The sequence below is a fragment of the Zophobas morio genome, unplaced genomic scaffold (assembly GCF_036711695.1).
Source record: "Zophobas morio isolate AGI-343-1 ecotype UQ-CSIRO unplaced genomic scaffold, CSIRO_AGI_Zmor_V1 ptg000033l, whole genome shotgun sequence".
Lineage (NCBI taxonomy): Eukaryota > Metazoa > Arthropoda > Insecta > Coleoptera > Tenebrionidae > Zophobas > Zophobas morio.
The window spans coordinates 1,562,786-2,139,501 of NW_026972138.1; the positions used below are offsets into that span (position 1 = coordinate 1,562,786).

Consider the following 576,716-nt stretch of genomic DNA (forward strand, 5'->3'; position numbering starts at 1 on the left):
AAAACTAAAAACTGAAATATCCAAAAGCTGAGAATCGAAAAAATTGAAAAATCGAACGTGAAGAAATGGGAAAATCAAAACATGGATTAATTGAAAAATGGAAAAATTGAGAATTTACAAAAGTGTAAAATTAAAAAACCGAAAAATCGAAATATTTAAAAATCGTAAAATTGAAGAGAAAAATTGAAAAAACATGAAACGAAACATTGGAAAATTGAAAATGGAGAAATTGAAACGTTGAGAAATTGCAAAATCGAAAAATTGAATAATAAATAATCTGAAAAATCCCAAAATTGAAATTTCGAAAAATTGAAAAAAGAAAGAAAAACAGAAGAATGAAAAAATTTAAATATCCAAAAACCGAGGAATTAAAAAATCGAAATATTGAGAAATCAAAAAGTCAAAAAAGTGAAGTCGAAAAATCAAAACCTTAAAAAAATGTAAAATCAAAAACCTAAAAAATTGAAAAATTGAAAAATTGAAAAATTGAAGAAATGAAAAATCGAAGAACTGAGAGTTTATAAAGTAAAATTTGAAAAATTGAAAAATCGAAATATTCCAAATATTTAAAAATTGAAGAAACAAAAAATTGAAGAAACGAAAAATGGAAACTCGGAAAATTGTAACTTGAAAAATTGTAATGTCGAAAAATTGAAGAAACAAAATTGAAGAAAAAATAAGTTGAAGAAACGAAAAATCAAAAGGAAAAATTGAAACCATGAACAATTGAAGAAATGAAAAGTGGTAACTCCAAAAATTGCAAATAGAAAAATTGAAGGAACGAAAAATAGAAAAATCAAAAATGTAAAGAGAAAAATTCAAAACTCGAAAAAATGCAACCGTGAAATTGCAGAAACTCAAAATATTTCAAATCGAAAAATTATAAAATTGAAGAACCGAAAAATAAGTTGGAGGAACGAAAAAACAATTTAAAAGTCAAACATTGATGAAACGAAGAACTGAAAAGTCAAAAAATTTGAATTAAATTCAATCAAAAGAAAAAATTGAAGACACGGAAAATTGAAGTCACGAATGATTGAAAAATCATAAAATTTAAAGACAAAAACTGAAAACTCGAAAAATTAAAACATAAAAATTTAGAACCCGAAAAATTGTAAAATCGAAAAATTGTTTGTGTTGAATTGAGTTGAAGAAATGATAAATTGAAGAACCGGAAAATTGAAGAAATTAAAAACTGAAGAAACGATAAGTTGAAGAAATACAAAGTTGAAAGGAAAAATTGAAGAAACGAAAAATGAAAACTCCAAAAATTGCAGTTTGAAAAATTGAAAAAACGGAAAATTAAAAAATTGAAAAAATGCAAATAGACAAATTGAAAACTTGAAAAATTGAAAAAACAAAATATTTAAAAATCCTAAAATTGAGGAGAAAAATTATGTAAACATAAAATTGAAAACTCGGAAAATTGAGAAATTGAAAAATTGAATAATAAATAAACTGAAAAATCCCAAAACTGAAATTTTGGAAAATTGAAGAAACGAACGATTGAAAAATCATAAAATCCAAACACAAAAATTGAAAACTCGAAAAATTAAAATATTAACAAATCGCAAAATCGAAAAATTATAAATAGATAAATTGAAGAAATGAAAATCCGAAAAATCGAAAAATTGTAATTGGAAAAGTTGAAGAAATGAAAAATTGAAAAATTTTTATTAATCGAAAAACTGAAAAATCCAAAAATTGCAAACAGAAAAATTTAAAACCCGAAAAATTGTAAAATCGAAAAATTGTAAAACAAAATATTGAAGAAACGAAGAGTTGAAGAAAGGAAAAATTGAAGAAACGGAAAATGAAAACTCCAAAAATTGCAGGTTGAAAAATTGAAAAAACGGAAAAATAAAACATTTAAAAAAATGCAAATAGAAAAATTGAAAACTTGAAAAATTGAAAAATCAAAATATTTAAAAATCGTAAAATTGAAGAGGAGAAAAATTACGAAAACAAAATTCAAAGCTCGGAAAATTGAGAAATCGAAAAATTGAATAATAAATAAACTGAAAAATCTCAAAACTGAAATTTTGAAAAACGAAGGAAAAACTGAAAAATTCTAAAACTGAAATATCCAAAAACTGAAAAATTGAAAAACTGAGAAATCCAAAAATCAAGAAAAGTGAAGTCGAAAATTGAAAAATCAAAAATCTGAAATATCGAAAAATTGAGAAATCGAAAGATTGGAAATAGAAATGTTTCCATGGTAGTTTCTTGTAAAGAATTAAGCATTATGCATTTCGATTCACAACGAATAAAAACGTTATCACAACTGGGACGAGGGCGGGTGGGCGGGGTTTGTATTTGGCCTTTTTTTTTAACGTACGTATTTTTTTTCCACGACAAAAAACTGAAAACATGTTTAAAAGGGTAAATTTGTGGAGAAGTGTGGGGGATAAAATTTATCATTTTAAACATGTTTTTAGTTTCTTGTTGTGAAGTAAAGACTATGTATGTTAAGAAGAAAAAAAAAAGGAAATATAAGCCCCGCCCACCCACCCTATTTCAATTGTGACGATTTTTCTTTGTTCGACGTTAGTTATTGGGGGCGGAACTTCACTGCAAAATCGGTATTTCCTGTTTTAAACATTTTTTTAATTTTTGGTTGCGAAAAAAAGACCGCGAATATAAAAAAAAAAGGGAAAATATAAAGGGATAAATAAAAACCAAGCGTGTAATAAAAATAAATCATTCTCGTGTATTAATACTACATTAGGCTACAACTAAAGGAATTCTGCTTCATAGTCACTTAACATTGAACAGTCTTCTGGCGAGACTTGATATAGTTGCATTGTCGAACACACTGTTTACATACTACAAAAAAAGCTATTTCAAACAGTCAATTCAATTTCGTCCTACTCACATTCTTGACTTGTTCCTCGATCGGTTTCTTAATATCGGGCCACAACAGATCGATAGCTTCCGGTGCCATTTTCGAAATTGCCTTATTAAATAGCTCCCCGATTTCCTCGTCGTGCATAAAATTGTCAAAGTGATTCTACAAAATCGATTTATAAACTAGCAACCCTCAATCCAGAATCCATTACCTCCAGCTTCCTCAACTTAATATTAATAAACAAAGACGTTAACTTCAACTTGAGGTGGTCGAACTGGATCACCGTCGAAATGGCCAGTTTAAAATCGATCAGATTCAACCTTCGAAAACTCGCTAAGCAATCTACTTAAGTACTTAGTTTAGTGTGGTTTACCACAACTCGCCCTCGCCGAAAATGGGAATGGAATCCCCGACGAGTCCGTTGAGCTTGTAGAAGCCGTCGATGGTTAAACGCGGGAAGAGGAGAAAAATTGAAAAAACGCAAAACGAAACATTGGAAAATTGAAAATGGAGAAATTGAAACATTGAGAAATTGCAAAATCGAAAAATTGAATGATAAATAATCTGAAAAATTCCAAAATTGAAATATCCAAAAACTGAAAAATTGAAAAACTAAGAAATCTAAAAATCAAAAAAGTGAAGTCGAAAATCGAAAAATCAAAAATCTCGAAAAGTAAAAAATCGAAAACCGAGAAATGGAGAAGTCGACAAATCGAAAAATTGAGACACCGAAATTGGCCAAAATCGAAAGATTGAAAAGTTAAACAAATAAACAAACATCCAAATCTCGATAAATCGAGAAATCAAAATATTTAAAAATTCGAAAAATTGAAAAAGTGAAATATTGAAAAATCGAAAGATCAAAAAATCGAAAAATTGAGAAACCGAAATAGGCTAAAATCGAAAAACCGAAAAGTTGAAAGTTAAATAACTTGAAAATCGAAAAATCTAAAATCGGGTAAATAAAAAAACGAAAAACTTTCTGATCGAAAAATTTACAATTTAAAAATCGAAAAGTAAAAAAATCGACACATCGAAAAATCCAGAAGTCAAAAATCGAAAGTCGAAGAATCGAAATATTGAAAAATCCCAAAACTGAAAAAGGAAAGATAAACTGAAGAATGGATAAACTGAGAAAACTAAAAACTGAAATATCCAAAAGCTGAGAATCTAAAATATTGAAAAATCGAACGTGAAGAAATGGGAAAATCAAAACATGGATTAATTGAAAAATGGAAAAATTGAGAATTTACAAAAGTGTAAAATTAAAAAACCGAAAAATCGAAATATTTAAAAATCGTAAAATTGAAGAGGAGAAAAATTGAAAAAACGTGAAACGAAACATTGGAAAATTGAAAATGGAGAAATTGAAACATTGAGAAATTGTAAAATCAAAAAATTGAATAATAAATAATCTGAAAAATGCCAAAACTGAAATTTCGAAAAATTGAAAAATGAAAGAAAAACAGAAGCATGGAAAAACTGAAGAATCTCAAAACTGAAAGATCCAAAAACCGAGGAATTAAAAAGTTGAAATATTGAGAAATCAATAAGTCAAAAAAGTGAAGTCGAAAAATCAAAACCTTAAAAAATTGTAAAATCAAAAACCTAAAAATTTGAAAAATTGAATAATTCAAGAAATAAAAAATCGAAAAACTGAGTTTATGAAAGTAAGATTCGAAAAATTGAAAAATCAAAATATTTAAAAATCGTAAAATTGAACAGGAGAAAAATTGGGAAAACATAAAATTGAAGGCTCGGAAAATTGAGAAACGACGACAAAACTAGAAAAATTCCAAAACTGAAGTATCCAAAAACTGAAAAATTGAAAAACTGAGAAATCTAAAAATCAAAAAAGTGAAGTCGAAAATTGAAAAATCGAAAAATCGCGAAATGGAGAAGTCAACAAATCGAAAAATTGAGACACCGAAATTGGCCAAAATCGAAAAATTGAAAAGTTAAACAAAAAACAAACATCCAAATCCCTATAAATCGTGAAATCAAGATATTTAAAAATTCGAAAAATTGAAAAATTGAAATATTGAGAAATCGAAAGATCAAAAGATCGAAAAATTGAGAAACCGAAATAGGTTAAAATCGAAAAACCGAAAAGTTGAAAGTTAAATAATTTGAAAATCGAAAAATCTAAAATCGGAAAAATAAAAAATCGAAACATTTTCCGTTTTTTCGCTTTTTTATATTTAAAAGACGAAAAATTGAAAAAATGAAAATCTAAAACCAGGAAGCCGAAAAATGCAAAGATTAAAAAATCAAAACCTTTGAGAAATCGAAAAATCTACAATTTAAAAGAAGAAAAAGTAAAAAAATCGACACATCGAAAAATCCAGAAGTCAAAAATCGAAGAGTCGATCAATCGAAATACTGAAAGATGAAAGAAAAACTGAAGAATTGAAAAACTGAAAAATCCAAAAAGCGAGGAAATAAAAAATTCAAATATTGAGAAATCAAAAAGTAAAAAAAGTGAAGTCGAAAAATCAAAACCTTAAAAATTGTAAAATCGAAAACCTAAAAAATTGAAAAATTGAAAAATTGAAGAAATGAGAAATCGAAAAACTGGGAGGTTGTGAAAGTAGAATTTGAAAAATTGAAAAATCAAAATATTTAAAAATTTAAAAACAAAAAAATTGAAGAAACGAAAAATTGAAGAAACGAAAAATGGAAACTCGGAAAATTGTAACTTGAAAAATTGTAATGTGGAAAAATTGTAATGTCGAAAAATTGAAGAAACGAAGAATTGAAGAACCTAAAAATCGAAGAAACCAAACACTGTAGAAACGATAAGTTGAAGAAATAAAAAGCGGAACGTTGAAAAACATCAAAATGTTGCAAACTGAGAAATTGAAGAAAAAATAAGTTGAAGAAACGAAAAATTAAAAGGAAAAATTGAAGCCACGAAAAATTGAAGAAGTGAAAAGTGGTAACTCCAAAAATTGCAAATAGAAAAATTGAAGAAACGAAAAATTGTAAAATCAAACACCTAAAAAATTGAAAAATTGAATAAATGAGAAATCGAAAGACTGGGAGTTTGTGAAAATAGAATTTGAAAAATTGAAAAATCAAAATATTCAAAAATTTAAAAACAAAAAAATTGAAGAAACGAAAAATTGAAAAAACAAAAAATTGAAGAAACGAAAAATGGTAACTCGGAAAATTGTAACTTGAAAAATTGTAATGTCGAAAAATTGAAGAAATGAAAAATTGAAGAACCTAAAAATCAAAGAAACCAAAAACTCCAGAAACGATAAGTTGCAGAAATGAAAAGTGGTAACTCCAAATATTGCAAATAGAAGAATTGAAGGAACGAAAAATTGAAAGATCAAAAATGTAAAGAGAAAAATTGAAAACTCGAAAAATGCAACCGTGAAACTGCAGAAACTGAAAATATTTCAAATCGAAAAATTATAAAATTGAAGAACCGAAAAATCAAAGAAACCAAAAATTGTAGAAACGATAACTTGAAGGAACGAAAACACAATTTAAAAGTTCAAAAATTGTAGAAATGAAACTGAAAAGTCAAATAAATTGAATTTAATTCAATCAAAAGGAAAAATAGAAGACACGGAAAATTGGAGAAACGATTGAAAAATCATAAAATCTCGAAAAATTAAAATATTAAAATTGTAATTGGAAAAGTTGAAGAAATGAAAAATTGAAAAATTTTTATTAATCGAAAAACTGAAAAATCCAAAAATTTAAAACCCGAAAAATTGTAAAATCGAAAAATTGTAAAACAAAATATTGAAAATCGATAAGTTGAAGAAACGCAAAGTTGAAAGGAAAAATTGAAGAAACGAAAAATGAAAACTCAAAAAATTGCAGTTTGAAAAATTGGAAAAACGGAAAAATAACAAATTAAAAAAAAATGCAAATCGAAGAATTGAAAACTTGAAAAATTGAAAAATCAAAATATTTAAAAATCGTAAAGTTGAAGAGGAGAAAAATTGGGAAAACATAAAATTCAAAACTCGGAAAATTGAGAAATCGAAAAATTGAGAAACTGAAAAATCCCAAAACTGAAATTTCGAAAAATTGAAAAACGACGGAAAAACTGAAAAATTGAAAAACTGAGAAATCTAAAAATCAAAAAAGTGAAGTCAAAAATTGAAAAATCAAAAATCTGAAATATCGAAAAATTGAGAAATCGAAAAATTGAAAATAGAAGTGTTTCCATGGTAGTTTCTTGTAGAGAATTAAGCATTTTGCAAAAACTCCGCCCTTCGATTCACAACGAATAAAAACATTAGCACAACTGGAATGAGGGCGGGTGGGCGGGGTTTGAATTTGGCCTTTTTTTTCTTAACGTACGTATTTTTTTTTTCCACGACAAAAAATTGAAAACAAGTTTAAAAGGGTAAATTTGTATAGAAGTGTTAAGAAGAAAAAAAGGAAATATAAGCCCCGCCCACCCACCCTATCTCAATTGTGACGATTTTTCTTTGTTTGACGTTAGTTATTGGGGGCGGAACTTAACTGCAAAATCGGTATTTCCTGTTTTAAACATTTTAAGTTTGTTGTTGCGAAAAAAAGATTACGAATATTAAGAAAAAAAAAAATTAAAGGGATAAATAAAAACCAAGCGTGTAATAAAAATAAATCATTCTCGTGTATTAATACTACATTAGGCTACAACTAAAGGAATTCTGCTTCATATTCACTTAACATTGAACAGTCTTCTGGCGAGACTTGATATAGTTGCATTGTCGAACACACTGTTTACATACTAGAAAAAAAGCTGTTTCAAACAGTCAATTCAATTTCCTCCTACTCACATTCTTGACTTGTTCCTCGATCGGTTTCTTAATATCGGGCCACAACAGATCGATAGCTTCCGGTGCCATTTTCGAAATTGCCTTATTAAATAGCTCCCCGATTTCCTCGTCGTGCATAAAATTGTCAAAGTGATTCTACAAAATCGATTTATAAACTAGCAACCCTCAATCCAGAATCCATTACCTCCAGCTTCCTCAACTTAATATTAATAAACAAAGACGTTAGCTTCAACTTGAGGTGGTCGAACTGGATCACCGTCGAAATGGCCAGTTTAAAATCGATCAGATTCAACCTTCGAAAACTCGCTAAGCAATCTACTTAAGTACTTAGTTTAGTGTGGTTTACCAGAACTCGCCCTCGCCGAAAATGGGAATGGAATCCCCGACGAGTCCGTTGAGCTTGTAGAAGCCGTCGATGGTTAAACGTGGGAAGGTCAGGTTCAAGTCCAGCTTGTACCTCAGCCCGCCCAAATCCTTGAACTTTTCGTCGTCGATGACGAACTTGGAGATGTGCCGGACTGTTACGTCTTGGACGTTACCTTTAAGGCTGCGGAAAGTGAGAAAATCGGTTTAAGGGGAGGCTTTACCCTGCCGCGTCGTGGACGACGTCGAATTCGATTTTTTCGATGTGGAGCGGGTCGAGGATGGGGATGCTGAGTTCCGGGATTCCCCGGAGGGTTAGTTTGCGGAACTCCTTCGAAGCTTCGAAAAACTGGAAAATCGAAAAACCGAAAATCCGAAAAGTAAAAAATGGAAAAACCGAGAAATCGAGAAGTCGACAAATCGAAAAATTGAGACACCGAAATCGTCCAAAATCGAAAAATTGAAAAGTTAAACAAAAAAAAACAAACATCCAAATCTCGATAAATCGAGAAATCAAAATATTTAAAAATTCGAAAAAATTGTAATATTGAGAAATCGAAAGATCAAAAGATCGAAAAATCGAAAAATAGGCCAAAATCGAAAAACCGAAAAGTTGAAAGTTAAATAATTTGAAAATCGAAAAATCTAAAATCGGAAAAATAAAAAAACGAAAAAATGGAAAACTGAGAAACCGAAATAGGCCAAAATAAAAAATTGAAAAGTTGTAAGTTGAAGAACTGATAAATCGGGAAACTGAACAATCAATTTTGAAAAATCGGGAAATCACAAAATTGAAAAATCGAAAAATTTAAAAAATGAAAAATTTAAAAAACGAAAAATTGAAAAACAGAAAATCTAAAACCGGGAAGCCGAAAAATCGAAAGATTAAAAAATTAAAACATTTGGGAAATCGAAAAATCTACAATTTAAAAATCGGAAAAGTAAAAAAATCGAAAAATCCAAAAGTCAAAAATCGAAATATCGAAAGTCCCAAAACTGAAATATCGAAAAACTGAAAAATTAAAGAAAAACTGAAGAATGGATAAACTAAAAAATTTCAAAACTGAAATATCCAAAAGCTGAGAATTTAAAAAACCGAAAAATTGAAGAATTGAAGAACTGGAAAATCGTGAAGAAATGGGAAAATCAAAACATCGATTAATTAAAAAATCGAAAAATTGATAATTCAGAAAAGTATAAAATTAAAAATTGAAGAGGAGAAAAATTGAAAAAACGTAAAACGAAACATTGGAAAATTGAAAATGGAGAAATTGAAACATTGAGAAATTGCAAAATCGAAAAATTGAATGATAAATAATCTGAAAAATTCCAAAACTGAAATATCCAAAAACTGAAAAATTGAAAAACTAAGAAATCTAAAAATCAAAAAAGTGAAGTCTAAAATCGAAAAATCAAAAATCTGAAAAGTAAAAAATTGAAAAACTGAGAAATGGAGAAGTCGACAAATCGAAAAATTGAGACACTGAAATAGGCCAAAATCAAAAAATTTAAAAGTTAAACAAATAAACAAACATCCAAATCTCGATAAATCGAGAAATCAAAATATTTAAAAATTCGAAAAATTGAAAAAGTGAAATATTGAAAAATCGAAAGATCAAAAAATCGAAAAATTGAGAAACCGAAATAGGCTAAAATCGAAAAACCGAAAATTTGAAAGTTAAATAACTTGAAAATCGAAAAATCTAAAATCGGAAAAATAAAAAAACTAAAAACTTTCTGATCGAAAAATTTATAATTTAAAAATCGAAAAGTAAAAAAATCGACACATCGAAAAATCCAGAAGTCAAAAATCGAAAGTCGAAGAATCGAAATATTGAAAAATCCCAAAACTGAAAAAGGAAAGATAAACTGAAGAATGGATAAATTGAAAAAACTCAAAACTGAAATATTCAAAAGATCGAAAAATTGAGAATTTAGAAAAGTCTAGAATTAAAAAATCGAAAAATCTGAATATTTAAAAATCGTAAAATTGAAGAGGAGAAAAATTTGAAAAAACGTGAAACGAAACATTGGAAAATTGAAAATGGAGAAATTGAAACATTGAGAAATTGTAAAATCGAAAAATTGAATAATAAATAATTTGAAAAATCCCAAAACTGAAATTTCGAAAAATTGAAATATGAAATAAAAACAGAAGAACGGAAAAACTGAAGAATCTCAAAACTGAAATATCCAAAAACCGAGGAATTAAAAATTGAAATATTGAGAAATCAAAAAGTCAAAAAAGTGAAGTCGAAAAATCAAAACCTTAAAAAATTGTAAAATCAAAAACCTAAAAAATTGAAAAATTGAAAAATTGAAGAAATGAAAAATCAAAAAATTGGGGAAATATAAAATTGAAAACTGAAATATCCAAAAACTGAAAAATTAAAAAACTGAGAAATCTAAAATCAAAAAAGTGAAGTCGAAAATTGAAAAATCAAAAATCTGAAAAGTAAAAAATCGAAAAACGGAGAAATCGAGAAGTCGACAAATCGAAAAATTGAGACACCGAAATAGGCCAAAATCGAAAAATTGAAAAGCTAAACAAAAAACAAACATCCAAATCCCTATAAATCGCGAGATCAAAATATTTAAAAATTTGAAAAATTGAAAAATTGAAATATTGAGAAATCGAAAGATCAAAAGATCGAAAAATTGAGAAACCGAAATAAGCTAAAATCTAAAAACCGAAAACTTGAAAGTTAAAAAATTTGAAAATCGAAAAAAAAAATCGGAAAAATAGAAAAACGAAAAACTTTCCGTTTTCCGTTTTTTCGTTTTTTTATATTTAAAAGACGAAAAATTGAAAAACAGAAAATCTAAAACCAAGAAGCCGAAAAATCGAAAGACTAAAAAATCAAAACATTTGAGAAATCGAAAAATCTACAATTTAAAAATCGACACATCGAAAAATCCAGAAGTCAAAAATCGAAAAGTCGAAGAATCGAAATATTGAAAAATCCCAGAACTGAAAATGAAAGAAAAACTGAAGAAACTGAGAAAACTAAAAACTGGAATATCCAAAAGCTGGGAATCTAAAAAATTGAAAAATCGAACGTGAAGAAATGGGAAAATCAAAACATGGATTAATTGAAAAATGGAAAAATTGAGAATTTACAAAAGTGTAAAATTAAAAAACCGAAAAATCGAAATATTTAAAAATCGTAAAATTGAAGAGAAAAATTGAAAAAACATGAAACGAAACATTGGAAAATTGAAAATGGAGAAATTGAAACATTGAGAAATTGCAAAATCGAAAAACTGAATAATAAATAATCTGAAAAATCCCAAAATTGAAATTTCGAAAAATTGAAAAAAGAAAGAAAAACAGAAGAATGAAAAAATTGAAATATCCAAAAACCGAGGAATAAAAAAATTGAAATATTGAGAAATCAAAAAGTCAAAAAAGTGAAGTCGAAAAATCAAAGCCTTAAAAAAATGTAAAATCAAAAACCTAAAAAATTGAAAAATTGAAAAATTGAAAAATTGAAGAAATGAAAAATCGAAAAACTGAGAGTTTATAAAGTAAAATTTGAAAAATTGAAAAATCGAAATATTCCAAATATTTAAAAATTGAAGAAACAAAAAATTGAAGAAACGAAAAATGGAAACTCGGAAAATTGTAACTTGAAAAATTGTAATGTCGAAAAATTGAAGAAAAAATAAGTTGAAGAAACGAAAAATCAAAAGGAAAAATTGAAACCATGAACAATTGAAGAAATGAAAAGTGGTAACTCCAAAAATTGCAAATTGAAAAATTGAAGGAACGAAAAATAGAAAAATCAAAAATGTAAAGAGAAAAATTCAAAACTCGAAAAAATGCAACCGTGAAATTGCAGAAACTCAAAATATTTCAAATCGAAAAATTATAAAATTGAAGAACCGAAAAATCAAAGAAACCAAAAATTGTAGAAACGATAAGTTGGAGGAACGAAAAAACAATTTAAAAGTCAAAAATTGATGAAACGAAGAACTGAAAAGTCAAAAAATTTTAATTAAATTCAATCAAAAGAAAAAATTGAAGACACGGAAAATTGAAGACAGAATGATTGAAAAATCATAAAATTTAAAGACAAAAACTGAAAACTCAAAAAATTAAAATAGAAAAATTTAGAACCCGAAAAATTGTAAAATCGAAAAATTGTTTGAGTTGAGTTGAGTTGAAGAAACAAAAATTGAAGAAATGATAAATTGAAGAACCGGAAAATTGAAGAAATTAAAAACTGAAGAAACGATAAGTTGAAGAAATGCAAAGTTGAAAGGAAAAATTGAAGAAACGAAAAATGAAAACTCCAAAAATTGCAGTTTGAAAAATTGAAAAAACGGAAAAATAAAAAATTAAAAAAATGCAAATAGACAAATTGAAAACTTGAAAAATTGAAAAAACAAAATATTTAAAAATCGTAAAATTGAGGAGAAAAATTGGGTAAACATAAACTTGAAAACTCGGAAAATTGAGAAATTGAAAAATTGAATAATAAATAAACTGAAAAATCCCAAACCTGAAATTTCGGAAAATTGAAGAAACGAACGATTGAAAAATCATAAAATCCAAACACAAAAATTGAAAACTCGAAAAATTAAAATATTAACAAATCGCAAAATCGAAAAATTATAAATAGATAAATTGAAGAAATGAAAATCCGAAAAATCGAAAAATTGTAATTGGAAAAGTTGAACAAATGAAAAATTGAAAAATTTTTATTAATCGAAAAACTGAAAAATCCAAAAATTGCAAATAGAAAAATTTAAAACCCGAAAAATTGTAAAATCGAAAAATTGTAAAACAAAATATTGAAGAAACGAAGAGTTGAAGAAATGAAAAATTGAAGAAATCAAAAACTCAAGAAACGATAAGTTAAAGAAACGCAAATTTGAAAGGAAAAATTGAAGAAACGGAAAATGAAAACTCCAAAAATTGCAGTTTGAAAAATTGAAAAAACGGAAAAATAAAACATTTAAAAAAATGCAAATAGAAAAATTGAAAACTTGAAAAATTGAAAAATCAAAATATTTAAAAATCGTAAAATTGAAGAGGAGAAAAATTACGAAAACAAAATTCAAAGCTCGGAAAATTGAGAAATCGAAAAATTGAATAATAAATAAACTGAAAAATCTCAAAACTGAAATTTTGAAAAACGAAGGAAAAACTGAAAAATTCTAAAACTGAAATATCCAAAAACTGAAAAATTGAAAAACTGAGAAATCCAAAAATCAAAAAAGTGAAGTCGAAAATTGAAAAATCAAAAATCTGAAATATCGAAAAATTGAGAAATCGAAAGATTGAAAATAGAAATGTTTCCATGGTAGTTTCTTGTAGAGAATTAAGCATTTTGCATTTCGATTCACGACGAATAAAAACGTTATCACAACTGGGACGAGGGCGGGTGGCCGGGTTTTGTATTTGGCCTTTTTTTTCTTAACGTACGTATTTTTTTTCCACGACAAAAAACTGAAAACATGTTTAAAAGGGTAAATTTGTGGAGAAGTGTGGGGGATAAAATTTATCATTTTAAACATGTTTTTAGTTTCTTGTTGTGAAGTAAAGACTATGTATGTTAAGAAGAAAAAAAAGGAAATATAAGCCCCGCCCACCCACCCTATCTCAATTGTGACGCTTTTTCTTTGTTCGACGTTAGTTATTGAGGGCGGAACTTAACTGCAAAATCCGTATTTCCTGTTTTAAACATTTTTTAATTTCTTGTTGCGAAAAAAAGACCGCGAATATTAAGGGAAAAAAAAAGGAAAAATATAAAGGGATAAATAAAAACCAAGCATGTAATAAAAATAAATCATTCTCGTGTATTAATACTACATTAGGCTACAACTAAAGGAATTCTGCTTCATATTCACTTAACATTGAACAGTCTTCTGGCGAGACTTGATATAGTTGCATTGTCGAACACACTGTTTACATACTAGAAAAAAAGCTGTTTCAAACAGTCAATTCAATTTCCTCCTACTCACATTCTTGACTTGTTCCTCGATCGGTTTCTTAATATCGGGCCACAACAGATCGATAGCTTCCGGTGCCATTTTCGAAATTGCCTTATTAAATAGCTCCCCGATTTCCTCGTCGTGCATAAAATTGTCAAAGTGATTCTACAAAATCGATTTATAAACTAGCAACCCTCAATCCAGAATCCATTACCTCCAGCTTCCTCAACTTAATATTAATAAACAAAGACGTTAACTTCAACTTGAGGTGGTCGAACTGGATCACCGTCGAAATGGCCAGTTTAAAATCGATCAGATTCAACCTTCGAAAACTCGCTAAGCAATCTACTTAAGTACTTAGTTTAGTGTGGTTTACCAGAACTCGCCCTCGCCGAAAATGGGAATGGAATCCCCGACGAGTCCGTTGAGCTTGTAGAAGCCGTCGATGGTTAAACGCGGGAAGGTCAGGTTTAGGTCCAGCTTATACCTCAGCCCGCCCAAATCCTTGAACTTTTCGTCGTCGATGACGAACTTGGAGATGTGCCGGACTGTTACGTCTTGGACGTTACCTTTAAGGCTGCGGAAAGTGAGAAAGTCGGTTTAAGGGGAGGCTTTACCCTGCCGCGTCGTGGACGACGTCGAATTCGATTTTTTCGATGTGGAGCGGGTCGAGGATGGGGATGCTGAGTTCCGGGATTCCCCGGAGGATTAGTTTGCGGAACTCCTTCGAAGCTTCGAAAAACTGGAAAATCGAAAAACCGAAAATCCGAAAAGTAAAAAATCGAAAAACCGAGAAATCGAGAAGTCGACAAATCGAAAAATTGAGACACTGAAATCGTCCAAAATCGAAAAATTGAAAAGTTAAACAAAAAAAAAACAAACATCCAAATCTCGATAAATCGAGAAATCAAAATATTTAAAAATTCGAAAAATTGTAATATTGAGAAATCGAAAGATCAAAAGATCGAAAAATCGAAAAATAGGCCAAAATCGAAAAACCGAAAAGTTGAAAGTTAAATAATTTGAAAATCGAAAAATCTAAAATCGGAAAAATAAAAAAACGAAAAAATGGAAAACTGAGAAACCGAAATAGGCCAAAATAAAAAATTGAAAAGTTGTAAGTTGAAGAACTGATAAATCGAGAAACTGAACAATCAATTTTGAAAAATCGGGAAATCACAAAATTGAAAAATCGAAAAATTTAAAAAATGAAAAATTTAAAAAACGAAAAATTGAAAAACAGAAAATCTAAAACCGGGAAGCCGAAAAATCGAAAATTAAAAAATTAAAACATTTGGGAAATCGAAAAATCTACAATTTAAAAATCGGAAAAGTAAAAAAATCGAAAAATCCAAAAGTCAAAAATCGAAATATCGAAAGTCCCAAAACTGAAATATCGAAAAACTGAAAAATGAAAGAAAAAACTGAAGAATGGATAAACTAAAAAATCTCAAAACTTAAATATCCAAAAGCTGAGAATTTAAAAAATCGAAAAATTGAAGAATTGAAGAACTGGAAAATCGTGAAGAAATGGGAAAATCAAAAATCGATTAATTGAAAAATCGAAAAATTGAGAATTCAGAAAAGTATAAAATTAAAAATTGAAGAGGAGAAAAATTGAAAAAACGTAAAACGAAACATTGGAAAATTGAAAATGGAGAAATTGAAACATTGAGAAATTGCAAAATCGAAAAATTGAATGATAAATAATCTGAAAAATTCCAAAATTGAAATATCCAAAAACTGAAAAATTGAAAAACTAAGAAATCTAAAAATCAAAAAAGTGAAGTCGAAAATCGAAAAATCAAAAATCTCGAAAAGTAAAAAATCGAAAACCGAGAAATGGAGAAGTCGACAAATCGAAAAATTGAGACACCGAAATTGGCCAAAATCGAAAGATTGAAAAGTTAAACAAATAAACAAACATCCAAATCTCGATAAATGGAGAAATCAAAATATTTAAAAATTCGAAAAATTGAAAAAGTGAAATATTGAAAAATCGAAAGATCAAAAAATCGAAAAATTGAGAAACCGAAATAGGCTAAAATCGAAAAACTGAAAAGTTGAAAGTTAAATAACTTGAAAATCGAAAAATCCAAAATCGGAAAAATAAAAAAACTAAAAACATTCTGATCGAAAAATTTATAATTTAAAAATCGAAAAGTAAAAAAATCGACACTTCGAAAAATCCAGAAGTCAAAAATCGAAAGTCGAAGAATCGAAATATTGAAAAATCCCAAAACTGAAAAAGGAAAGATAAACTGAAGAATGGATAAATTGAAAAAACTCAAAACTGAAATATCCAAAAGATCGAAAAATTGAGAATTTAGAAAAGTCTAAAATTAAAAAATCGAAAGATCTGAATATTTAAAAATCGTAAAATTGAAGAGGAGAAAAATTTGAAAAAACGTGAAACGAAACATTGGAAAATTGAAAATGGAGAAATTGAAACATTGAGAAATTGTAAAATCGAAAAATTGAAAATAAATAATTTGAAAAATCCCAAAACTGAAATTTCGAAAAATTGAAAAATGAAATAAAAACAGAAGAACGGAAAAACTGAAGAATCTCAAAACTGAAATATCCAAAAACCGAGGAATTAAAAATTGAAATATTGAGAAATCAAAAAGTCAAAAAAGTGAAGTCGAAAAATCAAAACCTTAAAAAATTGTAAAATCAGAAACCTAAAAATTTGAAAAATTGAAGAAATGAAAAATCAAAAAATTGAAGAGGAGAAAAATTGGGGAAACATAAAATTGAAAACTGAAATATCCAAAAACTGAAAAATTAAAAAAACTGAGAAATCTAAAATCAAAAAAGTGAAGTCGAAAATTGAAAAATCAAAAATCAGAAAAGTAAAAAATCGAAAAACGGAGAAATCGAGAAGTCGCCAAATCGAAAAATTGAGACACCGAAATAGGCCAAAATCGAAAAATTGAAAAGCTAAACAAAAAACAAATATCCAAATCCCTATAAATCGCGAAATCAAAATATTTAAAAATTTGAAAAATTGAAAAATTGAAATATTGAGAAATCGAAAGATCAAAAGATCAAAAAATTGAGAAACCGAAATAAGCTAAAATCTAAAAACCAAAATCTTGAAAGTTAAAAAATTTGAAAATCGAAAAAAAAAAATCGGAAAAATAGAAAAACGAAAAACTTTCCGTTTTCCGTTTTTTCGTTTTTTTACATTTAAAAGACGAAAAATTGAAAAACAGAAAATCTAAAACCAGGAAGCCGAAAAATCGAAAGACTAAAAAATCAAAACATTTGAGAAATCGAGAAATCTACAATTTAAAAATCGACACATCGAAAAATCCAAAAGTCAAAAATCGAAAAGTCGAAGAATCGAAATATTGAAAAATCCCAGAACTGAAAATGAAAGAAAAACTGAAGAAACTGAGAAAACTAAAAACTGAAATATCCAAAAGCTGAGAATCTAAAAAATTGAAAAATCGAACGTGAAGAAATGGGAAAATCAAAACATGGATTAATTGAAAAATGGAGAAATTGAGAATTTACAAAAGTGTAAAATTAAAAAACCGAAAAATCGAAATATTTAAAAATCGTAAAATTGAAGAGAAAAATTGAAAAAACATGAAACGAAACATTGGAAAATTGAAAATGGAGAAATTGAAACATTGAGAAATTGCAAAATCGAAAAATTGAATAATAAATAATCTGAAAAATCCCAAAATTGAAATTTCGAAAAATTGAAAAAAGAAAGAAAAACAGAAGAATGAAAAAATTGAAATATCCAAAAACCGAGGAATAAAAAAATTGAAATATTGAGAAATCAAAAAGTCAAAAAAGTGAAGTCGAGAAATCAAAACCTTAAAAAATGTAAAATCAAAAACCTAAAAAATTGAAAAATTGAAAAATTGAAGAAATGAAAAATCGAAAAACTGAGAGTTTATGAAGTAAAATTTGAAAAATTGAAAAATCGAAATATTCCAAATATTTAAAAATTGAAGAAACAAAAAATTGAAGAAACGAAAAATGGAAACTCGGAAAATTGTAACTTGAAAAATTGTAATGTCGAAAAATTGAAGAAACAAAATTGAAGAAAAAATAAGTTGAAGAAACGAAAAATCAAAAGGAAAAATTGAAACCATGAACAATTGAAGAAATGAAAAGTGGTAACTCCAAACATTGCAAATAGAAAAATTGAAGGAACGAAAAATAGAAAAATCAAAAATGTAAAGAGAAAAATTCAAAACTCGAAAAAATGCAACCGTGAAATTGCAGAAACTCAAAATATTTCAAATCGAAAAATTATAAAATTGAAGAACCGAAAAATCAAAGAAACCAAAAATTGTAGAAACGATAAGTTGGAGGAACGAAAAAACAATTTAAAAGTCAAAAATTGATGAAACGAAGAATTGAAAAGTCAAAAAATTTGAATTAAATTCAATCAAAAGAAAAAATTGAAGACACGGAAAATTGAAGACACGAATGATTGAAAAATCATAAAATTTAAAGACAAAAACTGAAAACTCGAAAAATTAAAATAGAAAAATTTAGAACCCGAAAAATTGTAAAATCGAAAAATTGTTTGAGTTGAATTGAGTTGAAGAAATGATAAATTGAAGAACCGGAAAATTGAAGAAATTAAAAACTGAAGAAACGATAAGTTGAAGAAATACAAAGTTGAAAGGAAAAATTGAAGAAACGAAAAATGAAAACTCCAAAAATTGCAGTTTGAAAAATTGAAAAAACGGAAAATTAAAAAATTAAAAAAATGCAAATAGACAAATTGAAAACTTGAAAAATTGAAAAAACAAAATATTTCAAAATCGTAAAATTGAGGAGAAAAATTGGGTAAACATCAAATTGAAAACTCGGAAAATTGAGAAATTGAAAAATTGAATAATAAATAAACTGAAAAATCCCAAAACTGAAATTTTGGAAAATTGAAGAAACGAACGATTGAAAAATCATAAAATCCAAACACAAAAATTGAAAACTCGAAAAATTAAAATATTAACAAATCGCAAAATCGAAAAATTATAAATAGATAAATTGAAGAAATGAAAATCCGAAAAATCGAAAAATTGTAATTGGAAAAGTTGAAGAAATGAAAAATAAAAAAATTTTTATTAATCGAAAAACTGAAAAATCCAAAAATTGCAAATAGAAAAATTTAAAACCCGAAAAATTGTAAAATCGAAACATTGTAAAACAAAATATTGAAGAAACGAAGAGTTGAAGAAATGAAAAATTGAAGAAATCAAAAACTCAAGAAACGATAAGTTAAAGAAACGCAAATTTGAAAGGAAAAATTGAAGAAACGGAAAATGAAAACTCCAAAAATTGCAGTTTGAAAAATTGAAAAAACGGAAAAATAAAACATTTAAAAAAATGCAAATAGAAAAATTGAAAACTTGAAAAATTGAAAAATCAAAATATTTAAAAATCGTAAAATTGAAGAGGAGAAAAATTACGAAAACAAAATTCAAAGCTCGGAAAATTGAGAAATCGAAAAATTGAATAATAAATAAACTGAAAAATCTCAAAACTGAAATTTTGAAAAACGAAGGAAAAACTGAAAAATTCTAAAACTGAAATATCCAAAAACTGAAAAATTGAAAAACTGAGAAATCCAAAAATCAAAAAAGTGAAGTCGAAAATTGAAAAATCAAAAATCTGAAATATCGAAAAATTGAGAAATCGAAAGATTGAAAATAGAAATGTTTCCATGGTAGTTTCTTGTAGAGAATTAAGCATTATGCATTTCGATTCACAACGAATAAAAACGTTATCACAACTGGGACGAGGGCGGGTGGGCGGGGTTTGTATTTGGCCTTTTTTTTCTTAACGTACGTATTTTTTTTCCACGACAAAAAACTGAAAACATGTTTAAAAGGATAAATTTGTGGAGAAGTGTGGGGGATAAAATTTATCATTTTAAACATGTTTTTAGTTTCTTGTTGTGAAGTAATGACTATGTATGTTAAGAAGAAAAAAAAGGAAATATAAGCCCCGCCCACCCACCCTATCTTAATTGTGACGATTTTTCTTTGTTCGACGTTAGTTATTGGGGGCGGAACTTAACTGCAAAATCGATATTTTCTGTTTTAAACATTTTTTAATTTCTTGTTGCGAAAAAAAGACCGCGAATATTAAGGGAAAAAAAAATGGAAAAATATAAAGGGATAAATAAAAACCAAGCATGTAATAAAAATAAATCATTCTCGTGTATTAATACTACATTAGGCTACAACTAAAGGAATTCTGCTTCATATTCACTTAACATTGAACAGTCTTCTGGCGAGACTTGATATAGTTGCATTGTCGAACACACTGTTTACATACTAGAAAAAAAGCTGTTTCAAACAGTCAATTCAATTTCCTCCTACTCACATTCTTGACTTGTTCCTCGATCGGTTTCTTAATATCGGGCCACAACAGATCGATAGCTTCCGGTGCCATTTTCGAAATTGCCTTATTAAATAGCTCCCCGATTTCCTCGTCGTGCATAAAATTGTCAAAGTGATTCTACAAAATCGATTTATAAACTAGCAACCCTCAATCCAGAACCCATTACCTCCAGCTTCCTCAACTTAATATTAATAAACAAAGACGTTAGCTTCAACTTGAGGTGGTCGAACTGGATCACCGTCGAAATGGCCAGTTTAAAATCGATCAGATTCAACCTTCGAAAACTCGCTAAGCAATCTACTTAAGTACTTAGTTTAGTGTGGTTTACCAGAACTCGCCCTCGCCGAAAATGGGAATGGAATCCCCGACGAGTCCGTTGAGCTTGTAGAAGCCGTCTATGGTTAAACGCGGGAAGGTCAGGTTCAGGTCCAGCTTATACCTCAGCCCGCCCAAATCCTTGAACTTTTCGTCGTCGATGACGAACTTGGAGATGTGCCGGACTGTTACGTCTTGGACGTTACCTTTAAGGCTGCGGAAAGTGAGAAAGTCGGTTTAAGGGGAGGCTTTACCCTGCCGCGTCGTGGACGACGTCGAATTCGATTTTTTCGATGTGGAGCGGGTCGAGGATGGGGATGCTGAGTTCCGGGATTCCCCGGAGGATTAGTTTGCGGAACTCCTCGAGGAGGTGGCGCAGGCGGTCTTCGACTCGGCCGAAGGTGTCTATTATTCGGTCTACGGTCCGCGAAACGGCGTTTATTCCGCCGCGGACTATACCTGGAATTTATTTTAATGTTGATTTTAATTAAATTATATTTGTTTGGAAAATAATGTCGCGTTTTACGAAATTAATTATTCGAAATGTAAGCATAAAATTCTCGTTTATTTCTGGTTTAAAAATTCATTGCGATTTTTTGCGTTGCAGGCCTAAAAACTAGCTAAGCTTGCACCATCGGACTTGACATTTTGTGTTTTAGAGATTACATAACGAAGGTTTAGAAATTCTGGTAAGGCACGACTATTGAATTAATTAATTTAATTATCTACTTCAAAAAATTGGTGACGTTATCTGTTACATAAATTTCGTGAAGACAGCGTGACGGTTCTTCCGTTCCTCGTTTAATTAATTGCCTGTTTTTAAATTTAAGCTAATAAATTTCTACCGTCAAATTTTGTAATTTATCAGCGAGATTGTTATTAAAATTGACTGATTTAATTTATAAGTTTCAGAATGAGTAAAAATATATCCCGTCTAAGATGTGTTGTGCCTTCTTAGCAAGGGAAGTTCTTTTTTATCATTGTTTGCAATTTTTTCTTAAGCTATGTAAAGACGGAAATACCTTGAAAATTTTATTTTTTCGTTTCTTTGATATACCTATGGAAATTGCAAATAAAAAAATTGAAAAACCGGAAAATTCTAAATAGAAAAATTCAAGAATAACGAAAAACTGAAAAACTGCAAATAGAAAAGTTCTAGAAATGAAAAGTTGAAAGTTTATTATTAAAAACAAAAAATTTAAAGAACCAAAAAGTTTAAGAACCCAAAAATTGTGGAAACAATAAGTTGAAATAACGAAAAATTTAAGAAACGAAAAACTGAAGAAACAAAAATTTGAAAAAACGAAAAATTGTAGAAACGAAAACTGACGAAACGACAAATGGAAACTCGAAAAATTATAATGTCGAAAAATTGAAGAAACGAAAAACCGAAGAAACGAAAAGTTGAAGAAACGAAAAAAGAAAACTTCGAAAAATTGCAAACTGAACAATTCTAAAATCGAACAATTGACGAAACGAAAAGTAGAAGAAACAAAAAGTGGAAGAAACAAAAAAATGAAGAAAGGAATGGAAACTCAAAAATTGCTAATTGAAAAACTGTTTGTCGAAAAACCGAAGAAACGAAATATTGCAAACCGAGAAATTGAAGAAATAAAAAAATTGAAAACCGAAAAACTGAAAAATCAAAAAAAATGCTAATAAATAGATCGAGAGCTCGAAAAATTGCAAAATCGAAAATGTCCAGAAGAGAATTTGAAGAAACGAAAAATTGAAGAAATAAGAAGTGGGAAATTCAAAAATTGCAAATAGAAAAATTGAAGAAACGAAAAATTGAAAAATCAAAAATTAAAGTGAAAAATTTAAAACTCGAAAAAATACAACCGTGAAATTGCAGAAACTCAAAATATTTCAAATCAAAAAATTATAAAATTGGAGAATCGAAAAATCAAAGAAACCAAAAATTGTAGAAACGAAAGTTGAAGAAATGAAACATTGAAGAAACGAAAAATGGATAAAAATTGAACAATAAAAAAAATGACAAAACGAAACACTGAAAAGTCAAAAAATGTAAGTAGAAAAAGATCGAGAACTCGAAAAAGTTCAAAATCGAAAACTTGCAAACCGAGAAATTGAAGATATGTACGAAAAATCGAGGAGACGAAAAAAAGAAGAAAAGAATTGAAAAATCATTAAATATGAAGAGAAAAATTAAAAACTCGAAAAGTGCAAACAAAGAATATGAAGAAACACGAAAAATTGCAAATCACAAAATAAAAAAAAATTGAAAAAGTAAATATAAATTCAAAAATTGAAAATCGAAAAATTAGTAATGGACAAATTGAAGAAACGAAAATCTGAAAAATCGAAAAACTGTAAAATTGAAAAACGAAAAGTTAAAGAAATGGAAAATTGAAGAAAGGAAAAGTTGAAAAAATGTAAATCGAAGAAACGAAAAATTGAAGAAACGAAAAGTTGGAGAACACAAAATTGAAAGAAAAAACTGAAGAAACCAAAAATAGAAACTCCAAAAATTTGCATTTTCAAAAATTGAAGAAACGGAAAATTTAAAAAAGCAAATAGAAAAATTGTAAAACCGCAAAATTGAAGAAACGAAAACGAATAGATGAAGAAACGCAAAGTTGAAAGGAACAATTGAAGAAACGAAATATGGAAATTCCAAAAATTGCAGCTTGAAAAATAAAAAATTAAAAAAATGCAAATAGAATAATTGAAAACCCGAAAAATTGTAAAATCGAAAAATTTGAAACCAAAAAATTGATGTAACAAAAAATTGAAGAAACGCAAAGTTCAAGAAATGAAAAATTGAAGAAACGAAAAATTGAAAAACCGAAAAGTTGAAGAAACCAAAAACTGAAGGAACAATAAGTCGAGGAAACGCAAAATTGAAAGGAAAAATTGAAGAAACGGAAAATGCAAATAGAAAAATTGGAAACTCGAAAAATTGTAAAAACGAAAATTGTGAACCAAAACACTGAAGCAACAAAAAGTGAAGAAACGAAAAGTTGAATAAATGAAAAATTGAAGAAACAAAAAGTTGAAAGGAAAAATTGAAGAAACGAAAAATGGAAACTCCAAAAATTGCAGTTTGAAAAATTGCAGAAACGGATAGTTAAGAAATAAAAAAAAATAAAAAAATGCAAATAGGTAAATTGAGAACTCAAAAAATTTTTAACCAAAATATTGAAGTACCAAAAAATTGAAGAAATGAAAAATTGAAAAAACGGAAAGTTGAAGAAATTAAAAATCAAAGAAACGAAAAGTTGAAATAAAAAATCAAAGAAACAAGAAATTGAAGAAACCAAAAACTGAGGAACGATAAGTTGAAAAAATGCAAAATTGAAAGGAAAAATTGAAGAAACGGAAAATGAAAAAAATTGAAGAAACGGAAAAAAATTGAAAAATTGAAAAAATGCAAATAGAAAAATAGAAAACTCGAAAAATTGTAAAATCGCAAAATTGTAAAACAAAAAATTGAAGAAACATCAAATTGAGGAGAAACTGAAGAAACGAAAAATGGAAACTCGAAAAATTGCAGTTTGAAAAGTTGAAGAAACGGAAAATTAAAAAACTAAAAATATGCAAATAGTAAAATTGAAAACTCGAAAAACTGTAAAATTGCTAAATTGTAAATCATAAAATTGAAGTAACAAAAAATTGAAGAAGCGAAAAGTTGATGAAATGAAAAATTGTAACGAAAATTTGAAGAAACTGAAAATTTAAGAACCGAAAAGTTGAAGAAACCAAAAACTGAAGAAATGACAAGTTGAAGAAACGCAAAGTTGAAAGGAAAAATTGAACAACCGAAAAACGGTAACCCCAAAAATTACAGTTTGAAAAATTGAAGAAAAGGAAAATAAAAAATTAAAAAAATGCAAATAGGAAAATTTAAAACCCGAATAATTGTAAAATCGAAAAAATTGGAAACCAAAAATTTGAAGTAACAAAAAATTGAAGAACGAAAAGTTGAAGAAATGAAAAGTTGAAGAAATGAAAAATTGAAGAAATGAAAAACTGAAGAACCGGAAAGTTGGAGAAACAAAAAAATGAAGAAACAATAAGTTGAAGAAACAAAATTGGAACGAAAAATTGAAGTAACGGAAAATTAAAAAATTTAAAAATGCAAATAGAAAAGTTGAAAACTCCAAAAATTGTAGAAACGAAAAGTTGGAATAAATGAAAAAATGAAGAAACAAAAAATGGAAAATTGAAAAATTGCAAATAGAAAACTTGAAAATTCGAAAAACCGTAAAATTGAAGAAACAGAAAATTTACAAAACGAAAAATGCCAATAGAAAAACTGAAACTCAAAAAATTGGAAAACGAAAAATTGAAAAAACGAGAAATTAAAAATCAAAAAATGGAAACTCCAAAAACTGCAAATCAAAAAACCAAGAATCGTAGAAATGATAAGTTGAAGAAATGAAACATTGCAGAATCGAAAAATGGATAAAAATTGTTAATTGAGCAATAAAAAAATAAAAAAATTGACAAAACGAAACACTGAAGATCGAAAACTTGAAACAGTTCAAAGACGAAAACTTGCAAACCGAAAAATTGAAGAAACGAAAAATTGAAGAGACAATTTGAATTAAATTCAATTAAAAGGAAAAATTGAAGATACAAAAAATCGAGGAGACGAACAATTGAGAAAACATCAAAAAAGAGAAAAATTAAAAACTCGAAAAAGTGCAAAGAAAGAGTATGAAAAAAAAAGAAAAATTGCAAATCACAAAATAAAAAAAAATTAAAAAGTAAATATAAATCCAAAAATTCAAAAAACACGAAAAATTAAAACATTAACAAATCTGAAAATCGAAAAATTTGTAATAGACAAATTGAAAAAACGAAAATCTGAAAAATCGAAAAATTGTAAAATTGAAAAACGAAAAGTTGAAGAAATAATTTGAATTAATTTCAATTAAAACGAAAAATTGAAGATACGAAAAATCGAGGAAATGAACAATTGACAAATCATAAAAAAAAGAGAGAAAATTTAAAAACTCGAAAAAGTACAAAGAAAGAGTATGAAAAAACAAATAAAATAAATTGAAAAAGTAAATATAAATCCAAAAATTCAAAAAACACGAAAAATGAAAAAATTAACAAATCGGAAAATCGAAAAATTTATAATAGACAAATTGAAGAAACGAAAATCTGAAAAATCGAAAAATTGTAAAATTGAAAAACGAAAAGTTGAAGAAATGAAAAATTGAAGAAAGGAAAAGTTGAAAAAATAAAAAATCGTAGAAACGCAAAATTGAAAGGAAAAACTAAAGAAACCAAAAATGGAAACTCCAAAAATTTGCAGTTTCAAAAATTGAAGAAAGAGAAAATTAAAAAAATTCAAATAGAAAAATTGTAAAATCGCAAAATTGTAAACGAAAAAATTGTAAAACCGCTAAATTGAAGAAACGAAAACGAAAAGGAAACGATGAAGAAATGAAAAATTGAGAGGAAAAGTTGAAGAAATAAAAAATCGAAGAAACGAAAAATTGAAGAACCGAAATTTGAAGAAACCAAAAACTGAAGAAACGATAAGTTGAATGAACGCAAAGTTGAAACGAAAAAGTGAAGAAACGAAAAATGGAAACTCCAAAATTGCAGTTTGAAAAATTGAAGAAACGGAAAATAAAAAATTAAAAAAATGCAAATAGAATAACTGAAAACCCGAAAAATTGTAAAATCGAAAATTTTGAAAGCAAAAAATTGAAGTAACAAAAAATTGAAGAAACGCAAAGTTGAAGAAATGAAAAATTGAAGAAAGGAAAAATTGAAGAAATGAAAAATTGAAGAAACGAAAAGTTGAACAAACTAAAAACTGAAGGAACAATAAGTTGAAGAAACGCAAAATTGAAAGGAAAAATTGAAGAAACGAAAAATGGAAACTCCAAAAATTGCAGTTTGAAAAATCGAAGAAATGGAAAATAAAAAATTAAAAACATTCAAATAGAAAAATTGAAGACTCGAATAATTGTAAAATGGAATAAATTGGAAATCACAAAATTGAAGTAACAAAAAATTGAAAAAACGAAAAGTTGAAGAATTGAAAAATTGAATCGAAAAGTTGAAGAAATGAAAAATTCAAGAAACGAAAAATTGAAGAACCGAAAAGTTGAAGTAACAAAAAATTGAAGAAACGAAAAGTTGATGAAACCAAAAACTGAAGAAACGACAAGTTGAAGAAACGCAAAGTTGAAAGGAAAAATTGAACAACCGAAAAATGGAAACCCCAAAAATTACAGTTTGAAAAATTGAAGAAACGAAAAAAAAATGGAAATAGGAAAATTGAAAACCCGAATAATTGTAAAATCAAAAAAATTGGAAACCAAAAATTTGAGGTAATAAAAAATTGAAGAAACGAAAAGTTGAAGAAATGAAAAACTGATGAACTGAAAAGTTGAAGAACCCAAAAACTAAAGAAAAAATAAGTTGAAGAAACGCAAAATTCAAAGAAAAATTGAAGAAACGGAAAATTAAAAAAATTAAAAAATGCAAATAGAAAAATTGAAAACTCGAAAAATTGTTGAAACGAAAATTGTGAACCAAAAACTTGAAGCAACAAAAAAGTGAAGAAACGAAAAGTTGACTAAATGAAAATTTGCAAATCGAGAAATTGAAGAAACGAAAATTTGAAGAACGAAAAGTTGAAGAAATCAAAAATTGAAGAAACGATAAGTTGAGGGGGCGCAAAATTGAAAGAAAAAATTGAAGAAATGAAAATTAAAAACACGAAAAATTGAAATGTTAAAAAATTGAAAAATCGAAAAATTGCAAATAGAAAAATTGAAAACTCGAAAGAAAATTTAGAAATTAAAAAAACGATAAATTAAAATACCGAAACATTTTAAATTCCAAAATGGAATAATTAGAACACATTAAAAGTCGAAAGCTCAAAAATTGTGAATCGAAAATTGTAGAATTGAAAAACGACAAGATAAGAATCGAAAATGCTATTCATCCGAAAGTGGAAAATTGAAAAATCAGAAAAATCTAAAAACTGAGAAATCGAAAACCGGAAATTTTAAAAATTCAAAAGTCAGTGCCAACAACAAAAATGTCCACAATGAAAGCAACAGTATTTGAATTTGTGCCAATTTGAATTCGAAAGGCGGAAAACTAAAACGTCAAAAACTTTAGTCATTCATAACACGTTTTAAAAACCCAATGCCAACAAAACAGACATTATCAAAAAAACAAATTTTCCGCTAAGGAACACGACAGCAATACTAAGATAAGATTTTTATCGCGGATTATTTTAATCTGTTAAGGTCAAAGTGCGTTCCGCCTGAAAATAGCAAAATTATCCAAATATGTCTATTCTCATTCTCATATCGTGGCTGTAATCTCGTTTAATTTATTTTTTTTTTTATTCATTTTAAACATAATTAATACTCTGTGTAACTTCCCCAAAAATATTTAAAACTTATAAGTCGCTCCTTTATTTAGATGTTTGTCGAATTATAATTCCGTAAACGAAGCAACCGGTTGTAAATATTTGACGAAATAATGAGCTTGTTAACATAGATACCGTCCAGATGCTAACTATCCCAGCGAATTTCAATAAAGCGATACCGATAAACGTTTGCCGTGTTTCGAAATCTAGAATTATTGTTCGCGATTCACTCCAGCTGTTTTATAAAAGTTTCACGTAAAACCTACTGTTTACAAATAATCCAAAAAGCGGCCGAAAAAGTTCAAAACAACAACATCAAACACGTAATGACGTGACGTAACAAAACACGACATACACAATCATTGATGCCAACTGCAAGATCTATGTCACGGTTTGCTACAAACCAAAAAACAAACGACCGCAAGGTGCTAACTAAATAAACTAATTAAGTAGGTGTAACTTTAAAATAAACAAACAAACAAAAACTAAACGAACTCACCAAACGTGGTGTTGGTGATCCTGTTAACGATCGTGCTGATGGACGGCACCTGAGGAATTTTAATCTCCAGAGCGGTCACTTCGGCACAGCACAGTCCCACGAACACCATCACCAAAAGCGGTCTTTCCATCGTGGAAGAAGTGGCAGTTCGTTATGTTCACCAGTCGAATAGCATTTTCGCCGGTCGGCTATGACTAACACAATGCAAACATAAAAGGGAATTCTTGTAATCAATTAAAGGAATTATCTGTTTTCTCGCAAGTTTATCGGCGTGGAGTGAACTGCGGTCATGTCGATCGGTTTTAGCTAAACGCGAATTGTGGTCGATTTGCACGCTTTGCGACACAAGGTTAGAGTGTGCGAAAAATAAAAAAAATGTGACGTCAGTAATGGATTATTTAACACCGGTGCGGCCGGTACTGTTTTCAATCGAACTTGCTCGATTTGCTGGTCTAGATGAAGTACGAAAGTGAAAGGACTCTTTCGTTTGCAAGGATGTTTTACATGCGTTCTAAGTGGCGCAATGCGGTTATGTACGCATTGTACTGGTGCACTTAGGGTTGAGTAATCGAACTTTGAGTTGATAAAGTTGTAGTTAGGAAAAAGGAGAGTTGGGTTGTGTTCGGGTCTGTTTGGCCACTCCTCGTTCGAGTCGTAGGAATATTTGAAATAAGTGTGCTTGCGATTCCAATTAGGTTGGACAGCAAGACCGTCCGTGACCGGAAAATTAATCGTAACTTTCCACATTCCGTATGCACTTTCTCAATCATCCAGTCGTCGGGTGGTGTTTTGTAAAAATTAGATGAAACTAAGTGAAACTAAGTTGTCGATTTTGGTTAGAAATGATAATTAAATGCTTGCCGTTTTTGCGGAAATAATTAAATTTAATAGAGGTCAGTAATCAGTAATTACTTGCTGCAAATGTCTGCGTTAAATATGTGGTTTGCCAATTTATTTAGCTAATTGTACACAACAAGCAATCAGGGATTTTTGAAGCATGAAAGGCAGTTGAAGGAACGGGGGGTATGCGTCTAGAGTGGAAATGCTGTGAGAAGAACATAAGGAATTCTAAAAAAGTGCAGACAAGTTTCCAGGTTTTTTTTCACAATTTTGATAGTACAAGAATAGAAGCATTATTTTACGATATCGATACTTTATTTACTAAGCAAAATTTTCAGATGACGTCATCAGTCATGATTAAACAAATTAGCAAATAAACCTAACACGCTATGTTATTAAATTGAGTTCATCGATAAGATATTCTCGAATTTTTGTGGATTTTTAGGCAATTTTCTCAAAAGTTCAAATTATGCATTTGAAAATTTTGTCATTTTTTGAACATCTTCGGACGTTTTCCAAAGACTTATTTTCGTTGACTTCAATCTCTGGAAGTGGTTTTCGGCTTCTTTTCTTCGAAATTTTCACCAACATTTCCAGAATTGTCAAAATGAAATCTGACAATTTTTGAGTTGTCTTAAAAATTCAATTTTGATACTGAATATTTAGAAATCTTGGCCGGGAAGCATCAACACGGTATGTTTTTCGATTGAGCTCATCGAGATCTGTATTTTAGAATTTTTTGTGGATTTTTAAGCAAGTTTCCCAAAAATTTAATTTTTCAATATCTTCCCCTATGAAAATTTTGACTTTTTCTCAGGCATTGAAGGAAATTACTCAGAGTTCTTTTTGTTGATTTCGTTCTTTGTAAGTGTTTTTCGGCTCCATTTTCAGAGAATTTCAACCATTTTCTAGAATCGTCAAAATTAAATAAGACATTTTTTAGATATTTTGAAAATTTCACTTTGGAACCGATTATTTCGAAATCTTGTCCCGTAACCATCAAGAACTTATGTTTTTCTATTGAGCTTATCGATATCTGTATCTCAGAATTTTTGGGTGAATTTTTAGTTAATTTTTCCATTAGTACAATTTTTCATTACTTTATCATATGAAAATTTTGACGTTTTTCCCGAGCATTTTCGGAAATTACTCAAATACTTCCTTTTATTGATTTGAATCTCTGGAAGTGTTTTTCGGGTTTATTTCTTTGAAAATTCCTTAAAATATTCCAGAATCGTCAAAATGAAATCTGACAATTTTTGAGTTGTCTTAAAAATTCAATTTTGATACTGAATATTTCGAAATCTTGGCCGGGAAGCGTCAACACGGTATGTTTTTGGATTGAGCTCATCGAGATCTGTATTTTAGAATTTTTTGTGAATTTTTGGACAAGTTTCCCAAAAATTTAATTTTTCAGTATCTCCCCTTATCAAAATTTTGACTTTTTCTCGGGCATTGAAGGAAATTACTCAGAGTTCTTTTTGTTGATTTCGTCTCTGTAAGTGTTTTTCGGCCCCATTTTTAAAGAATTTCAACGATTTTCTAGAATCGTCAAAATTAATAATGTGACAATTTTTTAGACATTTTGAAAATTTGACTTTGGAACCGATTATTTCGAAATCTTGGCCCGTAACCATCAAGAACTTATGTTTTTCTATTGAGCTTATCGATATCTGTATTTCAGAATTTTTCAGTGAATTTTTAGTCAATTTTTCCATTAGTTCAAGTTTTCATTACCGTGTCATATGGAAATTTTGACGTTTTTTCCGAGTATTTTCGGAAATTACTCAAAGACTTCCTTTTATTGATTTCAACCTCTGGAAATGTTTTTCGGGTTTATTTCTTTGAAAATTCTTCTAAATTTTCCAAAATCGTCAAAATAAAATCTGACAATTTTTGAGTTATTTTAAAAATTCAATTTTGATACTGAATATTTCGAAATTTGGCCGGGAAGCATCAACACGCTATGTTTGTCGATTGAGCTCATCGAGATCTTTATTTTAGAATTTTTTGTGGATTTTTGGGCAAGTTTTCCAAAAATTTAATTTTTCAATATCTTCCCCTATGAAAATTTTGACTTTTTCTCAGGCATTGAAGGAAATTACTCAGAGTTCTTTTTGTTAATTTCGTCCTCTGTAAATGTTTTTCGGCTTTCAATTTTTCATTACTTTATCATATGAAAATTTTGACGTTTTTCCCGAGCATTTTTGGAAATTACCTAAAGAATTCCTATTTTTGATTTAGGCCTCTGGAAGTGATTTTCAACTTCATTTTTTCAAAAATTGCAGCAATGTTTCCAGAATTGAGAAATTAAAATACATATGTTAATTTTTGAGATATTTTCAAAATTTCAGTTTGAAATCGAATTAATCGAAAATAATGACCCGGGACTATCAACAGGCAATGTTTTTCGATTGAGTTCATCCATGTCTATAATCCAGAATTTTTCGTGGATTTTTAGTTAATTTTCCCAAAAGTTCAATTCTTCTTATGTAAATTTTGACTTTTTCGCGAGCATTTTCGAAAATTACTTCAAAAGTTCCTTGTGTTAACTTCGACCTCTGGAAGTGTTTTTGGCTTCATTTTTTATAAAATTTCTAAAGTTTTTCCAAATTTATCAAAATAAAATAAGTATGATAATTTTTGAGACACATACCATAACAATTTGAATTCGAAACGGAAAATTTCGAAAATCTTGTCCGGCCAATCAATATGTTGTGTTTTTCTACTGAACTCGTTGAAATCTACATCTTGGATTTTTATGTGGATTTTTGGGCCATTTTCCCAAAAGTTCAATTTTTCAACATCTTCCCGGATAGAATGTTTGACGTTTTCCTGAACATTTTCGGAAATTACTCAAAGAGTTCCTATTGCTCCTTTCGACCTTTGGAAGTGATTTTAAGTTTCATTTTTTCAAAAATTTCTACCATTTTTCTAGAATTTTCAAAATGAAATTTAACAATTTTTGATATTTTTTTTAAATTTCAGTTTGAAATCGAATTATTCGAAAATGATGGGCTGGGACTATCAACAAGCAATGTTTTTCGATTGAGTTCATCGAGATCTTTAGTCCAGAATTTTTTGTGGATTTTTAGTCAATTTCTCCAAAAAGTTCAATTTTTCAGTACCTTCCCTTATGAAAGTTTTGACATATTCCCGAGCATCTTCGGAAAATACCCAAAGACTTCCTTTTGTTGAGTTCGTCTTCAGGAAGTGTTTTTCCACCAACTTTTTAAGAATTGTCGAGATGAAATCTTATAATTTTTGAGATATTCTGAAAATCTTACTTTGAACTGGAATATTTCAAAAATCTTGGTCCGAGACCATGAACACATTCGGTTTTTCGATTAAGCTCATCAGCATCTATATTTCAAAATTTTTTGTGGATTTTTAGTTTTAAAGGAACAATTTTTCAAAATCTTCCCGTATGAAACTTTCGAAAATTATTTAAAGAATTTTTTTGTTGATTTCGGCCCCTGGAAGTGTTTTTCGGTTTAATTTCGTCATAAATTCCAACAATAGTCTTTCTAGAATAGTCAAAATGAAATATGGACATTTTTGAGTTATTTTAAACATTGGAATTTGAGGATTTTTACGTAATTTTTCCAAAAGTTCAATTTTTCAAAACCGTTTCGAATGAGGATTTTGACCTTCTTCCGAGTTTTTTCGAAAATTGCTACATTAAAAATTTGACTTTGAAGTGGAATATTTCGAAAATCTTAGTCCGAGGCCATCAATACCTAATTACAGTTTTTTTTTGTGGATTTTTAGTTTTAAAAGTTGATTTCTCCATATGAAAATTCCTTTTGTAGATTGTAGATTTCGTCGAAAATTCAACCAATTTTTCCAGAATCGTCAAAATGAAACCAAACAATTTTTAAGATGTTTTAAAAATTTGTTTTGAAACCGAATACTTCGAAATCTTGACCCTGAACTATTAAGTCTTTATGCTTTTTGATTGAGCTCATCCATTCCTGTACCTATCCCAGAATTTTTTGTAAATTTTAAGACCATTTTTCTAGAAGTTCAATTTTTCATTATCTTCTCATATGAAAATTTTGACTTATTTCCCGAATATTTTCGGAAATTACTCAGAGTTTCTTTTGTTAACTTCAATCTCTGGAAGTGTTTTTGGCTTAATTTTTTCGAAAAGATTTACACTTTTTCAGATTTATCAAAATAAAATATAATCATTTTTGGTTTACATAATTTAAAAATTTGAATTTGAAATATTTAAAAAAATTTGGTCCAGGACAATCAACATGCCATGTTTTTATTTATCCCAGAATTTTTTGTGGATTTTTGGGCAATTTTCCCAAAGGTCAGTTTTTCATAAACCTCCCCTATGTCCATTTTCCGAACAATTTTGGAAATTACCCAAAGAGTTCCTATTGTTGATTTCGACCTCTGGAAGTGATTTTCTGTTTATTTTTTTTTTAAATGTAACCATTTTTCCAGAATTCTCATTGAAATATGGCAATTTTTGAGACATTTTCAAAATTTGTTGACCCGGGACACGCAATGTTTTTGATTGAGTTCATCGATATCTATATTCGAGATTTTTTTGTGGATTTTTAATCAATTTTCTCAAAAATTCAATTTTTCAATATTTGCCCGTATGAAAATTTTGACCTTTTTCCGAGCATCTTCAGAAATTATCCAAAGACTTCCTTTTGTTGATTTCTACCCTTGGAAGTGTTTTTCGGTTTAATTTCTTCGAAAATTGAAACCATTTTTCTAGAATAGTCAAAATGAAATATGGAAATTTTTGAGTTATTTTAAAAATTTGACTTTGGAACCGAATTATTCGAAACCGAAACTATCAACACGCAATGTTTTTAGATTAAGTTCAACACCTACCGATTTTCCCAAAAGTTCAATTTTTTAAAACCTTTTCCTAAGAAGATTTTGACTTTTGCCCGAGCTTTTTCGAAAATCATTCATTTTTTTTTTTATTTTGACCTCTGGAAGTGTTTCAACCGTTTTTCTGGAGACCATCAACACATGTTTTTCGATTAAGCTCATATACATATTAAATTTTTTTTTTGGATTTTTAGTTTTAGAAGTTCAATTCTTCATATGAAAATGTTGTCCTTTTCCCCAGTGTTTTCTAAAATTACTCAAAAAATTCCTTTTATTGATTTAGTTAGACCTTTGGAGGTGTGTTCGTCTTCATTTCTTTAAAAATTCTCATTTTCCCAAAATTGTCAAAATTGTAAAATGACAATTTTTGAGAAATTTTAAAAATTGAGCTCATAGATTTTTTAGTCAATTTTTTTGTGAATTTTTAGTTTATATGTTCAATTTTTCAATACCTTCCCGTATGAAAATTTTGATCTTTTCCTGAGCATTTTCCAAAAATTAATAAAAAAATTCAGTTTCCCAAAAATGTAATTTTTCAATATCTTCCCCTATGAAAATTTTTGCCTGTTTACCGAGCATTTTTGGAAATTACCTAAAGAATTCCTATTTTTGATTTAGACCTCTGGAATTTTTAGTTTATAAGTTCAATTTTTCAATACCTTCCCGTATGAAAATTTTGATCTTTTCCTGAGCATTTTCCAAAAATTAATAAAAAAATTCAGTTTCCCAAAAATGTAATTTTTCAATATCTTCCCCTATGAAAATTTTTGCGTGTTTACCGAGCATTTTTGGAAATTACCTAAAGAATTCCTATTTTTGATTTAGACCTCTGGAAGCGATTTTCAACTTCATTTTTTCAAAATTGTCAAAATGGTAAAATGACAATTTTTGAGAGATTTTAAAAATTGGGCTCATAGATTTTTATAGTCAATTTTTGTGAATTTTTAGTTTATAAGTTCAATACCTTCCGTATGAAAATTTTGATCTTTTCCTGAGCATTTTCCAAAAATTAACCAAACAATTCTTTTTGTTGATTTCGACCTCCTGAAGTGTTTTTTGTCTTCATTTCTTCAAAAATTCCAACCATTTTTTCCGAATCGAACGAATTGAAAAATCAAAAAATTGAAAAATCGAAAAATGTAAGGTTTAAAAAATTGCAAAATTTTGAAAAAGAGAATAAAAAATATAAAAATTTAAAAATTGAAATACATAGTGAAAAATCCCAATACTTACACATTGAAAATTTGAAAATCGAAAAATTGAGAAATCGTGAAATCGGAAAGTCGAAAAGTCGAAAAATTAAAAAATGCATTAATCGACAAATTGAGAAATCGAAAATCCAAAAATTTAGAAACGCCAAAAATTGAAAAATCGAAAAATAAATACATAATTCCTAAAACTGAAACGTTGAAAAATTGAAAAACCGAAAAATCGAAAAGATGAACTATCGAAAAACTGAGAAATCGGGAAATCGAAATCGAAAAATTGAAAAATCGTAAAATCGAAACATGAAAAGATCGAGAAGTCGAAAAATCGAAAAATTGAGAAATGGAAGTGGCTAAAAGTCGAAAAATAGGAAAATTCAAAATTGAAAAATTTTAACTTAAAAAATCCGATAAACCAAATCGAAATATCGAAAAACCAAAAAATTGAAAACCGGAAAATCTAAAAACGAGAAGGCGAAAAATCGAAAGAAAACGTTAAATCGAAAATTGAAAAATCGAAATATCGAAAAACTGAAAAATTAATTCCGAAAAATTGAAAACTTTAAAAATAAAAGAAATGAGAAGGCAAAAAATCGAAAGACTGAGATATCAAAATAACAAAAAAGTGATTAATCTAACATTTATAAAGTTCGAAAAATTCGAAATTTACAAAATGAAAAAATCAAAACATCAACGAATCGAAAAATCAAAAAATTGAAAAATCGAAAAATGTAAGATAAAAAATCCCAAAATTTTGAAAAATCGAATAAGTAAAAAATCGAATAAGTAAAAAATCAAAACAACAGAAAGTCGAAATTCTAAAAATTTAACAATCGAAATACATATTGCAAAAACCCAAAAATTAAAAAGTCCATTAATCCCGAAAATTGAGAAATCGAAAAATCCAAAAATTTAGACACGCCAAAAATTGAAAAATCTAAAAATTCAAATACATAAATCCGAAAACTGAAACCTTGAAAAATTGGAAAATCTGAAAACAATTTTTCCATACCTCCTCATATGAAAATTTTGATCTATTCCCGAGCAATTTCGAAAAATATTCAAAAAAGTCTTTTGTCGATTTCGACCTCCTGAAGTGTTTTCTGTCGTAACTTCTTCAAAAATTCCAACCATTTTGTCCAAATCATCAAAAAGATACATACTAAATTTTGACGGATTTTAAAAATTTGACTTTGAAACGGAATATTTTGAAAATCTTGGCCAGACTTATCAACACATTGTTATGGATATCTATATTCCAGGATTTTTTGTGGATTTGTAATTTTAAAAATTGTTGATTTAGACCTCTTGAGGTATTTTTCGGCTTTATTTCTTCAAAAATTGCTAGGATTGTCAAAATTACACAGGACAATGTTTGAAATATTTTAAAAATTTGACTTTGAAATGGAATATATAATATATATAAAATGTAGCCTATTAAACAAGATTTTCAAAATATGTGGTTTTAAAGTCGATTTTTTTAAATATCTCTTCATTTTGACAATTCTGGAAAAATGGTTGAAGTTTTCGAAGAAATAAAGCCAAAAAACACTCGAGGAGGTCGAAATTAGCAAAAGGAACCTTGAGGTGATTTTCGAAAATGCTTAGAAACAGTCCAAAATTTCGTAGAGGAATGAAAACATTGAAGCTTTAGGAAATTTGACTAAAAACCCACGTTTTCGGAAAATAGATTTAAACCTCTTGAAATGTTTTTCGTCTTAATTTCTTCAAAAAGTCCATGCGTAACAATTTTTGAGATATTTTAAAAATTTGACTTTGAAACGGAATATTTTAAAAATCTTGGCCCGAACCATCAACACACTATGTTTTTCGATTAGGCTAATTTTTCTGTATGAAAATTTTGACCTTTTCCAGAGCATTTTCGAAATTTACTCAAAATTTGACTTCAAAACGGAATATTTCGAAAACGTTGGCATGGGACCATCAGGACGCTATATTTTTCCATTGATATCAAGGATAATTCTATATCCCAGGATTTTTTATGAATAGTTTGTCCATCGTTTCATTTTTTAACATAATGTCGAACTTATTTACTGTAAAGTTAGCAATATATCAGTGTTGATATCTTTTCCAACATATAATCAACGACATATTTTTTACTTTAGTCACCCATTTGTCACGTTTTTATCTGTGGACACCAGTTTTCCTTTTTTATATTGTTTTACTGATGGCCATGAAATGAATCATCAAAGCACATCCTGACGCACATTGCTTTTCCATACCTATGACAATGAATAAACACATACAATTAACGAAAACTGGCTGTTTATTATGTCGCCACTATAGATTATTAAACTGGTAATTATTTCTATTTTTATCGATTAACAATTGGCTTCAGACCGTACGTCTTATCGTTAAGTACGTACTAGACTTCAACTTCAGATAGCTGATTTGTTTTTATTTGAAAATGTCGTGCATCAACGTACTGATAAACGCGAAATATGATAAGAGATAAGCCATCTCTCACGACTTGTTGTTTTTGTTTTCGAAAATATAACCAACACGTCAACTTTAGCTGTTTTTCTATTATTATTATTTTTAATTTAATTTTTTTTTATTTATTAAACAAATATCTCGCCTGCATTTTCCAGCAGTGCTCGAGAAAACCGCGGAAGAATGCAGCTGTTAAAAAAACTGAGAAATGTTAAGCATTTAAGTAAATTATGCATCGCCGAGAAATTTTATTAAACCTCCCATTAATCACGGCAGATATGAATTAAAAAGCTTTGGGAAGATTGTATTTGCTTAATAAAATGAACAGAAATATTTTTTAATGAATGAAAAATATTTGGAATTTGGTGGCAAAGTAATTTCAATATTCCTCCATAGTAACCTCAACCCCGCCCAACTTTAAAATTTTAATTAATATTTGTCTTCGAGCGAAAATTAATTTTTATTTCTTGTTAAGGAGTTTTTTGTCGACGAGAAGCAACAGAAATTGATTATAATGCTTAACTCCGTTCGCGGTTGAATGCAATTACGGTTGCGTGTGTCAGTTGTTAATAATTTCTTTCGGGGCGGACATTATTTTCGGGTTCTTTGAACCTGATCGATGGAGTCGCGAATTCTTAAGGAAGTTGTTTTATTGAAAAAATTAGCGAAGTTTAGTAATTACTTTTCGCGTCGATTTACTCAGCGCAATGGGGCGCAACGATTACTCTCCTTCCGATCTTTGACTTTCGATGGAACGGGATGGAAATGCTCTTTTTAAGTTTATTTTTAAAGTCGGGCTTAAATTTACAAGCCGAGTCGTAGGTATATGAGGGAAAGACATTTGGTTAATGCGATTTTTGGGAGCCTTAACCTCTCGGTGCTCTCCGGTACCAGCTGCCACTAGTCAGGAGCCAATATAGTTTTGTAATTTGTCTGTCTGGCGGCTTCCATTATTACAGTTTTTCGAGCGAAATGTAAAGTAGTATCCAAAGACAATTTTCTCCAGAACGATCATACGTTAAGAACTATCAAAGTGTCTGCTGTTGTAGTGGAGGGAATTGTGGCGACGACGTCGTTTTTTCGTAGGAACGTGATGTCGTTGGGTATATAGGCGTGTTTACTACTACATGGAACTTATTTCATAGTTTTTTTATCCTGTTTTTAGAGGTATTTTTTAAAAGGAATTACCTTCGACCAATTTTTTAATGTCACCAATTTAAAAAAACATTAATTTTTCGACTTCAATTTCCCAGATTTAATTTTTGGATTTCTTAATTTTTCGTTTCCTCAGTTTTTCTATTCTTTTTTTTATTTTTCACTTTCCTGTTTTTTTAATTTTCACATTCCCGATTTCGCATCACAATTTTTTCGTTTTTTCATTTTCTTTATTTTTTCAATATTTCTTCCGGTTTTATAAGTTTTCGTTTATTCAGTTCTCCAAATTTTCAATCTTCGATTTTTCAATTTTGCAATTTTTGAGTTTCTCAATTTCCGATTTTCCGATTTCCTTAATTTTCAAGATTTGCGAAATATTCGGTTTCAGAATCATCACATTTCAGAACCTTGGCAAATTTTTTGAAACTAGAATTTTTCCTTTTTCCTTTTTCTTCGATTTTAAATTTTCCATATCACAATTTTTCGTTTTTTTATTTTCTTTCACTTTCAGTTTTTCAATTTTTCGATTTTACAATTTTTCAATAATAAGAGGAGTATTATTATTCAATCTTATCTTGGCAAGTACTAGCTCCGCCCACCCACCCTTTATTTTCTTAGACGGTATGTGAATTGCCAAAATTAGTTTTATCTTAACATATACTAGGCCCGCCCACCCACCCTCCCTTCTCTTAGAGGGTATGTGATTTGCCAAAATTAGTTTTATCTTAACATGTACTAGGCCCGCCCACCCACCCTCTCTTTTCTTGGAAAGTATGTGATTTGCCAAAATCAGTCTTATCTTAGCAAGTACTAACAGAAAAATTAAAAATTGAAAAATTGGAAATCGAAAGATTTAAGAAACCAAAAATTGAAAAATTGAAAAAGTGAGAAATTAAAAATTGGAAAATCGAAAAACAGGAAACTTTAAAAATGAAGACTTGAAGAGTCTTATAATTTTTTGAAAAATCTGGATTTATTTACCTGTGATCGAATTTTTGATATTAAAATTTTTCGTTTTTCCTTTTTCTTCGATTTTAAAGTTTTCATACCACAATTTTTTGTTTTTTCAATGTATTTCATTTTCAGTGTTTCAATTTTTCCATTTTATAAATTTTCATTTTTCGATTTTTCAGTTTCTCGTTTTTAATTTTTCGATTTTTTTACTTTTCGTTTCCTCAATTTTTCAAGTTCCTGATTTAAGTTTTTCATATTCTGGAATTTTTGGTTCTCGTTTTCTCGATTTCATATCACAATTTTTCCGTTCTACAATTCCTTTATTTTTTCAACATTTCTTTCGATTTTATAATTTTAAGATTGAAAAATCTAAACATTGAATAATTAAAAATTGAAAACTCGTGAAATTCTTTCAGATCTAATAAAAATAAATGATGAAAATGGAATAAGGGTGGGTGGGAGGGGCACCTTTTTATTTTGTCCACTCTTATTATTATTCAATCTTATCTTGGCAAGTACTAGCTCCGCCCACCCACCCTTTATTTTCTTAGAGGGTATGTGAATTGCCAAAATTAGTTTTATCTTAACATATACTAGGCCCGCCCACCCACCCTTTCTTTTCTTAGAAAGTATGTGATTTGCCAAAATCAGTCTTATCTTAGCAAGTACTAACAGAAAAAATTAAAAATTGAAAAATTGGAAATCGAAAGATTTAAGAAACGAAAAATTGAAAAATCGAAAAAGTGAGAAATTAAAAATTGGAAAATCGAAAAACAGGAAAATTTAAAAATGAAGACTTGAAGAGTCTTATAATTTTTTGAAAAATCTGGATTTATTTACCTGTGATCGAATTTTTGATATTAAAATTTTTCGTTTTTCCGTTTTCTTCGATTTTAAATTTTTCATACCACAATTTTTCGTTTTTTCAATGTATTTCATTTTCAGTGTTTCAATTTTTCCGTTTTATAAATTTTCATTTTTCGATTTTTCAGTTTCTCGTTTTTAATTTTTCGATTTTTTTACTTTTCGTTTCCTCAATTTTTCAAGTCCCTATTTAAGTTTTTCATATTCTGGATTTTTTGGTTTTCGTTTTCTGGATTTCATATCACAATTTTTCCTTTCTACAATTCCTTTATTTTTTCAACATTTCTTTCGATTTTATAAGGATTTTTTGGTTTTCGTTTTCTGGATTTCATATCACAATTTTTCCTTTCTACAATTCCTTTATTTTTTCAACATTTCTTTCGATTTTATAATTTTAAAATTGAAAAATCTAAACATTGAATAATTAAAAATTGAGAACTCGTGAAATTCTTTCAGAGCTAATAAAAATGAATGATGAAAACGGAATAAGGGGGGGTGGGAGGGGCACCTTCTTACTTTGTCTACTCTTATTATTATTCAATCTTATCTTGGCAAGTACTAGCCCCGCCCACCCACCCTCTGTTTTCTTAGAAAGTATGTGATTTGCCAAAATCAGTCTTATCTTAGCATGTACTAACAGAAAAAATTAAAAAATGAGAAATTAAAAATTCAAAACTCGAGAGATTTCAAATAGAAAAATTACAACATCTGAAAACTGAAACATCCAAAAATTGGAAAATCGAAAAACAGGAAAATTGAAAAATTGAAGAAATGAGAAACTGAAAAAAATTAAAATTGAAGAAATAAAAAACTAAAATCGAAACACTGAAAAATCGAATAAGTGAAAAGGTAGCCAAAATAAAAAAAAAACAAAAATCGCAAGATATAAAAAAAATCAAAAGTTGGAAAATTGAAAATTTTAAACGGAAAACTGGAAAAATTGCAAATCAAAAAACTAAAGAAAAAAAAAAGAAAAAATTGAAGAATCCAAAAAGTGAGAAATTAAAAATAGAAACCTCGAGAAATTGCAAATAGAAAAATTACAACATCTGAAAACTGAAACATCCAAAAATTGGAAAATGGAAAAACAGAAAAATTTAAAAATGAAAACTTAAAGAGTCGCATATCTTAAAAATGAAAAAACGAAAAAAATGGAAATTTGAAAAATTGAAGAAACGAGAAACTGAAAAAAATTAAAATTGAAAAAATAAAAAAATAAAATCGAAACACTGAAAAATCGAATAAGTGAAAAGGTAACCAAAAAAAAAAACAAAGTCATAGATCTTGACGTGCTGATTCCAAAAATATACCGTGTTTAGGTCCACGTGGCAATATTTTCGAAATATTCAGAATCAAATCCGAATTTTTTGAATTTTTTTCAATTGGCGTTTCTGGAAAACCGGTTGGAGTTAAAAATAAAATTCGCAAAATCCAATCTTATAATTTTTTGAAAAATCTGGATTTATTTGCCTTTGATCGAATTTTTGATATTAGAATTTTTCGTTTTTCCTTTTTCTTCGATTTTAAATTTTTCATATCTTATTTTTTTGTTTTTTCAATTTCTTTCATTTTCAGTTTTTCAATTCTTAGATTTTAGAATTTTTCATTTTTCGATTTTTCAGTTTCTCCTTTTTAGTTTTATCTTAGCATGTACTAGGAAAATATTAAAAATTTCATATGGGAGAGTATTGAAAAATTGAACTTTTATAAAAATTGCTTAAAAATCCTTAAAAAATCTGAGATGTAGAGCTTGACAAGTTCAATCGAAAAGTATGACGTTTTTACAGTCCCCTTTTCGAAATATTCGGTTTCAGAATAAAGAAGTTAAAATAACTCAAAAATCGTAATATTTCATGTTGACAATTTTGGAAAAATAGTTGAAATTTAGAAGAAATAAAGCTGAAAAATACAAAAGAAGATGCTCGGAAAAATTTCAAAAATTTTATACTGAAGAGTATTGAAAAAATTGAACTTTTAGGAAAACTGACAAAAAATCCACGAAAAATCTGGAATATAGATTTCTACATGTTGATGGTCCCGGAGCAAGTTTTTAAAAACAAACGGTTTCAAAGCCAAATTTTTAAAATATCTCAAAATTTGACGTTTTATTATTTTTACTATTCTGAAAAATTAGTTCAAATTTTCGAAGAAATAAGGCCCAAAAATAATAATTGAAGAGGTCGAAGTTAGTTTAAATTTGCGAAGAAATGAAATCTAAAAAGACTTGAAGATGTCGAAATCAGAAAAAGGAACTGTTGAGCTAATTTTCGAAAATGCACAAAAAAATGTCAAAATTTCATACGGGATGATACTGAAAAATTGAAGCTTTGGGAAAAGGAATGTAGAACTCGACATGTTGAATTGAAAACTTATTAACGGTCCCTAACCAAGATTTTCAAAATATGCGATTTCAAAGTCGATTTTTCAAAATATTTCAAAAATTCCCATTTTCCATTTTGATAATTCTGGAAAAATAGCTGAAATTTAGAAGAAATAAAGTCGAAAGACACTTCAGTTTTTGTTGATTTCGACCTCCTGAAGTGATTTTCGTCTTAATTTCTTTAAAAATTGCTAGAATTGTCAAAATGACACATGACAAATTTTGAAATATTTTAAAAATTTGACTTTGAAATGGAATATATGATGTATTAAACATGATTTTCAAAATATGTGGTTTCAAGGTCGATTTTTAAAAATATTTCAAAAATTGCCTTTTTTCATTTTGATAGTTTTGGAAAAATGGTAGAAATTTTCGAGGAAATGAAGACGAAACACACGTCATAATCAGTAAACGCAAATGTTTAGGTAATTTTTGAAAATGTTTCATTTCTTCAAAAATTCTAGTCATTTTTCCAGAATTGTCAAAAGTACATGACAATTTTTAAAATATTTAAAAAATTTTATTTTGAAATGATATATATAATATATATAAAATATATCCTATTAAGTAGGATTTTCAAAATATGTAATTTCTAAGTCGATTTTTTTTAAATATCTCAAAAATTGTAATTTTTCATTTTGACGATTCTGGAAAAATAGTTGAAATTTTTGATGAAGTGAAGACGAAACACACACTTCGAAATCAGCAAAAGCAAATATTTAGGTAATTTTTGAAAATGTTTCATTTCTTCAAAATGAAATGACAATTTTTGAGAGATTTGAACAATTTGGTTTTGATATGGAATATTTCGAAATTCCTGGCTCGGAACCATCAACAAAATATTTTTCAACTGAGCTCATCTATTTCTATTGTCAAAATTTTTTGTGAATTTTTAGTTTTATAAGTTCAATTTTTCAATACCTTCCCGTATGAAAATTTTGACTTTTTTCCCAGCCTTTTCGAAAATTAATAAAAAAATTCCTTTTGTAGAGTTCGATCGCTTGAACTGCTTTTAATCTTCATTTCTTCCAACATTGTAGCCATTTTTCCAGAATTGTCAAAGTGACGTGGAATTTTTTGAGATTTTAAAAATTTGATTTTTACACGGAATATTTTGAAAAGCGTTCCCCGAGCATTTTCGAAAATTACCCAAAAAATTCCTTTTATTAATTTCGACGTCTTGAAGTGTTTTTTGGCTTTATTTTTTCAAAAATTGCTAGAATTGTCAAAATGATAATTTTTGAAATATTTTAAAAATTTATGCTTGAAATAGAATATGTGATATATATATATAAAATATAGCCTATTAAAGGTCCTTAACCAAGATTTTCAAAATATGTGGTTTTAAAGTCGATTTTTTAAAATATCTCAAAAATTAACATTTTTCATTTGACAATTCTGGAAAAATGGTTGAAATTTTCAAAAAAATTACTTTGGACGAAGTCGTCTCTGGGGTGTATAATATGTTGCCTATGCAAAAATTGTCAGGCGTGAACACAAAAAATGAACACCTGTATATCAATTTTATCAGTCAATGTATCAAAATTATCTAATCATCTCCACCAACAATCAAATGACATAAACTCTTTTGTTTTCGTAGTGACTCTATTTAGACTTTATAACATAACACACTCCTACATTTGTGGTTTATGAGTCCGCCTCAAAATTGTTACTTTTAAGGAACTACCGTAAAAAAACATGAAATGAGTTGTGTGCTGAGCAGATCCATACGAGTAGTGGCGTGTTTACTCCAGAGATTTTAAATTACCGCGACGTTATTGTCTGTTGTCTTGTGGGAAAGAAGTTTAATACAGTTGCGCTGGTGAGCCTGAAGCAATGGCAGTGTTTGCTCTTGCATTTTTTAGGGGATCCGAGCCAATCTCTAAGAGTAAACCGTTATGTAAACATAAGATATTACACAGATCGATACCCATGCAACTCCAGTCCACTTTCATCGGGTTTTGTTTTCTGCTTTATTTTTATTGAACTATCTGAAGAGGGTTTACACTTTTACGGGTCATCGAGTAAAAATAAAATGGGAGAATAAAGCGCACTGATTCGATGCTGCCGCTAGTGCGAACTTTTCAACATTTTAAAGCCAAACGTACTCTTGTACAGAAATCCAATTATTATAGGTAAAAAGCACTAAAAAGCGTTAGTTCGACAATTCGTCACTTAAAACTCGCCTCGGTTTTTAAAGTCCCTTCGAACCTGGTCGTTTAAAGTCTGTTTTCGGGTAGTTCAGGAGCTCGGATTTTTCGGGGAGTTGCTAAAGTAGTTTTAATAGGGAAAGTTGAAGTTTCTTCGGCAGCTAGCTGGTGTTGGGGATGAATGCTCGCAGTGGGTTAGAAAATTCCGGTAAATTTGCTACTTTGTTTGATGGTTTTACGTATAGCTTGTGTCTTTGTCCTAATTAAATATTCTGAAGTAGTTATAGAAGTGTGTTTCTGTATACAGGATGAATGCCTTTGGGACGAACGTGCGGTGTAATAATGAAATAACAGACGATGTTGGAGTTTCCCGTTTTGTAGCGTACTTTCAGATTTATGTTGTACGGTTATTTGGCAGTGACTCGCTCGAATCGTGTACTAATTTAATTCAGAGATTTACACCCTCTTCGGTAGGTGGTTGAATAGCGCTGAAAGGTGGAGGAATGTTTGAACATTTATTTCATAGTATGAACGTTGTTCGATTTTGAAGTTGGAGAAAAGTGCCGAAAAAACTGTAAGAATGTCGTGTAAATCATAAAAGATGTGTATTCCAGAATTTTCGGTGGAAATTTTTTCAACGGATGAAATTTTTGACAGGTCAGGTTAGTTCAAGTTAGGTCGAAAATTACCTAGAGTTACTTTTGCTGATTTTAATCTCCTCAGGTGCTTTTCTTCTTCATTTATTCGAAAATTTTAACAATTTTTCCACAATCATCAATTTTTCAATGTGAAATTTTTGACATTTTCTTGAACATTTTTAAAAATGACCTACACTTGCTTTGCTGATTTCGACGACCTCCTCAAGTGTTTTTCGGCTTCATTTCCTCTAAAATTTCAACCCTTTTTCCAGAATGCCAATTTATAAAATTTAAAAAAAAATCTGATTCTGAAAACAAATATTTTGAAAATCTTGATCCAACACTATCGAAACTTAATACTTGATCGAACTTGTTGAGAGCTATTTCTGAGATATTTTAAGTATTTTTATATAATTTTTCCAAAGACTGAATTTTTTAATACCCTCCCGTATGAAATTTTTGACTTCTTCCTGAGCATTTCGAAAATTCTCGAGAGATTCTTTTGTTGATTTCGAACTCTTTAAGTGTTTTTCGGCTTTATTTCCTCTAAATTTGAAACGAAATATTTCGAAATTCCTGGCCCGGAACCACGAACAAAATATGTTTTTCAATTGGGCTCATCGATATTTATATGCCAGAATTTTTTGTGGATTTTTAGTTTTAAAAGTTCAATTTTTCAATACCTTCCCGCATGAAAATTTTGACTTTTTCCCGAGCATTTTAAAAATTAATAAAAACATTCCTTTTGTTGATTTCGACCTCCTGAAGTGTTTTTCGACTTAATTTCTTCAAAAATTTCAACCAATTTTCCAAAATTGTAAAAAAACCGAATATTTCGAAAATCTACTATCAAAACGCTATACTTTTCGACTGAACTTGTCGAAAAGTATAGATCTCAGATTTTTTTATGGATTTTTAGGCAATTTTTCCAAAAGTTCAATTTTTTAGTACCTTCCCATATGAAATTTTTGACATTTTCACGAGCATTGAAAATCGGCTTTTGCTGATTGCGATCTCATTAACTGTTTTTCGGCAATCTTTTCTCTAAAATTTCAATTATTTTTCCAGAATCGTCAAAATGAAAAAAGACAATTTTTGGAATATTTTGAAAACTCGAATTTGGAACTACATATTTTGACAAATTTGGTCTGGGACCACCAAAATCTTATATTTTTCGATTCAACTTGTCGAGATCTACACCCCAGATTTTTTGCGGATTTTTAGTCAATTTTTCGAAAAGTTCAATTTTTGAGCATTCTCTGCTATGAAATTTTTGACGTTTCTCCGAGCATTATGTCAAACTAAAATAATCAAAAACAATTGTTTAAAACAAAAACCATAATAATAATAATTTTTTTCACAGCACATCTTGGCACCAAAGATCTTTCTAGACAATGTTGTCGGTTTTCGTACTATGTTGCCGGTTGAGTGGATTTTTAATTTGAAATATATATTACGTTTTTATAATCTCAAAACATTTTTACTAATGGGTTTATTAGTTACTGATTTTTTTTAACAAAATCCGCTTTTTGTAAGCATATGCTATTCAGAATTGGTTTCATTAACAAAAAAAAACAAGGTAAATTTTATATATGGGTACTGCAATTAAGCTCCGCCCCCCGGCTCACGACGAATAAAAAAAATCATCACAACTGAGATCGGGCGGGTGGGCGGGGCTTATATTTACTCTTGTTTTTTTTTTGAAATTCGAATTTGAAACCATATATTTTGAAAATTTTGGTCCGGGACCGCCAAAATCTTATATTTTTCGATTCAACTTGCCGAGATCTACATCCCAGAAGTGTTACGTGGGACACCCGTTATAAGATTTTTGATGAATTTTTAGGCAATTTTTCCAAAAGTTCAATTTTTTAGTACCTTCCCATATGAAAATTTTGACATTTTTGCGAGCATCGAAAATTGCCTAAAAAATTCCTTTTGCTGATTTCGATCTCATTAACTGTTTTTCGGCTTTATTTCGTCTAAAATTTCAATTATTTTTCCAAAAGCCTCAAAATGAAAAAGTACAATTTTTGAGATATTTTAAAAATCCGAATTTGAAACCACATAATTTAAAAATCAGGACCGTCAAAATCTTATATTTTTCGAATCAATTTGTCGAGATTTTTTGTGAATTTTTAGTCAATTTTTCCAAAAGTTCAATTTTTGAAAATTCTCGAGTATGAGATTTTTGACGTTTCTCCGAGCATCTTCGAAAATTACTGAAAGAGTTCTCTTTGCTGATTTCAACTTGATTAGGTGTTTTTCGAGTTCATATTTGAAATATTTTAAAAATCTGACTCTGAAACCGAATACAGAGTCATCAAAATTGATTGAGAGAGTTGGTAAACCTGAACTTGAATAATTTGGTTTATTAAGTTGTATAAAAATATTAGCTGCTAGATTTGAAGGTTGAAGTTTCAAATTTCAAAACTCAGTGGCGTCTTTTTTCGATTTTTTTTGGTAAAAAATATTAGTTGTTAGATTTGGAGTTTAGAATTTTGGATTTGTTCGATTGCGTTTCCTAATATGCCTCTGTCTGTTGACAGAAAACACTTTTCTAGTGATGGCATTGGTACTCAAGACGAATTTGGGGCGTGGAATTGATTCGATAATCAACCCCCAGTTCTCTTGTCACGCCACTGAATTCATTGTCACATAACCTTAAACAAATCTGTCATAAGGTTGACAAACTTCACGGCAAAAACAGGGAGTACCAACTCTCTCAATCAATTTTGATGAATCTGTACTTCGAAAATTTTGATCCAAGAGTATCAAAACGCTATACTTTTCGATTGAACTTGTTGAGATCGATATCTAAGATTTTTTTAATGGATTTTCAGTAAATTTTTCCAAAAATTTAATTTTTCAGTATTTTCAAGTATGAGATTTTTGACGTTTCTCCGAGCATTTTCGACAAATGTCAAAATAAAATAATCAGAAACAAGTGTTTTGAATAAAAACCATAATCATCCAAACCTATATTTTTTTGATAGTACATCTTGGCACCTGTCCCCTATTTTCTCAGAGGATATGTCATTTGTCAAAATAAGTTTTACTTTAGCAAGTACTAGCAAGTACTACACCCTGAGAAAATAACGGGCGGGTGGGCGGGGCTTGTACTTGCTAACATAAGTCTTATTTTGGCAAATGACATATCCTCTGAGAAAACAGGGGGTGGGTGGGCGGGGCTAGTATTTGGTAAGGTAAGACTGATTTTGGCAAACGACGTATCCCCTAAGAAAAGAGAGGGTGGGTGGGTGGGGCTAGTACTTGGTAAGATAAGGCTGATTTTGGCAAATGACATACACTCTAAGAGAGTAAAGGGTGGGTGGGCGGGGTTAGTACTTGCTAAGATAAGACTTATTTCGGCAAATGTGGATATGTTTCACTGTCCTTTAAGTGCAAGGGAAGTTCTGTCGAAACAGCTTTCGACCAATTTTTTTTTATTTTGAATTTAATTTGAAACCTTCTCAGGGGTCCCAACTGTCTTTTTTAAAAACGTAAAACCTTCTCGGGGATCCCAACTGTCGTTTTTTTTAATGTAAAACCTTCTCGGGGCTCTAAATGTGTTTTTTTTTAATGTGGAACCTTCTCGGGGTTTCCAACTGTCTTTTTTAAAAATGTAAAACCTTCTCGGGGGCCCCAATTGTCATTTTTAAAAATGTAAAACCTTCTCGGTGGCCCCAAATGGCTTTTTTTCTTAATGTAAAACCTTCTCGGGGATCCCAACTGTCTTTTTTAAAAATGTAAAACCTTCTCGGGGGCCCCTAGTGACTTTTTTTCTTAATGTAAAACCTTCTCGGGCATCCCAACTGTCTTTTTTGAAAATGTAAAACCTTCTCGGGGGCCCAAAATGTCTTTTTCTCTTAATGCAAAACCGTCTCGGGGGCCCCAATTGTCTTTTAAAAATGTAAAACCTTCTCGGGGGCCCCAAATGGCTTTTTTTCTTAATGTAAAACCTTCTCGCGGATCCTAACTGTCTTTTTTGAAAATGTAAAACCTTCTCGGGGGCCCCAAATGGTTTTTTTTCTTAATGTAAAACCTTCTCGGGGATCCCAACTGTCTTTTTTAAAAATGTAAAACCTTAAAACCTTCTCGGGGGTTCCAATTGTGTCTTTTAAAAGTGTAAAATCTTCTCGGGGGCCCTAAATGCCTTTTTTTAATGTAAAACCTTCTCGGTGATTCCAACTGTCGTTTTTAAAATTGTAAAACTTTCTCCGGGGCCCTAAATGGCTTTTTATTTTAATGTGAAACTTTCTCGGGATTCTCAACTGTCTCTTTTAAAAAGGTAAAACCTTCTCGGGGGTCCAACTGTCGTTTTTAAGTATGTGAAACCTTCTCGGGGGCCTAATTGCCTTTTTTTAATGTAAAACTTTCTCGGGGATCCCAACTGTCGTTTTTAAAAATGTAAAACCTTCTCGAGGGCCCTAAATGTTTATTTTTTAATGTGAAACCTTCTCAGGTTCTCAACTGTCGTTTTTAAAAATGTAAAACCTTCTCGGGGGCCCCAAATGGATTTTTTTTTAATGTGAGACCTTCTCGGGACTCCCAACTTTTCTTTTCTTACATTGTGACCAGTATTTTCTAAATTGTGTTTACTCCATAGAGATTATCACTAAAAAGTAAAATTCCGCAAAATCAAATTTTGTAATTTTTCAGAGAAGCTGTATTTGTTAGACTGTACTTGAGAAGCCAGGGAAGTTCTGTGGAAATATCTTTCGACCAATTTTTTTTATTTCAACTTCATCAATTGTTTTTTGTTTTCACTTCTTCGAAAGTTACCATATTTCCAGAAACGTCAAAATAAAAAGTGACAAATTTTGAAGTGGTTGCACCCAAATATTTCGGATTATTTTCTCAGACACAAGGATCTTACCAGCGCAAACACAATTTCTTTCCCAATTTTTCAAATTAAGTAAAATCAAAATCTGCATACGTAATACATTCCCAAGAAAGAAAAGCAAATGAAAAACTCGAAATCGAATCTTAAACCAAACAACCGAAAAATTATGTAATTAAAAAGTAAAAAATATGTGTCGTCAAAAATCACCTAAAACCCGTTACCTTAATCCCCCTGCAGTGAAACTAATCAAAACTTTTGAACAACTTTATTGCCAACATCTCTAAAAGGAATACCAAAAAGGAAGTCCCAAGTCCGAAAACCAGTATTTGAACTCCAGTCGCGACGTCATCCAGCGACACCGCCACCTCGTTCCCGTACGAATTCTTGTTGAACCGAAACTCATTACCAACCCCCAGCCTCTGCCACGTCTTCATCTTCCAGTAATCGTAAATCCCCGCTTCCATGATTCTCCTAACCAACTCGTCCACCCTCTTCAAAAAGGGCGAGCCATAACTCACAATATAGCAACTCAGAGCCGGTAAAATCCTCTCCCTCATAACCCGATAAAACTGGACTCCATTCGGATAATTCTCCTTCTGAATCTGCGCGTAATTAGCGAGATGATCCTTCAGGATAAAAACCACATTCCTGCACTTCCTAATCCGTTCCAAGTACTCGGGCTCCTTTATCAGATTCAACCTGGGGAGGATTTTGTCTCGCAAGTTCGGACCTAGCGATGCGTTCAGCAGGTCCTCGAACCGGTCAATCGTCAGAATTTCGTAGTCGGTTTCAGCGAGTTCGGTCACCGTTTCGATCCCTTGGAAGTGAGCGGGCGCTGTGAAGATGCTCGTTAGTCTGCAGACTATGAGGGTGTTGAGAAAGACGCAGAAGGTCAAGTAGAAGATTAGGGCCGCTCTGAAGTTCAAGTAGCGGGTTTCTGTCACGGGTTTGTTCACCAGGAGTAGGAGGATTGTTAAGGCGACGTTGACGACGTCGAGTTTGCGCCCGTTGAGGAGTAGCTCGGCTAGAACGTACAAGAAGAAGAGGAGGGAGGTCGCGAGGGATAAAAACCAGACGGAGTCGGGTAGGAGGGAGTGCATTCCGGTGAACTTCTTCACGTGGATTTTGGGGATGAGGCAGGTGAGGTCGTCTCTATCGTGGGGGTAGGTTTTTTCGATGAGGTTCTCGAAGTTGAGTTTAACGTAGCGCGTGGTTAACCCCACGTCGGCGATTCTCTCGGCGACGTCGTCGTACTGGGTGAGTACTGGAGCGCGGTCACTAGGTCGAGTCGGGATATAAGTATAGGTGGCGTTGAGTTGACTGGCGATGATTCGAGCCATGTGGCCGTCGGCTCCATGGAACTCGTTCTCCTCCAGGTGGTTAATCACGCTCGGGAACATCGACACGCGTAGTCGATAACCGTACAAATTCTGGAATTTATCCGGGAATAAATTCCGGGGATTCTCCATCCGGAGGGAGTAATCCTTGCTGAAGGGATTATAAGAGAAAGCCTCGATTTTATCACCGACGAAGGCGAATACGATATTAACTACATAAAACTGATAACAAAAAAGGAAGCTTGCTTTGAGGGCGGGAAGGCTGTAATTGCCGTTAACGAATACGACCACCCGGTCCCGGTCCCTCCAGAAATAGATTTTTCTCATTAGGCTTAATTCCGCGTAGATGTCGCCTAAATTCTTCATGAACACAAAGAACAGCTTGCTCTCTTCGTACGTCATTTTTATGTCGTAGCCGTCGTTGTATTTGCCGTTAAACTTCTTCAGGTCGCGGAGATAAATGTTGAATGAGGGGAGGTGGAGGCCGTAGAGGATCGTGGAGAAATCTTCGAATGCACTTGGCTCGTTGTACACCAATATGATCGACTTTTGCTGATTTGTCGCCGTGATTTCTTTAATATATTCGATGATGGTTTCTTGGTGGATTCTTCCTTCGGAGACGCCGATGGCGGAAATAACGAGCCGGAAAATTAGGAGTATTTTGTTTCGTGTCATCTTGCGATCTGGAATCAAAGAGCGTCGTGAAATGTGGGGCAGTGTTTGTCGGGTACATTTTGCCGGTAATGACTCCATTATGGACACATTTGGCTGTGTTTAGTCAACAGAAATGACTAAGAGTAAACAAAATATAACCGGCAATTTTTCTGTGAAAAATTGGAGTTTATCACAACAAAAAGCCATTTTTCACATTGCTTGAAACAAAATAGTTAGAATAAGGTGATTTCTTGAAATGACGTCATAACCTCAAAAAAGTGTTGGATAACTAGCGCCATCTCTCATTTTGAATAATTATGACTTTGGTACTGTTTATTCAAAAGTCAAAATACCGCTACAAAAAAGTTTGAAATTTTATGACAAATGTGAAAATAAAACAAACTAAAATAACGCGTTTTGAATAAAAACCATAACCACAACTGAGATCGGGTGGGTGGGCGGGGCTTATATTTACCTTTGTATTTTTTATATATGTTATTTTCTTTTCATAACAAGAAACATAAAATGCGTCCAAAATGGTAAATTTTTGTAGACAAATATAGATTTTGCAATTAAGTTCCGCCTCCCAGCTCACAACGAATGAAAAATTCACCACAACTGAGGTTGCCTTTTTTTGTTCTTAATACAGTTTTCTTTCAATAATAGAATACACTTTGTTTTTTTACAAAATGTTGGACTTAATTCTAACCTCAGATTCATCATTTGATATTTCAAATATTCTGTTGTTGAGGGAAAACCGTATATAAATTTTAAGACCCACCCACCCACCCTGTCTGAATGGTGATGATTTTTTTTATGCGTCGTGAGCCGGGAGGAGGAGCTTGATTGGAAAATCCATTGAAGATTATATATGTTAAAAAAAACAAAGCTAAATATAAGCCCTACCCACCCAGCCAATCTCGGTTGTGATCATTTTTTTTATTCTTCTTGGGTCGGGGGACGGAGCTTAATTTCTAAATCCATATTTCTCTAGAAAATTTTCCCATTTTGAACATGTTTTAAGTTTCCTGGTATGAAAAAAAAAAACATATATTAAAAAAAATCAAGGCTTAATATAAGCCCCGCCCACCCACCCTATCGCAGTTGTGATGATTTTTTTTTATTCGTCGTGAGCCGGGGGGTGGAGTTTAATTGCAAAATCCATATTTGCCTACAAAAATTAACCATTTTGAACATGTTTCATGTATCTCCTTATGAAAAGATTACATATATTTAAAAAAAAACGTGTTCAAAATGGTAATTTTTTGTAGAGAAATATGGATTTTGCATTTAAGCTCCACCCCTCGGCTCAAGATAAATAAAAAAAATCATCACAAAGGAGATAGGGTGGGTGGGCAGGGGTTATATTTATCCTTGTTTTTTTTAATATTTGTAATTTTTTTTTCATAACAAGAAACTTAAAACATGTTCAAAATAGTACATTTTTGCTCACGACGAATGAAAAATTTATTACAATTGAGGTTTTCTTTCAATAATAGAATACTTAAAATATCAAATAGTGAATTTGAGGTTAGAATTATCTCCGACACTTTGTTTTTTACAAAATGTTGGACTTAATTTCTACGCTCAGATTCATCATTTGATATTTCAAATATTCTGTTGTGAGAGAAATATAAACATCCCCACCCCCCGACAATCCAAAACAAGGGGGTAAAACGGGGTAATAAAAAACGACAACAAATATTGCAAACAAAGGTCACAAAAATTCTAACAAAAAAAAAAACGATAACAAATTCCAAAAAAATCTACTACAAACGACAAAAAAAAATTGTAGAAAAAGAAAAAAAACGATGTAAACGAGAAAAAAGACGACAAAACGGGCACAAAAAAGATAAAAAAGAAGGAAAAACAAGAAGAAGGAGCGCCAAAATTAAAAAAAAAAAGACAACAAAAAATGCAAAAAAGACTTCAAAAAATAACAAAAAGCTGTCAAAAACGGAAACAAGCATTAAAAAAGCGACTAATGAAAGCCATAAAAATTAAAAAAAAAGAATGGGACAAAAAAGATAAAATAAAACAGAAAAAAAGTAAGAAGGAAAGGCGATAAAGGCCACAAAAATGCAACAAAAGCAACAAAAAAAAATATTAAAAACGAACAAGAGGAGGCAACAATAGGAACAAAAAATGCAACAAAGAAGACGACAAACAATGCGACAAAAAAACACGCAAATACGAAAGAAAGCATAAAAATGCGACTACAAAAGGACTACAAAACACACAAAGAGGTCTATAAAAGAGGGGACAAAAAATATTTTAAAGAGTCGAAAAAATCTACAAGAAAAGTAAAAAACCATAAAGAACGCGAAAAAAGACAACAAAAAATAGTCGTGAGAAAATACAACAACAAAAAAAAGAGATCGAAACAAAATCTACGATAAAATATGACAAAACAAGCAACAAAAAAACCGCCACAAAATGATGAAAGAAAAAGCGAACAAAAAGCGAAAAAAAGCTACAAAAAAGACAAAAAATGACAAAAATTTGTGATTATAAGGTTACAAAAAAGCGAGAAAATAGGGAATACAAAAAAAAACCTCCAAAAGAGTCAAAAATGGAACAAATAAAGACTACAAAAATTTAAAAATCAAAAATAGAAAAGTTGAAAACTGAAATATCGGAAAATTGAGAAGTCAAAAAATTGAAAAATCCCCACAATGAAATATGGAAGAACTGATTAATTGAAGAATGGAAGTTTGAAAAATGCAAAAATCTAAAATTTAAAATCGAAAAATTGAAAAACCAGAGTCGAAAAACCGAGAAATAGAGAAATCGAGAATCCAAAATTTAAAAAATTAAAAAATTGGAAAATTGAATCGGAAAACTGAAAAATTGAGAAATTGAAAAACTCCTAGACTGAAACGACGAAAAATTACGAAATCGAAAATCAAAAAATTGGAAAATCGAAAAATCGAGAAATCGAAACATCAAAAGATCGAGAAATCGCGAAGCCAAAACTGAAAAATTTGGTAATCGAAATAGGCCAAAATCGAAAAATAGAAAAATTTAAATTAACAAAAAATTACAATTAAACAATCAAATTTAACAAGTTTTTACAGAATTGCCCCTATAATTTTTTTTTTATAAAAAGAAACTTAAAACAAGTTCAAAATGGTAAATTTTTGTAGAGAAATATGGGCTTACAATTAAGCTCCGCCCCTCCCTCTGACAATGAATGAAAACTTCATCACAATTTAGAACGGGCCGGGTAGGTGGGGCTTAATCTTTCGCTTTTTTGAATGGTCTTTGAATTTTGAACAGATAATACGTTTTTATAATCTAAAAACCTTTCTACTAATAAACCCATTTGTTACTAATTTTTTACAGGCATGTTATTCAGAACTGGTTTCATTAAAAAAATTGAAATGGTAAATTTTTGTAGAGAAATATGGATTTCGCAATTAAGCTCCTCCTCCCGGCTCACGACGAATGAGAAAAAATCATCACAATTGCTATAGGGCGGGTGAGCGGGGTTTATATTTAGCCGATTTTTTTTACATATCTAATCTTCTTTTCATAAGAAGAAACTTACAACATGTCCAAAATGGTAAATTTTTGTAGAGAAGTATGGATTTGGCAATTAAGTTGCTTTCCCCGGTTCACGATGAATAAAAAAAGTCATCACAACTGAGATAGGGTGGGTGGGCGGGGCTAATATTGTGCTTTGTTTTTTTTTAAATATGTATATGCAATTGTGATGAATTTTTCATTCGTTGTCAGACGGAGAGGCGGAGCTTAATTACAAAACTCCTATTTCTGTTCAAAAATTTACCAGTGTGAAGATGTTTTAAGTTTCCTGTTATGAGAAGAAGATTACATGTATTTAAAAATAAGGCAAAATATAAGCCCCACCCACCCAGTCTCAGTTGTGATGATTTCTTTTTCTTCGTGTGCCGGGGGACGGAGCTTAATTTTAAAATTCATATTTCTTCAGAAAAATTTTCAATTTTGAACATGTTTTAAGTTTTCTGTTATGAAAAAAAATACATATATTTGAAAAAAATAAGGCTAAATATAAGCACCGCCCACCCGCCCTATCGCAGTTGTGATGATTTTTCTTATACGTCCTGAGCCGGAGGGCGGAGCTTAATGGCAAAATCCATATTTGCCTACAAAAATTGGCCAAACATGTTTCAAGTATCTTGTTATGACAAGATTACATATATTTAAAAAAACGGGAAGCTTAAAGCATGTTAAAAATGGTCAATTTTTGTAGAGAAATATGGTTTTCGCAAATAAGTTCCGCCTCCCAGTTCACAACGAATAAAAAATTCACCACAACTGAGGTTGCCTTTTTTTGTTCTTAATACAGTTTTCTTTCAATAATAGAATACACTTTGTTTTTTTACAAAATGTTGGACTTAATTCTAACCTCAGATTCATCATTTGATATTTCAAATATTCTGTTGTTGAGAGAAAACCGTATATAAATTTTAAGCCCCACCCACCCACCCTGTCTGAATGGTGATGATTTTTTTATGCGTCGTGAGCCGGGAGGAGGAGCTCGATTGGAAAATCCATTGAAGATTATGTATGTTAAAAAAAGAAAGCTAAATATAAGCCCTACCAACCCAGCCAATCTCGGTTGTGATCATTTTTATTATTCTTCTTGGGTCGGGGGACGGAGCTTAATTTCTAAATCCATATTTCTCTAGAAAATTTTCCCATTTTGAACATGTTTTAAGTTTCCTGGTATGAAAAAAAAACATATATTAAAAAAAATCAAGGCTTAATATAAGCCCCGCCCACCCACCCTATCGCAGTTGTGATGATTTTTTTTTATTCGTCGTGAGCCGGGGGGTGGAGCTTAATTCCAAAATCCATATTTGCCTACAAAAAATTACCATTTTGAACATGTTTCATGTATCTCCTTATGAAAAGATTACATATATTAAAAAAAAACATGTTCAAAATGGTAATTTTTGTAGAGAAATATGAATTTTGCAATTAAGTTCCACCCCCCGGCTCAAGATGAATAAAAAAAATCACCACAAAGGAGATAGGGTGGGTGGGCGGGGGTTATATTTATCCTTGTTTTCTCAATATTTGTAATTTTTTTTTATAACAAGAAACTTAAAACATGTTCAAAATAGTACATTTTTGCTCACGACGAATGAAAAATTCATTACAATTGAGGTTTTTTTTCAATAATAAAATACTTAAAATATCAATAAATGAATTTGAGGTTAGAATTATGTCCGACAATTTTTTTTTACTAAATGTTGGACTTAATTCTACCCTTAGATTCATCATTTGATATTTCAAATATTCTGTTGTTGAGAGAAAACCGTATATAAGGGGGTAAAACGGGGTGATAAAAAACGACAACAAACATTGCAAACAAAGGTCACAAAAAATGTGACAAAAAAAACGATAGCAAATTCCAAAAAAATTGGAGAAAAAGAAAAAAAAACGATGCAAATAAGTGAAAAAAAGACGACAAAACGGTCACAAAAAAAAGAAGGAAAGACGAAGAATTAAAAAAAAAATACAAAAAAAAGACAACAAAAAATGCAAAAAAGACAATTCAAAAATAACAAAAACCTGTCAAAAACGGAAAAAAAGCATAAAAAGCGACTTAAGAAAGCTATAAAAATTAAAATTAAAGACAAAAAAAAAGATAAAAATGGGACAAGAAAGATAAAATAAAATAGAAAAAAAGTAAGAAGAAAAGGCGATAAAAGTGACACAAAAATGCAACAAAAGCAACAAAAAAAAATCAAAAAGAAACAAGAGGCAACAATAGGAACAAAAAATGCAACAAAGAAGACGACAAAAAATGCAACAAAAAAAAAACGCAAACACGAAAGAAAGCATAAAAATGCGACCACAAAAGGGCTACAAAACACATAAAGAGGTCTGTGAAAGAGGGGACAAAAAATGTTTTAAAAAGAGTCGAAAAAATCTATAAGAAAAGTAAAAAAACTATAAAGAAACGCGAAAAAAGACAACAAAAAATAGTCGTGAGAAAATACAACAAAAAAAAAATGAGATCGAAACAAAATCTACAATAAAATATGACAAAACAAGCAACAAAAAAACCGCCACAAAATGATAAAAGAAGAAGCGAAAAAAAAAATCGAAAAAGAGCTACAAAAAAGACAAAAAATGACAAAAATTTGTGATTATAAGATTACAAAAAAGCGAGAAAAATGGGAATACAAAAAAAGACTCCAAAAGAGTCAAAAATGGAACAAATAAAGACTACAAAAATTTAAAAATAAAAAATATAAATGTCGAAAACTGAAATATCGGAAAATTGAGAAGTCAAAAAATTGAAAAATCCCCACAATGAAATATGGAAAAATTGATTAATTGGAAAATGGAAGTTTGAAAAATGCAAAAATCTAAAATTTAAAATCGAAAAATTGAAAAACCAGAGTCAATAAACCGAGAAATAGACAACTCGAGAATCCAAAATTCAAAAAATTAAAAAATTGGAAAATTGAATCGGAAAACTGAAGCATTGAGAAACTGAAAAATTCTAAACTAAACGACGAAAAATTACGAAATCGAAACATCAAAAGATCGAGGAATCGAGAAGTCAAAATTGAAATATTAGGTAATCGAAAAATGGAAAAATTTAAATTAACAAAAAATTACAATTAAACACTAAAATTTAACAAGTTTTTACAGAATTGCCCCTATAATTTTTTTTTATAACAAGAAACTTAAAACATATTCAAAATGGTAAATTTTTCCAGATAAATATGGACTTGCAATTAAGCTCCGCCCCTCTGTGTGACAATGAATAAGAATTTCAACACAATTTAGATCGGGGCGGGTAGGTGGGGCTTAATCTTTCACTTTTTTGAATGGTCTTTGAATTTTGAACAGATAATACGTTTTTATAATCTAAAAACCTTTCTACTTTGTTTATTTGTTACTAATTTTTTACAGGAGTGTTATTCAGAACTGGTGTTAATAAAAAAAAATGGGAATGGTAAATTTTTGTAGAGAAATATGGATTTCGTAGTTAAGCTCCTCCTCCCGACTCACGACGAATGAGAAAAAATCATCGCAGCTGCGATCGGGCGGGTGGGCGTGGCTTATATTTAGCCTTGTTTTTTTAACATATCTAATCTTTTTTTCATAAGAAGAAACTTAAAACATGGCCAAAATGGTAAATTTTTGTAGAGAAATATGGATTTGGCAATTAAGCTGCTTTTCCCGGTTCACGATGAATAAAAAAATCATCAGACTGAGATAGGGTGGGTGGGCGGGGCTAATATTGTGCTTTGTTTTTTTTTTAATATGTATATGCAATTGTGATGAATTTTTCATTCGTTGTCAGACGGAGAGGCGAAGCTTAATTACAAAACTCCTATTTCTGTTCAAAAATGTACCAGTGTGAAGATGTTTTAAGTTTCCTGTTATGAGAAGAAGATTACATGTATTTAAAAATAAGGCAAAATATAAGCCCCACCCACCCACCCAGTCTCAGTTGTGATGATTTTTTTTTCTTCGTGTGCCGGGGGACGGAGCTTAATTTTAAAATTCATATTTCTTCAGAAAAATTTTCAATTTTGAACATGTTTTAAGTTTTCTGTTATGAAAAAAAATACATATATTTGAAAAAAATAAGGCTAAATATAAACCCCGCCCACCCACCCTATCGCAGTTGTGATGATTTTTCTTATACGTCCTGAGCCGGAGGGCGGAGCTTAATGGCAAAATCCATATTTGCCTACAAAAATTGGCCAAATATGTTTCAAGTATCTTGTTATGACAAGATTACATATATTTAAAAAAACGGGAAGCTTAAAGCATGTTAAAAATGGTCAATTTTTGTAGAGAAATATGGTTTTCGCAATTAAGTTCCGCCTCCCAGTTCACAACGAATAAAAAATTCACCACAACTGAGGTTGCCTTTTTTTGTTCTCAATACAGTTTTCTTTCAATAATAGAATACACTTTGTTTTTTTACAAAATGTTGGACTTAATTCTAACCTCAGATTCATCATTTGATGTTTCAAATATTCTGTTGTTGAGGGAAAACCGTATATAAATTTTAAGCCCCACCCACCCACCCTGTCTGAATGGTGATGATTTTTTTTATGCGTCGTGAGCCGGGAGGAGGAGCTTGGTTGGAAAATCCATTGAAGATTATATATGTTAAAAAAAAACAAAACTAAATATAAGCCCCACCCACCCACCCAATCTCAGTTGTGATGATTTTTTTTATTCGTCTTGGGTCGGAGGACGGAGCTTAATTTCTAAATCCACATTTCTCTAGAAAATTTTCCCATTTTGAACATGTTTTAAGTTTCCTGTTATGAAAAAAAATAGATATATTAAAAAAACAAGGCTTCACATAAGTCCCACCCACCCACCCTATCCCAGTTGTGATGATTTTTTTTATTCGTCGTGAGCCGGGGGGTGGAGCTTATTGCAGAATCCATATTTGCCTACAAAAATTGACCATTTTGAATATGCTTGATGTATTTTCTTATGAAAAGATTACGTATATTAAAAAAAAAACAAGAAACTTAAAGCATGTTCAAAATGGTAAATTTTTGTAGAGAAATATGGATTTTCCAATTAAGCCCCACCCCCCGGCTCACGATGAATAAAAAAATCACCACAAAAGAGATAGGGTGGGTGGGCGGGGCTTATATTTATCCTTGTTTTTTAATATTTGTAATTTTCTTTTCATAACAAGAAACTTAAAACATGGTCAAAATAATAAATTTTTGCTCACGACGAATGTAATAGTGAATTTGAGGTTAGAATTATGTCCGACACTTTGTTTTTTACAAAATGGTGGACTTCATTCTACCCTCAGATTCATCATTTGATATTTCAAATATTCTGTTGTTGAGAGAAAATCGTATACAAATATTAAGCCCCACCCCCCGACAATCCAAAACAAGGGGGTAAAACGGGGTAATAAAAAACGACAACAAACATTGCAGACAAAGGTCAAAAAAAAAGTGACAAAAACGATAACAAATTCCAAAAAAATCTACTACAAACGACAAAAAAAATTGGAGAAAAAGAAAAAAAACGATGCAAACGAGAGAAAAAAAGACGACAAAATGGGCACAAAAAAGATAAAAAAGAAGGAAAAACAAGTAGAAGGAGCAACAAAGATTAAAAAAAAAATCCAAAAAAAATGACAACAAAAAATGCAAAAAAAACTATTGAAAAATAACAAAAACCTATCAAAAACGGAAAAAAGCATAAGAAAGCGAATAAGAAAGCCATAACAATTAAAATTAAAGACAAAAAAAGACAAAAATGGGACAAAAAAGATAAAATAAAACAGAAAAAAAAGTAAGAAGGAAAGGCGATAAAAGTCACAAAAATGCAACAAAAGCAACAAAAATATATATTAAAAAGGAACAAGAGGAGGCAAAAATAGGAACAAAAAATGCAACAAAGAAGACGATAAAAAATGCGACACAAAACACGAAAGAAAGCATAAAAATGCGATTACAAAAGGGCTACAAAACACACAAAGAGGTCTATAAAAGAGGGGACAAAAATGTTTTAAAAAGAGTCGAAAAAATCTACAAGAAAAGTAAAAAAACCATAAAGAAACGCGAAAAAAGACAACAAAAAATAGTCGTGAGAAAATAGAACAAAAAAATGAGATCTAAACAAAATCTACAGTAAAATATGACAAAACAAGCAACAAAAATGCGCCAGAAAGTGATAAAAGAAAATGCGAAAAAAAATCGAAAAAAGTTACAAAAAAAAACAAAAAATGACAAAAAAATGGTGTTATAAGGTTACAAAAGAAGCGAGAAAAAAGAGAATACAAAAAAAGACTCCAAAAGAGTCAAAAATGGAACAATAAAGACTACAATCAAAAATAGAAAAGTCGAAGACTTGGAAAACTGTAAAACTGAAACATCGGAAAATTGAGAAGTCAAAAAATTGAAAAATCCCCACAATGAAATATGGAAAAATTGATTAATTGAAAAATGGAAGTTTGAAAATTGCAAAAATCTAAAATTTAAAATTGAAAAATTGAAAAACCAGAGTCGAAAAACCGAGAAATAGAGAAATCGAGAATCCAAAATTTAAAAAATTAAAAAATTGGAAAATTGAATCGGAAAACTGAAAAATTGAGAAACTGAAAAATTCCTAGACTGAAACGACGAAAAATTATGAAATCGAAAATCAAAAAATTGGAAAATCGAAAAATTCAAAAATTCTAACATCGAGAAATCGAGAAGTCAAAATTGAAAAATTAGGTAATCGAAATAGACCAAAATCGAAAAATGTAAAAATTTAAATTAACAAAAAATTACAATTAAACAATTAAATTTAACAAGTTTTTACAGAATTGCCGCTATAATTGTTTTTTATATAACAAGAAACGTAAAACATGTTCAAAATGGTAAATTTTTGTAGAGAAATATGGACTTGCAATTAAGCTCCGCCCCTCCATGTGACAATGAATGAAAATTTCAACACAATTTAGATCGGGGCGGGTGGGTGGGGTTTAATCTTTCGCTTTTTTGAATGGTCTTTGAATTTTGAACAGATAATACGTTTTTATAATCTAAAAACCTTTCTACTAATAAACCCATTTGTTACTAATTTTTTACAGGCATGTTATTCGAAACTGGTTTCATTAAAAAAATTGAAATGGTAAATTTTTGTAGAGAAATATGGATTTCGCAATTAAGCTCCTTCTCCCGGCTCACGACGAATGAGAAAAAATCATCACAACTGCGATCGGGTGGGTGGGCGAGTCCTATATTTAGCCTTTTTTTTTACATATCTAATCTTCTTTTCATAAGAAGAAACTTACAACATGTCCAAAATGGTAAATTTTTGTAGAGAAGTATGGATTTGGCAATTAGGCTGCTTTCCCCGGTTCACGATGAATAAAAAAAATCATCACGGGTGGGTGGGCGGGGCTAATATTGTGCTTTGTTTTTTTTTTTAAATATGTATATGGAATATTGTGATGAATTTTTCATTCGTTGTCAGACGGAGAGGCGGAGCTTAATTACAAAACTCATATTTCTGTTCAAAAATGTACCAGTGTGAAGATGTTTTAAGTTTCCCGTTATGAGAAGAAGATTGCATGTATTTAAAAATAAGGCAAAATATAAGCCCCACCCACCCACCCAGTCTCAGTTGTGATGATTTTTTTTTCTTCGTGTGCCGGGGGACGGAGCTTAATTTTAAAATTCATATTTCTTCAGAAAAATTTTCAATTTTGAACATGTTTTAAGTTTTCTGTTATGAAAAAAATACATATATTTGAAAAAAAAATAAGGCTAAATATAAGCCCCCCCCACCCGCCCTATCGCAGTTGTGATGATTTTTCTTATACGTCGTGAGCGGGGGGGCGGAGCTTAATGGCAAAATCCATATTTGTCTACAAAAATTGACCAAACATGTTTCAAGTATCTTGTTATGACAAGATTACATATATTAAAAAAAAAAAACGTGTTCAAAATGGTAATTTTTTGTAGAGAAATATGGATTTTGCAATTAAGCTCCCCCCTCCGGCTCACGACGAATAAAAAAAATCATCACAAAGGAGATAGGGTGGGTGGGCGGGGGTTATATTTATCCTTGTTTTCTCAATATTTGTAATTTTTTTTTATAACAAGAAACTTAAAACATGTTCAAAATAGTACATTTTTGCTCACGACGAATGAAAAATTCATTACAATTGAGGTTTTCTTTCAATAATAAAATACTTAAAATATCAATAAATGAATTTGAGGTTAGAATTATGTCCGACAATTTTTTTTTACTAAATGTTGGACTTAATTCTACCCTTAGATTCATCATTTGATATTTCAAATATTCTGTTGTTGAGAGAAAACCGTATATAAGGGGGTAAAACGGGGTGATAAAAAACGACAACAAACATTGCAAACAAAAGTCACAAAAAATGTGACAAAAAAAACGATAACAAATTCCAAAAAAATTGGAGAAAAGAAAAAAAAAACGATGCAAACAAGAGAAAAAAGACGACAAAACGGCCACAAAAAAAAAGAAGGAAAAACAAGAAGAAGGAGCGACGAAGAATGAAAAAAAATACAAAAAAAAGACAACAAAAAGTGCAGAAAAGACAATTCAAAAATAACAAAAACCTGTCAAAAACGGAAAAAAGCATAAACAAGCGACTAAAGAAAGCCATACAAATTAAAATTAAAGACAAAAAAAAGATAAAAATTGGGCAAAAAAGATAAAATAAAACAGAAAAAAAAGTAAGAAGGAAAGGTGATAAAAATCACAAAAATGCAACAAAAGCAACAAAAAAAAATTATTAAAAAGGAACAAGAGGAGGCAACAATAGAAACAAAAAATGCAACAAAGAAGACGACAAAAAATGCAACAAAAAACACGCAAACACGAAAGAAAGCATAAAAATGTTAGTACAAAAGGGCTACAAAACACACAAAAAGGTTTATAAAAGAGGAGACAAAGATGTTTTAAAAAGAGTCGAAAAAATCTACAAGCAAAGTAAAGAAACCATAAAGAAACACGAAAAAAGACAACAAAAAATAGTCGTGAGAAAATACAACAAAAAAATGAGATCGAAACAAAATCTACAATAAAATATGACAAAACAAGCAACAAAAAACCGCCAGAAAATGATAAAAGAAAAAGCGAAAAAAAATCGAAAAAAAGCTACAAAGAAGAAAAAAAATTGTGGTTATAAGGTTACAAAAGAAGCGAGAAAAAAGGGTATACAATAAAAGACTTCAAAAGAGTCAAAAATGGAACAAATAAAGACTACAAAAATTTAAAAATCAAAAATTGAAAAGTCGAAAACTGAAACATCGGAAAATGTAGAAGTCAAAAAATTGAAAAATCCCCACAATGAAATATGGAAAAGTTGATTAATCGAAAAATGGAAGTTTGAAAAATGCAAAAGTCTAAAATTTAAAATCGAAAAATTGAAAAACCGGAGTCGAAAAACCGAGAAATAAAGAAATCGAGAATCCAAAATTTAAAAAATTAAAAAAAGAGAAACATAGATTTTGCAATTAAGCTTCTCCTCTTGGCTCACGACGAATGAGAAAAAGTCATCTCCCCCCTTGGGTGGGGCTTATATTTAGGGTTGTTTTTTAAAGGATTTGTAGGCAATGTTTCCAAAAGTTCAATTTTTCAGTACTCTCCCATATGAAATTTTCGACATTTTTCTGAGCATCTCGATAGTTCTCTAAAGAGTTTCTGTTGCTGACTTCGCCCTCTTCAAGTGTTTTTTTCGGCGTTATTTCTTGTAAAATTATTTTTCCCGAATCGCCAAAATGAAATATTACGATTTTTGACATATTTTAAAAATCTGATTATGAAACCCAATACATATTTAGAAATCTTGGTCTAGAACCAAAAATGCTATACTTTTCGATCGAACTTGTCAAGATCTATTTACTAGGATTTTTAAGCAATTTTTGCAAAGTTCAGTTTTCTCTTATGAACTTTTTGATATGTTCCTGACAATTTTATTTCTTCTAAAATTACAAGTATTTTTCTAAAATCGTCAAAATGAAACCAAATATTTTGAAAACCTTGATACAAGATTAACAGAACTTTATACTTTTCGATTGAATTTGTAGAGAGCTATTTCTGTAATATTTTGAAGTATTTTTAAGTAATTTTTCCAAAGATTGAATTTTTTAATACCTTCCCATATGAAATTTTTGAGATATTCTTGAGCATTTCGAAATTTCTTAAGAGATCCTCTTTCTGATTTCGCCCTTTTCAAGTGTTTTTCGGTTTTATTTCCTCTAAAATTTCAACAATTTTTTAATTTCGCAAAATGAAATATTACGATTTTTGAGATATTTTAAAAAAATGGACTCTGAAACCGTTATATTTTTCGATTGAACTTGTCGAGATCTATATCTCAGGTTTTTTTTTTATAGATTTTTAGTCAATTTTTGCAAAAGTTCAATTTTCCATAACCTTGTCCTATGAAGATTTTGACCTTTTCCTGGGTTTTTTCAAAAATTACTCACCGTTTTTTATTGATTGGGGTGGGTGGGGCTTAATCTTTGGCTTTTTTGAGTGGTCTTTGAATTTTGAACAGATAATACGTTTTTATTATCTAAAAACCTTTCTACTAATGGGTTTATTTGTTATTTATTTTATTACAGGCATGTTAATCAGAACAGGTTTCATTAAAAAAATTGAAATTTTTGTAGAGGAATATGGATTTCGCCATTAAGCTCCTCCTCCCGGCTCACGAGGAATGAGAAAAAATCATCACAACTGCGATAGGGGCGGGTGGTTGGGATTTATATTTAGCCTTGTTTTTTTAATATATCTAATCTTGTTTTCGTATCAAGAAACTTAAAACATTTTCAAAATAGTAAATTTTTGACCATGAATGAAAATTTCACGACAATTGATATCGGGGCTTAATCTTTGCTTTTTTTTCTTAATATAGTTTTTTTTTCAATAGTAGAATATATAAAATAACAAATGGTGAATTTTGGGTTAGAATTATGTCCAACATTTTGTATTTTTACAATTTTATTTCATTCGTAGCATTTGGCAACACTGCGCTCCAAATATAATCTTACTTTCTGATTGGTTCCTGGCTTTGGTCTACTAAGATCCGGCGAATTTCAGTGTTGAAATTAATTTCTTGTTAACAAGATCTGTTTGAGCTGTTTTTGCAGGCATATGTTATTCAGAACTGGTTTTAATAAATTTGGTGCGTGTGGTTACTACAGATAAAAATTTGATTTTGCATTAAATGTGGATCTAAAATTGATATCAAATGTTTTCGTGACCTAAATATTGTACAACAAAACAACAAAAAGAAACTTAAAACGGTACATTTTTGTACAGAATTATGGATCTTGTAATTAAGCTCCGCCCCCCGACTCACGACCAATAAAAAAAATTGTAACAAATGAGATAGGGTGGGTGGGCGGGGCTTATATTTAGCCTTGCTTTTTTTTTATTAAGGTCAGTTTTTGTAAGGAAATGCGGATTTTGCAATTAAGCTCCGCCCCTCGGTTCACGATGAATAAAAAAAATCACCACAACTGAGATAGGGCGGGTGGGCGGGGCTTATATTAATATTTGTCTTTTTCTTCTTAATACAGTTTTCTTTCTACAATAGAATACTTAAAATATCAAATGGTGAATTTGAGGTGATGGATTTTTCATTCGTTGTGAGACGGAGGGGAGGAACTTAATAGCAAAATTTATAGTTGTCTACAAAAATACCATTTTGAACATGTTTTAAGTCTATTGTTATGAAAAGAAGATTACATTATATTAAAAAAAAAACACGACAAAATATAAGCCCCACCCACCCACCCTGTCTCAGTTGTGATGATTTTTTTTATTCCTCGTGAGCCGTGGGGTGGAGTTTAATTATAAAATCCATATTTCCCTACAAAATTTACCAGTTTGAACATGTTTTAAATTTCGTGTAATAAAAAGATTACATATATTTAAAAAAAAAACAGGGCTGAATATTAGACTCACCCACCCACCCAATCTCAATTATGATGTTTTTTTATTCGTAGTGAGTCGGGGGCGGAGCTTAATTGCAAAATCTATATTTCTCTAGAAAATTTTACCATTTTGAATATGTTTTAAGTTTCCTGTTGTAAAAAGAAGATTACATATATTTAAAAAAAACAAGGCTAAATATATGCCCCACCCACCCACCCTATCTCAGTTGTGATGATTTTTTTATTCGTGGTGAGCCGGGGGGCGGAGTTTTATTGCCACATCCATATTTTCCTACAAAAATTTACCAGTTTGAACATGTTTTAAGTTTCCTCTTTTATGAAAAGAAGATTAAAAAAAACAAGGCTAAATACATATAAAGTTAAAATTGAAATTGAGTCGGATAAAAATTCTACATATAGAAGATAAAAGTTTTTCGGAAAAATTCGGCATTTTCACAATGTCTAAATGTTTTCAAAAATAAAGGTATTTTTTTCCTTAAGACTCGATGTATCTAAAAATTTAGCTTAAAATTACCCATTTGAATAAATTCCTGTAACGTGACTTGATACAAAAACTTATTAAGTATTAAGTAGTGAGCTATTTATTATACACATATTTTTTACAGAAGGCTTTTCTCAATTACTTGAGCTTAGCAGAATCAAACACCCTGGTTGTTAAATATGATGAATTTAAAAAAAATCTGTTTGGTACTTAATTCGTGACAAATATTTTGTGGTGCTTTGAATGAACAAATTGGCTTGAATTTATCACAAACAGGTGGCAGCTTTCGATGATATGTGGAGCAAAAGAAGTCAAGAACGTGGACAAGACAAAACACTAATTAATTGTTGTGAATAAAAATAAAATCAAAGCAAATAAGCCAATCACATTTAAAGAAACCCACCTGACTACATCCTTTTTTCACTGCCATCATTGTTGCAAAGTAAAAACATGTTGTTTTACGATTGCGCTACCTATTAGTGTTTTTTTCGAACTGTTCCTTTCAACGATAATATCCATTAGAAACCCCCTAATTACCATATTTATGCTCGACTAGCAACAGTTACAGTTCGGTTCAGTAACAGACAACCTGTAGTTTTTTCGAGTTACAGTATTTTTTCAGGGATAATAAACTTATTCATTGCTCGAAGATACTTTATTGCACTTTCTTTGACCAGGACATTCAAAAGGACAAACTCAGTTCAAATGTTAACGACATCACAACCAAACAAACAAACAAAACCAATCGAAGGCCAGAACAGAAAATTAATTCAGCTTCGGAATACTAAAACTTCGAGCACACAAAAACTCAGATTTTGCATCTAAATGAAGTCTATCAAACATGTTTACTAGATTCCAGGAAATGGCTAATTTTACGCCCTCTGTGTCGGCCCGAATTAGGATTAATTAATATTAATCCGTGGCGCGTTTCCGCGCGTTCCAGCAGATCCGATTTTTGTTTGTGGATCCAGAAACTTGTTGTTAATTAGATGCAAACTGAATCGCAACTCGACACTTGTGAATAACCTCAGAACAAATCGATTACGATTTAAATTCAGACATTGTGTTGGAGGTTGTATAAACAAATAGCGAGTCGTGACTGCTTATAGGGTGGATAAGATTATCTGGGGGTTCGGGGACGAACTTAGCAATATCTGCGTAGCAGTACGGGGGCGGATTTGTGTTAGTTGCTGACTGCTAAATCGGATTTGTGTATGTTTTTGGTGAAGGATAGAGTTGTTAATAAATCCGTGATGGTTATCGTTCTTAGTCGGAATCTGATTGTGATAAAGAGTTTCCTGGAAGTGTGTGTGTACAAACATTGATTTTATTATATTAAGTATTTATTACACAACTGTTAGTTCTGTAGCCTATTATTATCCTGATTTATTTATGACTATGTCGAATCATAAAATTATCAGTTGATGTAAATTAAATAGTATATAATTTGATTTTAAGTACAAAAAAAAAATTATTTTTTACTCCTAGAGTCAAAGAGTTTTTTACATGATTCCTAGAGGTCTCTGTTATATGAATCCGTTTTCTCATGCTAGACATCTAGAATTTTGGGAAAAAAAAATCAAAATTGTTGTATTTTGAAACTGCAAAACCCAGTGTTTTAAGGTTATCGTAGTCATGGTAAATCCTTTATCAAAAGTTATTCGTTTATCCCTTTCCAAAAAATTGATGACGTCATTTCAAAATTTTGCTGAACAAATTCTGTTTGAAAAATGAAAATTATGATTTTATAATTGTGGTTTATCAATGCACTCATAAGATTTAGAATTACTTATGACGGGTGACTCAAAAAAAATTAATGAATGAGGCAATTTATTGTACTGATTAAAATCAAGAATGACTCGTTCCATTTTTTAGAAAATTTGGGAATATGGTATTGTTTTTTTTTGGTATTGCACTGTATCTATCCAAATTTATATAACTTTTAGAAAAATCTTGATTTATTTACCTTAGATCAATTTTTTGATATCACAATTTTTCATATTTCGATTTTTCAGTTTCACAATTTTTAATTTTTGGATTTTGCGATTTTTCCTTTCCTTAATTTTCGAGTTCTTATTTTTGGTTTTTCCTTTTTCCAAGTTTTTAATTTTATTTTATCTAATTTAAATTACGAATTTTTGTTGTTTCGTTTTCATCATTTTTCAATTTTGTTTTTCTATTTTCTAACTTTTCCTTCTAATTCTTCAAATTTTCACTCTTTAATTTTTCAATTTCCCGGTTTTTCAATTTTAAAATTTTTCAATTTTGCAGTTTTTCCTTGCCTAAATTGTCCGATTTCTTTTTTCCAATATTTCGATTCTACAATATTTCGTTTTTTCAATTTTCAAGTTTTTGATTTTTGCTTTTAATTTTCCCGATTTTTTAATTTTCATTTTCCCGATTTTGTATCACATTTTTTCGTTTTTTCATTTCCTTTATTTTTTCAATGTTTCGATTCTGTAACTTTTCGTTTACTTAACTTTTAAAATTTGCATTTTTTTGATTTTTCAATTCCTTTGTTTTCCAAGTTTTTTAATTTTACAAGTTTGCATTTTTTAGAGTTCTCAAATATCCGATTTTTCAATTTTTTTAATTTTCAATATTTCTTTTTCAGTTCGATTCTTGAATTTTTTGTTTCTTCAATTTTTCAATCCTTGATTTCCAATTTTTAGAGTTTTCAAAGTTTTCATTTTATACCTTTTCGTTTCTTCATTTTTGATTTTTTAATTGTATAATTTTTGATGTTTTTTGGCCCGAAAAGTTGAAAAATCGAAAAACTGAAAGCGAAAAATTGAAAATCCAAAAACTTAAAAAAACTAAAAAATTGAAAAACAAAAAATTGCAAAAATGTAAAATTAACAAAAAATTGGAAATCAAAGATTGCAAATTTGAAGATGAATAAACGAAAAATTATAAAACTGCAACAAACAGAAGACATGAAGAAAATGAAATTACGGAAAATTGTGTTATAAAATCGCGAAAATGGAATTAAAAAATCGGAAAAACAAAAAATAAAATTCAAAATTTTGAAAAAATGAAAAAATTAAAGTTGAAAAAACGAAGTTATGAAAACCAAACATCGAAAAATTGTAAAATAGAAAAATTATAGAATCGTCAAAATTGTAAAATCGAAAAACTGTAATATTGAAAGAACGAAAATTGAAAAATTAAAATTCGAAAAATCAAAAAATCTTATAAATGAAAAAAAAAAATTCCAAAACCGTAAACTTGAAAAAGTGAAAAATTGTAATAATAATAAGAATTTAGAATGAATTGGAGGAACGAAGTCAAAAATCGAGAAACTTAAAAATCTAACAGTTTAAAAAACGAAAAATTGAAAACCGAAAAATTTCAATTCGAAAAATTAAAATATTCAAAAATTTCACTCTGAGAAAAGTAAAATTATAAAATCAGAACATCGAAGGAACAAAAAATTGAAAAAATAGGAAAAAAAAAAACGGAACGAGAAATCGCAATATCGAAAAATGAAAGAAATGAAAAACTGAAAAATCGAAAAATCGTAAAATTTAAAAATTGAATCATCCGAAAGTTGGAAAATCGCAAAAATAGTATGAAGAAATGTAAAATTCAAAAAAATGAAATTGAAAAATCGAACGATTCTAAAAATAAAGAAGATAAAAAATCTAAACGAAAAATTTCAAATCGAAAATTTGAAGGAAGAAAAAATTAAAAATCGAAAAACTGAAAAATTAAAAATTGAAAGTTCGCTAAATTTTAAACCAAAAAACTGAAAAATCGCAAATAGAAAAATTGAAGTAGAACAAACAAAAAATTATAAAGTCGAATCATTTAGAAATCGAAAAATTGCAAAAATAAAAAAAAGAAACAAAAAATTGTAAATGGAAAAATTGAAAAATTAAAAAATTGAAAACTCGAGAAACTCAAATCGAAAAATTGAAAAATTAAAAATGGAAAGTTCGCGAAATCGCAAAATCTAAAAATTGAAGAAACAAAAAAGGTGAAAAATCGAAAAATTGAAAACCTGAAGAAACTAATAATTGAAAAAATTAAAGTAGAAAAAACGAGAAAGTATGAAATCAAATAAGTTAAAAATAGAATAATTGAAGAAAAATATAAAAAAAAGGAAAGTAAAAACTGCAAATTAAAGAATTAAAGAAATGAAAAACTAAAAAATTGAAACATCCGAAAGTTGGAAAATCGAAAAAAATAAAAAATTGAAAACACGAGAGACAGATCGAAAAATTGAAACACTAAAAATTGAAAGTTCGCGAAATCGCAAAATCTAAAAATGGAAGAAACAAAAAATGTGGAAAATCGAAAAATCGGAAATCGAAAAACTGAAGAAACGAATAATTGAAAAAATTAGAGTAGAAAAAGCGAAAAAGTATAAAATCAAATAATTCAAAAATCGAATAATTGAACAAATAAAAAAAAAACGAAAGGAAAAATTCAAAATAAAAAAATTAAAGAAATGAAAAACTGAAAAATTGACACATACGAAAGTTGGAAAATCGAAAATCTAAAAAACTAAAAATGAAAACTATCGTAAAATTGAAAAAATCAAAAATTCAAAAAAGTGAAATTGAAAAAACAAATTATAAATCGGAACACTGAAAAATCAAAAAATTCTAAAAAAAAGACCTTAAGGAACCTAAACGAAAAATTTCAAAACGAGAATTTAAAGAAAATTGAAGAAACGAATAACTGAAAAAATTAAAGTAGAAAACACAACACAATATAAAATTGAAGAATTTAAAAATCGAATAATTGAAGAAATAAAAAAAAATAAAAAACAACGAAAAATTTCAAATTTGAAAAACTGAAAAATTAGAAATTGAAATCTCGAGTAACTCCAATTGAAAAATTGCAAAATCTAAAAGTTGAAAAATACAAATTTGGAAATCTGAAAAACTGAAAAATTTAAACTCGAAAGACTCGAAAAATTGTAAATCGTAAAATTGAAATATTAAAAAATTGAAAAAGAGTGGAAAAAGAAAAAAATTGTATAATCAAAACATCGAAGAAACAAAAAATTAAAAAAGTAAAGAAAATAATAAACCGAAACGAAAAATTGCAAATCGAAAAATTAGAGAAATGAAAAACTGAAAAATCGAAAAATCGGAAAATTTAAAAATTAAAACATTCGAAAGTTAGAAAATCGAAAAACTAAAAAATTAAAAATGGAAACTCGAAAAGCTATCATAAAATTGAAGAAAGGAGAAAAAAGTGGAATTGAAGGAACAAAAAATTATAAAATCGAAACACTGAAAAATCGAATAATTGTAAAAGTAAAGAAAATAAAGAACCTGAACGAAAAATTACAAATTGAAAACTTGAAGAAATGAAAAATTAAATACTGAAAGTTCGTGAAATTTTAAATCGAAAAATTGCAAATCTAAAAATTGAAGAAACAAAAAAAGAGTGGAAAATTGAAAATTCACAAATCGGTAAATTGAAGAAAACAATAATTGTAAAAATTAAGGTAGAAAAAAGAACAAATTATAAAATCGAATTATTTAAAAATCGAATAATTGAAGGAATAAAAAAAATAAAAAACGAAACGAAAAACTGTAAATTAAAAAAATGAAAATTCGAGAAACTCAAATCTAAATATTGCAAAATCTAAAAACTGAAAAACAAAAAAAAGTGGAAAATTGAAAAATCGCAAATCGAAAAATTAAAGAAACGAATAATTGAAACATTTAAAGTAGAAAAAACAAAAAATTATAAAATCGAATCATGTAAACATCGAATAATGGAAGTAATAAAAAAATAAAATAAAAAAACGAAACGAAAAATTGCAAACTGAAAAAATGAAAAATTAAAGAACTAAAAACTCGAGAAACTCAAATCGAAAAATTGCAAAATCTAAAAATTCAAGAAACAAAAAAAGTGAAAAATTGAAAAATCGAAAATCGAAAAATTGAAGAAACGAATCATTGAAAAAATAAAAAAAAAATAATAAAAAAACCAAACGAAAAAATGCCAATTGAGAAATTAAAAAATTGAAAACTAGAGAACGTCAAATCGAAAAATTGAAAGATTAAAAATTGAAGAAACAAAAAAGTGGCCAATTGAAAAATCTCAAATCGAAAAACTGAGGAAATGAATAATTGAAAAAATTAAAGTAGAAAAAACAAAAAAATTAAAATCATTTAAAAATCTAAAAATTGAAAAATTAGTAAAAAAGAAACAAAAAATTGTAAACTGAAAAATTAAACAAATAAAAAACTGAAAAATTGAAACATCCGAAAGTTGGAAAATCGGAAAACTAAGAAACTAAATGTGAAAACTTCGAAAAGCAATCGTAAACTTGAGGAAACGAAAAATTCCAAAAAGTGAAATTGAAAAAAAAAACTATAAAATCGGAACACTGAAAAATCGAAAGATTCTAAAAAAGAACTTAAAAAACCGAAACGAAAAATTGCAAATCGGAATTTGAAGAAATGAAAAACTAAGGAATCGAAAAATTGAAAAAATTAAAGAAGGATAAATGACGAATTATAAAATTGAATAATGTAAAAATGGAATAATCGAAGAAATAAAAAATAAAAAACGAAAAAAAATTGCAAATTGAAAAATTGAAAAATTAAAAATGGAAAACTCGACAAATTCAAATCGTAAAATTTTAAATCGAAAAATTGCAAAATCTAAAAATTGAAGAAACAAGAAAAGTGAAAAACTGAAACATCGATAATCGAAAGATTAAAGACAAAAAATTATAAAATCGTTTACTCATCTAAAAATCGATAATTATTGAAAAAAAAATAAATGAAAAACCAAACGAAAAATTGCAAATTGAAAAATTGAAAATTTGAAAAACTCAAATCTAAAAACTAAAAAATTAAAAACTGAATGTTAAATCCAAAAACTGCAATTTTTAAAAATTGAAATGAAAAATGAAAAATTGTAAAATTGAAAATCGAAAAATTGAAAAAATTAAACTAGAAAAAACAAAAAATTATAAAATCGAATCATTTAAACATTGAATAATTGAAAAAAATTCTAAAAAATAAAAACAAAACGAAAAATTGCAAATTGGAAAATTGAAAAATTAAAAAATTGAAAATTCTAGAAACTTAAATCGAAAAATTGAAAGTTCGCAAAATTGAAGAAATAAAAAAAGGTAGAAAATCGAAAAATCGAAGAAACGAATAATTGAAAAAGTAAAAGCAGAAAAAACAAAACATTAAGTTTCGAATTATTAAAAAGTCGAAAAATTTAAGAAATAAAAAAAATAAGAAAACGGAACTAAAAATTGCAAATTGATAAACTGAAAAATAAAAAATTGAAAACTCGAGAAATTCAAATTGAAAGTTCTTGAAATTTTAAATTGAAAATTTGCTCGAGTAACTCAAATCGAAAAATTGAAAAAACGAATAATTGGAAAAATTAAAATAGAAAAAACAAAAAATTTTAAATTCGAATTATTTAAAAATCGAATAATAAAATAAAATAAAAAACCGAAAGGAAAAATTGCAAATTGAAAAATTAAAAATTCAGAAACTCAAATCGAAAAATTGCAAAATCTGAAAGTTGAAAAATTCAAATTTGGAAAATTGAGAAACTGAATTTTCATAATTTTTCAGAGAAGCGGGATTTGTTCGGATGCACTTCAGGGCCGAGGGAAGTTCTGAAGAAATAACCTTTGACCAATGCTTTCAAGGTCTTAAAAAAATTAATAAATCAGTTAACTTGATTAATTAATTTCTGGTAAAAAATCTGTGCCGACCGAACCTGACCTGATCTGACACCACTCTAAGTGTGACGGAAGCACCGAATTATTAATTTTTTAGACTGATTTTGTAAAATACAGGTGAATTAATTTTTTTGTTAAAATGGAGGATGCGCCGGGATATTCTATAAAATTTTTTTGGTCAATTTTCCAGTCGCATGCTTTATTTTTTCCACCTATTTTTGAAAATTAAAACCATTAATTTTACATATACTATGTACTCACTCTTTGTTGTATTTTACGGTCATCGATGTGGCCCTGGTCTATAATTTTCATCTGATCCCAGCTCAAAGCTTTTGTTTCGTGGAACAGTGATTTAGTTATAACAGAACTACGCAAATATTGTCAGTTAAAACAAAGCAAACAAACTCGCATAATACTCATAAAATGCCCCTCGTGTTTATTCAGTGAGTTTTAAATGCCACCGGTGGTAAAATGGGACGTAATAAACAATCAGAAGTCACTAATAACAAGAATCAATAAAGCGGCCTGTCACGAATTGAACAGTAATTATGAGCACAATCAAACCATCCAATAATGTTGTGGCGGAAACAATGTAATAACTAATAACTTTTGTTTTAAAATTGTTAAAAAATTTACTTTACTTACTTTGTGGAACGAGGTAGGTTTGCAAAAAATTGACACCGACATGAGAAATACGGTGAAATTATTCCACTCGAACGTAATGTATTATACACTTAAGGGAATTACACAGTTTTGGAAAGGCTTGTCCGTTATACCGTTGACAAAGCATTATAGAAATATAAGATTATCGTCCATTTTATTATTTATTTGTGTAATGTGTGTTTATGACAGATAAGGGGTGGGAAATGTTCACGCTAATGGAGTTTTTTCATTTAAACCCTATTATCATTGTGTAAATACAAAGCTTTGCTATATATCTGACACGAATTTTTTATAAATCGTTATCGATTATCGCGTTAATCCGACTGAATTAATTCGCCATTTAACAAATCGCGTGTTTCGCAATAAACCGGTGTCATAATTTTCCTTCTTTCGTTGTTTTAGATTCACTTAATAACATTTAAAAAGTCGTAAAATTTAATTTCGGGGTGGACAATTTCATCCATCCGCGAATTAATCGAAGTCTGGGTCGCTGTTAATTTTTGCAACGAACTATGTTTGCTTTTAATTTCGCTTTTTACAATAGCGCTTTTAAAATTCGATTATCTTAATTATCTCTCGGCGATTCCGGCAGTCGCCAATATCGGCTTCCAGGCGTCGAAAGCGAAGTGAAAGCTTAGTCCACACAAAGCTCTCCGATATCGTAAAAGTTGAGATAACAAAACGAACTCCAAACAATGCGCGTTCATAAAAATAAATCGCTTTTTTAGATGTCCGGCTGGAGAACGGAGCAATGAATAATTGATCGGCACAAAGCAGGATGTAAAATTGCTCGTTAAAGTTTTATGGGCGAGTGTGGGTTCTTTGTGGTGGCTTTTTTGAATATGTTGGGAGCAACAGTCGGTCGGAGTGAGAGCATTAATTAATCCGGTGAAATTCAGGTTAAGCGAATCGTGATTGTTGTTAGTTGGCAGTGAGATTGAAGTTTGGCTGATTAGATTATGTTGTGGAGTTACCGGTGCTGTGAATTGTGTTATCACATTCGTAAAATTGTTTTAAACCGGACTAAAAATAGCTGATTCGGTGGAGCTGATTTATGTAATTTGAAAAAAAAAAAAAAATGGGTGTTAACGTTCAAGTTGTGCGGGTATTTGGGAGCGGATGAGCTTTCCTGCAACAAGTGGATGTCGTTAGGGGTTAGGAGGAGAGTTGGGGAACAGAACTTAGGTCTTTAAACTTTTAGTAGTCAAAGTTATGTGTTTTTGTTCAGCGTGTTTCGAAGGGTTTGCGTAAGCAAGATATCTCTTATTGAATAGAGTAGTTGTTTTTAAATGCAACTCTGCCTTTTTTTTCTTACAGGCTAAAAGTACGACAGTCGAGGGTAAATTATTTTATTGAGATGAAGGATTTTGTCAATTACTATTAAGTCAAATCAGGTCAGATCAGAACAGATCAAGTTTTAGACTTTAATTTTTTTCAAATTTTCCATTTTGCAATTTTTCAATATTACAATTTTTAATGTTCCGATTTTTTCGCACTTAATTTTCGGTTTTTACAATTTTTTATTTCCTTAATTTTTCAAGTTCTTGATTTTTATTTCTCATTTTTCCGATCTTTTAATTTTATTTTCTCGATTTTATATCACGCTCTTTCGTTGTTTCATTTCCTTCATGTTTTCAATGTTTTATTCGATTTTTTAATTTTTCCTGTATTTAATTCTTCAAATTTTCACTTTTTAACTTTTCAATTCTTCGATTTAGAAATTTTTAAATTTTTCCATTTTTAAGTCTCCCAATTTTTAATTTTTCGATTGTTTGTTTCCTCAATTTTTCAAGTTCTTTATTTACTTTTCAATTCCTTGGTACTCCAATTTTAAAATTTTTCAATTTTGCATTTTTACAGTTCTCAGTTATCCGATTTTTCGTTTTTTTTTTATTCTCAGTATTTCGTTTTTTCGATTTTGCACTTTTTAGATTTTTAACTTTCTCAGTTTTTAATCTTTCGATTTTTGAATTTTTTGTTTCTTCAATTTTTCAAATTCTTGATTTCCAATTTCTAGAGTTTTCAAAGTTTTCATTTTATATCTTTTCGTTTCTTCATTACTGAATTTTTATTTCTACAATTTTTAAATTTTTTTGACCCGAAAATTTGAAAATTCTAAAAACTGAAAGCGAAAAATTTAAAATCGAATAACTAAGAAATCGTAAAAATATGAAAAATAGAAGAATTGAAATAACGAAAAATTGGGATATAAAATCGGGAAAAACGCATTAAAAAAACGAAAAATGAAAATCAAAAACTTGAAGAATTTGGAAGTCGAGAAATTGAAAAATTGAAAAAAAATTAAAGTTGAAAAACGAAAAGTTATGAAACCCAAACATCGGAAAATTGTAAAATAAAAAAATTATAGAATCGTCAAAATTGTAAAGTCGAAAAACTGTAATACTGGAAGTTCGAAAATTGAAAAATTAAAATTCGAAAAATGAAAAAAATCTTACAAATGAAAAAAAATTCTAAAACCGTAAACTGGAAAAGTCAAAATTGTGGTAAGTTCGCTAAATTGTAAATCGAAAAATTGTAAAATCTAAAAATTGAAGAAATAAAAAAAAGTGAAAAATAAAAAAATCACAAACAGAAAAACTAAAGAAAGGAATACTTACTCAATTAAAAATTAAAGTAGAAATGACCAAAAATTATAAAATCGAATCACTTAAAAAATCGAAAAATTGAAAAAAACGAAACGAAAAATTGTAACTTCGCGAAATCGCAAAATCTAAAAATTGAAGAAACAAAAAAAGGTGGAAAATCGAAAATTCGAAAATCGAAAAACTAAAAAACAAAAGGAAAAATTGCAAATAGAAAAATTGAAGAAATGAAAAACCGAAAAATTGAAACATCCGAAAGTTGGAAAATCGAAAAACTAAAAAAGTAAAAATGAAAACACGAAGAGCTATAGTAAAATTATCCGATTTTCTGATTTCTTTGAATTTACAATATTCCGTTTTTTCAATCTTGCACTTTTTCCATTTTTAAGTCTCACAATTTTTAATTTTTCGATTGTTCGCCTCCTCAATTTTTCAAGTTCTTGATTTTTATTTGTCATTTTCCTGATTTTTTTTAATTTTCATTTTCTCGATTTTATGTCACAATTTTTCGTAATTTCATTTCCTTTTTTTTCGATTCTATAATTTTTCGTTTAAACAATTTTTCAATTTTTTATTTACTTGATTATTCAATTCCTTGGTTTTCCAATTTTAAAATTTTTCAATTTTGCATTTTTAGAGTTCTCAATTATCCGATTTTTCGTTTTTTTTTATTCTCAATATTTCGTTTTCTCGATTTTGCACTTTTTAGATTATTAACTTTCGATTTTTTAATTGTTTGTTTATGCAATTTTTCAAATTTTTGACTTCCAATTTTTAAAGTTTTCAAAGTTTTCATTTTATATCTTTTCGTTTCATCATTATTAAATTTTTAATTCTACAATTTTTCAATTTTTTTGACCCGGAAAGTTGAAAAATCTAAACACTGAAAGCGAAAAATTAAAAATCGAAAAACTAAGAAATAGTAAAAAAATGAAAAATAGAAGAATTGAAAAAACGAAAAATTGCAAAATTGAAAAGGAACATTCAAGACATAAAAAAATGAAATAACGAAAAATTTGGATGTAAAATCGGGAAAAAGGGGCATTAAAAATTCGGAAAAACGAAAAATGAAAATCAAAAACTTAAAGACTTGAAGAATTTGGGAGTCGAGAAACGAAAAAAATTAAAGTTGAAAAACGAAAAGTTATGAAATCCAAACATCGGAAAATTGGAAAATAAAAAAATTATAGAATCGTCAAAATTGTAAAGTCGAAAAACTGTAATATTTAAAGATCAAAAATTGAAAAATTAAAATTTGAAAAATCAAAAAACTTATAAACGAAAAAAAATCTAAAACAGTAAATTTGAAAAAGTGAAAAATTGTAATAATAATAATAGTCATCGCATATTTAAAATGAAAACTAAAAAAATTGCAAATCGAAAATTTCAAGAAATGAAAAACGAAAGAATCGAAAAATTCCAAAATCTAAGAATTGAAGAAATAAAAAAAAGTGAAAAATTAAAAAATCACAAATAGAAAACTAAAGAAATGAATAGTTGAAACAATAAAAGTAGAAATGTACAAAAATTATAAAGTCGAATCATTTAAAATATCGAAAAATTGAAAAAAAAAGAAACGAAAAATTGTAAATTGAAAAATTGAAAAATTAAAAAATATAAGAATTAAAGAAACAAAAATAGGTGGAAAATCGAAAAATCTAAAATCGAAAAACTGAAGAAACGAATAATTGAAGAAATTAAAAAACTAAAAAAACCAAAGGAAAAATTGAAGAAATGAAAAACTCAAAAATTGAAACATCCGAAAGTTGGAAAATCGAAAAACTAAAAAAGTAAAAATGAAAACACGAAGAGCTTTCGTAAAATTGAGCAAACGAAAAATTAAAATAAGTGAAATTGAAAAAACAAATTATAAAATCGGAACACTGAAAAATCGAAAAATTGTAAAAATAGGAACTTAAGAAACCTAAAGGAAAAATTGAAAATCGAAAATTTGAAGAAATAAACCAATAAAGAATCGACAATTTCAATTAAATTTTTCAATTTTGCAATTTTTCCCGTTCTAAATTATCCGATTTTCTGATTTCTTTGATTTTCAATATTTTGTTTTTTCAATCTTGTACTTTTTCCATTTTTAAGTTTCCCAATTTTTAATTTTTCGATTGTTCGTTTCCTCAATTTTTCAAGTTTTTGATTTTTACTTTTTATTTTGCTGATTTTTTAATTTTTATTCTCTCGATTTTAAATCACAATTTTTTGTTTTTTCATTTTCGTTATTTTTTCAATATTTCCATTCTACAATTTTTCGTTTTAAGCTTATTCTTATTTTCATTTGTATGAAAACTGTCGTAAAATTTTTTCGAAAATTTTTGGAAATTTCGCAAAAATTTTGTCAACAGTAAGTTTATTTTTCTCGGTTATCCAAAGAAATAGAGCAAAGTTGACATCAGATCCCTAATTATGATAGTAATTTATGCTCTTTTTCATTAAAACAGAGTCTGATTTTAATATTTATTTTTTGGAAAATTTGTGCAATATATTTTCAGATTTTCTTTTCGGTTATTTGAAAAAAAAAATGTAGCGAGGATGACATGACATTTTTAATTCGCGAGGAATTCTTAATTATCCAGAATATGTTTAAATTCCAGTAGAACCGTTTGTATATTTTTGTTTTTAGAACTTTTTTGGAAATTTTGTGGAATTTTTTTGGAATTTTTTGGAAATTAATCATTAATCATTTATCGATTATTTACAGCGATATTATAAAAGTGACTTCACTGTCTAAATCTAGGAAAAATTGTCTGTTTGAATAAAATAAATTTTGTTTTAAGTTTTTTTTTAATTCATTGGAAGGTTTTTGGATTTTTTTTGAAAATTTTTTGAATTTTTTAAAAAATTTTGTGATAAATTGGTTCCCTTTTTTCGGTTATCTGAAAAAGTATAGCAAAGAAGCATCTGATAATTTATATTCTTTTGCATTAAAATAATAAAACTGAGGAAAATATTTTCAGCTTTTATTTTCAGTTATTTGAACAAATACGACGTAAATGGTATCAGATTTGTAATTCGTGAAGTATTTTTAATAATCCAGAACATGTTTTTCATTAAAGTGGAGTCTGATTTTGGTTATTTAAAAAAAATGTAGCCAAAATGATATCAGATTTGTAATTAGTGAGGAATTCTTTCAACTTTTCAAATTTTCATTTATTTGATTTTTCAACTAGTTTGTTTTCCAATTTTTTATTTATCAATTTTGCATTTTTTAGAGTCCTCAATAACGCGATTTTCCGATTTTTTTAAATTTTTAATAACAATATTTCGTTTTTTCGATTTTTAATTTTCTCATTTTTTAATCTTTGGATTTTTTAATTTTTTGTTTCTTCAATTTTTCAAATTCTTGATTTCCAATTTTTAGAATTTTCAAAGTTTTAATTTTATATCTTTTCGTTTCTTCATTACTGAATTTTAATTATACAATTTTCCAATTTTCTCCACCCGAAAAGTTGAAAAATATAAAAACTGAAAGCGAAAAATTAAAAATCGAAAAACTAAGAAATCGTAAAAAAATGAAAAATAGAAGAATTGAAAAAACGAAAAATTGCAAAATTGAAAAGGAACATTGAAAACTTAAAAAAAATGAGATAACGAAAAATTGGGATATAAATTCGAAAATTTCAACAAATGAAAAATTAAAGAAGCGAAAAATTGCAAAATCTAAAAATTGAAGAAATAAAAAAAAGTGGAAAATTAAAAAATCACAAATAGAAAAATTGAAGAAACGAATAATTGAAAAAATTAAAGTAGAAATGACCAAAAATTATAAAGTCGAATCATTTAAAAATCGAAAAATTGAAAAAAAAGAAACGAAAAATTGTAAATTGAAAAATTAAAAAATTCGCGAAATCGCAAAATCTAAAAATTGAAGAAACAAAAAAAGATGGAAAATCGAAAATCGAAAAACTGAAGAAACGAATGATGGAAAAAATTAAAAAACTAAAAAACAAAAGGAAAAATTGCAAATAGCAAAATTGAAGAAATGAAAAACCGAAAAATTGAAACATCCGAAAGTTGGAAAATCGAAAAACTAAAAAAGTAAAAATGAAAACACGAAGAGCTATCGTAAAATTATCCGATTTTCTGATTTCTTTGATTTTACAATATTCCGTTTTGTCAATCTTGCACTTTTTCCATTTTTAAGTCTCACAATTTTTAATTTTTCGATTGTTCGTCTCCTCAATTTTTCAAGTTCTTGATTTTTATTTGTCATTTTCCTGATTTTTTTAATTTTCATTTTCTCGATTTTATATCACAATTTTTCGTAATTTCATTTCCTTTTTTTTCGATTCTATAATTTTTCGTTTAAACAATTTTTCAATTTTTTATTTATTTGATTATTCAATTCCTTGGTTTTCCAATTTTTAAATTTTTTAATTTTGCATTTTTAGAGTTCTCAATTATCCGATTTTTCGTTTTTTTTTATTCTCAATATTTCATTTTCTCGATTTTGCACTTTTTAGATTTTTAACTTTCGATTTTTTAATTATTTGTTTCTGCAATTTTTCAAATTTGAAGAAATAAAGCATTAAAGAATCGACAATTTCAATAAAATTTTTCAATTTTGCAATTTTTCTCGTTCTAAATTATCCGATTTTCTGATTTCTTTGATTTTCAAAATTTCGTTTTTTCAATCTTGCACTTTTTCCTTTTTTATGTCTCCCAATTTTTAATTTTTGGATTCTTCAATTTTCCAAGTTCTTGATTTTTACTTTTTATTTTCCTTTTTTTTTTAATTGTCATTTTCTCGATTTTATATCGCAATTTTTGGTTTTTACATTTTCTTTATTTTTTCAATGCTTTGTTTCTACAGTTTTTCGTTGTAAGCTAATTCTTATTTTCATTTGTATGAAAACCGTCGTAAAATTTTTTCGAAAATTTTTGGAAATTTTGCGAGAATTTTGTGGAAAATATGTTTATTTTTCTTGGTTATCCAAAGAAGTTTAGCAAAGATGACATCAGATCCCTAGTTGTGATAGTAATTTATGCTTTTTTTCATTAAAACAGATTTTAATATCTTTTTGGAAAATTTGTGGAAAATATTTTCAGATTTTCGTTTCGATTGTTTGAAAAAAAATGTAGCCAAAATGACATCAGATTTGTAATTTGCGAGGAATTCTTAATTATCCAGAATATTTTTAAATTTCAGTAAAACCGTTTTTGTAGTTTTGTTTTGGAAATTTATCCATTATTATTACATATTTATAGAGTACTATAAAACTGACTTTAGTGTCTAAATCTAGAAAAAATTCTGTTTGATTAAAATAAAGTCTGTTCCAGCTTTTTTTTTTTAATTTCTTGGAAAATTTTTAGATTTTTTTTTTAATTTTTTAGAAATTTTTGGAAATTTTGTAGAAATGTTGTTGACATTTTTCGGAAATTAATCATCAACCATTTATCTATAATTGATGGCGATATTATAAAAGTGACTCCAGTGTGTAAATCTAGGAAAAATTGTCTGTTTGAATAAAATAAATTCTGTTTCAGGTTTTTTTTTTAATTTATTCGAGATTTTTTAGAAATTTTTTGTAAATATTTGGAAAATTTTTGTGGAAAATATTTTCAGTTATTTGAATTGAATTGAATTGAATTAACTTTATTTTAGTCCATTTAAGTCATATTTCTTCAGGTATCAGATATGTAAGTCGCGAAGTATTCTTAATAATCCAGAACATTTTTAAATTCAAAAGAAACTTTTTTTTAGTTTTGGAAATTTTTTGAAATTTTTAATTTTATAAATTTAATTAATTCCCATTTATCCATTATTATTTAAGAGATATTACGACTGTGATTTCAGAGCATAAGTCTACGAAAAATTTTCTTCATTTACGTTTTAATGGTCTACTAAATGAAATTTGATCCCCTTTAAGTGCAAAAAGAAACAAAAAAAAACATTTAAAAGTCGTTTTGTTTATTCATGCTTCATATTACAGACAATGTTGGCGAAATGCGATGTTATTACAGGTCGTAACAGGATTGTAGTTTTAAAGTAATAAAACTTCGAAGACATAAACGTGCTGCGTTCCTGAATAAGGAAGCTTCGGTGTTATGATTATTTGCAGTTTCGTCGACGAGTAACTGCGAAACATGTTGCTTGTTTAATTTTTCAACAAAATGAAAACTGGCAATGCGGAGAAATAAAGTTTTAGAGGTACGATCGTCAAAAATAGGAATTCGTAGCTCGTAAAATAATGCAGAATAAAACCAGAAACGTATATATTCATATTTTATTTATAATTTGAACAAGTAATTTACAAATATCTTACAGTAACTGTTAAATATCTTACGGTGAAAATGAATCACAGATAATATTATTAACACGAATATGTACAACACCCTCGCAAAAGAACTAACCTCTACCCCGAATCTTGAGTTAATCGATGTCACAGAATCAGCAGCCTGAGTTAAGTCAAATAATGATAAGCACCAGCCTGAAGAAGAAAATGCAAATAGGCACGCCCTCCTTTCGAAAATTCCTACACGCTACCAACACCCAGTACAAAAATAAAAAAGATCTATGTACATTCGCTACACCCTGTATAAAAGCCGCTCCGTCGCACTCAACACATGTACTCCCTGGTCCACCTCTGAGTCCCCAACGCGTCCTCCAAACACTAAATATTCCTCGATCTCGCCGGCTCGAAGTTATAGAAAGCGACAGCTCCGTTGATGCCCATCTTGATGTCACACTTGGGTGACATCTCCTGCCCCTATAAAACTGCAGAGCCGTAATAGTCGGCGCTGTGGCAGGACGTGTCCAGGCAGAGCTCGTCGGGGCACATCCTGGGCCGGGTGCAGGGCTCGCTGTGGAAGCTCGAGCGGTAGTTGCGGCCGTTGCGGGGCTCGCTGAGGAACGAAATATGGCCCACGCTGGGGGGCTTATTGGGGAGCCGGCCCTGCAAACAACACAATTATTATTGTAGAGAGCGGATTTATAAGCACAAAAAAATTTAGAATAAGCGCTTAAATAAGCACAACATTTTCAATAAAAAAGTTTTATTTTAAGCAAAAAAGCATTAAAAACATAATCATATTACAAATCAAAGAACACTTCTTAGAACTTTGGATAAAATATTGTTACAATAATTCTAGACTTTATATTTTACACACGTATTTCAGTTTTCTTTAAAACAATTTATGATTGTAATATGTTCCAAGTTGTCCACTGTAAAATTTTTTCGCCGATCATTTAAAATGTGTTTAAAATTGGAGAATGTACGTTCAACACCACACTCGTTGTTGGCGCAAATTTGAATTTTGCAACTAATGTTGAATCTAACTCCACATTTTCCACCTTCTGGCCTTGTAAAACACGAGCAACGTCGGAAAGAACACCGAAACCTGCATTTTTATATCACCCCTTACTGCGTTTGCTTGTTGTTTTAATTCTTTCACTAAGTTTATGGCATCTACCAACAACATGTTGGGTTTTTCTAACTTTTCTATTACCTCACATACGAATTGATAATTGCTTCTTAGAAAAGCTAGATCTTGTAGCAAATGTTTGTTTTCCAAAATATTTATGCAATCTTTAATCGATTGAGAAGAATCTTCGCTAAACTCCGTAACTACTTCCTCAAATTCTTTGATATATTTGTCATAATTAGAGAGCGGATTTCTAGGTTTAATGCTTTTTGTGAAAAATGTAAGCACTTCAAAACTTTTTTATATCTGTAACTATGATACAATTTGGAGTCATTTGACACATTTTTTTTATGCTTATTTGCTTTTTTTCAATTTTATGCATATTAAAACTTATATGCTTATTTAATGCTTTTTTCGACGAATATGAGTTTTAATGCATATTTTGTTCAAATGCCGGCCTTGTCGGGATGACAAATACATGTTAGTTAGGCGTATCGTACCGTATGCATTTTACCTGGACTTGACCATTGAAGTACACTTACTCAAGACCCTTTCTGTGAATAGGTTCCGGTCGTTTGGGTAATCAAATTTTATTATAGGATTGGAAAAATACTCCATAGATTTAATGACTTTAAATCCTTACTACGACGACTACGTATATTAAGAAAAAGGCAAAATATAAGTCCCGCCCACCCGCTCTTTCTCAAATGTGATGATTTTTTTTTAATCGTCGTAAGCCGAGGGGTCGAGCTTATTTGTAAAATCGTTATTTTTCTACGAGACATTATCATGTGAAATATGTTCTTAAATAATCTTGCTATACAAAAAATACTACATACGTATATTAAGAAAAAATTAAAACCAAATATTAAGCCCCACCTATACCTGCCCTGATCTAAATAGTAATGAAGTTTTCATTCGTTGGCAGACCGAGGGGTGGAGCTTATTTGCAAAATCCATATTTCCTTACAAACATTTACCATTTTAAACTGGTTTTAAGTTTCTAAGAATAAAAAAATCGTCACAATTAACATATGGAGTGGGTGGGCGGGGTTAATATTTTGTCTATTTTTCTTAATATGCATAGTATTCTTTGAATAACACGATACTCAAAAACGTTTTTTTAATTTCTTGTCAAGAAATAAGTATTCTGCACTTAAGCTCCGCCCTCTTGGTCCACGGCGAATAAAAGAAATCATCACAATTGAAATAGGGCGGGTGGGCGGGCTGACATTTTGCCTTTTTGTTTTAATATGTGTAGACTTCTTTTCACAACATGAACTTAAAACATGTTTAGAATGGAAAATTTGTATAAGGAAATATTCATTTTGCAATTAGGCTCCGCCCCATAATTGCAAAATCCATATTTCCTTGCAAAAATGTACCATTTAACCGTGTTCTAAGTTTCTTGTTGTGCTATGTATATTAAGAAAAAAAAAGGCAAAATATAAGCCCCACCCACCCACCCTGTCTCAATTGTGATGATTTTTTTTATTCGTCGAGAGCTGAATGAGCAGGATTTAACTGCAAAGTCCTTATTATTTCTCTACAAGAAATTAACATGTAAGACACGTTTTTGAGTATTGTGTTATTTAAAGAATACTGCATACGTATATTAAGAAAAAATTAAAGCCAAATATTAAGCCCCACCCATACCTGGCCTGATCCAAATAGTAATGAAGTTTTCATTCCTTAGTAGACCGAGGGGAAGAGCCTAATTGCAAAATCCATATTTTCTTACAAAAATTAACCATTTTAAACTGATTTTAGGTTTCTAAGAATTAAAAAAATCATCACAATTGAGATGGGGTGGGTGGGCGGGGTTAATATTTTATCTTTTTTTTCTTAACATGCATAGTATTCTTTCAAACTAATAATCGTAAATTTTTTGTTACACTATTTGCTACTGGAAGGCGAAAAACGGTAGAAATTTTCGAAGAATCGAAGATGAAAATGACTCCTGGATGTCGAAATCTACAAGAAAATGTGCAGCATATTTTCAAAAATGGTTGAAAATAGTCGAATATGTCTAAAGTGCCAAAATCAGTTTTGTCTTATCAAATACTAGGCCCGCCCACCCACCCTCTAGTTTCTTACAGGATATGTCATTTGCCAAAATCAGTTTTATTGCAACAAGTGCTCGCCCCACCCACCCGCCCTGTGTTTTTTTGGAATATATGTTATTTGCCAAAAAGAGTCTAATCTTATCAAGTCATCCCCGCCCACCCACCTTCTAGTGTCTTATAGGATATGTCATTTGTGAAAATCAGCCTTATTTTAACAAGTCTTAGCCTCGACCACTCCCTCTCGTTCCATTTTAACGACGAATTTTATTCCTGTCCAATATAAGAACATTGACTTTATTCAGATCGGATAAAATTAATCACTGAAAAGAAGACCAGGTGGGTGGGCGGGGCTAATTATGTTCTACTGTCGAATGGGAGTGGAAACTAATCATGTAATCTAGGATGTGAAAAAAATAAAAAAGAGCACTAATTGTAACTTTTTTTGTTATACTTGAAAATAGTTGAAAAAATGGTCGAAAATGTCAAAAGTGCCAAATTCGGTCTTACCTTATCAAATACTAGCCCCGCCCACCCGCCCTCTATTTTCTTGGAAGGCATGTCACTGACCAAAATTAGTCTCATCCTAGTACTACTTTAAAAATTTGACGAAAATATAGTCTGAAATGAAAAATTGAAAAAAAAGAATTTTAAAAGTCTAAAAAATCCAAAAGCTAAAATTTAAAACATCGAATACATGAAAATGTTGAAAAATGTAAGATTTAAAACTCCAAATTTTTTTTAAAATATCCCCCCTCCCCCCCGCCCTGTCTCAATTGTGATGATTTTTTTTTGTTCGCCGTGAACCAAGAGGGCGGAATTTATTTGAAAAGCCCTTATTATTTCTCTGCAAGAAACTACCACGTAATAAAGTTTTCATTCGTTGGCAGACCGAGGGGCGGAGCCTAATTGCAAAATCCATATTCCCTTACAAAAATGTACCATTTTAAACTGGATTTAAGTTTCTAAGAATAAAAAAGATCATCACAATTGAGATAGGGTGGGTGGGTGGGGTTAATATTTTGCCTTTTTTTCTTAATATGTATAGTATTCTTTGAACAACACGATACTCAAGGACATGTTTTCTTGTAAAGAAATAAGTATTTTGCAGTTAAGCTCCGCCCTCTTGGTTCACGGCGAATAAAAAAAATCATCACAATTTGTCTTTTTGTTTTAATATGTGTAGACCTCTTTTCACAACATGTAACTTAAAACATGTGTAAAATTGGTCCTAAGATATTTAACCATTCCCATGCATTCTGGTGACCCTGTATATTTTGAACATACGTTAGCATTAGTTTTTAATTTTTTAGTTACATTTTTTTATGTTTTCAATTAAGCTGAGTTTGTTGGACTGTACTTCAAGAGCGAGGGAAGTTCTGTCGAAGTAACCTTGGACCAATTTTTTGTTTTAGCTTTATTTGGTTTTAAGGTACTGGTACAAATGGTAAAAAGATTTTTGATAAAGTACCACTAAGAGTGCAATATTTTAAGGAAAAATTTCCAAACATACCATTGCCCCCAGAGCCGATTATAATGAGGTGGAGAACATGGTTATAGGCCGGCATTTGAACAAAATATGCATTAAATCTCATATTCGTCGAAAAAAGCATTAAATAAGCATATAAGTTTTAATATGCATAAAATTGAAAAAAAAGCAAATAAGCATAAAAAAAATGTGTCAAATGACTCCAAATTGTATCATAGTTACAGATATAAAAAAGTTTTGAAGTGCTTACATTTTTCACAAAAAGCATTAAACCTAGAAATCCGCTCTCGTGTAATTATTAGGAAACATAGATTAAGTGCGTGTTCGGCGGTAGTCTGCGCGACTGCGCCAGCGATGACGTAGCCATGACGAAGACGAACGTCACACTAATGGCTGGTCGGTTGTCCGCGCGCGCGTGTCTAAGTTCACCCTAGTGTTTATTTACTTGTGTTTGTATAATAAATGTGTTAACTGTTGTTCGTGTTTTCGTTCCACGTGCCTCATATAACTAACAATTATTACTCTCTTTTGTCTTTCAGACAAAACTGTAATGCCTCGGCCTCGATTTTAAATTGGAAATTTAATTATAGATGCGGATTTGGACACGGGAGGGCACTATCTCTTCATAAATATGATAGAGGATGTTGTTCGCAAAAACGCACGCCCGGATTTTACATAAATAAGTACGGGTTATCTTGGGAAAACAGGGCGCGTTTTTATCAAATAGGGACTCAAAATTTCATAAGCCGGCAAGATTTGAAGCCTATTATATGATGCATGTGAAATATGGTTTGGTTAATTCATGGAGAGAGGTCGACGGGTGTGCGTAGGGAATGTACTCGTTTATTTTCGATGGAGCAAGATTAAGGCGAAGTGGATATAAATGCATTTAGTCGAGTCGGTGGGTGTATGCTCATAATGAAATAGGGCCGGGGGCGCTTAAAGGGCTCAAATTAGCCGAAATCCGTGAACAGAAATCCCTGTGGTTGTATAATTAAATACAGTTAATATTAGCAAATTTCATGTTCTTTGACGTTTCGTAGCTACTAGAATATGAAACAAAAGTCCGTCTGTCTGTCTGTTGGATAATCTGACAGTAAATTATTACAAAATTCTCAAATTTCGTGACAATTGAGTAATATTAAGTACTATTGTAAAAATGGTGGAGGCGCCAGAATAAAAATCCGCTCCTTCCTTACTTGACTACTTATAGGAAAAATTGGTCGAAAGTTATTTTGACGGAACTTCCCCCATCCCTGATGTGCATTTGAACAAATCCTGCTTCTTTGAAAAATTATTAAAAAATTTTGCGATTTCGAAGTCGAAATATCGAGAAATCGAACAATTGAAAAACCGAAACTTGATTAAAAAATCGAGCAACTAAAAAACTCAAATATTAAAAATAAACCAGAAAATTAGAAAGTCTAAAAACTGAAAAATTCTGAAATTGGAAAGTTGATAAACCGAAAGATTAGAAAAAGAACTGAAAAATTGAAAAATCGGGAAAAACATAGAAATCGGAAAATCCAAACATTGGAAAATTGAAACACGTAAAGATCCAGAAATCGAAATTAAAATATCATAAAATAGAAAAATCCAAAATAGTTAAAAAAAAATTGAAAAATTGAACAATCGAAAAATAAAATATCGAATTTTCGATAAATCCAGAAATCGCAATATTGGAAAACTGGAAAAATCGAAAATTTGAAACAGTTGAAAACCTAAAAATTGAAAAATCAAAAATCAAAAAGTTTAACAATTGAAAAACTGAAAAATCTAAAGCCGAGAAGTCGAAGAATCAGAAGAAAGAGAAATCGAAAAATCTAGACTATAAAACATCGAAAATTTAAAATGAAAAAGTTAACCGAAAAATTGAAAAAAGGAGAAATAGAAACACAAAAAATTCAATAATTGAAAAATCTACAAATTACAAAATCTCAAAATTTAAATCTCAAAAATTGGAAATTCGTTTCTTTGATAACTGCAACCGTTTTTCCAGACTCGACCGTTGAAATATCGAAATTTCTAGAAATTCCAAAAAATTCGCATTTCGTACTGATTCTAGCGAGAATTTTGCTCGGTGACCCCAAACATTCTATATTTTTGGAATCAGCAAGTCGAGATCTACATCCCTGAATTTTTTCAGAATTTTCAGACGACTTTTTTAAAATTGAAATTTTTCCAATGGTCCCCTCTTCTTCAAATTTCGGCTAAATTTTGACATTTTCGAAACTTAACTAAATACATTTTCTTGTGGATTTCGAGCCCTAGAACCCACTTCCGGTCTCGTTTCTTTGATAATTGTAACCGTTTTTCCAGAATCGACCGTTGAAGTATCGAAATTTTTACAAATTTCCAAAAATTCGCATTTCGTACCGATTCCAGCAAAAATTTTGCTCCGTGACCCCAAACATTCTATATTTTTGGAATCAGCAAGTGGAGATCTACATCCCTGAATTTTTTCAGAATTTTCAGACGACTTTTTTAAAATTGAAATTTTTCCAATGGCCCCCCCTTCTTCAAAATACGGCCAAATTTTGACATTTTCGAAACTTAACTAAATACATTTTCTTGTAGATTTCGAGCCTTAGAACACACTTCTGGTCTCGTTTCTTTGATAACTGCAACTGTTTTTCCAGAATCGACCACTGAAATATCGAAATTTTTAGAAATTTCCAAAAATTCGCATTTCTTAAAGAAATTGTAGAATCTAAATTTGAAATATCGAACAATCAAAACAAAATGTTAAAAAATTTACGTAAGTAAAAATCCCAATACTGATATATCGAAAAATTGATAAATCGAGTAATACAAAATTTTAATAATCGAATAATTGAAAAATAAAAAAACGAGAAATCCAAAATTTAAAAAAATCGCGAAAGTGTAGAATGGAAAAATTAAAAAATCGAAAAACCAAAAAAAATTAAAATTTACAAATTATAAATTGAAAACTTGAGAAACTCTAATTGAAGTCGAAGTTGAAGTCTACAAATTGAAAAATTGAGACTTGAAAACTGGAAAAATTGCAAATCGAAAACTGAAGAAAGAACAAAAATTATTGATTGAAACATTACAAATCGAAAAATAAAATCTTTTATTGCGATTTCGAAATCGAAATAAAAGATTTTATAATTAAAAACTGAAAAACTGGAAAATTTAAAAGAAAAAAATTGATAAATCAGAAAATCAGAAAGTCGAGAAATTGAAAAGCCGAAAGGTCGAAAAACCGAAAAACATAGAAATCGGAAAATCCAAACATCGAAATTAAAATAGCACAAAATAGAAAAATCGAAAAAATATATAAAAAAATTGAAAAATTGAACCATCGAAAAAAAAACATCGAAATTTCGATAAATCCAGAAATCGCAATATTGAAAAACTGGAAAATCGAAAATTTTAAACATTTAAAAACCTAAAAATCGAAAATTAAAAATTTTAACAATTGTAAACTGAAAAATGTAAAGCCGAGAAGTCGAAGAATCAGAAGACAAAGAAATCGAAAAATTAAAATGTTGAAAAAAATTGAAAGATTGAGGAATTAAAACATAAAAAAATCGCAGCATTCAAGTATCGAAAAATTGAAAAATTCCCAAAATTGAAATGTTGAAAAATCGAACAATTGAAAAAATAGAGAATAAAAATTGAAAAATTGAAAAATCTAAAGCCGAGAAGTCGAAAAATGGGAAGATTGTGAAATCGAAACATCAAAAATTGAAGAATCTGAAATTTAAAAATTCATAAGTTGAAAAATCGAGACACAGAAACGTCAAAAAATTCAATAATTGAAAAATTGGGAAATCGAAAAACTAAAAAATCGAGAAATCGAAAAATCGAACTTTTTTAAAAAACAATAAACCGAAAAATTGAAAATAGTTAAATCGGAACTTCAAAAAATCGAAAAATTGATAAATCAACAAACTGGAATATTGAAAAATTGCAGAATTGAAAAACTGAAAAATCTGGACATTTAAAAGCCCCAAGAACGAAAAATCGAAAAACCTAGAAATCGGAAAATCGAAACATCGGAAAATATAGAACCATGAAAAGATCGATAAATTGAAAAATCAAAAAGTTGAAAAATCGTGAAATTGACCAATCGAAACATCGAAATTTCGATAAATTCAGAAATTAGTAAATTTAAAAGTTAAAATATCGAAAAAACAATCGAAAAACCAAAAGTTTCAAAAATCAAAAACAATTGAAAAATTTAAAAACTAAAAAATCTAAAGCCGACAAGTTGAAAAATCGAAACATCAAAAATTGAAGAATCTAAGCTTAAAAATTCAAAAATTGAAAAACTGAAAAATCGAAAAATTAAAATGTTTGAAAAAAAATTGAAGAATCGAAAAATTGAAAGATTTAATAAATAAAACATCGAAAAACCGCAGAATTAAAACATTGAATCGGCAAAATTCTCAAAATTGAAATGTTGAAATCGAAAAATGAAAATTTGAAAAATTGAATAAAATGCAAAAATTTAAATAATCGAAAAATGTAAAAGTTTTAAAAATCGAAAAATTGAAGAATCGAGCAAATGAGACAATCGAGAAAATTACAAAATTCCAAAACAGGATCTCGAAACATCGAAAAACCTAGAAATCACAAAATCGAAAAGTCAAGAAGTTGAAAAACAGAAAAATAGAGAAATTGAAATCGAAAAGTCGAAAAACTATCAAAAAATTGAAGAATTGGTAAATTGAACCATCAAAAAGTTAAACATCGAAACCTCGATAAATTCAGAAATCGCAATATTGAAAAAATCGAAAGATTTAATAATCTAAAAATCGAAAAATAAAAAATTTTTATAATTGAAAAATTGAAAAACTGAAAAATCTAAAGCCGAAAAATAGGAAGATCGTGAAATCGAAACATCAAAAATTGAAGAATCTGAAATTCACAAATTCAGAAAATCGAAAAATAAAAAAACAGAAGAACTGAAAACTTTAAAAATCGAGTAATCGAAAAATCAAACTATAAAACATCGAAAGTTTAAAATGAAAAAGTTAACCGAAAAATTGAAAAAAAGGAGAAATAGAAACACAAAAAATTTAATAATTGAAAAATCTACAAATTGAAAACATTCTCACAATTGAAATGTTGAAAAATTGGGAAATCGAAAACTTTAAAAATCGAGAAATCGAAAAATCGAATAATTTAAAAAAACGATAAACCGAAGTATTAAAAATTGAAACTAGCTAAATCGAAACATGAAAAAATCGAAAAATTGTAAAATCAACAAACTGGAATATTGAAAAATTGAAGAATTGAAAAACTAAAAAATCGGAAAATTACATAATTCCAAAACTGAAATCTCGAAAAGTTGGAAAATCGAGAAATTAAAACATCGGAAAATTGAACAATCGAAACATCGAAACGCCGAAATCTCGGTAAATCCAAAAGTTAGTAAATTTAAAAGTTAAAAAATCGAAAAAAAAAAGTGGAATTTTAAAAATCAAAAAATTTAAAAACCCATAAGTATAAGAAATGATAAGTTGATACATCGAAAGATCGAGAAATCGAAATATCAAAAATTAAAAAATCTAAAATTTAAAAATTCGAAGAATTGAAAATAGAAAAATATGTATGTAGAAAAACTCAAAGATTGACAAATCGAGAAATCGAAAAATCGAAAATTTAAAACATCGAAAAAATGAACCGAAAAATTGAAAAATCGAGAAATCGAAACATCAAAATATCGAATAATTGAAAAATCTATGAATTGAAAAATTTCCAAAATCGAAATCTCGAAAAATTGGGAAATCGAAAACTTGAAAAATTTTAGAAAAACCCAAAATCGAATTGTTAAAAATTGAAAATAGCTAAATTGAAGAATTGAAAAATTGCAAAATCTAGAAATTACAAAATCTCAAAATTTAAATCTCAAAAATTGGAAAATCGTTTCTTTGATAACTGCAATCGTTTTTCCAGAATCGGTCGTTGAAATATCGAAATTTTTAGAAATCTTAAAAACATTCGCATTTCGTACCTATGCTAGCGAGAATTTTGCTTCGTGACCCCAAACATTACATATTTTTGGAATTAGCAAGTCGAGATCTACATCCCTGAATTTTTTCAGAATTTTTAGACGATTTTTTTAAAATTGAAATTTTTCCAATGGTCCCCTCTTCTTCAAATTTCGGCCAAATTTTGACATTTTCGAAACTTAACTAAATATATTTTCTTGTAGATTTCGAGTTCTAGAACACATTTCCGGTCTCGCTTCTTTGATAACTGCAACCGTTTTTTCAGAATCAACCGTTGAAATATGGAAATTTTTAGAAATTCCCAAAAATTCGTATTTCGTACCGATTACAGCAAAAATTTTGCTCCGTGACCCAAACATTCTATATTTTTGTAATCAGCAAGTCGAGATCTACATCCCCGAATTTTTTCAGAATTTTTAGACGACTTTTTTAAAATTGAAATTTTTCCAATTGTCCCCCCTTCTTCAAATTTCGGCCAAATTTTCTCTCGATAAATTTAGAAATCACAGTATTGAAAAATTGAAAAATTGAAAAAATTTTACAATTGAAAAATTAAAAAACTGACAAATCTAAAGGCGAGGAGTCGGAACATCAATTTGTTTGTTTGTTTTTCTTTATAAGTAATTTTACGTATATAAATAAATCTATGTAAATTATTGAAGAATAAAAAATTAAAAACTCGTGAAAATGTAAATCAAAAAGTTGCTAAACCTAAAAATTGAAAGATCAAAAAATTGAAGAATTGAAAAATTATAAAATCTAAATTTGAAATATCGAAAAATCTAAACAAAATATTAAAAAATTTATGTAAGTAAAAATCCCAATACTGATATATCGAAAAGTGGAAAAATCGATTAATACAAAATTTTAATTATCGAATAATTGAAAAGCTCCGAAACTAGAATATCCGAAAATTGAAAAATAAAAAAACGAGAAATCCAAAATTTAAAAAAATCGCGAAATTGTAGAATCGAAAAATAAAAAAATCGAAAAACCAAAAAAAGTTAGAATTTAAAAATTATAAATTTAAAACTTGAGAAACTCTAATCGAAGAGTTGCAAAGTCTGCAAATTGAAAAATTTCAAAATCTAGAAATTGAAAACTCCAAAAATTGGAATTTTTTTACTTTAGAGGGGTTATCAGAAAACAAAAATTGCAAAAATAATAATCATTTATTTTCTAAGAAGCAAGATTTGTTTAACTATAATTCAAAACCGTGGGACGGTCTGTCGAAACAACCTTCCACCAATTTTTCTTCACTATAATTCCACTTTATCCCGCTAGTTATTTTCCAAGAAAATATTTTCTGATAGTTTCGTAATGAATTCCCGTCTAGCCCGTTTCATACACACCACAAAAACCCACACTTCTCTGTGAAAAACGCCCCGCAATCTTCACCTTTCACCTTAAACTCAAATTAGAATTATTACCTCCTCCATCTACATCTCCTTCTCTGATGTCCCCATTTATTCTGCTTTCGTCGCGAACAATATACCACAACCCGAATCCAGAACGTAATCGGTAATCTCGAGGAGAAAAAAGAAATACGCACCGAGATATCGTATATTAAATAACGCCAGATGAAAAATACCAGTTCATCTCGTGTTCGTTTCGTGTTGACTCTTCCACCTCACATTTGTGATTTATTTCGAAATAATAGAAAATGGAGGAGAACAAAGCGCAGACAACGAAATTCCCTTCGATTCGCGTAAACTTGCATCAGTCTGCATTTGCGAAAGCTGTCGCCGCAAAATAAGCTCCACTTGTTAAGTGTTCTGACGGAGTAATTTTCTGCACGTTTTTCTTTATTAGAGTCAGCGTCACACAAGGACTAAAAATAAAACGACTTTAAAACGTAATTTTAACAACGCTCGAGGATCATTAAAGTCGCGTATTTTTCCAACGAAATTACTTTTTTGACTATGCAAGATTTTTTGAAGCTGTTGACTATATTTTCATAAATTCGATGTATAATCCCGCTAACTTACATTGTTCCTTCACTTTTCAGTCAAATTTCTGCACAGCGTAGGTGTACCCAACATCAACAGAATATTTACCTTACTTTGTTTAAATTTATAATTTAAATTATCTCCGAATATGTAACCTTTGACCTCTTCGGGGTCGCAAATTTTCTACTTAATTTAACGAATAAATATACAGCCGACACAAATTTCGCTCAAGCTATTAATACACTCCAAAAAAAAACAACGATTAATTTTGGTGAGTTCGATTTCACGTATTTCTTTTTCGGGGTTGCCATCTGGTAACTGTTCATTTTCATTATAATCTCCTTTGATGTTAGAAAAGTAATCTCAAGAAGGATTATGCTCCAAAAAATCGGAAACATAAGTTCGGAGTTCAAAATAAAAGACGCAGTACTTTTGGATTTCGTTTGAGCAAACAAAACTTTGGCAATGTTAATTAACGGGATACAGAGGAGGATTTGGAGCACATCTTGTACTTCGTGGAGGAAGTTGAGTCGACACAATAGTTACACGAGCGCGATTACGTGTTTAGATTACAGTTTTTAGTTAAAACCAGTAGGAACTTGTCGGTTTTAAGAACACAATATTGTGTCGCCGACATAATGTTTGAACATGTTTGCACTCCGGGGAGGTGATTAATCAATCAATTGCAGACGAGCAAATGACAGTTCCAAACATGTGCTTTCCGGGGTATTGGAATTATTAGACAAATCGTTTAGCTAATGCGGAGAATGGCGCAAAAAGTTAATTGCCATTGATCGTTCATTTTACTTATTTTGTGTTGAATTCTGCGACATGTATTGAACTTTGACCTTTGCTTGAGTAGACGACTGTAATAAAATTACTTAAAAAATTTACAAGTGGAACTGAATAACTAGTCTGATGAAAAGAAAAGTAAACGATGAAAAAATTGCTGCTAATGCGCAACCGAATTTAATTTATCGTTCTCATAGGTGTTTTTTGTTTTTGAAGTAAAAAATTTAATGGATTGTTGAAAGTGAAATATTGGAAGTTATAAAAACGTTTATCTTTCAAACGTCATTGAATTAATCGTCAATCAAATAAGAGATAAAATACACTTTTATTCTGGCCATTTTTGTGATCGACTCCAATTTTTCAATCTTTCGATTACTTCATTTTTTCGAGTTTTTTAAATTTTGGAATTCTCTTTTTTCTATTTTTCGATCTCAGTTTGCCCATATTTTTTTACGTTCTTTCAATTTTGCCATTTTTGACATTTCTAAATTTTTGATTTCTCGAATACTCGATTTTTGACTTTCGATTTCTGCATTTTTTCATTTTCCGTTTTTTAGATTTTTTGATAATCCAATTTGTCGATTTTCCAGTTTTCCAATTCTTCAACTTTTCTATCTTTCGATTTTCCAGGTTTTTGACTTTTTAATTCTTCGATTTTTCAATTTTTCGATTTTTCTTCTATTTTTCAGTTTTTCGATTTTTTGCTGTTTCGATTTCTCGAGTTTTATATTTTCGATTCTTCAATTTTTCCATATTTTAATTTTTCGAATTTTTAAATTTTAGATTTTCGATTTTTTAAATTTTAGATTTTTCGACTTCTCGGTTTTGAATTTTTCGGGTTTTTAATTTAAAATTTTTGATTCTCTGAGTTTTCAGTTTTTTAATTTTTCTATTTCTGGAGTTATCGAGATTTGGATGTTTTCATTGTTCAATTTCTCGACTTGCGATTTTTCAATTTTTTGAATTTTGAATTTTTCAATTTTTCACTTTTATATTATCTCGATGTTTCGACATTTCAACTTTTCGATTTTCTAATCTTTCGAGATTTCAGTTTTGGGGTTTTTAATTTCTCGATTTTTCAGTTTTTCGACTTTTAAAATTTTTACATTTTATTCGATTTGTCAACATTTTATTTATCGATTTCTCGACATCCCGGTTTTTTGATTTGTAAAATTGTTCGATTTTTCGAGTTCTTGATTTTTCAACATTTTAATTTTGGGGCTTTTCTGGGTTTTTTATTTATTTTATTCTTCAATTTTTCAGATTTTCAGATTTTTTAATTTTTCGATGCTTCAGTGTTTTCCATTCTTAAAATTTTCAACTTTTCGTTTCGATTTTTCATTTTCGATATTTTGATATTTCGATTTCTCAGATTTTTTAGTTTTTAGATTCTCCAATTTTTGAATTTTTCGGTTTTTCAGTTTTTCAGTTCTTCAGTTCTTCAGCTGTTCCGTTCTTCAGTTTCCCACTTTCTCACTTTCCAAGTTTTCCAGTTTTCCAGTTTCCCAGTTCCTCAGTTTATCTGGTTCTCAGTTTCTCGACTTCTCAATTTCTCCATTTTACAATTCTTCAATTTCTCGATCTTAACTTTTCCATTACTTCAATTTTAGGATTTTTCAATTCTTGGATTCTTCTTCAATTTCGCGATTTTTTTAAATTATCGATTTTTCGATTTCTCAGTTTTCCGTTAGTTTTTCGATGCGTTAGCTTTTTTCGATTTCACAGATTTTTCGATTCTTAAAATTCTTAAAATTCTCGACTTTTCGTTTCGATTTTTCATTTTCGATATTTTGATATTTTGGTTTTTCCAATTTGTTAGTTATTTGATTCTTCAATTTTTGAATTTTTCAGTTTTTCAGCTTCTCAATTTTTCAGTTCTTCAGTTCTTCAGTCCTTCAGTCCTTTAGCTCTTTCGTTCTTCAGTTTCCCAGTTTTCCAGTTTCCCAATTACTCAGTTTGTCAATTACTCAGTTTATCTGTTTCTCAGTTTCTTGATTTCTCAATTTCTCAATTTCTCAATTGCTCAACTTTTCAATTCTTCAATTTCTCGATCTTCAATTTTTCCATTACATCAATTGGATGTGGATTTTTCAATTTTTGGATTCTTACATTTTGCGATTTTTCTCTGATTTCTTAGTTATTGGATTTTTCAGTTTTTCAGGTTTTCACTTTTTCAGTCCTTCAGTCCTTCAGTTCTTCATTTCTTCAGTTCTTCAATTTTTCAGGTTTTCACTTTTCAGTTTTTCACTTTTTCAGTTCTTCAGTCCTTCAGTTCTTCAGTTTGTCAGTTTTTCTGTTCTTTAGTCCTTCACTCCTTCAGTTCTTCATTTTTTCACTTTTTCAGTTTTTCAGATCTTCAGGCCCTCAGTTTCTTAGTTCCGCAGTTTCTCAGTTCCTCAGGTTCAATTACTTTATCTTCAATTTTTCGAGTACATCATTTTTCAATGTTTCAATTTTTCAGATTTTCAGGTCTTCAGTTATTCAGTTTTTCAGTTCTTTAGTCCTTCAGTTCCTCAGTTTTTCATTTTTTCAGTTTTTCAGTTCCTTACTTCTTCAGTTTCTCAGTTCTTTAGTTTCTTAGTTCCTCAGTTTCTCAGTTCTTCAGGTTCTCAGTTTTTTAGTTTTTCAATTTCTCAGTTTCTCAATTTCTCAATTTTTCAATTTTTCAAATTCTCGATTTTTATTTTTCGATAACTTCATTTTTCAATGTTTCAATTTTTCAGTTTTTCAGTTATTCAGTTATTTAATTTTTTGCAGTTCTTTAGTTTTTCAGTTTTTCATTTTTTCAGTTTTTCAGTTTTTAGTTCTTTAGTTCTTCAGTTCCTTAGTTTCTTAGTTCCTCAGTTTCTCAGTTTTTCAGTTTCTCAATTTCTCAATTTTTTATTCTTCAAATTCTTGGTTTTTCTTTTTCGTTTACTTCATTTTTCAATGTTTCAATTTTTCAGTTTTTCAGTTTCTCAGTTCCTCAGGTTATTAGTTTTTCAGTTTCTCAATTTTTCAGTTTCTCAATTTCTTAATTTCTCAATTTTTCAATTCTTCAATTACTTGATCTTCAATTTTTCGATGTTCCAATTTTTCAGTTTTTCAGGTCTTTAGTTATTCAGTTCTTTAGTCCTTCAGTTCCTCAGTTTTTCATTTTTTCAATTTATCAGCTTTTTAAGTTTTTCAGTTCTTTAGTTCTTCAGTTCCTCAGTTCTTTAGTTTCTTAGTTCCTCAGTTTCTCAGTTCCTCAGGTTCTCAGTTTTTTAGTGTTTCAATTTCTCAGTTTCTCAAATTCTCGATTTTTATTTTTCGATTACTTCATTTTTCAATGTTTCAATTTTTCAGTTTATCGGTTTTTTCATTTTTTCAGTTTTTTAGTTTTTAGTTTTTCAGTTTTTATTTTTTTAGTTCTTCAGTTCTTCAGTTCCTTAGTTTCTTAGTTCCTCAGGTTCACAGTTTTTCAGTTTCTCAATTTCTCAGTTTCTCAATTTCTCAATTTTCAATTCTTCAAATTCTCGATTTTTATTTTTCGATTACTTCATTTTTCAATGTTTCAATTTTTCAGTTTTTCAGTTTCTCAATTTCATAGCTTCTCAATTTCTTAATTTCTCAATTTTTCAATTCTTCAGTTACTTGATCTTCAATTTTTCGAGTACTTCATTTTTCAATGTTTCAATTTTTCAGTTTTTCAGGTCTTCAGTTATTCAGTTTTTCAGTTCTTTAGTCCTTCATTTTCTCAGTTTTTCATTTTTTCAGTTTTTCAGCATTTCAGTTTATCAGCTTTTTAAGTTTCTCAGTTCTTTAGTTCTTCAGTTTCTCAATTCTTTAGTTTCTTAGTTCCTCAGTTTCTCGGTTCCTGAGGTTCTCAGTTTTTTAGTTTTTCAATTTCTCAGTTTCTCAATTTCTCAATTTTTCAATTTTTCAGTTTTTCAGTTTCTCAGTTCCTCAGGTTATCAGTTTTTTCATTTTCTCAATTTCTCAGAGTCTTAATTTCTCAATTTTTCAATTCTTCAATTACTTGATCTTCAATTTTTTGAGTATTTCATTTTTCAATGTTTCAATTTTTCAGTTTTTCAGGTCTTCAGTTAGTCAGTTTTTCAGTTCTTCAGTCCTTCAGTTCCTCAGTTTTTCAGTGTTTCAGTTTATCAACTTTTTAAAGTTTTTTAGTTCTTTAGTTCCTCAGTTCTTTAGTTTCTTAGTTCCCCAGTTTCTCAGATCCTCAGGTTCTCAGTTTTTTAGTTTTTCAATTTCTCAGTTCCTCAATTTCTCAATTTTTCAATTCTTCAAATTCTCGATTTTTATTTTTCGATTACTTTATTTTTCAATGTTTCAATTTTTCAGTTTTTCAGTTTTTCAGTTTTTCAGTTGTTCAGTTATTTAATTTTTTGCAGTTTTTTAGTTCTTCAGTTTTTCATTTTTTCAGTTTTTCAGTTTTTAGTTCTTTAGTTCTACAGTTCTTCACTTCTTCTGTTCTTCAGTTCCTCAGTTCCTTAGTTTCTTAGTTCCTCAGTTTCTCAGTTCCTCCGGTTCTCAGTTTTTCAGTTTCTCAATTTCTCAGTTTTTCAATTCCTCAACTTCTCAATTTTTCAATTCTTCAATTTCTCGATCTTCAATTTTTCGATTACTTCATTTTTCAATGTTTAAATTTTTCAGTTTTTCAGGTCTTCAGTTATTCAGTTTTTCAGTTTCTCAGTTACTCAGTTCCTAAGTTTTTCAGTTTCTCTGTTCCTCAGGTTCTCAGTTTCTCAATTTCTCAATTTCTCAATTTCTCAATTCTTCAATATTTCAATTCTTCAATGTCTGGATCTTCAATTTTTCGATTATTTCATTTTTCGATGTTTCAATTATAGGATTTTGAATTTTTGGATTCTTCAATTTCGCGATTTTTTTAAATTATCGATTTCTCAGTTTTCCGTACCCTGTTCCAGTTTTGGAAGTTTTCAATTTTTCGATTTTTAAAATCTTTGATTGCTCGATTTTTCAGTTTTTCGATTTATCAATTTTTCGATATTTTAGTTTTGGGAATTTTCAATCTTTCAATTTTTCAAGTTTTCAATTTTTCATTTTTTTCAATATTTTAATTTTTCGATTTTTCAGTTTTTCAATATTTCAATTTTTAAATTTTAGCTTTTTCAGTTTTCCGTTTCTTCAATTTTTTGATTTGCAATTTTTCAGTTTTACGACATACAACTCTTTGAGTTTTCTTTTTTGAAAGTTTCGATTTTCAAACTTACAAATTTTTCAATTTTTAGACTTTGCAATTTTTCGATTGAGTTTTTCAATTCAATTTTCATTTCGTTGTTTTTTATCATTTGTGTTTATTTTTCTTTTTGCGATTTTTTTCTTTAGTTTTTCTATTTGCGATTTTTCGATTTTTCAATTTTCTTGTTTCTTCAATTTTTAGATTGTAAAGTAAATTAAAAAACTTGAAAAATTATAAAATCGAAAGAAACATTGAAAAAAGAAGGAAATGAAACGAAAATTGGTGATATAAAATCGAGAAAATGAAAATTAAAAAATCGGAAAAATGAAAGGTAAAAATCATGGACTTGAAAAATGGAGCAAACGAAAAATTGGAAAATTGAAAAATTGCAAATCGAAAAATTGAAACGGAAAATTAAAAAATCGAAAGATTCAAAATAGAGAAACTTAAAAATACAAAAAGCGAAATATGTATTGTAAAATCGAAATATTGGAAATTAAAGAAATCGGAAAATCGAAAAATCAGATAATTGGAAATACAAAAATTGCAAAATTGAAAAATTAAAAGTTGGAAAAAGAATTTGACAAATTTAGGGAACGAAAAATTGAAAAAAAAAATAGGAAACTGACAAATTGAAGAAACGAATAACTAAAAAATTTGGAAATCTAGAAATTGATAAATTGATAAAAAAAATTTGTAAAAACGAAAAATTATGAAACCGAAATGTTGAAAAATGGAAAAATTGAAAAATTAAGGAAAATCGAAGAAAAAGGAAATACGAACGAATTGTTCGAAGGTAAAAAATAAATAAATCCAGATTTTTAAATTGTAAAATATTCTCCAAAAATTTTGATGTCTAGTGCGAAAACTCATTGCGTATTCATACATCACAAGTGGAGGAAAAACGCCACTGGAAAAATTGGTCGTTGAATAGAAATGAACAATTCATTGTCATAATTTTATTTATAGCGCAATTTTTAAATGGAAATAACTAATTTAATGCTTCTGTTTCAATAATTAATGTGTATACGTGACGAAATTGATTTTCCGAGGCTTATTTTAATCGCAAATTGAACTACCTCATGGAAAATTCCGCTTATATTAAAACGAAAACTTAAATTATGCAGATAAAATCAAGTAATTATCTCCGTTTAATCGAAGCCACTTTTTGCTCCATCTAATTAAAATAGGTGGAGAAAATCAATTTTCTTTTTTCCACTACTAAATTAAATAAATGCAATCATTTTCTCGATTGTGCGAAAATTTGAGGTCTCTGAAACACAACAAGAACGAAAGAAATTGCTAAATAGCTGAAACGAGACACCCGTTTACCCGATCTATTTCACGGTCAACGCGACACCAATTTCTTCGTACGGTATTTAGCCGCGAGCGGAACGCGATCCTCCTGGATGTTATGTTTACACTCGAAACAATTATCTACCTTGACAAGCAATCCTGTCAGGTTTGAATTACCCTTGGGAGCTTGGGAACGAGCGCTGCCGTTGACGCCCACGCCGTGGACCATTCCTGTGCTTCTGGTGGCTCCGGACCCCACTGGAACACGAAAACTTTATTAGGTCTCTGAAAACCGAAACACTTTTTTAACACGAGGATTTATTTTGTAAATTAAGAGCTGCGGTGTGAAAGAGGGCTCATTAATCACCTCTTAGATTCCTTCCGTATAATATTGCCATTAATCTTGTGCCAGGAACTAAATTCGGGCTACATTTGTCATACGTGCGGGGGCTTTTTCGGTAATTAAATACTACAGTTTTATCTGTTGGGACGTGTTTGAATAGTATGCACCGTTTTGACAGGGTAAATTGCAAAAACTGCAGATGATTCAATAATTCAATTGAGCTGAATGTGTCTCTGGCGTTTATTTGGACGAATTTAGCGAAAACAGAAACCGGGGGAAGTTTTTTGTCGGAGTCGGAGAAAGCTTCCATGGAGAAAAAGTGCGAGGCACGAGGGATAATTGCGTCGCAATACGAAGCTATAATATACAGACGATGTTATTTTTGTGTTTTTCAGGGTTGTTGTTACCCTTAGAATGTTTTACGGTTCATTTGGTGAATTACAGGTGAGTGAGGAAGTTAAAGTTTCGATCCCAAATGGAATTGTTATTTTGTGTGGAAAAACAAGCTTGGTAAATGTATTGTGTCGTAGAGAGTGAAAAACAAGATACGTTTGTTTTGTAAAAATTCTTAGACATGAATAATATAATAACGTATGTTAACATTTGAAATCTGTATTTTCGCATCTGTATCAATTACAAAAGTACCAATGTAATAAGCCAAATAAAATGTCAGGGCCCCCGCGATTTTTATAAATTCAAAAATAAATCACACGGGGATCCTCAGATTTTTTCACACTAAAAAAATCACACTAGGGACCCCTAAAAGTCTTTCAGACTTTGTGAAAAATAAAAATAAGGAGATTTCAAGATCTTTTCAAATTGTTAAAAAAAAAACAACAAAATAGAGTCCTTCCCCCTCAAGAATTTATACAATTTTGTCGAATAAATTTTATTTAAATGTCAGGAAGTAACAGTCCTAAACGATTGTAGTTATAACAATTTTCGAATTTGCGATTTCTCGATTTTTCAATTTCAAATTTCTCATTTTTTCGGTGTTTCAGTATTTTGAGATTTTTCAATTATCCGGTATTTCAGTTTTTTCAATTTTTAAAATCTTTGATTATTATTCGATTTTTCAATTTTGGGAATATTTCAATATTTTGATGCTTAAGATTTTTGATTTTTTGTTTAGATTTTTTGACATTTTCGGTTTTCCAGTTTTCCAGTGTCTCAGTTTCTCCGTTTCTCCGTTTTTCGGTTTCACTGTTTCTCCTTTCCTCGGTTTCTCAATTTTTTAATTTTTCTGTCTTCGATTTATCGATTACTTCATTTTCCGATACTTCAATTTTAGGTTTTTTTAATTTTTGGATTCTTCAGTCTCAGTTTTGGAAATTTTCAATTTTTCGATATTTCAGATTTGGGATTTTTCAGTTCTTCGATTTTTAAACTTTTCGATTTTTTATTTTATTTTTTCGATTTTTCGATATTTAAATTTTTAGATTTTTTGGTTTTCAATTTTTGGCGTTTCTAAATTTACGATTTCTCGAATTGAGATTTTTCTATTTTTCGATTTCTCAATTTGACTTTTCGAAGTTTCGATTGCTCGACTTCTCGATTTCTCGACTTTTCAGTTTCAATTTTTCGGTTATTAAAATTTTTGATTTTTTGATTTTTCGATTTTTCGATCTTTTAATTTTTCGATGTTCCAGTTTTTTTTGATTCTATAGATTTTTCGATTCTTAGAATGTTCAATTTTTCGTTTCGATATTTTGATATTCCGATTTCTCCAATTTTTTACTTATTTGAATCTTCAATTTTTTAATTTTTCAATTTTTCAGGTTTTGAGTTTTTCAGTTTTTCAGTTGTTTAGTTTTTCAGTTTTTTAGTCCTTCAGTCCTTCAGATCTTCCGTTATTCAGTTCTTTAGTTTTTAAGTTTTTGAGTTCTATAGTTCTTCAGTACTTCAGTTTCTCACTTTCTCAATTTCTCGATTTCTCAATTTTTTGATTACTTAATTTTTTTCGATTTGTGGATTCTTCAATTTCGCGATTTTTTTAAATGATCGATTTCTCAGTTTTCCGTTAATTTTTCGATGCTTCAGTTTTTTCAGTTTTATAGATTTTTCGATTCTTATAATTCTTGATTTTTCGTTTCAATTTTTCGATGTTTCATTTTCGGTGTTTTAATATTCTTGTTTCTCGGATTTCTTAGTTATTTGATTCTTCAATTTTCGAATTTTATCCAATTTTTCAGGTTTTCAGTTTTCAAGTTTTTCAGTTGTTTATTTCTTCAGTCTTTCGATCCTTCAGTCCTTTAGTCCTTCAGCTCTTCCGTTCTTCAGTTTTTCAGTTCTTCAGTTCTTCAGTTCTTCAGTTTTTCAGTTCTTCAGTTCTTCAGTTCTTCCGTTTCTCACTTTCTCATTTTCTCACTTTACCGGTTTCTTGGTTCCTCGGTTTCTCGGTTGTTCGGTTTCTCGGTTTCTCAGTTTCTCAGTTCTTCAGTTTTTCAGTTTTAGTTTTTTGTTCTTCAGTTTATCAGTTCTTGAGTTTTTGTTCTTCAGTTCTTCAGATTTTAAGCTTTTCAGCTTTCCAGTTCTTCAGTTCATCAGTTCTTCAGTTCTTCAGTTCTTCAGTTCTTCAGTTCTTCAGTTCTTCAGTTCCTCACTTTCTGACTTTTTCAGTTCCTCAGTTCCTCAATTTCTTAGATTCTCAGTTTCTCAATTTCTCAGTTACTCAGTTTCTCAGTGTTCCAGTTTCTCAGTTACTTAGTTTCTCGGTTTCTCGATTTCTCAATTTCTTAATTTTTCAATTTTTCAATTCTTCAATTTTTTGATCTTCAATTTTACGATTTCTTTAATTTTAGGATTTTTTAATTTTTGGATTTCTCAGATTTCCGTTACCTTTTTTAGTTGCGGAAATTTTAAATTTTTCGAGTTTTTAAATCTTTGATTATTCGATTTTTCAATTTCTAAGTTTCTCAGTTTCCCAGTTTCTCATTTACTCAGTTTTTGTTTCTCAGTTTCTTGATTTCTCAATCTCTCAATTTCTCAATTTTTCAATTCCTCATTTTCTCGATCTTCATTTTTTCATTACTTCTTTTTTCGGTATTTCAATGTTAGGAATTTCCAATTTGTTAGGAATTTACAATTTCGCAATTTTTTTAAATTATCGATTTCTCGATTTCTTAATTTTCCATTAATTTTTCAATGCTTCAGTTTTTTTCAGTTTTATAGATTTTTCGAATCTTAAAATTCACGATTTTTCCTTGTAATTTCTCGATTTTTCATTTTCGATATTTTAATATTCTGATTTCTCGGATTTCTTAGTTACTTGATTCTTCAATTTTCGAATTTTTCAGTTTATCAGTTATTCAGTTTTTCAGTTGTTCAATTGTTCAATTTTTCAGTTTTTCAGTTAGTCAGTTCTTCAGTTCATCAGTTTCTCACTTCCTCACTTCTCATTTTCTCAGTTCCTCGGTTTCTCAGTTTCTCAGTTACTCAGTTTCTCTGTTTCTCAGTTTCTCCATTTCTCGATTTCTCAATTTTTCAATTGTTCAATTTCTTGATCCTCAATTTTTCGAATTCTTTAATTTTAGGATTTTATAATTTTTGTTGTACATTTTTCTCGTTTTCAATTTTTCTCGTTTTCAATTTTTCGACTTTTTCATTTTAGATTTTTCAATTTTTTGATTCTTGAATTTTTCGATTTTTTAAATTTTAGATTTTTCGATTTCCCGATATTTTAGTTATACGGGAAAATTTTAATTGACTTCTAAAATTTCATAATAAGATGAAAATCGGAAAATTTTAGTGCTTTTTTTGAAATTCTGAGGGAAATTATTCTCAAGGTTGTTCAATACGATATCTTGAAGTTAAAATTTTATTGACAAAACGAAACCTGAATTTTTGAAAAGCTCTAAAATTAAAAAAAAATCAAATTATTATTTTCCGTTTTGGTCGCTTCTCTTAAACTGTCGCACAGTTTGATTCTTTAATTTTTCGATTTTCAAATTTTTGATTTTTTTATGTTTCGTTTTATGACTTTTCCAATATTTCACTTTTACGATTTTTACAATTTTTCGTTTTTTTCAAATTTTCAATTTTTAGCGTTTCTACATTTTTTCATTTGTTCGCTGTTTTTGATTTTCCCCTTTTCCCGCGTTTTCGATTTTTCACATTTTCAAATCTTGAATTTTTCGATTTTTGAAGTTTTTGATTTTGATTTTGTAAATTTTTGTTTTCTTAACTTTTCGATTCTCGAGTTATCAATTTTTGGGTTTTTCAATTTTCTGATGTTCCAGTTTTGGGATTTCCCAATTTTTGGATTCTTCGATTTTTCAATTTTTTTGATTTCCCCATTTCTCAAATTCTCGACTTTTCGATTTTTGAAGTTTTTGATTTTTCAATTTTTTGATTTTTTAAATTTTCGTTCTCTCAACTCTTCGATTTTTCGATTTACCGATTTTTCTCTTTTTTCAAATTTTCAATTTTTAGCGTTTCTAAATTTTTGATTTTATCGTTTTATCGATTTTTTTGAATTTCCCATTTCTCAAATTCTCGACTTTTCGATGTTTCGATTTCCGGAAATTTCGAACTTTCGATTGATTTTTTGATGCTTAAAATTTACGATTTTTCGTTTCAATTTTTTGGATTTTTCATTTTCGATATTTTAATATTCTGATTTCTCGGATTTCTTAGTTACTTGATTCTTCAATTTTCGAATTTTTCAGTTTATCAGTTATTCAGTTTTTCAGTTTTTCAGTTGTTCAATTGTTCAGTTTTTCAGTTATTCAGTTCTTCAGTTTCTCACTTTCTCACTTCCTCACTTCTCATTTTCTCAGTTCCTCAGTTTCTCAGTTTCTCAGTTCCTCAGTTTCTCAATTTTCCAGTTTCTCAGTTACTCAGTTTCTCTGTTTTCCGTTACCTTTTTCAGTTTCGGAAATTTTAAATTCTTCAATTTTTTAAATCTTTGATTATTCGACTTTTCAATTTTCGATTTTTCGATTTTTTGTTTCGTTTTTTCGATTTTTCGATTTTTCAGTTTTTCAATTTTTGGGGTTTCTAAATTTTCGAGATCTCTAATCGCGTTGATTTTTCGACTTTTCGATTTCTCGATTTTTCAGTTTCAGTTTTCGGTTATTAAAATTTTCGGATTTTTGATTTTTCGATTTCTCAATCTTTCAGTTTTTCGATGTCTCAGTTTTTCAATTTTATAGATTTTTCGATTCTTAAAGTTTACGTTTTTCGATTTTTCATTTTCGATATTTTGATACTTCTCGTTTCTCGTTTTTTTGGTTTTGCGATTTCCCGATTTTTAAATTTTTTGATTCTTCAATTTTTCGACATTTTAATTTATTTCGATGTTTCGATTTTTCGATTTTAGAATAATAATAATTTCCTAATTTTTCGATTTTTTAGTTTTGCGATTTTATGTTAATTTGATTTCTTGATTTTTTGGTTTCTGTACTTTTTAACGTTTTGATTTGTGGATTTCTCGATTTTTCAATTTTTCGACTTTTCCGATTTTTCCATTCAATTTTTCGATTTTTATTTGAATTTTCAGTTTTTCGACATTCTTTTGTTGTTTCGATTACTCGATCTTTTCGACATTTCAGTTTTTCAATTTTTCGATTTTTAAGTTTTTCCGCAAGAGTCTTCCAAATTCCTAAAAAAGTCACTAGAAGCTCCTAGGACTCCAAAAATTGGTCAAAAAATTTTTTTACACGGAATTTCTCTCGTCCCTGAAGCACAGTCAACTAAGTATTTATTCTTCATAATTTCAAAAATATGAGACACGTCGTTTTTATTTAATTAATAAAACATAATGCTTTAAATATACTTTTTGAGACACCCTGTATAAGCAATTCAAAAAATAAAATATATAGAGAAACACTACAGACACAAACATGTTATGTTCCTCATTCGAAATGAAATTTCCTTCGCAAAATTTGGCAGTGACGTCATCAAGTTTCTGGAAGGGAATGAGCTGAGTTTGGACAGAAAAAATTTTAAAATGCAGGTCAGCATTCGTCACGTGATTCCACAAGTCCCCCAGAAATGAAACGACGCTTTAAAACTCCCATTGCAGGGATGTACTGCAATAAAATTTCAATTCTAGCCGTCTACAAGTTTCACAATAACTGTGGTAAGTGACGTGAGCGGAGCATGCAAGTCATATATACAGCTAAACTACATCTAGCGCGATTCCGTCAAGAATTTCAAGTTTATATTAAAAACTCAACCAACTTCAAAGTTTGCTTTAGATGTTGTATTTATGTTAGTGTTCGTTAAAAGAAGTTTGATTTTTCACGGTTGAACTTCTCCGTTACCAAGTTCCATATAAATAAATTCAGAGACTTTTTATTAATAGACGCGACACTTCCTTGTTAAATTTCTTGTTAAAGAAGGCTCGAAATAGCTCCGTAATTCAGCTTTCAATTTGTCTGAGTAGCACCCCTTAAGCCGTTCCGACATCCACGTGCGTTTCTTCGCCTTGTCACGTCCGGTCAAAAATATTTCCGAAACTGTGCGTTCCCCGAGCGAGCTCCGAATACCATTAGCATAAATTATTTCAGATCTGGTCGCTCGAATGCCTCAACCACATTTCATTCTTTCGAAATTATTGGCAAAACTCGCACCCTAAATTTCGCCATTTTTCCCCGCCATTAAATTACGCTCGAACCCCTTCAAATTTACATCGAACTACACCCCCGTTTGTTGTTTTTCTACCCCGAAAAATACAACCACCTGTGCGACCCGGACGCAACAAATTCGCTTATAAAATTTCCTAACTCATTAAGCTCACTTATTTACTGCTTACCCACCCTATTTAACTTCTCATTATTGCCTCGAGCCGCTCCCAAATTTCCACGTTTTATCCCGTTGTGTTTCGAAGGATCTTATCCTTTAATCCTCCCATATTGGGAACTGCTGGATTCTAGCTAAAAATACGGCAGCGTGCAGTCTGACAAACAAAAGTTTAAATACACCGCTTTCCCACGCACAAACATTAATCTTTCTTTCCGTGTTGTTCTTAGTTAGGCGAATTAAGGCGGACTTGATGGCGGGAAATTGGTTACCAGGGGATAAGGCATCGACGTCAGAAATTTGGAGTATCGAAACCGTATAGACAATTATGGGATATGGGTCATAAAAACAAATTGGTAACACGCTGCCGACAATGGAGGACAATCATTTTCCGTACTAATTTTGAAATATTACAATTAAACTTGGGTTAATATAAATCTGTTAATTTATTTTGCAGGCGTAGCTCAATTTATGAATTTGTGGAATTTAACATTTTTCTTTTATGTATGATTATCATTGGTTAATATTGATAATTAATTTATCCTGTAAATGGAATTATTCTGTTGGCCAAATAAATCTTTATTTAGTCATATTTATTTAATATTTAAGTAAATTATGCAAAATGCAAATAAAAAAGCTAGATTTTTCGATTTTATGCCAATTCGATTTCTTGATTTTTTGGTTTTTCCCTTCTCGACTTTTCGATTTCTCAATTTTTCAATTATTTGTCGATGTTTAGGTTTTTTAAACTTTTCATTTTTCGATTTTTTCGATATTTTTCTGTTATTCTACTTTTTATGATGATTCGATAAATCGATTTTTCAATTTTTTGATTCTTAAATCTTTTGGTATTTTAATTTTTCGACTTTTTAAATTTTAGATTTTTCGATTTCTCGATTTTTCAGTCTTACGGGAAAATTTTAACCGATTTCTAAAATTTCAAAATAAGATGAAAATCGGAAAATCTTAGTATATTTCTAAAATTCTGAAGGAAATTATTGTCAAGGTTGTTCAATACGATATCTTGACGTTAAGAATGATTAACAAAACGAAATTTGAAATTTTCGGTCTGTGGATCTTTCTAATTCTCGATCGATTTTTTTACGTTTCGTTTTTTCGAATTTTTTGAGTGTCCCATTTCTCAATTTCTCGAATTTTCGATGTTTCGATTTCCCAATTTTTCAGTTTTTCACATCTTCAATTTTTCGATTTTTCAGGTTTCTGACTTTAATTTTTCAATTGTTTGATTTTTTTGGATTGTTCGACTTTCCGATTTCTCGGGTTTTCAATTTTGCGGTTTTTCAATTTTTTTGATATCTTAATTTTTTGATACTATAGGGTATAGATTTTTCGATTTTTCGATTTGTCCATAATTCGAATTCTCGATTAATTTTTTCACGTTTTGTTTTTTCAAATTTTTTGATTTCCCATTTCTCAAATTCCCGACTTTTCGATTTCTCGAGTTTTCAATTTTTCGGTTTTTCAATTTTTTCATGTTCCAGTTTTGGATTTTACAATTTTTTTTATTATTTTTTCGATATCTCAATCTTTAGACTTTTGAATATTTTTAGATACTTTACAGTTTAGATTTGTCGATTTTTCTGGTTTTCGAATTTCGGATCTTTCGATTTTTCGACTTCTCGGTTTTACATTTTTCGATATTTCAGTTTTGGAATTTTGAATATTGTGATTATTCAATGTTTCTATTATTATTCCTCGATTTTTAAATTTTTTGATTCTTAAAATATACGATTTTTTAAATTTTAGATTTTTCGATTTCTCGATATTTTAGTCATAGTTATAGTTCAATGCGATATTTTGATGTTAAAAATGATTAAAAATCTGAAATCTGAAATTTTGAAAAGCTCTAAAACCAAAAAAATCAAATTATCCTTTTCCGTTTTGGCCGTTTCTCTTAAACTGCCGAAGAGTTTGACTCTTTAATTTTTCGATTTTTCAATTCATCCACTTCTCGATTTTTTCAAATTATCGATTTCTCAATTTTTTTATATTTCGATTTATCACTTTTTCAATATTTCAGTTTTACGATTTTTGCAATTTTTCGTTCTTCACATTTTTCAAATTTTTAATTTTTGGCGTTTCTAAATTTTCGATTTTTTCGTTTTTTCGATTTTTTTTATTTTTCCATTTCTCAAATACTCGATTTTTCGATGTTTCGATTTCCCGAGTTTTCGATTTTTCAGTTTGCAAATCTTCGATTTTTCGATTTTTGAAGTTTTTGATTTTTATTTTTCAATTTTTTGATTTTGTAAATTTTCTGATGTTCAGTTCTGGGATTTCTCAATTTTTTTATTCTACAATTTTTTAATTTAGCCATTTTTCGATATCTCAGTGTTGGGACTTATCAATATTTCGATTCTTCAATTTTTTCGCTATTTTAAAGTTTCGATTTTTTGATTTTCAAATTTTTCTGCTATTCGATATTCTATTTTTGGTTTCGATTAATTTTTTGACGTTTCGTTTTTTCGAATTTTGTTATTTCTCATTTCTCAAATTCTCGACTTTTCTGTTTTTGATTTTGATTTTTCAATTTTTTGATTTTTTTATTTTCGTTTCTTCAATTTTTGGATTGTTCGATTTTTTGATGTTCCAGACTTTTCAATTTTTCCCATTTCTCAAATTCTCGACTTTTCCATGTTTTGATTTTCCGAAATTTCGAATTTTCAATTGATTTTTTGACGTTTCGTTTTTCGATTATTTTAATTTTCCCATTTCCCATATTCGATGTTTCGACATTCCGGGTTTTTGATTTTGATTTTTCAATTTTTTAAATTTTTTTAATTCTCGTTTTATCAACTCTTCGATTGTTTGACTTTTCAATTTTACGAGTTTTCATTTTTTCGGTTTTTCAATTTTTTTAATTTTCAGTTTTGGGATTTCCCAATTTTTGGTTTCTTCGATTTTTCAATTTAGCTATTTTTCGATATCTTAGTCTTGGGACTTCAATAATAATTCCATAATTTTGTCGTTATTTTAAAGTTTCGATTTTTCAATTTTTCTGTTATACGAGTTTTCTATTTTTCAAATTGTCAGTTTTTGATTTCCCGATTTCCCAAATTCTTGACTTTTCCATATTTCGATTTCCCGAAATTTTGATTTTTCAGTTTACCAAATCTTCAATTTTCCAATTTTTGAAGTTTTTGATTTTGATTTTTCGGTTTTTAATTTTTTAAATTTTCGTTTTTTCAACTTTTCGATTTTTCTATTATTCGATTTTCCATTTTTAAAAATATACAATTTTTCGCGTTTCTAAATTTTCGATTTTTTCGTTTTTTCGATTTCCCAAAATTTCGAATTTTCGATTGTTTTTTTGACGTTTCGTTTTTTCGATGATTTTGATTTTCCCATTTCTCAAATTCTTGACTATTCGATGTTTCGATTTTCTAGGTTTTCGATTTTGATTCTTAAATAATTTCTTTAATTTTTTTAATTTTCGTTTTTTCAAGTCTTCGATTGTTTGACTTTTCGATTTCTAGCGTTTTCAATTTTTCAGTTTTTCAACTTTTCGATGTTTCAGTTTTGGGATTTGCCAATTTTTCGGTTCTTCGATTTTTTAATTTAGCTATTTTTCGATGGGACTTTTCAGTATTTTCATAATTTTTTAGTTCTACGATTTTTGTATTTTTCAAATTTTCAATTTTTGGCGGTTCTAAATTTTCGATTTTTTTGATTTTCCCATTTTCCGACTTTTCGATGTTTCGATTTCAAATTCTCGACTTTTCGATTTTTCAGTTTTTCAAATTTTCAGTTTTACGATTTTTCAATTTTTTTATGTTTTTTCGATATCTCAGTCTTGGGACTTTTCAATATCTTTCGTTTTTCGATACTTCACAGTTTAGATTTGTCCATTTTTCTTGTTTTCAATTGTTCGACTTTTTAATTTTAGATTTTTCAATTTTTTGCTGTTTCGAATTTTGGATCTTTCGATTTTTCGACTTCTCGGTTATAGATTTTTCGATATTTCAGTTTTGGAATTTTGAATATTCTGATTCTTCTTTTAAATTTTTCGATTTCTCGCGTTCTCAATGTTTGGAGTTTTTGATATTTTCTAAATTTTAGATTTTTCGATTTCTCGATATTTTAGTTATACGGGAAAATTTTAATTGATTTCTAAAATTTCATAATAAGATGAAAATAGGAAAATTCTAGTGCATTTCTGAAATTCTGGGGGAAATTATCCTCAAGGTTGCTCAATACGATATCTTGAAGTTAAAAATGATTAACGAAACGAAATCTGAATTTTTGAAAAACTCTAAAATTAAAAAAAATCAAATTATTGTTTTCCGTTTTGGTCGCTTCTCTGTCGAAGAGTTTGATTCTTTAATTTTTCGATTTTCAAATTTTCGATTTTTTATGTTTCGGTTTATCACTTTTCCAATATTTCACTTTTACGTTTTTTACAACTTTTCGATTCTCCAATTTTTGGTTTTTTTCAAATTTTCATTTTTTGCGTTTCTACATTTTCGATTTTTTCATTTGTTCGCTTTTTTTGATTTTCCCATTTCCCGCGTTTTCGATTTTTCAGTTTTTCAAATCTTCAATTTTTCGATTTTTGAAGTTTTTTATTTTGATTTTGTAAATTTTCGTTTTCTTAACTTTTCGATTTGTCAAATTTTCAATTTTTTGGTTTTTCAATTTTCTGATGTTCAGTTTTGGGATTTCTCACTTTTTTAATTCTTCGATTTTCCTGTTTAGCCATTTTTCGATATCTCAGTGTTGGGACTTATCAGTATTCAATTTTTTTGTTATTTTAGGGTTTCGATTTTTCGAATTTTCCATTTTTCGATTTTTCGATTTTCTATTTTTCAAATTTTCAATTTTTGGCGTTTCTAAATTTCCGGTTTGTCGATCTTTCGAATTTTCGATTAATTTTTTGACGTTACGTTTTTTCGAGTTTTTTGATTTCTCATTTCTCAAATTCTCGACTTTTCCATGTTTTTGATTTTGATTTTTCAACTTTTTGATTTTGTAAATTTCCGTCTCCTCAACTTTTCGATTCTCTAGTTTTCAATTTTTTGGTTTTTGAATTTAACTATTTTTCGATGTCTCAGTCTTGGGATTCAATATTTCCCATAATTTTTTCGTTATTTTAAAGTTTCGATTTTTCGATTTTTCTGTCATACGATTTTTCTATTTTTCAAATTTTCAATTTTTGCCGTTTCTAAATTTTCTTTTTTTCAATTTTTTTTGATTTCCCCATTTCCGAAATTCTCGACTTTTCATTGTTTTGATTTGTCGATTTTTCTAATTCTCGATTGATTTTTTTACGTTTCGTTTTTTTGAATTTTTTGAGTGTCCTATTTCTCAATTTCTCGACTTTTCGATGTTTCGGTTTCCCGATTTTTCAGTTTTTCAAATCTACAATTTTTCGATTTTTCAGGTTTCTGATTTTTCGGTTTTTAAATTTTTTTGATATTTTAATTTTTCGATTTGTCGATATTTCGAATTCCGATTAATTTTTTGACGTTTTGTTTTTTCGAATTTTTTAATTTCCCATTTCTCAAATTCTCGACTTTTCGATTTTTCAGTTTGGCAAATTTTCAATTTTTCGATTTTTCAGGTTTGATTTTGATTTTTCAGTTTTTTGATTTTTTAAATTTTCGATTTTTCAACTCCTCGATTGTTCGATTTTTCGATTTCTCGAGTTTTCAGTTTTTTGGTTTTTCAAATTTTTGACGTTCCAGTTTTGGATTTTCCAAATTTTTTATTTTTTTTTCGATATTTCATTCTTGGGACTTTCGGATATTTTTAGTTTTTCGATACTTCGCAGTTTAGATTTGTCGATTTTTCTGGTTTTCAATTTTTCGATTTTTTAAATTTCAGATTTTTCAATTTCTCGATATTTTAGTTATACGGAAAAATTTTAATTGATTTCTAAAATTTCAAAATAAGATGGAAATCGAAAAATTCGAGTGCATTTCTGAAATTCTGAGGGAAATTATTCTCAAGGTTGTTGAATACGATATCTTGAAGTTAAAAATGATTAACAAAACGAAATCTGAAATCTCTTTAATTTCTCGATTTTCCAATATTTCAGTTTTATGATTTGTACAATTTCTCGATTCTCTAATTTTTCGTTTTTTTTTAATTTTCAATTTTTAGCGTTTCTACATTTTCGATTTTTTCGTTTGTTCGATTTTTTTGATTTTCCCATTTCTCAAATTTTCGACTTTTCGATTTTTGAAGTTACTGATTTTGATTTTTCAATTTTTTAGTTTTTCAATTTTCTGACGTTTAGGAGGTTTTTGGGATTTCTCAATTTCTTAATTCTTTGATTTTTCAATTCAACCATTTTTCCATATCTCAATTTTTTCGTTATTTTAAAGTTTAGATTTTTCGATTTTTCTGTTATCCGATTTTCTATTTTTCAAATTTTCAGTTTTTGGCGTTTCTAAATTTTCGAATTTTTTGATGTTCTATTTCTCAAATTTTCGACTTTTCCCTGGTTTTGATTTTAGAATTTCAATTTATGATTTGTTTTATTTTCGTTTTTTCAATTCTTCGATTGTTCGACTTTCCATTTCTCGAGTTTTCAATTTTTCGGTTTTTCAATTTTCGAAATCTTCAATTTTTCAATTTATCTATTTTTCGATATCTCAGTCTTGGGAATTTTCAAAATTTACACAATTTTTTCGTTATTCTAGAGTTTCGATTTTTCGGTTATTCTGTTATCCGATTTTCTATTTTTCAAAATATTCATTTATCGCGTTTCTATTTTTCTAATTTTCAATTTTTGGCGTTTCTAAGTTTTCGATTTTTCCGTTTTTTTGATTTTTTTGATTTTCCCATTTCTCAAATTCTCGACTTTTTGTTGTTTCGATTTCCCGAGTTTTCGATTTTTCAGTTTTTCAAATCCTCAATTTTTCGAGTATTGAAGTTTTTGATTTTGATTTTCAATTGTTTGATTTTTTAAATTTTCGTTTTCTCGAGTTTTCTGTTATCCGATTTTTCCATTTTTCAAATTTTTAATTTTTGGCATTTCAAATTTTATTGATTTTCCCCTTTCTCAAATTCTCGTCTTTTCGATGTTTCGATTTCCCGAAATTTCGAATTTTCGATTGATTTTTGACGTTTCGCTTTCTCGATTTTCCAGGTTTTTAATTTTCGTTTTTTCAACTCTTCGATTGTTTGAGTTTGCGATATTTCAGTCTTTTCAATATTTCCATAATTTTTCGTTATTTTAAAGTTACGATTTTTCGATTTTTCGGTTATAGGATTGTTCTATTTTTTAAATTTTCAATTTTTTCGTTTTTTCGATTTTTGTGATTTTCCCATTTCTCAAATTCTTGGCTTTTCGATGTTTCGATTTCCCGAATTTTCAATTTTTGAGTTTACCAAATCTTCAATTTTTCGATTTTTGAAGTTTTTGACTTTGATTTTTCAATTTTTTGATTTTTTAAATTACCATTTTTTTCAACCTTTCGATTTTTCGATTATTCTGTTTTCCGATTTTCTATTTTTTAAAATATTCATTTATCGCGTTTCTAAATTTTCGATTTTTCTTTGATCCGATTTTTACATTTTTCAAATTTTCAATTTTTCGCATTTCTAATTTTTCGATTTTATTGTTTTTTCGATTTTTTTGATTTTCCTATTTTTCAGACTCTCGACTTTTCGATGTTTCGATTTCCCGAAATTTCGAATTTTGGACTGATTTTTTGAGGATTCGTTTTTATTAATTTTCGTTTTTTCAAGTCTTCGATAGTTTGACTTTTCAATTTCTCGAGTTTTCAATTTTTCGGTTTTTCGATATCTCAGTCGTGGGACTTTTCAATATTTCCATAATTTTTTCGTTATTTTAAAGTTTCGATTTTTCTGTTAAACGATTTTTCTATTTTTCAAATTTTCAATTTTTGACGTTTCTAAATTTTCAATTTTTTGTTTTTTAGATTTTTGTGATTTTCCGATTTCTCAAATTCTTGACTTTTCGATGTTTCGATTTCCCGAATTTTCCATTTTTCAGTTTACCAAATCTTCAATTTTTCAAATTTTGAAGTTTTTTTCAACCTTCCGATTTTTCGATTATTCGATTATACGATTTTCTATTTTTCAAAATATTCAATTAATCGCGTTTCTAAATTTTCGATTTTTCAGGTTTTCTCTTATTCAATTTTTCCATTTTTCAAATTTTCAATTTTTGGCGTTTCTATGGTTTTGATTTTTTCGTTTTTTCGATTTTTTTTATTCTCCCATTTCTCAAGTTCTCGACTTTTCGATTTCTCGAAATTTCGAATTTTCAATTGATTTTTTGACGTTTCGTTATTTCGATTATTTTGATTTTTCCATTTCTTTTAATCTCGACTATTCGATGTTTCGATTTTTCAGATTTTTGATTTTGATTTTTCAATATACATTTTTTTTTAATTTTCGTTTTTCAACTGTTCGATTTCTCGAGTTTTCATTTTTTGAGTTTTTCCGTTTTTTGATGTTCCAGTTTTGGGATTTCCAATTTTTGGATTCTTCGATTTTTCAATTTAGCTATTTTTCGATAATTTTTTCGTTCTTTTAAAATTTCGATTTTTCTGTTATACGATCTTTCCATTTTTCCATTTGTCAATTTTTAGGGTTTTTAAATTTTCGATTTTTTCGTTTTTCCGATTTTCTTGATTTTCCAATTTCTCGAATTTTGACTTTTCGATATTTCGATTTCCCAAATTATCAATTTTGACTTTTCAATTTTTTGATTTTTTAAATTTTCGTTTTCCCAACTTTTCCATTTTTCGATTTTTCTGTTATCCGATTTTCTATTTTTCAAAATATTCAGTTTTTCACGTTCCAAATCTTCGATTTTTTCGTTTCTTCGATTTTTCGAAATTTCGAATTTTCAATTGATTTTTTGACGTTTCGTTTTTTGGATGATTTTGATTTTCCAACTTCTCAAATTCTTGAGTATTCGATGTTTGGATTTTCCAGGTTTTTGATTTTGATTCTTAAATTTTTTTAATTTTCGTTTTTTCAAGTCTTCGATTGTTTAACTTTTCGAGATCTCGAGTTTTCAATTTTTCGGTTTTTTAATTTTTTGATGTTCCAGTTTTGGGATTTTCAATTTTTGGATTCTTCGATTTTTCAATTTAGCTATTTTTCGATAATTTTTTCGTTATTTTAAAATTTCGATTTTTCTGTTATACGATCTTTCCATTTTTCCATTTGTCAATTTTTAGGGTTTTTAAATTTTCGATTTTTTCGTTTTTCCGATTTTCTTGATTTTCCAATTTCTCAAATTTTGACTTTTCGATATTTCGATTTCCCAAATTTTCAATTTTGACTTTTCAATTTTTTGATTTTTTAAATTTTCGTTTTCCCAACTTTTCCATTTTTCGATTTTTCTGTTATCCGATTTTCTATTTTTCAAAATATTCAGTTTTTCACGTTCCAAATCTTCGATTTTTTCGTTTCTTCGATTTTTCGAAATTTCGAATTTTTAATTGATTTTTTGACGTTTCGTTTTTTGGATGATTTTGATTTTCCAATTTCTCAAATTCTCGACAATTCGATGTTTGGAGTTTCCAGGTTTTTGATTTTGATTCTTAAATTTTTTTAATTTTCGTTTTTTCAAGTCTTCGATTGTTTAACTTTTCGAGATCTCGAGTTTTCAATTTTTCGGTTTTTCAATTTTTTGATGTTCCAGTTTTGGAATTTTCAATTTTTGGAATCTTCGATTTTTTAATTTAGCTATTTTTCGATAATTTTTTCGTTATTTTAAAATTTCGATTTTTCTGTTATACGATCTTTCCATTTTTCCATTTGTCAATTTTTAGGGTTTTTAAATTTTCGATTTTTTCGTTTTTCCGATTTTCTTGATTTACCGATTTCTCAAATTCTTGACTTTTCGATATTTCGATTTCCCAAATTTTCAATTTTGACTTTTCAATTTTTTGATTTTTTAAATTTTTGTTTTCCCAACTTTTCCACATTTCGATTTTTCTGTTATCCGATTTTCTATTTTTCAAAATATTCAGTTTTTCGCGTTCCAAAATTTTCGATTTTCCGAAATTTCGAATTTTCAATTGATTTTTTGATGTTTCGTTCTTTGGATGATTTTGATTTTTCGATTTCTCGAGATTTCAATTTTTCGGATTTTCAAATTTTTGATGTTCCAGTTTTGGGATTTCCCAGTTTTTGGGTTCTTTGATTTTTTAATTTAGCTCTTTTTCAATATCTTGGGTCTTTTCAATATTTCCATAATTTTTTAGTTATTGTAAAGTTTCGATTTTTCCATTTTCCTCTTATCTCATTTCTGCATTTTTCAAATTTCCATGTTTTGGTGTTTCTAAATTTCCAATTTTATCGTTTTTAAATTTTTTTTTATTTTTCCATTTCTCAAATTCTCGATTATTCGATGTTTTAATGTTTCGATTTTCCAAGTTTTTGATTTTGATTTTTCAATTTTTTAAATTTTTAAAATTTTCGTTTTTCAACTCTTGGATTGTTTTTTCTGTTTTTTGATGTTCCAGTTTTGGAATTTCCCAATTTTTGGATTCTTCGATTTTTCAGTTTAGCTATTTTTCGATATCTCAGTCTTGGGACTTTTCAATAATTCGATTCTTCAATTTTTCCGATATTGTAGTTTTTCGATACTTTACAGTTTTTTAATTTTAGATTTTTGAATTTTTTGCCGTTCGAATACTCGATTTTTCGATCTCTTAGTTTTAGATTTTTCGATATTTCAGTTTTGGAATTTGAATATTTCGATTTTTCAGTTTTTCAACATATTATTCGACTTTTAAAATCTTAGTACTAATCTAAGATTCTGGAGGAAATTATTGACAAGGTTGTTCAATACGATATCTTGAAGTTAAGAATAATTAACAAAACGTTCCAGAGAACAGTGAAAATCGGAAAATTTGAATTTGATTCTCAAAATTGTCGACACGAAATTTCGAAATTCCGACTAATTAACATAAAAAAAATTGGATTTGTAAAAAATCCCCACCCCCTTACCTTTTCGAAACCTCAGGACACATTTTATAACTCCACGCGCTAAACTCCTCCCCCGCCCGGCTGCCGCCGCCTGCGCCTCTCCATCTGAAATCCACCAATTAGTGATTAGTGAGGCATTTACGACCATTCAACATATTTCCGCAGCGGCAGCCGAGCAGGCCAACATCAAAACATCGCGATTTCGTCGTTTTTACGACCCAGTTTCGCGGAGCTTGAAGGAGTTGTAGCGATAAAAAGCACCCGACGCTTTCATGCACTGCGAGTGAATAATGACGTTGACGGTTTTAAAAGACGTGTGCTTACAATGGCGTATTGTTTAATAGCCGACAAAGTGTAATTTTATGGATAAAAGCCCGACTAAAAGGGGATGTTAACTGCGGGGTTTCATTAGTTTTGTTGTCTTTGCGAAAAAGTGCGTGGCGCGCCGTGATAAAAATTTAATTTTTGGGGCGGCGCGGGGGCGGTTTTATTAAAGACGGGGTTTTGTTTTCGGAAGGAGCGTGTGTGGGTTTTCGGGTTTCGGGGAAAAAGTGGTAATTTTGAGCGTTGTGGGGGTTGCGAAGTGGGATTATTGTTTCGGTTTGGCTTATGCGAAACCGACGAATCGATTGCTTGAGAATGTGGATTGTGTTTATTGTAACTTTAGTACTATTTTAGATTAAACGTCGAATAAAACACTGCCGGCTGGGATAAAATTTGAGTGAGATTCAAAGCGACAAAGGATTCATTGCAAGAATGGACAACTTTCGCTGGAAATAATCCAAACTTTCACATTTAATTTGATATAAACTTTGTTTCGATGAATTTTAATATAATTTATTTGGTTCAAACAACGATGAAATAAAACAGAGCCGTCTTAAAAGCATTTCGAAGTAGTCAAAGGAAATGGAGTTTTTGTGGTTATTGTTGGTCAGTTTGTTTCTTACGATAATTATTATTGCATTTAAAAAATTGGTCAACACTTATTTCGACAGAACTTCCCTCAGGGGTGAGGGAAGTTCTGTCGAAATAACTGTTGACCATAAAAGTGCCACCCAATAAATCCCGCTTTTTTGAAAAATTAAAAAAATGTGATTTTTGTTTTCTGAAAACCCTATTTACCTTGGTTTGAGTTTCTCAGGTTTTCCATTTATAATTTTTTAATTTTTTGATTTGTAATTTTTCGTTTCGGTTTTTTTAATTATTCTTCAGTTTTTCGATTTTTTAGTTTTTCGGCTTTTTCGATTTTTCCATTTTTCAACTTCTCGATTAAAAAAATGGAAAAATTGCAAAATTGTAACATTGAAAAATCGAAAATGAAAAAACGAAAACTTTAAAAAATTAAAAAATTGTACATCAAGAATTTAAAGAAAATTGAAAAAACTTAAAAATCGATATTGGGTTTCATTCAGCAACCCAATAAATCTTGCTTTTTTGAAAAATTGAAAAAAAATGCGATTTTTGTTTTCTGATAAATTCTATTTGACTAGAAATTTTCAGTTCTTCAATTTTCCGACTTTTGAATTTATAATTTTTAGATTTTGCAGTTTTTCGTTTCGGTTTTTTATTTACTTTATTTTTTTAATTATTCTATTTTTCGATGTTTAGAATATTTTTTTTTGTTTTTCAAATTTAAGTTTTTCCATTTTCCGTTTTTTTGACTTTTCCATTTGCGATTTTTCATTCCTTCAAATCTTCGAATTGCAATTTTTCGTTTTGGCTTTTCGTTTTTTTATTTTTAATTTTTTTCGAGTTTTTAATGTTCCGATAGTATAATTTTTTGTTTTTAATTTTAAATTTTTTCAATTTTTCGTTTCTTCAATTTTTCCATTTGCAATTTTTTAATCTTTCATTTGTTTCTTTCTTCTTTTTACACAATTTTTGAGTTTTTAGATTTTCCAACTTTCGGAGATTTCTTTTTTTTGATTTTGCAATTTTTTGATTTTCACGAGTTTTCAATTTTTCGATTTTTCAATTTTCGATTTTTCATTTATTAGATTTTTATTTTGTTTCAATTTTAGATTTTTCATTTTCTCGATTTTTCAATTTTTTGTTTTTTCAGTTTTTAATTATTGGACTTTTAAATTTTTTCATGTATTCGATTTTCAATGTTTCAGTTTTTAAGTTTTTAATTTTTCAATCATTCAGTGTTACAGTTTTTCGACTTTAAAATTTTGACGATTCTATAATTTTTCGATTTTACGATTTTAGGGTTTTCCAATTTTTTGATTCGATTCGTTTTTCCTTCTTTCCAATTTTTCGAATAATTATTTCTTTTTCGATTATTCGTTTTTTTAGTTCTTGGATTTGCAATTTTTCAATTTTCCGATTTTTCGTTCCTTTTTTCTAATTTTTTAGCATTTTGATTTTTGAATTTTTCCATTTTTCAACTTTTCGAGAAAATGAAAAATCGAAAGATAAAAAATTGAGAACCTTAAAAAGTCCGCTTTTTCGAAAAATTAAAAAAATATTGCGATTTTTGTTGTCTGATAACCTCTATTTGACTCGAATGTTTCAGTTCTTCAGTTTTCCATCTTTTGATTTTTTTAATATTTAGATTTTGCAATTTTTCGTTTAGGGATTTTTATTTGCTTTATTTTTTTCATTATTATATTTTTTAACGTTTAGATTTTTTTGTTTTTTTAATGTCAATTTTTTCCATTTTTCGTTTTGCGAATTTCTATTTTTAATTTTTCTTGTTGCTTCAATTTTTAGATTTTACAGTTTTTCGATTTAAAATTTCGCCAGTTTTATCTTTTTTTTTAATTTTCAATTTTTCATTACTTCAAATCTTCGAATTGCATGCAATGTTCCGATACATATTATTATTTTTGGTTTTTAATTTTAATTTTTTCAATTTTTCGTTTCTCCAAGTCTACGACATGCAATTCTTCGAATTTTCATTTTAAAATTTTGAGTTTTTCGATTTTCTATTTCCTCGATTTTTCAATTTCTTGTTTCTTCAATTTTTCACTTTTTCAATTTTACGACTGTAGAATTTTCTAGTCTTAAATTATTGGATTTGAAAATTTTTCATTTATTCGATTTCCAATATTTAAATTTTTAATTTTTTAATTTTTCAATCTTTCTCGACGATTCTATAATTTTTGATTCTATTGGTTTTTCCTTCTTCCCAATTTTTTGATTAATAATTTTTTTTGATCTTTCATTTCTTCAGTTCCTGGGTTTGCAATTTTTCAATTTTCCAATTTCTCGTTTCTTCAGTTTTTCGATTTGTCATTTTTTTCGATTTTTTAGTTTATCGACTTTTTAATTTTTCCATTTTCCAACTTATCGAATAAAAAAAAATGGAAAAATTGCAAAATTGTAAAACAGAAGAATCAAAAATGAAAAAACGAAAAAGCATAAAACGAAAATTTTGAAAAATCTAAATATTGCAAATCAAGAAAAAACTGAAAGTTGAAAAGTCGAAAGATTAAAAATTGAAGAACTTAAAAATCGATTTCCTGGCTTTTTTCCAGCAGCCCAATAAATCCCGCTTTTTTGAAAAATTATACAAAAAATGCGATTTTGGTTTTCTGATAACCTCTATTTGACTTGAATTTTTCTGTTCTTCAATTTTCTAACTTTTGAATTTTTGAATTTTTAGATTTTGCAATTTTTGGTTTGAGTTAGTTAAGTTTTCAATTTACATTTTTTTAATTTTTGATTTTCAATTTTTCGTTTCGGCCTTATTTCCTTTATTTTTTGAATTCTGCCATTTTTCAATTTAGTTTTTCCATTTTTCGTTTTTTAATTTTTCAATTTTACAATTTTTCATCTTAAAATTTCGCCAATTTTCATTTTTTTAATTTAAAAATTTTTTCGTTTTTTAATTTGTTGCTTCGGCTTTTTATCCTGTTTATTTTTACAATTTTTTCGATTTTTCAATGCTCCGATGTTATAATTTTTTGTTTTTTGATTTTAATTTTTTCCATTTTTCGTTTCTTCAATTTTTCGACTTGCAATTTTTCAATCTTTCATTTATTTTTGTTTCTTCAACTTTACGGCATGCAATTCTTCTATTTTTCATTTAAAAATTTTTCACGTTTTCGATTTTCGAACATTTGGATGTTTCAATTTTTAGATTTTTCAATTTTTCGAGTCTTCAAACTTTCGGTTTGCAAAATTTCGTTTCGGTGCAATTTTTTTAATGTTCTGATTTTATTTTTTTAAGTGTGAAATTTTTCAATTATTAGATTTTATTTTTTTATGTCTAGAATTTTCATTTCCCCGATTTTTCAATTTTTTGTTTCTTTAATTCACTATTTCAACTTTACAATAATTGTAGAATTTTTTCATTTATTTGATTTTAAATGTTTCGATTTTTAAATTTTTAATTTTTCCATCTTTCAGTGTTACAGCTTTTCGATTTTACAATTTTGACGATTCTATATATAATTTTTCGATTTTACGATTTTCGGGTTTTCCAATTTTTTGATTCGATTCGTTTTTCCTCCTTTCCAATTTTTTGATATTTCATTTTTTTCGATTTTTTAGTTTTCCGATTTTTCAATTTTCCATTTTTCAACTTTTCGAATAAAAAAATTTTTCGTTGCTTCGGTTCAATTTTCTCCATTTTTCGGTTTTTTTAGTTTTTTAATTTTTTATTTTTTCATGTTTTATTTTTCTTGATTCATCAATTTTGAGATTTTACAAAATTTCGCCAACTTTCACTTTTTAATTTAATTTTTTTTTAATTTTTAATTTTTCCTTCAAATCTTCGAATTATAATTTTTCGTTTCGGCTTCTTGTATTTTTATTTTTACAATTTTTTCGATTTTTCAATATTCCGATACTATAATTTTTTACTTTTTAATTTTAATTTTTTCAATTTTTCGATTTTTCAATTTTTCATTTCTTCCATTTTTCGATTTGCAATTTTTTGGTTTTTCAATGTTCTGATTTAATTTTTTTTTTTTGAGTGTGAATTTTTTAGTTTTGGGATTTCAATTTTCTGTTTCTTCAGTTTTTCGCTTTTTCAATTTTACAATTTTAGAATTTTTCTAGTTTTTAATTATTGGATTTTAAATTTGTTCAGTTATTCGATTTTCAATGTTTTGAGTTTTAATTTTTCTTTCAATGGTACAGATTTTCGACTTTACAGTTCTGGCGACTCTATAATTTTTCGATTGTACAATTTCGAGTTTTCCAATTTGTTGATTCAATTCGGTTTTCCTTCTTTCCAATTTTTCGATTTTTCGTTTCTTCAGTTCTTGGATTCACAGTTTTTCAATTTTCCAATTTTTCGTTTATTTCAGATTTTCGATTTTTCAGTTTGTCCGATTTTTTAGTTTTTTTTCAATTTTTTCATTTTTCTACTTTTCGAATGAAAAAAAAATGGAAAAGTTGCAAACTGGTTTATAAAACTTTGAAAAAACTAAAAATCGAAAAATCCAAATGTTGAAAATGAAAGAAATCGGATAATCGGATAATTGAGAAATCGAAAATTGCAAAATTGAAAAATTTGAATAACTGGAACGAGACATTGAAAAAGTAAAGGAAAAGAAAAAAAATCGAACAAGTGACAAAATAGATCGGGAAAATGAAAAATTAAAATCAAGAACTTAAGAAATTATGGAAACGAAAATTGAAAAATCGAAAAAATAAAAATTGAAAAGTTGAAAAATTGAAAAAACGAAAAAAAAGTCCCTTAGTTTATACCCAGCAGTTAAAAATCGAAGTCGCTTCAATTCTCAAAGCTAGATAAGAGAAATAGAGGGATACACCTGAATCGACGAGAAAGTTCATTAATTTCCCTTCATTTACACGGAAAATTCAAATTTTCAGACAATGAAATCAGTTATAACAGTAGTTTCAAAATGAATTTCCCGAAGTCCAAACCGTTATTAGTGATATGTATTAACACACATGTGCATAAAGCCAAATTTAATTAGTAGTTGCACAGAAATAAAATACGAAACAGTGTGAGACATCTCCGAACTCGTAACACCAGGAGTTCTAGTAATAATTAATTTAAATTAAATTTACCGTTTTATGGGTGTAGCAAAACACATTACCTCCGTAAATTACGTTACCTTTGGTACATATTTCCAGCTTTTATCTCTTCACGTTATCTCGTAAAGTCCAGAAGTGTCAAAAGCAATGACAAAAATATGCTTGCTCAACTCTATGGGTTCAGACGGCTGCAAAGTACGTTATGTTAAAAGCTTCTTTTTCCAGGAAGCTTTACCTTTTCAAAATTAAAGGTTTCCAGGGTTTTCTCCACGGTATTATATTTTTTATAGACGTCTAGGGTCGGCGTAATGAAAGTAGACGTCTAAATTTGTATGAAGATCACGACCGTTTTTAATAAGAATTAAAACCAAGGTAAAAAATTGTAATCTTTCGGAGGGATAGCCGGGGGAATTTTATTTGTAAACTCGTGTGATTTTATTTAAAGAAGCTCCATTCATCCCAAGTGGATTACAGGCAGGGTATTCAACAGGCTGATAATTTAATGAATGGAAATAATTTCCGAGCGTTTGCAAAAATAGGGAGGCAGATTTGTTATTTTACTTTAACTAGGAGTGGGTGAAAAGTCGGTTTAAAACCGATTACGTCTTTCTGTAATGGGGGTGAAAATTATTAGCGACGCGAGATCAAAGCAATGAAAATATCAAGAGGCGACAGAGATAAACAGATATCGCTAAATTCGATACGATTCTGGTTCGCAAATCTAAAATTTATAAAAAAGATGGGAAACTTGTTAAATTGAAGTTTGTACTGCAGCTGCCTTATTGGCATTTATAACAACTTTCGTTTCACTATTAGTGTGCTATAATTTAACTTTGCAAAAGTATACATTGACTTTGACTTTCCATTATTATAAATTCTCTCTCGCAAGTCGATTACCATAAAGGAATAAGCAAACTTTCTGGGCTTATTCTCGTTACATATTACTTGGGTCGAACCGTTAATGTAGACTTGTTTTGTCTCAGAGTTTGATTATTACATTTTAGGGAGCTCGGGTCCTGTAAAGAGAACTTTGTGATAGAATACTTCTCCCGGACTTAGTGCTTAGTAAAAATTCGTGCTCCCACGCAGAGTTTCTGGCATTTGCGTTTATTTAAATATGAAAGATACATATTTCCAATGAGAGGATTTAAAGGTCAACTGTTGCTCACTCACGTGTAGCGTCCAGGGTATTTAAAAAACATTTAATTCTACATGTGGGGATTTCAATGCTTCTACCAACTTTAGCTACAATGATTCCGGGAAATCGGAATCAGTTTGATAAAATTCAGTGACAAAAAACGCCGACAAGTTGATTTATGACGTCATTGAAGTTTTTTAATGGAGACAGATCTATTTTAGTAACTGAAAAAGTTCTGTTTTTACAATTTTAGAAAATGTACAAATAGTTGGACAGATTACACTTCCTAGGAGATATTTTGTAATTCTAGATCACGTACTTTAATAAAATAAGCTATACACAGTTAAAGAACTGTTCGAAAGTTATTTCGGTTGAACTTCCCTCGCTTCAGAAGTACAATCCAACAAATACTGCTTCTCTGAAAATTGATAAAATTTGATTTTGCCGAATTTTACTTGTTCGTGATAACCTCTTGGACTAATTACAATATTAATCACAGTGTAACAGAAAAAAAGAAGGTTAATATTCTTAAAAAAGGACACTTGGGGCTCCCGAGAAGGTTTTAAATTTTTAAAAAAGACAGTTGGGAACTCTGAGAAGGTTTCACATTCTTAAAAAAAAAAACATTTGGAACCCTCGAGAAGGTTTTACATTTTTAAAACAGACGGTTGGGAACCCCGAGAAGGTTTCATTAAAAAAATACGTCTGAGACCCCGAGAAGGGTTTACATTAAAAAAAAAAATTGGGGCCTCCGAGAAAGTTTTACATTTTTGAAGAAGACAATTTTGGCGCCCGAGAAGGTTATACATTTTTAAAAAAGACGGTTGGGAATCCTGAGAAAGTTTCAAATTTCTAAAAAAAAAAAAAACAATTGGAGCCCCCGAGAAGGTTTTACACTATCGAAGAAGACAGTTTTGGCCCCCGAGAAGGTTTCGCATTAAAAAATAAAATACATTTGCGGCCCCTGAGAAGGTTTTACGTTTTTAAAACAGATGGTTGGGAACCCCGAGAAGGTTTCATTAGAAAAAATACGCCTAAGACCCCCGAGAAGGGTTTAAATAAAAAAAATAAAAAATTGGGGCCTCCGAGAAGGTTTTACATTTTCGAACAAGACAATTTTGGCCCCCGAGAAGGTTTTACATTTTTAAAAAAGACGGTTGGGAATCCCGAGAAGGTTTCAAATTTCTAAAAAAAAGAAACAATTGGAGCCCCCGAGATGGTTTTACACTATCGAAGAAGACAGTTTTGGCCCCCGAGAAGGTTTCACATTAAAAAATAAAATACACTTGAGGCCCCTGAGAAGGTTTTACGTTTTTAAAACAGACGGTTGGAAACCCCGAGAAGGTTTCACATTTCTAAAAAAAAAGGTTTTACACTTTCGTAGAAAACAGTTTTGGCCCCCGAGAAGGTTTCGCATTAAAAAATAAAATACATTTGAGGCCCTTGAGAAGGTTTTACATTTTTAAAACAGATGGTTGGGAACCCCGAGAAGGTTTCATAAAAAAATACGTCTGAGACCCCCGAGAAGGGTTTACATAAAAAAAAAATTGGGGCCTCCGAGAAGGTTTTACATTTTCGAAGAAGACAATTTTGGCCCTCGAGAAGGTTTTACATTTTTAAAAAAGACGGTGGGGAATCCCGAGAAGGTTTCAAATTTCTAAAAAAAAAAACAAACAATTGGAGCCCCCGAGAAGGTTTTACACTATCGAAGAAGACAGTTTTGGCCCCCGAGAAAGTTTCGCATTAAAAAATAAAATACACTTGAGACCCCTGAGAAGGTTTTACATTTTTAAAACAGACGGTTGGAAACCCCGAGAAGGTTTCATTAAAAAAAAATAGGTTTTGGGACCCCCGAGAAGGATTACATAAAAAAAAAAAAAATTGGGGCCTACGAGAAGGTTTTACATTTTCGAAGAAGACAGTTTAGGTCCCCGAGAAGGTTTCGCATTAAAAAATAAAATACCTTTAAGGCCCCCGAGAAGGTTTTACATTTTTAAAACAGACGGTTGGAAACCCCGAGAAGGTTTCATTAAAAAAAAAATACGTCTGAGACCCCCGAGAAGGGTTTACATTAAAAAAAAAAAAAAAAATTGGGGCCTTCGAGAAGGTTTTGCATTTTCGAAGAAGACAATTTTGGCGCCCGAGAAGGTTATACATTTTTAAAAAAGACGGTTGGGAATCCTGAGAAGGTTTCAAATTTCTAAAAAAAAAAAAACAATTGGATCCCCCGAGAAGGTTTTACACTTTCGTAGAAGACAGTTTTGGCCCCCGAGAAGGTTTTACATTTTTAAAAAAGACGGTTGGGAATCCCGAGAAGGTTTCAAATTTCTAAAAAAAAAAAAAACAATTGGATCCCCCGAGAAGGTTTTACACTTTCGTAGAAGACAGTTTTGGCCCCCGAGAAGGTTTCGCATTAAAAAATAAAATACATTTGAGGCTCCTGACAAGGTTTTACGTTTTTGAAACAGATGGTTGGGAACCCCGAGAAGGTTTCATTAAAAAAAAATACGTCTGAGACCCCAGAGAAGGGTTTACATAAAAAAAAAATTGGGGCCTCCGAGAAGGTTTTACATTTTCGAAGAAGACAATTTTGGCCCTCGAGAAGGTTTTACATTTTTAAAAAAGACGGTGGGGAATCCCGAGAAGGTTTCAAATTTCTAAAAAAAAAAACAAACAATTGGAGCCCCCGAGAAGGTTTTACACTATCGAAGAAGACAGTTTTGGCCCCCGAGAAAGTTTCGCATTAATAAATAAAGTACACTTGAGGCCCCTGAGAAGGTTTTACATTTTTAAAAAAGACGGTTGGGAATCCCGAGAAGGTTTCAAATTTCTAAAAAAAAAAAAAAACAATTGGAGCCCCCGAGAAGGTTTTATACCATGGAAGAAGACAGTTTTGGCCCCCGAGAAAGTTTCGCATTAAAAAATAAAATACACTTGAGGGCCCTGAAAAGGTTTTACATTTTTAAAACAGACGGTTGGAAACCCCGAGAAGGTTTCGTTAAAAAAAAAAAACGTCTGAGACCCCCGAGGTTTTACATTAAAAAAAAAAAAATTGGGGTCTCCGAGAAGGTTTTACATTTTCGAAGAAGACAGTTTAGGTCCCCGAGAAGGTTTCACATTAAAAAACGACATTTGGGGCCCCCGAGAAGATTTTACGTTTTTAAAAAAGACAGTTGGGACCCCTGAGAAGGTTTCACATTAAAAAAAACTTGGTTGAAAGCTGTTTCGACAAAACTTCCCTTACACTGAAACATATCCACATTTGCCGAAATAAATCTTATCTTAGCAAGTAGTAACCCCGCCCACTCACTCTTTACTTTCTTAGAGGCTGTCATTTGCCAAAATCAGTCTTATCTTACCAAGTACTAACCCCGCCCACCCACCCCCTGTTTTCTCAGAGGATATGTCATTTGTCAAAATAAGTCTTATCTTAGCAAGTAATCACCCCGCCCACCCACCCTTTACTTTCTTAAAGGCGATGTCATTTGCCAAGTTCAGTTTTATCTTACCAAGTACTGGCCCCGCCCACCCACCCCCTGTTTTCTCAGAGGATATGTAATTTGCCAAAATAACATTTATGTTAGCAAGTAAGTTGTTTTCTCAGAGGCTAGTACTTGCTAGTACCTGCTAAGATAAATCTTATTTTGGCAAATCACATATCCTCTGAGAAAATAGGGGTGGGTGGGCGGGGCTAGTACTTGCTCAGATAAGATTGATTTTGACGAACGTCATACCTTCTGAGAAATTAGAGGGCGGGTGCGCCGGACTAGTACTTACTAAAGTAAAACTTATTTTGACAAATGACATATCCTCTGAGAAAATAGGGGGTGGGTGGGCGGGGCTAGCACTGGCTAAGATAAGACTGATTTCGCCCCTATTAAAACTGTAAAAACGTGTTAAATTTAAAAGGTTTTAAATTGCAAATGTCCATAGTAACGAGTTAAATTGCTAAATCTGGTTGGATGCTTATTTTTTAACAACTCAGTCATTAATTTTTTGAGTTACCCTGTTTAAGCATATCTAAAAAATATGAATGCAGTGATAAATTACAAGTACAGACTGACCATATTTTGCATATTTTAGATAGTAGTATAGTAAATTTTGAAATGACGTCATCAATTTTTTGGAGGGGTTAAGCGAAAAAAGTTATTATGTTTACCATACATTTAAAATCATTCAGTTTGGCAGATTCAAATTTAAATTAGTAGTACTTCCGGAGATTACCTGTCTAATAAAAATCCGCGACGGCAGACAGACGGACAGACTGACGAAAACGGGACACCTGTTTCTTCGTACTCTAGGGTCATGAAAGGTCGAGAACACGTAACAGTAAAAAGTGACCTCTTTCGCTAATTTTCGAAGATGCCCGAAGAAACATCAAAAATCTCATACTCGAGAATATCGAAAAATTGAACATTTGGAAAATTTGACTAAAAATCCACAAAAAATCTGGGATGTAGACCTCGACAAGTTGAATCGAAAATATAAGATTTTGGCGGTCCCGGATCGAAATTTTCAACACATTTGAGACCCCCGAAAAGGTTTTACATAAGGCCAAGTTTGGAATCGAACGCGCGCTGTCCGGTCTACATTCCTCGCCGACACGAAAAACGGGCGTATTTTTTTTTAAGATCAGAAAATGTGCAAAATAAAGTACGATTTCGGTTGCAATAGGTACTTTGATGTTGTTATGCAACGTTTATTGTAATATTTTTATCCAAAAAGAACCACAAAATAGATTATTTTAATAGAAAATGATAAAAATTCAAGAATCAAACAAAGCTGAGAAAAATTACACTTTCCAACAAAGCATAACCAATGATCATTAACACACTGTTTAAGGACGTCAATAACGGGTATAAGTATCTCCCACGAACCTGTAAGACTGCTGCCATTCTCCAGGGAGCGATGTCATTTCAACGAGAACATTTTTTATAAAAAAAAAAAACGAAAAACAAGAAAGTTTAATGGAGAAAGTTAATTTAAATTTTTTTCTCTTAAGAAAAAATGCATGCCGATGACACAAACAATTAAACTGACACTTGAATTGACACATAAAAAAAATAATAATATTAAAAGTAATAAATTGTAATGAAAACTAAAGAGAATTCGGTAAATCATTGTATGAAGGTTTAGTAAAAAAAAAAATGTGACCCAGCTGGAACATTTTATGGTCACATTAATAAACAAATAAACCGTAGATAATAAATGAACGATGCCATTTTATGAACAGATTAAATTTCAGTTAACTGCTTTACAGGAATGTTTCAGTACGTTTCACAATGAGAGTTTTTTCTAGACAACAAATTAGACTAAATTTAAACTTTACAACCTCATTTTCCCTACAGTGCCTAGGTGAATTTTGTCCTTTGTGAATACCAAAAAAGACAAAATTTACTGTGAGACTGCAGTGTCAAATGAGGTTCCAAAGTTTAAATTTACTCTAATTTGTTCCTTAATTATATATTACTATTGTTATAAAAAAATACAAAATGAAAAATTTAAAACAATCTTGAGGTTCTAGGTATTTCTGTTTGGAAAAAATTTGCGAGTGTTAAAGGATACGTCATTTGCTAACATCAGTCTTACCTTAACATGTGCTAGCCCCACCCACCCGCCCTCTCCTTTCTCAAAGAATATATCATTTGCCAAAATCAGTCTGTTCTTAGTAGGCACTTTAATACCGTTGCATAATCTGATTAAAAATTTATTTAACGAGATTTTACCGCACCAGAAAGCTGAAAAAAGAAAATCTTTATTACCACAATGACGTTATAAAAATGCCCTTGAGAAATATCTATAAAAATCTGTCATCTGGGTTACTAAGAACAACGAATCATATGTAAGGAAGAATAATTTCGTTCAGTAGATGAAGTTTTTTTGTATTTTTTTTTCCATCTCCTTGAAAGCATTTTTTACCAGCTGTCTCAATTGCTTGAACGCCAATTTAGAATTGCTTTGAAAAAAAAACTCCTTGTGATTAAAATATTCCACTCACGTTCGTACGTCAGTCAGTCGTGGTAATCACGATTAACGATAATTAAGATTAAGCAGTTTGTGAGGAACATTATTTATTAAGTGAACTTTGGTAATCACCAAGTTTGATAATTTCCACGTCCAGTGGTGTTTTGGATAAAACGAAAGCTCGTCAAATTTATTGGGCGTGGCACGCTTTTCTTATACCAAACAACTGAAAATTGAAAATCCAAAAAGCGTCAGCTTTTACCCTTTTTTGTTCACCGAACCAGTCAATACCGTCGTAAAACCAATTTAAACGTGTTAGTTTTATTTCGCAGAATCGCGCTTATTAAATTATGTTCACAAGACTTTAAGAACCCTAGCTTACGTCCCGGCCGGAACACAAATCTGTAAATCACACCCTTTCGTTGTAAAACCTAAAAACCCGGCCGTAATCCGCCTCGACACCGTCCTTGCGACCCCACGAAGCGCCAAACCGCGTCGAAGAAAGAATTTTTATCTACAAAGCATTCTCCTGCAAGCATACTCACTGTTGAGGTTGTTTTCGCTGCTGGACTTTCCGAAGCACAGGCACTTGCAGTTCACTCGCCGGAAGTTTATCACAAAACTTCCATAAACTATGGGGTTCATGCAGCTGTTGGAAACCACCATCATGAAAAATGTGTCTTGGAGCCACGACGGCAGCTTCTGGGCGCTATCTCGATCGAACATGTACCTGAAAATAGTTTGCGTGCTTGAAAATGAGCTCGACTTCCTGGGGCGGAGTTCTCGGTTCTCGATTTTCAGGCGGAGTTGCTGAAGGGCTTTTTAGTGGAGTGTCGGGTAATCAAGCTGAATGCTACAGTTAAATAAAAAAGTTGAAAAAACAGAAAAGTATCAGTCGTCTAACGGACTGAGCTTTCGTTCGTTAAACAAAAATGGAAAACCTGATGCACTCATGTCGGGTTTAAAACTTTCCCATCGCGAACAGATTTTTAAATTACGTTATGAATGAAACGTGTTATCAAAAATTCTGCGGGCACACTCGCCCCCGCGTCGGTCGAACATCAGGTTTCCACAGAAACAGCTTCTTTACGGATAATTAATCTTTTTCTGAACTTTTTTCAGCGGGGAAATTTTTGTGCCTTGAATAATTCATCGGTCGTAAATTAAATTGTTGTTTAAATGAATGCGTTTTTAAGAGGGGCGATAAAGGACACGCGTCTCGTTGGGACGTTGTGGCCCATTTCCAATTTATAAGGGTTGAACTTAAAGTGATAAGGGTGAACATATTGCGTCGCTTCCGGGTCATCTGCATAACCGAAATATTACGGCCGGAAATGAGTTATTTTAAAGTTTAGATGAGAAACATAATATAAATTATGGGAGGGAGTTGCATAAGTAAGGGCTTAGTGGGTTCGTTCGAAATAAGAAGTATTTCTTTTCGGGGTTAGTCGAGTTAGTGAAGTTTGTGTTACAAAGAGGACATAATTTCGTTTAGGGGTGTTTTATTATGGGATAAGGGGGTCGGAGGCGATGAGATGTCGGAGTTTCTGGGTTAAGAATATAAAAATGAGTGTTCATGGCTTAGGATTATGGACGAGTACGTAATTTTGCGTAATAATAATAAAAAATTGGCTGAGGGTTATTTCAACAGAACTTCCCCCGCCTTTGAAGTTCAGCGCAACAAATTCCGCTTCTTTGAAAAGTCATAAACTATTTTTGTGATTTTTGTTTTCTGATAATTCCTATAAAGTAAAAACCAATGGCGTAAATAACGCTGACTAGAAGTTTTCAATTCTTCAATTTTTCATTTTTTTTTGTTTATTCAGTTTTTCGATTTGTAATTTTCCGATTTGGGGTTCTTGAGTTTTTTATATTTTAATCTTTTCAATTTTGTGTTTCTTCAATTTTTCGATGTGGTATATTTCAATTTTTCATTTTTTTTTGTTTCTTAAATTTTAGGATATGCAACTCTTCGTGTTTTCATTTAAAATTTTTTCAGTCGAAAAACTGATTTTTTGGTTTTCAATTTTTCGTTTCTTCAATTCTTGATTTTCAATTTTTTTAATTTACATTTTAAATATGTAACGTTTTTCATTTATACGATTTTCCAATTTTTCATTTTCATTTTTGTTACTTCAATTTCTAGATTAAAAATTTCTCGATTTTTCATTTTAAAATTTTTCAGTTTTTCGATTTCCTAACTTTTGAATCTTTCAGTTTTTACGTTTGTAATTTCAGGAGTTTTAAATTTTCAGGTTTTTTGTTTAGTTTTTAAATTTCTTGGTTTTTCAATGTTCTGCTTTTAATATTATTTTTTTTTTTCAATATGAAATTGTTCAATTTCTCGATATTTAATTTTTTAATTGTTCGATCTTTCAATTTTACAATTTTCGATTTTCCAATCTTGACGATTCTTTCCAATTTTTCTATTTATTTTCATTCATGTTCCGATTTTTCATTTCTTCAATTCTTCGACTTTCAATTTTTCAATTTGCACTTTTTCTGGTTTTCATTTTAAATATATAATAATAATTATATTTTTAAAGAATTTTCACTTATTCAATTTTACCATTTTAGAATAAAAGTCGTTCATCTGTATGATTTTTCAATTTTTCGATTTTTAATTTTTCAATTTTGCGATTTTGCAATTTTTCAATCTTTCACTTTTTTGTTTTTTAAATTTACTACATCCAAATCTTCGAGTTTTTATTTTAAAATTATTCATTTTTTCGATTCTTAAATTTTTTATTTCTTCAATGTTTTTGATTTTTCAATTTTTCGAGTTTCCATTGTTTGTTTCTTCAATTTTTTGTTTTTTCAATTTGTCGAATCTTTATCTTTTTGGTTTGCTTTTTTCGATTTTATAATTTTTAGATGTTTCAATAATTTTTGTTTTTGATTTTTTCTGTTTCTTCAATTTTACGACATACAACTTTTTTAGATTTCCCAGTTTTTGGATATTTCAGTTTTTCGATTTGCGATTTTTCAACTTTTCATTTTTGCTTCTTCAATTTTTAGATTAAAAATCCCTCGATCTTTACTTTTTAAATTTTTCAGTTTTTCGATTTTTCAACTTTTGGATCTTTCAGTTTTTAGATTTTTCAATTTTTTTATTTGCAGTTTCATGAGTTTAAATTTTGCAATTTTTCGAATTTTAATTTTTTAATTTTTCGTTTCTCTAATTTTTCGATTTGAGATTTTTCGACTTTTCATTTTTGCTTCTTCAATTATTGGATTAATAATTTCTCGATTTTTTATTTTAAAATTTTTCAGTTTTTCCATTTCCTGGCTTTTGGATCTTTTTTGATTTGCAATTTGACGAGTTTTCAATTTTTCAATTTTCCGATTCAAAATTTTTCATTTCAGTTTTTTTCCCTTCATTTTTTAAATTTCCCGGCTTTTAAATGTTCTAATTTTATTATTTTTTTGTTTTTTCAATTTCAATTTTTTCACTTTATCGTTTCTTCAATTTTCCGATTTGCAATTTTTCATTTTTAAATTTTTCAGTTTTTCTTTTTCCAATTTTTGGATGTTTTAATTTTTGATTTTGCAATTTTTCGTTTCGGAGTTTCATGAGTTTTCAATTTTTCATTTCGTTCCGACTTTTTATTGTCTTTATTTTTTTATTTTTTTGGGTTCTAAGGATCTTACACTTTTTTTTTTATACTTTGATCTCTGTAACTGGGTTTTTACCTGTAGAATGATCAATGATCAATAAAGATCAATAAAGATCAATAAAGATCAATAATAATTTTTAAAACATGTAAGTACATACTTCATTTTTTCAATTTTACAGTTTTAGAATTTTTCATTTTTCAATTATTGCATTTTATAACTTTTTCATTTATTTGACTTTGAATTTTTCGATTTTTCGGTTCTTCAATTTTTTATTTTCTTAATGTTTACAGTTTTAAATTTTTCAATGTTCCGATTTTATCATTTTTTGTTTTTTCTACTTCGATTGTTTCAATTATTGGTTCCTTCAATTTGCAGGTTTTTCGATGTTTTGATTTTATAATTTTTCTTTTTTTCAAAGTCAAATTTTTCAATTTTTGGATATTTCAATTTTTCGTTTTTCCAGAAATTTTTCCAGTTTTCATTTTAAATTTAATAACTTTAAATTTTTTTCATTTATTTCATTTTCTAATTTTGCAATATTTAATTTTTCAATTTTTCGATAGGATTGGTTTTTTTGATTTTCAAATTTAACGATTTCTAGTTTTTCAATCTTCCAATTTTTCGTTTTTTCATTTCGATTTTGCATAGTTCCGATTTTATAAATTTTGGTTTTCCGATTTCAAATTTTTGTTTTTTCAGTCTTACGATATGTAATTTTTCGAGTTTTCAATTTTTAATTTTTCATTAAATCGATTTTTAGTAATTCGATTTTATAATTTTTATTTAAGTTTTGCGATCCAATTTTTCGATTTTTCTTTTTTCAATGTAAAAATTTTCAATTTCTAGATATTTAATTTTTTAATTTTTCGATCCTTCAATTTTTCAATATTTCGACTGCAATTTTGACGATTCTGTAATTTTTCGATTCGATTCATTTTTTCTTCTTTCCTTTTTTTATTCATTTTCATTCATGTGTCGATTTTCATTTTAAATTTGTAATAATAATTACAATTTTAAAGATTTGTCACTTTTCAATTTTAATAATAATAATAATAGTAATAGCACTTTATTAAATAATAATAGGCGAAGACATTTTTAAAGATTTAAGACTTTATTAAATAATAATAGGCGAAGTCAAGCCACAAGTATTATTATTATTATTTTACGATTTTAAGACAAAAGTTTTTTATTTATACGATTTTTCAATTTTTCGATTTGCGATTTAGTTCAACTTTTCATTTTTGCTACTTCAATTTCTGGATTAAAAATTTCTCGATTTTTCATTTTAAAATTTTTCGTTTCAGGTTTTTTCTTCAGTTTTTAAATTTCTTGGTTTTTCAATGTTCTGCTTTTAATATTTCTTTTTTTCAATATGAAATTGTTCAATTTCTCGATATTTAATTTTTTAATTGTTCGATCTTTCAATTTTACAGTTTTCGATTTTCCAATCTTGACGATTCTTTCCAATTTTTCTATTTATTTTCATTCATGTTCCGATTTTTCGTTTCTTCAATTCTTCGACTTCCAATTTTCAATTTGCAATTTTTCGGTTTTCAATTTTACGATTTTAGAATAAAAGTTTTTCATTAATACGATTTTTCAATTTTTCGATTTTCAAGTTTTCAATTTTTTGATTAAAAATTTCTCATATTAACATTTTTCAGTTTTTCGATTTCCTAACTTTTGGATCTTTCAATTTTTAGATTTGTAATTTTACGAGTTTAAATTTTTCAATTTTTCGATTTTCCAATTTTTCATTTCTTAAGTTTTCCGATTTGCAATTTTTCGTTTCGGGTTTTTTCTTTATTTTCTAAAATTTTTCGGTTTCTCAAAGTTCTGATTTTTATTTTTCTTTTTTTCAAAGTGAAATTCATCAATGTACTTGAGAATTGTCAACAGATATCTGATTTAGGTGTTGTTATGGACTGTAGTTTGTCATTTGCCCCACACATCCTGCATGTCACCAAGACTGCTATGCAACAGCTAGGATTTATTCGTCGTAACACCATGGATTTTGTTAACATACAATGTATCAAAATACTTTTTTATGCTTTAGTAAGGTCAAGAATGGAATATTGTTGCATTGTATGGAAGCCGTATTACCAAAAATATATTGACTTGTTAGAGAATGTCTTGCGCAAATTTGCAAAGTATTTATTTTTAAAAATGTATAATAGGTATCCAAGCAGACATTGTGATCAATCTAGCTTATTGTCTATTGTCAATGAACAATCTTTAATAAGAAGAAGAAATGCAGCTAGTTTAATTTTTCTACAAAAACTCACTTTAGGTCAGATATGTTGTCAGGAGCTTCTCCATGAAATCAAATTCAACATCCCAAGACAAATTAGCCGATGTCCAAAGTTATTTTATTTTGCTATACCCAATACTTTTCATCATTATAACTGTCCATTGATATATGCTTTTCGCTTATATAATTCTGTTTGTGATGGTCGTCTAGATATATTTTTTCATAATTTTAGTAAAGCTAATGTAAGGAAACAATTGTTGGAATTGAATCATGTGTAAGTGTACCAATGTTGTGAGCATTATGTATTTATTGTAAATTTAATATTGTTTATGTGTTTATTGTAAATTTAATATTGTTCCTGTGGTTGTATCCACTATGGACTATATATTAGTCTGCTGGATAAATAAATATATTATTATTATTATTATTATTATTATTATTATTATCAATTTTTCTATATTTAATTTTTTAATTTTTCGATCTTCCAATGTTACAATTTTACGATTATACAATTTTTTGGATTCGATTCATTTTTTCTTCTTTCCAATTTTTCTAATCAATTTCACTCATGTTGTGATTTTTCGTTGCTTCACTTCTTTGAATTGCAATTTTTCGATTTCCAATTTTTCGATTTTTCCAATTTTAGATTTTTCAATTTCACGATTTTTCAGTTTTTCGTTTCTTCAATTTTTATTTGCAAAAAAAATATATATTTTTAAAGAATTTTCACTTATACAATTTTACGATTTTAGAATAAAAATTCTTCATTTATAGGATTTTTCAACTTTTCGGTTTTTAATTTTTTTATTTTCCGTTTCTCCAATTTTTCGATTTGCGATTTTTCAACTTTTCATTTTTGCTTTTTGAATTGTCAGATTAAAAATTTTTCGATTTTTTATTTTAAAATTTTTCAGTTTTTCGATTTCCCAAATTTTGTATCTTTCAGTTTTTCATTTCTCTTTCGATTCGCAATTTTTCGTTTCTGGTTTTTTATTTTTTAAATTTCTAATTTTCAATGTTCTGATTTTTATTTTTCTTTTTTTTCAATGTGAAATTTTTCAATTTCTGGATATTTAATTTTTTAATTTTTCGATCTTTCAATTTTATAATTTTTCGACTTTACAAATTTTACAATTTTTACGATTCTGTAATTTGTCGATTTGATTCATTTTTTCTTATTTACAATTTTTCTATTCATTTATTCATCTTTCGATTTTTTGTTTCTTCACTTCTTCGATTTTTCAATTTTTCGTTCCTTCAATTTTTGATTTGAAATTTTTCTAGTTTTAATTTTAAATATGTAATAATAATTGTTTTTAAAGAATTTTCACTTTTTCAATTTTGCGATTTTAGAATAAAAGTTTTTCATTTATAAGATTTTTCAACTTTTTCATTTTTAATTTTTCAATTTTTCGTTTCTCAAATTTTTCGATTTCTATTTTTCAACTTTTCATTTTTGCGTCTTCAATTTTTTGATTAAAATTTTCGTTTGTTCATTTCTAAATTTTTCAGATTTTCAATTTCCTGACTTGGATTTTTCAGTTTTTAGATTTTGCAATTTTTCGTTTCTCATGTTTCCCGATTCACAATTTTTCGTTTAGGTTTTTTCTTATTGTTTAAATTTCTCGGTTTTTCAATGTTCAATTTTTGTTTTTTTCAATGTGAAAATTTTCAATTTCTCGATATTTAATTTTTTAATTTTTCGATATTTCAGTTTTACAATTTTGACGATTCTGTAATTTTTGAATTCGATTAATTTTTTCTTCCTTCAATTTTACAAAGTTGCAGTTTTTCTTATTTTCAATTTTCTATTTAGTCACTTTTTCGATTTGCATTTTTCAGTTTTCCGATTTTCAGATTTTTTTGGGTTTTGGTTCTTACGAATTTTTAATTTACACTTTTTTAATTTCACAATTTTGCTAGTTTTCATTTTTACATCTCTTGAATTTTTCATTTTACAGTGTTTTAATGTTTCAAGCTTTCATATTTTTTCAATTTTATCTTTTTGCGGTTCTTGATTTTTTAGTTTTTCAGCTTTTCGATTTTTAATTTTCTTGTTTTAATATTTGTACTGTGTGATGTTATTATTTTTATAATTATTGGAACCGATTTTTGAATTTTGGAAAATTGTTCATTTTTATATCACAGTTTTTCAATTATTCCATTTTTCGATTTTTTTTTTGCAATCTTTCATTTATTCAATTTTTGATATGCAATTTTTTGATTTTTCAATTTTTTGTTTTTTCAGTTTTACAATTTTAGGATTTTTCATTTTTTCAACTTTTCAATTTTCTATTTTTTCTCTATTCATTTATTTGATTTGCATTTACAATTTTGCGATTTTAGATTTTTTACTGTTTCTATAAGCTTTTGATTTGGCATTTTTCAATTTTCTGATTTTTCAATTTTAATTTTTTTAATTTTTCGATTTTTAAATTTTAAAATTTTGCAATTTTTCAACTTTAATTTTTCCACTAGATATTTTGTTTTTATATTTCAATTATATTGCCTGAGCATTTTTTTAATTGGCACCGATTTTTGAATTTTGTAATTTTACAATTTCAGTTATTCTATTTTTTGATTTTTTGTTTTTTCTGTTACAATTTTTTGATTGCAATTTTTCGAGTTTTCAATTTAAATTTTTTTATTTTTCAATTTTTCAACTTTTTACTGTTCAAAATTTTGGGTTTTTAAATATTTCGTTTTTTCCATTTTTACGATTTTACAATTTTTCGAACATTAATTTTTCAATTTTAATTTTTTTTAATTTACAATTTTGTAACTTTACGATTTTTAATTTTTCAAGTTCTAGATTTTAATTTAAAAAAAAACTAATTTATTAAAAAAAAACGAAAACTTGTAAAATCGAAAAATTGGAAGCCAAAAATTGCAAATAGAAAAACTAAAATTCTAAAATTTTAAAATCAAAAAATTAAAAACTGAAAAATCTAACAAATAAAATTGAAAAATTGCAAATCAAAAACTGTACAATCGAAAAATTTAAAAGTTAAAATCGAGAAACTGAAGGATCTTTAGGAATTCAAAATCGATTTGTTAATTTTTTCAATCCAAAGTTGTGTAATTTTACGATTTTTAATTTTTCAGGTTCTAGATTTTAATTTTCATTTTTCGAATTTTGACTTTTCGTTAAAAAATTTGAAAATTTGAAAAATCGCAACATTGAAAAAAGGAAACCGTGAAAATCGAAAAATTTTAAAGAATTACAATTGAAAAGTCGAAAAAGGGAAAATTTAAAATTGAAAATTCAAAATTTGAAAAAACGGAAAACAGAAAAAATATGGTAGAAATTGAAAACTCGGATAATTAAAACTTAAAAATTGAGAATAAACAAAAACGAAAACTTGTAAAATCGAAAAGTTGAAAACTCGAAAAATTATAAGATCGAAAAATGGAAAAATTCAAAAATTGAAGAATAAACTAAAAAATGGAAAAAATGGAGAAAAATTTAAAAAGTGAGAAATCGTAAAATCGAAATAATGACGGATCTTTAAAAATTCAAAATCAATTTTTTTAATTTTTAAATCCAGAATTTTGTAATTTTTCGATTTTTAATTTTCATGTTCTAGATTTTAATTTTATTTTCTCGATTTTTGACTTTTCATCAAAAAAAACTAATTTATTTAATTAGCGAAAAACTGTGATATACAATCGAGGAAATGAAGTTAAAAAATCGGGAAAAGGAAAAATAAAAATCAAGAACTGAAAAAAATTTAACTTGAAAGAACGGAAAATTATGAAAAAATTTAAAAATTGGTCGAAGGTAAAAAATGAGTTTTTCCATTACTAATAATAACAGTAATATATTTTCATTTTTTGTTGGCGTTTTACAACGATCCGTCCAGACGGACAGGCAGACGGAAACGGCAGACCTATTTCTTCGCACTCTAGGGGTCATGAAAGGTCGACAAAACATAACATTAGGGACTCATCCGATGGACTTGATTACAACGCTTCCTTAGCGTACGCTCGAGAAGAAAAAAGATAGTATCTAGGTTGAACCTTGAACCGTTTGTGTTTACCGACGAAATAAAAAAGATATTCGTAAAAAATTTCATTATTTTTAACGACACGGACAAGAGCTTTTCAGATCAATACTCGATTTACTCGAGCCGGGGAGTACAAGGCAGGCACAATTCTCAATATCCTCTGATTAGCTGCCTTATTTATTTAAGAAAATTTCTGGATTAAAATTAATTAATTTTTTCTCGTAATTTAGGACTCTCTTAATGACGAATTTATGAAAAAGCCGCCTACCTTCACAAATGTTTGTCATAGCACCTAAATTACTCAAATTGAATTTTCTGGCAGCGTACGTTCGCAAAATATCGAGAACGAGCCCGGCATATTTTAAATAGCTCTTTACTCATTTTCCGCATATTTCGCCCCAAAAAAATCCTCAACTCTTCCACCTTCCAGCGACACACACCCGAGAGGAATTTTATTTTTACTTCCGAGCGACAGTAGCAAGGAGCGGTGTAATAAAATCACTCAGACGAATATCTAATTTCGCCGTTTTTATCCCGTGCGATAAATCAGTGACGTCAGTCGCGGCCTACTCACCACATTGTGATGATCACGTAGGGAGTGCAGCACCACACGTAGACCGCCACGATGGTGACAGTCATCCTCAACGTTCTGCTCCTCGCCCTCTCTATATTGCTGATATCCGACCTCCGCAGCCTCATGCGTCCATTCGAAGTGCGATATGACTCCCCTGCAAACAATAATTTCATATTTAAGCCGGGAATATTAAAAGCCCGGGGGAGCACCGGCGGTGCATTTGATATTAAGTTTTTTGCGAAAGTCCGGGCTACTTGTTGCTTTTACCTCTTTAAGTTGGCAGTGCGGACCCGGATAATTACGCTGAAACCGAAACGTGACCCGCCATACTCGGTTATTATTTGCCGACGGAAATTGCTTTCAGATGCGAATTTGCATTTTTGTAGTTCGAATCGTCGCAGAGCTTGTGGGCGGCGGTTTTCCAGTCGGCGGCTCGGCCGAATAAAAAGGCCGTAAAAGTCTGTCTCGTGTCGCTTTGAGTTTTATTTACGTTCGTCCCGAATGGCCGCATGTGATTCATTGTTGATTACGGTTCTATTTTTGAAATGGTGGTGTCGGTGGGGTTGTGCGGTTTTATTTTTCATGGGGGTAGGTTTGTCCAGTGGCGTAAATAGCACCCCGCATTTTTTTAAAATGTGCAATTTTTAAAGAAGGGGTTTTCATTGAGATTGAAAATGAGATCAGGTAAATTAATAGCTATTTAACTAACAAGTTTGTTAATAAAGGTGATTAATAACCAATTTTTCGTTTCTTCAATTTTTGATTTGCAGGTTTTCTAATTTTCGTTTTAGATATGTAATAATAATTATAATTTTTATTAGAGTTGTTCACTTTTTCAATTTTTCGATCTTTGAATGTTAGTTTTTGGACTTTACGAACATTTTTCGATTTAATTCGTTCTTTGATTCATTAATTTTTTCTCGATTTCTAGTTTTTCAATGTTTCTATTTTTCGTTTCTTCAGTTCTACAATTTTGTCAAATAAATGTTATATAAATTAAAAAAAAAGTAACAGTGTACCTATGGTCTATGAATCCGTGTTGAATTTTTATCTTCGACATCGAAATTTTTGTGGAAAAATAAAACAAAATTGAATTACAATTTTTCGATTTCTTGATTTCTCGATTTTTAGTTTACTTAATTTTTCGATATTTCAGTTTTACAATTTTTGCAATTTAAAAAAAAATCATTTTTACATTTCTCAATTTCTCTATTAATCAATTCTTTGATTTTTCGATTTTTCCTCTTTCCAATTTATCGATTTTTCAGTTTTTCGATTTCTCAAGTTTTCGTTGTTCCAATTTTGGGATTTTTCAATATCTCCAATTTTTTAATTTAAAATTTTTCACTTTTTTGATATATCGATTTTTCGAATTTTGAATATTTTGATTTATCGTTTTTTTTTAAGTTTAAATATGTATTTAGTTTTAAATTTTCCGGTTTTTCGATTTCTCCATTTCTCGGATCTTTTGATGTCTCAATTTTTTAATTTCGATTTCTCGGCTTTTCCATTTTTCAATTTTTTATTTCTTGAAGTTTTTAGATTTTTAAAATTTTCCATTTTTCGATTTTATGTTTTGTTATGCTTCGATCTCCCGATTTTAACCTTTTTAACGTGTATTCCAATTTTTCGATTTTGGAATTTTCGATTTCTTACATCTCGATTTTTCGTTTTTTCGATTTTAAAATGTTTTTACTTTTCGTTCTTTTTTCGATTCTGGATTTTTCAGTTTTTCGCTTTCTCAATTTTTCAACATTTCAATTTTGAGAATGTCTATATTTTTCAGTTTTTTGATATTTTCATTTTTCAACTTTTTAAATTTTGATTTTTCGACTTACCGGAAATCGATTTTTGGGTTTTTCAATTTTTCGACTTTTCAGTTTTGAGATTTTTCAATTTGTCGATTTTTTGGTTTTTCATTTCTTCAGTTTTTCGGTTTTTCAAGTTTTCGAATTTTTAAATTTAAAATTTTTCAATTTTTCGATTTTATTTTTTTTACGTTCCGAATACCCGATTTTAATTTTTTTATGCTTTTCAATTTTTGGTTTTTCTAAATTTTCATTTTTCCATTTCTCAATTTTTCGTTTCTTCAATTTTTGATTTGCAGGTTTTCTAATTTTCATTTTAGATATGTAATAATAATTATAATTTTCATTAGAGTTGTTCACTTTTTCAATTTTTCGTTTTTGGAATTTTTTAATTTTTCGATCTTTGAATGTTAGTTTTTGGACTTTACGAACATTTTTCGATTTAATTCGTTCTTTGATTCATTAATTTTTTCTCGATTTCTAGTTTTTCAATGTTTCTATTTTTCGTTTCTTCAGTTCTACAATTTTGTCAAATAAATGTTATATAAATTAAAAAAAAGTAACAGTGTACTTATGGTCTATGAATCCGTGTTGAATTTTTATCTTCGACATCGAAATTTTTGTGGAAAAATAAAACAAAATTGAATTACAATTTTTCGATTTCTTGATTTCTCGATTTTTAGTTTACTTAATTTTTCGATATTTCAGTTTTACAATTTTTGCAATTCAAAAAAAAAATACATTTCTCAATTTTTCTATTAATCAATTCTTTGATTTTTCGATTTTTCCCCTTTCCAATTTATCGATTTTTCAGTTTTTCGATTTCTCAAGTTTTCGTTGTTCCAATTTTGGGATTTTTCAATATCTCCAATTTTTTAATTTATAATTTTTCACTTTTTTGATATATCGATTTCTCGATCTTTCGATTTTAAAAATTTCTGATTTTTCGACTTTTGAATATTTTGATTTATCGTTTTTTTTAAGTTTAAATATGTATTTCAGTTTTAAATTTTCCTGTTTTTCGATTTCTCCATTTCTCGGATCTTTTGATGTCTCAATTTTTTAATTTCGATTTCTCGGCTTTTCGATTTTTCAATTTTTCATTTCTTCAAGTTTTTAGATTTTTAAAATTCTCCATTTTTCGATTTTATGTTTTGTTATGCTTCGATCTCCCGATTTTAACCTTTTTCCAATTTTTCGATTTTGGAATTTTCGATTTCTTACATCTCGATTTTTCGTTTTTTCGATTTTAAAATGTATTTACTTTTCGTTCTTTTTTCGATTCTGGATTTTTCAAGTTTTCGATTTCTCAATTTTTCAACATTTCAATTTTGAGAATGTCTATATTTTTCAGTTTTTTGATATTTTCATTTTTCAACTTTTTAAATTTTGATTTTTCGATTTACCGCAAATCGATTTTTGGGTTTTTCAATTTTTCGACTTTTCAGTTTTGAGATTTTTCAATTTGTCGATTTTTTGGTTTTTCGTTTCTTCAGTTTTTCAGTTTTTCAAGTTTTCGAATTTGTAAATTTAAAATTTTTCAATTTTTCGATTTTATTTTTTTTACGTTCCGAATACCCGATTTTAATTTTTTTTATGCTTTTCAATTTTTGGTTTTTCTAAATTTTTATTTTTCCATTTCTCAATTTCTCGATTTTTCGACTCTTTGATTTTGTGTTTTTTTTTAATGTTAAATTTTTCCATATTGTAATTTTAGATATTTAGATTTTTCGACATCTTGAATTCTTTTTTCAGATTGAATTTCTCGGTTTTTCGATTTTCCAAAATTTCGATTTTTCAATCTTTCAATTTTTGAAAATTTTCGATTTCTCGATTTTTCAATTTTTGATTTTCCAACTTTTAGATGTTTCAAATTTTAGAGTTTGCAAATTTCACGAGTTTACGGTTTTTAATTTCGCAAATTTTTCGATTTGCAATTTTTCCTGTGGGTTTTTAATTTTCTTTATTTTTTCAATTTTCTGCTTTCAATTTTCCGTTTTTTCAATTTTTCATTTGCAGTTTTTCTAGTTTTCATTTTAATTATGTAACACTCCTAATAATTATAATTTTTAAAGTTATTCAATTTTTCAGTTTTTCGTTTTTGGAATTTTTCGATTTTTCGGTGTCTGAATGTCACAGTTTTTAGACTTTACAATTTTCAAGATTCTATAATTTTTCGATTTTACAATTTTTGGATTTTCCAATTTTTCAATTCGAATGGCTTTTCTTCGTTCCCATTCTTCGATTCATTATTTTTTTTTTTAGATTTTTAAGTTTCTCGGTTTTTAGTTTTTCATTGTTTCAGTTTTTCATTTTTTCGAGTTTTTAACTTTTCGAATAAACAAAATCGAAAAATTATAAAATAGAAAAATTGGAAAACTGAAAAAGTACAAAATGGAAGCTTCGAAATATAAAAAAATTGGAAATCAAGAACTTAAAAAATCAAAGATTGAAAATGTAAAAAATTGAATAAACAAAAAATTATAAAATCCAAAGAAACATTGAAAAAATAAAGATAATGGTAAAATGAAAAATTGTGATATAAAATCAAGAAAATGGAAATTACAAAATCGGGAAAATGAAAATATCGAAAATCTGAAAAATATAGAAATTGAAAAATTCCCAAAATTGCGATGTTTAAAATTGAGATAGCGAAAACTTAAAAATCGAGAAATCGAAAAATTTTTAAAATTGGAAAATTGAGATATGAGAAATCGAAAATTCCAAAAATGGAAAAATTGAAACACATTAAAAAATTAAAATCGGCAAATCGAAACAAAAAGGTTATAAAAGGGAAAAATGAAAAATTTAAAAAATCGAAAATTTAAAATATATAGGTACTAGAAAAATCGAAAATTTTGAAAATCGAAAAACCAAGAAATCGAAATCGAAAACTTGAGACTTCAAAAGATCGAGAAATCGAAATAGGCCGAAATCGGAAAATTCAAAATTGAAATATTTACTTAAAAAAAGATAAACAGAAAAATCGAAAAACTCAAAAAAATCGATAAATATGAGTAACAGAAAATTCCAAAAATCGAAAAATTGAAATACAGATTAAAAAGTTTAAAAAATCGAAGTGAAAAAATCGTGAAAACGTTTTCCATTCGGTTTTCCGTTTTATCGATTTTGCAATTTTTTGTTTCTTCAATTTTTTCCAATTTTTTAATTCTCCGATTTTTCAATGTTTCGGTGTTTGAATGTCATAGTTTTTGGACTTTACAACAAGATTCTATAATTTTTCGATTTTACAATTTTTGGATTTACCAATTTTTCAATTCGAATGGTTTTTCTTCTTTCCCATTCTTCGATTCATTATTTTTTTTAAATTTTTAAGTTTCTCGGTTTTTAGTTTTTCATTGGTTCAATTTTTCATTTTTTCGAGTTTTTAACTTTTCGAATAAACAAAATCAAAAAATTATAAAATAGAAAAATTGTAAAACTGAAAAAGTACAAAATGAAAGCTTCGAAATATAAAAAAATTGGAAATCAAGAACTTAAAAAATCAAAAATTGAAAATGTAAAAAATTTATTAAACAAAGAATTATAAAATCCAAAGAAACATTGAAAAAATAAAGGTAATGGAAAAATGAAAAATTGTGATATAAAATCAAGAAAATGAGATAGCGAAAACTTAAAAATCGAGAAATCGAAAATTTTTTTTAATTGGAAAATTGAGATATGAGAAATCGAAAATTCCAAAAATGGAAAAATTTAAACACATTAAAAAATTAAAATCGGGAAGTCGAAACATAAAGATTATAAAAGGGAAAAATGAAAAATTTTAAAAATCGAAAATTTAAAATATAGACTAGAAAAATCGAAAATTTTGAAAATCGTAAAAGCAAGAAATCGAAACCGAAAACTTGAGACTTCAAAAGATCGATAAATCGAAATAGGCCGAAATCTGAAAATTCAAAATTGAAATATTTACTTAAAAAAAGGATAAACCGAAAAATCGAAAAACTCAAAAAAATCGATAAACCTAGATATGAGAAACAGAAAATTCCAAAAATCGAAAAATTGAAATACAGATTAAAAAGTTTAAAGAATCGAAGTTAAAAAATCGTAAAAACAAATTCCATTCGATTTTCCGTTTTATCGATTTTGCAATTTTTTGTTTCTTCAATTTTTTCTATTTTTTTAATTTTCCGATTTTTCAATTTTTCGAATTTTCTACTTTCCGAATAAACAAAATGGAAAAGTTGTAAAACAGAAAAATTGTAAAATTGAAAACTCAAAATGAAAAAACGCAAAATTATAAAATGAAAGCTTCGAGAAATCTAAAAACTTGAGAAATTGAAGAAACGGAAAATTCAAAAATCGAAAGATTAAAAATTGAGAAACTTAAAGATCGAAAAATTGCGGTCGAAAACACGAAAATTATTGTAAAATCTAAATATTGAAAATTGAAAAATCGAGGAATTGAAAATGTGAAAAATTGAATAAACGAAAAATTGTGATATCAAATCCAGAAAATGAAAATTAAAAAATCGGGAAAATGGTGTATAAATTATTATTATTTGTAAATCTGTGTTATTCGGCGCCACTACTGGTAAACCAGTAATTTCATATTAATTTTATATTACTTTTTAAATTTGGTGTATGGGGGCGCTTACTATAAACTGCGGGGGGGCGCAGTGGAAGTTAGCTACGCCACTGGCTTTGTCGGTAATAAGATTTTCTGGCCGGAAAAATGAAAAATTACATAAATCGCGGGACTCTTTCACGATCATGAATTGATTCGGTAAACTAGGTTATTATATCACCGGATTTGTGTACGTAATGTTTTTTTGTTTCATTTTCGATTAAAATTCCGTTTTCGTTGTGAATAAAATTCGAATCGGAATTTTGTTGTTCGGTTTCAATTGCACGAATTCGATGCAAGTTTTGTCAGTTGTGTAACTCGCATATTTCGCGTGGTGCAGTTTTAATAAAAGTTTAGCTGTCGGAAAAGTCGCCTTTGATAGTTCTGGCGATGACACGCCGAGAATGCAACAGGCACTTCTGTGAATGTCGTTATATTTTCACCGCTGATTACCCTTTTGTGTTGGCTGGAACAAGACGCTGGAGATAAAAGCAGATTAATTTTATTTTTGCTTAATTAATTGCTTTATTGAATTTGAGCTTTCTTTCAAATTATCTTGGAAAACATGACCTGGCGTCTGCTCAGCTTCAACAAAAAAACATGGATAGAAGATGTTATAATTTGATATTTTGGAACTTCTAACAGGAATCCGCCTCATTAGGTAGTGAAGTGGCAAGTGTTTTCAAGAATAGGGGACTTTTACTTTTTTCAACTTTTCAATTTACTAGGTATTGTCTGATTTTTCAATTTTAAATTTATACGATTATTCAGTTCTGTAATTTACAATCTTTTTGTTTTTTGCAATTTTTCGATTTTTCAGGTTTTCTATTTTGTAATTTTACAATTTTTTAATTTTCTTATTTCTAATTGTTCAAAACTTTTTTTCAAGTTTTTAATTTTTCAGTTTTTCGTTTTTAAAGATATCTCATTTTTTAATTTTCGTTTTTTTGATTATCCAAACTCAATTTCATAATTATGAAATTTTCCGATTTTTCCATTTTGTAATTTTGCAATATTTGGACTTTTCAGTTTTATATTTTTACAATTTTTCGATTTCTCAATTGTCAAGTTTTGAACGATTTTTGATTTTTCAATCATCAGATTTCCCAATTTCTTGATGTTTCAATTTTTCGATTATGGATTCATTCGATTTTTCAATTTTTTGATCTTTCATGTTACAGTTTTGACGCTTCTATAATTTTTCGAATTTATATTTTTTGGATTCACCAATTTTTCGATTCACTTTTTCCTTCTTTCCAACTTTTCGATTCATTAATTGGTTTTATTTTTAAATATTTCGATTTGAGATTTTTTGATCTTCTACTATTTCGATTTTGCAATTTTCCGGCGTTCCAGTTTTTCGATTTTTGAATTTTTCGATTTTCGACTGTAAAATTGAAAAATCAAAAATGAAAAAACGAAATGTATAGAATAAATGTAAAAATTTAAAATCAAGGACTTGAAAAATTGAAAAATCGAAAGATTAAAAATTGATAAATTTAAAAATTGAAAAGACGAAGCATTGTAAAGTCAGATAATCCAGAAATCCAAAAAATTGCAAAACTTAAAATTTGAACATCGGAAAATTGGGGAATTGAAAAATCGAAAATTGCAAATTTGAAAACTTGATAAACGAAAAATTATAAAATCGAGAGAAAGATTTTTCATTTTAAAAACTTTGTAATTTTTCATTTTTACAATTTAATAAATCTTTGAGTTTTGTATTTTGTAATTTTACAATTTTTTAATTTTTTTATTTTTAATTGTTCAAAATTTCATTTTTTTTAGTTTTTGATTTCTCAGTTTAATCACCTTACAATTTTTTTATAAGGTATCCGATTATTTAATTTTACATTTTTCGATTATCCTAACCTCATTGTTTAGATTTTAAAATTTTTTGTTTTCTAATCTTTTAAAACGTCGAATTCCAATTTTCTAAGTCTTTTATTTCATAATTTTGTAATTTTTTGACTTTTCTATTTCATAATTCTGACTTTTCGATTGCTCGATTTGTTGATCTTTTGATGATTCGAGAAGTCAAAAAATTGAAAAATCGAAAAATCGAAAGTTCTAGAACCGATAAGTCGAAAAACCGGAAGAAGAAGATATCGAAACATCAAAAAACTGAAAAATCTAAAAAACAAAAATCGAAAAGTCGGAAAATCGAAATAGAGGAATCGAAATATTGAAAAATGCCCAAACTGGATATCGAAAAATCCAAAAATCTCAAAACTGAAATATCGAAAAATTGGGAAATCGAAAAACTGAAAAATCGAGAAGTGAAAAAGTTGAACAATTGAAGAATTGAAAAACCGAAAATTCAAAACTTTGCAAATTGGACAAATTGAGTTAAAAAACCCCAAAAATTGAAAAAACAATGAATTGAAAAATCAAAAATTTAAAAATTTAAATAAATCGAAAAATCGAGAGTGGAAAAATTCAAAAATTGAAAAATGAATAAATCGAAAAATTGAAATATCTAAAAATCGAAAAATCTAAAAATTTAAAACGAAAAATCGAAAAATCGAAAATCGTAAATTGGAAAAATTTTAAAAATCGCAAAGATTGAAAAATCGATAAATTGAAGAAAAATCGAGAAATTGAAATATCTCGAAATTTAAGTGACGAAAATTTAGGAAATCAAAAAATTGAAACAGGAAAAAATTGAAAAATCGAAATGCCGAAAAGTCGAAAAATCTAAACATTAAAAAAACGAGAAATTTAGTAATCGAAAAGTTACAAATTGGAAAATTTACAATTTAAAAAAACCATAAGTGAATCGATAAACTGAGAAATCCAGAAATTCAAAAATCGAGAAATCAAAAAGTCGAACAATAGGAAAATTGAAACGCTTGAAATTCGAAACTTTGCAATGTCGACAAATTGAGAAGTCGAAAACCAAAATTTTATAAAAATCGCAAAAATTGAAAAACCAATAAATTGAAAAATCGAGAAATCAAACATGGTAAATTTGAAAAATTACAAAAATCGCACATATTGAAAAATCGAAAAATTGAAGAACAATCGAGAAATTCAAATATTTCGAACTCAAGTGACGAAAATTTAAAATTTAAACAAGGAAAATTGAAAAACTTAAAATTCGAAAGTTTGGAAGGTCGACAAATTGAGAAAACGAAAACCAAAATGTAAAAAAATCGCAAAGATTGAAAAACCAATGAATTGAAAAATAAAAAAATTTAATAATTACAAAAAAAGTCGAACAATAGAAATATCGAAGAACTGAAAAATCGAAAAATTAAAAAATCGAAAAATTAAAAAATCGAAAAATCGAAAAGCCGAACAATTGAAAAATTGAAAAACTTAAAATTCGAAACTTTGAAAAGTCGACAAATTGAGAAATCGAAAATCAAAACTTAAAAAATTGCAAAAATTGAAAAACTAGTAAATTGAAAAATTCGAAAAATCGAATAACTGAAAAATCGAAAAATCGAAAATCAAAAAGTCAGACAATTGAAAAACTGAAAAACTAAAAATCTGAAACTTTGAAAAATCGACAAATTGAGAAATCGAAAACCAAAATTTAAAAAAAAATCCAAAATTGAAAAACCAATAAATTGAAAAATCAAAAATTTAACAATTCGAAAAATCGAAAAATATAAATATGAACAAACTGAAAAATCGAAAAATTGAAAATCAAAAAATCGGACAATTGAAAAACTGAAAAACTTAAAATCTGAAACTTTGAAAAATCGACAAATTGAGAAATAGAAAACCAAAATAAAAAAAAAATGCAAAAATTGAAAATCCAATAAATTGAAAAATCAAAAATTTAACAATTCGAAAAATCGAAAAATAGAATATGGAACAACTGAAAAATCGAAAAATTAAAAAATCGAGAAATCGAAAAGTCGGCAAATTGAGAAATCGAACACCAAATTTAAAAAAAAGAGCAAACATTGAAAAATAAAAAAATTAACGATTCGAAAAATCGAAAAACTGAAAAATTGAAAAATCGAGAAATCAAAAAGTTGGACAATCGAAAAATTGAAAAACTTAAAATCTGAAACTTTGAAAAATCGACAAATTGAGAAATCGAAAACCAAAATTTAAAAAAAAAAATGCAAACATTGAAAATCAATAAATTGAAAATTTAACAATTCGAAAAATAGAAATATGGAACAACTGAAAAATCGAAAAATTGAAAAATCGAGAAATCGAAAAGTCGACAAATTGAGAAATCGAACACCCAATTTAAAAAAAAGAGCAAAAATTGAAAAACCAATAAATTGAAAAATAAAAAATTTAACGATTCGAAATATCGAACTGAAAAATCGAGAAATCAAAAAGTCGAACAATTGAAAAATCGAAAAACTTAAAATTTTAAACTTTAAAAATGTCGACAAATTGAGAAATCGGAAACCAAAATTTAAAAAAATCGCAAAAATTGAAAAAGCGATAAATTGAAAAATCAAAAATTTAAAAATTCGAAAAATCGAAAAACAGAAATATCGAACAATTGAAAAATCGAAAAATTGAAAATCAAAAAGTTAGACAACTGAAAAACTGAAAAACTTAAAATCTGAAACTTTGAAAAATCGACAAATTGAGAAATAGAAAACCAAAATTTAAAACAAAAATGCAAACATTGAAAATCCAATAAATTAAAAAATCAAAAATTTACCGATTCGAAAAATCGAACAACTGAAAAATCGAGAAATCAAAAAGTCGAACAATTGAAAAATCGAAAAACTTAAAATTTGAAACCTTGAAAATGTTGGCAAATTGAGAAATCGAAAACCAAAATTTAATAAAAATCGCAAAAATTCAAAAACCAATAAATTGAAAAATCGAGAAATCGAAAAGTCGAACAATGGGAAATTTGAAAAATTTAAAATTCGAAACTTTGCAAAGTCGAGAAATTGAGAAATCGAAAACCAAAACTAAAAAATCCAAAAATTGAAAAACCAATGACCTGAAAAATAAAAAATTAAAAAATTTAAAAAATTGAAAAAATTGAAAAAGCGATAAATTGAAAAATCAAAAATTTAAAAATTCGAAAAATAGAAAAACAGAAATATCGAACAATTGAAAAATCGAAAAATTGAAAATCAAAAAGTTAGACAACTGAAAAACTGAAAAACTTAAAATCTGAAACTTTGAAAAATCGACAAATTGAGAAATAGAAAACCAAAATTTAAAACAAAAATGCAAACATTGAAAATCCAATAAATTGAAAAATCAAAAATTTAACGATTCGAAAAATCGAACAACTGAAAAATCGAGAAATCAAAAAGTCGAACAATTGAAAAATCGAAAAACTTAAAATTTGAAACCTTGAAAATGTTGGCAAATTGAGAAATCGAAAAGCAAAATTTAATAAAAATCGCAAAAATTCAAAAACCAATAAATTGAAAAATCGAGAAATCGAAAAGTCGAACAATGGGAAATTTGAAAAATTTAAAATTCGAAAGTTTGCAAAGTCGACAAATTGAGAAATCGAAAACCAAAACTAAAAAATCCAAAAATTGAAAAACCAATGACTTGAAAAATAAAAAATTTAAAAATTTAAAAAATTGAAAAATAGAAATATCGAAGAACTGAAAAAGCGAAAAATTGATAAATCTAAAAATCGAAATGTATATAAAAATCGAAAAGTCAGAAAATTGAAAAATCGAAAATGCTAAATTTGAAAAATAAAAAAAATCGCACATATTGAAAAATCGAAAAATTGAAGAAAAATCGAGAAATTCAAATAGGAAGTATTTCGAAACTCAAGTGACGAAAATTTTGGAAATCAAAAAATTGAAACAGGGAAAATTGAAAAACTTAAAATTCGAAACTTTGAAAAGTCGACAAATTGAGAAATCAAAAACCAAAATTTAAAAAGTAACAAAAATTGAAAAACCAATAAATTGAAAAATTCGAAAAATCGAACTGAAAAATCGAAAAATTGAAAATCAAAAAGTCGGATAATTGAAAAACTGAAAAACTTAAGATCTGAAACTTTGAAAAATCGACAAATTGAGAAATCGAAAACCAAACATTTAAAAAAAATTGCAAAAATTGAAAAATCAAAAATTTAACAATTCGAAAAATCGAAAAATAGAAATATGGTACAACTGAAAAATCGAAAAATTGAAAAATCGAGAAATCGAAAAGTCGACAAATTCAGAAATCGAACACCAAATTTAAAAAAAAGAGCAAAAATTGAAAAACCAATAAATTGAAAAATCAAAAATTTAACGATTCGAAAAATCCAACAACTGAAAAATAGAAAAATTGAAAAATGGAGAAATCAAAAAGTCGGACAATTGAAAAATTGAAAAACTTAAAATTTGAAACTTTGAAAAGTCGACAAATTGAGAAATCGAAAACCAAAATTTAAAAAAATCGCAAAAATTAAAAAACCAATGAATTGAAAAATGAAAAATTTAACAATTCGAAAAATTGAAAAATAGAAATATGGAACAACTGAAAAATCGAAAAATTGAAAAATCGACAAATCAAAAAGTTGAAAATTTGAAAAATCGAGAAATCGAAAAGTCGAACAATTGAAAAATTGAAAAATTTAAAATTTGATAAAGTCGATAAATTGAGAAATCGAAAACCAAAATTTTAAAAAATCGCAAAAAATGAAAAAGCAATAAATTGAAAAATCAAAAATTTAAAAATTCGAAAAATCGAAAAACAAATATCTAACAATTGAAAAATCGAAAAATTGGAAATCGAGAATTATAAAGATCACAGACCAAATTTAAGTTCGGGTTGCATAACCAAATAGCAAAGTTGTAAATGTACCCTAATTGTGAATTAAGTTAATGCAACTTTGCAACCGTGCATCGGTAAATATAACCAATCTGATTGAGGTTACTAAGACGCAGTTTGAACTTCAATTAATTTTTAAAATGCTCTTCTGTCGAGTGGGAATGGAAACTAATAATAGAATTTAGGATGTGAAAAAATAAAAAAAAAGCGAGAATCGTAACTTTTTTTGTTATACTATTTACTATAAAATTGATTTCTTATTTCATGCGCCTGACCTAAGTTCAACTAATTTTCAGATGTAGTTAAAAAATTGTCGAAAATGTCAAAAGTGCCAAGATCAGTCTTATCTTATCAAATACTAGCCCCGCCCACCCACCCTCTATTTTCTTGGAAAATATGTCATTTGCCAAAATCAGTCGATTCATTGATAAAAGGTGCCGCTATAACATTGTTGGTTTTTTCCAATATTTTTCAATGTTGGCAACGTATTGCCCATTAAAATTTGTAGTTTCATCTACTCCTATCCTGCTATCCAAATATCCTGAACCCCAATACCTGTTACTCTATTAATCATCTACAAAAATGCAATGTAAAATAACTAAATAAACAAAATAGCAAAAATTAGAATGTTGTGTGTATTAACACATCAAAGCTCTCCCTAGTAAAGCAAGAGACAACTTGTGTCGGGGTCTGAAAATGGGTGTTTTAATTATTTTAAAACCACCTACGTACTCAGCTGTGGAATAAAATTTGTTGTTTGATGGTTTACGCAAAAAAATAGATACACATTTATATATGCATTTGCCCTAGAATCAACTCTTTGATCATAAACTCGACATTATAGTTGTCGTGCGCGTGCGGAAAAACTCATTCAACGTTATAGCGAAAAAACGCCGTTCACAGACGCTTTTTGTACTTTAAAATTCCACACAAACGAGAATTCAGCTGTGGCGCAGAGATTTCACAACGTATTTGATTTCCACATCTGCAAATTTAGTAACTTCTCCGACATGTCCAAAACACCCTCCTAAATGTTAAAAGCTGGGTCAGGTCATGTCTCACGAACGACTCGCGCCTGACCTCATTCCTGTAGCTTCCTTAGTCTTTCGGCAAAAATGAATTAATAATCTTTGAATTGTGTCAGCGTCAGTCTCGTTATTTTCGGTTCTCCGTTGTAGAACAAGTTAGTAGATGAAGCTTGACGTCTGCAACAGTTTTTTCTTTGTGCGTTGTAAACTGATGAATTTAAACGGAATTTTCGCGTCACTCCAACCGTGAAATTCATCCTGTGCAGGTACGAGTTTTTTCACAAAGCGTCCCAAAGAAATCATCGAGCGTCGTGTAACGAGAAGATACTCGGCGCTTTTGTTTTAAAACGAATTACAAGTAAATATTTTTTGTAAATCAAGATGGAAAATGCCGATTGGGAAAAGTGAGTCTAGACGGGATGAAGATCTTCCAGGATCGTGACCGGTGTAAAAAATCGAGAAAATGCGTATCTAGAACGAAACAAATATTGACGAATGTGGCATGTGATTTTAAACAGCTATAAATTTAGACAGAAGAGATGGTTACGAATTTATGGGTTCTTAGTCAGTGAGAAAACTAACCAAACTTTTGAACAATCTAGAGTCCTGTTTCCGTGACGCACATTTCTCAATATTCCCATGTTTCAATTTTACGATTTTTCAATTTTTGATTTGATTTTTTAAGTTTCCCGTTTCTCAATTTCTCGACTTTCCAATGTTTCAGTTTTTCAATTCTGCCACTTTCCTGTTTTTAAGGTTTTAATTTTTCAATTTTTTGATTTTTCGACTTCGACTTCCTGATTTTACAATTTTTAGATTTTTCAATCATTCTATATTTCAGTTTAGGGATTTTACAGATTTTCGATTAAATTTTTCTTGCACTTTTGAATTTTTTCGATATTTTAGTTTTGCGATTTTGCAAAATTTCTATTCGTCAATTTTTCTTTTGTTTTTCAATTTTTTGGTATTTCGATTTCTCGATTTTTGAATTTTGTGATATTTTAATTTTTTATATTACAGATTTATCAGTTTTTTGATGTTTAAATTGATCGATTTTTCGATTTTTCGACTTCTTGGATTTAGATTTTTCGGTTTTTGAATTTTTCTTTTGTTCAATTCCTACCCAAATTTTCGATATTTCAAAGTTTGAATCTTTCAATTTTCCAATTTTCGATTCTTCAAGTCTTCGATTTCTTGATTTCTTCATTTTCCGATTTTTCGATTTCTCAATATTCCGATGTTTCAGTTTTTCAATTCTTCCATTTTTCGATTTTGCAACTTTTCGATTTTCATTTTTTGGTTTTTCAGTTTTTCGATTTTTCGACTTCGATTTTTGGATTTTTCAGTTTTTCGGTGGTTCAATTTAGGGATTTTCCAGTTTTACGATTGTTAAATTTTTCTTTCATTTTTCATTTTTTCGATATTTTAAATTTGGGAATTTGCAAAATTTCGATTCTTCAATGTTTCTTCTATTATTCGATTTTTGGTGATTTGATTTCTCGATTTTTCAATTTTTCCTTATATTAATTTTTCAGTTTTTAAAATTCTAAATTTTTCGATTTTTCGATTCCTTAATTTGTTTTTTGGATTTTTCGGTTCGTCGATTTCTCGATTTTTGAATTTTTTGATATTTTAATTTTTTATACTACAGATTTATCAGTTTTTTGATCTTTAAATTTATCGATTTTTCGATTTTTCGACTTCTTGGATTTAGATTTTTCGGTTTTTGAATTTTTCTTTTTTTCAATTCCTACCCAAATTCTCGATATTTCAAAGTTTGAATCTTTCAATTTTCCAATTTTCGATTTTTCAAGTCTTCGATTTCTTGATTTCTTCATTTTCCGATTTTTCGATTTCTCAATATTCCGATGTTTCAGTTTTTCAATTCTTCCATTTTTCGATTTTGCAATTTTTCGATTTTCATTTTTTGGTTTTTCAGTTTTTCGATTTTTCGACTTCGATTTTTGGATTTTTCAGTTTTTCTGTGGTTCAATTTAGGGATTTTCCAGTTTTACTGTTCTTAAATTTTTCTTTCATTTTTCGTTTTTTCGATATTTTAAATTTGGGAATTTGCAAAATTTCGATTCTTCAATGTTTCTTCTATTATTCGATTTTTAGTGATTTGATTTCTCGATTTTTCAATTTTTCCTTATATTAACTTTTCAGTTTTTAAAATTCTAAAGTTTTCGATTTTTCTATTCCTTAATTTGTTTTTTGGATTTTTCGGTTCGTCGATTTCTCGATTTTTGAATTTTTTGATATTTTAATTTTTTATACTACAGATTTATCAGTTTTTTGATCTTTAAATTTATCGATTTTTCGATTTTTCGACTTCTTGGATTTAGATTTTTCGGTTTTTGAATTTTTCTTTTTTTCAATTCCTACCCAAATTTTCGATATTTCAAAGTTTGAATCTTTCAATTTTCCAATTTTCGATTTTTCAAGTCTTCGATTTCTTGATTTCTTCATTTTTAAATTTTTCGATTTCTTAATATTCCGATGTTTCAGTTTTTCAATTCTTTCATTTTTCGATTTTGCAATTTTTCGATTTTCATTTTTTGGTTTTTCAGTTTTTCGATTTTTCGACTTCGATTTTTGGATTTTTCAGTTTTTCTGTGGTTCAATTTAGGGATTTTCCAGTTTTACGATTCTTAAATTTTTCTTTCATTTTTCATTTTTTCGATATTTTAAATTTGGGAATTTGCAAAATTTCGATTCTTCAATGTTTCTTCTATTATTCGATTTTTGGTGATTTGATTTCTTGATTTTTCAATTTTTCCTTATATTAATTTTTCAGTTTTTAAAATTCTAAATTTTTCGATTTTTCGATTCCTTAATTTGTTTTTTGATTTTTCGACTTCGACTTTTTGATTTTACAATTTTTAGATTTTTCAATCATTCTATATTTCAGTTTAGGGATTTTTCAGTTTTTCGATTAAATTTTTCTTGCATTTTTCAATTTTTTCGATATTTTAGTTTTGCGATTTTGCAAAATTTCTATTCTTCAATTTTTTTTTTGTTTTTCAATTTTTTGGTATTTTAATTTTTAATATTACAGATTTATCAGTTTTTTGATGTTTAAATTGACCGATTTTTCGATTTTTCGACTTCTTGGATTTAGATTTTTCGGTTTTTGAATTTTTCTTTTTTTCAATTCCTACCCAAATTTTCGATATTTCAAAATTTGAATCTTTCAATTTTCCAATTTTCGATTCCTCAAGTCTTCGATTTCTTGATTTCTTCATTTTCCGATTTTTCGATTTCTCAATATTCCGATGTTTCAGTTTTTCAATTCTTCCATTTTTCGATTTTGCAATTTTTCGATTTTCATTTTTTGGTTTTTCAGTTTTTCGATTTTTCGACTTCGATTTTTGGATTTTTCAGTTTTTCGGTGGTTCAATTTAGGGATTTTCCAGTTTTACGATTGTTAAATTTTTCTTTCATTTTTCATTTTTTCGATATTTTAAATTTGGGAATTTGCAAAATTTCGATTCTTCAATGTTTCTTCTATTATTCGATTTTTGGTGATTTGATTTCTCGATTTTTCAATTTTTCCTTATATTAATTTTTCAGTTTTTAAAGTTCTAAATTTTTCGATTTTTCGATTCCTTAATTTGTTTTTTGGATTTTTCGGTTCGTCGATTTCTCAATTTTTCGAATGTTTATGTCATATTTTTCATCTTCTTGATTTTAGACTTTCCGGTTTTTCAATTTGTCGAGTTTTAAAATTTTTATTTTTCGATTTTTCATTTTTTGGTTTTTCAACTTTGCGGCTTTTCTATTTTTAGACTTTTCGGCTTTCCGATTTTTGAATTTGGCGATGTTCCGATTTTTCAATTTTTTAATTTGTCAATTTTTCGTCATTTCAGTTCTGGAATTTTTCGAGTTCTCGATTTTTCAATTTTTCTGTATTCCAGTTTAGGGATTTTCCTGTTGCAGTTTAGGACTTTTCGTTTTCTCGATTCTTAAATTTTTCTTTCGTTTTTCAATGTTTCTCGATTTTTCAGTTTTTTGGTATTTTAATTTTTCAGTTTCTAAATTGTAAACTTTTCGATTTCTCGATTTTTCCGTTCCTCGTTTTTTCGTTTTTTTATTTCAGTTCTTCGATTTTTCAATTTTTCAAATTTTTATATTACACATTTATCAGTTTTTTGATGTTTAAATTTATCGATATTTCGATTATTCGACTTTTTGGATTTAGATTTTTGGTTTTTGAATTTACGAGTTTTAAAATATTTTATTTTTCGATTTTTCATTTTTTCGGTGTTTAAATTTCTCAATTTTTCGATACTTCAATTTTTGGATTTTTCATTTGTTTTAATCTTTTTTTCGATTCCTACCAAAATTTTTGATAATTCAGAGTTGAAATTTTCCAATTTTCGATTTCTTGATTTCTTCATTTTCCGCTTTCTCGATTCCTCAATTTTTCGATTTCTCAATATTCCGATGTTTCCATTTTACGATTTTCAATTTTTTGACTCTTTAATTTTTCGATTTATAAATTTTTCATTTTCGCCATTCTTGATGTTTCTAAATTTTCAATTCTTCGATTTCTTAATTTCTCGATTATTCATATTTGAGATTTGAGAGTTTTTCAATTTTTCTATTTTTCGACTTCTCGATTTTTCAATTTTTCTGTGTTTCAGTTTAGGATTTTGCAAAATTTCGATTCAAATTGTCTCCTATATTTCGATTTTTGGTGATTCGATTTTAATTTTTCAGGTTTTGTAATTCTCGATTTTTCGATTTCTCGATTCCACAGTTTCTTGTTTTTCGGTTCTTCGTTTTCTCAATTTTTCGTATTTTCATATCGGCTTTTTGAATTTTCAATTTGTCGAGTTTTAAAATTTTTTCATTTTCGAATTTTCAATTTTTTGTCATGTCATTTTTGGAATTCTTCGATTTTTCAATTCTTCAATTTTTCAATGTTTCAGTTTAGGCACTTTCCATTTTTCCAATCCTTAACTTTTTCTTTCATTTTTCAATAGTTCCATATTTCAGTTTTGGGATTTTGCAATTTTTCGATTCTTCCATTTTTCAGTGCTTCGATATTTCAGTTTTGGGATACTGCAATATTTCGAATCCTCATTCTTTATTTTTCAGTGTCTTGATGTTTAGATTTCTCGATCTTTTGATTTTTGGACTTTTTGGTTTTAGATTTTTCGGTTTTTAAAATTCTTGATTTCTCGATTTTTCAATTTTTTGGTTTTCAAATTTGTCGATTTTCTATTTCACGATTAATCGAGATTGCGATATTCTGAATTTTTTATTTTAGCTTCTGAATTTTTCGATTTACCAATTTTTCGTCATTTCAGTTTTGGCATTTTTCGAGTTCTCGATTTTTCAGTTTTTCGATTCTTCAATTTCTCTTTTATTTTTCAATGCTTCGATATTTCAGTTTTGCGATTTTGCAATATTTCGATTCTGCATTCTCGAAACTCAACTAAATACATTTTCTTGTAGATTTCGATCTCTAGAACTCAAATCCGGCTTCGGTTTTTTGATACCTGCAACCGTTTTTCCAGAATCGACCGTTGAAATTTCGAAATGATTGAAATTTTCAAAAATTCACATTTTGCAGCGATTTTTTCGAAAATGTTGCTTCGTGACCATCAACATGCTATATTTTTTCATAATTTTCAGACAACTTTTTTATAATTGAAATTTTTTAACGCTTCTTCAAATTTTCTTCTATTTTTGATTAATTGAGATTTTCAGAGTATTTATTGTTTTTCTTATTTTTAATTTGGAATTTTTCAATTTTTCAATTTGTAACTATTCGATTTTTGGCTTCTTATTAAATCTTCGATTTCTCAGTTACATATTCATTTTATCGGCTTTTCCATTTTTCATTTTTTGATTTTCAATTTTTAGTCATTTCAGCTTTGGAATTTTGGATTTTCGATTTTTCGGTTTTTTATTTTTCGACTTTCTAATTTTTAAATTTCAGAGTTTTAAGTTTTTCAATTACGATTTTTTTCAGCACAGGAAAATTTTGACTTCCACTATGTATCACCTAAATTGACGCAAGAATTTTGTTCGGCCACAAATTCATTACATTAAATTCTCGTGGAACTGCAATAAATCACACAAACATCTGAATCTGAAGCACACCATATATTCGCCGTCTCCGAACCCAGACCGTAATTTATTTCGCAGGAATGCCACCCAAACCTTTTATTTTTCCCCAAGTAAATACACGAACTACTAATAACGACGGTATCGTATAGCAAAAAGACTATTGTCGTTCCAGTTTATTAAACAATCGATCCGATGTCACGTAATTTACAACATAAAGGAAATCCGTTCGAGATGTTCTTTATTACATTAGCATTTCGCTTTGGCCGGGTTGATTTGTTTTTTTTGACTTCGTAAACACAAAAAAACAAAATCGTCAGAAATTATGGCACGGTCACGGTCACGACATAATTTCTCCAAATCTGATTACACGGCTTTTGTTTCCTAAACAACACCAAGCTCACTAGATATATATATATATATATATATATGTGCTACATGACAGATTAAATTAGACTGTTTCGTATCAAAAATTAGCGAGTTTAACAAACCTTTGTCAAGGAAACTCTGTCGAGATGTTTGTTGGAACAATATCTCCCTTATTACCGAAAATGTAAACATAAAGCGAAAATCGGCATAATGCTCTGTCAACACACATTGTTTATTAATAACGTTTTAAAACGACTACTCGTTCCATGGAGCCGGTTCGTCGCCTGAGAACTTGTTTGATCCACAGACCCGAGCGCGCTCAGGCCAATGTCGACTCTAAGCGTTCAGAATTTCTGCGGGAAATAGTTTCACATTTCACTTTTTCCACTTGATTTTGACATGCAACTGTTTTTTGTTTAACTAAAAATTACTTCTTTAATTGTGTTTGATACTAGTGGAAATGAAAAACAGAAATTGAAAAGTTCCCAAAACTGATAATGTTGAAAAAATTGAGAAATCGAAAAACCAAGATGGCAAAATTAAAAAATCGAAAATTAAAAAATAGAAATATTGAACAATTGAAAAATCGAGAATTCGAAAAATCTAAAATTCACTTGAAAAAATAAAAATAAAAAAAAATCGAAAAATTAAAAAAAAATTGGAAAATCGAAAATTTAAAAGTTGCAAAAATTGAAAAGATGAAATATAGAAGAACTGAAAACTCGAGAAATCGAAAAACCTAAAATTTTAGAATTGAAAAGTTAAAATATCGAAAAGTTGCGAGTTGAGAAATCGAAAAATCCAAAACTCAAAAAGTCGAAATACTAAATCCCAAAACTCAAATATCGAAAGACTGTAAAACTAAAAAAATCACAAAATTGAACAAATATCCGAATATTAGGAAATTAAAAAATTGAATAATTGAGAAATCGAAAAGTCGAAAAAGCAAAGTTGAAAAATTCCGAACTTAAAAAATCAAAAACTCGAAAAATCGAAAAATTGAAGAACTGAGGAAATGGAAGATCGAAACTTTGGGAAAATTCAGAATCGTCAAAATTTGAAAAATTAAAAAATATTGAAGAAATGAAAAATCGAAAAATTTAAAATTTAAAACTTTAAAAATTAAATATCATAAAATTAAAAAGTGGAGAAATCCAAAAAAAATTTACAAATCTAAATTTAAAAATGGAAAAACTGAAAAATCAACAAATCGAGACATCGAAAGTCGAAAATAAAAAAAAATTGAAAATTGAAAAATCGGATAATTCAAAAATCGAAAAATTAAAAAAAAACAATTGGAAAATGGAAAATTGAAATATTGCAAAAATTGAAAAAATTGAAATATAGAAAAACTGAAAACTCGAGAAATCGAAAAACCGAAAATTTTAGAATTGAAAGTTAAAATATCGAAAAGTTGGGAGTTGAGAAATCGAAGTTTAAAACAGTCGAAAAATTAAAAAATCCAAAGTTTAAAAAACGAAAAATTGAAAATCCACATAGTGAAAAGTCGAGAAATCGAAAAATCCAAAACTCAAAAAATCGAAAAGTCGAAATACTAAAAAATTACAAAACTCAAATATTGATAGATTGAAAAATTGAAAAACTGAACAAACATCCAAATATTGGGAAATTAAAAAATTGAATAATTGAGAAATCGAAAAGTCAAAAGAGCAAAGTTGAAAAATCGCGAACTTAAAAAATCTAAAAACTGAAAAATCAAAAACCTGAAAAATCGAAAAATTGAAGAACTGAAGAAATAGAAGATCGAAACTTTCGGAAAATTCAGAATCGTCAAAATTTGAAAAATGAAAAAATATTGAAGAAATGAAAAATCGAAAAATATAAAATTTAAAACTTGAAAAATTAAAATATCATAAAATTAAAAAATGGAGAAATCCAAAAAAAAATTCGCAAATCTAAATTTAAAAATGGAAAAACTGAAAAATCAACAAATCGAGACATCGAAAGTCGAAAATAAAAAAAAATTGAAAATTGAAAAATCGGATAATTCAAAAATCGAAACATCGAAAAATAAAAAAACAACTGGAAAATCGAAAATTTAAAAATTGCAAAAATTGAAAAATTGAAATATAGAAAAACTGAAAACTCGAGAAATCGAAAAACCTAAAATTTTAGATTTGAAAAGTTAAAATATCGAAAAGTTGAAAATCAAAGTACCAAACACTCGAAAAATTGAAAAATATAAAGTTTAAAAAACGAAAAATTGATAAGTCGATTTACTAAAAGTCCCAAAACTCAAATATCGAAAGAGTGAAAAATTGAAAAACTGAAAAATCACAAAATTGAACAAACATCCAAATATTGGGAAATTAAAAAAATTGAAAAATTGTGAAATCGAAAAGTCAAAAAAGCAAAGTTGAAAAATCGCGAAATTAAAAAAATCAAAAACCTGAAAAATCGAAATATTGAAGAACTGAAGAAATGGAAAATCGAAACTTTGGGAAAATTCAGAAGCGTTAAAATTTGAAAAATTAAAAAATATCGGATAATTTAAAAATCGAAACATCGAAAAACCGAAAAGTAAAACATCGAAAAACCGAAAAATCGAAACATCGGAAATTCAAAAGACCGAGAAATCGAGGAGTCGAATAGTTGAAAAATTTATAAATCGAAAAATTGAGAAACCAAAATAGGTCAAAATCGAAAAATCGAAAAGTTAAAAATGGAAAAATTGATAAATCCAGAGGTTGAACATTTAAAACATCGAAAGATCCGAATCTCGATCAATCGATATCTCAAAAAATTGAAAAATCGAAAATTCAAAAATTCAGAAAATTGAAAAATTGAAATAGATATAGAAGAACTGAAAACTCGAGAAATCGAAAAATCTAGAATTTGAAAAATTGAAAAAATAAAATATCAAACAGTTGAAAAATTGAGAAATCTAAAGTTTGAGAAACGAAAAACTGAAAATCCCGAAAATAAAAAAATGAAAAATTCAGAAGTCGAAAATCGATAAACTGAAAAATCAAAAACCTGAAAAATCGAAAAATTGAAGAACTGAAGAAATGGAAGATCGAAACTTTGGGAAAATTCAGAATCGTCAAAATTTGAAAAATTAAAACATATTGAAGAAATGAAAAATCGAAAAATTTAAAATTTAAAATTTTAAAAATTAAATATCATAAAATTAAAAAATGGAGAAATCCAAAAAAAATTCGCAAATCTAAATTTAAAAATGGAAAAACTGAAAAATCAACAAATCGAGATATCGAAAGTCGAAAAATAAAAAAAATTGAAAATTAAAACATCGGATAATTCAAAAATCGAAACATCGAAAAATAAAAAAAAACAATTGGAAAATTGAAAATTTAAAAATTGCAAAAATTGAAAAATTGAAATATAGAAAAACTGAAAACTCGAGAAATCGAAAAAGCTAAAATTTTAGAATTGAAAAGTTAAAATATCGAAAAGTTGAGAGTTGAAAAATCGAAGTTTAAAACAGTCGAAAAATTGAAAAAACTAAAGTTCAAAAAACGGAAAATTGAAAATCCACAAAGTTAAACGTCTAGAAATCGAAAAATCTAAAACTCGAAAAATCGAAAAGTCGAAACACTAAAAAATCCCACAACTCAAATATCGAAATATTGAAAAATTGAAAAACTGGAAAATCACAAAATTGAACAAATATCCAAATATTTGGAAATTAAAAAATTGAATAACTGGGAAATCGAAAAGTCAAAACAGCAAAGTTGAAAGGTCGCGAACTTAAAAAATCAAAAGACTGAAAAATCAAAAACCTGAAAAATCGAAAAATTGAAGAACTGAAGAAATGGAAGATCGAAACTTTGGGAACATTCAGAATCGTCAAAATTTGAAAAATTAAAAAACTGAAGAAATGAAAAATCGAAAAATCTAAAATTTAAAACTTGAAAAATTAAAATATCATAAAATTAAAAACAGGAGAAATCCGAAAAAAAATTGCAAATCTAAATTTAAAAATGGAAAAACTGAAAAATCAACAAATCGGGACATCGAAAGTCGAAAATTAAAAAAATTGAAAATTGGAAAATCGGATAATTCAAAAATCGAAACATCGAAAAATTAAAAGAAACAATTGGAAAATCAAAATTTAAAAATTGCAAAAATTGATAATATAGAAAAACTCAAAACTCGAGAAATCGAAAAATCTAAAATTTTAGAACTGAAAAGTTAAAATATCGAAAAGTTGAGAGTTGGAAAATCGAAATATAAAACAGTCGAAAAATTGAAAAATCCAAAGTTTGAAAAATGAAAAATTGAAAATCCACAAACATCGAAAGATTGAAAAATTGAAAAACTGAAAAATCACAAAATTGAACAAACATCCAAATATTGGGAAATTAAAAATTGAATAACTGAGAAATCGAAATGTCAAAAAAGCAAAGTTGCAAAATCACGAACTTAAAAAATCAAAAAACTGAGAAACCGAAAACCTGAAAAATCGAAAAGCAGAAGAACTGAGGAAATGGAAGATGGAAACTTTGAGAAAATTCAGAATCGTCAAAATTTGAAAAATTAAAAAATATTGAGGAAATGAAAAATGGAAAAATGTGAAATTTAAAACTTGAAAAATTAATATATGATAAAATTAAAAAATGGAGAAATCCAAAGAAAAATCGCAAATCTAAATTTAAAAATGGAAAAATCAACAAATCGAGACATCGAAAGTCGAAAATTAAAAAAAATTGAAAATTGGAAAGTCGGATAATTAAAAAATCGAAACATCGAAAAATAAAAAAAAACAATTGAAAAATCGAAAATTTAAAAATTGCAAAAATTGAAAAATTTAAATATAGAAAAACTGAAAATTCGAGAAATCGAAAAACCTAAAATTTTAGAATTGAAAAGTTAAAATATCGAAAAGTTGAGAGTTGGAAAATCGAAGTTTAAAACAGTCGAAAAATTAAAAAAAACAAAAGTTTAAAAAATGGAAAATTGAAAATCCACAAAGTTAAAAGTCTAGAAAGCGAAAAATCTAAAACTCGAAAAATCGAAAAGTCGAAACACTAAAAAATCCCACAACTCAAATATCGAAATATTGAAAAATTGAAAAACTGGAAAATCACAAAATTGAACAAATATCCAAATATTTGGAAATTAAAAAATTGAATAACTGGGAAATCGAAAAGTCAAAAAAGCAAAGTTGAAAAGTCGCGAACTTAAAAAATCAAAAGACTGAAAAATCAAAAACCTGAAAAATCGAAAAATTGAAGAACTGAAGAAATGGCAGATCGAAACTTTGGGAACACTCAGAGTCGTCAAAATTTGAAAAATTAAAAAATTGAAGAAATGAAAAATCGAAAAATCTAAAATTTAAAACTTGAAAAATTAAAATATCATAAAATTAAAAACTGGAGAAATTAAAAAAAAAATTGCAAATCTAAATTTAAAAATGGAAAAACTGAAAAATCAACAAATCGGGACATCGAAAGTCGAAAATTAAAAAAATTGAAAATTGGAAAGTCGGATAATTCAAAAATCGAAACATCAAAAAATTAAAAGAAACAATTGGAAAATCAAAACTTAAAAATTGCAAAAATTGATAATATAGAAAAACTCAAAACTCGAGAAATCGAAAAATCTAAAATTTTAGAACTGAAAAGTTAAAATATCGAAAAGTTGAGAGTTGGGAAATCGAAATATAAAACAGTCGAAAAATTGAAAAATCCAAAGTTTGAAAAATGAAAAATTGAAAATCCACAAACATCGAAAGATTGAAAAATTGAAAAACTGAAAAATCACAAAATTGAACAAACATCCAAATATTGGGAAATTAAAAATTGAATAACTGAGAAATCGAAATGTCAAAAAAGCAAAGTTGCAAAATCACGAACTTAAAAAATCAAAAAACTGAGAAACCGAAAACCTGAAAAATCGAAAAGCAGAAGAACTGAGGAAATGGAAGATCGAAACTTTGAGAAAATTCAGAATCGTCAAAATTTGAAAAATTAAAAAATATTGAGGAAATGAAAAATGGAAAAATGTGAAATTTAAAACTTGAAAAATTAATATATGATAAAATTAAAAAATGGAGAAATCCAAAGAAAAATCACAAATCTAAATTTAAAAATGGAAAAATCAACAAATCGAGACATCGAAAGTCGAAAATTAAAAAAAATTGAAAATTGGAAAGTCGGATAATTAAAAAATCGAAACATCGAAAAATAAAAAAAAACAATTGAAAAATCGAAAATTTAAAAATTGCAAAAATTGAAAAATTTAAATATAGAAAAACTGAAAATTCGAGAAATCGAAAAACCTAAAATTTTAGAATTGAAAAGTTAAAATATCGAAAAGTTGAGAGTTGGAAAATCGAAATATAAAACAGTCGAAAAATTGAAAAATCCAAAGTTTGAAAAATGAAAAATTGAAAATCCACAAATACCGAAAGATTGAAAAATTGAAAACTGAAAAATCACAAAATTGAACAAACATCCAAATATTGGGAAATTAAAAATTGAATAACTGAGAAATCGAAAAGTCAAAAAAGGAAAGTTGCAAAATCACGAACTTAAAAAATCAAAAACCTGAAAAATCGAAAAACTGAATAAATGGAAGATCGAAACTTTTGGAAAATTCATAATCGACAAAATTTGATAAATTAAAAAATCGAAACTCGAAAATAAAAAAAAATTTAAATTGAAAAATCGTATAATTCAAAAATCGAAACATCGAAAAGTAAAAAATCGAAAAACCGAAAAATGGAAACATCGGAAAATTCAAAAGACCGAGAAATCGAGGAGTCGAAAAGTAGAAAAGTTTATAAATCGAAAAATTGAGAAACCAAAATAGGCCAAAATCGAAAAATCGAAAAGTTTAAAATGGAAAAATTGATAAATCGAGAGATTGAACATTTAAAACATCGAAAGATCCGAATCTCGATTAATCGAGATCTCAAAAAATTGAAAAATTAAAAATTTAAAAATTCGGGAAATTGAAAAATTGAAATAGGTACAGAAGAACTGAAAACTCGAGAAATGGAAAATCTAGAATTTGAAAAATAGAAAATATAAAATATCAAACAGTTGAAAAATTGAGAAATCTAAAGTTTAAGAAACGAAAAACTGAAAATCCCGAAAATAAAAAATTGAAAAATTCAGAAGTCAAAAACCGAAAAGTCTAAGAATCGAAATACTGAAAAATCTCAAAACTGAAAGAAATATCCAAAAATCGGGCAATTAAAAAATTAGGGAAATTGAGAAATCGGAAAACGGAAAATTTAGCAACGTCAAAATTTGAAAAACTGAAAAATTGAAATTTTGAAGAACTGAAAAATCAAAAAATCGAGAAATCGAAAAATCTAAAATTTAAAAACATTAAACAATTAAAAATCGCAAAATTAAAGATTCGAGAAATCCAAACAACAAAAAATCAAAAAATAAAAATTTGAAAATCTAAAATTTAAAAATCGAAAAACTCAAAAATCGATAAATCGAGAAATCGAAACTCCAGAATTTAAACAATTGGAAAATTGGAAAATCGGATAACTGAAAAATCGAAACATCGAAAAATTGAAAAACTAGTACATCGAGAAATCGAAAAATCAGAGGATCGAGAAATCGAAGAGTCGAAAGCTGAGAACAGTCAAAAATTAAAAAATTGCTAAATCGAAACAACTGAATTCGATAAATCGAAAATTTCAAAATCCGGAAAATTGAAAACTGGAAATATAGAAGAACTGAAAACTCGAGAAATCGAAAAACCTATAATTTTAAAAATTGAAAAATTAAAACATCTAAAACTTGAAAAATTCAGAAATCGAAGTACAAAACAGTCGAAAAATTGAAAAATCTAAAGTTTAACGAAAAATTAAAAATCCAGGAGCGCAAAAGTCGAAATATTAAAAAATCCCAAAACTGAAAGAAATATCCAAAAAAGTGAGAAATTTAAAATCGAAAAATTGAAAAATCACAAACCTGAACGAAAAATTGAAAAATTGAAGAAGTGAAAAATGGAAACTCTTTGAAGTCGAGAAATGAGAAAATAAAAACAGATTTTTAGAAATTGGAAAACTGAAAATTTAGAACGTCAAAATTTGAAAAATGGAAAAATTGGAAAAGCCCAAAATTGAAATGTTGAAAAATAGCACAAACACAAACTTATCAAACCCAACACAAATACGCGATTTTTAACTTGCTGCTACGTCAAGTGAAAAACATAATTATATTTGTTAAGTCGATCCTCGTTACGGGCTAAATGATGACAAAACCGCCCACGCAACTGTCGCTACTGTTAACTCAACACAAATTAATTCGAAGCGCGACTTTACACAAACTTAAAGTGTACAAATACCGTAATCGACTTAATTATCCTTACTTTCGAGTTCACGATAACAACATAAGTCCACACCGTCAAAACATTTATTTATTCAGAACCGAAAGCCCACCCAGATAAGTTTAAATGAAAAGTTTAAATTAAATAAGACGAGGAGCTAGATTACAATCCGGGAGTTTAAAATATCGTTGTTTTTTCTCGAAATTGGAACACTTTCATTTTCGAGATAAGCTAAAGTAAATACGCTAAGCAAATGGTTATTGACGTTCCAGAATCCCCGTTTCGTCTCCCTACAATAAAAAATTCCCAAAGATCAATCAATTTCGTTGATTTAAATCAAATTTCGCCTTAAAGCCGTCGTCTTGCAACGATTTCATTTTCGTCGATCAAATCCGCCGACTCACTACATAAATCTAATGAAAGAGCACCAAAAAAAATGTAAATTTGTTTTGTCGAGACGACGTTTTAGTGTCTAAATCAGAGTTTTCGGTCGATGGGTTTTCGGTATATTGCAAAGACGTTCATTTTCACTTCAAGTGGAAGCGTATGTACATCTCGTACCACAAGAAGCGAGCTTGTGGGAGATTTATTTTATCCGTTTTTCAGTGGCTCGACAGTGATGTAAGGGCTGCTTATCTTTTACCAGAAAATGGAAAGTAGTGGATCCTTGGTTCCTTTATTAGGAAAACCGGAATTTATTCGGCCGGGGTGCGCATTTTTGATGCCTAAATATGTGAATACAATCAAAAGAACTGGTTTTTTGTCCAAAATCCGAGTCTCTGTAATTCGGAGGGTCTTTGATCAGTTCGCAGAAACACAAATTGCGTAACTGTTTTGGATTAGAACACCTAATGTTAATACCTAACAAGGCCTTGTGTGGGTGTGATAAACCTGGGGTGAATTTGCTGTATCAATATCCCTGAAACTTTCCATTCAGAGTTTAACTCGATTTTGACCTATTCAAATGGAGATAAAGTTTCTCGTTTGTCTGGAAGGACACCGAAATTTATGAAGGTAGACGGATTAGAAAAATTTGTATAAGTAAGCGTAATGGAAACGTGAGGCAATCTGTGTGCACCGATCGATTTTATTCAATATTCCACTCTCTGGTCGTTTTCATTCAAATGTATTCTGGAATTCTCGATAGGAGGGATGAATCTATAATTGTTCTCTAATTTCCATGGTTTCCTTACTCTGAATAATGACTGTCAATGTAATAAGTATGACAATAATTACGTTGAAATACGTGCTAGTTTTTTAAATATTGTAAAGGACGGAAAATTGGGTGATAAAAATATCAAAAATCGTGAACTGTTGAGTAGCTTTAATGTGATTTTAACGAGTTTCTTCAGTGTACTCCAGAAGGAAAAAAATGCATTAGAAAAATTGTAAAATTTACTTTTGCGATCTTTTATTCACCTTTTTTTTCTTAATATGCGTAGTCTTTTTTTCACAACAAGTAATTTAAATCATGTTTAAAATGGTAAATATTTGTTAGGGAATATGGATTTTGGAATTACACTCCGCCCCTAGGTCTGACAACGAATGAAAATCAGAATTGAGATCGGGACCGATGTAGGTGGGGCTTAATCTTTGGCTTTTTGTTTTATTTAATACATATAGTTTTACATAGTTTAAGCTCCGCCCCTCTCATCACAATTGAGAAAGACCGGGTGGGCGGGGTCATTTTTTTATCTTTTTTTTTTAATATACCTAGTACTTCTTCACAACAAGAAATTTAAAACATCTTTATAATGTTAAATATCTATAGGGAAATATTGATTTTACAGTTACGCCCCTTGATCTGACAACGAATGAAAATTCATAGCAATTAAAGTCAGGGCGGTTATAGGTGGGGCTTAATTTTTGTCAATTACTTGTAAAACAATGAGGATTTTGCAGTTAAGCTCCGTTCCCTTGGCTCACGACAAATAAAAAAAAATCATCACAATCGAGAAAGGGCGGGTGGGCGGGGCTAACTTTTTATCTTTTTTTTTAAATACGTAGTATTTTTTTACAATAAGAAACTTAAAATATCTTTAAATTGTTAAATTTTTATAGAGAAATACGGATTTCGCAGTTACACTCCGCCCCTTGATCTGACAACGAATAAAAATTCATCACAATTCAGATCTGGGCGGTTATAGGTGGGGCTTAATTTTTGGCTCACGACAAATAAAAAAAATCACCGAGACTCAAGGTCAAGTTTAAAATACATTTATTCAAGCTGTTGGTTATACTTTGTTATTTAAGATATTTCATGTACATGGGGGGTTTAAGGTCTTTTAGAGACTTAAAACATCTTTAAAATGGTAATTTTTTAAATAAAATTTGAAACAAGTGTGTACCATAGACACTTTTTACACCCTATTTTTTTTTTATGTTAGTCTACAATCGAGAAATTTGGAAACTCGGACAATCTAAACATTCTAGAAGTGAAATATTGAAGAATTGAAAAGTGAAAAATCGAAAAACTGGAAAATCAAATAACTGAAAAATCAAATAATTAAAATTGAAAATTATTTCTTAAAAACCGATAACTTGAAAAATCGGAAAAAAATGTAAAATTGAGAAATCAAAAACTTGCAAAATTATGAAAATGGAAAACTGGATAATTATAAAATTGAAAATTCATAAACTTAAACGGTGAAAATCGGAATTTTAAAAAATTAAATATCGGAAAATTGGAAAATCTAAACAATGAAATTGGGATAGTTAAAAATTAACAATGGAATCATTTAAAAAACGATAAATTTTAAAAACGAAGAATTCAAAAATTGGAAAATTGGATAATTGTGAAAATGAAAAATTGCGAAAACATAAAACTGAAAATCGAAAAATTTAATTTTTTTTATGCCAAGTTATGAAAATGAAAAATCAAAATCTTGAAAAATTGAAAGTGGAAATTTTGAAAAATTAAAAATCAAAAAATTGGAAAATCACAATTACAAAAATAAAAAAATTTAAAAAAGAAAGAATTATAGAATTGAAAATTGATTAATTGACAGTGTAATTGAAAAATCCAATAACTTTAAAACGAAAAATTCAAAAATTCGAAAAATTGAAAAGAGAAATATTGAAAAATCTAAAATCAAAATATTGGAAAATCGAAACAATGAATTTCGGGTAATTAAAAAATCAAAAATTAAATGATCTCAAAAATGAAAAATTAAAAAAAAAAGAATTACGAAATTAAAAATTGATTAACTATAACCCAAATAATCGAGATATCCAAAAATCGTACAAATGTAAAACCGAAAAATCTGAAAAATTGTTAAATTGTAAAATAGTATAACTGAAAAATCAAAAACTTGAAAAATTGAAATTGAAATTTTGAAAAATTAAAAATGAAAAAATTGAAAAATCGAACTGAAAAATGAAAAATCGAAAAGTTGAAAAATTAAAGCATTCCGAAATCGAAAAATTGTAAAATCATAAAATTGAAAAATACGATATTTTAAAATAGAAAAATTCTAAAATAATTAAACTGAGAAAATTTTCGACAATTAAAAATAAAAAAATTAAACTTGTAAAATTACAAAATAGAAAAACTTGTAAATTTATTAAACTGTAAAAATGAAAAATTGCAAAATTATTGAATTGAGAAAATGAACAACTGGAAAATAAATAATCGAAAAATTGAAAAATCGAAGGATTCCAAAATCGAAAATTGAAAAATCAAGAAATTAAAAAATCTGATAATTGAAAAAATAAAAATTGAAAAACTGATCCACTAAAAACTAGAAAATTGAGAAATCGAAAAAGTGTAACAATATGAAACTGAAAAATCCAAAAAGTAAATCAAAAACTTGAAAAGCTGAAATTCGGAATTTTAAAAAATTAAAATTCTGAAAATTGAAAATCGAAACAACGAATTTGGGATAGTTGAAAAATCAAAAATTGATAAATTTTAAAAATGAAGAATTAAAAAATGGAAAATTGAAAAATTGATCATTAAAAAACGGAGAATTAAGAAGTCAAAAAATTACAAATCACAAAATTGAAAAAGTGGATAATTGTGAAATCAAGAAAACTGTAAAACTGATAAATTGCTAAAATATAAAGTTGAAAATCGAAAAATTTTAAAACTGTGAAACAGAAAAATTACAAAATTTAAAAAGCAAAAAACTGGAAAATTATGAAATTGAAAAATCAAAAGCTTGAAAAATTGAAAGTAAATATTTTGCCAAACCAAAAATTTGGAAAATCAACATTTATTAATCACAAAAATGAAAAATTTTAAAAAGAAAGAATTATAGAATACCTAGCTGACTCCTGTCTAGATATTTAATCCGTTTTTCTGTACAAACTGTTTGGTTAGTTTTATTTTCTTGTAAATCTAAGGTTAAGTGGAATAGCCTATGGCTAGACTTCGCCTATTATTATTTAATAAAGTCCTATTATTATTATTATTATTATTATTATTATTATAGAATTGAAAATTGAGTAATTAAAGTCTAAATAATCGACATCCAAAAATTGTGAATATGTAAAATTAAAAAATCAGAAAAGTGTAAAATCGAGAAATCGAGAAATTAAAAAATGTGATAATGGAAAATCTGATGCATTAAAATCCAGACAATTGTGAAATCGAAAAATCATAAAACCGAAAAATTGGAAAACCTTTTAGAATTACAAATGGAATAATTTTAAAGTCGAAAAATTGAAAAATCAGCTAACCAAGACAGAAAAATTATAAAATTGAAAAATCAAAACCTGAAAAGTTGAAATTCGGAATTTTAAAAATTAAAAGTTCTGAAAATTGGAAAATCTAAGCAATGAAATTGGGATAATTGAAAAAGCAAAAATGGAATCATTTAAAAAACGAGAAATTTTAAAAACGCATATATAAAAATGGAAAACTGTAAAATTCATCATTAGAAAACGGCGAATTAAGAAGTCAAACAATTACAAATCACAAAATTGAAAAATGGGATAATTGTGAAATCGAGAAAACTGTAAAACTTAAAAATTGCGAAAATATAAAATTGAAAATCGAAGAATTTTAAAACTGTGAAATAGAAAAATTATAAATTTTAAAAAGCGAAAAATTGCAAAATTATGCAAAAGCTTGAAAAATTATAGAAATTTTGAAAATTAAAAATCCAAAATTTGGAAAATCAAAATTGAATAACTACAAAAGTGAAACATATTTTAAGAATTGAAAATTGATTCATTAAAACCCAACTAATTGACATCTAAAAATTGTAAAAATGTAAAATTAAAACCAAAAATTGTAAGATATTTAAATTGAAAAATCAAAAACTTCAAAAATTAAAATTAAAATTTTGAACAATTAAAAAAAATAATAAAAATCGTAGAATTAGAAAATAAAAAAACTTGAAAATTTATTAAAATGTCAAAATGAAATATTGCAAAATTATTGAATTGAGAAAACGAACAACTGAAAGATAACAAATCCCAAAATTGAAAATCGAAGGATTCCAAAGTCGAAAAATTGAAAAATCAAGAAATTAAAAAATTTGAAAATTGTAAAATCGAGTAATCATAAAACTGAAAAATTGCAAAAACCTAGAATTACAAATCGAATAATTTAAAATTCATCACAATTGAAATATGGACGGTTATAGGTGGGGCTTAATTTTTGGCTCACGACAAATAAAAAAATCACAGAGACTCAAGTTTAAAATACATTTATTCAAGCAATATCTTTAAAATGGTCATTTTTTAAGGAAAATTTGAAACAAGTGTAGACTATAGACAGTTTTTACACCCTATTTTTTTTATATTAGTCTACAATCGAGAAATTGGGAAACTCGGACAATCTAAAAATTTTATAAGTGAAATATCGAAGAATTGAAAAGTGAAAAATCGAAAAAGTGGAAAATCTGATAAATGAAAAATCAAAAATATAAAAAAGAAAATTGGATAATTACAAAATCGAAAAATCAAAAACTTAGAAAGGTAAAAATCGGAACATTGAAAATCGAAACAATGAAATTGGGATAATACAAAAATCAAAATTGGAATAATTACGTAAAGGAGGAATTTTACAAATGAAGAATTATAAAATTGAGAAACTGATCATTAAAATCCGGAGAATTAAGAAGTCACAAAATTACAAATTATAAAATTGAAAAAGTGGATAATAGTGAAATCGAAAAAAACTGTAAAATTTCTAAAACATAAAATTGAAAATCCAAAAATTTTAAAACTATGAAACAGAAAAATTACAAAATTTAAAAAGCGAAAAACTGCAAAGTTATTAAATTGAAAAATCAAAGTCTAGAAAAATTGAAAGCAGAAATTTTGAAAAATTAAAAATCAAAAAATTGGAAAATAAAAATTGCAAAAATAAAAAAATTACAAAAGAAAGAATTATAGAATTGAAAATTGATTAATTGATAAAAAACGGATAACTTTAAAACGAAAAATTAAAAAATTATTAAACTGAAAAGTCAAAAACTTAAAAAATTAAAAAAAATAAAAATTACAAAATAGAAAACTGAAAAATCAAAAACTCGAAAAATTGAAAACAGAACTTTTGAAAAATCAAAAATCAAAATATTGGAAAATCGAAACAATGAAATTCGGATAATTAAAAAATCAAAAATTAAATAATCTAAAAAATCGCAGAACTATGAGATTAAAAATTGATTAACCATAACCAAAATAATGGAGACATCCAAAAATTGTAGAAATGTGAAATCAAAAGTCAGAAAAATTGTAAAATTCTAAAATAAGTAAACTGAAAAATCAAAAACTTGAAAAATTAAAATTTCAATTTCGAAGAATTAAAAATAAAAAAAATGAAACATTGTAAAATTATAAAATCGAAAAATCGAAGCATTCCGAAATCCGAAAATTCTAAAATAATTAAACTGAAAATTCAAAAACTTGAAAAATTGTAAAATTACAAAACTGGAAATTAAAAACTCAAAAAATTGAAAAATCGAAGGATTCCAAAATCTAAAAAATTGAAAAATCAAGAAATTAAAAATTGAAAAACTGATTCATTAAAAATTAAAAAAAAACGAAAAAGTGAAAAATATGAAACTAAAAAATCAAAACCTTGAAAAGTTCAGAAAATCGGAATTTAAAAAAAATTAAAAATCAGGAAATTGGAAAATATAAACAATGAAATCGGGATAATTGAAAAATCAAAAATGGAATAATTTAAAAAACGAGAAATTTAAAAAATGAAGAAATATAAAATTGAAAATTGAAAAACTGATCATTAAAAACCGGGCAATTAAGAAGTCAAAAATGAACAAATTACAAAATTGAAAAATTGGATAATTGTGAAATCGAAAAAACTGTAAAACTGAAAAATTACAAAATTTAAAAAGCGAAAAACTGCAAAATTATGCAAAAGCTTGAAAAATTGAAAGCAGAAATTTTGAAAATTAAAAATCGAAGTTGAATAATTACAAAAATGAAAATGTTTAAAAAAGTGAGAATTATAAAATTGAAAATTGATTCATTAAAACCCAACTAATTGACATCCAAAAATTGTGAAAATGTAAAATTAGAACGAAAAACTGTAATAAGATAATTGAATTGAAAAATCAAAAACTTGAAAAATTGAAATTGAATTTTGAACAATTAAAAAAATAATATAAAAATTGTGGAATTACATAACAGAAAAACTTGAAAATTTATTAAAGTGTAAAAACGAACAACTGGAAAATAAAAAATCGAAAAATCGAGGGATTCTAAAATTGAAAAATCAAGAAAATCAAAAATCTGATAATTGAAAAATTAAACATTGAAAAACTGATTCATTAAAAACTAAAAGAAATCGAAAAAGTGTAAAAATATGAAACTGAAAAATCAAAAACTTGAAAAGCTGAAATCGGAATTTAAAAAAAAATTAAAATCAAAAAATTGGAAAATCGAAGCAATGAAATTGGGATAATTGATCATTAAAAACCGGACAATTAAGAAGTCAAAAAAGTACAAATTACAAAAAAAATTGTACAACCGAAAAATTGCGAAAACAGTAGATTGAAAATCGAAAAATTTTAAAACTGAAAAAGAAAAATTACAAAATTTAAAAGGCGAAAAACTGCAAAATTGTGACATTTATAAAATTGGAAGTAGAGATTTTGAAAAATTAAAATCCAGAAACGGGAAAATCAAAATTGATAATTACGAAAATGAAAAACTCTAAAAAGAAAGAATTACAGAATTGAAAATTGATTATTTAATTGACATCCAAAAATTGTAAAAATGTAAAATTAAAAAATCAGAGAAGCGTAAAATATAACTATAAAACGAAAAATCCTAAAATAATGAAACTGAAAAATCAAAAACTTGAAAAATTAAAATTGCAATTTTGAACAATTAAAAGTAGAAAAAATAAAAATTGCAAATTACAAAATGAAAATTTGGAAAATGGTGAAATCGAAAAGTCATAAAACCTAAAAATTGCAAAAACCTAGAATTATAAATCGAATAATTTTAAAGTCGAAAAATTGAAAAATCAGATACTCGTAATTCTAAACAGAAAATTACAAAATTTAAAAATAGAAAAATTGCAATACGAGTTTTATGAACTGAAAAATCAAAAACTTGGAAAGAGAAGTTTTATAAGTGAAATATCGAAGAACTGAAAAATGAAAAATTGAAAAACTCGAAAATCTGATAATTAAAAAATCAAAATTGAAAATTGATTCTTAAAAACCGAATATTTGAAAAATCAAAAACCTGCAAAATTACAAAATTGAATGATACAATCGAAAAATTGAAAAATGAGATAATTAAAACAGAAAAATTATAAAATTGAAAAACCAAAAGCTTAAAAAGGTGAAAATCGGAACTTAAAAGAATTAAAAATCGGAACATTGGAAAATCGAAACAATTAAACTGGGATAATTGAAAAATCAAAAATGGAATAATTTAAAAAACGATACATTTTAAAAAAGAGGAATTATAAAATTGAAAACTGAAAAATGATAATTAAAAATCGGACAATCAAGAAGTCAAAAAATTACAAAAAAGCAAATCAAAAACTTCAAAAGTTGAAAGTCGGAATTTTAAAAAATTAAAATTCAGAAAATTGGAAAATCGAAACAACGAATTTAGGATAGTTGAAAAATCAAAAATTGATAAATTTTAAAAATGAGGAATTAAGAAATGGAAAATTGAAAAATTGATCATTAAAAAACGGGGAATTAAGAAGTCAAAAAATTACAAATCACAAAATCGAAAAATTGGATAATTGTGAAATCAAGAAAACTGTAAAACTGAAAAATTGCTAAAATATAAAACTGAAAATAAAAATTTTAAAACTGTGAAACAGAAAAATTGCAAAATTTAAAAAGCAAAAACCTGGAAAATCAAAAGCTTGAAAAATTGAAAGTAGAAATTTTGAAAAACCAAAAATTTGGAAAATCTAAATTTATTAATCACAAAAATGAAAAATTTTAAAAAGAAGGAATTATAGAAGTGAAATTTGATTAACTAAAGTCTAAATAATTGACATCCAAAAATTGTAAAAATGTAAAATCGAAAAGTTGAGAAATCGATAATTATATGATGATTGAATATCTGATGCATTAAAAACAGACAACTGTGAAATCGAAAAATCATAAAACCGAAAAATTGGAAAATCAGCTAACTAAAATTGAAAAATCAAAAACTTGAAAAGTTGAAATTCGGAATTTTAAAAAATTAAATGGAATCATTTAAAAAACGAGAAATTTTAAAAATGAAGATATAAAACTGTGAAATTCATCATTAGAAAACGGCGAATTAGGAAGTCAAAAAATTACAAATCGCAAAATTGAAAAATGTGGTATTTATGAAATCGAGAAAGCTGTAAAACTGAAAAATTGCGAAAATATATAATTGAAAATCGAGGAAGTTTAAAACTGTGAAATAGAAAAATTAGAAAATTTAAAAAGCAAAAAATTGCAAAATTATTGCAAAAGCTTGAAAAATTTAAAGTCGAAATTTTAGAATTAAAAATCAAAATTGAATAATTATTACAAAAATGAAAAATTTTTAAAAAGAAAGAATTATTGTATTGAAAACTGATTCTTTAAAACCCAACTAATTGACATCCAAAAATTGTGAAAATGTAAAATTAGAATAAGATAATTAAATTGAAAAATCGAAAAAATTGAAATTAAAATTTTGAACAATTAAAAAACGTAATATAAAAATTGCAGAATTACGTAATAGAAAAGTGCAAAAATGAAAAACTGCAAAATTATTAAATTGACAAAACGAACAACTGGAAAATAAAAAATCGAAAAATTGAAAAATCGAGGGATTCCAAAATCAAAAAATTGAAAAAATGGATTTATTAAAAACTAGAAGAAATCAAAAAAGTGTAAAAATATGAAACTGAAAAATCAAAAACTTGAAAAGTTAAAATGGAAATTTTAAAAAATTAAAATCGGAAAATCGAAGCCATGAAATTGGGATAATTGAAAAATCAAAAACGGAATAATTTAAAAAAGGAGAAATTAAAAAATGAAAAAATATAAAATTGAAAACTGAAAAATGGATTATTAAAACCAATTAAGAAGTCAAAAAAGTACAAATTACAAAATTGGAATTGCGAAAACACGAAATTGAAAATCCAAAAATTTTAAAACTGAAACAGAAAAATTACAAAATTTAAAAAGCGAAATACTGCAAAATTATGAAATTGAAAAATTGGAAGTGGAAACTTTGAAAAATTAAAATCCAGGAACTGGAAAATCAAAATTGATAATTACGAAAATAAAAATTTCCAAAAAGAAAGAATTATAGAATTGAAAATTGACTATTTAATTGACATCCAAAAATTGTAAAAATGTAAAATTAAAAGATCAGAGAAGCGTAAAATCTAAAAATTGAAAAATCGTACGATTATAAAACGAAACATTCTAAAATAATGAACCTGAAAAATCAAAAACTTGAAAAATTAAAATTGAAATTTTGAACAATTAAAAGTAGAAAAAATAAAAACTGTGAAATTATAAAACTGAAAAACTTAAAAATTTATTAAACTGAAAAATCAAAAACTTGCAAATTACAAAATTTAAAAATAGAAAAATGGCAATACGAGTATTATGAACTGAAAAATCAAAAACTTGAAAAATTGGAAAGAGAAATTTTGGAAAATTAAAAATCAAAATATTGGAAAATCGGAACAATGAAATTCGGATAATTGAAACATCAAAAATTGAATGATCTCAAAAATCAAAATTAAAAAAAAAGGAATTACGAGTTTAAAAATTGACTGACTATAACCCAAAATTTTCTGACGAAAATTTAGAAAAATATCCAATTAGTTATGCAAATTTCGTCGAAGATTAGGATCGCTGAATATGTAAAATAATAAAATAAATATGTATATCTCACAAAAAACGTACATGTGTAAAATTGCCTAAATCCCCTGTTTTTATTGCCTATTTTAGGGCCTATTTAACATTTTTTAGCCTAAAATCCGCTCTTTACATGACTCCCCTTCTACTCACCCCTCGTTTCCTGCGAGTTCTTCGAAATCTCGCACATGATGGCCGTGTAGGCGACAATGATGACGAACAACGGGATGAAGTACATACACATGACACACATTAAGTTGTAGGCGATCTCTTGAGACGTCGACGTGAAGAACCCGAACGAGACGCATTGTACGTAGTTGGGGAACGAAGGATGCGCTCGTACTCGAAACACAAAGATCTGGAACGAACGAGACCCTCAATAATTGATGACTCCATAAATAACAATCTCATTAAGTCGGCTCAAATCATGCAGAAAAACGGCAACGCTTACGACGATTTTAATTACGCATAAACAATCGCTCGCAAAAAATTCATTAATGGGGATGTTTGGGGTCAAGGAACACTCGTGAATGACAAACAAGTGCTCGACGGGGCTTTTTATTAAGGGACGGCCAAGACAAATTTTGTGCGCAGTTTTGGCTCGATGGGAGATGGTTTAATGAAATTTCAGCGGCGAGTGTGTTGCTTTGTATTTTTTATTTTAGGGGGAGTATTGATTTGGTTCGAGTAACACTCGGAACGTCGTTAATGAATTTGGCATTAAACAGTCGAAGCTGGGGGCCTTTTCATAATTAATTAAGGCCGTTTAATTTTTTTATTTGGGTCTGAATATCAGTCGTCGCTGATTTACAACACAGCGGGGCACCTTAAGCTCACTTCACTTTGCTTAGTCGTGACTTCGCAACAAATGTTGACGAACTGAAATTCGTTAAAGAATTCATTAAATGGATCTGGTAAGTCAACGGACACTTAATCTTCACGAAAAACAAATCTTCAGAGTTTATTGCCACTAAGAAAGACAAATTCGTGTGGGACACCAGTGGCGTGGTCGCCGACAGGAAAAACTACAATAATAATAATAAAAATCGGTCGAAGGTTATTTCGACAGTACTTTCTTCGCCCTTAAAGTGTAGCCTAATTTTATCTTATATGCTTTAGAAAAATATCCATAAATTGAAAAATCGAAAAATGTTAAATTCAAAAATTTGACGGGTCGAAAAATAGAGATACGAAGAATTGAAAAAAACGAAAAATCGGAAAGCAAGAAATCAAAAAATCTAAAATTTAAAGGACTACAAAATTAAGATAAAAAGTAAAAGTCAAAAATTCAAAAATTGAAATCAAGAAAATTTGGAAATAGAAAAACTGAAAAATCGAAACATCAAAAAATTGGAAAATTGCAGTGTCGAAAAGACGAAAAATCGAAAAAAATGAGAGAGAAAAAGATCAAAAAATCGAGCCATTGAGTTTTCGATTGTTCGATTTATTGACTTTTGATGATTCGAGAAGTCGAAAAATTGAAAAATCGAAAAATCCGAAACCGGGAAATCGAAAAACCGAAAGAAGAAGAAATCGAAACATCAAAAAACTGAAAAATCTAAAAATCGGAAACTTGAACAGTTGAAAAAGTAAAAACCAAGAAATCGAAATAGGAGAATTGAAAAATTCCAAAACAGAAATATCGAAAAATTGAGAAATAAAAAAATTGAAAAATCGAGAAATGGAAAATTCGAAAAGTTGAATTGAGAAATCGAGAACCAAAATTTAAAAGATCGCAAAAATTGAAAAAACCAATTAATTGAAAAATCGAAAAATTGTAAATGGAAAATCCTGTTTGCAAAATATAAAAAATCTGAAAATTGAAGAACTAAAAAGTGAAAAATCGGGAAATTGAAATTTACAAACAAGAAATCGAGCAATCGAAAAGTTAAAAATTCGAAAACTGAAAAATTTTAAGTTTAAAAAATCAAAAAACTGAAAAATCGAGAAATCTAAAAGCGAACAATTGAACAATTGAAAAACTGAAAATTGGAAACTTTGAAAAGTTAATAAATTGAAAAATCAAAAATTTTAAAGTTCGAAAAATCGAAAGAACTGAAAAATCAAAAAATCGAGAAATCGAACAACTGAAAAACTGAAAATTGGGAGCTTTGGAAAGTCGATAAATTGAGAAATCAAAAGCCAAAATTCAAAAAATCTAAAAATTGAAAGCTGGAAATATCGAAGAACTGAAAAATCGAAAAATTGGAAATCGAGAAATCAGAATTCTAAAATTTAAAAAATTGGAAAATTGCAATATCCAAAAATTGAAGAAGCCAAAAATTGGATGCATAATCGAAAAATCGAAAAATGGAAAAATTAAAAATTTAAAAATTTAAGAATTTCATTTCAGAAATCGAAAATGGAAAAATAAAAAGTTAGAAAAATCGAAACTCGAAAATTCTAAATTTAAGATATTAAAAAAAATCGTAAAAATTGGAAAATCGAAATGCCGGAAAGTCGAAAAGTCGGAACATCAAAGGAATGAGAAATCGAGCAATCGAAAAGTTAAAAATTGGAAAATTGAAAAATCCAAAAATCGAAAATCCTATTTGAAAAATATAAAAAATCGCTAAAATTGAAAAATCTGAAAATTGAAGAACTGAAAAACTGAAAAATTGGGAAATTGAAATTTACCGAAACTTGAATGACGAAAATTTAGGAAATCAAATAGATTGAAACATGGAAAAAAGGGAAGAAACATCAATAGAACAAGAAATCGAGCATTCGAAAAGCTAAAAATTGGAAAACTGAAAAATTTTAAATTTAAAAAAATCAAAAAACTGAAAAATCGTGAAATCTAAAAGTGAACAATTGAAGAATTGAAAAACTGAAAATTGGAAAGTTCGATAAGTCAATAAATTGAAAAATCAAAAATTAAAAATTCGAAAAATCGAAGAATTGAAAAATCAAAAAACGAGAAACAACTGAAAAACTGAAAATTGGGAGCTTCGGAAAGTCAACAAATTGAGAAATCAGAAACTAAAAAGAAATCGCAAAATTTGAAAATCCAGTAAATTGAAAAGCGAAAAATTTAAAAATTCGAAAAATCGAAAAATTGGAAATCGAGAATCCTAAAATTGAAAAATTAGAATTTTCAACAATTAAAGAACTCAAAACTTGAATAATCGAAAAATTGGAAAATCGAAATGCCGGAAAGTCGAAAAGTCGGAACATCAAAAAATGAGAAATCGGGCAATCGAAAAGTTAAAAATTGGAAAATTGAAGATTTGAAACTTTTAAGTCTATAAACTGAAAAATCGAAAACCAAAAATTAAAAAATCGCAAAAAAACAATAAATTGAAAATTCAAATATTTAAAAATTCGAACAATCGAAAAATAGAAATATCCAAGAACTGAAAAGTCGAACAATAGAAAAATTGAGAAAACTGAAAATTCGAAACTTTGAAAAGTCAACAAATCGGGAAATCGAAAACCAAAATTTATATAAATTTAAAATTTCGAAAAATCGAAAAATGGAAATAAAGAAGAACTGGAAAACTGAAAAATTGGACATTGAGAAATCGAGAATTCCAAAATTTAAAAAATTAAAAAATTAGAATATCCAAAAATTAAAGAAGCCAAAAATTGAATGCATAATCGAAAAATCGAAAAATTGAAAAATTAAAAATCTAAAATAAAAAAATTGAAAAATTAAATCGAAAAATCGAAAACTTGAAGAGTTGAAAAACTAATAATTCGAAACTTTGAAAAGTCGACAAATTGAGAAATCGGAAACCAAAAAAAAATCGCAGAATTTGAAAATCTAGTAAATTGAAAAATCAAAAATTTAAAAACTCGAAAAGTTGAAAAATAGAAATATCGAAGAATTGAAAAAATCTTAAAACTGGAAATCGAGAATTCTAAATTTTAAAAAATTGAAAAATTCGAATATTCAAAAATTAAAGAACTCAAAAATTGAATAATCGAAAAATCGCAACATCGAAGATTCTAAAAATGGAAAAATAAAAAAATTGAAAAATCGAAAATCCTAAATTTGAAAAATACTTAACAAAAAATTGCAAAAATTGAAAATTGGAAAATTGAAGAACTGAAAAACTGAAAAATCGAGAAATTGAAATTTACCTAACTTGAATGGCGAAAATTTAGGAAATCAAATAAATTGAAACAGGGAAAAATGAGAAAAATATAATAAATTATAAATAAATTATAAATAAATTAAAATTTATAAAATCGAAAAACTGAAAAATCGGTGAATCTAAAAGTCGAACAATTGAAGAATTGAAAGACTGAAAATTCGAAACTTTGAAAAGTCGACAAATTGGGAAATCGAAAACCAAAATTTAAAAAATCCAAAAATTGGTAAAAAAAATTTCAAAAATTGCAAAAATGGAAACATCGAAGAACTGAAAAACTGAAAAATTGGAAATCATGAATTCTAAAATTTAAAAAATTGAAAAATTAGAATATTCAAATATTAAAGAACCCAAAAACTGAATAATCGAAAAATCGAAAAACTGAAAAATAAAAAATCTAAAATTAAAAAATTGAAAGTTTGATAAATAAAAAAATTGAAAAATCGAATAATCGAAAACTTTGAAAAGTCGACAAACTAAGAAATCGAAAATCAAAATTTAAAAAATCGTTTAGCAAAATTTGAAAAATCAGTAAATTGGAAAATCAAAAATTTTTAAATTTTTGATTTTCCAAAAATACTTTAAAAATAGAACTACCGAAGAACTGAAAAATCGAAAAATTGGAAACCGAGAATTCTAAAATGTAAACGATTGAAAAATTAGAATATACAAAAATTAAAGAATTCAAAAATTGAATATGTAATCGGAAAATCGCAACATCGAAAAGTCGAAAAATGGAAAAATCGAAAAATCTCAAATTTGAAAAATATAAAAAATCGCAAAAATTGAACAACTGAAAAATCTTCGAAATTTGAATGACGAAAATTTAGGAAAACAAAAAACTGAAACAGGGAAAAGGGAAGACACATCAAAAGAACAAGAAATCTAGCAATCGAAAAGTTATGAATTGGAAAACTGAAAATTTTAAAATTTTACAATTGAAAACTGAAAAATAGAAAAATTGAAAAATCGAGAAATCTAAAAGTCGAACAATTGAAGAATTGAAAAATTGAAAATTCGAAACTATGGAAAATCGATAAATTAAGAAATCGAAAATCAAAATTTAAATATCCAAAGTCTGAAAAATCAAAAATTTAAAAATTTAGAAATCTTAAAATTGAAATATGGATGAACTGGAAAACTAAAAAATTGGAAATCGAGAATTATAATTTAAAAAATTAGAATATCCAAAAATGAAAGAAACCAAAAATTGGATAATCGGAAATTCGGAAAATCGTAAAGTCGAAAAATTGAAAAATTAAAAAATTGAAAAACTAATTAACCAAAAAATCGAAAACTTGGAGAGATAAAAAACTGATAATACGGAACTTTGAAAAATTCGCAAAATGGGAAACCAGTAAATTGAAAAATCAAAGATTTAAAAATTAGAATATTAAAAAATTAAAAAACTCACAAATTGAATAATCGAAAATTAAAAGATTGAAAAATCAAAAAATCGAAACTTCTACATTTAAAAAATTTAAAAAATCGCAAAAATTGAAAATTCGGAAAATTCACAAACTGGAAAACTGAAAAATCGGTACATTGAAATATACCGAAAGTTAAATGAAAAAATCAAAAAATCAATTCATCGAGAAATTGGAAAATCGTAATACTCAAATATCGGAAAATTGTTACATCTAAAATTTTTCAATACTGAAATATCGAAAAATTGGAAAATCGAAATGCCGAAATGTCGAAAAATCGAAACATCAAATGAAAGGTTAAACACTGAAAAATTGAAAAGTTTTAAATTAAAAAAAATCGATAAGTAAATTGAAAAACTGAAAAATCGAGAAATTGAACATACAAAAAAGGGAAATTTGGACATCTCGGTAAATCGAAATAAATAAACGAAAAATCTAAAACCGAAAACTCAAAAAATATAGAGATCGAGAAACGGAAACATCAAGAAACTTCAAAAATTCAAAAAATGGAAATATCGAAAAAAAGTCAAAGTTGAAATCAATTAATTGGGAAACTGGTAAATCATTTTCCAAAGTGAAATATCGAAAAGCTGACAAATTGCATATCTAAAATTTTGATTTTTATTAAAAAAATCTCGATGTCTGAGAAAAAAATTCAAGACGGATTCAACCACAAGTTCAGGACTATGTTTTTTTTTAAACATTTATAAACATTCGACAAAATTGTAGCATCAATTCCAGAGGGGGCATGAACGGATAAATTTTGAATAACCGTTTGCAAGATTTTTTAAACTTAAATTGTAAAAGTCTGTTATACAATTTCGAATTTTGTTACAAAAATCTGCACAGTCGGGAAATAATAATCACAATAACATGTATTGTGCCTAAAAACATTGTTGCAGTGTTCGCACTCTTCAAACAAATTAAAACCAAAATTGACATTGCTGCTTTTACGACGTCGATATTGAACAAAAATCTCGTTTAATTTGTATAAAAATATTGAACATGCACTGCATTCACAAACAAAAAACCAATCAGTTTTCGTCATTAAACTATGAATGCAGGAAAATTGGGTTTTCTGAAATTGTAAGTTATGAAGTTCTGATTATTATTATATTTTTATTATATCCACCTAATATTGCAAAGTTATGTAGATGGAAGTTAAATATTTAAATTGAGGAAATGTGTAAAATAATTATAACACATCAACAAAAACAAAAAACAAAAATCCTCGTTTTGTCTTCTATCGAACTGTTTCGCCCGGCGCATCCACCATATTTACCGCCGAAGCGCAAATAAACCTCTTCCTGTTTTAAAATAAAACCAGTTGTGTCCGCATGACTCCACCGCCACCCCTAGAAAAATAAACCCCGCTTCGGAATTATCACCGCGGAAACGCCGCCCCCGCCCCGACAAAATTTAATCTGTTTGATGTTTGACTCGAAAAGATAACCTGCAACCCGCAACTTCGGTATGCAAAAATTCGTCGCTTCCACACGTGCTAATTAAAATGAATGCGCACGTTTGCGGCAAAAATTAGTTATTTATGAAAATTTCGCCCTTTCGAAATAAAAAACATACGCATTTCTCGGCTTCGCCAATATTACGCGATAAGAAATTACAACTCAGCGGGTATCTGATAAAATTGAGTTAGGAGATGGATTTTTCTGGCGAGAATATATTAATATTTTTGCCGGTTGTTCGGGGAGTTGGAGATGAATTCGCAACGTGGAGACTTTCTCATTATATTCTTTGTTGGACGTTTTGTAAAACTAGCCTAATTTGGCGGAAATTCGCGACGGAGCTGCGAACGACGCGATAAGAGTGATCGATTCGAGTGCTTAACGAAAACGCTACTAAATTTACAAAAAACTTTTTTTTTTATTTATTTAATGTGCTCCCGAGATGAATCGTAATCTTTTCCTGGGACGATAAAGTTGCGCACGAACCAAAAAAGTGCCATGTGCGATGCGGAAAAACGAATGTGGGTCAGAGTATCTCGTAATATTTTCGAGACAAGTTTTTCGTCTTTTATCTTTATTTGAAAATATTTATTATTCCGAAAACATACCAGGAGTTTTCCCGACGAACCCGCCCGCACTTTTCTTAAAAGTAGCATTATTACTAGTTCCTCTGTGATCCTTGAGGCTTCGTTTCAAAGCGCTCCGCTGCTATTATAAAAGAATAATTTATGATTTGAACCTTTGCCATAACAGCTTCACACAAATATTTTATCCTTTGTAGCGCAATTGCTTCGTGGAATTTCAAAACAAACCTCATAAAGGAATGTGGAATTAGCTGCTGAACCTTAGTTGCGTTTCATATCCTTCCTGTAATATCAACATGATGTATTGCTCGTTTCAATTAATAAAATGCCATGCATTTAGGAAAACATTTCTGCACGAAATTAAAATTTTTAGGTCGATGAATTACGAGTCTTGTCATTTTCGAGGAAGTTCCTAGAATATTTAGTTTTAGGTGGGTCTTGCTAGAGGGGTGAATTTCTTTGTTGTTTCGAGTCCGAGAGGTTGCAAGACATAATCAGAATTAAGGCGGCAGCAAGCTTACATTAATATTAATTTATCTGATTAATTATTACAGCAGATTTGCATTAAGGAAGAAAAGGGAAAAATGGGGCCGCCAAAGGTGGCTCATACAATGAGAAAACTTCGCTATTGTTGAGAGGTTTCAGATATTAAGTATTCATGGGTGCAAGATTTTTATAAGTTGCTAGGGTTAATACACTTTTAAATTAGAATGCTAAGTTATTTTCTTGGGAAATAATTACAAAAACTCTGAATGATTTTTCTTTGTTTTATTTTTATTTCCCGAGCGTAAGTTACGGAAGGATTGGAATCGAGAATTGACTGGCTACTTTAATGTTTTCTTAATGTTTCATGACATCTAGAGTACGAAAAATAGGTCTCTTGTTTCCGTCTGTCTGTCCGCAGTGTGTCGAATTTTATTACAAATTATTCACTTTTCGATTTCTGGTTTTTTCAACTTTCGATTTTTCAGTTTTTCCATTTCTCAAGTATTTTGTTTCTTGATTTCCCGCTTTTACGATATTCCAGTTTTAACTACGATTTTTCAATTTTTGATTTTTAAGTTTTTTATTTTCAAAATTTCAATTTTTGGCTTTTCTAAATTTTCGATTGTCCATCGAATTCCCGATTTCTCCATTAATCAATTTTTCGATTCTTTGAATTTCGAATTTTCAATTTATGAATTCTTCAATTTTTCGATCTTCGATTTTCAGTTTTTCGATTTTGCAGGTTCTTGATTTTTAAATTTTTTGTTTCTTTAAAATTAGGATTTTTGGACTTTGGTCTTTCGACTTTTTAATTTCACGATTTTTGAATATTTCGGTGTTTTGAACTTTTCAATTTTCTGATTCATCAATTTTCGATTTTCTAATTTTTTCATTTTTCAAAGTTTCAATTTTTGAGTTCTTTAAATTTTCAGTTTGTCCATCGATTTCTCGATTAATCAAATTTTCGATTTCTCGATTTTTTAATTTCAGTTTTTCGATTTTGCAGGTTCTTGATTTTTCAATTTTTTGATTTTTTAATATAGCGATTTTTCGAATTTCTTTTTTTGGACTTTTCGATTTCACGGTTTTCCCAAGATTTCGATGTTTTCAAATTTTCAATTTTTTGATTTTTCTATTTTCGATTTTTTGATTTTTTTTTGAAAATTTCAATTTTTGACTTTTCTAAATTTTCAATTTGTCCTTCGAATTCTCCATTTCTCGATTAATACATTTTTCGATTTCTAGATTTTTTAAAATTCGATTTTTCCGTGTCTCAGTTTTTCAGTTCTTCGATTTTTCTATTTCATCAAGTTTCCCAAATTTTTAATTTTAGATTTTCCGTTTTTATTGAATTTTAAAATTTTGAAATTTTTCGATTTATAATTTTTCCTTTGGGATATTTCGATTCCTCGATTTCTGGATGTTTTAAGGCCTCGAATTCTCGATGTTTCAATTTTCCAATTCTCGGTTTTTCAATTTTTCAGCTTTTCGATTTTTGGATGCAATTTTTCGATGTTTCCATGTTTTTAATATTCCAATTTTCTGATCCCTCGATTTTCGATTTTCTGATTTTTTTATTTTTCAAAATTTCAATTTTTGAAAGTTCTAATTTCGATTTTTTCAACGAATTCCCGATTTCTGGATTAATAGATTTTTCAATTTCTCGATTTTTTGAATTTCGATTTTTCGGTTTTTCAGCAGTTCATTAGTTTTTCGATTTTTCGATTTTGTAGAAATTCTTGATTTTTGAATTATTTGATTTTTTTAAATTGCGAACTTTTGACTTTGATATCACGATTTTTCTTCATTATTTCATTGTTTTTAATTTTTCAATTTTCTGATTCTCCAATTTTGAATTTTTTAATGCGTTTATTTTTCAAAATTTCAATTTTTGACTTTTCTAAAGTTTCGATTTGCTTAATCGAATTCTCATTTAATCGATTTTTCGACTTCTCAATTTTTTGAATTTCGATTTTTCAGTTTTTCAATTCTTCAGTTTACCAATTTTTTTTTTTCAATTTTTTTTATTTTTTAAAATTGCGATGTTTTCGATTTTTCAGTTTTTTGCTTCTTCAATTTTTCGATATTTCAATCTTAGATTTCTCAATTTTTCAGTTTCGATTTTTTTGTTTTTAAATTTTTCGAATTTATACATTTTTGACTTTCGATTTTTCGATTTCTCTAATTCTCGATTTTTTATTCTTCTGTATTTTTTCGATATTTAACATTTTAGAAGTTTCGATTTGTCGAATATTCAGTTCCTTGATTTCTTTATTTTTGAATTTTTTCGAATTATTTATTTCAAAATTTTCAATTTTTTTATGTTTCGTTTGAATTTTTTTGATGATTCGATCACTCAATTTTTTCATTTTTCGACATCTCTGTATTAGAGATTATTGAAATTTTCAATTTATCGATTTTTAAAATTTTTGAGTTTTCCAATTTTTAAAATTTTCATTTTTGTTTTATTTTCCCATTTTTCGATTTCTCAAGTTTTCACGGTTTCGATTTTATAGATTTTAAATTCTTCAATTTTTTTTAATATTTGATTTTTCGATTTTTAAAAAAAAAATTAATTTTAAAATTTTGAAATTTTTCAATTTATAATTTTTTCTTCTTTTAGGGCTTTGAGTTCTCGATGTTTCAATTTTTCAGCTCTCGGTTTTTTTTTTGGATCCAATTTTTCCATGTTTCCGTGTTTTCAATTTCTGATTCTTCAATTTTAAAATTTCAATTATTGATTTTTATAAATTTTCGATTTATCCATCGAATTCGCAATTTCTCGATTAATGGATTTTTCTATTTTCAATTTTTCCATTTTGTAGATTCTTGACTTTTCAATTGTTTGATTTTTTGAAATTGCAATTTTTCGACTTTTCGATATCACGATTTTTCAATATTTCATTATTTTCAATTTCTCAAATTCTGATTCTTCAGTTTTCGATTTTTTTAATTTTTTATTTTTCAAAATTTTAATTTTCTAAGTTTTCGATTAGCCAATCGAATTTTCGTTTAATCGATTTTTCGACTTCTCGATTTTTTGAATTTCGATTTTTTTTGTAAATTTTTCGGTTCAATTTTGTCGATGATTCCATGTTTCGATCTTTTGATTTTTCAACTTTTCTGTCTTAGACATCGCGAAATTTTCAATTTTTCGATTTTTAAAATTTTTGGTTATTTATTTTTAATGGTTTTTGATTTTCCCATTTCTCGATTTCTCAACTTTTCAATGTTTCTATTTACTATTTATCAAATTTTCAATTCTTCAATTTTTCGATTTTTCTATCTTGCATTTCTGCGGTGTTTCAATTCTCAATTTATACGTTTTTCGATTTTTTATTTTTCAAGTCTTCGAATTTTTTAATTTTAGATTTTTTGATTTTTTCCGATTTTTTGTACTTTAAAATTTTGACATTTTTCAATTTATAATTTTTTGATTTTTGGATAAAATTTTTCGATTTTTGGATACAATTTTTCGATGTTTCGATTTTTCAATTTTTCAACATTTCAGTTGTGTCTTCTCAATTTGTAATTTTGGATTTTTCGATTTCTTGTTTTTTGATTTTTCACTTTTTCGATTTTTCAATTTCTTAATTTTTACATTTCGCCATTTTTCAATTTTTTAATGTTTCAATTTCCCGGCTTTTTAATTTTTCATGTTTCAATTATCGGATTTTTTAAATTTCCGATTGCTCGATATCTCGGTATTTCCATTGTTAAATTTTTCAATTTCTAATTTTTCGTTTGGGCTTTTCGCTTTCGCAATTTTTTAATGATTAGATTTCTACATGTTTCAATTTTTCAGTTATTCGATTGCTCGCTTTTTCGATTTTTCGACTTCTCGATATTTCAATTTTTCGATTTTTAGAATTTTTGATTTTTCGATTTCTGGCTTTTTTGATTTTTCGGTTTTTAGATTTTTCATCTTTTGTAATTTATTAAGTTTTACATTTCTCGATTTTTCAATTTTTCGATTTTTTGATGTTTCGATTTCTCGACATCTCCGTATTTTCATTTTAAAATTTTTCAGTTTTAATTTTTTCTTTGGGCTATTTCGATTTCTCATTTTGTTCATGTTTCGATTTGTAAATGTTTCAAATTTTCAATTATTCGATTTCTCGCTTAATCGATTTTTTAAATTTTAGATTTTTTGATTTCTCATTTTTTTTGATTTTTCAAGTTTTCGAATATTTTAATTTTAGGTTTTTCTATTTTTTCAATTTTTTCAATTTTAAAATTTTGATATTTTTCAATGTATTGTTTTTTATTTGGGCTATTTCGATTCCTCGATTTCTAGATTTTTTAAGGCTTTGAGTTCTCGATGTTTAGATTTTTCAATTCTCGGTTTTCTGATTTTTTCATTTTTCAAAATTTCAATTTTTGATTTTTCGAAATTTTGAAATTGTCCATCGAATTCTCGATTTCTTGATTAATAGATTTTGCGAATTCTCGATTTTTTGTAATTCGATTTTTCGGTTCTTCAATTTTTCGATTTTTCGATTTTCAATTATTTGATTTTTAAAATTGCGATTTTTCGGCTTTTCGTTTTTTCGACTTTTGGATATCATGATTTTTCAATATTTCATTGTTTTCAATTTTCTGATTCTTCAGTTTTCGATTTTCTTGATTTTCAATTTTTCGAATTTTAAAAATTTTTGATTGATTTTTCGATTTCCCTAATTCTACATTTTTTTAATTTTTAGATTTTTTCGATATTTAAATTTTTAGAATTTCCGATAATCGAATTTTGTGGATGATGCCATGTTTCGATCTTTTGATTTTTCTACTTTTCTGTCTTGTAAATGACGAGATTTTCAATTTTTCGATTTTTAAAATTTTTGGTTTTTTAATTTTTCGGTTTTTTCATTTTCCCATTTCTCGATTTCACAACTTTTGAATGTTTCTATTTTTCAAATTCTCAATTCTTCATATTTTCGATTTTTCTATCTTGCATTTCTGCGGTGTTTCAGTTCTCAATTGATACGTTCTTCGATTTTTTATTTTTCAAGTCTTTGAATTTTTTAATTTTAGATTTTTTGATTTTTTCCGATTTTTTGATCTTTAAAATTTTGACATTTTTCAATTTATAATTTTTCGATTTTTGGATCAAATTTTTCGATGTTTCGATTGTTCAATTTTTCAACATTTCAGTTGTGTGTTCTCAACTTGTAATTTTGAATTTTTCGATTTCTTGTTTTTTGATTTTTCACTTTTTCGAGTTTTCAATTTCTTAAATTTTAGTAAAATTATTTTACATTTCGCCATTTTTCAATTTTTTAATGTTTCAATTTCCCGACTTTTTAATTTTTGATATTTCAATTTTCTGATTTTTTTAATTTCCGATTGCTCGGTATCTCGGTATTTCCATTTTGAAAATTTTCAATTTCTAATTTTTCGTTTGGGCTATTCGCTTTGTCGATTTTTTAATGATTAGATTTCTAGATATTTCAATTTTTCAGTTATTCGATATCTCGGTTTTTTGATTTTTCGACTTCTCGATTTTTGGATCCTATTTTTCAATGTTTGAATTTTTTGATATTACCTACAGTTTTTTGATTCTTCATTTTTCAACTTTTGCAATTTCTTAAATTTTACATTTCTCGATTTTTCAATTTTTTGATTTTCGATTTCTCGACATTTCCAGTTTTAAATTGTTCAGTTTTAATTTCCCCTTTGGTCTACTTCGATTTCTCATTTTCTTCGTGTTTCGATTTATAGGTGTTTCAAATTTTCAATTATTCGATTTCTCGGTTTATCGATTTTTTAAATTTTAAATTTTTTGATTTCTCGTTTTTTTTGAATTTTTAAATTTTCCGATTTTGCATTTTCGGAATTTGTTTATCAGACTTAGACCGAAATGATAACGAATGAATAAAAACTAACCAAATTAAACAAAAAAATATTTCCATTAAGAATTCATCCCCTTTGGGTTTGCGGTTGTCTGTCTGCAGGAATATTCCACTTGTCCAATACCTACAAGTAAAAAACTAGCAGCATATAAATAGAACCTAAATTAAATTTGAATCTGGCTTCTTTCCCCAAGAAACAAAGTTCGTAATTTCCGGCCGCTCGAAACCCAGTGTAATCAACAAAATGGAAAAAAAGGTAAAGAAAAAAAGAAAGAAGGGGTGTTAACAAGGTGGATATTTACACTAGGGACAAAAACACGGAAAACCCAGACCAGTAAAGTACAATTTTTCGTGACAGAACGTGCACGAATGCATCAAACTGTTGCAAATAAAGCACATTTATCTTCCCTCATACACACACAATTTTACTCTGTGAATTATTTTTATTTTCCGCGAAATTGGGGGCATTATAATTCTCGACACAAATTTCTTAGAACCCTCCACGTGTCCTACAGCAATATTAGATAACGTTAATTAATGAACACACGCCTCGTAGCACGATGGCGTTTAAAACATTACTAAACTATGCCACTTAACTGCCGATCCCGCAACATTGTTCAACGTATCTGTGGATATTAGATGCAAAACAACTTCAATTATTCCCGCTTTCAGTATCGATTAGCAAGTCTACAATTGGATTTGCGTATCATCTCCCTTCAACCTTCGAAAAAATCCGCCTCGAAAAAACACAAAAACGTAATTAAGTACGTTAGCGTGATGAATTAGCTGCATTAAGTGCCATATGTGGGAGATGAAAATATATGTTTAGTGAAAACTTCCAGTAAAGCTCGTCATCTCTGTTCCTGCCACCACGCACTAGGTGTGGCTTATCCGCCGCCCACACAGTAGTCTTGAACGACCTCCTCACAGTCAACCTTCACCCCCTGAAATAATTAAGCTTCACATGCACCAGAAAATTCACGAAATCTCGAATTTCCCGCCTCCTATCGGTTCGGAAAAACGAAATGACGGACGGAAATCACTCATTATGCGCTTGATTAAACCGCAGCTTGCTCATTTGCACATCGGTGGATCTTTAAATTATTTCCGCACGTTTAAATAAAACTGTAAACAAGTCGGCTAGTTCCATGTGGTTGCGTAACGCATATATTTTCCAATGAAAGGAATTATTTTATCCAGGCGGGTTGTGTGCTTTTGTAAGAGTTCTGCAAAAAGTTGCTTGATTTGTAATGATTCATCCCGTTTTGTAAGCGCGTGCTTACAAAAAAGCCATCTGGAGAGAAACGTGGGAGTTTAAAAAATAAGCGATGGTGCAGCCAAAGAGGTGTTTTGTTCAGGCCGAAAATAGATTTCGTTTTGTAAAATAACCTAATTTTGGTTAGCAGATCGTTTATTGGAGGTGAATTAATTTATTTTGTTTTGTTTAAATTTACAATACTAACTGTATATAATTGTATAATTACATATTACAATTATTTAATTTTAAAATTGCAAAATCGATTGCTTTGAAATCTTGCAAACGTTTTAAGGTTATCGGAAGCATGGTTAATCGTTAGTTAAAATTTATCCGTTCATATTCAGAAATTGATACTATTTTGCGTGTTGAATTTTTATCCTAGGCGTGGAGATGTTGGAAAAAAATCAAAATTGCCCAAGTGTTTTTCGATTTCCCGATTTTTCAAATTCCGACTTTTCAGTTTTTCGATTTTCAGTTTTAAGATTTTTCAGTTATTTGATTCTTCAATTTTTCAATTTTTCTATTTCCGATATTTAATTGACTTGGACTTCTTGATTTTTTCTTTTTTTGATTTTCCCATTTCTCGATTTCTGGAGTTTTCGGTGCTCCGATTGCACGACGTCTCGATTTCTCGATTTTTCAGTTTTTCAATTCTTCAATTTTTCAAATTTTCGATTTCTCGATCTTCAATTTTTTTTCTATTTTTAGTTTTTAGATCTTTCGATACATATTTGAGTTTCAGGATTTTTCAGTTAATGGATGTTTCACTTTTTCGATTTTTCAATTTTCGATTCTTCGTTTTCGATTTTTTAAAGTTTTCGATTTCTAGGGTTCTTATTTTTCGATATTTCAGCTTTACGATTTTTCAGTTGTGTCTTCAATTTCTCGACTTTCTAATTTCTCGTTTTTTCAGTTTTTCGAATTTTCAATTTTTATTCGATTTTCAGGCTTTGGATTTTTCAGTTATTTGGTTCTTCAGTTTTTGAATTTTTGAATTTTTGATCCTTCATTTCGTGTTTATTCTTTAATTTGGTATTTCTCGTAATTTTATTTTTCGATTTCTCTATTTTCCGATATTTATTTGACTTTTCGACTTTTTGATTTTTCCTTTTTTTGATTTCCAGTTTTTAGATTTTTCGATACATATTTCAGTTTTTGGTTATTAAATTCGGTTTCTAAATTTTTTCGATTTCACTATTTCTCGATTTTTTCAATTCTTTAATTTTACAATTTTTCTGTATTTCAAGTTTTCGATTTTTCGATCTTTCAGATTTTTTATTCTTTAGTTTTTTTAGATTTTTTAGTTTTTAAATTTTTCCAAGCACATTTCCGTTTTTGGATTTTTCGAAATTCGCTTCCTAAATTTTTGAGTTTTCGATTTCTCGATTTTCAATTTTTCGATATTTCAGATTTGGGTTTTTTTAGTTATTTGATTCAATTTTTCGATTTTTCAATTTTTCGAGTTTCCAGGATTTTGATTTTTTTGAGTTTCGATTTTAAGTTTTCGAATTTTTGAGCTTTCAATTTCTCGATTGTTCAGTTTTTCGATTTTCCTTCGATTTTCAGTTTTAGGATTTTTCAGTTATTTGAGTCTTCAATTTTTCCATTTTTAAAATTATTGATTTTTCGATTCTTCAATTTCTCGATTCTTCAATTTTTCGATTTTCAATTTTTTAATTCTTTAATTTCGCATTTTTTTTTTAATTTGGGATTTCTCCATTTTCCGATATTCCTTTGATTTTTCACTTTTTGATTTTTCCATTTCTCGATTTCTCGAATTTTCGGTGTTTCCATTGCTCAACGTCCCGATTTCTTAATTTATCAGTTTTTCAGTTCTTCAATTTTTCTATTTTTCAGGTTTTGCATCTTCCAAATTTTCGATTTCTCGATATTTCAGTCTTTCGATTTTTCATTTTTTTCTATTTTTCAGTTTTTAGGTTTTTCGATACATATTTCAGTTTTTGGATTTTTCGACATGCAGTTCCTAAATGTTTTGATTTTTCGATTTCCCGATTTTTCAAATTCCGATTTCTCAATTTTTCGATATTTTAGTTTTAGGATTTTTCAGTTATTTGAGTCGTCAATTTTTCAATTTTTCAATTTTTCGACTTTTCAGGGTTATGATTTTTTAATCTATCGATTTTTAACTTCTCGATCCTTCAGTTTTTCGATTTTCAAATTTTCTTCGATTTTCAGTCTTTGGATTTATGTTATTTGATTCTTCAATTTTTCGATTTTTCAATTTTTCAATTTTCGCTTCGTCAATTCGGTGTTTTTTTTCTTTAGTTTGGGATTTCTCGTGATTTTCTTTTCTTTTCGATTTCCCCATTTTCCTATATTTATTTGACTTTTCGACTTTTTGATTTTCCCATTTCTCGATTTCTTGAATTTTAGGTGTTTCGATTGCTCGACGTCTCGATTTCCCGATTTTTCATTTATTCAATTCCTTAATTTTTCAAATTTTCCATTTCTCGATCTTTCAGTTTTCCGATTTTTCAGTTTTTTTTTTAGATTTTTCAGTTTTTGGATTTTTCAACGTTTGGTTTCTAAAGTTTTCGATTTTTCGATTTCTCAATTCTTCAGTTTTCGATTTTTCAATTTTTCGATTTTTCGGCTTTTCAATTTCTCGATCCTTCAGTTTTTTGATTTTTCAATTTTTCTTCGATTTTCAGTCTTTGGATTTTCTAGTTATTTGATACTTCAATTTTTCGATTTTTCAATTTCCCGTTTTTTTTAATTTGTGATTTCTCGTGATTTTATTTTACGATTTCCCAATTTTGCGATATTTATTACATTTTTGGATTTTTTGACTTTCCCATTTCTCGATTTTTCGATGTCTCGAATTTTCCATTTTTCAGTTTTTCAATTCTTCAATTTTTGGATTTTTCAGGTTTTACATATTTCAAATTTTCGATTTCTCGATCTTTCAATTTTTCAAGACTTACTTTTTTTCCATTTTTCAGTTGTTGGATTTTTCAACATTTGGTTCATAAATTTTTCGATTTTTCAATTTTTTGAGCTTAAAAATCCCGATTTTTCACTTTTTTAATATTTCAGTTTTAGGGTTTTTCAGTTATTTTATTCGCCAATATTTCAATTTTGAAATTTCTCGACTTTTCAAGATTTTGATTTTTTAGTATTTCAGTTTTTGATTTTTTCGATTTTTTGATTTTTCAATTATTTATTTTTTGGGGTTTCTAAATTTTCGAATTCTCGCTTAACCGATTTAATTTAACTTTTTGGTTTCTTCATTATTGAACTTACCGATTTCTAGATTTTTCGATTTTTTGATTTTCTTATTTTTCGATTTTTCGATTTTTCAATTTTTTTTGATTTTTCAGTTTTTCGATTTCTCGATATTTCAGTTTTAGGATTTTTCAGTTATTTGGTTTTTCAATTTGTCGATTTTTTCATTTTTCGATACCCTCGTTTTCAATTTTCGATTCTTCAATTACCCGATTTTTTTTAATTTTCGGTTTCTTGAATTTTTATTTTTCGATTTCTCAATTTTCCAATATTTCCGATTTGCGATTTTTCATTTTTTGATTATTAAATTGTTTTGAATTTTCAATTGTTCAATTTTTAACGTTTCTAAATTTTTGATTTCTCGGTTAATCGATTTTTCGACTTTTCGATTTCCCGATTATTGAACTTTTCGACTTCTATATTTTCGATTTTTCAGTTTCTTAGTTCTTCAATTTTTCAAATTTTAAAATTTTTTATTTTTTCCTTTTTCGTTTTTTAAAAGTTTCGATTTTTCGACTTTTCGATTCTTCAATTTTTTTCCGATTTTTCAGTTTTTCGACTTCTCGATATTTCAGTTTTAGAATTTTTCAGATATTTGACTCTTTAATTATTCGATTTTTCAATTTCGCGATTTTTTTTTGATTTTTGATTTTTCGAGTTTTTATTTATCGATTTCTCAATTTTAACATTTTTCAGTTATTTGATTCTTTAATTTGTCGATCAACCAATTTTTTTGACTCTTCGATTTCCCGAATATTAAACTTTTCCACTTTTAGAATTTTCGAATTTTTGATATTCTTATTTCTCGATTTTCCAACTTTCTGATGTTTCGATTGCTCGACGTCTCGGTTTTTCAGTTTTACAGTTCTTCAATTTTTCAATTATTTGTTTTTTAAGTTTCGATTTTTCGATTTCTAGATTGATTTTTCAATTTCATCTTTTTTTTTAATTTCGATTTTTCAAGTTTTTATTTTTGGATTTCCCAGGCAGAAGACTAATATTTCTCAATTTTCCGATCTTTCCCTTTATTATTTTTCAGTTTTTCGATTTTTGGGGTTTCTAAATTTTCAATTTCTCCTTAACGGATTTAGATTTTTCAATGTTTCGATTGCTGGACGTCTCGATTTTTTAGGTTCGACTTTTCGAATACTTATCTTTAAATTTTTAGATTTTCTTTGTTCCATTTTTCGGTTTTTCGATATTTCAGTTTTTGGACTTTTTCTTTCTTAAATTTTTGGATTTCGCGATTTTATCCTTTTCAAATTTTCGATTTTTTGATGTGTCGATTTCTCCATTTTTTAATTTTTAATACTTCAATTTTCCGATCTATTGGCATTTGGGTTTTTCGATTTTTAAAATTTTTCGTTCATTTTATAATTCTTCGGAAACCTGGCCTATCAGATTCTTCTTCAATTAATTATGCTAGTCTTAATCAAAATATAAATTTACTTACGACTGTCCAGCGAGCGAGAAAAGCTAACTTAATTATTAATTAAACACAAAAAGCACAAGATTGCGAACTTTGCCCTCAAGAGTGTGTGAGAAACTTCTAACTAATCCGGCTTTTTAAATCCATTAAAGTTGTCTGAAAAATGGCTACAACTTGGTCTATTATCTCGACGGAATGAGTTGGCTGAACTTGGGGTTGACTTTTATCGATTCCGACTTCTTTCATTATTCTCTTAATATTAAAGCAGTGACAAAACTAATAACTCAACAAAGTCTTGTACAACTTCGCTCGGAGTCGATATCGAAAGGGGATTACAAGGGATTTTCGCACGACCGTGATAATGCAGAAAAATATCAACTTTGATGTCGCAGCTTTGAGTTTTACTTTGATTAGTAGTTAAAACAAACAAACAGTCGAATGTGGTATTGTATAAACATGTCATTTTAAGTCCTTTCCAACAATTCTTCGCCGAAATTGCTCGGACAGGGTGCGTTTAGTCCGTGAAAAGGGAGCCGACTGAGTGTTTTTTTCGTTTCCTTGTTCCGAACTCTCTAAACTTTATCGTGTGTTTTTTTAAGCGGTCTTATCGTTCTCCGATCTCCTACTGAAGTGGTCTGAAAACACCTTTGTAAATGATGTCGGATGTGAAACGTGTAAAAATATTGTACCCCGAAATGAGGATTATGTGTCTCGTACGAGGATTACCATGACAAGTATGAACCTTGACGATGATGGTTAGAATAGCTAGACAACGAGGTGAAATTGCAGCATGAAATTTGTTTTTTACTTAAACTTAATAACACACTTTACGTCGTCTGCTGTTACAGTCGGGGTCACTGCTTGCAAAATCTTCCACTTTTATCCGTTATTTGAAAGGACATGAGGGAAATTGGCACAGTTCCTTAATCTTGGAAAAAATTTCCACGATAGACCAATTTGAGTGGTTTTTAGTTTTTCAATGAAAATGGCTCATTTTCAGTCAGTTTTAAAAATGATTACATACTTTTTCGATTTTTCAACCTTGGAATTGTTCGTTTTGCAATTTTTCAATTTTCAGAAATTTTTGTTTTTCATTTTTTCAGTTTTTCAATTTTTCTATTTGCATTTTTTTGATCTTGAAAATTTTTTTTCCGTCAATTTTAGATTTTCAATTTTTTATATGGAGTTTTAAAATTTTTTTGATGTTGCATTTCCATTTTCAGCTTTACAATTTTTCGATTTTCGATTTCATTATTTGATTTTTCAATTTTTCGATATTTCAACCTTGGAATTTTTCAATTTTTCAACTTTCCAATTTTTCAATTCGATCTTTCAGTTCCCCAATTTTTATTATTTTAGACATTACAGTGTTTCGTTTCTTTTATTTCTCAATTTTTCTGTTTCTCGATAGTTAATTTTTTGATATTTCAATACGGACGTTTTAGATTTCCAATTTTTCTATATGTAAATTTTAAAATTTTTAGATATTTTATTTCAATTTTCCGCTTTACAACTTTTCAATTCTCCAACTTTAGAATTTTTCAATTTTTCGTTTTTGACTTGTCAATTTTGAAATTTTAAAACTTTTTTTTTGAATTTTTGGAAATGTTAATTTTTTTTAATTCTTCGATATTTCTGTTCCCCAATTTTTAATTTTTTGATTTGCAGTTTTTCAACTTTACAATGTTTCGTTCCTTCCATTTCCCGATTTTTCAGTTTCAAAAGATTTAATTATTTGATATTTCGACTTTGGAATTTTTCAATTTTTCTATTTTTTGACCATGGAATTTTTCAATTTTTGGAGATTCCAGTTCCTCAATTTTTAATTTCTCAATTTGCAAGTGTTTGAGTTTTCACTTTTAATTTATATAATTTTTCGATGTGTCAACTTTGAAATTTTTCGATATTTCAATATTTCAGTTCATCAGATGTCGATTTTTCGTTACCCTAATTTTACATTTTTCATTTTCATTTTTCGCATTTTTTGGTTTTCAGATTTCGAATTTTTATATTTCAGTTTTTGAATTTTTGAATAATTCGATAGTGCGATTTTCAATCTTTCGTTTTTCCGACTTCTCGGTTTTCGATTTTTCGGTTTTTCAATTTTTGTTTTTTAAATTATTTTTAACGAGATTTCGATGTTTCGATTTTTTGGTTGTTCATTTTCCCGATTTTCAGTTTTTCGGTTAACTTACCGATTTTTCGATTTTTCAGTTTCACAATTTTTAACTTTTCGATTTTTTGATTTTGGCCTATTTCGGTTTTTCAATTTTTCGATCGTTCGATTTCTCGTTCTTTTGAAGTTCCGATTTCTCAATTTTTCAGTTCTTTAATTTTTCGATATTACAATTTTTCAATGTTTTTAAATTTTGGAATATTCGATTTCTCGATTACTCTGTTTCCCACTTTTCGATTTTTCTGTTCTTCGATATTTTTATTTTCGATTTTTGGATGCTTCAGAGTATTTTGATTGATTTTTTTCAATTCATCAATTTCTGGATTTTTCAAATTATCGATTTCTCAATTTTTTTATCTTTCGTTTTTCCAATTTTCCAATATTTCAGTTTTAGGATTCTCCAATTTTTCATTTTTTTTCCCAAGATTAAAATTTTTGGCGTTTCTAAATTTTCGATTTGTCCATCTTTGGAATTCTCGAGGTTTGTGCTTCCATTTTTCAATTTTTCGATTCTTCAATTTTTCAATTGTTAAATTTTTGCGATTTTTTAAATATTGGATTTTCGATTTCTCGATTTCTTGGTTTTATTTCTCGGTTTTTCGATTTTTAAATTTTAGATTTTCGAATTTTTCACTTTTTCGATTTTTGGGTGCTTCAAAGTATCTCGATTCAGTTTTTCAATTCTTTAATTTCTAGATTTTTCAAATTATTGATTTCTTAGTTTTCTAATATTTCAGTTTTACGATTCTTACAATTTGTCGATTCTGCAATTCTTCATTTTTCATGTTTTTCAAGTTTACAATGTTTTGGCGTTTATAAATTTTCGATTTTCTCATTTCTCAAATTCTCGACTTTTCAAAGTTTCGATTTTCATTTTATGAAATCTTCAATTTATCGATTTTTGAGATTTTTGACTTTGATTTTTCAATTTAGCTATTTTTCGATATTTCAGTCTTGAGACTTTTCAAAAATTTTCAAATCTTCAATTTCTTCGATTTTTTAATTTTTCGAATTCTGGACTTTCGATTTTTCGACTTCTCGGTTTTAGATTTTTCGATATTCCAATGTTTCAATGTTTTTAAATTTTGGAATATTCGATTTCTCGATTACTCTGTTTCCCACTTTTCGATTTTTCTGTTCTTCGATATTTTTATTTTCGATTTTTGAATGCTTCAGAGTATTTTGATTGATTTTTTCAACTCATCAATTTCTGGATTTTTCAAATTATCGATTTCTCAATTTTTTTGTCTTTCGATTCCTCAATTTTCCAATATTTCAGTTCTAGGATTCTCCAATTTTTCATTTTTTTTTCAAATTTTCGATTTGTCGATCTTTCGAATTCTCGAGATTTGTGTTTCCATTTTTCAATTTTTCGATTCTTCAATTTTTCAATTGTTAAATTTTTGTGATTTTTAAAATTTATGGATTTTCGATTTCTCGATTTCTTGGTTTTATTTCTCGGTTTTTCGATTTTTAAATTTTAGATTTTCGAATTTTTCACTTTTTCGATTTTTGGGTGCTTCAAAGTATCTCGATTCAGTTTTTCAATTCATCAATTTCTAGATTTTTCAAATTATTGATTTCTTAGTTTTCCAATATTTCAGTTTTAGGATTCTTACAATTTGTCGATTCTTCAATTCTTCATTTTTCATGTTTTTCAAGTTTACAATGTTTGGCGTTTATAAATTTTCTTATTTCTCATTTCTCAAATTCTCGACTTTTCAAAGTTTCGATTTTCATTTTATGAAATCTTCAATTTATGTTCAATTCTTCAATTTTTTCGATTTTTTAATTTTTCGAATTCTGGTCTTTAGATTTTTCGACTTCTCGATTTTAGATTTTTCGATATTCCAATTTTTAAATGTTTTAAAATTTTGGAATATTCGATTTCTCGATTACTGTTGTTTCCGACTTTTCGATTTTTCGTTTCAATCGATTTCTGGATTTTTCAAATTGGCGATTTCTCAATTTTTTTATCTTTCGATTTCTCAATTTTTTTATCTTTCAATTTCTCAATTTTTTATCTTTCGATTTCTCAATTTTCCAATATTTCAGTTCTAGGATTCTCCAATTTTTCATTTTTTTTCCAAGTTATAAATTTTTGGCGTTTCTTAATTTTCGATTTGTCGATCTTTCGAATTCGCGAGATTTGTGTTTCCATTTTTCAATTTTTCGATTCTTCAATATTTCAATTGTTAAATTTTTGCGATTTTTAAAATTTTTGGATTTTCGATTTCTCGATTTCTTGGTTTTATTTCTCGGTTTTTTGGTTTTTAAATTTTAGATTTTCGAATTTTTCACTTTTTCGATTTTTGGGTGCTTCAAAGTATCTCGATTCAGTTTTTCAATTCATCAATTTCTAAATTTTTCAAATTATTGATTTCTTAGTTTTCCAATATTTCAGTTTTACGATTCTTACAATTTGTCGATTCTTCAATTTTTCATTTTTCGTCTTTTTCAAGTTTTCAATGTTTTGGCGTTTCTTAATTTTCGATTTTCTCATTTCTCAAATTCTCGTTTTTTCGAAGTCTCGATTTTCATTTTATGAAATCTTCAATTTATGTTCAATTCTTAAATTTTTTCGATTTTTTAATTTTTTGAATTCTGGTCTTTAGATTTTTCGACTTCTCGATTTTAGATTTTTCGATATTCCAATTTTTCAATGTTTTAAAATTTTGGAATATTCGATTTCTCGATTACTCTTGTTTCCGAATTTTCGATTTTTCGTTTCAATCAATTTCTGGATTTTTCAAATTGGCGATTTCTCAATTTTTTTATCTTGCGATTTCTCAATTGTTTTATCTTTCAATTTCTCAATTTTTTTATCTATCGATTTCTCAATTTTCCAATATTTCAGTTCTAGGATTCTCCAATTTTTAATTTTTTTTACAAGTTTTAAATTTTTGGAGTTTCTAAATTTTCGATTTGTCGATCTTTCGAATTCTCGAGATTTTTGTTTCCATTTTTCAATTTTTCGATTCTTCAATATTTCAATTGTTAAATTTTTGCGATTTTTTAAATTTTGGATTTTCGATTTCTCGATTTCTTGGTTTTATTCTCGGTTTTTCGATTTTTAAATTTTAGATTTTCGAATTTTTCACTTTTTCGATTTTTGGGTGCTTCAAAGTATCTCGATTCAGTTTTTCAATTCATCAATTTTCAGATTTTTCAAATTATTGATTTCTTAGTTTTTAATATTTCAGTTTTACGATTCTTACAATTTGTCGATTCGTCAATTCTTCATTTTTCATGTTTTTCAAGTTTACAATGTTTGGCGTTTATAAATTTTCGATTTTCTCATTTCTCAAATTCTCTACTTTTCAAAGTTTCGATTTTAATTTTATGAAATCTTCAATTTATGTTCAATTCTTCAATTTTTTCGATTTTTTAATTTTTCGACTTCTCGATTTTAGAGTTTTCGATATTCCAATTTTTCAATGTTTTAAAATTTTGGAATATTCGATTTCTTGATTACTCTTGTTTCCGACTTTTCGATTTTTCGTTACAATCAATTTCTGGATTTTTCAAATTGGCGATTTCTCAATTTTTTTATCTTTCGATTTCTCAATTTTTTTATCTTTCAATTTCTCAATTTTTTTATCTTTCGATTTCTCGATTTTCCAATATTTCAGTTCTAGGATTCTCCAATTTTTCAATTTTTTCCAAGTTTTAAATTTTTGGCGTTTCTAAATTTTCGATTTGTCGATCTTTCGAATTCTCGAAATTTGTGTTTCCATTTTTCGATTTTTCGATTCTTCAATTTTTCAATTGTTAAATTTTTGCGATTTTTTAAATTTTTGGATTTTCGATTTCTCGATTTCTTGGTTTTATTTCTCGGTTTTTCGATTTTTAAATTTTAGATTTCAATGTTTTGGCATTTCAAAATTATCGATTTTCTCGTCTCTCAAATTCTCGACTTTTCGAAGTTTCGATTTTCATTTTTTGAAATCTTCAATTTATCGATTTTTGAGATTTTTGATTTTGATTTTTCAATTTAGCTATTTTTCGACTTTTTAAAAATTTTCAATTCTTCAATTTTTTCGATTTTTTAATTTTTCAAATTCTGGACCTTTCGATTTTTCGACTTCTTTGTTTTAGATTTTTCGATATTTCAGTTTGAAATTTTGAATTTTTCGATTCTTCAGTTTTTTTATTGTTGGACTTAAATTTTTCGATTTCTCGATTTTTCAATGTTTCGATTATTTGATGATTCGATTCCTCAATTTTTCAATTTTTTTATGTTAAAAATTTTTGTTTTTTCAACTTTTCGTTTGTTCGAGTTTTCGATTTCTAGATTTTTCGAATTCTCAATTGTAGTTTTTTTGGTTTTTCACTTTTTCGATTTATTATATCTAAAGATTTCTTAAAAGTTCAAGAAATTAAAAAAAAATATGTAAAAAATAATCCCGGCGCCTCCACCATTTTTAATGAAATTTTCAAATTAGTCATATACAGTCAAAAAAGACTTTTGCTAATCCGAAACTTTCTCAGAATAATGAATTTGTTGTTATTTTCGTCGTACTTCTTCTAATAACCGAAATAAAGGTGTTTTTAAGTATCAACTTATAGTTTGGAAAATCCATTCGAAAATGCGTACTTTGTCTTCATTCAAATCCGTGACAGGTGGTTATTATCTTTAAATATCGAGATAAATTTTAATAAAGAAACGCAAAATATCTAATATTATCTAAACCTTTCTTAAAAGTTCAAAAAATTAAAAAAAAAGTAAAAATTATCCCGGCGCATCCTCCATTTTCAAGAAAATTTTCAAATTAGTCGCATATATTCAACAAAGACAGTTCCTAATCCGAAATTTTCCCAGGATACTGAATTTCTGGTTATTTTCGTCGTAGTTCTTCTAATAACCGGAATAAACGTGTTTTTAAGTAACGTTTAGTAACGCATCATTTCTCCCAAAATATCTAGTATTATTTTCGATACTGGCCTATTTCGATTTTTCTGTTTTTCGATTTTTCGTCTTTTGGCACTCCGATTTTACAATTATTCGATTTTTCAGTTTTTCGGTTTCCAAATTTTCTTCATTTCAATTCTGGAATTTTTCATTTCCGATTCTTCAATTTTCCAATTTTTAAACTTTTGCAATTTTTTTAAATTTTGGATTTTCGATTTCTCGATTTCTCGGTTGTTCGATTTTTTCTGTATTTTAAGTTTTCGAATTTTGAAATTTAACATTTTTCGATTTTCACGGTTAAATTGTTCAATTTTATTATTTTTTATTATAGATATTTCCAATATTTCGGATCTCGTACGGCAATATTTTACCAAGAACCCTTGACACACTATCATACAGAAGCAAAGGGAAGAAAATCAATCCCCTTCTAAATTAAAATTAAATGTTATGAAACACACTGGTAAACTCGAGAACTTCAATATTGGTACAGTAAAGAACTTGAACGATCGCCACTTGTTTTTAAAGTACAACTTTTCAAATAATCCGCGAGTTATACGAAGTTCGTGTTTCTAGAATTGGATTTGGATTATTCCAGATTACGTTCGCGAAAACCATTACTCTTGCTTAGTATTTTATTATTGACAAAAATGCGGCCCTTCTTGTTTAAATAATAAACCTTCGGACAGGACGTAAAAAACAATAAACGAATTGAGGGCTTTCAGAAACGCCCCGGAGCACTCCGGTAATTACACACATGATACATGCTTGAACTCTGACCGCTTTAATCAATTCCATTCTCCAGATGGTTGCTTTCGTTGAATAAAAACAGATTAATGGAAACCACTATTTTATGAGCGTTTAATTCGAACCGATACTCGGTTACGTGAAACTCTGCAAATTGAAATTGACATAAACTACTGTATTCTGTGGTTACTAATGCAGTTTGCACTCAGGCCGTAAATGCAAGTCTTCGAACTATGCATTTATGTATAATTCGCTGCGCACCACAAATTCTAAATAATCAGCTACGTTGTGTACAAAATTGATAATAACAAAAGTGTTTATTAACATTCAGGAAACTCCACAATTCCCCACTTGCGACACATTCTTAAATCAGGACCGCACTTCATGTAATTTATGGCCACTTCCCGTTTCTACCATTTCAATTTTCAATAGCTTGCACTGCATTTCTACCTCCGCAACAATACTAATTTCTCATCATATTACGTTACAAGAAAGCGCTTTTGTTGCTGCCGCTTCCAGTTCCCGACAAAGCTAATTTCAAGACAAACAAGCAAATTATACCCAGACTGCTATTTGAACGTCGTACTTATTCATTTCCGACAGAATGTCAGAATTGTATCTGAATTCGATACAAGCCGCTTACTCGAGACCTTCCCCGGCACTTCCTAGTCAATTTCGACGTCGTAAGTGGATTTTAAAAGTTCTTTCATCGGAAACGCCACTGTCATTGAAATATTCGTGCTTATTTACGTCAAACGCCGCGACTTCATCAAACGATTATTCATCTTGATGGTAACGCGATACTTTCGCCGCCCCCGGCCGGCGGCGTGAAGGGCGCTTCTGCGGCGGTTGTTCTCCTCACTAGCTTTGTTATTATTATTTCAGGGGCGGTTGCTAAGAAGTATGTAATCGAGTCCGGTTTGTAAAATAAGATATCTGTATTTGGGGCGTATGAACCCGTGTCGAGTTTTCACCCTAAAGAACCAGATTTTTTTGAAAAAAAAAAAATCACAGTTGTATAATCGCTATTTAATTTTGAAACTGCAGAAGTTAGCATGGTAAATCGTTAATCAAATTTTATTAGTTTATCCCTTGGGTTGTCACAAGAAATAAAATTCCCAAAATCAAAGCTTATAATTTTTCGAAAAGTGTGGATACATTTACCTTTGACCAATTTTTTTGTGTTGCCATTTTTCATTTTCTTTCATTTTCCAATGCTTCGGTTTCATAACTTCGTTTTTGAAACTTCAATTTTTTAAAATTTTCTATTTCTCGACTTCCAAATCTTTCAATTTTTTGATTTACAATGTTTGGAGTTTCAAGTTCTTGATTTTAATTCGGTATTTTTTTAATGTTTCTTTGGGTTTTATAATTTTTCGTCTATTCAATTTTTCAAATTTCCATCGGATTTTCCGATTTTTTTAATTTTCAATATTTTGATTATGCAGTTTTTCGATTTTTAATTTTCTCAATTTTTAATCTTTCGATTTTTCAGTTTTCCGGTTCTTCAATTTTTCACATTTTTGATTTCCAATTTTTAGATTTTTCATGTTTTCATTTTTTCCATTTTCGTTTTTGATTTTTGATTTTTTCAATTGTACAACTTTGCAACTTTTCATTTTTTATTCGAAAAACTGAAAAACGAAAACCCAAAAATTGTAAAACTAAAGAACGAAAAATGCAGATAAAAAATTGAAGAAACCAAAAATTGAAAAATCATGAAACTAAAAAATAGAAAAAATAAAGAAAATGAAAAACTAAAACGAAAAATTGAAGACATGAAAAATTACAAACTTAAAACTTGAAAAATTAAAAATTGAGAATTCGTGAAATTGTAAAATTTGAAAATTGGAGCACCCAAAAGTTTTTTCATTTTTAGAATTTTTTAATTTTTTCCAATTTTTTATTCAAAAAGTTGAAAAATCGAAAAAGTGGATAAAGGAAAAATTTCAAATCGAAGAACTGAAAAAGGAAAAATCGAGGCATTGGAAAATACATTGAAAGATCCGATAATTGAAAAATTAAATATGAAGAAACTGAAAAATTAAAAAATGAATAAATGAAAAATTTTTCAAATTTAATAATTCAGATATGGAAAAAATGTAAAACAGTAAAAATCTTGAAACTGAAAAATTATAAAATCCAAAAGTTGAAAAATAGAAAAATTGAAAATTTTCACACTGAAAACTAGTAAAACTATAAAATTAGAACAATGAAAACCGAAAAACTGAAAAAGAATAAAAATGAAGAACCGCAACGAAAAATTGGAAAGAAAAAAAATGAAGACATGAAAAATTGAAAAACCAAAAACTGAAAAATTAAAAATTCATCAAATTGCAGATCGAAAAATTTCAAAATCTAATAATTGGAATATCCAAACGTTTCTTCATTTTTGGTTTTTCAGTTTTACAATTTTGCGATACTTTCCATTTTTTTATTCGAAAAATTGAAAAAACAAAAAATTGCAAAATCGAAAAATTTCAAATCGAAGAATTGAAAAACGAAAAATCGTGAAATTGGAAATTACAAAAATTGTAAAAACGAAACACAGAGTTGTCAAAATTATAAAGTCGAAAAATCGTAGATACCATTGAAGGAGCGAAAAATAGCAGAATTATGGAGGAATTGAAAAATTAGAAATGGAATAGATGAAAAAGTTTTAAAATTCAGTAACTGAAAAATGAAAAATTTCGAAAACAGTAGAAAAATGAAAAATTTCGAAAACAGTAAAAAAGGGAAATAAAAAAAATTAAAATTTGTGATTATTACAAACTTAAAATAAAAACTGGAAAAGTTGCAAATAAAAAATTGAAAAATCATGAAACTAAGAAATGTAAACTTGAGAAGTCGAAAAATTAAAATATCTAAAAGTTGATAAATCGGAAAATTTAAAACCTAAAAATAAAATATCACATTGAAAATACTAAGTAAAATTATAAAATCAGAACATCGAAAAACCGAAAAAATTTAAAATATAAAGAAAATGAAATATCGAAACGAAAAATTGAACAAAGGAAAAATTGAAAAACTCAAAACTTATTCGTGAAATTCTAACATATATAAAATTGGAACATCCAAAAGTTTTTTAATTTTTGGTTTTCCAATTTTGCAATTTTTTCCAATTTTTTATTCAAAAGGTTGAAAAGTCGGAAAAGTGGATAAACGAAACATTTCAAATCGTCAAGATTATAAAGTCGAAAAATCGATACATTAAAGGAGCGAAAAATTGAAAAATTATGAACAAATTGAAAAATTAAAAATCGAATAAATGAAAAAGTTTTAAAATCCAGTGATTCAAAAATGGTAGGAACAAAAAACTGAAAAATCTTGAAACTAAAAAATATAAAATTGAAAAATCGACAAATTAAAAAATCTAACAGTTAAAAATCGAAAAATTTAAAACCGAAAATTTGTAAAATCCAAATATTGAAAAATTTCACAGTGAAAATAAGTAAAATTATCAAATGAGAACAGCGAAAAATCGAAAAATTGCAAATAAAAATATTGAAGATATGAAAAATTGCAAAACCTAAAAACTGAAAAATTAAAGATTGAAAATTCATGAAATTGCAGATCGAAAAATTTCAAAATCTAATAATTGGAACATCCAAAAGTTTCTTCGTTTTTGGTTTTTCAGTTTTACATTTTTTTTCTATTTTTTTTATTCTAAAAGTTGAAAAATCGAAAAATTTCAAATCGTTTCCGGTTCTTTGATTTTTCGACTTTTCAATTGTTCAAATTTCCAATTTCTCAATTTTTTTATTTTTCGATTACTCGATTTTCCGTTCATCAGTTTTAGGTACATTTTTCAATTTTTTAATTTTTCAATTGTCGAATTTTTTTTCACTTTTCCAATTTTCAATTTTTGGCGTTTCTAAGTTTTCGGTTTGTCGAGTTTTTGAATTCTCGATTTTCAGACTTTTCGATTTCTCGTTTTCTTGACAATTCAATTTTCTGATGTTCCCATTTCTCGATCTTTGGGTGTTTCGATGTTCCGATTTCCCGATTTTTCGATTTTTCAGTTGCTCATTTTAGATTTTTCAATTTTTGGATTTTTCAATTTTTCGACTTTTCAGTGTTTCGATTTGTCAATTTTTCGATAGTTGAAAATTCGAAAAAATAAGGAAAATGAAAAACTGTAACGAAACATTGCAAATCGAAAATTTGAAGAAACGAAAAATTAAGAATCAAAAAATTATTGAAAAATTAAAAATTTAAAAATCGCAAAATGAAAAATTGGAAAAACAAAAATTATAAAATCGAAGCATTGAATAATTGAAAAACAATAGAGAAATAAAAAGCCGAAAGGAAAAATTCCAAATAAAAAAACTGAAAAATTAAAAATTGAAAACTCAAACTTCAGACGAAAAATTGCAAAATCTAAAAACTGGAAAATTCAAAATTTGGAAAATTGAAAAATCTGAAAAAACTTGAAAACTCAATAAACTGAAGACACAAAAAAAAATGAAAAAATTTTTTTTCGATCTGCAATTTCATGAATTTTCAATGTTTAAGGCAGCTTTAAAGCGTATTTTATAATGTTAGTTTTTTGTTTTTGTTGCTTTCTCTTCTTTTTAATATTTGCTTATTTATAAGTAATTGTATGTTTATAACTCTATGTAAAGGTAATTGTATGTTTATAATTCTATGTAAAGGTATATCCGTTAATAAACATTATTATTATTATTATTTAGGCTTTTCAGTTTTTCATGTCTTCCCTTTTTTGATTGTAATTTTTCGTTTCGGTTTTTCTTTTTTCTTCGTTTTCAATTTTTCGGCTTTTCACTGTTCTAATATTTTAATTTTACCTGTTTTCAATGTGAAATTTTTCAATTTTCGGATTTTTCAATGTATCGGTTTTGACCTCTTCGATTTGAAGATTTTCAATTTCACGGTTTTTCAACTTTTTAATTTTTGATTTTTCCATTTCTCGATTATTCGACTGTTCAATGTTTCGATTTTCCAATTTTTCAATTCTTCAATTTCTAGATTTTTCAGGTTTTTGGTTTATCAATTTTTTGCTTTTTTTTATTTTCGATTTTCTGACTTCAATTTTTCGATGTTTAGTTTTGGAATTCTTCAGTTTTTCTATTTTTCTACTTTTCGCTTTCTCGGTTTTTCAATGATTGATTCTTCAGTTTATCGATTTTTAAATTTTAAAAATTGAAAAATCTGAAAGTTCGGTTCATCAGTTTTACGAGTACATTTTTCAGATTTTTAATTTTTCAATTTTCGAATTTTTTTTCACTTTTCCAATTTTCAATTTTTGGCTTTTCTAGGTTTTCGGTTTGTCGATTTTTCGAATTCCCGATTTTCCGACTTTTTGATTTTTCGTTTTTTTTGACATTTCAATTTTCTCATTTTCCCATTTCTCGATTTCTCGGTTTGTCGATGTTCCGATTTCCTGATTTTTCCATTTTTCATTTACTCAATTTAGATTTTTGAATTTTTGAATTTTTCAATTTTTCGACTTTTTATTTTTTCGATTTGTCAATTTTTCGATATTTCAGTTTTGGGATATTTCAGTAGATATTTCGATTCTTCAATTTTTCGAATTTTCGGTTTTTTGTTTTCCGATTTTTTGAAGATTCAGTTTTCCGATTTTACAATTTTTGGGTTCTCGAATTTTTCGATTCATTAATTTAGTTCGGTTTTTAAGTTTCTCGAGTTTAATTTTTCAATATTTCAATTTTTCGTTTCGTTAATTCTTCGATTTCCAGTTTTTCGATTTTTAAATTTCTCGGATCAAAAAAATGGAAACATTGTAAAAGTGTAAAACTTAACAACCAAAAATTAAAATTCTTGGATGTTTCAAATTTTAGATTTTAAAATTTTTCGGTCTGCAATTTCATGAATTTTCAATGTTTAATTTTTTTAGGTTTTTCAATTTTTCATATCTTCCGTTTTTTGATTGCAATTTTTCGTTTCGGCTTTTCATTTTTATTCGTTTTAATTTTTCGGTTTTTCACTGTTCAATTATTATAATTTCACCTGTTTTCAATGTGAAATTTCGCAATTTTCGGATTTTGCAATGTTTGGCTTTTGAGTTCTTCGATTTTTGATTTTTCCATTTCTTGATTCTTCAACTGTTCAATGTTTCGATTTTCCAATTTTTCAATTCTTCAATTTCTAGATTTTTTAGGTTTTTGGTTTTTAAATTTTTTGATTTTTTTGTATTTTCGAGTTTCTAACTTCTCAATTTTTCGATGTCCAGTTTTGGAATTCTTCAATTTTTCGATTTTTCAATTTTCGAATTTATTTTTTTTCAATTTTTGTCGTGTCTAGGTTTTCGGTTTGCCGATGTTTCGAATTCTCGATTTTTCGACTTTTCGATTTCTCGTTTTTTTGACATTTCAGTTTTTTATTTTTCCCATTTTTCGATTTCTCGGTTTTTCTATGTTCCGATTTCCCGATTTTTCCATTTTTCAATTCCTCAATTTAGGTTTTTTAATTTTTGGATTTTCCAATTTTTCGACTTTTTAGTTTCTCGGTTTGTCAATTTTTGAATATTTCAGTTTTGGAATTTTTCAATAGGTTTTTCGATTTTTCGGTTTTTTATTTTTCGATTTTTCGGTTTTTTATTTTTCGATTTTTCGATATTTTAAAGTTTTTCAATTCATCCATACTTCGATTCTTCAATTTTTTGGTTTTTCGACTTAGATTTCTCGTTTTTTTGTTTTCCGTTTTTTTGAAGTTGCGGTTTTTCGATTTTACAATTTTTGGGTTTTCGAATTTTTCCATTCAGTAATTTGGTTCGGTTTTTAAGTTTCTCGATTGTTAATTTTTCAATATTTACATTTTTCGTTTCGTTAGTTCCTCGATTTTCAGTTTTTCGATTTTTCAACTTTTCGAAATTTTGATTTTTCCATTTCTCGATTCCTCGACGGTTCGATGTTTAGATTTTCCGATTTTTCAATTCGTCAATTTTTAGATTTTTTAGGTTTTTGATTTTTCAATTTGTTGATTTTTTGTATATTAGATTTTCTGACTTTTCAATTTTTCGATGTCCAGTTTTAGAATTCTTCAATTTTTCGATTTTTTGACTTCTCGATTTCTCGGTTTTCAATTTTTTGATTCTTAAGGTTATCGTTTTTTCAAATTTTAAAAATTAAAATATCTAAAAGTTGAAAAATCGAAAACTTGTACATCGAAAAATTGAAAAACCAAAAAATTGAAAAAATAAAGATAATAAAATCTGTAACCAGACATTGCAAATCGAAAATTTGAAGAAATGAAAAATTAAGAATCGAAAATTGAAAAATTAAAAATTGAAAAAACAGAAGAGAACAAAAAATTGAAAAATCGCAGTACGAAAAATTGAGGAAACAAAACATTATAAAATCGAAGCAATGAATAACCGAATAATTGAAAAAATAGAGAAAATAAAAACCGAAACAAAAAAAAACTGGAAAACTCAAAATTCGAAAAATTTAAAAACCTGAAAAAACTTGAAAACTCAATAAACTGAAGACACAAAAAAAAAGAAAAATTCAATTTAAAAAACCGTGAGAGTGTTTATTTACGCCAGAGGTTTTTACTTTATAAAGAAATATCAGAAAACAAAAATGGCAATTTTTTTTATAGCATTTCAAGGAATCGGAATTTGTTGGGCTGCACTTCAGTTCCATGAAAACAACCTTCGACCAATTTTTATTATCATTATTCACTGAAGCCACGTGCCAGCGTGCACCTTTTCCCCGGAACCTCCTCCTAAGCCCAGCAGTCGATCTGACGTGAAGGAAATGAATTAATTATGGGGCGTATTTGTGCTACGGCGACGGAAAGTTTCCGTCTGGCCCCCTTCAGCGCGAAATTAGTGAGTTTGCGATGCCAAGGGATGGCTCCGTAATGTATTTACCTGCGGTATACAATAAACGAAGGACGTGCCCCATGCGAAGGCCAGCATCATCTTGCCTCTTCTTCTGGCGTCGTTGACTCGGAGAGGGTGGAGGACCGCAAAGTATCTGTCCAAGGACACGCACACAAGGACGTTGCTGCTTAGGTACGGTCCAAAGGCTCGCAGGAACAAGAAGACTTTGCATGCCACATTTCCCGCGATCCATTTACCTGTCACTCTCCATCCGACCTGGAATTTAGAGAGACGACTAAGCATTTAAATATTTAATATCGGCAGTTGCGGTGGGCTGTCGTCGCCTGCCTTGCTTATCTTTTGGGGGTGGATAATGTGCGGAATTTGGGCTGGGTGAGGGTTGGGTTGGGGCTCGAGATTAATAAGCACGAAAAGGTTACTAATTTTTTTTAAGTAAACCTTTATGGAAAAATACGGCCTGACATGCACGAGGTATTGGTCACGCGTCACAGGGTGACAAATCTGTGTTTGCTCTTGTGGGTGGTTGTTTCGAGGTGATTTTTCACACTCCCACGTATGCGTTTTGGTGCGTTATAAATTGGCATTTTGTGGGTGTGTTTTCATCAGTTTGGTTATTATTTTTTTTGGTTTTGGATTAATGAATTGTCGGGACCGCAGGTTATAAAAACGTGGATATTGATTTGAAAAAATGTTTGGATTTGGCAGATTTATTGCCGTTATTAGCAAGTCGAGTGTAGATTTGCGTTTAATTTTCATGATATTTGTAAAAGAAAGTGAATGGATTTAATATTTCAATTCGCCGGTTCGGTGAAAATAGAAATTAATAAAAAAATTAGTCGGGGGTTACTTCCATAGAATTCCGTCGCCTCTGAAGTGCTTAGAGAAATCATAAAATTTTTTCGGGTTTTTTTTTTGATAACCCCTATGATGTAAAATCTAATGTCGTAAATGAGCATTTTTTTGCCTTCAATTTTTCATTTGTTCAATTTTTTATTTTTTTTTGTTTCTTTAGTTTTTCGATTTGTTTTTTCTCGAGTTTTCAAGGCTGTTTCCAATTTTTCGATTAGCGATTTTTCAATTTTCATTTGTTTATTCGAATTTTTGGATTTTACAATTTTCAGATTTAAAATTTCTTAAGTTTTCAATTATTAATTTTCCAAATTTTGGTTTTTCAATTTCTCGTTTCGGTGTTTATTTTCTCTCTTTTTACAATTTTCCGATTTTATAATTTTTCGTTTTTTCAATTTCCATTTTTTCAATTTTACATCTAAATCTTAGAGTTTTCATTTTAAAATTTTTCAATTTTTCGTTTTTCCAAATTTTGAATGTCTCAGTTTTTAGATTTTGCAATTTCACGAAGTTTCAATTTTTGAATTTTGAATTTTTGATTTTTCAACTTTTAGATTTTTTCAGTTTTTGGATTTTTCAATTTTTCGTTTCTTCAATTTCGATTTGCAATTTTTCTGTTCTTTATTTTAAATATGAAATAATTATTAGAAATTTAAGAAATTTTCAATTTTTCAATTTTTCGATTCTTCAGTTTTTCGTTTCCGCAAATTCTCGTTTTGGTTTTTCATTTTCTTTGTTTTTACAATTTTTCTAGTTTTTGTTTTAAGTATGGTAATACCAATGATTTTTAAATTATTCCACTTTCTCAATTTTATGATACTAGAATTTTTTAGTATTCAATTATTAGATTATAAACTTTTTCATTCATTCGACTTTTCGACATTTCGTTTTATATTTTTTCAATTTTTCGTTTTTTTTAATTTTTGCTTTGGGATTTTTATGTTTTCTATTTGAAATATGAAATAATTACATATTATAAATTAACAAATTTTTCATCTTCCAGTTTTGGGATTTTAAAATTTTCTTTATTTTTACTATTTTCCGATTTTTCATTGTTCCGATTTTATGGTTTTTTGTTTTTCAATCGTCTATTTCGCGATTTTTGAAATTTTTGCTTTTTTATTTCTCCAATTTTTATTTTTCATTTCTAAAGTTTCGATATTTTTGGTTTCGGTTTTTAATTTTTTTTATGTTTTCAATTTTTGATTTTATAATTTTTCTTGTTTTCAACGTGAAATTTTGCAGTTTTTATATTTTCCAATCTTTAGGTTTCAATTTTTCGTTTTTTCAGTTTGTGATTTGCAGTTTTTCTAGTTTTTTTAAGTATGGTAACACTGATTTTTTAAATATTTCACTTTCTTAATTTTACGATTCTCGAATTTTTTCATTACTTAATTATTAAATATAAACTTTTTCATGTATTCGACTTTTCAACTTTTCGATTTATATATTTCTTCAATTTTTCGATACTTTAATTTTTGAATTTTTCGATTTTTCAACTTTATTATTATTATAAATTAAAAAAAAATCGCTCTTCCAGTTTTGGGATTTTACAATTTTTCTTTTTTTCAATTTTTCGATTTTTAATTCTTCAGTTTCTTATTTAGGTTTTTCATTTTTTTATTTTTACAATTTTTGGATTTTTCATTGTTCCGATTTTATAATTTTTTGTTTTTTCAATCTTCCGTTTTGCGATTTTTCAATTTTTCGTTTTTTTATTTTTCCAATTTTTAAATTTTCAATTTTCGATTTTTTAATTTTTCATTTGTCAGAACTTTCCATGTGCAATTTTTGATTTCGGTTTTTTATTTTCTTTATTTGTTTAATTATCGATTTCTGATTTTCTGATTTTATAATTTTTCTTTTTTCCAACGTGAAATTTTTCAGTTTTTGAAGATTTTCCAGTTTTTCGGATTCAGTTTTTCGATTTGCAATTTTTCAATTTATCATTTTTTTTCTTTAATTGTACCACAACAATTTTTCAGTTTTTTGGTTTCCAATTTTTGGATGATTCAATTCTCCGATCTCCACTTTCACGAGCTTTCAAATTTTATTTTTCAATTTTTCGTTTCTTCAATTTTTCCGGTTTTTTATTTTCTTTATATTTTCAATTTTCCGATTTTTCAACGTTCTGATTTTATCATTTTTCTTTTGTTCAATGCGAAAATTTCAAATTTCCGGTTTGCAATTTTTTGGTTTTTAATTTTCGATTTTTCAATTTAAAACTTCATTTTCTCGATTTTTAATTTTTTTCTTTTTTTTTTGTTTCTTCAATTTTACGACATGTCACTCTTCGAGCTTTCATTTTTAAAATTATTTTTTTTTAATTTTCCAATTTTTGGATTTTCCAGTTGTTAGATTTCCAATTTCTCGAGCTATCAATTGGTCATTTTAGAATTTTTCTATTTTTCAATTTTTCGATTTTTAATTTTTCAATATTTCGATTCTTCAGTTTTTTGTTTCTTCAGGTTCTCGTTTCGGTTTCTCATTTTCTTTATTTTTACAATTTTTCGATTTTTCATTGTTCCGATTTTATAATTTTTTTGTTTTTACGATTTCCCGTTTTCCGATTTTTCAAATTTTGGTTTTTTTATCTCTTCAATTTTTAAATTTTCAATTTTAAATTCTTTAATTTTTCATTTCTTCAAATTTTCCCTGCGCAATTTTTAGTTTCGGTTTTTATTTTCTTTAATTATTCAATTTTTCGATTTTTCAATGTTCTGATTTTATAATTTTTCTTGTTTCCAAGGTGAAATTTTTCAGTTTGTCGGTTTCATTTTTTCGATTTTTCAACTTTCAGATTTTTCAATTTTTCGTTTCTTTAATTTTTCAGTTTACCATATTTTTGTTTCTTCAATTTTACCACATGTAACTTACGAGTTTTCATTTTTATATTTTTCAGTTTTTTGATTTTCTAATTTTTTGATGTTTCAATGTTTTCGATCTCCAATTTCACGACCTTTCAAATTTTAATTTTTTATTTTTCGATTTTTCAATTTTTCAGTTCTTGAAATTTTTGTTTCGGTTTTCAGTTTTCTTTATTTTTTCAATTTCGCGAAATTTCAATGTTCTGATTTAATTTTTGTTTGTTTCCAACGTGAAATTTTTCAGTTTTTGGATTTTCCAGTTTTTCGCTTTCGATTTTTCAATTTTTAATTTGCAATTTTTCTGTTTTTTATTTTAAATATGAAATAATTATTATAAATAAAAAAATTTCACTCTTCCAATTTTGTCATTTCAGAATTTTTCTATTTTTCAATTTTTCGATTTTTAATTTTTCAATACTTCGATTCTTCAGTTTTTTATTTCTGCAGGTTCTCGTTTCGGTTTCTCATTTTCTTTATTTTTAGAATTATTCGATTTTTCATTGTTCCGATTTTATAATTTTTTTTGTTTTTACGATTTCCCGTTTTCCGATTTTTCAAATTTTGTTTTTTTTTATCTCTTCAATTTTTAAATTTTCAGTTTTAAATTCTTTAATTTTTCATTTCTTCAAATTTTCCATGTACAATTTTTGGTTACGGTTTTTATTTTCTTTATTCTTTCAGTTTTTCGATTTTTCAATGTTTGATTTTATAATTTTTCTTGTTTCCAACGTGAAATTTTTCAGTTTTTCGGTTTCAATTTTTCGATTTTTCAACTTTTAGATTTTTCAATTTTTCGTTTCTTCAATCTTTCGATTTGCAATTTTTCAATTTATTATTTTCTTGTTTCTTCAATTTTACCTCATACGAGTTTTCATTTTTAAAATTTTTAGTTTTTTGATTTTCCAATTTTTGGATGTTTCAATTCTCCGACCTTCAAGTTTTCAAATTTTATTTTTCAATTTTTCAATTTTCGTTTCTTCAATTTTTCGTTTTGGATTTTTGTTTTCTTTATATTTCAGTTTTTCGATTTTTCAACGTTTTAATTTTATCATTTCTCTTTTGTTCAATGCGAAAATTTTAAATTTTTGGATTTTTTAATTTTTCGATTTGCAATATTTTGGTTTTTAATTTTCGATTTTTCAATTTAAAAATTTTCATTTTTTCGATTTTTCAATTTTTTCTTTTTTTTTGTTTTTTCAATTTTATGACGTCCCTTTTCGAGTTTTCATTTTAAAATTTTTCAGTTATTTTATTCTCCAACTTTTGGATAACCCAGTTTTCGGATTTTCCAGTTTTTCGATTGCAATTTCTGAAAATTTATAATTTTTGAATTTTCCGATTTTTCAACTTTTAAATTTTTTAAATTTTTCGATTATTCAATTTTTCGTTTCTTCATTTTTTGATTTATATAATGTTTCTGTTTTTTTGTTTTAAATACAAAATAATTATTATAAATACTTTAAAAAAATTTTGACTTTTTTAATTTTGCGATTTAAGAATTTTTCTATTTTTCGTTCCTAAAGATTTTCGTTTCTGCAGTTTTTCGTTTTGGTTTTTCATTTTCTTTATTTTTTCAATTTTCCGATTTATCAACGTTCCGATTTAATCATTTTTCTTTTGTTCAATGCGAAAAATTTCAATTTTTGCATTTTTCAATTTTTTGATTTGCACTATTTTGGTTTTTAATTTTCGATTTTTCAATTTAAAATTTTTCATTTTCTCGATTTTTCAATTTTTTCTTTTTTTTGTGTCTTCGATTTTATGACGTCACTTTTCGAGTTTTCATTTTTAAATTTTTCAGTTTTTTTATTCTCCAACTTTTGGATAACCCAGTTTTCAGATTTTCCAGTTTTTCGATTGCAATTTCCGAAATTTTTTAATTTTTAAATTTTCCGATTTTTCAACTTTTAGATTTTTTTTAATTTTTCGATTATTCAATTTTTCGTTTCTTCAATTTTTGATTTATATAATGTTTCTGTTTTCTTATTTTAAATACAAAATAATTACTATAAATAAATTTAAAAATTTTCGACTTTTTTAATTTTGCGAATTAAGAATTTTTCTATTTTTCGATTCTTCAGTTTTTCGTTTGGGTTTTTCATTTTCTTCATTTTTTCAATTTTCCGATTTTTCAACGTTCTGATTTTATCATTTTCCTTTTGTTCAATGCGAAAAATTTCAATTTTCCGATTTTTCAACTTTTAGATTTTTTTAATTTTTCGATTATTCAATTTTTCGTTTCTTCAATTTTTGATTTAGATAATGTTTCTGTTTTTTTATTTTAAATACAAAATAATTACTATAAATAAATTTAAAATTTTTTTACTTTTTTAACTTTGCGATTTAAGAATTTTTCTATTTTTCGATTCTTCAGTTTTTCGTTTCTGCAGTTTTTCGTTTGGGTTTTTTATTTTCTTTATTTTTTCAATTTTCCGATTTTTCAATGTTCTGATTTTATCATTTTCCTTTTGTTCAATGCGAAAATTTTCAATTTTCGGATTTTTCAATTTTTCGATTTTGGTTTTTAATTTTGGATTTTTCAATTTAAAACTTTTCATTTTCTCGATTTTTCAATTTTTTCTTTTTTCTGTTTCTTCATTTTGACATGTCACTCGTGTTTACATTTTTTTGATTTCCCAACTTTTGGATAATTTAGTTTTTAAATTTTGTATTTTTTCGATTTCCAATTCCTCGAGCTATCAATTTTTCATTTTTGAATTTTTCGATTTTTAATATTTCAATTTTTCGATGCCTCAGTTTTTCATTTCCATTTATAAATTTTTGTTTTCGCAATTAAATTTTTTCAATTTGTCGTTTCTTCAATTTTTTGAGTTGCAATGTTTCTAATTTTCATGTTTTTCTGTTTCTTCATTTCTTGGAGTTTTTATTTTATAATTTTCCAGTTTTTCGATTTTTCAAATTTGGATTTTTCAATTTTTAGATTTTGCAATTTAGTTTTCAAATATTTAATAACTATAATTTTCAAAAATTTTTTTTTAATTATACAATTTTAGAAATTTTTCCATTTTTCATTTACTGGATTTTTGATTTTTCAATACCTCGATCTTTCGATGTTACAGTTTTTCGAAAAATTTTAAAATTGGAAAATTGAGGAATTGAAAAACCAAGGAATGAAAATTTGAAGAATTGAATGGTCTAAAAATTATAGAATCCAAAGAAACATTGAAAAAATGAAAAATTGTGATACAAAATCGATAAAATGAAAATTAAAAAAGCGGAAAAATGAAAATCAAGAACTTGAAAAATTGAAAATTCGAAAAATTTCGGAGATTATCTGTCTAATAAAGATCTACACAGACGGCCAAACCGACGAAACGGGGAACCACTTTTTTCGTAATAATAATACACAATAATGGGCATCTGGAAATTATTTGGACGTTATACCTACTATAAAAAACGGTAATTAATTTTACTTAAAGCTTTGATGCCCGTTGATTTTGAAAGGAAGTGAGCTTTTATTGTTTAGCTTACACAAGCCCGAATATAGCTTAATAAATAATAATTTGTGCCCATAAAAGCGACTCTAAATCGCCATAATTATCACTGCTGGACTGCAGAAAGCTCTCACTGGAAAGAACGAAAAGTTCAACACACTCATACCATCAACCTTTGCTGAATTACGACGGAAATTTCATCTCTAATTTTTTTTAAACAACGATTTGCTTGCGGCTTCGCCCACTTAAGACACTCTAGGCAAGTATGTTGAACTTTAGACTTGTTTAAGAATTTCGTCCTTTTCGTTCCCGTGGGGATAAAAATAAAAACAATCGAAAAATTCTTTGAAGGCTTTTTTATGTTCGACCCTTATAACCACAAACCAAGTTGATAACTCGCTCAGTGTAAGAGTTTTTAAAGATTTGTAAAAATAAATTTCACCCCTTTTAATCCTCTTAAGGGATGAGTTCAAGGAAATCCTTTTAGTGGGTGTCTGTCTAAGTCGCAAAAAAGTCCCTCCCGAAATTACACCTGGCTTTAGGGTGACATTTTCCGATTAATTATTATTGACCACAGAATAAACTTAAAAAACACGGAATTATTTAAATAAAACGAAAACGGTAGTATAAAGTTTTAAAGAGATTTTTTCTAGGACGTTAAATCTCCAGAAATGTGATATTACTTGAAATTAAATTACCGAGGATTTCAGCTGCTTCAGGAAACTTTAACCTAGATTGTTTTCAACGGTTTTTTGTTACAGTTCGAGAACGCGAAGAGGTAACTCATACAAGAATAAAACTCAATCAAATAAAAGTGATTTTCGTTGTTCGAATATGAGACGAATTACAACTGATTAGTTACTTTTTTGTCACCCAGGTTGTGAATTTTGTAAAAGATACAGGAAAGTTTTACCTCCCTATCAAGGAAGTAACTTTCCGGGAAGCAAAGTTTGAGCTTACGATACGTGATTGTGTCACTTAAACAAAAGCACTCCTGCGTCGAGGTGAAAAGTTCGCAGGAAAACTTGGAGATGCTGGTTTTATTAATTTAGGCGTGCTATTTAATGCATGTTTTATCTAGAAATAGGACGAATAGATTTTCATGCAATAAATTTGAGGTGAAAGCTTTTTCAATACACAGGGTGTTGATTTTTTTATGAGTGCAGAAAATTTATTTACAGCACATTATCAACGGGAGTACATTACATCGGAAAAATGTCACGTAGACATTTGTTTGATTTGAATGGGTTTATCGCCCCAAAACAGATGACTAAAATTATTCATAAGTCGAATTTTTTTGAGTCACCTTTTTAAGCAAATCTAAAAAGTATGAATGCAGTGATTAAAAATCTGTTCATATTTTGCACATTTGCGAAAGAATTTATTCGGCAAAATTTTGAGATGCCGTAATCAATAAATAAGATGAAAATCGGAAAATCTTAGTACATGTCTAAGATTCTGGAGGAAATTATTATCAACGTTGTTCAATGCGATTTGTGGATCTTTCTAATTCTCGATCGATTTTTTTACGTTTCGTTTTTCCGAATTTTTTGAGTGTCCCATTTCTCAATTTCTCGAATTTTCGATGTTTCGATTTCCCAATTTTTCAGTTTTTCATATCTTCAATTTTTCGATTTTTCAGGTTTCTGATTTTAATTTTTCAATTGTTTGTATTTTTTTTAATTTTCGTTTTTGGATTGTTCGACTTTTCGATTTCTCGGGTTTTCAATTTCGCGGTTTTTCAATTTTTTTGATATCTTAATTTTTCGATACTTTAGAGTATAGATTTTTAGATTTTTCGATTTGTCGATAATTCGAATTCTCGATTAATTTTTTCACGTTTTGTTTTTTCGAATTTTTTGATTTCCCATTTCTCAAATTCTCGACTTTGCGGATTTTCAGTTTTTCAAATTTTCAGTTTTTCGATTTTTTAGGTTTGATTTTGATTTTTCAATTTTTTGATTTTTAAATTTTCGATTTTTCAGCTCCTCAGTTGTTTGACTTTTCGATTTCTCGAGTTTTCAATTTTTTCATGTTCCAGTTTTGGATTTTACAATTTTTTTTTTCAATATCTCAATCTTCAGACTTTTGAATATTTTTAGTTTTTCGATACTTTACAGTTTAGATTTGTCGATTTTTCTGGTTTTCGCATTTCGTATCTTTCGATTTTTCGACTTCTGGGTTTTACATTTTTCGAGATTTCAGTTCTGGAATTTTGAATATTGTGATTATTCAATGTTTCTACTATTCCTCGATTTTTCAATTTTTTGATTCTTAAAATATTCGATTTTTTAAATTTTAGATTTTTCGATTTCTCGATATTTTAGTCATAGTTATAGTTCAATGTGATATCTTGAAGTTAAAAAGGATTAACAAAACGAAACCTGAAATTTTGAAAAGCTCTGAAATCAAAAAAATCAAATTATTGTTTTCCGTTTTGGCCGTTTCTCTTAAACTGTCGAAGAGTTTGATTCTTTAATGTTTCGATTTTTCAATTTATCAAATTCTCGATTTTTCAAATTATCGATTTCACAATTTTTTGTTTTGATTTATCACTTTTCCAATATTTCACTTTTACGATTTTTACAATTTTTTGATTCTCCAATTTTTCGTTCTTCACATTTTTCAAATTTTCGATTTTTGCCGTTTCTAAATTTTCGATTTTTTCGTTTTTTCGATTTTTTTGATTTTCCCATTTCTCAAATTCTTGACTTTTCGATGTTTGAGTTGATAAACAGATACATTTTCGTTAAAAAGTTACCATGCTTACAATAACTTCAAAACGTCAAGATTTCAAAGTATTCAGTTTTGCAATTCTTGATTTAGTCAATAAAATAAATTGTAAAAAATCAAAAAATTGAAAATTCGAAAAATTGAAACTTGAAAATCGGATAATTGTTGAAATATGTAAAAAAATTGAATTATTTCGAAATCGAAAATCCGGAAACTGAAAAACAAAAAAGAGAAATTGAAAAATTAAAAAACGAAAAACTGAAAGATTAAAAATCGTTAAATTAACAAGTCAAAAATTACAGAATTGCAAAATCGAAAATGTGGAAAACCGAAAATTTAAAATTCACAGAAGATTTAAAAGATCATAAAATGAAAAGGTTACTAAATCAAAAGACCAATAAATTAAAATATCTAAAAATGTTTTGCGATTTTTCAATTTTTCGATTTCTCGGTATTTCTGTTTTGAGGCTTTGTGGATTTGGCTCTTAAAATATTTTGTTAAATGGTAAAACCGTAATAAATTATTATTATTAAAAATTGAAAGATTAAAAATCGAGAAATTGCAAAATCGAAAATTGCAGTCCTAAAATGAAAAATCGAAAATGTGGAAAACAGTAACATTCAAAATTCAGAACCGCAAAATGAAAAACCGAAAAACTGAAAATTCGAAAACTTAGAAATGTACGACTTGAAAAACCGGTTAATTGATAAATTATAAATTAAAAAAAAATATTGAGGAAACAAGAAATTAAAATATCTAGAAATAGAAAAATTGAGAAACCGAAAAATCGAAAATTCTAAATTCGAAAATTTTAAAATAGGTAATTAAAAAAATGGGTTTGAAAGATCATAAATTGAAAAAAATTACTAAATCAAAAGAACAATAAATTAAAATGTCTACAAAGTCTTACGATTTTTCCAATTTTTAATTTTTCGACTTTACATCGATTATACAGATTTTCTGTTCTTGATTTTTTCGATCCTTTTTTTGGATTTCCCGATTTTTCAGTTTTCCGACTTTCAGTTTTTCAATTTTTCGATTCTTCAATTTTTGGATTTCGCAATTTTTCCATTTTTTAAACTTCACATTTTTCGATTTTTGAATTATACATTTTTCGAATTTCGTTTTTTCAAAATCTTGAATTTTTCAATCCTCCGATTTTATTTTTTTTTCAGTTTTACAACCTTGGAATTTATGGGTTTCCATTTAGATTTTTTCCATTTTAATCAAGTTTAAAAATACAGAACCTGAAAAACGGAAATAGAGAAAATGAAAAATTAAAAATCGAAAAATTGAAAGATTAAAATCGAGAAATTGAAAAATCAGAAATTACAGGATCGAGAAATGAAAAATCGAGAAAGTGGACAACTGAAAAATAAAAAATTCAAATATAAAAACTGCAAAATGAAAAATCGAAAAACTAAAAACTCAAAAAATTTTGAAAAAGACGACTTGAAAAATCATTATTAAACAAAAAAAAATATCTAGAAATCGAAAAATTGGGAAACCGAAAAACAAAAAATTAAGAAATTCAAAAATTAAAAATCGAGAAATTAAGAAATCAAAAATTGCAAAATTGTAAAATTCAAACATCGAAAATGTGAAAAAACGAAAAGTTAACAATTTGAAAGTTTTAAAATAAAAAAAAAAATGAAAATTGAAAAATCGAAAAATTGAAAATTCGAAAAATTTAGAAATAGGCAATTTTAAAAATCGGATAATTGGAAAATCATAAATTAAAAAAAATACCGTATAAGCAAATCTAAAAGTAGATTTATTCGGCAAACTTTTGAGGTGACGTCATCAATTTTTTGGAGGGGACAAGTAAATATATTTTGAATAAAAACTTATCATGCCGAAACCGAAATAGGCCAAAATAAAAAATTGAAAAAATGATAAATCGAAAACCTGAACAATGAAATCTCGACAAATCGGGAATGAAAAATTAACAAATCGAAAAATTGAAAAACAGAACACCTAAACCCAGGAAGTCGAAAAATAGAAAAATTAAGAAATATTGAAAAATTAAAATATCAAAAGATTGAGGAATCTAAAATTTAATAATCCAAAAATTGAAAAACCCAAAAAGTAAAAAGGTTGACACATAGAAAAACTCAGAAGTCAAAAATAGAAAAGCCGAAGAATTGAATAATTGAAACATCCTAAAACTGAAATATGTATCTAAAAACTGAAAAACCGAAAAATCAAAAAAGTGAAATCGAAAAATAGAAACGTAAAAAAATCGAAAAATTGGAAAATCAAAAACCTGAAAAATCAAATAATTAAAGAATTGAAGAACAGGAAAATCGAAACCCTCCAAGGTCAAGAAATGGGAAAATCAAAACATCGATCGATTGAAAAATCGAAAAATTGAGAGTTTATAAAAGTAAAATTTGAAAAATTAAAAAATCGAAAATTTGACAAAATGACAATCGAAAAACAGAAAATCTAAAACCGGGAAGTCGAAAAATCAAAATATTAAGAAATCGAAACATTTGAAAAATTCGAAAACTTGAAAAACTGAAATATCGAAGAACTGAAATGAAAAATCGAGAAATCGAAAAATCTAAAAAATGAAAGAAAAACTAAAAATGGAAAACTAAATCGGGAAATCAAAACATTGAAAAATCGAAAAAATTAAAACGACAATTGAAAACAAAATCTAAAACCGGGAAGTCGAAAAATCGAAAGATTAATCAATCGAAAAATTGAAAAAGAAAAAAGAATCGGCACATTGAAAACTCCAGAAGCCAAAAATCGAAAAGTCGAAAAATCAAAATATTGAAAAATCCCAAAACTGAAATATCGAAAAACTGAAAAATGGAAAATCTGAAAAATCCAAAAATTGAAATATCCAAAAACTGAGAACCTAAAAGTCGAAAAATTGAACAATAGAAACATCCAAAAAGTGAAGTCGAAAAATTGAAACCTTAAAAAAATAAAGAAACAAAAAATCAAAAACCTGAAAAATCTAAAAATTAAAGAAACGAAGAACAGGAATATCGAAACCGTCGAAAGTCAAGAAATGGGAAAATCAAAACATCGATTAATTGAAAAATCGAAAAATTGACAGTTTATAAATGTCAACTTTGAAAAATCGAAAAATCGAAAATTTGAGAAAACAGCAATTGAAAAACATAAAATCTAAAACCGGGAAGTCGAAAACTCGATTGATTAAGAAATTAAAACATTTGAAAAGTTCGAAAACTTGAAAAGCTAAAATATCGAAAAACTGAAATGAAAAATCGAGAAATCGAAAAATCTAAATATACAATAATCTATATATTTTAAATATTGAAAAATTAAAATATCAAAAAACTGAAAAACCTAAAATTTAAAAATCGAAAAATTGAAAAAAACGACAATTGAAAAACAGAAAATCTAAAACCCCGAAGTCGAAAAATCGAAAGATTAAGAAATCGAAACATTTGAAAAATTGAAATATGGAGGAGCTGAAATGAAAAATCGAGAAATCGAAAAATTTAAAATTTTAAATATTGAAAAATTAATAAAATACCAAAAAATTGAGAACTCTAAGATTTAAAAATCGAAAAAGTAAAAAGTCGATACATCGAAAAATCCAGAAGTCAAAAATGGAAAAGCTGAAGAACAGAAATATTGAAAAATTCTAAAACTGAAATATCGAAAAACTGAAAAATGAAAGAAAAACTGAAAGATCCCAAAACTGAAATATCCAAAAACTGAGAATCTAAAGAATCGAAAAATCAAAAAAGTGAAGTCGAAATCGAAACCTTAAAAAAATCGAAAAATTGAAAAATAAAAAACCTGCAAGATCGTAAGATCGAAAAATTGAATAATAATAAGTAAACTGAAAAATCCCAGAACTGAAATGTCAAAAAACTGAGAAATTAAAAAAAATTAAAAAATTGAGAAATCGAAAAATCAAAAAAGTGAAGACGAAAAATAGAAACCGTAAAAAATCGAAAAATTAGAAAATCAAAAACGTGAAAAATCAAAAAATTAAAGAATTGAAGAACAGGAAAATCGAAACACTCCAAGGTCAAGAAATGGGAGAATCAAAACATCGATCAATTGAAAAATCGAAAAATTAAGAGTTTATAAAAGTCAAATTTGAAAAATTAAAAAATCGAAAATTTGACAAAATGACAATCGAAAAACAGAAAATCTAAAACCCCGAAGTCGAAAAATTGAAAGATTAAGAAATCGAAACATTTGAAAAATTGAAATATGGAAGAGCTGAAATGAAAAATCGAGAAATCGAAAAATCTAAAAGTTTAAATATTGAAAAATTAAAATACCAAAAAATTGAGAAATCTAAAATTTAAAAATCGAAAAAGTAAAAAGTCGACACATCAAAAATCCAGAAGTCAAAAATGGAAAAGCCGAAAAACAAGAATATTGAAAAATGGCAAAACTGAAATATCGAAAAACTGAGAAATTAAAGAAAAATTGAAAAATAGCAAAACTGAAATATCCAAAAACTGAGAATCTAAAGAATCGAAAAATCAAAAAAGTGAAGTCGAAATCGAAACCTTAAAAAAATCGAAAAATTGAAAAATCAAAAACCTGCAAGATCCTAAGATCGAAAAATTGAATAACAAGTAAACTGAAAAATCCCAAAACTGAAATGTCCAAAAACTGAGAAACTAAAAAAATTGAAAAATTGAGAAATCGAAAAATCAAAAAAGTGAAGTTGAAAAATCGAAACCTGAAAAAATTGAAAAATTGGAAAACCAAAATACCTGAAAAATCAATTAGTTGAAAAAGCGACAAATAAAGAGTTTATAAAAGTCAAAAATTGAAAAATCGAAATATTTAAAAATCGTAAAATTGAAGAGAATAACTGAAAACCGAAAAATTGAAAAATTGAGAAATTGTAAAATCCAAAAATTGAAAAATAAATAGTAGTAAACTGAAAAGTCCCCAAACTAAAATTTCGAAAAACTGGAAATTGGAAAGTTGAAACAGCAGAAACTTTGGTCGAAACCGGTTAGGATGTGTATGAGATCACGAAACGCTTAGAGTCGACATTGGCCTGAGTGCGCTCTGGTCTGTAGATCAAACAAGTTCTCAGACGACGAACTGTAATTCATGTGACCTGAATTAAAGCGAAGGAAACAGTAACACTAGATTTTGACATTTTTTCTAGTTAATTTTATTCCTAGTTAGCAACAAACACTGTTGCCAACATAAGTCGAAGAGTCCTCAACCCTCATTTAATTTAAACTATGACGCTTCTCTATGTTCTCTGGTTGCACTTCCAAGGAAGGCGACGCGGATTTTTCCCAATTAATGTGGCAAAGCGCAGCGCAAAAACAATAAGCCCTTAACCGTCGACGACCTTCCTAATTGTCCTCCACGGAAAGTATAAACGTTAGGGCGCGAGTGGTTAAATTTTGAGCGAAATTAAATTAGTATCAACCGTTTCGCCTAAAAGCATGATAATGAGCCTGACGCATGTTCGGTTCATTGAGTTTTCCGTCGTGTTCACTCTAGCAATACTTAGGCCTAAACTCGTGCAAACAAAATTTACATTATTTTGAGACTTAACGCAGAAAGTGGAGTTTACACAATAAACAGTCTCGTTACAACACCGACTTTTGAGTGGCAGCCACTGGGTCCAAGAGGTTGTTTTACGCAGCCGCTCGTTGAATTTTAATTGCGCAAAAATGAAAAATTTGTTTAACTTTCTGGAGATTTACGGCCGGCGAAAATTTGTTTTATCTGGAAGCGAATTAGCGTCATCGTGTGTGAAACACTGTAGGAGTTTGGTTCTTATCTCGATCGGGCGCTTGCGACTTTTTGGGGCAACGAGGAGCGAAATTTATTTTTTTGCGTGTTTATGAGATTGTGTGTGTGATGGCGTTATTGCGCGATTAGTGTTTTCTGGGCTCTGGGGATGATATGCCACGAAATTCACATAGCGCAATTTCGCGTTTCCAGGATTCTGTAAACAACGAGATAACGTCGGCGTCATAATAAATTTATTGTGGAGCTAGATGGTGGTGACTGAGGAGCTTGACGCGGCTGGGAATTGTTTGTTTGGATACGTAGTGTCAAGTGCTTGCATACAAGATGAGATTTTGTTATTTCGGTGGCGGGAATTTGAACCAAAATAAATAACGAGAGTTCGGAAAAATCTTGTCGGTTGCAGAGGAGAGTAGCTGGCGCTTTTTCCACCTATTTTAGTTTTTTCTGCCTATTTTGTTCTAAAATCTGAATTTTCTTGGGAAGGTCACATTTAATATTTCCGCTGCTGTAAAGAAAGGTAATTCAATCCGAGTTTTGGGTGAAAGGGTCGGGGAATTCCGTTAGCAAAATGCCGACAATTCAATAAACCAAATCTATTTTTCTGCGTAAAGCCTGTGGGAAAATTGTTAAGTATAAATTATTAATGTTGTACAATTCAAATCGGAAAAACAGTTGTTAAATTAATTCCATAAATTCGCCTTGTAATAAATATATCAGATTTTGTAAAATAAATAAATAAAATGTGTTATTGCAGGTCCGTCAAAATCGCTTGGTATAACATACAAAATACAAAATACAAAAAAAAATAGAGGGTGGGTGGGCGGGGCTACTATTTCATAATATAAGACTGATTTTGCCACTTTTGACATTTTCGACTATTTAAGATATTTTCTTGTAGATTTTGATATCCGGAAGTTATACTTACTTATTAGTTTCCATTCCCACTCGACAGAAGAATACACTTAGCCCCGCCCACCCACCAGGGCTCCTCTTCAGTGATTAATTTTATCCAATTTGAATGACATGAATGATCTTATACTGAACAGAAATAAAATTAGTCGTTAGAATGAGAAGAGGGAGGGTGGGCAGGGCTAGTATTTGCTAAGATGACACTGATTTTGGCTAAAACAAATACACCCTGAAAAATTTCATTTTTGAAAAAGTTGTTTAAAAATTCTTAAAAAATTCACGGATACAGGTCCCGACGTGCTGATTCTAAAAATATAGCCTGTTTATGGTCACGCGGCACTATCTTGAAAATATTCGTTACAAAATTCGAAATTTCGGATATTTCTAAAAATTTCGATATTTTATTGGGCGATTTTAGAAAAACAGTTTGAGTAATCGAAGAATTTTGAAAAAATTCAGGGACATAGATTTCGACGTAACGTCACCTGTCCTGTCCTAATTTTCCAAATAAAAAAAAAATCTGTAAATATATAAAAACCAAAAGTACATTCTTAAAATAAATGCATTTTCTGAAACAAAAACTAATAATAATTTCAATTTTTTATTTAGATAAGTTTTTATACTGAACTATTTTGACGAAACTGTAAAACTGCTATATTTTAATTAGCGATTTTGGAAAAACGGTAGGAATTTTCAAAGAAACGAAACCGAACCCACCCTGTATTTTCTTACAAGGTATGTCATTTGCCAAAGTCAGTTTTATCTTATCAAATATTAGGCCCGCCCACCCGCCCTCTATTTACTTGGCAAAAAAGTTATCTGCCAAAATCAGTCTTATCTTAGCAAGTACTAGCTCCGCCCACCCCCCTCTTCTCATTCTAACGACTAAATTTATTTCCGTTCAATATAAGATCATTCATTTCATTCAGATCGGATAAAATCAATCACTGAAAAAGAGACAGGGTGGGTGGGCGGGGCTAGTACTTGCTAAGATAAGACTGATTTTGGCAAATGAAATAGCTTCCAAGAAAGCAGAGGATGGGTGGGCGGGGCTAATATTTTCTAAGATAAAACTGATTTTGGCAAATGACATATCTTCCAAGAAAACAGAGGGTGGGTGGGCGGGCCTAGTACTTGCTAAGATAAGACTGATTTTGGCAAATGACATACTCTCTAAGAATATAGAGGGTGGGTGGGCGGGCCTAATATTTGATAAAATAAAACTAATTTTGTTAAATGACATACTCTCTAAAACAAATACATACTGAAAAATTTCATTTCTGAAAAAGTTGTAGCCTGTTTATGGTCGCGCGGCACTATCTTGAAAATATTCGTTGCGAAATTCGAAATTTCGGATATTTCTAAAAATTTCGATATTTTATTGGGCGATTTTAGAAAAACAGTTTGAGTAATCGAAGAATTTTGAAAAAATTCAGGGAGATAGATTTCGATGTAACGTCACGTGGCCTATCCTAACTTTCCAACTAAAAAAAAGTAATAAAAATTTCTGTAAATATATAAAAACCAAAAATACATTCTTAAAATACTTAATTGCTTTTTATGAAACAAAAATTAATAATAATTTCAATTTTTTATTTACGTACAAAATTTTTATACTGAACTATTTTGACGAAACTGTAAAACTGCTATATTTTAATTTGCGATTTTGGAAAAACGGTAGGAATTTTCGAAGAAACGAAACCGAAAATGACTTCTGGATATCGAAATCTACAAGAAAATTTAATGTCTTCAACTACTTTTCAGATAAATGTAATTGAAAAATGGTCGAACATGTCAAAAGTGCCAAATCAGCCTTATCTTATAAAATACTAGCCCCGCCCACCCACCCTCTGTTTTCTTGGAAGGTATGTCATTTGCCAAAATCAGCCTTATCTTATCAAATACTAGCCCCGCCCACCCACCCTCTATTTTCTTGGAAGGTATGTCATTTGCCAAAATCAACCTTATCTTATCAAATACTAGCCCCGCCCACCCACCCTCTATTTCTTTGGAAGGAATATCATTTGCCAAAATTAGCCTAAACTTGTCAAATACTAGCCCCGCCCACCCACCCACTATTTTCTTGGAAGGTATGTCATTTGCCAAAATCAGTCGTATCTTAGCAAGTACTTGCCCGGCCCACCCACCCTTTTGTCATTCTAACTACTAATTTTATTTCTTTTCGGTGTAAGATCATTCATTTCATTTTGATTATATAAAATCAATCAGTGAAAAGGAGACAGGGTGGGTGGGCGGGGTTAATTATTTTCTTCTGTCGAGTGGAAGTGGAAACTAATAATAGAAACTGAGATATGTATATGGAAAAATTTAAAAAAAAAACACTAATCTTTTTTTGTTATACTATTTGCTATAAAATTTATTGCTTATTTCATGCATCTGACCTGATTTGGCTTAAATTAATCATACCCGTACTGACTTCTCTATTGTAACAAATAAACAAATTTTAAATATTTCTGTAATTTCATAAAAACTACAAAGTACATTCTTGAAACAATTGTATTGTTCGAAATAAACGCATACGCCGGTCCGGTATGACGCCTATTGGCTCTAGTATATAAGGCGACGGTGACTCATTGTCCGTGACGGCGGCCGGAGAAGAGCCTGGAAGCGGATATCGTGACGGGTGTTCGAGAATAAGCCTAGAAGCAGCGACAGAGACCCTAGAAAGAACCGCGCGGCTGTTTAAATGGGAACCACCGTCAGTAGCAGCTAGTGTAGTCCAGACAACGAGAGCTGAATTGAGTTAACAAGTGAAATCCAACGAGTGTCGAAAGAACCCAGTGAAGTTACGTCGGAATTATTTTGTACATAATCACTCTGTAATTAGTCGTTTAATTCGAGTTATGAAGAAATAAATTGTTGAATTTTACCCACGCCGATTTTATTCACCCGTTCAACGTAACAGTATTTCGTGAAACGAAAATTAATTATAATTGATTTTTTATCTAAAAAATTTTTATTACGAGCTATTTTGACGAAACTGTAAAATTATTGTATTTCAATTAGCGATTTTGGAAACGCGGTAGCAATTTCCGAACAAACCAGGCGGAAAGTGCCAAAGACTAAAATAGTTGAAAAATTGTCGAAAATGTCAAAAGTGCCAAAATCAGTCTTATCTTATCAAATACTAGCCCCGCCCACCCACCTTCTATTTTCTGGAAGGTATGTCATTTGCCAAAATCAGTCCTATCGTAGCAAGTACTAGCCCCGCCCACCCACCCTGTTTCCTTTTTAATGATTGATTTTATGCGATCTGAATGAACTGAACAGAACTAAAATTAGTCGTTAGAATGAGACGAGGGGAGTGGGTAGAGCTAGTACTTGCTAAAATAAGACTGATTTTGGCAAATGATTTCCTTTCCATGAAAATAGAGGGCGGGTGGGCGGGGTTAGTATTTGCTAAGATTAGACTGATTTTGGCAAATCAATTTTTTTCCAAGAAAATAGAGGGCGGGTGGGTGGGGTTAGTATTTCCTAAGATTAGAGTGATTTTGGCAATTTTCACACTTTCTTGTAGATTTCGATATCCAAAACTCATTTTCGGTTTCGTTTTTTTATTTACGTACAAAATTTTTGGACTATTTTGACGAAACTGTAAAACTGCTATATTTTAATTAGCGATTTTGGAAAAACGGTAGGAATTTTCGAAGAAACGAAACCGAAAATGACTTCTGGATATCGAAATCTACAAGAAAGTGTGAAAATTGCCAAAATCAGTCTATCTGATGAAATACTAGCCCCGCCCACCCACCCTGCATTTTCTTACAAGGTATGTCATTTGCCAAAATCAGTTTTATCTTATCAAATATTAGGCCCACCCACCCGCCCTCTATTTTCTTGGAAAGAAAGTTATCTGCAAAAATCAGTCTTATCTTAGGAAGTACTAGCTCCGCCCACCCACCTCTTCGCATTCTAACGATTAAAATTATTTCCGTGCAATATAAGATCATTCATTTCCTTCAAATCGGATAAAATCAATCACTAAAAAGGCCACAGGGTGGGTGGGCGGGGCTAGTACTTGCTACGATAAGACTGGTGTTGGCAAATAACATACCTTCCAGAAAATAGAGGGTGGGTGGGCGGGGCTAGTATTTGCTAAGATAAAACTGATTTTGGCAAATGAGATACCTTCCAAGAAAACAGAGGGTGGGTGGGCGGGCTTAGTACTTGCTACGATAAGACTGATTTTGGCAAACGGCATACTCTCTAAGAAAATAGAGTGTGGCTGGGCGAGCCTAATATTTGATAAGATAAAACTGATTTTGGTAAATGACATACTCTCTAAAACAAATACATACTGAAAAATTTGATTTCTGAAAAAGTTGTTTAAAAATTCTCAAAAAACTCAGGGATATAGGCCCCGACGTGCTGATTCTAAAACTATAGCCTGTTTATGGTCACGGGGCACTATTTTGAAAATATTCGTAATGAAATTCGAAATTTCTAAAAATTTCGATATTTCATTGGGCGATTTTGGAAAAACAGTTTGAGTAATCGAAGAAATGAGGCCGAAACTGACTTCTACAGCCCAAAATCTACTAGAAAATGTGTCTAGTTGAATATGGAAAATGGTCGAAAATGGGTCGAAATTTGCATACGTGGTGACAAATTTCATTTTTGATAAAGTTTTTTAAAAATTTTCAAAAAATTCAGGGAATCTGTCCTGACTTTCCAAATAAAAAATAATAATAAAAATTTCTGTAAGTATATAAAAACCAAAAGTACATTCTTAAAATAAATGCATTTTATCAAAAAAAATGAATAATAATTTACAAAAATGAATAACAATTTCAATTTTTTATTTACGTACAAAATTTTTATACTGAACTATTTTGACGAAACTGTAAAACTGCTATATTTTAAATAGCGATTCTGGAAAAACGGTAGGAATTTTCGAAGAAACGAAACCGAAAATGTCTTCTGAATATCGAAATCTACAAGAAATTGTGAAAACTGCCAAAATCAGTCCTATCTGATTAAATACTAGCCCCGCCCACCCACCCTCTATTTTTTAAGATGCTATATGATTTGCCAAAATCAGTCTTATCTTAGCCAATACTAACCCCGCCCACCCGCCCTCTTTTTTCTTGCAGAGAAAATCATCTGCCAAAATCAGACTTATCTTAGCAAGTACTAGCTCCACCCACCCCCTCTTCTCGTTCTAACGACCAATTTTATCTCTGTTCACTATAACATCATTCATTTCATTCAGATTGGATAAAATCGATCACTAAAAAGGAGAGAGGGGGTGGGCGGGGCAAATACTTGCTAAGATAAGACTGATTTTGGCAAATGAAATATCCTCTGAGAATATAGAGGGTGGGTGGGCGGGACTAATATTTGCTAAGATAAAACTGATTTTGGCAAATAACACAGCTTCCAAGAAAACAGAGGGTGGGTGGGTGGGGCAAGTGTTTGATTAGATAAGACTAACTTTGGCAGATGACAAACCTTCCAAGAAAATAGAGGGTGGGTGGGTGGGGTTAGTATTTAATACGATAAGGCTGTTTTGGCACTTTTGACATTTTCGACCATTTTTCAACTATTTTTGAAAACTAATTGCAGGCATTTTCGGCCTGGTTTGTTCGGAAATTCGTACCGCATTTCCAAAATCGGTAATTGAAATACAGCAATTTTTACAGTTTCGTTAAAATAGCTTGGAATAAAAATTTTGTAGAAAAAAAATCAATTATTATTAATTTTCGTTTCATACAATATTGTTACGTTGAACGGGTGAATAAAATCGGCGTGGGTAAAACTCAACAATTTATTTCTTAATAACTCGGATTTACACGAATGATTACAGAGCGATTATCTACAAAAAATTCCGGCGCAACTTCTCTTGAGTTCTCTCGATCCTCGTTGGACTCGACTTTTTAACTGAATTCAGCTCTCGTTGTCTGGACTACACTAACTGCTCCCGACGGTGGTTCCCGTTTAAACAGCCGCGTGGTCCTTTTGAAGGTCTCTGTCACCGCTTCTAGGCTTATTCTCGAACACCCGTCGCGACATCCGCTTTCAGGTTCTTCTCCCGCCGCCGTCACGGACAATGAGTCATCGTTGCCGTATATACTAGAGCCCATAGGCGTCATACCGGATCGGCGTATGAGTTTATTTCGAATAATAGAATTGTTTCTAGAATGTACTACGTAGTTTTTATGAAACTACAGAAATACTTATTTAAAATTTGTTTATTTGTTACAACAGAGAAGTAAGGACAGGTATGATTAATTTAAGTCAAGTCAGGTCAGGTGCATGAAATAAGCAATAAATTTTATAGCAAATAATATAACAAAAAGAGTTACGATTAGTGTTTTTTTTGCTTTTTCCATATCACAGATTCTATTATTTAGTACATATAGTTTCCACTCCCACTCAACAGAAGAATATAATTAACCCCACCCGCCCACGATGTCTCCTTTTCAGTGAATGATTTTATCCAATCAGAATGAAATGAGTGATCTTACACCGAAAAGAAACAAAATTACTAGTTAGAATGACAAAAGGGTGGGTGGGCGGGGCAAGTATTTGACAAGATAAGACTGATTTTGGCAAATAACATACCTTACAAAAAAATAGAGGGTGGGTGGGCGGGGTTAGTATTTGACAAGATTATGCTGATTTTGGCAAATGATATACCTTCCAAAAAATAGAGGGTGGGTGGGTGGGGCTAGTATTTGATAAGATAAGGCTGATTTTGGCAAATGACATACCTTCCAAGAAAAAAGAGGGTGGGTGGGCGGGGCTAGTATTTGATAAGATAAGGCTGGTTTTGGCACTTTTGACATGTTCGACTGAAAAGTAGTTGAAGACATTTTTTTGTAGATTTCGATATCCAGAAGTCATTTGCTGCTTCGTTTCTTCGAAAATTCCTACCGTTTTTCGAAAATCGCTAATTGAAATATAGTAATTTTTACAGTTTCGTCAAAATAGCTCGCTATAAAATTTTGTAGATAAATAAGAAAATTATTATTAATTTTTTTTCACAAAATACAACTGTTTCAAAAATGCACTTTGTAGTTTTTATATATTCACAGAATGTTTAAAAATTTTTATTTGGGGCAATAGAGAAGTCAGGACAGGTCAGGTGGATGAAATAAGAAATAAATTTCATAGTAAATAGGATAACCAAAAAAGTTGTGATTACCTCTTCTTTTTTTTTACTTGTTTTACATCGTAGACTCTATTAATTTCCACTCCCACTTGACAGAAGAACATAATTGGCCCCGCCCACCCACCCTGTCTCCTTTTCAGTGATTGATTTTATCCAGTTTGAATGAAATGAGTGATCTTATACTGAAATAAAATGAGTTGTTAGAATGAGAAAAGGTGAGGTGGGCGGGGCTCGTACTTGCTAAAATAAGGCTGATTTTGGCAGACAATATACCTTCCAAGAAAATAGAGGGTGGGTCGGAGGGGCTAGGATTTGATAAGATAAGACTGATCTTGGCATTTTGGCATTTTCGACCATTAAGGTTGTCAACAAAGAATTCCAAAATTAAGGAAAATATCTGATTTGTTATTCAAAGTTTAACGAAGCTCGGTGATTATGTAAAATAATAAAATAAGACTAGATCTAAAGCGCCTATTTTGGCATTTTTCGGGCTTAAATCCCCCGTTTTGGCCTAAAATTCGTTCTTTATTAACGATAAAAAAACAAAAAGAGGTAGAAAAAATGACACGGGTGACTTGTTTGAATTTGAAAAGGCTACGGTAAATGTAATTGTGGCCACTTCTATGGGTGAATAGAGGTCACCGACTGATTGAATGGTTGGATTTTCGCTAATTGCATCTATTTTTGAACTTTTTGTTAAAAATGAAGGGTCACTGTGCTCGAGCACAGCTTTTCCTGTCATTAAACACACCACCGCAAAAGTTCCTGAAGGTGAGAGATTTTTCAAATGTTAAGGATTTGTTTTGCAACGTTTTGAAGTCATGCACCGTCCTCGAATACTCATTAATTACCAACCATGTCAACTCCGAATTTAAGCAGGTTAATCGCTAGAATTTGGTCGAAAAATTTTTTTTTGTTTCGGGAGTTCCGCATGGGTTTCGTCGTGGAGACTTAGAAAAATATCTAATTTGTAAAATAAAAATAGAATAGTGAATTTGAACCGAAATAAATAATAACTAAGAGGACACACCCGAGTGTCATAATTTTAAGGTAAATCCCGGGCTTGTCCCCGGAAAAATGTTTCCAATCTGTAACATGTCTTATACACGGATTAACCTAAAACACTGTCATCAATATTCCGAAAGTGTTTCAGGCTAAGCTCATGCACGAATCTCTTAATCCACTCGGACACAAAATCTATACGAAAACTGAAAACTTCACCAACAGACGCGCTTTGCACCTAAATTTTAAAGTGTCAGAAGTGTGAGAGAGATTTCAGGGAACGAATCGTTCGGTCGAAAATAAAATAAATGGAAGACGACACGCAGCTCCTGAGTAGTGCACTTAGCAAGTAAACACTAAACCGATATTCCGGGAAGAAGTGCATCTAAATACGGGAGTTTGATCTCAATTGATCCCTCAAAATACGCACGATTCCCGGTATTATGTTTATTTTGAAAGTCTGCCTCTTTATTAAGCACGTTCATTGTCGCTGGAATAAGTTCAAACGAAATGTAAATTTTGCATGAGGAGTCGACAAGAGCTCCGTAAAATTCCGGCTAACAAGTGTTGTCAAAACTACTTCCATCATTGTTAAATTTTTATGAGAGAAAATGAAGTAGGTAGTTCTCGCGAAAGCACAACGAAATTAGCGCCTCGGGCACTCTAAAAGGGTTTTGTGTGACTTTTGTACAAGCTCGACATAAACTTGTTTAAATTTTACAATCTGATAAGTGAAAAAGTTTCTTAAGGTAAATCGGGTTTATCTTCCTTTCGCTCTTGTGTTGCTCGTCGACGCCGGTAACCCTTGACATTTAAACAAAGTGAAGTGAATTCGGAAAAGGAGTAATTAAATTAAGATCTACTCACGCCGAGTAGTGCTTTCGAAAAATTTAATTCAATTTTTACACATGCGGTTTCCTTAACTTAACCACAACAGCGCCACCCTAACGCCCATTTGTTTTCGATTAAACATTCTAGACGATTAGAGGACTATTACGTCGCGATTACTTACCCTCCAATCTTTTAAACATTAACCATCCGGAACCCGGAGCCTTTAATCTCGCACCTACACTCTCTACAATGAATCTCTTACGTGTTCCGGATTTCTTTGTTTCGCGTTTACCTAGCACACTATTCAAAATCCACACACTCAACTGACTGCGGCAGAACCTAACAAGTGTTTCCATTCCATTTAATAGAGCCGCAGCTCGCAGCTATTGCTTTTGCCTACTTAAATTCCATTGTCGTTTTTGGTGCGTTTTAGTCGATGCCGTCTGTGTACCAATTAATTAATCAGGGAGTATGATGTAGTATTTCGAATGAGCTTTTAAGCACTTACTTAGTTCCCATAGAATCAACAATAAATGGCAAAAGCAGGAGCCGTATCATGGGGGACTAATTCCGAGCAGATGTTTATGATGGCGCTGCATCCGGTACGAGATAAATGGCTCGAGGGAGGGTGGGTCCTATTTGAAGATATTAAAAATTGTAAAAAATTCGACCGACTCTGCGTGGAAGGAATTAAATTAGGGGTTTGCTTGTTCGGGCAATAATCTTGGTTTGATGGAATTACCGGCTAAATGGAGTGGATGATTGCGGCAGGGGTTTTTCGGGGTGGAATTTAGCTCATCACTGCAAAATTAGTCGTTAAGGGGACAGTTTGGACAAGCGGATCCGTCAACAACGGACAGATTTAATAACGATACACAATCAACTATTGTCCATTGTTTTAGATATAATACTAGATTTTCCGCACATGTCCGTACGTTTTTTTTTTGTTAGTTTTTATCGGATAATATTGTGTACGAAAAGTTCTCTCATTCTCTCTATTTCTTCACATGCATATCCCTTTCCTTCATAATAGTTGTCTCTTTCGTTCTAAACATGTTTTCCCCCTTCCTTTCTTAATACTTTCCAACATTCTTGCAATATTTTGCAATCACCTCTCTTACTAAACTTCTCTTCAAATCCAACCGCCCTTTTACCCGCTTCCACTCTCATTTTCTCCCTTTTTGTTTCTTCTCTCACTATTTACCCCGGCGTATATTTTTCCAACCCCAATGTCCATTTAAAGTATTTTTCTTGCACTCTCTCTATTTCTGCATTTTTCCTCATAACTTCCCAATAATTCCATAAAGTGTCTTTTCCATTCATGTATTTTGACTTTCCTACTGACTTTGGTTAGAATTCGTAAAAAAAACGAAAAATCGAAACATTAACATCTCGATAAATTGAGAAATCGAAAAATTGAAAATTAAAAAAATTGAAAAATAAAAAAACAAGAAATCGAGAAATCTAAAATTTAAGAAATCCAAAAATTATGCTTTCAAAAAATTGAAGAATCCAAAAATTTGAAAATCTCGAAACTCAAATATCGTAAAATTGATCAGTCGAAAAGAGAAACGCAAGAATCGAAAAACTGCAAAATCAAAAAATTAAAGAATTGATAAATTGAAAACCGAAGAATGGAGAATTGGGAAAAACAAATATCGAAAAGACCAGAAGTCGAAAAAAATGGGAAATTAGAGAAATCGAAAAATAAAATATCGAGAAATTGAAAATTTGAAAAATTGAGAAATCAATCAACTATTCTAAAAAACGATAATCCGAGAGATTGGAAAACCTTCGTTTTTTAAATTGTACATTTTTCGATTTTTAAATTTTTCAATTTCACGATTTTCAGTGTTCCGTTTACTCAATTTTGGGATTTTTCAATTTCTCGATTTTTCAAATTTTTCGATTGCTCGATATTTTATTATTCGATTTCTCTATTTTTTCCCGTACTTCAGTTTTACGATTTTTCAATTATTGGATTCCTCAATTTCGAAAACGCAACATCGAACAATTGGAAAACGAAAACATCGAGAAATCTAAAAAACCCAAAATGCAAAAATTAGAATCTGTTAAAAAAAAAAACGAAAAATCGACATCTCGATTAATTGAGAGCCCCAGAAATTGATAAAACTGAAAAATCGAAAAATTAAAAATTAAAAAAACTGAAAAATAAAAAAACAAGATGTCGAGAAATCCAAAATTTAAAAATCGAAAAAAAATTAAAGAATTTATAATCTGAAAAGCAAAGAATGGAGAATTGGGAAAATCAAATATCGAAAAGACCAGAAGTCGAAAAAAGACAAATCGAAAAATCAAAAAATTGAAAAATCGTAGAAAAATGGGAAATTAGAGAAATCGAAAAATAAAATATCGAGAAATTTAAAAAATTGAGAAATCAATCAAATATTCTAAAAAACGATAATCCGAGAGATTGGAAAACCTTCGATTTTTAAATTGTACATTTTTCGATTTTAAAATTTTTCAATTTCACGATTTTCAGTGTTTCGTTTACTCAATTTTGGGATTTTTTCAATTTCTCGATTTTTCAAATTTTCCGATTGCTCGATATTTTATTATTCGATTTCTCTATTTTTTCCCGTATTTCAGTTTTACAATTTTTCAAAATTTAAAAATCCAAAAACTGACTGATTTATAATCTGAAAAGCAAAGAATGGAGAATTGGGAAAATCAAAATATCGAAAAATCAAGAAATTGAAAAATCGTAGAAAAATGGGAAATTACTAAATTAGAGAAATCGAAAAATAAACTATCGAGAAATTGAAAATTTGAAAAATGGAGAAATGAATCAAATATTCTAAAAAACGATAATCCGAGAGATTGGAAAACCTTCGTTTTTTAAATTGTACATTTTTCGATTTTAAAATTTTTCAATTTCACGATTTTCAGTGTTTCGTTTACTCAATTTCAGGATTTTTCAATTTCTCGATTTTTCAAATTTTCCGATTGCTTGATATTTTATTATTCGATTTCTCTATTTTTTCCCGTATTTCAGTTTTACGATTTTTCAATTATTGGATTCCTCAATTTCAAAAACGCAACATCGAACAGTTGGAAAACGAAAACATCGAGAAATCTAAAAAACCCAAAATGCATAAATTAGAATCTGTAAAAAAAAAGAAAAATCGACATCTCGATTAATTTATAATCTGAAAAGCAAAGAATGGAGAATTGGGAAAATCAAAATATCGAAAAATCAAAAAATTGAAAAATCGTAGAAAAATGGGAAATTACTAAATTAGAGAAATCGAAAAATAAACTATCGAGAAATTGAAAATTTGAAAAATGGAGAAATGAATCAAATATTCTAAAAAACGATAATTCGAGAGATCGGAAAACCTAAAATCAGAAAAATCTAAGAATCCAAAAACCGAAAAATCAAAAAAACGAAAATCGAGATTTGAAAAAATCTGAACTGAGAATGCAAGAATCACAATATAGAAAAAACGAAATAACCAAAATCGAAAATTTGAAAAATCGGAAAACCGAGAACTCTAAAAATTGAAACATCGAGAAATTCAACCATCAAAAGACCGAGAAATCGACAAACCGAAAAATCTAAAATTAAAAAATCGAAAAATTGAAAAATATAGAAAATAGAAAAACCGAGAATTCAAAAATTTGAATAAAACTCAAAAATCTAAAAATTTAAAAACCGAAACATGTGGAAATTTAGAAAAAAAGAAAAATTGAAAAATAAAAAAACTAGAAATCGAGAAGTCTAAATTTTAAGAAATCAAAAATTTGAAAAATCGAAAAATCGACAAATCCCAAAACTCAAATATTGAAAAATTGGAAAAATTGAAGAATCGAAAAACTGAAGGATTCCTAAACTGAAACATCGAAAAACGGAAATCACGAAGAACTGAAAAATTAAGAAATCGAAAAATGAAAAACCTCAAAAATCGAAAATTTGAAAAATCGAAAAATTGAAGCATTGATAAACGGAAAACCGAAAAATCGAGAACTGGAAAAATCAAAATATCGAAAAATCAAAAAGTCGAAAAATCCCAAAAAAGAATCGAAAAACGTAAAATTCGAAATATTGAAAAAACGAGAAACTGAAATATATCAAATAATCGAAAAAATTTAAAAATCGAGAAATTGAAAAATCTAAGAAAAATTGGAGAATCGAAAAACTGAAAAATCAAAAGCTTGCAAAATCAAAAACTTGCAAAATCATAAAACTGAAATATGAGAAAACAGAGAAATTGAAAAGTAAACTATCGAGAAATTGAAAATTAGGAAAATTAAAATTTGTAAAAAAAATAAATAATCAAAAACTCGATAAATCGAGAAATCGAAAAATTTGATAAAACTGAAGAATCGAAAAATTGATAATAATTTGGAAAACTGGAAAATCAGAATAATTGAAGAAATCAAAAAATTGAAGCATCGAAAAAGTGAAAAATCTAAGAAAAATTGAAGAATCGGAAAACTGGAAACTCAAAAACTTGGAAAATAAAAAAAATGAAGAATTGATAATCTGAAAACCGAACAATCGAGAATTGGAAAAATCAAAATATCAAAAAATCTAAAAGTCGGAAAGTCCAGAAGTCGAAAAGACATGAAATCGAAAAATCAAAAAATTAAAAACTCCTAAAATTGACATCTGGGAAAACAGAGAAATCGAGAAATAAAATATCTGAAATCGAAAATTTGAAAAATCGTGGAATTGAAAAACAGATAAAACTGAAAAATTGAAAAATCTAAAATTTAAAAAATAAAGAATCGAAAAATTGAAAAAAACCAAGAAAAATTGAATCAAAAATTTTCAAAATTTCGATGTTTCAGTTTTTCGATTTCTCGATCGAGAAATGTGAAAATCAAAATATCGAAAATTTTGAAACGCCAAAAATTGAAAAATCGGAAAATTGATTTTATGAATTTTAATTTTTTTATGACGACTTTTAGAAGTTAAAATGAAGATATGTATGTAATGTTAAGTATATGTAAAAAAGCGTGCTATGCGTTTGTTTCAGGTTAGTATTTCCATTACAAAAATTTTGTGATAACGTCATCAATTTTTTGGAAGGGGCTAAACGAATAGATTTTGATTAACGTTTTACGTTTGCAAGATTTCAGAGCATTTGGTCATTTGAAGTTTCATAAATTGCAAACTGTTGTTGTACAATTAAGATTTTTTTTCCAAAAATCTGCTTGTCTAGAGTAAAAATTGAACACGGACTCATAAACCACATGGGAAGGAGTTGAAATAATATTTACCTATACAACAATCGGTTCAGTAGTTTCGGAGATAATAAAAATTCGAACTCTGGGGGTCACGACACGTCGAAAAAATAGAAAAGTAGCCAGTTGTCCAACTTATGTGTGTATCGTCGACTTTCAATAGTCAAACTCGTAGATGCGAATGGAATGGAATGAAAAGTGGGCGGGGTTATTATTATTGCGTGCTTATAAAAAACTCTATTGGAAATGTTAAAGTTAACCCCGCCCACCCACCCGTTCTTTTTTTCGTATGATATAAGAAATGCATTTTTATAGCAAATAGTATAATAAAAAAAATACGATTGGCGTTCTTTTTTCTTTTTTTATCAGCCTAGGTACTAATAGTTTCTTGCCACTTTACAGAAAAACATATAATTAACTCCGCCCACTTACCCCGCCTTCATTTTAGTGATTCAGTGTATGTAATCTGAATCTGAAAGTTGATCTTATACTGATGAACAGAAATAAAATCGTTAAAATGAAAATAGGGTGGGCGGGGCTAGTACCTGCTAAGATAAGACTGATTTTGGCAAATAACACCCTCTACAAAAATATAGGGCGGGTGGGCGGGGCTACCACTTGTAAAGATAAAACTGAACAATATTAAGAGTAGTCACTGGAATGAAGAAGGGGTGGGTGGCCGGGCTATTTCTTGTTTATAGAAAACTGTAAGACAAACTTAAACTTAGCCCCGCCCACCCGTCAGTTCTTTTTTTTCACTGAAATAAGAAATGCATTTTTAATAGCGAACAGTATAATAAAAAAATACGATTAGCGTTCTTTTTCTCTTTTTAGCAGAACATATAATTAACTCCGCCCACTTAACCCGCCTTCATTTTAGTGATTCATTATATGTAATCTGAATTTAAGATTGTTCTTATACAGATGAACAGAAATAAAATCGTTAAAATGAGAATATGGTGGGCTGTTAAGATAAGACTGATTTTGGCAAATAACACCCACTAAAAAAATATAGGGTGGGTGGGGGGGGCTACTCCTTGCTTATAAAATTCCTTAGAATTAGCTAAACTCAGCCCCGCCCACTTCTTTTGTCTATTTTCCGACTTACTTCATTTATTGTAAAATGGGAATTAAATTCTATTTAATAAAATTTAGATTAATTTGTAGATTTATTTTAGAATTACAGATTTATATAGGAAAATTGAGAAAAGACAGAAATATGTTTTTTTTTCCGAAACTTCAAAATTCTTTTATAGTGATTTTCCAAAACAATACCTTCACCCCTTTTTCTCCTAATTTTGTACCAGCTTCCCTTTTTCCGATTTAGTAGTCCTTAATCCTCAATAAATATTACTATTATTATTATATTTTGTAGCCATTAAGGATAAATATTCAGCCCAAAATAAACCAATTATTAATTACAATTTAATCTCCTAATTATGTCAAACGAGCCGCTTTTAATCACGACCTCGATGTCCAGCGATCTATTTACACAATTTTTAATCAGTAGAAATGATTAATCAACACCGAAGTCCTCAACACGCCAACTTTATTTAATAAAAAATACTACTGGGAAATCATAATATTTTTCCTGTAAATACCCGCACCGCTAATTACCGCCCTCATAAACAGCCAACAGTAGGTAAAATTGACAACAAAATCCGTTTACGCGTTGTTGTGTTTTTTGCGGGTAGCATTTATACACGCCCTCGCATTTTTGCGAATCGTAGCAGCCTTAAGTAACGTTGAGTTAGAAAAAATAATAACAACTTGGAAGTTGTTTGTAAAATCAACCTTTCGAGATTCAGGTCAAACGTGAATAATTAAGTATGATGAAAACATGGCAGAATTATTAAATTAAATATGCCCAGAGAGACTCGATCAACAACGGGAGATGTATTTTTAACCGGTGTGTTTGAAGTCATGCGAGGTAAATTCGCACGAATTTGTGGGGATTAGTAGCTAGGAGACAATTAACGGGGCTTAAATCGCCTCGATTGTTTCTCCCTTTAAATGCCTAATATTTAATCAGCATTCTGGAACTCGTTCACGCTAAACTGGCTCGAGTGACTTCCAATAAACTTTCGCTACTTTCAGTTTCCTTTGACGGGGAGTCGTTCGGCTGTTAATGGCACTTTTAAAGCACAGGGGCGTATTTTAGTTTTCTAGGAATACGTTTGGTTGCCATTATGTCAACGCATTATGCATGTTTATGGATAAACACCCAACGAAAAATCGGCAGGAATTTGCATACTTCCTCCAGGCAGGTCGTTGTGGTGTAATAAAAGTAGGCGTGGAACAATACTTTAAAAAAATCTTCTTTGTTGTCTGAAATCTCTGATACCAATGACACTACTGTGCAGTGACCGGAAAAATTCTGCAGTTCTCTTTTTGGTTAAATGTATACAGCTCGTTCCATCATGCATTTATCCGCTGCAGCAAGTTTCCTCTGTCGCAAATGTACTGAAACAAATCTTTGTGCTTTCGTGGACTTTGTTTCTGAATGATTTCATCCTGAAATTCACGTCGATTTTGTCTACATGGACTCTTTCAGAGCATTTGACAAAGTTGTTAGATAAATGGGAGAACTTTGATTTATCGGATGCGCTGATTCAGCTCTTCAGTTTACTTTCCGAGTGGAATACAGGTGGAGGCTGTATTACTCCCCATTTTTCCTGAAATTGTGCGAACGTGGTATTGTTGTTATTAGTATTACGGTGTCCAATCTAAAGTGGGTTATTTGGTCTTGCTGAGAGGTTAATAATTAACATCATAAAATTTGAACAAGCAAATTTCATTAATATAATGTAATTTATCTAAGAAACTGGATTTGTGTAATTGCCTTAGTTTTTATTTCTTCGTATATAATCTGAAAAAGGTTAGGTTAGATCATCAAATTTCACACCCAGTATTTCGAAAATGTTACTCCTTGATCATAAACATGCTATATTTTTGGAATCAGCACCTCGAGATCTATATCCCTGAATTTTTTTAGAATTTTTAGACTGCTAAATGGCATACTTTCTAAGGCTATAAAGGGTGGGTGGGCGGAGATAGTACTTGCTACGATAAGACTGGCAAAATCAGTCTTATCATGACAAGTATTTGCCCCATTATGAAGCTTGAGATCTGATAAAAACCTGATGTCATACCTGGTTTCAGTCTTTTGATGTATACGTATATTTACGACTTACATATATATAAAAATTTGGACCCTTTTTCTAAACTGAACTAAAAACATTTTCTCATATATTTTGGACCGTAAAATTCACTTCCGGCCTAATTTCCTTGATTACTCAAACCGTTTTTCCAGAATCACCCATTGAAATATCGAAACTTTTAGAATTTTTCAAATTTCGAATTTCATTACAAATATTTCCAAAATATTGCTCCGTGATCCTAAACACCCTATATTTTTGGAATCAGCACGTCAAGATCTATAACCCTGAATTTTTTGAGAATTCTTAAGCAACTTTTTAAAAACTGAAGTTGAACAAAAAAAGAAAATAATCTCCTTCTTTATCTACGTACAAAATTTTTATAGCGAGCTATATAATAATTTCTATATTTTAATTAGCGATTTTGGAAAGACGGTAGGAATTTCCGAAGAAGCAAAACCGAAAATGTGTTCAACTAGTTTTCGAAAACAGTTGAAAAATGGTCGAAAATGTCAAAAGTGCCAAAATCAATCTTATCTTATCAAATACTAGCCCCGCCCACCCACCCCTAGTTTTCTTCGAAGGTATGTCATCTGCCAAAATCTGTCTTATCTTAGCAAGTACTATCCCCGCCCACCCACCCTCTATTTTTGTGGGAGATATGTCATTTGCCAAAACGAGTATTTTTATTTCTGTTCAGTATAACATTATTCATTTCATTCAGATCGGATAAAATCAATCACTGAATGGGAGATAGGGTGGGTGGGGCTAATCGTGTTCTTCTGTCGAGTGGCTCTTGAAACTAATAATAAAATCTAGGAATTTATATATACGGGTGTTTCTTTTATTTGATACAACCCCTGTAAATTTTTATTTTTAAAGATAAATCTGTAGTTCTTTGAGCAAATTTGTATCATTTTAAAAGATCTAGTGATGACAACAATTTTTCAATTGTTTTTCAAGCAACTAGATTTTGAAATAAACGGAGATATTTTACTAAATAACTTTTTTATTATTGATTTTAGAATATTGGTTGCTTGTGATTTTTTGTAGTGAAAAAATCAATCTTTCCATTTATGAAAAAATATACCTAGTGTTCCATTAAAAAAAATAAGTTGACGTCATTTCCGGTTCTACCGCCAGTGATAATAAAAATGTGTGCTTACCATCATAAAAATCTTTGAGAATGATACAAATTTGGTTAAAGAACTACGGGTTTATCTTCAAGAATAAAAAAGTTACAGGGGTTGTATCAAATAAAAGAAACACCCTGTATAGTAGTTGAAAAATGGTCGAAAATATCAAAAGTGCCAAAATTAGTCTTATCCTATCAAATACTAGCCCCCCCCACCCAGTCGCTATTTTCTGTATGTCATACAAAAATTTTATGATGGAACTTTAAAAATAGCTGTATTTGAATTGGTGATTTTGGAAAACCGGTACGAATTTTCGAAGAAACGAAGCCGAAAATTACTTCTGGTTTAAAAAATGGTCAAAAGTGCCAAAATCAGTCTCATTTGATGATTTTTGAGCTCGACAGCTGTAAAAATTCCTTTTAAATCATTTTCAACGGTGCTCGAAAAAATTCAAAAATTCCATAAAATCACATATTGAAAAACTGAGCTTTTGGAAAAATTGACCAAAACTCCACCAAAAATTCTGGAATATAGTAAGATCTCGACAAGTTAAATAAAAAAACATACTTTGTTAATAATCCCGGACAAAGATTATAGAGGTATTCATTTTCAAAATAAAATTTTTAAATATTTATAAAAATTATCATATGTTATTTTGGCGATTCTGGAAAAATGGTACAAAATTAATAATAATTTCCTACAAAATTTTTATACAGAGCTATTTTCAATTCAATTAGCGATTTTGGAAAAACTGTAGGAATTTACGAAGAAACGAAGCCAAAAATGACTTCTGGATATCGTAATTTACAAGAAAATGTCGTCAACTAATTTTCGGAAATAGGTAAAAATTGGTCGAAAATGTCAAAAGTCCCAAAAACAGTTTTATCTTATCAAATAGTAGCCCCGCCCACCCGTCCTCTATTTTCTTAGAAGGTATGTTATCTGCCTAAATCAGTCTTATCTTATCAAGTACTAGCCCCGCCCACCCGTCCTCTGTTGTCTTGGAAGGAATATGATTTGCCAAAATTAGTCTTTCTTATCTTAGCAAATACCAGCTCCGCCCACCCGCTGACTGATTTTGGCAAATGACAAACCTTCCAAGAAAATAGGGGGTGGGGGGGTGGGGCTAGTATTTGATAAGATAAGAGTGATTTAGGCAAATGACATATCCTCTAAAAAACTAGAGGGTGGGTGGGCGGGGCTAGTATTTGATAAGATAAGACTGATTTTGGCAGATAACATATCCTCTAAAAAAATAGAGGGCGGGTGGGCGGGGCTCGTATTTGATAACATAAAACTGTTTTTGCACTTTTGAAATTTTCTTTTAAATTACGATCTCCAGAAGTCATTTTCGGCTTCGTTTCTTCGGAAATTCCTACCTACCGTTTTTCGAAAGTCGCTAATTGAGATATACCTAGTAGTTTTAACAGTTTTGTCAAAGCTCTGTATAGAAATTTTGTAGGAAATTGTTAAGTTTCTACCATTTTTCCAGAATTGCTAAAATAGCATATGATAATAATTGTTATAAATATTTAAAAATTTTATTTCGAAAATGAGTACCTCTATAATTTTTATCGGGGACCATCAACAAGCTACGTTTTTTGAATTTAACTTCTCGAAATCTATCTATATTCCAGAATTTTTGATGGATTTTTAGGCTTTTTCAAGAGCTCAATTTTTCAATATGAGATTTTATGGAATTTTACTTTAAAAATATGTATTTGAATTGGTGATTTTGGAAAACCGGTGGGAACTTTCGAAGAAACGAAGCCGAAAACTACTTCTGGCTAAAAAATGGTGGAAAATGTCAAAAGTGCCAAAATCAGTCTCATCTGATGATTTTTGAGCTCTACAGCTGTAAAAACTCCTTTTAGATCATTTTCAACGGTGCTCGAAAAAATTCAAAATTTCCATAAAACCAAATATTTATTGAAAAACTGAGCTTTTGGAAAAATAGTCCCGGACAAAGATTATAGAAGTATTCATTTTCAAAATAAAATTTATAAATATTCATAACAATTATCATATGCTATTTTGACGATTCTGAAAAAATGGTAAAAAACCAATAATAATTTCCAACAAAATTTTTATACAGAGATATTTTCAATTCAATTAGCGATTTTGGAAAAACGGTAGGAATTTCCGAAGAAACGAAACCAAAAATGACTTCTAGATTTCGTAATTTACAAGAAAATGTCTCCAACTAATTTCCGGAAATAGTTAAAAATTGGTCGAAAATGTCAAAAGTGCGAAAGTCAGTCTCATTTTATAAAGTACTAGCTCCGCCCACCCGCCCTCTGTTTTCTTAGAGTGTACGTTATCTGCCTAAATCAGTCTCATCTTACCAAGTACTAGCCCCGCCCACCCGCCCTCTAGTTCCTTGGACGGTTTGTCATTTGCCAAAATCAGTTTTATCTTAGCAAATACCAGCTCCGCCCACCCGCTGACTGATTTTGCCAATGACAAACCTTCCAAGAAAATAGAGGTGGGTGGGTGGGGCTAGTATTTGATAAGATAACACTGATTTTGGCAGATAACATACCTTCTAAGAAAATAGGGGTCGGGTGGAAAATGAGTACCTCTATAATTTTTGTCCGGTCTTATCTTACCACATACTAGCTCCGCCCACCCGCTGACTGATTTATGCAAATGACTTAATACTTGGTAAAATAAGACTGGTTTCGGTAAATGAGATAACCGCTAAGACACTAGAGGGTGGGTGGGCGGGGCTAGTATTTGATAAGATAAGACTGATTTTGACATTTTTGACATTTTCGATCGTATCAAATACTAGCCCCACCTACCCTCGCTCTATTTTCTTAGAAGATATGTCATTTGCCAAAATCAATCTTATCTTAGCAAGTACTAGTGCCACCCGCCCCTCCACTTCTCATTCTAACGACTAATTTTATTTCTGTTCAGTATAAGATCATTAATTTCATTCAGATTGCATAAAATCATTCATTGAAAATGAGATAGGGTGGGTGGGCGGGGTTAATCATGTTCTTCTGTCGAGTGGGTCTTGAAACTAATAATATAATCTAGAAATTTATATATATAGTAGTTGAAAAATGGCCGACAATATCAAAAGTGCCAAAATTAGTCTTATCCTATCAAGTACTAGCCCCGCCCACCCACCCACTATTTTCTTGGAAGGTACATCATTTTCCAAAATCAACCTTATCTTATCAAATACTAGCCCCGCCCACCCACCCTCAATTTTTTTGGAAGGTATGTCATTTGCCAAAATCGGTCTTATCTTAGCAAGTACCAGCTCCGCCCACCCGCTGACTGATTTTGGCAAATGACAAACCTTCCAAGAAAATAGGGAGTGGGTGGGTGGGGCTAGTATTTGATAAGATAAGAGTGATTTAGGCAAATGACATATCCTCTAAAAAAATAGAGGGTGGGAGGGCGGGGCTAGTATTTGATAAGGTACGACTGAATTTGGCAGATAACTTACCCTCTAGGAAAATAGAGGGCGGGTGGGCGGGGCTAGTATTTGATACATTAAAACTGTTTTTGCACTCTTGACATTTTCTTTTAAATTACGATATCCAGAAGTCTTTTTGGCTTCGTTTTTTCGGAAATTCCTACCTACCGTTTTTCGAAAATCGCTGGTCGAGATATAGTAGTTTTAACAGTTTTTTCAAAATAGCTCTGTATAGAAATTTTGTAGGAAATTATTGTTAATTTTCTACCATTTTTCCAGAATCGCTAAAATAACTAGCATATGATAATAATTGTTATAAATATTTAAAAATTTTATTTCGAAAATGAGTACCTCTATAATTTTTGTCCGGGACCATCAACAAGCTACGGTTTTTTTAATTAACTTGTCGAGATCTATCTATATTCTAGAATTTTTGATGGTTTTTTAGGCTTTTCCAAGAGCTCAATTTTTCAATATGAGCTTTTATGGAATTTTACTTTAAAAATAGCTGTATTTGAATTGGAGATTTTGGAAAAACGATAGGAATTTCAGAAGAAACGAAGCCAAAAATGAACTTCTGTATATCGTAATTTACAAGAAACGTCTTGAACTAATTTTCAGAAATAGTTAAACATTGATCGAAAATGTCAAAAGTGCCAAAAAGAGTTTTATCTTATCAAATACTAGCCCCGCCCACCCGCCCTCTATTTTCTTAGAGCGTATGTTATCTGCCAACTGCAGTCTTATCTTATCAAATACTAACCCCGCCCACCCACCCTCTATTGTCTTAGAGGATATGTCATTTGCCTAAATCAGTCTTATCTTACCAAGTACTAGCCCCGCCCACCCACCCTCTATTTTCTTAGAGGGTCTATTATCTGCCAAATTCAGTCTTATCTGATCAAATACTAGCCCCGCCCACCCACCCTCTATTATCTTAGAGGAGATGTCATTTGCTAAAATTAGTGTTATCTTACCAAGTACTAGCCCCGCCCACCCACCCTCTATTTTCCTAGAGGATGTCATTTGTCAAAATCAGTCTTACCTTAGCGAGCACTACCTTCGCCCACCCGCTGACTGATTTACCTTCCAAGAAAATAGAGGGCGGGTGGGCGGGACTAGTACTTGGTATGATAAGACTGATTTTGGCCAATGACATACCTTCCAAGAAAATAGGGGGCGGGTGGGCGGGGCTAGTACTTGGTAAAATAAGACTGATTTTGGCCAATGACATACCTTCCAAGAAAATAGAGGGGGGGTGGGCGGGGCTAGTACTTGGTAAGATAAGACTGATTTTGGCCAATGACATACCTTCCAAGAAAATAGAGGGCGGGTGGGCGGGGCTAGTACTTGGTAAGATAAGACTGATTTAGGCAAATGACATATCCTCTAAGAAATTAGAGGGTGGGTGGACGGGGCTAGTATTTGATAAGATAAGACTGATTTTGGCACTTTCGACATTTTCGACCATTTTCAACTATTCCCGAAAGTTAATGAACACACTTTCTTGTAGATTTCGATATTCGAAGTATTTTCGGTTTCGTTTCTTCGGAAATTTCTACTGTAATTCCCTGATACTTTTTAGAAAAATTTAGAAATTTTAAAGTAAAAATAAAGTCATTCTTCTGTCGAGTAAGAGTGGAAACTAATACTTAATAGAACCTATGATCTGAAAAAAGTAAAAAAAGCGCCAATCGTAACTTTTTTTGTTATGCTATTTACAATAAAATTTATTTCTAATTCCATGCACTTGACCTGACTTGACCTAACGTCACTTGACTTGTCCTGACTTCTCTATTGTCCCAAATAAACAAATTTTAAACATTTCTGTTAATATATAAAAACTACAAAGTTCATTCTTGAAACAATTGTATTTTTGAAACAAAAAATTAATAATAGTTTTCATTTTTTTATAGCAAGCTATTTTCTTAGAAGGTATGTCATTTGCCAAAATCAATCTTATCTTAGCAAGTACTAGCCCCGCCCACCCGCCCTCTATTTTCTTGGAAGGTATGTCATTGGCCAAAATCAGTTTAATCTCAGTAAGTACTAGTCCCACCCGTCCCCCTCTTCTCATTCTAACGACTAATTTTATTCGAAGCCGAAAATTACTTCTGGCTAAAAAATGGTCGAAAATGTCAAAAGTGCCAAAATCAGTCTCGTCTTATAAAATGCTAAGATTTTTGAAAAAAAATCAAAACTCTATATCATTTTACGATTTAACTTTGAAATTGAAAACCGAATGCTGTGGAATTTTACAAAAGCTTTAAGATAATCTGAAGCATGGTTGCACGTGCAACTTTGCAACAGTCCATTGGTAAGTATAACCCATTGATTGACGTTACTAAGATGCAATTTGAACACCAATCCAAGGTAATTTAAATCGGTCCGAGAAAATTTGATTTTTTTTAATAATAATTAACAGAATTATTTAACAACTCATTGATAATACGTGCCACTCTTACAACGAATTATGTATACAGAATGACTCAAAAAATTAATCAAGAACGACTCACTCCATTTTTGATCAAATCTGACAATTTTTAGAGAAATCTCGAGATGCAACTAGTACTTTAAAATTTCCATTATTCGACACCCACCTCCACCTGTAATAACATCTGATCATAATAAGACGGAAATGCAGAAGAAAATAAACGTCTAGGAACGAGCGACTGCTTCTTTCCATTTTCCTCCCACGGATGAATAGAAAAATTTATTCGACTTCCAATAAAAGTGTGTATTTTTAAAATGAGTTTACTTGCTTCTCAACTACGAAATTGTGTTCCAAAAATAAATTCCACTTTGGGCGAAAATGCTGCCCGAGTAAGACAAGCCGGAAGGTATGAATAAAATTCATGTATCCGATTTTGTGTAATAATTGACCCAAATAAGTCGAATAACTTGTTCGCGAACCGCATTCTCCGAGACCAAGGATCCAACGGTACTCAACACAATTTGCAATTCCAAACCCACGCATTTATCAATCCCATTTTTAAAAATATTCACTCAGTAGTTGCAACGAAGCGATAATTTAAAAAAAAAAAACAAACAACCAACATCAATTTTCTGATCTAAAAAAAATCCTCCCTCGTGTTGCCAATAAATATATTTGTATCAATATTGGAATTGTATACGTAATTTCGTCCAGATCCGCCTCGTTCGATTTTTTCCTGCTTACTGAATTTTTATTTGTTTTTGAAAGCTATAAACATCCGTCGCTTGTTCTCTCACACGTGCTGTGCGAAATTTCATTATCGTTTGTCAATTCTGTCTGTAAATTTAAAAAGGACCCTCGATGTGACCCAGTTTTCTACAATTTCGCACCTTTTGTGAAATGAGTTGGTATTAAATAATGTAAGCCAAAGGGTTTGCGGCTTAATAACTCTTCAGAAATGAGACTAACGGGTTTCGCTCAAACCAAAATGGATTAAAACCATGGTCTTTGCGCTGTGAAATAAATTAAGGATGCGGTTTTGGACGGAACTACCAATAACAACATTTTCTCGGAAATATTGTAAACAAGTTTCCGCGTTTTCCATCGTCGAATTAGATGTTTAATTAAAAGTGCAAAACATGACGTAACTCCTAGCTAAACTTAATTAAAATGAATTTTCATTATGCTGTCGACTAATAAGTTCGTCTCTTGTAAATTATCCGTGATAATAAACTCGTTTTAATTATTCTCCATAGTGCGACTATTCTAAAAGCGCACTTTAATTAGCAACAGTTATATCCTTCTCCAGTTTTTACCAAAGCAAATCCGCTCCCGAAATAGCACTGTAAATTCCCTCCACAAATCCCACTTTTCCCTCCAACTCAAATATCTATTCCTAGTTAATTCAACGTTCCGCTATACTTCAAAGTAGCTTCGTCGGCGACAGTCCAAAAGCACGAATAAAAGTTTTCGCTGTCGTACAAGGACTAAGAGCTTACGATGAGTCACTTTCCGAGTCTTTTATCATTATCGTAACTTCCATTCTCGCAAACTTCACCGCCTTTCCCGCCTAGAATTTTCATATAGATCCTTCGCAGCGACTTCTTCGTCGAACAATTAAATGTTGCAAATTTCGTGTTTTCGTTTCAACTAACCTGTTTATGCGGTATGGCACATCGTTATCAAACGCATCTGTTGGATTTGTAGGACTGCATATTCATGAGCTGCGTTTATTGTTGTATGCAAACTAATGAGAAGAATGTTTGTGTGTTTTGGGGCTACACACAGATAGAGAGCGAAGCTTCCAAAGCTGCCACTGCTAATATTTAACTTCGTAGTGGCTATATTAAATTCGAGCTAATAAGGCTCTTATGTTTACTCTCGCGACAATTTTTTTACTGAGTAATTATTAAGAAGTGAGTTTTGTGAGTCGTTCACGTTGTTAATATTGTGCTTTTTTTTAACAAAATTCAGTTTGGCGTTTTCTGCATGCGAATTATTGCAGCGGAACAATGCTATAAAAATTTGCCTGTGAAATATTGGGCGTGAAATTCGAAATTTTTGAAATTTCTAAAAGTTTCGACATTTCAGTGGGCGATTCTGGAAATTCTGAGGTCGGAAATGACTTCTGCGGTCCGAAGTCTATGAGAAAATGTATTTAGTTAATAGTTACATATCAAAAATAGTCAAAAATTTTGTTTCACAACAGCCTGTATTTACAGAAATGTTTAAAATTTGTTTATTTTCAGTCAGGTCAGGTGCATGAAATAAGAAATAAATTTTATATCAAATAGTATAATAAAAAATGTTACAATTAGCGGTTTTTTTGTTTTTTCACATCCTAGATTACATGATTAGTTTCCACTCCGATTCGACAGAAGAACGTAATTAGCTCCGCCCACCCACCCTGTCTTCTTTTTAGTGACTGATTTTATCCGATCTGAATGAAATGAATGATCTTATATTGAATAGAAATAAAATTCGTCCGAGCAAGTATTTGATAAGATTAAACTGTTTTTGGCAAATGACATAATTTCTAAGAAAATACAGGGTGGGTGGGTGGGGCTAGTATTTCGTAAGATAAGACTGATTTTGCCACTTTAAGCTTGTTCGACCATTTTTCAAAATAAGCTGGACATCGTTGTTCAAAAATCGACAATTTTTTGCCAATTTTTATGGATTCAGGAGCAAATACAGAGAGATCGAAAAAGAAATTAGTCAAAGTTTGCCTTAGTTTGAAATAATTATTTATTAAACGTCACGTTGACACAAGGTTGACAAAAATAATTTGCAATGTTATCAAACGAAATTAAAGCTTTTTTGTTAGAATCTTACTTCAGAAATGGGATAAAATTGGTGAGTTTGATTCATTTTTATGTCTGTTAAAAGTAGGTGTTATAATTCTAGTTGCAAATTGTCAAATTGACATTTAATAAAAAAATTTAAATTACCACAATCGGCTAACGACTAACGCTTTTTTTTAGTTTTTTTCAAAATCCTAGATTCCACACCCACTACAGAGAGGAACATTATTAGCCCCGCCCACCCACCCTGCGTTTATTTCAGTGATTAATTTTAGCCAGTGAGTGAAACGAATGATTTTATACTCATCAAAAATAAAATTAGTCGTTAAACTGAGAAGAGTGGAGAAGAAAATAAAGGGCGGGTGGGCGGGGATAGCATTTAAATATTAGCTAGATATTTTCTTGTAGATTTCGACATCCGGAAGTCATTTTCGGTTTCGTTTCTTCGAAAATTTCTATCGCCCTTCCAAAATCGCCAGTATCAAATTTACAGTTCCATTAGCAAAATTTCTTCCAAAATAAAACTTTGGGTCAGTGAAATTCTCTCAGATAATTAAAAAAACATTAGGGACCTCCGAGATTCTTTAGATTCTTCCAAAAACAAAAGATTAGTGGCCTCTGGGATAAGTTTTTCCAAAAATTAAATTCTAGGGAGCCCAAAATTCTATTAAATTTTTCCAAAATTGAACCTTGAAACACAAAATTCTTTCAAATTCCTCCAAAAAAAAAAAAACACATCAAAATTCTTCCAAAACAACCCCGAGATTTTTACGAAACTTTCCAAAAAAAAAAATACGCTGGAGGCATTTTTCCAAAGTAAATCATGAGGGACCATCGAGGATTTGTCAAATTCTGCCAACATAAAACACTTGGACCAGCGAAATTTTCTCAAATATTTCCACAAGAAAACTAGCAAAAAATTTACGATTAGTGCTTTTTTTCACATCCTAGATTCTATTAGTTTCCACTTCCACTCAATAGGAGAACATAATTAGCCCCGCCCACCCACCCTGCCTCCTTTTCAGTGATTCATTTTATCCGATCTGAGTGAATGAAAGTAGTCGTTTTTTTTTTAGTACTTGCTACGATAAGACTGATTTTGGCAAATGACATATCTTCCAAGAAAATAGAGGGCGGGTGGGCGGGGCTAGTACTTTTTAAGATAAGACAGACTTTTAAAGTTTTTTCAAAATAACTCACTATACAAATTTTGTAGATGGATAGATAAAGAAGGAAATTATTACAAATTTTGTTTCACAAAGAACAATTGTTTCAAGAATGTACTTTGTAATTTTTATATAATACAAACGTCAAAAATCCAAATTATTGAAATACAAATGATGTTATCCATGACATTTACAGTTTAATCAAAGACATGACAAATGATTCCATGGCCAACTCTGCTCTAAAGACTTTTTGATGATCAGTTAGTAGGATATAATTTTTGCCCAAAATGGAATTCCAGCAGTTCTCAAACGGTGGAGAGAGGAACATAATTAGCCCCGCCCACCCACCCGGCCTCCTTTTCGGTGATTAATTTTAACCGACCTGAATGAAATCAATGTTCTTATATTGAACAGAAATAAATTTCGACGTTAGAATGGGAAGAGAGGAAGTGGTCCTAGTACTTACTAAAATAAAACTGATTTCGGCGAATGACGTACCTTCCAAGAAAATAGAGGGTGGGTGGGCGGGGCTAATATTTCGTAAGATAAGGCTGATTTTGGCACTTTAGGCACATTCGACCATTTTTCAATCACATTTGAAAATCAGATAAACACTTTCTTGTGGATTTCGACATCAAGGTGTTATTTTCGGCTTCGTTTCTTCAAAAATTTCTACCGTCCATCCAAAATCTCTCAATTAAAATTGATCAATTTTTACAGTTTCAGTAGCAAATAGTGTAACAAAAATTTACGATTAGAGCTGTTTTTTTACTTTTTAACATCCTCGATTCTATTAGTTTCCACTCCCACTCAATAGGAGTACATAATTAGCCCCGCCCACCCACCCTGTCGTCATTTCGTTAGAATGAAAGGCTGGGGATGGGCGGGGCTAGTACTTGCTAAGATAAAACCGATTTTGACAAATGACATACTTTCCAAGAAAATACAGGGTGGTTGGAGGGGGGTTAATATTTGATGAGATAAAACTGTTTTCGGCAAATGAAATATCTTCTAAGAAAAGAAAGGGCGGGTGGGCGGGGCTAGTATTTGATTAGATATGACTGATTTCGGCCGATTTTTAACCATTTTCGAATATTAGCTAGATTTTTTCTTGTAGATTTCGACGTCCAGGAGTCATTTTCGGTTTCGTTTCTTCGAAAATTTCTACCGTTCTTCCAAAATCGACATTTGAAATATAGCAATTTTTACAGTTCCAGTAGCAAATAGAATAACAAATAATTTACGATTAGCGCTTTTTTTTAAGTTTTTTCACATACTAAATTCTATTAGTTTCTAGTCTCACTGGACAGAAGAATATAATTAGCCCCGCCCACCCACCCTGCGTTCATTTCAGTGATAAATTTTAGCCAGTGAATGAATGAATGGTCTCATGCTCAACACAAATAAAATTAGTCCTTAAACTGAGAAGAGGGAGGGTGGGCGGCGCTAGTACTTGCTACCATAAAACTGATTTGACAAATGATATACTTTCCAAGAAAATAAAGGGCGGGTGGGGGGGGCTAGTATTTGATAAGGTAAAACAGTTTTTGGGAAAAGAAATATCTTCCAAAAAAACAGAGGGTGGGTGGGCGGGGCTAATATTTCGTAAGATAAGGCTGATTTTGGCACTTTAGGCAAGTTAGAACCATTTTTCAACCATTTTTCAAATATTATGTGTATAAATTTCTAGATTCTATTATTACTTTCTAGTCCCACAAGACAGAAGAACATAATTAGCCCCGCCCACCCACCCTGTCTTCTTTTCAGGGATTAATTTTTTCTGATCTAAATGAAATGAATGATTTTATACTGAATAGAAATAAAATTAGTCGTTAGAATGGGAAGATAGGGAGTGGGTGCGGCTAGTACTTGCTAAAATAAGACTGATTTTGGTAAATGACATACCTTCCAAAAAAATAGAGGGTGGGTGGGCGGGGCTAGTACTTGATAAGATTAGACTGTTTTTGGAAATTAATATACCCTCCAAGAAAATAGAGGGTGGGTGGGCGGGGCTAGTATTTCGTAAGATAACGCTGATTTTGGCACTTTAAGCATGTTCTACCATTTTTCAACCATTTTTCAAAATAAGCTAGATATTTTCTTGTAGATTTCGACGTCCAGGAGTCATTTTCGCTTTCGTTTCTTAGAAAATTTCTACCGATATTTGAAATATAGCAATTTTTACAGTTCCAGTAGCAAATAGTGAAACAAACAATTTACGATTCGCGTTTTTTTTTAAGTTTTTTCACATCCTAGATTCTATTAGCTTCCACTTCCGCTACATAGAAGAACATGATTAGCCCCGCCCACCCACCCTGCGTTTATTTCAGTGATTAATTTTAGCCAGTGAATGAATGAATGATGTTATACTCAACAGAAATAAAATTAGTCGTTAAACTGAGAAGAGGGAGGGTGGGTGGGGCTAGTACTTACTACGATAAAACTGATTTGGCAAATGAAATATCTTCCAAGACAAGAGAGGGTGGGTGGGCGGGGCTAATATTTGATAAGATATGACTAATTTCGACTATTTTTCAACCATTTTCGAATAGTAGCTAGACATTTTCTTGTAGAGTTCGACATCCAGAAATCATTTCGTCTTCGTTCCTTTGAAAATTTCTATCGTCCTTCCAAAATCGCCAATTCGAATATATCGATTTTTTACAGTTCCAGTAGTAAATAGTGTAAGAAAAATTTACGACTAGCGCTTTTTTTCATTTTTTTCGCATCCTAGATTCCACTAGTTTCCATTTCCATGCAATAGGAGAACGTAATTAGCCCCGCCCACCCACCCTGCTTTTATTTCAGTGATTAATTTTATCCGGTATGGTTGAATGATCTTATACTGAGCAGAAATAAAATTAGTCGTTAGAATGAGAACAGGGTGTGGCTAGTACTTGCTAAGATAAAACTGATTTTGACAAATGACATACTTTCCAAGAAAATACAGGGTGGGTGGTGGGACTAGAATTTGATAAGGTAAAACAGTTTTTGGGAAATGAAATATCTTCCAAAAAAACAGAGGGTGGGTGGGCGGGGCTAATATTTCGTAAGATAAGGCTGATTTTGGCACTTTAGGCAAGTTAGAACCATTTTTCAACCATTTTTCAAATATTATGTGTATAAATTTCTAGATTCTATTATTACTTTCTAGTCCCACACGACAGAAGAACATAATTAGCCCCGCCCACCCACCCTGTTTTCTTTTCAGGGATTAATTTTTTCTGATCTAAATGAAATGAATGATTTTATACTGAATATAAATAAAATTAGTCGTTAGAATGGGAAGATAGGGAGTGGGTGCGGCTAGTACTTGCTAAAATAAGACTGATTTTGGCAAATGACATACCTTCCAAAAAAATAGAATGTGGGTGGGCGGGGCTAGTACTTGATAAGATTAGACTGTTTTTGGAAATTAATATACCCTCCAAGAAAATAGAGGGTGGGTGGGCGGGGCTAGTATTTCGTAAGATAACGCTGATTTTGGCACTTTAAGCATGTTCTACCATTTTTCAACCATTTTTCAAAATAAGCTAGATATTTTCTTGTAGATTTCGACGTCCAGGAGTCATTTTCGGTTTCGTTTCTTCGAAAATTTCTACCGTTCTTCCAAAATCTATATTTGAAATCTAGCAATTTTTACAGTTCCTGTAGCAAATAGTAAAACAAACAATTTACGATTAGCGTTTTTTTTTAGTTTTTTCACATCCTGGATTCTATTCGCTTCCACTTCCGCTACATAGAAGAATATGATTAGCCCCGCCCACCCACCCTGCCTTCATTTCAGTGATTAATTTTATCCGGTATGGTTTTAATGCATATTTTGTTCAAATGCCGGCCTTGTCGGGATGACAAATACTTGTTAGTTAGCCGTATCGTATCGTATGCATTTTACCTGGACTTGACCATTGAAGTACACTTACTCAAGACCCTTTCTGTGAATAGGTTCCGGTCGTTTGGGTAGTAAAATTTTATTATAGAATTGGGAAAATACTCCACAGATTTTATAACTTTAAATCCTTACTTCCGTTGATAATGAATTAAAGCTTTTAACCAGATGTTCTTTTTCAGAATTTTGCGGCAAGACCGTTGAAGATTTTCTAGAAAAAAGGATTATTGTAACCAACTACCTACCTTAAAATTTTTCTAATGGAAACTTTTAAGTAAATGAACCGTTTATTTCACAACCATCAGTCTATCGCATCTGTCGTAGTACAGTGTTATACGTGGTTCTCCCTTGTTACATGTTGAGTTCTTTTTGGTAATATTACTAATATTTTAAAAGAATGCCGAAAGTAAAATCGACGCCGGATGAGTGGATAAGGGATTTTCCAGAATTAAAATTAGAAAACAACAAAATATTCTGCAGAGCTTGTGTGAAAACCGTAAGCCCACTAACTTTTTTTATCTATTTTCCTTTGTTAATCCTGTATATGTACGTTGTTTTAGATTCAGTGTGATAAAAAATATAACGTGACGCAACATGTCAGAACGACTCTTCATGTAGAAAGGAAGAAAATGTTTGAAGTTTCTAAAATTAAACAGCAGACCGTACATGAATCTGTTGCATCTACTTCCACAAAAGATGAGCAGTTTCAGTTTAATTTCGATTTATGTAAAATGATGATCCAGTCCAATATATCTTTAAAAAATTGTAGAAAGGCCCTCTTCAAGAATTCCTTGAAAAACACTGCAATCGACATATTCCGATTGAAAGTACTCTCCGAAAAAATTATGTAGACCCAGTGTTTCAGCAAGTTTACAACGAAATTAAACATCGCATTGGAGATAATTATTTATGGTTCGCCGTCGATGAAACAACCGATAGTTGTGGAAGATACGTGGCAAGTTTAATTGTTGGAATCTTCAATGAAAATTTCCCTAGTCGAGGGTGTGTAGTAAGTTTGAAAATGTTAGATAAAACAAATGGCAATACGATTAACAGATTTGTGAATGACAGTCTTACGTCACTATTTTTGCCAAATAAAATTTTATTGATGATCTCGGATGCAGCTCGTTATATGTTGAAAGCAGGGAATAATCTAAAAATATTGTACCCCAATTTAATTCACTCTACTTGCATTGCTCACGGTTTAAACAGAGTGGCTGAAGGAATACGTTTGCAGTTTCCTACTGTTAATAAATTAGTGGCAAATGGTAAAAAGATTTTTGTTAAAGCCCCACTAAGAGTGCAACATTTTAAGGAAAAATTTCCAAACATACCATTGCCCCCAGAGCCGATTATAACGAGGTGGGGAACATGGTTACAGGCCACATTTTATTATGACAAATATATCAAAGAATTTGAGGAACTAGTTACGGAGTTTAGCGAAGATTCTTCTCAATCGATTAAAGATTGCATAAATATTTCGGAAAACAAAAATTTGCGACAAAATCTAGCTTTTGTAAGAAGCAATTATCAATTCGTATGTGAGGTAATAGAAAAGTTAGAAAAACCCAACATGTTGTTGGTAGATTCCATAAACTTAGTGAAGGAATGTAAACAACAAGCAAACGCAGTAAGGGGTGATATTGGTACTATAGTATCTCAAAAACTTGACCAAATGTTACATAAAAATGCAGGTTTCGGTGTTCTTTCCGACGTTGCTCGTGTTTTACAAGGCCAGAAGGTGGAAAATTTGGAGTTAGATTCAACATTAGTTGCAAAATTCAAATTTGCGCCAACAACGAGTGTGGATGTTGAACGCACATTCTCCAATTTTAAACACATTTTAAATGATCGGCGAAAAAATTTTACACTGGACAACTTGGAACATATTACAATCATAAATTGTTTTAAAGAAAACTGAAATACGTGTGTAAAATATAAAGTCTAGGATTATTGTAATAATATTTTATCCAAAGTTCTAAGAAGTGTTCTTTGATTTGTAATATGATTATGTTTTTAATGCATTTTTGCTTAAAATAAAACTTCTTTATTGAAAATGTTGTGCTTATTTAAGCGCTCTCTAAAGATGAACGCTGGTTATTATGTATCTAACTCGAAGTATAAAATTTCACTTTACGGACGTACGAAATTGCTCTGGAATTCCTCAACTGTGCTAGAACTTCAGGACGTCAACGCGGTTTCCCTGAAAAAGACCTGCTAATGCTTTTCGGATGGTCGTTACTTCGGACTAATTCTCCTGTGTGTTTGCTAGGAGGATTTTAAACGGAATTGGGGCTTAATAGTTTCTAGCCTGTTATTTAAGGTCTCGCCTTTTATTTACTCTCTTATTCTTCGATGCATTTCCATCACTCCAACTATATTAAACACTAAACTTTGTAAAGGGTGTATTGTATGACAAACAAACACTTGCGCATTGTTGACGTAATTAATTCAGGTAGTATTTGATTTGACTAATAAATGAAATTACTGGGATTCACGTATGTGAACACGAGGAATTCGAACAATTCGCGTTATGAGTTTTCCAAGTACTCAATTGCCACATTGTTGTAAAACTGAATGACTTCGTCGCGAGTCAATACCCAACTGTTAATTTGCTTACTCGAATAATTGAAATTCGCCTGAAATACTCGACTCGAGTCCTTGGGGTGCCGCAAGGCTCAATCGTTTGACATCCGCTCTTCATTTACTTTGTTAACGACATTGTAACACAGGTGGACAGCCGACACGTGAATTCCAGTAAACCGGTCAACGACACACCCAAGAGCTAGACGAGAGACAAGTTTGAATTGAGAATAATCATTTCTCGTATTCTTTTGACATATTAATTTTAATATTCGAGATAATTATTATATTATTCAAACACAATTTAGACACTGTAGAGGTTTATCAAGCCCGTCTATTAGTTTATTCGCCTAAATGTATTATTAATACCTTTTCTTGTTATTTAGATAAGGGAACAAATTAAATGCTCAGTTAAAAAATAAATTCTTAGTAAAAATAATATATGCCTGGTGAAATAATAGCTGCTTAGTTAAATTAATAACTGTTCGGTTAAATAAGGCATGCTTAGTAAGAACCCTACGTGCTAAGTATAAAAATTGGTCGAAGGTTATTTCGACAGAACTTCCCTCGCCCGTCAAGTGCAGCACAACAAATAATACTCCCGCAGAAGGCGCAAATTGAAAAATGAAATATGGTTAAAATAGACAACAAATCGGAAAAATCGAAAAATCAAAAACTTTAAAAATCGAAAAATCAAAACACCCAAAATTCGAAGCATTAAAAAATCAAAAAGTGGAAAAATTGAAGAACCGAAACATTGCAAAATTCCAGAACTGAAATACTGAAAAACTGAAAAATGGAAGGAAAATCGAAAAATCGAAAAACTGAAATTTTCGCGTGGGAGTGTGGTGCATCGGCGGCTCGCGGGAGACGCGGAACGCTCGCTTCCGGTTTTTTGCAGTTAGAGGTCGGGTTTTTTGCTAAGGTCGCGTTTCGGGTGGTTTTTGTTGTTTGAAAATGTCTGTGTCTGTATTTGCGCGAATAAACATTGTTGTTATCATCAAAGGAAATAATGTTTTTAATAGTGTCTGTGAAAATAAAAAAGAAAAATACAAACAATCTCGATAATTCTTTAACAAATACGATAGTGAGTTGTAACAAACAGGTTAACAAAACAGAAAATTAATTGTAAAGATTTTATCGCTTAATCGGTCGAAAGTGTTGCAAAATACCACTAGACAAGAACAATTGAGGTGATTTTTAATTTGTAATAAGCGGGTTATCTTATCGTTTCAGTTATTTTGATAATCCCGTTTAATACAAAAACAATTCTTTTGAAATTCCAAATGATGAATGATCCAGGTTTCATCAGAAAGCTTTCGTAGGGATTAGTGTGTCGGATTTGTGGAATTATGTTCGCTTCAGTTCGTGGAAGAATTTTTTCTAGCGATTTTCGTGTGACAATGGTTTCGAATTAAAATTAAAAAAGTCATATTTATTTGCCGTCAAGAATTAAAAAAAAAAAAATTAAAATTGCAAAACGTTCTGTTGTTGACTTATGACTTATATTTTTGAAATTTTCGGTTTCAAAATCAACATTTTTTAAATTTCCCAAAAACTGCGGTATTTCATTCATACCTCTATTTTCTTAGAGGGTAAATCATTTATCACCTGCCCTGTTCTCATTCAAACCATTTTATTTCTGTTCACTGAAATGAAGACCGGGTGGGTGGGCGGGGTAAATTTAACTTTTTCCCACAGTCTTTTATAAGCAATCAATAGCCCCGCCCACCCACCCTCCCTTTATTCCAGTGATTACTCTTAATATTGTTCAGTCATTTACCAAAATCAGCCTTATCTTAAGAAATGCTAGCCCCGTCCACCCGCCTTCTATTTTCTTAGAGGGTATGTAATTTTCCACAGTCAGTCTTACCTTATCAAGTACTAGCTCCGCCCACCCACCCTTTATTTTCTTAGAGAGTAACTCATTTACGACAGTCAATTCTATCTTAGAAGGTCCTCATTCTAAAGATTTCATTTCTGTTAGGAGATCTACCTTCTCACTAGATGAAATGAATCACTGAAATGAAGATGGGGTGGGTGGGCGGGGTCAAACATATGTTCTTTTGTCGAGTGAGAATGGGAATTAATAAAATGTAGGCTGTTACAAAAAGTGCTAGTCGTAATTAATTGCTATATGATTTATTTTTTATTTCAGAAGAAAAAAAAATAAAGAACGGGTGGGTGGGCGGGGCTAAGTTTAACTTTTTCTAACAGAGTCCTTTATAAGCAAGCAATAGCCCCGCCCACCCACCTCTCTTCATTCCAGTGATTACTCTTAATATTATTCAGTCATTTACTAAAATAAGTCTTATCATAAGAAATACTAGCCCCGCCCACCCGCCCTATGTTTTCTTAGAGGCTATATTATCTGCCAAAATCAGTCTTATCTTGGCAAATCCTAGCCCCGCCCACCCACCCTCCATTTTCTTGGAAAGTATGTCATTGGCCAAAATGAGTCTTATCGTAGCAGGTACTAGCCCCGCTCACCCGCGCTGTTCCGATTCTTACGATTTTATTTCTGTTCAGTAGGAGATCCACCTTTCATTCGGGCTAAATAAAATGAATCACTGAAATGAAGGAGGGGTGGGTAGGCGGGGTTAATTATATGTTCTTTTGTCGAGTGGGAATAGAAATTAATAAAATGCAGGCTGTTAAAAAAAGTGCTAGTCGTCATTATTTGCTATAAGATTTATTTCTTACTTCAGAAGAAAAAACTGAAGGAACGGGTGGGTGGGCGGGGCTAACCTTTACTTTGCTTACAGAGTCTTTTATAAGCAAGCAATAGCCCCGCCCACCTACTCCCTCTTTATTCCAGTGATTACTTTTAATATTATTCAGTCATTTACTAAAATAAGTCTTAACATAAAAAATATTAGCCCCGCCCACCCGCCCTCTGTTTTCTTAGAGGCTATGTTATCTGCCAAAATCAGTCTTACCTTGGCAAATACTAGCCCCGCCCACCCACCCTCAATTTTCTTGGAAGGTATGGCATTGGCCAAAATCAGTCTTATCGTAGCAGGGGTGGGATTTTGTTTCTTGATCGAAGTGATAAATTATCACTTGCGATAAATGTCATTGCGTAGCTTTTAAATGCAAAGTTTGCATTTATTCTTTACATATAGGCTTATTAAATGCTCAAAAGTTTACAATTATCCTAATTTTAAGAACTTAAGGTATAACTCAGAATTACGATTTTGAACTTCTATTTTGACATAAATTTCGAGGTTATGTCTCCAAAATTTATCACTTCATTCAGAGCTATCGAGAAAATATCACTCCATGAAGACTTGATTTCGTGACAGAATCGAGAAATGTGACAGAAATGTCTCACCAACTCAGCCTCTCAACCAATCAGCAAACGAGATTTTATCGTTATCGAGTTTTTTTCGATCGAGAAACAAAATCGCACCCCAGGTACTAGACCCGCTCATCCGCGCTGTTCTCATTCTTACGATTTTATTTCTGTTCGAGCTAAATAAAATGAATCACTGAAATGAAGGCGGGGTGGGTGGGCGGGGTTTATTAGATTTTCTTTTGTAGAGTAAAAATGGGAACGAATAAAATGTAGACTGTTAAAAAAAGGCGCTAATCGTAAATTTTTGTTATACTATTTGCTATAAGATTCATTTTTTATTTCAGAACAAAAGAATGAAAGAATGGGTGGGTGGGGCTAACTTTAACTTTTTCTTACAAAGTCTTTTATAGGCAAATAATAGCCCCGCCCACCCACCCCCTCTTCATTCCAGTGATTGCTCTTAATATTGTTCAGTCATTGACTTTATTTTAAAAAATTCATTTAATTTAGATTCCAAAATTTTTAAAATTGAAGCTTTTGGCAAACTTTGCTAAAAATCCAAAACAAAATTCTAGTATATAGGTAGATTGACAAGCAGATTCGAAAAACGTAGTTTGTTGGTCCCAGATTAAGCTTTTGAAATTTCCGATTTCAACATCAAAATTTTTTAAATTTCTCAAAAATTACCGTCTTTCATTTTGGTGATTCTGGAAATGTGGTCGGAATTTTCGAACAAACTTTGCCGAAACTGACTTCTGTACATCGAAATCACGAAAAAATGGCTTCACGCAATTTTCGAAAGTGTTTGGAAATGGTCAAAAATTCCAAAATTTTTAAAATTCAAGTTTAACTTTTTCTTACAGTCTTTTATAAGTAAGCAATAATAATAATAATAATAAAATGTAAGCTGGTAAAAAAGGCGCTTGTCGTAATTTTTTCTAATACATACTATTTGCTATAAGATTTATTTCTTATTTCAGAAGAAAAAATGACAGAACGGGTGGGTGGGCGGGGCTAGGTTTAACTTTTTCTAACAGAGTTTTTTATAAGCAAGCAATAGCCCCGCCCACCCACCCCCTCTTCATTCTAGTGATTGCTCTTACTATTGTTCAGTCATTTACTTCGATTTAAAAAATTAATTTAATTTGAATTTCAAAATTTTGAAAATTCAAGTTGTCAAATTTTGCTAAAAATCCACAAAAAATCATCGGATATCGGTTGGGATTTTTCAATTCTTTAATACCTCTATTTTTAAAAATTTCGGTTTTTCAATGTTTCGATATTTTAAATTTTAAGTTTTTCGATTTCTTGAAAAACTGAAAAATGGAAAGAAAATTGAAGAATCGGAAAAGGAGAAAAATCCAAAACTGAAACATTGAAAAATTCAGAAATCGAAAAATTGAAAAATCACAATTGAAGAAAGAATTGAAAAATCGAGAAATAGAGAAATGGGAAAATAAAAAATCAGTTAATCGAAAAATTGAGAAATCGAAAAATTTAGAAACGTCAAAAATTGAAAACTGAAAAATAAAAAAATTAAAAATCGTAAAACTGAAACATCGGAAAATTGAGAAATCGAAAAATGAAGAAATTCGAGAAACCGAAAATATGAAGAATCGAGAAATCCAAGAATCGATAAATTGAAAAATCCAAACAGTAATATGTCGAAAAATTGAGTAATCGAAATCGGGCAAAACTGAAGTACCTACCGTAAAGTTAATAAATTGAAAAACTGAAAATTTTTGAAAAAAAAAATTGTATAAAAAACTAAAAATTCAAAAAATTGAGAAATTGAACAATCAAAAAATCAAAACATTGAAATCCCAGTAAGTTGATAAATAGGAAAATTTAAAAAACAAAAATTTTCAAAATCCAAGAATTATTGAACAACAAAAAAAATGTAACCCTGAAAACTCAGAAAATCGAATGATCGAGAACTCAATACATCAAAAAAAAACAAAAAATCTAAAATTTAAAAATTCGACAAATTGAAAAATCATGGAACTGAAAAATCGAAAAGTCGAGACAGTGAGAAATCTAAAAACCTAAGACTTTAAAAACTGAAAAATTAAAATATCGAAAAATTTTAAAACCGATAAAACACAATATCAAAAATTTGAAAAATTGAAGAAACGAAATATTGCAAAATTCCAAAGCTGAAATATTGAAAAACCTAAAAATGGAAGGAAATTTAAAGAATCGAAACCGTGAAAAAATCAAAAATTGAAACATTGAAAAATTGAGAAATGGGAAATGGGAAAATCAAAAAAATTGGTCTAAAGAGTTTAGACAGTACTTCCCTCGCTATCGGAAACGTGACGACTGCATGTTTTATTTTTCCATTTTTCGATTATTTTACTTTCCGATAGTTTGATTTTTGAATTTTCGGTTTTTCCATTTTTCGATTTGGCATTTTTCAATCTTTCGTATTTCGATTTTCGATTTTTCAGATTTGTGGATTTGTGTCCGTTTTTTCGATTTTTAGAATATTGATTAATCGAATTTTCGATTTTTGAGCATTTCGATTTTTCGATTATCACTGTTACGATGTTTTAAAATCTCGATATTCGAGTTTTCGATTTTCCATTTTTCAAATTTTCAATTTTTAATTTTGCTTTTTTCGATTGTTGCATTTTAGAATTTTCCCTTCTTCAGTTTTTAGATTTCAATTTTGTTACTTTCCGATTTTCCACTTTTCGATTTTTTTATTTTTTTTCGATCGTCGTTTTTTCGATTTTTATTTTTCCGATTTTTCAATTTTTAGGCTTTGCAATTTTTTTACTTTTCGTTTTTTCGAGTATTTGTTTCAGCGAATTTTCGATTTTTCGAGTTTTCGATTTTCGATTTTTCGGTTTTTCCATTTTCCGATTTTCGATTTTTCGATTTTTCATTTTTAGATATTTTTCGATTTTTTTTGATTTTTCGATTTTTCTGTTCGTCAGTTTTGAGACTTTGCAATTTTTACTTTTCCACTTTTCTATTATTTTAGTTTCGGATTATTCGATTTTTGAATTTTCGTTTTTTTTTCATTTTTCGATTTCCGATTTTTTAATTTTTCGATTTTTCGGTTATTTAATTTATGGATTCTCGATATCCCGATTTTCGATTTTTCGATTTTTCGGTTTTTTAATTTGTCGATTCTCGATATACCGATTTTCGATTTTTCGATTTTGCAATCTTCGATTTTTCAATTTCCAGTTTTCGATTTTCTACTTTTTGATTTTACGATTTTTCGATTTTTCTGTTCGTCAGTTTTTAGGTTTTGCAATTTGTTTACTTTTCGATTTTTCGATTATTTTACTTTCCAATTTTTTGATTTTTGAATTGTCGACTTTTAGAGTTTTCAATATTATGAATTTTCGAATTTTCGGTTTTCCTATTTTTCGATTTTTAATTTTTCCATTTTTCGGTTTTTTGATTTTTCAATTCTCGGTTTTTCAATCTTGCAAATTTTCGATTTTTCAGATTCGTGAATTTCCAGTTTTTCGATCGACCTACGTATTAGATTCATTGAATTTTCGATTTTCGGTTTTTCCATTTTTAAATTTTTGATTTTCCAGTTTTGTATTTTCAGATTTTCCGTTTTTCGCATATCTGATTTATCAAATTTTCGATTTTTCGGCTTTTCGATTTTCCGATATTTGATTTTCGAATTTTCGATTGTTCAGTTTTCCATTTTTCAGCTTTTAGACTTCAATTTTTTTACTTTTCGATTTTCCAAATTTTCGAGTTTCAATTTTCAGATTTTTGATTTTTCGATTTTCTTTTTAAATCTTTGAATTTTTCGGTTTTGATTTTTAATTTTTCCATTCTTCGGTTTTTAGACTTCAATTTTCTTTCTTTTAAATTTTTCGATATTCTATTTTCCGCTTTTCAGAATTTTCGATTTTCAGTTTTCAGACTTTCGATCATTAGAATTTTGGATTTTTCAGTTTTATGATTTTTCGATTTTTGGAAAATTTGAGTAGTCGAATTTTCGATTTTTCAATTCATCGATTTTTCCGTGATCAATTTTTCAATTTAAATTTTGCGATTTTCAATTTGTCCATTGTCGATTTTTATAATTTTCGGTTTTTCAATTTTTCTATTCTCAACTGTTAGACTTCAATTTTGTTACTTCCCGATTTTTTGGTTTTCGATTTTCCAATTTTCTTTATTCAGATTTTCGATTTTCCACTTTTTCGATTTTTATGTTCGTTTCAGTTTTTAGGCTTTGCAAATTTTTTCTACTTCATATATATTGATTATTTTAATTTCCGATTTTTTTTTATTTTTGTTTTTGATTTTTTTAATTTTCAATATTACTTTTCGATTTTTTGGTTTTCCCGTTTTTCAATTTTTGAATTTTCGATTTTTGAGGTTTGCGAATTTCCACTTTTCGATCGACCTAGGTATTTGATTCATTGAATTTTCGATTTTTTAATTAGCCATTTTATTTTTTTGATTTTTACGATTCGTATTTTTCGATTTTCTGTTTTTTGCATTTGTGAATTTCATTTTTTCTGATTTTTGATTTTGCGCATATTAATCAAATTTTCGAAAAAGTTACCATGCTTACAAAAACTTCAAAACATCTACAATATTTCAAAGTATTCAATTTTGCTATTCTTGATTTCTTCAATAAAATAAATTGACTCAGTCATTAACTTTTATGAGACACCCTGTATAACCAAATCTAAAAAATATTAATGCAGTGATAAATCACAAGTATAAAAACTCATCATATTTTATACATTTAAGATAGGATTTATTCTGCAAAATTTTGAGGTGACGTCATAAATTTTTTAGAGGGGATAAGCAAATATATTTTAATTAAAAATGTATTATGTTTATCATAACTTCAAAACATCTGCAAGATTTCAAATTATTCGATTTTGCAAATTCAAAATTAAATTGCAAAATATTGTTTTATAATTTTGATTTTTTTTCCAAAAATCTGGACGTTTCGGACAAAAACTCAACACGGAGTCATAAACTACATGTGTAGGACTATGTTACTGTATACAATTTAAAACCCATTTCCTATGCATAAATTTGAAGTGACGTCATCACATTATTGGTGGGGATGATTAGACAAATTTAATAAATTTGCGACATTTATGAAAAAAATATCAGTTAACAAAAATGGCACGTTTTTATTATTATGCCAGTTACATGTCACTCAACGACAATATCGTTTTTTTTTTTAAGAGTATTTTATTTGAAAGTGATGAAATTTTTTATACGGAACAATTGGTCGAAAGATGTTAGAAAGCAAAATAATTCATGTCCGGACCATCGTTACTCACGAACGAAAGTGACCATTATTTTATGGGAACAACTACCTGCTAAATCTTCTCCGACAAATTCGAGAGAACTGGTGTGAGCCATAAATATTGCTTACCAAATGTAAATTTCGTTGTAGTTTGAGCCTACCTACAAATTCTGCCCTTGAAGGATTTGGACCGCCTTCTTCGGTGAGGGCAGGCAAAAACGATCCGCCCATAGGCTCAAAACATTTGCGTGCGATTGTACTTTTTTTACGATATTTCTCAGCCATATTTTTTTAATTGATTGAACTGGTTTCTGCGCTCTAGAATATGAAAAAAACTGCAGTACGATATATCTATATTAATGTCATTTTTTCATACAAAAAACCAAAAAAATGTTAAACCTCGTCTAGCGAGTCCCTTAACCTCACGTTCAGAGTGAAAATTTATCTCTTTTAATGAACATTCCGGGCTGCAATAATTCACCGGCGCTGCTTTGAGGCCACTCTGACTAGTTCAGTTTGTGGGGCGTTAGATCTTGAATAAAACGGTCTCGATTAACCAATTTCGAGTGTACGACGATGTTCAGCTCGTACAATGATAATTCACAGTGGATCTTCGCACGTTTGGATTAGAATAAGCGAGACTGGATGTAATCCGTTCGCATTCACTAAACACCCCTTTACGGCTGTGATGTGGACAAACGCCAAACACCTTATGCTCCTAAATGGACCATCGTGATTGCGGTACCCTCCTGGAGGTATAATGTGGGTGCTTAGCTGGAATTACAGACACAATTATTTACACTGTCGTCTGGATTTATGGGGCTTATTATCCAGAGGAGGAATTAATAATCTCTGTGAGAAGATACAAATTAAATTTTAATGCGAGTGCGAATAGCTGGGATAAGTCGCCGTTTACCCGCCGGCGATGGGTGTGGCGGAAAAGCTACTTGTTCGTATGTTTTAAAATAAAAATTACAAACTGACGGAAATTCTAAGACATCTTCCCCGGAAAGTCGATGACGTTCGTCGCTCGTCCTAGTAGGAGGTAATTCGGTGTAAATAAATTGGTAATTGCGTATTTCGTTTCGATGAAATGTTTATAAAGAAGCATCGAGAATTTTCATCAAACACACAGAGTTTACAGACTGCTCGTCGGTACATTTAGACGAAATGAGAGCACGATTGCTCGTTTTCCAAATAAAGAGGAAATAAATGATGTTACTGAAAAGTGTTTGTTTTTGTCGAAATGAAGGACTGGCGTGCTGATTTATATGCGTGTTGGGCATAAAAGCTACAGTTTGTTGAACTCTCGATTATAGATTTGCATGTATTCGGTGGTCGTGGCGCTTAATTCCAATTTAAACTAGATAATACTTGTTTGGCACTGATAACACGGAAGGTTTCGTTTAATTCTAAGACCGGGGTGATAAAGATAACACTCTATTGATTGACGCTTTAATTTAAAATGATTATCAGATACATACGGTGTTTTCCTTGAAAGTTACACCCTATAGTAGGAATATTGTAACTCGACGTTTCATGACCCTTAGAATTTCCACCTCTCTGTCTGTTTGTCGTCTGTATCGACTTTTATTAGACAGATAACTTTTGAAATTACTACGCAAAATATGATGAATTTTTTTTGAAGTTCATAGTTTTCTCGATTTTTTACTTTCCTAAGAGACGCATCGACATATCGAAAGAAAAAGAACAAAAAAGGGAGTAAACTGGAGTAATAAAATACTTATTTAATGGATACTACAATAAATCGCGTATCCACTTCTGTTTATCTGTCTATAAAATATTGAAACATAGGTTTTAAAAATAACGTTATTGTGATTTTTTGTGGACCCTTACATGGCTAAAAAATTCATGAAAATGTTAGGTAAATTATGTGTATGCCTCAAAAACAAAGCACTCTGTATATTAAAAAATAATTTCAACGTTTTTTACTCAAAAATCCGTACTACTTTGGTGTTTATTTTTTTTTTTCGTCTATAATAATAATTATTGAGGTATCGAGGATTAATAGCTCACTCTATATATTTCAATCTTTTGATTTTTCAATTTCTCGATTTTTAATTTTTCAGTTCTTACATATTTAAATGTTACAATTTTTCATTTTATCCTTTTTCGTTTTTCAGTACGTTGAATTTTCAATTTTTCAATTGTGCATATTTCAATTTTTAGATATTTTTAGTGGTCGTTTTTTGAATTTTCTGATTTCTCAATTTTTGAATTTTTCATTTCATATTTTCATGTTTCGATGTTTTCAATTTTTGATTTTCCAATTTTTCATTTTATAGTTTTTCGACATTTTTATTTCGCAGTTTTCGTTTTTAGAATTTTTCAATATTTCAATACTAGATATTTAATTTTTCGTTTTCTTCAATTTCTCAATTTTTTGATATTCCAATTTCTCTATTTTTCAATTTTCGGTTTCTCAGTATTTGTTTTTTTTTAAATCGATTCGATTTTGAGATGTTCCTTTTTTGAATTTTCAGAAGTTTTCAACTTGTCGTTTTTCAATTTTTATTTTTTCAACTTTTCCATATTTTTATTTCACAATTTTTCCTAGTTTAAAATTCTCGTTTTTTTGATATTTTGTTTTTCATTTTCTTAATTTTTCGATTTTTGAGTTAGATGTTTCAATTTTATCATTCTAAATTTTTTCAGTTTCTCAGTATTTCGATTTCGTTTTAAATGTTTCGATTTTGCGATGTTTTCAATTTTTGTTTTTTCAATTTTTAATTTTGCAATTTTTTGATATTCTTATTCCAGTTTTTCGTTCATCTAGATATTATATTTTTCATGTTCTTGATTTTTCGATTTTTCAGTCCAATTTTTCAATGTCTATTTCTCAGTTTTTTGATATTTCAATTTCTCTATTTTTCAGTATTCGATTTCTCAGGATTTCGATTTTTTGATTTTTAAATTTTTCGATTTATCTTGTTTCGATTTTTCTTTGTTTCTTTTTTCAATTTTTATTTTTTCAGTTTTTCGATATGTTTGTTTCACACTTTTCGTTTTTAAAATTTCTCGATTTTTCAAGAATTCCGTTTATCAATTTTTGAATTTTTTGATATTCCAATGTCTCCATTTTTCAATTTTTTGATTTCTAAGTATTTCCAATTTTGGAGATTAAAAATTTTTCTATTTATATTGCTTAGATTTTTCAGTGTTTTTTTTATTTTTCGATGTTTTCAATTTTTTATTTTTTAAGTTTTAATTTGCAATTTTTAGATTTTTAAATTTTTTGGTTCCTCAGTATTTCGATTGCTTGATTTTTCAATTCTTTTCAGTTTTTACTTTCCTTTTAATTTTCCAATTTTTCGATATTTGTGTTTCATAATTTTTTGTATTTAAAATTTTTCGATTTTTCAATTCAATTTGTTGGTATTCCAATTTCTCCATTTTTCAAATTTTCCATGTATTTTGTTTCGATTTTTTTAGATCTGCTTTTTTTTAATTTTTCAACGTTTTCAGTTTTTGATTTTTCAATTTTAATCAACAATGTTCAATTTTCATCTTTTCGATATTTCTATTTCACAATTTTTCGTTTTTTAGATGGAGTATTTTATTTTTCATTTTGTTAATTTTTTGATTTTTCAGTTCGGTGTTTCATTTTTGATTTTTCAGTTCGATGTTTCAATTTTTGATTTTCCAATTTTTAATGTTTTAGTTTTTCGATATTTTTATTTCACAGTTTTCGTTTTTAGAATTTTTCGATATTTCAATTTTTAAATTTTTTGATATTCCAATTTGTCTATAATTCAATTTTTCGATTTTTCAACTTATCGGTTTCTCAGTATTTCGATTTTTTGATTTTTGAATTCTTTTCAGTTTTCAATTTTCCAAATTTCGATATTTTTATTTCACAATTTTGCCTTTTAAAATTATTCGATTTTTCAATTTTTAGATGATTTATTTTTGTTTTCTTAATTCCTTGATTTCCAGTTATTCGATTTTTCGTATATCCAATTTTTAATTTTCAGTTTCTCAGTATTTGGATTTTTGTTATTTTTATATTTTTCTGTTTAAATTGTTTCGATTTTTCGATGTTTCTTTTTTGAATTTTCGGAAGTTTTCAATTTGTCGTTTTTCAATTTTTATTTTACAATTTTTCCTAGTTAAAATTTTTCGCTTTTCTAGATATTTTACTTTTCCTTTTCTTAATTTTTCGATTTATCATTCATTTTAAATGTTTCGATTTTGCAATGTTTTCAATTTTTGGTTTTTCAATTTTTAATTTTTTAATTTTTTGATTTTTCAGTTAAATTTTTCAATGTCTCTATTTCTCAGTTTTTTGATATTTCAATTTCCCTGTTTTTCAGTATTCGATTTCTCAGGATTGAAATTTTTTTCATTTTAAAATTTTTCGATTTATATTGTTTGCAGTTTTTGATTTTTCAGTTTTAATTTTGCAGTTTTTCGATATTTTTATTTCACACTTTTAGGTTTTAAAATGTTTCGATATTTAAATATTAGATATTTTATTATAGGTCTTCTTAATTTTTGGATTTTTCAATTCATCAGTTTTTGCAATAAAAAAATTCAAATTTCTCCATTTTTCAATTTTTTGATTTCTCAGTATTTCAATTTTTCGATTTTTAAATTTTTCTATCTATATAGCTTAGATTTTTCAGTGTTTTTTTTTTAATTTTTCGATTAATTCATTTTTTGATTTTTTAATTCTTTTCAATTTTTAATCTTCTGTTAATTTTCCAATTTTTTCATATTTTGGTTTTACAATTTTCCTTTTTTGAATTTTTCGATTTTTCTATAGGTGTTTTATTTTTGTTTTCTTAATTCCTCGACTTTCTGTTATTCAATTTTTTAATTTTTCAATTTTTTGAATTTTCAGGTTTCTTAATTTTTTTTCGGTGTCATTCTTTAGATTTTTAAATTCTTCGATTTACAATGTTGCAATTTTTCGATGTTTCTTTTTCAGTTTTTCCATGTTTTCAATTCCTGATTTTTCAGTTTTAATTTTTCCATTTTTCGGTTTCTCAGTATCTCGATTTTAAAATTTTTTCAATTTCTGGATTTTTTAATTTGTAATTTTTTAATTTTTCAGTTTTTCAATTTTTCGATATTTTTGTTTCATAATTTTTTGTATTTAAAATGTTTCGATTTTTCAACATCTAGATGTCTTATTTTCCGTTTTCTTAATTTCGATTTTTGAGTTCAATTTATTGGTACCTATTTCAATTTCTCCATTTTTCAATTTTTCGGTTTTTCAATATTTCGATTTTTCAATTTTTATTTTTTTTTTCATTAGGGATTGTACATTTAAAAAATGAGAAATCATTTTTTAATTTTTCGTGTATCCAATTTTCCAATTTCTATATTTCTCAATTTTTTGATATTTTAATTTCTGTATTTTTCAATTTTCGAATTTTCTGTATTTGGATTTTTTTTATTTTTATATTTTTCTGTTTAAATTGTTTCGATTTTTCGATATTTTTTTTTTTAATTTTCGGAAGTTTTCAATTTGTCGTTTTTCAATTTTTAATTTTTCAACTTTTCCATATTTTTATTTCACAATTTTTCCTAGTTTAAATTTATCGTTTTTATAGATATGTATTTTATTTTTCATTTTCTTAATTTTTCGATTTTTGAGTTAGATGTTTAAATTTTTTCATTTTAAATTTTTTCAGTTTCTCAGTATTTCGATTTATCATTCATTTTAAATGTTTCGATTTTGCGATGTTTTCAATTTTTGGTTTTTCAATTTTTAATTTTACAATTTTTTGATATTCCTATTCCAGTTTTTCGTGCTTTAAATTTTTGGTTTTTTAGATATTTTATTTTTTATTTTATTAATTTTTCGATTTTTCAGTTAGATATTTCAATTTTTTCAGTTTCTCAATATTTCAATTTATTATTTTAAATATTTTGATTTTGTGATGTTTTTTTTTCTTTTTTTGGATGTTTTCAATTTTTGATTTTTCAGTTTTTAATTTTTCAATGTTTTGATGTTTTTAGTTCAGTCTTTCGTGGTTAAAATTTTTCGTTTTTCTAGATATGTATTTAATTTTCAATTTCGTATTTTTTTGATTTTTCAGTTTTTTGATATTTCAATTTCTCTATTTTTCAGTATTCGATTTCTCAGGATTTCGATTTTTTGATTTTTAAATTTTTCGATTTATATTGTTTCGATTTTTCATTGTTTCATTTTTCAATTTTTGGATGTTTCAATTTCTCCATTTTCCAATTTTTCGATATTTTTAATTCACAATTTTTCAATTTAAAATTTCTCCAGATATTTTATTTTTCGTTTTCTTAACTTTTCCATTTTTCAGTTCAATTATTCAATTTTTTGATATTTCAATTTCTCAATTTTCGGTTTCTCAGGGTTTCGGTTTTTTATATTTTAAAATTTTTCGATTTGTATTGTTTCGATTTTTCGATGTTTCTTTTTTCAATTTTTGGATGTTTTCAATTTTTCATACTTTAGTTTTTGATTTTTCACTTTCTAATTTTTCAGTTTTTCGATGATTAGACTTTTCGTTTTTAAAATTTTTCTATATTTCAATATTAGATATTTTATTTTGTTTTCTTAATTTTTCAAATTTTCAACAATGCAGTATTTCAATTTCACATTTTTTTGATATTCCAATTCATTTTTTTTATTTTAAAATTTTGCGAATTATAATGCTTAGATTTTTCAGTGTTCAATTTTGGATTTTTTAAGTTTTAATTTAGCAATTCTTCGATTTTTCAGTTCAAGTTTCTGTATTTTTCAGTTTTTCACTTCCTCAGGATTTCTTTTTGATTTTTAAATTTTTCTGTTTGTATTGTTTCATTATATTAATTTTTCAGCTGTTCGATATTTTTATTTCACGATTTTTCGTTGTTTTAGATACTTTATTTTTCATTTTCTTAATTTTTCAAATTCAGTTTAATTTTTTGGTGACTCAGTATTTTAATTTATGTTTCGATTTTGCGACGTTTATTTTTTTCAATTTTTCAATGCTTTCACATTTAGGTCTTTCAATTTTTGACCTTTCAATTTTTAATTTTCAACTTTTCGATATTTTTATTTTACAGTTTTTCTTTGTTTAATTTTTCGATTTTGCAATATCTAATTGTTTTATTTTTGTTTTCTTAATTCCTCGATTTTCAGTTAGATATTCGATTTTTCAATTTCCCGATTTTTTCAATTTTCAGGTTTTCCAATTTTTTGATATTTCAATTTCTCCATTTTTCAATTTTTCGGTGTCAATATTTAGATTTTTAAATTGTTCGATTTATAATCTTTCGATTTTTCGATGTTTCTTTTTCAGTGTTTCGATGTTTTCAATTACTGATTTTTCAGTTCTAATTTTTCCATTTTTAGGTTCTCAGTATTTCGATTTTTACGATTTTTCAATTTTTTCAATATTTGGATTTGTCAATTTTAAAATTTCAAATGTTTCAGTTTTCCAGTTTTTCGATTTTCTTAATTTTTCGATTTTTTAGTTAAATTTTTTTATATTCCATTTTTTTATTTTTTAATTTTTCACTTTTTTCAATTCCTGGATATTTTTATTTCATAATTTTTCGTCTTTTAAATTTTTAGATTTTTCAATTTCTAGATATTTTATTTTTCGTCTTCTTAATTTTTCTCGATTTTTCAATTTCTCAATTTTTCAATTTTCCGGTTTCTCAATTTTTTGATATTCTAATATTTCCATCTTTGAATTTTTCGATTTCTCTGTATTTCGATTTTTCGATTTTAAAATTTTTCGATTTATATTGCCTAGCTTTTTCAGGGTCCCTTTTCTTAATTTTTCGATGTTTTCAATTTTTGATTTTTCAAGTTTTAATTTAGCAATTGTTCGATTTTTCGATTTTTCAATTTTTTTCAACTTTTGGATTTTTCCATTTTTTAATTTTTCAGTTTTTCAATTTTCAATATTTTTGTTTCATAATTTTTTGTTTTTTTAATTTTTCTATTTTTCAGTTCAATTTTTTAATATTCGAGTTTCAAGTTTTCGGTTTCTCAGAATTTCGAATGTGTGGTTTTAAAATTTATCTTATTTACTACTGTAAATTTTGGAGATGACGTCAACAAATTGTGGGTAGGGATGATTAGCCAAATTTTGATCATCTATACGATATTCCTAATACACATATAAAATTTAATAACTGGTTCAGTAGCTTTTGAGATTATCTGTCTAATAAAAATCCGGACAGACGGCAGACAGACAGACAGACATACAGACGGAAACGTTGTTTCTCAGTAGTACCAACTAGTTCTGGGTTTAAAACATAGAACAGTAACATTTTCTTTTAATTTACAATCCTCACCCTCGCGATTGTCTTCGGCCGTGCGAACATAATCAGCCCCCATTCTAACTTAAATTAGTTTCCTACAAATTTGATTATTTACCAAGAAAGCATTATCCCCAGATAAAGAAAGATTTATTCTAGCATTGTCTCCGACCGTTTGATCATTTTCTTTGTATTCGCTCTCATCACAGAAAGGCAAAAAAGCTCCCACAAAAGCCGATCGGTTAAGCATGCAAATTCCCGCATTTTTTACTTTACTTTTCTTGCGTAAGGATCTGGTTGCAAAAATCGAACGTCGAACATAATTAGAGCAGCTCGTGTGTTCGCGGTTGTCGCTCTGTGGTGCCCTCTGGAAGGCGAAAAGCCACTCGATTCCGGACCTGACCGCAAAATCGCGGTCACTTCCCGGATTATTTTGCGCGATTTTTGCGTTCTGGCGACGAGTGAAGGCGTCGCGGGGGAAAATTGAGTGCTGGGTTTCATTGTGATGGGGGCCCTTTGAAGTTTAAGAATAAGCGATAAAATCTTTGATGGAGCGGCCTGGGAGAAATTAAAACGGTGCTGGAAGTTAATGGATTGTGGGGTGCATCCGGGGGGTCGTAATGGAAACGCAAATTAATTATTTTTGGATTGTTGTCGCAGGTAGGCGTGCAGGTTTAAAATAATTGGAGTGAATGCAATGTTTTGGGTGTTAAACATGTTAATTTGCGGTTGGAAATTGTTATTTACAAAACTGTCATGAATGTATATAATTATCTCGATTTATTCATATGGAGAATGTTGCAAATTCATTCAACATTCAGCAAAATTTTATTTACATTTGGTTTATTTGGTTACATTGAAAAGTGGTTATTACCTGTATATGAGAGGAGTTTTTTCGCATTTGGATTAAGTTTAGCAAGTCGCGTCAAAATAGCTTCCCGAAGTACCCCTCGAGCTCCATTCCGACGCCCCATTTAGTAAAAAATTCACTTAAATGTAAAATAAACTAACACACTTTAGCATTGTGTCAATAAATATTTTTTAAATTCTAGGACCCTAGAATCGGTTTTTAATTTTATAATTTTGCAATTCTTTGATTTCCAATTTTTCGATTTTTTCGTTTTCCGATTTTTCAATTTTAAATTTTTCAACTTTTCGACTGCTCAATTTTTAATCCTCTTCTTCTCATGTTTTAATTTTTATACAAAAGGGAAACATTTGTTAATATTTTGCCTTTTTTCCTTAATATAAGAACAACACGATACGCAAAAACATTTTTCTTGTAAAAAAAATAAGTATTTTTCAGTTAAACTCCGCCCTCTTGGTTCACGGCGAATAAAAAAAAGCATCATAATTGAGACAGGGCGGGTGGGCGGGCTTATATTTTGCCTTTTTGTTTTAATATGTGTAGACTTTTTTTACAACATGAAATTTAAGACATGTTTAAATTGGAAAAATTGTATAAGAAAATCTAGATTTTGCAATTAGGGTTGCCCTATCATTGCAAAATCCATATCTCCTTGCAAAAATGTACAATTTTAACCATGTTCTAAGTTTCCTGTTGTGAAAAGGTGGCTATGTATGTTAAGAAAAATAGGGCAAAATATAAACCCCACCCACCCACCCACCCTGTCTCGATTGTGATGATTTTTTTTTATTCGTCGTAAGCCGAGGGACGAAGCTAAATTGCAAAATCCTTATTCCTTGACAAGAAATAAAAAACACATTTTTGAGTATCATGTTGTTCAAAGAATACTCAGAATATTAAGAAAAAATTAAACCCAAATATTAAGCCCCACCCATAACTGTCCTGATCTATATAGAAGCAATGAAGTTTTTATTCGTTGGCAGACCGAGGGGCGGAGCTTAATTGCAAAATCCATATTTTCTTACAAAAATTAACCATTTTAAACTGGTTTTAGGTTTCTAAGAATTAAAAAAATCATCACGATTGAGATCGGGTGGGTGGGCGGGGTTAATATTTTATCTTTTTTTCTCAATATGCATAGTATTCTTTCAAATTAGTAATCGTAAATTTTTTGTTACACTATTTGCTACTGGAAGGGGAAGAAGGGTAGAAATTCGAAGAATCGAAGGCGAAAATGACTCCTGGATGTCGAAATCTACAAGAAAAAATGTAGCCTATTTTCAAAAATGGTTGAAAATAGTCGAATATGCCTAAAGTGCCAAAATCAGTCTTGTCTTATCAAGTACTAGGCCCGCCCACCCACCCTCTAGTTTCTTACAGGATATATCATTTGCCAAAATCAGTCTTATTGCAGCAAGTACTCGCCCCACCCACCCGCCCTGTATTTTTTTGGAAAATATGTTATTTGCCAAAAAGAGTCTAATCTTATCAAGTCTATCCCCGCCCACCCACCCTCTAGTGTCTCATAGGATATGTCATTTGCGAAAATCAGTTTTATTTTATCAAGTTTTGGCCCCGACAACTCCCTCTCTTTCCATTTTGACGACGAATTTTTATTCCTGTTCAATATAAGAACATGGGAGTGGAAACTAATAATAGAATCTAAGATGTGAAAAAAAAAGAGCACTAATTGTAACTTTTTTTGTTTTATTTGAAAATAGTTGAAAAAATGGTCGAAAATGTCAAAAGTGCAAATCCAGTCTTATCTTATCAAATACTAGCCCCGCCCACCTACCCTCTGTGTTCTGGGGATTTCATACAAAAATTTTATACCGAGTGATTTTGACGGAACTTTAGAAATAGCGGTTTTTGATTTGGTAAGTTTGGAAAAACGATAGGAATTTTCGAAGAAATGAAGCCGAAAATGACTTCTAGTTGAAAAATGGTTGAAAATGTCAAAAGTGCCAAAATCAGTCTTACCTTATCAGAACTAGCCCCGCCCACCCGCCCTCTATTCTCTTGGAAGGTATGTCATCTGCCAAAATCAGTTTCATTCTAGTACTACTTTAAAAATTTGACGAGAATATAGCCAGAAATAAAAAATTGAAAAAAAAGAATTTTAAAAGCCTAAAAAATCCAAAAATCTAAAATTTAAAACATCGAATAGATGAAAATGTGGAAAAATGTAAGATTTAAAACTCCCAAAATTTTTAAAAATCAAGAGGGCGGAATTTAATTGTAAAGTCCTTATTATTTCTCCACAAGAAACTACCATGTAAGAGATGTTTTTGAGTATCGTGTTATTCAAAGAATACTAAGTATATTAAGAAAAAACTAAAGGCAAATATTAAGCGCCACCCATACCTGCTTTGATCTAAATATTAATAAAGTTTTCATTCGTTGGCAGACCGAGGGGCGGAGCCTAATTGCAAAATCCATATTTCCTTACAAAAATGTACCATTTTAAACTGGTTTTAAGTTTCTAAGAATAAAAAAGATCATCACAATTGAGATGGGGTGGGTGGGTGGGGTCAATATTTTGCCAGTTTTTGTTAATATGTATAGTATTCTTTGAACAACACAATACTCAAAAACATGTTTTCAATTTCTTGTAAGAAATAAGTATTTTGCAGTTAAGCTCCGCCCTCTTGGTTCACGACGAATAAAAAAAAATCATCACAATTGAGATAGGGTGGGTGGGCGGGCTTATATTTTGCCTTTTTGTTTTAATATATGTAGACCTCTTTTCACAATATGATACTTTAAGCATATTTAAAATGGAAAATTTGTATAAGGAAACATCAATTTTGCAATTAAGCTCAGCTCCATAAATGCAAAATCTGTTTCCTTGCAAAAATGTACCATTTTAACCATGTGCTAAGTTTCTTATTGTGAAAATATGGCCATGTATATTAAGAAAAAAGGCACAATATAAGCCCCGCCCACCCACCCTATCTCGATTGTGATGATTTTTCTTAATCGTCGAGAGCTGAATAAGCAGGATTTAACTGCAAAGTCCTTATTATTTCTCTACAAGAAATTAACATGTAAGACATATTTTGTGTATTGTGTTATTCAAAGAATACTACATACGTATATATTAAGAAAAAATTAAAGCCAAATATTAAGCCCCACCCATATCTGTCCTGATCTATATAGAAGCAATGAAGTTTTTATTCGTTGGCAGACCGAGGGGTGGAGCTTAATTGCAAAATCAATCTTTTCTTACAAAAATTAACCATTTTAAATTGGTTTTAGGTTTCTAAGAATGAAAAAAATCATCACAATTGAGATGGGGTGGGTGGGCGGGTTTAATATTTTATCTTTTTTTCTTAATATGCATAGTATTCTTTCAAACTAATAATCGTAAATTTTTTGTTACACTATTTGCTACTGGAAGGGAAAGAAGGGTAGAAATTTTCGAAGAATCGAAGGCGAAAATGACTCCTGGATGTCGAAATCTACAAGAAAATATGTAGCCTATTTTCAAGAATGGTTGAAAATAGTCGAATATGCCTAAAGTGCCAAAATCAGTCTTGTCTTACCAAATACTAGGCCCGCCCACCCACCCTGTATTTTTTTGGAAGATATGTTATTTGCCAAAAAGAGTATAATCTTATAAAGTCTATCCCCGCCCATCCACCCTCTAGTGTCTTATAGGATCTGTCATTTGCGAAAATCAGTCTTATTTTAACAAGTTTTAGCCCCGACCACTCCCTCTCTTTCCATTTTAACGACGAATTTTATTCCTGTTCAATACAAATAACAAAATTGATTTTATTCAGATTGGATGAAATTAATCACTGAAAAGAAGGCCAGGTGGGTGGGCGGGGTAATATGTTCTTCTGTTGAATGGGAGTGGAAACTAATAATAGAATCTAGGATGTGAAAAAAATAAAAAAAGAGCACTAATTGTAACTTTTTTTGTTATACTTGAAAATAGTTGAAAAAATTATCGAAAATGTCAAAAGTGCAAATTCAGTTTTATCTTATCAAATACTAGCCCCGCCCACCTACCCTCTATGTTCTGGGGATTTCATACAAAAATTTTATACCGAGTGATTTTGACGGAACTTTAAAAATAGCTGTTTTTGAATTGGTGATTTTGGAAAAACGATAGGAATTTTCGAAGAAATGAAGCCGAAAATGAAAAATGGTCGAAAATGTCAAAAGTGCCAAAATCAGTCTTACTTTATCAGAACTAGCCCTGCCCACCCGCCCTCTATTTTCTTGGAAGGTATTTGATTTGCCAAAACCAGTCTCATCCTAGCACTACTTTAAAAATCTGACGAAATATAATCAGAAACGAAAAATTGAAAAAAAAAGAATTTTAAAACTCTAAAAAATCCAAAAACCAAAAATTTAAAACATCGAATAGATGAAAATGTTGAAAAATGTAAGATTTAAAACTTCCAAAATTTTTAAAAATCAAGAGCTTAATTGCAAAATCCATATTGTCTTACAAAAATGTACCATTTTGAACTGGTTTCAAGTTTCTAAGAATAAAAAAGATCATCACAATTGAGATGGGGTGGGTGGGTGGGGTTAATATTTTGCCAGTTTTTCTTAATATGGACAGTATTTTTGAACACGAAACTCAAAAACATGTTTTCAATTTCTTGTAAGAAATAAATATTTTGCAGTTAAACTCCGCCCTCTTGGTTCACGACGAATAAAAAAAATCATCACAATTGAGATAGGGTGGGTGGGCGGGCTTATACTTTGCCTTTTTGTTTTAAAATGTGTAGACCTCTTTTCACAACATGAAACTTAAAACGTGTTTAAAATGGAAAATTTGTATAAGGAAACACCGATTTTGCAATTAAGCTCAGCTCCATAAATGCAAAATCTATATTTCCTTGCAAACATGTACCATTTTAACCATGTGCTAAGTTTCTTGTTGTGAAAATATGGCCATGTATGTTAAGAAAAAAGGCACAATATAATCCCCGCCCACCCACCCTATCTCGATTGTGATGATTTTTTTTTTAATCATCGAGAGCTGAATAAGCATGATTTAACTGCAAAGTCCTTATTATTTCTCTACAAGAAATTAACATGTAAGACATGTTTTTGTGTATTGTGTTATTCAAAGAACACTATATACGTATATATTAAGAAAAAATTAAACCCAAATATTAAGCGCCACCCATAACTGTCCTGATCTATATAGAAGCAATGAAGTTTTTATTCGTTGGCAGACCGAGGGGCGGAGCTTAATTGCAAAATCCATATTTTCTTACAAAAATTAACCATTTTAAACTGGGTTTAGGTTTCTAAGAATTAAAAAAATCATCACGATTGAGATGGGGTGGGTGGGCGGGGTTAATATTTTATCTTTTTTTCTTAATATGCATAGTATTCTTTGAAACTAGTAATCGTAAATTTTTTGTTACACTATTTGCTACTGGAAGAGGAAGAAGGGTAGAAATTTTCGAAGAATCGAAGACGAAAATGACTCTTGGATGTCAAAATCTACAATAAAATTGTAGCTGATTTTCAAAAATGGTTGAAAATAGTCGAACATGCCTAAAGTGCCAAAAGTAGTCTTGTCTTATCAAATACTAGGCCCGCCCACCCACCCTCTAGTTTCTTACAGGATATATCATTTGCCAAAATCAGTTTTATTGCAGCAAGTACTCTCCCCACCCACCCGCCCTGTATTTTTTTGGAAGATATATTATTTGCCAAAAAGAGTCTAATCATATCAAGTCTATCCCCGCCCGCCCACCCTCTAGTGTTTTATAGGATGTGTCATTTGCGAAAATCAGTCTTATTTTAACAAGTCTTAGCCCCGAACACTCCCTCTATTTCCATTTTAACGACGAATTTTATTCCTGTTCAATATAAAAACATTGATTTTATTCAGATCGGATAAAATTAATCAGTGTAAAGAAGGCCGAGTGGGTGGGCGGGGCTAATTATGTTCTTCTGTCGAATGGGAGTGGAAACTAATAACAGAATCTAGGATGTGAAAAAATAAAAAAGAGCACTAATTGTAACTTTTTTTATTATACTTGAAAATAGTTGAAAAAATGGTCGAAAATGTTAAAAGTGCCAAATTCAGTCTTATCTTATCAAATACTAGCCCCGCCCACCCGCGCTCAATTCTCTTGGAATGTATGTCATCTGCCAAAATCAATCTCATCTTAGTACTACTTTAAAAATTTGACGAAAATATAGCCAGAAATGAAAAGTTGAAAAAAAAGAATTTTAAAAATCTAAAATTTAAAACATCGAATAGATGAAAATGTTGAAAAATGTAAGATCTAAAACTCCCAAAATTTTAAAAATCAAGAACGCAGAATTTAATTGCAAAGTCATTATTTCTCTACAAGAAACTACCATGGAACAGATGTTTTTGAGTATCGTGTTATTCAAAGAATACTAAGTATATTAAGAAAAAACTACCTGCTTTGATCTAAATAGTAATAAAGTTTTCATTCGTTGGCAGACCGAGGGGCGGAGCTTAATTGCAAAATCAATCTTTTCTTACAAAAATTAACCATTTTAAACTGGTTTTAGGTTTCTAAGAATGAAAAAAATCATCACAATTGAGATGGGGTGGGTGGGCGGGGTTAATATTTTGCCAGTTTTTCTTAATATGGATAGTATTCTTTGAACAACACGATACTCAAAAACATGTTTTTAATTTTTTGTATAGAAATCAGTATTTTACAGTTAAGCTCTTGGTTTACGGGGAATAAAAAACCATCACAATGGAGATAGGGTGGGTGGGCGGGTTTATATTTTGCCTTTTGGTTTTAATAGTGCAGACTTCTTTTCACAACACGAAAGTTAAAACATGTTTAAAATGAAAATTTTGTATAAGGAAATATCTATTTTGCCATTAGGCTCCGCCCCATAATTGCAAAATCCATATTTCCTTGCAAAAATGTACGATTTTAACCAGGTTCTAAGTTTCTTGTTGTGAAAAGGTGGCTATGTATGTTAAGAAAAAATGGGCAAAATATAAGCCCCGCCCACCCACCCTGTCGCAATTGTGATGATTTTTTATTAATCGTCGTAAGCCGAGAGGCAGAGCTTATTTGTAAAATACTTATTTTTATACGAGAAATTACCATGTGAAATATGTTCTTAAGTAATCGTGTTATACAAAGAATACTACATACGTATATTAAGAAAAATTAATGCCAAATATTTAGCCCCACCCATATCTGCCCTGAACTAAATAGTAATGAAGTTTTCATCCGTTGGCAGACTCCGGGGCGGAGCCTAATTGAAAAATCCATATTTCTTTACAAAAATTTACCATTTTAAATGTGCTTTAAGTTTCTAAGAATAAAAAAATCATCACAATTGAGATGGGGTGGGTGGACGGGGTTAATATTTTGCGTTTTTTTTTCTTAATATACGTAGTATTTTTTGAACAATACGATACTCAAAAACATGTTTTTAATTTCTTGTAAAGAAATCAGTATTTTGCAGTTAAGCTCCACCCTCTTGGTTCACGACGAAAAAAAAAATCATTCCAATTGAGATAGGGTGGGTGGGCGGGCTGACATTTTATTTTTTTTTTAATAGGTGTAGACTTCTTTTCGCAACATGAAACTTAAAACATGTTGAAAATGGAATCTTTGTATAAAGAAATATGGATTTTGCAATTAGGCTCCGCCTCATAATTGCAAAATCCATATTTCCTTGCAAAAATGTACCATTTTAACCATGTTCTAAGTTTCTTGTTGTGAAAAGGTGGCTACGTATGTTAAGAAAAAAAAGGCAAAATATAAGCCCCGCCCACCCACCCTGTCTCAATTGTGATGATTTTTTTATTCATCGTGAGCCAAGAAGGCGGAACTGAACTGCAAAATCCTTATGTCTCTACGAGAAATTAATAACATGTTTTTGAGTATCGTGTTATTCAAAGAATTCTTTGTATATTAAAAAAAAAAAAAAAACTAAAATATTAATTAGACAAATTCTAGTACCCCTGTACTAAGTTCAAGTGATTTATACTATTGCTTCTAAGATATTTAACCGTTCCCGTTTGTACTTTTTTGGTTAAATTTTTTATAACTTTTCAATTAAGCGGAGTTTGTTGAACTGTATTTCAAGAACGAGGTAAGTTCTGTCGAAGTAACCTTGGACCAATTTTTTGTTTTAGCTTTATTTGGTTTTAAGGTAGTGTCATTGACCAACGTTGACAAGTGAGATACAAGATTTGAGAACTCACACTGTTAGAAATGAAAAAATGATATACATATTTGACTCTTTTTCCGTGAACGTCCATCAAGAAAGTCTAGACTAGAGTATATGTAATCAAGTCCCAATTTCGATTAGTCGTATTTTTCACTGGAAAATGACCCACTTTCCTAATTCTATCGTGCCGCTAATCGACGAACTGCTCCTCGTCTAATTACTTACGTGCTCCCCCATTAAAGTGTCCAATAAGCCGGAAAATCAAAAGCAAATACTGAGGAGCTTTATCCCCGGTTTTGCCAGTACACGAAATATTCGCTATTTGGCGCGTTTATGTAACATTTGTGTTGTCGATCGGTTTATTGTGTCAACAAAACGTCAAAGAGAACATCTCATTATTGCAGAAAATGGCACAATCTCGACTTGTTTACAGTGATCGCCAAATACCATAGGAAAATAGCAAATCGGTTCTGGATTCCTGAAAGTGTAATGCAGATGTAAACATTATTTGAAAAGTGAAGCTTGGTTGAGGTTTCCATTCCACTGATTTTACAGGTAGTTTCTGGGGTGCTTTGATGAGAATTAGTTGTGATGGGCCGGCAGGCTTTTCAGTAAATGTTTGGAGTCAACAAAAGCGATTTTGGATTGTTTCCGTATTGGGGATTTGGAGCTCGCGTGGAGTCAATATTTCCCGGAGTGACTCAAAGTCGTGTCTTTTCTTAGTTGTAATTATATCTAATGTGGCTGTGCGTAAACAACGAATTTACTAAATTTCAAACCAGAATGGGCGTTCGGGTGGAACGATACCGTAAACAGGAGTGGCGGCGGCGGCGGGTTTGGCCAATGACATGTGTAGGCAGATGGAAGTGTGGCATTTAAAATTCTTCAGAAACGTCACTTTTGAAGTGTTTTCTTGTACTTTTAATAAAAATGTTCAACTGTCGAAAAAGACTTATTACACAATTACAAAATATAGCTGCTATCCTTCTCTTACCTACAGAGTTAAGTAGATAATGACTTGAATCAGTGAAGTATAGAGAAAAAACTAGACTAGATTCTTGCCATGAACCCACACACGTTCTGTCTGACACACGAGAATGTGTAATTGTTTTCAGAATCCCGTGCCACATTGATCCAACATTTATAGTATCAAAGGTCAAGACATAATTTGCAATCACTGAGCGACTCGTCTCACGTGTCACGTCAGCAAGTCAAAAACACGTCTTGTTATTTGTTCCACTGACACTGTGAATCACGGAAAATAATCGTCCCCACGTATTCAGAACTTGTGGGGCTGCTCTGACGTCTGTTTACGCCTCTTCCCGAACACATATTTTTCAAGCGACCGACTTAATCATTCACGTTGTTTCAATTATTACTTCCCGAGCGTAAGCAAAGGAAGTATTGTAATCGAGTCCGTCGGCCGACTCTCTACTTTTACGTTTTCTCGATCTTTCATGACCCCTAGAAGACGAAGAAATAGGTCTCCCATTTCCGTCTGTCTGTCCGTCTGTCCGTCTGTCCGCCTGTCCGTCCGTCTGTCCGTCTGTCCGTCTGTCCGTCTGTCCGTCTGTCCGTCTGTTGTCCCGGATTTTTATTAGACAGATAATCTCCGAAAGTACTCGACCGATTGTTGTGAAATTTTGTACTTATATTAAGAATATCATATAGATGGTAAAACGCTAACCAAAATTTGTCTAATCATCCCCACCACTAAAGCGATGACGTCACTTCAAAATTGTACATAGTAAATGGGTTTTCAATTGTATAAAATAACATAGTCCTACACATGTAGTTTACAACTCTGAATCGACTTTTCACCCGAAACGTCCAGATTTTTGGAAAAAAAATCAAAATTATAAAACAACATTTTGAAATTTAATTTTTAATCTGATAACCAGAATGCTTTGAAATGTTGCAGATATTTTAAGGCTATAAAGAGCATCATAAATCTTTAGTCAAAAAATATTTGCTTATCCCCTCCAAAAACTTGATGACGTCAGCTCAAAAGTTTGTGGAATAAATCATATCTAAAATGTACAAAATATGATGAGTCTGTACTTGTGATCTATCACTCCATTCATATTTTTTGGATTTGCATATACAGGGTGACTCAAAAAAATTAATGAATGCGTAAATATATTTTATTGATTTAATCAGGAACTACAAAACCCAATGCTCTGAAATCTTGCAGATGTTTTAAGGTCATAAAGAGCATAATAAATGTTTAATCAAAATATATTTGCTTATCCCCTCCAAAAACTTGATGACGTCAGCTCGAAAGTTTGCCGAATAAATCATATCTAAAATGTACAAAATATGATGAGCCTGTACTTGTCATTTATCACTCCATTCATATTTTTTGGATTTGCATATACAGAGTGACTCAAAAAAATTAATGAATGCGTAAATATATTTTATTGATTTAATCAGGAATTACAAAACGGAATGCTCTGACATGTTGCAGATGTTTTAAGGTTATAAAGAGCATAATAAATGTTTAGTCAAAATATATTTGCTTATCCCCTCCAAAAACTTGATGACGTCAGCTCGAAAATTTGCCGAATAAATCATATCTAAAATGCACAAAATATGATCAGTCTGTACTTGTGATCTATCACTCCATTCATATTTTTTGGATTTGCATATACAGGGTGATTCAAGAAAATAAATGAAAGCGTAAATTTATTTTACTGATTTACTCAGGAACTACAAAACCGAATGCTTCGAAATCTTGAAGATATTTTAAAATTATCATAAGCATGGTAAATTTTTGATCAAAATGTATTTGGTCGTCCCCCCTAAAAAATTTATGACGTCACCCCAAAATTTTGCTGAAAAAATGCCATCTTCAATGTGTAAAGTATGATGAGTCCATACTTGTGATTTATCACTGCATTAAAATTTTTAATATTTGCTTATACAGGGTGTCTGAAAAAAATTAATGACGGAGTGAATTGATTTTACAAAATTGAATACTTAGAAATCTTGACGTTTTGAAGTTATTGTAAGCATGGTAACTGTTTAATCAAAATGTATCTCTTTATCAACCCCAAAAAAAATTCATTACGTCTTCTCACAATTTTACTGAATAAAGTATATGATCTGACTACACTTGTAACTAATCATTGCATTCAAATTTTTTAACTTGCTTATACAGGGTGACTCAAAAAAAGAAATAAATCAGTCACTTTATTTTAGTGAATAAATCAAGAATTGCTAAACTGAATATTTTGAAATCTTGCAGATGGTTAAAATTGATTGTGAGCATGGTAAATTGTTAATGAAAATATATCTGTTTATTCCCCCGAAAAAATTCATGACGTCATCTACAATTTTTGCCAAAAAAGTTTAACTCAAAATGTGCAAAATATGATGAGTTTTAACATAAGCAACTGTGGCCTGTGGTTTAGTGGAGGTGGAGTGTGCAGTGCAATTAGAAGTTCCGGTAACAGATCCCGGCACTTCCAACTTTTTTCGCCCATCAAATCAAGAACAGCACTTCCGATTTTCGCAACAATAATGTTATAATATTTATTTATTTGTTATTGTGTGTTCGTGAATAAGCACCATAAATAGCAAATGTTGAAATTTTTTTTGTGATCGGAAGAATATCTCTTAATCATTTCATATATTGTCAATACATGATTAACTTCGACTGTTAATGTTTATACATCGAGAGAAGCAGAGAAAAAGTACATATGCATTTGCTTCAGTTACGCCACTGACCGTGTCATTTCTTTATCGCACGTTGAGACATAGTTTATATAAACAAACTCCCAGCCATAGCAAAAAGCGGAAGTTGGTAACGACGAGGGGCGCGGGGGGAATCACTTGTTTGGGTGGCGAGACGAAACAGTTGCGATTGCGAAATGCGAAGCCAATTCGAAAAAAACTGTTGAAGAGTGAGTGTCATTGAGGATATGTATCTCCAAATTTTAAAAATTGGACCAAGTTACAATAATTGTTGCCAGGTAAGTGCAGATATTTTGGATTTGCATATACGGGGTGATTCAAGAAAATAAATGAAAGCGTAAATTTATTTTACTGATTTACTCAGGAACTACAAAACCGAATGCTTCGAAATCTTGAAGATATTTTAAAATTATCATAAGCATGGTAAATTTTTGATCAAAACGTATTTGGTCGTCCCCCCTAAAAAAATTATGACGTCACCACAAAATTTTGCTGAATAAATCCTATCTAAAATGTACAAAATATGGTGAGTCTCTTCTTGTAATTTGTCATTCCATTCAAATTTTTTCGATTTGCATAAACAGGGTGACTCAAAAAAATTAATGAATGCGTAAATTTATTTTATTGATTTAATCAGGAACTACAAAACCGAATGCTTTGAAATCTTGCAGATGTTTTAAGGTTATAAAGAGCATAATAAATTTTTAGTCAAAATATATTTGGTTATCTTCTACAAAAAACTGATGACGTCAGCTCAAAAGTTTTCCGAATAAATCGTATCTAAAATGTACAAAATATGATGAGTCTGTACTTGTGATTTATCATTCCATTCATATTTTTGGATTTGCATATGCAGGGTGACTCAAAAAAATTAATGAAGGCGTGAATTTATTTTATCGATTTAATCAGGAATTACAAAACCGAATGCTTTGAAATCTTGGGAATATTCTAAAGTTATTATAAGCATGGTAAACTTTTGTTCAAAATGTATTTGTTCATCCCTCCTAAAAAAATTGATGACGTCACCCTTAAATTTTGCTGAATAAATCCTATCTAAAATGCAAAAAATATGATGAGTTTGTACTTGTGATTTATCATTCCATTCATATTTATTAGATTTTCTTAAGAGGTGGTTCAAAAAAATTAATGACGTCAATTTATTTTATTGATTAAATTAAAGGCAACACTTATTATTAGTATTACACCCCAACCAACCCAATTTGGTAGACACAAAATTTGTTAAAGGAAAAACTCGGTTGAAACATAAGGGTAGCACGCTTATTTACATCGACTTTAACATTACAGACCTGCATTTGTTTTATGCGTTCACTTGGTTCCGCGAATGTGAAATAGACATGTTTATAATCAACCAATTGTGAATTTCACCGTCAAGAATTAAAATAAAACCCAATGTTTTATATAATATTCGGAAGTCGTTTTGTTTACAGTTTCTCTGTTTGACTCTCAAGTATGCTGTTACGCCTGTCATCTTAAATTAAGAATGTTTATACATACACGATTTTCAGCTGCCTGGGATACGTATACGTGAGTAAATTGTTTCGTTATTTTATTGATTATTACAAATCAATATTCAAAACGACCCAATTCATTTTCCCGAAAATTTGGGAACACAATAATTTTATTCTTAGTATTACACTACATCTATCCCAACTGATATACGTGTCCTTGCAAAAATGTTGATGACGTCATCGCAATTTTTTTTAAATTCCCACTACAAAAATGTAATGAGAAAAAAACACAATAGGCATGCAGTCGTCAAGTTTCCGACAGCGAGGGAAGTACTGTCTAAACTCTTTAGACCAATTTTTAAATTTGCTATGAGTCGAACTGAGAAAAATTTTATCGGAAAGTGAAGCGGGATGACGTGCAATTAAAATTTTACGACGTTAAGTCCGCGATATCGCTGGGTGCAGCTTCCTGTGAAGGGCCAGGGTCCGGCTGGAATACGTAATTTGAGTAACGTCGTGTAGGTTTTAATAGTTTATCTGAAACGATTTCGGGACGAAAGTGGCGGTTTTCGGAACTTAGCATCTGGTTAGCGCCTAATGAAAATTGTAGGGTACAGGCAGCAGTTTTAACTATGTGGCGGACGAGTACGAAATAATTTACAGTTTGCATTAGTTGTAATTAGAAGGGTTGTTGTACTTTAATGAAACGGGCTTGGGGGTGGGACAAAAACACTTGTGGCGTCAAGGTCAACCCTGGTTTGTGACGCAGTCGTAATTTTTTTGGAAATTATTTGTTAAATATGCATATTTTTCGAAAAAAAATCAAAATTGTGTAACAAAATTATGAATCCAGTAGCAACAATTGATGAAAAAGGTTTAAAAATTCAATATTTAATGACCACTGAAAAATAATTATTAGCGCTAATGAGTGTTCAGGAAAAAATTAGCACGATTTATTGCAGCGGAAAGAAGACGAAATTTATTGTTTAAAAGGAAAATTTACACTTTAAATTTAGAGATTTCAAAAATTAATGACAAACTGGTGATTACAGGTAAATTTGGAATAAACGAAAACTATTTCAACAGAACTTCCCTTGCTCTTGAAATACAGTCCAACAAATCCTGCTTCTTTCAAAAATATAAAATTTGATTTTGCGAAATTTTACCTATTCTTGTAAACCTCTATGGTCTACGGAGTAAAAACAATGCAGAAACTGAAATTACTAGTCACAGTATGACAAGACAAAAAGAACTAGGTTTCATTTTCTTAAAAAAAAAAAATACAGCTGAGGCCCCAAGAAGGCGTCACGTTTTTTAAAAAAAGACAATCGGGGCCCCCGAGAAGGATCACATCATAAAAAAAAAGTTGGCGACTCCGAGAATGTTTCACATCTTTAAAAAATTGGTCTAAAGAGGTTAGACAGTACTTCCCTCGCTGTCGGAAATTTGACGACTGCATGCCTATTGTGTTTTTTTTTCTCATTACATTTTTACACTTTAAAACATCTCCAAGATTTCAAAGCATTCGGTTCTGTAAATCCTGATTAAACCAATAAAATGATTTCATGCATTCATTAATTTTTTTGAGTCACCTTGTATATGCAAAACCAAAAAATATGACTGGAATGATAAATCACAAGTACAGACTCATCACATTTTGTACATTTTAGATACAAAATTTTGGAGTGACGTCATCAATTTTTTAGGGGGGAAGAGCAAATACATTTTGATAAAAAATTTACCATGCTTATGGTAACTTTAAAACATCTCCAAGATTTCAAAGCATTCGATTCTGTAATTCCTGATTAAATCAATAAAATAAATTGACGCATTCATTAATTTTTTTCAGTCACCATGTATATGCAAATCGAAAAAATTTGAATGGAATGATAAATCACAAGAAGAGACTCACCATATTTTGTACATTTTAGATAGGATTTATTCAGCAAAATTTTGTGGTGACGTCATAAATTTTTTAGGAGGGACGACCAAATACATTTTGATCAAAAATTTACCATGCTTATGATAATTTTAAAACATCTTTAAGATTTCAAAGCATTCAGTTTTGTAGTTAGTGAGTAAATCAGTAAAATAAATTTTGCGCATTCATTAATTTTTTTGAGTCACCCTGTATATGCAAATCCAAAAAATATGAATGGAGTGATATATCACAAGTACAGACTCATCATATTTTGTACATCTTAGATAGGATTTATTCGGCAAACTTTTGAGCTGACGTCATCAAGCTTTTGGAGGGGATAACCAAATATATTTTGACTAAAGATTTATGATGCTCTTTATAGACTTAAAACATCTGCAACATTTCAAAACATTCGGGTTAGCAAAATGTTGTTTTATAATTTTGATTTTTTTTCCAAAAATCTGGACGTTTCGGGTAAAAACTGAATTCGGAGTCGTAAACTACATGTGTAGGACTATGTTATGTTATACGATTTAAGACCCATTTACTATGTACAATTTTGAAGTGATGTCATCGCATTAGTGGTGGGGATGATTAGACAAATTTTGGTTAGCGTTTTACCATCTACATGATATTCCTAATATAACTACAAAATTTCACAACAATTGGTCCAGTACTTTCGGAGATTATCTGTCTAATAAAAATCCGGGACGGCAGACAGACAGACAGACGAACAGACGGACAGACGGACAGACGGACAGACGGACAGACGGACGGACAGACAGACGGAAATGGGAGACCTATTTCTTCGTCTTCTAGGGGTCATGAAAGATCGAAAAAACGTAAAAGTAGAGAGTCAGCCGACGGACTCGATTACAATACTTCCTTTGCTTACGCTCGGGAAGTAAAAAGTCAATTGGAGATCCCGGGAAGGTTTCACCTTCTTAAAAAAAAAACAGTTGTGCCCACAGGGAACGTTTCAACTTATTAAAATCTAAAAGACATTGGAGGTCAACTTTTGTCAGAACAGGTTCTGGAGGCAATATATAAAATATTAGCCCCGCCCACCCGCCCTCTATTTGCTTAGAGGATATGTTATCTGCCAAAATCAGTCATATCTTAGCAGGTAGTAGCCCCGCCCACCCGCCCTCATTTTTTTTTTGGAAAATATGTTATTGGCCAAAATTACTCTTATCTTAGCAAGTATTAGCAAGTACTATAGCTACCCCCTCTTCTCACTGGAACGACTAATTTTATTTCTGTTCAGTATAAGGCATTCATTTTATTCAGATTCCATAAAATCAATCACTAAAAGGAGACAGGGTAGGTGGGCGGGGTTAAGTATCTTCTTTGGCCGAGTGGGAGGGGAAACTAATAATAGAAGCCGAAAATGACTTCGAGATATCGAAATCGATAACAAAATGTCTTCAACTAATTTTCGGAAATAGTTGAAAAATGGTCCAAATTGTCAAAAGTGCCAAAAACAATCTTATCTTATCAAATACTAGCCCCGCCCACCCACCCTCTGTTTTCTTAGAAGGTATTTTATCTGCCAAATCTGTGTTATCTTAGCAAGTACTAGTCCCGCCCACCCGCCCTCAATTTTCTTGGAAGCTATGTTATTTGCCAAAATCAGTCTAATCTTGGCAAGTACTAGCTCCGTCCAGCCGCTGATTTGCTAACATAAGACTGATTTTGGCAAATGACATACCTTCCAAGAAAACATAGGGTGGGTGGGCGGGGCTAGTATTTGATAAGATAAGACTGATTTTGGCAAATCAAATACTTTCCAAGAAAACAGAGGGCGGGTGGGTGGGGCTAGTACTTGCTAAGATAAGACTAGCCCCACCGACCCCCCTCTTCTCATTCTAACGACTAACTTTATTTATGTTCCGTATAAGATCATTCATTCCATTCTGATAAAATTAATCACTGAGAGGGAAACAGGGTGGGTGGGCGGTGCTAATTATGTTCTTCTGTCTAGTGAGAGTGGAAACTAAAAAATAATTAAAATGTTGGAAATTTTGGATTTTTCAAAGGTTTTGACGTTCCAGCAGAATATTTGAAAAATTTTGGTATGGAAGCATAAAAACGCTATATTTTTCAAATCAGCACGTTGGGATGGATATCTCGATATCCCAGAACTTTTAGGCCATTTTTTCAAAATCTCAATTTTTCAGTAGAATCTTTGGAGAATGGCAATTTTCATCGGATACAATCAATCACTGAAAAGGAGACAGGGTGGGTGGGCGGGGCTAATTATTTTCTTCTCTCGAGTGGGAGTGGCAATTAATAATAGAATCTAGGATGTGAACAAAGTAAAAAAAGGGTAAATCTTTAAAATAGGTGTATTTCAATTGACGATTTTCGAAAAACTGTAGCAATTTGAAAGAAATGAAAACGAAAATGACTTCTGGATATCGAAATGGACAAGAGAATGTCTTCAACTAATTTTCGGAAAGAGTTGAAATATGGTGTAAAATGTCAAAAGTGCCAAAATCAGTCTTATCTTATCAATATTAGCCCCACCCACCCACCCTCTGTTTTCTTGGAAAGTATGTCATTGGCCAAAATTACTCTTATCTTAGCAAGTACTACAGCTACCCCCTCTTCTCACTGGAACGACTAATTTTATTTCTGATATATATATTCAGATCCCATAAAATCAGTCACTGAAAACAAGACAGGGTGGGTGGGCGGGGTTAATTATGTTCTCCGGTCGAGTGGGAGAGGAAACTAATAATAGAAGCCGTAAATGACTTCTGAATATTGAAATCGATAACAAAATCTCTACAACTAATTTTCGAAAATCGTTGAAAAATGGTCGAAAATGTCAAATGTGCCAAAAACAATCTTATCTTATCAAATACTAGCCCCGCCCACCCGCCCTCTGTTTTCTTAGAAGGTATTTTATCGGCCAAAATCTGTGTTATCTTAGCAAATACTAGTCCCGCCCACCCACCCTCTGTTTTCTTGGAAGGTATGTTATTTGCCAAAATCAGTCTAATCTTGGCAAGTATTAGCTCCCTCCAGCCGCTGATTTGCTAACATAAGACTGATTTTGGCAAATGACATATCTTCCAAGAAAACATAGGGTGGGTGGGCGGGACTAGTATTTGATAAGATAAGACTTATTTTGGCAAATCAAATACTTTCCAAGAAAACAGAGGGCGGGTGGGTGGGGCTAGTACTTGCTAAGATAAGACTAGCCCCGCCGACCCCCCCTCTTCTCATTCTAACGACTAACTTTATTTATGTTCAGTGTAGGATCATTCATTCCATTCTGATAAAATCAATCACTGAGAGGGAAACAGGGTGGGTGGGCGGTGCTAATTATGTTCCTCTGTCTAGTGAGAGTGGAAACTAAAAAATAATTGAAACGTTGGAAATTTTGGATTTTTTTTAAGTTTTGACGTTCCAGCAGAATATTTGAAAAATTTTGGTATGCAATCATAAAAACGCTATATTTTTCAAATCAGCACGCTGGGATGGATATCGCGATATCCCAGAACTTTTAGGCCATTTTTTCAAAATCTCAATTTTTCAGTACAATCTTTGGAGAATCGTCAACTGAATAATGGCAAATTTCAGGATTATTAAAAAAAAAAATTTTTTAGACCGAAGCCTTGATCTGGAACAATAAAACTCTTATATTTTACGAATTAGCACGTTGAGATTTACATCTCAAAATTTTTTGTGAATCTTCTTTCAGATCTGATACAATCAATCACTGAAAAGGAGACAGGGTGGGTGGGCGGGGCTAATTATGATCTTCTGTCGAGTGGGAGTGGAAACTAATAATAGAATTTGAAAAAAGTAGAAAAAGCGCTACAAAATTTCTATATCGAGATATTTTGACGAAACTGTAAAAACTGCTATATTTCAATCAACGATTTTGGAAAAACGGAACGAATTTCGGAGGAGACGAAGCCGAAACTGACTTCTGGATATTGAAATCTACAAGAAAATGTCTTCAACTAATTTTCGGAAATAGTTAAAAATTGGTCGAAAATGTCAAAAGTGCCAAAAACCATCTTATCTTATCAAATACTAGCCCCGCCCACTCGCCCTCTGTTTTCTTAGAAGGTATTTTATCTGCCAAAATCAGTTTTATCTTGGCAAGTACTAGCCCCGCCCACCCCCTCTTCTCATTCTAACGACTAATTTTATTTCTGTTCAGTATAAGATCATTCATTCCATTCTGATAAAGTCAATCACTAGGAGGGAAACAGGGTGGGTGGGCGGGGCTAATTATGTTCTTCTGTCGAGTGAGAGTGGAAACTAAAAAACAATTGGAATGTTGGAAATTTTGGATTTTTTTTAAGTTTTGACGTTCCAGCAGAATATTTGAAAAATTTTGGTATGGAAGCATAAAAACGTTGGGATGGATATCTCGATATCCCAGAACTTTTAGACCGTTTTTTCAAAATCTCAATTTTTCAGTATAATCTTTGGTGAATGGCCAACTGACTAATGGCAATTTTCAGGATTATTAAAAAAAAAAATTATAAAACTCTTATATTTTACGAATTAGCACGTTGAGATTTACATCTCAAAATTTTTTGTAAATCTCCATTCAGATCTGATAAAATCAATCACTGAAAAGGAGACAGGGTGGGTGGGCGGGGCTACTTTTGTTCTTCTATCGCGTGAGAGTGGAAACTAAAAAACAATTGAAATGTCGAAAGTTTTGACGTTAACTGACGAGTGGCAATTTTCAGGATTAATGAAAAAAATTTTTTAGACCGTTTATTTCAAAAAGCTTGCTCTGGAATAATAAAGCTCTTATATTTTTCGAATTAGCACGTTGAGATTTACATCTCAAAATCTTTTGTGAATCTTTTAGCAAGTTTTCAACCATCCTCGAAAATTAACTAAATATACTTATTGTAGATTGTATTATTTGTAGATTTCAGTCCCCAGAAGTTATTTTCGGCTTCATGTCTTTGAAAATTCCTACTTGTGAGATTCCCAACTATTCGGTTTTGCCTTAAAACGGATTCATAAACCACAAGTGCAGTAGTATGTTATTTTATCAAATTTAAATAACCTTAATTTGTAAATAAATAAAATAATTAAAAGATTATTTTGATAGTGTTAAAATTCTCCCCAAAAAGTTCAAAATGTGATTACATTTTGCTTTTTGTTTTAATATGTGTAGACTTCTTTTCACAACATGAAACTTAAAATATGTTTAAAATTTGTATAAGGAAATATCGATTTTGCAGTTAAGCTCCGCCCTATAATTACAAAATCCATATTTCCTTGTAAAAATGTACAATTTTTATCATATTTTAAGTTTCTTGTTGTGAAAAGATGGCTATGTATATTAAGAAAAAAAAGGCAAAATATAAGCCCCACCCACCCGCCCAATCGCGATTCTGATAATTTTTTTTATTAGTCGTTGGCCGAGGGGCGGAGCTTAACTGCAAAATTCTTATTTCTCTAGGAGCTATTAAAAGTGAGTGTCGTATTGTTCAAAGAATACTATGTATATTAAGAAAAATAAAATCAAAAATTAGGCCCCACCCATAGTCGCCCCGATCTCAATTTTCAATTGTGAGGAATTTTTCATTCGTTGGCAGATCGGGAGGCGGGGCTTAATTGCAAGATCCATAATTGTCTAGACGTATTTACCATTTTAAACATGTTTTAGGTTACTTGTTCTGAAAAGACGACTATGTATATTAAGAAAAAAAGGCAAAATATTAACCCCGCCCACCCACCCCAATTGTGATGATTTTTTTTATTCGTCGTCAGCCAAAGGGGCGGAGATTAATTTCAAAATCCTTATTTCTCTATGAGAAATTAAAAACATGTTTTTGAGAATCGCGTATGCATATTACGAAAAAATTGAAGCCAAAGATTAAACCCCACCCATACCTGCTTTGATCGAAGTAGTAATAAAGTTTTCATGCGTTGGCAGACCTAGGGGCGGAACTTAATTGCAAAATCCATATTTCCTTACAAAAATTGAACATTGTAAACGTGTTTTCAGTCTCTAAGAATAAAAAAATCATCAGAATTGAGATCGGGTGGGTGGGAGGGGTTTTATATTTCGCCTTTTTTTTAGTGTACATAGTATTCATACTATTATATTCATTACGATACTCAAAAACATGTTTTTAATTTCTTGTAAAGATATAAGTATAAGTTAATATTTTATCTTTTTTTCTTAGTATGTATTTTCGAAGAATCGAAGACGAAAATGACTCCTGGATGTCGAAATCTACAAGAAAATATGTAGCTTATTTTGAAAAATGGTTGAAAATAGTCGAACATGCCTAAAGTGCCAAAATCAGTCTTGTCTTATCAAATACTAGGCCCGCCCACCCACCTTCTAGTTTCTTACAGGATATATCATTTGCCAAAATCAGTCTTATTGCAGCAAGTACTCGCCCCACCCACCCGCCCTGTATTTTTTTGGAAGATATGTTATTTGCCAAAAAGAGTCTAATCTTATCAAGTTTATCCCCGCCCACCCACCCTCTAGTGTCTTATAGGATATGTCGTTTGCGAAAATCACTCTTATTTTAACATATCTTAGCCCCGACCACTCCCTCTCTTTCCATTTTGACGACGAATTTTATTCCTGTTCAATATAACAAAATTGATTTTATTCAGATCGGATAAAATTAATCACTGAAAAGAAGGCCAGAAGGTGGGCGGGGCTAATTATGTTTATCTCTCGAATGGTAGTGGAAACTAATGATAGAATCTAGGATGTGAAAAAAATAAAAAAGAGCACTAATTGTAACTTTTCTTGTTATACTTGAAAATAGTTGAAAAAATGGTCGAAAATTTAAAAAGTGCCAAATTCAGTCTTATCTTATCAAATACTAGCCCCGCCCACCTACCCTCTATGTTCTGGGGATTTCATACAAAAATTTTATACCGAGTGATTTTGACGGAACTTTGAAAATAGCTGTTTTTGATTTGGTAATTTTGGAAAAACGATAGGAATTTTCGAAGAAATAAAGCCGAAAATGACTTCTAGTTGAAAAATGGTCGAAAATGTCAAAAGTGCCAAAATCAGTCTTACCTTATCAGAACTAGCCCCGCCCACCCGCCCTCTTTTCTCTTGGAAGGTATGTCATCTGCCAAAATCAGTTTCATTCTAGTACTACTTTAAAAATTTGACGAAAATATAGCCAGAAATGAAAAATTGAAAAAAGAATATTTTAAAAGCAAAAAACCCAAAAATCTAAAATTTAAAACATCGAATAGAAGAAAATGTTAAAAAATGTAAGATTTAAAACTCCCAAGAGGGCGGAATTTATTTGCAAAGTCCTTATTGTTTCTCTACAAGAAACTACCATGTAAGAGATGTCTTTGAGTATCCTGTTATTCAAAGGATACTAAGTATATTAAGAAAAAAATAAAGCCAAATATTAAGCGCCACCCATACCTGCTTTGATCTAAATAGTAATAAAGTTTTCATTCGTTGGCAGACCGCGGGGCGGAGCCTAATTGCAAAATCCATATTTTCTTACAAAAATGTACCATTTTAAACTGGTTTTAAGTTTCTAAGAATAAGGAAGATCATCACAATTGAGATGGGGTGGGTGGGTGGGGTTAATATTTTGCCAGTTTTTCTTAATATGGGTAGTATTCTTTGAACAACACGATACTCAAAAACATTAATTTTCAATTGTGATGAATTTTTCATTCGTTGGCAGATCGAGAGGCGGGGCTTAATTGCAAGATCCATATTTGTCTAGACGAATTTACCATTTTAAACATATTTTAAGTTTCTTGTTCTGACAAGACGACTACGTATATTAAGAAAAGGGGCAAAATATAAACCCCGCCCACCCACCCTATCTCAGTTTTGATGATTTTTTTTATTCGTCGTGAGCTGAGAAGGCGGAGCTTAACTGCAAAATCGTTATTTCTCTACGAGAAATTAAGAACATGTCTTTGAGTATCGTGTTACTCAAAAAGTAACATGTACATTAAGAAAAAATTACAGCCAAAGGTTAATCCCCACCCATACCTGCGCTAATCTAAATAGTACTGAAGTTTTCATTCGTCGACAGACCTAGGGGCGGAGCCTAATTGCAAAATCCATGTTTCCTTACTTAACAATTTTCAACAAATTTAAAAAAGTAATAAAAAAGTGAGACCGACCACGAGTCTGAATAAAATGTTCCTGTAGAAACCCGCCACACAAGAAATGTTTTGCCATGAAAGCGCTCCATTAATTCAAAGTATGCACTTTGATGGAGCTCTTTTTGTCGTCGAGGTGATTTGTCGGTGTTTAGTGCTCCTCAAGTCCAACTTTAACGTGATTTCCACTTTCATTGTTACACTAGTTTAGGTGAGTCTCAAGTTCACTTTTACTCCACCGTAATCGTCTTCCTGGTGCGCTTTATCGACAGAGCTTTACATGCATTTAATTAAACCACGACTTGTTAAAGCTGATGGCATCTATTCGTAGCATTACAAGCCCATTCTTCGCCCCATTAGCGTCCGAACTAGAAATCCATTACCTCATCTTTAATTAAACTCTACTTTGATCATTAAAGATGCCACAAAAACGCTCGTTAAGCTCAAAACATCGCGTTATGTGGTTTATTTGTTGAACGTGGTAAAAAATGACCAAAGAGTGCAGTTCTTTCATCTCGGTGAAGATAAATAGATAAAAGCACGAATCCTCCCAAGTATTTTTAGATGGAAGTTCGGGTTTGTCACTGGCTTTAAGTAAAATATGCCAGTCAGGAACCTGGTTTTCTTGCCTCTGTTATTTATTAAATTAAGTTTATGCAAAATGCGGCGTGGGTTTCTGTTTCAAAACGCCTCAGAAATTAACACCTCGGCACAACATCTTTTTTGCGAGTTTGAAGTAATTAAGTCTGCTTTTCCGATGGCTCGTGATTAGAATAAAATGGAAGTGGGGCTATAAATTCATAATCAGGATTATAATATAGTCAAAAAGCGTTATATTGTAGAAAAGTTGTTCGAAGTTTTAAAGTCATGTGTTAACTAGATGGTTAAACTCGAAGTCAGACGAAGTTTTTTCAAAAGTTTTTGCAATGAACTTCGCTGATTTCGAGCAGACGCTATTATGTGTTTTTATACTTTATATAAAATTTTATATTAACTTAAAAACACAAAACAACCTCTTCAATTTTTGATATGTAATTTTAACGCTTATTTGTAAAAGTTATACAAAAAAAAAAATGTTTCCTACGTAATTGTTACATGTTTTTTAACTCTGGATAAAACACAGACACGTAGTTAATTATAAATTTACGTAAATAACGCAAAAAGCTGTTGTCGGAGCATAAATATCACCATATCGACATCTCGTCCCGTTTTCCGACATTTTTTACCCTCCACCTGACTTGGAAAGTTATTATTCATCACTAAACTTCAACAAAAAAACGAAATAAAGGTGTTCCTTTTACCTGGAACTTCGTGACGTGACAGAAATGATGGGTATACTTCGGAAGTTCTCGTATTATTTTATATATATTGTAGATATTTGAAAACGTTTTCGAATTTAATCCAAGTACAAAAACACCTAAATCCAATCAGACGACGAAACATCTTTAGGTTAAGTACCTCGATATATCAGCGACGAAATTTATACAGGAAAAAGACTAAGTTGAGAGGAAAGTGAGCGGAAGTGAATGTGTAATGGAATCCACTCAAAAGATTTTAGGATTCTGATCAAATACAAAAAAATTTAACGCATTCTGTTTTTACCTTCAAGAGTAAATGCGTGCAGAAATTACGGGACGTCGCGAATTCTGTGTGTCGTAAAGTAGATACAAAAATATTTGGAGAACATTCCGCTAATGTTAAAATTTTGTGAAATTACATTACTAAATTTAAATTTCTACGTGAAAGAAATAAATCCGGACGAAAAGCACAGAAACTGAATAGCTGAAAATACAAATATGTATGAAAAAAATTCTCTTAGGACCTCAAGTCCTAAGGATGTATTGGGCTCAGTAACAAAACCAATTTTTGGAAGTAAGGGATAGTTATGACGGAGAGGAGACACTCGACAATTCAAAGCACACTCCCTTTGCAAAGAAACGAACCTCATACCAGTGTAAACACACACAATTTTCGTCAATACTGAAAAAAAAACACAGAGATTTTCCTGAAAGTACTTTCTTGATGATTTTGTAAGTGGAAATGTGTGTCCAGGGTAACAATTCCAACGTTAAATAGTTATAATTACAAAGAAATTGAATAATTGTTTAAAAGCACAGAGAACAAGTTCTCCAAGTCCTTTAGAAGCAAACAGAGCGTAGATTTTAATATAATGCTTGGCATACCCATAATAAATCAAAGGGGGAACAAACAACTGGTCGAATAAAATGGACAAGGACTAAAGCCACATCCTCACAAACCATTATTTTTTAATAAAAATTAATATTTACATTATCATGGATAAGATTTTAAATGGGTAAACATTTCCGGTTCTTCAATTTTCGAAATAAATTTTTTAGTTTTTCGATGTTGCGATTTTTCACTTTTTGATGTATCGCTTTTTTTCAGTTAAAATTTTCCAATTTTGAATTTTCCCAATTCTCGATTTTTAGGCACTTCCATTTCTCAATTTTTCGACTTCTCGACTTTTCGATTTTTAATGTTCGATTTAGAGATTTTTCAATTTTTCAATTTCCATTTCCCAGTTTCTCGATTAATCGATTTTTTAGTTTTTCCGATTTTTCGATTTCTCTATTTAAATTTTTAGATTTTTCCACTTTTTTTTGATTTTTCACTTACTCGATTTTTAAAAATTTTGGGAATTTTAAATCTTACATTTTGCAACATTTTCATCTATTCGATATTTTAAATTTTTGATTTTTGGAATTTTTAGATTTTTCAAATTTTTTTTTTCAATTTTTTATTTCTGACTATATTTTCGTCAAATTTTTAAAGTAGTACTAGGATGAGACTGATTTTGGCAGATAACATACCTTCCAAGAAAATAGAGGGCGGGTGGGCGGGGCTAGTATTTGATAAGTTAAGACTGATTTTGGCACTTTTGACATTTTCGACCATTTTTTCAACTATTCTCAAGTATAACAAAAAAAGTTACAACCAGTGCTTTTTTTTAGTTTTTTCACATCCTAGATTCTTTTATTAATTTCCACTCCCATTCGACAGAAGAACATAATTAGCCCCGCCCACCCACCCGGCCTTCTTTTCACTGATTAATTTTATCCGATCTGAATAAAATCAATGTTTTTATATTGAACAAAAATAAAAGTCGTCGTTAAAATGGGAAGAGAGGGAATGGTGGAGGCTAAGACTTGTTAAAATAAGACTGACTTTCATAGACATATCCTATAAGACACTAGAGGGTGGGTGGGCGGGGATAGACTTGATAAGATTAGACTCTTTTTGGCAAATAACATATCTTCCAAAAAAATACAGGGCGGGTGGGTGGGGCGAGTACTTGCTGCAATAAGACTGATTTTGGCACTTTAGGCACGTTCGACTATTTTCAACCATTTTTCAAAATAAGCTACAATTTTATTGTAGATTTCGACATCTAGGAGTCATTTCGTCTTCGATTCTCCGAAAATTTCTACCCTTCTTCCCTTTCCAGTAGCAAATAGTGTAACAAAAAATTTACGGTTATTAGTTTGAAAGAATACTATGCATATTAAGAAAAAAGGCAAAACATTAACCCCACCCACCCCATATCAATTGTGATGATTTTTTTAATTCTTAGAAACCTAAAAGTTTAAAATGGTTAATTTTTGTAAGAAAATATGGATTTTGCAATTAAGCTCCGCCCCTCGGTCTGCCAACGAATAAAAACTTCATTGCTTCTATTTAGATCAGGAGAGATATAGGTGGGGCTTAATATTTGGCTTTAATTTTTTCTTAATATTCTGAGTATTCTTTGAACAACATGATACTCAAAAATATGTTTTTTATTTCTTGTCGGGAAATAAGGATTTTGCGATTTAGCTTCGTCCCTCGGCTTACGACGAATAAAAAAAAATTGAGACAAGGTGGGTGGGTGGGGTTTACATTTTGCTCTATTTTTCTTAACATACATAGCCACCTTTTCACAACAGGAAACTTAGAACATGGTTAAAATTGTACATTTTTGCAAAGAAATTTGGATTTTGCAATGATAGGGCAAGCCTAATTGCAAAATCTAGATTTTCTTATACAAATTTTCCAATTTAAAGATGTCTTAAATTTCATGTTGTGAAATAAAGTCTACACATATTAAAAAAAAAGGCAAAATATAAGCCCGCCCACCCACCCTATCTCAATTGTGATATTTTTTTTTATTCGTCGTGAACCAAGAGGGCGGAACTTAACTGCAAAATACTTATTTCTTACAAGAAATTGAAAACATGTTTTTGAGTATCGTGTTGTTCAAAGAATACTATCCATATTAAGAAAAACTGGCAAAATATTAACCCCACCCACCCACCCCATCTCAATTGTGATGATGTTTTTTATTCTTAGAAACTTAAAACCATCTTCCAAATAATACAGGGCGGGTGGGTGGGGCGAGTATTTGCTGCAATAAGATTGATTTGGGCAAATGACATATACTGTAAGAAACTAGAGGGTGGGTGGGCGGGCCTAGTATTTGATAAGATAAGACTGATGTTGGCACTTCTGATATTTTCGATCAATTTTTAACTCTTCCAACAGTTTCGGCTTCGTTTCTTCGGAAATTTCTGCCGTCTTTCCAAAATCGCAGTTTTTACAGTTTCATCAAAATAGCTCGAAATAAAAATTTTGTAGCGCTTGTTTTATTTTTTCACCTCCTAAATTCTATTATTATTTTCCACTCCCACTTGACAGAAGTTTATAATTAGCCCCGCCCACCCACCCTGTCTGCTTTTCAGTGATTTATTTTATCAGATTTGAATGAAGATTAACAAACAATTTTGAGATGCAAATCTCAACGTGCTAATTCGAAGAATATAAGAGTTTTTTGTTCCAGAGCAAGCTTTTTGAAATATTCGGTTTAAAAATTTTTTTTTTAATGATCCTGAAAATTGCCATTAGTGAGTTCGCGATTCTGTAAAGATTGTACTGAAAAATTGAGATTTTGAAAAAATGGCCTAAAAGTCCACAAAGAGTTCTGCGATATCGAGATGTCGATCCCAACGTGCTGATTTGAAAAATAATCGAGTTTTTATGGTTCTAGACAAAATTTTTTTAAAGATTCGGCTGCAACGTCAAAACTTTAAAAATTCCAAAATTTCCAACATTTCAATTGTTTTTTAGTTTGCACTCTCACGCGACCGAAGAACATAATTAGCCCCGCCCACCCACCCTGTCTCCCTGTCAGTGATTGGTTTTATCAGAATGGAATGAATGTTCTTATACCGAACAGAAATAAAATTAGTCGTTAGAATTAGTAGAAGGGGTGGACGGGGCTATATTCTTCCTAAGATAAGACTGATTCTGATCAATGAAATTATAGCTCCCAAGAAAATTGAGGGTGGGTGGGCGGGGCTAGTATTTGTTAAGATAAGACTGATTTTTTCGAACAATTTTTTACTACATATATCCGAAAATTAGTTGAAGACATTTTCTTGTCGATATCGATATCCAAAAGTCAGTTTCGGCTTCGTTTCTTCGGAAATTCCTACCATTTTTCCAAAATCGCGGATTGAAATATAGCAGTTTTTACAGTTTCGTCAAAATAGCTCGGTATAAAAATTGAGATTTTGAAAAAATGGCCTAAAAGTTCACAAAAAGTTCTGGGTTATCAAAATATCCATCCCAACGTGCTGATTTGGAAAATATAGCGACCAAAATTATTCAAATATTCGGCTTGAAGTCAAAACTTTAAAAAATTCCAAAATTTCCAACATTTCAATTGCCGATTTTGAAAAAGTGATAGGTATTTTCTAAAAAATGAAACCTAAAATAATATTTAGAAGGTGAATTCTAACAAAAAATGTCCAGTTAATTTTCGAGGGTGGTCGAAAAATAATCAAAAATTTGACAACATTGGTACTGAAAAATTGAGCTTTCGACAAAATGGCCTAAAAGCCCACAAAAAGTTCTGAGATATCGAGATGTCGATCCCAATGTGCTGATTTGAAAAATATAACGTTTTTATGGTTCAGGATCAAAGGTTTTGAAATATTCGGCTGGAAAGTCAAGTCTTAAAAAATTCCAAACTTTCCAACATTTCAGTTGGCGGAATTTTCTGAAAAGTGAAACCTAAAATAATTTCTAGAAGTTAAATTCTACAAAAAAAAAAACCCTGATAATTTTCGAAGATGGTAGAAAAATGATCAAAAATTTCACAGCATTGGTACTGAAAAATTGAGCTTTTTTGAAAAAATAGCCTAAAGCCCACAAAAATTCTGGGATATCGAGATATCCAGCTCAACGTGCTGATTTGAAAAATCGGAGAAAAATTTTTAAAATATTCGGCTGGAACGTCAAATCTTTAAAAAATTCCAAGATTTCCAACATTTCATTTGGCGATTCTGAAAAAGTGGTAGGAATTTTCTAAAAAATGGAATTTAAAATAATTTCTAGAAGTTGTTTTCTACCAAAACAAATGTCCAGCTAATTTTCGCAAGTGGTCGTAAAATGATCAAAAATTTCACAACATTGGTACTGAAAAATTGAGCTTTTGAAAAATGGCTTAAAAGCCCACAAAATGTGTTAAAATATCGCGATATCGATATGTCGAGTTCAACGTGTTAATTTTAAAATTATAGCGTTTTATGGTTCCGGACCAAAATTTTTGAAATATTCGGCTGGAACGTCGGGATTTTTTAAAAATTCCATAATTTCCAATATTTCAACTGGTGATTTCGAAAAAGTGGTAAGAATTTTCAAAAAAATGAAACCTAAAATAATTTCTAGAAATTGAATTCTACAACAAAATGTCCAGATAATTTTCTAAGGTGGTCGAAAAATTATCAAAAATTTCACAAAATTGGTGAGCTTTTGAAAAAATGACCTAAAAGCCCTCAGAAAGTTCTGGGACATCGAGATATCGATCCCAACGGACAAAATTTTTGCCACGAACGTCAGATTAAAAAAAAAATAATCGCAAAAAAATGTCCAGCTAATTTCCGAAGATGGTCAAAAAATGATAAAAAATTTCACAACATAAATACTGAAAATTTGGGCTTTTGAAAAAAATGGGTTAAAAGCCCACGAAATGTTCTGGGATATCGCAAGTGTTGATGTGAAAAATAGTGTTTTTATGGTTCCGGACCAAAATTTTTGAAATATTGGGCTAGACTTTCGATTTTTAAAAAATCAAACTTTCCAACATAAGCTTAGGGGATCGAGATCTACACAAAATAAATGTTTTTGGCTAATTTTCCAAGGTGGTGGAAAAATGAAATTACGTCTCAACTGTTCAAAATTACTTGTAAAAATTTTTTTTTTATGAACATAATTCTGTTTGGCTAATTTTCGAAGGTGGTCAAAAAATAATCAAAAATTTGACAACATTGCATTGGTACGGAAAAACTGAGCTTTTGAAAAAATAGCTTAAAAGTACCTACATAAGATGTTCTGGAATATCGACATATCGATCCCAACGTGCTGATCTGAAAAATTTAGCTTTTTTATGGTTCTGGACCAAAATTTTTGAACTATTCGGCTGGAACGTCAAATTTTTAAAAAATTCAAAATTTCGAAAAATTCAATTGGCGATTCGAAAAAATGGTAGAAATTTTCTAAAAAATGAAACCTAAAATAATTTATATTCCTTGAATTTTACAAAACCAAATGTCTAGGTAATTTCCGAAGGTGGTTGAAAAATGATCAAAAATTTCACATCGTTGGTACTGAAAAATTGAGCAATTGAAAAAATAGCCAGAAAACCCTCAAAACGTTCTCGGATATCGATCCCAAGTGCTGATATGAAAAATATAGGTTTTTTATTGTTCCGCACCAAATTTTTTGAAATATTCGGCGGGAACTTCGAATCTTAAAAAAATACGAAATTTCGAAAAGTTCAGTTGGCGATTCAAAAAAAATGATAGGAATAATCTAAAAAATGAAACGTAAAATAATTTCTAGAAGTTAAATTCTCCAAAAAACAAAAAATGTCCACCTAACTTTCGAAGGTGATCGAAAAATTATCCAAAATTTCACAACACTGGTACTGAAAAATTGAGCTTTTAAAAAAAAACAGCGTAAAAATCCACCAAAATATTTAGAATATCGATCCCAAGTGTGAAAGTGTTATGTGAAAAATTTAGCGACCAAATTTTTGAAATACTGGGCTTGAACGTCAAATCTTTAAAAAATTCCAAAATTTCCCACATTCAATTTTGAAAAAGTGGTAGGATTTTTCGATGAAATGAACCCGAAAAAACTTCTGCGGATCGAGATCAACTTAAAAATAAATGTTTTTGGCTCATTTGCGAAGGTGGTCGAAAAATAAAATGACGTTCAAAATTCACTTTACACTATACACTACCAGACAAAAAAACGGGACACACTGAATTTTTTGTGATTAGCTGCAATTGGTCGAACTTTTGTAAACAATATTCCAAAAAGCGAGAAAACATTAACAGAAAACCTAACTTTATTCTAAAACATGCTGAAACTGATAAAAAGTTAAAAAAGTTATAACATTTGACATTAGCTTAAAATTATAAATATTCAAATGACCGGTTTTTTTTTGTCTGGCAGTGTATTTGTAATTCTTTAACAAATTAAAGAAAAATTTTCAGAAAAATTCCGCTGTAGAGGAAGCATCATCAGACCATCAATACATAATGGACAGATAAGGTTAACTAATGCCTCTAATGTGCCCAAAATTACCACGCCGCCAAGAGTTTTTTCTTTCATTATTTGACGTTCTTTTAATAGAAGAAGTGAACACTGAGGTTGAAACTGGTCGAACAATGATCAAAAATTTCGTAACTTTTGTACTGAAAAATTGAGCTTTTGAAAAAATGGCCTAAAAACCCACAAATATTTCTGGGATATAGATCCCCGCGTGCTCATTTGAAAAATATAACGTTTTTATAGCCCTGGACAAAAATGTTTTAAATAATCGTCTGGAACGTCAAAATTTAAAAATTCTCAAAATTTCCAACATATCAATTGGCAATTTTGCGAAAGTGACACGCTTTTTCGACGAAATGAAACCAAAAATAATTTGTGGGGATCAAAATCTGCAAGAAAATAAATGTCTTTAGCCAATTTTCGAAAGAAAAATTTGAATAAAATAGCCAATTCTAAGGAATCGTAAACATTATTTTTTTATGGAAACAAATTGAGGTTCTTAGAGTGAAGAAAATTAGTCCAAAGTTTTTTAGACAAAACTTGTGTGTCATTCTTTCTTAATAATTTCTAAACCTGGAGCAGCTTTTTCATTTTCTATGAAAAATTCAATCACAAATTTTAGTTTTAACGCATATGAAATCATCAACTTGATGACCTTAAAACACAAAATCTTCAATGATCATTCGAGTAATTTTGAAGAATATCTATTAATAAAATTGCCAATAAGACTGACGGACAAACCCACGGAAAACGAAGAGGGAAATATTTGTATTTCTTTAAAAAATTAAGAGAAAAACTTAATAACGTCATGCAGATCTATAACTAAATTTTGAACGCAGGGTAGGACTCTGAAGATAGTGGAGGCAGGCATTTTGAACATTTATCATAAATTCGTTTTCGTTGTAATCTGATGATAATAAATTGAGTATTAATTTTTTAAATTTTGTCATTACGAATTTCCATTTCGATTTTTAAGTTCGTTTAAATAAATTCAACAATTCGGATACAATTTCGCCTAAATTAACAGAATCCCAGAGGGAATCACCCCACTTTCCACCCCGAAAACTGCTAACAAATCGATCGCGAAAACTTCCTAAAAACAATATTTGTCCAAAACCGTAAGCAATTTTCTTGTTTGAGTTCTAATTAACTGTTAAGTTTTTGTTGCGCTAATGCGTTGTTTACTAAGTAACACAATACGTTGAACCTGTAAATAGCCACTAAGTAAACGTCAAGACAACAACATACTTCAGGTATATCCGTTTCAGAATTACACTTACAACTCGGAATTAGCGAAAATCCTGACTCGACTTTCAAACAACCTTCCCCTTTCTTAATAATTCTAATAATTGGTCTAAAGAGTTTAGACAGTACTTCCCTCGCTGTCGGAAACTTGACGACTGCATGCCTATTGTGTTTTTTTTCTCATTACATATTGTAGTGGGAATTTAAAAAAAAATTGCGATGATGTCATCAACATTTTTGCAAGGACACGTATATCAGTTGGGATAGATGTAGTGTAATACTAAGAATAAAATTATTATATTCTCAAATTTTCGGGAAAATGAATTGGGTCGTTTTGAATATTGATTTCTTATAATCAATAAAATAACGAAACAATTTACTCACGTATACGTATCAGAGGCAACTGAAAATCGTGTATGTATAAACATTCTTAATTTAAGATGACAGACGTAACAGCATACGTGAGAGTCAAACAGAGAAACTGTAAACAAAACGACCATCGGTTTTATTGCTTCGACTTCCGCTTATTATATAAAACATTGGGTTTTATTTTAATTCTTGACGGTGAAATTCACAATTGGTTGATTATAAACATGTCTATTTCACATTCGCGGAACCAAGTGAGCGCATAAAACAAATACAGGTCTGTAATGTTAAAGTCGATGTAAATAAGCGTGCTACCCTTATGTTTCAACCGAGTTTTTCCTTTAACAAATTTTGTGTCTACCAGATTGGGTTGGTTGGGGTGTAATACTAATAATAAGTGTTGCCTTTAATTTAATCAATAAAATAAATTGACTTCATTAATTTTTTTGAACCATCTCTTAAGAAAATCTAAAAAATATGAATGGAATGATAAATCACAAGTACAAACTCATCATATTTTTTGCATTTTAGATAGGATTTATTCAGCAAAATTTAAGGGTGACGTCATGAATCTTTTTAGGAGGGATGAACAAATACATTTTGAACAAAAGTTTACCATGCTTATAATAACTTTAAAATATTCCCAAGATTTCAAAGCATTCGGTTTTGTAATTCCTGATTAAATCGATAAAATAAATTCACGCCTTCATTTATCTTTTTGAGTCACCCTGCATATGCAAATCCAAAAATATGAATGGAATGATAAATCACAAGTACAGACTCATCATATTTTGTACATTTTAGATACGATTTATTCGGCAAACTTTTGAGCTGACGTCATCAGTTTTTTGTAGAAGATAACCAAATATATTTTGACTAAAAATTTATTATGCTCTTTATGACCTTAAAACATCTGCAAGATTTCAAAGCATTCGGTTTTGTAGTTCCTGATTAAATCAATAAAATAAATTTACGCATTCATTAATTTTTTTGAGTCACCCTGTATATGCAAATCGAAAAAATTTGAATGGAATGATAAATCACAAGAAGAGACTCACCATATTTTGTACATTTTAGATAGGATTTATTCAGCAAAATTTTGTGGTGACGTCATAAATTTTTTAGGGGGGACGACCAAATACGTTTTGATCAAAAATTTACCATGCTTATGATAATTTTAAAATATCTTCAAGATTTCGAAGCATTCGGTTTTGTAGTTCCTGAGTAAATCAGTAAAATAAATTTACGCTTTCATTTATTTTCTTGAATCACCCTGTATATGCAAATCCAAAAAATATGAATGGAGTGATAGATCACAAGTACAGACTGATCATATTTTGTACATTTTAGATATGATTTATTCGGCAAATTTTCGAACTGACGTCATCAAGTTTTTGGAGGGGATAAGCAAATATATTTTGACTAAACATTTATTATGCTCTTTATAACCTTAAAACATCTGCAAGACGTCAGAGCATTCCGTTTTGTAGTTCCTGATTAAATCAATAAAATATATTTACGCATTCATTAATTTTTTTGAGTCACTCTGTATATGCAAATTCAAAAAATATGAATGGAGTGATGAATGTCAAGTACAGGCTCATCATATTTTGTACATTTTAGATATGATTTATTCGGCAAACTTTCGAGCTGACGTCATCAAGTTTTTGGAGGGGATAAGCAAATATATTTTGACTAAACATTTATTATGCTGTTTATGACCTTAAAACATCTGCAAGATGTCAGAGCATTCCGTTTTGTAGTTCCTGATTAAATCAATAAAATATATTTACGCATTCATTAATTTTTTTGAGTCACTCTGTATATGCAAATCCAAAAAAATATGAATGGAGTGATAGATCACAAGTACAGACTCATCATATTTTGTACATTTTAGATATGATTTATTCCACAAACTTTTGAGCTGACGTCATCAAGTTTTTGGAGGGGATAAGCAAATATTTTTTGACTAAAGATTTATGATGCTCTTTATAGCCTTAAAACATCTGCAACATTTCAAAGCATTCTGGTTAGCAGATTAAAAATCAAATTTCAAAATGTTGTTTTATAATTTTGATTTTTTTTCCAAAAATCTGGACGTTTCGGGTGAAAAGTCGATTCAGAGTTGTAAACTACATGTGTAGGACTATGTTATTTTATACAATTGAAAACCCATTTACATCCCATACCCATTAGACAAATTTTGGTTAGCGTTTTACCATCTACATGATATTCTTAATATAAGTACAAAATTTCACAACAATCGGTCGAGTACTTTCGGAGATTATCTGTCTAATAAAATCCGGGGGCAGACGGACAGACGGACAGACGGACGGACAGACGGACGGACGGACAGACGGACAGACGGACAGACGGACAGACAGACGGAAATGGGAGACCTATTTCTTCGTCTTTTAGGGGTCATGAAAAATCGAGAAAACGTAAAAGTAGAGAGTCGGCCGACGGACTCGATTACAATACTTCCTTTGCTTACGCTCGGGAAGTAAAAATTTTGTACATTTCTATCTCGAATCTCGCTTTTATTCTCGTCACAAGCCATTGAAAAAGCTTAATTTACTTAAAACTGGTGAGAGACGGTGTTAATTTCTGAAGCATTTGGAAACTGAAACTCACGCTCTGTCGCTTTTTCCACTAACTTAATTTAATAACGGAGGCACAACAACCGGTTGCATATTTACCTAATCTGGAAACAAAGGTGAAATTGAGTTTAGACGTGTTTCGTATCACTCGGAGTTGGCAAGCTTTTCTCCGTTCTTGTAAACGGAAATGCAGCAGCGCTTGCTTTTATATTTATAATCCACGAATCAGCGAATTCACGCCAAGCGGAAGAGATAACGTTTCGAGCGCTTCGAGCCAAAATGTTTTTTTTTTTTAACAATATTTAACCATGTTAACAATCCGGAAAGAAACTCAGCTTTTTTAATTAAGTGCTTACCTCGATCGGGATCATAATAAAAGTGACAATCAGATCCGCAATGGCAAGATGGCGAATCATTAAACTTATCCTCGACTTGCGATGCCTCGACCGGAACAGCGAAATAAACACCGTCAAATTTCCCACAGCCGCGACGACAAAAAGCGCACTATAAACCAGGATAACGTTCAAGTTCTGCTGGATGAGGATCTCGGGCACCGTGTCATTATTACAGACGTACAAAGTATCGTTTAGCACACTCAGGTTGCTTTTACAGTCTTCATTCGAAAGTTCCTCGCCCATTTTACCAACCGACGGGCAAGGTGAGGACTCGAGACTCGGCCGTTTTGACTTCGAGGGGCATTTTTAGAGGCGCGGGTTGTGATTTAGGCGGTCGGGGTGCAAGAGCGCGCTTTTCGGGGTTTCAAATGCGAGCCCGCTTTTCAGGAGGAAAGAGCGCGCCCTTACTGAATGGGATATCTGGAGATTCAACCGGAATCAGTGACATGCGCGCCGCCCGAGCGCCTGAAGAATGGACTGTTAACAGGGTGAATGAAAAATCTGCATGGTGGTAGCGATCGCGATTTGATGATAATCGGGAGGATGCGGGAAAAAAAAACGTGCAACAGGGTCGGGGAATACGTGTCTGGATGCTCGATATTTGAAAGGCAAATTTACTTTGAGGAGTTTTACTGCCGAGTGTGAGCTAAGGAAGTGTTGTAACCGAGTCTTTAAGTATTTCCATTAATTATTAAATTATTAAAAAAAAACAATGTTTCTCGGATCGGTTTAAATTAACTTCCACTTGCATTAGTGTTCAAATTGCATCTTAGTAACCTCAATCAGACTGGCTATATTTACCAATGCGCTGTTGCAAAATTGCATCATCGTCCATCTTTCTGATTAGTGATTATCGTAAAACGTTATACAGTGTCACAACATTCTTTTCCAAAAATTTTAACATTTTATAAGATACGACAAATTTTGGCAATTTTTGAAATAAATTTGAAAGCAAATGGTATAACAAAAAAAGTTACAATTAGAGTTTTTTTTACTTTTTTCACATTCTAGATTCTACTATTAGTTTCCACTCCCACTAGACAAAAGATCATAATTAGCCCCGCCCACCCACCCCGTCTCCTTTTCAGCGATTGTTTTTGCCCGAACTGAATGAAATAAATGATCTTATATTGAAGAGAAATAAAATTAGTCGTTAGAATTGGAAGAGGGGGTGGGCGGGGCTAGTACTTGCCAAGATAAGACTGATTTTGGCAAATAACATTCCTTCCAAGAACATAGAGGGCGGGTGGGCGGGGCTAGTATTTTATTAAATACGACTGATTTTGGCACTTTTGATATTTTCTGCAAGTTTTCAACTATTTCCTAAAGTTAGTTACATTTTGTTCTAAATTTCGATATCCAGAAGTCATTGTCGGCTTCGTTTATTCGGAAACTTCTACCGTTTTTTCTAAAATCGTCAATTGAAGTAAAATACTCCTAATTTTTACAGTTTCGGCAAAATTGCTCGCTATAAGAATTTTGTAGATAAAAAAGACAATTTTTGGTTTTATATATTTTTTCTATATATTTACAGAAACGTTTAGAATTTATTAATTTGGGAAAATAAAGAAGTCAGCACAGGTCTGATCACGTTAGGTCAAGTCAGGTCAGGTGCATGAAATAAGAAATAAATTTTATAGCAAATAATATAACAAAAAAATTTAAGATTAGCGTTTTTTTTTACTTTCTCAGATCCTAAATTTTGTTATTAGTTTCTACTCCCACAGAAGAATATAATTAGCCCCGTCCACCTACCCTGTCTCGTTTTCAGTGATTGACTTTATTTTTACTTTAGAATTTTAATTTTTTTCTTAAATTATCAGCATCTAAATTTATCGATTCTGGAAAAATTGTAGAAAACCAATATTAATTTCCTTTTTTATCTACGTGCAAAATCTTTATACCGAGCTACTTTGACAAAACTATAAACAGTTAGCGATTTGGGAAAAACGGTAGAAATTTCCGAAGAAGCGAAGCCGAAAATGACTTCTACATAACGAACAAGAAAATGTATTCAATTAATTTCCGGAAATAATTGAAAAATGGTCGAAAATCTCAAAAGTATCAAAATCAGTCTTATCTTATCAAATACTAGCCCCACCCACCCGCCCTCTGTTTTCTTGGAAGGTTTGTCATTTGCCAAAATCAGTCTTAGCGTAGCTAGTACTAGCCCCACCCACCCACCCTCTGTTTTCTTGGAAGATATTGGATTTGCCAAAATGAGTCTTATCTTCGCAAGTCAGCTGGTGGACGGGGCTTGTACTTGCTAAGATAAGACTGGTTTTGGCAAATCACAAACCTTCCAAGAAAATAGAGGGTGGGTGGGCGGGGCTAGTATTTGATTAGATAAGACTGATTTTGCAGATAACATACTTTCTAAGAAAATAGAGGGTGGGTGGGCGGGGCTAGTACTTGCTAAGATAAGATTGATTTTCGCAAATAACATTCCTTCCAAGAAAATAGAGGGTGGGTGGGCGGGGCTAGTATTTGATAAGATAAGACTGATTTGGCACTTTTGACATTTTTGACCATTTTTCAACTATTTTCAATTTTTCGGCCTAGTGCATGAAACAAGTTTTAAAGCAAATAGTATGACAAAAACAGTTACAATCAGCCTTATTTTTACTTTTTTGACATTCTAGATTCTATTATTAGTTTCCACTCTCACTCGACATTATTACCCCGCCCACCCACCCCCTCTCCGTTTCAGTGAATCATTTTATCCAAACTAAATGAAATCAGTGATCTTATACCGAACAGAAATAAAATTAATCGTTAGAAATTGAAGAGGGCGGGTGGGCGGGGTTAGTATTTGATGAGATAAGACTGATTTTCGCAAATAACACTCCTTCCAAGAAAATAGAGGTTATATCATGCCTAAATCAGACTTATCTTACCAAATACTAGTCCCACCCACAGGCCCTCTGTTTCCTTGGAAGGTGTTTGATTTGCCAAAATCAGTCTTATCTTATCACATACTAGCCCCGCCCACCCACCCCCTGTTTTCTTGGAAGGTATGTGATTTGCTAAAATGAGTCTTATCTTGGCAAGTCAGCGGGGGGACGGGGCTTGTACTTGCTAATATAAGACTGATTTTGGCAAATCACGAACCTTCCAAGAAAATAGAGGGTGGGTGGGCGGGGCTAGTATTTGATTAGATAAGACTGATTTTGCAGATAACATACTTTCTAAGAAAATAGAGGGTGGGTGGGTGGGGCTAGTACTTGCTAAGATAAGATTGATTTTCGCAAAAAACATTCCTTCCAAGAAAATAGAGGGTGGGTGGGCGGGGCTAGTATTTGATGAGATAAGACTGATTTGGCACTTTTGACATTTTCGACCATTTTTCAACTATTTTCAATTTTTCGGCCTGGTGCATGAAATAAGAAATAAGTTTTAAAGCAAATAGTATGACAAAAACAGTTACAATCAACCTTATTTTTACTTTTTTGACATTCTAGATTCTGTTATTAGTTTCCACCCCTACTTGATATTATTAGCCCCGTACACCCACCCCCTCTCCTTTTCAGCGTTTCATTTTATCCAAACTAAATGAAATCAATGATCTTATACTGAACAGAAATAAAATTAGTCGTTAGAATTTGAAGAAGGGGGTGGGCGAGGCTAGTACATGCCAAGATAAGACTGATTTTGGCAAATAACTTGCTTTCCAAAAAAATAGAGGGTGGGTGGGCGGGGCTAGAATTTGCTTCGATAAGACTGATTCTGGCAAATGAAATATCTTCCAAGAAAATAGAGACTAATAGCATTTTATAAAATATGACTGATTTTGAGACTTTACATTTTCGACCAATTTTCCACTATATCCGAAAATTGGTTGAACACATTTTTTTGTAGATTTTGATATCCAGAAATCATTTTCGACTTCATTTCTTCGAAATTTTCTATCGTACAATTCCATTAGCAAAAATTCTTCCAAAATAAAGCATCGGATCCGTGAAATTCTCTCAGATACAGGAACCCAAGAAATTCTATTAAGTTTTTCCAAAAATGAACCTTTCGGGATTTCCGAGATTCTTTTATTATGTTACAAAAACGAAACACAAAACTCTTTCAAATTCTTCAAAAAAAAAAAAAAAACACACCAGGAGTCCCTGAGATTCTTAGAAATTCTTTCAAAAACAACCCCGATATTTTTACGAAACCTTCCAAAAAAAAAAAAAAATACACTGGAAACATTTTTATAAAGTAAATCGTTAGGGACTACCGAGAATTTTTCAAATTCTTCCAAAATAAAACACTTGGGCTCGCGAAATTCTCTCAAATATTTCCACAAAAAAAACTGTAACAAAAAATATGTGATAGCGCTTTTTTTACTTATTTCACATTCTAGATTCTATTATTAGTGTCCGCTCTCACTAGACAGAAGAACATAATTTGCCCCGCCCATGAATGATCTTATACTCAACAGAAATAAAATTAGTCGTTAAAGTGTGAAGAGTGGGGATGGGCGGGGCTAGTACTTTACTGATTTTGGCAGATAACAAACCTTCCGAGAAAATAGAGGGAGGGTGGGCGGGGCTAGTATTTGATAAGATAAGACTGATTTTGGCAGATGACTTTCTTTCCAAGAAAATAGAGGGCGGGTGGGCGGGGCTAGTATTTGATAAGATAGGACTGATTTTGGCAAATGACATACCTTCCAAGGAAACAGAGGGCGGGTGGGTGGGGCTACTCCTTGTCAAGATAAGACTGATTTTGGCAAATGACATTCCTTTCAAGAAAATAGAGGGCGGGTGGGCGGGGCTAGTATTTTATTAAATATGACTGATTTTGGCACTTTCGATATTTTCTCCAAGGTTTCAACTATTTCCTAAAATTAGTAACATTTTCTTCTAAATTTCGATATCTAGAAGTCATTTTCGGCTTCGTTTATTCGGAAATTTCTACCGTTTTTGCTAAAATCGCTAATTGAAGTATAGTACCTATTCCTAATTTTTACAATTTCGTCAAAATAGCTCGCTATAAGAATTTTGTAAATAAAAAAGACAATTTTTGTTTTATATATTGTTTTTATATATTCACAGAAACGTTTAGAATTTATTAATTTGGGAAAATAGAGAAGTCAAGACAGGTCTGATCACGTTAGGTCAAGTCAGATCAGGTGCATAAAATTAGAAATAAATTTTATAGCAAATAATATAACAAAAAAATTTACGATTAGCGTTTTTTTTTACTTTTTCCAAATCCTAGATTCTGTTATTTATTTCTACTCCCATTCGACAGAAGAATATAATTAGCCCCGTCCGCCTACCCTGTCTTGTTTTCAGTGAAATTTTATTTTTTTTTTAATTGTCAGCATCTAATTTTATCGATTCTGGGAAAATGTTAGAAAAGTAATATTAGTTTCCTTTTTTATCTACGTGCAAAATTTTTATACCAAGCTACTTTGACGAAACTATAAACACTGTTATATTTAAGTTAGCGACTTGGGAAAAACGGTAGAAATTTCCGAGGAAGTGAAGCCGAAAATGACTTCTAGATAACTAACAAGAGAATGTCTTCAATTAATTTTCGGAAATAGTTAAAAATTGTCGAAAATCTCAAAAGTACCAAAATCAGTCTTATCTTATCAAATACTAACCCCGCCCACCAACCCTCTAGTTTATTAAAGGATATATCATTTGTCTAAATCAGTCTTATCTTACCAAATACTAGTCCCACCCACCGGCCCTCTGTTTCCTTGGAAGGTGTTTGATTTGCCAAAATCAGTCTTATCTTATCACATACTAGCCCCGCCCACCCACCCTCTGTTTTCTTGGAAGGTATGTCATTTTCCAAAATCAATTTTATCTTAGCAAGTCAGCAGGTGGACGGGGCTTGTACTTGCTAATATAAGACTGATTTTGGCAAATGACAAATCTTCCAAGAAAATAGAGGGTGGGTGGGTGGGGCTAGTACTTGCTAAGATAAGATTGATTTTCGCAAATAACATTCCTTCCAAGAAAATAGAGGGTGGGTGGGCGGGCCTAGTATTTGATGAGAAGAGACTGATTTGGCACTTTTGACATTTTCGACCATTTTTCAACTATTTTCAATTATTCGGCTTGGTGCATGACATAAGAAATAAGTTTTAAAGCAAATAGTATGACAAAAACAGTTACAATCAGCCTTTTTTTTTACTTTTTTGACATTCTAGATTCTATTTCTATTCTATTTCCACTCCCACTCGACATTATTAGCTCCGCCCACCCAACCTCTCTCCTTTTCAGTGATTCATTTTATCCAAACTAAATGAAATCAGTGATCTCATACTGAACAGAAATAAAATTAGTCGTTAGAATTTGAAGAGAGGGGTAGGCGGGGCTAGTACTTGCCAAGATAAGACTGATTTTGGCAAATAACATATCTTCCAAAAAAATACAGGGCGGGTGGGCGGGACTAGTACTTGATGAGATAAGACTGATTTTGGCAAATGAAAAAACTAAATCAGTCTTATCTTACCAAATATTAGTCCCACCCACCGGCCTTCTGTTTTCTTGGAAGCTTTGTCATTTGCCAAAATCAGTCTTATCGTAGCTAGTACTAGCTACACCCACCCACCCTCTGTTTCCTTGGAAGGTATTTGATTTGCCAAAATCAGTCTTATCTTATCAAATACTAGCCCCACCCACCCACCCTCTGTTTTCTTGGAAAATATGTGATTTGCTAAAATAAGTCTTATCTTAGCAAGTCAGCGGGTGGACGGGGCTTGTATTTGCTAAGATAAGACTGATTTTGGCAAATGACAAACCTTCTAAGAAAACAGAGGGTGGGTGAGCGGGGCTAGTATTTGATAAAATAAGTCTCATTTTGCAGATAACATACCTTCTAAGAAAATAGAGGGTGGGCGGGCGGGGCCAATATTTGATAAGATAAAACTGTTTTTCCACTTTTGACATTTTCTTTTAAATTACTGAAATTCCTACCGTTTTTCGAAAATCGCCAATTAAAATATATCAGTTTTAACAGTTTCATCAAAATAGCTCTGTATAAAAATTTTGTGGGAAATTATTATTATTTTTCAACCATTTTTCCAGAAGCGCTAAAATAGCATATAATTGTTATAAATATTTAAAAAGTTTATTTTGAAAATGAAAATACTTCTATAATCTTTGTCCGGGATCATCAACAAGCTATGTTTTTTGAATTAAGTCGTCGAGATCTATCTATATTCCAGAATTGTTGATAGATTATTAGGCAACTTTTCCAAGAGCTCAATTTTTCAATATGAGATTTTATGGAATTAAGTAAAAAATGTTGTAAAAGGAGCTTTTGCAGATGTCAAGTTCCACAATTCCTCCGAAAATTTCCAATATTTTTCAGGAATCGCCAAAATTTAATATTGTAATTTTTAGAAATTTTTAAAAACTTGACTTTGAAAAGGAATTGTTTAAGAGCGTCAATACGCCGTGTTTTTCGAATTATGTTGTCGAAAGCTGCGTTCCACAATTTTTGCTTTAATTTCAGGCAACTTCTCCAAAAGCTCAATTTTTCAGTATGAAATTTTATACTTTTTCGAGCACGGTTGAAAATTATCTAAAAGAATCTTTACGGATTTCGACCTCCATGATTTATTTTCGGTTTCATCTTTTCGAAAATTTCTACCATGTCTCGAGAATCGCCTAATGACATTTTCACAAATATTTAAAATTATATTTTTAAAATAATTTTTCAATAATCTTTGTCCGGGACCATCAACATGCTACGTTTGTGAATTAACTTGTGAAGGTGTATATTCCAGAATTTTTGGTGTATTTTTAGGCAACTTTTCTAAAAACCAAATTTTTTAATGAGACTTTTTGGAATTTTTGACTTTTTCCAAGCACTGTCGAGAATTATGTAAAAGGAATTTTTGCAGCTGTCCAGCTGCAAAATTTACTTTCGGCTTCATCTCTTCGAAAATATCCATTATTTTCCAAGAATCGCCAAAATGAAATGACAATTTTTTTAATATATTAATTAATATCAAGTTAAAAATTAATACCTCGAAAATCTTAGTTCGGTATTGTTTACGCTCTGTTTTTGGAATTATCTCGTCGAGATCTACATTCCAGAATTTTTGGTGGACTTTTAGGAAATTTTTCCGAAGCCCAATTTTTCATTATGGTATTTTATTCAAACACCGTGGAAAATATATATATTTTCATAATCCACATCAAATTTTACAATTTTTCGAAAAAGCTGCGGCGCTTAGAAATCCAGGTGCTTGAAAAAAGCGACCCAACTCAATGACCCAGAAAAAGCTTAATGGGTTTTGGTTGCTCACCTTTAAGCTCTTTGCTTAAAAACATACGCATTTTGAGGAATTATTTTCAAAGTGGATGAAAAACCGGCAAAGGACAAACTATATGATAATAGTCTTAATCTTAAACACACGAAGACGTAATAACATATCCGATACGTCCGGAAAACTCCGCTTCTGGCTCGCTTTTCATCTGAAAATTTTCTTTCGGTTTTTTTTAGATAACGAGATGTTTACGTTGGGTATAAGTGATGCGTGAATCGAGAGTTTTGGATCGTTAGGCTTCAATAGAACGTATTTATAACTAAGCACGAGTATAAATACTAAAGTGTGGTGTCTATAACACGTCATATCTGATTTGACGCCAGTTTACGCCGAATTAGTCCTGTGGAAAAAATTATTCGTGGGCGATAAAATAACGAGGAGATATTTGTGCGTTTAGTTGTGTAATCGACCACAAACAAGCTTCTTTGATAAGAAAACAAAGTTGATTTCTTTCTTTCGAATTACTTATTCGCAGTTGTACTGTATTATGAAAACGCGAATAATAAGAATTGACTTTTTAAATTCAACGTCCTATTTCGACTCGAGAATCTAAATATTTAAAACATGAGGGTTCTATAATTAGAACGCTATAGGGCAAATATTGACGATGAAAAACCAATTTTAAAATTGAGCTTTTTCGCTATTCAGCCGCACTTTTTGTAAATTTCGTCATGGACAATAAAAGACAGCAAATCGCGGATTAATTACCCAAAATGGGACTCAAGATTTATTGCGTATGTCCGCATTAATCATTTTAAAACAAATTGCGAAAACTTTTTATTAAATTATCAAGGAACTTCGAGCACACTTAGCCAGCAAGTTAAAATCGCGAAAAGGTTTGACAAATTTCTCGTTTTTTTGCGCGGTTAGATAAGTCTTCGCTTCAGGACGTTTGTAGAAATGAAGTCATAACTTACGCAGTTTTGGATGTGCTTTTTCTACATAAATAATTTTATGGAAATTGTGCCGCTGCTTTTATTTTACGGTAATTTTTCATCGTTTATTGCGTAGTTGTATTTTAGTGCGGTTTTTAGGCGGTTGAAACGTGTTTGGAAAATGGTGGAGGCGCCGGGACAATTATATTCAAAAATCTAATGTATATTCAAATTCGATTAATTCTGCGTGATTTATAATATCGTCCCGAATTGTTCATTTCATGCTATCCCAAAACTACTACATTATGCAAACACTGTAACAAGATTTGCGCTTCGTTTATTATCACAACCACTGCAACAATGAAAATTATTTATTAAAGAGCATACATTCGGAAGCAGTTTTCCTAGAAATGTGAGCCACTTCGGGAGATGGCTTAAAAATGTGGCCTCGTTTTGTACGTGGTCTACACTCATTAAAATTCTATAAGACTGCCCCAGGAAGAGAATGTACGCGAAATGCATAATAAAATGTTTAAAAACAATTTAAACTCGTATCTAGTGTCTGGGTTTGTCGCTGAATTTTCTCTATTTTGTAAATGGGTGTTTTCAAAGTGTTCGAATTATTCAGGCATTTTTGAGTTAATGACAGACGTTTCGTGAATAAACTGTCGAGCGATGGCTGCGTTTCGTGAATATTGATGAGCTACTTAATAATATTGTAAGGAATATGGTGAAAATGACGGTCGTTTACGACTGTGAGAATCGTAGCTAGTTTCTAGATTAATTTTGTCCAGCTTCGTGTATTTTGGATAATGGTAGTTAAAAACGTTCATTATTTTAAACGAAATCCTGCTTTGATCAAAATTCAATTTTCGGAAGACTCGAATATTAAAAAATGAAAAAAAAATCAAAAACTCTTCTACAATATTTTTGGTCTCAGATCCTTACTCAGACGGTCCGAAGTAGAGAAAAGAGTAATTTTCAGATAAATCCAGGTATGTTTAGTCGAGATAGCATCATATCGCCTATCTTCGAAAATTTTGACCGGAATGTCACCGGAAAAATCGCCCAAAAATAAACATGTTTCAATTTGCACGAGATTAAGTTTCTTGAGTAATTTTGTCCAGATGACTGCATTTTTTGAAATCAGTTGTTGAAATTTTTTACTATTTTAAAAGAAATCCTGTTTGGACAAAACTCAAAAAAACAAAGTTTGAGTTTGACGGTCTGTAACTTTTGAACAGACAAAGATAGCGTATTCCGGTTTTTAACATTCGATTTCTTGAAGTTTTATAAACGCAAGCGTTATTTTTCGGGCCAAAATTTTCACCTGTGTAGAAACTACTCATTCATTTATCAGGCGGTGTTATTTTCGGGATACCTGAATATGAAGAAATTAAAAAAATAGTCAAGAGTTATTATACCAATTTTTTGGTCCCAGATTCTTATTCAGAAGGTTCGAATTATGGAAAGGGCTAATTTTCGAAGAAATCCAGTTACGTTTAACCTAGATAGCTTAATATGAATAAAATTAGAGAATTTTGGCTGGAATATCTCCGGACAAATTATCCAAAAAATAAACATGTTGCAATCTGTTTGATACGAAGTTTCTGGATTAATTTTGTCCAGCTTCGTGCATTTTGGGTAATGGTAATTAAAAATTTTCGTTATTTTAAACGAAATCCTGCTTTAACCAAAACTCAATTTTCGGAAGAGTCGAATATTAAAAAATAAAAAAAAATCATAAACTCTTCTACAATTTTTTTGGTCTCAGATTCTTACTCAGAAGTTCCGAATTAGAGAAAAGAGCAATTTTCAGATAAATCAAGGTATGTTTAGTCGAGATAGCTTCATATCGCCTAACTTCGAAAATTTTGACCGGAATATCACCGGAAAAATCGCCCAAAAATAAACATGTTTTAATCTGCCTCAAATTAAGCTTCTAGACGAACTTTGGCAGATTGAGTGCATTTTTGGTATCAGTGGTTGAAAATTTTCATTATTTTAATCGAAATTCTCTTTTAGTCTAAATTTAAAAAACTAAATTTTGAGTTTGACAGTCAGTAACATTTGAACGGACAAAGATAGGGTATTCCGGTTTTACCATTCGATTTCTTGAAGTTTTATAGTACTGACAGTTATTTTTCGGGTCGAAAGCGTTACTTGTGTAGAATATACTAAAACATTAATTGCACGGTGTCATTTTCGGAAGAATCGAATATGAAAAAATTAAAAAAAAAAACAAAAGTTATTCTACCATTTTCTTGGTAGCAGATTCTCATTCAGAAAGCTCGAATTAGGAAAAGACCAAATTTTCAGAAAAATTATGGCCTAAATTCGAAAATTTTTACCTAAATATACCTTAAAAAATTACTGGAAAAATAAACATATTTCGATCTGCCTGATCTGAAGTTTCTAGACTAATTTTGCCCAGCTGAGTATAATTTTGGCGTCAGTTGTTGAAGATTTTCATTATTTTAATCGAAATCCTTTTTTAACCAACATTCAAAAAAATAAATTTTGAGTTTGACGGTCGTTAACTTTTGAACGGACAAAGACGGCATAATCCGGTCTTTACCATTCGATTTCGTGAAGTTTTATAGTCCCAATAGTTATTTTGCATAGTGAAATCCTTACCTATGTAGAATCTGCTTAAACATTAATCGGCCGGTGTCATTTTCGGAAAACTTGAATATAAAATTGTTAAAAAAAAACAAAAGTTGTTCTACCATTTTCTTGGTAGCAGATTCTTATTCAGAAGGCTCAAATTAGGAAAAGAACAAATTTTCAGCAAAATCTAGGTAAGCTTAACTGAAATATGGCCTAAATTCGAGAATTTTGACCGGAATATCCCCAGAAAAATTACTTAAAAAATAAACATGTCTCAATCCGCCTGATATCAAGTTTTTAGACTAATTTTGCTCAGATGAGTGCATTTTTGGCATGAGTTGTTGATAATTTTCATTATTTGAAACGGAATCCTGCTTTAACCAAAACTCAATTTTCGGAAGAGTCGAATATTAAAAAATAAAAAAAAATCATAAACTCTTCTACAATTTTTTTGGTCTCAGATTCTTACTCAGAAGTTCCGAATTAGAGAAAAGAGCAATTTTCAGATAAATCAAGGTATGTTTAGTCGAGATAGCTTCATATCGCCTAACTTCGAAAATTTTGACCGGAATATCACCGGAAAAATCGCCCAAAAATAAACATGTTCTAATCTGCCTGAAATTAAGCTTCTAGACGAACTTTGGCAGGTTGAGTGCATTTTTGGTATCAGTTGTTGAAAATTTTCATTATTTTAATCGAAATTCTCTTTTAGTCTAAATTTAAAAAACTAAATTTTGAGTTTGACAGTCAGTAACATTTGAACGGACAAAGATAGGGTATTCCGGTTTTACCATTCGATTTCTTGAAGTTTTATAGTACTGACAGTTATTTTTCGGGTCGAAAGCGTTACTTGTGTAGAATATACTAAAACATTAATTGGACGGTGTCATTTTCGGAAGAATCGAATATGAAAAAATTAAAAAAAAAAACAAAAGTTATTCTACCATTTTCTTGGTAGCAGATTCTCATTCAGAAAGCTCGAATTAGGAAAAGACCAAATTTTCAGAAAAATCCGGGTTCGTTTAACCGAAATATGGCCTAAATTCGAAAATTTTTACCTGAATTGTATCTTAAAAAATTACTGGAAAAATAAACATATTTCGATTTGCCTGATCTGAAGTTTCTAGACTAATTTTGCCCAGCTGAGTATAATTTTGGCGTCAGTTGTTGAAGATTTTCATTATTTTAATCGAAATCCTTTTTTAACCAACATTCAAAAAAATAAATTTTGAGTTTGACGGTCGTTAACTTTTGAACGGACAAAGACAGCATAATCCGGTCTTTACCATTCGATTTCGCGAAGTTTTATAGTCCCAATAGTTATTTTGCATAGTGAAATCCTTACCTATGTAGAATGTACTTAAACATTAATCGGCCGGTGTCATTTTCGGAAAACTTGAATATAAAATTGTTAAAAAAAAAACAAAAGTTGTTCTACCATTTTCTTGGTAGCAGATTCTTATTCAGAAGGCTCAAATTAGGAAAAGAACAAATTTTCAGCAAAATCCAGGTAAGCTTAACCGAAATATGGCCTAAATTCGAGAATTTTGACCGGAATATCCCCAGAAAAATTACTCAAAAAATAAACATGTCTCAATCCGCCTGATATCAAGTTTTTAGACTAATTTTGCTCAGATGAGTGCATTTTTGGCATGAGTTGTTGATAATTTTCATTATTTGAAACGGAATCCTGCTTTAACCAAAACTCAAAAACCGAATTATGAGTTTGACAGTCCTCCACATTTGAACGGACAAAGACAGCATTATCCGGTCTTTACCATTCGATTTCGTGAAGTTTTATAGTCCCTATAGTTATTTTGCATAGTGAAATCTTTACCTATGTAGAATCTACTTAAACATTAAGCGGCCGGTGTCATTTTCGGAAAACTTGAATATAAAATTGTTAAAAAAAAACAAAAGTTGTTCTACCATTCTCTTGGTAGCAGATTCTTATTCAGAAGGCTCAAATTAGGAAAAGAACAAATTTTCAGCAAAATCCAGGTAAGCTTAACCGAAATATGGCCTAAATTCGAGAATTTTGACCGGAATATCCCCAGAAAAATTACTCAAAAAATAAACATGTCTCAATCCGCCTGATATCAAGTTTTTAGACTAATTTTGCTCAGATGAGTGCATTTTTGGCATGAGTTGTTGATAATTTTCATTATTTGAAACGGAATCCTGCTTTAACCAAAACTCAAAAAACGAATTATGAGTTTGACAGTCCTCCACATTTGAACGGACAAAGACAGCATTATCCGGTTTTTACCATTCGATTTCCTGAAGTTTTATAGTCCCAATGGTTATTTTTCATAGTGAAATCCTTACCTATGTAGAATCTACTTAAACATTAATCGGCCGGTGTCATTTTCGGAAAACTTGAATATAAAATTGTTAAAAAAAAAAACAAAAGTTGTTCTACCATTTTCTTGGTAGTAGATTCTTATTCAAAAGGCTCAAATTAGGAAAAGAACAAATCTTCAGCAAAATCCACGTAAGCTTAACCGAAATATGGCCTAAATTCGAGAATTTTGACCGGAATATCCCCAGAAAAATACTGGAAAAATAAACATGTCTCAATCCGCCTGATATCAAGTTTTTCGACTAATTTTGCTCAGATGAGTGCATTTTTGGCATGAGTTGTTGATAATTTTCATTATTTGAAACGGAATCCTGCTTTAACCAAAACTCAAAAAACGAATTATGAGTTTGACAGTCCTCCACATTTGAACGGACAAAGACAGCATTATCCGGTTTTTACCATTCGATTTCCTGAAGTTTTATAGTCCCAATGGTTATTTTTCATAGTGAAATCCTTACCCATGTAGAATCTACTTAAACATTAATCGGCCGGTGTCATTTTCGGAAAACTTGAATATGAAAAAATTAAAAAAAAAAAGTTGTTCTACCATTTTCTTGGTAGCAGATTCTTATTCAGAAGGCTCCAATTAGGAAAAGAACAAATTTTCAGCAAAATCCAGGTAAGTTTAACCGAAATATGGCTTAAATTCGAGAATTTTGACCGGAATATCCCCGGAAATAAATCATGGATAACGGAGAACGTACAAGGTGTGGAGATAATTCGAACGAAGTAGTCGTATTTGAGAATTTTTAATAAATTATAAATAAAATTTCTTGTTATTTCAACTGTTTGCTTACGCTGTCGGCGGTTATTCCAATTATTATTATTGCTAGAAATTGTCTCCACCCACGTTCTGTTTGGATAAAATTACTTGTTGTTTTTTGCTTTCAAATTATAGGACAAAAATTTAGTCGAACGAAATAAATCCGGGACTAGTCGCGTCAAAAGGACCGCAGAATGTACAAGTAAATCAAAAGTTAAACAATCCCGTCATAATTAAAATTCCTTCTTTCCATAGGGATTTTTACAGGGTTTGTTTTGTTTGAAAACGGAATCAATATATTTACAAAAAAGAGCGCGTGGCATTTGCTGGAAAACACCCACGGCGAACAAGTAGCAATTTTTAACAGCGAGCTTTTAAAAGTGACTGGACGCAAAAAATAGTTAACTTGAGAATATTTTACTTCCAATTGGATTATTGTCGTCTCAGACCGTTTCGAGTATAAACTAGTCTTAAAGTGACCTTTAAGGACATTTCGAAAGCTGCACTACATGCACCCTTAATATGAGTTTATCTCGTGTCTGGTATGCGGGTGGAATACAACAGCTCTTATTTTATTGCACAAGTTTCCCTGTGGATTTTTCGCTCCTTCGTGGCAATAAATTTAAAAACGCATTCCAACTCTTCCCAGACGCTCAAGTCCATTACGGCGATTTCTCATTTCTCGCCCTCATAAAACCCCTAACTGTTCGAGATTTGATTCACACAATGAAATTATTTGAATAAGCTCGACCATAACTCAAACTACATCGCCTATTTACTGAAAACGCACAAAGAAACGCGGAATTATTCCATTTCCGCAACTGTCACTCGAAGCGGAAACTTCAGTCTGCACCGTTCTCGTTACTTTAACGTTTTCTCTTCGCTGCATAATGCATTTACCTACGCGAACTCTTAAGTTAATATTTATGACTGCTAATTCCGAGTCGAAGGCGAGTCGGTAAATCATCGTTAGAGCGACAGCCGATTTTGAAAATTTTCGACGGCTATTAAATCTGTTTTGTTGTAACAATGAAATATGAATGGGGTGTCAGCTGAGGTGGGATTGTAACAAGATAAGCTGATTGGACAGCTCGAGAATAGACTGTCCATGTGGATTGCTATTATCGGATGAGGGTTTTCTTGACCTGAAATAAAAGCGGCCGAATCTTGCGTAAATAGAGGAGATTTCACTCTCTCACAGATGCGGGCAGAGGGATCGTGACCCACATTACCACAAATAATTTATTCTCGTGCGATAAATACGTTTTAAACATGACATTTGTATATAAACGTGAATCCTTTTGTTTGTTGCCGATTTTACTGTTTTTCCCAACTCAAATTTTCTGCGTAAACCATCAAAGACCAAATTTTATTGTATAGATAAGTACGTAGTAGGTTTTTTCGGCTTTGTTTTTTGAAATTACTACCGTTTTTCCAAAATCGCCAATTGAAATACAACTATCTTTAAAGTTCCGTCAAAATAGCTCGCTATAAAAATTTTGTAGACAAAAAAGAAAATAAAGAAAATTATGAAAGTGTTCATTTTTAAATAAAGTATTTCTAAAAATTATTATCAGCATTTGGTTTTGCCGATTCTGGAAAAACGGTAGAAAATCAAACTGTAAAAACAGTATATTTCAATGAGCGATTTGGGAAAAACTGTAGGAAAATAAATCCTTGAGGTTGAAATCTGTAAAAGATGCTTTTAGATAATTTTCGATAGTCCTCGAAAAAAGTCAAAAATTCAATAAACTAAAAATCCACCAAAAGTTCCGAACTTTCTTAGAAATGAAACCAAAAAGAAAATCTAGAGATCGAAATCTGTAAATAATCTTTTTAGATAATATTCAACGGTGCTCGAAGAAACGCAAAATATTTATAAAATTTGATTTTAAAAATTGAGCTTTTGGAAAATTAAGTAAAAACTGTGGAACTCAGCTTTTGATAAGAAAATAGCGTGTTGACGAGGTCAGATGAAAATCTTAAACTATTCCTTTTCAAAGTCAAGTTTCTACAAAATTCTATAAATTAAAATATTAAATTTTGGTAATTTATGAAAAATAAAGGATATTTTCGAAAAAATTTTGGAGCTCGACAGCTGTACAAACTCCTTTTAGATCATTTTCGACGGTGCTCCAAAAAATTCGAAAATTCTATACAATCACATAATGAAAAAGTGAGCTTTTGGAAAAATTGACTAAAACTCCACCAAAAGAGATAGATCTCGACAAGTTAATTCAAAAAACATACCTTGTTGATGGTCCCGGACAAAAATTATACAGGTATTCATTTTCAAAATAAAATTTTTAAATATTTATAACAATTATTTATCATATGCTATTTTGGAGATCTGGAAAAATGGTAGAAAATTAACAATATTTTCCTACAAAATTTCTATGTAGAGCTATTTTGACGAAAAACGGTAGGAATTTCCGAAGAAACGAAGCCGAAAATGACTTTTGGATATCGTAATTTAGAAGAAAATGTCAAAAGAGCAAAAACAGTTTTGTGTTATCAAATACTAATCCCGCCCACCCGCCCCCTACTTTCTTAGCGCCTATCTTATCTGCCAAAAACAGTCTCATCTTAGCAAGTACTAGCCCCACCCGCCCTCAATTTTCTTGGAAGGTATTTCACTGGCGAAAATTAGTCTTATCTTATCAAATTCTAGCCCCGCCCGCCCCCCTCTATTATCTAAGAGGGTATGTTATCTGCCAAAATCAGTCGTGTCTTATCAAATACTAGCCCCGCCCACCCAACCTCTATTTTTTTAGAGGACATGTCATTTGCCTAAATCACTTTTATCTTACCAAATATTAGCCCCACCCACCCGCCCTCTATTATTTTGGAAGATTTGTCATTTGCCAAAATTCGTCTTATCTTAGCAAATACTAGCTCCGCCCACCCGCTAGTACTTGCTAAGATAAGACTGATTTTGGCAAATCACATACCTTCCCAGAAAATAGAGGGTGGGTGGGCGGGGCTAGTATTTGATAAGATAAGACTGATTTTGGCAAATCAAATACCTTCCAAGAAAACAAAGGGCGGGTGGGTGGGGCTAGCATTTGATAAGATAAGACTAATTTTGGCATTTTTGACATTTTCGTTCATTTTTCAACCAGAAGTTATTTTCGGCCCCGTTTCTTGGAAAACTCCTAGCGTTTTTCCAAAATCGCCAATTTCAGTACAGCTATTTTTAAAGTTCCGTCAAAGTAGCTCGCTATAAAAACTTTGTCGATAAAAAAGAAAATAAAAAAGATTATACAAGTACTCATTTTCAAAATAAAATTTTTAATTTTAATTTTTTCTAAAAATTGTCATTTGCTATTTTGCCGATTCGGGAAAAGTGGTAGAAATTGTCGAATTAATGAAACCGAAAATAAATCCTTAAGGTCTAAATTTATAAAAAACTCATTCAGAAAGTCAAAAGTTCAGTAAACTTCGTATTGAAAAATTGAGCTTTTGGAAAATTTGGCTAAAAACCCACCAGATCTCGACAAGTTAAATCAAGAAACATAGCTTATTGATGGTCCCGGACAAAGATTATGGAGGTATTTATTTTCAAAATAAAAATTTTCAGCTTACGATTTTGCCAATTCTGGAAAAATGGTCGAAAACCAATTTTAATTTCTTTTTTTCTCTAAGTACAAAATTTTTATACCGAGCTATTTTGACGAATGTAAGAACTGCTGTATTTCAATTAGCGATTTGGGAGAAACTGTAGGAATTTTACAAGAAACGAAGCTGAAAGTGATTTCTGGATAACGAACAAGAAAATGTCAACAATTAATTTTCGGAAATAGTTGAAAAATGGTCGAAAATGTCAAAAGTGCCAAAGTCAGTCTTATCTTAACAAATACTAGCCCCGCCCACCCGCCCTCTATTTTCTTGGAAGGTTTGTCGTTTGCCAAAATTCGTCTTATCTTAGCAAGTACTAGCTCCGCCCACCTGCTAGTACTTACTAAGATAAGACTGATCTTGGCAAATCACATACCTTCCAAGAAAAAAGAGGGTGGGTGGGCGGGGCTAGTATTTGATAAGATAAGACTGATTTTGGCAAATCAAATAACTTCCAAGAAAACAAAGGGCGGGTGGGTGGGGCTAGTACTTCCTAACATAAGACTAATTTTGGCACTTTTGACATGTTCGATCATTTTTCAACCAGAAGTCATTTTCGGCTCCGTTTCTTCGAAAATAGCTGGCGTTTTTCCAAAATCGCCAATTTCAATACAGCTATTTTTAAAGTTCAGTCAAAATATCTCAGTATAAAAATTTTGTAAATAAAAAAGAAAACTATTATTAATTTTTGTTTCACAAAATAGAATTATTTCAAGAATGTACTTTGTAGTTGTCATGTATTTACAGTTTTGTTTAAAATTTGTTTATTTTGGTCAATAAAGAAGTTAGAACAAGTCAGGTCATATTAGGTCAAGTCAGGTCATGTGCATGAAATAAGACATAAATTTTATAGAAAATAGTATAACAAAAAAAGTTACGATTAGCGCTTTTTTTTACTTTTTTCACATCGGAGATTCTATTATTAGTTTCCACTCCCTCTCGACAGAAGATCAAAATTAGCCCCGCCCACCCACCCCGTCTCCTTTTCAGTGATTGATTTTTTGCACATGTCGATGTCGAAAATTTTTTCGAAAATTTCCATTATTTTTCTGGAATCGCCAAAATTTCATATTGTAATTTTTAGAATTTTTTAAACACTTGACGTTGGAAAGGAATAGTTTAAGATCTTCATCTGTCTTTATTCCCGAATTTTTGGTGTATTCTTAGACAACTTCCGAAAACCCAATTTTTTAAAATGAAAATTTTTAAATTTTTTCGAACACCGTCGAAAATTATCCAAAAGGAGTTTTCGCCAATGTAAAGCCCCAAAATTTATTTTTTAAAAATTTGACTTTGAAAACGAATACCTCGAATATCCAAGATCGTCAACACGCTAAGTGTTTCGGTTTATCTTGTCAAAGTGTACGTTCTACAAATTTTAGTGAATAGGCAACTTTTCTCAAAGCTCAATGTTTTAAATTTAAATTTGATGAAAATTTTGTGTTTTTCCGAGCACCGTCGAATATTACCTAAAAAGATTTTTTACAGATCTCGATCTCTAGAATTTATTTTTGGTTTCATTTCTAATAAAGTTCGTACCACTTTTCAGGAATTGCCAATTGAAATAAGGCAATTTTTTCATTAGATCCTTAACGCGCTCTATTTTTCGAATTACCTCTTAGAATTTTTGGTGGATTTTAGGCAGTTTTGGCAAATGACATACCTTAGACACTACCGCAAAAGTTCCCCTATTTTCTTAGAGGGTATGTTATCTGCCAAAATCAGTCTTATCTTATCAAACACTAGCCCCACCCACCCTCCCTCTATTTTCTTGGAATATTTGTCATTTGCCAAAATTAGTCTTATCTTATCAAATTCTAGCCCCGCCCGCCCCCCCCCCCTCTATTTTCTTAGAGGGTATGTTATCTGCCAAAATCAGTCGTATCTTGTCAAATTCTAGCCCCGCCCACCCACCCTCTACTTTTTTAGAGGACATGTCATTTGCCTAAATCACTCTTATCTTACCAAATATTAGCCCCACCCACCCGCCCTCTATTATTTTGGAAGATTTGTCATTTGCCAAAATTCGTCTTATCTTAGCAAGTACTAGCTCCGCCCACCCACTAGTACTTACTAAGATAAGACTGATTTTGGCAAATCACATATCTTCCAAGAAAAAAAGCGGGTGGGTGGGCGGGGCTAGTGTTTGATAAGATAAGACTGATTTGTGCAAATCAAATAACTTCCAAGGAAACAAAGGGCGGGTGGGTGGGGCTAGTACTTGCTAAGATAAGACAAAATTTGGAATTTTTGACACTTTCGATCATTTTTCAACCAGAAGTCATTTTCGGCCCCGTTTCTTGGAAAATTCCTAGCGTTTTTCCAAAATCGCCAATTTCAGTACAGCTATTTTTAAAGTTCCGTCAAAGTAGCTCGCTATAAAAATTTTGTCGATAAAAAAGAAAATTAAAAAGATTATAGAAGTACTCATTTTCAAAATAAAATTTTTAATTTTAATTTTTTCTAAAAATTGTCATTTGCTATTTTGCCGATTCGGGAAAAGTGGTAGAAATTTTCGAATTGATGAAACCGAAAATAAATCCTTAAGGTCTAAATCTGTAAAAAACTCATTCAGAAAGTCAAAAGTTCGGTAAACTTCATATTGAAAAATTGAGCTTTTGGAAAATTTGGCTAAAAACCCACCAGATCTCGACAAGTTAATTCAAGAAACATAGCTTATTGATGGTCCCGGACAAAGATTATGGATGTATTCATTTTCAAAATAGAAGTTTTCAGCTTACGATTTTGCCAATTCTGGAAAAATGGTCGAAAACCAATATTAACTGTCTTTTTTCTCTAAGTACAAAATTTTTATACCGAGCTATTTTGACGAATGCAAGAACTGCTGTATTTCAATTAGTGATTTGGGAGAAACTGTAGGAATTTCCCAAGAAACGAAGCTGAAAGTGATTTCTGGATAACGAAAAAGAAAATGTCAACAATTAATTTTCGGAAATAGTTGAAAAATGGTCGAAAATGTCAAAAGTGCCAAAGTCAGTCTTACCTTACCAAATACTAGCCCCGCCCACCCGCCCTCTATTTTCTTGGAAGGTTTGTCATTTGCCAAAATTCGTTTTATCTTACAAAGTACTAGCTCCGCCCACCCGCTAGTACTTACTAAGATAAGACTGATTTTGGCAAATCACATACCTTCCAAGAAAACAGAGGGTGGGTGGGCGGGGCTAGTATTTGATAAGATAAGACTGATTTTGGCACATCAAATACCTTCCAAGAAAACAAAGGGAGGGTGGGTGGGGCTAGAACTTGCTAAGATAAGACTAATTTTGGCACTTTTGACATTTTCGATCATTTTTCAGCGAGAAGTCACTTTCGGCTTCGTTTCTTAGAAAATTCCTAGCGTTTTTCCAAAATCGCCAATTACAAAACAGCTATTTTTAAAGTTTCGTCAAAGTAGCTCGCTATAAAAATTTTGTCGATAAAAAAGAAAATAAAAAAGATTATGGAAGTATTCATTTTCAAAATAAAATTTTTAATTTTAATTTTTTCTAAAAATTGTCATATGCTATTTTGTCGATTCGGGAAAAATGGTAGGAATTTTCGAAGAGGTAAAACCGAAATAAATCCTTGATGTTTAAATCTGTAAAAAATTCTTTAGATAATTTTAGATCGTGCTCCAAGAAAGTCAAAAATGCAATAAACTTCATATTGAAAAATTGAGCTTTTGGAAAAATTGACTAAAAATCCGCCAAATATTCCGAAACAAAGATAGACCTCCACAAGTTAATTCAAAAAACATAGCTTGTTCCTTTTTTATGTAAGTACAAAATTTTTATACCGAGGTATTTTAACGAAACTGTAAAAACTGCTATATTTCAATGAGCGATTTGGGAAAAAATGTAGGAAAATAAATCTTTCAGGTTGAAATCTGTAAAAGATTCTTTTAGATAATTTTCGATGGTCCTCGAAAAAAGTCAAAAATTCAATAAACTAAAAATCCACCACAAGTTCCGAACTTTCTTAGAAATGAAACCCAAAAAAAATCTAGAAATCGAAATCTGTGACAAATCTTATTAGATAATATTCAAGGGTGCTCGAAGAAACGCAAAATTTTTACAAAATTTGATTTTAAAAATTGAGCTTTTAGAAAATTAAGTAAAAATTGTGGAACTCAGCTTTCGTTAAGAAAATAGCGTGTTGACGATGTCAGATGAAAATCTTAAACTACCCCTTTTCAAAGTCAAGTTTTTACAAAATTCTAAAAATTACAATATTAAACTTTGGTAATTTATGAAAAATAATTAATATTTTCGAAGAACTTTTGGACCTCGACAGCTGTAAAAACTACTTTTAGATAATTTTCGACGGTGCTCCAAAAAATTCAAAAATTCCATACAATCACATAATGAAAAACTGAGCTTTTGGAAAAATTGACTAAAACTACACCAAAAGAGATAGATGGTCCCGGACAAAAATTATACAGGTATTCATTTTCAAAATAAAATTTTTAAATATTTATAACAATTATTTATCATATGCTATTTTGGCGATCTGGAAAAATGGTAGAAAATTAACAATATTTTCCTACAAAATTTCTATGTAGAGCTATTTTGACGAAAAACGGTAGGAATTTCCGAAGAAACGAAGCCGAAAATGACTTTTGGAAATCGTAATTTAAAAGAAAATGTCAAAAGTGCAAAAACAGTTTTATCTTCTCAAATAGTAGTCCCGCCCACCCGCCCCCTATTTTCTTAGAGCCTATGTTATCTGCCAAAAGCAGTCTTATATTTGCAAGTACTAGCCCCACCCACCCGCCCTCAATTTTCTTGGAAGGTATTTCACTGGCCAAAATTAGTCTTATCTTATCAAATTCTAGCCCCGCCCGCCCCCCTCTATTTTCTAAGAGGGTATGTTATCTGCCAAAATCAGTCTTATCTTATCAAACACTAGCCCCACCCACCATCCCTCTATTTTCTTGGAACATTTGTCATTTGCCAAAATTAGTCTTATCTTATCAAATTCTAGCCCCGCCCGCCCCCCCCCCCCTCTATTTTCTTAGAGGGTATGTTATCTGCCAAAATCAGTCGTATCTTGTCAAATTCTAGCCCCGCCCACCCACCCTCTACTTTTTTAGAGGACATGTCATTTGCCTAAATCACTCTTATCTTACCAAATATTAGCCCCACCCACCCGCCCTCTATTATTTTGGAAGATTTGTCATTTGCCAAAATTCGTCTGATCTTAGCAAGTTCTAGCTCCGCCCACCCACTAGTACTTACTAAGATAAGACTGATTTTGGCAAATCACATATCTTCCAAGAAAAAAGCGGGTGGGTGGGCGGGGCTAGTATTTGATAAGATAAGACTGATTTGTGCAAATCAAATAACTTCCAAGGAAACAAAGGGCGGGTGGGTGGGGCTAGTACTTGCTAAGATAAGACAAAATTTGGCATTTTTGACACTTTCGATCATTTTTCAACCAGAAGTCATTTTCGGCCCCGTTTCTTGGAAAATTCCTAGCGTTTTTCCAAAATCACCAATTTCAGTACAGCTATTTTTAAAGTTCCGTTAAAGTAGCTCGGTATAAAAATTTTGTCGATAAAAAAGAAAATAAAAAAGATTATAGAAGTACTCATTTCCAAAATAAAATTTTTAATTTTAATTTTTTCTTAAAATTGTCATATGCTATTTTGCCGATTTGGAAAAAATGGTAGACATTTTCGAATTGAATTTGAAACCGAAAATAAATCCTTAAGGTCTAAATCTGTAAAAAACTCATTCAGAAAGTCAAAAGTTCGGTAAACTTCGTATTGAAAAATTGAGCTTTTGGAAACTTTGGCTAAAAACCCACCAGATCTCGACAAGTTAATTCAAGAAACATAGCTTATTGATGGTCCCGGACAAAGATTATGGATGTATTCATTTTCAAAATAGAAGTTTTCAGCTTACGATTTTGCCAATTCTGGAAAAATGGTCGAAAACCAATATTAATTGTCTTTTTTCTCTAAGTACAAAATTTTTATACCGAGCTATTTTGACGAATGTAAGAACTGCTGTATTTCAATTAGTGATTTGGGAGAAACTGTAGGAATTTCCCAAGAAACGAAGCTGAAAGTGATTTCTGGATAACGAAAAAGAAAATGTCAACAATTAATTTTCGGATATAGTTGAAAAATGGTCGAAAATGTCAAAGGTGTCTTACCTTACCAAATACTAGCCCCACCCACCCGCCCTCTATTTTCTTGGAAGATTTGTCATTTGCCAAAATTCGTTTTATCTTAGCAAGTACTAGCTCCGCCCACCCGCTAGTACTTACTAAGATAAGACTGATTTTGGCAAATCACATACCTTCCAAGAAAACAGAGGGTGGGTGGGCGGGGCTAGTATTTGATAAGATAAGACTGATTTTGGCACATCAAATACCTTCCAAGAAAACAAAGGGAAGGTGGGTGGGGCTAGAACTTGCTAAGATAAGACTAATTTTGGCACTTTTGACATTTTCGATCATTTTTCAACGAGAAGTCACTTTCGGCTTCGTTTCTTAGAAAATTCCTAGCGTTTTTCCAAAATCGCCAATTACAAAACAGCTATTTTTAAAGTTTCGTCAAAGTAGCTCGCTATAAAAATTTTGTCGATAAAAAAGAAAATAAAAAAGATTATGGAAGTATTCATTTTCAAAATAAAATTTTTAATTTTAATTTTTTCTAAAAATTGTCATATGCTATTTTGCCGATTCGGGAAAAAAATATTCCGAAATAAAGATAGACCTCCACAAGTTAATTCAAAAAACATAGGTTGTTCCTTTTTTATGTAAGTACAAAATTTTTATACCGAGCTATTTTAACGAAACTGTAAAAACTGCTATATTTCAATGAGCGATTTGGGAAAAACTGTAGGAAAATAAATCCTTCAGGTTGAAATCTGTAAAAGATTCTTTTAGATAATTTTCGATGGTCCTCGAAAAAAGTCAAAAATTCAATAAACTAAAAATCCACCACAAGTTCCGAACTTTCTTAGAAATGAAACCCAAAAGAAAATCTAGAAATCGAAATCTGTAAAAAATCTGTGTAGATAATATTCAACGGTGCTCGAAGAAACGCAAAATTTTTACAAAATTTGATTTTAAAAATTGAGCTTTTGGAAAATTAAGTAAAAATTGTGGAACTCAGCTTTTGTTAAGAAAATAGCGTGTTGACGATGTCAGATGAAATTCTTAAACTACCCCTTTTCAAAGTCAAGTTTTTACAAAATACTAAAAATTACAATATTAAACTTTGGTAATTTATGAAAAATAATTAATATTTTCAAAGAACTTTTGGACCTCGACAGCTGTAAAAACTCCTTTTAGATCATTTTCGACGGTGCTCCAAAAAATTCAAAAATTCCATACAATCACATAATGAAAAACTGAGCTTTTGGAAAAATTTACTAAAACTACACCAAAAGAGATAGACGGTCCCGGACAAAAATTATACAGGTATTCATTTTCAAAATAAAATTTTTAAATATTTATAACAATTATTTATCATATGCTATTTTGGCGATCTGGAAAAATGGTAGAAAATTAACAATATTTTCCTACAAAATTTCTATGTAGAGCTATTTTGACGAAAAACGGTAGGAATTTCCGAAGAAACGAAGCCGAAAACAACTTTTGGAAATCGTAATTTAAAAGAAAATGTCAAAAGTGCAAAAACAGTTTTATCTTCTCAAATAGTAGTCCCGCCCACCCGCCCCCTATTTTCTTAGAGCCTATGTTATCTGCCAAAAGCAGTCTTATCTTTTCAAGTACTAGCCCCACCCACCCGCCCTCAATTTTCTTGGAAGGTATTTCACTGGCGAAAATTAGTCTTATCTTATCAAATTCTAGCCCCGCCCGCCCCCCTCTATTTTCTAAGAGGGTATGTTATCTGCCAAAATCAGTCGTGTCTTATCAAATACTAGCCCCGCCCACCCACCCCCTATTTTCTTGGAAAGTTTGTCATTTACAAAAACCAGTCTTATCTTAGCAAGTACTAGGTCCGTCCACGCGCGGACATGCTAAGATTAGACTGATTTTGGCAAATGACATAGCTTCCAATAAAACAGAGGGTGGGTGGGCGGGACTAGTATTTGATAAGATAAGACTAATTCTGGCAAATGACAAACCTTCCAATAAAATAGAAGACGGGGGGGCTAGTACTTGCTAAGAAAAGACTAAGTTTGGCACTTTTGACATTTTCGATCATTTTTCAACCAGAAGTCACTTTCGGCTTCGTTTCTTAGAAAATTCCTAGCGTTTTTCCAAAATCGCCAGTTGGAATACAGCTATTTTTAAATTTCCGTCAAAATAGCTCTCTATAAAAATTTTGTAGATGAAAAAGAAAATAAAAAAGATTATGGAGGTATTCATTTTGAAAATAAATTTTTTTAATATTTCTAAAATTTACCATATGCTACTTTGTCGATTTGGGAAAAATGGTAGAAATTTTGATGAAACCGAAAATAATTCCTTCAGGTCTAAATCTGTAAAAATTTTTTTAGACAATTTTAGGTGGTGCTCGAAGAAACTCAAAAATTCAGAAAACTTCATCCTGAAAAATTCAGCTTTTGGAAAAATTGGCTAACAATTCATTAAATTTTTGGAAGAAAGATAGATCTCGACAAGTTAATTCAAGAAACATATCTTGTTGATGGTCCCTGACAAAGATTATGGAGGTTTTCATTTTCAAAATGAATTTTTCAATATTTATAAAAATTATCAGCATATGACTACCGATTATGGAAAAATAGTAGAAAATCAATATTAATTTCCTTTTTTATCTAGGTGCCAAATTTTTATACCTAGCTATTTTGACGAAATTGTAAAAAAAAAATATTTCAATTAGCGATTTGGGAAGAACTGAAGTAATTTCCGAAGAAACCAAGCCAAAAATGACTTCTGGATAACAAACAACAAAATGTCTTCAATTAATTTTCGGAAATAGTTGAAAAATGGTCGAAAATGTCAAAAGTACCAAAATCAGTCTTATCCTATCAAATACTAAACCCCGCTCACCCACCTTCTATGATCCTAAAGGATATACTATTTGCCTAAATCTGTCATATAGTATCCAATAGTAGCCCCGCCCACCCACACTCTATTTTTTTAGAGGATGTGATTTGCCTAAATCAGTCTTATCTCACCAAGTACTAGCCCCGCCCACCCACCCTCTATTTTTTTGGAAGATTTGTCATTTGACAAAATTCGTCTTATCTTAGCAAGTACTAGCTCCGCCCACCCGCTACTACTTACTAAGATAAGGCTGATTTTGGCAAATCACACACCTTCCAAGAAAAAAGAGGGTGGGTGGGCGGGGCTAGTATTTAATAAGATAAGACTGATTTTGGCAAATCAAACCCCTTCCAAAAAAACAAAGGGCGGGTGGGTGGGGCTAGTACCTACTTGCTAACAAAAGACTAATTTTGGCACTTTTGACATTTTCGATCATTTTTCAACCAGAAGTCATTTTCGGCTCCGTTTCTTCGAAAATTTCTAGCGTTTTTCCAAAATCGCCAATTTCAATACAGCTATTTTTAAAGTTCCTTCAAAGTAGCCTGCTGTAAAAAAAAAATTTGTCGATAAAAAATAAAATAAAAAAGATTATAAAAGTACTTATTTTCAAAATAAAATTTTTAATTTTAATTTTTTCTAAAAATTGTCATATGCGATTTTGCCGATTTGGGAAAAATGGTAGAAATTTTCGAATAGATGAAACCGAAAATAAATCCTTAAGGTCTAAATCTGTAAAAAACTCATTCAGAAAGTCAAAAGTTCGGTAAACTTCATATTGAAAAATTGAGCTTTTGGAAAATTTGGCTAAAAACCCACCAGATCTCGGCAAGTTAAATCAAGATACATAGCTTATTGATGGTCCCGGACAAAGATTATGGAGGTATTTATTTTCAAAATAATTTTTTTTAAATATTTCTAAAAATTTTCAGCATACGCTTTAAGTACAAAATTTTTATACTGAGCTATTTTGACGAATGTAAGAACTGCTGTATTTCAATTAGCGATTTGGGAAAAACTGTAGGAATTCCCCAAGAAACGAAGCTGAAAGTGATTTCTGGATAACGAACAAGAAAATGTCAACAATCAATTTTCGGAAATAGTTGAAAAATGGTCGAAAATGTCAAAAGTGCCACCAAAGTCAGTCTTACCTTACCAAATATTAGCCCCGCCCACCCGCCCTCTATTTAATTGGAAGGTTTGTCCTTTGCCAAAATTCGTTTTATCTTAGCAAGTACTAGCTCCGCCCACCTGCTAGTACTTACTAAGATACGACTGATCTTGGCAAATCACATACCTTCCAAGAAAAAAGAGGGTGGGTGGGCGGGGCTAGTATTTGATAAGATAAGACTGATTTTGGCACATCAAATAACTTCCAAGAAAACAAAGGGAGGGTGGGTGGGGCTAGAACTTGCTAAGATAAGACTAATTTTGGCACTTTTGACATGTTCGATCATTTTTCAACCAGAAGTCATTTTCGGCTCCGTTTCTTCGAAAATAGCTGGCGTTTTTCCAAAATCGCCAATTTCAATACAGCTATTTTTAAAGTTCAGTCAAAATATCTCAGTATAAAAATTTTGTAAATAAAAAAGAAAACTATTATTAATTTTTGTTTCACAAAATAGAATTATTTCAAGAATGTACTTTGTAGTTGTCATGTATTTACAGTTTTGTTTAAAATTTGTTTATTTTGGTCAATAAAGAAGTTAGAACAAGTCAGGTCATATTAGGTCAAGTCAGGCCATGTGCATGAAATAAGACATAAATTTTATAGAAAATAGTATAACAAAAAAAGTTACGATTAGCGCTTTTTTTTTCTTTTTTCACATCGGAGATTCTATTATTAGTTTCCACTCCCTCTCGACAGAAGATCAAAATTAGCCCCGCCCACCCACCCCGTCTCCTTTTCAGTGATTGATTTTTTGCACATGTCGATGTCGAAAATTTTTTCGAAAATTTCCATTATTTTTCTGGAATCGGCAAAATTTAATATTGTAATTTTTAGAATTTTTTAAACACTTGACGTTGGAAAGGAATAGTTTAAGATCTTCATCTGTCTTTATTCCCGAATTTTTGGTGTATTTTTAGACAACTTCCGAAAACCAAATTTTTCAATATGAGAAATTTTTTACTTTTTTTGAAAACCGTCGAAAATTATCCAAAAGAAGTTTTTGATATTGTAAAGCCCCAAAATTTATTTTTTTAAAAATTTGACTTTGAAAACAAATACCTCGAATATCCAAGATCGTCAACACGCTAAGTGTTTCGGTTTATCTTGTCAAAGTGTACGTTCTACAAATTTTAGTGAATAGGCAACTTTTCTCAAAGCTCAATGTTTCAAAATAAAATTTTATGAAAATTTTGGTTTTCCGAGCACCGTCGAATATTACCTAAAAAGATTTTTTACAGATCTCGATCTCTAGAATTTATTTTTGGTTTCATTTCTAATAAAGTTCGTACCACTTTTCAGGAATTGCCAATTGAAATATGGCAATTTTTCATTATATCCTTAACGCGCTCTATTTTTCGAATTACCTCTTAGAATTTTTGGTGGATTTTAGGCAGTTTTGGCAAATGGCATACCTTACACACTACCACAAAAACTCCTGAAGGTGAGAGCTTTTTCAAATGTTAAGGATTTATTTTGCAACGGTTTGAAGTGCTCGTATACTCATTAATTACCAACCAACTCCAAAACAGGCGCGAATAATTTAATTTAAAATGCAAGTAAAAGCTCGATCCGGCAAGCAAATAAAATAAAACGTGCTTAAACCACAAATGACTAAAAACCCCTTTGCAGATAGAGACGCTGCAACTCCACTCGATTTCTCCCATAGTTCGTTTTGCTTTCTTCTCGAGCCGTCATTTCATCCTCAATACGTTGAAACTCCATTGAAACTTCCATTTTGCGCTTCTGCATTATCAATATGCTTTTTTGGCACCCCTTTGAAGTTTTTACGACACCACTCATACTTAAATTATGCGGCTTTCAAACCAATTTATGAATCCTTCATACCCACCCAAGACTCTCCATCTGTGTACAATTTATTCATTCAGGTCTCACAACTTTACGTGGCAGGTTATCTAATGAAGAAATTCAGCTCGTCGGCAAAAAATCCCGAAAGGTTACATTTTAAGCTTCTTATCTCGGACGCACAAAACAAATAACGAAATCCGTAATTATTGTTGGCCTTGCTAAAAACGGAAGCTTTAAAATGGTAACGAATGGATTATGAGGGAACAGTGATTAAAGCAAACGATAAATTAGATCGGACGATTGAAAATTCGATTAATTGAAACTTGGACCGACTGAAGTGCAGTAATATCGCGTAGGAGTGAAATATAGCGGCGTAAATCTCAGTTTGAGGGATATTATTGTCATAAGGCGAATTTGCATATTTTCAATGAAATAATGTTACGATTTGATCATCATAAATTATTACCGGAACGAAACCTACGCACGGAGTGTCAGTCGATTTTTTTTATAATTTTCAAAAAAGCCGGATTTATTGGGCGAAGGAAGTTCTGCCGAACTATTTTTTTTCATTTAATTAGGTTTCGGGCGTCGTGCGTTCGTCGCTTAAATTTTTCGGGCAACTTTTAATGGAATTTCATCGGCAACTAACAAAAATAATAGCATTACGCATTAACACTGGAGCGACTTTGCACGAAATGAGTCATTTTCTACTCCGGCGCCACTTAATTAAACTAAATTAGTACTTGATAATGTATTATCGAACTAACCCTAGCTGTGCATCACTTTGAAGCGAGGACGTCAAGTGCAAGAAAACTAGATCCGCTCCAGCAGTTATTGAATAACGTTATCTGATAAGATAGGCCTTGGGATTTAGGTCGTGTCTTTGAGACCTTAATGATGTAAATCTCGTGCTACGTGATTAATTTTTTTTTTTCATAATAAAACGCATAAATAGGTTCGTTACACAAGAATTCGTTCAGTTCTGCCAGACAAACGGTTTGTGATTGTTATGATATTCTGGAATGCAGTCAAAGGAGAACAAGATTCAATTTTAAATAACGTTCAGGTCCAGGACTAGACATGCCATAAAGTTTGCTTTTATTAAAGTTTTGTGCGGAATTCGAAGGACACGGATCTAATACCTGCGACCCGTTTGGACGCACCAGGGGTTACTGAATTTCAAATTCGCATGAATGTAATTCATCTGGAGGCAGATTTTGGACACTGAAACGGTTTCAAAGTCTTGTGTGACATAAATTTGTTATTTTTCGTCAGAGGAAGGTGGCGTTTTGATAAGATTGATAGCCCGTTTTGATCCAGTTAAGGGCAAGTTTACACCTGAGGACTTCTGGCGGCGTGGCTGGAAGGTTCGTCGCAAAAAATTGATAAATAATAAACAGTGCATAAAGTTTAATGCTTCGAGGGATATTAGTGGAGCAGTTTGCCAGGAAGTGCAAACAATTTCGAAGAGTGCATTTTGCATCAAACATCAACATGTTTGAATTTCTGAACATATTAGGATAAGCTAAGGCGGAAATTTAAAATAACAACAGAACAACTGAAGAATCGAAATATTGAAAAATCCAGAAGTCAAAAAATTCCAAAATTGAAATATTGAAACATTAAAAAATGAAAGAAAAATTTAAGAATCGAAAAACTGAAAAGTTCCTAAACTGAAACATAGAAAAATTGAAGAATGGAGAACCTGAAAAATTCCAAAACTGAAGTAACGAAAAATTGAGAAATCGAAAAATCCAGAACTTAAAATCAAAAAATCAGAACATCGAAATCTCGATTAATTGAGAAATTGAAAAATCAAAGAATTGACATATTTAAATACCAAAATTCGAAAAATATATGGAACATTGAAAAATCGAAGTTTTGCAAAATCCCAAAACTAAAATATCGAGAAATTGAAGAAATGGAAAAAAAAAATAAAAATCAAAAATTGAAAAATCTGAACACCGAAACAGGGAAAAAATGAAAAATCGAAAAATTGAAAAATCGAGAACTCAAAATATTCCAAAACTGAAATATCGAAACATTGAAAAATGCAAAAATAATTTAAGAATCGAAATACTGAAAAGTGCTTAAACTGAAACAAACTGAAATGAAAAATTGCCAAACTGAAAAATTGAAAAATTGAAACATCGCAAATTCAAACATGTAAAAACCAAAAAAATGAAAAATCGAAAAATAAAAAATTTTAAAACTCGAAAAATTGAAAGACCGAAAAATCTAAAATCAAGAAGCCGAAAAATTGAGAAATCGAAGAACCGAAAAATCGAAAAAACAACAAATTGAGAAATCGAAATTTCGAAAAGCTAGAATTTTAAAAACTGAAAAATTAATATATGGAAAAATTGAAAAATCGAGAAATCGAAACACCAAAATTCGAAAAATATAAGAAACGGAAGAAAAATTTAGGAATCGAAAAACTGGAAAATCCCTAAACTAAAACATCGAAACATTGAAAATGAAAGAAAAATTTAAGAATCGAAAAACTCAAAAGTTCCTAAACTGAAACATAGAAAAATTGAAGAATGGAGAACCTGAAAAATTCCAAAACTGAAGTAACGAAAAATTGAGACATCGAAAAATCCAGAAGTTAAAATCAAAAAATCAGAACATCGAAATCTCGATTAATTGAGAAATTGAAAAATCAAAGAATTGACATATTTAAATACGAAAATTCGAAAAATATAAGGAACATTGAAGAATCGAAGTTTTGCAAAATCCCAAAACTAAAATATCGAGAAATTGAAGAAATGGAAAAAAAATGAAAAATCAAAAATTGAAAAATCTGAACACCGAAACAGGGAAAAAATGAAAAATCGAAAAATTGAAAAATCGAGAACTCAAAAAATTCCAAAACTGAAATTTCGAAACATTGAAAAATGCAAAAATAATTTAAGAATCGAAATACTGAAAAGTGCTGAAACTGAAACAAACTGAAATGAAAAATTGGTAAACTGAAAAATTGAAAAATGGAAACATCGCAAATTCAAACATGTAAAAACCAAAAAAATGAAAAATCGAAAAATAAAAAATTTTAAAACTCGAAAAATTGAAAGACCGAAAAATCTAAAATCAAGAAGTCGAAAAATTGAGAAATCGAAGAACCGAAAAATCGAGAAAACAACAAATTGAGAAATCGAAATTTCGAAAAGCTAGAATTTTAAAAACTGAAAAATTAATATATGGGAAAATTGAAAAATCGAGAAATCGAAACACCAAAATTCGAAAAATATAAGAAACGGAAGAAAAATTTAAGAATCGAAAAACTCAATGTGCCCTAACTGAAATAGAAAAATTCGTAAACTGAAACAGAACAACTGAAAAATCGAAATATTGAAAAAGCCAGAAGTCAAAAAATTCCAAAATTGAAATATCGAAACATTGAAAAATGAAAGAAAAATTTAAGAATCGAAAAACTGAAAAGTTCCTAAACTGAAACATAGAAAAATTGAAGAATGGAGAACCTGAAAAATTCCAAAACTGAAGTAACGAAAAATTGACAAATCGAAAAATCCAGAAGTTAAAATAAAAAAATCAGAACATCGAAATCTTGATTAATTGAGAAATTGAAAAATCAAAGAATTGACATATTTAAATACGAAAATTCGAAAAATATAAGGAACATTGAAGAATCGAAGTTTTGCAAAATCCCAAAACTAAAATATCGAGAAATTGAAGAAATGGAAAAAAAAATTAAAAATCAAAAACTGAAAAATCTGAACACTGAAACAGGGAAAAAATGAAAAATCGAAAAATTGAAAAATCGAGAACTCAAAAAATTCCAAAACTGAAATATCGAAACATTGAAAAATGCAAAAATAATTTAAGAATCGAAATACTGAAAAGTGCTTAAACTGAAACAAACTGAAATGAAAAATTGGCAAACTGAAAAATTGAAAAATGGAAACATCGCAAATTCAAACATGTATAAACCAAAAAATTGAAAAATCGAAAAATAAAAAAATTTAAAACTCGAAAAATTGAAAGACCGAAAAATCTAAAATCGAGAAGTCGAAAAATTGAGAAATCGAAGAACCGAAAAATCGAAAAAACAACAAATTGAGAAATCGAAATTTCGAAAAGCTAGAATTTTAAAAACTGAAAATTTAATATATGGAAAAATTGAAAAATCGAGAAATCGAAACACCAAAATTGGAAAAATATAAGAAACAGAAGAAAAATTTAACAATCGAAAAACTCACTGTGCCCTAACTGAAATAGAAAAATTCGTAAACTGAAACAGAACAACTGAAGAATCGAAATATTGAAAAATCCAGAAGTCAAAAAATTCGAAAATTGAAATATCGAAACATTAAAAAATGAAAGAAAAATTTAAGAATCGAAAAACTGAAAAGTTCCTAAACTGAAACAGAAAAATTGAAGAATGGAGAACCTGAAAAATTCCAAAACTGAAGTAACGAGAAATTGACAAATCGAAAAATCCAGAAGTTAAAATCAAAAAATCAGAACATCGAAATCTCGATTAATTGAGAAATTGAAAAATCAAAGAATTGACATATTTAAATACGAAAATTGGAAAACTATAAGGAACATTCAAGAATCGAAGTTTTGCAAAATCCCAAAACTAAAATATCGAGAAATTGAAGAAATGGAAAAAAAATTAAAAATCAAAAATTGAAAAATCTGAACACTGAAACAGGGAAAAAATGAAAATCGAAAAATTGAAAAATCGAGAACTCAAAAAATTCCAAAACTGAAATATCGAAACATTGAAAAATTAAAAAATAATTTAAAAATCGAAATACTGAAAAGTGCTTAAACTGAAACAAACTGAAATGAAAAATTGGCAAACTGAAAAATTGAAAAATTGAAAAATGGAAACATCGCAAATTCAAACATGTAAAAACCAAAAAATTGAAAAATCGAAAGATAAAAAATTTTAAAACTCGAAAAATTGAAAGACCGAAAAATCTAAAATCAAGAAGTCGAAAAATTGAGAAATCGAAGAACCGAAAAATTGAAAAAACAAGAAATTGAGAAAACGAAATTTCGAAAAGCTAGAATTTTAAAAACTGAAAAATTAATATATGGGAAAATTGAGAAATCGAGAAATCGAAACACCAAAATTCGAAAAATATAAGAAACGGAAGAAAAATTTAAGAATCGAAAAACTGGAAAATCCCTAAACTAAAAGATTGAAACATTGAAAATGAAAGAAAAATTTAAGAATCGAAAAACTCAAAAGTCCCCTAACTGAAATAGAAAAATTCGTAAACTGAAACAGAACAACTGAAGAATCGAAATATTGAAAAATCCAGAAGTCAAAAAATTCCAAAATTGAAATATCGAAACATTGAAAAATGAAAGAAAAATTTAAGAATCGAAAAACTGAAAAGTCCCTAAACTGAAACAGAAAAATTGAAGAATGGAGAACCTGAAAAATTCCAAAACTGAAGTAACGAAAAATTGACAAATCGAAAAATCCAGAAGTTAAAATCAAAAAATCAGAACATCGAAATCTCGATTAACTGAGAAATTGAAAAATCAAAGAATTGACATATTTAAATACGAAAATATAAGGAACATTGAAGGATCGAAGTTTTGCAAAAGTGTTTGTGCGAAATTTGTTTTTATTTTGGCGATATCGAAAAATAGTAGACATTTTCGACGGTGCTCGAAAAATGTCAAAAGTTTCTTATAATCTCATACTGAAAAATTGGGCTTTTGGAAAAGTTGTTTAAAAATCAATAAAAAAAAATCGGGACATAAATCTCCACAAATTAATTCAAAAAACAAGTTGCATTAATGGCCCAAGACAAAGATTATGGAGATATTCATTTTCAAAAAATTTGTAAATTTTTGAAGAGATGAAATAAAAATAAATCCAGGAGATTGAACTATCAAAAATCCCTTTAATAATTTTCTACAGAGCTCGAAAAAAGTAAAAAATTCCATAAATTTAATTTTGAAAAATTGAGCTTTTAGAAAAAAATTGCCAAAAAATTCGTCAAAAATTGTGGAAGAAAATTTTCAAAGTCAAATTTTTAAAAAATTCTAAAGTTTGCAATATTTAATTTTGGCGACTTCTGAAAAATATTAAACTAAATACGAGAAGTCGAAAAATCGAAATAACTAAAATCTAAAAAATATAAAACTTAAAAATCCGAAAAATTGAAAAATCAGAAACCTGAAAATCGAACAATTGACGAATTGAAAAACTGAAAAATCGAAACACTGAAAAGTCGAGAAATCGAGAAATGGGAAAATCAAAAAATTCAGGAATTAAGGACTCGAAAAACTGAAAATTTAAAAAGGTCAAAAATTGAAAAATTGAATCAAAACAACGGAAAATTGGGAAATCGAAAAATGAAGAAAGCGAGAAATCAAAAATTGAAAGAATCGTGAAATCGAAGAATCGAAAAATTGAAATTCGAATAATTGAAAAATCAAAAAAATTGAGAAATAAAAGAAAAACTGAAAAATCGTAAACCTGGAAAATCGAGGAATTGAAAAACAGAAAAATCAAAACCTTGAAAATTGAAAAATAGGAAATTTGATGAACTGAAAACTGAAAAGTCGAGATATTGAAAAATCGAAAATTTTAAAAATTGAAAAAATAAAATTTCAAAAAATTGAAAAACCCAAAATCGAAAAATCTAATATTTAAAAATCGAAAAACTGGAATGGAGGAAAAATTGAAGAAATGGAAAACTGAAAAAGAGAAATATTGAAAAGTCGAAAAATCGAGAAATGGGAAAATCGCACAATTGAAACAACAGAAAATGGAGAAATCGAAAAATGTAGAAATCGAAGAATTGAAATATCGAAACATCAAAATTCTGAAAAATATACAACTGAAAAATTCAAAAAGGTCAAAAATTGAAAAATTGAATTAAAACAAAGGAAAATTGGAAAATCGAAAAATCAAGAAAGCGAGAAATCGAAAATTGAAAGAATCGTGAAATCGAAGAATCGAAAAATTGAAATTCGAATAATTGAAAAATCAAAAAAATTGAGAAATAAAAGAAAAATTGAAAAATCGAAAAACTGAAAAATCGAGGAATTGAAAAACAGAAAAATCAAAAACTTGAAAATTGAAAAATAGGAAATTTGATGAACTGAAAACTGAAAAGTCGAAACGTTGTAAAGTCGAGATATTGAAAAATCGAAAATTTTTAAAATTGAAAAATTTAAATTTAAAAAAATTGAAAAACCCAGAATCGAGAATTCTAAAATTTAAAAATCGAAAAACTGAAACGGAGGAAAAATTGAAGAAATGAAAAACTTAAAAAGAGGAATATTGAAAAGTCGAAAAATCGAAAAATGATGAAATCGAAGAATCGAAAAATTGAAACATTCCAACATTGAAACATCGAAAAACTAAGGAATGGAAGAAAAATTGAAGAATTGAAAAACTCAAGGAATTCCAAAACTGAAACAAGGCAAAATTAGAAATCGAAATCCTGAAAAATCGAGAAATCGAAAAATTGAAAAATTCCAAACCTGAGAAGAAGAAAAATCGAAAGATTGAAAAATCAAAATACCAAAAATCTGAAAAATCTAAAACTGAAAAATTCCAAAAATTGAAAAATTGAAAAACTGAAAAATCAGAAGCCTGAAAATCGAAAAATTTACGAACTGAAAAACTAAAACATTGAAAGGTCGAGAAATGGGGAAATGAAAATATCAGTTAATCGAGAAATTGACAAACCGAAAAACTGAAAATTCAAAAACGTCAAAAATTGAAAAAATGAAAAAATTGAAAAAAATCGAAAAACTGAAAAATCGTATCAATGAAACAGCGGAAAATTGTGCAATCGAATAATGAAGAAATCGGGAACCGAAAATTGAAAGAATCGAGAAATCGAAGAATCGAAAAATTGGAACTTTCCAACATTGAAACATCGAAAAATGGGGAAATCGAAAAACTAAAAAATCGAGAAATCGAAAATTGAAAAGTCTAAACCGAAGAAGTCGAAAAATCGAAAATTTTAAAAATTGAAAAATTAAAATTTCAAAAAACTTAAAAATAAAAAAAAATGAAAAATCAAAAAGGCAAAAAAATCCAAAACTGAAATATCGATAAATTGAAAATTAGAAGAAAAACTGAAAAAATTCAAAACCGCAACACTGAAGAATTGAAAACAATTTTTAATATTTCTAAAAATTTGCATGTTATTTTGACACTTCTATAAAAGTTGTAGAAATTTTCGAAGAACTAAAACCGAAAAATCTAGACCCCAGAAGTCGAAAAATTGAAAAATCGAAAAATCGAAATATCAAAAATGTTAAAAATATAAAACTGAAAAATTCCAAAAATTGAAAAATGGAAAAACTGAAATCTCAGAAACTTGAAAATTGAAAAATTGACTAATTGAAAAACTGAGAAATCGAAACATTAAAAGGTCGAGAAATCGAGAAATGGGAAATAAAAAAATCAATTAATCGAGGAATTGAGTAATCGAAAAACTGAACAATTTAAACAATTGAAGAAAACAAAAATCGAAAAAAGGAAAAAATCGATTAATCAAAAATTGAAAGACTCGAGAAATCGAGGCATCGAACAATTGAAACATCCCAACATTTAAAAATCGAAAAACCCAGTAATCGAAAAATTGAAAATAGAAAAATTGAAAAACGAAAAATTGAAAAAATTCCAAAACTGTAAAATTGAGAAATCGAAAAACTGAAAAATCGAGAAATCTGTAAATCAAAAAATTTAAAAATCGAAAAATCGAAGAATCGAAAAATTGAAACATCCCAACGTTGAAACATCGAAAAACTGAGTAATCGAAAAATTGAAACTGGAAATATTGAAAATCGAAAATTCTTTTTTCTGGAAGAAAAATTGAAGAATTGAAAACTGGAAGAATCCCAAAACTGAAACAAGACAAAATTCAGAAATCGAAAAACTGAAAAATCGAGAAATCGAAAAATTTTAAAATCCTAAACCTGAGAAGAAGAAAAATTTGAAGATCGAAAAATCAACTTATCAAAACTCTGAAAAATATAAAACTGAAACATTGGAAAAATTGAAAAACTGAAAAATCAGAAACCTGAAAATCGAAAAATTGACGAACCGAAAAACCAAAACATTGAAAAGTTGAGAAATGGGAAAATGAAAATATCAATTATTCGGGAAATTGAGAAATCCAAAAATGGGAAAAATCATGAACCAAAAAGTGAAAAGTCTAAACCGGAGAAGTCAAAAAATCGAAAATTTTAAAAATTGAAAAATTAAAATTTCAAAAAATTGAAAAACCGAGAATCGAGACATCAAAAATCAAGAAATCTAAAATATAAAAATCGAAAAATTGAAAAATCAAAAATAAAAAAGATAAAATAATCGAAAAATTAAAGAATCTACATATTAAAAATCCAAAATTGAAATATCAATAAATTGAAAATTAGAAGAAAAACTGAAAAATTGAAAATAGTTTTTAGTATTTCGAAAAATTTGCATGTTATTTTGACAATTCTATAAAGGTTGTAGAAATTTTCGAAGAAATGAAATCGAAAAATCTAGACCTCGGAACTCGAAAAATTGAAAAATCGAAAAATCGGAATATCAAAAATCTGAAAAATATAAAACTGAAAAATTCGAAAAACTGAAAAATGGAAAACGGAAATATCAAACACTTGAAAATCGAAAAATTGAAAAATCGAAAAATTGACGAATTGAAAAACTGAAAAATGGAAACATTAAAAGTCGAGAAATCGAGAAATGGAAAATAGAAAAATCAATTAATCGAGGAATTGAGAAATGGAAAAACTGAAAAATTTAAACAAATGAAGAACAAAAGAATCGAGAAATTTAAGCATCGAACAATTGAAATATCCCAACATTTAAACATCGAAAAACCCAGAATGGAAAAATTGAAAATCGAAAAATTGAAAAACGAAAAATGGAAGAACAAAAAATTGAAAAACGAAAAATTGAGGAATGGAAGTAAAATTGAAGAATCGATAAATTGAAAAAATTCCAAAACTGAAAAATTGAGAAATCGAAAAACTGAAAAATCGAGAAATCGAAAAATCGAACGATCCAAAAATCAAATTATCAAAAATTTGAAAATTATGAAGCAGAAAAATTCGAATAACTGAAATATCAGAAACCTGTAAATTAAAAAATTTAAAAATCGAAAAATTGACGAATCGAAAAACTGAAAAATCGAAACACTGAAAAGCCAAGAAATCGAGAAATTGAAAATTTAAAATCGTCAAAACTGAAAAACTGAAAAATATAAAAATCGAAAAATGGAAAAAATCGAGGAATCAAAAATTGAAAGAATCGAGAAATCGAAAAATCAAAAAATTGAAACATCCCAACATTGAAAAATCGAAAAACCGATTCATCGAAAAGTTGACAAACGGAAGAAATTGAAAAATCAAAAAATTGAAAGTATTCTAAAATTGAAAAATTGAGAAATTGAAAAACTTAAAAATCTAAACCCGAGAAATAGAAAAATCGAAAGATTGGAAAATCGAAAAATTGACGCATTGTAAAGCTGAAAAACTGAAACATTAAAAAGTCGACAAATCGGGAAATGGCAAAATTAAAAAATCAATTAATCGAAGAATTGAGAAATCGAAAAACTGAACATTTAAAAACGTTAAAAATTGAAAAATCGTACAATTGAAACAACGGAAAACTGAGAACTCGAAAAATGAAGAAATCAAAAAATCGAAAGTTGGAGGAATTGAGAAATCGAAAAATCGAAAAACTGAAACATCGAAAAACCGAGTAATCGAATAATTGATGATGGAAAAATTGAGAAATGGAAGAAAAATTGAAGAATCGAAAAACTGAAAGAATTCCAAAAATTAAATTTCGGAAAATTGAGGAATTAAATTTTCAAAAATTTTAAAAACCGATAATCGAGAGACCAAAAATTGAGAAATCTAAAATTTAAAAATCGAAAAATTGAATGTATATATTAAAAATCCATAACTGAAATATCGAAAAATCTGCAATTATAAGAAAAAATGAAGAATTGAACTGGAAAATTTCAAAACTGAAATATCGAAAAATTGAAAAATGGAAAGAAAAAAGTCAAAAATCCTTAATTAAAAATTTGTCATGTTTAAGATAACTTTGAAACGTCTGCAAGGTTTCAAAGCAAGTGATTCGCAGATTCGAAATTATATTGCAAAATGTTATTACACAATTTTGATTTTTTTTCGAAAAATCTGAATGTGTCGTGTAAAAATTCAACACGGCTTCATGAACTACACGTCTAGGACTATGTTATTTATACAATTTAAAACCCACTTGCTATGTACAATTTTGAAATGACGTCATCGCACTTTTGGTGGGGATAATCAGACAAAATTAGACAGGCAGGAAACAAAAAGAAGAAACAAATTCGTGAAACAAAATTTCTATTAATTAACGTCTCTATCTCTTTCCATCCGCGAAAACTGTATTAACCACGTGATGTAAGAAGCCATACCTGCAACACACTATTTTTTTAATTAAAAACTACGTTTCCATATTTTCATTAATCGCCAATTTACCATATAAATTAACGTCGCATTTAGAGGAAACAGATTGCACACCGTAAATTCCAGCTTGTTAATGAAACGAAGTTGAAACATTTCCCTCTAAAATAACATAAATAATCCGCGAAAAATGTGACCACAATGCTTACATATTTTTTCTGTTGAAAAAAATTAACATTTTCGAGTTTTTCAAAAGTGGTATCAGCAAGTTGAGCTTCCTGGAACAAAAAAATTTCTCTACTGTTTCGCACTTATGTAGTTTTACCTTTTCCACTAAATTATGAAACCCGAGGATTATGCAGCTATTAGTGATAACTAGAGAGCGGATTTTATGAAATTTGCATATCCCTTATTTTTTGCATATAAGTCTTGATATTTAATATGTGAACGAATCATGCTAATTACAAATGAATACAGCTATAAAAAAATTGCATATTTGCATATATTTGCTTTCTGCTGCATATTTCACGAAACGGGTGCATATTTTGCATTTTTATCAATTTTTCTGCTGATTTGAAAAAAAAAATTATTGTCATTCTGTCGGAATTTATCTAAAAGATGAAATTTTATGAATCATATTGCAAATATTGTCCTGAGCTTCAAATAACTAGAAAAGATTTGGGTTTTATGGTAGTTTGGAGACACCGCTGAGTGTTAAGCCATCCTTCCAGGTAAATTCGCGCCCTATATAATTACTTTTGGAAATATCGTTCATTCCGAATATTTTTGTTCTTTAATTAAGTGTATTAATGGTAAGATTAGTGGTGGTCGAAGGGACGTTATACTATTATTTTTCATCGTAAGTTTGTATTGAAAGCATTTAAAGGAATACAGGTGTATCAATATGTCGAAAATAACTCAAATTAATTTATGAATTAAACCTTTTCCTGAACTTATTCTTCAACGAACTGTGTTTTGTCGCGTCTGCCCTAAACCGGTAAGTATTTTTACATCTGTGGACGTAGTACGCAGTTTTTCCATTTACAAATACATTTACTTTAGAATCACCAGAAAAACTTTTTGTTAGAATATTTCAAAAAATATCTAAAAATCAATTGTTACCAAAATAATAATAATAATGCCGGTCATTTCCGGGTCAGTGGTGGGTCTTAATACTAATATAACCTTTATTGCCAAATAGTAATTAAATAGTGGATTACTACTATTTTTTAATTTGATCTGTTTATATTTATGTTTTAGTATAAGAATATTATCTTTAAAAACGTGATTTATGTGTTAGTGAGATGTAATTAAACACTTTGCAATGTAATTTATGTATTTTTTGTAATAAAACGTAAGCTCGGGAAACCTGTTTTTGAATTTTATAAATAAATTTAGTTCGCTTATTAAGCTTTTTTTTTTTAATTTTTGGAGCATATGCAACTGCATATCCCTGCATATATTAAGAAATTTACTGCATATTTGCATAAATTTGGTGCATATCATATGATCATATTTCTCAAAATTTTGCTGCATATTTTCCGCTCTCTAGTGATAACAACAGTTAAACTCCAAACAATATCCGCCACCGTGTTGGCCACGAGGCGCACTAGCCCCGACCTCCTTAATAAAAAATGAACGCACTCAAACATGCCAAAAGTTAGGAACACAAAGTCTGACCAAAACTTGAGCAGAATAAACGGCCCGAAAGCTCTATTGAACTTAATAGAGATTTCTCGCAATTGTTCATGAATATCAACTGATTTGCGCAAGTTATCCCAAGTTTGCCGATTCTGGTTTACATATTCGTACAAGCCCGAATACGCCTTGTGCAGAATAATAAGTAAGCAAACTAGAAGAATCTCGACGTGGAAATCGAGCAGCCAGCACACATAAATTGCTGCGATTTCTACGTACACACGCTTCTCGGCAAGAAAAAAGTCTAAAACGGCTATTATCACAATTAAGCAATATTTAATCACGATTGCTGACATAAAGAGACGTCGCACTTTTGTTGTTACCAGAGTTTTTCGGGTCAGGTTAGTTAATTTTGTTTCAATTAGCAAGAAGTCGGAGAGGAGTTCGCAAAATTGGTGTTTTCTGAGCTGGCACGTCAGCATTATTCCCCAGCTTTGGAGAGTGTTTAGACTAACTTCGTAGTAATGGACAAAGTTTTTAAAAATAGCTTGGAATTCCATCAAGTAGAAAATGGCTATGGTGTGAACGATTGTTGTGGCTATTAAAAACCACCAAAGTCTGTTTTTCTTGCAGATGATTTTGTTTCGGCTCGATATTTCGTAGTGAGGTAGAGTTGAATATTTCCAGACTTTAAAAACTGGTTCAAAAAGATCGACACTGTGTGTGGTCATTTTTTAAAAATGTGTCATTATTTCGTGGCGGATGGAAATTTTTGGAACGGGAGGTTTTAGATCGATTAATAAATTAGTACAGTACACTCACAAGGTCAACAATAAATAAGTGGATTAAAAGCTAACACATGTATTACTTGGTAATTGTTGGTTCAAATTTTCTGAAACTGAACTGAAAAAGCTAGACCAGTTATATAATATGGAGCAGCGATTAATTAGTTTACTCTCTTGGGTATTTTTTGTGTGTAAATGGACAGGATGTACATCGTACTACCTGGTAAATGACCCCGCAGACAAAAATAAAGAAAGAAAAATCTTCAAGAGAACCGCCCTTTCGATATCTATTAACATCGTCATCTTATTGTTGCTAATTGTGTCTATAGATGTGAAAAATTTTTTCGGAAGTTTGGACCCAGTCGATAACGTTTCAATACAAATGTCAGCAATGATAGATGTTCTATATTTCCTCGTCTTAGTTTTAATGATGAATTTTCAACAAACTCGCGTGGTCAAAATTTTTTACAAACTAGTTGCGTTTGGGGAATTGGTAGAAAAAATTACTCGACGAAACATAGATGAATCAAAAATAAAAAAATCTTTACGAGTTTACGCTCTTGTAGTATACAGCAGTTTATTGGTGATTTTGGCAACCAACTGGTGGCCCGTGCTAGATAACGATCCTTTTATTTTTTTATTTTGGCTGCTCAAAGACACATTTTTGAAATTCGCGTCGTTTTCTGGAGAAATTTTAATTTTTCATTACATGTTTATCGCTGTTACAATGACTAAAGAGTTTAATGGTTTCTTGAAACAAGCAAATATGATAGAGAGAAAAACAATAAGGCGGATTTTTCAGACGTACTGTGACCTAAAACACGATATGCAAAATATTACACAAGTCATTATTTTTTTCAAGACTTGTTTGCTTATAATCCATCTGGCTTTAGCGTTATATGAAACAAGAACAATTTTTCGACAATTTTCTGACGACGAACTGATCATGAACTCATTCGTTACGCTTTTATTGGTGTACTGGATTTTGGAATTTGTTCTCGAAATTTGCTTCTTCCTGTGTCCATTTATTATCTACTACAGAGAGGTAAAATAAAATTTGTGTTCAAACACTGGAATTTATAGATTTTTGTAGACATCGATGACAATTTTCCTGTACGACGATATTCTAGACGGTTCAAGAAGTGTTAACTACAAGGAGGAAATTTTTTATTTACAAAGTCAATCCAAGAGACTAAAATTTACAGCTCATGGTTTATTTGAACTGGATTGGCCTTTGCTCTATACGGTGAGTGATAATACGAAAAGGCAAAAAATAATTTATTGTTTCAGATAGCAGCTTTAGTGAGTACTTATTTAATCTACCTCGTACAATTTCAACAACTTATTCGTGCATGATGGACAAATACTGACAGAATTTTTGTTACTAATTTTACTACTAAATTTTATAAAATGAGATGCTCCTGTAGTTGTAGTTTATGAATCCGTTCTGTTTTTACCCTAGGCAACAATATTTTGAATCAATTCTTCCGGTTATCAAGGTATTCATTATTTTTATTTTATATATGTTCTCACAAAAATCGCACCATTAAATTTTATAATCGATTTGAAAGTACATTTTTTTTTAAATCATACAAACCGTCATGTTTCGATTCATGATTCTGAAAAAAAATGGTGGAAATTCTTGGACGAAATGAAGCCTAAAATAACTTTTCGAAATTGAATTCTACAAAAAAAATTTCTAGCTAATTTTTGAAGGTGGTCAAAAAATCATAAAAATTTTATAAGATTGGTGCTAAAAAATTGCCTAAAATCCACAAAACGTTCTGGCATATGGATCCCAACGTGTTGATTTGGATACTATAGCGTTTTTATAATCCCGGTTCAAAATTTCTGAAATATTCGGCTGAAACTTCAAATTAAAAAAAAAATCCCAAAATTTACAATATTTCATTGTAAGTTATAGGATTTTTCGACGAAATGAACCCGAAAATAACAACTGGGCATGAGATCTACAAGAAAAGAAATGGTAACAGTCAAACAAATTATGTAGTATATATTTGACAAGATAAAACCGATTTTGGCAAATGATATACCCTCTAAGAAAAGGGAGGGTGGGTGGGCGGGGCTAGCATTTGATAAGATAAGACTGATTTTGGCCCTTTTGACATTTTCGACCATTTTTCAACTATGTCCGAAAATTAGCCACCCTCCATTTTCTAAGAGGATATCTCATTTGTCAAAATCAGTCCTAAATTATCAAGTACTAGCCCCACCCACCCACCCTCTATTTTCTTGGAAGGTATGTCATTTGCCAAAATCAGTCTTATCTTATAAAATACTAGCCCCACCCACCCACCCTCTATTTTCTTGGAAGATACGTCATTTGCCAAAATCAGTCTCATTTTAGGTACTAGCTAGGACTAAAATTGATTTTGACAAATGACATACCCTCTAATAAAAGTGAGGGTGGATGAGCGGGGCTAGTCTCTGCTACATAAGACTGATTTTGGCAAATGACATACGCTCTAAGAAAATGGAAGGTGGGTGGGCGGGTATTTGATTAGATAAGACTGATTTTGGCCAATGACATACCTTCCTAGAAAAAAGAGGGTGGGTGGGTGGGGCTAGTATTTGATAAAATAAGACTGATTTTGGCCAATGACATACGCTCTAAGGAAATGGAGGGTGGGTAGGCGGGTATTTGATAAGATAAGACTGATTTTGGCCAATGACATACCTTCCAAGAAAATAGAGGGTGGGTGGGTGGGGCTAGTATTTGATAAGATAAGACTGATTTTGGCCAATGACATACGCTCTAAGAAAATGGAGGGTGGGAAGGCGGGTATTTGATAAGATAAGACTGATTTTGGGCAATGACAGAGCTTCCAAGAAAATAGAGGGTGGGTGGGTGGGGCTAGTATTTGATAAGATAAGACTGACTATGGCACTTTTGATATTTTCGACCATTTTTCAACCATGTCCGAAAATTAGCTACCCTCCATTTTCTTAGAGGGTATCTCATTTGCCAAAATCAGTCTTATATTATCAAACACTAGCCCCACCCACCCGTCCTCTATTCTCTTGGAAAGTATGTCATTTGCCAAATCAGTCTTATCTTATCAAATACTAGCCCCGCCAACCCACTATTTCTTTCCTTAGAGGGTATGTCGTTTGTCAAAATCAGTTTTATCTTAGCAGGTACTAGTTAGTACCAAAGATAAAACCGAAGGTGTGTGGGCGGTTCTAGTATTTGATAATATAAGACTGATTTTAGCAAATAACATACCATCTAAGAAAACAGAGGGTGGGTCTAGTATTTGATAAGATAAGACTGACTTGGGCAGATGACATACCTGCCAAGAGAATAGAGGGTGGGTGGGTGGGGATAGTATTTGATAATATAAGACTGATTTTGGCACTTTTCACATTTTCGACCATTTTTCAGCTATATGCGAAAATTGGCCAGTCTCGCTTTTCTTAAAGGGTATGTCATTTGCCAAAATCAGTCTTATCTTATGAAATACTAGCCCCACCCACCCACCCTCTATTTTCTTGGAAGATACGTCATTTGCCAAAATCAGTCTCATTTTAGGTACTAGCTAGGACTAAAATTGATTTTGACAAATGACATACCCTCTAATAAAAGTGAGCGTGGATGAGCGGGGCTAGTCTCTGCTTACATAAGACTGATTTTGGCAAATGACATACGCTCTAAGAAAATGGAAGGTGGGTGGGCGGGTATTTGATTAGATAAGACTGATTTTGGCCAATGACATACCTTCCAAGAAAAAAGAGGGTGGGTGGGTGGGGCTAGTATTTGATAAAATAAGACTGATTTTTGCCAATGACATACGCTCTAAGAAAATGGAGGGTGGGTAGGCGGGTATTTGATAAGATAAGACTGATTTTGGCCAATGACGTACCTTCCAAGAAAATAGATGGTGGGCGGGTGGGGCTAGTATTTGATAAGATAAGACTGATTTTGGCACTTTTGACATTTTCGACCATTTTTCAGCTATGTCCGAAAATTGGCCAGTCTCGCTTTTCTTGAAGGGTATGTCGTTTGCCAAAATCACTCTTATCTTATGAAATACTAGCCCCACCCACCCACCCTCTATTTTTTTGGAAGGTATGTCATCTGCCAAAATCAATCTTATCTTATGAAATACTAGCCCCACCCACCCACCCTCTATTTTCTTGGAAGATACGTTATTTGCCAAAATCAGTCTTATTTTAGGTACTAGCTGGGACTAAATATGATTTTGGCAAATGACATGCCCTCTAAGAAAAGTGAGGGTCGATGGGCGGGGCTAGTATCTGCTTAGATAAGACTGGATTTTGGCACTTTTGACATTTTCGACCATTTTTCAATTATATCCGAAAATTAGCCACTCTCGCTTTTCTTAAAGGATATGTCATTTGCCAAAATCAGTTTTATCTTAGCAGGTACTAGCCCCGCCCACCCACCCTCTCTTTTCTTAGAGGTCATGTTATTTGCCAAAATCAGTCTTATCTTATAAAATACTAGCCCCACCCACCCACCCTCTATTTTTTTGGAAGGTATGTCATCTGCCAAAATCAGTCTTATCTTATGAAATACTAGCCCCACCCACCCACCCTCTATTTTCTTGGAAGATACGTTATTTGCCAAAATCAGTCTTATTTTAGGTACTAGCTGGGACTAAATATGATTTTGGCAAATGACATGCCCTCTAAGAAAAGTGAGGGTCGATGGGCGGGGCTAGTATCTGCTTAGATAAGACTGATTTTGGCACTTTTGACATTTTCGACCATTTTTCAATTATATCCGAAAATTAGCCACTCTCGCTTTTCTTAAAGGATATGTCATTTGCCAAAATCAGTTTTATCTTAGCAGGTACTAGCCCCGCCCACCCACCCTCTCTTTTCTTAGAGGTCATGTTATTTGCCAAAATCAGGCTTTTATTATGAAATACTAGCCCCGCCCATCCACCCTATTGTAGTATTTAATAAGATAAGACTGATTTTGGCAAATGACATACGTTCCAAGAAAATAGAGGGCGGGTGGGTGGGGCTAATGTTTGATAAGATAAAACTGATTTGGCACTTTTGACATTTTCGACCATTAGACAAATCAGAATTTTCCAAAAACAGAGCACCAAAGTTTCTCAAAATTTCATTTAAATAATTTATAAAAAAATCTCCATTGGTACCTAAACACTGTGCCACTCAAGACTTCAAATTCGTAAAAAATAAAACAGTAAAAGCTCAACCAGCAACAAAACACCAGATTCCTTTAAATTTATCCAAAAATAAAACACCAGGGGACTTAAAATTAACTGCGAACATTTTAAACTTTAATTGAATGTTATCAAATCATTACAAAAACAATGCAACCATATCTTTGTACATTCTAAATGAAATGGTAGTTAAACATGGTCATGGGCGAGGAAATATGAACTAAAAATTTTATTACTAGTTATTTTGATAATGAAATAATTGTTTAGTTGTTAAACAAAGCAAAAGAACCAATTTTAAAATCATTATAACTCCACCAAAATGTGATAAGGATTTTTTTACTATTTTTCCTAGACTCACCAGTTGATTGGCAAGAGCGTAGCTGAAAGTTAATCCACCATTTTCCAATCACCCGGTATACAGAGTCGCTAGAATTTTGTTGATTTTGATATGGCACAAACGACAAAACAAATAATTTTAAATAAGAATAAATAGAAAAAGAAAGATGACATAGTTACCTTTGAAAATAGTTTTGATTTGACAATTAAAGTGTTTCTTATTTTATTTTGCCGTTTCAGTCAGAAGGAAAGTATGATTGCACTATATCAATGAATTCATAAGAAAAGCTGTTTTATTATATTAAAAATATTAAAAATATTAACGACTTTTTTTCGTAGATTGTGCCACTAGTGACCATTTATTTGATCTACTTGACACGCAACACGCTAAATTCTACCTTTTCCAGTTGATTCCATTGTTTACTTACGATGAAAAACATTCCAGTTAGTAACAGTTGTTAATTTGAGTAGAGAACAACGAAATTACGAGAATGAATGGAATAAATCCCATAACGTAGGATCGATCTCTAAGTTAAAAAAAATTCCATTCGGTGCTACACGAGTTTACTCTGTGCTCTCACGTTTATAATTTTTATTTACAATTTTTTAATTCGAATAAAATGGAGCAGCGACTAACCAGCCTCCTCTCTTGGGTATTTTTTGTCTGCAAGTGGACAGGATTTACATCGTATTGCTTGGTAAATGACCCCCGAGACATAAACAAAAAAAGAAAAACATTCAAGAGAACCACAACCTCGATATTTATGAACATTGTCATAATTTTGCTGCTAATTTTGTCGCTAGATGTAAGAATTTTTCTCGAAGGTTTGGGCACAACAGTCAGTAAGGTTTCGGTGTTCATTGCAATATTCGTGGATGTTTTATATTCCATCGTGTTAGTTTTAATGATGAATCTTAAACAAATTCGCGTGGTGAACGTTTTTTACAGACTTGTTGCATTTGGAGAGTTGCTAGAAGAGATTATCCGACGAAAAATAGTCGAGTCAAAAATAAAAAGATCTTTACGAATTTACACTCTTGTAGTATACAGCAGTCAAGTGGTGATGCTCGCAATAAACTGGTGGCAAGTGATAAATGCAGATTTTTGGGAACTATTTTGGCTACTCAAAGACACGATTTTAAGCTTCGCATTATTGTCTGGAGAAATTTTGATATTTTATTACATGTTTATCGCTATTACAATGACTAAAGGGTTTAATGGATTCCTTAAAGAGGCAACTATGGTAGAGACGAAAAAAATAAGGCAGGTTTTTCACACGTACTGCGATGTAAAGCAAGAGATGCAAAATATTACACAAGTAATTATTTTTATCAAGACTTGCATGATTATAATCCAGCTAGCTATAACGTTCTATCAAACAATAATTCTTCAACAATTTTCTGACGAAGAACATTATCTAGATTCATTGCTTTCACTTGTGTACTGTAATTTGTATTTAATTCTTGAAGCCTGTTTGTTGTTATGTCCATTTGTTGTCTACTATAGAGAGGTAAAATAAAATTTTGTTCATATTAAAACTGACAGAACATTGCAGACATCGATGACATTTTTCCTGTACGACGACATTCAAAACAGTACACTAAATGCTAACTACAAGAAGGTAAAATGTTTTAATTTTCCATTTTGGCTCAAAACTTGTAACTTTTAGGGAGAACTTTTTTATTTGCAAACTCAAGTCAAGCGACTGAAGTTTACAACTCATGGTTTGTTCGAACTGGATTGGCCTTTGTTCTACACGGTGAGTGATATTGCAAAAATCGAAAAAATTAATTTAGTGTTTCAGGCAGCAGCGTTAGTGTGCACCTATTTAATCTACTTCGTACAATTTCAGCAACTTATTCCTGAATAAAATAAAGTTTGTTCATATTTCCTTCTTCCTGAACTGAAAAAGATACACCAATATTGTGGACATGCCAGCAATCATCTGTTAACACAATAAAAAATGAACTTGTGTTCTAGTCGGTGCTAGATTTTACTCACTGAATAAATCGTACGATAATCTAGGAAGAAAAATCCGCAAACGTTAAACTGAAGTTCGCTGAAATGTAGCGTTGTGGTGTACAGCGCTTTCTGAAAAAAAGAATCATGGAATGAAAAAATTTGGGAACAAACATACTTTATCGGCTGCGTTTTTTGCTCCATAAATATCAGCAACTTTTTCCACGAGTTTCACTCTCTAAAAAATAAGTTAAATTTCGAGCTGAAACTCGAATAATAATTAGTCTAACCTGTTCCACCACAAACTGAAAAAAACAAATAGTGGAAAAATCCGCAGACGCTTGCAAAAACAAATAAAAAACCGCCGTGGCAGTTAAAGCAAATTCCAAATTTGGAACCGTTAAAATCGTATAATAAAGACCGCCTGTAGTACACACGGTTTCAAACACAGTTTCCACTAGAATAATTTCTTGGAATGTTTTCTTTATCTTTAAAATAATTGTGTCCAAATATTCTATTATTTCTTTGATTTCTTTATAACTCTGTTGGGAATCTGAGGAACGATGAATTTTGTTAAGATGTTCTTCCACTTTGGCATACAAAGATTTCAACATCAAAAAGAAAACAAAAAAGACGAGCTGCAATTGAAACTGATAGTTCCATATCAGGTGGTAACAAGACACGTTTGCTTTAAAAATCGGTTCACTCACTATATCGGTAACCCAAGCTAGAAAAGCAAAAACGTATTTCGTTATAATAAACTTCAACAAGAAGTCAGCATATTTATAAGTTATTCGGTTTTTGGTCAATTTCGAAACCCTGTCTTCTGCTTCCGAAAATTTTGTAACTATGTTGATGATTTGCTTTCTTCTTGAATAGACGAAACAGAGTGTGACGGCATGCATTACCCCAATAAAAGAAAACTGTATAGATAATACCGTGTGTGTATAGCTTAAAAAAATTCTTCCTGACACAAAATAAACGCAAGCTGTTAACATAAGCACCGTTGTTACAGGCAATATTTGAAAATTACCCGAAACGAATACATCTTTTTTGAGATTGTCGCAGTACTTCGATGTAAAAATGGGCAGACCGGTATATTTCCACATCGTAAAAATAGGTTTTATAAAACTATTAACACTAATGGGTTGCCACAGCATTGTACAGTAACGCTGGGTTTTAGTGTAATGAACTGGAAGCTTTCAGTTTTAAGCGAATCGATTCATTGGTATATAAATTGGTTATTTTCCGTTCATTTTTGAAAAGGTAAAAACACGCACCCAAAATTTATTTTTGTTTGGTTTGTTGTCTACTCTGCAATTTTCATCACAAAAATTGCTTTTGATTTTTTTTAACGTTGTCACACCATTTTAAAGCGACGATGGATACAATGAAAATTGCAAACATATTTAGATAAAATACAAATATTACTGTCTGTGGTCATTTTTTAAAAATATGTCACTTTTTGGTGGCGGACGGAATTTTTTGAAACAGAAGGTTTTAGATGATTAATAACAAATTAGTAGGGTGACTTACAAAGTAAACAATAAATAAGTGGATTAAGAACCAACACACGTATTGCTTGGTAATTGGTCGTTCAAATTTCCTTTTTTCTGAACTGGAAAATATAGACTAGTATTACCCAAGTAATGAAGCGTGGGATAATGAAGGAAGAAAAATCCTGAAATAACTTAATATGGAGGAGCGCTTAATCAGTTTACTCTCTTGGGTATTTTTTGTGTGTAAATGGACAGGATTTACATCGTACTACCTGCTAAATGACCCCGAAAACATAAACAAAGAGGGAAAATTTTCAAGAAAACCGCACTCTCATTTTTTTTTAACATTGTCATTTTTTCATTGCTAATTTTGTGGATAGATGTGGGAAGTTTTTTCAGAGATTTGGACCCAGTCGATGAGGTTTCTACTCCAATTTCAGCAATTGTGGATGCTTTATTTTTCATCGTCTTGGTAAAATTTTTTCAACAACTATTTCGTGCATGATAGACACTGAATCGGCAAAACCAAATTTTCAATAAAAATATTTTGAATCTAAGACATGGAGCTGAAAATAACTTCTGGGAGTTCAAATTTAAAAATAATAGAATTACAATAAATTTCTCTAGCTAATTTTCGAGGTTAGTTGAAAAATTTACAAAAGCTGCTTTGGGAGAGTATTGAAAATTTGAGTTTTTGGAAAAATTCTGACATGTAAATCTCAACGTGCAAATTCGAGAAATGTGAAAGTTTGATTGTTCCAGAGGAACCTCTTTGAAATATTTGTTCTGAAACTAATTTTTCTTATAATCCTAAAAATTACCATATTTCAATTGGCGATTCTGCACAACTGGTCGGAATTTTAGAAAAAATGAAGCATAAAATTACTTCTCAAAATTGAATTCTACATAAAAATGATCAAAAATTTCATAAAATTGGTGCTGAAAAATTGAGCTTTTGCAAAAATGGGTTCAAAATCCACAAAAAGTTTGGCATATGGATCTGGACGTGTTGATTTGGATGCTATAGTGTTTTTATAGTCTCGGCCCAAAATTTTTGAAATATTTGCCTGGAACCTCAAATTTTTAAAAAATCTCCAACAATTAAATTGGCGACGAAATGAAACCGGAAATACCTTCTGGGAATCGAGATCTACAATTAGATTACGAAAAAACGTAATTTTCTAAAAGTAAAATTGGCAACACTGCACGCATCGAATGCATGTATACCTCCGGCTTACTTTCTGATTTCTTAGTAAAGATGGTGACTGAAATCAAAATTTTATTATTATTTTTGGACAATAACCATAACAACCAGTAGTCATCAATTGTTGTGGATTATTAATATTAAAACAGGCTGTTGGTTTTCATTAATAAATGAACCAAAAAAACATTTAATAAGGCATTTAGAAACTATAAACAAAAACATAACCAACAAAAAAAAAATTGGTCTAAAGAGTTTAGACAGTACTTCCCTCGCTGTCGGAAACTTGACGACTGCATGCCTATTGTGTTTTTTTTCTCATTACATTTTTGTAGTGGGAATTTAAAAAAAAATTGCGATGACGTCATCAACATTTTTGCAAGGACACGTATATCAGTTGGGATAGATGTAGTGTAATACTAAGAATAAAATTATTATATTCTCAAATTTTCGGGAAAATGAATTGGGTCGTTTGAATCTTGATTTGTAATAATCAATAAAATAACGAAACAATTTACTCACGTATACCTACGTATCAGAGGCAACTGAAAATCGTGTATGTATAAACATTCTTAATTTAAGATGACAGGCGTAACAGCATACGCGAGAGCCAAACACAGAAACTGTAAACAAAACGACCATCGGTTTTATTGCTTCGACTTCCGCTTATTATATAAAACATTGGGTTTTATTTTAATTCTTGACGGTGAAATTCACAATTGGTTGATTATAAACATGTCTATTTCACATTCGCGGAATCAAGTGAACGCATAAAACAAATGCAGGTCTGTAATGTTAAAGTCGATGTAAATAAGCGTGCTACCCTTATGTTTCAATCGAGTTTTTCCTTTAACAAATTTTGTGTCTACCAAATTGGGTTGGTTGGGGTGTAATACTAATAATAAGTGTTGCCTTTAATTTAATCAATAAAATAAATTGACTTCATTAATTTTTTTGAACCACCTCTTAAGAAAATCTAAAAAATATGAATGGAATGATAAATCACAAGTACAAACTCATCATATTTTTTGCATTTTAGATAGGATTTATTCAGCAAAATTTAAGGGTGACGTCATCAATTTTTTTAGGAGGGATGAACAAATACATTTTGAACAAAAGTTTACCATGCTTATAATAACTTTAAAATATTCCCAAGATTTCAAAGCATTCGGTTTTGTAATTCCTGATTAAATCGATAAAATAAATTCACGCCTTCATTAATTTTTTTGAGTCACCCTGCATATGCAAATCCAAAAATATGAATGGAGTGATAGATCACAAGTACAGACTCATCATATTTTGTAGATTTTAGATATGATTTATTCCACAAACTTTTGAGCTGACGTCATCAAGTTTTTGGAGGGGATAAGCAAATATTTTTTGACTAAAGATTTATGATGCTCTTTAGAGCCTTAAAACATCTGCAACATTTCAAAGCATTCTGGTTAGCAGATTAAAAATTAAATGGCTAATTTTCGAACATAGTTGAAAAATGGTCGAAAATGTCAAAAGTGCTAAAGTCAGTCTTATCTTATCAAATACTATCCCCACCCACCCGCCCTCTATTTTCTTGGAAGGTATCTGATTTGCCCAAATCAGTTTTATCTTATCAAATACTAGCCCCATCCGCCCACCCTCCAGTTTCTTACAGGGTATCTCATTTGCCAAGATCAGTCTTATATTATCAAACACTAGCCCCACCCACCCACTCTCTGCTTTCTTAGAGGGTATGTCATTTGTCAAAATCAGTTTTATCTTAGCAGGTACTAGCTAGTACCTAAGATAAAACTGAGGGTAGGTGGGCGGGGCCAGTATTTGATAATATAAGATTGATTTTAGCAAATGACATACCCTCTAAGAAAACGGAGGGTGGGCCTAGTATTTGATAAGATAAGACTGATTTGGGCAGATGACATGTCTTCCAAGAAAATAGAGGGCGGGTGGGTGGGGATAGTATTTGATAAGATAAGACTGGCTTTGGCAGTTTTGACATCTTTGACCATTTTTCAACAATGGCCGAAAATTAGCCACCCTCCATTTTCTTGGAAGGTATGTCATTTGCCAAATCAGCCTTTTCTTATCAAATACTTACTATCCCCACCCACCCGCCCTCCATTTTCTTGGAAGGTATATGATTTGCCCAAATCAGTTTTATCTTATCAAATACTAGCCCCACCCGCCCACCCTCCATTTTCTTACAGGGTATCTCATTTGCCAAGATCAGTCTTATATTATCAAATACTAGCCCCACCCACCCACTCACTGCTTTCTTAGAGGGTATGTCATTTGTCAAAATCAGTTTTATCTTAGCAGGTACTAGCTAGTACCTAAGATAAAACTGAGGGTAGGTGGGCGGGGCCAGTATTTGATAATATAAGATTGATTTTAGCAAATGACATACCTTCTAAGAAAACGGAGGGTGGATCTAGTATTTGATAAGATAAGACTGATTTGGGCAGATGACTTACCTTCCAAGAAAATAGAGGGTGGGTGGTTGGGGATAGTATTTGATAAGATAAGACTGACTTTGGCAGTTTTGACATCTTTGTCCATTTTTCAACAATGGCCGAAAATTAGCCACCCTCCATTTTCCTGGAAGGTATGTCATTTGCCAAATCAGTCTTCTTATCAAATACTATCCCCACCCACCCGCCCTCTATTTTCTTGGAAGGTATGTGATTTACCCAAATCAGTCTTGTTTTATCAAATACTAGCAACACCCGCCCGCTCTCCATTTTCTTAGAGGTTATGTCATTGGCCAAAATCAGTTTTATCTTAGCAGGTACTAGCTAGTACCCAGAGCTGTTCAAAGTACTCAAAAAAAGTACTTGAAGTACCAAGTACAAAGTACTACTTGAAATAGTGTTCAAGTAAAGTACCAAGTACTTACTTTCAGCAAGAGTATTTCAAGTATCAAGTACTTTTCAGATGTACTTGAAGTACAAGCCAAGTACATTACTTCAAGTACTTACGAGTACTTGAAGTACTGGAGGTATACTTCAAGTACTTACAAATACTTGAAGTACTGAAAATGCTTCAAGTACTTTCTAATTATTTGAAATACTGTAGAACTAGATAACTTTTCCTGTTTTTTTAAAAAAGCTTAATATATTTTAGAACTGAATTTTTTAATACTCAGAATTAAATTAGGTATACAATAATACATATTTCGTCACATAAAAAATTGCATAAGCATCAACTTAAATGCAGAATGGTAGCTCACTTATTAATAATATTATGTTATTTATAAACAATATTCTTTTGAAATACTTTTACATCTTTCTGTTGACACAATGCCTTCGACAAAATTAACGTCTATTTCTAATTTAAAATTTAAAATAAAATACATGACGGTGTTGTCTATGTATGCTTACTATTAATTTATAACAAAAACATCGGCGCTGTATGGTATTTTCTCAGGCTTCTGTTGCCTTTTTTAATATTTTGAATTTTGGTTCACCACCAAAACGTTCTGATTTTTTAATAGAGTTGTGTTAAAAATATATGAATTTTATGAACCGGTAAGTGCACAGGGCCGGATTTGTGAAACTGAAAGTTTTCAGAAAAAAATTTTAAGAGCAGTGCGATACATATACATGCTCGTGACATAAAAATGTTTAAGTCACTATGTTGCATTTTCAAAAAAAAAATGTATGAATTTTTTAAATAAAAAATAAAATGCCTAAAACGAGAGTCTATTTTCAGAGAAAACTATAACTCTTGAAAAATATCAAGGTGATCAATGTAATTAGTCTTTTTTTACTTTTGCGGTTACCAAAAATGCTGAGAATTAACTTGGAATGAATGCCCCATATTCCTGAATATACCTGTCTACCACTTACGTATTTACTATTCTAAAAATTATTAAATTAACCTAAATACTACGGTGACTAAATAGTAAACACTAATCACTACAATGTTTGTCTAACTAAGTATGTAACTTTACACTGACAAATCACAAGTAATAGGTTCGTAATGCTGTTCCGTCCATTTATACAAAATTTTGTTTCTCTAATGCCACAATACTTTCAGAATTTTCCTTTACATTTTCGATTGGCTAATTTTTATTTTTACCTGAAAACCCCAAGAATATGGCATTAGTAACTGATAACTACAATGACTTCAGGGAATGCCTAACAACGGCTTTTGCGAAAATTCAGGTAAATATGTACTAAATTTATTATTGTTAAAATATTTCGTAGGGGTGTATTTATCTAGGCAATTATACTAACTAATCGCGAATTTCATTAACTTTGTATTTTTTCATAATGTGAATATGTATTTTGTTCCATTTACGGAAGCGGCCACTGACCCTTTTGAGTATTCTTACCTGATATTGTAAATACAAATGTAAATTCAGTACTTCTCTAACCGTCCTGTATTTAAACATCGAAACCGAACGCTGTCTATTATTTCGCACACAACAAAACAAAGGTCCTTCGAGCAATATCAAAGTACAATTCGGTACTCATCAAAACCATACAATCATGGTCGTATCAACTGGATTACAAAAAACATTGGTACTACGAGCCGAGTTTCACAAAACATATTTCATTTTGAACAATATTGGGTTTATGTAATAAGCGATGCAATGTAATACGTAAAGTTGTTGTACGGTAATAAATAAAATCGGCACAGGAAAGATAAATGACACTAATTAGTGTGACTTTTAAAATCATTGTTTTTCTGCATTTCGTCTTTTTAAATTGTTGGTGTTCAAATAATTCATACAATTTAACAGATTATTTGAAACAATCATGTGAGAAAATATAAGTAGTAACAACAAACTAAGTTTATATGGCTGAACCATGTATAAACAAAAAAAGAAAATTTGGTAAAAAACGAGTGTCTAACATGATAAAGAAAATTAAACTGCAAAATATTTAACATAAAATTGTGTTTAAATTCCACGAGGAAGAGGCAAATATGAAAGTCTGTACCTGCCATCAGCACAGCTATTGCTATTATAATAAAAGGGATAATCCCCTGCCGAGTTCTCCGCCCTGACCAGGCTTCTTACTGACAAATACACGGCGGGGTTAAGAAACTAATGAAAGAATAAATATCTTTTTGAACGAGTACTGAATCATTTCTCAAATATTTTCAAATCCGACCTTGCACTTTAGCAGGTACGTCAACAAACCCGATTCCCTTTGGGGTACCGGGAAGGTACTGAAAAACTACCCGCAAAGTTAAGTTCCAGACCAAAATACAAAAAAGACAAAATTCATATATTCATAACTTTACATCCCTGAAAATTTTACACAGATCTCCGACCCTTCTGCTGTCGTCATCCACTCTCAAATGACATATTTATGACATTGATTTTCTTACCTACCTATCTATCGACATTATGCAAGTACCTATGAAATGTACGTCATATTGTGGATAAGATATTCAAAATATAACCTCACAGGAAACAAACACGATTTTACTATAAAAATACATCTAATCAAATAATTGAATTAATAACTTCAAGTATTTAACAGACCCTATTGTGAGATGTGAAAACTTCGTAAAATAGAGACTAAAGTATTTGAAATTTCCACTTTCATATTTCAAGTAATTCAAGAGTATTTAAAATACTGAGTGAAGTACTTGGAGTAAAGTACTTGGCAAAATCAAGTACTAAACTCAAGTACATTTTAGAAATACTCCAAGTACCAAGTACCAAGTACCTAAATATAAAAGTACTTCAAGTAAAGTACTTGAAGTACTTAAAGTACTTGAAGTATTACTTCAAGTACTTTTACTTGAAGTACTGAACAGCTCTGCTAGTACCTAAGATAAAACTGAGGGTGGGTGGGCCGTGTAAAATCAGTCTTATACTTAATTGATAATAAGTATAAGACTGATTTTAGCAAATGACATACCTTCTAAGAAAACGGAGGGTGGATCAAGTATTTGATAAGATAACACTGATTTTGGCAGATGACATATCCTCTAAGAAAAGAGAAGGTGGGTGGGTGGGGATAGTATTTGATAAGATAAGACTGACTTTGGCAGTTTTCACATCTTTGACCACTTTTCAACAATGGCCGAAAATTAGCCACCCTCCATTTTCTTGGAAGGTATGTCATTTGTCAAAATCAGTTTTATCTTAGTAGGTACTAGCTAATACCTAAGATAAAACTGAGGATGGGTGGAGGGAGCTAGTATTTGATAATTAGTATAAGACTAATTTTAGCAAATGACATACCCTCTAACAAAACGGAGGGTGGGTCTAGTATTTGATAAGATAAGACTGATTTGGGAAGATGACATGCCTTCCAAGAAAATAGAGGGCGGGTGGGTGGGGATAGTATTTGATAACGTAAAACTGACTTTAGCACTTTTGATATTTTCGACCATTTTTCAACCTTAATACCTGCTAAGATAAAACTGATTTTGGCAAATGACATACCCTCTAAAACAAGACAGGATGGGTGGGTGGGGCTAGTATTTGATAATATAAGACTGATTTTGGCAAATGAGATATCCTCTTAGAAAATGGAGGGTGGCTAATTTTCGAACATAGTTGAAAAATGGTCGAAAATGTCAAAAGTGCTAAAGTCAGTCTTATCTTAGCAAATACTATCCCCACCCACCCGCCCTCTATTTTCTTGGAAGGTATGTCATCTGCCCAAATCAGTCTTATCTTATCAAATACTAGATCCATCCTAAGTTTCCTTAGAGGGTATGTCATTTGCTAGTATTGGATAAGACAAGACTGATTTGGGCAAATCAGATACCTTCCAAGAAGATAGAGGGCGGGTGGGTGGGGATAGTAGTTGATAAGTTAAGACTGATGTTGGCACTTTTGACATGTTCGACCATTTTTAAACAACAATTTCCGAAAATTAGCCTCTAAGAAAAGAGAGGGCGGGTGGGCGGGGCTAGTATTTTCTAAGATAAAACTGATTTTCGCAAATAACATACCTTCTAAGAAAAGGAAGGATGGCTAATTTTCGGACATAGTTGAAACACGGTCGAAAATGTCAAAAGGCCCAAAATCAGTCTTATCTTATCAAATACTAGTTACACCCCCCCACCCGTTATTTTCTTAGAAGGTAAGCCATTGGCCAAAATCAGTCTTAACTTATCAAACACTATTATACTGATATATCAAAAAAAAATAATTTAGTGTTTCAGGCAGCAGCATTTAATCTACTTCGTACAATTTCAGCAACTTATTCGTGAATAAAACACAGTTTGTTCAAATTTCCTTTTTCCTGAATTGGAAAAGGTACACCAATATTGTGGACATGCCACCAACCATCTGTTAACGGAATATAAAATGAACTCGTTATCTAGTCGGTTCTTGATTCTACTCACTGAATAAATCGTACGATAATCTAGGAAGAAAAATCCGCAAACGTTAAACTGGAGGTCGTTGAAATGTAGCGTTGTGGTGTACAGCGCTTTCTGAAAAAAAGAATCACGGAATGAAAAAATTAAAAACAAATATACTACTTTATCGGTTCCTCTTTTTGCTCCATAAATATCAGCAACTGTTTCCACGAGTTTCACTCTCTAAAAAAAAAATAAATCAAATTTACCTGAAACTCGAACAATTAGTCTAACCTGTTTCACCACAAACTGGAAAAAAAATATAGTGGAAAAATCCGCAGCAGCTTGCACAAACAAATAAAAAACCGCTGTAGCAGTTAAAGCAAACTCCAAATTTGGAACCGTTAAAACGACATAATAAAGACCGCATGTAGTGCACAAGGTTTCAAATACAGTTTCCACTAGAATAATTTCTTGGAATGTTTTCCTTATCTTTACAATAATTGTGTCCAAATCTTCTATTACTCCTTTGATTTCTTTATAACTCTGTTGAGAACCTGAGGTACGATGAATTTTGTTAACATGCTCTTCCACTTTGGCATACAACGACTTCAGCACCAAAAAGAAAACAAAAAAGACGAGCTGCAGATGAAACTGATAGTTCCAAATGAGGTGGTAACAAGACACATCTGCTTTAAAAATCGGTTCACTCACTACATCGGTAACAAAAGTCAGAAAAGCGCAAATATATTTCGCCACAATATACTTCAACAAGAAGTCTGCATATTTGTAAGTTACTCGGTTTTTGGTCAATTTCGAAATCCTCTCCTCCGCTTCCGAAAATTTTGTAACTATGTCGATGATTTGTTTTCTTCTGGCATAGACGAAACTCATAGTCACACCATGCATTACCCCAATGAAAGAAAACTGTATAGCTAGTATGGTATCTGTATAGCTTAAAAAAATTCTTCCTGACACAAAATAAACGCAAGCTATTAAATACATAACCAGTGTTGTTACAGGCAATATTTGACAATTACCCGAAACGAATATGTCTTTTTTGAGTTTGTCGCAGTACTTTGACGTAAAATTGGGCAGACCTATATATTTCCAGATCGTAAAAATAGGTTTTATAACACTATTAACACTATTGGGTTGCCACAGCATTGTTCAGTAACGCGGGGTTTTAGTGTAATGAATTGGAAGCTTTCACTTTTAAGCAAATCGATTATATTGGTGTATAAATTGGTTGTTCATTTTTGACTAGATAAAAACGCGCACTTAAAATTTATTAGTCAGTATCAAAACATTAAAATGATCATTAAAGGTTGTAATTTGAGGAAACAACAATGAAAGTAAATACACTACTAACTAATTAAAAAAAATCTATTATGTTCCTACGTAAGTTCACCCTGTGCTTCCACTTGTATACACTTAGTTACAATATTTTAATATGAATGAAACGGAGCAGCGCCTAATCAACCTCTTCTCTTGGCTCTTTTTCGTATGCAAGTGGACGGGATTTACATCTTACAGCTTGGTAAATGACCCCGGAGACAAAAACCAAGACAGGAAAATATTCAAGAGAACCGGAGTCTCAATATTTATTAACATTGTCATCATTACACTCCTAGTTCTGTTGATAGATGTAAGAACTTGTGTCGGAACTTCTGACTCAGTGAACAACGTTTCAACTCTAATTGCCTTAACGATAGATGCCTTATATTTCGTCGTCTTAGTGTTAATAATGAATTTCAAACAAACTCGCGTGGTAAGCATTTTTTACCGACTTGTTGCATTCGGAGAGTTAGTAGAAGAAATTACCCGACGAAAAATAGACGAATCAAAAGTTCAAAGATTTTTACGAATTTACGTTTTTGTGGTGTATAGCAGTTTAGTGGTGATGTTGGCAACGAACTGGTGGCAGGCGATAAATATAAATCCGTTTTTACTATTTTGGCTGCTCAAAGACACGTTTTTGAGATTTGTGTCGTTTTCTGGAGAAATTTTGATATTTTATTACATGTTTATCGCTATAACAATCGCTAGGAAGTTTAACGGTTTCTTGAAAGAAGCAGATGTGGTGGAAAGGAAACAAATAAAACAGATTTTTCAGACGTACTGTGATCTAAAGCACGACATCCAAAATATTACACAAGTCATTATTTTTTTCAAGATTGTCTGGCTTATAATAGAGCTAGCTATAACGTTTTATCAAATAATAATTCTTGGACAATCTTCTGACGAAGAACCGTATCTGGATTCACCCATTACACTTGTGTATTGGATTTTCGAATTAAGCCTTGAAGTCTGTTTGTTATTATGTCCATTTATTGTCTATTATAGAGAGGTAAAATAAAATTTGTGTTCATGCTGATATTGACCAAACATTGTAGACATCGATGACATTTTTCCTGTACGACGACATTCAAAACGATTCATTAGGTCTTGACTACAAGGAGGTAAAATGTTTTAATTTTCTATTTTCGCCCAAAACGTATCAATTTTAGAGAGAAATTTTTTATTTGCAAACTCAAGTCAAGAGATTGAAGTTTACAACTCATGGTTTGTTGGAACTGGATTGGCCTTTGTTCTACACGGTGAGTTGTATCCAAAAATCGAAAAAATTAATTTAGTGTTTCAGGTGGCGGCGTTAGTGTGCACATATTTAGTCTACCTCGTACAATTTCAACAACTTAGTCGTGTATAATAAATAGGCTTCGGATCTCAGGTTTTTTGCCTTTTTATATCTACTTCAGGCATTGCAGCGAAATTTATATATTTATCCGAATTTAAAAAAATCTGTTTATTTAACGCCCATTTATTACTACCTAAAATGCCTAATTTACCGCTGGCCTATATTTCATTTAGATTATAGCCGGAAGGAGGTGAATCTCTGAAAAACATTTTATTTTAGAAGTCTATTGTTAGTGATATTGTAAAAAATCCTCAAAATGCCTACGGCAAAATTATCCGTGAAAGATAAAATCAAATTATGGTTAGCGAATAATTTGGACACTAATTTTCAATTTCCTTCTTCAACCGAAGACAATGAGTTATTCTGCAAAGTGCGTGGAAAAGTTCTAAGTAAACATTTAAAATAACGAAGATTGAATTATGTTCACATTTTTGTTTCCTAGTTTAAGTGCGCAAAAAAATCACACTTTGAACAACACTGCAATAAAAAGAACGAGAATAAATCCAGTAAACAGACTTTATTAAACATTAGTTCCGACAATGATTTTTTTTTATTTTTTTAAATTTTTATTCAAAATAATATTTACTTCCTCCAAAAAATTGATGACGTCAGCCCAAAATTTTGCCAAATGAATCCTTTTTAAAATATCCAAAATAGGATGAGACTATACTTGTGATTTATCATTCCATTCATATAATTTAATTTTGCTTATAGGGAGTGTCTCAAAAAAATTAATCACTGAGTCAGTTTATTCATCTCAAGATTTTGCCGAATAAATCCTATCCAAAATGTGCAAAATATCATCAGTATATTTTCGTAATTTATCACTGCATTCATATTTTTTAGATTTGCTTTTACAGTGACTCAAAAAAATGTTTGGATCAGTCAATTTATTTTAGAGAATAACTCACGAGTTACAGAAATGACATAATTAATATAATTCATAATATTTAAATATGATAACTATTAATATGTGATAATTAAACCGAAAACCATTTTCCTAAGAACACGAGGTTAGCAAAAACAAATTAGTTTGTTTAAACATTGTTAAATTAACCCCGAACATGTACAATTTCTGAGCGAAAATATGAAAAATAATATTTGCAATCTCATCGTGACGTACGATGACGTCACTGTCACGTGAGCTACCTGATAAAAGGTCACATTTTTCGGTCCTCTGTGTTTAGTTTTGATTTCGATTTGGTGGCAGCAACATCCGAGTCCGTTTTGGCTTAAAAGTAGGGCTCTTTTCACGAATTTTTAATTAATTGTTAATAAATATTAGCGAAAATGTTTTGTGTTAAGTGTAAGGAAAGTGAATATTTTTCCGAAAAGGCCTAAAATCATGGTAAGTACGATTTGAGTTTTAATTATTGGGTTCCGTGATTTATTTACTCGACAATGTTTAACTTTTGGGATGATTTTCGGAACGATTGAAGTTGGTTGATCAAAGCTACACATTTTCGCAATATAAATAAATAAATTTTAAACATAATTAATATGATTTATAATGTTTAAATATGATAAGCATCAATACATGATAATTAAACCGAAACTCGTGTTCCTACAAACCCGAAATTATTAAAAACAAATCAATTTGGTTCAACATTGTTAAATTACCTCGAAAATGTACAATTTCTGATCTAAAATATGAAAAATAATTTTTGCAATCTCATCGTGACGTACGATGACGCCACTGTCACGTGAGCTACCTGATAGAAGGTCACATTTTTCGGTCCTCTGTGTTTAGTTTTGATTTCGGTTTGGTGGCAGCAACATCACAGCTCCGTTTTGGCTTAAAAGTAGAGCTCTTTTCACGAATTTCTAATTTATTATTAATAAATATTAGTGGAAATGTGTTGTATTAGTATTGTGAACACGAACGAAGATGGATATTTTTCCGAAAAGGACCGAAAATAAGGTAAGTACGACTTCAGTTTTAATTTATCGTGTTCCATGATTCGTTTACTCGACAATGTTTAAATTTTGGAAAAAAATTCGAAACGGTTGAAGTTGATCGGTGAAAGCTATACATTTTCACGATATTATTAAATAAAATTTAGACATAATTAGTATTATTTATAAAGCTCAAATATGGTAAGTAACTATTAATATATGATAATCAAACCGAAAACGGTTTTACTAAAAACACGTTGGTACTAAAAACAAAGCAATTTGTTTAAATATTGTTAAGTTAATCCTGAACATGTCTAATTTCCCGGCCAAAATATGAAAAATTATTTTCACAGTCAATCAAATCTGTAAATTTTGTCTTGAGAATTTTAAAATATTGAAACAATACATTTAGTGTCTGAAACAATTAGTCTGAATTATCCAGATGTCAATGGGATAATTAGCAATATTAAGAAAATCTTTTTAAAAGCACCAATAAGAGTAGAGTTTTATAAAAACAGTTTTCCAAATACACTTCTCCTACCAGGTTTTTAACCTAAACTAATATTTTTATAACATAATTCGTCAATTTTGGGACCTACAAATGTCTCCTTCTATTCATTTTTTAACGACCTGAAATCCGAAGCCTAATAATAAACAATAAATTCAAATTTCCTTTTTTCTGAACTGAAAAAGGTACACCACCATTGTAGACATTCCAGCAATCATCTGTTAACACACCAAAAAAAAAAATAGATTGTGTTGTATGCGGTTCTAGATTTCTACTTACCGAATAAATCGTCGGATAATCAAGGGAAAAAAATCCGGAAACGACAAACTGAAGTTCGCTGAAATGTCGCGTCGTACGATACACCGTTTTCTGAAAATACGTTCCCGTTTTCGTTCCGTAAATATCGGCAACTTTTTCCACGAGTCTCTTTCTCTAAAAAAAAAAAAAATAAGTCAAATTTCGCGTTTCCATTACACGCTCTCTAACCTGTTCTGCGACAAACTGGTAAAAACAAATAGTGGAGAAATCTGCGACAGCTTGCAGAAACAAATAAAAAATCCCCGAGACTGAGAAAGCAAACTCCCAGGTTGGAATAGTCAAAGCTGTGTAATATAAACCGACGGTGGTACACAAGATTTCCAACCCAGTTTCCACTAGAATAATTTCTTGGAAAGTTTTCTGTATGTCTGCAATCAAGGAGTCTAACTCTTGTATTATTTCCCTTACTGTTTCAAAACTGTACGAGAAACCGTTTTGTTTAACATGATCTTCTACCTTAGCATATAACGATTTCAGCACCAAGAATAAAACAATGACGACTAATTGCAAATGGAACTGATAATTCCAAAAAAAGTGGTAACAAAACGTAGCTGCTTTAAAAATAGGTTCACTCACTACATCGCTAGTACAAGCCACGACAGCGAAAACGTATCTCAATACAACATACTTCAACAACAAGTCACCATATTTATACGTTATTCGATTTTTGGTCAATTTTGAAATTCTCTCTTCTGCTTCGGAAAATTTTGTAACAACGTCCACAATTTGTTTTCTTCGTGAATACAGAAAACACAACGTGATAGCATTCATTAACCCAATAAAAAAAAACTGTATAGCTAGTATAGTTTGTGTATAGTTTAAAACAATTCTTGTTGACACAAAGTAAGCGCAAACTGTTGGTATTACTACTGTAGTTACAGGCAAGATTTGACAATTACCAGAAACGAATATATTTTTTTTGAGTTTGTGGCAGTACTTCGAAGTAAAAATAAGCAAACCGGTGTATTTCCACACCATGAAAATAGGTGTTATAAAACTGTTAACACTATTCGGTTGCCACGGCATCGTACTTACAGTAACGCTATGTTTAATGAATTGGAAGCTTTCAATTTAAAACGAATCGATTATATTTTATATAATTGGTTATTTTTCCGTTCAGTTTTGACGAGATAAAATTTATTGTCACATTGAATAGGCAATTAACTTCCATTATACAGTACGAGACTTAAGAAAATTGCAAACACTTTTTGCTTGCCACTCATATTTCATGCAACGTGGTGGAAGCTTTTACTTTGAAAATTGACTACATGTAAATTTGTTTTCTTAATAAAAGTAATTGGGTTTGTCGTAGATGCACGACAGACGAACTGGCTACGAATGACGTCTTTATTTTCAAGCTTGCCTTGAAAGTATTAATATTTTATCAACAGTTTATTGTGTACTACGTCATTTGTTTAAATTGAAAGAGATACACGAGGTAAGAGATTGTCGATGCTAGTGCCTATTAGAAAAAATTATTGTTGAATACGATAATAAATGTGTCAAATTAAACACTCACGTAGTATAAAAGTGGCCAGTCTAGTACAAGTAAACCACAAATTGTAAATTTCGTTTTTGTCAGACGACGCCCTAAATAAAACAGTTCTTCCTGAAATCGATTTGGTCAAATATTCAGTTCCACATTTCGTTATTTACTTACTCCTTTATACTTATTTATGGTTTTGTTCTTTACGTCAAGCGCGTCACTAATAACACCGACCTGAAATTAAACCATTATACATTATATAGTCACACCAAAACAAAAATACTTCTTCACTAAAGAGAGCATATGGTGAAATTGCCATAAATGTTATGCTTACGGTTACTAATAGCCAATATCCGTAGAAAATAAATACGTAACAAAAGTCGGAATAATTCAGTGACCACCTGCTAACCATTAAAGCTAACGATATCGTTGAATATAAACTGGTTGAAAATTCCATAATAAGAAATACCAGTTCGATGAGCACATATATTTCGACGATTTTTTGAATTTTGTTCTTCAGGTCTAAGTAATCTTGGAACACCCTTCTGACAACGAAAATATAGATTTCTGAACCGCCAGATTTCAAAAAACAATTAAAATTTCTAAGAACTTCTTTCGTCGTAAAAATGTAGTACAAGATTAACATTTCAGTGTGACCTGCCACAATCCATGTAATAATGGTTTTGAAAATGCACCCAAAATATATTACTTTGTAAAATAGTATAAGAAAAATATTTCCGATACATAATCCAGCTAGCTGAAGATGGAAAATACTCGTATAATATTTCAACCCTTTTGGTAACTTATTTCTCGTTTTGAACTCAGGCGACGAAATTTTTTCATTCACATTGCGCTGAAATTCTTTGATTTTTCTAAATATTTCGACGACTTCTGCTTGCCTCCAGTTCATGGTCACAATCAACCCAAAAAAATATAAGTTGAAGGTGATTCTAGAAATTTGTGAGGACAGAAAGCCCGTTTTATCAATTTCGAAGTGGCATGTCCATAAATCCGACGTAATGAAAAAAACCAAAACAAATAGAAGCAAATTTAAAAGTTTCCCAGTTGTTGTTCTGTGAAAAGAAATTTCGTCTTTGATTCGACTACGCACAGAGTAGCTTGTTAAACCGGCACATTTTAAAACAAAGAAAGTCCAAGTAGTGAAACTGAGTTGTTTCATAACCGATCTAGTAAAATTAGGCATTATTAACGAACTGGGTTTGTTAATATATCGAGGCACTGTGATCTACTTATTCCATAGACAATACCTTCAATAATGCGCTGTTGATTTATGTTATAATTTACAAATGACTATTGACTCAGTTCGCGTTCCAGAACTTGTATTTGTGTTTGTTTAACGCACACGAATTACTTGTTGAAGTTAAATTAAATATGTTGACGCCAAGGTCTGCACTATTATTTAAATTGAAGAATTGAAAAAAATCGTCTCCACAAACAAGTGTGTGGAGAAATTATTGTTTGGTTATTATAAGCAAATCGATTTCTCTTAATTTAAGTAGGTGTTATATTAATTTCAGTTGCATCGTCTTTTTTTTAATATATAGAGTTTTCTTTCAACAGCAGGATAGTTAACTATGTTTTCAGTTTCTTTTTGGGAAAAGAAGACTTGGTATTTAAAAAAAAAATGGACAAAATACAAACCCCGCCCACCCACCCTTTCTCAATTGTGACGAATGTTTTATTCATCTTGAGCTGGAGGGCGAAATATAGTTGCGAAATCCTCATTTCTCTACGAGAAATTACCATATGAAACTCATCACGATTGAGATTGGGGCGGGTGGGTGTGGGCTAATCTTCGTTGTTTTTTTTTAATATCTACACTTTTCTTTTAAGAACAGGATAGTTAACCATGTTTTCAGTTTCTTTTTAGGAAAAGAAAACTTGGTATTTTACGAAAAAATGGACAAAATACAAGCCCCGCCCACCCACCCCTTATGAATTGTGACGAATGTTTTATTCATAGTGAGCTGAAGGGCGGAGTTTAGTTGCAAAATCCTCATTTCTTCACAAGAAATTACCATATGAAATTGATCACACTTGAGACTGGGGCGGGTGCGTGGGGCTTATTTTTGTTTTTTATTAATATCTACAGTTTTCTTTCAAGAACAGGATAGCTAACCAGGTTTTTAGTTTCTTTGTGGGAAAAAAAGACTTGGTATATTAAGAAAAATGGATAAAATACGAGCCCCGCCCACCCACCCCTTCTCAATTGTGACGAATGTTTTATTCATTGTGCGCTGAAGGGCGGAATATAAATGCAAAATCCTTATTTCTCTACAAGAAATTACCATAGGAAACTCATCACGATTGAGACTGGGGCAGGTGGGTGGGGCTTAATCTTCGCTTTTTTTTTAATATCTTTAGTTTTCTTTCAAGAACAGGACAGTTAACCATGTTTTCAGTTTCTTTTTGTGAAAAGAAGACTTGGTATTTTAAGAAAAAATTGACAATATACAAAACCCGCCCACCCACCCTTTCTCAATTGTGACGAATGTTTTATTCATCGTGATCTGGAGGGCGAAATATAGTTGCAAAATCCTCATTTCTCTACGAGAAATTACCATATGAAACTCATCACAATTGAGACTGGGGCGGGTGGGTGGGGTTTAATATTCGTTGTTCTTTTTTTTAATATCTACACTTTTCTTTTAAGAACAGGATAGTTAACCATGTTTTCAGTTTCTTTTTGGGAAAAGAAAACTTGGTATTTTACGAAAAAATGGACAAAATACAAACCCCGCCCACCCACCCTTTCTCAATTGTGACGAATGTTTTCTTCATCGTGAGCTGAAGGGCGGAATTTTGTTGCAAAATCCTCATTTCTTTACAAGAAATTACCATATGAAACTCATCACAGTTGAAACTGGGGCGGGTGGGTGGGCCTTAATCTTTGTTTTTTTTTAACATCTACGGTTTTCTTTCAACAACAGGATAGTTAATCATGTTTTCAGTTTTTTCGTGGAAAAAGAAGACTTGGTATATTAAGAAAAAATGGACAAAATAAAAGCACCGCCTACCCACGCCTTCTCAATTGTGAGGAATGTTTTATTCATCGTGAGCTGAAAGGAGGAGTTTAGTTGCAAAATTCTCGTTTCTCTACAAGAGATTACCATATGAAACTTATCACAATTGAGACTGGGGCGGGTGGGCGGGACTTAATCTGTTTTTTTTTTTAATATCTACAGTTTTCTTTCAATAACAGAATAGTTAACCATGTTTTTAGTTTCTTTGTGGGAAAAGAAGACTTTGTATATTAAGAAGAAAGGGACAAAATACAAGCCCCGCCCACCCACCCCTTCTGAATTGTGACGAATGTTTTATTCATCGTGAGCTGAAGGGCGGGGTTTAGTTGCAAAATCCTCATTTGTCTACGACAAATTACCAAATGAAATTCATCACAATTGAGACTGGGGCGAGTGGGTGGGGCTTATTTTTGTCTTTTTTTAATATCTAGAGTTTTATTTCAACCACAGGATAGTTAACCATGTTTTCAGTTTCTTTTTGGGAAAAGAAGACTTGGTATTTTAAGAAAAAATGGACAAAATACTATCCCCGCCCACCCACCTCTTCTCAATTGTGACGAATGTTTTATTCATCGTGAGCTGGAGGGCGAAATATCGTTGCAAAATCCTCATTTCTCTACGAGAAATTACCATATGAAACTCATCACGATTGAGACTGGGGCGGGTGGGTGGGGCTTAATCTTTGTTGTTTTTTTAAATATCTACAGTCTTCTTTCAACAACAGGATACTAAACCATGTTTTCAGTTTTTTTTTGGAAAAAGAAGACTTGGTATATTAAGAAAAAATGGACAAAATACAAGCCCCGCCCACCCACCCTTTCTCGATTGTGACGAATCTTTTATTCATCGTGAGCTGAAAAGCGGAGTTTAGCTGCAAAATCCTCGTTTCTCTACAAGAGATTACCATATGAAACTGATCACAATCGAGATTGGGGCGGGTGGGGGGGGGTTAATCTTTGTTGTTTTTTTTTAATATCTACAGTCTTCTTTCAACAACAGGATACTAAACCATGTTTTCAGTTTCTTTTTGGAAAAAGAAGACTTGGTATATTAAGAAAAAATGGACAAAATACAAGCCCCGCCCACCCACCCTTTCTCGATTGTGACGAATCTTTTATTCATCGTGAGCTGAAAAGCGGAGTTTAGCTGCAAAATCCTCGTTTCTCTACAAGAGATTACCATATGAAACTGATCACAATCGAGATTGGGGCGGGTGGGGGGGGGTTAATCTTTGTTGTTTTTTTTTAATATCTACAGTCTTCTTTCAACAACAGGATACTAAACCATGTTTTCAGTTTCTTTTTGGAAAAAGAAGAGTTGGTATATTAAGAAAAAATGGACAAAATACAAGCCCCGCCCACCCACCCCTTCTCAATTGTGACGATTTTTTTTTCATCGTGAGCTGAAGGGCGGAATTTAATTGCAAAAGCCTCATTACAAGAAATTATCATATAAAACTCATCACAACTGAGACTTGGACGGGTGGGTGTGGCTTAGTTTTCGTTCTTTTTTTTTTAATATCTTCAGTTGTCTTTCAACAACAGGATAGTTAACCATGTTTTCAGTTTCTTTTTGGGAAAAGAAGATTTGGTATATCAAGAAAAAATGGACAAAATACAGGCCCCGCCCACCCGCCCCTTTCTCAATTGTGACGAATGTTTTATTCATCGTGAGCCGAAAGGCGGAGTTTAGTTGCAAAATCCTCATTTCTCTACAAGAAATAATCATTGGAACTTTATCAGAATTGAGACTGGGGCGGGTGGGTGGGGCTTAATTTTTATTATTATTTTTTTTAATATAATTTTATTTCTACAACAGGATAGTTAAACATATTTTCAGTTTTTTGTTGGAACAGAAGAATTTTACCATTTTAAGCATGTTTTAATTTCTTGTTGTCGAATTAAATCTGCACCTATTAAAAAAAAAATGGACAAAATACAAGCCCAGCCCACCCAACCTTTCGCAATTGTGATGAATGTTTTATGCATCGTGAGCTGAAGGGCGGAGTTTAACTGGAAAATCCTCATTTCTCTACAAGAAATTACCATATGAAATTCATCACAATTGACGTTGCGGCGGGTGGGTGGGGCTTAATCTTTGTTTTTTTTAACATCTACAATTTTCTTTCAACAATAGGATAGTTAACCATGTTTTTAGTTTTTTTTGTGGGAAAAGAAGACTTGTTATATTAAAAAAAAAGACCAAAATACAAGCCCCGCCCACCCACCCCTTCTTAATTGTGACGAATGTTTTATTCGTCCTGAGCTGAAGGGCGGAATATAGTTCCAAAATCCTCTTTACAAAAAATTATCATATGAAACTCATCACAACTGAGACTGGGGCGATTGGGTGGGGCTTAATCTTTGTTTTTTTTTAATATCTACAGTTTTCTTTCAACAACAGGATAGTTAACCATGTTTTTAATTTTTTCATGGGAAAAGAGGACTTGGTATATTAAAAAAAAATGGACAAAATACAAGCCCCGCCCACCCACCCCTTCTCAATTGTAACGAACGTTTTATTTATCGTGAGCTGAAGGGCGGAATTTATTTGCAAAATTTTCGTTTCTCTACAAGAGATTACCATATGAAACTCATCACAATTGAGACTGGGGTGGGTGGGTGGGGCTTAATCTTTGTTTTTTTTTTAACATCTACAATTTTCTTTCAACAACAGGATAGTTAATCATGTTTTTAGTTTCTTTGTGGGAAAAGAAGACTTGGTATATTAAGAAGAAAGGGACAAAATACAAGCCCCGCCCACCCACCCCTTCTCAATTGTGACGAACGTTTTATTTATCGTGAGCTGAAGGGCGGAATTTATTTGCAAAATTTTCGTTTCTCTACAAGAGATTACCATATGAAACTCATCACAATTGAGACTGGGGTGGGTGGGTGGGGCTTAATCTTTGTTTTTTTTTTAACATCTACAATTTTCTTTCAACAACAGGATAGTTAGCCATGTTTTTAGTTTCTTTTTGGGAAAAGAAGACTTGGAATATTAAGAAAAATTGGATAAAATACAAGCCCCGCCCACCCACCCCTTCTCAATTGTTACGAATGTTTTATTCATCGTGAACTGAAGGGCGGAAGATAGTTGCAAATTCCTCATTTCTCTAGAAGAAATTACCATATGGAACTGATCACGATTGAGACTGGAGCGGGTGGGTGGGCCTTAATCTTTGTTGTTTTTTTTTTTAATATCTACAGTCTTCTTTCAACAACGGGATAGTTAACCATGTTTTTAGTTTTTTTGTGGGAAAAAAAGATTTGGTATATTAAAAAAAATTGGACAAAATACAAGCCCCGCCCACCCACCCCTTCTCAATTGTGACGAACGTTTTATTCATCGTGAGCTGGAGGGCGAAATATAGTTGCAAAATCCTCATTTCTCTACGAGCAATTACCATATGAATCTCATCACGATTGAGACTGGGGTGGGTGGGTGGGGCTTAATCTTTGTGGTTTTTATAACATCTACAATTTTCTTTCAACAACAGGATAGTTAACCATGGTTTTAGTTTTTTTGTGGGAAAAGAAGACTTGCTATATTAAGAAAAAAATGGACAAAATACAAAGCCCGCCCACCCACCCTTTCTCAATTGTGACGAATGTTTTATTCATCGTGAGCTGAAGGTAGGAGTTTATTTGCAAAATCCTCATTTCTCTACAACAAATTACCAAATGAAATTCATCACAATTGAGACTGGGGCGGGTGGGGGGGACTTAATCTTCGTTGTTTTTTTTTTTTAATATCTACAGTCTTCTTTCAACAACAGGATACTAAACCATGATTTCAGTTTCTTTTTGGGAAAAAAAGATTTGGTATATTAAAAAAAAATGCGCAAAATACAAACCCCGCGCACCCACCGTTTCTCAATTGTGACGAAAATTTTATTTATCGTGCTCTGAAGGGCGGAATATAGGTACAAAATCCTAACTTCTCTACAAGAAATTACCATAGGAAACTCATCACGATTGAGACTGGGGCGGGTGGGTGGGGCTTAATTTTTGTTTTTTTTAATATATAGAGTTTTCTTTCAACAACAGGATAGTCGTGAGTTGAAGGGAGAAGTTTAGTTCTCGATTAAAACATTTCCTTTTAACTTTAAGTTGTTCAAGTTCATTAATTGGTCGTTTAGTTTTGACTGAAAACATTGTAATTTTTAACAGGTTGTTTATTAGAATCGAGAATGACAAAACTAGAACTAATGTAGAATCGATTTACTTATCATTAGGTTCTATCAAATAACACTAACAATGTCCACTTTCCACACAATACGCTACTAACTAATTTAAAAAATCGTATTTAATTTTATGCTTACAAAGTTTTTCACCAAATAATATGGAGCAGCGATTAATCAGTTTGCTCTCTTGGGTGTTTTTTGTATGTAAATGGACCGGATTTACATCCTACTCCCTGGTAATTGACTCTGATGATAAAAACAAACAAAGAAAAATATTCAGAAGGACCACAACTTCAATATTTACGAACTTTGTCATCATTTTACTGCTTACTTTGTCCATAGATGTGAGAAATTTCTACGGAAGCTTTGACGCAGTCGATAATATTTCGACTATAATTTCAACAACCGTGGATGCTTTCTATTTCATCGTCTTAGTTTTGATGTTGAATTTTAAACAAACTCGCGTGGTGACAATTGTTTACAGACTTGTGGAATTTGGAGAGTTACTAGAAGAAATGACTCGACGAAAAATGGACCAATCAAAAATACAACGGTTTTTACGAGTCTACACTTTTATTTTATACAGCAATTTAGTGGTGATGTTGGTGGTAAACTGGTACCAAGCGCTAGATTACGATTCTTTCGTATATAATTTTAATAATAATGAAAAAACTTTCAGAGTTTAAAAAATATATTTGTAGTCACTGCTACACGTGTTTCGGTACACAGTACCGTCTTCAGGCAGAAGAGAAACTGGGGTTTTACAGAGCTATTCCTGAATTTATACCTGATTTAACAATGCTGTTTTCAAATTTATGTTAAGTAAGGGAGATTTGTTTATTTCGGTTTGGTCGTTCATTAGTGTATTTAATTTATTGTATATGTTTTTTGGGTACTCAAAGGTTTCTTTCTGAAGTTCGCGGCTATTTCTGGAGAAAGTTTGATATGTTATTATATGTTTATGGCCATTGCTATTATTAAAGAGTTTAATGGGTTCTTGAAAGAAAGAAACACGGTCGGAACGAAAAAAATTAAACAGATTTTTCAGACATACTGTGATCTAAAGCAAGATATGCAAAATATTGCACAAGTTATTATTTTTGTCAAGTTGCTCTCGCTTGTGATTGGTCTAGCTCTAGTATTGTACCAAACTATAATAGCAGCTCAGTTGTTTCAAGAGGACTCGGATTTGGATTTAGATTTTATACTTTCGATATACTGGATTTTGGAATTAATTCTTGAAACGTGTTTGTTGTTTTGTCCGTTCATCGTCTACTACACAGAGGTAAAAAAAATCTATTGATATATTGGAATTTACAGAATATTGTAGACATCGATGACACTTTTTTTGTATGACGATATTGTAACCAATAATTCAATGGATATTAACTACAAGGAGGTAAAATAAGTTAAGTTTCCATTTTCACTCACGTATAAATAACTTTTAGAAAGAAATTTTTTACTTACAAAGTCAAGTCAAGCGACTAAAATTTACAACCTACGGTTTGGTCGAACTGGATTGGCCTTTGCTCTACACGGTGAGTGACATTTAAAAAACGAAAAAACTAATTTTTTGTTTCAGGTGGCGGCATTAGTGTGCACGTATTTAATTTACCTCGTACAATAGCACGCAAATGTTTTGAGCCTATGGGCGGATCATTTTTGCCGATCGTCACCGAAGGAGGCGGTCCAAATCGTCCAAGGGCAGAATTTGTAGGTAGGCCCAAACTACAACAAAATTTACGTGTTGACCAAATTCTTACTCTGAATTAGTTTTAATTTTATAATTACCCTATCTAAAATGTTCAGAGTATGATGAGTTTATACTTGTGATTTACCATTCCATTAATATTTTTTGGATTTGTTTTATTTTATTGAAGAAATCAAGAATTGCAAAACTGAATACTTTGAAATCTTGTCAATTAGTTAGAAAAAAAAAACCTGTCCTGCTCTAATAACATCGAGAATATGCTCAAAATCACACTAATATTAGGTCTAATTGTGCCGACCATAGTTATAAAATTCACATTAAAATAAGTCACGGACATTTTTTGAAGTGTACCACATTTCAAAAAGCAAAAAAATGTTCAATTTATAAACTTCATAATTTTAGTTTAAAGTTTATCAATCATGTTTGACGCTTTATTTTATCCATTCCATTTGTTATCCTTTACTGCGGTCTCTCTTGGGTCGAGGTGTAACACCGGACCGAACGTTCTTCGACCGATATGATAATTTATTACTTCCGACATCTTTTCGGTGACAAATTTAATCTTTGCATACTTCAGCGTAGTTAGTGAACTCGTTGTAACCACTGAAATATACAAAGAGTAAATTTTGAAATGGAACGAATGTCGAAGAATACTTTCAAAGCCACGACCAAAATGTATTTACTTATCTTCGCCAAAAAATGCATGACGTCATCGTAAAATTTGATATGATGAGTCTATACCCGTGATTTATCATTGCAGTAATATTTTTTAGATTTACTTATACAGCCTGTTTATTACTTTCCAATTTTCTGATTTTTCAAATTTGCGGTATTTTGAATTTTCGAGTTTTCAGTTTTTTCGTTTTCCGATTTTTTAATTTTTCGTTTTTTTGATTTTTCGATGTTTCGATTTTTTGAATTGCCATTCTTTCAATTCTCGATTTTTCGTCTTTCCATTTTTAGATTTTTTGATTTTTCTGTTCGTCAGTTTTTAGACTTTGCAATTTTTTTGCATTTTTCGATTATATTTTACTTTCCGATTTTTTTGATTTTTGAATTCTCGATTTTACGTTTTTAATTCTTCGAATTCCGATTTTTCAATTTTCCGGTTTTTTAATTCTTCTATTCTCGATTTTTCGATTTTCCATTAATCATTAAATTTTTCGATTTTTCGGTTGTTTTATTTTTCGACCTTCGATTTTTCAACTTTTGATTATTCGATTTTCCATTTTCTGATTTTACGATTTTTCGATTTGCGATTTTTCGATTTTCGTTTTTCCGCTTTTGTGGTTTTTCGATTTTTCTATTTGTTTCAGTTTTTATGGTTCTGCAATTTGTTTTATTTTTCCATTTTGCGACAGTTTGATTTTTGAATTTTCGGTTTTTCCATTTTTCAGATTTGTGGATTTTTGTCCGTTTATTCAATTTTTAGAATATTGATTAATCGAATTTTCGATTTTTGAGCATTTCGATTTTTCGATTATCGTTTTTACGATTTTTCAAGATCTCATCTCGATATTCTAGTTTTCGATTTTCCATTTTTCAAATTTTCAATTTTTAATTTTACTTTTTTCGATTGTTGCTTTTTAGAATTTTCCCTTCTTCAGGTTTTAGATATCAATTTTGTTACTTTGCGATTTTCCACTTTTCGATTTTTTTATTTTTTTTTCGATCGTCGTTTTTTCGATTTTCATTTTTCCGATTTTTTGATTTTTCAATTTTTAGGCCTTGCAATTTTTTTACTTTTTGCTTTTTCGAGTATTTGCTTCATCGAATTTTCCATTTTTCGAATTTTCCATTTTCGATTTTTCGGTTTTTCCATTTTCCGATTTTCGATTTTTCGATTTTCCATTTTTAGATATTTTTCGATTTTTTTTGATTTGTCGATTTTTCTGATCGTCAATTTTGAGACTTTGCAATTTTTACTTTTCCACTTTTCTATTATTTTAGTTTCGGGTTATTCAATTTTTGAATTTTCGTTTTTTTTTTCATTTTTCGATTTACGATGTTTTAATTTTTCGATTCTCGATATTCCGATTTTCGATTTTTTGATTTTCCAATCTTCGATTTTTCAATTTCCAGTTTTCGATTTTCCACTTTTTGATTTTACGATTTTTAGATTTTTCTGTTCGTCAGTTTTTAGGCTTTGCAATTTGTTTACTTTCCGATTTTTCGAATATTTTAATTTCCAATTTTTTGATTTTTGAATTGTCGACCTTTAGAGTTTTCAATATTATGAATTTTCGAATTTTCAGTTTTCCTATTTTTCGATTTTTGATTTTTCCATTTTTCGGTTTTTTGATTTTTCAATTCTCGGTTTTTCAATCTTGCAAATTTTCGATTTTTAAGATTTGTGAATTTCCAGTTTTTCGATCGACCTACGTATTAGATTCATTGAATTTTCGATTTTCGGTTTTTCCATTTTTCGATTTTTGATTTTCCAGTTTTGTTTTTTCAGATTTTCTGTTTTTCGCATATCTGATTTATCAAATTTTCGATTTTTCGGCTTTTTGATTTTTCGATTTTCTTTTTAAATCTTTGAATTTTTCCGTTTTGATTTTTGGAATTTTTGATTTTTAATTTTTCCATTCTTCGGTTTTAGATTTCAATTTTCTTTCTTTTAAATTTTTCGATATTCTATTTTCCGCTTTTCAGAATTTTCGATTTTCAGTTTTCAGTCTTTCGATTTTTAGAAAATTTGAGTAGTCGAATTTTCGATTTTTCAATTCATCGATTTTCTATGTTCAATTTTTCAATTTAAATTTTGCGATTTTCAATTTTTAGAATTTTCGGTTTTTCAATTTTCCAATTTTCAAAATTTCCAAGTTTCTTTATTCAGATTTTCGATTTTCCACTTTGTCGATTTTAGATTTTTCGAATTTTTGTTTTTCCAATTTTTTGCTTTTTCGATTTTTCTGTTCGTTTCAGTTTTTAGGTTTTGCAATTTTTTCTACTTTATATATTTTGATTATTTTAATTTCCGATTTTTTTTACTTTTGTTTTTGATTTTTTTAATTTTCAATATTACAAATTTTTGACTTTTCGATTTTTTGGTTTTCCCGTTTTTCAATTTTCGATTTTTCGATTTTTGAGGTTTGTGAATTTCCACTTTTCGATAGACCTAGGTATTTGATTCATTGAATTTTCGATTTTTTGATTAGCCATTTTTAGATTTTCGATTTTTACGATTTGTATTTTTTGATTTTCTGTTTTTTGCATTAGTGAATTTCAGTTTTTCCGATTTTTGATTTTGCGCATATTTGGTTAATCAAATTTTCGAAAAAGTTACCATGCTTACAAAAACTTCAAAACATTTACAATATTTCAAAGTATTCAGTTTTGCTATTCTTGATTTCTTCAATAAAATAAATTGACTCAGTTATTAACTTTTTTGAGAGACCCTGTATAACCAAATCTAAAAAATATTAATGCAGTGATAAATCACAAGTATAAAAACTCATCATATTTTATACATTTAAGATACATTTTTTAGAGGGAATAAGCAAATATATTTTAATTAAAAATGTATCATGTTTATCATGACTTTAAAACAACTGCAAGATTTCAAAGTATTCGATTTTTAGAAATTCAAAATTAAATAGCAAAATATTGTTTTATAATTTTGATTTTTTTTCCAAAAATCTGGACGTTTCGGATAAAAACTCAACACGGAGTCATAAACTACATGTGTAGGACTGTTACTGTATACAATTTAAAACCCATTTACTATGCATAGATTTGAAGTGACGTCATCACATTATTGGTGGGGATGATTAGACAAATTTAATAAATATGCGACATTTATGAAAAAAATATCAGTTAACAAAAATGGCACGTTTTTATTATTATGCCAGTTACATGTCACTCAACGACAATATCTTTTTTTTTTTAAGAGTATTTTATTTGAAAAAGTGATGAAATTTTTTATACGGAACAATTGGTCGAAAGATGTTAGAAAGCAAAATAATTCATGTCCGGACCATCGTTACTCACGAACGAAAGTGACCATTATTTTATGGGAACAACTACCTGCTAAATCTTCTCCGACAAATTCGAGAGAACTGGTGTGAACTGGTTTCTTACCAAATGTAACTACTGTCCGTCCCGGTATTGTCAATAAAATTTTATAGGGTAAAATGTGAATTTCGTTGTAGTTTGAGCCTACTTACAAATTCTGCCCTTGAAGGATTTGGACCGCCTTCTTCGGTGAGGGCAGGCAAAAACGATCCGCCCATAGGCTCAAAACATTTGCGTACGATTGTACAATTTCAACAACTTATTCCTGCACGATAGAAGCAAATATTAATCTATAAATTATTATTACTCTATAGATAAACAGTGCACTATTGAACGCATTGTTCGTCGAATAAATACATCACAACCTCTATACAATTCGTTAATAATGGGCAGACCGACAACCAAACCTCTCGTATTGTTCACGTGGATATTTTTCGCTTTGAAATGTAACGGTTTAACAAGTTATTCTATTGGTAGTAGAAAAAATGGTGAAATTTATTTTTACAAAACGAGAACCGGAAAATGTTTAAATACGGTTCTGTTTGTTGCTATTTTATTTATAACAACAGAGTTAAAATCGTGTCATGCCGAAATTGACGAAACAAGCTTGGTGTCTTGGCAGATATCCATGTCCGTTTATTATTTATACTTTTCGGTGTTAATGGTAACCATGAACTGGAAGCAAAGAGAAGTCGTCGAAATATTTAGACAAATCCAAGAATTTCAACACACTGTCGACGCCAAAATTTCGTCGAAAACAAGAAATTTACCGAAAGAACTCAAATATTATGCGACTGTTGTGTATCTCGTGTTGGCTGGATACTGTATCTCAAATTTGTTGCTTCTGCTTTATTACAAAATTTTGAACTTGGAGTGTTTTATCAGTCTCACTTTTTTATGGACTACGATCATTCACATCGACATTCTAATTTTCTACTATATTTTTGTAACTAAAGACGTTCTTAAAAATTTTAACGATTTTTGCAATAATAATTTAGGTATCCATATTTCGGATATCAAAAAAATCTACCAAAGTTACTTGAACCTGAAGAACCAAATTCAAAAAATTACCGAAACGTGTCTGCTCGTAAGACTACTTTTTATTATTATGGAGTTATCAAACACAATGTACAGTTTAATATCTATTGGTTTAATGTTTAGTAGGGGGTCGCTGAATTGCTCAGACTGGAGTTATGTTTTTGGTTTTTACGGATTCTGGTTAATATTGACGATGACTTGGACATACGTAATTATTTCTTCGTATGCACACTTCAGCGAAGAAGTATTTTAATTTTAGTGTTATTATACGACGTGTGATATTTTCATTTTAGGTCGTGTTTACGATTGATGCGCTCGATGTGAAGAAACAAACTATAAATAAATATAAAGACGTAAGTGAATATAATCATTAACAAAAGTGTACATTAGAAAATACCAATTTCAGGAAGAACTGCTATATTTAGGGTTTCGTCTAACAAAAACTAAATTTATAACTCGTGGGGTTCTTACAGTGGATTGGTCGCTTTTATACTATGTCAGTATTTAAAGTTACACATTAAATTTGGTATCTAAATATTTTTTTCCAACAGACTTTAACATGGACGATTTCACACCTCGTATATTTATTCCAATTTAAGCAAATAAACCAAAATATTTAATATCGTTTTATTTAAACACTTAAAACCTCAATCCCCAAATAAAAGCGTAATTTTACAACCCTTTGATCGGACTGTGTACCTACATCGACAAAAACCCAGAGTGCTTTTATTAACAAAACAAGAACACATTCAATTCGATTTCGAAAGCCTATTAAGCAAAATTTGCATGACAACACTTTTTGTAATTTTCTTGGCTGGTCAACTGTAGTAAAAATTAGCTTAATTAATTTGAATGAATGTTATTGAAATTAAAGGATGTCACCACAAAAAACAGTTCGTGTAATTAAAATTGCAGGGGTCAATAATAAACAAAATATTGCTGAAAATACCCACGCAGGTAAACTAAAATTTTGACTATGATACAAATACACAGATCGTTTTAGTTATTAATTGGTAAATTTGTATCGATAATCCTGGGAATTCAGGCGTTCGTACTAAGTAAACATTGGTTTATAAATTATTACCACGGATCAACAAGGCATTGTTCGCAATACCTTTCTACAATAAATTCACTTTGGTAACAATGCGCCACTTTGGTAAACCTGTTACGAAATACCTCACCTTCGTTCCATGGATATTTTTTGTTTTGAAATGTGTCGGTTTAACAAGTTACTCTGTTTGTAGTACCGGGGAAGGCGAAATTAGCTTTCGCAGGACAAGGGTCGGAAAAGTGTTAAATGCGCTCTTGTTTGTTACCACTTCTTTTGCTACAGTAAATTTTTGGCACTGTCATTCAGAAATTGACAAAACAAGTTTGGTGTCTTCGCAGATATCGAAGTGTGTTTTTTATTTATTTTTTTTTTATTTTGATTCTAACACTGAACTGGAAGCAAACGGAAGTTGTCGAAATGTTTGCGAAAATCAAAGAGTTTCGACAAAGTGTCAACGAAAAAATTTCGGCAACCGACTTGAAAACAAAGCTACCAAAAGAACTGAAATGTTGTGTGGCCGTTTTGTGGCTTCAATTGGCTGCGTTTTGTATCGGAGGTGTGCTTCTTCTGTTATTTTACAAAGTTGTGAGCTTCGGGTGTTTTTTTAGTCTCATGCTTTTATGGTCTACGACAATTCATACCGACATTCTGATTTTGTACTATATTTGTGTGACTAGAGATGTCCTAAGGAAATTTAATTGTTTCTTAATAGAAACGGGTAGTTTAAGAATCCACGTATGCGACATCAAAAGAATATATCAAAATTATCTCGATATTAAGAAAGAAATTCAAACAATTACCGAAATATGTGTGCTTTTAAGATTGGTGTATATTATTATGGACTTTTCAAATTCGTTGTATAGTATAATATCGTTTGGATTAATAGTTAGTAGGTGGTCACTGAGTTTTTCCGACTATAGTTATGTCTTTTTTTTCCACGGGTCGTGGTTAGTGATAATAGTGACCATGATTTTTGTGGTCGTTTCTCCACGTGCACACTTCAGTGAAGAAGTATTTTTGTATCATTTTAATTGTATAATGTGCAACTGTTTAATTTTAGATTATGCTTACTATTGATGCGTTCGACGCAAAAAACACAACTTTAACCAAATATAAGTGTGTAAGTGACTGTTCAGATGATCTTAATAATTTGAAATCAACAAAAAACCAATTTCAGGAAGAACTATTTTATTTGGGTTTGCGTCCGACAAAAACTAAATTCACAATTCACGGTTTAGTTGTACTAGATTGGCCGCTATTATGTTACGTGGGTATAATTTAATGTGACATATTTAAGAACTAACATTTTTTTTAATAGGCACTGATAACGACGATCTCACATCTCGTATATTTATTTCAGTTTAAACAAATGGACACTTTATAATTTCCTGCTATATTAAAATCGAAATAACATACAAAAATTTATCCAGCATTTTTGAGTTAAGTTTTTACTCTACAGAATTTTGTGATAACGTCATCAACATTTTTGCAAAGACACGTATATCAACTTGGATTGGTGCACAGTAATCCTAAAAATAACAGTACATATTGTATTCCCAAAATTTTCTGGGAAAATGGAGTGAGCCGTTCCTGATTTAATCAATAAAATAAATTGAGACATTCATTAACTTCTTTTTCAGCCACCTGTATAAACAAATCTAAAAAATATGAATGCAATGTTAACTCACAAAAACTAATGATATTTTGCACATACTAGTATTTGGTAATATTTGGAAATTTTGAATTCACTTTTCGGCTTTATTGGACCAGATATCGCGCCGGCGACTTCACAATCGTAACTAGCGGAAGATTATCTACAATTTGACACTAATTTTCGGTCGATTACACCAATTTTAAGCACTTTTTTGGAAAATTTTTGAATTCAATTTGCGTGTTTATTAGACCAGATGTCGGGATGGCGATTCCAGAATCATAACTAGCGGAAGATTATCTACAATTTGACACATATTTTCGGTCGTTTAACCCAATTTTAACCACTTTTTTAGAAAATTTTTGGAAATTTTGAATTCAATTTGCATGTTTATTAGACCAGATATTGGGACGGCATTTTCAGAATCGTAACTAGCGGAAGATTGTCTACAATCTGACACCAATTTTCGGTCGATTAACCCAATTTCAACCACTTTTTTGGAAAATTTTTGGAAATTTTGAATTCACTTTTCGGCTTTATTGGACCAGCTATCGGGACGGCCTTTTCAGAATCGTAACTAGCGGAAGATGATCTACAATTTGACACCAATTTTCGGTCGATTAACCCAATTTCAACCACTTTTTTGGAAATTTTTAATTCACTTTTCAACTTTTTTCGACCAAATATCGTGACCATGATTTCAGAATCGTAACTAGCGGAAGATGATCTACAATTAGATACCAATTTTCGGTCGATTAACCCAATTTTAATCACTTTTTTGGAAAATTTTTGGAAATTTTGAATTCAGTTTGCGTGTTTATTGGACCAAATGTCGGGGCTGCGATTTCAGAATCGTAACTAGCGGAAGGTTATCTAAAATTTGACACCAATTTTCGGTCGATTAACTCAATTTTAACCACTTTTTTGGAAAATTTTTGGAAATTTTGAATTCACTTTTTCGCTTTATTGGACCAGATATCGGGACGGCGTTTTCAGAATCGTAACTAGCGGAAGATTATCTACAATTTGACACCAATTTTCGGTAGATTAACCCAATTTTAACCACTTTTTTGGAAAATTTTTGGAAATTTTGAATTCACTTTTCGTGTTTATTGGACTAAATATCGGGACGGCGATTTCAGAATCGTAACTTGCGAAAGATTATCTACAATTTGACACCAATTTTCGGTTGATTAAGCCAATTTTAACCACTTTTTTTGAAAATTTTTGGAAATTTTGAATTCAATTTGCGTGTTTATTAGACCAGATATCCGGACGGCGTTTTGAGAATCGTAACTAGCGGATGATTATCTACAATCTGACACCAATTTTCGGTCGATTAACCCAACTTTAACCACTTTTTTGGAAAATTTTTGGAAATTTTGAATTCAATTTCCGTGTTTATTAAACCAGATATCGGGATGGCGTTTGGAGGATCGTCACCAGCGAAAGATTATCTACAATTTGACAGCAATTTTCGGTCGATTAACCCGATTTTTACCACTTTTTCGAAAAATTTTTGGATATTTTTAATTCACTTTTCAACTTTATTGGACCAAAAATCGTGACGATGATTTCAGACTAGTAACTAGTGGAAACTTATCGACAATTTGACACCAATTTTCGATCGATTAACCCAATCTTAACCACTTTTTTGGAAAATTTTTGGAAATTTTAATTCACTTTTCGACTTTATTGGACCAGATATCGTGACGGTGATTTCAGAATCGTAACTGGTGGAAGATTATCTACAATCTGATAACAATTTTCGGTCGATTAACCCACTTTTAACCACTTTTTTGGAAACTTTTTTGAAATTTTGAATCCACTTTGCGTGTTTATTGGACCAGATATCGGGACGGCGTTTTCAGAATCGTAACTAGCGGAAGATTATCTACAATTAGAGACCAATTTTCGGTCGATTAACCCAATTTTAACCACTTTTTTGGAAAATTTTTGGAAATTTTTGGAAATTTTGAATTCCGTTTGCGTGTTTATTGGACCAAATGTCGGGGCGGCGTTTTCAGAATCGTAACTAGCGGAAGATTATCCACAATTTGACACCAATTTTCGGTCGATTAAACCAATTTTAACCACTTTTTTGGAAAATGTTTGGAAATTTTGAATTCACTTTGCGTCTTTATTGGACCAGACATCGGGACGGCGATTTCAGAATCGTAACTAGCGGAAGATTAACAACAATTTGACACCAATTTTCGGTCGAATAACCCAATTTTAACCCCTTTTTTGGAAAATTTTTGGAAATTTTGAATTCACTTTGGGTGTTTATTGGACCAGATATCGGGACGGCGATGTCAGAATCGTAACTAGCGGAAGATAATCTACAATCTGACACCAATTTTCGGTCGATTAACCCAATTTTAACCACTTTTTTTGAAAATTTTTGGAAATTTTGAATTCAATTTGCGTGTTTATTAGACCAGATATCGGGACGGCGTTTTCAGAATCGTAACTAGCGAAAGATTATCTACAATTTGACATCAATTTTCGGTCGATTAAACCAATTTTACCACTTTTTTGGAAAATTTTTGAATTCAATTTGCGTGTTTATTAGACCAGATGTCAGGACGGCGATTTCAGAGTCGTAACTAGCGGAAAATTATCTAGAATTTGACACCAATTTTCCGTCGATTAATCCAATTTTAACTACTTTTCTGGAAAATTTTTGGAAACTTTTAATTCACTTTTCGACTTTATTGGACCAAATATCGTGACCGTGATCTCAGAATCGTAACTAGTGGAAGATTATCTACAATTTGACACCAATTTTCGGTCGATTAACTCTATTTTTACCAATTTTTTGGAAAATTTTTGGAAACTTCTAATTCACTTTTCGACTTTATTGGATCAAATATCGTGACCGTGATTTCAGAATCGTACCTAGTGGAAGATTATCTACAATTTGACACCAATTTTCGATCGATTAACTCTATTTTTACCAATTTTTTGGAAAATTTTTGGAAACTTCTAATTCACTTTTCGACTTTATTGGATCAAATATCGTGACCGTGATTTCAGAATCGTACCTAGTGGAAGATTATCTACAATTTGACACCAATTTTCGGTCGGTTAACCCAATTTTTACCACTTTTTTGGAAAATTTTTGGAAATTTTTAATTCATTTTTCAACTTTATTGGACCATATAACGTGACGGTGGTTTCAGAATCGTAACTAGTGGAAGATTATCGACAATTTAACACCAATTTTCGGTCGATTAACCCTATTTTAACCACTTTTTTGGAAAATTTTTGGAAATTTTGAATTCAATTTGCGTGTTTATTAGACCAGATATCGGGACAGCGTTTTGAGAATCGGAACCCGCGTAAGATTATCTACAATCTGACACCAATTTTCGGTCGATTGACCCTATTTTAACCACTTTTTTGGAAAATTTTTGGAAACTTTTAATTCACTTTTCGACTTTATTGGACCAAATATCGTGACCGTTATTTCAGAATCGTAACTAGCGGAAGATTATCTACAATTTGACACCAATTTTCGGTCGATTAACCCAATTTTTACCACTTTTTTGGAAAATTTTTGGAAATTTTGAATTCACTTTTCGGCTTTATTCGACCAGATATCGTGACGGCGATTTCAGAATCGTAAGATCAGACTAATTTTGGCAAATAATATATCCTCTGAGAAAATAGGAGACGACTGGGCGAATCTAGCACTTGTTACGATAAAAGTGATTTTGCCCCTGTAGTGGAGTGCCGTAAGGTTACCAAGTACTAGACCCGCTCATCCGCGCCCTATTTTCTCAGAGTAGGGGGGGGCCACTATTTTGCCTATTTTAGATAGTTTTTATCCGGTAAAATTGTGAGATGTCGTCATCAATTTTTTAGAGGGGATAAGCAAATATATTTTGATAAAAAATTATTATGTTTACCATAAATTTAAAACATCTGCAAGATTTCACGGCATTCAGTTTGGCAAATTTTGATTTTTTTCCGAACATCGGGTAGAAACTCAATACGGATTCCTCTACATGATATTCCTAATATAAATACTAAATTTGACAATAATCGGCTCAGTACTTTCGCTTTCGCTTACGCTCGTGAAGCAAAAATTATAGCATTTCTTATAAAACTCGTTCCATTTAAAGCTTCTAATGGACTCCATTTTCGCAAATTGAATGAATTTCGGTGGAAGACAATATTCAAAACGTAAACGTAATTTTACACCCCTTTGCCTGAACTTTGTATCTCCGTCGAAAAAAATCCAATTGCTTTTATTAACAAAACAAGAGTACATTAAATCGATTGCAAATGCAGAAGCCTGTGTTTCATTATATTAAACAAGGGTTGAATGACAACGACGGTGGAAACAAACGTTTTTGTAATTTTCTTGAGCTTGTTTTTGTGATAACATGTAAGTGTATTGGTTTATCCGTTTTTGTTGTACAATATTGTCATAAAGCTGACACAGTGGTAAGAATGTGCCACTTTTGTAGACCTGTTACGAAATATCTCACCTTCATTACATGGACTTTCTTGGTTCTAAAATTCGCCGGTTTAACAAGTTACTCTGTTCGTAGACAAGAAGACGAAATTTGCTTCTACAGAACAAAAATCGGAAAGGTCTTAAACGTGCTTCTATTTGTTGCTATTTCTTTTGTAACCATAAATTTTTGGCAATGTCACGCTGAAGTGGACAACACGAGTTTGATGTCAATGCAGATATCTAAGGCGATTTTTTATTTACATTTTTTTGTGTTAACTGTGACGATGAACTGGAAACAAACAGACGTTGTGGAATTGGTTAGAAAAATCAAAAAATTTCAGCAAACCGTAAACGATAAAATTTCATCAACCCACTTGAAGACGAGACGGTTACCAAAGGAACTCAAATATTGTACAACTATTTTATGGTTACAAGTAACCGCATTCTTAATCGGAAGTATACCTCTTCTTTTATTTTACAAAACTGTAACCTACGGGTGTTTATTTAGCTTCATACTTTTATGGAGTGTGGCAATTAACAGCGACATTCTAAACTTGTATTACATTTTTGTAACTAGAAACATTCTAAAAAAAATTAATTATGTCTTAAAAGCCGATAATAATTTAAGACTTTATTTTTCTGATATCAGAAAAATTCGTCAAAGTTATCTCGATCTGAAGAAAGATATTCAAAAAATTACCGAAATATCTGTGCTCATAAGATTAGTGTATGTTATTACGGACTTTTCAAACTCATTGTATACTATTATATCTTTTAATTTAATGCTTAGTAGGTCGTCGCTGAATTATTCTGACTACAGTTATGTATTTTTTTACCACGGTTACTGGCTCGTGGTAACGGTAACTTTGGCATTTATACTCATTTTTCCCTATGCACTCTTCAGCGAAGAAGTATTTTTGTTTCATTTTGATTGGATAATGAGCAATCGTTTAATTTTAGACTATGGTTACTGTTGATACTGTTGACGGAAAGAACAAAACCTTGAAGAAAAAATATAAAGGCGTACGTAATTTTTTTTTTTTTTAATTTATTATAAGGAACTAATTTCAGGAAGAACTGTTTTATTTAGAGTCGCGTCTGACAAAACCTAGGTTCACGGCTCACGGTTTACTTGTACTGGATTGGCCACTTTTATTCTGCGTAGGTATCGAATTAGACAAATTTAGTGTCTAATTTTTTTTCTAATAGGCATTCACGTCGACGATCTCACATCTGGTGTACTTATTTCAGTTTAAACAAATGAATCAAAATGTTGGCACTTTTTAACCTCGTCGTATTATAATTTAAAAGTCAAGAAAAATCGTTTCATTTAGTAGACCCCTTCTCAGTTTTATCACGTGGACCTTTTTTGTTTTAAAATGTGCCGGTTTACAAGCTACTCTGTACGTAGTCGAGTCAAAGACGAAATTTCTTTTCACTGGGAAACTTCGAAATTGATAAGACGGGCTTTGTATCCTCACAAATATCTAGAATCACTTTCAACTTACATTTTTTGTGTTGATTGTGACGATGAACTGGAGGCAAGCAGAAGTCGTCGAAATATTTAGAAAAATCAAATAATTTTCCATCTTCAGCTAGCTGGATTATGTATCGGAAATATTTTTATGACTAAAGAAGTTTTTAGACATTTTAATTGTTTTTTAAAATCTGGCATTTCAGAAATCGCTATTTTCGTTGTCAGAAGGGTGTTTCAAGTTTCTCAATTTTTAATCTTTCGATTTTTGAATTTTCCGTTTCTTCAATTTCTTAAGTTTTTAGATTTCTCGAAGCCTTCATTTTATACTTTTGCGTTTTTTCATTTTGAGTTTTCAATTTTACAATTTTTCTATTTTATAACTTTTCCATTTTATTTATTCGGAAAGTAGAAAATTCGAAAAATTGAAAAATCGGAAAATTAAAAATTGGAAAAAATTGAAGAAATAAAAAATTGCAAAATCGATAAAACTGAAAATCGAATGGAATTTGTTTTTACGATTTTTTAACTTGGATTTTTTTAATTTTTTAATCTGTATTTCAATTTTTCCATTTTTGGAATTTTCTGATTATCGATTTTTTTAGTTTTTCGATTTTTCCGTTTATCTTTTTTTTAAGTAAATATTTCAATTTTGAATTTTCCGATTTCGGCTTATTTCGATTTCTCGATCTTTTGAAGTCTCAAGTTTTCGATTTCGATTTCTTGGTTTTTCGATTTTCAAAATTTTCGATTTTTCTAGTATATATTTTAAATTTTCGATTTTTTAAATTTTTCATTTTTCCCCTTTATAATCTTTATGTTTCGATTTCCCGATTTTAATTTTTTAATGTGTTTCAATTTTTCCATTTTTGGAATTTTCGATTTCTCATATCTCAATTTTCCAATTTTAAAAATTTTTCGATTTCTCGATTTTTAAGTTTTCGCTAGCTCAATTTTAAACATCGCAATTTTGGGAATTTTTCAATTTCTATATTTTTCAGATTTTCGATATTGTCATTTTCCCAATTTGTAATTTTCATTTTCTTGATTTTATATCACAATTTTTCATTTTTCCATTATCTTTATTTTTTCAATGTTTCTTTGAATTTTATAATTTTTTGTTTATTCAATTTTTTACATTTTCAATCTTTGATTTTTTAAGTTCTTGATTTCCAATTTTTTTTAAGTTTTCACAAGATTAATAGGGGCAAAATCAGTTTTATCTTAGCAAGTGCCCGCCCCGCCCACCCGCCCCTTATTTTCTCAAGGGATATGTGATTTGCCAAATTCAGCCTTATCTTACCAAATACTAGCCCCACCCACCCGCCCCGCTATTTCCTCAGAGGATAGTCCATTTGACAAATCAGTCTTACCTTACCAATTAATTACTAGCCCCTCCCACCCACCCCTGTTTTCTTACAGTTTATGTCATTTGCCAAAACAAGATTTATCTTAGCAAGTACTAGCAAGTTCTAGCAAGTACTACCTTCTGAGAAAATAAAGGGCGGGGGAGGGTGGCCGGGGCTAGTTTTTGGTAATTTTTGGAAATTTTGAATTCAGTTTGCGTGTTTATTGGATCAGATATCAGGACGGCGTTTTGAGAATCGTAACTGGTGGAAGATTATCTACAATTTGATACCAATTTTCGGTCGATTAACCCAATTTTAACCACTTTTTTGGAAAATTTTTGGAAAATTTTAATTTCCTTTTCGACTTTATTGGACCAGATATCGTGACGGTGATTTCAGAATCGTAACTGGCGAAAGATTATCTACAATTTGACACAAATTTTCGGTCGATTAACCCAATTTTAACCACTTTTTTGAAAAATTTTTGGAAATTTTGAATTCACTTTGCGTCCAGATATCCGGACGGCGATTTCGGAATCGTAACTAGCGGAAAATTATCTACAATTTGACACCAATTTTCGGTCGATTAAACCAATTTTAACCACTTTTTTGGAAAATTTTTGAAAATTTTGAATTCACTTTGCGTCTTTATTGGACCAGACATCGGGACGGCGATTTCAGAATCGTAACTAGCGGAAGATTATCAACAATTTGACACCAATTTTCGGTCGATTAACCCAATTTTAACTACTTTTTGGAAAATTTTTGAAAAATTTTTGATTCACTTTTCGACTTTATTGGACCAGATATCGTGACGGTGATTTCAGAATCGTAACTGGTGGAAGATTATCTACAATTTGACACCAGTTTTCGGTCGATTAACCCGATTTTAACCACTTTTTGGAAAAAAATTTCGTCGCCTGGTTTCAAGACGAGAAATAAGTTGCCAAAAGGGTTGAAATATTAGACGAGTATTTTCCATCTTCAGCTAGCTGGATTATGTATCGGAAATATTTTCCTTATAGTCTTTTACAAAGTAATATATTTTGGGTGCATTGTTAAAACCATTATTACATGGATTGTGGCAGGTCATACTGAAATGTTAATCTTGTACTATATTTTTATGACTAAAGAAGTTTTTAGACATTTTAATTGTTTTTTAAAATCTGGCATTTCAGAAATCGCTATTTTCGTTGTCAGAAGGGTGTTTCAAGTTTCTCAATCTTTAATCTTTCGATTTTTGAATTTTCCGTTTCTTCAATTTCTCAAGTTTTTAGATTGCTGGAAGCTTTCCTTTTATACTTTTGCGTTTTTTCATTTTGAGATTTCAATTTTACAATTTTTCTATTTTATATCTTTTCCATTTTGTTTATTCGGAAAGTAGAAACTTCGAAAAATTGAAAAATCGGAAAATAAAAAAATTGGAAAAAATTGAAGAAACAAAAAATTGCAAAATCGATAAAACGGAAAATCGAATGGAATTTGTTTTTACGATTTTTTAACTTCGATTTTTTTAATTTTTTAATCTGTATTTCAATTTTTCCATTTTTGGAATTTTCTGATTATCGATTTTTTTAGTTTTTCGATTTTTCCGTTTATCTTTTTTTTAAGTAAATATTTCAATTTTGAATTTTCCGATTTCGGCCTATTTCGATTTCTCGATCTTTTGAAGCCTCAAGTTTTCGATTTCGATTTCTTGGTTTTTTGATTTTCAAAATTTTCGATTTTTCTAGTATATATTTTAAATTTTCGATTTTTTAAATTTTTCATTTTTCCCTTTTATAATCTTTATGTTTCGATTTCCCGATTTTAATTTTTTAATGTGTTTCAATTTTTCCATTTTTGGAATTTTCGATTTCTCATATCTCAATTTTCCAATTTTAAAAAACTTTCGATTTCTCGATTTTTAAGTTTTCGCTATATCAATTTTAAACATCGCAATTTTGGGAATTTTTCAATTTCTATATTTTTCAGATTTTCGATATTTTCATTTTCCCGATTTTGTAATTTTCATTTCCTTGATTTTATATCACAATTTTTCATTTTTCCATTATCTTTATTTTTTCAATGTTTCTTTGAATTTTATAATTTTTTGTTTATTCAATTTTTTACATTTTCAATCTTTGATTTTTTAAGTTGTTGATTTCCAATTTTTTTATATTTCGAAGCTTTCATTTTGTACTTTTTCAGTTTTACAATTTTTCTATTTTATAATTTTTCGATTTTGTTTATTCGAAAAGTTAAAAACTCGAAAAAATGAAAAATTGAAACAATGAAAAACTAAAAACCGAGAAACTTAAAAATCTAAAAAAAAATTAATGAGTCGAAGAATGGGAAAGAAGAAAAACCATTCGAATTGAAAAATTGGAAAATCCAAAAATTGTAAAATCGAAAAATTATAGAATCTTGAAAATTGTAAAGTCCAAAAACTGTGACATTCAAACACCGAAAAATTGAAAAATTCCAAAAACGAAAAACTGAAAAAGTGAACAACTTTAAAAATTATAATTATTAGGAGTGTTACATAATTCAAATGAAAACTAGAAAAACTGCAAATGAAAAATTAAAAAACGGAAAATTGAAAAAATAAATAAAATTAAAAACCTACAGGAAAAATTGCAAATCGAAAAATTGACGAAATTAAAAACTGTAAACTCGTGAAATTTGCAAACTCTAAAATTTGAAACATCTAAAAGTTGGAAAATCAAAAACTGAAAAATCGAGAAATCGAAAATTTTCAAAAATCGAAAGATTGAAAAATCGAAATTTTGGAAAATCGAAAAACCGAGGAATTCAAACTGAAAAAAGATCGAGAACTCAAGATGTCGAAAAATCTAAATATCTAAAATTTAAAAAATAGAAAAATTACAATAACGAAAAATTTAACATTAAAAAAAAACACAAAATCAAAAAGTCGAAAAATCGAGAAATTGAGAAATGGAAAAATGAAAATTTAGAAAAACCAAGAAAAATCATCGAACTGATATTTCTTATTATGGAGTTTTCAACCACTTTATATTCAACGATATCGTTAGCTTTAATGATTATTAGATGGTCACTGAATTATTCCGACTTTTGTTACGTATTATTATGTATTTTCGACGATCTCATCCTGTTTATCTCTTTCATTTTAAACAATAAACTGTTGCTAAAATATTAATATTTCCAAGACAACAAAGCATTTAAATATTTCAGATGGGCTCCGTATTTGGACAAATTGTATGAAAATAAGTAAGAAAAGAGAAGCCCGAAAATAAAGGCGTCATTCTGTAGTCAGTCTGAACTTTGTACATCCACGACAAACCCAATTACTTTTATTAAGAAAACAAATTTACATTTAGTCAATTTTCAAAGTAAAAGCTTCCACCACGTTACATGAAATATGAGTTGTTAACTATGCAAACAAACAGTGTTTACAATTTTCTTCTTTTAAAACGCTGTCTTAATGTCACCCCAAAAATATTTCTTGTGAATAAAACTGTATAATAAACAAAATACTGCAAAACCAAAATAAAGCCCATAAAATTTCAGGTGTGCAGTTTTATCTCGTCAAAAATAACGGAAAATTTATATACCAATATAATCGATTCGCTTAAAACTGAAAGCTTCTAGTTCATTACACTAAAACATCGCGTACAACCGAATAGTGTTAATAGTTTTATAAAACACGCTGTGAAAACACACCGGTCTGCCTATTTTTACTTCGACAAACTCAAAAAAGATTCGTTTCCGGTAATTATCAAATATTGCCTCTAACAACACTGGTTATGTTAACAGCTTACGTTTATTTTGTGTCAGGAAGAATTTTTGTAATTTATAAAACCATACTGTCTATACAGTTTATTTCTAATCCGGCTTATGAATGCTGTGACAGTGTGATTTCTCAATTTTTTAATTTCTCAGTTTTTAGATATTTCAGTTTTTTCATTCTTCAGTTTTTTTTTTTTTCATTTTATCAATTTTACGATTTTCAAATATTTCGGTTTTTCAGTTTTTCAATTTTTAACTTTTTCTAAATTCTCAATTTTTCGTTTTTTCAATAAATCGATATTTTGATTTTCCCACTTCACTTTGGACTGTTTCGATTTTTCAGTTCTTCAGTAGTTCAATTTTTGTGCTTTTTAGGTTTTTGATTTTTCATTAAATCAGTCTTATCTTAGCAAGTGCTCGCCCCGCCCACCCGCCCCCTATTTTCTCAGAAGGTACGGCCCTTGCCAAAATCAGACTTTTCTTTGCAAGTATTTGGCCCGCCCACCCGCCTTTTATTTTCTCAGAAGGTAGTACTTGCTAGTACTGGCTAAGATAATTCTTATTTTGGCAAATGACATAAACTCTGAGGAAACAGGAAAACTTGTGAAATTTAAAGGTGTTAAATTGCAAATTTCCATAGTAACGAGTTAAATTTCTAAATCTACCCAAAGTGTGCAAAATATCACGAGTTTTTATTTGTGAGTTATCATTGCATTCATATTTTTAGATTTGCTTATACCGGTGGCTCAAAAAAAGTTAATGAATGTCTCAATTTATTTATTGATTAAATCAGGAACGGCTCACTCCATTTTCCCAGAAAATTTTGGGAATACATTACTGCTATTTTTAGGATTACTGTGCACCAATCCATGTTGATATACGTGTCCTTGCAAAAATGTTGATGACGTCATCACAAAATTCTGTAGAGTAAAAACTTAACCAATTTTTTTTATGTTATTTCCAGTGGCGTAAATAGCACCCCCGCAGGCCGTAACATAACCGACATTTTTTTTTAAATGTGCAATTTTTAAAGAAAGGGTTTTCATTGGAATTGAAAATGAGATCAGGTAAATTAATAGCTATTTAACGAACAAGTTTGCTAATAAAGGTGATTAATAATCGAGATATTTTAACGCGCGAGGAACGAGTTTTTATATTTTTTCTTTTTCTCAATTTGAAATTTTTCAGTTTTTGGATTTTTCAATTTTTTTTGCTTTCAAGTTTTCGTTTCTTCAATTTTTGATTTGCAGGTTTTCTAGTTTTCGTTTTAGATATGTAATAATAATTATAATTATTATTAGAGTTGTTCACTTTTTCAATTTTTCGTTTTTGGAATTTTTTAATTTTTCGATCTTTGAATGTTAGTTTTTGGACTTTACGAACATTTTTCGATTTAATTCGTTCTTTGATTCATTAATTTTTTCTCGATTTCTAGTTTTTCAATGTTTCTATTTTTCGTTTCTTCAGTTCTACAATTTTGTCAAATAAATGTTATATAAATTAAAAAAAAAGTAACAGTGTACCTATGGTCTATGAATCCGTGTGGAGTTTTTATATTCGATATCGAAATTTTTGTGGAAAAATAAAACAAAATTGAATTACAATTTTTCGATTTCTTGATTTCTCGATTTTTAGCTTACTTAATTTTTCGATATTTCAGTTTTACAATTTTTGCAATTTTGAAAAAAAAATCATTTTTACATTTCTCAACTTCTCTATTAATCAATTCTTTGATTTTTCGATTTTTCCTCTTTCCAATTTATCGATTTTTCAGTTTTTCGATTTCTCAAGTTTTCGTTGTTCCAATTTTGGGATTTTTCAATATCTCCAATTTTTTAATTTAAAATTTTTCACTTTTTTGATATATCGATTTCTCGATCTTTCGATTTTTAAAATTTCTGATTTTTCGAATTTTGAATATTTTGATTTATCGTTTTTTTTAAGTTTAAATATGTATTTCAGTTTTAAATTTTCCAGTTTTTCGATTTCTCCATTTCTCGGATCTTTTGATGTCTCAATTTTTTAATTTCGATTTCTCGGCTTTTCCATTTTTCAATTTTTTATTTCTTCAAGTTTTTAGATTTTTAAAATTCTCCATTTTTCGATTTTATGTTTTGTTATGCTTCGATCTCCCGATTTTAACCTTTTTAACGTGTATTCCAATTTTTCGATTTTGGAATTTTCGATTTCTTACATCTCGATTTTTCGTTTTTTCGATTTTAAAATGTTTTTACTTTTCGTTCATTTTTCGATTCTGGATTTTTCAAGTTTTCGATTTCTCAATTTTTCAACATTTCAATTTTGAGAATGTCTATATTTTTCAGTTTCTTGATATTTTCATTTTTCAACTTTTTAAATTTTGATTTTTCGACTTACCAGAAATCGATTTTTGGGTTTTTCAATTTTTCGACTTTTCAGTTTTGAGATTTTTCAATTTGTCGATTTTTTGGTTTTTCATTTCTTCAGTTTTTCGGTTTTTCAAGTTTTCGAATTTTTAAATTTAAAATTTTTCAATTTTTCGGTTTTATTTTTTTTACGTTCCGAATACCCGATTTTAATTTTTTTTATGCTTTTCAATTTTTGGTTTTTCTAAATTTTCATTTTTCCATTTCTCAATTTCTCGATTTTTCGACTTTTTGATTTTGTGTTTTTTTTTAATGTTAAATTTTTCGTTATTGTAATTTATCTATTTTTTAAATTTTAGATATTTAGATTTTTCGACATCTTGATTCTCGATCTTTTTTCAGTTTGAATTCTTCGGTTTTTCGATTTTCCAAAATTTCGATTTTTCAATCTTTCGATTTTTGAAAATTTTCGATTTATCGATTTTTCAGTTTTTGATTTTCCAACTTTTAGATGTTTCAAATTTTAGAGTTTGCAAATTTCACGAGTTTACAGTTTTTAATTTCGTCAATTTTTCGATTTGCAATTTTTCCTGTGGGTTTTTAATTGTCTTTATTTTTTCAATTTTTTGCTTTCAATTTTCCGGTTTTTTTAATTTTTCATTTGCAGTTTTTCTAGCTTTCATTTTAATTATGTAACACTTTCCGTTTTTGACTGTCACAGTTTTTGGACTTTACAATTTTCAATTCTTCGACTCTTTAATTTTTTTTTAGTTTTTTAAGTTTCTCGGTTTTTAGTTTTTCATTGTTTCGAAAAAAAATCGAAAAATTATAAAATAGAAAAATTGTAAAACTGAAAAAATACAAAAAAACTTCGAAATATAAAAAATTGGAAATCAAGAACTTAAAAAATCAAAGATTGAAAATGTAAAAAATTGAATAAACAAAAAATTATAAAACCCAAAGAAACATTGAAAAAGATAATGGAAAAATGAAAAATTGTGATATAAAATCAAGAAAATGAAAATTACAAAATCGGGAAAATGAAAATATGGAAAATCTGAAAAATATAGAAATTGAGAAATTCCCAAAATTGCGATGTTTAAAACTGAGATAGCGAAAACGTAAAATCGAGAAATCGAAAAATTTTTAAAATTGGAAAATTGAGATATGAGAAATCGAAAATTCCAAAAATGGAAAAATTGAAACACATTAAAAAATTAAAATCGGGAAATCGAAACATAAAGATTATTAAAGGGAAAAATGAAAAATTTTTAAAATCGAAAATGTAAAATATATATTAGAAAAATCGAAAATTTTGAAAATCGGAAAACCAAGAAATCGAAATCGAGAACTTGAGACTTCAAAAGATCGAGAAATCGAAATAGGCCGAAATCGGCCGAAATCGGAAAATTCAAAATTGAAATATTTACTTAAAAAAAAAGATAAACGGAAAAATCGAAAAACTAAAAAAAATCGATAAACCCAGATATGAGAAACAGAAAATTCCAAAAATCGAAAAATTGAAATACAGATTAAAAAGTTTAAAAAATCGAAGTTAAAAAATCGTAAAAACAAATTCCATTCGATTTTCCGTTTTATCGATTTTGCAATTTTTTGTTTCTTCAATTTTTTCCAATTTTTTAATTTTCGGATTTTTCAATTTTTAGAATTTTCTACTTTCCGATTAAACAAAATGGAAAAGTTATAAAATAGAAAAATTGTAAAATTGAAAACTCAAAATGAAAAAACGCAAAAGTATAAAATGAAGGCTTCGAGAAATCTAAAAACTTGAGAAATTAAAGAAACGGAAAATTCAAAAATCGAAAGATTAATAATTGAGAAACTTAAAGATCGAAAAATTGCGGTCGAAAACACGAAAATTATTGTAAAATCTAAATATTGAAAATTGGAAAATCGAGGAATTGAAAATGTGAAAAATTGAATAAACGAAAAATTGTAATATCAAATCCAGAAAATGAAAATTAAAAAATCGGGAAAATGGTATAAAAAAATGAAGAACTTGAAACAACATCATTACGCCGAATATGTTCATTGCGCTACACATAACCTCAATTTAGTCCTTAATGATTCTGTTAAGAATGTACCAGGAATTTCCGCATTTTATGATTTAATAAATGCTATATATGTCTATTTCAGTGAGAGTTTACCGAGATGGCAACAACAACAACAACATTGAGATGAAAGAAAATGATAAGTGTGTTATAAAAAAAACTTTAAAAAAGTTATGCCCCACCAGATGGTCATCGAGATTTGATTCCCTAATTGCCATTAGATATAATCTCTTAATAGTTATGAGCTGAAATTATTTTAACATCAAAAAAAAGTGAAATAGATGAAGCTGTAGCTCTTCGTAAAAAAATGGATTCACTTGAATTTGTTGCTCTATTAGTATTTCAATGCAAAATTTTAGAAAATGTTAATTTGGTCTCAAAAACTTTACAGAGTTCAAATATTACTTTAGATGAGACTTGTAAATGGATGGAACATCTAAAAGACAAATTTCAAAGTATACGTGACAATTTTGAACAAATAATGGAGGAATCAAGGAAATGTGCTGATACCTGGAAAATTAACAATTCTTTTTCAAATAAACGTATAAAAAAAGTGAAACTGTTTCATGACGAATTATGTGAAGATACCGTTTTCAAAGATCCCACTGAAAAATTTAAAACAACCGTTTTACAATCAGTGTTACAATCAAGATAAAAAAAATAAATAAAAAACACACTTCGATATCTGCGAAGACACCAAACTTGTTTTGTCGATTTCTGCGTGACAGTGCCAAAAATTTACTGCAGCAAAAGAAGTAGTAACAAACAAGAGCGCATTTAACACTTTTCCAACCCTTGTCCTGTGAAAGCAAATTTCGCCTTCCCCGGTACTACAAACAGAAGGTGAGGTATTTCCTAACAGGTTTACCAAACTGAATTTATTGTAGAAAGGTATTGCGAACAATACCTTGTTGATCTGTGGTAATAATTTATAAACCAAAATTTACTCAGTAGGAACGCCTGAATTCCCACAATAATCGATACAAATTTACCAATTAATAACAAAAACCTGAAGCTTTGAAGAAAGTAAATTTTGGTACTTGTCTTTTGTAAAATTTCGCTTAAAAATAAAAAAAATATCACAATAAAAATTATCAAAAAATCCACTAAAAATTGAGGAAGATTTTCGAGTAGATATTTAGTACTTTATCAAACAAATAAATTCTCTATTTGCATTTTAAGTTTCAATATTTATTAAGGTCACTGCGCATCAACATATTGGTGTTTGTTTAGAATAGTGTCAACACCGCTATTAATTTAATTATTAACGTCATTCGTCATGTCTGTACTACCATTTACTAATTTTCTTTTTTTTAAGTACTTAGTAATAATTTATCTACTACCCTATAAAAATGAAGTGTTTTTAAATTCGTCGTAAACATCGCCATGGAACGCCAACTAATAAATTTAACCTCTTGGCTATTTTTCGTCTGTAAGTGGACCGGTTTCACCTCTTACTCCATCACCTACACCCCAACCCACCCCACCAAGCGCAACATTTTCACAAAAACGAAATCATCGAATTACTTGAACGCCGTCCTAGTCCTCGTAATCGTCTTCTTCTCTCTCGACTTCTCCGACTTCTTTTTAAACGTGGACAAAGTCGACATGGTTTTCTCCCTAATTTCGTCCGTCCTCTACATGCACTACCTCACCATCCTCATTCTAATCCTCAACATGAAGCAAACCCGCGTCGTGACAACCTTCTCCAAAATCGTCTCCTTCGCCGTTCTCACCCAAAAAATCACCAACCGAAACATCGACGTCGCGAAAGTGAAGAAAATCCTGAAACTGTACACCCTCATAACGTACGCCAACTTGCTAATCATGTGGTCTGCAAATTGGTTTTCAGTTTCGAATTACGCCAGGATCGATTTCATAATGTGGATGATCAAGGACGCGGTCTTAAATTTCTCGGTGGTTTCTGGCGAAATTTTGATTTTTTATTATCTAGTAATCACGATAAACATTGTTCGACAGTTCAACGATTTTCTAAAAACAGAAAGTGAAACGGAAATTAGGAAAATCAAAGTTGTCTTCCAGTCGTACGCGGATATTAAAAAGAACATTCAGAATATTTCGCAAATCGTCGTTTTCTTTAAGACTGTGTACATCGTGATAGAGCTGGCTGCAACGATCTACCAGATTTTTATTATGGGGCAAATCTACGAAAACAAGTACTTCAGCAAGCTGCCCTTGATTCTCGTTACTGGCTACTGGATCTTCGTTCTAATGTTTCAAGCTTTCAGCGTGATTTGCCCCTTCATTTTTTATTACAGAGAGGTAAGTTTGAATAATAGGTTTAAAATTTTTGAATGAGACTTTTCGTAGGCTGTGTTCACCGTTTCCTTGTGTGACGATATTCAAGAAAACGGATCGTTTTCTGGGTATAAAGAACAAGAGCTCTTTTGTTTGCAAACTATGCTTACGACTGTGAAATTTACAACTCATGGGTTATTGGACTTGGACTGGCCTTTATTCTACACTGTAGGTCAAATAACTCGACTAATTAAAATTACTAATAACTTTTTTTCGTAGATTGTGACACTAGTGACCACTTATTTGATCTACCTGATACAGTTTAAGCAACTTGCTGATAAACAATAACGAAATTAGAACGACTTGAATCAATTAAGTAGGATTACTAATAACTAATAACATTAGTAGTATTTTCAATTGTCCACATAATACACTACTAACTACTTAATAAAAAATAATACAAATTTATTCTGTTTTTTACTTACACATATTCATTTCATTGTAACACAAATACTATGGAGCAGCGATTAATCAACATGCTCTCTTGGGTATTTTTTGTATGTAAATGGACAGGATTTACATCCTACTGCTTGGTAAATGACCCCGGAGACACAAACAAAGAAAGGAAAATTTTCAAGAGAACCACAACCTCAATATTTATGAACATTGTCATCATTTTAATCCTAATTATGTCGATAGATTTTCGAAATTTACTCGGGAGTTTGGACGCAGTCGAGAGCGTTTCGATTCTAATTACAACAGCGATGGAAGCTTTATATTTCACCACGTTTATTCTAATAATGAATTTTAAACAAACTCAGGTGGTGCGAGTTTTTTACAGACTTGTTGCATTTGGAGAGCTGTTGGAAGGAATTACTCGACGAAAAATAGACGATTCAAGAATAAAGAAAAATTTACGACTTTACGCTTTTACGTTATATAGCAACTTATTTGTGATCTTTGTGATAAACTGGTTGTGGGTGCAAGATGACGATTCTTTGGAATTCGTATTCTGGATGGTCAAAGGGACGTTGCTGTTGTTAAACAGTTTAATGGCTTCTTGAAACAAGCAAACTTGGTCGAGACGAAAAAGATAACACAGATTTTTCAGACGTACTGTGATTTAAAGCAAGACGTGTAAAATATTACACAAGTTACTGTTTTTCTCAAGTTTATCTCTCTCATAATCGATTTAGCTCTAGTGTTGTTTCAGACAATATCAACAGCTCGGTTGTCGTACGAAGACCCTGAGGTGGATTTTGATGTTATACTTTCAGTGTACTGGATTTTGGAATTAATTCTTGAAGTTTGCTGGTTGTTATGTCCGTTCATTGTCTATTACAGAGAGGTAAAATAAAATTATTGATATATCGAAATTTAGTGAAAATTGTAGATATTATAAATACTTCAATAAATGTTAACTACAAGGAGGTAAAATACTTCAGTTAAGTTTCCATTTTCACTCAAAACGTGTACTTTTAGAGAGAAATTTTTTATCTACAAACTCAAGTCAAGAGACTAAAGTTTACGACTCACGGTTTGGTCGAACTGGACTGGCCTTTGCTCTTCACGGTGAGTTAAATATATTTCAAAAATTCAAAAAATTAATTCGGTGTTTCAGGTAACAGCATTAGTGTGCACATATTTAATTTACCTCGTACAATTTCAACAACAACAAACGACATTGGCGTTTTGAAAAAATTATTTAGACAATTTCAGTTTCTCAGAATATGCTTAACTTCGACTGTTTATGATTTAAAATAAAATGAAATTTGGTTGATTTTGTGTCCTGAATGATTTTGACTAACGATTTACCATGTTTCAAATTATCTTAAAATATTTGGACGATTTCACAGCATTCGGTTTATGCAATTTCAAAGTTACATTGTAAAATATTGTTATACAATGTTGATTTTTTCCCAAAAATCTAAATGCCAAGGATAAAAACTCAACACGGATTCACAAATCACATATCGAGGAATATGTTATTTTTATAAAATGTAAGAATTCTAAGATGACGTCGTAATTTTTTGGGAAGGCCTTAAACGGACAAATTTTGATTAACAATTTATCATCTTTCCTATAACCTTAAAACGTTTGGAATATTTCAATACATTCGCTTTTGCAATTTTCAAGTTAAATTGTAAAATACAATTTTGAATTTTTTCCCAAAAATCTGCATCTTTATGGTGAAACGGATTCATGAATCACACATATAGTCTGAGTATGCAATTCTATAAAAATAAACATATAACACAAAAAAGGGACAAATTAGTAGTAAGCAAAATGGTACGTTTCATCCCACATTTTGTATTTAATTTTTTACCTACGTTGAAGTGTTTTTTTTATTTTTTTATAAGCGTTGCGATAGAATTATGGTCAAAATCTTTAGAAATCCACAACTTTTAAAAAATTCGCGACAAAAATCAACGTTCTTTATTTTATAAGAAAGCAATAGAAAACTTCAACGTCAAAATTAGCCTGTTTGCGTAAAAACTTGATAAAGAACGTTAAAATAGATTAAAAAATCCGTAAAAAAGCTTAAATAGATGAAAAAATCGGTCGAAAGTTGTCAACTTGGACTGGTGCACGGTAATACTAAATATAACAGTATTGTATTCCCAAAGTTTTCTGGGAAAATGCAGTGAGCCGTTCCTGATTTAATAAACAAAATAAATTGATATTTTCATTAATTTTTTTGAGTCACCTGCATAAGCAAATCTAAAAAATTGGTCTAAAGAGTTTAGACAGTACTTCCCTCGCTGTCGGAAACTTGACGACTGCATGCCTATTGTGTTTTTTCTCATTACATTTTTGTAGTGGGAATTTAAAAAAAAATTGCGATGACGTCATCAACATTTTTGCAAGGACACGTATATCAGTTTGGGATAGATGTAGTGTAATACTAAGAATAAAATTATTATATTCTCAAATTTTCGGGAAAATGAATAGGGTCGTTTTGAATATTGATTTGTAATAATCAATAAAATAAAGAAACAATTTACTCACGTATACGTATCAGAGGCAACTGAAAATCGTGTATGTATAAACATTCTTAATTTAAGATGACAGGCGTAACAGCATACGTGAGAGTCAAACAGAGAAACTGTAAACAAAACGACCATCGGTTTTATTGCTTCGACTTCCGCTTATTATATAAAACATTGAGTTTTATTTTAATTCTTGACGGTGAAATTCACAATTGGTTGATTATAAACATGTCTATTTCACATTCGCGGAACCAAGTGAACACATAAAACAAATGCAGGTCTGTAATGTTAAAGTCGATGTAAATAAGCATGCTACCCTTATGTTTCAACCGAGTTTTTCCTTTAACAAATTTTTTGTCTACCAAATTGGGTTGGTTGGGGTGTAATACTAATAATAAGTGTTGCCTTTAATTTAATCAATAAAATAAATTGACTTCATTAATTTTTTTGAACCACCTCTTAAGAAAATCTAAAAAATATGAATGGAATGATAAATCACAAGTACAAACTCATCATATTTTTTGCATTTTAGATAGGATTTATTCAGCAAAATTTAAGGGTGACGTCATCAATTTTTTTAGGAGGGATGAACAAATACATTTTGAACAAAAGTTTATCATGCTTATAATAACTTTAGAATATTCCCAAGATTTCAAAGCATTCGGTTTTGTAATTCCTGATTAAATCGATAAAATAAATTCACGCCTTCATTAATTTTTTTGAGTCACCCTGCATATGCAAATCCAAAAATATGAATGGAATGATAAATCACAAGTACAGACTCATCATATTTTGTACATTTTAGATACGATTTATTCGGCAAACTTTTGAGCTGACGTCATCAGTTTTTTGTAGAAGATAACCAAATATATTTTGACTAAAAATTTATTATGCTCTTTATAACCTTAAAACATCTGCAAGATTTCAAAGCATTCGGTTTTGTAGTTCCTGATTAAATCAATAAAATAAATTTACGCATTCATTAATTTTTTTGAGTCACCCTGTATATGCAAATCGAAAAAATTTGAATGGAATGACAAATTACAAGAAGAGACTCACCATATTTTGTACATTTTAGATAGGATTTATTCAGCAAAATTTAAGGGTGACGTCATCAATTTTTTAGGGGGGACGACCAAATACGTTTTGATCAAAAATTTACCATGCTTATGATAATTTTAAAATATCTTCAAGATTTCGAAGCATTCGGTTTTGTAGTTCCTGAGTAAATCAGTAAAATAAATTTACGCTTTCATTTATTTTCTTGAATCACCCTATATATGCAAATCCAAAAAATATGAATGGAGTGATAGATCACAAGTACAGACTGGTCATATTTTGTGCATTTTAGATATGATTTATTCGGCAAATTTTCGAGCTGACGTCATCAAGTTTTTGGAGGGGATAAGCAAATATATTTTGACTAAACATTTATTATGCTCTTTATAACCTTAAAACATCTGCAAGATGTCAGAGCATTCCGTTTTGTAGTTCCTGATTAAATCAATAAAATAATATATTTACGCATTCATTAATTTTTTTGAGTCACTCTGTATATGCAAATCCAAAAAATATGAATGGAGTGATAAATGACAAGTACAGGCTCATCATATTTTGTACATTTTAGATATGATTTATTCGGCAAACTTTCGAGCTGACGTCATCAAGTTTTTGGAGGGGATAAGCAAATATATTTTGACTAAACATTTATTATGCTCTTTATGACCTTAAAACATCTGCAAGATTTCAGAGCATTCGGTTTTGTAGTTCCTGATTAAATCAATAAAATAATATATTTACGCATTCATTAATTTTTTTGAGTCACCCTGTATATGCAAATCCAAAAAATATGAATGGAGTGATAAATGACAAGTACAGGCTCATCATATTTTGTACATTTTAGATATGATTTATTCGGCAAACTTTCGAGCTGACGTCATCAAGTTTTTGGAGGGGATAAGCAAATATATTTTGACTAAACATTTATTATGCTCTTTATGACCTTAAAACATCTGCAAGATTTCAGAGCATTCTGGTTAGCAGATTAAAAATTAAATTTCAAAATGTTGTTTTATAATTTTGATTTTTTTTCCAAAAATCTGGACGTTTCGGGTGAAAAGTCGATTCAGAGTTGTAAACTACATGTGTAGGACTATGTTATTTTATACAATTGAAAACCCATTTACTATGTACAATTTTGAAGTGACGTCATCGCTTTAGTGGTGGGGATGATTAGACAAATTTTGGTTAGCGTTTTACCATCTACATGATATTCTTAATATAAGTACAAAATTTCACAACAATCGGTCGAGTACTTTCGGAGATTATCTGTCTAATAAAAATCCGGGACAACAGACGGACAGACGGACAGACGGACGGACAGACGGACAGACGGACAGACGGACAGACAGACGGAAATGGGGGACCTATTTCTTCGTCTTCTAGGGGTCATGAAAGATCGAGAAAACGTAAAAGTAGAGAGTCGGCCGACGGACTCGATTACAATACTTCCTTTGCTTACGCTCGGGAAGTAAAAATATGAATGCAATTATAACTCACAAGTAAAAACTCATCATATTTTGCGCATTTCGGCTAGATATAGGAATTTAACTCGTTACTATAAAAATTTGCAATCTAACATCTTTAAATTTGACAAGTTTTTACAAGATTAATAATAGCAAAATCAATCTTATCTTAGCAAGTACTTACCCCGCCCACCCACCCTATACTTTCTTAGAGGATATGTCATCTGCCAAAGTCAGTTTTATCTTACCAAGTACTAGCCCCACCCACCCACCCTTTACTTTCTTAGACAGTATGTGATTTGACAAATCAAGTACTAGCCCCGCCCACCCACTCTATACTTTCTTAGAGGATATGTCATCTGCCAAAATCAGTTTTATCTTACCCTTTACTTCATTAGAGAGTATGTGATTTGCCAAAATCAGTCTTATCTTACCAAGTACTAGCCCCGCCCACCCACCCTATACTTTCTTAGAGGATATGTCACCTGCCAAAATCAGTTTTATCTTACCAAGTACTAGCCCCACCCACCCACCCTTTACTTTCTTAGAGAGTATGTGATTTGCCTAAATCAGTCCTATCTACCAAGTACTAGCCCCACCCACCCACCCTTTACTTTCTTAAAGACTATGTGATTTGCCAAAATCAGTCCTATCTTACCAAGTACTAGCCCCGCCCACCCACCCTATACTTTCTTAGAGGATATGTCATCTGCCAAAATCAGTTTTATCTTACCAAGTACTAGCCCCACCCACCCACCCACCCTTTACTTTCTTAGAGAGTATGTGATTTGCCAAAATCAGTCTTATCGTACCAAGTACTAGCCCCACCCACCCACCCTATACTTTCTTAGAGGATATGTCATCTGCCAAACTCAGTTTTATCTTACCAAATACTAGCCCCGCCCACCCACCCACTCTTTACTTTCTTAGAGAATATGTCATTTGCCAAAATCAGTCATATCTTACCGAATACGGGCCCCGCCCACCCGCCTATTTTTTTCTCAGAGAGCAGTACTTACTGGTATTTGCTCAGATAAATCTTATTTTGGCAGATGACATATCTTCCGACAAAATAGGGGCGGGTGGGCGGGGCTAGTACTTGCTCAGATAAGACTGATTTTGGCGAATGTCATATCTTCTGAGAAAATAGAGGGTGGGTGGGCGGGGCTAGTACTTAGTAAGGTAAAACTTATTTTGGCAAATAACATATCTTTTGAGAAAATAGGGGCGGGTGGGCGGGGCTAGTACTTACTCAGGTAAGAATGATTTTGGCAAATAACATACCCTCTAAGAAACTAAAGGATTCTGTCAAACGATATTCCAACGCCTACTCTGAGTGATTTTCCAATTGAACACCCGCTAGTTGCAACGTATACCACAATCGTTCCAAAAAATGTCGGGCAAGATGACCAAATCAGGTTTTGGTAGATCAATGAAAAGCAATGGGAATATGACTTTCATGTCAATGTCATTTCCCCAAAGTTTTTTGGAAATGACGGTATTATATAGCACACGGTGCCAAATATCTGTTGCTGTCGCTTCTATAATCCCTTCTCCTTGTGACCTTTTACCTGAGGCCCCAAGGACAGGTTTGTACTAGTTATCCTATGTAAAATCTAACTTTAAAAGCAAAAAAATTCGAGTTTTTAATAGAAAATGAATGAAAACTCCGAAAAAATTATTATTATCTATTTTAATTATAAAAAAATTGAGATCGGCAAAAATAAATGAGTAAACATTTTCGTATTTAGTGTTAAAAACACATTCCTAAAGGTTGAACAAAAATCCGTTCAGTTGTACTACTTAGGTTCCGAGGTATAAACCTTACGGCACTCCACTATAGGATACAAAATCAGTTTTATCTTACCAAATACTAGCCCCGCCCACCCACCCTATACTTTCTTGGAAGATATGTCATCTGCCAAAATCAGTTATATCTTACCAAGGACTAGTCCCGAACACCCACCCACCCTTTACTTTCTTAGAGAGTATGTCATTTGCCAACATCAGTCTTATCTTCCCGAGTACTAGCTTACTACTACTTTTTTTGTCAGAGAGCAGTACTTGCTAGTATTTGCTAAGATAAATCTTATTTTGGCAGATGACATATCTTCCGAGAGAATAGGGGTGGGTGGGCGGGGCTAGTACTTACTAAGATAAATCTTATTTGGCATATAACATATCCTATGAGAAAGTAGGGGCGGGTGGGCGGGGCTAGTATTTGCTCAGATAAGACTGATTTTGGCTGACGTCATATCTTCTGAAAAAATAAAGGGCGGGTGGGCGGGGCAAGTACTTGCTACAATAAGACTGATTGTGGCAAATGCTATATCCTCTGTTAAATTTAAAAGGTGTTAAATTGCAAACATCCATTGTAACGAGTTAAATTCCTAAATCTGATTAGACCCATTTACTATGTGCAATTTTGAACTGACGTGACCACATTATGTTGGCGATGACTAGACAAATTTTAGTTAGCTTTTAACCATTTCTAATATATGAACTTACAAAATTTGACAACAATCGGTCCAGCAATTTCGGAGATTACGTGTCTAATCAAAATGGATGCAGACCCCAGACAGACAGACAAGCAGACTCTAGGGGTCATGAAACATCTAGAAAATATAAAAGTGGACTTTCGTCCGATGGATTCGATTATAATAATACTCGTATTTTCTTAGCTTACGCTCGGGAAGTAATAAGTTCAGGGAATAAAGCATTCAGTAATGCCTTCTCTGGATAAAGCTTTATTAGTACATTGTCTGAAAACCTGAGCTTTGCTAGAGCACTGTCGAAGAGAAACCGGATCGATTGAAGGCGCTGTTAGATGGCGCTTTCCAAGTTGTAGGATTCTACACGGACTTAAACTATTATTAAATCAAAATTTAATTTTTATCTGTGGGTTCTGCTTGCCAAAACTGGATAAGATAAATAAGGTAGGTTGAAATTTGTGCTACCATCTGAAATAATAATTTAATTATTAATATACTTACTCTTACTATTTAAATAAAAAAAATTGTCTTACGAGATACAAAAGTGGCCAATCTACAGTAATCAAACCGTGTGCCGAAAATTCTTTGTCTGTCATTGCAATTTGTAAGTATAGCATTTCTTCCTAGAAAATTATAGTAGTTATACACACGTAAGTATAAAATTAAAAAATTAAAATTCGTACTTGCTTGTAGCCTTTATCATGTAATTTAATGTCCGTAATAGCGTCCGCTAACCTAAAACCCTTAACAAAAATTAATAGAATTGATTTATGTCGATTCAAAGCTCTTACTTCGCGACGAAAACACGCAACTGGGTAAACAAAAAGTCCACCAGTCACTAGTAAAATTAAAAACCAATATAAAAACACGAATGTCGTCGGTGTTACGCTTAAATTACGATTAAAATCATCAGATTTGAAAAATACTAACAAGAAGTATGCATTAGATGCTAGCTCGAGTACGACAGTAACAAATTTGCAGAAAATCGTCCCCTGAAAAATCTCTTGAATGTCATTTTTTAAGTCATAGTATAGTCGATGCATTGTACGAATCGAACCGATGGAAACTGGTTTTTGCTTCAACAAATCGGTAAAAAACTGCATTATATATTTAGACGCAATAAGTAAACAAAAAATTTGCATCTCTACGTGCGTCGCAAGAACGTGAGATAAAATATATCTCAAGCTACAAAAAACGTCGGACTTGTTCAGTATTGTATAATACATGTTCAAACAAGCCATAGATGATAAGTGAAAATATTGTATTCTTCTAAACCATCGCACATATCTGGTTAATTTTGTAATGTTAACTCGCTCTTGGACTTCTGTGTTTAAGATATTGTGAAACTGTGAAATCTTAGTGTATGTGTCTATCATTTGCGTTTGCTTCCAATTCACTGTTATAACGAAACATAATATATAAACATAAGAAGCCCATGAGGTCATTAATGCCGCTACAATAGCAACATTACTGCCTCCAATGAAACAATTAGCCTGGTATGTTAGATAAACCATAGCCACGGCGAGAATTCCATTAATTAATCGATCGATTTTGCTTCTAACGAACTCTTTGTTGCCATGTTTTTCTCGCATGGAATATGATGTAAGACCAAGAAGTTTACTAACAAAATGTATTGGAAAGAGGGAGTCTAGAATTTCTTGTTGCATGTTAATACGAAAAGTTTTGTTACATGGAAAAATGTAAAAGAATATGATTAATTTAGATTCTCATTTAGAAAATTATTTATCGATTGGAGTTGTTTATTTGTAGGCACTTTCTAAATTACCACAACCATGATCACGTTAAAGCCTCTACTAAACAAATTCACAAGACTTAATTTTTTTTCGACAAGTTGTGCTTGCCAAAATTGGACAAGATAAGTAACGTAGGTATGTTGACACTAATGCCACCATCTGAAACCAAAATAAGAGTGGTAGTTTTGAAAACACACTTTATAAGATAGCATTTTTTCGGAAAAATCTTGGGGTGGCTTGATCAATTTTTTAGGGTGGAATGAGCAAATACATTTTGATCAAAAATTTACCATGCCTATGATAACTTTAAAACATCTCCAAAATTTCAAAGCATTTGGTTTTCTAGTTCCTGATTAAATAAATAAAATATATTCACGTATTCATTAATTTTTTTGAGTCACCCTGTATATGCAAATCCAAAAAATATGAATGGAGTGATATATCACAAGCACAGACTCATCATATTTTGTACATTTTTTTGAGCTGACGTCATCAAGTTTTTGGAGGGGATAACCAAATATATTTTGAGTAAAGATTTATGATGCTCTTTATAGCCTTAAAACATCTGCGACATTTCAAAACATTCGGATTAGCAGATTCAAAATTAAATTGCAAAATGTTGTTTTATAATTTTGATTTTTTTTCCAAAAATCTGGACGTTTCGGGTAAAAACTCAATTCGGAGTCGTAAACTACACGTGTAGGACTATGTTATTTTATACAATTTAAGACCCATTTACTATGTATAATTTTGAAGTGACGCCATCGCATTAGGGGTGGGGATGACTATACAAATTTTGGTTAGCGTTTTACCATCTACATGATATTCCTAATATAAGTACAAAATTTCACAACAATCAGTCCAGTACTTTCGGAGATTATCTGTCTAATAATAATCCGGGACGGCAGGCAGACGGACAGACGGACAGACAGACGGAAATGCCAGACCTATTTCTTCGTCTTCTAGGGGTCATGAAAGATCGAGAAAACGTAAAAGTAGAGAGTCGGCCGACGGACTCGATTACAATACTTCCTTTGCTTACGCTCAGGAAGTAAAAATTTCGAGTTTTTAATAGAAAATGAAAACTCCGAAAAAATTATTATTATTTATTTTAATAATAAAAAAATTAAGATAGGCTCAAATAAATGAATGAACATTTTAGCATTTAGTGTTAAAAACACATTGAACAAAAATCCGTTCAGTGGAACCAGGTTCCGAGGTATAAACCTTACGGCACTCCACTACAGGGGCAAAATCAGTTTTATCTTAACAAGTACTAGATCCGCGCATCCACCATCTATTTTGTCTGAAGATATGTTATTCGCCAAAATCAGTCTGATCTTACTAAGTACTAGCCCCGCCCACCCGCCCCTGTTTTCTCAGGGGATAGGTGATTTGCCAAAGTCAGTCTTATCTTACAAAGTACTAGTCCCGCCCACCCGCCCCCTATTTCCTCAGGGGATATGTGATTTGCCAAATTCAGTCTTATCTTATCAAATACTAGCATCACCCATTTTCTCAATTTCTGAATTTGGCAAATCACATATCCCCTGAGGAAATAGGGGGCGGGTGGGCGGTACTAGTACTTGGTAAGATAAGACTGATTTTGGCAAATCATATATCCCCTGAGGAAATAGGGGGCGGGTGGGCGGGACTAGTACTTTGTAAGATAAGACTGATTTTGGCAAATCACATATCCCCTGAAAAAACAGGGGCCAGTGGGCGGGGCTAGGAATTGGTAAGACAAGACTGATTTTAGCAAATGACATCTTCTGAGAAAATGGCGGGCGGGTGGGTGTTGCTAGTATTTGATAAGATAAGACTGAATTTGGCAAATCGCATATCTCCTGAGGAAATAGGGGGCGGGTGGGCGGGACTAGTACTTGGTAAGATAAGACTGACTTTGGCAAATCACATATCCCCTGAGAAAACAGGGGTGGGTGGGCGGGGCTAGTCCTTGGTAAGACTGATTTTGGCAAATCAATCTCCTGAGAAAATAAGGGTTGGGTGGGCAGGGCGAGCACTTGCTAAGATAAAACTGATTTTGCTCCAGTTAAACTTGTAATAACTCGTTAAATTTAAAAGATGTTAAATTGTAAATTTCTATAGTAACGAGTTAAATTCGTAAATCTGATTGGATGTTTATTTTTTAACTACCCAGTTATTAATTTTTTTGACTCACCCTGTTTAAGCCATTCTAAAAAATATGAATGTAGTGATAAATCACAAATATAGACTGATCATATTTTGCATATTTTAGATACTATTTATAAGGCAAAATTTTGAGATGACATCATCAATTTTTTGGAGGGGATAAGCGAATATATTTTGATTAAAAAATTATTGTGTTTACTACGAGTATAAATTTTAGAACGTTTGCAAGTTTTCAAAGCATTCAGTTTGGCAAATTCAAAATTAAATTGCAAAATATTGTTTTATAATTTTAATTTTTTTCGAAATGTCTGGACGTTTCAGTCATTAGTCAACACTCGGTCCAGCAGGGAATTACGTGCACATTCGTCCGATGGACTCGATTACTGTCCTCGTACTTCCTAGCAATAAATTCAGGGCAGAAAGCATCTAGTAATGCCTTCTCTGGATAAAGCTTTACTACATTGTCTGAAAAGCTGAGCTTTGCTAGAACACTGTCGAACAGAAACCGGATCGATTGAAGGCGCTGTTAGATGGCGCTTTGAAAGTTGTAGAATTCTACACGGACCCGATGTTTAGCTTTATAAAATTCAAACCATTTAAAGCAAAATTTAATTTTGATCGGTGGGTTCTGCTTGCCAAAACTGTATAAGATAAATAAGGTACGTTGAAACTTGTGCCACCATCTGAAACAATAATAATTTAATTACATATTTAAATTATAAAAAATGAAATTGGTCTTACGAGATACAGTAGTGGCCAATCTACAGTAATCAAACCGTGTGCCGAAAATTCTTTGTCTGTCATTGCAATTTGTAAGTATAACATTTCTTCCTAGAATATTGTAGTAGTAAACACACGTACCTAAGTATAAAATTAAAAAATAAAAATTCGTACTTGTTTGTAGCCTTTATCATGTAATTTAATGTCCGTAACAACGTCCGCTAACCTAAAACCCTTAACAAAAATTAATATAATTGATTTATTTCGACTCAAAGTTCTTACCTGGCCCCGAAAACACGCAACTGGATAAACAAAAAGTCCACCAGTCACTATTAAAATACAAAACCAATATAAAAACACGAATGTCGTCGGTTTTACACTTAAATTACGATTAAAATCATCAGATTTGAAAAATACTAACAAGAAGTATGCATTACATGCCAGCTCGAGTACGACAGTAACAAATTTGCAGAAAATCGTCGTCTGAAAAATCTCTTGAATGTCATTTTTTAACTCATAGTACAATCGATGCATTGTACGAATCGAACGGATGGAAACTGGTTTTTGCTTCAACAAATCGGTAAAAAACTGCATTATATATTTGGACATAATAAGTAAACAAAAAATTTGCATCTCTACGTGCGTCGCGACAACGTGAGATAAAATGTATCTCAAGTTACAAAAAACGTCGGACTTGTTCAGTATTGTATAATACATGTTCAAACAACACGCAGATAATAAGTGAACATATTGTATTCTTCTAAACCATCGCACATATTTGGTTAATTTTGTTATATTAACTTTCTCTTGGACTTCTCTGTTTAGGGTATTGTGAAAATGTGAAATCTTAGTGTATGTGTCTACAATTTGCGTTTGCTTCCAATTCACTGTTATAACGAAACATAATATATAAACATAGGAAGCCCATGAGGTCATCAATGCCGCTACAATAGCAACTTCACTGCTTCCATTGTAACAATTAGCTTCGTAAGTTAGACAAATCGTAGCCACAGCGAGAATTCCATTAATTAAGCGATCAATTTTGGTTCTAACGAACTCTTTCTTGCCCTCTTTTTCTCGCATGGAATATGATGTGAGACCAAAAAGTTTACTAACAAAATTTATTGGAAATAGGGAGTCTAGAATTTCGTGCTGCATGTTAATGTGAAAAAGAACGTTAAGAAAAGATAATTAAATTCGATACTCATTTAGAAAATTATTTATCGATTGAAGTTGTTTATTTGTACTTTCTACATTACTACAAGATAAGATAATTAAATTCACTAGACTTAATTTCTGTCGGCGGGTTGTGCTTGCCAAAATTGTATAAGATAAGTAACGTATGTTGAAACTAGTGCCACCATCTGAAACAACAATAAGAACGGTAGTTTTGAAAGAATTATTTACTCACGAGGTAGAGCAGCGACCAATCTACAGTCAGCAAACCGTGCGCAGAAAATTCCTTATCAGTCATTTCAGCTTGAAAGTACAACATTTCTTCCTAGAAAATTACAATAAAAAAAACGAATTAAAACTAAAAATTCCCTTACTTGCTTGTAGCTTTTATTTTGTAGCCTAACGTCCATAACGACGTCTATTAATCTGAAACCCTTCAAACTGATATAAAATGATTTACCTACTTTTTATTGACAAGTCTTACTTCCTGTCGAAAGCTCGCAACTGGATAAATAAAAAATCCGGCGGTTGCCACTAAAGTGAAAAAATAAAAGAAAGACACAGTTAAAGTGAACCACAGTGCGCTTGTATAGTAGTCCGATTTCAAAAAAAATAACAAAAAATATGTAGTTGCAGCAAATTGTAAAACCACGTTAATAAATTTGCAGAAAAGCGTCAACTGGAAAATATTCTGAATGTCGATTTTTAACTCATAGTATAGTCGATGCATTTTGCGAGTCGAATTTACCGAAAGTGGCGTTCCTTGCATCAATAAATCAGTAAAAAATTGAAGTATATATTTAGGGGTTATAAATAGACAAAAAATTAGCATCTCGACGTGCGTTGTAACAATATGACCTAAAGCACCTCTAAACATACAAAATGTATCGATCTGGTTAAAAATTGTATATGCTATGTTAAAACTAACTACAAACAACATATGAACATATTGTAATCTTATAAACCATCGCACGTATCTTGTTAGTTTAAAAATATCAACCTGTTGTTGTACCTCTTTATTTAAGGTACTTTGAAACTGTAATATTTTAGTACACGTTTGTACAACTTGTGTTTGCTTTGAATTCATTGTTATTATTAAACATAATATATAAATGTAATACGACCACGCTGTTATGTTTGAAACCACAATAGCTACTGTATCCTCTCCCCTAAAGCATGTGGTCATATTTGTCAGAAAAATCATCACAATGGCGAGAATTACATTAATTAAGCGATCGATTGTGGTTCTAACGAACTCCTTCTTCTCTTCGTTTTTTCGTATGGAATATGAAGTAAGACCGAGAAGCTTACTAACAAAGTGTATTGGGAACAAGGACTCTAAGATTTCGTGCTGCATTTTATATGTGTGACGATGCGAAAAGTTTTATTACAAGGAGAAGATAATTCGTTTATATGCCCACTTACAAAATTATTTATCGATTGTGCTTAATTAATCTACTTTCTAGATTGCAAATAAACCGATAAAACCTATTTTATCAAAATTGTCTACGTTTCTATTTGTGATATTATTGTGCAGAGCCGGATTGAGGACAATTTTCTCAATTTTCCCATATTTCAATGATACGATTTTTCAAATTTTGTCCTCTTCAATTTTTCAAATTTTGACGTTTTTTAGTTTGCTGATTTCTGAACTAATCTTTGTTTTAATTTTCCCATTTCTCAACTTCCCAAAGTTTCGATTTTTTTCATTTCTTCATTTTTACAATTTTTTGTTTTCTCAATTTTTTGGATATTCCTTTCTGTTTTGGAATTTTTCATTTCTCGATTTTTTACATTTTAGAATTTTAGTTTTTCGTTTAACTTTAGATTTTTCAATTTTTCGACTTTTCAATGTTTCAATTTTTGAATTTTTAAAATTATAGGTTTTTCAATCTCTCGAGTTTTCATTTCTATGTATATTTCAATTATCCGGATTTTTAAATTTTCGATTTTTCCGATTTTTATTTTTTAATTTTTTTTATTTCAGATGTTTCTATGTTTTGATTGTTCAATTTCTCGATTTATCAATTTTTCAATTTTTAAATTTTCTTCCCGGCTTTCCACACCTCGATTTCCCGATCCTTTGATTTGTCGATTTCTCGATGTCTCGTTTTTTTAATTTTCCGATGTTTCGATTTTTCAGTTATCGGAATTTTCAATTTTTCAATTTTTAAATTCTGGAGTTTCGATTTGTCGATTTTTTAGTTTTTCGATTTTTGAATTTTGGATGTTTGTTCTTTTTTATTTATTAATGTTTGGATTTCCCCATTTTTCAATTTTGTCATATTTAATTGTTCAATGTTTTAAATTTCACATTTTTCGATTTCTCGATTTTTTGATTTTGCAGTTCTTCAATATTTCTATTTTTCAATTTTTCAAACTTTGACGTTTCTAAATTTTTAGTTTTCCAATTTTTGAAGTAATCTTAGTTTTGAGTTTTCCATTTCTCGACTTCCCAAAGCTTCAATTTTTTCCAATTCTTCATTTTCAATTTTTTTATTTCTCAATTTTTTGGATATTTCTTTCAGTTTGGGGATTTTTCAATATTTCGGTTTTTCTGCCCCTGGAATTTTTAATTTCTCGCTTTTTTACTATTTAGAATTTCAGTGTTTCGTTTAAGTTTAGATTTTTCAATTTTTGGAATGTTTTATAATTGGATTTTTCAGTTTTTCAACTTTTCATTGTTTTAATTTCTCAATTTTTAAAATTCTAGATTTTTCAATTTTCCGAATTTTTAAATTTTCGATTTTTCAAATTTTTCCCTTTTATTTTTTTTTTAATTTCTGGATTTATCGAATTCAGATGTTTCGATGTTTTGATCGTTTAATTTCTCGATTTATCAATTTTTAGCTTTTCCTCTCGGCTTTCCACTCCTCGATTTCTCGATCCTATGATTTTTCGATTTCTCGATGTCTCAGTTTTTTAATTTTTCGATGTTTCCATTTTTGGATATTTCGGTTTTAGATTTTTTACTTTTGGGCTTTTCAATTTTTCGATTTTCCAATTTATCGATGTTTCGATTTTCAGTTATCGGATTTTTCAATTTTTCAATTTTTAAATTCTGGAGTTTCGATTTGTCGATTTTTCACTATTTCGATTTTTAAATTTTAGATTTTCGAATTTTTTTTTTACTTTTTGATGTTCGGATTTCTCCATTTTTCAATTTTGTCAGGTTTAATTGTTAAATGTTTTAAATTTTAGATTTTTCGATTTCTGGTTTTTCAGTTCTTCAATATCTCTATTTTTCAATTTTTTAAACTTTGACATTTCTAAATTTTTAGTTTTCCGATTTCTGAAGTAATCTTTGTCTTGATTTTCCCATTTCTCGACTTCCCAGAGCTTTGATTTATTTCTATTCTTCATTTTTCCAATTTTTTAAATTTCTCAAATTTTTGGATATTTCTTCCTTTTTTGGAATTTTTCAATATTTCGATTCTTCAACTAGATTTTTTACTTTTTGGAATTTCAGTTTGTCTTTTAACTTTAGATTTTTCCATTTTTCGACTGTCTTAGACTTCGATTTCTCAATTTTTCAACTTTTCGATGTTTTAATTTTTCAATTTTTAAAATTCTAGGTTTTTCGTTTTTTCAATTTTCCATTTTTTTTATTACTCTTTTTTTTTCTTTCAGTTTTGGGATTTTCCAATATTTTGATTCTTCGACTTTTTGGTTTTTCGACTTCGAGTTTTCAGTTTTTAAATTAAAATATAATTTTTCATTTTTCCTTTTTTTTGATGTTTCGATTTTTGGATTGTCCGATTTTTAAATTTTCCAGTTTTCGTTTTCTCGATTTGTTGGTTTTTCAGTATTTCGATTTTTTTTTTGGATATTTGGATTTCTCCATTTTTCAATTTTGTCATATTTCAATTGTTCAATGTTTTAAAATTTAGTTTTTTCGATTTCTCGATTTTTTTAATTTTCAATTCTTCCGTATTTCTATTTTTCAATTTTTCAAATTGTGACGTTGCTAAATTTTCAATTTCCCGATTTCTCAATCAAGTTTCAATTCTTCAATTCTTCGATTTTTTGACTTTGCTTTTTTGGTTTTTCGATTTTTTAATTTTACAATTTTTTAATTTCTCAATTTTTGGATATTCCTTTCAGTTTTGACATTTTTCGATGTTTTGATTCTGCGACTTTTCGGTTTTTCGACTTCTGGATTTTTTGATTTTTCAATTTTCTATTATTCGGATTTTCAGTTTTTCGTTTTTTAAACATTAGATTTTTAAATTTTTCGGCTGTTTTATATTTCAATTTGTCAATTTTTCAACTGCTCGATATTTTAATTTTTCAACTTTTAAAATTCTAAATTTTTCGGTTCCTCGCGTTTTCAGTTCTTAAATTAAAATATAATTTTTCAGTTTTCCGAATTTTTAAATTTCCGATTTTTCAATTTCTTAAGATCTCGATGTAAAAAAAAAATTATTTAGATCGAATGTTTCGGTGTTTTAATTATTCAATTTCTCGATTTATCAATTTTTCCATTTTTAACTTTTCGATTTTAGCCTATTTCGGTTTCTCAATTTTTCGATGTGTCAGTTTTTGAATTTTTCGACGTTTCGATTTCTCGATTTATTGATTTTTTAGTATTTTTTAAAATTTAAAAATTTTTAGATTTTCGAAAATTTTTTGTTTGACTTTTTGATGGGTGGTCTCCATTTTTCAGTTCTGTTATATTTAATTGTTCAATGTTTTAAATTTTAGATTTTTCGACTTCCCAATTTTTAGTTCTTCAGTATTTCTGTTTTTAAAATTTTCAAAATTTTAAACTTTCTACATTTTTAGTTTTCCGATTCTATCTTTGTTTTGATTTTCCCATTTCTCTACTTCCCAAAGCTTCGATTTTTTCAATTCTTCATTTAGCCAATTTATTAATTTCTGAATTTTTTTGATATTTCTTTCAGTTTTGGAATTTTTCGAGTTTTCAGTTCTTCTATACTTTTTCAATTTCCCGAATTTTTAAATTTTTAATTTTTCCAATTTTTCCTTATTGATTTTTTTTTTATTTCTCGATTTATCGAATTCAGATATTTCGATGTTTTGATTGTTCAAGTTCTAGATTTTCATTTTCAATCTTCTCGGCCTTCCACTTCTCGATTTCTCGATCCTTTGATTTTTCGATTTCTCGATGTCTCAATTCTTGAATTATTCGGTATTTCCATTTTTGGATTTCTCGGTTGTTCGATTTTTTCCTTTTGGGCTTTTCAATTTGTCGATTTTCCAATTTTTCGGTGTTTCAAGTTTTCAGTCATCCGATTTTTCAAGTTTTAAATTTTGGAGTTTGATTTGTCGATTTTTTAGTTTTTCGATTTTTGAATTTTAGATTTTCAATTTTTTTCTATTTTTTGATGTTTCGATTTCTCCGTTTTTCAATTTTATCTATTTTAATTGTTCAATGTTTTAAATTTTCAATTTTTCGATTCCTCGATTTTTTGATTTTTTAGTTCTTCAGTATTTCTATTTTTCAATTTTTCAAATTTTGACGTTACTAAATTTTCAGTCTTCCGATTTCTCAATTAATCGATTTTTGATTTTCCCATTCCTCGACTTCTCGAATTTTCTGTTTTTCACTTCTTCAATTCTTCGATTTTTCAATTTTCCAATTTTTTAGTTTCTCAATTTTTCGACATTTCTTTCAGTTATGGAATTTCCCAACATTTTGATTCTTCGACTTTTCTGTTTTTCCATTTTTCAATTTTTTGTTTTTTTTGGATTTTCAGTTTTTCGTTTTTAAACATTAGAGTATTCTTTAATTTTCAACTTGTCGATTTTGACCTATTTCGGTTTTCCAATTTTTCGATTTTCCGATGTCTCAGTTTTTTAAATTTTCGAGTTTCGTTTTCTCGATTTGTTGATTTTTAAATTTTAGATTTTGGAATATTTATTTTTTGATTTTTTGATGTTTCGTTTTCTCTATTTTTCAATTTTACGATATTTTAATTTTATCAATGTTTTAAATTTTCGATTTTTCGATTTTTCGATTTTTTAGTTCTTCGATATTTTTTAATTTTTCAAATTCTGACGTTTCTGAATTTTCAGTTTTCCGATTTCCCAATGAATCTATTTTTTTATTTTCCCATTTCTCGCCTTCCCAAAATTTAGATATCTCAGTTCTTCAGTTCTTCAATTTTTCGGTTTTTTGATTTTTGAAGTTTGCCTTTTTGCCTTTTCGATTTCCCAATTTTTCGGTTTTTATAATTTCCCAATCTTTCGATATTTAGTTTTTCGATTCTTCAATTTTGCTACTATTTAAAAACTATAAAAGCCCAAGAAATGCTACTGAAACATGTGTGCAACTACTAATGAAAAAATAATAAAATGACGTCATCTTTTTTTAGGGGACCATAAACGAAAAAATTTTGAGTAACGATTTACCATGCTTACGATAATCTTAAAAAACTAGTAATTTTTTAAAGCATTCGTTGTTACAACGTCAAAGTTAAATTGTAAAATGATACACAATTTTGAGTTTTTCCCCAAAAATGTAGATATCTAGGATCAAAAATTCAACGTGGGTTCATAAACCACATGTACAGGAGTATCTTATTTTATAAAAGTTAAATAATATTCACTATTCGTAATACACATATAAAATTTAACAACAAAAGATGCTCTTAATTAATATTTTAGTTCTAAAATTTAACTTAATTAATTTGTATTGGCAGGTTATGCTTGCGAAAACTGTGCAAAATAAGTAACGTATGTCGACACTAGAGCCACCATCTGAAACAACAATGACAATGGTATTTTTAAACCACTATTTACTCACGAGATAGAGTAGCGACCAGTCCACAGTAAACAAACCGTGTGTCGAAAATTCCGGATCTGTCATTTCAATTTGAAAGTATAACATTTTTTCCTAGAAAATTTTTAATAAACAAACTGAACTGAAAAACTCTACAATTAAAATAAAAGCACTCTTACTTGCTTGTCGCTTTTATCTTGTAATTTAAAGTCCGCAACGACTTCCATTAACCTGAAACCCTTAAAAAATTGTAAAAATTAATTAATTTCTCTTCAAAGCTTCTCACCTCGTGTCGAAAACACGCAACTGGATAAATAAACATTACACTAGCTACTAGTAAACTAACAAACCAATACAAAGAGACGAGAAGTAACGTGAATGAAGATCCGTTTGGATAATAATCGTCGGATTTGAAAAATTCTATAAAAAAATATGTGATCGCTGCGACTTGTAATACAACAGCAACAAATTTGCAAAAAATTGTTACTTGAAAAATATCTTGGATGTCCGTTTTTAATTCATAGTATAGTCGATACATTCTCCGAATCGAAAATATCGAAAGTGGGTTTCCCTCCGAACATTTTTGCTTCAACAAATCGGTAAAAAACTGCATTATATATTTAGGAGTGATAACTAAACAAAAAAATAGTGTCTCTACGTGTGTCGTAATAGCATGAACTAAAATAACTTTAAAACAACAAAAATTGTCGATGTTGCGATATGTCGTATAAAATATGTTGCAGCTGGCCAGGCATAATAAATTAATGTATTGGATTCTTTTAAACCATCGGATATTTCTTGTTAATTTAAAAATATTAACTTGTTGTTGCACTTCTCTGTTTAGAGTATTTTGAAATTGTACTATTTTGGTGCATGTGGCTACAACTTGTGTTTGTTTACAGTTCATTGTTATTATTAAACATAATGTATAGATATAATATGACCATTGTATCATAATTGCTCCTGTAGAGGGTACTTTATCATTTACGCTTCTACATCTGGTTATGTCTGCTGTTAGGAAAATTGTCGCAATGGCGACAATTACATTAATTAAGCGATCGATTGTGGTTCTAACGAACTCCTTCTTCTGTGCGTTTTTTCGTATGGTATAAGAAGTAAGACCGAGAAGTTTACTAACAAAGTTTATTGGGAACAAGGAGTCTAAGATTTCGTGCTGCATTTTATATGTATAACGAGAAGATAATTCATTTATTATATGCCCACTCAGAAAATTATTTATCGATTGTACTTATTTATTGTACTTTCTAGATTAGAAATAAACCGATAAAACCTATTCTAACTAAATTGTCCACGGTATTATTATTACTGTTATTATTTTCAATAGCTTCGATTTTTTCAATTCATTTTTCCAATTTCTCGAATTTTTGGATATTTCTTTCAGTTTTGAAATTTTTCAATATTTCGGTTTTTTACTTTTTGGAATTTCAGTTTTTCGTTTAACTTTAGATTTTTCAATTTTTCGACTTTTCGATGTTTTAACTTTTCAATTTTTAAAATTTAGGTTTTACGATTTCTCGAGTTTTGAGTTCTTCGATTTTTTTAATGTGTTTTTGGTTTTCAGATTTCTTGACTTTTTGAAGTTTCGAATTTTCAGTTCTTCAATTCTTCGATTTTTCGACTTTTCTCTTTTGGATTTTCTATTTTTCAATTTTCCAATTTTTTAATTTCTCAATTTATGATTTCTTTCAGTTTTGGGATTTTCCAATATTTTGATTCTGCGACTTCTCGGTTTTTTGACTTCTGCATTTTTCGATTTTTCAATTTTCTATTTTTTTGGATTTTCAGTTTTTCCTTTCTTAAACACTAGATTTTTCAATTTTTCGACTGTTTTATAGTTCGATTACTCAATTTTTCAACATTTCCATATTTTAAATTTTCAATTTTTAAAATTCTAAGTTTTCCGATTTCTCGAGATTTCAGTTCTTCTATATTTCAATTTTTCGATTTTCCGAATTTTTAAGTTTTCGATTTTTCCAATTTTTCCTTTTAATTTTTATTTTTTTTTTTTGATTTCTCGATTTATGGAATTCATATGTTTCGATGTTTTGATTGTTCAATTTCTAAATTTTCAAATTTTCAATCTTCAACTTTTCTTCTCGGGTTTCCACTCCTCGATTTCTCGATCCTTTGATTTTTCGACTTCTCGATGTCTCAGTTTTTGAATTTTTCGATGTTTCCAATTTTCGATTTCTCGGTTTTTCGATTTTTTACTTTTAGGTTTTTCAATTTTTCGATTTTCCAATTTTTCGATGTTTCGATTTTTCAATTTTTAAATTCTCGAGTTTTAATTTGTCGATTTTTCAGTTTTTCGATTTTTAAATGTTAGATTTTCGTTTTTTTTTTGACTTTTTGATGTTTGTCATATTTTAATTGTTCAATGTTTTAAATTTTAGATTTTTCAATTTTTTGATGTTTTAGTTCTTCAGTAGGTATTTCTATTTTTCAATTTTCTAAATTTTGACGTTGCTAAATTTTCAGTTTCCCGATTTCTCAATTAATCTATTTTTGATTTTCACATTTCTCGACTTCTCGAAGTTTCGATTTTTCGACTTTGCTTTTTTGGTGTTTCGATTTTTTAATTTTCCAGTTTTTTAATTTTTCAATTTTTGGATATTTGTTTCAGTTTTGGGATTTTCCAAAATTTTGATTCATCGACTTTTCGGTTTTCCGATTTCTGGATTTTTCCATTTTTCAATTTTCTATTTTTTTGATTCTCAGTTTTTCGTTTCTTAAACACTAGATTTTTCAATTTTTCGACTGTTTTATATTTCGATTTCTTAATTTTCCAACTTATCGATATTTAAATTTCTCAATTTTTAAAATTCTAGATTTTTCAATTTCTCGAATTTTCAGTTCTTAAATTAAAACACAATTTTTCAATTTTCCGATTTTTTGAGTTTTCGATATTTCAATTTTTCCATTTTTAACTTTTCGATTTTGGCTTATTTCGGTTTCTCAATTTTTCAGTTTTTCGAGTTTTCGACTCCTCGATTTGTCGATCCTTTGATTTTTCGATGTCTCAGTTTTTGAATTTTTCGATGTTTCGATTTTTGAATTATCCGATTTTTCAATTTTGTGTTTCGTTTTCTCGATTTGTTGATTTTTCAGTATTTCGATTTTTAAATTTCAGATTTTCGAATTTTTTTTTTTGATGTTTTGATTCAATTTCTGTCCATTTATAAATTTTACGATATTTTAATTTTGTCAATGTTTTAAATTTTAGATTTTTCGATTTTTCGTTTGTTCAATATTTTGTAATTTTTCAAGTTTTGACGCTTCTGAATTCTCAGTTTTCCGATTTCTCAATTAATCTATTTTTTAACTGAAAATTCGAAAATTTGAGAAGTCGAAAAAATCTGGATAATCGAAAAAATCGAAAATTAACAATAAAGTCGGAAAGTCGAAAAATCACAAATACGAAAAATCGATAAATTGAGAAATCGAAGCTTGAAAAAATCGAAAAATTCCAAAACTGAAAACTTGAAAAATTGAGAAATCGAAAAATTGAAATATGGAGAAACTGCGGGAGAAATTAAAACATCAAAAAATGAAGAATCTAAAATTTAACAAACCCAAAAATTGAAAAATCGAGAAATTGAAAATCGAAAAATTGAAAAATTTAAGTTTAAAGATCTTAAAGTCTAAAAACTGCAATATTCGTTGTTGTTCTCTATTTATTTATTTAGTTATTTATTTATTTATTTGTTTATTTATTTATTCATTTTAAATTGAGAAATCTAAAGATCGAAAAATCGAAAAAGTGAAAAATTAAATTGATGAAAAATCAAAAAAATGAATTAAAAAATTAAGAATAAAAAATCTGGATAATCGAACATTTCTAAAATTAATAATAAAGTCGAAAAGTCGAAAAATCAAAACTCGAAAAATCGATAAATCGATAAACCGAAACATAAAAAATCGAAAAATTGCAAAACTGAAAAATCGAAAAATCGAGATATCGAAAAATTGCAAAATCTAAATTTTGAAATACCGAAAAATTAAGGGATAAATTAAAACATGGAAAAATGAAAAATCTAAAATTTATCCAAATCAAAAAATCAAAAATCAAAAATCTGAATAAGCGAAAAATTCGAATATAATAAAGTCTAAAAGTCGAAAAATAAAATCAAAAACCCGAAAAATCGATAAAATGAGAAATCGAAACTTGAAAAAATCGAAAAATTCTAAAACTGAAAACTCGAAAAATTGAAATATGGAGAAACTGCGAGAGATATTAAAACATCTAAAAAAGAAAAATCTAAAATATAACAAATCCAAAAATTGAAAAATCGAGAAATTGAAAAATTCAAGTTTAAAAATCTAAAAAAGTCGAAAAACTGCTGAATTCGTTGTTGTTTTCGAAAGGGAATGTTTATATTCTGTTGGACAATAAATCTATTGATTTATTTATTTATTTGTTTATTTATTTATTTATTTATTTATTTATTTATTTATTTATTTATTTATTTATTTATTTATTTATTTATTTATTTATTTATTTATTTATTTATTTATTTATTTATTTATTTATTTATTTATTTATTTATTTATTTATTTATTTATTTATTTATTTATTTATTTATTTATTTATTTATTTATTTATTTATTTATTTATTTATTATAAATTGAGAAATCGAAAGATCGAAACATTGAAAAATCGAATTGATGAAACATCGAAAAATGAATAAAAAAAATGAAGAATCAAAAATCTGGATAATCGGAACATTCGAAAATTAATAACAAAGTCGGAAAGTCGAAAAATCAATAATTCCAAAAATCGATAAATCGATAAACCGATACATAAAAATCGAAAAATTGCAAAACTGAAAAATCGAAAAATCGAGATATCGAAAAATTGCAAAATCTAAAAATTGAAATATCGAAAAACATCGAAAAATAAAAAATCCAAAATTTATCAAAACCAAAAATTGAAAAATCGAAAAATTGAAGAATCAAAAATCTGAATAAGCGAAAAATTCGACAATAATAAAGTCGAAAAGTCGAAAGATAAAATCAAAACCCGAAAAATCGATAAATTGAGAAATCGAAGCTTGAAAAAATCAAAAAATTCCAAAACTGAAAACTCGAAAAATTGAGAAATCGAAAAATTGAAATATGGAGAAACTACGAGAGAAATTAAAACAACGAAAAATGAAAAATCTAAAATTCAACAAATCCAAAAATTGAAAAATCGAGAAATTGAAAAATCAAATTGACGAAAAATCGAAAAAATTAATAAAAAAATGAAGAATCAAAAAACTGGATAATCGAAAAATTCGAAAATTAATAATAAAGATGAAAAGTCGAAAAATCAATAATTCGAAAAATCGATAAATCGATAAGGCCAAACATAAAAAAAATCGAAAACTTGCAAAACTGAAAAATCTAAAAACCGAGATATCGAAAAATTGAAAAGTCTTAAAATTGAAATATCGAAAAACTGAGGGATAAATTAAAACATCGAAAAATTAAAAATCCAAAATTTATCAAAACCAAAAATTGAAAAATCGAAGGATTGAAGAATCAAAAATCTGAATAAGCAAAAAATTCGAAAATAATAAAGTCGAAAAGTCGAAAAATAAAATCAAAAAGTCGAAAAATAAAATCAAAAACTCGAAAAATCGATAAATTGAAAAATCGAAGCTTGAAAAAATCAAAAAATTCCAAAACTGAAAACTCGAAAAATTGAGAAATCGAAAAATTGAAATATGGAGAAACTACGAGAGAAATTAAAACAACGAAAAATGAAAAATCTAAAATTCAACAAATCCAAAAATTGAAAAATCGAGAAATTGAAAAATCAAATTGACGAAAAATCGAAAAAATTAATAAAAAAATGAAGAATCAAAAAACTGGATAATCGAAAAATTCGAAAATTAATAATAAAGATGAAAAGTCGAAAAATCAATAATTCGAAAAATCGATAAATCGATAAGGCCAAACATAAAAAAAATCGAAAACTTGCAAAACTGAAAAATCTAAAAACCGAGATATCGAAAAATTGAAAAGTCTTAAAATTGAAATATCGAAAAACTGAGGGATAAATTAAAACATCGAAAAATTAAAAATCCAAAATTTATCAAAACCAAAAATTGAAAAATCGAAGGATTGAAGAATCAAAAATCTGAATAAGCAAAAAATTCGAAAATAATAAAGTCGAAAAGTCGAAAAATAAAATCAAAAAGTCGAAAAATAAAATCAAAAACTCGAAAAATCGATAAATTGAAAAATCGAAGCTTGAAAAAATCGAAAAATTCCAAAACTGAAAATTCGAAAAATAGAGAAACCGAAAAATTGAAATATGGAGAAACTGCGAGAGAAATTAAAACATCGAAAAAAGAAAATTCTAAAATTTAACAAAATCAAAAAATGAAAAATCGAAAACTGAAGAATCAAAAATCTGAATAAGCGAAAAATTCGAAGATAATAAAATCGAAAAATTGAAATATGGAGAAACTGCGAGAGAAATTAAAACATCCAAAAATGAAAAATCTAAAATTTAACAAAACCAAAAATTGAAAAATCGATTAATTGAAAATTGAAAAATTCAGCTTAAAAATCTAAAAGTCAAAAAACTGCTAAATTTGTTGTTGTCTTCTAAAGGGAATGTTTATATTCTGTTGGACAATAAATCTATTTATTTATTTATTTATTTATTTATTTATTTATTTATTTATTTATTTATTTATCTGTTTAGTCTAAATTGAGAAATCGAAGGATCGAAAGATCGAAAAATCAAAAACTCGAAAAATCGATAAATCTATAAACCGAAACATAAAAAAATCGAAAAAATTGCAAAACTGAAAAATCGAGATATCGAAAAATTTAAAAATCTAACATTTATCAAAACCAAAAATTGAAAAATCGAAAAATTGAAGAATCAAAAATCTGATGAGCGAAAAATTCGAAAATAATAAATTCCAAAAGTCGAAAAATAAAATCAAAAACCCGAAAAATCGATCGAAGCTTGAAAAAATCGAAAAATTCCAAAACTGAAAACTCGAAAAATTGAGAAATCGAAAAATTGGAAAAATTGCAAAATTGTAAAACTGAAAAAACTGAAAAATCGAAAACTGAGAACTCAAAAAAACGCAAGTGAAATGTGGAATAGAAAAATTGCAGAATAAAAATAAAAAAAAACTAATGTATCGAAAAAAAATTGTTTGGGTTCCACCTTTTGTTTAATGTATGATTTTTCAATTATCCGTTTTTTCAGTCTAACTATTTACAATATTTTGATTTCTCTATTTCCGATTTTTCAGTTTTTAAAGGTTTCGATTTTATAATTGTTAGTTCTTCTACTTTTTCAGTTTGAATTTTTTTATTATTCTATTTGTCACAGAAAGAAAAATCGAAAAATGTTTTCTTGGCTCCATTTTTCCGTATGGAATAGGAAGTAAGACCGAGAAGTCGATTAAGAAAATGTATTGTAGATAGGGAGTCGAGGATTTCGTTTTGCATTGTGTAGTTAAAGCGACGTAAAAGTGCTCATTTTGTGAAGAGGTATAAGAGAACAAAAGAAGATAATCAGTTTATGGAGTCACTTAGAAAATTATTTATCGATTGTAGTTGTTTATTCGTACTTTTGAAATTATTACAAAGTAGGTAGCATTCCAGGATGATACATATAATTCCGCTGCTGGTGTATTACTGGTTGCCTATGTCCAAGATTATTATACAAACATCTAATTTAAATGAATAACTTTACAATAATTGTTTTGCGTGATGAAACTGGATAAAGTATGTCAGATGGGTCGTTACTAAGGTTATCATCTGAAACCCCTACATGTTGAAAATTTACATACCATCGGTGAATGTACTTACGAGAAATACCAAGGACCAGTCCACTACGAGCAAACCGTGGGCGGAAAACTTTCTGTCTGTTAGTTCAGCTTGAAAATAAAACAATTCTTGCTGAAAAATGAGCAAAAATGAAAACTTGAACAATAAACAAATTTTGCAAACTCATTAGAAAAAAATTGGTAGAGGTTATTTCGGCGGAACTTCCATCGCCCTTGACGTAAAGAGCAATAAAGTCTGCTTTTGTGAAAAATTACAAAATTTTTATTCTGCGATTTTTGTTTTTTACCTCTCTAAATAAATTCAATGGCGTAAATAATAATAAATCAAAAAATCTAAAAATCGAAAATTCAAAAAATCAGAGCTAAAAAATTTGAAAAATCGAAAACGAATCAAATCTATCATGCGAAAATCGAAAATTCCATAAATGAAATATTCAAAAAAAAAACGAAAATCCGAGATATTTGATTACCTAAAATTCGAAAATCTAAAAATCGAAAATCGAAAAACCGAAAAATCAAAAATTAGAAAATCGAAAATTTCAAGAAACGAAATATAGAAAACACAAACTATCGAAGGTAGAAAAATTCAGGAATGGAAAAATTTCCAAAACTGAAATGTCGAAATGTTGAGAAATTGAAAACTTGAAAAATCGAGGAATCGAAAAATTTTAAACATTGAAAAACCAAGAAATCGAAAAATCGAAAAACTGAACTCTCAAAAAAGAATCGAACAATTCAAGACTCGAGAATTTGAAGAACCCCCAAAGGAAAATACAGAAAAACTAGAAAATCAAGTAATTGAAAAATCAAAATATCAAAAAATTGGAAAAACGAAAAATCTAAAAACCTAGAAATCCTAGAACAGAAAACTAAAAAACGAAAATCTGAAAAATCGATAAATTGGAAAGTCCAAAAATCTCTAAGAACTGAAAAATCAAAAATGTGAGAAATCGAGAAATGAGAAAATCAAAATCTCTAAAAAACAAAAAATGTGAAAGTTGAAAATTCGGCAAGTCGAAAAAAATCAATTATCTAAAAATAGAAAAATCGGGAAATTGAAAATTCGAAGAATTAAAAAATGGAAAAACTTAAACGGAAGAATATAATTGAAAATTTGAGAAAACGAATAATAAAAAAGTAAGAACTCTAAATACTGAGACATGTTGAAATGAAAAATTGAAAATTCGAGAAGCCAGTAATCGAAAAATCGAAAAGTAGAAAGATTAAAAATTCGAGTAATGAAAACCAAAAACTCGAGAAATAAAAAATCCGAAGAGTAAAATAACTAAAATTCGAAAAACTGAAGATTGGAAAAGCTGAAAATCGAAAAGTAAAAAAATTGAAAATTCGAATATCTAAAAACCGAAAAATAAAAAAGTGAACAATGGAAATCCGGAATCCGGAAATCGAAAATTTGAAAAATCGAAGAATTCAAAAATTGAAAAGTCGTAAAGGCAACAAATTAATAATTCGAAAATTCGAGATACCAGAAAATCTGAAAATATAAAATCGAAAACCCAAAAATCAAAAATTCGAAAATCGAAATATAGAAAAAACGAAGTATCGAAAGCAGAAAAATCAAAAATTTTAAAAATGAAAAAATGATGAGAAGTTGAAATCGAAAACTTGAAGAAACGAGAAATCGAAAAATATAGACATTGAAAAGCCGATAAATTGAGAAATGGAAAAATCGAAAAATTGGAGTATTAAAAAACTAAAAAATTTTCAAATCGAAAAACTGAACAGTCAAAAAAATGAGAAACCGAGAAATCGGAAATTCTAAAAATCTCGAAGAACTGAAAAATCAAAATCGTGAAAAGTCTAAAAACCAAAAGATCATAAATCAGAAATTCGAAAAACCTAAAATTTGAAAATCTAAAAATCGAAAATCGAATACCCGAAAAATCAAAAATTCAAAAATCGAAAATTCCAAGAATCGAAATATAGAGAAAATGAAATATCGAAAATCGAAAAATCGAAAATTTTAAAATCGAAAAATCCAGAATTTTAAAAATTCCTAAAATTCAAGTGTTGAAAAGTTGAGAAATCGAAAACTTGAAAAAATCGAGAAATCGAAAAATTGTAAACATTGAAAAACCGAGACAGCGAGAAAAATTGGATTATTAGAAAATTAAAAAACGTCAAGTCGAAAAATTGAACAATAAAAAAAATGAGAAATCGAACAATTGAAGAATCACGAAAATGAAAAACCACAAAAGTAAAATATAGAAACGAAAAACTGAAATATAGAAAAATTAAAAATCGAGAAATCGAAAAGTCCAAAAATCTCGGAAAACTGAAAAATCCAAATCGTGAAAATCGAAAAATCAAAAAATCAAAAAATCAAAAATTCGAAAAATCGGATAAATTCGAAAAATCTAAGAATTGAAAAATTGAAAAATCGGAAAGGAAAGTAATTGATAATTCGAAAATATAAATTTGATGATTCAAATATTCAAAAAAATGAAAATCAAAGAAATCAGAAAACCTAAAATTCGAAAATCAAAAAATCGAACATTGAAAATGCGAAAAATCGAAAATTCGAACATCGAAATATAGAAAAAACGAAATATAGAAAGTAGGAAAATCATAAATTTTTAAATTGAAATATTCAAGAATCGAAAAATTCCCAAAATTGAAATATTAAAAAACCGGGAAATCGAGAAAATGGAATATTAAAAAATAAAAAAATAGTAACATCAAAAAATTGGAGAAACAGGAAACTGAAATATCGAAAAGTCCAAAAATCTTGAAAAACTGAAAAATCGAATAATTGGAGAACTGAAAATCTGAAAAGTTGAGAAACCGAAGCATCGAAAAATCGAAACATCGAATAATGGGAAGATCGAATTATCGAAAAATCGAAAAATGTAAAAGTCGAAAAGTCAAAAAATTGAGAAACCGAACAGTCGAAAAATCAAAAGAACGAAAAATCGAAATCCAAAATGTAGAAACGCCAAAACTTGAAATATTGAAAATCCGAAAAATTTAAAAATCGAGAAATTGAAAAATCGTGAAATTGAAATATCCGAAAATAGAGAAATCGAAAAATAAAAAAATCGACGAATCGCAAATTTAAAAAATTTAGAAATTGAGGAATTGAATAATTGAACAATCCCAAAAATGAAATATCGAAAAATTGAATAACTGAAAACTCAAGGAATTAAAAAATCGAAAAATTTAAACTGAAAAATAGAATTGAAAATTTGAGTACTGAAAATCGAACTCGAGGAGTAAAGAAATCAAAAAATACGTAAAATAATTGAAAAATTGAAAAACTGAAGAATGAAAAATTCGAAAATCGAAAATTCCAAGAATCGAAAGAACGGAATATCGAAAGTTGAAAAATCAAAAATTTTAAAATCGAAAAATTCGGGAATGGAAAAATTCTCAAAATTGAAGTGTTAAAAAGTTGAGAAATAGAAAACTTGAAAAATCGAGGAATCACAAAATTTTGAACATCGGAAGTACCAAAAAATTCAAAAATTGTCAAATCGAAAAAGTAAACAATCAAAACTAAAAAAAAAAGAGAAATTGAACAATTCAAGAATCGAGAAATTGAAAAACCCGAAAAATAAAATACAGAAAAATTGGGAAATCGAAAAATTGAAAAACCTAGAAGAGAAAACTGTAACAACGAAAAACTGAAATATCAAAAAATTGAAAAGTTGAGAAACCGAAAAGTCCAAAAACCTGGAAGAATTGAAAAATCAAAAAACTGAAAAATCGAAAAATTGAAGAACTGAAAATCTGAAAAATCGAGAAATCGAGAAGTAGGAAAATCAAAATATCGAAAAATGTGTAGGTCGAAACGTCGAAAAATCGATTAGTCATAAAATCGAAAATGTAGAAAGGCCAAATATTGAATTATTGAGATACCGAAAAATTTAAAATTCGAAAAATTGAAAAATCGAAAATTTTGAAATGCAAAAATTCCCAAAGCTGAAGTGTTGAAAACTTGAAAAATCGAGAAATCAAAATATTTTAGAGATTGAAAAACCGAGAAATCGAGAAATGGAAAAGTCGAAAAATCGAAAAATTGGAATATTAAAAAATTAAATAATCGTCAACTCGAAAAACTGAACAATCAAAAAAATGAGAATTCGAACAATCCAAGAATCTAGAAATTGAAAATCCCCAAAAGTAAAATACAGAAAAATTGGGAAATCGAAACATCAAATAATTGGAAAAACTAAAAATCGAAAAACCTAGAAATCCTAGAGCCGAAAATTGAAACAAGGAAAAACTGAAAAATCAAAAACGTGAAAAATCGAGAAATCGAGAAGTTGAGAAACCGAAGCATCGAAAATGTAGAAACACCAAAAATTTAAATATTGAAAAACCGGAAAATATAAAGATCGAAAATTCCAAGAATCAAAATATAGAAAAAACGAAATATGGAAAGTCGAAAAATCGGAAAATTCCCAAAACTGAAGTGTTGAAAAATTAAGAAATCGAGAAAGCGACAGATTTTAAACATTGAAAAACCGGGAAATCGAGAAATGGAAAAATAGAAAATATTAAAAAATTAAAAAATCGTCAAATCGAAAACTGAAACAACGAAAAACTGAGATATCGAAAATTTGAAATCAAAAAACTGAAAAATCAAAAACGTGAAAAATCGAAAAATGTGAACGTCGAAAAATCAAAAAATCGAAAAATTGATTAGTCGAAAAATTGAAAATGTAGAAACTTTAAAAAATATAAAAACCAAAAAATTTAAAAATCAAAAGATAAAAAATCGAGAAATGAAAATTCGCAAAACTGAGAAATTGAGGAATTGAAAAATTGAAAAATCCCAAAAATGAAATATTGAAAAACTGAAAAATTGAAAACTGGAGAAATTCAAAATCGATAAATCCCAAAACTGACATAAAAAAATTGAGAAATCGAAACCTGAAAAATCAGAAAAATTCAGAAACGAAAAACTGTAAATTTTACAATAACCTCAAAACGTCGCAAGTTTTCACAGCATTCACTTTTGCAGTTTCAAAGTTAAATAGGAAAATGTTATGATGTTTTGATTCTTTACAAAAATCTGAACGTCTAGAGTAAAAACTCGACACGGATTCATAAACCGCAAGTACAGGGGTATCTTACTGTATAAAGTTTAAATAGAATTTAGTTTCTTACTTGTTTATAGCGAACACCCTGACTATAAAACGCACTATTATTAACAAAATCCACCAGACTCGACGCCTAAAAACCTCCCATTAACCCGCCACTTTATCAATCGAAAATCACCTACCTCTTGTTCAAAGCTTCCCACCAAGTAAACCAAAAACGCAAATGTTATAGACAAGAATATTAACCAAAGCGTAGTTCCTCCAGTCCAGTACAACATAAACGACTCCTGACTGTAAATTTGAGCGAACGCAAATAACAAATAAATATTTGTTGTATACTCCATTGTTATATACAAAAATTTGACAAAAACCATCAACTGAAAAATATTTTGAGTGTCTCGTTTCAACTCCCAAAAACCCTGATATATTCTTTTGACGGAAACCAACGACATCCATTTATTTTCTTCACCCAGTCGTCGAACCCACCGAGCAAAATAACGAAAAACACATTTACAAATCAAAATATGAGAAAACATGAGAGTTTCAACACACACGGCTACAAAATACGCCAAAACCGTCTTAAAACAACAAAAAAGTTCACCATTGAATCGTTGCGCGTAGAAAAATATAATGTAGCTTGTAAGACCGACGACTTGGGTATTTTGTAGCCACAAGTACCACCTTAAGGGTTTAAAAATGTTGGCGTTGATTGCTGTTTGTGTTAAAACTTCCACCTCATTGTAGAATTTCGCCGTTTTACAAAGCAAACTAACGATTTCAGTTTGCTTCAAATTTAAAATACAAATCGCCACGAGAAGGTAAAAATAATAAAGAGTGTTCGTAATTGTAGTAGCTGTTGAAGCGATCTCTTCAGTTTCAAAATTACACGAAACACAGTTGGCCAAAAATGCGACTGTCAAAGCTAGAACGAAATTAACCAAACGATCGATTTTGGTTCTAGTGAAAATCGATGGTGCGTCGTTTTTTATGGAATAGGACGTCAGGCCCAGGATTTTACAAATTAAAAATATTTTTTCGATTGCTTTAATCGTGTCTTTCTTCATTTGCTTTTTATTTTTTGTATTCTACGTCACTTGAAATATTAAAAGAAAATGGAGACGATTTACGCTATTGATGAAAATATTGTGATAGCCATGAAAATACTACTCAGACTGAGTGATTGTCATTATTATTATAAATAAAGTATTGTGTCTAATGGTCATTTATTTGCATTGTTGCCACGTTATTATTTCAACTTAGGTAGCAGTCCATGATATAATTAATTACGCTAATGATGTATTACTGGTTGCCTATGTGCTAGATGATAAAAACATCTAATTTAAACTCTAGAAACAGTTTTAAAGCTCAACACAAATCTAAGCAAAAATAATTGAAATAAATGAGTAAATAACACTATTTATTATTTATAATAAAAAAAATACATATTTTACTTCCGAGTCTGAGAAGTTTTGAATGAATAACTTTACTTACCTTAGTTATTCACTTGCTTTGTTTGAAAAACTGAGGAATGGAAAAACTGAAAATTGAAAAGTAAAAAAAATGAAAATTCGAATATCGAAAAACCGAAAAGTAAAAACATTGATTAATAGAAAAATCAGAAAATCAAAAATCAAAAGTTTTGAAAAGTAAAAAAATCGAGAATTTGAAAAATTGAGAAATTGAAAAATTTTAAAGAATGAAAAACCAAGAAATCAAGAAATAGAAAAATCGAAAAATTAGAATATGAAAAAATTTTAAAATTTTCGAACTGAAAAATCGTGAAACTGAAATATCTGTAAATAGAAAAATCGAAAAAAAAATAAAATCGACAAATCGAAAAACTGCAAAATTGAGAAATTGGGGATTTAAAAAATCCCAAAAATGATATATCGAAAAATTGAAAACTAGAAGAATTAAAAAATCCAAAAATTGATACTGAAGAATAGAATTGAAAATTTGAAAAAACGAATAATATGTATAAAAAGTGAGAAGTCCAAAAACTGAAACATGTAAAAATCGAAAAATTGGAGTATTGAAAATCAAAAACTCGAGAAATAAAAAAATCGAAGTCTAAAATAATTGAAAAATCGAAAAACTGAAGATTGGAAAAGCTGAAAATCGAAAAAAATTGAAAATTGGAATATCTAAAAAGTAAAAAAGTGAATAAGGAAAAATAAAAAAAATAAAAATTCAAAAATCGAAAATTCCAAGAATCGAAATATAGAAAAACCAAGAAATCGAGAAATGGAAAAATCGAAAAATTAGAATATAAAAAAATAAAAAAATGGTCAAATCGAAAAACTGAACAATCAAAAAAATTGGGAAATCGAAAAATTGAAAAATCGAAAAACCCAAAAGCCCAAAAATCTGGAAGAATTGAAAAACCAAAAAATTGGAGAACCGAAAATCTGAAAATCGAGAAATCGAAAATTCGAAACATCGAATAATCAAAAAAATGAGAACTGAAACAATTCAAGAATAGAGAAATTGAAAAATCCCAAAAGTAAAAAAAAGGGAAATCGAAAAATTGAAAATGATGTCAAAAAATTGGAAAAACGAAAAATCCAAAAATCTAGAAATCCTAGAACAGAAAACTGAAACAACGAAAAACTGATAAACCGAGAAATCGAGAAGTCCAAAAACGTGAAAAATCGAAAAATTGAAAACTGAAAATCTGAAAATCGTAAAATCGAGGAGTTGAGAAAATTCGAAAAGTCGAAAAATCACACTAACGCTAAAAACTTGAGAATGTAGAAACACCAAAAATTGAAGTATTGAAAATTCGAAAAATTTTAAAACCGAAAAACTGAAAAATCATGAAACTGAAATATCTGTAAATAGAAAAATCGAAAAATAAAAAATCGACAAATCGAAAAACTGCAAAATTGAAAAATTGAGGATTTAAAAAATCCCAAAAATGATATATCGAAAAATTGAAAACTAGAAGAATTAAAAAATCCAAAAATTGATACTGAAGAATAGCTAAAAACTGAAACATGTAAAAATCGAAAAATTGGAGTTTTGAAAATCAAAAACTCGAGAAATAAAAAAATCGAAGAGTAAAATAATTGAAAAATCGAAAAACTGAAGATTGGAAAAGCTGAAAATCGAAAAAAATTAAAAATTGGAATATCTAAAAAGTAAAAAAGTGAATAAGGAAAAATTAAAAAAACAAAAATTCAAAAATCGAAAATTCCAAGAAACGAAATATAGAAAAACCAAAAAATCGAGAAATGGAAAAATCGAAAAATTAGAATATAAAAAAATTAAAAAATGGTCAAATCGAAAAACTGAACAATCAAAAAAATGGGAAATCGAACAATTCAAAAATCGAGAAAGTGAACTAGTAAAATACAAAAAAATTGGGAAATCGAAAAATTGAAAAATCGAAAAACCCAAAAGCCAAAAAATCTGGAAGAATTAAAAAACCAAAAAATTGGAGAACCGAAAATCTGAAAATCGAGAAATCGAAAAGTCGAAATATCGAATAATCAAAAAAATGAGAACTAAAACAATTCAAGAATAGAGAACTTGAAAAATCCCAAAAGTAAAAAAAAGGAAATCGAAAAATTGAAAATGATGTCAAAAAATTGGAAAAACGAAAAATCTAAAAATCTAGAAATCCTAGAACAGAAAACTGAAAAAACGAAAAACTGATAAACCGAGAAATCGAGAAGTCCAAAAACGTGAAAAATCGAAAAATTGAAAACTGAAAATTTGAAAATCGTAAAATTGAGGAGTTGAGAAAATTCGAAAAGTCGAAAAATCACACTAACGCTAAAAACCCGAGAATGTAGAAATACCAAAAATTGAAGTATTGAAAATACGAAAAATTTTAAAATCGAAAAACTGGAAAATCGTGAAACTGAAATATATGTAAATAGATAAATCGAAAAATAAAAAATCGACAAATCGAAAAACTGCAAAATTGAGAAATTGAGGATTTAAAAAATCCCAAAAATGATATATCGAAAAATTGAAAACTAGAAGAATTAAAAAATCCAAAAATTGATACTGAAGAATAGAATTGAAAATTTGAAAAAACGAATAATATGTATAAAAAGTGAGAAGTCTAAAAACTGAAACATGTAAAAATCGAAAAATTGGAGTTTTGAAAATCAAAAACTCGAGAAATAAAAAAATCGAAGAGTAAAATAATTGAAAAATCGAAAAACTGAAGATTGGAAAAGCTGAAAATCGAAAAAAATTAAAAATTGGAATATCTAAAAAGTAAAAAAGTGAATAAGGAAAAATAAAAAAAATAAAAATTCAAAAATCGAAAATTCCAAGAATCGAAATATAGAAAAACCAAGAAATCGAAAAATGGAAAAATCGAAAAATTAGAATATAAAAAAATTAAAAAATGGTCAAATCGAAAAACTGAACAATAAAAAAAATGGGAAATCGAACAATTCAAATATCGAGAAAGTGAACTAGTAAAATACAAAAAAATTGGGAAATCGAAAAATTGAAAAATCGAAAAACCCAAAAGCCCAAAAATCTGGAAGAATTGAAAAACCAAAAAATTGGAGAACCGAAAATCTGAAAATCGAGAAATTGAAAAGTCGAAACATCGAATAATCAAAAAAATGAGAACTGAAACAATTCAAAAATAGAGAAAAAAATCCCAAAAGTAAAAAAAGGGAAATCGAAAATTGAAAATTATGTCAAAAAATTGGAAAAACGAAAAATCTAAAAATCTAGAAATCCTAGAACAGAAAACTGAAACAACGAAAAACTGATAAACCGAGAAATCGAGAAGTCCAAAAACGTGAAAAATCAAAAAATTGAAAACTGAAAATCTGAAAATCGTAAAATCGAGGAGTTGAGTAAATTGGAAAAGTCGGAAAATCACACTAACGCTAAAAACTCGAGAATGTAGAAACACCAAAAATTGAAGTATTGAAAATACGAAAAATTTTAAAATCGAAAAACTGGAAAATCGTGAAACTGAAATATATGTAAATAGAAAAATCGAAAAATAAAAAATCGACAAATCGAAAAACTGCAAAATTGGGAAATTGGGGATTTAAAAAATCCCAAAAATGATATATCGAAAAATTGAAAACTAGAAGAATTAAAAAATCCAAAAATTGATACTGAAGAATAGAATTGAAAAATTGAAAAAACGAATAATATAAAAAGTGAGAAGTCTAAAAACTGAAACATGTAAAAATCGAAAAATTGGAGTTTTGAAAATCAAAAACTCGAGAAATAAAAAAATAAGTGTAAAATAATTGAAAAATCGAAAAACTGAAGATTGGAAAAGCTGAAAATCGAAAAAAATTGAAAATTGGAATATCTCAAAAGTAAAAAAGTGAATAAGGAAAAATTAAAAAAATTAAAATTCAAAAATCGAAAATTCCAAGAATCGAAATATAGAAAAACCAAGAAATCGAGAAATGGAAAAATCGAAAAATTAGAATATAAAAAAATTAAAAAATGGTCAAATCGAAAAACTGAACAATAAAAAAAATGGGAAATCGAACAATTCAAAAATCGAGAAAGTGAACTAGTAAAATACAAAAAAATTGGTTAATCGAAAAAATGAAAAATCGAAAAACCCAAAAGTCCAAAAATCTGGAGGAATTGAAACATCAAAAAATTGGAGAACCGAAAATCTGAAAATCGAGAAATCGAAAAGTCGAAACTTTGAAAAATCAAAAAAATGAGAACTGAAACAATTCAAGAATAGAGAAATTGAAAAATCCCAAAAAGTAAAAAAAAATGGAAATCGAAAAATTGAAAATGATGTCAAAATATTGGAAAAACGAAAAATCTAAAAATCTAGAAATCCTAGAACAGAAAACTGAAACAACGAAAAACTGATAAACCGAGAAATCGAGAAGTCCAAAAACGTGAAAAATCGAAAAATTGAAAACTGAAAATTTGAAAATCGTAAAATTGAGGAGCTGAGAAAATTCGAAAAGTCGAAAAATCACACTAACGCTAAAAACCCGAGAATGTAGAAACACCAAAAATTGAAGTATTGAAACAACGAAAAATTTTAAAATCGAAAAACTGGAAAATCGTGAAACTGAAATGTATGTAAATAGAAAAATCGAAAAATAAAAAATCGAGAAATCGAAAATTTGCAAAATTGAGAAATTGAGGATTTAAAAAATCCCAAAAATGATATATCGAAAAATTGAAAACTAGAGGAATTAAAAAATCGAAAAATTGATGCTGAAGAATAGAACTGAAAATTTGAAAAAACGAATAATATAAAAAGTGAGAAGTCTAAAAACTGAAACATGTAAAAATCGAAAAATTGGAGTATTGAAAATCAAAAACTCGAGAAATAAAAAAATAAGTGTAAAATAATTGAAAAATCGAAAAACTGAAGATTGGAAAAGCTGAAAATCGAAAAAAATTGAAAATTGGAATATCTCAAAAGTAAAAAAGTGAATAAGGAAAAATTAAAAAAATTAAAATTCAAAAATCGAAAATTCCAAGAATCGAAATATAGAAAAACCAAGAAATCGAGAAATGGAAAAATCGAAAAATTAGAATATAAAAAAATTAAAAAATGGTCAAATCGAAAAACTGAACAATAAAAAAATGGGAAATCGAACAATTCAAAAATCGAGAAAGTGAACTAGTAAAATACAAAAAAATTGGTTAATCGAAAAAATGAAAAATCGAAAAACCCAAAAGTCCAAAAATCTGGAGGAATTGAAACATCAAAAAATTGGAGAACCGAAAATCTGAAAATCGAGAAATCGAAAAGTCGAAACTTTGAAAAATCAAAAAAATGAGAACTGAAACAATTCAAGAATAGAGAAATTGAAAAATCCCAAAAAGTAAAAAAAAATGGAAATCGAAAAATTGAAAATGATGTCAAAATATTGGAAAAACGAAAAATCTAAAAATCTAGAAATCCTAGAACAGAAAACTGAAACAACGAAAAACTGATAAACCGAGAAATCGAGAAGTCCAAAAACGTGAAAAATCGAAAAATTGAAAACTGAAAATTTGAAAATCGTAAAATCGAGGAGTTGAGAAAATTCGAAAAGTCGAAAAATCACACTAACGCTAAAAACTCGAGAATGTAGAAACACCAAAAATTGAAGAATTGAAAATTCGAAAAATTTTAAAATCGAAAAACTGGAAAATCGTGAAACTGAAATATCTGTAAATAGAAAAATCGAAAAATAAAAAATCGAGAAATCGAAAATTTGCAAAATTGAGAAATTTAGGATTTAAAATATCCCAAAAATGATATATCGAAAAATTGAAAACTAGAAGAATTAAAAAATCGAAAAATTGATACTGAAGAATAGAATTGAAAATTTGAAAAAACGAATAATATAAAAAGTGGGAAGTCTAAAAACTGAAACATGTAAAAATCGAAAAATTGGAGTATTGAAAATCAAAAACTCGAGAAATAAAAAAATCGAAGTGTAAAATAATTGAAAAATCGAAAAACTGAAGATTGGAAAAGCTGAAAATCGAAAAAAATTGAAAATTGGAATATCTCAAAAGTAAAAAAGTGAATAAGGAAAAATTAAAAAAACAAAAATTCAAAAATCGAAAATTCCAAGAATCGAAATACAGAAAAACCAAGAAATCGAGAAATGGAAAAATCGAAAAATTAAAAAAATTAAAAATTGATCAAATCGAAAAACTGAACAATCAAAAAAGTGGGAAATCGAACAATTCAAAAATCGAGAAAGTGAACTAGTAAAATACAAAAAAATTGGGAAATCGAAAAATTGAAAAATCGAAAAACACAAAAGCCCAAAAATCTGGAGGAATTGAAACATCAAAAAATTGGAGAACCGAAAATCTGAAAATCGAGAAATCGAAAAGTCGAAACTTCGAAAAATCAAAAAAATGAGAACTGAAACAATTCAAGAATAGAGAAATTGAAAAATCCCAAAAGTAAAAAAAAAATGGAAATCGAAAAATTGAAAATGATGTCAAAAAATTGGAAAAACGAAAAATCCAAAAACCTAGAAATCCTAGAACAGAAAACTGAAACAACGAAAAACTGATAAACCGAGAAGTCGAGAAGTCCAAAAACGTGAAAAATCGAAAAATTGAAAACTGAAAATCTGAAAATCGTAAAATCGAGGAGTTGAGAAAATTGGAAAAGTCGAAAAATCACACTAACGCTAAAAACCCGAGAATGTAGAAACACCAAAAATTGAAGTATTGAAAACCCGAAAAATTTTAAAATCGAAAAACTGGAAAATCGTGAAACTGAAATATATGTAAATAGATAAATCGAAAAATAAAAAATCGACAAATCGAAAAACTGCAAAATTGAGAAATTGAGGATTTAAAAAATCCCAAAAATGATATATCGAAAAATTGAAAACTAGAGGAATTAAAAAATCGAAAAATTGATACTGAAGAATAGAATTGAAAATTTGAAAAAACGAATAATATAAAAAGTGAGAAGTCTAAAAACTGAAACATGTAAAAATCGAAAAATTGGAGTATTGAAAATCAAAAACTCGAGAAATAAAAAAATCGAAGTGTAAAATAATTGAAAAATCGAAAAACTGAAGATTGGAAAAGCTGAAAATCGAAAAAAATTGAAAATTGGAATATCTAAAAAGTAAAAGAGTGAATAAGGAAAAATCAAAAAAATAAAAATTCAAAAATCGAAAATTCCAAGAATCGAAATATAGAAAAACCAAGAAATCGAGAAATGGAAAAATCGAAAAATTAGAATATAAAAAAATTAAAAAATGGTCAAATCGAAAAACTGAACAATCAAAAAAATGGGAAATCGAACAATTCAAAAATCGAGAAAGTGAACTAGTAAAATACAAAAAAATTGGGAAATCGAAAAATTGAAAAATCGAAAAACCGAAAAGTTCAAAAATCTGGAGGAATTGAAACATCAAAAAATTGGAGAACCGAAAATCTGAAAATCGAGAAGTCGAAAAGTCGAAACATCGAATAATCAAAAAAATGAGAACTGAAACAATTCAAGAATAGAGAACTTGAAAAATTCCAAAAGTAAAAAAAAGGGAAATCGAAAAATTGAAAATGATGTCAAAAAATTGGAAAAACGAAAAATCTAAAAATCTAGAAATCCTAGAACAGAAAACTGAAACAACGAAAAACTGATAAACCGAGAAATCGAGAAGTCCAAAAACGTGAAAAATCGAAAAATTGAAAACTGAAAATTTGAAAATGGTAAAATTGAGGAGTTGAGAAAATTCGAAAAGTCGAAAAATCACACTAACGCTAAAAACCCGAGAATGTAGAAACACCAAAAATTGAAGTATTGAAAATACGAAAAATTTTAAAATCGAAAAACTGGAAAATCGTGAAAGTGAAATATATGTAAATAGATAAATCGAAAATTAAGAAATCGACAAATCGAAAAACTGCAAAATTGAGAAATTGGGGATTTAAAAAATCCCAAAAATGATATACCGAAAAATTGAAAACTAGAAGAATTAAAAAATCCAAAAATTGATACTGAAGAATAGAATTGAAAATTTGAAAAAACGAATAATATAAAAAGTGAGAAGTCTAAAAACTGAAACATGTAAAAATCGAAAAATTGGAGTATTGAAAATCAAAAACTCGAGAAATAAAAAAATCGAAGTGTAAAATAATTGAAAAATCGAAAAACTGAAGATTGGAAAAGCTGAAAATCGAAAAAAAATGAAAATTGGAATATCTAAAAAGTAAAAAAGTGAATAAGGAAAAATAAAAAAAATAAAAATTCAAAAATCGACAATTCCAAGAATCGAAATATAGAAAAACCAAGAAATCGAGAAATGGAAAAATCGAAAAATTAGAATATAAAAAAATTAAAAAATGGTCAAATCGAAAACCTGAACAATCAAAAAAATGGGAAATCGAACAATTCAAAAATCGAGAAAGTGAACTAGTAAAATACAAAAAAATTGGGAAATCGAAAAATTGAAAAATCGAAAAACCCAAAAGCCCAAAAATCTGGAAGAATTGAAACATCAAAAAATTGGAGAACCGAAAATCTGAAAATCGAGAAATCGAAAAGTCGAAACATCGAATAATCAAAAAAATGAGAACTGAAACAATTCAAGAATAGAGAAATTGAAAAATCCCAAAAGTAAAAAAAAAGGGAAATCGAAAAATTGAAACTGATGTCAAAAAATTGGAAAAACGAAAAATCTAAAACTCTAGAAATCCTAGAACAGAAAAGTGAAACAACGAAAAACTAAAAAACCGAGAAATCGAGAAGTCCAAAAACGTGAAAAATCGAAAAATTGAAAACTGAAAATCTGAAAATCTTACAATCGAGGAGTTGAGAAAATTCGAAAAGTCGAAAAATCACACTAACGCTAAAAACTCGAGAATGTAGAAACACCAAAAATTGAAGTATTGAAAATTCGAAAAATTTTAAAATCGAAAAACTGAAAAATCGTGAAACTGAAATATTTGTAAATAGAAAAATCGAAAAATAAAAAATCGAGAAATCGAAAATTTGCAGAATTGAGAAACTGAGGATTTAAAAATTTCCAAAAATGATATATCGAAAAATTGTAAACTACAGGAATTAAAAAATCGAAAAATTGATACTGAAGAATAGAATTGAAAATTTGAAAAAACGAATAATATAAAAAGTGAGAAGTCTAAAAACTGAAACACGTAAAAATCGAAAAATTGGAGTATTGAAAATCAAAAACTCGAGAAATAAAAAAATCGAAGTGTAAAATAATTGAAAAATCGAAAAACTGAAGATTGGAAAAGCTGAAAATCGAAAAAAATTGAAAATTGGAATATCTAAAAAGTAAAAAAGTGAATAAGGAAAAATTAAAAAAATAAAAATTCAAAAATCGAAAATTCCAAGAATCGAAATATGGAAAAACCAAGAAATCGAGAAATGGAAAAATCGAAAAATTAGAATATAAAAAAATTAAAAAATGGTCAAATCGAAAAACTGAACAATAAAAAAAATGGGAAATCGAACAATTCAAAAATCGAGAAAGTGAACTAGTAAAATACAAAGAAATTGGGAAATCGAAAAACCCAAAAGTCCAAAAATCTGGAGGAATTGAAAAACCAAAAAATTGGAGAACCGAAAATCTGACAATCGAGAAATCGAAAAGTCGAAACATCGAAAAATCAAAAAAATGAGAACTGAAACAATTCAAGAATAGAGAAATTGAAAAATCCCAAAAGTAAAAAAAAAAGGGAAATCGAAAAATTGAAAATGATGTCAAAAAATTGGAAAAACGAAAAATCCAAAAACCTAGAAATCCTAGAACAAAAAACTGAAACAACGAAAAACTAAAAAACCGAGAAATCGAGAAGTCCAAAAACGTGAAAAATCGAAAAATTGAAAACTGAAAATCTGAAAATCGTAAAATCGAGGAGTTGAGAAAATTCGAAAAGTCGAAAAATCACACTAACGCTAAAAACTTGAGAATGTAGAAACACCAAAAATTGAAGTATTGAAAATTCGAAAAATTTTAAAACCGAAAAACTGAAAAATCGTGAAACTGAAATATTTGTAAATAGAAAAATCGAAAAATTAAAAATCGAGAAATCGAAAATTTGCAAAATTGAAAAATTGAGGATTTAAAAAATCCCAAAAATGATATATCGAAAAATTGAAAACTAGAAGAATTAAAAAATCCAAAAATTGATACTGAAGAATAGAATTGAAAATTTGAAAAAACGAATAATATAAAAAGTGAGAAGTCTAAATACTGAAACATGTAAAAATCGAAAAATTGGAGTTTTGAAAATCAAAAACTCGAGAAATAAAAAAATCGAAGTGTAAAATAATTGAAAAATCGAAAAACTGAAGATTGGAAAAGCTGAAAATCGAAAAAAATTGAAAATTGGAATATCTAAAAAGTAAAAAAGTGAATAAGGAAAAATTAAAAAAAAAAATTCAAAAATCGAAAATTCCAAGAATCGAAATACAGAAAAACCAAGAAATCGAAAAATGGAAAAATCGAAAAATTAAAAAAATTAAAAATTGATCAAATCGAAAAACTGAACAATTAAAAAAATGGGAAATCGAACAATTCAAAAATCGAGAAAGTGAACTAGTAAAATACAAAAAATTGGGAAATCGAAAAATCGAAAAACCGAAAACTCCAAAAATCTGGAGGAATTGAAACATCAAAAAATTGGAGAACCGAAAATCTGAAAATCGAGAAATCGAAAAGTCGAAACTTCGAATAATCAAAAAAATGAGAACTGAAACAATTCAAGAATAGAGAAATTGAAAAATCCCAAAAGTAAAAAAAATGGAAATCGAAAAATTGAAATGTCAAAAAATTGGAAAAACGAAAAATCTAAAAATCTAGAAATCCTAGAACAGAAAACTGAAACAACGAAAAACTGATAAACCGAGAAATCGAGAAGTCCAAAAACGTGAAAAATCAAAAAATTGAAAACTGAAAATCTGAAAATCGTAAAATCGAGGAGTTGAGAAAATTGGAAAAGTCGGAAAATCACACTAACGCTAAAAACTCGAGAATGTAGAAACACCAAAAATTGAATTATTGAAAATTCGAAAAATTTTAAAATCGAAAAACTGGAAAATCGTGAAACTGAAATATCTGTAAATAGAAAAATCGAAAAATAAAAAATCGAGAAATGGAAAAACTGCAAAATTGAGAAATTGGGGATTTAAAAAAACCCAAAAATAATATATCGAAAAATTGAAAACTAGAGGAATTAAAAAATCGAAAAATTGATACTGAAGAATAGAATTGTAAATTTGAAAAAACGAATAATATAAAAAGTAAGAAGTCTAAAAAGTGAAACATGTAAAAATCGAAAAATTGGAGTTTTGAAAATCAAAAACTCGAGAAATAAAAAAATCGAAGAGTAAAATAATTGAAAAATCGAAAAACTGAAGATTGGAAAAGCTGAAAATCGAAAAAAATTGAAAATTGGAATATCTAAAAAGTAAAAAAGTGAATAAGGAAAAATTAAAAAAATAAAAATTCAAAAATCGAAAATTCCAAGAATCGAAATATAGAAAAACCAAGAAATCGAGAAATGGAAAAATCGAAAAATTAGAATATAAAAAAATTAAAAAATGGTCAAATCGAAAAACTGAACAATAAAAAAAATGGGAAATCGAACAATTCAAAAATAGAGAAAGTGAACTAGTAAAATACAAAGAAATTGGGAAATCGAAAAATTGAAAAATCGAAAAACCCAAAAGCCCAAAAATCTGGAAGAATTGAAAAACCAAAAAATTGGAGAACCGAAAATCTGAAAATCGAGAAATGGAAAAGTCGAAACATCGAATAATCAAAAAAATGAGAACTGAAACAATTCAAGAATAGAGAAATTGAAAAATCCCAAAAGTAAAAAAAAAGGGAAATCGAAAAATTGAAAATGATGTCAAAAAATTGGAAAAACGAAAAATCTAAAAATCTAGAAATCCTAGAACAGAAAACTGAAACAACGAAAAACTGATAAACCGAGAAATCGAGAAGCAAAAACGTGAAAAATCGAAAAATTGAAAACTGAAAATCTGAAAATCGTAAAATCGAGGAGTTGAGAAAATTGGAAAAGTCGAAAAATCACACTAACGAAAAATAGAAAAATTCAAACATTAAAAAATTAAAAAATCGTTAAATCGAAAAATGAGAAATCGAACAATTCAAGAATCGAGAAATTGAAAAATGGAAACATCAAAAAATTGGAAAACGGAAAGCGGAAAATCTAGAAATCCTAGAACAAAAAACCGAAACAACGAAAAACTGAAATATCGAGAAATCGAAAAGTCCAAAAATCTCGAAGAACTGAAAAATCAAAAACGTGAAAAATCGGAAAATTGAAGAACTGAAAATCTGAAAATCGAAAAATCGAGAAGTCGAGAAACCGAGGCATACAAAACTGGAGAAATCGAGAAGTGGAAAAATCAAAGTATCGAAAAATCGAAAAATGTAAAAGTCGAAAAATTTAGAAACTAAATAATCGAAAAATCACCCTAACTATAAAAAATCGAAAAACTGAAAACTTGTGAAACTGAAATATGCGTAAATAGAAAAATTGAAAAATAAAAAATCGAGAAATCGAAAATTTGCAAAACTGAGAAATTGAGGATTTGAAAAATCCCAAAAATGATATATCGAAAAATTGAAAAATTGAAAACTAGAGTAATTAAAAAATCGAAAATTTGAAACTGAAGAATATAATTAAAAATTTTAAAAACGTATAATAAAAAAGTGAGAAGTCTAAAAACTGAAACATGTAAAAACTGAAAAATTGCAAATTCAAAAAACTAGTAATCGAAAAGTAGAAAGATAGAAAATTCGAGTATTGAAAATCAAAACCTCGAGAAATAAAAAAATCGAAGAGTAAAATAATTGAAAAATCGAAAAACTGATGATTGGAAAAGCTGAAAATCGAAAAGCAAAAAAAAATGAAAATTCGAATATCTAAAAACAAAAAGGACAAAAGTGAATTAGGAAAAAATCGAAAATTCAAAAATTCGAAGAATCTAAAAATCGAAAATCGAAAAGCCAAAAAAGCAAAAATTCAAAACTCGAAAATTTCAAGATCGAAATTTAGAAAAAACGGAGTATCGAAAATGGAAAATTGAAGTATTGTAGAGTTGCGAAATCGAAAATTTGAAAAACAGAAATCGAAAAATTTAAAAAAAATGAAAAACCGAGACATCTAGAAATGGAAAATTCGAAAAATAGAAAAATTGGAACATTAAAAAATTAAAAAAATCGTTGAATCGAAAAAATGAGAAATCGAACAATTCAAGAATCGAGAAATTGAAAAACCCCAGTAGCACAATATGGAAAAATTGGGAAATCGAGAAATTGAAACATGGAAACATAAAAAAATTGGAAAAAATCTAGAAATCCTAGAACAGAAAACTGAAAAATCGACAAATCGGAAAGTCCAAAAATCTCGAAGAAATGAAAAATGAAAAACGTGAAAAAACGAAAAATTGAAGAATTCGAGAAATCGAAAATTTTGCAAAACTGAGAAATTGATGAATTCAAAAATTGAAGAATCCTAAGAAAAGTAGAAAGACTGAAAATTCGACTATTGAAAATCGAAATTCGAGAAATAACAGAATCGAAAAGTAAAATAATTGAGAAATTGAAAAACTGAAGAACGGAAAAACTGAAAATGAAAAAGCAAGAAAATTAAAAATTCGAATATCGAAAAAACGAAAAGTAAAAAAACTGAATAATGGAAAAATTAAAATACAGATAATTAAAAAAATCAAAAATCAAACATTCGAAAATTAGAGAAACCGGAAAACCTAGAATTCGAAAATCAAAAAACCGAAAATCGAAATATAGAAAGAACCGAATATGGAAAGTCGAAAAATCAAAAATTTTAAAATCGAAAACTGCAGGGATGGAAAAATTCCCAAAATCGAAGTGTTGAAAAGTTGAGAAATCGAAAACTTGAAAAATCGAGAAATCGCAAAATTTTGAACATTGAAAAATCGAGAAATCGGGAAATGAAAAAATCGAAAAATTGGAATAACAAAAAATTAAAACATTGTCAAATCGAAAAACGGAAGAATGAAAAAAAAAAAGAAATTAAACAATTCAAGAATCGAGAGATTGAAAAATCCAAAAAATAAAATGCAAAAAAATTTAGAATTCGAAAAATTGAAAAATCGAAAATTTTAAAATGCAAAAATTCCCAAAATTGAAGTGTTGAAAAGTTGAGAAATCAAAAACTTGAAAAATCGAGAAATGGAAATGTTTTAAAAATCGTAAAACCTAGAAATCGAGAAATGGAAAAATTGAAAAATCAAAAAACTGGAATATTAAAAAATGAAAAAATCGTTAAATCGAAAAAATGAGAAATCGAACAATTCAAGAATCGATAAACTGAAAAACCCCAAAAGTAGAATATGGAAAAATTGGGAAATCGAGAAACGAAAAACGACAAATCGAAAAGTCCAAAAATCTCGAAGAACTGAAAAATGAAAAACGTGAAAAATCGAAAAACTGAAAAAATGAAAATCTGAAAATCGAAAAATTGAGAAGTCGAGAAACCAAGGCATCGAAAACTCGGGAAGTGGGAAAATCAAAGTATCGAAAAATCGAAAAATGTAAAAATCGAAAATTGGAAAATTCGAAAAATTGAGAAACCAAATAATCGAAAAATCACACTAACGATAAAAAATCGAAATTGTAGAAACACAAAAAATTAAAATATTGAAAACCCGAAAAATTTAAAAATCGAAAAACTGAAATATCCGTAAACAGAAAAATCGAAAAATAAAAAATCGGGAAATCGAAAATTTGCAAAACTGAGAAAATGGGGATTTGAAAAATCCCAAAAATAATATATCGAAAAATTGAAAACTAGAGGAGTTAAAAAATCAAAAAATTTAAACTGAAGAATAGAATTGAAAATTTGAAAAAGCGAATAATAAAAAGAGTGAGAAGTCTAAAAACTGAAACATGTAAAAATTGAAAAATTGAAAATTCGAAAAACTAGTAAACGAAAAATCGAAAAGTAGAAAGTTTGAAAATTCGAGTATTGAAAATCAAAAACCCGAGAAATAAAAAAGTCGAAGAGTAAAATATTAAAAAATCGAAAAACTGAAGATTGGAAAAGTGAATAAGGAAAAATAAAAAATTGAAAATTAAAAAATTCTAAAAATCTAAAAATCGAAAATCGAGCAGCCAAAAAATCAAAAATTCAAAAATCGAAAATTCCAAGATCGAAATCTAGAAAAAACGGAGTATCGAAAGTCGAAAAACCAAAAATTTTAAAATCGAAAAATCCAAGAATGAAAAATTGAATTGTTGTAGAGTTGCGCAATCGAAAATTTGAAAAATAGAAATCGAAAAATTTTAAAGAATGAAAAACCGAGACATCTAGAAACGGAAAAATCGAAAAATTGGAACATTAAAAAATTAAAAAATGGTTAAATCGAAAAAATGAGAAATCGAACAATTCAGGAATCGACAAACTGTAAAACCCCAGAAGTATAATATGGAAAAATTGAGGAGGAATCGACAAATTGAAAAATTGGAAAACGAAAAATCAGAAAATCTAGAAATCCTAGAACAAATAGCTGAAACAACGAAAAACGACAAATCTCGAAGAACAAAAAATCAAAAACGTGAAAAATCGAAAAATTGAAGAACTGAAAATCTGAAAATCGAAAAATCGAGAAGTCGAGAAATGGAAAAAATCAAAATATCGAGAAATCGAAAATTTGCAAAATTGAAAAATCCCAAAAATGAAATATCGAAAAATTGAAAAATTGAGAAAACGAAAAATTGTATCTTACCTACTTCATAAAATTTAAGTAACATTTACTAGTGTAAATTTCGGAGGTAATAATTAAAATCACTTGAAATATTAAAAGAAAATGGAGAAAATTTACTATAACGAGGAAAATATTGTGATAGCCATGAAAATAATAATCACACTCTAAGTAATTATTATTTATTTGCAATGTTGCCACGTTGTACACTTACTCCCTTTTTGGGTCAAACTGTATTAAATACATCAGATATACCGCGACACTTGCGATCATCTAGAAATGAGTTCGTGAAAAATAAACACACGGTATCAACTTACCTCAGCTATTAGTTTACAATTTATGGAAAACAAGCCACACACGACAAAACTTAATTTATTCGTGGTCACGTACGAATTCAGCAATATTTCCTGAAAATTCACCCATGTGTAATTCCACTTTGAAAATAGACTCACCTAATACATACATATTTATAAGGGAGAAAATGTTTGTTAACGCTTTTCAAACAATCATTGAGAGCACGTACCGTCGCAGAATCCTGGAACTTCAAACCATTAAAATGTAACACTACAATCCCATCATTTACCTCCACTATAAGACTATCAACCAGATATAACATAGTAAAATTTACAACACCCATCAAAATCAACCACAAAGCAGAAGTGCCATAAATAAACAAAAACTTTAGTACTTCTGAGTGTTGTGGTGTATCCTTACTAGTGATGGTGTAATAAGAACCAGTGACCGTCAAACCAAAATTAGTGACCATCATTATCACTACAATCTCTTGAAACGTGGTTTGCACTTCCACAAAAATTGTTCGAAGATGTTTATACAATTTTAAAATTTTTTGAAAATCGACGCTGTAATGTTGCAAAAACGACACGAAATTTTTGTATTGTTGCTTTAACACCATCAAGATCAGAATTATAACTAAATCGATAGAAAAGTGAAAACTCCAAACAAAGTGGAAACCTACATTAAAGTAGGCATACTCTGGATAATCCAGACAATCCAGAACGCAAGTTATAATCGCTAAAATGTACTTAAACGCAAAAATCGCAAAAGCGGAATTTCTGGTACGACTATAATAGTTGAAAGTCGATTTAGTCATAGTTTTCAAGGATTTTTCAGCCAGTTCAAGGTCCGACAATATTGTTACAATTTTTTCGGCTTTCTTGTGCGTGAGCAAGATTAAGAGGACGTTGTTCATAAGCAAAAAACTCACTTCGAAGAGGTCGATCATCGACTGAAGCGTATCTTTCGTCGTGATGTCTCTAATGTAGAAAAAACTTAAACACAGTAGAACCAAACAACCGAAAATGTAGGTGTGGATTTTTCGACAAACAAATTTGTTTGTTTGGGGACTGATTTGGTAGATGGGTAGTGAAGAAAATTTCCATAGTGTGAACACGGGTGAAAATATGTCGTGGAAAATATGAAATGGAAAAATGGAAAAATTAGAATATCAAAAAATTAAAAATGGTCAAATCGAAAAACTGAACAATAAAAAAAAATGAGAAATCGAACAATTCAAAAACCGAAAAATTGAATTGGTAAAGTACAAAAAAATTGGGAAATCGAAAAACTGAAAATAAGAGGATCAAAAATTGGAAAAACTAAAAATCGAAAAACTCAGAAACCCCAGAACCGGAAGCTGAAACAACGAAAAATTGAGATATCGAATAATTGAAAAATCGAAAAACCTTAAAAATCGAAAAATTGAAGAACTGAAAATCTGAAAATCTAGAAATCGAAAAGTTGAAATATGGAAAAATCAATAAAATGAGAACCAGAACAATTCAAGAATCGAGAAATTGAAAAACCCCAAAGTGGGAAATCGAAAAATTGAAAATGACAACATCAAGAAATTGGAAAAACGAAAAATTCAAAAACCTAGAAATCCTAGAACAGAAAAATGAAAAATCGAGAAATCGAAAAATTGAAAACTGAAAATCTGGAAATCGCAAAATCGAGAAGTCGAGAAACCGAAGCATCGAAAAATCGAGAAATTGGGAAGTGGGAAAATCAAAGTATCGAAAAATCTAAAAATTAAAAAATCGTGAAACTGAAATACTTACGGGTAAATAGAAGAATCGAGAAATCGAAAATTTGCCAAATAAAGACATTGAGGATTTGAATAATCCCAAAAATGATATATCGAATTATTGGAAATTTAAAAACTAGAGGAAATAAAAAATCGGAAAATTGAAACTGAAGAATAGAACTGAAAATTTGAAAAAACGAATAATAACAAAATTGATAATTCTAAAAACTGAAACATGTAAAAATTGAAAATTCGAATATCTAAAAACCAAAAAGTAAAAAAGTGTATAAGGAAAAATTAAAAAATTGAAAAACTGAAAACTAGAGGAATTAAAAAATCGAATAATTGAAACTGAAGAATAGAATGAAAAATTTGAAAAATGTATAATAAAAAAGTGAGAAGTCTAAAAACTGAAACATGTAAAAACTGAAAAATCGCAAATTCAAAAAACTAGTAATCGAAAAGTAGAAAGATAGAAAATTCGAGTATTGAAAATCAAAACCTCGAGAAATAAAAAAATCGAAGAGTAAAATAATTGAAAAATCTGAAAGCAAAAAAATGAAAATTCGAATATCTAAAAACCAAAAAGTAAAAAAGTGAATTAGGAAAAATTAAAAAATCGAAAATTCAAAAATTCGAAGAATCTAAAAATCGAAAATCGAAAAGCCAAAAAAGCAAAAATTCAAAACTCGAAAATTTCAAGATCGGAATTTAGAAAAAACGGAGTATCGAAAATGGAAAATTGAAGTATTGTAGAGTTTCGAAATCGAAAATTTGAAAAACAGAAATCGAAAAATTTTAAAGAATGAAAAACCGAGACATCTAGAAATGGAAAATTCGAAAAATAGAAAAATTGCAACATTAAAAAATTAAAAAAATCGTTGAATCGAAAAAATGAGAAATCGAACAATTCAAGAATCGAGAAATTGAAAAACCCCAGTAGCACAATATGGAAAAATTGGGAAATCGAGAAATTGAAACATGGAAACATAAAAAAATTGGAAAAAATCTAGAAATCCTAGAACAGAAAACTGAAACAACGAAAAACTGAAACAACGAAAAACTGAAATATCGACAAATCGGAAAGTCCAAAAATCTCGAAGAAATGAAAAATGAAAAACGTGAAAAAACGAAAAATTGAAGAATTCGAGAAATCGAAAATTTTGCAAAACTGAGAAATTGATGAATTCAAAAATTGAAAAATCCTAAGAAAAGTAGAAAGTCTGTAAATTCGAGTATTGAAAATCGAAATTCGAGAAATAACAGAATCGAAAAGTAAAATAATTGAGAAATTGAAAAACTGAAGAACGGAAAAACTGAAAATGAAAAAGTAAGAAAATTGAAAATTCGAATATCGAAAAAACGAAAAGTAAAAAAAAACTGAATAATGGAAAAATTAAAATACAGAAAATTCAAAAAATCAAAAATCAAACATTCGAAAATTAGAGAAACCGGAAAACCTAGAATTCGAAAATCAAAAAACCGAAAATCGAAATATAGAAAGAACCGAATATGGAAAGTCGAAAAATCAAAAATTTTAAAATCGAAAACTGCAGGAATGGAAAATTCCCAAAATTGAAGTGTTGAAAAGTTGAGAAATCGAAAACTTGAAAAATCGAGAAATCGCAAAATTTTGTACATTGAAAAATCGAGAAATCGGGGAAATGGAAAAATCGAAAAATTGGAATAACAAAAAATTAAAACATTGTCAAATCGAAAAACGGAAGAATGAAAAAAAAAAAATTGAACAATTCAAGAATCGAGAGATTGAAAAATCCAAAAAATAAAATGCAAAAAAATTTAGAATTCGAAAAATTAAAAAATCGAAAATTTTAAAATACAAAAATTCCCAAAATTGAAGTGTTGAAAAGTTGAGAAATCAAAAACTTGAAAAATCGAGAAATGGAAATGTTTTAAAAAACGTAAAACCTAGAAATCGAGAAATGGAAAAATTGAAAAATCAAAAAACTGGAATATTATTAAAAAATGAAAAAATCGTTAAATCGAAAAAATGAGAAATCGAACAATTCAAGAATCGAGAAATTGAAAAACCCCAGAAGTAGAATATGGAAAAATTGGAAAATCGACAAATTGAAAAATGGAAACATCAAAAAATTGGAAAACGAAAAATCGGAAAATCTAGAAATCCTAGAACAAAAAACTGAAACAACGAAAAACGACAAATCGAAAAGTCCAAAATCTCGAAGAACTGAAAAATGAAAAACGTGAAAAATCGAAAAATTGAAGAACTAAAAATCGGAAAATCGAGAAGTCGAGAAACCATGGCATCGAAAACTAGAGAAATCGGGAAGTGGGAAAGTCGAAGTATCGAAAAATCGAAAAATGTAAAAATCGAAAATTCTAAAATTCGAAAAATTGCCAAACTAAATAGTCGAAAAATCACACTAACGATAAAAAATCGAAAATGTAGAAACACCAAAAATTGATATATTGAAAACCCGAAAAATTTTAAAATCGTGAAACTGAAATATCCGTAAATAGAAAAGTCGAAAAATAAAAAATCGAGAAAACGAAAATTTGCAAAATTGAGAAATTGAGGATTTGAAAAATCCCGAAAATGATATATCGAAAAATTGAAAAATTGAAAACTAGAGGAATTAGAAAATCGAAAATTGAAACTGAAGAATAGAATTGAAAATTTGAAAAAACGAATGATAAAAAAAGTGAGAAGTCTAAAAACTGAAACATGTAAAAATTGAAAAATTGTAAATTCAAAAAACTAGTTGGTAATCGAAAAATCGAAAAGTAGTAAGATTGAAAATTCGAGTACTGAAAATCAAAAACTCGAGAAATAAAAAAATCGAAGAGTAAAATAACTGAAAAATTGAAGATTGAAAAAGCTGCAAATCGAAAAGCAAATAAAATTGAAAATTCGATCATCTAAAAACTAAAAAGTAAAAAAGTGAATGAGGAAAATTTAAAAAATTGAAAATTCAGAAATTCCAAAAATCTATAAACCAAAATTCAAAAATCGAAAATTCCAAGATCGAAATCTAGAAAAAACGGAGTATCGAAAGTCGTAAAACCGAAAATTTTAACATCGAAAAATCCAGGAATGGAAAATTGAAGTGTGAAATCGAAAAAATGAAAAATCGAACAATTCAAGAATCGATAAATTGAAAAACCCCAGAAGTAGAGTATGGAAAAATTGGGAAATCGAGAAATTGGAAAATGGAAACATCAAAAAATTGGAAAACGAAAAATCGGAAAATCTAGAAATCTCGAAGAACCGAAAAATCAAAAACGTGAAAAATCGAAAAATTGAAGACTTCGATAAATCGAAAATTTGCAAAACTGAGAAATTGTTGAATTGAAAAATTGAAAAATGCTAAAAATGAAAAGAAGAAAGTCTGAAAATTCGAGTATTGAAAATCGAAATTCGAGAAATAACAGAATCGGAAAGTAAAATAATTGAGAAAATGAAAAACTGAAGAATATCGAAAAAACGAAAAGTAAAAAAAACTGAATAATGGAAAAATTAAAATATAGAAAATTCAAAAATCAAAAATCAAACATTCGAAAAATCGAAAAATTAAAAAATTGAAAAATCGAAAAGAAAACAAATCGATAATTCAAAAATTCCATGAATCAAATATTCGAAAAAACGAAAATCCGAGAAATCGAAATACCTGGAATTCGAAAATTTAAAAACCGAAAATCGAAAACCCGAAAAATTAAAAATTCGAAAATCGAAAATTCCAAGAATCGAAATATAGAAAGAACCGAATATGGAAAGTCAAAAAATCAAAAATTTTAAAATCGAAAACTGCAGGAAATCGCAAAATTTTGAACACTAAAAAATCGAGAAATCGGGAAATGGAAAACTCGAAAAATTGGAATATCAAAAAATTAAAACATTGTCAAATCGAAAAACTGAAGAACGAAAAATAAAAAAAGAGAAATCGAACAATTCAAGAATCGAGAAATTGAAAAACCCAAAAAGTAAAATGCAGAAAAATTGGGAATTCGAAAAATTGAAAAATCTAAAATTTTAAAATACAAAAATTCCCAAAATGAAGTGTTGAAAAGTTGCGAAATCAAAAACTTGAAAAATCGAGAAATCGGAAAGTCCAAAAACGTGAAAAATCGACAAGTTGAAAACTGAAAATCGTAAAATCCAGAAGTCGAGAAACCGAACATCGAAAAGTCGAGAAATCGGGAAGTGGGAAAATCAAAGTATCGAAAAATCGAAAAATGTAATACTCGAAAATTCCAAAAGTCGAAAAATTGAGAAAACAAGTAATCGAAAAATCAAAATATGGAAAAATCGATAATGTAGAAATGCCAATAATTGAAATACTGGACACCTGAAAAATTGAAAAACGCTTTACCATTCTTACGATAACCATAAAACGTTGCAAGATTTCAGAGCATTCGCTTTTGGAATTTAAAAGTTAAATTGGAAAATTTAAGTAACATTTACTAGTGTAAATTTGGGAGGTAATAATTAAAATCACTTGAAATATTAAAAGAAAATGGAGAAAATTTACTATAACGAGGAAAATATTGTGATAGCCATGAAAATAATAATCACTCTAAGTAATTGTTATTTATTTGCAATGTTGCCACGTTGTACACTTACTCCCTTTTTGGGTCAAACTGTATTAAATACATCAAATACACCGCGACGCTTGCGATCATCTAGAAATGAGTTCGAGAAAAATAAACACACGGTATCAACTTACCTCAGCTATTAGTTTACAATTTATGGAAAACAAGCCACACACGACAAAACTTAACTTATTCGTAGTCACGTACGAATTAAGCAATATTTCCTGAAAACTCACCCATGTGTAATTCCACTTTGAAAATAAACTCACCTAATACATACGTATTTATAAGGGAGAAAATTTTTATTAACGTTTTTCAAACAATCATTGAGAGCACGTACCGTCGCAGAATCCTGGAACCTCAAACCATTAAAATTTAACACTACAATCCCATCATTTACCTCCACTATAACACTATCAACCAGATATAACATAGTAAAATTTACAACACCCATCAAAATCAACCACAAAGCAGAAGTGCCATAAATAAACAAAAACTTTAGTACTTCTGAGTGTTGTGGTGTATCCTTACTAGTGATGGTGTAATAAGAACCAGTGACCGTCAAACCAAAATTAGTTACCATCATTATCACTACAATTTCCTGGAAAGTGGTGTGCACTTCCACAAAAATTTTTCGAAGATGTTTATACAATTTTAAAATTTTTTGAAAATCGACGCTGTAATGTTGCAAAAACGACACGAAATTTTTGTATTGTTGCTTTAACACCATCAGGATCAGAATTATAACTAAATCTATAGAAAAATGAAAACTCCAAACCACCTGGAAACCCACATTATAGTAAGCGTATTCTGGATAATCCAGACAATCCAGAACGCAAGTTATAATCGCCAAAATGTACTTAAACGCAAAAATCGCAAAAGCGGAATTTCTGGTACGACTATAATAGTTGAAAGTCGATTTAGTCACAGTTTTCAAGGATTTTTCAGCCAGAGCAAGGTCCGACAATATTGTTACAATTTTTTCGGCTTTCTTGTGGGTGAGCAAGATTAAGAGGACGTTGTTCAGAAGCAAAAAACTCACTTCGAAGAGGTCGATCATCGACTGAAGCGTATCTTTCGTCGTTATGTCTCGAATGTAGAAAAAACTTAAACACAGTAGAATCAAACAACCGAAAATGTAGGTGTGGATTTTTCGACAAACAAATTTTTTTGTTTGGGGACTGATTTGGTAGATGGGTAGTGAAGAAATTTTCCATAGTGTGAACACGGGTGAAAATATGTCGTGGAAAATATGAAATGGAAAAATGGAAAAATTAGAATATCAAAAAATTAAAAAATGGTCAAATCGAAAAACTGAACAATAAAAAAAAATGAGAAATCGAACAATTCAAAAACCGAAAAATTGAATTAGTAAAATACAAAAAAATTGGGAAATCGAAAAATTGAAAATAAGAGGATCAAAAATTGGAAAAACTAAAAATCGAAAAACTCAGAAACCCCAGAACCGGAAGCTGAAACAACGAAAAACTGAGATATCGAATAATTGAAAAATCGAAAAACCGAAAAGTCCAAAAATGTGGAAGAATTGAAGAATAAAAAACTTGAAAAATCAAAAACCTTAAAAATAGAAAAATTGAAGAACTGAAAATCTGAAAATCTAGAAATCGAAAAGTTGAAATATGGAAAAATCAAAAAAATGAGAACCCGAACAATTCAAGAATCGAGAAATTGAAAAACCCCAAAATGGGAAATCGAAAAATTGAAAATGACAACATAAAAAAATTGGAAAAACGAAAAATTCAAAAACCTAGAAATCCTAGAACAGAAAAATGAAAAATCGAGAAATCGAAAAATTGAAAACTGAAAATCTGGAAATCGCAAAATCGATAAGTCGAGAAACCGAAGCATCGAAAAATCGAGAAATTGGGAAGTGGGAAAATGAAAGTATCGAAAAATCGAAAAATTAAAAAATCGTGAAACTGAAATCCTTACGGGTAAATAGAAGAATCGAGAAATCGAAAATTTAAAAACTAGAGGAAATAAAAAATCGGAATATTGAAACTGAAGAATAGAATTGAAAATTTGGAAAAACGAATAATAAAAAAATTGAGAATTCTAAAAACTGAAACATGTAAAAATTGAAAAATTGAAAATTCGAATATCTAAAAACCAAAAAGTAAAAAAGTGAATAAAGAAAAATTAAAAAATTGAAAATCTGAAAACTGGAGAAATCGAGAAGTGGGAAAATCGAAAAATATAAAAGTCGAAAATTCGAAAAGTCGAAAAATTGAGAAACCAAATAGTCGAAAAATCACCCTAACTATTAAAAATCGAAAAACTGAAAAATTGTGAAACTGAAAACTAGAGGAATTAAAAAATCGAAAAATTGAAACTGAAGAATAGAATTAAAAATTTGAAAAACGAATAATAAAAAAGTGAGAAGTCTAAAAACTGAAACATGTAAAAACTGAAAAATTGAAAATTCAAAAAACTAGTAATCGAAAAGTAGAAAGATTGAAAATTCGAGTATTGAAAATCAAAACCTTGAGAAATAAAAAAATTGAAGAGTAAAATAATTGGAAAATCGAAAAACTGATGATTGGAGAACCTGAAAACCGAAAACCAAAAAAAATGAAAATTCGAATATCTAAAAACCAAAAAGTAAAAAAGTGAATTACGAAAAAATAAAAAATCGAAAATTCAAAAATTCGAAGCGAAAATTCAAAAATTCTAAGAATCTAAAAATCGAATATCGAAAAGCCAAAAAAGCAAAAATTCAAAACTGGAAAATTTCAAGATCGAAATCTAGAAAAAACCGAATATCGAAAATGGAAAATTGAAGTGTTGTAGAGCTGCGAAATCGAAAATTTGAAAAATAGAAATCGAAAAATTTTGAAGAATGAAAAACCGAGACATCTAGAAATGGAAAAATCGAAAAATAGAAAAATTGGAATATTAAAAAATGAAAAAATCGTTAAATCGCAAAAATGAGAAATCGAACAATTCAAGAATCGAGAAATTGAAAAACCCCAGAAGCAGAATATGGAAAAATTGGGAAATCGAAAAACTGAAAAATGGAAACATCAAAAAATTGGAAAACGAAAAATCGAGAAAATGAAAAACTGAAAATCTGGAAATCGAAAAATCGAGAAGTCGAGGAACCAAGGCACCGAAAACTCGAGAAATCGAGAAGTGGGAAAATCAAAGTATCGAAAAACCGAAAAATTAAAAGTCGAAAATTCGAAAATTCGAAAAATTGAGAAACCAAACAGTCAAAAAATCACACTAACGATAAAAAATCGAAAATGTCGAAACAACAAAAATTGAAATATTGAAAACCCGAAGAATTTAAAAATCGTGAAACTGAAATATCCGTAAATAGAAAAATCGAAAAATAAAAAATCGAGAAATCGAAAATTTGCAAAATTGAGAAACTGAGGATTTGAAAAATCCCAAAAATGATATATCGAACAATTGAAAAACTAAAAACTATAGGAATTAAAAAATCGAAAAATTGAAACTGAAGATTAAAATTAAAAAACTGTAAAAACGAATAATAAAAAAGTGAGAAATCTAAAAACTGAAACATGTAAAAATTGAAAAATTGTAAATTCAAAAAACTAGTTAGTAATCGAAAAATCGAAAAGTAGAAAATTTAACTATTGAAAATCAAAAACTCGAGAAATAAAAAAAATCGAAGAGTAAAATAATTGAAAAATTGAAAAACTGAAGATTGGAAAAGCTGAAAATCGAAAAACAAAAAAATTAAAAATTCGAATATCTAAAAACCAAAAAGTAAAAAGGTGAATTAGGAAAAATTCAAAAATCGAAAATTCAACAATTCGAAAAATCGAAAAATCGAAAATCGAAAATTCAAAATATCAAAAATACAAAAATCGAAAATTCCAACATCGAAATCTAGAAAAAACGGAGTCTCGAAAGTCGAAAACCGAAAATTTTAAAATCTAAAAATCCAGGAATGGAAAATTGAAATGTTGTAGAGTTTCGAATTAGCAAATTTGAAAAATAGAAATCGAAAAATTTTAAAGAATGAAAAACCGAGACATCTAGAAAAGGAAAAATCGAAAAATAGAAAAATTGGAATATTAAAAAATTAAAAAATCGAAAAAATGGGAAATCGAACAATTCAAGAACCGAGAAATTGAAAAACCCCAGAAATAGAATATGAAAAAATAGCAAAATCGAAAAATTGAAACATGGAAACATCAAAAAATTGGAAAAAATCTAGAAATCCTAAAACAGAAAACTGAAACAACGAAAAACTGAAATATCGACAAATCGAAAAGTCCAAAAATTTCGAAGAACTGACAAATCAAAAACGTGAAAAATTGAAAAATCCTAAAAATGAAAAGTAGAAAGTCTGAAAATTCGAGTATTGAAAATCGAAAATCGAGAAATAACAGAATCGAAAAGTAAAATAATTGAGAAATTGAAAAACTGAAGAACGGAAAAACTGAAAATGGAAAAATTAAAATATAGAAAATTCAAAAAATCAAAAATCAAACATTCAAAAAACCGAAAAATTGAAAAATTGAAAAATCGAAAAGGAAACAAGTCGATAATCCAAAAATTCAAATATTCGAAAAAATGAAAATCCAAGAAATCGAAAAACCTGGAATTCGAAAATCTAAAAACCGAAAATCGAAAAACTGAAAAATTAAAAATTCGAAAATCGAAAATTCCAAGAATCGAAATATAGAAAGAACGGAATATAGAAAGTCGAAAAATCAAAAATTTTAAAATAGAAAACTGCAGGAATGCAAAAATTCCCAAAATTGAAGTGTTGATAAGTTGAGAAATCGAAAACTTGAAAAATTGAGAAGTCGCAAAATTTTGAACATTGAAAAATCGAGAAATCGAGAAATGGAAAACTCGAAAAATTGGAATATCAAAAAATTAAAACATTGTCAATTGAACAATTGAACAATTCAAGAATCGAGATATTGAAAAACCCAAAAAGTAAAATGCAGAAAATTTTAGAATTCGAAAAATTGAAAAATCGAAAACTGCAGGAATGGAAAAATTCCCAAAATTGAAGTGTTGAAAAGTTGAGAAATCAAAAACTTGAAAAATCGAGAAATCGAAATGTGTTAAAAATTGAAAAACCTAGAAATCGAGAAATGGAAAAGTTGAAAAATCAAAAAACTGGAATATTAAAAAATGAAAAAATCGTTAAATCGAAAAAATGAGAAATCGAACAATTCAAGAATCGAGAAATTGAAAAACCCCAGAAGTAGAATATGGAAAAATTGGAAAATCGACAAATTGAAAAATGGAAACATCAAAAAATTGGAAAACGAAAAATCAGAAAATCTAGAAATGCTAGACCAAAAAACTGAAACAACGAAAAACGACAAATCGAAAAGTCCAAAAATCTCTAAGAACTGAAAAATCAAAAACGTGAAAAATCGAAAAATTGAAGGACTGAAAATCTGAAAATCGAAAAATCGAGAAATCGAGAAATCGAAAATTTGCAAAATTGAAGATCTGAAAAATTGAAAAATCCCAAAAATGAAATATCGAAAAATTGAAAAACTGAGAAAACGAAAAATTGTATCTTACTTCATAAAATTTAAGTAACATTTACTACTGTAAATTTCGGAGGTGATAATTAAAATCAGCTGAAATATTAAAAGAAAATGGAGAAAATTTACTATAACGAGGAAAACATTGTGACAGCTATGAAAATAATAATCACACTCAAAGTAATTGTTATTTATTTGCAATGTTGCCACGTTGTACACTTACTCCCTTTTTTTGTCAAATTGTATTAAATACATCAGATATACCGCGACACTTGCGATCATCTAGAAATGAGTTCGAGAAAAATAAACACACGGTATCTACTTACCTCAGCTATTAGTTTACAATTTATGGAAAACAAGCCACATACAACAAAACTTAATTTATTCGTAGTCACGTACGAATTAAGCAATATTTCCTGAAAATTCACCCATGTGTAATTCCACTTTGAAAATAAACTCACCTAATACATACGTATTTATAAGGGAGAAAATTTTTGTTAACGCTTTTCAAACCATCATTGAGAGCACGTACCGTCGCAGAATCCTGGAACCTCAAACCATTAAAATGTAACACTACAATCCCATCATTTACCTCCACTATAACACTATCAACCAGATATAACATGGTAAAATTTACAACACCCATCAAAATCAACCACAAAGCAGAAGTGCCATAAATAAACAAAAACTTTAGTACTTCTGAGTGTTGTGGTGTATCCTTACTAGTGATGGTGTAATAAGAACCAGTGACCGTCAAACCAAAATTAGTGACCATCATTATCACTACAATCTCTTGAAACGTGGTTTGCACTTCCACAAAAATTTTTCGAAGATGTTTATACAATTTTAAAATTTTTTGAAAATCGACGCTGTAATGTTGCAAAAACGACACGAAATTTTTGTATTGTTGCTTTAACACCATCAAGATCAGAATTATGACTAAATCGATAGAAAAGTGGAAACTCCAAATAAACTGGAAACCTATATTAAAGTAGGCATATTCTGGATAATCCAGACAATCCAGAACGCAAGTTATAATCGCCAAAATGTACTTAAACCCAAAAATCGCCAAAGCGGAATTTCTGGTGCGATTATAATAGTTGAAAGTCGATTTAGTCATGGTTTTCAACGATTTTTCAGCCAGTTCAAGGTCCGATAATATTGTTACAATTTTTTCGGCTTTCTTGTGGGTGAGCAGGATCAAGAGGACGTTGTTCAGAAGCAAAAAACTCACTTCGAAGAGGTCTATCATCGACTGAAGCGTGTCTTTCGTCGTGATGTCTCTAATGTAGAAGAAACTTAAACACAGTAGAACCAAACAACCGAAAATGTAGGTGTGGATTTTTCGACAAACAAATTTGTTTGTTTGGGGATTGATTTCGTAGATGGGTAGTGAAGAAAATTTCCATAGTGTGAACACGGGTGAAAATATGTCGTTTATTGTATTCGCTGGAAACATGTTACAACTGATTGTAGCACGACTTGGAAAATTTAATATTCATATTGTAGTACCTAATGATGACGAGATTGCGTGTTCGTTTAAACTACGATCCGCTAAATAAATCATCACCTATTTTGCTAAACTGAACTAGGTATGTGGTGTACGTTGTTATGTTAGCACCCATCTGAAACCATAACCATAACGACCATACAAGATATTATTTTTTAGTAACTCTTACCCAGAAGATCAGAGTACAGTTTATTGGAAAAAGTCCACATATCTTCACGTCGGTTTGATTGATGTGTTTATGAATTCTCCGCAGCGTGTTTCTTTTGTATGTTTTTTCCAGTCTCGACAACGCCTCGTCAATCTGGCGACTAACGAGTTTATCCTGGAAGAAGTTATTAACACCTACTTGAATTTTTCCAGTTTGGTTTTACCTGCTCTAAAACCCCCCCGAAAAAATACGCAACTCCGAAATCGTACACCGAAATCAGAGTGCCCCAAATTACAATAAATATCAATTTCGAAATTTTATTTTCTTTTCGATTTTCCAAAATCATTCTCACTTGGTAATGGATTCCCGTCGTACTAATAAACGTGTCGCTAATCGTTTTGACTAAAATAATCCTTTCGAAGGACGTTTTGACCAGAATGAACACATTTTTCAAAAGAGTGTGTATTTCGCACACTTTTTTGATCTCGTCGGGGTCGAGTTGTCCACTTGCTAGAATGTAACCCAGCTCTTGGAATCCGGCTATCAAAAACACCAAAGATGCTATTAATAGCAGCTCGTAGTTGAAATGGCAGCCAAAAGCTATAAAATATATAGCGGTGTTGATAGCTTCAGGTGGATTGTTGCTGCAGTCAATTATACAACAAATAGTTGTCAAACCGTACTCCAGTAGCGCTACTACGAAGACTCTTTTTTTAGCTTTGATGTAACCCGAAAGCTCTCCTTGCTTGATTGTCGACGTCATTTTTTCAAGAATCATAAAATGCGACACTAAAGCAGCTATTTCTTTTCGTTTTTGTTGAACCAACAAGATTATGATAACATTTTGGCTAAAAACTGCCGTCAATTCGTAGAAGGATACGTCCGTTTGGAGAGTGTTGTTTTCGTCCACGTAGATCGTTTTTACGGAGAATAAATACACGGCGACGAAAATCATTATCGCTATACAGAACGTTTTGGACTGTTTGGTATAAATTATTTTTCTTTTGGTGTAGATGTTTTTCCTAATTTTGTAAATTGGTAGACCTGTGTAGTTCCAAATTTTGAAAATCGTTCGAAAGGCTTGGGTTGTGTTTTCTGAATTCTGCATTATTTCATGTGTCCGATTCGGTACAAGGTTTGAGTTATTTTCCATAATTACAATTACTAATCCATCAGTAGGAAGTTATATTTTATTGTGGCGTGTATTGAGTATGTAATTAGTAAGAGCTCCATCAGTGTATAAAAATACATTCAAATTGTTATTACAATTTTCATCAAAATCAGATTAGACTACTTGCTTTAGAGTTAATACAAAATTGGTTCGATGTTATTTTGACAGAACTTTTCTCGCTCCTAAAGTGTAGCACAACAAATTCCGATTTTTTGAAAAAATGTAAAAATTGCTTGGGTTTTTATTTTTTTTTTATTTTTCAGTTTTTCAATTCTTCAGTTTTTCGAATTTTCAGGTTTTTCATTTTTCAATTCTCTATTCTATTTATTCTTTTTTTTTTCATTTCCATTTTTCGATTACTTACTTTTTCGCTGTTTCAGTCTGGGGATATTCAATTTTTCGATTTTTCGGTTTTTCAGATTTTTGATTTTGCAATTCTTTGATTTTTTTAATGTTCAATTTTTCTCAATTTCGATTTTCCAATTTTTCCTGTTTCAGTTTTTCATTTGTCGGTTTCAATTTTTCGATATTTCAGTTTTGGGATTTTTCAATACTTCCATTTCCCGATCTTACAAATTTTCCATTTCCTGATTTTCCCAAATTTCAGTCTTTTTTTTGTAAGAATTATATTTTTTAATTTTTCGATTTTTCAGTTTTTCGATTTTTCAGGTTTTTCATTTTTCAATTCTTTATTTTATTTAGTCTTGATTATGTAGTTCTTTATTTTTTTTTCATTTAAATTTTTTGGCTTTTGAATATTTTGATTTTTGATTTTCCCATTTCTCAATTCTTGAATTTTCCGATTTTGTCGGGTTCTTCATTATGCATTTTTTTCATTTTCAATTTTTCAACTTTTCGAATTTTTGATTTCTAGGTTTTTCATTTTTCGATTTCTTACTTTTTCGATGTTTCAGTTTGGGGATATTCAATTCTTCCATGTTTCGGTTTTTCAGGTGCTTGATTTTGCAATTCTTTGATTTTTTTTAATGTTCAATTTTTCTCAATTTCGATTTTCCAATTTTTCCTGTTTCAGTTTTTCATTTCTCGGTTTCAATTTTTCGATATTTCAGTTTTGGGATTTTTCAATGCTTCCATTTCCCGATCTTACAAATTTTCCATTTCCTGATTTTCCCAAATTTCAGTCTTTTTTCTTGTAAGAATTCTATATTGTATTCCTAATACATTTCACCATTATAATTCTCCTCTGTTAAATTGCCTTAGATTGTATAATTGCATATGTAATATATTTGATATTTTTAACGACAGTTTATTGAATCGTAGGTTAAGGAATAAAATTATAGACTATTATACTCAGTTCTAAATATTTAATTTTTGTAACATGTATTATAAAGCGCTAGTTAGTGTATATATATACATATATATATTTGTTAAATTGTAAGATTTTTGTATCTATATGGACACCTGTCCGTTGGAAAATAAACCCATCATTATTATTATTATTATTATTATTATTATTTTTTAGTTTTTCGATTTTTCAGTTTTTCGATTTTTCAGGTTTTTCATTTTTCAATTCTCTATTCTATTTATTCTTTTTTTTTCATTTCCATTTTTCGATTTCTTACTTTTTCGCTGTTTCAGTCTGGGGATATTCAATTTTTCGATTTTTCGGTTTTTCAGTTTTTTGATTTTGCAATTCTTTGATTTTTTTAATGTTCAATTTTTCTTAATTTCGATTTTCCAATTTTTCCTGTTTCAGTTTTTCATTTGTCGGTTTCAATTTTGGGATTTTTCAATACTTCCATTTCCCGATCTTACAAATTTTCCATTTCCTGATTTTCCCAAATTTCAGTCTTTTTTTGTAAGAATTCTATTTTTTAATTTTTCGATTTTTCAGTTTTTCGATTTTTCAGGTTTTTCATTTTTCAATTCTTTATTTTATTTAGTCTTGATTATGCAATTCTTTATTTTTTTTCATTTAAATTTTTCGACTTTTGAATATTTTGATTTTTGATTTTCCCATTTCTCAATTCTTGAATTTTCCGATTTTGTCGGGTTCTTCATTATGCATTTTTTTTTATTTTCATTTTTTCAACTTTTCGAATTTTTGATTTCTAGGTTTTTCATTTTTCGATTTCTTACTTTTTCGATGTTTCAGTTTGGGGATATTCAATTCTTCCATGTTTCGGTTTTTCAGGTGTTTGATTTTGCAATTCTTTGATTTTTTTTAATGTTCAATTTTTCTCAATTTCGATTTTCCAATTTTTCCTGTTTCAGTTTTTCATTTCTCGGTTTCAATTTTTCGATATTTCAGTTTTGGGATTTTTCAATGCTTCCATTTCCCGATCTTACAAATTTTCCATTTCCTGATTTTCCCAAATTTCAGTCTTTTTTTTTGTAAGAATTCTATTTTTTAATTTTTCGATTTTTCAGTTTTTCGATTTTTCAGGTTTTTCATTTTTCAATTCTCTATTCTATTTATTCTTTTTTTTTTCATTTCCATTTTTCGATTTCTTACTTTTTCGCTGTTTCAGTCTGGGGATATTCAATTTTTCGATTTTTCGGTTTTTCAGATTTTTGATTTTGCAATTCTTTGATTTTTTTTAATGTTCAATTTTTCTCAATTTCGATTTTCCAATTTTTCCTGTTTCAGTTTTTCATTTGTCGGTTTCAATTTTTCGATATTTCAGTTTTGGGATTTTTCAATACTTCCATTTCCCGATCTTACAAATTTTCCATTTCCTGATTTTCCCAAATTTCAGACTTTTTTTTTTGTAAGAATTCTATTTTTTAATTTTTCGATTTTTCAGTTTTTCGATTTTTCAGGTTTTTCATTTTTTAATTCTCTATTCTATTTATTCTTTTTTTTTTTTCATTTCCATTTTTCGATTTCTTACTTTTTCGCTGTTTCAGTCTGGGGATATTCAATTTTTCGATTTTTCGGTTTTTCAGATTTTTGATTTTGCAATTCTTTGATTTTTTTTAATGTTCAATTTTTCTCAATTTCGATTTTCCAATTTTTCCTGTTTCAGTTTTTCATTTGTCGGTTTCAATTTTTCGATATTTCAGTTTTGGGATTTTTCAATGCTTCCATTTCCCGATCTCACAAATTTTCCATTTCCTGATTTTCCCAAATTTCACTATTCTATTTTTTAATTTTCGTGTCTTTTCAATTTTTAGATTTTGCAATTTTTGGAATTACAATTTTCGAGTTTTTGAATTCTTGGATTCTTAATTTTTTCATTCCTTCCAATTTTCGACTTGAAATTTTTCGTTTGGGTTTTTTATTTTCTTGATTTTTACAATTTCTCGATTTTTCAAAGTTAGATTTTATAATTTTTTGTTTTTGTTTTGTTTCTGTGTTTTCAATTTTTCTATACTTCAATTTTTGATTTTGTGATTTTTCAGTGTTTCATTTTTTTAGTTTCTTCAGTTTTACGACACGCATCTCTTCAAGTTTTCATTTTGAAATTTTTCAGTTTTGGTTTTTCTAACTTTTGGATAAATATTTGGATTTTGCAATTTTTCGATTTTTAATTTTTCAGTTTTTCGTTCTTTCATTATTCGATTTGCAAATTTTTGTTTTTTTTTCAATGTCAATTTTTCACCTTTAGAAGAAAGAAGTAAATTTTTTGATTTCTACATTTTTCGTTTTTTGATTTCTTAATTTTTCGATGTTTCAGTTTGCGGATTTTCAATTTTCGGTTTTTCGCTTTCCCAATTTCGGTTTCTCAATTTTTCGTGTTACAGTTTTTCAATTTCCCGGTCTTCAATTTTTCTATTATTCAATTTTTCGATATTTCAGTTTTGGGATTTTTCAATACATACTTCCATTTCCCCATCTTACAAATTTTCGATTTCCCGAAATTTCACTCTTTTTTTTGAAGTATTCTAGTTTTTAATAGTTCCATTATTTAAATTTTTATTTTGTTGCTTATTGATTTTTTATAATTTTTTGTTCTTTCAACTTTAATTTTTGTAGTTGTCGTTCCTTCAAAATTTCGATTTGTGATTTTTCAATTTTTCATTTTCGTGTTTCTTCAATTTTTAGATTTATAATTTTCGAGTTTTCAATTTTTCGATTCTTCATTTTTTCATTCCTTCCAAGTTTCGACTTGAAATTTTTTCTTTGATTCTTTTATTTTCTCATTTTTCAATTTTTCGATTTTCGATGTTTCAATTTCTCGATTTTTTGATTTTTCAATTCTTCAGTTTTTCATTTTTCAATTTTTTATTTTATTAATTCTTGATTATGCAATTCTTTATTTTTTTTTCATTTAAATTTTTCGACTTTTGAATATTTTGATTTTTGATTTTCCCATTTCTCAATTCTTGAAATTTCCGATTTTGTCAGGCTCTTGATTATGCATTTTTTTTTATTTTCAATTTTTCAACTTTTCGATTTTTTGATTTCTAGGTTTTTCATTTTCCGATTTCTTACTTTTTCGATGTTTCAGTTTGGGGATATATTTTTTTTAATGTTCAATTTTTCTCAATTTCGATTTCTAAATTTTTCCTGTTTCAGTTTTTCGATTTCTCGGTTTCAATTTTTCTATTGTTCAATTTTTCGATATTTCAGTTTTTTCAATACTTCCATTTCCCGATCTTACAAATTTTCGATTTACCGATTTTCCGAAATTTCAGTCTTTTTTTGTAAGTTTTCTTTTTTTTTTAATTTTTCCATTATTTAAATTTTTAATTTGTTACTTAATGATTTTTTGTTTTCCCATTTCTTTATTTCTCCACTTTCGAAGTTTCAATTTCCCGATTTTTCGATTTTTCAGTTTTCGGTCTTCCGATTTTATAATTTTTTGTTCTTTCAAGTTTAATTTTTTCAGTTTTCGTTTCATTAATTTTTCGATTTTCGAGTTTTCAATTCTTCGATTCTAGATTTTTTCATTCCGTCCAATTTTCGACTTGAAATTTTTTGTTTTTTCAATTTTTCAATACTTCAATTTTTGGATTTACGATTTTTCAATATTTCATTATTGTATTTTAGAAGTGTTCCAGTTTTTCGATTCGGTTCACTTTTTCTTCTTTCAATTTTTTCAGTTTTTCTTTTTACAACTTTTTAAAACAAAAAAAAATTAAAAAATTGCAAACTTGAACAATTAAAAAATCAAAAATGAAAAATGAAAAAGTTCAAAATGAAAATTTTGAAAAACTAGAAAGTGGAAATAATGAACTTGAAAAATTTGACAAACGTAAAGCGTAAATCCAAAAAACGAAATAAGTATTATAAAATCGAAATATTGAAAATTGAGAAAAAAAATTACAAAAATTGAAAAATTTGGAAGTAGAGGAATTGAAAAATCAGATTAAACTTGCTTTATAATTAATACAATAATAATTAATATAAATTCAATTTTCAGATTTTACAATTTTTCCATTTGAGTTTCTCGAGATTTTTCGTTTCGGATTTTTATTTTCTTTATTTTTTCAGTTTTTCGTTTATTCAATTTTTCGTTTTGTGATTTTTCAATTTTTCATTTTCTTGATTTTTTTAATTTTAGATTTTGCAATTTTTGGAATTAATGTGTTTCAAGCTTCTTCGATTCTTAACTTTTTCATTTCTTCAAATTTTCAACTTGCAATTTTTCGTTTGGGTTTTTATTTTCTTTATTTTAGAATTTGCGCTTTCTGGATTTAAAATTTTTCGAGTTTTCAATTCTTTGGATCCTGAATTTTTCATTTTTCAACTTTTCAACTTTCAATATTTTGTTTTTCGGTTTTTTGCTTTCTTTATTTTTACAACTTTCTACTTCAATGTTCGATTTTATAATTTTTTGTTTTTTAAAATTCAGCTGTTTCAGTTTTTTGATTTGCAATTTTTCAATGTTTCATTATTTTGTTTTTTGAAATTTTTCAGTTTTGCAATTTTACGGATTTCCAATTTTTAATTTTTCAGTTTTTCATTCTTTCATTATTCGATTTGCAAATTTTTATTTTGTTTTTTCATTGTCAATTTTTCAACTTTAGAGGAAAGAACTACATTTTTTGATTTCTAGATTTTTCATTTTTCGATTTCTTAATTTTTCGTTGTATCGGTTTGGAGATTTTCAATTTTCGTGTTTTCGGTTTCTCAATTTCGGTTTCCCAATTTCTCGTGTTACAGTTTTTCAATTTCCCGGTTTTCAATTTTTCGATATTTTAGTTTTGGGATTTTTCAATTCTTCCACTTTTCGATTTTTCAAATTTTCGATGTGTATTTCAGTCTAACGTTTTTTTTTCGTTTTGTTTGTTAGTTTTCTATTTTCTAATTTTTCCATTATTTAAATTTTCAATTTTTGTCGTTTCTAAGTTTTCATTTGTCGATTTTTTGGAATTCTCGTTCTTCGGTTTCTAGATTAATCGATTTTTTTTTACTTTTTGATTTTTCGACATTCCCACTTTTCATCAATTTTTCGGTTTTTCAAGTTCTTCATTTTTAAATTCCCGATTTTTGAGCTTTTGATTTCTAAATTTTTGGGTGTTTCAGTTTTTGGGTTTTTCAATTATCCGATTTTTCGATGTTTCTATTTTATATTTTTTTGTTCTCTCAAGTTTAATTTTTTCAGTTTTTATTTCTTTGAATTTTCGTTTTGTGATTTTTCAATTTTTCATTTCTTCGTTTCTTGAATTTTTGGATTTAAATTTCCTCGACTTTTCAACTTTTCGATTCTTAAATTTTTCGCTGCTTCAATTTTTCGATTTACAATTTTTCAATGTTTTTTTAGTTTCTTCAAATTTTTCACTCTTTAGTTTTTCCAACTTTTGGAAAAATTTTTAGATTTTGCAATTTTTCGATTTGCGATTTCACGAATTTTCAATTTTTAATTTTTCCTCTCTTGAATTTGTCGGTTTGAAATTTTTTATTTTTTTTTGGTTTGAAATTTTTCGATTCGGTTCAGTTTTTCGTCTTTCCAATTTTTCGATTCATTTATTTTGTTCGAGTTTTCCTTTCTTCAGTTTTTCGATTTACAATTTTTCATTTTTTTCAATTTTTTGCGATTTTTTAGTTTTTCGATTTTTAATTTTCCGATTTATCAATTTTTCTATTTTACAACTTTTCAAAATACAAAACAAAAATGGAAAAATTGCAGAATTAAAAAATTGAATAATCAGAAATGAAAAAAACGAAAAAGTATAACATGAAAACCTTCAAAAAGCTAAAATATGGAAATCATGAAAAATTAAAGAACCGAAAAATTAAAATATCGAAAGATCAAAATTTGAGAAACTTAAAGAACAAAATAGAAAAAAACGAAGTATTGTAAAGTCTAAAAATTGAAAAATTTGGAAATAGAGAAATTGAAATAATAAAAATCAGATTAAACTTGCTTTAGAATTAATGCAAAATTGATTGAAAGTTATTTTGACAGAACCTCCCTCGCCCCCGAAATACAGCCCAACAAAGCCCACTTCTTTGCGCTTTTCATTTTTATTGTTTCTTCAGTTTTTCAATTGTCAACTTTTGAATTTTTCAGTTTTTAGATCTTGCAATTTTTCGAGTTTTTTCCTTTCAGATTTTTATTTTCTTTATTTTCTCAATTGTTTATTTTTTCGGTATTTCAATTTGATACTTTTTTATTGATTCAATTTTTCGTTTTGTGATTTTTCAATTTTTCATTTTCTTGTTTTTTTAATTTTTAGATTTTGCAATTTTTGGATTTAAAATTTTTCAAGTTTTCAATTCTTCGATTCTAGAGTTTTTCATTCCTTCAACTTTTCGACTTTCAATTTTTCGTTTGGGTTCTTTATTTTTACAATTTTTCGATTTTTCAATGCTACATCAGTGTTTTCAATTTTTTGATTTGTAATTTTTTAACGTTTAATTTTTTTTGTTGCTTCAATTTTACGACAACTTTCCAACTTTTCATTTTAAAATTTTTCAGTTTTTGGTTTTTCCAATCTTTGGATGAATTTTTATATATTATTTTACAATTTTTGATTTGCAATTTTTCGATTCATTAATTTTGTTCGATTTTTATGTTCCTCGATTTTTGGTTTTTCAATGTTTCAATGTTTCGTTTCTTCACTTCCTTCATTTGCTGTTTTTCGATTTTGCAATTTTTCGATTTTTCAATTTTTTACTTTTTTTAGTTCTTCTATTTTACAACTTTCCGAATCAAAGAAATGAAAAATTGCAGAATTGAAAAACTGAAAAATCAAAAATGAAAAACGAAAAAGTATACAATGAAAACTTCGAAAAATGGAAAACCTCAAAAATGAAAAAAAAAATGCAAAAACGAAAATTTGTGTCACCAAAATATTGAAAAAATATTCATATAAGATTTGATTTTGCGAATTTTTATTTTAAAATGTTATAAACAGACGAAAGATAAACAGACAGACAGACGAAAACTGGAGACAACTTAGCTTAGGTTCAGGAAATAAAAATATGACAAGGGCACATCAAGATAAGCTAAATAATTTTGTGAAATTGAGCCAAGTATACCACGTATCCTGTAACACTTGTAATCATCTAAATTACGGTATAGAAATATTCATTAAAATTGTCTCACCCAGTAGATGTAAGTACAATCCAGAGGAAATAAACCGCCGACGTAAAATTCTAGCTTATTTAAATAAGTACGAGCAGCAAATAGTATATTCTGGAATTCGAAGCTCTGCCAATGTATAACAAATATGTACAAATATACTCACCATTTTAAAATACAGGGTGTTAATTTGTGAAGAATTTATAACAATGCTTATATTATCTCTCAGTAGATTATCCTGAAAGTATGATTCTAAGTAAAATTAACATCTGAAAAAATTTATATATCTACCTGCTCGACCAAATCGTGAAAGACAAAAGCTACAGTAAAATTTGAAACTGCGATGAGAATAGCGAACACAACATTTGAAACACTCGACAACAAAAAATTCTCAGGCAGCAACAAATACACCCGTAACACATAAAAAACCGCCGTAGACGTAATAATCGAGTCCGCGATAACTTTAACCAAAATTAAACCTTGAAACGTGTCCTTAATCAACTTACACGTATTCCTCAACACTTGATGTAAAGAAATAACCTCTTTTACATTTAAATAATCCAACTCGAACTTTTGATACACCAAAAACTGGTTTATTTCTCGGTACTGATTTTTCAAAATTAACAAATAGGTGACTATTAACATCTCGAAGTGGTAGTGAAAACACCAAGAACAAAAATACGCAATCAGATTAATGCGATCGTCGGGGACATTAATACTGTAGACCACGTAAAGAATTACTATGAAACTATATTTCATTGTAGCTAATTTTAAAACCGTTCTTTTCACGCCGACAATATAACACGATTTGTGTTTTTTCAATTTCTGTACACAATTTTCCGAAAACTGTAACTGCTCAAATACTCGGAGAATTTGTTTTCTTTTTATGTGACACACAACCAGAATTACTATATTTTGTACAAAGAACGTTGTCAGTTCGACAAAATTCATAAACTCGTCGACGATAGCACTGTCAGTGATTTCAGAAATCGTGTTTGTGGAGCACAGGAAATATAAGCACGACAGTAAAAGAACAGCCGGGTATACAGTTTTCGAGTCGGTTTTAACAAACCTAGTTTCTTTTCCGTTAGAGTGGCTTGTAAGTTTGTAAATTGGCAGTCCTGTAAATTTCCAAAGCACGAAAATTGGCTGAACTATTTGTGCAATGTCGTTATTAGTTGACTTCATTTTTGGGAATAAGGATGTAGATGCAAATTAATAATGTGTTTCTTGGAGGTGTATTGATTATCGTATATAAAGCGATAACCATCACCATTAGCTAATGCGAAAGTAAAGAAACTAAGTTAATTTGATAATATTTGTAGTTTTAGTTTTGTTTATTTACGGATTTAATTTGATTACTACAAAAATTTACCATTTTAGGCATGTTTTAATTTCTTGTTGTCGAATTAAGTCTGCACATATTAAGAAAAAAAGGCAAAATATATGCCCCGCCCACCCACCCTGTCTCAATTGTAATGATTTTTTTTATTCGTCGTGAGCCAAGAGGGCGGAGCTTAACTGCAAAATCCTCGTTTCTGTTTTTGAGTATTGTGTTGTTCAAAGAATACCATGTAGGTATATTAACAAAAAAATAAAGGCAAAGGTTAGGTCCCATTTATACCTGCCCTGATCTCAATTGTCAATTGTGACGAATTTTTCATTCGTTGTCAGATCGAGGGGAGGAGCTTAATTGCAAGATCCATATTTGTCTACAAGAATTTACCATTTTAAATATGTTTTAAGTTTCTTGTTCTGAAAAGACGACTACACATATTGAAAAAAGAAGGCAAAATATATGGCCCGCCCACCCACCCTGTCTCAATTGTGATGATTTTTTTTAATAGTCGAGAGCCAAAGGAGCGGAAATTAATTGCAAAATCCTTGTTATTTCTCTACAAGAAATGAACCTGTAAGACATGTTTCTGAATATGTCATTCAAAGAATATTATGTATATTAAGAAAAACTTGAAAATAAAGACTAAGTCCCACCCATACCTGCCTTGATCTACATAACGATGAAGTTTTCATTCGTTGGCAAAGCTAGGGGTGGAGCCTAATTGCAAAATCCATATTTCTTTACAAAAAATTTTCCATTTTAAACGTGTTTCGAGTTTCTAAGAATAAAAGAGGTCATCACACTTGCGATGGGGTGGGTGGGCGGGGTTTATATTTTTCATTTTTTTTAAATAGACATAGTATTCTTTGAACAACACAATAATTAAAAACATGTTTTTAATTTTTTCTAAAGAAATAAATATTTTACAGTTAAACTTTGCCCCGTTGCTTCTGGGTGAATAAAAAATATCGTCACAATAGAGATAGGGTGGGTGGGCGGGCTTACATTTTACTTTGTTATTTTAATATGTGTAGTCCCCTTTAATATAAAGAAAAAATAACCCAAGAATTAAGCTCCACCCATCTCTATCACAAGCTCAATTGTGATGAATTTTTCATTCATTGTCAGACCAAGAGGAGGAGCCTAATTGCAAAATCGATACTTTCCTACAAGAATTTACCATTTTAAACATGTCTTAAGTTTCTTATTCTGAAAAGACGACTACATATATTGAAAAAAAGGCAAAATATAAGCCCCGCCCACCCACCCTATTTCAATTGTGATGATTTTTTTTAATAGTCGAGAGCCAAAGGAGCGGAAATTAATTGCAAAATTCTTATTATTTCCCTACAAGAAATTAAGATGTAAGACATGTTTCTGAATATTATGTCATTCAAAGGATAGGTACTATGTATATTTTTAATCGTCGTAAGCCGCGGGGCGGAGCTTATTTATAAAATCCTTATTTTTCTACGAGAAATTATCATGTGGAATATGTTCTTAAGTAATCGAGTTATACAAAGAATACTACATACGTATATTACGAAAAAATTAAAGCCAAATATTAAGCCCCACCCATACCTGCCCTGATTTAAATAGCGATGAAGTTTTCATTCGTTGGCAAACCCAAGGGCGGAGCCTAATTGCAAAATCCATATTTCCTTACAAAAATTTTCCATTTTAAACGTGTTTCGAGTTTCTAAGAATAAAAAAAAATCATCACAATTGAGATGGGGTGGGTGGGAGGGGTTTATATTTTGCCTTTTTTCTTAATACACATAGTATTCTTTGAACCACACGATAATCAAAAACATGTTTTTAATTTTTTGTAAAGAAATAAATATTTTGCAGTTAAACTTTGCCCCGTTGGTTCACGGCGAATAAAAAAAATCGTCACAATAGAGATCGGGCGGGTGGGCGGGCTTACATTTTGTCTTGTTTTCTTAATATGTGTAGTCACCTTTGATATTAAGAAAAAACAACCCAGAAATTAAGCCCGAATTTATCCATCTCAAGCTCAAATGTGAGGAATTTTCCATTAATTGTCGGACCAAGGGGTGGAGCCTAATTGCAAAATCGATAGTTTCCTACACAAATTTAACAATTTAGACATGTTTTAACTTTCTTGCTGTCGAATTAAGTCCACACATGTTAAGAAAACATGGCAAAATACAGCCCCGCCCACCCGCCCTATCTCAATTCTGATAATTTGTTTTTATTCATTATGAGCCAAGGGGGCGGAGCTTAACTGCAAAATCCTTATTTCTTTACGACAAATTAAAAACATGTTTTTGAGTATCGTGTTATTCAAAGAATAGTATGTATATTAAGAACAAAATAAAACCAAAGATTAGGCCCCACCCATATCCGCCCCATCCCGATTCTCAATTGTGATGAATTTTTAATTCGTTGTCAGATCGAGGGGCGGTGCTTAGATCCATATTTGTTTACAAAAATGTACCATTTTAAACATGTTTTAAGTTTTCTGTTCAGAAAAGACGACTACATTTATTGAAAAAAAAGCAAAATATAAGCCCCGCCCACCCACCCTGTCTCAATTGTGATGATTTTTTTTAATAGTCGAGAGCCAAAGGAGCGGAAATTAATTGCAAAATCCTTGTTGTTTCTCTACAAGAAATGAACCTGTAAGACATGTTTCTGAATATCATGTCATTCAAAGAATATTATGTATATTAAGAAAAACTTGAAAATAAAGACTAAGTCCCACCCATACCTGCTTTGATCTAAATAGCGATGGCAAAGCTAGGGGTGGAGCCTAATTGCAAAATCCATATTTCCTTACAAAAATATTCCATTTTAAACGCGTTTCGAGTTTCTAAGAATAAAAAAGGTCATCACACCTGCGATGGGGTGGGTGGGCGGGGTTTATATTTTTCATTTTTTTTAAATATACATAGTATTCTTTGAACAACACAATAATTAAAAACATGTTTTTGATTTTTTGTAAAGAAATAAATATTTTACAGTTAAACTTTGCCCCGTTGCTTCTGGGTGAATAAAAAATATCGTCACAACAGAGATAGGGTGGGTGGGCGGGCTTACATTTTACTTTGTTATTTTAATATGTGTAGTCCCCTTTAATATTAAGAAAAAATAACCCAAGAATTAAGCTCCACCCATCTCTATCACAAGCTCAATTGTGATGAATTTTTCAATCATTGTCAGACCAAGAGGAGGAGCCTAATTGCAAAATCGATACTTTCCTACAAGAATTTACCATTTTAAACATGTCTTAAGTTTCTTATTCTGAAAAGACGACTACATATATTGAAAAAAAAAAACAAAATATAAGCCCCACCCACCCACCCTATCTCAATTGTGATGAATTTTTTTATTCGTCGTGGATCAAGAGGGCGGAGCTTAACTGCAAAATCCTTATTTCTCTACGAGAAATTAAAAACATGTTGTTGAGTACCGTGTTGTTCAAAGAATGCTGTGTATATTACGAAAAAAATAAACCATACCTGCCCCGAAGTCAATTCTCAATTGTGATGAATTTTTCATTCGTTGTCAGATCTAGGGGCGGGGCTTCATTACAAGATCCATATGTGTTTACAAGAATTTACCATTTTAAACATGTCTTAAGTTTATTTTTCTGAAAAGACGACTACATATATTGAAAAAAAAAGGAGCAAAATATAAGACCCGCCCACCCACCCTGTCTCAATTGTGATGATTTTTTTCAATAGTCGAGAGCCAAAGGAGCGGAAATTAATTGCAAAATCCTTATTATTTCTCTACAAGAAATTAAGATGTAAGACATGTTTCTGATATTATGTCATTCAAAGAATAGGTACTATGTATATTTTTAATCGTCGTAAGCCGCGGGGCGGAGCTTATTTATAAAATCCTTATTTTTCTACGAGAAATTATCATGTGGAATATGTTCTTAAGTAATCGAGTTATACAAAGAATACTACATGCGTATATTACGAAAAAATTGAAGCCAAATATTAAGCCCCACCCATACCTGCCCTGATTTAAATAGCGATGAAGTTTTCATTCGTTGGCAAACCCAGGGGTGGAGTTCAATTGCAAAATCCATATTTCTTTACAAACATTTTCCATTTTAAACGTGTTTCGAGTTTCTAAGAATAAAAAAAATCATCACATTTGAGATGGGGTGGGTGGGCGGGGTTCATATTTTGCCCTTTTTCTTAATACACATAGTATTCTATGAATAACACGATAATCAAAAACATGTTTTTAATTTATTGTAAAGAAATAAATATGTTGCAGTTAAACTTTGCCCCATTGGTTCTGGGCGAATAAAAAAAATCGTCACAATAGAGATCGGGCGGGTGGGCGGGCTTACATTTTGTCTTGTTTTCTTAATATGTGTAGTCACCTTTAATATTAAGAAAAAACAACCCAAAAATTAAGCCTGAATTTATTCATCTCAAGCTCAAATGTGAGAAATTTTTCATTCATTGTCAGACCAAGGGGTGGAGCCTAATTGCAAAATCGATAGTTTCCTCCACAAATTTAAAAATTTAGACATGTTTTAACTTTCTTGCTGTCGAATTAAGTCCACACATGTTAAGAAAACAAGGCAAAATACAGCCCCGCCCACCCGCCCTATCTCAATTGTGATGATTTTTTTTTTATTCATCATGAGCCAAGCTTAACTGCAAAATCCTTATTTCTTTACGATAAATTAAAAACATGTTTTTGAGTATCGTGTTATTCAAAGAACTGTATGTATATTAAGAACAAAATAAAACCAAATATTAGGCCCCACCCATATCCGCCCCATCTCGATTCTCAATTGTGATGAATTTTTAATTCGTTGTCAGATCGAGGGGCGGTGCTTAGATCCATATTTGTTTACAAAAATGTACCATTTTAAACATGTTTTAAGTTTTCTGTTCTGAAAAGACGACTACATTTATTGAAAAAAAAGCAAAATATAAGCCCCGCCCACCCACCCTGTCTCAATTGTGATGATTTTTTTTAATAGTCGAGAGCCAAAGGAGCGGAAATTAATTGCAAAATCCTTGTTGTTTCTCTACAAGAAATGAACCTGTAAGACATGTTTCTGAATATCATGTCATTCAAAGAATATTATGTATATTAAGAAAAACTTGAAAATAAAGACTAAGTCCCACCCATACCTGCTTTGATCTAAATAGCGATGGCAAAGCTAGGGGTGGAGCCTAATTGCAAAATCCATATTTCCTTACAAAAATATTCCATTTTAAACGCGTTTCGAGTTTCTAAGAATAAAAAAGGTCATCACACTTGCGATGGGGTGGGTGGGCGGGGTTAATATTTTTCTTTTTTTTTTTTTTAATATACATAGTATTCTTTGAACAACACAATAATCAAAACCACGTTTTTAATTTTTTGTAAAGAAATAAATATTTTGCAGAGATTATCTGTCTAATAAAAATCCGGACTGATGGCAGACAGACAGACAGCCGGAAACGGAGCACCTACTATTTGGTACTGAATTTACTTTGCTTATTTCGTTTTTGTGTGTGTTAAATTTTTTGGGATATTTATTGCATTTGTAATTATAAATTTTCGGGTGTCCCGTCGGTACAAACAGACACTGGTCAAAAATATAAAACACAAATGACACAGAAAATTGTTTTGAAAACAATGGTAAACTTAATGGCGATTCATATCTTTTTTCCACGGAGTCGAATTAGTAAACAAAATATACCATTTTCAATTAACCATATTGATCGCACCTATGTTTCCAAAATGGCATCAACCAGTAGCGACATTCACACGATAATCGGACCGATTTTCGCGTTTTGGAAATTTACAGGATTTCCAGCGTACAAACTTAAACAAAATCTGAAATTTCTTTACTTCTCATCAGCAAATTTTTATTTATCTCTAGTCGGACTAATTCTTTTATTTGTTTTTGCGTTGTACTACAAGTCTGAAACCATCGATGGCGTCATTATTGACGACCCCATGAGTATTACAGGGTCGACAACTTTGTTTGTACAAAATATAGGGATTCTAGTTTTGAGTCACAGAAAACGAACCGACATTTTACGAGTAGTTGAAGCTTTACGATATTCGGAATCTTTGATACAGAAATTGAAAAAACGCAACGTATCCTACACAAATAAAGTAAAAAGTGGGGTGTTAAAACTGGCGGTAGTGAAATATAGTTTGACGATAGTTGTTTGGATAGTGGACGGTATGAACATTCCAGACGCGAAAATTAGCCTGGCTATGTATTATTTTAATTGGGGTTTTCATTACGCGTTTGAGTTAGCAATTTTGACCTATTTTATAATTCTGAAAAATCAGTACCAGGAACTAAATCAGTTACTGTCAAGTCAAAATTTTAGATTAGTGGACTGTCAAACCACAAAAGATCTCGTTACAATTTACTCGTTTCTAAAAAAAATCTGCGATTTAATCAGGAACATGTCTGAAGTTTTCGTCTTAATGAAAGTGGTCTGTGACACCATTATCACTTCAATTGCCGTGTTTTATGTAGTACGAGTTTATAAGGTGTATCCTGAAAATCTACTTTTGTCGGTAGTATCAGACACTATGTTTTTTACTCTTACAGCAATTTCCAACTTTACTTTAGCATTTGTTTTCCACGGTCTTTTGAAAAAGGTAATTTAAGAACGAGAATTAAAAAAATCGCATTTATTATTTGTAGGATAAACTACTCAGAGACAATATAAATATAGTTCTAAGTTCTTCTACGAATAAAAAGGTGCGTCATTTTTTGAAATAATTTAACACTATATATTTTTTTAATTTTAGGACGCACTATTTACTCTTGATACATGCTTAAACAAACTGGAATTTTTTGTTTGTGGGTTGTTTCCCCTAAACTGTACATACATTTTCTGGGTAAGCAAACTTCAAGAATCTTTTATATATCGTACTTTAGATGATCACAAGTGTTACAGAATATGTGGTATACTTGGTTCAGTTTCAACAAATCACGTAAAATATACACCACTTCTAAAACCGCCTTGTTTTTTGTTATTAGCGTTAATGTTAACGATTCATATCTCTCTCGACACGAAAATCGAAATAAAAATATACCGTTTTTAATTAACTTATGGTTCGCATCGATATTCCAAAAATGAAGCCAACCAATGCAGACCTTCATCAAGTATTCATTCCAATTTTCACATTTTGGAAATTTTCGGGCCTGCCTTCATTCAAACTTAAAAAAAATGTCGCTGGTGAAAGTGTGACATTTGTTAACACCAAATCAGGAAATTTTTATTTAGCTCTAGTCGGATTAACGCTTCTATTTGGTCTTGCATTATGGAATATTATGTCTACAAATAGCGATAGCGCTATTATCGACGACGCTATGAATACGACAGAGTTGACAATGTTTTTTTTGCTGAATGTAACAATCGTCATTTTAAGCAACAAAAAAAGACAAGAAATTTCGCGAGTAATCGACGCCTTAAAGTATTCCGAATGGTTGATAGTGACCCTAAAACGACAAAACGTGTCGTACACAAACAGTGTAAAAAAAGGGGTGTTAAAACTAGCGACAGTGAAATACGGTGTTATAATAATTCTTTGTATAGTTGACTGTGTTAATATTCCCGAAGACAGAGTCGATCTGATCACATATTATTTTTCCTGGAGTTTCCATTTTCTTTTCGAGTTGGTGATATTCGCCTATTTTTTGATTCTGAGGAGTCAGTACGACGAATTAAACGATTTTTTATTAAGACAAAATTTTGAAATAACGGACCACCGAACCATACAAAATTTGATCGGAGCTTACTCGCTATTGAGAAAAATTTCTAAGTTAGTTAAGAGTATATCTGAAGTTTTTATTTTAGTTAAGGCTATCGCTGACACTATTGTCACTTCAGTTGCGGTTTTTTATTCACTGCGAATGTACAGCGTGCTCCCAGACAATTTATTGTTGTCGACGACATCAAACATTCTGTATTATGCTCTTACAGCTATTTCTAACTTTACGCTAGCTTATGTGTTTCACGATCTGTTGGAAAAGGTAATTCAAATAGAGACAATTTTGAAAATTAATATCATTTATTATTTTTAGGATGAACTATTTATGGACCACATAAACCGAGTTTTAAATTCTCCCACGGCAGCTGTAACCAATTTTAAAAAAGTGCGTACTTTATTACAAATTTTGACAGTTTTTATTGTTGAAAATTTTAGAATACGTTGTTTGCTGTTGATAATTTTTTAAACAAACTGGAGTTTTTGGTTTGTGGGTTATTTCCTCTGGACTGTACATACATCTGTTGGGTAAGCGGATTTTGAGCATCTTTTATATACTGTATTTTAGATGATCACAAGTGTTGCAGGATACGTGGTATACTTGGTTCAGCTTAATAAAATTACGTAAATAGTTATGTGAGTTAACATTATTAAAAGTAAACAAGTGGTAAAAAAACGAAGGTTGTTAGATCATTATTAAAAGTCACTATACGTTTCATATCGTATAATTTCTATAGTGCGTTCAATCGATTTTCAACCACGAAAAATTAATGTCGGAAAAAACAAGGGACATATGCGATGTTATTTCGCCCGTGTTTGTTATCTGGAAGTACAGTTCTTTCCCTGTGTACCACCTTCAAGCCAGAAAATTTACCACCAGAAAGGGTGTACAACCATTTTGTTCGTTAGTTCTGGGTCTGTCACTCTTTCTCGGCTTACTCTACTCGTACGCACGTGAAGTGCACAAAATCGACGCCGACAATGTCTCTCTTGACATGGAGTCTGTGGAAATTTGTATTCGAATATTGTACATTTTGACCGCCATTTCGCTGAGTCACAAAAATAGCAAACTCATCAGTAGCGTTCCTTCGCAATTATTGTCAAACGAGACGTTCCTAGAACGACTGACAAAAGTCAAAATGTCATATTACTCTGACGTAAAAACTTCTTTTTGGTGTATAATTTTAATCAAGAGTGTGTTAATCGTATCGACTTGTCTCATAGACAATATTAGTTTCCCGGAAGATAGATTCAACGTCAATGTCTACCATTTCACGTTTGTGTTCCAATTTCTTTCCCAGATTACAATAATCTTGTACTTTCTGATTCTCAACGAGCAGTATCGCACGTTCAACGATTATTTAGAGAACACAGATTTCGAAAGTGTGAGAAGTTGTCAAATTTCGGAATTAATACAAATGCATTGGCACTTTCGTCAAACTGTTGGCTTAATAAAACGCGCTTTTGAGGTAGATATGTTTTTTAAATTTTTGGTGGACCTCAGTATGGCTGCTACGGGACTGTTTTTTGTGATCGAAATTCAACTAGTACGAACGGAGTTTATGGAATTTATATGTGTGATTTTGTTTATCGCCTTAACGACGATTGGGAGTTTTTCGGTGCCTGTGATTTTTGAAATAATCAAAGGAAAGGTCGCTAGTTTTGTTGTTTTTTTATATATATTATATAGAATAGTCGTTTTAGGATTTCAGAACTGTTCGTCACATTTTGAACAATCCGTTAAGAAAAAAAATCAGAATGCAGATTTTGTATAGTTTGTATCAGTGTTCGAATAAGTTGGAGTTCATGGTTTGTGGATGTTTTTCTCTTAGTGCTAAAATGATCTGCTGGGTCTGTCGCTCCAACCTGATGGTACTTTAAATCTGACAGTGTTTTGTTACAGATGGTGGCAGCAGTGGCAACCTACATAATTTATTTATGGCAACATAAATCAACCTATGCCGTAGCACTAAACAATAAACAAAACTAAAACTTCTATTTTCGCATTAGCTAATGGTGATCGTTATCGCTTTATGTACGATAATCCATAGACTTCCACGAACGACATTATTAATTTGCTTTAGGCGCACATCCGGTTTCAGAAATGAAGTCAACTAATCACGAAATTGAACACGTAGTTCAACCAGTTTTCGCGCTTTGGAAATTCACAGGATTGCCAATTTACAAACTTGCGAGCCACTCTAACGCAAAAAAAACTAAATTTGTTAACACCGACCCGAAAACCGTATTTCCAGCCGTTCTGTTACATTCGTGCCTATTTTTGCTGTGCTCGACAAACACCATTTCCGAAATTACTGACAGTGCCATTGTCGACGACTTAATGAACCTAATAGAACTCGCTTTATTTTTTGTACAAAATGTGGGAATTCTGATCGTATGTCACTTCAAAAGAAGACAGATACTACAAATATTCGAGCAGTTAAAATTGTCCGAAAATTACGTAAAGAAATTGAAGAAGTCGTGTTGCGTTTGTGGGGTGAAAAACGCAGTTTTGAAATTAGCCGTCATGAAGTATAGTTTCATAGTTGTTGTTTTCGCAGCTTTCAGCATCAACGTTCCTGATGACTTAGTTAATTTGATTGCGTATTTTTGTTCTTGGGGTTTTCACTATCACTTGGAGCTGTTAATAGTTAATAACTTGTTAATTTTAAAAAATCAGTATAAAGAAGTAAACCAGTTTTTGTTAAATGAGAAGCTTAAATTGGATCATGCGAAAATAAAAGCGGTTATTTCGTTGCATCGGGTGTTGAGGAATACGTGTAAGTTGATTAAGGACACGTTTCAGAGTTTGATTTTAATAAAAGTTATCACTGACTCGATTGTTACTTCTACGGCTGTTTTTTATGTACTACGAGTGTATCAGCTGCTGCCTGAAAGTTTTTTGTTGTCGACAGTTACAAATCTTTTGTTCTTTATGCTTATGGCCGTTTCAAGTTTTACAGTGGCGTTTGTGTTTCACAATTTGGTCGAGGAGGTAGATACAAGTTTACAAATATTAATTCTACTAATAAGAGTCACACTTTCAGGATAATCGACTTAGAGATAACATAAATATAGTCGTAAATTCTTCACAAAGTACCACCCTGTGTTTTAAAACGGCGAGTTTTATAATATTACGCACTCACAGAGTATTATTTTCAAATTTCAGAATATATTGTTTGCTGCCCACACTTATTTAAACAAACTGGAATTTTACGTCTGCGGTTCATTTTCTTTGGACTGTACGTACATCTACTGGGTGAGACAATTTTGAAGAACATTTTTATACCGTAGTTTAGATGGTTACAACTGTTGCAGGATACGTCATATACTTGATCCAGTTTCACAAAATTGTTTAACTCCGTTTTCCTAATCAATAATTTTAATTATCAAATTATGTCCGAAAATAAAGTTTATCTTCCTCGTATTTTTACTTTTTTCCGTCTGTCGATCTGTTCGCCTGTCCGTCTGTGTGCCGTCCCGGATTTTATTAGACGAATGATCTAAGAAAGTACTAGTGATCTATCACTGCATTAAAAAATTAATGACTCACTCAGTTTATTTTATTGATTAAATCAATTATCGCAAAACTGAAGTTCTGTCTTAAGAATGGCATTTTAAATAAATTAATTTTCCATTTTAAACATGTTTTGAGTTTCATGTTGTGAAAAAAAGTCTACACATATTAAAACTAAAAGGCAAAATGTAAGCCCGCCCACCCGCCCTGTCTCAATTGTGATGATTTTTTTATTCGTCGTAAACCAAGAGGGGCGGAGCTTAACTGCAAAATACTTATTTCTTTACAAGAAATTAACAACTTGCTTTTGAGTTTTTCAAAGAATACTATGTATATTTAGAAAAAATTAAAACCAAAGATTAAGCCCCACAAATACCTGCCCTGATTTAAATAGTAATGAAGTTTTCATTCGTTGGTAGAACTAGGGGTGGAGCCTAATGGCGAAATCCATATTTCCTTACGAAAATTTACCATTTTTAACGTGTTTCAAGTTTTTAAGAATAAAAAAAAGTCACAGATTTTTCAATTTTTCGACCTTTAGGCTTTTCGATTTATCAATCTTTTATTTTAATTCCTCGATTTGTCGACTATTCAATTTCCCGATTCATCGATTTTTCAATTTTTAATCTTTCGATTTCTCAATCTTTTCAAGTTTCAATCTTTCGAAGTTTCGATTTTCCTTTTTTTGGGTTTTTCTATTTTTTCACCTTCAGGCTTTTCGATTTTTTTGAGTTTTCGACTTGTCGAAATTTTTCAAAATTTCAATTTTAGGAATTTTTTAATTTCTGAATTTTTCAATTTTTCGATTCTTCATTATGCCGACATTTTGATTTTTCGATCTTTTAAATTTTAGATTTTTCTATTTTTCGATTTTCCAGTTCCATTTTTCATTTTTCAACTTTTCGAATTTTTAAATGTTAGAGTAGTTTTTTTGCTAATTCGACTTTTCGAGTTCTCGGCTTTCGATTTTTCAGTTTTTCAATTGTTCGATGTTTCGATTTTCCGATTTCTAGTTTATTCAATTTTTCCACCTTCAGGGTTTTCGATTTATCAATTATCTAATTTCTCGATGTTTCGACTTTTAACTTTTTCGTTTTTCCAATTTTTCAAGGTTCATTTTCAGTTTCGCGATTTTCTAATTTCTCGATTTTTCAGTTTTTCCATTCTTCAAATTATCCGTTTTTCAGTTTTTCAATTTTTTGATTTCTTGACATCTCGGTATTTCGATTTTTCAATTTCTCGAGTTTTCAAGTTGTCGATTTCTCAGTTTTTCAACATTTCAATTTTGGGAATTTCCCAATGTTTCGATTTTTAATTGTTTAAATTTTAGATTTTTCAATTTTTCGATTTTGCAGTTCCTTTATTTTTCTATTTTTCAATTTTTCGAATTTTTACATTTTAGCCAAAGATATTTATTTTCTTGTAGATCTCGATCCAATTCACATAAGTTAGTTTGTCTAAAACTCGTCGAAAAATCCTACTACTTTTGACTGTGTTTCTTTGAATAACGTCTTTTTAAGTAAAACTTTATACAATTGTCAAATCGGTTCCAAAAAATACCAAATTAGTGACAGGTTGTTATTTTTTCTAAGATCAAGATATTTAAAAAAAAAATTACAATTTTTCCCAAATTTTCTAATAGTAGGTGTCTAAACATTTCATGAACCTTAAAAAAAAATTATTAAAAATTCGCAGGATAATGAATATATGTGGTTATTTTCGTCGTAATTCTAAATAAACGTATTTTTATCGGGAAACTCAAAAAGCGAAAAACTGGAAACAGAAAAATTTTAAAATCGAAAAACTGAAGAATCATTAATAATCGAGAAACAGAAAATTGTAGTTGTAAATTAAAGTATGTATTTTACGAATATCATTTAGATTTAGATGGTGAAACGGTAACGTAAATTTGTCTAACCATCTCCGCCGACAATTTAATGACGTCATCCCAAAATTTTGCGTGGTAAATGCTATTTGAATTTATAAAATCACATACTGTTATACATGTGGTTTACTAATCCGCCTTGATTTTTACATTGTTTATTTATACCTAATTTAATTTGTTCACTGACAGTAATATTAAGGAACAAGTTTATACTTTCTGCATCCAGGTATAGGGAGATAGGGTGGGTGGGCGGGGTTTATATTTTGTTTTTTTTTCTTAATGTTTCTTGCAAAGAAATAAGTATTTTGCAGTTAAGCTCTGCCCCTCTTGGTTCACGGCGAATAAAAAAATCATCACAATTGAGATAGGGCGGGTGGGCGGGGCTACATTTTGCCTTTTTTTCTTAATATGTGCAAGACTTCTTTTCACAACATGAAAATTTAAACATATTTAAAATGGAAAATTTGTATAATAAATAAGGAACGGAGCGTAATTTTAAAATCGATGTGAAAAAAAGTTTACACATATTGAAACTAAAAGGCAAAATATAAGCCCGCCCACCCGCCCTGTCTCAATTGTGATGATTTTTTTATTCGCCGTAAACCAAGAGGGGCAGAGCTTAACTGCAAAATACTTATTTCTTTACAAGAAATTAACAACTTGCTTTTGAGTTTTTCAAAGAATACTATGTATATTAAGAAAAAAGTAAAGCCGAAGATTAAGCCCCACCCATACCTGCCCTGATCTAAATAGTAATAAGTTTTCATTCGTTGGTAGACCTAATGGCGAAATCCATATTTCCTTACGAAAATTTACCACTTTAAACGTGTTTCAAGTTTTTAAGAATAAAAAAAAGTCACAGATTTTTCAATTTTTCGACCTTTAGGCTTTTCGATTTATCAATCTTCTAATTTCTCGATTTGTCGACTATTCAATTTCCCGATTCATCGATTTTTCAATTTTTAATCTTTCGATTTCTCGATCTTTTCAAGTTTCAATATTTCGAAGTTTCGATTTTCCTTTTTTTTGGGTTTTTCTATTTTTTCATCTTCAGGCTTTCCGATTTTTTCAAGTTTTCGATTTCGCAATTTTTCAAAATTTCAATTTTAAGAATTTTTTAATTTCTGAATTTTTCAATTTTTCGATTCTTCATTTTGCCGACATTTTGATTTTTCGATTTTTTAAAATTTAGATTTTTCTTTTTTTCGATTTTTCAGTTCCATATTTTATTTAATTTTTCGAATTTTTAAATGTTAGAGTGGTTTTTTTTGCTGATTCGACTTTTCGACTTCTCGGCTTTCGATTTTTCAGTTTTTCAATTTTTCGATCTTTCGATTTTCCGATTTCGCGATGTTTCGACTTTTAACTTTTTCGTTTTTCCAATTTTTCGAGATTCATTTTCAGTTTCGCGATTTTCTAATTTCTCCATTTTTCAGTTTTTCCATTCTTTTTGATTTCTTGCCATCTCGGTATTTTGATTTTTCAATTTCTCGAGTTTTCAAGTTGTCGATTTCTCAGTTTTTCAACATTTCAATTTTGGGATTTTGGGATTTCCCAATGTTTCGATTTTTAATTGTTTAAATTTTAGATTTTTCAATTTTTCGATTTTGCAGTTCCTCTATTTTTCTATTTTTCAATTTTTCGAAAAATCCTACTACTTTCACTGTGTTTCTTTTAATAACGTCTTTTTAAGTAAAACTTTATGCAATTGTCAAATCGATTCCAAAAAATCCCAAATTAATGACAGGTTGTTATTTTTTCTAAGATCAAGATATTTAAAAAAAAAATTGACAATTTTTCCCAAATTTTCTAACAGTAGGTGTCTAAACATTTCATGAACCTTAAAAAAAATTAATAAAAATTCGCAGGATAATGAATATATGTTTTTATTTTCGTCGTAATTCTTCTAATAACAGAAATAAACGTATTTTAATCGGGAAACTCTAAAAGCGAAAAACTGGAAACAGAAAAATTTTAAAATAAAAAAATCATCACAATTGAGATAGGGCGGGTGGGCGGGGCTACATTTTGCCTTTTATTCTTAATATGTGCAGACTTCTTTTCACAACATGAAAATTTAAACATATTTAAAATGGAAAATTTGTATAATAAATAAGGAACGGAGCGTAATTTTAAAATCGATATTTTCATATACAAATTTAGCATTTGAAACATGTTTTAAGTTTCCTGTTGTGAAAAAATTACTACACATATTAAGAAAACATTTAATAAAAGTTATCACTGACTCGATTGTTACTTCTACGGCTGTTTTTTATGTACTACGAATGTATCAGCTGCTGCCTGAAAATTTTTTGTTGTCAACAGTTACAAATCTTTTGTTGTTTATGCTAATCGCCGTTTAAAGTTTTACAGTGGCGTTTGTGTTTCACATTTTGGTCGAGGAGGTAGATACAAGTTTGCAAATATTAATTCTACTAATAGTCACACTTTCAGGATAATCGGCTTAGAAATACTATTACCAGTGAAATTTCTTTTCTTTTTTTTGTTGCCTAAATTGACAATTGTTACATTTAGTACAAAGAGACATTTTTTTAAGTTTGTATGAAGGCAGACGTGAAAATTTCCAAAATGTGAAAACTGGAACGAATACTTGATGAAGGTTTTCATTGGTTGGCCTCATTTTTGGAATGTCGATGCGAACCATAAGTTAGTTAAAAACGGTATATTTTTATTTCGATTTTCGTGTCAAGAAAGATATGAATCATCATCAACCTTAACGCTAATAACAAAAAAACAAGTCAGTTTTAAAGGGTGTATATTTTAGGTGATTTGATGAAATTGGACCAAGTATACCACATATTCTGTAACACTTGTGATCATCTAAAGTACGATATATAAAACATTCTTGAAGTTGTCTTACCCAGAAAATGTATGTACAGTTTATCGGAAACAACCCACAAACCTGAAATTCCAGTTTGTTTAAGCATGTATCAAGAGTAAATAGTGCGTCCTAAAATTAAAAAAAAAGTGTTAAATTATTGCAAAAAATGACGCACCTTTTTATTCGTAGAAGAACTTAGAACTATATTTATATTGTCTCTGAGTAGTTTATCCTACAAATAATAAATGCGATTTTTTTAATTCTCATTCTTAAATTACCTTTTTCAAAAGACCGTGGAAAACAAACGCTAAAGTAAAGTTGGAAATTGCTGTAAGAGTAAAAAACATAGTGCTTGATACTACCAACAAAAGTAGATTTTCAGGATACACCTTATAAATTCGTATTACATAAAATATCGAAATTGAAGTGATAATGGTATCACAGATCACTTTCACTAAGACGAAAACTTCAGACATGGTCCTGATTAAATCGCAGATTTTTTTTAGAAACGAGTAAATTGTAACGAGATCTTTTGTGGTTTGACAGCCCACTAATCTAAAATTTTGACTTGACAGTAACTGATTTAGTTCCTCGTACTGATTTTTCAGAATTATAAAATAGGTCAAAATTGCTAACTCAAACGCGTAATGAAAACCCCAATTAAAATAATACGTAGCCTGGGTTATTTTCGCGTCTGGGATAATCATACCGTTCACTATGCAAACAACTATCGTCAAACTATATTTCATTACCGCCAGTTTTAACACACCACGTCTTACTTTATTTGTGTACGACACGTTTCGTTTTTTCAATTTCTGTATCAAAAATTCCGAATATTGTAAAGCTTTAACTACTCGCACAATTTTGTTTCTGTTTCGGTGACTCAAAACCAGAATGCCTATATTTTCTAGAAACATTATTGTCGACCCTGTAACACTCATGGGGTCGTCAATAATGACGCCATCGATAGTTTTAGACTTGTAACACAATGTAAAAACAAACAAAAGCGCCAATCCAACCAAAGCTAAATAAAAATTTGCTGATGAGGTGTAAACAAATTTCAAATCTTTTCTAAGTTTGTACGCTGGAAATCCTGTAAATTTCCAAAACGTGAAAATCGGTCCGATGATCGTGTGAATGTCGCTACTGGTTGATGCCATTTTAGAAACATAGTGCGATCAATATGGTCAATTGAAAATGGAATAAGTTGTTTACTAATTCAACTGCATCGTCATTAAATTTATTATTGTTTTCAAAACAAATTTACAATTACAAATGCAGTAAATATTCCTAAAAATATAACACACGCCTGAAAACTTAAAACATGTTTCAAATTTGTATATAAAAATATCGATTTTACAATTACGATCCGTTCTTTATTTATTATACAAATTTTCCATTTTAAATATGTTTTAAGTTTCATGTTGTGAAAATAAGTCTGCACATATTAAAACAAAAAGGCAAAATATTATCCTGCGAATTTTTATTAATTTTTTTAAGGTTCATGAAATGTTTAGACACCTACTATTAGAAAATTTCGGAAAAATTGTCATTTTTTTTTAAATATCTTGATCTTAGAAAAAATAACAACCTGTCACTAATTTGGGATTTTTTGGAATCGATTTGACAATTGTATAAAGTTTTACTTAAAAAGACGTTATTAAATGAAACACAGTGAAAAGTAGTAGGATTTTTCGACGTGTTTAAGACAAACTAACTTACGTGAATTGGATCGAGATCTACAAGAAAATAAATGTTTTTGGCTAAAATGTAAAAATTCGAAAAATTGAAAAATAGAAAAAAACTGCAAAATCGAAAAATTGAAAAATCTAAAATTTAAACAATTAAAAATCGACAAATTGGGAAATTCCCAAAATTGAAATGTTGAAAAACTGAGAAATCGACAACTTGAAAACTCGAGAAATTGAAAAATCGAAATACCGAGATATCAACAAATTAAAAAATTGAAAAACTGAAAAATGGAAAATTTGAAGAATGGAAAAACTTAATTAATCAAGAAATTAGAAAATCGCGAAACAGAAACTGAAACTCGAAAAATTGGAAAAACGAAAAAGTTAAAAGTCGAAACATCGAGAAATTAGAAAATTGATAAATCGAAAACCCTGAAGGTGGAAAAATTGAATAAACTAGAAATCGGAAAATCGAAACATCGAACAATTGAAAAACTGAAAAATCGAAAGCCGAGAACTCGAAAAGTCGAATCAGCAAAAAAAACCACTCTAACATTTAAAAATTCGAAAAGTTGAAAAATGAAAAATGTAACTGAAAAATCGAAAAATAGAAAAATCTAAATTTTAAAAAATCGAAAAATCAAAATGTCGGCAAAATGAAGAATCGAAAAATTGAAAAAATTCAGAAATTAAAAAATTCCTAAAATTGAAATTTTGAAAAATTGCGAAATCGAAAACTTGGAAAATCGAACAATTTTAAAAATCGAGAAGTCGAAAACTCAAAAAAATCGGAAAGCCTGAAGGTGAAAAAATAGAAAAACCCATAAACAAAGAAAATCGAAACTTCGAAAGATTGAAACTTGAGAAGATTGAGAAATCGAAAGATTAAAAATTGAAAAATCGATGAATCGGGAAATTGAATAGTCGACAAATCGAGGAATTAAAAGATTGATAAATCGAAAAGCCTAAAGGTCGAAACATTGAAAAATCTGTGACTTTTTTTTATTTTTAAAAACTTGAAACACGTTCAAAATGGTACATTTTCGTAAGGAAATATGGATTTCGCCATTAGGCTCCACCCCTAGGTCTATCAACGAATGAAAACTTATTACTATTTAGATCAGGGCAGGTATGGGTGGGGCTTAATCTTTGGTTTTAATTTTTTCTCAATATACATAGTATTCTTTGACGGTACTCAAAAAAAGTTTAGAATTTCTTGTAAAGAAATAAGTATTTTGCAGTTAAGCTCCGCCCCTCTTGGTTCACGACGAATAAAAAAATCATCACAATTGAGACCGAGCGGGTGGGCGGGCTTACATTTTGCCTTTTTGTTTTAATATGTGTAGACTTTTTTTCACAAGATGAAACTCAAAACATGTTTCAAATAGAAAACTAATTTATTTAAAATACCATTCTTACAGAACTTACGTTTTGCGATTATTGATTTAATCAATAAAATAAATTGAGTCAGTGAAATCTAAAAAATAGTAATGCAGTGATAGATCACTAGTACTTTCTTAGATCATTCGTGTAATAAAATCCGGGACGGCACACAGACGGACAGACGAACAGACAGACAAACGGAAAAAAGTAAAAATATGAGGAAGATAAACTTTATTTTCGGACATAATTTGATACCTAATTAAAATTATTGATTAGGAAAACGGAGTTAAACAATTTTGTGAAACTGGATCAAGTATATGACGTATCCTGCAACAGTTGTAACCATCTAAACTACGGTATAAAAATGTTCTACAAAATTGTCTCACCCAGTAGATGTAGGTACAGTCCAAAGGAAATAAACCGCAGACGTAAAATTCCAGTTTGTTTAAATAAGTGTGGGCAGCAAACAATATATTCTGAAATTTAAGAAAATATGTTTTGTGAATCCATAATATTATGAAACTCACCGTTTTAAAACACAGGGTGGTAATTTGTGAAGAATTTACAACTATGTTTATATTATCTCTAAGTCGATTATCCTGAAAGTACGACTGTGAGCAGAATTAATATTTGAAAACTTGTATCTACCTCCTCGACCAAATTGTGAAACACAAACGCCACAGTAAAACTTGAAACGGCCATCAGCATAAAGAACAAAAGATTTGTAACTGTCGACAACAAAAAACTTTCAGGCAGCAGCTGATACACTCGTAGTACATAAAAAACAGCCGTAGAAGTAACAATCGAGTCAGTGATAACTTTTATTAAAATCAAACTCTGAAACGTGTTCTTAATCAACTTACACGTATTCCTCAACACCCGATGCAACGAAATCACCGCTTTTATTTTCGCATGATCCAATTTAAGCTTCTCATTTAACAAAAACTGGTTTACTTCTTTATACTGATTTTTTAAAATTAACAAGTACGTAACTATTAACAGCTCTAAGTGATAGTGAAAACCCCAAGAACAAAAATACGCACTCAAATTAACTAAGTCATCAGGAACATTGATGCTGAAAGCTGCGAAAACAACAACTATGAAACTATACTTCATGACGGCTAATTTCAAAACCGCCTTTTTCACCCCACCAACGCAACACGATTTCTTCAATTTCTTTACGTAATTTTCGGACAATTTTAACTGCTCGAATATTCGTAGTATCTGTCTTCTTTTGAAGTGACACACGATCAGAATTCCCACATTTTGTACAAAAAATAAAGCGAGTTCTATTAGGTTCATTAAGTCGTCGACAATGGCACTGTCAGTAATTTCGGAAATGGTGTTTGTCGAGCACAGCAGAAATAGGCACGAATGTAACAAAACGGCTGGAAATACGGTTTTCGGGTCGGTGTTAACAAATTTAGTTTTTTTTGCATTAGAGTGGCTCGCAAGTTTGTAAATTGGCAATCCTGTGAATTTCCAAAGCGCGAAAACTGGTTGAACTACGTGTTCAATTTCGTGATTAGTTGACTTCATTTTTGAAACCCGGATGTGCGCCTAAAGCAAATTAATAATGTCGTTCGTGGAAGTCTATGGATTATCGTACATAAAGCGATAATGATCACCATTAGCTAATGCGAAAATAGAAGTTTTAGTTTTGTTTATTGTCTAGTGCTACGGCATAGGTTGATTTATGTTGCCATAAATAAATTATGTAGGTTGCCACTGCTGCCACCATCTGTAACAAAACACTGTCAGATTTAAAGTACCATCAGGTTGGAGCGACAGACCCAGCAGATCATTTTAGCACTAAGAGAAAAACATCCACAAACCATAAACTCCAACTTATTCGAACACTGATACAAACTATACAAAATCTGCACTCTGATTCTTTTTCTTAAAGGATTGTTCAAAATGTGACGAACAGTTCTGAAATCCTAAAACGACTATTCTATATAATATATATAAAAAAACAACAAAACTAGCGACCTTTCCTTTGATTATTTCAAAAATCACAGGCACCGAAAAACTCCCAATCGTCGTTAAAGCGATAAACAAAATCACACATATAAATTCCATGAACTCCGTTCGTACTAGTTGAATTTCGATCACAAAAAACAGTCCCGTAGCAGCCATACTGAGGTCCACCAAAAATTTAAAAAACATATCTACCTCAAAAGCACGTTTTATTAAGCCAACAGTTTGACGAAAGTGCCAATGCATTTGTATTAATTCCGAAATTTGACAACTTTTCACATTTTCGAAATCTGTGTTCTCTAAATAATCGTTGAACGTGCGATACTGCGATACTTCCAGATAACAAACACTGGCGAAATAACATCGCATATGTCCATTGTTTTTTTCGACATTAATTTTTCGTGGTTGAAAATCGATTAAACGCACTATAGAAATTGTACGATATGAAACGTATAATGGCTTTTAATAATGATCTAACAACCTTCGCTTTTTTACCACTTGTTTACTTTTAATAATGTTAACTCACATAACTATTTACGTAATTTTATTAAACTGAACCAAGTATGCCACGTATCCTGTAACACTTGTGATCATCTAAAATACAGTATATAAAAGATGCTCAAAATCCGCTTACCCAACAGATGTATGTACAGTCCAGAGGAAATAACCCACAAACCAAAAACTCCAGTTTGTTTAAAAAATTATCAACGGCAAACAACGTGTTCTAAAATTTTGGACGGTAAAAAGTGTCAAAATTTGTAATAACGTAGGTACGCACTTTTTTAAAATTTGTTGCAGCTGTTGTTGGAGAATTTAAAACTCGGTTTATGTGGTCCATAAATAGTTCATCCTAAAAATAATAAATGGGATTATTTTTTAAATTTGGTCTACTTGAATTACCTTTTCTAACAGATCGTGAAACACGTAAGCTAGCGTAAAGTTAGAAATAGCCGTAAGCGTATAATACAGAATGTTTGATGTCGTCGACAACAATAAATTGTCAGGGAGGACGTTATACATTCGTAGTGAATAAAAAACCGCAACTGAAGTGACAATAGTGTCAGTGATAGCCTTAATTAAAATATAAACTTGAGATATACTCTTAATTAACTGGGAAATCTTTCTCAATAGCGAGTAAACTGCAGTCGAATTTTTTACGGTTCGGTGGTCCCTTATTTCAAAATTTTGCCTCAATAAAAAATCGTTTAATTCGTCGTACTGACTCCCCAGAATCGAAAAATACGCGAATATTACCAACTCGAAAAGAAAATGGAAACTCCAGGAAAAATAATATGTGATCAGATCGACTCTGTCTTCGGGAATATTAACACAGTCAACTATACAAAGAATTATTATAACACTGTATTTCACCGTCGCTAGTTTTAACACCCCTTTTTTTACACTGTTTGTGTACGACACGTTTTGTCGTTTTAGTGTCACTATCAACCATTCGGAATACTTTAAGGCGTCGATTACTCGCGAAATTTCTTTTCTTTTTTTGTTGCTTAAAACGACGACTGTTACATTTAGTAGAAAAAACATTGTCAACTCTGTCGTATTCATCGCGTCGTCAATAATAGCGCTCTCACTACCTGTGGACATAATATTCCACAATGTAAGACTAAATAGAAGCGTCAACCCGACTAGAGCTAAATAAAAATTTCCCGATCTGGTGTTAACAAATCTCACACTTTTACCAGCGACGTTTTTTTTAAGTTTGTATGAAGGTAGACCTGAAAATTTCCAAAATGTGAAAAGTGGAACGAATACTTGATGAAGGTCTTTATTGGTTGGCTTCATTTTTGGAATATCGATGCAAAGCATAAACTAATTAAAAACAATATATTTTTGTTTCGATTTTCGTGTCAGGAAAGATATGAATCATCATTAACGTTAACGCAAATAATAAATTAGTTAAAAAAAAACACGTGTCAGGTTTACAACCGGTCAGTGGCGTAACTAGCACCCCCGCAGATCCCGCAATGCGGGGGGGGGGGGGGGGTGCAGCGTCAAAAGGGCGCAGACCGTAACGTAACCGATATATTTTTTTAAGATGTGCAATTTTTAAAGAAGGGGTTTTCATTGGAATTGAAAATGAGTACACAGTATACTTCTGAGGCCATTGACAAAAAAAAGCAGGTAGATACCATATATCTTGATTTTCAAAAAGCATTCGATCAAATCGATCACTATTTACTAATCGATAAGCTTGAGCACTTTGGATTCTCTGACAGACTTGTCCAACTTTTTACTTCATACATTTTCGACCGTGAACAGTATATTCGATATCGCAATTTTACATCTACTGTTATCAAACCTACTTCAGGTGTTCCCCAAGGATCGAACCTTGGACCACTTTTATTTTTATATTTTATTAATGATATCGTTGATAACATCTCTTGTAAAAAGTTAATGTTTGCAGATGATTTAAAACTTTTTTTCCAAATCAACTCGATACAGGATTGTCTAAATCTACAAAACAATTTAACAGCTGTTGTTAATTGGTGCTCAGTTAATCGACTTTACTTAAATCTTGATAAATGCTCCATCGTAACTTACTCAAGAAAACATGATGATATACTCTTTTCTTACAATATAGATGGTACTTTAATTAAGCGATGTGAGTCTATTAAAGATCTTGGTATCCTCTTTGATTGTAAGCTTAGTTTTGTCGATCATATAAATGATATGGTTTCCAAATGCTTCCAAATGCTTTCGGACGTATGGATTTATTTACAGAAATTGTCGTGACTTTAAGCGTGTCGACACGTTACAGGCTCTATTTTTCGCACTAGTCAGATCGAGAATTGAATATGGTGCCTTAATTTGGTTTCCAATTTATCAAAACCATATTGATCATATAGAATCGGTTCAACGCTTGTTCTTAAAATTTATGTCTTTTCTTTTGGATGGGGTCTATCCTTGTCGAGGATATGACCACTCGTTATTATTATTAAGATTTAATTTTTTATCATTACATAAAAGACGAATTATTATCGCCATTAAATTTTTGTTTTTTTTAGTTAGAAATCAAGTAGACTGCCCTGAATTGCTTCATTATTTAAATTTTCTTGTACCAAGAATTAGTGCACGCCATAATCATGTATTTTATTGTACTGCTGACAGAACTAACGTTTTAAGATCTCCAGTTAGTATTATGTGTAGTTATTTCAATCAAATTTCACACTTATGCGATATAAATTTCGACTCTATTAACAAAATTGTTAGTTGTGTTAAGCAATCATTATATGGGTAGAATTTTCTTTTCTTTTTAGTTTTACTTTCTTGTTATTGTTAATTTTTAATTTTAATTTTTAGTTTTTCCTGTAATTGGGTGTAACCCCGTTGGAAAAAATAAAATAAAATAAAATAAAATAAAATAAAATAAAAATAAAATGAGATCAGGTAAATTAATAGCTATTTAACGAACAAGTTTGTTAATAAAGGTGATTAATAATCGAGATATTTTAACGCGCGAGGAACGAGTTTTTATATTTTTTCTTTTTCTCAATTTGAAATTTTTCAGTTTTTGGATTTTTCAATTTTTTTTGTTTTCAATTTTTCGTTTCTTCAATTTTTGATTTGCAGGTTTTCTAGTTTTCGTTTTAGATATGTAATAATAATTATCATTTTTATTAGAGTTGTTCACTTATTCAATTTTTCGTTTTTGGAATTTTTTAATTTTTCGATCTTTGAATGTTAGTTTTTGGACTTTACGAACATTTTTCGATTTAATTCGTTCTTTGATTTATTAATTTTTTCTCGATTTCTATTTTTTCAATGTTTCTATTTTTCGTTTCTTCAGTTCTACAATTTTGTCAAATAAATGTCATATAAATTAAAAAAAAAGTAACAGTGTACCTATGGTCTATGAATCCGTGTTGAATTTTTATCTTCGACATTTTTGTGGAAAAATAAAACAAAATTGAATTACAATTTTTCGATTTCTTGATTTCTCGATTTTTAGTTTACTTAATTTTTCGTTGCTTCAGTTTTACAATTTTTGCAATTTAAAAAAAAAATCATTTTTACATTTCTCAATTTCTCTATTAATCAATTCTTTGATTTTTCGATTTTTCCTCGTTCCAATTTATCGATTTTTCAGTTTTTCGATTTCTCAAGTTTTCGTTGTTCCAATTTTGGGATTTTTCAATATCTCCAATTTTTTTAATTTAAAATTTTTCACTTTTTTGATATATCGATTTCTCGATCTTTCGATTTTTAAAATTTCTGATTTTTCGAATTCTGAATATTTTGATTTATCGTTTTTTTTAAGTTTAAATATGTATTTCAGTTTTAAATTTTCCGGTTTTTCGATTTCTCCATTTCTCGGATCTTTTGATGTCTCAATTTTTTAATTTCGATTTCTCGGCTTTTCCATTTTTCAATTTTTTATTTCTTCAAGTTTTTAGATTTCTAAAATTCTCCATTTTTCGATTTTATGTTTTGTTATGCTTCGATCTCCCGATTTTAACCTTTTTAACGTGTATTTCAATTTTTCGATATTGGAATTTTCGATTTCTGACATCTCGATTTTTCGTTTTTTCGATTTTAAAATGTTTTTACTTTTCGTTCTTTTTTTCGATTCTGGATTTTTCAAGTTTTCGATTTCTCAATTTTTCAACGTTTCAATTTTGAGAATGTCTATATTTTTCAGTTTTTTGATATTTTCATTTTTCAACTTTTTAAATTTTGATTTTTCGACTTACCGGAAATCGATTTTTGGGTTTTTCAATTTTTCGACTTTTCAGTTTTGAGATTTTTCAATTTGTCGATTTTTTGGTTTTTCATTTCTTCAGTTTTTCAGTTTTTCAAGTTTTCGAATTTTTAAATTTAAAATTTTTCAATTATTCGATTTTATTTTTTTTACGTTCCGAATACCCGATTTTAATTTTTTTTATGCTTTTCAATTTTTGGTTTTTCTAAATTTTCATTTTTCCATTTCTCAATTTCTCGATTTTTCGACTTTTTGATTTTGTGTTTTTTTTAAATGTTAAATTTTTCGTTATTGTAATTTTTCTATTTTTTTAATTTTAGATATTTAGATTTCTCGACATCTTGAATTTTCGATCTTTTTTCAGTTTGAATTCCTCGGTTTTTCGATTTTCTAAAATTTCGATTTTTCAATCTTTCGATTTTTGAAAATTTTCGATTTCTCGATTTTTCAGTTTTTGATTTTCCAACTTTTATATGTTTCAAATTTTAGAGTTTGCAAATTTCACGAGTTTACAGTTTTTAATTTCGTCAATTTTTCGTGTGGGTTTTTAATTTTCTTTATTTTTTCAATTTTCTGCTTTCAATTTTCCGTTTTTTTTAATTTTTCATTTGCAGTTTTTCTAGTTTTCATTTGAATTATGTAACACTCCTAATAATTATAATTTTTAAAGTTGTTCACTTTTTCAGTTTTTCGTTTTTGGAATTTTTCAATTTTTCGGTGTTTGAATGTCACAGTTTTTGGACTTTACAATTTTCAAGATTCTATAATTTTTCGATTTTACAATTTTTGGATTTTCCAATTTTTCAATTCGAATGGTTTTTCTTCTTTCCCATTCTTCGATTCATTAATTTTTTTTTAGATTTTTAAGTTTCTCTTTTAAAATTGGAAAATTGAGATATGAGAAATCGAAAATTCCAAAAATGGAAAAATTGAAACACATTAAAAAATTAAAATCGGGAAATCGAAACATAAAGATTATAAAAGGGAAAAATGAAAAATTTTAAAAATCGAAAATTTAAAATATATTTTAGAAAAATCGAAAATTTTGAAAATCGTATAACCAAGAAATCGAAATCGAAAACTTGAGACGTCAAAAGATCGAGAAATCGAAATAGGCCGAAATCGGAAAATTCAAAATTGAAATATTTACTTAAAAAAAAGATAAACGGAAAAATCGAAAAACTCAAAAAAATCGATAAACCTAGATATGAGAAACAGAAAATTCCAAAAATCGAAAAATTGAAATACAGATTAAAAAGTTTAAAAAATCGAAGTTAAAAAATCGTAAAAACAAATTCCATTCGATTTTCAGTTTTATCGATTTTGCAATTTTTTGTTTCTTCAATTTTTTCGAATTTTTTAATTTTCCCATTTTTCAATTTTTCCAATTTTCTACTTTCCGAATAAACAAAATAGAAAAGTTATAAAATAGAAAAATTGTAAAATTGAAAACTCAAAATGAAAAAACGCAAAAGTATAAAATGAAGGCTTCGAGAAATCTAAAAACTTGAGAAACTGAAGAAACGGATAATTCAAAAATCGAAAGATTAAAAATTGAGAAACTTAAAGATCGAAAAATTGCGGTCGAAAACACGAAAATTATTGTAAAATCTAAATATTGAAAACATAAATAATATTAAATAGAAGCATCTTTTTGAGTTAAAGTTTAAATATAATAATAATGTTTTAAAGAAGCGGAATTGATAGGAACATACTTCAAAGCCAAAGGAAGTTCTGTCAAAAACCACATAATTTTTCCCAAACGCTAATGAATGTCGCCAGCAAAACTGAAAATAATAATAGTAGTGATAATACCCAAACAACATCGGTATACAGTACCACAGGGTCCCCCTTTGTAAATTTCCCGGTGGACCCCCATGTCCTTAATCCGACACTGTTTTGACAAAAAAGTCACAGATTTTGAAATTATTTTTTATTTAAAAATGTATCAAGAGCAATTATGTTGCCACTAAGTAGTTTATTCTAAAATGAATACAAATCGTTATAATTTAAATCCTTTTCCGTAAATTACCTTTTCCAAAATATCGTTGAAAACAAAAACTAGCACAAAATTGGAAACTGTAACGAGCGTAAAAAACAAAACGTTTGTTAGTGTTAAAAAAATCGAATAACTGAAGAACTGAAAAATCGAAACAAAAATAGATTAATTGGGAAATTTCGGATTTCTGAAACTTTAGAAACGTCAAAATTTGAAAAATTAAAAAATTCTGAAGAACCGAAAAATCGAAAAATCTAATATTTATAACATTGAAAAAAAATTGAAAAATGGAGAAATCAAAACATCAAAAAATCAAAAAAATAAAAAATCGAAAATCTGAAATTTAAAAATCGAAAAACTGAAAAATCAAATGGAGAAATCGAAACTTGAAAATTTAAAAAACAAATCGAAAAGTCAAAACATCGAAAAATTCAAAAACTAGAAAAATTAGAAGATCGAAAAATCGAAGATTCCAAAAATCGAAAATTTAAGAAATCGAGAGATTGTGCAATCAAAAAATTCTGAAAATTGAAAAGTTAACATATAGATGAATTGAAAACTCGAGAAATTGAAAGATTAGAATTTTAAATATTAAAAATTAAAATATCGAAATTTGAAAGATTGAGAAATCGAAATATAAAATAATCGAAAAATTGAAAATTTAAAAAACAAATCGAAAAGTCAAAACATCGAAAAATTCAAAAACTAGAAAAATTAGAAGATCGAAAAATCCAAGAGTCCAAAAATCGAAAATTTAAGAAATCGAGAGATTGTGCAATCAAAAAATTCTGAAAATTGAAAAGTTAACATATAGATGAATTGAAAACTCGAGAAATTGAAAGATTAGAATTTTAAATATTAAAAATTAAAATATCGAAATTTGAAAGATTGAGAAATCGAAATATAAAATAATCGAAAAATTGAAAAATCTAAAGTTTAAAAACGAAAAACTGAAAATCCAAAAAATAAAAAATCGAAAAATCGAAAAATCTAAAAGTCGAAGAATCAGAATATTGAAATATCCCAAACTGAAAGAAATATCCAAAAATTGAGACTAACTGGAAAATTCAGAAACCGAAAAACCAAAAAAGCAAAGTCGAAAAATCGAAAAATTGAAGAATTGAAAAATCGAAACTTGGAGAACTCGAAAAGTGGGAAAATCAGAAATAGATTAATTGAGAAATCGGAAAACTGAAAATTTAGCAACGTCAAAAATGGAAAAGTTGTAAAATAGAAATACTGAAGAACTGAAAAATCAGAAAATCGAAAAATCTAAAATTTAAAAAACTTAATTTAAACAATTAAAATATCGTAAAATTCGAAAAATTGAAAAATTGAAATATAAAACTGAAAATTCGAGAAATTGAGAGATTAAGAAATCTAAATATAAAACAATCGAAAAATTGAAAAATCTAAAGCCTAAAAAACGAAAAACTGAAAATCCAAAAAATAAAAAATCGAAAAATCGAAAAATCTAAAAGTTGAAGAATCAGAATACTGAAATATCCCAAAAATGAAAGAAATATCCAAAAATTGGGATTAATTGGAAAATTCAGAAACTGAAAAACCAAAAAAGCAAAGTCGAAAAATCGAAAAATTGAAGAACTGAACAATCGAAACTTGGAGGACTCGAAGTGGGAAAATCAGAAATAGATTAATTGAGAAATCGGAAAACTGAAAATTTAGCAACGTCAAAATTGGAAAAGTTGGACAATAGAAATACTGAAGAACTGAAAAATTAAAAAATCGAGAAATCAAAGGTCTAAAACAACAATTAATAATCGCAAAATTGAAAAATGGAGACATCCAAACATCAAAAAATCAAAAAATAAAAGTTCGAAAACCTAAAAATGCAAAACCTGAGACATTGAAAAATCGAAAAATCAAAAGGTCGAGAATTGGTGAGTTTTTCGATTTTTCAATTTCTCAACTTTTTGGTATTTTGATTTCTATATATTTCAACGTTTTGATTCCTCAATTTTTTAATATTTTAAATTTTTTCGATTTTTAAATATAAGATTCTTCGTTTTTTAAACTTTTGGATTATTCGATTTTTAAAATCTTAGATTTTTCCATTTCCCGAATTTTTAAATTTTCGACGTCCGATTTTTCGAATTCTTGATTTTTCGATTTTTTTAAATTTTGATTTTTGATTCTAAATTGCTCAATTTTTCAAAATTTTAATTTCTCAATGTTTTGATTCTTCACTTTTTAAAGTTTTTAATTTTAACATTGTACAAATTTTCTGTTTTTGGCGGTTTTAAGTTTTCTATTTATCAATTTTTCGAATTCTCGATTTTTCGATATTTCAGTTTTTCAGTACTTTAATTTTTCAGGCTTTTGATTTTTCAGTTTTCTGATTGTTGAAATTTTCGAATTTTTCAGTGTTCGATTTTTCGATATCTAATTTTTCGGTGTTTCACTTTTGAGATTTCTAAATTTTGCAATTTTCCGATTACTCGATTTTTCAATTTTTCGATTTTTTGATGTTTTGATCTCGATACATATTTTAATTTTTTTATTCTTCAGTTTTTCCGTATTTTCAATTTTTTTCGATTTTTAAAATAGTAGATTTTTTGATTTAAACTTTTAGATTATTCAATTTCTCGATTTTTATTTTTTTTTTTAATTTCTCCATTTTCAATTTTCCGATTACTCAGTTTTCGAAAAAAAATTGGAAAATTCGAAAATTTAAAAATTCGGAAAATTGAAAAATTGAAATATAGAACTGAAAACTCGAGAAGTCGAAAAACCTAAAATTTTAAAAATTGAAAAATCAAAACATCGAAACGTTGAAAAATTGAAAAATCGAAGTATAAAACAGCCGAAAATTGAAAAATTAAAAAATCCCAAAACTGTAAGAAATATCCAAAAAATTGAGAAATTAAAAAATTGGAAATACGAGAAACAGAAAAACTAAAAAAGCAAAGTCGAAAAATTGTAAGCTTAAAAAAATCAAAAAATTGAAAACTCAAAAATCTTGAAAAATCGAAAAACTGAACAATTGAAGAAAACGAAACTTTTGTAAGTAGAGAAATGGGAAAATAAAAAAAAGATTAGTTCAGAAATCGGAAAACTGAAAATTTAGAAACGTTAATCGGAAAATCGAAAATTTGAAGAATGGAAAAATTGAAAAAGTCCAAAATTCAAATATTGAAAAATTGAGACATCTGCAGTTGAAAAAATCTTAACGCTTAGGGTAAAAACTCAACATGGATTCATAAATCATAAACGTAGGATATAAATTTTAAATTACATCTACTACTGTAAAATTTTGCGATTACGTCATTTCAGTGTTTATGACAAATTTTGGTGAGCGTTTCGTAGTGGATGTGTATCAGCTTATACTTAAATCGCTTAGAGTCGATATTGGCCTGAGTGCACTCTGGTCTGTAGATCAAACAAGTTCTAAGACAACGACGAGCCCCTACATTTTATAGAAAAAATGGGATTAAAAAAAATGAATTCAAACATTACAAAAAAACAAAACTACGATAATTTCAATGGTGTATATTTTACACAATTTTATGAAACTGAACCAAGTATACCACGTATCCTGTAACACTTGTGATCATCTAAACTACAATATAAAATAACCTGTTTAAATTTTCTCACCCAGTAAATGTACGTACAGTTCAAGGGGAACAAACCACAGACGAAAAATTCCAGTTTGTTTAAAAACGTGTGGGCAGCAAACAGCGTGTTCTGGAACGAGAAAAATAAAAGGTTAAATTATTACAACAAAGGGCGCACCTTTTTGCGATTCGTTGTTTGGCTTGACGAATTTAAAACAACATTTATACCGTCCCTAAGTCGTGTATCCTAAAAATAATAACTGAGATTATTTTTGTAAAGAAACGTTAATCGGGATAAACCTTTTCTACCACATCGTGTAACACAATAGCTAGTGTAAAGTTGGAAATACTAATAAGGGTAAAAAACATAACGTTTGATACCGTTGACAGAACGAAATTTTCAGGAATCACCTGATACACCCGAATTATGTAAAAAACCGCAGTGGAAGTGATAATGGAATCAGTGATAGCTTTCATCAAGAGAAAACTTTGAAATGCACACTTAATCAAGTGGCTGATCTCTCTTAGTAACGAATAAACTGAAACGAGATTCTTCATTGTTCGACTGTCTTTTAGTTTAAAATTGTGGCTTAACAAAAATCGATTTATTTCGTCGTACTGATTTTTCACGATTATGAAATACATGAATATCACTAACTCGAAAAGGTAGTGAAAACTCCAAGAGAAATAATATGCCATGAGGTTATATTTATCCTCCGGGAGGTTAATACTGTCAATTGTGCAAAGAATTACCACTAAACTGTATTTTACTATCACTAGTTTTAATACCGCGTTTTTCGCTTTAATTGTGTACGAAACGCTTCGTCGTGTTAATCTCTGGATTAACGACTCAGAATATTTTAACGCTTCGACCACTCGTATAATTTGTTTTCTTTTTCTGTGGCTCAAAATGAGGATTCCTATATTTTGTGTAAAAAATATTATCAATTCTGTCAAATTTATGGTATCGTCAACAATGACGTTATCAGACATTTCAGAGAAGATGTTCCATAACGAAAGAGTAAATAAAAGCGTTATTCCGAGGAGAGCTAAGTACAGAGTTCCTGATGTACTATTAACAAATTTCGTATTTTCACCAACATTTTTTTTGAAGTTGTATATAGGAAATCCTGCGAATTTCCAAACCGTGAAAACTGGTGCTACTAGATTATAAATGTCTTCATTGGTTGACTTCATTTTCAAAATGTGAATGTGATCAATAATTGTCATTAAAAATAATACGTACTATTATATTATTTCGACTTTCGTGTCGAGGGAGATATGGATCATCATTAGTTAACCCGGTTATGCTAATAAAAGAAATGGGTCGGAAGCTATTTCCACAGAACTTCCCTCCTCCCTTTTTGTTTCTTCAGTTTTCGGATTTGCAATTTTTCGAGTTTTGATTTGAGTTTCTCGAGTTTCTAATTTTTAATTCTTCAAATTTTTGATTTGCCGTTTTTCAATTTTTCATTTCTTTTGTTTCATCAATTTTTTAATTTTGCAATACTTCGTTTAAAACTTCTTGAATTTTCAATTTTTAATTTTCATTTCTTCAAATTTTTGTTTTACAATATTTTTTTTGTTTTTTATTTTCTGTTTATTTTCTTTGTTTTTTCCAGTTTTCATTTTTAAAATTTTCAGTTTTTCGATTTTCCAACTGGATGTTTCAGGTTTTCGGTTTTGCAATTTTCGATTTACAATTTCATGAGTCTTCAATTCTTAAATTTTACATTTTTCAGTTTTTTATTCCTTCAATTTTTCTCTTTGCAATTTTTCGTTTCGGTTTTTATTTGCTTACCTTTTTCTCCTTTTTCGTCCTTTTTCGTCCTATTTCGTCCTTTTTTGTCCTTTTTCGTCCTTTCCGTCCTTTTCATCCTTGTTCGTCCTTTTTCGTTCTTTTTCGCCCTTCGTCCTTTTTCGTCCGATTTTGTTCTTCTCGTATTTTTCGTCGTTTTTCGTCGTTTTTCGTCCTTCGTGGTTTTTCGTCCTTTCTCGTCCTTCGTCCTTGTTCGACCTTTTTCGTCCTTGTCCGTCCTTTTTTTTCTTTTTCGTCCTTTCCGTCCTTTTTCGCCCTTTTTCATCATTTTCGTCCTTTTCGCCTTTTTTCATCCTTCGTCCTTTTTCGTCCTTCGTCCTTTTTCGTCCTTTGTCATTTTTTGTCCGTTTTCATCCTTTTTCGTCCTTTTTCGTCCTTTGCTGTCCTTTTTCGTCCTTCGTTCTTTTCCGTCTTTTTTCGTCATTTTTCGTCCTTTTTGCCTTTGTTTGTCCTTTTCATCCTTGTTCGTCCTTTTTCGTTCTTCTTCATCATTTTTCGTCCTTTTTCGTCCTTCGTCCTTTTTCGTCCTTCGTCCTTTTCGTCCTTTTCTACCTTGTTCGTCCTTTTTCGTTCTTTTTCGCCCTCCGTCCTTTTTCGTCCTCTTTCGTCCTATTTCGTCCTTTTCGTCCTTTTCTACCTTGTTCGTCCTTTTTCGTTCTTTTTCGCCCTTCGTCCTTTTTCGTCGTTTTTCGTCCTTCGTGGTTTTTCGTCCTTTCCGCCATCTTTCGTCCTTTCTCGTCCTTCGTCCTTGTTCGTCCTTTTTTGTCCTTTTTCGTCCTTTCCGTTCTTTCGTCCTTTTTCATCATTTTCGTCCTTTTCGCCTTTTTTTCATCCTTCGTCCTTTTTCGTCCTTCGTCCTTTTTCGTCCTTTGTCATTTTTCGTCCTTTTTCGTCCTTTCCTGTCCTTTTTCGTCCTTCGTTCTTTTCCGTCTTTTTTCGTCCTTTTTCGTCCTTTTCGCCCTTGTTTGTCCTTTTCGTCCTTGATCGTCCATTTTCGTTCTTCTTCATCATTTTTCGTCCTTTGTCGTCCTTCGTCCTTTTTTGTCCTTCTTCGTCCTTTTTCGTCCTCTTCCGTCCTTTTTCGTCCTCTTTCGTCCTATTTCGTCCTTTTCGTCGTTTTCCACCTTGTTCGTCCTTTTTCGTTCTACTTCGTCCTTTTTCGTTCTACTTCGTCCTTTTTCGTCCTCTTTCGTCCTATTTCGTCTTTTTCGTCCTTTTCTACCTTGTTCGTCCTTTTTCGTCCTCTTTCGTCCTATTTCGTCCTTTTCATCCTTTCGACCTTGTTCGTCCTTTTTCGTCCTTTTTCGTTCTTGGTCCCTATTCGTCCTTCGTCCTTTTTGTACTTCGTCCTCTTCGTTCTTCGTCCTCTTCGTCCTTCGTCTCTCCTCCTTCGTCCTTAGTCCTTTTCGTCCTTCGTCCTTCGTCCTTAGTCCTTTTCGTCCTTCGTCCTTCATCCTTCGTCCTTTTCGTCCTTCGCTCTTTTTGTTCTTTCGCCCTTCTCCTTCGTCCTTCGTTGTTTTCGCCCTTCCCGTCCTTTTCATCCTTTTCATAATTTTCGTCCTTTTGTTCTTTCGTCCTTATCGTCCTTTTCGGCCTTTTCGTCCTTCGTCCTTTTCGTCCTTCGTTTCTCGTCCTTTTCGTCCTTCGTCTTTTCGTCCTTCGTCTTTTCGTCCTTCGTCCTTTTCGTCCTTCGTCCTTTTCGTTCTTCGTCCTTTTCGTCCTTTGTCCTTTTCGTCCTTCGTCCTTTGTAGTTCATCCTTCGCTCTTCGTCCCTCGTCCTTTGTTCTTTTCGTCTTTTCCATCCTTTTCGTCCTTTCCGTCCTTTCCGTCCTTTCCGTCCTTTTTGTCCTTTCGGTCCTTTTCGTCTTTTTTGTCCTTTTCGTCCCTTTGTCCTTATCGTCCTTTTCGTCCTTTACGGTCTTTTTCGTCCTTCTCCTCCCTCTCGTCCTTCGTCCTTCGTACTTTTCGTCCTTGGTCCTCTTCGTCCTTCGTCCTTCATCCTTTTCGTCATTCTCGTGCTTCTCGTCCTTTGTCTTTCGTGCTTCGCACTTTTCATCATTCGTCCTTCGTCCTTCGCACTTCGTCTTTTTCGTCCTTTTCGTCCTTCTTCGTTTTATTTCGTCCTTTTTCGTCCTTTTTTGTTCTTTTTCGTCCTTTTCGTCCTTTTCTGTCCTTCTTCGTTGTTTTTCGTCCTCTTTCGTCCTTTTTATCATTTTCGTTCTTTTTCGTCCTTTCTCGTCCTTCGTCCCTTTTCGTCCTTTTTTGTTCTTTTTCATCCTTTTCGTATTTTTCGTCCTTTTTCGTCCTGTTGCGTTCTTTTCGTTCTATTCCGTCTTTTTTCGTCCTTCGTTCTTTTTCGTCCTTTGTCGTCCTTCGTCCTTTGTCGTCCTTCGTCCTTTTTCGTCCTTCGTCCTTGTTCGTCCTTTCTCGTCTTTTTCCGTCCTTTTTCGTACTTCGTCCTTTTTCGTTCTTCGTCCTTTTTCGTCCTTCGTCATTTTTTCGTCTTTTTCGTCCTATTTCGTCCTTTTTTTGTTCATCGTCCTTTTTTCTTCCTTTTTCGTCCTTCTTCGTCATTCGTCCTTTTTCGTCCTTTTTCCCTTTTTTCGTCGAATATTTTGCTTTTTCATTGCTATGATTTTATGATTTTTCGTTTATTTTAATATGAAATTTTTCAAGTATTGGATTTTTCAATTTTTCGGTTTGCAAATTGTCGGTTTTCAATTTTTCGATTTTTCAACTTATTTCGATTTTTTAATTTTTTTGTTTTTTCAGTTTAAAATTTTTCATTTTTTCAATTTTACAATTTTTTTCATTTTCAGTTATTTGATTTTAAAACTTTTTCATTTAGTCGATCTCACAACTTATCAATTTAAAATTTTTCAATTCCTTGTTATTTAATGACTAAGTTTTTCTTTCGATTTTTCAACTTTTTTAGATTTTTTAATTTTGATATTTTCAATTTAAAATTTTTCATTTTCCCGGTTTTTCAATTTCTCGTTTCTTCAATTTTTGATTTACAGATTTTCATGTTTTCGTTTTAAATATTTAATAATGATTATAATTTTTAAAATATTTCATTTTTTCAATTTTACGATATTAGAATTTTAAAACTTTTTCATTTAGTCGATTTTTCAATTTTTCAATTTCTCAAAATGATAAATTTTTTTTCGATTTTTAACTTTCTTAGATTTTTCAATTTTTCGTTTTTTCAATTAAAAATAGTTCAGTCTCGAATTTTCATTTTTTCGTTTCTTCAATTTTTGATTTACAATTTTTCTAGTTTTCATTTTAAATGTGTAATAATACATAATTATAATTTTGAAAATTTTTAATTTTTTCAATTTTATGATTTCAGAATTTTTCGATTCTTCAATTATGGGGTTTTAAAACTTTTTAATCTAGTCGATTTTTCAATTTTCTTAGATTTTTCAATTTTCCATTTTTTCAAATTAAAATTTTTCGTTTTTTCAATTTTTGCTTTATAGTTTTTCAGGTTTGTTTCTTAAATATGTAATATTAATTATAATTTTTAAAATATTTCATTTTTTCAATTTTACGATTTTAGAATAATTTTGTCATTTTTCAATTACTGGTTTTGAGACATTTTTTAATTAGTTGCAAAAATTAAAATTGGAAAAATCGAAAAATTAAAAACTTAAAAACTTATTGAAAATTAAAGAAATCAGAAAATGGGATAATTGTGAAACCCAAACACTGCAAAAATTGAAAATTTAAAAATTGGAAAATCGGGGAATTGGAAAAAATCAATTTGAAAATTTGAAAAATAAATAAAGAAAAGTTTTAAAATGTAAAGAAAAAGTGAAAAAATAAAGGAAATAATAATAACAAAAATTGCGATATAAAATCGTGAAATTGAAAGATAGAAACTCGGGAAAACGAAAAATTAAAATGAAGATCTTGAAATCTTGAGGAAAGGAAAAATTGAAAAATCGAAAAATATGAAATATCGAAAAATTGGAAGTTGAGAAATTGTAAAACCGAAGGAAAAGTTGTGACTTCAAAAAAATTGTTATAAATTTTGTGATAAAGTCATCAACATTTTTTCAAAAATACGTAAAGTTTGTTGATTTTTAGTTTAAATTTTCCGTTCCTTCAGTTCTTTAATTTGAAATTTTTTGATTTTCAACGTTTTCGATTTTGCATTTTTTCGTTATTTCAGTTTTGCGGTTTTTCCTTCTTTTTTCAATTTTTAGTTTTTCGATTTTTAATTTTTCAATTTTTTATTTTTCAATTTTCAATTTTTTAATAAAAAAAAAATGGAAAAATTAAAATTGGAAATACGAGTGTGTATAAAATGAAAAGTTTTAAAAATTTAAAATTGTAAATCAAGAACTTGCAACAATGAAAAAACGGAAAATTGAAAAATCGACCAATAAAACACTCAAAAATGGAAAAATGTAAAATCGAAAAAACGAAATGTGTATCGAAATACTGAAAATTAAAGAAATCAAAAAAACGGATAATTGAGAGATCCAAATACTGCTAAAATTAAAAATAAAAAAATTGGAAAATTGGAAAATTGAAAAAATCGGTTTGTAAATTTGACAAATTGAAGAGATGAAAAATTATAAAATCTAAAAAAACATTGAAAAAATAAAGGAAATAAAAAAAACAAAAATTGTGATTGTATGAAATCGAGAAAATGAAAATTAGAGAATCGGGAAGACGAAAAATTCAAAAAGTTGGAAGTCAAGAAATTGAAAAATTAAAGAAAATAAAAAAGCGAAAAATTGTGATATCAAAAAACTGTTATAAATTTATTATAATTATAAATAATTCTAAAATCTATGCGTGCATTGATAAACCACAGTCACAATATTTTGCATAATTCAGACAGGAGACATTCGGCAAAATTTTAAAATGACGTCATCAATTTTTTGGAAGGAAATAAACGCATACATTTTGATTGATTACGATAAGTTTAAAATAGCACACCCAAAAATACAGTGTGATTAAATTTTGCAACTGTGAATCGTCGTTCCGAGGTACCGACTTCACCTTCGAGGTGAAATATAGGGAGCGAAAGATATTTCCAGGTTACAAACACAGGAGAAATAAAGTTACAAATATCTTTCATTATTACAGTTATTTAACTCATGCATCGATTGTAAGTAATATAATGAAACGGATGATCTGAGCGAAAAATCAGGCAATTAGATTAAAATGGCAGATAGAAGTATTAATTACAAAAAACTGAGTCTTTATTTAAATTTTTAGTTACACTTATCTTACATACATCGACCTATACTGCGATAAATAGATCATGTAAGTGGCGACTCCTGCCACCATCTACAACCAAATATTTGCTTTATTGATGTTTCAAATTTTAATAACTCACCCAACAAATACGGCGACAATCCAACGAAAAACACCCACAAACAACAAATTCTAGTTTATTGTTATTCTCGTGCATGCTGTGTAGAATTTGCTAAAAAACGGTAACTAAACTTTTTAGTTTTACAAATACAATAAAAAAAAATTACCATCTTGCTTTTCATAGCACGCGCATTTAAATCTTCGTCGAAGACGTTATAGAGTAAATTGCGCTTTATGTGCAAATCCTGAAAACTAATAATCGTTAATAAAAAAGTCTTTGTAAAAACGAACAAACCTTTTGTTTGATTTGTCCAAAAATAACAGGTATTGTGAAATCTACAACCGCGCTAAGACTGATCCAGAACACTATAGTGACATACCCGGCAAAATTTCCAGCACTTTCTAAATAAATATCAACCCCATAAAACATTCCAGTTGAAGTCATACACAAATCGACTAAAGTTTTTATAAAAATATAAACCCCGAACGTCGTTTGCATTAAAGCGATGGTTTCCCGTAGCAACAAATGCATTTTTATAATTTTAGCAACTTTAAGTTTGCTAGCGTTTACGAAATTTTCACGATTTAAATAGTCGTTGAAGAGTTCATACTGTTTGTTTAGTATGATAAAATACAGTATGACCACGAGCTGTGACTTAAATTGAAGAAGCCACGTCGAGTAGTAGACCACATTGTCGACCACGATGTCTGGAAAGTTCACACAGTCTGCAACGAAAGCGCCTATTAGTAACCCATATTTTAAAAGTACGACATTGAGAAAGACTTTCTTCACGTCTGAGTAATAATTAACTTGGACGTTTGTCACTTCTTGCAGAAATCTTTCATTTTGTAATAGTTTGGACGAGATGTGGGCTATGTGGTTTTTGTTTTTGTGGCATAGAAAGAGTAGGATTAAGTCGTAGACCATTCGGGTACACATTTCTATCCCTTGCATGTAAAGGGAAAGCTTGCCGTCTTCGATTTGGTACATTCCTGGTGAATAAAGCCACAGTAAAACAGTCAACGACAAAGTACCCAAAAATAGCGAATGGGAAGATTTTAAAACGCGGAATTTTCGTTGAGGGGTACCAACGTCACCCACGAGGATGTATATCGGGTGGAGGGTGTATTTCCAGACGGTGAATAAAAATAATACAACGTTGCAGATATCTTTCGATTTGGTTGACATGTTGTCGATAATTAACGGGATGTAGAAAACAAATATAGATTTCGTAGGTACAAACACTAATTAATTATGTTAATGGATTTTTTTTATATTTGACGAATATCAAAAATCAAACGTTCTATAAATAAATAAACAACCTAAAAATTGTGTGGCTCACGCTAATATAAGTAAAGTAAAATTGGTCGAAGTTTATTTAGACACAATTTTCTTAGTCTGTGTAATACATGTCAAATTTATAAACTTCTTTAAAAGAAAGACACTTGGGAACCCCGGGAAGGTATTAGATTATTAAAAAAAAAGACAGTTGGGATCCCCAAGAAGGTTTCACTTTCTTTCAAAAAAAGCACTCGAGAAAATATAAAAGTGGCCATTCGTCCGATAGACTTGATTTACTATACTTCCTTAGCTTACGCTTGGGAAGTAAAAAGTTAACCTCAAATCTAATCGATGACAGCTGACAACACGGAAATGTCAGTTAGGTATATAGAGCAGCATGAATTAATAAAACACATGCGTTTTTCTCTACGTTTTCTTCTGTCAATAAACAACGCCAACAAGGACATAGGATAAAGGACGAAAAATGAAGGATGAGGGATAAAGGGCAAGGGATAAAGGCCGAAGTATAAAGGACGAAGGATGAAGGATGACAGACGGTGTAGAAATTTTAATAGTTTATTGGTTTAATTTAATGTGTTTGACTTGTTTTTTATTTACAGTTTTTCATGTTTTCGTAATTTAAATATTTAATAATTATAATTTTTAAAATATTTCATTTTTTCAATTTTACGATATTATTTTCTTTTTCCATTTTCGATTTTAAAACTTTTTCATTTAGCCGATTTTTCAATTTTTCGTTTTTTTTAATTAAGAATTTTTCAGTCTCGAATTATCATTTTTTCGTTTCTTCAATTTTTGATTTACAATTTTTCTAGTTTTCATTTTAAATATGTAATAATACATAATTATAATTTTGAAAATTTTTCATTTTTTCAATTTTATGATTTTAGAATTTTTCGATTCTTCAATTATGGGGTTTTAAAACATTTTTAGTTAGTCGATTTTTCTTTCAATTTTTCAACTTTCTTAGATTTTTCAATTTTTCGTTTCTTCAATTTTTGATTTGCAGTTTTTCAATTTTTCATTTCTTCAAATTTTTGTTTGACAGTATTTTTTTTCGTTTTTATTTTCTTTATTTTTCCAGGTCTCATTTTTAAAATTTTCAGTTTTTCGATTTTCCAACTTTTGGATGTTTCAGTTTTTAGGTTTTGCGATTTTCGATTTGCAATTTCATGAGTCTACAATTCTTAAATTTTAGAGTTTTCAGTTTTTTATTTCTTCAATTTTTCTGTTTGCAATTTTTCGTTTCGGTCTTTATTTGCGTAATTTTTTCTCCTTTTTCCCCCTTCGTCCTTATTCGACTTTTTTCGTCCTTGTTCGTCGTTTTTTGTCCTTTTTCGTCCTTTCCGTGCTTTTTCGTCCTTTTTCATCCTTTTCGTCCTTTTCGTCTTTTTTCATCCTTCGTCCTTTTTTGTCCTTTTTCGTCCTTTGTCCTTTTTCCTCCTTTGTCCTTTTTCGACCTTCTTCGTCTTTCGTCCTTTTCTGCCCTTTTTCATCCTTCGTTCTTTTTCGTCTTTTTCGTTCTTTTTCGTCCTATTTCGTCCTTCGTCATTTTTCGTCCTTTTTTTTGTCCTTCGTACTTTTTTTGTCCTTTTCCGTTCTTTTTAGTCCTTTTTCGTCGTTCGTCCTTTTTCGTCCTTATTGGTCCTTCGTCCTTTTTCGTCCTTTTTTGTCTTTTTTCGCCCTTTTCGTCGAATATTTTGGTTTTTCATTGCTATGTCTTTATGATTTTTCTTTTATTTTAATATGAAATTTTTCAATTATTCGATTTTTCCATTTTTCGGTTTGCAAATTGTCGGTTTTCAATTTTTCGATTTTTCAACTTATTTCGATTTTTTAATTTTTTTGTTTTTTCAGTTCAAAATTTTTCATTTTTTCAATTTTACAATTTTTCCATTTTCAGTTATTTGATTTTAAAACTTTTTCATTTAGTCGATTTTACAACTTACCAATTTTAAATTTTTCAATTTCTCGTTATTTAATGACTAAGTTTTTCTTTCGATTTTTCAACTTTTTACATTTTTTAATTTTGGTTTTTTTAATCTAAAATTTTTCATTTTCTCGATTTTTCAATTTCTCCTTTCTTCAATTTTTGACTTCCAGTTTTTCATGTTTTCGTTGTAAATATTTAATAATGATTATAGTTTTTAAAATATTTCATTTTTTCAATTTTACGATATTAGTTTTTCCATTTTCGATTTTAAAACTTTTCATTTAGTCGATTTTTCAATTTTTAAATTTCTGAAAATGATTCAATTTTTCTTTCGATTTTTAACTTTGTTAGATTTTTCAATTTTTCGTTTTTCAATTAAAAATTTTTCAGTCTCGAATTATCATTTTTTCGTTTCTTCAATTTTTGATTTACAATTTTTCTAGTTTTCATTTTAAATGTGTAATAATACATAATTATAATTTTTAAAATATTTAATTTTTTCAATTTTCCGATTTTAGAATAATTTTTTCATTTTTCAATTATTGGATTTGAGACATTTTTTAATTAGTTACAAAATTAAAATTGGAAAAATTGAAAATTAAAGAAATGACAAAATCGGATAATTGTGAAACCCAAACACTGCAAAAATTGAAAATTTAAAAACTGGAAAATCGGGGAATTAGGAAAAACCAATTTGTAAATTTGAAAAATATATAAATGAAAAGCTTTAAAATGCAAAGAAAAAGTGAAAAAATAAAGGAAATAAAAATAACAAAAACTGTGATATAAAATCGAGAAACTGAAAATTAGAAACTCAGGAAAACGAAAAATTAAAATCAAGATCTTGAAAACTTGAGGAAAGGAAAAATTGAAAAATCGAAAAATATGGAGTATCGAAAAATTGGAAGTCGAGAAATTGAAAAATTAAAGAAAATAAAAAAAATGAAAAATTATGATTTCAAGAAATTGTAAAACCGAAGGAAAAGGAAAAACGAAAAATTGTGACTTCAAAAAAATTGTTACAAATTTTGTGATGACGTCATCAACATTTTTTCAAGAATACGTAAAGTTTGTTGATTTTTAGTTTTTCAGTGTTTAAATTTTCCGTTTCTTCAGTTCTTCAATTTGAAATTTTTTGATTTTCAGTTTTTCGATTTTTTATTTTTCAATTTTCAACATTTTTAATAAAATAAAAATGAAAAAATTAAAATTGGAAATACGAGTGTCTATAAAATGAAAAATTTTAAAAATCTAAAAATAAAAAACTCAAAAATGGAAAAAATGTAAAATCGAAAAAACGAAATGAGTATCGAAATACTGAAAATTAAAGAAATCCGAGAAATGGATAATTGAGAGATCCAAACACTGCAAAAATTGAAAATTAAAAAATTGGAAAAAATCAATTTGAAAATTTCAAAAATAAACAAAAAGTTTTAAAATCTAAAGGAAAAGTGAAAAAATAAAGGAAATAAAAATAACAAAAACTGTGATATAAAATTGAGAAAATGAAAATTAGAAATTCCGGAAAACGAAAAATTAAAATCAAGATAAACGCATACATTTTGATTGATTACGATAAGTTTAAAACGTTTGTAAGATTTCAGAGCATACGGTTTTGAAGTTTCAAATCTAAGTAGCAAAATTTGAAAAAACTGAACACGGAATCATAGACCACATGTGAAAGAGTGTAGAGTATGTTATTTTATAAAATTGAAATAATATTTACTATATAACTAACAAAATGTTGATTAAAACCAGCACGATAATTATTTTATTATTATTAAACTGTACTTCCTCATTTTTGATTGTCAGCCTCTGGTGTCTAGCTCCGTTTATCGTCAAAAAGGACCGAAGTCATTGATTTATACTGCCAAAGATAAACAATATAAGTTGATACACCTGCCACCGTCTACAAAAATAAGATCAGTCAAAACCAAAAAACAAATCAAATATAAACAACCCAACATATAAGTCTACAATTCAAGCGAAAACAGCCACAAACCATAAACTCCAGCCCGTTATTACACTGATACAAACCATAAAATATCTGTTTTTTCGTTCTTATTCTTCCCAAAATATTGTGCAATATCAAACGACAAGTGTCCACATCCTTAAAAATTTTGACTATACACCAAATTAGAAATGACAAAATACCATCCAAACCTTTCGCTTGACCATACCAAAAGTGATCGGTATTAAGAAATTCGTGGCCCCTCTGAGTGTAGGCCACAACACCATAACCATAAAAACCGCAGGTTCGTTAATTCTTGCAAAGAAAAATTCCGCAAGAAAGAGGATTCCTGTGGCTGTCATGCACAAGTCTACCAGAGATTTAAAAAATATACACACTTCGAAGGAGCTCTGTATTGAAGTGATAGTTTGTCGAAGAGAAAAGTGCACTTTTGTGATTTTCTTCACTTCTGACGTAGCAATCGCAGAATCGAGGAAATCGTTGAACGTTTGGTATTGTTTATTCAAAATCAGAAAACATAAAACTATGAAAAGTTGTGAATGGAACTGGAACACCCACGTGAAGTAATAAAAAGTTATGTTGAAACTATTTTGCGGATAGTTGAATAAGTCTAGTCCATAACCGGTAAGAAATAAAGAATATATAGTGCTCCAATTACTAGAAAAAAAATTTTCAACTCTGGGTAATACAAAATTTTGGTGGTTGACAACTCTTCTAACAAGCGTTCGTTTTGTAGTAAGTTTGAGCAAACACAAACTATGTGTTTTTTGTTTTTATGAAACGTAGATATGCTTATTATTATAAATATTGTCTGGACACAATATTCTATCGATTCCATGTTCAAGGAAGAGTTACTATCGTTGTATATTTGACTAGAATAAAACCACAAAAAGTAGAAAAAAAATAACAGACCCAAAAATACAGTGTGATTAAATTTTGCAACAGTGAATCGTCGTTCCGAGGTACCGACTTCACCTTCGAGGTGAAATATAGGAACCGAAAGATATTTCCAGGTTACAAACACAGGAGAAATAAAGTTACAAATATCTTTCATTATTACATGTTATTTAACTCATGCATCGATTGTAAGTAATATAATGAAACGGATGATCTGAGCGAAAAATCAGGCAATTAGATTAAAATGGCAGATAGAAGTATTAATTACAAAAAACTGAGTCTTTATTTAAATTTTTAGTTACACTTATCTTACATACATCGACCTATACTGGGATAAATAGATCATGTAAGTGGCGACTCCTGCCACCATCTACAACCAAATATTTGCTTTATTGATGTTTCAAATTTTAATAACTCACCCAACAAATACGGCGACAATCCAACGAAAAACACCCACAAACAACAAATTCTAGTTTATTGTTATTCTCGTGCATGCTGTGTAGAATTTGCTAAAAAACGGTAACTAAACTTTTTAGTTTTACAAATACAATAAAAAAAAATTACCATCTTACTTTTCATAGCACGCGCATTTAAATCTTCGTCGAAGACGTTATAAAGTAAACTGCGCTTTATGTGCAAATCCTGAAAACTAATAATCGTGAATAAAAAACTATTTGTAAAAACGAACAAACCTTTTGTTTGATTTGTCCAAAAATAACAGGAACTGTGAAATCCACAACCACGGTAAGACCGATCCAGAACACTATGGTCATATACCCGGCAAAATTTCCAGCACTTTCTAGATAAATATCAACCCCATAAAACATTCCAGTTGAAGTCATACACAAATCGACTAAAGTTTTTATAAAAATATAAACCCCGAACGTCGTTTGCATAAAAGCGATGGTTTCCCGTAACAACAAGTGCATTTTTATAATTTTAGCAACTTTAAGTTTGCTAGCGGTTACGAAATTTTCACTATTTAAATAGTCGTTGAAGAGTTCATACTGTTTGTTTAGTATGATGAAATACAGTATGACCACGAGTTGTGACTTCAGTTGAAGAACCCACGTCGAGTAGTAGACCACATTGTCGACCACGATGTCTGGAAAGTTCACACAGTCTGCAACCAAACCGCCTATTAGCAACCCGTATTTTAAAAGTACAACTTTGAGGAAGACTTTCTTCACGTCTGAGTAATAATTAACTTGGAAGTTTGTCACTTCTTGTAGAAATCTTTCATTTTGTAGTAGTTTTGACGAGATGTGGGCTATGTGGTTTTTGTTTTTGTGGCATAGAAAGAGTAGGATTAAGTCGTAGACCATTCGGCCACACACTTCTATCCCTTGCATGTTAAGGGAAAGCTTGCCGTCGTCGATTTGGTACATTCTTGGTGAATAAAGCCACAGTAAAATAGTCAACGACAATGTACCCAAAAATAGCGAATAGGAAGATTTTACAACGCGGAATTTTCGTTGAGGGGTACCGACGTCACCCACTAGGATGTATATCGGGTGGAGGGTGTATTTCCAGACGGTGAATAAAAGTAATACAACGTTGCATATATCTTTCGATTTGGTTGACATGTTGTGGATAATTAACGGGATGTAGAAAACAAATATAGATTTCGTAGGTATAAACATTAATTAATTATGTTAATGGATTGTTTTATATTTGACGAATATCAAAAATCAAACGTTTTAGAAATAAATAATCAAGCTAAAAATTGTGTGGCTCACGCTAATATAAGTGAATTAAAATCGGTCGAAGTTTATTTAGACAGAATTTTCTTATAAGTCTGTATAATACATGTCAAATTTATAAACTTCTTTAAAAAAAACAGTTGGGACCCCCAAGAAAGTTTCACTTTCTTTAAAAAAAAAACACTCGAGAAAATTTAAAAGTGTGGCTATTCGTTCGATGGACTATACATCCTTAGCTTATGCTCGAGCAGTAAAAAGTCATCAAGTGGAGTATGTCTACAGTTAACCTCAAATTTAATCGATGACAGCTGACAACGCGGAAATGTCAGTTATATAAAGCAGCATGAATTAATAAAACACATGCGTTTTTCTCTACGTCTTCTTCTGTCAAAAAAGCAACGCCAACAAGGACGTGAGATAAAGGAGGAAGAATAAAGGACGAGGGATAAAGGACGAGGGATAAAGGGCGAAGGATAAAGGACCAAGGATGAAGGATGAAAGACGAAGAACGAAGGACGAAGAACGAATTTTTCAGTTTTAGAATTTTTCGAAATTTCAAAACGAAGGACTAAGGACTAAGGACGTAGGACAAAGAACGAAATGAACAAAAAGGACGAAAAGGACGAAGGACGAAGGGCGAAAAGGACGAAGGACGAAGGGCGAAAAGGACGAAGGGCGAAAAGGACGAAGGACGAAAAGAACCAAGGACGAAAAGCACCAATGACGAAAAGGACCAAGGACGAAAAGAACCAAGGACGAAAAGAACCAAGGACGAAAAGGACCAAGGATGAAAAGGACGACGGACGAAAAGGGCGAAGGACGAAAAGCACGAAGGAAGAAAAGGACGAAGGACAAAAGACGAAAAGGACGAAAAGGACAAAAAGGACGAAGGACGAAAAGGCCGAAAAGGATGAAGGACGAAAAGGACGAAGGACGAAAAGGACGAAGGATGAAGAACGAATTTTTTAGTTTTAGAATTTTTCGATTTCTCCATTTTTCAGTTTTAGAATTTTTCGATTTCTCAATTTCAAAACGAAGGACTAAGGACTAAGGACTAAGGACGAAACGAACGAAAGACGAAGAACGAAAAGGACGAAGGACGAAAAGGACGAAAAGGACAAAAAGGACAAAAAGGACGAAGGACGAAACGGACGAAGGACGAAAATGACGAAGGACAAAAGAAACGAAGGACGAAGAACGAATTTTTACAATTTTTCGGTTTCTCAATTTTTCAGTTTTAGAATGTTTCGATTTCTCAATTTCGAAACGAAGGAGTAAGGACGAAGGACAAAGGACGAAAAAGACAAAGGACAATAAGGACGAAGGACCAAGAGCGAGGGACCAAAAGGACGAAGGACGAAAAGGACGAAGGACGAAAAGTACGAAGGACGGAGGACGAAGGACGAAATAGGCCAAAGGCGAAGCATGAAAAGGACGAAGTACGAAGAACGAAGGACGAAAATGACGAAAAAAACGAAATAGGACGAAGGACAAAAAGGACGAAAATGGACGAAACCGGACGAAAATGGACGAAAAAAAACAAAAAACGAAAAAGGATGAGAAAGGACGAACAAGGACGAAAAAGGACGAACAAGGACGAAAAAGGACGAACAAGGACGAACAAGGACGAAAAAGGACAAAAAAGGACGCAAAGGACGAAAAGGACGAAAAAAGACGAACAAGGACGAAAAAAAATGAAAAATGACGAGAAGGACAAAAATGGACGAAAAATGACGAAGGACGCAACAGGACGAAGAAGGACGGAAAGAACGAAAAAGGACGAAAGAGGACACAAAAGGACGAAAAAGGACGAAAAAGGACGCAAATTACGAAAAGGAGGAACAAAGACGAAAAAGTACAAAAAAGGACGAAAAGGACGATGGACGAAAAAATACGAAAAAGGGCGAAAAAAGACGAAGGACGAAAAAGGACGAAGGACGAAAAAGGACTAAAAAGGACGAAGAAGGACGAAAAAGGACGACAAGGACGAAAAAGGGCAAAGGACGACAAACGACGAAGAAGGACGAAAAAGGACGACAAGGACGAAAAAGGGCAAAGGACGACAAAGGACGAAGAAGGACGAAAAAGGACGAGAAAGGACGAACGAGGGAGACAGGGACAGAGAAGGACCAAACAGGATGAACAATGACGAACAAGGACGAAAAGGGACGAATAAGGACGAAAAAGGACGAAACAGGACGAAAAAAGACGAAGAGGACAAAAAGGACCAAAAGGACGAAGAGGACCAGAAGGACATAAAAGACGCAAAGGACGAAAAAGGACGAAAAAGGACGAAAAAGGACGAAGGACGAAGAAGGACGAAAAAGGACGAAGGACGAAGAAGGACGAAAAAGGACGAAGGACGAAGAAGGACGAAAAACGACTAAAAAGGGCGAAAAGGACAAAAAAGGACGAAGAAGGACGAAACAAGACGAAGGACGAAAAAAAAACGGAAAAGAACAAAAAAAGACGAAAAGAACAAAAAATGACTAAAAAGGACGAAAAAGGACGAAGGACGAAAAAAGACAAAGTAGAAAAAGGACGAAGGACTAAAAAGGACGGAAAAAGATGAAAAAGGACGAAAAAGAACGAAGGACGAAAAAGGAAGAAGGACGAATGACGCGAAAGGACGAAAAAGGACGAGAAAGGACGAAAAAGGACGAAGGACAAATAAGACGAATAAGAACGAATAAGGACGAAAAAGGACAAAAAGGACGAAAACGGACGAAGGACGAAACAGGACGAAAAACGAATCAAGACGGAAAAGGACGAAAAGAATGATAAAAGGACGAAAAAGAACAAAAAATGACGAAAAAGGACGAAGGACCTAAAAGGCCGAAGGACGAAAAATTACGAAAAAGGACGCAAAGGACGAAACAGGACGAAAACGGACGAAGAAAGACGAAACAGGACGAAGAACGAAAAAGGATGATAAAGGACGAAAAAGGGCGAAAAAGGACGAACAAGGACGAAAAGGACGAAAAGGACGAACAAGAACGAAAAGGACGGAAAAAGAACGAATAAGGACGACAGAGGACGAGAAGGCATGAAGAAGGACGAAAATGGAAAAATTCAAAATGGAAAAATTGAAAAATCAACTAAATAAAAAATGTTTCGAATCTAATAATTGAAAAATGAAAAAATTATTCTAAAATAGTAAAATTGAAAAAATGAAATATTTTAAAAATTATACGAAAAAAGACGAAAAAGGTGAAAAGGACAAAAAAGAACGAAAAAGGACTAAAAAGGACGGAAAAAGATGAAAAAGGACGAAAAAGGACAAAAAGGACGAAGGACAAAACAAGACGAAAAACGAATAAAGGCGGAAAAGGACGAAAAGAATGAAAAAGGACGAAAAAGAACAAAAAAGGACGAAAAAGGACGAAGGACCTAGAAGGCCGAAGGACGAAAAATGACGAAAAAGGACGCAAAGGACGAAACGGGACGAAAACGGACGAAGAAAGGCAAAACAGGACGAAGGACGAAAATGGACGAAAAAGGACGAAGAGCGAAAAAGGATGATAAAGGGCGAAAAAGGGCGAACAAGGACGAAAAGGACGAAAAATACGAAGAGGACGAAAAGGATGAAAAAGAACGAAAACTAAAAAATTTTTCAAATCTAATAATTGAAAAATGAAAAAATTATTCTAAAATTGTAAAATTGAAAAAATGAAATATTTTAAAAATCATACGAAAAAAGACGAAAAAGGGCGAGAAAGGACGAAGGACGAAGGACGAAAAGGAGAAAGGACGAAAAGAATGAAGGACGAAGGACGAGAACGAAGGACGAAGAGAGAAGGACATAGGTCGAAGGTCGAAAAGGACGAAGGACTAAGGACGAAGAACCAAAAGCACGAAGGTCAAATGAGGAAAAGGACGAAGGGCGAACGACGAAGGATGAAAAGGACGAAGGACGAAAAGAACGAAGGATGAAGGACGGAGGACGAAAAGGCCGAAAAGGACGGAGGATAAAGTACGAGGTATAAAGGACGAAGGATGAAGGACGAAAGATAAAAGGACGAAAAATGAAAGGTGAGAAATAAAGGATGAAAGGTGAAGGACCAAGAATGAAGGACGAAAGATGAAGGAAGAAGGACGAAGGACGAAGGATGAAGGACGAAGGATGAAAAACGAAGCATGAAGGACGAAGGATAAAGGACGAGGGATAATGAACGAGGCATAAAGGACAAGGGTTAAAGGACGAAAGATAAAAGACGAAGGATGAAGGACGAAGGAAGAAGAATGAAGGATGAATGACGAAGTATGAAGGACGAAAGATGAAGGATGAAGTATGAAGGATGGAGTATGAAGGATGAAGGATGAAGGATGAAGCATGAAAGATGAGGTATGAAAGATGAAGGAAGATGGATGTAGGATGAAAGATGAAGAATGGAGGTCGAAAAAAAAAGTGAAGGATAAAGAGTGAAGTGTAAAAAATGAAGGTTAAAGGATAAACAATAAAGAACAAAGGGGAAAACGATGAATGAAAGACGAGGAACGAAAGAATAAAGACGTAGGAAAAAAATACCGAACATATGATAAAGGACAAAGGAGAAAGAAGAAAAAATACAGAATGAAGGATGAAAAGCCAAGGGTGAAGAATGAAAAATAAAGGGCAATAGGTTCAAGGGGCGAGGGACGAGAGGCTCAAGAGACGTGGAACAAGAGACGAGCAACGAGTGACGAGGGGCGAGGAATGAGGGACAAAGCACAAATAACGAAGAATTAAAAAAGTGAGGACAAAAGACAAAAAAAAGCATAAAGGATAAACGAAGACGAAGCAAAAACGAAGGATGGAGTATGAAGGATCAAGGATCAAGGACCAATGATTAATAATGAAGGAAATAAATCCTGGATGTCGAAATCTCTAAAAATCCATAAAATTAAACTGCAAATTGTTGTATATCGGGAAGCAAAAACAGCGACTTTCAGTAAATTAATTTATTTTTTTCAGGTACATTGTCAATACATCACGATATTAATATTATAATTTCCACCTATATATTTATAATTAACACATTCAAGAACGACTGATTGTAGATATGGCAGAAGCATTCACGGTGAATATTTCCAAAGCACATTCGACTGCGTCGTGCACCGTGGGGAATGTTCGAATGCAACTCTTATGATTAACAAGTCCACACTTGTAGATCATTTCATAAATGGGTTCTACAAAAAAATATCAAACTTTTATTAACACAGTTGACACTAACCTGGACATGCAGCGATATAAATCGGAATGTCAATTTTCTGGAAACTATCAGTCACAACTTGAAGCATCGAAACACCAGAAGGGTCAATATGACTCAAGGAAGAAAAATCCAAAATCAAGCACCTCAATTCACGATTGACTTTTCTCTGCAACTTTGCGACTTTTTCGTTGTTGCTTTGTTCCTCCTTCACGTCTATCTATAAAGTCAACATTAACACATAGACCGTCAGTGTAGTTATATCCAACAACCTCATCTGCATATTTCGTCAATTTTCTTCGATACTCGAGCTCCTTCTGCGGGTTGATATTAACCAACCGCAACAACTCACTCTTAAACATGTTCCTAGTGGCAAAATTAATCCCACCGCAGTACTGGAAAATCTTCAAACCTGGAATTTCAACTGCCTAAAAACAATTATAGACACTGTTAACCCCAACTTACTCCCTTGTATCTGTTAATGTTAATGTAGAGGTCGGTGTGAGGTACAGACCCCAACAAGCAAGTGTGTGGTTTCAAACTCAAGACGAAAATGGCGGCCAACGACATCACCACCCCCACCAGAAGACCAATTTCTATACTAACGAACACCACGGTTAGAAAAGTCGCCAGCCAAACTAGTGCATCCACTTTGCTCAGTTTCCAGAATTTGTACAGATGAGTGACTTGCATTGCCATGCTTTTTAAAGCTACTACGATGACGCTGGCAAGGACACTCTAGAAGCAATAATTAAGTGTCTGGGGGTTGTGACGATTGGTGACAAACCTTTGGAAGGGGTTCGAAGAACGGACCAATCCACAACAAAACAAAAAGAAGTAGGAAACATGACACGACTGAGGCTATTTGGGTTTTGCCTCCCACCACTTGCTGGATTGTAGAACGCGATAGGGACGCCGTGAAGGGCATGCAGGAGAAGAAGGAGCCGACTAGACTTATTCAACTATCCGCAAAATAGTTTCAACATAACTTTTTATTACTTCACGTGGGTGTTTCAGTTCCATTCGCAACTTTTCATAGTTTTATGTTTTCTGATTTTGAACAAACAATACTAAATGTTCAACGATTTCCTCGATTCAGCGATGACTACGTCAGACGTGAAGAAAATCACAAAAATGCACTTTTCTCTTCGACAAACTGTCGCTTCAATGCAGAGCTCGTTTGAAGTGTGTATATTTTTTAAGTCTCTGGTAGATTTGTGCATGACAGCCACAGGAATTCTTTTTCTTGCGGAATTTTTTTTTGCAAGGATTAACGAACCTGCGGTTTTTTTGGTTTTGGTGTTGTGGCCTGTACTCAGAGGGGCCACGAATTTTTTAATACCGGTCATTTTTGGTATGGTGAAGCGAACGGTTTGGATGGTATTTTGTCATTTCTAATTTCGTGTATGGTTAAAATTTTTAAGGATGTGGACACTTGTCGTTTGATATTGCACAATATTTTGGGAAGAATGGCAATGAAAAAGCAGATATTTTATGGTTTGTATCAGTGTAATAACGGGCTGGAGTTTATGGTTTGTGGGTGTTTTCGCTTAAATTGTAGACTTATTTGTTGGGTTGTTTGGGTTTGATTTGTTTTTTTTTTGACTGATCTTGTTTTTGTAGACGGTGGCAGGTGTATCAACTTATATTATTTATCTTTGGCAGTATAAATCGATGACTTCGGTGCTTTTTGATGATAAACGGAGCTAGACACCAGAAGCTGAAAATCAAAAATGAAGCAGTACAGTTTAATAATAATAAAATAATTATGGTGCTGGTTTTAATCAACATTTTGTTACTTATTTAGTAAATTATATTTCAATTTTATAAAATAACATATTCTACACTCCTTCACATGTGGTTTATGATTCCGTGTTCATTTTTTACTCCCGACTTATCGTAATCAATCAAAATTTATCCGATTATTTCCTTCCAAAAAATTGATGACGCCATTTTAAAATTTTGCCGAATATCGGCTGTCTGAATTATGCAAAATATTATAACTGTGGTTTATCAATGCAGTCAAAGATTTTAGAATTATTTATACAGGGTGACTCAACAAATATCAATATTTTTATTTTCTTTAATTTTTCAATTTCTTGACTTCCAACTTTTTGAATTTTTCGTTTCTTCAATTTTTCGATTTGCAATTTTTCAACATTACATATTTTTCGAATTTTCAATTTTTCGTTTCCTCAAGGTTTCAAGATCTTGATTTTAATTTTTCGTTTTCCCGAATTTCTAATTTTCATTTTCTCGATTTTATACCACAATTTTTGTTATTTTTATTTCCTTTATTTTTTCACTTTTTTTTTCCAATTCCCCGATTTTCCAATTTTTAAATTTTCAATTTTTGCAGTGTTTGGGTTTCAAAATTATCGGATTTTCTGATTTCTTTAATTTTCAATAAGTTTTTAAGTTTTTAGTTTTTCGATTTTTCCAATTTTTATTTTTCTAACTAAATAAAAAATGTTTCAAATCCTATAATTGAAAAATGAAAAAATTATTCTAAAATCGTAAAATTGAAAAAATGAAATATTTTAAAAATTATAATTATTATTACATAATTAAGAAACAAACTTGAAAAACTGTAAAGCAAAAATTGAAGAAACGAAAAATTTTAAATTGGAAAAACGAAAAATTGAAAAATCTAAGAAAGTTGAAAAATGGAAAGAAAAATTGAATCATGAAATAATGAGAAATTGAAAAATTCAAAATCGAAAAATTGAAAAATCAACTAAATAAAAAAATTTAAAACTCCATAATTCAAAAATCGAAAAATTCTAAAACCATAAAATTGAAAAAATTAAAAATTTTCAAAATTATAATTGTGTATTATTGCACATTTAAAAGGAAAACTGGAAAAACTGTAAATCAAAAATTCAAGAAACGAAAAAATGAAAATTCGAGGCTGAAAAATTTTTAATTGAAAAAACGAAAAATTGAAAAATCGACTAAATGAAAAGGTTTTAAAATTGAAAATGGAAAAAAGATTCGTAAAATTTAAAAAATGAAATATTTTAAAAATTATAATCATTACTAATTATTAAATATTTAAAATGAAAACATGAACAACTGTAAATCAAAAATTGAACAAACGAAATTTTAAATAGAAAAAACCAAAATTAAAAAATCTAAAAAAGTTGAAAAATCGAAAGAAAAATTTAGTCATTAAATAACGAAAAATTGAAAAATTAAAAATTAGTAAATTGAAAAATCGACTAAATAATAATAATAATAATAATAATAATAATAATAATAATAATAAGTTTATTGTCCCACAGGTTTCCCTAATTACAGGACAAAATATAAAAAAAAATACATAATAATAAATATACAAATAACTAAATAAAAGAAAAGAAAAAACAGCACTCTCGACCATAATACAAACAGGACTAACCCAAGAAAACATCACTCACGAGCTTATTTGCACATTTGCACATCACTGAAATCGGTGAACGGCATAAGACGTTCGTGCGTGGAGACGGCACATAAAAGGTAACTACATGTCGTGAAGAGAATTGCGGCACATTAAATTCAACTTTCGATAGTAAGGACGCACAATCAATCCTATTATTAATTAATTTTACAATAAAGTTCGCACACTGCCCATCACGCCGAGATGAGAGGGACATCAATCCATGACGCTGGAGCAGGATCACCATATCACAACCTCTACTAGGATAAAATCCGTCCAGTTTATATGACAGATATTTAAGGAACTTCCTGTGGATTCTATCTAGTGGCATATGTTGGCACAAATAAATTGGGTACCATATAATTGACGCATACTCCAACTTGCTCATCACAAATGAAAAGAAAAGAGACTTAAGCAGGTCAATGTCATTGAAATATTTAGAGACACGCATTATGAAGCCAAGTGATTTACTAGCAGAACTGCTGACGCATTTTATGTGATCATTGAAGGTAAGTTCCGAGTCAAATATCACTCCTAAGTCCTTAATAGATGTCTTTCGTTCCAATGATTCGAAACCGATGCCATATGAGGTGACAATTGGCTGTAATTTACGTGTAAATGTGACATAATAACACTTTTTTGTGTTCAAAAACAGTTTATTTTCGGATGAGTACTGCACTATCTTGTCAAGGTCCGACTGAAGTAGTGCAGTATCTACTATCGACGAAATATTATTGTAGATCTTGACATCATCGGCATACGCGAGGCAGGAGCATCTTAGCAAGGAGAAGAGATCATTCAGGTAAACGTTAAAAAGTAATGGACCAAGATTGGAGCCCTGCGGGACTCCTGATGTAGATATAAATTCAGACGATGTGTACCCATTGTAAAATACATAATTTACCCGACCCGTTAAATAGGAAGATAATAATTTCAGTAAAGTATCAGAGCAGCCAAAGCGATGCAATTTAACGAGCAAGATGTTGTGCGATATAGTGTCAAAGGCACGAGAAAAATCCGTATAGATAACATCTATCTGACCCCTTCTATCAAGTGACTCACATAAATCTTGGGTTAAAACAGCTAAATTTGTAATAGTGGATCGTCCCGTCATAAATCCATGTTGGTTCTCAGAAATGTAGCTATGAACGTTACCATCTATACACCCATAGAGAACTTGTTCAAAAACCTTTGCAAAATTGGGAAGGATGGAGATCGGTCTGTAATTACTTAACAGATGTGGGTTATCCTTTTTTAAAACTGGGATAATTCTATTTCTTTTCCAACGACCCGGAAACGAACCTGAACGTAGCGCCAAGTTTATTATTGTGGCTAAAGGCTTCGCTAGCAAAAACCTACAGTCTCGAACCATGAAGCTAGGGATTGAATCATCTCCAGCAGTTAGATTGTTCGAGCATTTTGCCATTATAGGGATTAGATCTTCCTCCCTCACATGAGATAATGAAAATGATGACATTGAGCAAGAGGAGAACTGAGGAGGAGACGAATCAACCGGGGAAAATGCTCTTTCAAATGTACTTGCAAACGCATCAACAATTTTCTGTGGTTCGGCATATTCAGTGTTGTCATCATCAACAAGTTGATTAGGTATTCTGGAAGTACCTTTCTTTTGGTGTAAGAATCTCCAAAGCGCAGCAGGATTGGACTTAACATCCTCTTGAATTTTAGCAAGGTAAAAATTATAAGATTCGGATATTTGACGTTTCAGCACAGCTCTCAATTTTTTAAATTCTTGATAATGATGAGGGCAACGGGTTCTCATCCATAGATGTCTGTGATAATTTTTTGTTTTTATAATATGTTTAATATCGGATGATATCCAGGGCGGAAAATTAGACTTATTCTGCTTTGTTAGAGGAACATGTAGGTTAATAATTAGATACAATGAATCATAAAATTTATCAAGGGCAAGATTCACATCATCAATTGAATCAAGAAATGACCAGTTAATATCACAAAGATCTTCATAAAGTCTACAAAAATTAGCTCTACGAAAGTTGTATCGGCAATTATTAGAAGATGGAAATGAAGAATTCTTAGTGGTCAACGGAATGGTAACAGTTAAAAAGAGAGCTGGATGATGCCTGTCTTCCGGCACCAGAGCTGGAATGAGATGATCAATGTTGAATTGACCACTGTTATTGACAAACAGTAAATCTAATATGTTTGTTGCATTGGGTGAGTTTTACAACATAGCAGAAGTCTGTAAGGACTGAACTTTTAGGACAGAAAGCACCGCCCTGTTTGGAAAATTGGGGTACATTGAAGTCGCCAATAAGTATAACATTCTCATTTATTAAAAGAACTTCCAACGCATTGAGAAATATTTCAAGATCTTGACAGTTGACATCAGGTGGAATGTAAACAACAGCAATAAGATATCGTATATTAGAAAGAATACATCTGCATAAAACAATATCAATAATTGGAACGAGGTCGGTAAGAAACATTGTATCAACTATAGAGAAGTGGACAGCACTAGAGATAGCAAGCAAGACTCCACCACCCTTAGTTCGTCCTACCCTTGCAAATTTCCGGTCGCATCGTACTACATTAAATTCCGAAGTAAATAATTCCGAATCATAGACCGAGTCGTTAAGCCACGTTTCTGTAAGCGCAATCATATCAAAAGACTGATCAGAACAATTTTTTAGTAGAAGATGTGTTTTACAATTCAGACCACGTACGTTTTGATAGCATAAAGAAAAGCTATTTATTTTAAGATTTGTTCCCAAACTCACACAATGGTTTTTGGTATTCATAAAAAATTAGTCTTAGGAAAATTAAAACGCCTCAGTATAATACCTTTCGGCCAAAATTCTGTATCCTGAAGGACCTCTTTGTGAATAAAAGGCACCCCTAATTTAAAAGCTTGGAAGTTACCCTTTGCTGGAAGTTTCTCAATTATTAATTCTACATCAGAATTCTTTAAACGTTTTCCTATATATGTCTTAATTGCATCAATTTCTGCATCTTTATCAACCTTGCCTATATAAAACCATGCTCTTTTTACGTAGGATGAAGTAAAGCTACTATTGTTGTCATCTGTAGATGTACCTGTTATAGTAGGTCTTTTTTTAAATCTACGTCTGTGCTGAGTTAGCCACGGTCCTTGATCATCATTTGTTTTGTCGTCTACATTTGCAGGGACCTGCTTTTTACGCACAGACACTATATCATTTGTTTTGTCATCTACATTTGCCGGGATCGATTTGCTATGCCCAGACACAACATTAGTATCCTCAATCTTGTTATACACGTTCATATCAGATTCTAAGGCCGATTTATTTGCCGATGGGGGATGACCTTTCATCAACTGCTTATCATATATATTATCATGTTTCGGTTGCTGAGAAACTGAAGATGATAACTTAAAAGACTTTGAAAACACTTTACTATTAATATTAGTGTTTGGACTATTGAAGAGAAGCTTCACAAGATCCAGATTACTATCACGAAGGCACTTCACCTCATCTGACAAAGTTTTAATTTCTAAACGTAATGGAGCAACAGCTGCATCAACGGTATCATTGTTTTTCTTCAAACTCATTACTTCCTGTCTCAACAACTTTATTTCTTCCAGCAGTGGGGAAATTGTCTCTATCACAAACGTACGGATCCACATGTCTCTGGGACTTACTTCATCCTGATCCTCAGATCGATCACAACAAATTATTTCTTTATCACTTATGTATTTTATATTTCTTAGAAGTTTTATACAACTTGGGTGGCTCAAAGAATTACATTTCAGGCAAGTTAAACCTGAATTCGGTAGAATTTTGCATTTCTTACAAGGCTGGGCCATGTAAGCATCTTTACTATTCGACATCATGTATACGTGTCAACAGAAAGTATTACGGTTAGTATTTAATGACGATCTTTAAACACGAATAAATACTGCAAAGTACTATTAGCAATTCATATACAAAGAAAATAGAATATTAAAATAAAGCTGAAAAGTAAACAAACACAGTGAACCCACCTGATGAACAGATTTCAATAATCCGAGCGCCGCGCGGCGGCAACTTCGTGAGTCCTCAAACAATAACAAAAATATTTACTGGATCAAAAGGCACACAATACCGTTAAAAAGATGAACAAGAAGCTCAATTAACTTCTGAACCCATTCGGGAGACGAATAATGTGGCCCTAACACCAATTTCGAAAATTATAATCACATTAAACACAAAATAATGATAGTGATAAGCACAGCGCACACTAAATTACTCTACTCTACTCTGAACTAAATGAAAAATTTTTAAAATCAAATAATTGAAAATGGAAAAATTGTAAAATTGAAGAAATGAAAAATTTTAAACTGAAAAAACAAAAAAATTAAAAAACCTAAATAAGTTGAAAAATCGAAAACATAAAATTTGCAAACCGAAAAATTGAAAAATCCAATAATTGAAAAATTTCATATTAAAATAAAAGAAAAATCATAAAATCATAGCAATGAAAAACCAAAATATTGGATGAAAAGGGCGAAAAAGAACGAAAAAGGACAAGAAAGGACGAAAAAGGATGAAGAACGAATAAGGGCGAAAAACGGCGAAAGAGGACGAAAAAGGATGAAAAGTTACGAAAAAGGACGAAGGACGAAAAAGAACGAAAAATAACGAAGGACGAAAAGGGACGGAAAAAGACGAAAATGGACGAACAAGGGCGAAGGACGAAAAAGGACGAAAAAGGACGAAGGACAAAAAAGTCGGAAAAGGACGAAAAAGGGCGAAAAGAACAAAAAAGGACGAAGAAGGACGAAACAGGACGAAGGACGAAAAAAAAACGGAAAAGGACAAAAAAAGACGAAAAGAACGAAAAAGGACTAAAAAGGACGAAAAAGACTAAAAAGGACGAAGGACGAAAAAGGACGAAGCAGAAAAAGGACGAAGGACTAAAAAGGACGGAAAAAGATGAAAAATTGTAAAATTGAAGAAATGAAAAATTTTAAACTGAAAAAACAAAAAAATTAAAAAACCTAAATAAGTTGAAAAATCGAAAACATAAAATTTGCAAACCGAAAAATTGAAAAATCCAATAATTGAAAAATTTCATATTAAAATAAAAGAAAAATCATAAAATCATAGCAATGAAAAACCAAAATATTGGATGAAAAGGGCGAAAAAGAACGAAAAAGGACAAGAAAGGACGAAAAAGGATGAAGAACGAATAAGGGCGAAAAACGGCGAAAGAGGACGAAAAAGGATGAAAAGTTACGAAAAAGGACGAAGGACGAAAAAGAACGAAAAATAACGAAGGACGAAAAGGGACGGAAAAAGACGAAAATGGACGAACAAGGGCGAAGGACGAAAAAGGACGAAAAAGGACGAAGGACAAAAAAGTCGGAAAAGGACGAAAAAGGGCGAAAAGAACAAAAAAGGACGAAGAAGGACGAAACAGGACGAAGGACGAAAAAAAAACGGAAAAGGACAAAAAAAGACGAAAAGAACGAAAAAGGACTAAAAAGGACGAAAAAGACTAAAAAGGACGAAGGACTAAAAAGGACGGAAAAAGATGAAAAATTGTAAAATTGAAGAAATGAAAAATTTTAAACTGAAAAAACAAAAAAATTAAAAAACCTAAATAAGTTGAAAAATCGAAAACATAAAATTTGCAAACCGAAAAATTGAAAAATCCAATAATTGAAAAATTTCATATTAAAATAAAAGAAAAATCATAAAATCATAGCAATGAAAAACCAAAATATTGGATGAAAAGGGCGAAAAAGAACGAAAAAGGACAAGAAAGGACGAAAAAGGATGAAGAACGAATAAGGACGAAAAACGGCGAAAGAGGACGAAAAAGGATGAAAAGTTACGAAAAAGGACGAAGGACGAAAAAGAACGAAAAATAACGAAGGACGAAAAGGGACGGAAAAAGATGAAAATGGACGAACAAGGGCGAAGGACGAAAAAGGACGAAAAAGGACGAAGGACAAAAAAGTCGGAAAAGGACGAAAAAGGGCGAAAAGAACAAAAAAGGACGAAGAAGGACGAAACAGGACGAAGGACGAAAAAAAAACGGAAAAGGACAAAAAAAGACGAAAAGAACGAAAAAGGACTAAAAAGGACGAAAAAGACTAAAAAGGGCGAAGGACGAAAAAGGACGAAAAAGAACGAAGGACGAAAAAGCAAGAAGGACGAAGGACAAATAAGACGAATAAGGGCGAAAGTGGACAAAAAGGACGAAAACGGACGAAGGACGAAACAGGACGAAAAACGAATAAAGACGGAAAAGGACGAAAAGAATGAGAAAGGACGAAAAGGAATAAAAAAGGACGAAAAAAGACGAAGGAACTAAAAGGCCGAAGGACGAAAAATGACGAAAAAAGACGCAAAGAACGAAACAGGACGAAAATGGACGAAGAAAGACGAAACAGGACGAAGGACGAAAATGGACCAAAAAGGACGAAGAACAAAAAAGGATGATAAAGGACGAAAAGGACGAAAAATACGAAAGGACGAAAAGGATGAAAAAGAACGAAAAGGACGAAAAAGAATGAATAAGGACGACAGAGGACGAAAAGGTATGAAGAAGGACGAAAATGGAAAAATCAACTAAATAAAAAATTTTTCAAACCTAATAGTTGAAAAATGAAAAAATTATTCTAAAATTGTAAAATTGAAAAAATGAAATCTTTTAAAAATCATACGAAAAAAGACGAAAAAGGGCGAGAAAGGACGAAAAGGGACGAAGGACGAAAACGGCCGAAAAGGACAAAGGACGAAGAGGACCAAGAACGAAGGACGAAAAAGACGAAAAAGGACGAAGGATGAAAGACGGAAAGGTGAAAGGACGAAAAGAATGAAGGACGAAGGACGAGAACGAAGGAGGAAGGGAGAAGGACATAGGTCGAAGGTCGAAAAGGACGAAGGACTAAGGACGAAGAACCAAAAGGACGAAGGTCAAATGAGGAAAAGGACGAAGGGCGAACGACGAAGGATGAAAAGGACGAAGGACGAAAAGAACGAAGGACGAAGGACGGAGGACGAAAAGGCCGAAAAGGACGACGGATAAAGGACAAAGAATAAAGGATGAAGTATAAGGGACGAAGTATAAAGGACGAAGGATAAAGGACGGAGGATAAAGTACGAGGTATAAAGGACGAAGGATGAAGGACGAAAGATAAAAGGACGAAAAATGAAAGGTGAGAAATAAAGGATGAAAGGTGAAGGACCAAGAATGAAGGACGAAAGATGAAGGAAGAAGGACGAAGGATGAAGGACGAAGGATGAAAAACGAAGCATGAAGGACGAAGGATAAAGGACGAGGGATAATGAACGAGGCATAAAGGACAAGGGTTAAAGGACGAAAGATAAAAGACGAAGGATGAAGGACGAAGGAAGAAGAATGAAGGATGAATGACGAAGTATGAAGGACGAAAGATGAAGGATGAAGTATGAAGGATGGAGTATGAAGGATGAAGGATGAAGCATGAAAGATGAGGTATGAAAGATGAAGGAAGATGGATGTAGGATGAAAGATGAAGAATGGAGGTCGAAAAAAAAAGTGAAGGATAAAGAGTGAAGTGTAAAAAATGATGGTTAAAGGATAAACAATAAAGAACAAAGGGGAAAACGATGAATGAAGGACGAGGAACGAAAGAATAAAGACGTAGGAAAAAAATACCGAACATATGATAAAGGACAAAGGAGAAAGGAGAAAAAATACAGAATGAAGGATGAAAAGTCAAGGGTGAAGAATGAAAAATAAAGGGCAATAGGTTCAAGGGGCGAGGGACGAGAGGCTCAAGAGACGTGGAACAAGAGACGAGCAACGAGTGACGAGGGGCGAGGAATGAGGGACAAAGCACAAATAACGAAGAATTAAAAAAGTGAGGACAAAAGACAAAAAAAAGCATAAAGGATAAACGAAGACGAAGCAAGAATGAAGGATGGAGTATGAAAGATCAAGGATCAAGGACCAATAATTAATAATGAAGGAAATAAATCCTGGATGTCGAAATCTCTAAAAATCCATAAAATTAAACTGCAAATTGTTGTATATCGGGAAGCAAAAACAGCGACTTTCAGTAAATTAATTTATTTTTTTCAGGTACATTGTCAATACATCACGATATTAATATTATAATTTCCACCTATACATAATATAATTAACACGTTCAAGAACGACTGATCGTAGATATGGCAGAAGCATTCACGGTGAATATTTCCAAAGCACATTCGACTGCGTCGTGCACCGTGGGGAATGTTCGAATGGAACTCTTATGATTAACAAGTCCACACTTGTAGATCATTTCATAAATGGGTTCTACAAAAAAATATCAAACTTTTATTAACACAGTTGACACTAACCTGGACATGCAGCGATGTAAATCGGAATGTCAATTTTCTGGAAACTATCAGTCACAACTTGAAGCATCGAAACACCAGAAGGGTCAATATGACTCAAGGAAGAAAAATCCAAAATCAAGCACCTCAATTCACGATTGATTTTTCTCTGCAACTTTGCTACTTTTTCGTTATTGCTTTGTTCCTCCTTCACGTCTATCTATAAAGTCAACATTAACACATAGACCGTCAGTGTAGTTATATCCAACAACCTCATCTGCATATTTCGTCAGTTTTCTTCGATACTCGAGCTCCTTCTGCGGGTTGATGTTAACCAACCGCAACAACTCACTCTTAAACATGTTCCTAGTGGCAAAATTAATCCCACCACAGTACTGGAAAATCTTCAAACCTGGAATCTCAACTGCCTAAAAACAATTATAGACACTCTTAACCCCAACTTACTCCCTTGTATCTGTTAATGTTAATGTAGAGATCGGTGTGAGGTACAGACCCCAATAAGCAAGTGTGTGGTTTCAAACTCAAGACGAAAATGGCGGCCAACGACATCACCACCCCCACCAGAAGACCAATTTCTATGCTAACGAACACCACGGTTAGAAAAGTCGCCAGCCAAACTAGTGCGTCCATTTTGCTCAGTTTCCAGAATTTGTACAGATGAGTGACTTGCATTGCCATGCTTTTTAAAGCTACTACGATGACGCTGGCAAGGACACTCTAGAAGCAATAATTAAGTGTCTGGGGTTTATGATGATTGGTGACAAACCTTTGGAAGGGGTTCGAAGAACGGACCAATCCACAACAAAACAAAAAGAAGTAGGAAACATGACACGACTGAGGCTATTTGGGTTTTGCCTCCCACCACTTGCTGGATTGTAGAACGCGAAAGGGACGCCGTGAAGGGCATGCAGGAGAAGAACGAACCAAAAATGTTGCCCGCTCCTTGAGCTAGAAGTTCCTGGTTAGGATCGACTTCGTAGTTTAGCCTTTGGGCAAAAATTAAACCCATTGATAATGTGATGCTGTAAGAGACCACGGCGATGGTAAATCCGTCCAAAAGCACTGAAGTGACGAGGGATAGAGGCGGAACGCTTGGCACTGGAAGCCTACAGGAGCAAAAATTTTGACTAAGTTAGACCACCACTTATACGTACTTACCCACTGGGTATATCACCGACCGTTCTAATCGCGTAAATTTCCTCAAGGTGACAATACTTAGACACCAAAGTCCCTACAACTATGGCGATCAGCTCGATCGGGATTGGAAATTTTGCCCGTTTAGCGATGAGTGGCTAAAGCAAACTACTCAATTCGTTTCCTCCAACCAAAACCACTTACCTTCAGCGCTTCATTATTCACTGTTAAAATAAATATTGTGACGGCTGAAATAACCACTGCAGCTACGTTCGTAGCTGATATTTCGTCCACGACACTTCGAATTGTCTAAAAATAAAGAACATATGGTCCGTCTGAATTTTTGCAATTCCCTGGCATACATTTACGACAACAAAGAGTCCTTTATGTCTCGGAATCCTCAATCCTAGGAGATCTTTAATCTGTGACGCAATCACTTGAAAAGCTGCACCTGTCGTAAAACCGCTCACCAAAGTTTCGGAAAGTAAAACACTGATGATTCCTAGTCTGAGCACGTACATGGCGAGCTGAAACAGTGCGTTTTTTGGGGGTTTTACAGAATTATCGCTCACCTGAAACAAGGCTACGGTAAATGTGACTGCTGTGGCCACTTCTACGGGTGAATAGAGGTCACCGACTGATTGAATGGCTGGATTTTCGCTCGTAGCATTTACTTTTGCACTTTTTGTTAAAAACGAAGGGTCACTGTGCTCGAGCACCGCTTTTCCTGTCATTAAACACACTACCGCAAAAGTTCCTGAAGGTGAGAGATTTTTCAAATGTTAAGGATTTGTTTTGCAACGGATTGAAGTCATGCTCGTATACTCAATAATTAATAACCATGTCGACTCCAAAAAAGGCGTGAATAATTGAATTTAAGCACGCTAATCGCTACAATTTGGTCGAAAAAATTTTTTGTTTCGGGAGTTCGGCAAGGGTTTCGTCGTGGACACGCTCGTTTGTCCCACTACGTGAGTGATGCTTACCCATCGAGTTATGTCTGGACGTCCCCAGAAAAAAGTACACCAGAACTGGAAAAAAAGCCATGTAGATCCCGACAACCGGAGGGACGTTCCCGAGTAAGCCGTACGCCATTCCTTGGGGAATATGCATAATAGCGACGGTAAACCCGGCTATAAAGTCCGGCAAAAGATTATCTCTCCATTTGTAGTGACTCAACCAGTCGATGACGGGAATTGTTTTCAGAAGTATTTTTTTGAAATTCGTCTCAAAGTGTAGACACTTAGTACCTTAATAAATAATAATAATAAAATACTTCTAATAAAGCACACACTTACATGTGTTCGATTTACACTTGTTATAGTCGAAATCTTTCCTCAGTTGGTCGTGTTCGTACATCGGTCTTTCGATCTTGATTTGGCACCGCACCGCCTCTTCCATTCTTACCAAAAAAATACTACAAATAAGCGACCACTCGAACACCCTGTACTTACATTTTGGTCATGTTAGTAACCGCACACACACACGCTATCAACTCTAAATAAAATTAACTAACCTTAATTGCTTTCTTTATCTACAAAATTATTGCAGGTAGAGGGGAAAAGTCCGTTCAGGCGTTTCCTCTATAATTATTATTCCAACAGGTTTTCGCAATGCGCGCTGAACTTTTTCAACCTTAACCGTATTTCGTAATTGAATTTAACGTGCATTATTGTACCTCGAGCTGCTATGTAGGTGACTGGGAAGAGGATTTTATTATTTGCCTGTTTCGTTCGCCGCGTCGAGATAAATTTTCTTGTGATTTATGGGTGTTTAGCACTTGATTGTTCTCGAAAAATAAATATTGCTTGTGGTGTCGCGTAGTCACTTATTTTAAAAGTGAGAAGGGGTTTTCGGTGTAGAAAAATAAATAATTGCTTTTGAGATTATTTTATAACGTTCAAGACACAGGTATTTGTTTGAGGTCTATATTATAACTCCTCGGTCAATATTTGGCTTTGATGTGTACTTGTGTTTTACTGCTTACGTGAAACTGAAGCAAAAACAAAAGGCATCATCGTTTAACAATTAGATAATTAAATTAAATAGAAATTATCACTTTGGAGTGATTTGGGTTTTTTTCATATACGGTATGGATTTTGAAATACAAGTTGGAAAAAAATATTGAACAATATTACACCATTCCGCTAAAAAAGAACTGGAACAATCGGTCCAGTAGTTTCAGAGATTATCTTACGCTCGAGAAATACAAACAAATTAAAGGAATCAATATTATTAATTTTGACCAAAATTATTGAGTTTATTCCAAAAGTAGTTTCCACATTAAATAAAATAAGAGATGTGAGTTTTTCCGACGAAATTTGTTAATCAAACAATGAGTAAAAATCACACGAACAGACAATAAACGTAAGTGTGATTTTCCTTAACAAACAATTACGAGTTAATTTGATTAATACGTTAGTAAAAAGTTAGGCCACCAGTTAAATTTGGTTCGACAACCAAAGATATTATTTATTGAATTAACGAAAAATAAATTTTGGATTTTATTTAGTGAATTTCAACTCTCTTTTCTCCACATTACGTTGGTCCAGAAGTAACATTAAGATGTCTACTATAAATAAACAAATAATGTGGCAGTTTTCATTTAGAGCAAAACAAGACTAGTTAAATTAATAATAGGTATGTCTTGTCGGTTTATTATTGGTCTATAATGTCTTGGCTTTGAGGTACGTTACTGACTAAATAATACCCTCGGGCATTAAGAATAGTCATAAGAAGTCAACAGAAAATTCAGTCAGCTAGAGACCAAATATTACTTATTGAAAGCACGATCCTTGGTAAGAGGCAAACTCCAAAAAATCCGAAAAATCCAGAATTCCAAGAAATCCAAAAAAATCCAAAAAGCAAAAAGTTGCAAAAAACCCAAGAAATTGCGAGAAACCCAAGGAACGCAAGAAATCCAAAAATAGAAAATATCGAAAAATAAACAAAAGACAAAAAATCAAAGATCTTAGAATATCCAAAAAAATCTGAAAAATCAAACAAACTCAAAAAAATTAAGAGCTCCAGTATTTCCAAAATCCAAAAAATCCGATAAACCCGAAGAAAAATTTCCAAAAGAATTGCAAGAAAGTCAATAATCCAACAAAAAATCTAATAAAACCAAAAAATCCAGAAAATTTAACAAAATTCAAAAAGTAAAAATAAAAGAAATCCAAGAAGTGTTAGAAACTGAAGAAACTGAAAAAATCCTGTAATCCAAAAAGTCTAAAATATCCAAAAAATTCGAAAAAATCTACAAAATTGAAGAAGCCCAAGAAACTAAAAAAAACTCAAGAACTCGAATAATGTCAAAAATCCACAAAATTGAAAATATAAACAAATTCCAAAACTCAACAACTTAGAAAAATCAAAAAAATATAAAAAATCAAAGAAATCCAAAAAACTCAAGAATTACAAAAATTCACAAAACCAAAATATCCATAAAATCAGAAACTAAAAAACAAAAAATTTAAATTATTCAAATAATCGAAAAAAAATGGATTAAATCCAAAGAAATACCCAAAAAATCTAAAAAATCCAAACAATCTAGAAAATCCGAAAAAAATCCTAAAAATTCAAACACAAAGAATTTTCAAAAAATTCCAAAAAAGATAAGAAATGCTAGAAACCCAATAATCAATAAATATCCAAAAAAATACAAAAATCCAAAATTCCAAGAATTTAAAAAAAAATCGAAAAACAAAATATCCAAAAAATCGAAAAGATTCAAAATATTTCAAAAAATTTGAAATATCTAAAAAAAAATCTAAAAAATCAAGCAACCCAACAAACTCGAAAAAATCAGGGACTCCAGTATTTTCAAAATTAAAAAGATCCCATAAATCCGAGCAAAAAAAACCCAAGAAATGCAAGAAATTCAATAATCCAAAAAATTGAACATATTGAACAAAACAATCTAGTAAAACGAAAAAATTCAGAAAAACCAAAATAATTTCAAAAATCCAAAAAATCTGAAACCAAGAAAATTAAAATGATTCAAATAATCGTAAAAAAATGATTGAATCCAAACAAAATACCCAAAAAATCTAAACAATCAACAAAATCCGAAAAAATCCCGTTAAATCCAAAAACAAAGAATTTCCAAAAAATTCCAAAAAATCCAACAAATGACAGAAACCTAATAATCCACAAGCTTGAAAGCATCCAAAAAAAAAACAAAAAAAAAAGTAAAAAATTCTAAAAAATCTAAAAAACCAAATGTAAGAACTCCCAGAAACTGAAGAAATCCAATAACACAAAAAATCAAAAACCTAAATAACTCAAAAATGCAAAAATCGAAAATATCCTAAAAATCCAAAAAACCCAACTAAAAAAAAAACAAAAATTATCCAAATAATCATCAAAATGGAATAAATCCAAATAAAGAAAAACAAAAAACCCAAAAAATCGAAAAATTCAAAAAATCTTAAAAATCCGAAAAATCCAAACGATCCAAAAATTCCGAAAAATCCGAAAGATTAAAAAAACAAAAATCCCAGAAAATCCAAAAAAAATCCAAAAAGAATCAAGAACTCCATTATTTCCAAAATACAAAAAATCCGAGAAATTGGAAAAATTTGAAAAATCCAAAAAATTAAACAATATCCGAAATTCCAAAAAATACAAAAGAAAATCCAAAAGCAAAAAATACCAAGAAATTCAAGAAACCCAAGAAACGCAAAAAATCCAAAAATTCGAAAATATCCAAAATATTAAAAACAAATCCGAAAAATCGAATAATTTAAACTATCCAAAAAAATCAGAAAAATCAACCCGCGAAACTAAAACTCAAAAAAAAGCAAGAATTCCAATAATTCCAGAATCCAAAAAACCGAAAAATCCGGGAAATCCAAAAAATTCGTAGAAATCCGAAAAATCTGAAGTATCTAAAGAATCGAACAAATTCAAAAAATCCAGAATTTCAAGAAATCCAAAAATTTTAAAAAACCCAAGAAATGCAACAAACCCGAGAAACACAGGAAATCCAAAAAATTGAAAATATCCAAAATAATAAAAAAACAAAAAATCAAAGAATTTAAAATATCAAAAAAAAGATCTGAAAATCAAGCAACCCAAAAAACTCAAAGAAAAATCTAGAACTCCAGAATTTCTAGAATCCAAAAAATTCGATAAATCTGAGCTATAATTTACAAAAAAAAATGCAAAAAACCGAAGAAATGCAAGAAATTCAATAATCTAAAAAATTGAATATATTCAGCAAAAAATCTAGTAAGACCAAAAAAATCCAAAGGCATCCAAGAAATCCAAAAA

At 30.1% G+C, this 576,716-nt stretch overlaps 7 protein-coding genes across 11 annotated transcripts; 1 reads left to right on the plus strand and 6 right to left on the minus strand.

Annotated features, from left to right (window-relative positions):
* Window positions 1-2,687: 2,687 nt before the first annotated feature.
* LOC135139779 (uncharacterized) lies at window positions 2,688-3,373 on the minus strand. The gene is made up of 4 exons (XM_064070113.1): window positions 3,222-3,373; window positions 3,060-3,168; window positions 2,876-3,010; window positions 2,688-2,826 (listed from the first exon to the last, which is right to left on the minus strand). Exons 1-4 carry the CDS (start codon window positions 3,371-3,373, stop codon window positions 2,758-2,760), a joined length of 465 nt encoding a protein of 154 aa, XP_063926183.1. The 3' UTR covers window positions 2,688-2,757.
* A 16,743-nt stretch (window positions 3,374-20,116) lies between these two features.
* Window positions 20,117-28,951, minus strand: LOC135139753 (uncharacterized). The gene is made up of 6 exons (XM_064070082.1): window positions 28,512-28,951; window positions 20,892-21,096; window positions 20,651-20,851; window positions 20,489-20,597; window positions 20,305-20,439; window positions 20,117-20,255 (listed from the first exon to the last, which is right to left on the minus strand). Exons 1-6 carry the CDS (start codon window positions 28,639-28,641, stop codon window positions 20,187-20,189), a joined length of 849 nt encoding a protein of 282 aa, XP_063926152.1. The 5' UTR covers window positions 28,642-28,951; the 3' UTR covers window positions 20,117-20,186.
* Window positions 28,952-51,102: 22,151 nt separating this feature from the next.
* LOC135139749 (uncharacterized) lies at window positions 51,103-52,398 on the minus strand (the record flags this gene model as incomplete). Its single annotated transcript, XM_064070076.1, has 1 exon — window positions 51,103-52,398. A coding segment is annotated over one exon (1,296 nt), but the record flags the coding sequence as incomplete, so codon positions are not given.
* A 33,601-nt stretch (window positions 52,399-85,999) lies between these two features.
* On the minus strand, window positions 86,000-329,024 carry LOC135139703 (adipokinetic hormone/corazonin-related peptide receptor variant I-like). Of its 3 annotated transcripts, none has more exons than XM_064070005.1 (8): window positions 328,594-329,024; window positions 223,075-223,302; window positions 187,699-187,903; window positions 147,390-147,543; window positions 137,485-137,669; window positions 123,901-123,984; window positions 105,997-106,109; window positions 86,000-86,624 (listed from the first exon to the last, which is right to left on the minus strand). In XM_064070005.1, exons 1-8 carry the CDS (start codon window positions 328,873-328,875, stop codon window positions 86,439-86,441), a joined length of 1,437 nt encoding a protein of 478 aa, XP_063926075.1. In that variant the 5' UTR covers window positions 328,876-329,024; the 3' UTR covers window positions 86,000-86,438. The 3 variants fall into 3 exon arrangements, with proteins under 3 accessions (XP_063926075.1, XP_063926077.1, XP_063926076.1); XM_064070007.1 differs by lacking the exon at window positions 328,594-329,024 and adding an exon at window positions 300,441-300,502; XM_064070006.1 differs by lacking the exon at window positions 123,901-123,984.
* Window positions 329,025-430,852: 101,828 nt separating this feature from the next.
* Window positions 430,853-432,073, plus strand: LOC135139750 (uncharacterized). The gene is made up of 3 exons (XM_064070077.1): window positions 430,853-431,749; window positions 431,798-431,953; window positions 432,005-432,073. The coding sequence occupies exons 1-3, from the start codon at window positions 430,853-430,855 to the stop codon at window positions 432,071-432,073; spliced, it is 1,122 nt and encodes a 373-aa protein (XP_063926147.1).
* A 126,238-nt stretch (window positions 432,074-558,311) lies between these two features.
* LOC135139776 (solute carrier family 26 member 6-like) lies at window positions 558,312-559,499 on the minus strand. Its single transcript, XM_064070109.1, has 5 exons — window positions 559,345-559,499; window positions 559,023-559,295; window positions 558,830-558,985; window positions 558,582-558,777; window positions 558,312-558,537 (listed from the first exon to the last, which is right to left on the minus strand). Exons 1-5 carry the CDS (start codon window positions 559,483-559,485, stop codon window positions 558,389-558,391), a joined length of 915 nt encoding a protein of 304 aa, XP_063926179.1. The 5' UTR covers window positions 559,486-559,499; the 3' UTR covers window positions 558,312-558,388.
* Window positions 559,500-570,023: 10,524 nt separating this feature from the next.
* On the minus strand, window positions 570,024-573,268 carry LOC135139767 (prestin). Of its 3 annotated transcripts, none has more exons than XM_064070099.1 (12): window positions 572,959-573,268; window positions 572,741-572,859; window positions 572,429-572,692; window positions 572,015-572,199; window positions 571,805-571,969; window positions 571,647-571,751; window positions 571,467-571,600; window positions 571,075-571,414; window positions 570,753-571,025; window positions 570,560-570,715; window positions 570,312-570,507; window positions 570,024-570,267 (listed from the first exon to the last, which is right to left on the minus strand). In XM_064070099.1, exons 2-12 carry the CDS (start codon window positions 572,841-572,843, stop codon window positions 570,119-570,121), a joined length of 2,070 nt encoding a protein of 689 aa, XP_063926169.1. In that variant the 5' UTR covers window positions 572,844-572,859; window positions 572,959-573,268; the 3' UTR covers window positions 570,024-570,118. The 3 variants fall into 3 exon arrangements, with proteins under 3 accessions (XP_063926169.1, XP_063926168.1, XP_063926167.1); XM_064070098.1 differs by having other exon boundaries at window positions 572,741-572,844; window positions 572,959-573,267; XM_064070097.1 differs by having other exon boundaries at window positions 572,741-572,844; window positions 572,897-572,966.
* Window positions 573,269-576,716: the final 3,448 nt, after the last annotated feature.

Coding starts and splice junctions, on each gene's coding strand:
- LOC135139779 (XM_064070113.1), bottom strand. CDS start 3,373: ATGTTTCAATTTCTCCATTTTCAATTTTCCAATGTTTCGTTTTGCGTT. Junction 3,169..3,221: donor TTCGGCGAGGGCGAGTTGTG/GTAAACCACACT, acceptor GAGTTTTCGAAG/GTTGAATCTGATCGATTTTA. Junction 2,827..2,875: donor TCGAGGAACAAGTCAAGAAT/GTGAGTAGGACG, acceptor CTTTTTTTGTAG/TATGTAAACAGTGTGTTCGA.
- LOC135139753 (XM_064070082.1), bottom strand. CDS start 28,641: ATGGAAAGACCGCTTTTGGTGATGGTGTTCGTGGGACTGTGCTGTGCC. Junction 20,852..20,891: donor GTCGTCCACGACGCGGCAGG/GTAAAGCCTCCC, acceptor CACTTTCCGCAG/CCTTAAAGGTAACGTCCAAG. Junction 20,440..20,488: donor TTAAGTTGAGGAAGCTGGAG/GTAATGGGTTCT, acceptor TCGATTTTGTAG/AATCACTTTGACAATTTTAT.
- LOC135139703 (XM_064070005.1), bottom strand. CDS start 328,875: ATGGGCGAGGAACTTTCGAATGAAGACTGTAAAAGCAACCTGAGTGTG. Junction 137,670..147,389: donor TACGTGATCATCACAATGTG/GTGAGTAGGCCG, acceptor AACTATTTTCAG/GTACATGTTCGATCGAGATA. Junction 86,625..105,996: donor TGACAGGATTGCTTGTCAAG/GTAGATAATTGT, acceptor TGTTGTTTGCAG/GGCCGGCTCCCCAATAAGCC.
- LOC135139750 (XM_064070077.1), top strand. CDS start 430,853: ATGGAACGCCAACTAATAAATTTAACCTCTTGGCTATTTTTCGTCTGT. Junction 431,750..431,797: donor TCATTTTTTATTACAGAGAG/GTAAGTTTGAAT, acceptor GACTTTTCGTAG/GCTGTGTTCACCGTTTCCTT. Junction 431,954..432,004: donor ACTGGCCTTTATTCTACACT/GTAGGTCAAATA, acceptor TTTTTTTCGTAG/ATTGTGACACTAGTGACCAC.
- LOC135139776 (XM_064070109.1), bottom strand. CDS start 559,485: ATGCCCTTCACGGCGTCCCTATCGCGTTCTACAATCCAGCAAGTGGTG. Junction 559,296..559,344: donor TCTTCGAACCCCTTCCAAAG/GTTTGTCACCAA, acceptor TATTGCTTCTAG/AGTGTCCTTGCCAGCGTCAT. Junction 558,778..558,829: donor TGACGAAATATGCAGATGAG/GTTGTTGGATAT, acceptor TTGACTTTATAG/ATAGACGTGAAGGAGGAACA.
- LOC135139767 (XM_064070097.1), bottom strand. Junction 571,415..571,466: donor GTCGGTGATATACCCAGTGG/GTAAGTACGTAT, acceptor TTGCTCCTGTAG/GCTTCCAGTGCCAAGCGTTC. Junction 570,268..570,311: donor TTACATCGCTGCATGTCCAG/GTTAGTGTCAAC, acceptor ATTTTTTTGTAG/AACCCATTTATGAAATGATC.